The 576716-nt window shown below is 44.0% G+C and overlaps 3 protein-coding genes and 3 pseudogenes across 9 annotated transcripts; 1 reads left to right on the top strand and 5 right to left on the bottom strand.

Moving 5' to 3' along the window:
- Positions 1-124333: 124333 nt before the first annotated feature.
- HIVEP2 (HIVEP zinc finger 2) lies at positions 124334-481172 on the bottom strand. Of its 7 annotated transcripts, none has more exons than XM_063917491.1 (10): positions 480490-481172; positions 405603-405735; positions 253187-253266; positions 177667-177711; positions 169257-174687; positions 158868-159019; positions 143038-143213; positions 134105-134206; positions 129025-129908; positions 124334-126303 (listed from the first exon to the last, which is right to left on the bottom strand). In XM_063917491.1, exons 5-10 carry the CDS (start codon positions 174369-174371, stop codon positions 125515-125517), a joined length of 7218 nt encoding a protein of 2405 aa, XP_063773561.1. In that variant the 5' UTR covers positions 174372-174687; positions 177667-177711; positions 253187-253266; positions 405603-405735; positions 480490-481172; the 3' UTR covers positions 124334-125514. The 7 variants fall into 7 exon arrangements, with proteins under 7 accessions (XP_063773561.1, XP_063773560.1, XP_063773562.1 ...); XM_063917490.1 differs by lacking the exon at positions 480490-481172 and adding an exon at positions 479490-479894; XM_063917492.1 differs by lacking the exon at positions 480490-481172 and adding an exon at positions 479167-479326.
- LOC134910959 (paraneoplastic antigen Ma1 homolog) lies at positions 363296-364717 on the bottom strand. The gene has a single exon (XM_063919351.1). It carries the CDS (start codon positions 364715-364717, stop codon positions 363296-363298), a length of 1422 nt encoding a protein of 473 aa, XP_063775421.1.
- On the bottom strand, positions 371138-372559 carry LOC134910958 (paraneoplastic antigen Ma1 homolog). Its single transcript, XM_063919350.1, has one exon. It carries the CDS (start codon positions 372557-372559, stop codon positions 371138-371140), a length of 1422 nt encoding a protein of 473 aa, XP_063775420.1.
- LOC134912129 (5S ribosomal RNA) lies at positions 443486-443604 on the bottom strand (annotated as a pseudogene).
- Positions 481173-488100: 6928 nt separating the features above from the next.
- LOC134912133 (5S ribosomal RNA) lies at positions 488101-488219 on the bottom strand (annotated as a pseudogene).
- A 1721-nt stretch (positions 488220-489940) lies between these two features.
- On the top strand, positions 489941-490059 carry LOC134912131 (5S ribosomal RNA; annotated as a pseudogene).
- Positions 490060-576716: the final 86657 nt, after the last annotated feature.

The raw sequence follows: 576716 nt of genomic DNA, 5'->3' as shown, positions 1-576716 counted from the left end.
GTGCGTGCGCATACTCGCTGTTGCGGGCACCCGCGGGCGCGCGGTATGTGCATTTACGGTAGAGTTCATGTGTTCGTAGCGTGCGACTCAATCGTTACACATTTTCACTATATAATGTATTTTGTAGATCATGGTCCCTTTGATAGATTCTGAAAGTTTGGTTAATGTAGAATGTTCATGAACAGAGAAATCCCCCTTTGTTTGATACGAAGGGTCAGACAGGAGTAGTACAGTGGTGTTTAGTATCCATCGGAAGAGTATTTAATTAGCAATATTCCGGTGTTGGTTTGAAGCGGATTAATCGCTCGTGCGAATAATTATGGACATAAGAAGTTTATGTCCATTTACTATTATTTGCACTTACTTATCCATGCGGCGGGAAACCTAGTTTCCCACCCACCTGAGCAGTTGGAAATCGTCACAGCCCACCTGTATGAATCAACCTATGACCTTTTGTTATAATGCGAGGAGGAATTCCTGTGTCCAATGAACAATGAGATTGTAGGGACCATTGAATTGTATTGTGTGTGGGGCATAAATAGACGAGCCGATCACATCCAGCTCTCACTCTTCAACGGTTATCATTGCTGAAAATCGGGAGCTGGATGTCCAGAGGCGCATGCAATCGTTTCCTTTGTGCGTAAGTTTTCTCTGCAATCATATTGTCTTTCCTTGTTGTTATGGGCCATATCTCTCTCTCTCTCTCTTCTCCTCTTTCTCTCGTAATCCCTTGAACGTAATAGTATTGTATTGTATTTCATGTATAGTTATCTGGTTAGGAAGTCTATGTTATATTGTAGTGTATGACTTGTATTGTGTTAATTCTTTTGCAAGTATATCATTCATAATATATATATATTAGGCGTTGGACCCTAAGCACGGTATCTGTGTATTTCTTATAGTGCTAAGTATTCTCAGAGCGTCGGTGACGCTCAAACAGCTTTTAAGTTAATAAGGTTACACTGGGTTGCATCTACACCCTATCTCTACACAAAGGTTTTACAGCATATTACATTGTTTATGGTTTAGATATAAAGGTTTAACATTGTGAGCGTCTGCGCCGCTCGTGATCTCCTCGTGGTCTCGAGCGTCCGCTACGCTGTTAGCGTAGCATTACGGTAGTCGCTCACCTATAAGTGTGCCCGATACCAACAGCGTATTCTCGTGAGCGTCTGTATCGCTCGAGCAGCCCGCTCCCGATACAGCGTCCGTTACGCAATAGTGAACCATTTTGTTAGTCGGCAGCCAATAGCGTGCCTGCCTGTGATCTCTTGGCCATGAGTGAACGTGACGCTTGAGCGTCTCGACCACGGCTAAGCGATTGTTACGCAACGAGCGTACCCTTACGGTACTTCATACATAAATAGCGTACAGTGTTCTTAGACCTCACAAAGGGTTTTATATAAGATAAATATTTAGCTTTATCACAGCAGACAACTTCTGGCTCTTCAAGCTACCTGTGTCTCTTTGAACTTGTAAATGTGGCTTCCAGCTGCAGGTGCCACTGGTGTCTGCAAGAGCAGGTTGGCGCACAACCAGCCGGTATTTAACAGACTTATTCCCTACTTTGGTATAAAGCAGAGAAAAAGTCCGATCACAAGCAATTTGCAGCATGTCAGATAACCTATTGAAGGAGATTGTCATGCAGTGTACTTTTCCAACTTGCTCTGCGAGTGTGCAAGCATCAGCTTTAGAGCTGAGTGGAGGAGTAGAGAGAGACATGTGGAAGGTTCCAATGTGCATGTGTAGGGAATTGTGATGGACATTTAAAGATGTTCTGATATTCATATTGAGGAGGAATAATGGAAACATGACTGATAACTGAGGAGCTTTAAGGATATGTGGGAAGGTCTGATGAGTATAGAAGGGACAGACATGTGGGGTGGGGGGGTCTGGTAGTGTATAGGGGAGTGTGATGGCACATGCAGAGGTCTTAAGGGGCAGATTGAGAAGTTTGATGGCATGTGGAGATGTCCAGTGGCACGTAAGAGGTCTGGTGGGCATATAGCATATGGAAGGTCTTATGGTTCTGTAAAGGAACATATTGGGGTGTGGAGGTCAGATGGGCATGGAATGGGCATATGGGTTAATTCTGATGGCATATCAGGAATTCTTATGGCATGTGGGGAGTTCTTATTGCATGCGCAGTTCCGACCCGACCGCTGCGCTGCGAACAACTGCAGCGTGTGATCGGGTCGGAATGACCCCTATGAATCGGTACTCAGTTGAACAATGCATATTTGTTGTTCAAACGTACTGGAAGTGTGGAAGTCGGAAACCACCAGCTAAATTCACCATTCAATTACTGGTGAAAAACTGGAAACCACTGGAACATTATTGGATCCACTGGTTCCCGATATTAACGCCATCTGAAGATGGCATTAGCTGGGAATGTACACAAGAGTAAATGCTGCATTATTAAAATAAAACCTTTTTTTTAGATTTGGGTCATGTGGGTCTTTATGTAGGGAATTACTTGTAGAGGCAAGGTACTGTACCCCTACAGTAATAAGCAGCTCAGTCCCAGGCAGGCAAGCTAAGGTATAGGGATTTTTCATTTCCATCTCTGTATGTCTTTAGAGGCACCATCGGTCACACCATCGTAACTTACCCCAGCCCTATGGCTGCAGCCTCTCCTTCTGAGTATGGCCTCCTGTGAGAGCAGCTCAGCGTCTTTGGATGCACCCGCTTTCAGCGGCACACCCATATCTGCTTCCCCACCCCCGTTAAGGTGCATACACACGGAGAGATTTTGACTGAGCGATTTCCCTTGAACTGGCAGTAGGAGATTTTGACTTACTTTTCCAGCGATTTTGACTAACTTTACCAGCGATTTTAGCTATGGGCGATTTTGGCTAACTCATTCAAGCAAGGGGATGCTTTTTCTTTCCCAGTGACATAGCCAAAATTGACTTGCCTGCACAGTCTATTTTTAGCAGCGATAGCGACCTGGCGGGGACGCGCATAGCTATCGCTGGCTGTGTACACATGGAGAGATATGCACTAACTTTCTGAGCGATTTTGACTATATAGTCAAATTCGCTCAGTTATATCGCTCCGTGTGTATGCACCTTTACCTCCCAGGAATGCCTACTAAAATTCACAGCTCCTGCATCTGTTTCTGTACTGTGTCTCTGAGCACTGGCAGTCGGGAAGCATGCGTTGTTAGACTCAGATACAAACTGTCTTGTTACTGTATATTTCATTGAATAGCATACCCCCTGCTTGCTGCTATGCTTCTATGAATGTCCATTCTGTATCACTACTAACAGATTCGGGCCAATTAAGTTCTACTAAGCAGCATTTCTATATGCTATAAGACGATTTACCTATTTACATAACACGCTTATATATGTATAATCTCTGCAGTGCGTTTCTATGAATACAGAATTTTCATCAATGAATTTTTCGCAGAATAGCAAAGCCTTTAAAGACTGAGATCATAAAATGTTAGTGAGTACAGTTCTAATGAATCTCTTTAGAAAGCAGGCTTACTCAACTACTTTCCCTCTATTCTCATTCTTCCCATAACAGTCATACCAATTATCAAGAGACCAGTCATAGAGAAAGCGTGAAGCTGAGAGGTGTTTGCATGTGTCACATTGGCGAGAGGTATCATGTTGTGCTGCTGATAGACCCTGAGCAAATATACCATCCCTTGTGATTTATTCTGTGCAACTGGGACTCTCACCATATGAAAACAGTTTAACTGTGGGGAATATCATGGAAAAAACTGTGAACAAAAAAAAACACAAAACACTATGTAACATTAGCCATGTAACAAAAATGTACACACATTCCTGAATTTTAATGTAAGTTTAAAAATGAGAACACAGTTCTATGTACAACTAACTTTCCTACATTATTACTATTAAAGGAGTTTTCCAATTTGACATAATAACCAAGCTTTATGTCCTAAGGTAAGCTGGATGGTAATATTTTCCTAACAATCTCACAATTAATTAAGAGTAGACATGCCATCTACTGAAAAGTGGTATTTCCTCAAAAAGAAATCCATGTCAGAGCAATTATGTGGCCAAGTCTCAGCTATCCACTGAGCCCATATACTATGCCACTACCAGACAGCATAGGTGTTCAGAATGTGGCAATCTGTAGTGCCAATGTGTTAGAAGCAATGATGTGGCAAAGTTTGCACAAGTCACCTTCAGCTACACACAGTGTCGGACTGGGGCTTGAAGGGCTCTCCGGGGGAATGCAGTGGTAGCGGCCCAAGTCTAGGGGTGTGGCCACCAGTCTCCAGAGGGGTGTGGCCAGCCACCACATTGGCTTATCTAACCTTTAAAGAGTGCATGGTCTGGGCCTCTTAATAAACAAATAAATAAATAAATAAATATATATATATATATATATATATATCTATAGTAAAATTAATAACCTCAATGTACTGCAGAAAATACACCATAGTCCTGTGCAGTATTAGGTAATATATGTATAATGTATAATTAATGCAGTCTGGAGCCTGATCCCTAGAGGAGGGGTGGGCCCTCATGCAGTGGGGTCTGCCGGGGGTTTCCCCTGTACTCCTCTGGGCCAGTCCATCCCTGGCTACACACATATGTTTCTCATCTTGGGTTAATATGCCCTACACACAAGGATGACCCGGCTGCGGGGGTAGGGGTGACAGGGGGAGTGAAGTTTCTTCACTCCCCCGTCACCCGGTCCCATAGCCCTGCATGCTAATATGGACAAGATTGTCCATATTGGCATGCATGTATAGACGAGTCGGCACCAACGATGAACGACCACAGGGCCGCACATCGGGGGTAATTCTGAGTTGATCGCAGCAGCAACTTTGTTACCAATTGGGCAAAACCATGTGCACTGCAGGTGGGGCAGATATAACATTTGCAGAGAGAGTTAGATTTGGGTGGGTTATATTGTTTCAGTGCAGGGTAAATACTGGCTGCTTTATTTTTACACTGCAATTTAGAGTTCAGTTTGAACACACCCCACCCAAATCTAACTCTCTCTGCACATGTTATATCTGCCCCTCCTGCAGTGCACATGGTTTTGCCCAACTGCTAACAAATTTGATGCTGCGATCAACACAGAATTAGGCCCATCATTCATCGTTAGTGCCTACACACTGAATAATATTAACAAGTTCTCGTTCATTAATGACCGAGAACGTTCATATCGTCAGTTAGATCTTTAAGTGTGTAGGGCCTATTAGGATCCCCACTTTGTTGACTGGACAAATAAAAACTAAAGGAAGCCAGCTAGCAAGTGATTAAGGGGTCTGTTTACTAAGCCTTGGGTGGAGATAAATTGGACTGAGATAAAGTACCAGCCAATCGACTCATAACTGTCATTTTTCAAACCCAGTCTGTGACATGGCAGTTAGGAGCCGATTTGCTGGTACTTTATCTCCAATCCATTTTAAATCCATCCAAGGCTTAGTAAATAGACAGCTTTTTACTTTAGATTGACTAAAGAAGAGACACATGACAGAACGGGATATGGTCGGGATCCCGGCAGTCAGAATACCAATGCCAGAATACCGACACTATTCTGAATGCTGACACCGGCATCCCGAATAGGGTCTCCAGCCCAGCACCGGAATCCCGACAGCCAGGTTCCCGAATGACCACACACCACCGCGCCAGAGAGGTAAGCCGCAGGGGGAGACTAGTTTTAGGCTGTGGGGAAGGGTTAGGCTGTACCCAGGGAGGTTTAGGCTGCGGGGGGGGGGGGGGGGGGGGGGTAGGTTTATGCAACCCCCAGGGAGGGTAAGGGTTAGGTTGCAGGGAGGGAGTGTTAGGTTTAGTCCATGGGAAGGGGAGGGGCTAGGGGGCCAGGGGGGGGGGTAAGAGTACTTATCTCCCCCTGTCGGGATTCTAATCATCGTGATTCTATTCTGACTGCCAGCAACCCGACCGCCAGCATATTGTACCCAACCAGACAGAACTATCAGGTAACAACATAATATTATAACTATGGATGTATCAAGCAGTGAATAGAGTGCAGAAATGGACCATGTGTAGGGCTTATAGAAGTTTCTGAAGCCCTCATAGTTATTTTTATTTATTAGATCTCTTTCTGTCTCCCATTTTGTAAATGCTGTCCCATTAAAACCTTTGGGTTAAGTTCATTGAACCTTATGTGACCCTTCCCCCAGCGCATTCACTGAGCATGTGAAGGAGAGCCTGGAATGTCCCTGAGCAAGCCACCAACACAAATCCCCAGGAAACCCCCAGGCTATTTGGCTTCCTCTGTGGTTGCCGAATGGAAGCGAGAACCCATACCTGCTGTGGATGGATGGCCAACAAGTAAAAGCCAGTGGAACGTCGGGAGTAGCTGCAGTGACCGAAGGAGACCCTGGAAGACCCTTGTAGAATGACCAAGATGGGCAGGCAGTGAGAGGGTGATGTTGTAAGGATTTAATGGACATCTGGAGGGTGAGATTGGGTGCTGTCTTGGCTGCTGACACAAAAATGCAGTGTGTTCAAGCGTGGAAGGTCTGTTCCCAATGACTGCTGATTTGCACCTGTTATAGTGAATGTCTACAGCAGTGGTTCTCAAACTTGGTCCTCAACACCCCAAACAGTTCACATTTTCCAGGTCACCTAGCAAGTGCACAAATGCATTCATCACTCACTGACACATTTTAAGGTGGAGCTTATTATTTACCTTGCGATTCTGTGAGGAGACCTGGAAAATATGGCCTGTGTGGGGACCTGAGGACTGAGGTCTAGAGGAACGAGCATTGAAGCTCCCTTATTGCTGAACTGTTTTCACTAAAACTGATTAATTGCATAGACTATTTGTTAAAATCCAAGCCTAAGCCTGTGCATTACAAGTACCACAGTAACCTTAATGTACTGAACCGTTTTTACTAAAGCTGATTATTGCATAGACTCTTTGCTTAAAACCTAAACTGATCACTAAAAGTACCACAGTAACCTGAATGTGCTGAACCGTTTTCAGTAAAGTTGGTTAATTGCATAGATTGTTTAAACCTAAAGCAATGCAATACAAGTGCCCCTCTTGAGTCTAAAGTATCCTGCACTGATGTAGGGGTACCACATATTTATCAAGTATAGTCTATAAAATGATCTCCCTTCCTTTTACACAAGTTGTGATTTGGAGGTAGTCCTTAATAAAGTTAACATTAAATGGCAGTCTACAAAATGATATATGGCTGTAGCAAGCTACCACAGCAAATCCTTCCACAGTGCTACATGTTTGCTTCATCTAGTAAACAGTATTTACCTTGATGAGTGATTCCACCCTCCCACCATCCCCCATACACCATCAATACCCCTTAGACAATTACCTATCTTCTAAAGATGCTTGATGACTCATGATCTTGGGGGACACTGGCATCCAGAAGTAGCAACTGCAAAAAACAAAAAAATAAACAAACAAACAGCTGTTGTTCTAACAAGGGGAGCAAAGAAGCAGCAAAATGCAGCTTGGGGGCATACTAATTCCACACACACACACACACACACACACACACACACACACACACACGCACACACACACACACACACAAACAACTCCCGCTTCCCGCACATGTCCTAGTGAAGTGGGCAGTAAAGGGAGATAATGATGAAAATTACAGGTCCATATGGAGGAGGTGGCTCTAATATGACGCAAATACCCATCATTTTAGCCCCACCCCTTCCTTGAGGACCTGTGTTTTGCAGGATTTACTGTGATGAAGTGGAACCTAATGACATGGAGACCTGGCCTCATCCCCGAATTGTCTAAGAAGACCACAGGATGATCACCGTTAATAATTTAAAAAAAAAAAAAGTTTGTTTTTAAAGTTACCTACAGCCCACAGATCGGTGTCCCTGTGCACTCTACTGTGCCTCTGGTGATCTGATCAATGGCTTCCTGCACTGTGATCCCGGTCATCTGATTCTGCTGTAAACCAGAATCTCAGTTTAAACAGGTATCAGATGACAGGGTCACAGAGCTGGAAGCCGGCGATCAGAAGACTGGAGCTGGAGGATTACACCTAGACACCGATCATCAGGTTAGTGGAACAGAGTACCCTATGGCAAATGAAAATGGGTGTGGTCTTGCTGAAACGGGCGTGGCTTTGCATATAGGGGTGTGGCATTGCAGGAAAAAACTACCTTATACCCCAGTTTTGCAACCTGCACGCCCAGACGTTGGCCACCACAGGAAAAAAAATAATCCTTATTCATGGCCCTTACATTATTTGTCATTTTTCCTCCTTATAGTAATGCCCAGTATACATTATGCCACATACTGCAATGGCCCTTAGACATTATGCCACACACTATAATGCCCCCAACACATTATGCCACACACCGTAATGCCTGTGACACATTATGCCACACACCGTAATGCCTGTGACACATTATGACAGGAATCGCAATGCCCGTTATACATTATGCTACACACTGCAATGCCCCTGATACATTATAGTACATACAATGCCTGTGACACATTATGACACATACCGCAGTGTCCGTGATACATTATGCCCCACACTGCAATCTGTCCGTGATACATTATGCAACACACTGCAATGACCCTGAGACATTATACCATATAACACAATGCCCGTGATATAGTATTCCACACACCGTAATGCCTGTGACACATTATGACACACACCGCAGTGTCCGTGATACATTATGCCACACACCGCAATGCCCATTCCACATTAAATCCTACAGTAAGGCTTCTAATTTATTTTAAATTACCTGCTCTTTGCCAGGGGTTTCATGCTCTTGGTTCCATGCACGGTGCCAAGGGTTTTCATGCCCAGGGTGACATGCTCGTTGCCAGGGGTTTCATGCGGTAGGTGTTATGCTTGTTGCCAGAGGTATCATGTGCTGGGTTTCAAGCTTGTTGCCAGGTGGTAATATTCGTAGCCAGGGGTTTCATGCACTGGGTGTCATGCTCGTTGCTAGGGGGTAATGCTTGTTGCCAGGGATTTCATGAGCTGGGTGTTGTGCTTGTAACCAGGAGGTAATGCTTGTTACTAGGGCTGTGCTCCCAGTGCCACATATGCCCCCAGTGCCAGATATTCCCTGACAGTGCCAGGTACACCTATGCCCCCAGTGGCAAATATGCCCCCCAGTGCCAGGTACACATATACCCCCAGTGCCAAATATGCCCCCCCCCAGTGCCAGGTACACATATACCCCCAGTGCCAAATATGCCCCCCCCTAGTGCCAGGTACACATATACCCCCCAGTGCCAAATATGCCCTCCCCCAGTGCCAAATATGCCCACCCCCAGTGCTAAATATGCTCCACCAGTGCCAGGTACACCCCCCAGTGCTAAATATGCTCCCCCAGTGCCGGGCACACACACCCCCCCCAGTGCTAAATATGCTCCCCCAGTGCCGGGCACACACCCCCAGTGCTAAAAATGCTCCCCCAGTGCCAGGTACACCCCCCCCCCCCGCTGCTGTGTGATTTCGAGAATGAGGGACACGGAGGGCATAGCGCACGCCTCTCCTGTGTGTCTCTCCTGCGTCTCCAGCGGCAGCGGCGTCACTGTTAAATGAAGTGCCGGGCACTTCATTTAACAGACACACCGCTGCCGCCGGAGACCCAGGAGGGACACACAGGAGAGGCGCGCACTGTGCCCTCCGTCTCCCTCCTTCCCAGCAGAAATCAGTGGCGGCTAGGGCGCCCCACAGCTCTGCGCACCCCCAAGTGCTTGCAGGGGCTGCGGGCCCCTAGTTACGCCACTGATTATGATAAATATGCCCCATAGTCATGATAAACTCATGATAAACAGAATCCAAAACTAATTGTCTTATCCTCCTGGTTGTCGCTGCATCTACAATTAAACCCTCCTGAAGCATCTTGGGATCCAGCATACTGAACATCTCCCCAGCATTATTCTGTGTAGCTGTTGGATGTGTCATTTTGATATTGCAACCATTGGTCTCATAAAGTCAGATAAAAACAGAAGGTACTTGTTGGGGGGGGGGAATTATCCAGACTCTGAGGTAGATGTATTATAGCAGCACTGATCATGCCACTATAGCTCTTCCTGCTTCGCCTCATTACCGGGGAAAAGCAGGAAGCAACACCAATGAGATGTATGAACATCTCGTTTGCTGGAGTGGAGGAGTGAAAACTCCCCATTCAGGGATCCCCACCAGAGCCCACAGTGCATCAGCACTGTGTCTATTCTCCTGGCTGGCTCACCGGGCATAATTCAAGATCTCCCAAGCAACCAGGGACAGCGCTGTCCCTGCTGTGGTGTATGGGCAACGACAACTGCAACTGTCGATATTGATAACTACAGCTGTTAGTATATAGTGCACTCTATGCCTGTCTCCTTTTGCAATAGGATCCTATGGGCGTGTCACCTAGTGTTTGTCCCCTAGTACCAGTGTCTCTCGGAGGTGGAGTTTAGTGTATACTCTGATCCTCCATCTTAGTGACAGTGCGTGTAGAGATGAGACTGGGAGCGGAGCTCTGTGTGTGAACAGAGTGAGAGACTTACAGTGTTCTTGCATGTACCGCACCTCTGGAGCTATCACAGAGCCGGGCGGCGGACCTTCTTTACAGCGGGGGTCAGACTGCACGGCCGTGCAGTCCTGCATCCTTTTACCACTGGAGACATCCCCTGCTGAAATACTGCAGCCACACGAACAGACTGATAAGTATGGCTGCCATTGCTGTGTTACCTTGTCTGATATAAGGGGCCAATTGCCTATACCAATAATACATCCATGTCACCTGTGTGTTTACTGAATAAACCTGTATTACTGTTTAAACTCATTAAGTGTGTGGACTAATGTCACTGCACCAGGCACTGCAATACTCTGGCAATAGGTTAAGGTCCCTGAATATTTTGAGTAATAACACAGATAAAGTTTAAAGTGACATTTTATACAAGTGCAGAGAAGATGTATATCACAGAACACAGTATGAACTTTGCTAAGCTAAAAAGGTTCAGAGAACTATGCTACATGGAAGTTTGCCATGGAGATGCAGCTTATGCTGGAAAAGTTGTGGAAGGTCACAATAGACCCAGGAGCAGGTCCAAACCCAGATGACATAGACAGAGCCATCAGGACGATAGGTTTAGCTGTGGACCAGCATGTCTATTCAATAGTCAGTGGGAAAGTGTCAGCTAAGGATATGTGCACAGCCCTGCAAAATGCATATGAAGACAAAGGTCTAATGAGAAGGATAAGTTTGAGACGCATGCTATTTGGAACAAAACTGAGTGTCTGCAAGGACATTCACAATTATATTGATACGTTATTGACGATAGCTCAACATCTGTGGGGGCACAGGTGGACGAGGAAGAAGTGGTAATTGCTATGTTGCAGAATCTGACACCAGAGTTTGACTTTTTGGTGGTTGCTTTAGAGTCAAATGATACTAAGCTGACAACAGAGATTGTAAGGGCCAATCTACTACAGTTCCAAGAACGTATTCCTGTCGAGACCATAGCTGAGGGTTCTGCCTTGATCACAAAGGGCACAAAGTTTAAAAAGCACAAGTTCAAATGTTTTGTATGTCACAAGATAGGACATAAAGCTTAAGATTGTAGGATGAGAAATTCCAGTGGTGCGCAGAAGCAGCGTGACAAGCCAAACGAGTCAGCACTAAATGTAGCAGACAGTCACAGGAAGGATTGCGGTATATGGACTCGGGGGCCACTAGGCATTTCAGTTGCAATATACATTGGTTCAATTGTTTAACACCATGTGTACCCACTACAGTTACAGGGATTGGAAATAAGGTCCTTACTGCATTACAAGCTGGGACAATCACAGTACGTTTAAAAATTGGAGGAGAAACAGTTGCGTCCTAGAGAAAAAGGCTATAGAGTCCAATTTCAGAAGGGCAAGTGTATGGTGCAAAATAAAAGAGGGACTGTTATTGCTTCAGCCACCCGGTGTAACAAACTATGTGTCCTGGACATTGAGGAGTGTACTGTAATGATGACTTCTGATGAAAAATAGTCAATGGAGCTGTGGCACAAACGCTTGGGTCATCTAGAATATGACAACGTCCAGAAACTGCTAGATGGAATGGTGACAGGGATCACAATGAGCAACGCTGAAAGACCAATGTGTGAGAGTTGCATAAAAGGCAAGAAAACTTGCAACCCATTTCCAAAGTCAGTTAGTTGATCAGAGACCCCGCTAGCTGTAGTGCACACCGACGTGTGCGGTCCAATGGAGGTAGAATCAATCAGTGGCTACAGGTACAGTACTTCATGACTCTCATTGATGACGCCACAAGAATGAAACATGTGTACTTCAGTAAAGAAAAGAGTGAAGTTGTCAACAAAATTGTGGAACACAAAAACCTGGTGGAGACTCAGGCGGGTCTAAAACTAAAGATCCTGAGATCAGACAATGGTGGAGAGTATGATAACAAAGTCTAGCCACATTCCTTGGAAAATATGGCATAAAGCATCAGCTAACAATTGCCTACACACCGAAATGGAATGGCGTGAGTGGGCAAACCGCACAATTGTTGAGAGAGCACAAACTATGTTCAGTTCAGAGCTGAATGGACTACGTTCAGAGCTGAGAAAGGGAGTGGAGCTCAGTGTGTAACCAGAGTGAGAGACTTACAGTGTTCTTGCATGTACTGCGTCTCCGGAGTTATCATAGAGCCGGGCGGCACACCTTCTTCACAGCGGGAGTCAGACTGCATGGCCGTGCAGTCCTGCATCCTTTTATCACTGGAGACATCCCTTGCTGATATACAGCAGCCACACGAACAGACTGATAAGTACCGCTACCATTGCTGTGTTAGCTTGTCTGATATAAGGGGCCAATTGCCTATACCAATAATACATCCAAGTCACCTGTGTGTTTACTGAATAAAGGAAAAACGGGGAGTAGATAGGCACACTAATATAATCACCCAGTTAATAGGTGAAAAATTAATTATAAACTGGAATAAAGACAAAATAAGTCTATTGTTTTTAAATCAAATATAGATGTAAATATCATGATAATCTAAATAGGACACAAGTCCTCATAGACATACCGGTGGTGCTCCCAAGAGTTAGAACAATATGCACAGAAAATAGAGACAAAAGAAAACTCTCTTTTATGGGGCACTCTTAAACAATATTGCTAAAACATAACTTTTATATATGGACTCACTTGCATACGAACACACATTTAACATATAAATTATGACAAATTAAATTAAAATTGGTAGACAAATTGGGTGTAACTACCAATACAACCCAATGTTACCATATAAAATTCATAATTCACAAAGGAAGCTTGTTCTACTGTCTCTGGTGTTACCCGTGAGTAGAATAGTGTGATCTGGTATTGCCCATGAGTAGAGTAATATAGTCCTATGTAAATTCAAACTCATCTATAACACCAGGTATTGTAACTCAGAAAACACTCCTGCAATATTAATTGATACAAAATCCGAGTAATAAACAGTGCAGAGATAAATCACCTAAGTATAGTGCACTCAGATTATACCGTCACTGAAAATATGTCCACTATACAATAGAAAGTTACAATGTAAAACCTTTTTCCAAATAAATAGAAAGATGGCAACATAATAATCCAGTTAAAGTCTCCATCATATGTTGCCACTATGGCCCTCATTCCGGGTTGTTCGCTCGGTAATTTTCTTCGCATCGCAGCGATTTTCCGCTAATTGCGCATGCGCAATGTTCGCACTGCGACTGCGCCAAGTAAATTTGCTAAGAAGTTTGGTATTTTACTCACGGCATTACGAGGTTTTTTCTGGTGTTCGTAGTGTGATTGACAGGAAGTGGGTGTTTCTGGGCGGAAACTGGCCGTTTTATGGGTGTGTGTGAAAAAACGCTACCGTTTCTGGGAAAAATGCGGGAGTGGCTGGAGAAAAGGGGGAGTGTCTGGGCGAACGCTGGGTGTGTTTGTGACGTCAAACCAGGAACGAAACTGACTGAACTGATCGCAGTGGCAGAGTAAGTATCGAGCTACTCAGAAACTGCAAAGAAATTTCTATTCGCAATTTTGAGAATCTTTCGTTCGCAATTTTGCTAAGCTAAGATTCACTGCCAGTAGGCGGCGGCTTAGCATGTGCAATGCTGCTAAAAGCAGCTTGTGAGCGAACAACTCGGAATGAGGGCCTATATTGATACTTTTTCATATTAGTGTCCAAATCAGCAATCGTAGCCGCAATATAACAAGTATACCATTGGTAAAAACATATTATACAGCATTTTTTCATAACGTATGTTGACATCAAATTGTCTCATGTTTTCTCTATATGTAAAAAAATAATAATAAGGAAAGAACCTTAAAGCCGGTAGAAATAGGTAAATAGCCCAGCCTCATAGAGCAATATTATACACCGCTGCTTCTCACCATCAAACTACCAACAATTGAAACATCGAATGGCAAGTGAACGAGTGCAATATGTGGTTGATATCTCTCCAAGAATTGTCATGCACTGCTGCTTCTCACCATCATATCATAAATTATTGGAACATCGGGTGGTCAGTGAGCGAGTGCAATTAATATTTGGAAAGAAGTAAGTAGGGTGCTTCTATTGTTGGCTGCTACTAGTAACCGTCTAAATACAAATTGTGCAACTGATGTGAGAGCACTAAAAGAGTGAAAAGAATGAGGCAGTAATCTTTCACTAATCACCAATTACAAAAATAGTCTGGAGGGTGTAAAGTCTCTCTAACGATTACTCTGCACTGCTGCTTCTCGCCATCATATTTTGAATTATCAAAACATCAAATGACCAGTGAGCGAGTGCCGTGAGCAACGTGAGAGAAGTAGATGGAAAAGAATACTTTTGCATTGCTAGATTAGCAGAGAGTAATAAATGCCAGAAAAATGTTTAAGATTGAGAGTATACAATTTCTGTAGCAACCTTGTATAACATGCTTTCAGTAGAATCAATATACTTTCTTTTAGATTAATTCTTTTCATAATGAATGATCAACGGATTCTAGCTGCTGATGTAGGCATGCCTTATGTCCTTTCTGAACATGGGGGGTAATTCTGAGTTGATTGCAGCAGCAAGTTTGTTAGCAATTGGGCAAAACCATGTGCACTATGTTATTAATGTGGGTTATTTTGTTTCTGGGCAGGGTAAATACTGGCTGCTTTATTTTTACACTGCAATTTAGATTTCAGTTTGAACACACCCCACCCAAATCTAACTCTGTCAGCACATGTTATATCTCCCCCCCTCCCCCTGCAGTGCACATGGTTTTGCCCAACTGCTAACAAATTTGCTGCTGCGATCAACTCAGAATTAGGCCCAATGTCAGGTAACCAGATGATGCCTCTAACGTGCATGTTTCACCAAGGTAGCTTCGTCATGGCGACTGAATAAACCTGTATTACTGTTGTAACTCATTAAGTGTGTGGACTAACGTCACTGCACCAGGCAATGCAATACTCTGCCAACAGCAGCTGCTGGAATGGGATATCGGCGTGCTACTGTATCATGTAGATACAGTAGCAGAACCGATATGGACAAGGGTGCATAGCTCACCTGTCAAGTAGCTCACATCCCTGCAGTAATACATGGGGGAGTAGTGGTATCAGCGCACATAACGTGCCCTGATACCACTTCTCCCCCATACCGACATTTCTTACATCTAAGAGTTCCCGGTAACTTAGGGGTCTATTCATGAAGCAGTGAAAAGTGTGGAGAAGTGAGCAAGTGGAGAAGTTGCCTAAGGCAACCAATAAGTAACTGAAGTAACATTTATAATTTGCATACTATACAATTGTACAGAGCAGCTGATTGGTTGCCATGGGAAACTTCTCCACAGGCGCACTTCTCCACTCTTTTCACTGCTTCATGAATAGACCCCTTATTCTTTCTGCTGCTCATATGTAACATATCTGCTAACATGACATCATAGTAACACACTAAGTTGTTGATTCCATTAGCTGCAAGCTATGGAAATACTAGCAACGTCACATCAACTTGACCCCATTACCCTCCGATCTTGCCCCAAATTTCAGATTTTTGTATGCACCCAATTGGTCTGTAATCAAAAATATACAATCTCAGGGCTACCATAAGTGCAGCTTATGTGCAAATGTACTTGTGGGAGGAGCTAATTAAATGGATCCCTATGAGTGGTAACCATAATTCTCCTCCATGGGAGTCAAATTGTTCTGTCTTTAGCCACCGCTTTATGATTAATTAGTACTTTACTAAACATCGCCCTACCCACCTTCATGAGATCTACTTTCTGGACTGTTCAGACTCTAGGTCACCTGTAAACTTGGTTGGTGGCAGAAGGTGGGTAAATGAGCCCCATGTGGAAGCCTAGAGTCCCCTAAGGGATGATTCAGCGCTGAACCAGGCATATGTACAGTACTACAGTTTTCTCCTAGCTTCAACCTGGCACATAATCTACTTTTCTCTTTAATGAAACTGGTATATCTTCTGCCCTAACAGAGATGGACACATCTGGAGATACACACAGCTCTGCAAACTGCGTGAAAAAAATATAATCTGGAGCAATTAACATCTGCATGTATGGTGTAAAATGTGTGCAACTTTACATCGGCCCTCTGTTTATAGCACTCTTCCTGATTCTTAGAGATGGGATTTTTATATCATTTCTTAGAGAGTCTTAGAACACACTTTGTACAACATCATGTCTATAGATGGCTAGTTATCAAAGGGGATAATAAATGTCTATTACAGGTGGAAGGAGGGGTAATGACACAAATTATTGTATTCAGTGGTCAAAATGAATGGAGAATAGTATATACTGTATACCTCACACTGTAGAAGAACTCACTGCCTCAGTCAGCCGGCAAACACTGCCACTGAAAATGAATCACTCCCACCAGGCTGCTGATTTCTTCAAAGGTCAGATAAGCAGGTGACGAGCTCCACCAATCAGAGCTCAGCTCATGCCTCTCTCACCGTAATGCTAAGTTTCAGAGGACTTGTAGCTGGGTACATGCTGAAAGATACAGTATATCACCCGTTCCATCAAACAGGTGTTATATCTGTTGCTTATTGGTGGATGTATACACCAGCTATGTCTTTGATCAATGTCGTTCACAGACATATCCCGTCGGCCCTGCAGCACAACCTATGCGGATATGTATTTCAGATACTGTATATCGCCATGTCTGGCTGTGCGACCTGCCATCTATCCTTATACTGGCAGCAGGCACTGAGAACACAGCTGGGTGGGCAAATCGAAATACGTGTCCAGTTGTGATGTCTGGCCCTAAATATCGAGTGGCTTATTAGTAGGTTTGTATGCTTACCTATTTAACCACTCTTTCAGCATGACAGTGGATAAGTTGGCTAGATGTGTAACTAGCCTTATTCTATTATACTTGTGCAGTGTGTTCTGATGCTTAGTTCCTGCGTTTAGTTGCTGGGCACTGGATTGCTCCATCCACCCTCACACCCATGCATGTGTGTCTGCCCAGCCGAATCTGTAGTTAGAAATGTAAAACATTAATTGCATACTAATGTCGGTTGGAAGGTGGGCCCCCCCAGGCCTGCAGTGTATGAGAGTCTCATGAAACAAACTTGCTTTCGCAAATTCACACTTACTTGGATTGGCCGCTAAGAGTCCCCTGAACAGAATTCATGTTTGAAGCTTTATGATGCCAGCCTTCATGCATGGCATTCTCAGGCTTCAAATACCTGCAGTGTTGGTTGTCACACATCAGGGGCAAATCAACCTAGGTGCTGACTGTGGACACCACACTGCCGAAGCGGCACCAATGCCCAAAGCAGCACAGAGGCTGGTACGTGGGACCCACTAGCCTTGGCATGTTTTTGTTGTCTAAAGCCTCACTAAATATTTTGTATCATCACCCTAGCTAACCTATAAATCCTTTCTCATGCGCATAATTAGAATGGTATTTTTCTGTGTAATTAAAATGACTTAATGCAAAAACATTTTGTAGTGAACCCCCTACACCTTCATATGAGTGTATGTTCTGCTGATATTTATACAACCTCGTGCCTGTGGTAGTCTCATGCGGTACTGTTTGTTTGCTAATACTTGGCAAATGTTGCAAAGTAATTAAAACAGCAATTATTGGAATTGTTGTGGTTGTTTTATATAGAAATGATCAGTGTAATTTAGCATTTTAAAGGCTTGAATGCTAGTTTTCAACGACTTGCACTTACTGTATAGATTACTGACCCTGCTGAACTGCTAACCACGATTTCAGTCTCACAGTGCTCTGTAACCATTATCTCATAGCTGCACTACTCTTACTCTAATATTGAATTCAAGGCAGTAATGGAACTGTCTGTTTACTTCTTATAAATTCTGGCCAGTGCATAAGTGAAATAATCCATGATATTAGGACATTGCATTTTTGAGGCTTATTCAAATGTTACAGTAAGTATCCCTCAGAAGGATACAAATGGAAAAATAAATGATGCTATTATTGGGTCCAAACTGTAATTTCTAAAACATCATGAAAAGACAATATGGGTAGTAACTACTTTTCTAAATGCTCTTTTGGTTTCTCTGCTTCTGACAATGACTACTCTTTACTTCCTCTTTCTTCTGCAGTATTCAAGGCTCTTTCTGTGTCCTTCTCTTTTTCTCTCTTTATACTTCCTCTCTTTGCAAGCTAATACTCTACTTTGGCTTCTACTATCAGGACCGCCATCAGGGGTGGACTGCTGGGACTGGAGTCCTGGGCCAGAACAGAAAAGGGGGGACGGCAGGTTATATAAATACTGAAAAAGACAGAGTCAGAAGAAAATAGTCTTGGGCTTGGCAGAGTGATAAAGTCAAGGCAGTAAGAGCTGCCTGAGCAGGAGCGTATTAAGAGTGGAAGGAACCCGTGTACAGTTTCAGTCTGGGACCCGTCCTTTCTAACCGGCAGCGCCGAGCACTAGTAGACTTCTGTCTACTAGTGCTGACACTGGACAGGACTCTGGTGAGGTGAGGTATGTATTGAAGAACATGGGTGCTGGGTGTATGGTATGGGCACACCATGCACCCTTTAAAGATACACCACTGTGGGTAAGTACCTACTGTGTCTAGCTTTACTTACAATCGTGTACTCCTGGAGGGTGGCTGAGCTGGGATGACTTAAACATGGTCTAGAAGAGGCTGATTCAGTTTTAGGGAGCTGGGCTGTGAGTGCTGTTGGCAGGGGTTTCCTCTCTTTCCCCTGTGTGTCTCCCTGGTCCCCCTATCAGTCTGGCTCTGCACATCAGGCAGCTCATAGCTGCCTATTCTCACAGTCCTCAGTCCCACAATTACTGATGACAGCCTGTCCATTATTATCACACCTCCTTTTCTACAGGGAAAAAGATTGTTCTACATCACAATCATAACCAGTTTCAGAACTTTTTGAGGCCTTCATCTTTGAAAAAAAGGTACTGCTATAAAGAAAATTATTCAAAGCCACTATATATATAGAGAGAGAGGGAGAGAGAGAGAGAGAGAGAGAGAGAGAGAGAGAGACTCTATGGTATTTTCCATTTGTGCACCGGAGCAGGGTGTCATTTTTGCATGAGTGTGGGTGGACACAAAAGTAACAGGAATTAATGATTTATTAATTATTTGTACATTTTGAAACTTCAGTCACCCTCAAAGCACTCTCTACCTGAATCAATACATTTGTCAAAATATATTTTTCCGTTGCTCAAAACATTTTTTAAACTCATCTGTGTTGATGCCTTTTAGTACTTTTGCCTTTTTTTTGATTCATCTCTTCAATATCAGCAAAACGTTTTTCTTTTAAGGTCTCTTTTCATCCAAGGAAATAAAAATAAGTCGCACGGGGCGAGATCGGGTGAATACGGTGGGTGAGGCAAAGGTGTCATGTCATTTTTAGTTAAAAATTGCTTAACACTTAGTGCTGTGTGGGCAGGTGTGTTGTCATGATGGAAGAACCAGTCACCTGTTTCCACAAATCGGGACGTGTTTTCCACAAATAGTGATGCATCCTTTTCAAAACTTCCAGATATAAATATTGGTTGACAGTTTGACCCCAGGGTACAAATTCTGAGTGCACAATCCCACTCATATTAATGAAACAAATGAGCACTGTTTTCACATTGGATTTCATTAAAAATAAGCAAAAGAGGGAATAACTCGTTGCTACCTTCTCCCACAACGTCAGAGCGGGGATACTGGCTCAGTAGGGCTCAGTAGGGTTCCACAAAATCTCCCCTAGCGGTGGAACCTCGTACTACAAGCACCCCACCCTCTAGAACACGCTTCCTGTTTATATAAATAAATATATATATATATATATATATATATATATAATTAAATCATACAGTTGACTACAAACAGATTAGTGCTCCTCACTTAGAAGACCCGGAATCCCACGAATAGTAATTTCTGTTAAAAGAAACATAGAGAGGGAGCTCTCCATAGTGTGTAAATGGTTTTATTTATGCAGAAAATTAGGCACTGCACGCCATGTAACCAGTATTGCTCATATCCAAACGTAACCAGCGTTGGCTGGTTACCACATGATTTATCAAATACACAGGATCACCGTCTCAGGGCACCTAGGTCTCCCAACACCCGCCCCTGACCGCCAACAGAAGTCGCCATGGGTTGGGTCACAACAGCCGCTGATCACAGGATTGTGGTCTCTGGAGGATTGTGACATCACAGAGCTCCACCCTAATGTGTTTCGTCAGGACTTCGTCCATAACAAAACTCCCACAACTGGTTTGAGATACGAGCAAGATTGTTTATACGGGATGTGTTCACATCACTGGCGGGTCAGTTTACCGACGCCATTATCCCGACTGCTGGAAATGCTGACAGTCGGCATGCCGACTAACAGGGACTATTCCCACTCATGGGTTGCCATGACACCCATAGAGTGGGAACAGAACCTGTGAAAAGCGCAGCGAGCCACCAAGCCCGGCACTCTGGCGCCCGGGATCCCGGCGTCGAGATGCTGACCGCTCGGATCCCAGCCACCGGCAAAGCATACCCAACCCATTTATACGGTGTGCAGTGCTTAATTTTATGTATGAATCAAAATGTTTATGCCCCTCTTCCACTCTCAATGCTTTTTTCACAGTATATACTGTATATATATATATATATATATATATATATATATATATATAATCTGTATAGTTGGGGGCACTCACGGTCATGTCAAAAGCAATGATTAGGTTGTTCCACCTTGCTGATACTCACTAACATGATAGTTAGGAGCTGATTGGCTGGTGCTCTGTCCAGTTTATCTTTATCACACTCCAGTTCTTAGTACATAGACCTCTAAGCTAGGTATTCAAACCATCCTCAGCCACTTCCCCAATCACCATCCTCAGTGTTATCACCTTCCTCAGCCCCATCACCTTCCTCCGCCCGCAGCCTCAGTCCCATCACCTTCCCCATGCCCCATCACCATCCTCAGCCACAGCCCCTATCATCTTCCTCAGCCCCCATCACTATCCTCAGCCACAGCTCCATCACCTTCCCCAGCCTCATCATCTTTCTCAGCCTCATCATCTTTCTCAGCCCCCATCACCTTCCTCAGCCCACAGCCCTATCACCTTCCTCAGCCCCCATTACTATCCTCAGCCACAGCTCCATCACCTTCCCCAGCCTCATCATCTTTCTCAGCCTCATCATCTTTCTCAGCCCCCATCACCTTCCTCAGCCCACAGCCCTATCACCTTCCTCAGCCCCATCACTATCCCCAGCCACAGCTCCATCACCTTCCCCAGCCTCATCATCTTTCTCAGCCCCCATCACCTTCCTCAGCCCACAGCCCTATCACCTTCCTCAGCCTCCAGCATCCATCACCTTTCTCGGCCCCCAGTCCCATCACCTTCCACTGCAGTCAACAGCGCAGCGTGCCTCAGCATGATGTGCGGACAGTGATGTGACCTATGACATCACAAAGCTGCGCTGCTGGCTGTAGTGTCATGCCTGGCCTTGGGCAGGCTGCAAGGGAGATGTGACATGGGCAAGGTTTCCAGCAGCAGCCTCACAGGTAATCGTGGTGGGTGGGGGTGGAAGAGCAGCTGGCCAAGGGAGCCGGGCGGAGGTCTCAGCACCCCTGTGGAGGGCCACCTTTACCTTATGTTTTATGTTATTGTGTGTTGCTTATCTGTATTTTCAGCCCCTCAGAATGCGTAATATGTTGGACTTTATGACTAAAGGGAAATGCACCCACAATCTAAACTTTCCACTTTTCTTCATCATGATGATCCTGATAATTTTTGAACCTATGGGTATGATACACAGCAGCCTGTACATTAGGTTAGTAACCTTTGCAGCTAATGAAAGCTTGCTACCATATTATGTAGATGTTGCTGAAATATAATGCACAATGGGAATCATTCCGACCCGTTCGCAAGCAGCGGTATGTCGCTGTTGTGCGAACAGGTCTGGAATGCGCATGCGCGGCGGCCGCACTGTGCATGCACGTCGTTGCCCGGTGATGTTACGTCACGGACAACGAAGAAAGCGGTCGCAGAGGCGACCGCAAGAAGATTGACAGAAAGAAGGCGTTCCTGGGCAGCACCAGACCGTTGCGTGCTGTTTTTGGGGAGTGGTGAAGAAAACGCAGGCGTGTCCAGGAGAATGGAGGGCGGATGTCTGACGTCAAAGCTGTCTCCAGCATCGCAGAGATCGTCGCACAGGGTAAGTATGTCCAGGGCTAGTCTTGTTCTGCATGAAAAATTTGTAGCTTAGCAGGGCTGCACAAGCGATCGCAGTCCTGCTAAGCTAAAATACACTCCCCCATAGGCGTGGACTAGTTGATCACAGCAGCAGCAAAAAGTTGCTGGCTGCGATCAACTCAGAATGACCACCAATAATACATGTCAGGACATTCTCTGAAGATAATTCAAAATGCCTTGTTCAAAATGATGCAAACTGTATTTGTAGCTTGCAAGAAACAATAATTCAAATCACATTACAGTGTGAAATCAAGTAATATATTTTTATGTTGTGATACCATCATACACCACCTACTGCTATTGCCGTCAAAATCTATACTACTAAGCGTCAGGATAATTCCCTCTTCAGCTCTCTAATGGACCTATGAATGAGATTATTTTTAGAACGCAGTAGTGGTGAACATGTGACAAATCAATATATTTAATTAGCAAAGCTACAAGATTGATTTAATTAGAGCAGCTTTAAGTCACTTGAAATGTGTTTCTGGAATAATGAGAAAAGTCTCTTATCTATTACAAAAGAAGAATGCGCAGAGGAGTCTGATATTATAATGGATTATGGAATAGCTGATTATGTGGCTCAAAAAGTAAGATAAGATTTAATTTATAGAGATGCTCTTTAGTTCCATTTAAAAAAAAAGTGCTTTCTCCAAATAATCTATTCTGAAGGTCTTCCCCAACGATATAAACACTTCTCATATCATAGGTCTTTGCCAAAGGACGTGCTTTATACAGCCTTGCAATTCTGCCAAAGATCTTGGTTTCAGACAAGCACTGTATATATGAAACAATCTTATTTTCTGGAAAAATTGAATAAATTCTCACTTGCATATTTTAGTGTATGCAGCATATCTAATATCACATCTGTAGTTTAATAAAGAAAAAATAGATTGTCTTGGGACATGACCTAGTTTGGTATTATGGTAGATGTATATTATAATAGCTAGATTAATTATCCACTGTCATTTGAGTAATTTAAGAATGTTCATCTCTGTAAACTCTGCACAGATTAAAACATCAGAAAGCTCAATTCACAGTGCCCCTGAGTTATGCCCCTTTTCCACTAGCTCAAAAAACATGGGTAAATGCACGGGGGCGCGCATTTACCCGTGTTTTTTGCAAGTGGAAAAGGGTCCCCCAGCATAAACCCGGATCAAGTGACCCGTGAATCCTACCCGGGTATCTACCTGGGTAGGACATGGGAATGATCCAGGTAGGGTTGTAGTGTAAATGGGAACCGTGTCGATGCGACATGGCTCCCGTTTACACTGTATGGAAGGGCGGCGCTGGGAGATCATGTGATCACTAGCAGCGTCACCAACCCAGCAATATGCCGGGTTGGTGACTGCTGATGGGAAAGGGGCTGAGCATGGGTCGCAGCCGGGCAGCACCCGTGTCATGCTCCCGGCTGCGACCCATGCTCGTAGGTGGAAAAGGATTATTAGTGTGTGATCTAATCTTCCAATCACTGTTGTAGGTTCTGGCATGCACAGTGGCCTACCTTCTGCCTGAGGCAGAGTATAACCGAGCTACAGTTGTTGCCTCTTTGTTGCGGGAGTGATCCACCCCCACTTAAGAATGCAGACTTTGACAGCGACCTTGTTACAGCACGTACCAAGCTATAACCAGGGCTCCCTCCGTGCTGCCCCCCCCCCCCCCCCCCTGCTGAAGGAATCTAAGTGGTGTCCAAGCTGCAGAGATTGCTCCCCCCCTCCACCCCCACCCCCTCCCCCGCTGTTCGCCATCTCAGGATGGCGAACAGATTCTTAATCAGACTCCGAATTAAATGCTTTTTCGGAGTTTGATGAATGTCACAATTTTTGCATCCCCAATGTTACTGTTATTGCTGTATTTGCACAAAGGAATATCATCTGTGAAACTTGTTTTTACCGATGACAATAGAACTGTATTGTATTGAGTGTAGAAATTACATAATTACAATTTTAATAAACCTCCCCTAAGGGGATGAAAAGTGGATTGACATAATGGGATGCAGTTATACTGGTATCCCGGCGTGGGTGTGGTGACCTTCGGTATACCAACCACCGGTCACCCATACCCAACCCGACATAATGACATCATTACTGATCCATTATCTTGTGAGTAGTTGAAGTTCCTCTGATTGCAAATAGAAAGGAGATCAAAGCAAAACAAATGTACACACGAACAGGCATCCAGAAACCTTGACAAGGCATAATAATGATTAGTACTAAACCACCTGACCCCTGGCCACAGAACAGACTTGGATGAGCAGCACCTCTGGAACTTTCCAGAACTGCAGCTCACAGAGTTTTAACAGAGAGGCACTGCACTGTATTGTACCTACCTCTAATGGTATCATAAAACTAGTCTAAATTTCAGTCTAGCAGTTGCCCAGCACAGCAGGAGAGCCCCCCTTCCCCTCCTCAGAGGTCAGGGTGGAGCACTGAGACAAATTTAGGTTTGTACCCTCTGGTCTTGCTCCCCTCCTTTCAGTTCGCTGAATTAATCAAGAGAGGGGGCAGAGAGAAAGAAGAAAGTAGAGTTAGTAGAGAGAGATATACAGGGAAAGGAGAAAAGAAAGAGAAAAACACATGGAATAAGAGGGGGAGTGAGAGAGACAAAAAAACAAACAGCAAGGTTTCTTTATATGCAGTAGGGTGCCTCTCCAGGCATGCCATAAGGACGGCCATGAATGGATACACTGGTTGTACACCCCTTGTTATGGCCCTAGTCATGAAGATCTGTTAAAAGAGATGAGACAGCACCTAGGGTAGGTATAAGTCACCTAGCATAGCAAAACAATTATATTCAGACCTGATGGCACCAAAGTACAGTACTTATACTGTAAGTGAGAAAATAAATAGCTATTTACATCTGTTGATAAGATGTTGACCCCTGTAGCCACCCTTTGAAAAATAATAAATGGTTGCTCTGCCAAAAACTAGAGATATATGAAACTTGATTCATATTGAGGTGTGTGTGGCAGCACAATCTTTCTGCACCAGTGTGATAGAAACATCACCTCACTATTCAGTGTGCCTCAATTCCCCTGCTTGCATCATATGTACCTGTCACATGCAGTGAGGGGCACCAAGAGGGAAGTGGTCCGGGTACTAATTAAACAGTTTTAGGTTTATCTAGGAGGCCCAGGTCAGCACTGGACAACCCTCTTTGGCACACACAATATTCATAGTGAATCTTTTTCCGAACAGACCTGGCCATGCCCCTGTACTTCACCATACCCAGATCTCGAACAACAGGGCTAGCCAAATGTCTCTACGGCCAGTGGCACACCCAGGGGGGGTTTCCGAGCACCCAGAAACCCCCCTTCACTAAAAAAAAAACAAAAAAATGTATTTTATTTTTTTTTATTTTTTTTAGCTGCATGAGTATTATTAATGGCTGTCTAGCATCCTCTGCAGCCTGCTGTCTTCCTGGTGGCACTTGTAAGTGCAATAAAAGTTTACTTTATTTTAATTATAGTACATATATATCCATGTGCATACATATATACACATGTATATACATATACATACATATAAACACACACATGATATATATACATGTGTATATGTACGTGTTCTGTATGTGTATATATATATATATATATATACATATATATGCATGTTTAATATGCTATGTATATGTGTATATGTATGTGTGTGTGTGTGTATATATATATATATATATATATACACACACACGGTATATATATGGGATGGTCTTCAGTATGCCGACTGACGGGATCCCGGCGCACAGTATACCGGCGCCGGGATCCCGACAGCCGGCATACTGACAATTGTTCTCCCTCGTGGGGGTCCATTACCCCCCTGGAGGGAGAATAAAATAGCGTGGCACGCATAGCGCGCCACCTTGCCCGTAGCGTGGCGAGTGCAGTGAGGCCGCAAGGGGCTCATTTGCGCTTGCCACACTGTCGGTAAGCCGGCGGTCGGGCTCCCGGCGCCGGTATGCTGGTCACCGGGAGCCTGTCCGCCGGCATACCATAGTGAACCCTATATATGTGTAGATAAGATATGTATATATATATATATATATATATATATATGCACACAGACACACTAGTTTTACGGACCCAGCATATACTTGGTCACCTCAGTCCCCACCCCCGTGATTGGCACCACCCAGTACTGGAAACCCCCCCATGCAAATTCTGCGTTTGCCACTGACGGCCCTGTATGAGGTCCTTCCCTCACCTACACAAATAAATGGATAGGTCTCTGTCTCCCACTATATTATCTACTAATAGTAGGGGTAAGCTATGGGAGCGGAGGGTTAGTGTTAGGCTATGGGACAGAAGGGTTAGGGTTAGGCTATGGGAGAGGAGGGTTAGGGTTAGGCTATGGAAAAGAGGGTTAAGCTATGGGAGAGGAGGGTTAGGCTATGGGAGAGGCAGGTGAGGGCTAGGCTATGGAAAAGAGGGTTAAGCTATGGGAGTGGAGGGTTAGGCTATGGGAAAGGCGGGTGAGGGTTAGGCTATGAGAGAGGAGGGTTAGGCAATGGGAGAGGAGGATTAGGAATAGGCTATGGGAGAGGAGGGTTAGGCTATGGGAGAGGCGGGTGAGGGTTAGGCTATAGAAAAGAGGGTTAAGCTATGGGAGTGGAGGGTTAGACTATGGGAAAGGCGGGTGAGGGTTAGGCTATGAGAGAGGAGGGTTAGGCAATGGGAGAGGAGGATTAGGAATAGGCTATGGGAGAGGAGGGTTAGGCTATGGGAGAGGAGGGTAAGGTCCAGCCAAATGGCCCTGTATGAGGTCCTTCCCTCACCTACACAAACAAATGGACAGGTCTCTGTCTCCCACTGGATTATCACTAAGCATTCCATTGATCTGATAGGCAACAAGTTCTTCTATACCTGCTGCCCACTTTAACACAAAGGGCAGCCCTTACAAGCAAAATAATTTAATTGAAAAAAATCAGGTGTTCAGACTGTATTCACCTTAACAGATTTGACTTGGGTGGAGAACCACTTACAGCTAGTTACAATATGAAAAATAAATTATAATTACATTGTATGTGCTGTTTGCTGCATCCACTGGTGCCCCCAGACTAGACTGATCAGTAATCTTTCTTTCATGGAAAAATCATGGGGTGGTGCATCAACAGCTGCTTGGAATGTCTGTACAGGCTGAGCAGCAAGAGTAGAGGAGCATGAGACAAAGCCATTGGGAACCTTGTTGGATCATACAAATGGTGCATATGAATACATTTGTTTTTATTCAAACTCACTAAACTCCATCTACATTATGGTGCCATAATGCTGGCACCATAATGTAGACAGTTACTATGTCAACATTGTTGAAATGTTGACATTTAATATGTCAGCATTTGCAGAATGTCAACTTGTTCACAATGTCGACATTCTGCATGAACCGGAGGGTTAGTACTAGGGCTATAGGAAGGGAGTGTTAGGCTATAGTAGAGGAGGGTTAGGCTATGGGAGAGGAAGGTTAGGCTATGGGAGAGGAGGATCAGGGTAAGGCTATGGGAGAGGAGGGTTAGGGTTAGGCTACGGGAGAGGAGGATTAGGGTTAGGTTATGGGAGAGGAGGGTTAGGATTAGGCTATGGGAGAGGAGGATTGGGGTTAGGCTGTGGGAGAGTTGGTTAGGGTTAGGCTATGAGAGAGGAGGGTTAGGCTATGGGATGTCAAAGTCGAAAAATATCATGATACATATGCCTTGTACTAACCCCATGCACATGCCCGCTGCGCGTGCACTCGCTCTGCCGTGCGTGCGCATATCCGCACTTTGCGTAACAGAGCTTTCACGGCCATGTGCCTTGGCGCGTGGTATGCGCATTTACGGTAGAGTTTGTGAGCATGTAGCGTGTTAATAGAACATTACATATTTAACCCAAATAATGCATTTTGTAGATATAGTTCCCTAGACCATGTCAGCGAGTATCATTAGTTTAAACAGTTCCTGGACAGAGGGATTCACCTTTGCATGATAGGAAGGGTCAGATAAAGGTTGGAAGGTGATGTCTAGTATCCAGCTGTAGGGTATTTTGAGGGTAACATTCCGGTGTTAGTTAGAGAAAGATTGCTTGTTCCTGCGTATAGTTATGTGCAAAAGTAGATTATGAACAATAACTGTATTTACTGTAAATTACATACGCGGCGGGAATCCAGAGAATACCACCCACTAGAGCAGTTGGGAGAGACATCGCCCACCTTTTCAAGTCCACCTATGACCTTTACTGTAATGTGGAGACATATCTCTGTGTCCAATGAACAATGAGATTACAGTGACCATTGTATTGTGTATGCATGTTGTGTATAAAAGGACCATTGTTGCCTGGCCGGTCAGAAGACTCTAAACGCTATCTGTATGACCAGCGGAGGACCGAGTTCGGGTTGCGCTTGCGAATATTCTCACGTACGTACATTCTCTGTAGCCATTATTCTGTTTAGATTTACTTGTTAGCCTGTAGTGTATAAATTGTATTGTTTTTATCTTTTGGAATCAATCCACGGTGGCCTTAGAACCCTGTGGTTTCAACTACAAACAGTGTTGTGTTTTCACTTTCCTGCATGGGCTTTAAAGTAGTTTAACCTGTTTAAGGTGTATAAGCATTGTTAAGGTGTACGCACTGCGGATACTTTGTATCGCCAGCGCTACTTAAGGTTTAAAGGTATAACATTATTACAGTACTTTACTGTTAAGGGTTTAAAGTGTAAGCATATTATTACATTGTATCATTAACAAGGTTTAAAGGTTATCCATTGTGTGTGCGCTCGCTGTGTGTACTCCGTACACTCAGCGCAGCGTGCGTACGCCAAGTGCGTACCACGTGCAGGACTCTGTACGCAAATAGCGTACAAAGTGCGTAGCACGTGCACGTAGTCTAGTGGCCATAGCGGCTCAACGGTAATAGTGTACAAAGGGGTATAGCTTTGCGGTCTAAGATAATATCAACATTATCAATTGGGGGCTCGTCCGGTTCCTTCTCATACCCGCAGCCTAGCAGAGTTTTCGCAGACTTTATCTATCAGCAAAGGGCAGAGTATCCCCTGTGAACCTTCTCTTGGTCAGGGGATATAATAAGTGCTGATTAGATAAGCGTCTGCCCTGCATGGTTTGAAGAGATGCTGGAGGGATCCGTAAGGTAAGAGCGCAAAAGCTATTTTTTTCTTCTTTTTTTAAAATCTGTAAATTTCTGTTTTGGCGCCAAATGCGCACGCAACACACGCATACACCTGTATTTTGTACTTTGCATATCTTCTCACACCATTGCCATAATCACTGATTACTAGATTTATTTTGATCTGTACTGGAAAATTTGTTGCTATTTAGTTAACATATAGAGTTAATATTTAAGGGAGTAAGTGTAAAACGCACACACAGCCTGGCCTAGTTGTAAAGGTTGATACAGTGGAAACTGTGTGTAGCGTTAAGTGAGCAATTATAGTTAAATATCGCTTACATTTATAGACGTGTGGGATTTGTAGTACTGCGGACGTACGGCCTTTGTACACGTGTCTCGGACAGCGTTCGGGACTGCGTACGCAACGTAAAGGCCTACACACGTGGCGTGTTTACGCAACGTGCGTACAGGTACGCCCACTAGATACAAATCACACAATAGCATTGTTTCAGTTTAGGCGATACGGTAGCCACGCGATAATAGCACAAATTTGTTCAGTTTCCAATATTTAGTTTAAAAGAACCTTCTCTTACTGTGTCACCTCTGGGACTAGGCTGTTTTATCTGAATGAAAGTTAATTTTCTGTAGAGAAAAACCAAAGTGTATATGAGTGAATGAGCGTGAGTGTGCAAATAAAGGTTTTGTGAACCAAGAATTCGGGATCCCGTAGGAGACCACATCAGGTGAGTGGACACTTGGTGGCGTGGGAGTGGCTTTCTCACGTTAACATTGATTAAGGTATAAAGGAGCAATTAGTATAACAGCAGACCAAGAGGTCAGCAAAGTCAGAAATCCGCTGACTAAGTCAAGCGAAGCTCTGAATACCGTGGCCTGAAAAAGGTCAGCGGTGAGAGCGCAGCCCCGGGGGTTTGCATAGTACCCATATAGGCCTGTTCTGGAAAAGCTCCGGCTGAGGTTTCGCAGCCTGAAAAACGATTCCATTGGTCGTACAGCGGATAAGTAACAGTTACTTATACGCCGTGCGATTGTACCGCGCGTTAGTGTGTGCAATAGTTAGTTCAACTTGATGCCCATTACGCCATTTGCGTAATATCGCGGGATCATAGACACTAATTGTATACGCAACGTGATTTGTGTAACAGTTTTTTTATTTTAAGGGAGTTTCGCTGGTCACTCAGGAAATCTCCAACGACTGATATTTACTGGGAAGGGTAAGTCACTCCCACACACTCTCAGTAAATAAAGGTTACGTAGGGCCCTAGGTTGGGTACGACCAGTGCTGCGGACAGTACTCAGGTGTATTGGCCAACGTGGGCGTGAGTGGGTGAGAGCGCTCTGAGAACTTTCACCGTCGCCTTACCTCTGAGTAATTTGGTTTTTGTAGGGATTAGCTGAGAAGGCAATACCTGCAAATAATGGGGGCCAGTTGCTCAAGTAAGGGACGATCAACTAGGGTTCAGGTTGATATTCCGCGGCCCAAAGGGTCGGCGAGGTACATAATGTGTGAGAAATATGGATCACACGCAGAGGTTTTATGCAATGAATGGGAACGTATGACTGCGGAAGATAGGGAACCATTCCCTAGGGTAGGCAGTTTTAGTCCTGAGGTGTTGCAAAATTTATGGAGAAGGATATGTCTAATAAGATCCAGAAAACAAAGGATTAGACATTATGATTGTTTACATTTATGGCAACAGGAGGGTGATATGCAAAGGGGATTAGCTCAAGCGGCTGGTTCCAACCCTAGCAGGAAACTGATAGCAACTGCACCACCACCACCTTACATTACAGGAGAGAAAATGGCTACAGAGAATGGCATACTAATATATGATAAGAGTGAACTCAATAAATGTGTTAATGCTAACCCGTGCAAGTTGTATCCCATCTTAAACTTCCCTCAGGACTGCGACCAAGAAGATGAGCCCAGCACGATATCGGCACTCTCTCTAGCAGCCACCATACAAGACACACAAGTGGGCACGGCCCAACCAGTAAGAGCAGGAGCAAAGGCCCCTAGCGGAGGGACAGGTGAGGTCGTGCCACAGGTAAGTACGGTACAGTACATTATGCAGAGACAATTGCACCTCACATTGTAGAAGCAACCCAGAATGATGTAATTGAACTAAATCCTGTCAGGGTGATCGCAGTCCCCAATGGGAAGACTGACGCTCTGGGAATCACTCCCGTCAGTAACATTGCTATGCATTGCCCCTGGTCCCGGACAGAATTGAGGACAATTATGTCTGAATTTCCCGATCCCAGGAAAGATCTAGCCGCATGTCAGAGGTTTATTAGAGAACTAGGTAACGCCACCGAACCCAATAACAAAGATTGGCGGACAGTGCTACGGGCATGTTTGCCCTCTAATATTGACCCTGTGAAATTCATTGCTGACTGTAAATTAGACGCAGAGGTACCTCTCACTGATGAATACAATCAGGAGAACGTAAAACAGATCAATCTGCAGTTAGGAGTATATTTCCCAACTGTTGTCAAATGGAATAAAATCTTCTCCATTAGACAAAAAGAAGGTGAAACGGCTTCTGACTATTTCCATCGAGCACTGCAGGAAATGGCTAGATACACTGGGGTCGCGGACATTAAGGAAAATGTGCATCAAAGGGAGGTAGCGGTGTCCATATTAATGGACGGTTTAAAAGAAACGTTGAGAACAAGGGTACAAACCACTCAACCAAGTTGGAGAGGTATCTCGGTGGCTGCATTAAGAGAGTCCGCTATTGAGCATGATCGGAACATCATTAGGCACAGGGAGTCACAGGGGGATAAGCTGATGACAGTAAGTAAAAAAGCCCTGACAACGAAGCCACATCAGCCTAAACCCCAGACCCCTGATGGTAAGTCGTATGTGGTAAAGTGTTTTAAATGTCAGAGGGAAGGATATTACACACGGAACTGTAATTTAAAGACCCACATAAGGTATATCGACCCCCTAGACTAGAACATGACACACAGTATGACGCACGTAATTGGGATCAGGGACCGCATAGGAGGAGTTATGAGCCACATGCAGGGAAAACCAGGAGGTACCCACCTAAGAGGAACTGGCAAACCTCTGGAAATTCTCAGCTACCCCCCTCACATATTGTAGCTGCCAGCGCGCTGCGGGAGGGTCACAACTTACAATAGGGGTCAGGCCACACCTTTAGTTTGCAGCCAGTGAAGTTGATTGCTAGCCTTGGAAATTAACCCGAGGTTACAGTTGATGTAGCTGGTAGATCACTACCTTTTCTTGTAGATACAGGGGCGGCCAGGTCAGTGTTAAATTCAACGGTAGGTATGAAGACCACGGGTAAAACAATTTCAGCAATGGGGGTAACAGGAGTAGTGCAACACTATCCTTTAAGTAGACCAGCGGAGATTACGATAGGGCCTTTGCAGACCAAGCACTCCTTTTTGCTAGCTGCATCGGCTCCGACTAATCTACTTGGGAGAGATTTATTGTTCAAGATGAGGTGTGTCATATATTGTACTCCTGAGGGTGTCTTCTTAGATATACCCGAGAATCACATTCAGGAAGTGCATGATATGTTAGACACTCCACAAAGGTTAATGTCACACTCTGCTGTTATAGACAGGTGTCCATCCAAGGTAGAGGAAATGATCTCCCAGATACCGGAGTCCCTCTGGACCAAAGATGGACAAGACACTGGATTGATGGCAAATGTAGCTCCTGTAGTGGTACAAGTAAAAGATGGTAGGATAGCTCCAAAAATCCCACAGTATCCTCTGAAGCCAGAGGTGGAATTAGGAGTGTACCCAGTCATAGAGCGCTTGCTACAACAGGGCATTCTGGTTAGGACGTCCAGCACTGCCAATAGTCCCATCTTCCCTGTGAAAAAGAGTGGGGGGAGGGGTTACAGGCTAGTGCAGGATCTAAGGGGGATAAACAAAATAGTTGAGAGCCAATTCCCCATAGTGCCAAATCCAGCTGTCACCCTCATGCAAATTCCTCCTACTGCGAAGTTTTTCACTGTCATTGACCTCTGCTCCGCTTTCTTTTCGGTCCCTCTGCACCCTGACAGCCAATACTTGTTTGCATTTACATACAGAGGAGTACAGTACACCTGGACTCGCTTACCCCAAGGTTTCATTGACAGCCCAAGTATTTTCTCCCAGGCTTTGCATGACTGTTTACAATCCTTTCAACCTGAGAGCGGATCAGTATTAATACAGTATGTAGATGACTTACTGCTGTGTTCTGATTAACTCGGATCGTCCTTGAAAGACACGAAACAGCTTCTGTTTCACCTTTCTAATACGGGACACAAGGTTTCAAAGGATAAGTTACAGTTGTGCCAGACCAAAGTGAAATACTTGGGACATTGCTTGACACAAGGACTGAGACACCTCACCGCTGATAGAATACAGGCGATTCGCGACATGACTCTGCCACAAACCCAGCAACAGGTCCGCACTTTCCTAGGAATGTGTGGGTACTGCCGAAACTGGATCCCAGGGTTCTCCATACTAGCTTTACCTTTGCAAGAGATGGTCTCGTCAAACAAACCAGATCGGATTTCGCACACAGATGAGTCTGAACTGGCATTTCAGAGACTCAAACATTGCCTATCACAGGCACCTGCATTAGGTATGCCAGATTATGGGGAACCCTTTGAGTTGTACGGTACGCAGAGTGCTGGGTGTGCAGCAGGTGTTTTAATCCAGAGACATGGTGATGCCAGCAGGCCGGTAGCCTACTACAGTGCACAGTTGGACACCGTAGCACGATCTCTCCCCACATGCTTGCGAAGTGTTGCAGCGATAGCTTTGCTAGTGAGTAAAAGCGAAGACGTAGTGTTGGGATACAGCCTGACCATCCATACACCTCATGCAGTGTCAGCCTTACTGAATTCTGCCCAAACCAGACACGTCTCATCAGCACGGTTTACAAGGAGGGAATTAGCACTAATGGCCCCTGTAAACATCACCATAAGGAGATGCAGCGCACTAAATCCTGCAACGTATCTCCCAGGTGTGCCTGGACAGGCACAAAGGGTGGAGGATGAGAATGATGGTGAAGGAGGATTTAGTACAGACACTGACACACATGATTGTATGGAATATTTGAACCAAACTTTCACTGCAAGGCCCGACATTAGTGACAACCCACTGGAAGGCGTAAATTTTACTTTTTACACTGACGGTAGTTGCCACAGACAGACGGACTCGGGAGACTTGTGTACTGGATACGCAGTCGTAGATGACAAAGGTATCATAGAAGCTGAGCCCCTGGGCCCACCACACTCAGCACAAGTTGCTGAGCTGGTCGCCCTAACCAGAGCGTGTGAATTGGCTAAGGGTAAGTCAGTCAATATCTACACGGATTCTAGGTATGCCTTTGGAGTAGTGCATGATTTCGGGGCCCTATGGCGCCTCAGAAATTTCATGACGGCAGCTGGCACACCCGTGGCGCATGCGACCCACATCAAAAGACTTATAACAGCGATACAGGAACCTGACAGAGTGGCTGTTATCAAGTGCAAAGCCCACACTTACAGCCAAGACCCAGTGTCACTTGGTAACAGCCGGGCAGACGAAGCTGCTAAATCAGCAGCCAGCACCCCCATACAGACAGACATCACACAACTGATGGTATTCAATACCGTCAACACACAAAAATTAAGTGAAATGCAAAATTTGTGTTCTCCACAGGAAAAGGCAGTCTGGAGGTCAAAAGGGTATGGCCAGGAGTCCTCAGGACTCTGGACAGATGGACAGGGTAAGCCAGTAGCTCCCAGAGCATACCTTCCAAGTTTAGCTGAGGTGGCACATGGTCTGACTCATCTGGGCAAAGAAGGTATGTGTAAGCTGGTGAGAGCCTACTGGTGTGCGCCAGGATTCTCTTCTCATGCGGGTAAGAGAGCAATGACATGTCTTACCTGCTTGAGGAAGAATATTGGAAAGTCAATACCAACAGAACCATCCCATATCCCGCCAACAGACGGCCCTTTTCAGGTAATACAAATTGATTTCATACAGTTGCCACCCTGCAGAAATTTAAAGTATGTGTTGGTTTGTATTGATGTGTTTTCAAATTGGGTAGAAGCATTCCCCGCTGCCAGAAATACTGCTACGTTCACTGCAAAGAAGATCGTGCAGGAATTTGTGTGCAGATATGGTATCCCTAGGATAATTGAAAGTGATAGGGGTACCCATTTTACAGGTGAAGTCTTTCAGGTAATGTGCAAACTGATGGGGATTAATAGTAAGCTGCATACTCCGTACCGCCCACAGGCGAGTGTGAAAGTGGAAAGAGTAAACAGCACTATTAAGAACAAGTTGAGCAAAGTGATGGCTGAAATAGGATTGTTGTGGCCAGATGCTTTGCCACTTGTATTGTACAGCATCAGAACCACTCCCAGGTCCCCCCTCAACCTATCACCCTTTGAGATTCTTTTTGGTCGACAACCCCATGTAATGATTGACCCCCAGGATGATTTGAAATGCAATAATGAAGTGACTGTGAAATATTTGGTTAAGATGAGCAAGCAGTTGAGGAATCAAAACAGCAATCTAAAGCTGGTGATTCCTGACCTACCAAACAGCAATTGTCATGACATTGAACCTGGGGATTATGTAATGATTCAAAATTTTCTACGCTCAGGTTGCCTTATTGACAGGTGGGAAGGACCGTACCAAGTCTTACTAACCAGCACGACAGCATTGAAGGTTGCCGAGAGAGAGACTTGGGTCCACTCGTCCCACTGTAAGAAGGTCGCTGACCCAGAGAAAGCCCGTGACAAAGAGCAGAGTGGGGAGGAAATCGTATCACTGGAGTGTCTGTTTCGGGAAGGTTGAGAGGCAGAACTGTTGTCACGGCACCTGAGCACAGAGAACTACAAGACCAGAGGTGGTTGTCGCACCAAATTTCTTTTTCCTTTTTATTATTTTCTCCATCTCCCATTACCCTCCTTTCCCCCTTCCTTGCTCCTTTTTCTCTCCCCTTAGCAAGATGGACTTACCCCAAGAGACTGCATTCCGGGTTTTCCTGTTGACCCTGTTGTTGACCAGAGCAGTCGGTTTCGGTGAGAGTACCAGAGAGGTCGAGAAAGGATCTGGAATGGGTTCTGTTGGCAAGGACGGATTTGTAGAATTCCAAGAGCAACACATTCACCGAGCAAAGGCGAGTATCAGAAAACGATCTGGTAGTCATGAAACTAGGAGGCATTGTGAAGGGTTATTGGCTCAGGAAAATTGTATTTGTAGAAACTGTGAAAACATAGTTGAGGACGGGTGCATCCAGAGATGTCAGTCCAGCCTTAATATCAACATGGACCGTCATCCATTGAGTGACTATCACTCATTAGTGGGTAAGGTTTTAAACCAAACAGAATGCTGGGTGTGCTCACAAGTACCTCAAGGTCAGAGCAAGTCAGGACTAGTACCGTATCCCTTAACAATAGATGAGGTACTTGAATTAAGGGGTGGGAGACCGGTGGACAAGAAATTTAATATTTCTAGGCCCCCTAGTTTGAAGCTCCACCAATATCATGTGGATAGGTCCTTAGTATGTTTCAACATTTCCAATCCCCGAAAGCCGGGAAATTGGGAAGTGACATGGAATAACCAAACCATGGCATTTTCACACAGAGCCGTCAGAATGCCCGTAGACTCAGAACTTATACGCCAGATAGCCGACGTTGGAAGGTATTTTCAGTACAGGTATACTCTAGGAAGTAGGACCATGCGGGTTGGAGAAGTATCTCCAGGGTACTGTGCGCATATCATACAGCCTGATACGTATACTGAACAGATGATAGAGTTAGGAGTAGGATTTTTCACTTGGAAGATTTGCAATATGGTAATGTCATATTCTGTCCCATATGTTCTCCCCGATGATGCATATTTCATATGTGGGAGGAAGGCGTATAAGTGGCTTGCCCCAAACTCAGAGGGATTGTGTTACATTGGAAGAGTGTTGCCAGAAGTTATGACCATAACCCAAAATAAGATGAAAGACGTTCACCGCAATGCTCAAGCTCCTTACACTCACTATGAACATATCGTTAAGAGACACCTCATAGATAGGACAGAGCACGCAGCCTCTGATTTGATCCACAAATCCACAGGGATTCAATTCCTACTCGCGTTAGATATCACCCGTACCGCCAGAGGAATTATAAATTTTAGGTATATTCATGCGCTAGTGAACCTGATAGATAATATCACCGAGATGTATGATGACACCTTCAGGTATACTGGGAGGGAGTTGCAAGCTTACAAAACGGAACTGATCCAGCACAGGATGGTTCTCAATTACATAACAGCGGTGACAGGCGGGTATTGTGTCACCCTAGCAACTCAGTATGGTGTGAAGTGCTGCACGTACATTACAAACAGCACTGATGACCCCACCGAGGTCATAGATCAAAAGATGGACGATATCTTGCAATTGAAATGGGAGTTCCGAAGGAGACACAACCTTACCCTGACTGCTGTGAGTAATGAACTGACCGGCTGGGTCTCATGGTTGAACCCATGCAATTGGTTCTCAGGTTTAGGAGAATGGGCTCAAAATGTTATCGTGAGTGTAGGAAAGTTTCTCCTTTGTATCCTGGGCGTCGTCGTAATGATTGGTTTGATATTTAGATGTGTTCGGATTTTAATGCAGTGCAAGCGTAGTACCAAAGTGATGAGTTTGAGGAGCGGGGGCATTATTACAACAACTGATTTAATTTATGACCCATCAATTGAGACAATGTTGTGATAAGACGTGATTCCACGGTCCGTTTCTTTCACCCGTTTCTCCTTTGTTTTTCTCCCAAGCAAAAATACATCCATTCGGAAGAAGACTTTGATGGACATTCTACAGACCTTGATGGACATTCTACAGACTTTGATGGACATTCTACAGACTTTAATAAGGAGCGCTTGATTATTTAAATTACATTTTGAACGTACATACCTGTAAAGAAAATTAAATGGTTAATAAATGTTACAGCTCTTTTTGTGAATAAATGGTGAAACGGAGATGAATAGCGGTATTAGCTCCCAATTTAGATCAGGCTGGACAGTCTCTGTATGCGGGTATTACTATCCCTACTATCCCTGCTTGTACCTTTAGCGGCTTGATGTTACAGCACAAGCGTCTGCCGCAGATGTCACTGGTCCCGTCTTTCCGTTGCTACGGCCGCTCCGGCTTGGTCTCTTCATGCGGCTCACTTGTTTAGGAGCGTGTCAGCGTTTGCATACACTGGCAGAAGATCCTCCGTTTTTCACCGTGATAATCTCCAACGCGTTTCGGTTTCTTTATTGCATTTGTTATATGGAGCTGCTGTTCCCGCTCACACACGCAGCAACAACAGCAACCTCCGTGCTGAGGAAACCAAGCACAGTCTGGTCCGACGAAGATGCAAACGCTGACACGCTCCTAAACAAGTGAGCCGCATGAAGAGACCAAGCCGGAGCGGCCGGAGCAACGGAAAGACGGGACCAGTGACATCTGCGGCAGACGCTTGTGCTGTAACATCAAGCCACTAAAGGTACAAGCAGGGATAGTAGGGATAGTAATACCCGCATACAGAGACTGTCCAGCCTGATCTAAATTGGGAGCTAATACCGCTATTCATTTCCGTTTCACCATTTATTCACAAAAAGAGCTGTAACATTTATTAACCATTTAATTTTCTTTACAGGTATGTGCGTTCAAAATGTAATTTAAATAATCAAGCGCTCCTTATTATTGTTTTTCTTTGTTGCATTTGTTATATGGAGCTGCTGACATAACACACATAAGCGCGGCAATTATCTTATTATTTTATTCTACAGACTTTGATGGACATTCTAAAGACTTTGAAAGACCTTTTTTTTGGACACTTGAAAGACTTTGATTACCACCCACAGCAAGGATACACCCATCCGGACAAGACTTCAACCAACACCCAAGGATGATTGCACAATTGTTATGTGAATGTATTTGTGATACGTGTCTTATCTTCATCTCTACAATCTTCAGGTAGTATCACACATAGTCGACAGGTGATATCCACATATTAGCATTCACATATGTTCCCCCTCCATGTATCATCAACTAAATGTGCACCCCATTTGTTGGAACAAGAAGCTGAAAAGAGCTCGGTAGTGTTTGTTGGCCCACTTACAAACCCTTAATACGGGATAAGAAGGATTTAATGTATACTTCGCAATACCTCAAAGCTTATCTAGAACATGTACGGCACGATGATACATGCCCCTCAGACATGGATTTCATACATACATACTTTTACTATCCTACTAGGTCTTACATTTCCTGCCTACTCCTCTCCTCCTACCATCCAATTATTTTATAGATATTGTATTGTATATTTTTCTGTTTAATGTTTAGATAGTGGCAGTTATTGTTGACTGCCAAAGGGTGGACTGTCAAAGTCGAAAAATATCATGATACATATGCCTTGTACTAACCCCATGCACATGCCCGCTGCGCGTGCACTCGCTCTGCCGTGCGTGCGCATATCCGCACTTTGCGTAACAGAGCTTTCACGGCCATGCGCCTTGGCGCGTGGTATGCGCATTTACAGTAGAGTTTGTGAGCGTGTAGCATGTTAATAGAACATTACATATTTAACCCAAATAATGCATTTTGTAGATATAGTTCCCCTAGACCATGTCAGCGAGTATCATTAGTTTAAACAGTTCCTGGACAGAGGGATTCGCCTTTGCATGATAGGAAGGGTCAGATAAAGGTTGGAAGGTGATGTCTAGTATCCAGCTGTAGGGTATTTTGAGGGTAACATTCCGGTGTTAGTTAGAGAAAGATCGCTTGTTCCTGCGTATAGTTATGTGCAAAAGTAGATTATGAACATTAACTGTATTTACTGTAAATTACATATGCGGCGGGAATCCAGAGGATACCACCCACTAGAGCAGTTGGGAGAGACATCGCCCACCTTTTCAAATCCACCTATGACCTTTACTGTAATGTGGAGACATATCTCTGTGTCCAATGAACAATGAGATTACAGTGACCATTGTATTGTGTATGCATGTTGTGTATAAAAGGACCATTGTTGCCTGGCCGGTCAGAAGACTCTAAACGCTATCTGTATGACCAGCGGAGGACCGAGTTCGGGTTGCGCTTGCGAATATTCTCACGTACGTACATTCTCTGTAGCCATTATTCTGTTTAGATTTACTTGTTAGCCTGTAGTGTATAAATTGTATTGTTTTTATCTTTTGGAATCAATCCACGGTGGCCTTAGAACCCTGTGGTTTCAACTACAAACAGTGTTGTGTTTTCACTTTCCTGCATGGGCTTTAAAGTAGTTTAACCTGTTTAAGGTGTATAAGCATTGTTAAGGTGTACGCACTGCGGATACTTTGTATCGCCAGTGCTACTTAAGGTTTAAAGGTATAACATCATTACAGTACTTTACAGTTAAGGGTTTAAAGTGGAAGCATATTATTACATTGTATCATTAACAAGGTTTAAAGGTTATCCATTGTGTGTGCGCTCGCTGTGTGTACTCCGTACACTCAGCGCAGCGTGCGTACGCCAAGTGCGTACCACGTGCAGGACTCTGTACGCAAATAGCGTACAAAGTGCGTAGCACGTGCACGTAGTCTAGCGGCCATAGCGGCTCAATGGTAATAGTGTACAAAGGGGTATAGCTTTGCGGTCTAAAATAATAACGACATTATCAGGGAGAGGAGGATTAGGGTTAGGCTGTAGGAGAGGTGGGTTAGGGTTAGGCTATGGGAGAGGAGGGTTAGGCTATGGGAGAGGAGGATTAGGGTTAGGCTGTGGGAGAAGAGGGTTAGGGTTAGCCTATGGGAGAGGTGGGTTAGACTATGAGAGAAGAGGGATAGGCTATGGGACAGGAGGGTTAGGCTATGGCCGAGGAGGGTTAGGCTATGGGAGAGGAGGGTTAGGCTATGGTAGAGGCTGGTTAGGGTTGGGTTATGGGACAGGAGGGTTAGGGTTAGGCTATGGTAGAGGAGGGTTAGCCTATGGGAGAGGTGGGTTAGACTATGAGAGAAGAGGGATAGGTTATGGGACAGGAGGGTTAGGCTATGGCAGAGGAGGATTAGGCTATGGGAGAGGAGGGTTAGGCTATGGTAGAGGCTGTTTAGGGTTGGGCTATGGGACAGGAGGGCTAGGGTTAGGCTATGGGAGAGGAGGGTTAGAGTTAGGCTATAGGAGGAGAGAGGGTTAAGCTATGGGAGAGGAGGCTAGGCTATGGTAGAGGAGGATTGGGTTTAGGCTATGGGAGAGGAGGCTAGGCTATGGGAGAGGATTAGGCTATGGGATTGGAGGGTTAGGGTTAGGCTGTAGGAGGGAGGGTTAGTCTATGGGAGTTATGGTTAGGCTATGGGAGAAGAGGGCTAGCGTTAGGCTATACCAGGGTGGGTTAGGCTATTGGATTGGATGATTATGGTAAGGCTATGGAGAGGAATGTTAGTCTATAAGAGAGGAGGGTTAGTCTAGAGGAGGGAGGGTTAGGGTATGGGAGAGGAGGGTTTGGGTTATGTTATGGGAGAGGAGGGTTAGACTGCAGGAGGGAGGGTTAGGCTATGGGTGAGGAAAGTTAGGGTAAGGATATGGGAGAGGAAGGTTAGGCTATGGGAGAGAGGCATTAGGCTGGAGGAGGGAGGGTTAGGATATGGGAGAGGAGGGTGTTAGGCACTAGTAGGAGGTTTAGGTTTAAAAATACTGACAACTCTAAGAGTTGCTGGGCCAGGTAAACCTCTCCAAGACCACCAGGGAGGTTCTGTCAACATTCCAATCACAATGACACAAGGACTGTCGATGTGGTCAATGTCTACATTATGAATTATGACCATGTTGACATTATGAATATCGGCATGATTAATGTTGACAAAATATACCACACCTTTAGGATTAGACTTTGGCAACCCAAGCAGTACATTGTCACATAATAGCCATACAGTTTAGGTGGGACAGTCCTGATTTCCCCAGCTGTCACATATGCCTGTTGTTTGGGGTATCTGGGCATAAAATGTTTCAATTTCTAAGTCAGAAATGTTTTTAGCCATTCTCTACATTTGCTGCTTCTCTTACTCCTTAACACGCTGAAGACCTTATTAAGCTTAAGTTGCAGTTTTGCTACAATAGCTGAACTGCCTCTGCTAACACTCACATGCTGGGGGCCGCCCAGCACTGGGCAAGGCCGCCCAGCATGTGAAGGATCACCCTGCATTGTGTTCGCATTTTTTATATACGAACGCAACGCAGGCATTGGGAAACAGTAATACTGGTAGCACCCAGCATACTCAGCAAGGCAGCATATGCAGGAACACCGGCACCATTTTTTCCATCGCAGTGGCCACGTGTGACATCATGCGGCCAACCCGAAAACAGCTTGGACCCACCGCCTTTTTGACGCAATGCCGTGTCGCCGTACCTGACCACCCTGCGAACACCTCTGCTACTCAATCGCAACTCCCAAGTCCCGCACCCACAGAACGGGCACTGTGCACTGCCCCGGTAATCTGCAAAATGCGATCGCGTTGCAGTAGAGATCGAAGTTGAATAAGGCCCTGGCTTCACATAATAGAGAATGTAAATAAAATGCTTACACAATCCATAATGCTATGCTATTTCAAAATTAGGTTAAAAGAACAATGTATTTTGGGCAACAAACTACGGATATAATATTCATTGTACATAGAGATGAAGAACTGGCCTAGCAACATGCACGCACTGGTAAAGTACCTGATGGAAAACCATCTCTATATTCATTTCTATTAGTGAAGACATTCATTTTTTAAATACAGTATAAGATTACACGGTTGCCTATGATGGCTAGGAAACACAGGATAGACATTGAATGTGAAAGTTATACAACAACTACAATTGCCCCCTGTGGTACTGAAAGTTAGAACTATTTTAGGACTACATTAAACATTTAGCATGTTTTATAGTAAGTACAGTATACTCTGCCACATTTATTTTTAAAAGATGAGAATTAAATATACAAGGTTTGCAGCCTTTAAAAGTCAATTTCAATACATTGTTTATGCTTACAACAATTTATTACTGAATAATTTATCTGTTCAGTGTAGTTTGGGAGTAAGGAGAATATTTATGTTATTTTTTATTTGCTATACCTTTTTTTATTAACTGAATTAAGTGTTGTTCTGATTTGCTGATTTTTTGGACACTTCTGATCATAATAAAATGTGTAATCTTAATGAGCAAAAGAAGAGTATTGCAGTATTAAATACAGATTCTTGTTATTTATGTAACTGTGCAGCTGGCTTGATGTAGTGCACCTCATCTCTTCCATTTCATCTTCCCTGGCCAACTCATTTGTTGGCAATAAAGGGTCCCCAGACACGCAGGTTTCTGTTTAGGTGTGGACACAGGTGATGTCACGTGGTGGTCAGGGACAAATACAAGATTTTTGAGGGTATGAATTAGAGATGTGCGCTGGCCCAAATCTCGGAGGTTCTTGTTTTGAATCTATATCTCCTTCGTGTTTTGAATCTGTATTTGCTTTGCCTCTAATTCCCTTGTGAGTTTTAGATCTGTATTTGTTTTGGAGCTGTAATTATTTTTTAAGCACAAAAACAGCTAAAATCACAGAATTTGGGCTGTTTTTGTTCTTATAGTATTATTTACCTCAATAACATTCATTTTCACTTATTTCCAGTCAATTTTGACTACCTCACTGCTCACAATATTGTTTGCATCCAGTTTAGGCCGAAAGGTTGCGCTGAGGTAGCTGGATGACTAAGCTAAGTGACAGCAGTGGGCGTCACAAACACGTGGCACTTAAACTTCCAACATGACACATCTAGGAAACAGAATGGCATTGCAGTGGCAGACAGGGTGTCAGTTTAAAAAATATACAAATGTTTGTCGCCTACACAAGAAGAGTCAGCAATGCTATAAAACAGCACAAAATGCAAAGAAAAGAGGTAAAAGATGGAATTGTCCTTGGGCCCTGCCACTCACCCTTATGGTGTATAAATTAAACAGGACATGCACAATTTAACAAACCAATCATATCAGCAACAGGGACTGTCGCTTAAGTTGTGGCTGAAATGATTGGTTTGTTTGGGCCACAACAAAACAAGCTGGCAATGGGCAGTGAACATTGTTTTCAGGGATCAGACTCAACTGTCTCTACATAGGCAAGATAATGTTATCATCTTCATTATCTGATTCCTCATCCCGATCATTGTGTACATCCTCTTCTTCACACAGTATTAATTTGTCCCTGCTATAATCCGCTATATTAGGTGCCTCTTTATTCTGTGGACGTAATTGCCGGTAAAGGTCTTCCTTGTGGAATTGGTCATTCTTTTTGATGACTATCATCTTTTCCACATTTTGGGGAAGTAACCTCCTATGCCGATCGCTGACAAGGTTCCCGGCTGCGCTAAAATCTCTTTCTGAGTATACACTGGAGAGGGGGCAATTTAAGTAAAGAAAACCCAGCTTGTGCAAGGGATTCCAAATTGTCTTTTTTTTCCTGCCAGTATTGAAACGGACTGTCTGATGTGCCTAGTAATCAAACACTGTGGTTTAATTTCACCAACAGTGTCGCACATACGTGTATGAGTCAGGTATAGTAATCAAACACTGCGGTTTAATTTCGCCAACAGTGTGGTACAATATGTGTATGAGTACGAAATAATATACTGCAGCCTGACTGGCAGTGTCACAGTATTTATAAAACTAAAATAAAAATTGTACAGAACACTAGGGTACTACATAAACCAAACAATTAGTGCAGGACAAGTTAACGCATTATTATTGCGTTAACGCAGTAACTTATTAACAGTGATAATTTTATATTGCGCTTTAATGCCACTGGTGGGCTACATGGGCTGCAGAGCAAGGAGAGGCTTTCTGCCTCTTCGTGAGTTGCGGCACACCAGTCTGGAAAAAGCTGGGGGCCCCTGTTGCTGCTATGTTCGTCGCCGGAAGCCGTCGGACCTGGAAGCAGCAGCCCGCCAGACCCACTTGCTGCAGAAGCCAGTGGAAACCAACAGACCCGGAAGCAGCAAACCACCAGACCCACTTGCAGTGGAAGCCACTGGACCCAGAAGCCGCAAGCCACCAGACCCGCTTTTGGCAGAAGCCGCTGGACCGGAAGACGCAAGTTGCCAGCCACCAGACCCGCCTGCTGCACTGTGACTCAGGAGGACTGGATGGATTCCCTCTCGGACATTTGGCCTGGGAACACCAGATCTCCCACACAGCCAGGTACGTGTACTTGGGGTTCTAACAGGAAATACAGTACAGTGACAGTGGTCTGCCAGATTTATGTACATTAGGGCTTATATTAACAGGAGAGGTAGTGGATGGGATTAAAAGCTTTGGGCTTCCTACAGAAGCCCTCCTATGTTTATTAAGGACTCATCTGTCCATATACATCCAGGGGCTCTGCCCCAGTATTAAAAAAACCCAGTATACTGTGTGTGCACATCCAGGGGCTGGTGTCATATATAGTGCCAGATGTGCCAGATGTGCCAGATACACATATGCCCCACAGTGCCAGATACACATATGCCCCACAGTGCCAGATACACATATGCCCCTGCAGTGCCTGATACAAATATGCCCTTACAGTGTCAATGACACATATACCCCCACTGCTCCATAGTGCCAGTTACACATATGTCCCCACTGCTCCACAGTGCCAGATACACATATGCCCCACAGGCCAGATAGACATATGTCTACAGTGCCAGACAGACATATGCCCCCACAGTGCCAGATACACATATGCCCCTACAGTGCCAGATATGCCCCTACAGTGCCAGATACACATATGCCCCCACAGTGCCAGATACACATATGCCCCTACAGTGCCAGATATACATACCCCCTACTGTTGCAGATACACATATGGCCCCCCAGTGCCAGATATGCCCCTATAGTGCCAGATACACCTGCCCCCACAGTGCCAGATACACCTGCCCCCACAGTGCCAGATACACATGCCTCCACAGTCAGAGCCGGCCATAGGCATAGGCAAACTAGGCAATTGCCTAGGGCATTTGATATGCCTAGGGGCATCAGCAGCTTCTGCTGATTAAAATGATATGCAGCATGCCTATATTCTGTGTGTAGCATTTCATATGCAGATACAGTCACTGTCTCACGCAGTATATAGGCATGCTGCATATCATTTTAATCAGCAGAAGCTGCTTGTGTATTCTAGCCACATATCGATGCAAATAAGATGCATTTTAATAAAAAAAGGTGCCCGACATTAGCATTGAGGCAAGATTTATCAAGACACATCTGTATCCAAGCAGAGGCAGAGGTCACAGTGTTAGTGGCAGTGTGAGTGCTGTGTGCATGTGAGTGGGTTGGTTGTGCAGTAGTGTTTGGAATATGTGTAAGGAGCATTATGTGTGTCATGTAAAAATGCATTAATAATGTGCAACATATGTGTAAGGGGCACTATGTGCGTCATGTAAAAATGCATTAATAATATGCAGCATATGTGTAACAGGGTACTACTGTATGTGTGTCATTATGTGTATAGGGGCACTAATAATGTGCAGCAAATGTGTAGGGGGCACTATGTGTGTCATTATGTGTATAAGGGCATTAATAATGTGTGGCATATGTGTAAGGGACATTATGTGTAAAAGGGCATTAATAAAGGGTGTCATAATGTGTACAACGCATTGGGGGAGATTCAAATGTTTGAAAATTCAGTTGGGAGTCTGTTTTTTCCTTTCTAATAGACAGGAAAAAACAGACACCCAACGACTTTTCAAACATTTGGTTCTCTCCCATTATGTTTCTAAGGACATGTGTCTCATGATGTGTAAGGGACATTACTGTGTGGAATTATGTGTATAAATGCATTACTAATGTGTGGCATTATGCGTATAAGGTGCTCTACTATGTGGCATTGCGTATAGAAAGGGCATTACTGTGTCGTCTAATGTGAATAAAGAGCAATAGGGTGTGGTGTAATGTAAAAAAGGAGCAATTCAGTGTGATGTAATGTGAATAAGGAGCTCTACTGTGAGGAGTAACGTTTATAAGGTAAAGTGATACTACTGTGGGATGTAATGTGAATTATGGACACTATTGCAGGATCAAATGTGAATAAATTTGCAGTACTGTGTGGCGTAATTTGAATTGGGGGCACTATTGTGTGGCCACGCCCCTTGCCAGCAAAAACACCCCCCTTTTTGGGCTGTGCGCCAAATGTGCAAACTGTTCCTATTTTAAATATAGGGGTACAAACACCAAAATAAAGACTGTTATGGGTGAGGGGTGATGGTGCTGGGAAAGAGGTGCAAGGTCAGAGACGGAACCAGCGGTGGTGCTAGGGGGCACCAGCCAAAATCTTGCCTAGGGCATCATATTGGTTAGGGACGGCTCTGCCCACAATGCCAGATACACATACTCCCTACAGTGACAGACACACATATCCACCCACTGTGCCAGATGTGCCAGATACACATATGCCACACAGTGACAGACACACATATACCTCCAGTGTCAGATACACATATGCCCCCACAGTACCAGATATGCCCCTACAGTGCCAGATAAACATATGCCCACAGTGCCAGATACACATATGTCCAAAGTACCAGATACACATATGCCCTCACAGTGCCAGATATGCCCCTACAGTGCCAAATACACATATACCCCCACTGCTCCACAGTACCAGTTACACACATGCCCCACAGTGCCAGTTACACATATGCCCCCACTGCCCCACAGTGTCAGTAACACATATTCCCCAGTGCCAGTTACACAAATGCCCCCACTGTGCAGATATGCCCCTACAGTGCCAGTTACACATATGTCCCCACTGCCCCACAGTGCCAGTTACACATATGCCACCACTGCCCCACAATCCCACAATGCAGGTACACATGCCCCCAGTGCCAGTTACACATATACCCCCACTGCCCCACAGTGCCAGTTACACATATGCTTCCATTGCCCCATGGTGTCAGGTACACATATGCCCCCACTGCCCCACAGTGCCAGTTACATATATGCCCCCACTGTCCTACAGTGCCAGTCACACATATGCACCCACTGTCCCACAGTGCCAGTTACACATATGCTCCCACTGTCCAACAGTGCCAGGTACCCTCCTCCAGTGCTGCTCACAGTGCTGCTACCTGCTGTGTGTGAGGGGAGGAGAACGTAGCACATGCCTCTGCTGCACCTCAGTGTTCAGTTCGTTCTCCGGCGGCGGCGTGTATCTCCAATCAGGTGCCGGTTCATGAGCCAATTAAAGCCCATGGTTCAGCAGCCAATCAGGAGCCGCAGCTGCCAATCCGCGAGTTCTGACTTGTTAACAAACCGGCGTCGTGTTAGAGATACAATCTAGAGACCAGACTGAACACTGAGGGGCAGGAGAGGCGCACGCTGGGCTCTCCTCCCCTCACACACAGCAAAGCAGTGGCTGCAAGCATGGCAGTCGGGCCGGCGGTACACATTTGCAGCACTGGTTATATTAGTAGCTAGCTAAAGTACCCGGCGTTGCCCGGGTTTAAACTTTTAACTTCTTAAGTTATCAATGAGTTGGATGTAACTGTCAACATTTTAAAAATAATTAGCAGCTAAGCAGCTCTTCCAACACACCCATGAGGTGCAAACAGAATGAGACAGCGCTTCCCACTTTGGTTTTGACTTTTTTATATATATAAAGATAATCACAAAAATACAAATACAAACATAAAGATACCGGCCAGTATCACACTTATAAAATACTGATTAATATAATTCAAATTTAATCATAAAATATACATACCAACTGATTATAAATCTATCCTAAAAATTGCAAAGACTGGCAGCCCAATTGCCAAAGAATGGAAGGCAGTCTTTGCAGCCTTACAGGAAATTATTCATATTATTTCTGCTTAATCCATTTGGGCTGAAAGAACTTTGTGTGGCTATATAACATTACTAACTCCGCTATATATCCCTCAAATAGGGAAGATTGGAAGGCTGCTTAGTTAAAAGGAATGTATGCTTGCTTACAGGTGCCTACTAACCCATTGTGCTAATTATCTAAACTTTTAACTCAGTGCTTTCCATCTTTTGCCCTTTTTACTATAATTCTGGACATTCCTCCTTATTATATTGTTAGGGCATTTCTGTGCATGCTTTATTATTAGTACAATATTAATGCAAGTATTAATATATGATATAATATCAATTTGAGTGGAAGCCTTTTTAGGATAGATTTATAATCAGTTGGTATATATATTTTATGATTAAATTTGAATTATATTAATCAGTATTTTATAAGTGTGATACTGGCCGGTATCTTTATGTTTGTATTTGTATTTTTGTGATTATCTTTATATATATAAAAAAGTCAAAACCAAAATGGGAAGCGCTGTCTCATTCTGTTTGCATATTCTCTTTGGAGGGGTTGGGATCATCCCTCAGAGTTCAGCTGCATTCACTTTGATGAGTGACAGCGCCAGGTGCAAATCCATATTTCTACACCCATGAGGTGGCTGCCCACTGTCATTTTGTTTTTTGGGGGGTCGCCAGTAGCCCTAATCCCCAGGTTTCCTTTCTGTTAAGTTTTATAATCACTTTTTAAGATGGTTTTAAATACACTGTGGCCTGCTCACTGTAAGATACTCTGTACAGATATGTGGGTGTAGTTCTGCTGTTTGTCTTCTGTGCTCCAGGCACCCCAAACTCTCCATCCAGCTCTGCCTCATTATTTCTCTTTTATTGCGGTGCTGATGACTGTGAGCGGGTATCGGAGTAAAGAGGGTCTGATGAAAGGCAGCTGAGGTCCGGTGTTTGTGGGCATCTTCTCTTTTTTGTCCTGGTCGGTGTTTTGGGGGCATCTACGAGCACCAGCTCTGAGTTACCAGATCACTGCACGGCAGTAGTGCATGCAGGGGGGGTTTCCGAGTACCTGGAACATCTCCCCCCGATGAGCCAAAAAAATTTTTGAGACGGAGACAGCAGTGTCTCAGTAAAAGCCGCAACCGCGGCCGCGCACTGAAGCTGCTGCAGCTGCACCAGGGAGCAGAGAGCTACAGTATGAATGTCCGGGGAAGAGCAGCTGGCTGTGCATGCTTACCCACAGCAGCTCCCTCCATCCTTGGCTCACACACAGTGCTGTCCATCAGCTCCTGCCTCTCAAGGCACCGGGCAACTTTTTATATACAAATAAATATATATTATATATATGCACACACATACACACAGAAACCCCCCTTACTAAATCCTGCATTTGCCCCTGCATGGCTGAAAGGTTGGCAAGTCCCAGGGGAGCATACCTTAGCTGTAATTACATAAAAATCACACTAAGTAATGATAAGCGGGAGTTAGTTTTAAAGAACAATAAACCTTAAACATGAAATGTGGGGTATGATGTTGCATCCCTGAGGTCATATTCTAGAGTGATAGTGTAAGACTAGAAAGGAGAGCAAGAAAGGGAATAGCGGAGACAAAGACAGAAAAGGTGATAAGAAAAGAAAAATTTAATTTGCTTTGATCTAGATAAGTGCGCATTCTCTGCGGGTATGCAATTTCGCCTGATCTGTTTTCGGCCAATGAACACAGCCAGATATCAAGATTGATGACCGGTAGTCATTATCTCCGTATACTATTACAGGCCCTTTTTATTGGCTGAAAACTGACCCGCAATTGCATAAAAACACATGGGATCAGGGACAAGTCCCTGATCCCATTTGTTATGAAGGCTCCGGCAGCCCGGTTATCGCAGATTATGCTACAGGGTGCCTGAGGCACCCGAAGCATAATCTGTGATAAGTGCCGGCATTGAGGGGAGTAGCACTCCGCATCGTGGCTAATAGGACAGCCCCCGGCGATACAGTTACCCGTGGTCATTAACCGCAGGTAATTGGATACCCCCCATTATGTTATATAATACTGTTGTTATTATTATTACTACTACTACTACTACTACTACTACTACTACTACTACTACTACTACTATATTATTGTTGTTTTACTTTAGAATAAGTCATTTAGATGCAGAATATTTAAACTATAGATGGTATATACTGTAATTTATTCAATATAACATTTAGCTTCAACTTATGTGGCATTTGTAATTTTGCAGAGACACCTCTGTAGCTCATTGTGCTGCTGTTTATTTATTTTATTAACATTTACTTGTATAACTCCAGGATTTTTTGACCTTAATGCCCCAGTCCGAAACAGCCCATACAGGATATGACAGTAAATATTGCTGCATAACATCCTTCCTATCACAGGGAGAGTCCTCAGATACAGTGATACACATGACTAGGCACATTTGCCCCAGCCCCCCCCCCTTTCCCGACCATGTCTCCCCCTCCTGCACCTTTCCATCCTTCTTATCTCTCCCCTTATGATGAGTAAATAATTGATTGTTACTCACCATCGGTGATGCGGGTAGATGGAGAATGGAGTCTCGCTGCCTCCTTCTGCTAGTAGGAAAAGATGGAATTAGAAAATACTAAGAAATTAAAACTGTACTGGTGGGAAAATTTCAGTAAAGCGAGGTGAGTAGAATATGTTTAGATAGACAGTGTCTAAATAGACGGTCAATAGGTCAACGCCATATTGTCAACGGGTAAAAGGTACCAAAAAGAAGATAGTTACCAAACAAATATTGCGCAGTAAAAAAGGACCAGCTTCCTAGGTACACCTCCAAAAGGAGAGAAAACACTATTTCTCTGTTAATGGAATTCTAGAGGTTTAAGGAGGGTACCCCTGGCGCTTGGTCTTTTAAAGAGGATTGCAAATACAACTCGAAAAATGATCCCATATATCGCATGCCAGATATTCCTAAATGGCCTATTTATGCTGATACATATGACACAATGAGTAAAAAACAGTATTTATTGAACTAAAAAATACAACACATGTGCATATATCAAGAACAAATGGGAAAGTGACTCGTGCATCTAATCCTGCTGGGGGATTGATCCCCAAACAACTATTTCCTGGTGAGTACCACGATTGGTCGCCCAAAACCTGATTAAGGTGCAGTGATGGTTTGGATCTCTGTGCAAAAACAGGCAATAAGGTGACTGGTGCATACGTGGAAATGTGAATCTCTCACCATAGGGTGCCCGTGCGGTGGGCTAGTTTAAATAAACAATGGTCCAAGGCTGATAGGCCTGGCACCACCGCCACGGGTTTATCAGCAGGAAGTCCCGGAAATATGCAGCTCCTTCCAAATAACGCGTTTCGGTCTTGGGTGACGACCTTTCTCAAAGATGGATAAAGAGCTGTGATCCTAATGCCTCTTTTATACCCTAAACTAATCTTCTAATAATGGCCTAATCACATGCAGGCACGTTTCCGGGGTCATGTGACCGGAAACACATGATTATGATCCAGCGGCTATGTCCGTATTACCAAAGCCGCACTTCCGGAAATGCGTGACTGGAGTCACGTGGTTGCGTTCCAACGGTCATTTTCGCTGGATCTCATAACGGAAGTGACGTGACGGTTTCTTTCTTCACAAACATAATTCATGTGGACAGCGGGGCTTCCTGATGGTTCGGCGGACATCTTGCTTAAGGGGATATGTATTCTTTTTGCCCAAAGCTTTTACATATGCTGATCCCCACACCTGACCAAACTAGATGGTACTTTGTATTCCCATCATGTCCATCCCTTATTACCCGGGTGGGGATCTTGATTTCCTCATATGGATGCATTGAAGATCAACCAATTTGCAATGTGAAAGAGAAAAAATATAATTAATATACATATAAAATATATAATAAAAACATGTCAATCTATAGACAATTAATACACATATAAAATATCTTTGCTATTGACCCAGTATTCAGGAGCTTTTTTATTATTTAATCAAGAAACCACCTTAATTCGAAGTCGACATTATGACCTTTTGGTTTTAGCGTATCGAGATCATATATCCATCTCATTTCACTTTGCGCTAGGCGTTTTTCCAGATTTTTATTGCGCCAAGTAGGTTTTATCTGTTGTAAACCAATGAAACGTTTAATCTGTCCCTCACACTTATTATGTTTCTTACTAAAGTGATCCGAGAGTGGATGGGTTTCTAATCCCTTACGGATATTGTAGATGTGCTCCGCTGCTCTCGTTTTTAATGGCCGTGATGTCTTTCCAATATAGATTTGGCCACAATTGCATTCCAATAGGTAGATTACGTTCCTAGAATGGCAGGTTATGAAGTCTTTTATCCCATATTTTTTACCATTCACCTCAAACTCGGTGATCTTTCTGACTATGTCTTTCTTCGTAGTTGTTCTACACATTAGGCAGTCCCCACATCTGTGGAACCCCTTGGTGCATGACCTTCCTGTAGTGTTCTCTTTTAGGCTACTGTTCACCAATTTATCCTTCAGAGATCTAGCCTTTTTATATATGAACACTGGTTTCTTCGGTAGGGACTCCCCTAAAACTGGGTCATCTTGCAATATACGCCAGTTATCTCTACAAACTTTTTCAACCTTCTTATGGTAGGCACCATATTGGGTAATGAAAGCCCATTCATAAGGGTTATCTTTCAATGTGGATTTTTCCTTTTCTGTCAGGAGCTCCTTCCTGTCAATCTGATGTACTCTCTCTTTAGCCTTTTCCAATGTAGACTCCTCATATCCTTTTTCCCTAAACCTTTCTGCCATTTCCTCGAGTTGTGTTTCCAGGATCAAGGGGTCTGTGCAGTTCCTTTTTATTCGTTTGAATTGCCCTACTGGTATGTTCTCTAGCCATTTCTCATGGTGCTCGCTGTTAATACTCAAGTAGGCATTAGAGTCCGTCGGTTTTCTATATGTTTGAGTGTTTATTTTCTCATCTTCTATATAGATTTTCAGATCCAAAAACACCAAGTCTCTCTTGCTTTCAACAAACGTTAGAATGATGTTAAAATCATTGGAGTTGAGTTTTTCAAGGAAGTGGATCAAGGTATCTCTCTCTCCTCGCCAGATAAAGAGGATATCGTCGATGAAACGCCACCAGGACACCAGGTTTGCTCCCAGTGCCCGCAATGAATCCACATACTGGACTTCCCAATAGGCCATATACAGGTTTGCATAATTGGGAGCAAACCTGGTGCCCATGGCTGTCCCTCTTATTTGCAAATAGTAGGACCCATTGAAATAAAAATAATTGTTCTTTAAAATGAAATCAATTGATTCCAATAAAAACAATTTTGTCTCCTCTCTGTATTCACTTTTATTAAGGAAATGTTCTATTGCCACTTTTCCTTTGTCCCAATCAATAATTGTATACAGGGAGCTGACGTCCGCACTAATTAAAGTGCATTCTTGATCCCAAGGGACTCTCTCAAGTTTTCGCAGGACATCTCCTGTATCCTTTAGGAATGCAGGAGTGCTGGTTACTAATGGTTGCAAAAACGAATCGACCATTGCCGATAGATTAGATGTAATACTATTGGTGCCAGTGATTATGGGACGTCCCGGGGGATTGCTCGAATCCTTGTGGATTTTGGGCAGTACATAAATCGTCGGGGTGGATGGGTCAATGATATTGATGAATCCCCTTTCATCCTCAGTGATAGCCCCATTTTTTACCGCTCTTAAAGTAAAGTCATCCAAACTTTTAGCTATTTTTATGAGGGGGTCAGTTTTCAATTTCTTATATGTACTGAGGTCACTGAGTTGTCTATTGATCTCTTTCAAATAGTTATCTTTACTCATGACTACGACACCTCCCCCTTTATCCGCAGGCTTTATTATTATCTCATTATTTGCCTGTAGGGATTGTACTGCAAGAGATTCCTTCTTAGTGAGATTTCTCTTCTTACATTTAGGAATCTTTCTGAGTTCTTTGGTAACTATAGAATTGAAGCAATCTATACTACTCCCTTTTACATGCTGGGGGTAAAAATTGGATTTTTTCTTGAATTTAGATTTCTCTACTTGTGGAGTTTCATTAGAACTGTCTTTCCCAAGAAAAAACTTCTTTATACTTAACTTTCTTATGTACTTTTGCAAGTCCACAAACAAATCAAATGGGTTGGGATCGCTGGAAGGTGCAAATTTCAACCCTTTAAGGAGTACACTCTGTTCAGATTCAGACAGATTGTGATTGCTCAGGTTAAATATTTTACTTGAATGTCTCTCCTCAGAATTATCTACAGGGACAGTTTCAATAGTGGGACCTATTTTTCCTTTAGTGACTTTTTTAGGTTTGGATTTCTTTGCTCCACCCCTTTTCCCCCTTTTGGTAGGTCTACCAATTATTCCCTTCTTGGGGAACAATCTGCTGGATATTAATAAAGAGATTGAAATATCCAAAACTCTTATGGTACCTTTTATGAATTCAGAAGAGGTAAAAGAAAGAGAGAAAATAATTCTACAGAAACTAGAAAAAGAGAGTAAAGATCTAAAGAGTAGAAAAAAGAGAAAACTCCTCAGAGATTTAAATGAATCTCAAAGTGAGAAACCGACTGAACCAAAAGTATCCATTAAACGGGACAGAAAGAAAGACATCCCCCAGACCCCCACCTGGCGGAAGGGCGTATCGTCATTCCAACAGAAGGGCAGAAACCATGCACAAATTACCAATTATGGACAAAAACAGTCACAAGGGGTACCGAACGGTAGACGATTTGTGGAGAGAAGGGAATACAAAGAAAGGTACATTCCAACAAATAGGGAGCACTGGAAAACTACCTATGAAAGACCCCCCAGATCCCCCCACATTCAGTCAGGAGAACATTTTAGTTACAGGAGGGGAAGAGAAAATATAGAAAGAAGAAAAGAGAACATAGGAGTCTCAAATTGCGACACACCACGTACCCATCAGAATTTTTTAGACAGGGGACGGTGGTCCCCAAGAAGGGAATAATTGGTAGACCTACCAAAAGGGGGAAAAGGGGTGGAGCAAAGAAATCCAAACCTAAAAAAGTCCCTAAAGGAAAAATAGGTCCCACTATTGAAACTGTCCCTGTAGATAATTCTGAGGAGAGACATTCAAGTAAAATATTTAACCTGAGCAATCACAATCTGTCTGAATCTGAACAGAGTGTACTCCTTAAAGGGTTGAAATTTGCACCTTCCAGCGATCCCAACCCATTTGATTTGTTTGTGGACTTGCAAAAGTACATAAGAAAGTTAAGTATAAAGAAGTTTTTTCTTGGGAAAGACAGTTCTAATGAAACTCCACAAGTAGGGAAATCTAAATTCAAGAAAAAATCCCATTTTTACCCCCAGCATGTAAAAGGGGGTAGTATAGATTGCTTCAATTCTATAGTTACCAAAGAACTCAGAAAGATTCCTAAATGTAAGAAGAGAAATCTCACTAAGAAGGAATCTCTTGCAGTACAATCCCTACAGGCAAATAATGAGATAATAATAAAGCCTGCGGATAAAGGGGGAGGTGTCGTAGTCATGAGTAAAGATAACTATTTGAAAGAGATCAATAGACAACTCAGTGACCTCAGTACATATAAGAAATTGAAAACTGACCCCCTCATAAAAATAGCTAAAAGTTTGGATGACCTTACTTTAAGAGCGGTAAAAAATGGGGCTATCACTGAGGATGAAAGGGGATTCATCAATATCATTGACCCGTCCACCCCGACGATTTATGTACTGCCCAAAATCCACAAGGATTCGAGCAATCCCCCGGGACGTCCCATAATCACTGGCACCAATAGTATTACATCTAATCTATCGGCAATGGTCGATTCGTTTTTGCAACCATTAGTAACCAGCACTCCTGCATTCCTAAAGGATACAGGAGATGTCCTGCGAAAACTTGAGAGAGTCCCTTGGGATCAAGAATGCACTTTAATTAGTGCGGACGTCAGCTCCCTGTATACAATTATTGATTGGGACAAAGGAAAAGTGGCAATAGAACATTTCCTTAATAAAAGTGAATACAGAGAGGAGACAAAATTGTTTTTATTGGAATCAATTGATTTCATTTTAAAGAACAATTATTTTTATTTCAATGGGTCCTACTATTTGCAAATAAGAGGGACAGCCATGGGCACCAGGTTTGCTCCCAGTTATGCAAACCTGTATATGGCCTATTGGGAAGTCCAGTATGTGGATTCATTGCGGGCACTGGGAGCAAACCTGGTGTCCTGGTGGCGTTTCATCGACGATATCCTCTTTATCTGGCGAGGAGAGAGAGATACCTTGATCCACTTCCTTGAAAAACTCAACTCCAATGATTTTAACATCATTCTAACGTTTGTTGAAAGCAAGAGAGACTTGGTGTTTTTGGATCTGAAAATCTATATAGAAGATGAGAAAATAAACACTCAAACATATAGAAAACCGACGGACTCTAATGCCTACTTGAGTATTAACAGCGAGCACCATGAGAAATGGCTAGAGAACATACCAGTAGGGCAATTCAAACGAATAAAAAGGAACTGCACAGACCCCTTGATCCTGGAAACACAACTCGAGGAAATGGCAGAAAGGTTTAGGGAAAAAGGATATGAGGAGTCTACATTGGAAAAGGCTAAAGAGAGAGTACATCAGATTGACAGGAAGGAGCTCCTGACAGAAAAGGAAAAATCCACATTGAAAGATAACCCTTATGAATGGGCTTTCATTACCCAATATGGTGCCTACCATAAGAAGGTTGAAAAAGTTTTTAGAGATAACTGGCGTATATTGCAAGATGACCCAGTTTTAGGGGAGTCCCTACCGAAGAAACCAGTGTTCATATATAAAAAGGCTAGATCTCTGAAGGATAAATTGGTGAACAGTAGCCTAAAAGAGAACACTACAGGAAGGTCATGCACCAAGGGGTTCCACAGATGTGGGGACTGCCTAATGTGTAGAACAACTACGAAGAAAGACATAGTCAGAAAGATCACCGAGTTTGAGGTGAATGGTAAAAAATATGGGATAAAAGACTTCATAACCTGCCATTCTAGGAACGTAATCTACCTATTGGAATGCAATTGTGGCCAAATCTATATTGGAAAGACATCACGGCCATTAAAAACGAGAGCAGCGGAGCACATCTACAATATCCGTAAGGGATTAGAAACCCATCCACTCTCGGATCACTTTAGTAAGAAACATAATAAGTGTGAGGGACAGATTAAACGTTTCATTGGTTTACAACAGAAAAAACCTACTTGGCGCAATAAAAATCTGGAAAAACGCCTAGCGCAAAGTGAAATGAGATGGATATATGATCTTGATACGCTAAAACCAAAAGGTCATAATGTCGACTTCGAATTAAGGTGGTTTCTTGATTAAATAATAAAAAAGCTCCTGAATACTGGGTCAATAGCAAAGATATTTTATATGTGTATTAATTGTCTATAGATTGACATGTTTTTATTATATATTTTATATGTATATTAATTATATTTTTTCTCTTTCACATTGCAAATTGGTTGATCTTCAATGCATCCATATGAGGAAATCAAGATCCCCACCCGGGTAATAAGGGATGGACATGATGGGAATACAAAGTACCATCTAGTTTGGTCAGGTGTGGGGATCAGCATATGTAAAAAGCTTTGGGCAAAAAGAATATATATCCCCTTAAGCAAGATGTCCGCCGAACCATCAGGAAGCCCCGCTGTCCACATGAATTATGTTTGTGAAGAAAGAAACCGTCACGTCACTTCCGTTATGAGATCCAGCGAAAATGACCGTTGGAACGCAACCACGTGACTCCAGTCACGCATTTCCGGAAGTGCGGCTTTGGTAATACGGACATAGCCGCTGGGTCATAATCATGTGTTTCCGGTCACATGACCCCGGAAACGTGCCTGCATGTGATTAGGCCATTATTAGAAGATTAGTTTAGGGTATAAAAGAGGCATTAGGATCACAGCTCTTTATCCATCTTTGAGAAAGGTCGTCACCCAAGACCGAAACGCGTTATTTGGAAGGAGCTGCATATTTCCGGGACTTCCTGCTGATAAACCCGTGGCGGTGGTGCCAGGCCTATCAGCCTTGGACCATTGTTTATTTAAACTAGCCCACCGCACGGGCACCCTATGGTGAGAGATTCACATTTCCACGTATGCACCAGTCACCTTATTGCCTGTTTTTGCACAGAGATCCAAATCATCACTGCACCTTAATCAGGTTTTGGGCGACCAATCGTGGTACTCACCAGGAAATAGTTGTTTGGGGATCAATCCCCCAGCAGGATTAGATGCACGAGTCACTTTCCCATTTGTTCTTGATATATGCACATGTGTTGTATTTTTTAGTTCAATAAATACTGTTTTTTACTCATTGTGTCATATGTATCAGCATAAATAGGCCATTTAGGAATATCTGGCATGCGATATATGGGATCATTTTTCGAGTTGTATTTGCAATCCTCTTTAAAAGACCAAGCGCCAGGGGTACCCTCCTTAAACCTCTAGAACGGGTAAAAGGTAGACAGAGCTTAAGATCGACAGGTTCAAAGGGTCAGCATGACAATGGTTGACAAGTTTTTGGGGTTGTTTTCACATATTTTTAAACTTTTGCTTGATTTACCATCCACATGGACGACTAGTGGGAATAATAACCCTTGTCCGAGGAGGCAGTCAATTTACCGGCTGTCGGATCCCGACTTTTAGGATACCGACGCCGGAATCCCGACACCCGGTGAAAGACCAGCAGTCGGAATACCAACTGCCGGCTCGAGTCCCCACTTGGGTGGTGGTGCACGCCACCACCCAAGGGGGAATATAACCCTATGGCATCTTAAGGTCACCACCGGGCCTGAAGCACAGTGAGCCCGCGAGGGGACATGCTGCGCTCGCTGACAGTATCCCTCCTGATGGAATCCCGATGACAGTTTCCTGACCATCGGAATATTACACGAGCCCACTCGGGTATACATTTGCAATAATTGTGGTGACGTACAAAAACTTGTGTCAACCATTTTTCTGTCAATCATTTCCAAGTCGACCTTTCTACCTGTCGGCCTTTTTTACTGTCTACGTAGTTCATGTCAACCTTTTGACCCTGTCAACCTAATGCATGTCAACCATATGAGGTCGACCTAATGACAGTCTGTCTAATTACTGTAGATCTTCTATACCGCACCCGAGTACAGTAACACAGGTTCTAGGGGAGGGAATAGCATCAGCTTTAGTTTCTGTTGCAGTAGATACAAGATGTTCTACAAGCAGCATAAGAAAGGACATTAGGTAAGATAGAGGAATATGGTAGAGGGACAGGAATAAGACAGTATAGGATCAGGGTGTAGTAGGATGGTACATATGTCGTTTATATTAACATGTCTGTAGTCTGATGTCACTCATGTTCCATGTCTCTTACCTTCAGGACATCTACCACACTCCCCTTCTCAGAGACACTTGGGACGATGTTCTGCAGACGGATGTAACGCTGATGCCTGTAGTTGATAATATTTGTGTCGGGCTCAGGAATGTGGTCATTACTACAGAAAAAGACAAAGAGGATGAAAGTGCTGCCACCACATTACACAGACATCCTCCTAATAGCTCAGACACTGTAAGCTATCATACTGCAGGGTTGAAACGCAGCAGGTACAGCTCTGTATCCATGTCTGTGTGACCCTGGGAGTGTGCGGTGTAATGACGCAGGGATGTAACGCAGGAGATACAGCTCCGTTTCCATGTCTGTGTGACCCTGGGAGTGTGCCTTGTAATGACGCAGGGATGTGACGCAGCAGATACAGCTCTGTATCCATGTCTGTGTGACCCTGGGAGTGTGCGGTGTAATGACGCAGGGATGTGACGCAGCAGATACAGCTCTGTATCCATGTCTGTGTGACCCTGGGAGTGTGCGGTGTAATGACGCAGGGATGTAACGCAGGAGATACAGCTCTGTATCCATGTCTGTGTGACCCTGGGAGTATGCAGTGTAATGACGGGGGGGAAGGGGGGGGGGAGTTCAATTCCAAATAATACAATTCCAAAGTAGAGTGCCGAGTATACCCAAGTGGTCAGGATGTGCAGTGCCTGACCAGTGGATTTAGTATTCAATATTTTATACACAGGAAAGACCAATTACATAATGGAAGTAATAAATAATAAGTGTTGTCAAAGTCGAAAAATATCGTAATCCACAATGCCTTATACTAACCCCAATGCACATGCCCGCTGCTCGTGCATTCAGTCTGCCGTACGTGCACATGTCCGCAAATTGCGTACACTCGCTCCGGCGATAACGCGCGGTATATGCGTATTTACGGTAGAGTTTATGAGCTTGTAGCGGGCGACTCGTTTATAGCATAGTTAGCTAATATAGTGCGTTTTGTAGATAATGGTCCCCTTAGCAATGTCAGAAAGTATGTTTAGTGTAAACGGTTCTTGGACAGAGAAATTCCTCTTTGCATGATATGAAGGGTCAGACAAAGGTAGAACGGTGATGTCTAGTATCTAACTGTAGAGTATTTTAAATGTAACATTTCGGTGTTGGTTAGGAAGAGATTGTTCGCTCCTGCGTATAGTTATGCACAAAAGTATGTTTGGAGCATTAAATGTATTTGCTGATAATTACACATGCAGGGGGGAATCCTGTGATACCTCCCACCTGAGCAGTTTGAAATAGTCACAGCCCACCTGTTCAAATCCACATATGACCTTATGTTATAATGCAGAGACACATTCCTGTGTCCAATAAACAATGAGATTGTAGGGATCATTGTATTGTACTGTAGGATGTGTATATAAAGACCACCATAGCTAGACCAGCACTCACTTCTCTCTACAAAGGTTTTCATGGTAAAAAGCTGAGGGCTGGTTTCCAGATAGCGCCTGCGAGTCATTCCCACGTGTGTAAGTTTCTCTGTGGCCATTTCGTTACTCTGTGTGTATGCAATTGTTCTCTTTTTGTTATCCTTTAAGTGTTTGCCATTTATTCTCTTTCTGTTTATGTGTATTTGCGATCGTTCACTATTGTTTATATTTCTGTTTAGTTATTCTGTTTTAGGTATTAATGTTAGGTCTGTAGTGTATGAGCTGTAACTGTTTTCCCCTTTTTACGTACGAAATATCATCTATAAAGGTGTTGGAACCTTAGCAAGCAGTGTGTGTTTCACCAGTCATTATAGAGGGTTTCTGAGCGTCTCAATCGCTCAAACAGCTTTCACATAACAAAGGTTAATCATCGTTACATTGTGGTAATATTACAGTGCTAAGGTTTACAGTATAAGCATACCCTTACAGTGTTCATTGAAAAAGGTTTAAAGGTTAACAACTGTGTGTACGCTCGCAGCGTGTATTCCATACACTCAGCGCAGTGTGTGTACGCAACGTGCGTACCACGTACGGTTCTTTATACGCAAACTGCGTATAAAGTGCGCAGCACGTACACGTGGTTTAGCGGCCATTACGGCTACACGGTATTAGTATATAGCTTATGTTAAAAGGTAAATATTTTATCTATCAATTGGGGCCTCGTCCGTCCTCCTCATATCCACAGCTTGGCGGAACTAGGCAGACTTTATCTAACAGCAAAGGGCGGAAAGGTAGTATCCCTTGTATCCGTGTTTGTGGTTGGGGATACAGTAGTGCTGATTAGATAAGCGTCTGCTCCGCTCGGTTTGCAGGAATGCTGGTGGGATCCGGAACCGAAAGGTAAGAACATACAGCTATTGTTTTTTTTAATCTGTTTAATTTCTGTTTGGTGCCAACTGCGCACGCAAGACACGTAACACACGCACACACCTGTACTCTGCATATCTGATCATATTGTTGCAAAACAAGGTTCAAATGAGTCATATTGTGTTTGATTCAGATTGGATTGCTTATCTGTTTAAGTAGGTTTAAAAGTATTTTTAAAAGTTTGCATAGCTTGATAGTTTTATTTTTAACCCAGGCCAAAAATAACTTCAGGGGCTTGCATGGTGATTTTTTTCTTTGTGACAAAAGAAGCCGCATGGTATGTCCTCCATTTTGTGTAACCCTCATGGATGTGGAAGGGGGAGGAGCAGCGGCCATTTTGGGGAAAGTCATTTTTTTTTAAATAGCTGATTTTCAGTCTACTCAGGAATAATCAACCGTCCCTTGTCAAAAAGAAATCACCATTTACGAGTTTCCAATGCATTTATTTAACCCATGTCATAATCAATTATAAATAGTTCAGATGGGGCTTAATGAAAATTAATAGTAAAATGAATATTTAATTTAAGAACGACACACAGAGATAAAACAAAGTTGTTGTTTTTTTGTTTTTGTTTTTTTTCTCTCTTCCTTACCTCCGTGATTCGGTTAAACTCTGCTTGTGAGATGGGCCATTGAAATGCAAATTAACCTGTGTGGCTGCTTTTTCCTGGCAGTGAAAAATCACCTTCACACACAGTCAAGGGCACATTCATATGCAAATTAGAGGAGTGAATGGGTCTCTGGAGACCAGTGATTAGTACATAGATGTAATATTATAATTATGTGTGTGTCTACAGCAATGTATGTTCTGCAGGAAGGCTATACAATATGAATCATACTATTGGGAGCATTGATTATTAGATTAATTTTGAATTTTCATTTGTGTATTCTCACATATCTACCTTCCATTTTGCCATTTGCATTGATAACATGCTGAGAAAATTTGCTGCTATTTTAAAAAGTAAGGAGTAATACTTAAGGGAGTAATTGTAAAAAAACACGCACACAGCATAGAAGATACTGTGTGGTGTACGGTAAGCGTTTATAGTTAAATATCGCTTACATTTATAGAAGTGTGTTATTTGTGTTACTGTAGACGTATCCAGCCTGTGTACACGTGTCTCTCACCGAGTGCGAGTCAAGCGTACGCGACGCAAAGGCCTACGCAAGTAGCGTGTTTACGCAACGTGCGTACAGATACGCCCACTAGATACAAATCACACGATAACATTGTTTTAGTAAGGCCACGAAGGAAGCCACGAAGATAATAGCACACATTTGTTCAGTTTCCAAAATTTAGTTTAAATACCTTACTTTACTGTAATACCTCTGGGGAGAGCTATCAGATTACGGGAAATTATTATTTTTTTTCTGATCAGAAAACTATAGAATGATAGTGTGGGCAAAAAGGAAAAAGGTATGAGTGTATTGAACTCCACTTGGTGGTCTTGGTGAAGTCTTGGTGAAGTCTTGGTGAAACTTGGTGAAACTTGGTGAATCACGGTCTAGGTGAAAACGTGCAAGCACGGTCTTGATGAACACGTGCGACGGAGTGTGATAGAAGTTTTCGTGGTATTACGCTCTGGCTGTTGTGGAGCACAGTAGGAAGACTCCAGTGATCCTACCACTTATAGATAGCAAGTGTCTATAAGCGGTACGATTGGACCGCACGGTTGTATGGGCAACACGGCGCAACGTGATACGAAGTTTTGCATATTTGTGCGTAAATCTCGTCATCATAAGCGTTATGTGAAGCACATGTAAGCGTGATTTGTGTAAAACATAAAGGTAGGCTGGTAGGGCCTGCAACGACTACACGTGTCTGCTAAAAGAGGCGGATCCGTGATACTCGGAGCAGAAGAAGCTGGTGGAAGAGCTTGAAGAACTCCCACCGTAGACTTCTGTGTTTGGTGCATTTTAGGAAGTTTTTCTGTGTTTAAAAGGTCCACAATGGAAGCCAAGTGCACAACACAGGGACGTTTAGCAGTCAGGGTTCAGACTGAAGAGGCTTGCAGACCCCGAGGGTCTGCTCGGTTAGTAATGTGGGGGAAGTAGGGTCCCCACACTGAGACCTTTTGTGATGAATGGACACGAATGACTGTGGGGGATAAAGCACCATTTCCTGGGATAGGTAGTTTTGACTCAGAGGTATTGCATAATCTAAGGAGAAGGATCTGTCTCATAAAATCCAGGAAGCAACGGATTAGACATTATGATTGTTTACAGATATGGCAACAGGAAAGTGAGATACAAAGGGAATTAGCTTTGACAGCTGGTTCTCACCTTAGCAGGAAACACATGGCAACTAGAGAAGCAATGGCTACAGAGAATGGCATACTGGGATATGATGATAATAATGCACTTAGTAACTGTATTAATGATGATCGTAATAAATGTAATAATGATAGAAGTAAAACTGATGAATGTACAAATTCTAACCCGTGCAAGTTGCACCCCATGTTAAACTCCCCTCAGGATTACAAGCAAGAAAGTGAGCCCAGCACGATGTCGGCACTTTTTCCAGCAGCCATCATACGAGACCCCCAGGTGGGCATGGCCCGATCGGTAAAAGTAGTAGTAAAGCCCCCTAACGGAGGGTCAGGTGAGGTCGTGTCCACAGGTAAATATGGTATTGTATGTCATGCACAGACAATTGCACCTCACATTGTAGAGTCAACACAAGATGGTGTAATTGAACTAAATCCTGTCAGGGTGATCACAGTCCCCAATGGGAGGACTGACGCTCAGGGAGTCACTCCCGTCAGAGACATTGCTATGCATTGTCCCTGGTCCCGGATGGAATTGAGGACAATTATGTCTGAATTTCCTGATCCCAGGAGAGATCTAGCCGCATGTCAGAGGTTTATTAAAGAATTAGGTAACGCCGCAGAACCCACAAACAAAGATTGGCGAACAGTGCTACGAGTATGTTTACCTTCCAACATTGATCCTGCAAAATTCATCACTGATTGTAGATTAGACGCAGACGTACCTCTCACTGAGGAATACACCCAGGAGAATGTACGACAAATCAATCTGCAATTAGGAGTATATTTCCCAACTGTTGTTGAGTGGAACAAAATTTTCTCCATTAGACAAAAAGAAGGTGAAATGGCAGCGGAATATTTCCATCGAGCACTGCAGGAAATATCTAGATACACTGGGATCACGGACATTGAGGATAATGTACATCATAGGGAGGTAGCTGTGTCCATATTAATGGACGGCTTAAAAGACACACTAAGAATCAGGGTACAAACCTCTCTACCTCACTGGAGAGGTATCTCGGTGGCTGCATTAAGAGAGTCCGCTATCGAGCATGACCGTAATATCCAAAGAACCAGGGAAGCACAGGGAGAGCGGTTGATGGTGATGAGCATCCAAGCACTAGAAGAAACATCAAATCGACCAAAACCCCAGGCCACTGGCACATGGAGGAAGCCAAGGGTTTGTTATCTTTGTAAAAGAGAAGGGCATTATGCCAGCAACTGTAACAGCCCACATAAAGTCAGACCCCCTAGACAAGAACACGAGCAAAGTTATGACACACGCAATTGTAATCAGGGATCATATATGAAGAATTTTGGGCCACACCTGTAATTTGCAGCCAGTAAAATTGATCATTAGCCCTGATAGTAAGCCTGAGGTTACAGTCAATGAAATTGGGAGGTCAGTTCCTTGTAGACACAGGGACGGCCGGGTAAACTTTGTAATTTATCTTTAAATGTTTTCTTCTCAATCTCTGACGTTCACCAACAGAACTCAAACGTCACATGACTACTTGGTCTTTTTCAGAGGTCTACCCAACCCCAGTATATCTTACCAGCATCGTTGTGTTTGGCCAGACGCAAAGGGTGGAGAGGGGAGATACTGGTGGGGGAGACTGTGCAGAGATACCGGTGGACATGTTGATGCGACAGCCTGTTGATGAATCTGACAATGTTTTTCTTTTCTATTTGCTCTTTCTCTCTTTTTGTTCTTTCATGTTGTACGGATAGTATGTCACACCTCAGTTAGACAAATGGTAATGCAAGATTTATGCTCCTTACAGAAAGATCGCTGATTTGGAAAGAATATTGTATCACCGGAGTGTTCGTTTTGGGAAGACTGAGAGACAGCACCTTTGAGATGACAGCCGAGCAAGAAGAACAACAAGACTAGAGGACAAATTATCGTAACAAGTTTCTTTCCCCTTCAATTATTTTCTGTACCCCCATTACAATTTTCTCTTTCTCCTCCTGTAAGATGGACTCGCCCCAAGAGACTGCAGTCCGTGTTTTCCTGTTGACCCTGTTGTTGACCAGAGCAGTCTGTTTCGGTGAGAGTACCAGTGAGGTCGAGAAAGGATCTGGAATGGGTTCTGATGATCAAGATGGAGGCGTAGAATTCCAAGAGCAACACAATCACTGAGCAAAGGCATGTATCAGAAAACGATCTGGTAGCCATGTTATTAATAGACATTGTGAAGGATTGTTAGCCGAAGAGAATTGTATCTGTAGGAATTGTGACAACATAGTTGAGGACGGTTGCATCAAGGAATGTCAGTCCCGTTTTAATATCAACATGGACCGGCATCCATTGAGTGACTATCACTCGTTGGTGGGTAAAGTGTTAAATCAGACAGACTGTTGGGTATGCTCACAAGTACCTCAAGGTCATAGAAAGTCAGGACTAGTGCCATATCCTTTAACGGTAAATGAGGTACTTGAGTTAAAGGGTGGAAGACCGGTGGACAAGAGATTTAATATTTCTTTCCCTCCTAGTTTGAAGCTCCACCAATACCATGTAGATAGGTCCCTAATATGTTTTAACATTTCCAATCCCCGAAAGCCGGGAAATTGGGAAGTGACATGGAACAACCAAACCATGACATTTTCACACAGAGCCGATAGAATGCCCATCGACTCAGAGCTTATACGCCAAATAGCCAACAGTGGAAGATATTCCCAATATAGGTACACTCTAGGAAGTAGGACCATGCGAGTTGGAGAAGTATCACCAGGATACTGTGCACATATCATACAGCCTGATACGTGTACTAGACAAATGAGAGAGTTAGGGATAGGACTGTTTTACATGGAAGGTTTGTAATATGGTTATGTCATTTTCTATCCCATATGTTCTCCCCGATGACGCATATTTCATATGTGGGAGAAAGGCGTATAGGTTCCTTGCCCCAAACTCAGAGGGATTGTGTTACATTGGAAAAGTGTTGCCTGAAGTGATTTATGACCCGTCAATCGAGACAATGTTGTGATAAAATGTGAATCCACGGTCCGTTTCTTTCACCCGTTTCTCCTTTGGTTTTCTCCGAGGTACCAAGAAATCCACCTGGAAGAAGAATTTGATGACCCTTTATACAGACCACTGATGAACTGTGTCACAGACACCTAATGAGCTTTTAGAGACTGTAATTCTTTTTATGGACACTTGAAGAAGCTTTGCTTGCCAATTACCACAAAGCTACAGTAAAGATACGACAACCAGACAAGACATCAGACAAGACTCCAATTGGCGACCACTTACATAATCATATGAATGCATTTATAACGCATGTTTCTTATCTTCATCTCTACTATCTTCAGGTAGTGACACACATAGTCGACAGGTAATATAGGCACATATATTAGCACTCACATATTTTCCCCTTTCATGTGTCATCAACTAATGTGCACCCCATTTGTTGTAACCAAAAGCCGAAAAGAGCTCTGTAGAGTTTGACAGCCCATCGACAGACCCTTAATACGGGATAAGAAGGATTCAAATGTATACTTCGCAATACCTCGAAGCTTGATTTAGAACACGTACGGCACGATGATACATGAACCCTCAGACATGGATTTCATACACACATGCTTTCACTATCTCACTAGGTCATATCTTTCCCACCTGCTCCTCTCCTCCCTCTACCCAATCATAATAAGGTATTCCACGATGACATATATATTTTTCTGTTTGAATTGTTTAGAAAGTGGCAGTTATTGTTGACTGCCAAAGGGTGGACTGTCAAAGTCGAAAAATATCGTAATCCACAATGCCTTATACTAACCCCAATGCACATGCCCGCTGCTCGTGCATTCAGTCTGCCGTACGTGCACATGTCCGCAAATTGCGTACACTCGCTCCGGCGATAACGCGCAGTATATGCGTATTTACGGTAGAGTTTATGAGCTTGTAGCGGACGACTCGTTTATAGCACAGTTAGCTAATATAGTGCGTTTTGTAGATAATGGTCCCCTTAGCAATGTCAGAAAGTATGTTTAGTGTAAACGGTTCTTGGACAGAGAAATTCCTCTTTGCATGATATGAAGGGTCAGACAAAGGTAGAACGGTGATGTCTAGTATCTAACTGTAGAGTATTTTAAATGTAACATTTCGGTGTTGGTTAGGAAGAGATTGTTCGCTCCTGCGTATAGTTATGCACAAAAGTATGTTTGGAGCATTAAATGTATTTGCTGATAATTACACATGCAGGGGGGAATCCTGTGGATACCTCCCACCTGAGCAGTTTGAAATAGTCACAGCCCACCTGTTCAAATCCACCTATGACCTTTTGTTATAATGCAGAGACACATTCCTGTGTCCAATAAACAATGAGATTGTAGGGATCATTGTATTGTACTGTAGGATGTGTATATAAAGACCACCATAGCTAGACCAGCACTCACTTCTCTCTACAAAGGTTTTCATGGTGAAAAGCTGAGGGCTGGTTTCCAGATAGCGCATGCGAGTCATTCCCACGTGTGTAAGTTTCTCTGTGGCCATTTCGTTACTCTGTGTGTATGCAATTGTTCTCTTTTTGTTATCCTTTAAGTGTTTGCCATTTATTCTCTTTCTGTTTATGTGTATTTGCGATCGTTCACTATTGTTTATATTTCTGTTTAGTTATTCTGTTTTAGGTATTAATGTTAGGTCTGTAGTGTATGAGCTGTAACTGTTTTCCCCTTTTTATGTACGAAATATCATCTATAAAGGTGTTGGAACCTTAGCAAGCAGTGTGTGTTTCACCAGTCATTATAGAGGGTTTCTGAGCGTCTCAATCGCTCAAACAGCTTTCACATAACAAAGGTTAATCATCGTTACATTGTGGTAATATTACAGTGCTAAGGTTTACAGTATAAGCATACCCTTACAGTGTTCATTGAAAAAGGTTTAAAGGTTAACAACTGTGTGTACGCTCACAGCGTGTATTCCATACACTCAGCGCAGCGTGTGTACGCAACGTGCGTACCACGTACGGTTCTTTATACGCAAACTGCGTATAAAGTACGCAGCACGTACACGTGGTTTAGCGGCCATTACGGCTACACGGTATTAGTATATAGCTTATGTTAAAAGGTAAATATTTGACTCTATCAGTGTATATATCACTGTATGCCCATTTGCCCTTTACAATAAGTAACACATTTTATCTTGAAGTTTTACAAACATCACTATAGACCTAGCAAGTTTCTCCGTCTGCTGTACCCACTCTGCACTTACATTCTAATACCCTATAGCAGTGTTCCCCAAATCTGCCCTCAGGGCACCCTAACAGGGCATGTTTTCCAGGCCTCCCCATAGAATCATACATGAGATAGTGCCAACTGTGTATCTTTTAAAATGTGTTAGCAGTTAAGACACCGGTCCTCCAGCAAGGAGATCTGGAAAACATGTACTGTCAGGGTGCCTAGAAGACTGGGTTTGGGAAATTCTGCCATATGATAGTGTTTAGTATAATGGCAGGAAACACATTGCTGATTGTGAAATGACTACAGGGTTTATTAATTGTGTAATGACCAAATCTCGGTAAACTCCTGAAAAAGCAGGCAAGTCTCCCGGAGCCCCTCGCTGCCACCTGGCGCTACCTGCTTTCAGAGTAATGTGGGTGGTTCATACGGCTTTCTGATGACATTCGTGCAGATTTACATAATCATGGCCCCACTACTCGCTTTACATTGCTGGCATTGGTGGCTTTGTATAATGATGGGCAGGGCCCTGATGATGCAATTGTGCCTTCATGGCCCTGTGCTGCCCTATTGGCACATTACCTATAGTACTGCCCTGAAGGAGTTCTGTGGTGCCGGACTCATTAGCCAGGACAATATGAGAATCCTGTTGAAGAGACAGAGAGAAGACTCTGTAACACAATCATCAGATGCACACTATTATATAGGGTGAGGCAAAAAACCTCCCAGATATTGAAGGTTAACAAAACAGGCACAGTAACTGCTATTCAAAATGTTAGTACATAATCTAAACGTGGAATGGAATACGGTTAATTTTCAATTGGTTTTGAATATGATATTGCGTATAGCAGCCCCAGGACGCTAGCTGCGGCAGTTATGAGTTTGTCTCAGCTGGTGTTATTCGCTGGCTGCTCCATATGGAATGTCCCACAGCTACAGTATAATTTATTCAGTGTTCCCCAAATCTGCCCCCATTCTGCAAGCCTTCACATAGTTTCTGGTCACTTACCTGTGGTCTTGGCAAGGATCTAACCAGGACATCCAGCTTGGCCTCAATGTCCTTCTACAATAACATACATGGGACAGGTAAGAGTGGTTACTACATGTTATTACCATGTAAATGAATATAATATATGATGGAGCTGTGTACTATGCTATTGCTGTTAGTATATTATGTGTACAGTATGAAAGGAGAGGTACAGATTTCTGTATTACCCTCTCATGCACCTACATCTTATGCTCCTGATTCATTTTACCTTTTCTGTTCTTCCCCTTCTCTCTGCCTCCCAGTTTACCCCTGGCATTTCCTCTCTCATACCCAGTCTTCCACTCCTAGGACTGAGCGCTGCCTGTCATCCACCAATAGTATACTGAATTACCATATTCCTCCTCTAGCTGGCGCTCTCCCTCACCCCTCCGCGTCTCGCTTTCTGTACGTAACCAACAATCTGTAAACAATCCTGCTGTAGTGTAATGTACACATAATTGCACCAGTTTTCTCTCTCCTGTAAGTATTAGGGTTACGCATAGACAAGGTCAGCTATAAGCTGGATGATACATCGTCCATTTACCTGTCATATGATCAGACCATAAATATGTGATGTAGTAAGTGTAGCAAGCACATCACAGGAAGAGAGAGCATGGCAGTGTGACAGGCATGGTGTGGGCAGGTACAATATAAAAACCAGCGCTGGCTGTAAAAATATAAACAGTATGGACAGTTTGTTGTAAAATAGATAATATACAATTTATTTATCGATACACATTCAAAGAAGTATATATAAAATGGTATACACATTAGATAAAAACTATTAGTAAAATAGTTGATGCCATCAAAATCATATAATTGATAATGCCATCAAATTATAATAATTAGTTCTCAGCCGATCCACTATAATGGCTCCTAAAGGTAAGTCCTCATTTGGCTAGGACCTCCTAACAAGGATAACAGTCAGCATATAAGCATTAGATATTACCATAAATTGGTTAGAGTTGTCCCTTGATGTACTGTCAGCCTTAGGAATTATCCATTTGTGGCCAGAAGGGAATCCAAATGAAAGGTGCTTTGGGGAGGTGGTCAAGATCCCGCTGGACGGGATCCCGGCGGTCGAAATACCGACGCCGGAATCCCGACTAGCACAATACCGACATATTCTCCCTCCGTGGGTGTCCATGACACCCATAGAGGGAGAATATAATAGTGTGCCGAGCGTAGAAAGGCACCGTGCCCACAGCGTTCCGCTCGCCACCCCTGTCGGGATTGTGTGGTCGGGATTCCGGCGTCGGTATTTCGACCGCCAGGATCCCGTCCAGCGGGATTTAGTACTGATTCCGTGCTTTGTTGTGAATCCAGACGGTGGAGCAAAATGTCCAATTGATGCCACAGATGGATGACAGGAGTCCAGGATGACTGATGTGGTATCAGCTGTCAGGTTCAAGCTTTATGTGTTTCACTGGTTACAGGACATCCAGCTTCATCAGGAGCATAATGGTATGGGCAGATCATGGTGCAGTGTGGACAGATCTGGGAGATGTTTCTGCAGATGGAGGTGTGACCATAATTGTTCTGGATTTTCTATTTGGGAATTCTAGATGCTCTGTGATTTTGGGTGTGGCCAGGTATACGCCAACTCTCCATCAGTTTGGCTTATCTGTGCTTCTCTCAGTTAATCATGATGTGGTAACTTATTTTGTGACACTTACCGATATGGGAAAGTTGGTCTATAGGAAGGGGCGGTACTTTAACAGGGAAGGTCCAAGTATTCTCAGGATGTCATTAGCTGTTACCATCAAAGGGGACCAGCGAGGCCTGAGAGTGTACATATGCACATGCACTGACGTTTATTCATATTTCACTTTATCCTTTGGTGAGAAGCAGAAAGCTATTGCTAAGGAGTGTTATATACACTCGCTCTGGCATAGTAAATTGCAGCAATGCAATATTGTATATTCCTGCAATATTCAATGATATATAATGCTTGTTACCACAGCTGTAATAGACCCTCTAAATGTGCTGCATTCTCATGAGTATTAGTTCTTTAGCCCACAAAATCGCTGGCTGCATTGTGTAGGTGACAGCTGTAATTTATTGTTTTGTTTGGTTAAATGATAAGTCCCCCCCCCTTCTCCTGTCCTAATTTATTCCCTCCTGCTACTGTCCTAACTCCTCCCCTTCTGCTCCTTTCCTCCTGCCCTTACTCCACCCCCCTCATGCCCTTACTCCAGAAACTGCTGCAGGAACTGTTAATGCATTTTATACTATTTTATCCCATGGATGGAAGAATTTGTATACTTATCACCTGCTTCTTGATGTCCACCGTTGCTCTCTGGAGGATGAGCATATCTTACCTTCTCGCTGTATTCTTGTCTAGAATGCTTATCTGCTCATTAATCAACTGCAGGTCCTCCTGGAATCAGATAGCAATAAGGGATCTTTACTGACAAGCTTGGGTGCACTGGCCATATGCTTCACCAAGAGTTTTCCCAGTGGGACGATATCTCATGGGGCTGCTGAATTATTTTACATGTATCATTTTCTTGTTTTGCCCAGGTGTAGGCTGCCCAGGAACATCAGGGCTGGCCCTGGTAGAAATATGCTTATGCTTGTTGGCCCCACCCCCTAGGTCAAGCCACCTATAGCCACTCAGATCAAACTAGGGTGTTCTTTCCTTCATCATTCTCCTCCCTCTTTCTCCACAATATCTCAGAAGGGCTGCACTCCCTTCCTGTGCTAGGCAGTAGTGAGCTAGCTACCAAGGGTCCCAGGTTGCAGATACTCTAGCATGACATCCTCTCCTGATTGTCTCCACACAGTATGCAGCATATAGGCTGCACCACAGTGGAGTTAAAGTGGTGGTCATTAGGATGTTCAATGTACTGTATTGTGGTCACTGTGATGTTCATGTAATGTATGTCAGTAACTGAGAAGCTCTTGGTATTCTATGGAGGTCACTATAATGCTCTCTGTATTCTGTTGCAGACCCTGGGATGCTGTCTGCATGGCGTTGTGATCACTAGAATGCTGATTACTAAGATAGTCACTAGTATAGCATCTGTACTGTATAGCATTCACTTGGATATTATTTGTACTGTATGGCAGTCACTGACACACTGTAGTGGGTGGTGGTCACTGTGATACTTTGTGTATTGTATAGCAGTCACTGGTATGCTGTCTTTACTATATGACACTCACTGAGATACTAACTGTATTCCGTGGCAGTCATGATTATGATCTATATTGTATTGTGGCTAGGGCTATTGCTAGCTGTGGCTACATTTGTGTTGGGTCTGCCTACATTTTATTTGCTCCCATCTATGTGAGGCCACTGTCAGAAATTTCCACAGAAGCATTTTAAGTTCCCATTCTGCTCCTGGAGATATGTGATGCTGAAGACTGACAAAGATTATGGAGTAAATGTATCTAACCTTGTAAAGAGTTGAGAAGAGGACAGGTGGATACATTACAAGAGCAACTAATTCACTTCTAACTAGCATTTATCAAATCTATTCTATAAAATGATAGCATTAAGCTAATTACTTAGGCAACTCCTCCACTTTTATAGAAGGCTTGATATATCCGTGGATGATGGATGATAATTAATATCATTATTGCAACACTGTATTTCTTACCTTGCACACTCTGTTCATCTCGACCTTTAGCTGTTTCTTCATCTTCTTCACAGACGTTTTATTATTAACGACAATTATTGGAACATGGTGGTGGGCAGCTATTCCCTGGTCCTTCTTCTTCTCCAATTTTACCACCTGTGCCTGTAAGAACCTCCTGTCTCCTGTATGAGTCTCTACTTTTACATGGCCGATGTTGAGATGGTTTATTATGCCAAGTATAAGGCTATGAAGAGCTTCAACATTCACAGACTGAGTGTCTGGGCCACTGATGGCTAAATTGACCAAATCAGAAAGGCTAACTTTCGCAGTCATCGTACACCGCTATGAGTGCAGAGACATCGCTAGCAATAATAGTGATATCTACTTGCTCTGATTGTTGTGCTCCCCCCTCCCCCATATTTCCAGAACCAGGACAAGCTCAGGAGTTGTGAGAAATACAGGGATCCCCACACTTTTTTCCCTCCAAATTTTCACAACCAGGGCTGGTTCCAAAATGCCCAGTGGTGGTTATGCATATGGGGAGGGAGCACCCTACATAATTTTTTTTTATTTTTTTAACTCTTTCTTTACTTTTACAGAGGCATGCTCGTATCTCACTGATATGTGCATGCGTCTTTCAAACATGGAAAATGTTCCAAAATTCCACATTTTCACACACGCTACAAGGGAACACAATACACCATCGAAAGACAAAGACACAAGTGAACACGCTTGTTAGCAAATGTGCATTTTTTTGGCGATTAAGGGCGAATAAGGATGATTTGTTAAATCACCCAAAATCGATTCTTAGTAAATAGCCCATTAAGGGGGACATTTACTAAGCAGTGATAAGTGCGGAAAAGTGAGCCAGTGGAGAAGTTGCCCATGGCAACCAATCAGCACTGAAGTAACAGCTATAATTTGCATAGTATAAAATGATACAGAGCTGCTGATTGGTTGATGGGGCAATTTCTCCACTGGATCACTTCTCCACTCTTACCACTGCTTAGTAAATGTCCCCCTTAGTATAGATTCTGGTTTTCTGTGTATGTTAATTTACACCTGTTTCTCCTAATGTATACATCTGTATCTGTATAGTTTCATATTTATGATAGATTGACGTGTTATAATAACACCCACAAGGCACCATCTCAGAGTAGCTCTGCCTAATGTGAGGATTGGGGGTGGGGGGTTGACAGGAGAGATGAGTTACACCACCTCTCTAGAACCACTCTAAGCCCTAAGGGTGTCTCTCTCACTTTCCCAATTGAGTACATAATTGAAAATCTGGTCTGGTACCTTGCTGTTAAAAGGAATATATAGGACTATTTAGTTCTGTCCCCTTTAGCTATTTTGACTGTAAATTGGTACTTTTGCTGCTAACACTTGCTCTCCTGTAGTTTCTTTTTGTTTGCAATGTGGTACAGCAGGTTAGAGAGGATGTGGGGTTTTGCCAAGTGGCACAACAAAATCATGGAGGTACAGCAAGACATTACTTCAAATCCTACCTAGCCATGCTTCTTTTGCGGACAAAATTTGTGAAGAAAGATTGTTTTGAATCCATCCTTTGTACAATAAATCAATTCAAGGCTTTGTATATACAGTACTAAACACTACTTAGTATTTGGTTAAATACAAATTTAAATGCTGCAAACCATAACATTAGTTTTGTTAAGAAGTTGTTATTGAAACATAGTTAATAGTGTGATGAAAAAAAAAACGTTAACAGAAAGCAATAATAGGTAATCCCTTTAAAACTTCTTTAAAAAAGCCTATTAGTAGGGAAACCCCCCCATGTATTATTCCACATTCTTGTTCTTTGTGGTCTTTATTTGAGTGAGCTTAACCAATGCAGTAAATTCACTCACACAACAGAGATATAGGGAAGGGAGGGTGAACCAGATCAGAGAGGTACTAAATCTACATAGCCTCAGCTAAGACTCCACAAACTCCTTCCCTAACAATACTATAGAACAGGAGAAAAAGAGAACTAATAGTCTCAATCTTAAAAGGTAAACAACTCCAGCACATTAAAGAGGCAATACACAGAGAAACACTTCATCGTTTAATCTCATTCATGTACTGTATATTTCAATTCAAAACCTTCAGTTCTGTGTCACTGGTTGTACTTTGTATGTTTTAATATGTTTAGTCTATCTACATATATTCAGATGTAATATGTAATAGGAATGATAAGCAGTAAAAAGTTGGCTGTTTTGCAAGATGTAAAATAAATAATCAAAGCCTAATAAAGTTGGATTGTAAATGTTAGAAAACATTAAAACATTGTTGACCAAAGTTTCTAATTTCCATAGCAATGTTTCTCACCATTAATATTAGCAGGGTGCATTTTTTTTTAAAATTAAAACGTTAATGTAAAAAACAAAACAAAACACTGGTTTAAACAAAAAAGTTGTTTTTTTTAAACCTTTTTTTTTTTCAAACCCTTGGTAAAACTATAATAAATAACACTATGGCTATGAGAGGCTGATCTGGTGACAATGTAACAATGGCACCTGTAACATGGGTTCCCAGTGTCGTATCAAACAGCAGCAGTCTGTTCAACTTTGTTACCTGGTCCAACAGCATCAGAACAAGGTATTTAATAAAAAAATAATTGCAAATGAATGTTAATTAAATAACCTTTGTCTTGATAGTGCGATGAGTGTTATACAAGTTGGATTAGACGTACAGTATGTACTTATACTGTATATTTGATAGAGTTTTCTGAATAACCAATAAAGTGTTGCACACCAATTGCACATTTTAATAACAAATCTGTGTACCAGCAAACAAACTATCCCAGCTTATCAGCAGTCCTACCAGGCTCCTACTGTTTCAGCACATCCTCTGTGATTTACTCCTCCAACTGAGAGAGCGGCACTGCCATCTTGTCTGAGAGACACAATGGCCTCAGAAGAGAAGGGGGCGCTGCTCTCTCAGTTGGAGGAGTAAATTACAGAGGATGTACTGAAATAGAAAGGAGACTGTTGAGATTACTGTTAAACTGGTATATTTTGGATTCTGGTACTGTACACCGATTTATTACTGAAGTTGTGTGCAACACTTCATTGGTGATTGGTAACCACCAATTATAGAATTTTTTTAACTATAAATAGATATGAAGGAAAGGGAATCCAGTGGGATCCATAACCATTGCTATGGCTGCTGCTTACAGATGGAACCAGCATTATTGGTATACTGTAAGTCTGGGAAATCTATGTTGTTGTACACAGACAACAATTCCTGGTGGTAGAGTTAAAACACATTTGTAGTGCTTTCATCATCACTCTGTGAATTTATATATGTTATGCATGTTACTGTGCAGTTTTGTTATGTCTATGAAGGACACCCTCTTTTTTGTATACACTTAAGCACATTGGGGTCTATTCATGTAAAAAAATAAAAATTGTTACTTATCACTATACATCGCTTCAATGTGATGTATAGCTGTAATAAATAGCAATTCATGTATACTCACGTCTCTGGCGATACGATTCGGTATCCTGGGGTCCAGCGGTGAGGTCTTCTCCAGGCGGTCCCCTCTGTGATGTGCAGAGTCAGCCGGCTGGTCCGTCTGCGCATGCAGCGCCAGCTGACCTCCTGGGAGGCTGCATGGGCTGCTGGGAGGTCAGGGGGCAGAGCCAGCATGGGTGCCGGGCAGAGAGCAGGGAAGCATTGAGCTTCCCTGCAGTTACTGCACCACAGTTCAGATTACTCCATCCTGAGATGGTAAACTTGAACTCCATAGAGAAGTGGAAAGCAGAGCTTTCTGTTCCTTCATGACCTCCTGGGAGGCTGCATGGGCTGCTGGGAGGTCAGGGGGCAGAGCCAGCATGGGTGCCGGGCAGAGAGCAGGGAAGCATTGAGCTTCCCTGCAGTTACTGCACCACAGTTCAGATTACTCCATTCTGAGATGGTAAACTTGAACTCCATAGAGAAGTGGAAAGCAGAGCTTTCTGTTCCTTCATGAATCCCATTTACCATTGTCAAAGTCGAAAAATATTGCAGTACCCACATCATGTACAAACTACACACAGGTGGCCTCCGTACGCGTACTTGCTCTGCTGTGCGTGCGCATATTCGCAATTTGCGTATGGACGCTCCCGCGGTCCTGCGCATTAGCGCGTGGTATGAGTATTTACGGTAGAGTTTGTGAGCGCATGGAAGGCTATCAAAACATATTACATATTTAATCCAAATAGTGCACAATGTACACATATTCTCCCTGTACCACACCAGAAAGTAACAGCAGTTTAAATGGTAATAGAACAAAGGGATTCACCTTTACAGGATAGGAGAGGACAGAACAAGGTTACAAGGTGATGTTTGGTATCCAGCTGTAGGGTATTTTAAGGGTAACATTCCGGTGTTGGTTTGAGAAAGATCACATGTTCCTGCGGATAGTTATGTGCAGGAGCAGAATATAGATATAAACTGTATTTACTGTACATTATGTATGCAGCGGGAATCCAGAGGAGACCACCCACAAGAGCAGTTGGAACAGACATCGCTTACCTACTCAAACCGACCTATGACCTCTCCTGTACTGTAAATGACCATCCCTGTGTCCAATGTACAAAGAGATTACAGTATCCATTGTGTTATGTTTTGGATGAAGTGAATAAAGAGAGCCTGCAGCAGGCCTGGTCAGGCACAAGACTCACAACGTTATCTATCAGATGACGGAGGACCAGACTGGGTAGCACGGCGAATCCACTCACGTATGTACAATTGATTGTAGCCATTATTCTGTTGTATTGTATTGTTTATATTGTAACCCCTTTTCAGCAATAATACGCTGTGGTGTCGGAACCCAGTGGTTTAACTACAGACTGGTGTCGTGTCTTTCTTTCTCTGCTAAGGTTTAAAGTGTAATAGCATCGCATTGCATTGCTGCATAAGGTTTAAAATGTATCTCTGGGTGTGTACGCGCTGTGTGTACTTTGTACCGTCAGTGCGGCGTTTGTACGCTAAGTCCGTACACAGCACGGGACTTTGTACGCTAATAGCGTACAAAGTACATAGAGTGTGTATTAAGTACAGCGGCCGCAGCGGCTCCATGGTAAAGTGTATTTAAGGTCTGTTTAAGGTATAGCTTTCATTCCTGCATATATAACAGCATTATCAATTGGGGGCTCTCACGGGATATCACGTTCTTAATGATGCACTGTACATTACAAATGCGGCTGTAATTGACCGGCTCCAATGGACGCATTGAGAAGCTGATGAAAATAACATCCACGTTAATATATTGTTGTGGTATCAGTAAGCCGCTGATATGAAATTCAAGGGACAATGTGTTTCTCATAATATTTAAGATGCTAAAATGTATTTTTATTGTTGCAAAACAAGGTTCAAATAAGTCATATTATGTTTGATTCAGATTGGATTGTTTATCTGTTAAGTAGGTTTAAAAGTACATTTAAAAGTTGCTGCATAGCCTTGATATAGTTTTTATTTTTAACTCAGGCCAAAAATAACTTCTGGTGCTTGTATGATGTGTGATTTCTTTGTGACAAAGGAAGCCGCATGGTCTGTCCTCCATTTTGGACGAACCACATGGCCTGTCCACCATTTTGTGTAACCCTCATGGATGTGGAAGGGGGAGGAGCAGCGGCCATTTTGGGAAGGTCATTTTTCTAAATGGCTGATTTTCAGTCTGCTCAGAATAATCAGCTTTCCTTGGTCACATGAAACACAATTTATGAGTTACCAATGCATTTATTTTACCCATGCCATAGTCAATTACAAATAGTTTCAATGGGGCCTAGTGAAAGTTAATAGTGAGATGAATACTTGATGTAAGAATTACACACAGATATAAACAAAGTTTTTTTTTCTTTTACCTCTAGGATTTAGTTAACTCTGCTTGCTAGAAGATAGCCATTGAAATGCAAATTAACCTGTGTAACTGCTTTTTCTTAGCAGTGAAAATCCACTTTTACAGGCAGCCAAAAGCACATAGCATTTATATGCAAATTAAGCACTGAATGAGTAGTGAATGGTACATATATATAATATTATAATTATGTGTGTGTTTATATCAATGTATGTTCTGCAAGATGGCTATCCAATCTGAATCATATCATTTAAATTATTGATCATTGCTAGATTCATATAGACCTGTGTGAAACCGGAGATATTTGTTGCTATATAGTTAAAACTAAAATAAGTATTTAAGGAAGTAAGAGTAAAATCACAAAACGCAGTTCTGGCCCAGTAGTAAAGAGGGTTAAAATGGAACAAGTGTGGATTGTGTTTAGTGGGCAATAGCAGTTTTATTTACCACATTTATAGAATTGTGTGATTTGTGCTATTGCGAACGTACAGTTTTGTACACGTGTCTCGGACACAGTACGGAACTGCACACGCGGCGTAAGAGACACACACGATCGTGTGTTTACGCAAATTGTGTAAGATTCGGGCGCTAAGTACAAATTACACAATAGTTCGTTTAGTTTAAAGGTGGGACAGTAGCCAAGCTACGATAGCACAAAACTACCCGGTTTCTAAAAAAGAAAAAAAAATTAGTATAAAAACAAAATTTAGTATAAATAATTTTTTTAAAAATTGCCTCTGGGGGTAAAGCTGCCAACTTGAATGAATCCAAATTTTCTGTACAGAAAAACAAAGTGTATTTGAGTGAGCGAACGCAGGAGTGAGTGGATACTGAACCCAAGAACTGAAGTGGTCTGAAGTGGTAACACTGGGTTAGTAGAGGCCCGGTGGCGTAGGGTTCACTACACTGCGTTATTAGGAACTGAAGTGGTCTGAAGTGATTCCATACAACTGAAGTGGTCTAGAGTGGTCTGGAGTGGTCTAGGCTAAAGTGGTCTACAGCAATTGTAGGGCATATAGATAATTAGTATCTATAGGCTGTGCTATTGCATCGCATGTCCGTTTGTTCTGCACAGCACAACGTGATACCATTGTGTTATATGCGCTGTGGGAGAGTATACGCCGACGTGATTGTATAGACAAAGGGGTTTTCTTTGATAACGTCGGAAAATCTCCCTGGTGGGCTTTACTGGAAAGGGTGAAGGATAGTTATCTAATTTCTCTGTTTTTCACCCTACAAACAATTCCAGTTAAAAGATACCGAAAAGGAATTTTTCGCTGCCTCTCTCAGGAAAATATTTCAAACAGAACTTCCACCGAAATAAATTACGGTGTTGTAAGGTCTGATAGGAGTCCTAAGTTGGGTACATTACGATCCACTACCAACAGTGTATGTTGTACTGGCCAGCGTGGGCGAGAGCGAGTGGAAGGTGCTCAGGGATACTTCCACTGTCTACTTATATTGAGTATTTTGGTGTTTGTGGGAATTTTTTAAAGTTATTGGAAAAGACTGTCGAAGTCGGAAAATATTGCAATACACACACCACATGCAAACACCACACAGATGGCATCCATATATGTACTTAGTCTGGCGTGCGTGCAGCATACTCGCAAATTGCGTACAATTGCCTCCCACGGGAGTGCGCGTACGGGCGTGGTATGAGCAATTACAGAAAGATTCTTACTTGCAATGGAAATTAATGCAGTACATGCCACAGTCTGTGTCGAGTCACTGTTCACACACACACTAATCTAACCAAACATGCACATCTTTCCAACACAATGTCTTGGTATTCCAATGTTTGAACAGACCCCTTGGCCTGTGAAGAAAGATACACACAAACCAAACTGTCATTGTTTAATGGAAACCAGAACAATGGGAGACAAATATCCCAAATAGATACACACAAGCTTGTGGTTACAAATTATTAACTACAGGCAGCCTGCAGTAACACTTGTATATATATATATATATATATATATTTATATTTATTTTTGTGTGTATCTTGAGAATGGTTGGTCATTTCATGTGTAGGATCATGTTGCTTGAAGATAGCATGACAGGGTAATCTAATGAACATGGAAATATCTGTCACACATTGCATGTTTCCCAAACTTGGTGCACACATTGCACATAGTCTGCCCTTTCCCCTCATGCAACTTTTACTTATTTGCAAGGCACAACAAGGGAATTATACACCTTTACAGTATACGAGGGGACAGTAACTGATCAGAGCATCATGCATGGTATCTACGTGTTCGGATAATTATGAGTAATAATCCGGTGTTGGTTGGAGAAGATTGCATGTCGTTGCGAATAGTTATTCGCTAAGGCAGATTAAAGGTATATTTGTGTTTATTATGTACTTGGTATGCGGCTGGAATCCAGAGCTACACACCCCTGGATCAAGGCATCGCCCATCTCTTCAAACCGACCAATGACCTCTCCTGTACTGTAAACGACCATCCCTCCAACCAATCAGTGGAGAGCATACAACCCCATTGTATTGTATTTTGGGCAAGGGTATATAAACCTTGCACCTGGGCCGGTCGCTCTCTCTCTCTGCTTTTTAAAAGACTCATAGGTCATCTTGCCAGATCGACTAGAGGACCGGATCCGGGTTGCGCAGGCGAACAAAGCGTACGTATCATTGGGTGTGACTCTCTCTCTGTGATTGAATTGTATTGTGTTGTACCATTATATTTTAACTTATTGTAAACCCCTTTTACAAATATATTATTACTTGTTGCTGCTTTGCACCACAACATACAATCAAATACTGGTGTCGCATTCAGTTTGTGTTGAGCGTTTGTATAGTATAATTGCCACACCTAGAGCTGCCTCGTGCTCTCAGCGTGTCGGTCTGTGTGTATGCACTGAGTGTAAGCTGCACGGCTATTCCGGCGTGTGTACGCTAACTGGGGACAGAGTATTTATTACAGCAGCCGCAGCGGCTTCAGTTACAGTGTGCAATAGGGGTTAGTGGCTGTTTTTCCAAGAAGTCTATCGAACTTCTCAGTTGGGGACATCGTCCGGCTCGTCTCATACCCGGCTTTTGCACCACAGTACAGGCGCTTGCCAGCAGCAAGGGTGGATTAGCATTATTATATTGTGTTGAGCTATCTTGTGCTGCTGAACCGCGCCTGTACTGCATTGGTTAGGGATGCTGGCGTGAACCGCAAGGACAAAGGAAAAAAAGCCATTTAAAAGTTTTGTGTTTTTTTTCTTCTTTTTCTTTTCTTTTGCACATGTAACTTTGCATAAAGGCGCACACAGCATACCCATACTTTGCATCCATCCCACATATTGTTGCCATAGGTTATAATGGTCATTTATAGGTTTGTGTGAAACCGGATACATCTGTGTTGCTATATACATTTGAAGTAACCGTGTTAATGATATAGTTGTAAGAACACAAAACGCAGCTCTGGCCTAGTATTTTAGGTTAAAACAGAGCAATTGTGGGGTGTGTTCGTGAGCGACAATAGTTTATATCGCTCACATTTATACTGTGTGATTTGTTTTAGAGCGGACGCACTTTTGTACAAGTGGCCCGGACAAAGTACGTGAGCACGCACAAGCGTGAAAAGGCACGTGCGGTTGCGTAATTACGCAAGTTGCGTAAGATCGCTAACGCCAAGGACAAACCACACAATAGTTCTATTTAAAGCGGAGTAGTAGATGTTTATCTACAAATAGCACATAACTATCTGGTTTCAAACGCAGATTAGAATAACATTGATAAAGTGTGTTACCTCTGGGGAAAGCTATCAGTTAACAGGGAAGGATATTTTTCTGATCAGAAAACTATAGAGTGCTAGTGTGGGCTGAAAAAGGTGTGAATGTATTGAACCCTGCTTGGTGGACTTGGTGAACTCGGTGAACTCGGTGAAACTCGGTGAACTTGGTGAGCACGGTCTAGGTGAACACGTGCAACGGAGTGTGATAAAGCTTTGTGAAGTTGTTGTTTTAAAGGTTTTTTTCTTGGTATTACACTCCGGCTGTTTTGGAGCACAGTGTAAAGACTCCAGTGATCCTACAACTTATAGATAGCAAGTGTCTATAAGCTGTAAGATTGGACCGCACGGTTGTGTGAGTGATACGTGGCGCAACGTGATACGAAGTTTTGCATATTTGTGCGTAAACCTCGTCATCATACACGTTGTGTAAAGCACATGCAAGCGTGATTTGTGTAAAAATTGTCTTTTAGGCAGATATTCACTGGGTACGGTAAGTTACTCCTAAAGGCCCAGGGGATATAGGCCGAAGTAGGGCCTGCACTGGCTACGCGTGTCTGCTAAACAGGGCGGATCCGTGGTACTCGGAGCAGAAGAAGTTAGTGGAAGAACTTTGAGGACTTCCACCGTTAGACTACTGTGTTTGGAGCATTTTAGGAAGTTTTCCCGTGTTAGAAGGGTCCACAATGGGAGCCAAGTGCACAACACAGGGACGTTCCTCAGTCAGGGTTCAGACAGCAGAATTGAGACCCAGGGGGTCTGCTCGGTTGGTAATGTGGGGGAAGTATGGTCCCCACACTGAGACCTTTTGTGATGAATGGACACGAATGACTGTGGGGGATAAAGCATAATTTCCTGGGATAGGTAGTTTTGATCCGGAGGTACTACACAATGTAAGGATTAGAATATGTCTGCTCAAATCCAGAAAGCAAAGGGTAAGGCATACAGATTGTTTAAACTTGTAGCAACAAGAGGGGGATGTGCAAAGGGAGCTTGCTCGCACAGCAAGTTCCAAACCAGGCGCAGCGAATGTATTAAAACTAACGCTTGTACCTTGTACCCTGTTTTACTTTCTCCCCAAGATTACAGCAACGTAGAGGATGAGCCTAGCATGATCTCAGCAATTGCCCTGGCTGCCACCATACACGACACAAGGGTGGGCACTGCCCAACCACCAAGGGAAGTGGCCATATCAGCCAGTGAGGGGGCAGATGAGATCGTGGCGACTGGTAAGTACGGTACCGTCCATTATGCAGAAACAGTGACTCCCCGTATTGTAGAGACAAACAAGAAAGATGTGGTTGAGTTGCATCCAGTTAGGGTGATTGCAGTCCCTAACGGGAGAACTGACACTCAGGGGGTAACCCCAATCAGGAACATTGCAATGTACTGTCCCTGGTCCCGTATGGAGCTGAGGTCAATTATGGCAGAATTCCCTGACCCCAGAAAGGATTTAGTTGGATGCCAGAAATATATAAAAGATTTAGGACTTTCCCAAGAACCAACAAACAAAGATTGGCGGACGGTGTTGCGAGCGAGTCTCCCCTCTAACATTGACATCCCAAAATTTATTACAGACTGCAACCTAGATGCAGAAGTGCCACTCAATGATGCTTACAATCAGGAGAATGTTAGGCAAATCAATATACAACTAGGTTTGTATTTCCCAGCCGTAGTTAGATGGAATAAGATTTTTTCCATAAGACAGAAAGAGAATGAACTGGCATCCGAATATTTCCACAGAGCTTTGATGGAAATGGCTAAATTCACTGGGGTTGAGGATATTAGAGACAATGTCAACCACAGGGAAGTAGCTGTCTCTGTATTAATGGAGGGATTGAAGGAGGCACTGAAAACCAGGGTGCAAACTTCTATGCCAAACTGGAGGGTTATTACGGTGACTGCACTTAGGGAATCAGCACTGGAGCACGACCGTAATATCCAGAAAACCAGGGAGGCACAAGGGGAGCGGTTGATGGTTATGAGCATCCAAGCACTGGAAGGAGCACCAACTCGACCAAAACCCCAGGCCCCTGACACATGGAAAAAGTCAAGAGTTTGTTATCTGTGTAAAAGGGAAGGGCATTATGCCAGCAATTGTAACAGCACACAAAAATTCAGACCCCTTAGACAAGAACACGAGCAAAGTAATTATACACATAGAGGAGATCAGGGATCATACAGGAGAGAGTACGAGCAGCATAGAGGGGAAACAAGGAGGTATCCACCATGGGAGGACTGGCGAGCCCCCGAAGACTTACCGTTATCCCCCTCACATATCATAGCCGCCAACGCCCAAAGGGTGGGTCGACGGCCCCAATAGAGGTTAGGCCACACCTGTAGTCTGCAGCCTGTGAAGCTGATCGCTGGCCCTGGGAATGAACCTGAGGTCTTGGTCAAAGTAGCAGGAACACTACAACCATTTCTTGTAGATACAGGGGCGGCCAGATCTGTACTCAAAGCTCCAACCAATTTACTGACCACGGGCAAAACCATTTCGGCTATGGGAGTAACAGGAACGGTGCAACACTACCCTTTGAGTAGACCGGCAGAGATTACGATAGGGCCCCTGCAGACCAAACACTCTTTGCTGCTGGCTGCATCGGCTCCGACTAATCTGCTCGGCAGAGATTTATTGTGTAAAATGTGGTGTGTCATATATTGTACTCCTGAGGGTGTCTTCTTGGATATTCCCGAGAATCACGTTCAAGAAGTGCAAGATATATTAGACACCCCTCAAAGGCTAATGTCGCACTCTGCTGTTATAGACAAGTGTCCATCAAAGGTAGAGGAAATGATCTCACAAATACCGGGTTCCCTTTGAACCAAAGATGGACAAGACACTGGATTGATGGCGAATGTAGCCCCAGTAGTAGTACAAGTAAAAGATGGTAGGATAGCTCCAAAAATCCCTCAGTATCCTCTGAAGCCAGAGGTAGAATTAGGAGTGTACCCCGTCATAGAGCGCTTGCTACAACAGGGCATCCTAGTCAGGACGTCCAGCACAGCCAATAGTCCCATCTTCCCTGTGAAAAAGAGTGGGGGGAGGGGTTACCGGCTAGTGCAGGATTTAAGAGGGGTGAACAAAATAGTTGAGCGTCAATTCCCCGTAGTGCCCAATCCAGCAGTCATCTTGATGCAGATCCCCGCAACCTCTTCATACTTCACTGTCATTGATCTCTGTTCTGCCTTCTTTTCTGTCCCTCTCCACCCTGACAGTCAGTACCTTTTCGCCTTCTCTTACAGGGGAGTACAGTACACCTGGACTCGTCTCCCCCAAGGCTTCATTGACAGCCCAAGTATCTTCTCACAAGCACTGCATGACTGTTTGCAATCCTTTCAACCTGAAAATGGCTCAGTGCTAATACAGTATGTTGATGACTTATTGTTGTGCTCTGACTCATTTGAAACGTCCTTGGCAGATACGAAGCAGCTGCTGCTTCACCTCTCCCAGACAGGACACAAGGTTTCAAAGGATAAATTACAGTTGTGCAGTAAAAGGGTGAGGTATTTGGGGAATTGCTTGACACAAGGACAACGACACCTCACTGCTGATAGGATAGAAGCGATTCGCAACATGACTCTGCCACAAACCCAGCAACAGATCCGCACTTTCCTAGGAATGTGTGGGTACTGTCGAAACTGGATCCCAGGGTTCTCCATACTGGCTTTACCTTTGCAAGAGATGGTCTCTTCAAACAAACCAGATTGGATTTCGCACACAGATGAGTCCAAACTGGCATTTGAGAGACTCAAACAGTGCCTATCACAGGCACCTGCATTAGGTATGCCAGATTATGGGAAACCCTTTGAATTGTACGGTACAGAGAGTGTTGGGTGTGCGGCAGGTGTTTTAACACAGAAACATGGTGATGCCAGCAGACCAGTAGCATACTACAGTGCACAATTGGACACTGTAGCACGGTCTCTCCCCACATGCTTGCGAAGTGTTGCAGCGATAGCTTTGCTAGTGAGTAAGAGCGAAGACGTAGTGTTAGGACACAACCTGACCATCCATACACCTCATGTAGTATCAGCCTTACTAAACTCCGCCCAAACCAGACATGTCTCATCGGCACGATTTACAAAGTGGGAATTAGCACTAATGGCCCCTGTAAACATCACTATAAAGAGATGCAGCGCACTAAATCCTGCAACTTATCTGCCAAGTGTGCATGGACAGGCACAAAGGGTGAAGGATGAGAATGATGGTGATGGAGGATTTAGTGCAGACACTGATACGCATGATTGTATGGAATATCTGAACCAGACTTTCACTGCGAGACCTGACATTAGTGACAACCCACTGGAAAACATAGATTTTACCTTCTACACTGACGGTAGTTGCCACAGACAGACGGACACGGGAGACCTGTGCACTGGGTACGCAGTTGTAGACGACAGAAGTATCGTAGAAGCTGAGCCCCTGGGCCCACCGCACTCAGCACAAGTTGCTGAGCTGGTCGCCCTAACCAGAGCGTGTGAATTGGCCAAGGGTAAGTCAGCTAATATATACACAGATTCTAGGTATGCCTTTGGAGTGGTACATGATTTCGGGGCCCTATGGCGACTCAGAAATTTCATGACAGCAGCTGGCACACCCGTGGCGCATGCGACCCACATCAAAAGATTGCTATCAGCAATACAAGACCCCGACAGAGTGGCTGTTATCAAGTGCAAAGCCCACACTTACAGTCAAGACCCAGTGTCACTTGGTAACAGCCGGGCAGATGAAGCTGCCAAGGCAGCAGCAAGTTCAGCCACACTAACCAACATCACACCACTGATGACATTTAACACAATAAGCACACAACAACTCATTGAAATGCAAGATTTGTGTTCCCTGCAGGAGAAGTCCGTCTGGAAGGCGAAGGGATATGGAAGAGAGTCTTTGGGCCTCTGGACAGATGGGCACGGTAAGCCAGTGGCTCCCAGAGCATATCTTCCAAGCTTAGCTGAGGCGGCACACGGTCTGACTCATCTAGGTATAGAGGGTATGTGTAAGCTGGTGAGAGCCTACTGGTGTGCGCCAGGATTCTCTTCTCATGCGGGTAAGAGAGCAATGACATGTCTTACTTGCTTGAGGAAGAATATTGGAAAGTCAATACCAACAGAACCATCCCATATCCCTCCGACAGACGGCCCTTTTCAGGTAATACAAATTGACTTCCACCCTGTAGGAATTTAAAAAATGTATTAGTCTGTATTGATGTGTTTTCCAACTGGTAGAAGCGTTCCCTGCTGCCACAAATACTGCTACGTTCACTGCAAAGAAAATTGTGCAGGAATTTGTGTGTAGATATGGTATCCCTAGAATAATTGAAAGTGATAGGGGTACCCATTTTACAGGTGAAGTCTTTCAGGTCATGTGCAAACTGATGGGTATTAATAGCAAGCTACATACTCCGTACCGGCCACAGGCGAGCGCAAAGGTGGAGAGAATGAATAGCACTATTAAGAACAAGCTTAGCAAAGTGATGGTTGAAACTGGATTGTTGTGGCCAGAGGCATTGCCACTAGTGTTGTACAGCATCAGAACCACTCCCAGGTCACCACTTAACCTATCACCCTTTGAAGTTCTTTTTGGGCGACAACCTCACGTAATGATTGACCCCCAGGATGATTTGAAATGTAATAACGAAGTGACTGTGCAATATTTGGTTAGGATGAGCCAGCAGCTCAGAAATCAACAAAGAAATCTAAAGCTGGTGATTCCTGACCTACCAAACAGTAATTGTCATGACATTGAACCTGGGGATTATGTGATGATTCGAAATTTCTTACGCTCAGGTTGCCTCATAAACAGGTGGGAAGGACCATACCAAGTTTTGTTAACCAGCACAACAGCATTGAAGGTTGCCGAGAGAGAGACTTGGGTCCACTCGTCCCATTGCAAGAAGGTCGCTGACCCGGAGAAGACTCGTTACAAAGAGCAGGTGGAAGAGAACCTCGTATCACTAGAGTGCTTGTTCCGGGAAAGTTGAGAGGCAGGACTGTTGAAAGGCATCTGAGCACGGAGAGTAACGAGAGTTAGAACGGTTGTCGTACCATTTTCTTTTTTCACCTCCCCCTGCATTTTTCCTTTCTTTTCTCCTTCTTATTTTTTCTCCTTTCCCCTAACGAAATGGATCGGTTATAAGAGACTGCGTTTCGGGTTCTGTTAGTGACTTTGGTTTTAATAAGGACAACTTGTTTTTGTGAGGGTCCCAGAGAGGTGGAGCAAGGATATGGAGTGAGTTCTGATGGAGAGTATAGGTTGGTAGGACCCCAGGATCAGCGTATCACTTTCACCAAGGCTAGCATCAGAAAAAGGAAATCCACAAACCGGAACCCAACTCATCAATCACCAAAAATGTCATTTTATTGTTGTATGTACCGTTACATGTCTTCTGTTCATCTCTGTAGGGCTAGGTTAGTGAAACACACATAGTCATTAGATAATAGGGACACATAATTGCTCACACATATGGATCCCCACGATGTATCATCAGATAAATGTGCTCCCCATTTATCATATAGCTCGGTGGAGTTTGTTGGACCATGTACAGACCCTTAATACGGGATGAGAAGGAATATAATGAATACTTTGCAAAGCCTAGAAGCTAGTGATGCATGATGATACATCCCCCTCAGGCAGTTACTCATACATACACGCTTTTCCTATCACACTAGGCCATCCATTTCTCACCTATGACCTTTTCTCCCTCTTCCAAGGTACATACTCGCCCATTGTAATGTATAGCATGTAAATATTTTTTTTCTCTGTTATTAATATTAGTGGCAGTTATTGTTGACTGCCAAAGGGTGGACTGTCGAAGTCGGAAAATATTGCAATACACACATCACATGCAAACACCACACAGATGGCATCCATATATGTACTTAGTCTGGCGTGCGTGCAGCATACTCGCAAATTGCGTACAATTGCCTCCCACGGGAGTGCGTGTACGGGCGTGGTATGAGCAATTACAGAAAGATTCTTACTTGCAATGGAAATTAATGCAGTACATGCCACAGTCTGTGTCGAGTCACTGTTCACACACACACTAATCTAACCAAACATGCACATCTTTCCAACACAATGTCTTGGTATTCCAATGTTTGAACAGACCCCCTGGCCTGTGAAGAAAGATAAACACAAACCAAACTGTCATTGTTTAATGGAAACCAGAACAATGGGAGACAAATATCCCAAATAGATACACACAAGCTTGTGGTTACAAATTATTAACTACAGGCAGCCTGCAGTAACACTTGTGTATATATATATATATATATATATATATATATGAATATGTATATATATATATATATATTTATTTTTGTGTGTATTTTGAGAATGGTTGGTCATTTCATGTGTAGGATCATGTTGCTTGAAGATAGCATGACAGGGTAATCTAATGAACATGGAAATATCTGTCACACATTGCATGTTTCCAAAACTTGGTGCACACATTGCACATAGTCTGCCCTTTCCCCTCATGCAACTTTTACTTATTTGCAAGGCACAACAAGGGAATTATACACCTTTACAGTATACGAGGGGACAGTAACTGATCAGAGCATCATGCATGGTATCTACGTGTTCGGATAATTATGAGTAATAATCCGGTGTTGGTTTGGAGAAGATCGCATGTCGTTGCGAATAGTTATTCGCAAAGGCAGATTAAAGGTATATTTGTGTTTATTATGTACTTGGTATGCGGCTGGAATCCAGAGCTACACACCCCATGATCAAGGCATCGCCCATCTCTTCAAACTGACCAATGACCTCTCCTGTACTGTAAACGACCATCCCTCCAACCAATCAGTGGAGAGCATACAACCCCATTGTATTGTATTTTGAGCAAGGGTATATAAACCTTGCACCTAGGCCGGTCGCTCTCTCTCTCTGCTTTTTAAAAGACTCATAGGTCATCTTGCCAGATCGACTAGAGGACGGGATCCGGGTTGCACAGGTGAACAAAGCGTACGTATCATTGGGTGTGACTCTCTCTCTGTGATTGAATTGTATTGTGTTGTACCATTATATTTTAACTTATTGTAAACCCCTTTTACAAATATATTATTACTTGTTGCTGCTTTGCACCACAACATACAATCAAATACTGGTGTCGCATTCAGTTTGTGTTGAGCGTTTGTATAGTATAATTGCCACACCTAGAGCTGCCTCGTGCTCTCAGCGTGTCGGTCTGTGTGTATGCACTGAGTGTAAGCTGCACGGCTATTCCGGCGTGTGTACGCTAACTGGGGACAGAGTATTTATTACAGCAGCCGCAGCGGCTTCAGTTACAGTGTGCAATAGGGGTTAGTGGCTGTTTTTCCAAGAAGTCTATCGAACTTCTCAAGACCCACAAATATGGGAGCCAGTTGCTCAAGTAAGAGACGTTTAGACAGGGTTCAGGCAGAATTGTGGCCAAAAGGCTCAGCAAGGTTTATCATGTGTGAAAAATATGGTTCACACACAGAAGTTTTATGCAATGAGTGGGTATGTATGACTAACAATGATAGGGAACCATTCCATAGGGTGGGCAGCTTTGAACCAGAGGTATTACAGAACTTAAGGATAAGGATATGTCTGATAAAATCAAAGAAACAAAGGATTAGACATACAGATTGTGTAAATTTATGGCAACAGGAGGGGGATATGCAAAGGGAATTAGCTCGTGCATCAGTTCCAAACCTAGCGGGAAAACAATGGCGACGGCACCACCACTACCGTATATTGCGGGGGAGAAGATGGCCACAGTCAATGGTATATCCATAAAATATAGTAGTATGTAAAAACAATGTATTAACCCTAATTATTTATTGCAAGATGTATCCTGTTTTTGAAGTCTTTTCAAGGTTATAGGTCACAAGAGGATGATGGACTTGCTGGCAGATCAGTTCCTGTATTTATTTACAAAGAGAGAGAGACATAAGATGTATTGGAAGGAATGGTAATTGTATCGCTGGCCTGTAACTGTAATTGTATGTAACTGTATGTTTTAACTGCTTACTGTATGAGTTGTAACTATAGGTATACTGTACTTTGTAATATATATATTGAATCTATATCTTTTTTTTTATAACAAATATATCCAGCCAAATCGCAGCTCTCCTCCAAGCAGTCACCTTGCTGCAGGAAACTCAGGTGGGGCCTGTCCAACCAGGTAGAGCAGTAACAATATTCCCCAATGAAAGAACTGGTGAAGTCACAGCTACCGGTAAGTGTGAGACAGTTCATTACACAGAGACAACAACACCTCACAGTAAACAGATTAGGAACGGAATGGTAGGATTACGCCCTGTCTTGGAAATAGTAACTCCCAATGGGGGAACCGATAGTCAGGGAATAATCCTCACCAGGAATAATGCAATGTATTGCCCGTGGCCCAGAGATGAGCTGCGATCAATCATTTCAGAATTCCCTGACCCTCGGAAGCATTTAGCCAGATGTAAGAAATTTTTCAGAGATCTGGGTAATGCATATGAACCGACAAACAAACACTGGCGGATATTTTTGAAAGCGTGCCTACCTCCTAATATTGACACCCAAAAATGTATCACTGATTGTAGATTAGAGTCGGATAGTCTTATGACTGACAAAACACAATCAGGAGAACTTAGAGCAAATTAACATGCAACTAGAAGTTGTATTTCCCCACAACTGTTAAGTGGAGAAGAATTTTCTCCATAAAACAGAGGGAAAATGAAATGACATCTGAATATTTCCATCGGACCCTGCAAATAATGGATAGATACATTGGGGTATCAGATACAGGGAACGATGCGAATTACAGGGAGGTAGCCGTTACTGTATTAATGGACGGACTCAATAAGACAGTAAGGGACAGGGTACAAACATCTTTGCCTAATTGGAGAGGGGTCACAGTAGCTTGTCTTAGACAGTGCGCAATTGAACACCATAAGAATATTGCTAGGCGTAGAGAACTGCAGGAGGAGAGGCTGAGGATTGAAAGTATACAGGCTCTTACACCAGAGTCTCATCAGCCTAAACCCCAAAACCCTGGTGGTAAGAAAAGACCGAGAAATTGTTACATTTGTAAAAAAAAAAGAAAGGACATTTTACTAGAGATTGCAAGAGTAGTAGAGCACATAGCAAATATAGACCCCTAGACAGAGAAAACAAGCCACGTTATTAAACACATAGACGGGATCAAGGGACATATAGTAAGGAGTCACGAGCCATATAGAAAACACAGATTCGGTTAATGGGAAGAATGGAATAAATGCAACTTTACCCTTTTGACAGAACTTATTGGGGTTAGGAGGAGGTCTCTAAACTTCTGCTTCTTTCTCTTGCAGAAGTGACCTCTAATTAATTTAGCAGAGGTTTTGTTAGAGATGGTATACATATAGCGTGCTCCCGCCCAGGAAGTACGAATTATGTTGTATACCCACGAAGACTAAGGTTGCATTTCACTGTTCTAGATACATGTCCATCACAGGTAGAGGAAATTATCTCAAAGATACCGGGTTCCCTATGAACTTAGAATGGACAGGACACTGGATTGATGGCTGGGATAGTCCCAGTAGAGATATAACACACATAGATGTTTTTTGGGGGAGCAGACTGAGTAGAGAATCATTCCCCGTAATGCCCAATCCAGATGTCAAACTTTGTAAAATCTTCTTTGCCTCTACCAACTGTTACTAAACTCTATGTGATTTGTCTTCAAAGTTTCCTCTTCATCTCTAACGTTCACCGACAGGGTTACAGTTCAGACGCCACAGGCCTACTCGGTCTTTCAGAGTTCTGCCCAAATCCAGTATATCTCACCAGCATAGGGACACCAGTATCAGTGTGCCTGGTCATGCACAAAGGGTGGAGAATGGGAATACGGGTGAAGGAAGACTGTATATAGACACTGATATGAGTGTAGAGAACCTTGTATCACTGGAGTGTCTGTTCTTGGAAGGTTGAGAGGCAGGACTGTTGAAGGGCATCCGAGCACAGATCTACAACGGTTGTAGTATCATTCTTTTTTTTCACCTCCCCCTGCATTTTCCTGTCTTTTCCCCTTCTTATTTTCCTCCTTTCACTAAACGAAATGGATCGATCACAAGAGACTGCGTTTAGGGTTCTATTAGTAATTCTGGTTTTGATCAAGGTCAGTTTGTTTTGGTGAGGGTCCCAGAGAGGTCGAGCAGGGATCTGGAATGGGTTCTGATGGCAAGTATGAATTTGTAGGATCTCAGGATCAGCACATCATTTTAGTAAAGGCTGGCATCAGTAAGCGCTCTGGTAGTCAGGGAGCTCGGAGGCACTGTCAGGGGTTATTGTCTGATGAATATTGTATTTGTAGGAATTGTGAGAATATTATTGAGGATGGGTGCATCCAGAGATGTCAGTCCAACCTTAATATCGACATGGACCGTCATCCGTTGAGTGATTACCACTCACTAGTGGGTAAGGTCTTAAACCAGACAGAATGCTGGGTGTGCTCACAGGTACCTCAAGGTCAGAGCAAGTCAGGATTAATACCATACCCTTTAGCAATAGATGAGGTACTCGAATTACGGGGTGGGAGACCGGTGGACAAGAAATTCAATATTTCTAGGCCTTCTAGTTTGAAGCTCCACCAGTATCATGTAGACAGATCCTTATTATGTTTCAATATTTCCAGTTACCGAAAACCGGGAAATTGGGAAGTGACGTGGAATAACCAGAGAATGACCTTTTCACACAGAGCTGATAGGATACCCATAGACTCTGAACTTGTACGCCAAATAGCCAACAGTATTTTCTGTACAGGTATACTCGTGGAAGCAAGACCATGTGGGTTGGAAAAGTATCGCCAGGGTATTGTGCCCATATCATCCAGCCCGATACTTGTACTGAGCAGATGGGAGAACTAGGGATAGGTTTCTTTACTTGGAAAGTTTGTAATATGGTGATGTCATATTTTGTCCCCTATGTTCTCCCAGATGATGCCTATTTCATATGTGGGAGGAAGGCGTACAAGTGGCTTGCCCCGAGCTCAGAGGGATTGTGTTATATTGGCAGAGTACTACCAGAGGTCATGACCATAACCCATGATAAGATGAAAGACGTTCACCGCAGTGCTCAGGCTCCTTATACTCATACTCACTACGAACACATCATCAAGAGACACCTCATAGATAGGACAGAGCACGCAGCCTCTGATTTGATCCACGAATCCACCGGGATTCAATTCCTTCTCGCATTAGACATCACCCGTACTGCCAGAGGAATTATAAATTATAGGTATATCCATGCACTAGCGAACTTGATAGATAATATCACTGAGATGTATGACGACACCTTCAGGTATACGGGAAGGGAGTTACAAGCTTACAAGAAGGAACTGATTCAGCACAGGATGGTCCTAAATTATATCACAGCCGTGACAGGTGGGTACTGTGTTACTCTGGCAACTCAATATGGGGTGAAGTGCTGTAAGTATATTACGAACAGTACTGACGACCCAACGGAGATCATCGATCAAAAGATGGACGATATCTTGCAGTTGAAGTGGGAGTTCAGGAGGAAACACAACCTTACCTTGGCGACTGTGAGTAATGAACTGACCGGCTGGGTCTCATGGTTGAACCCACGAAATTGGTTCTCAGGTTTAGGAGAGTGGGCTCAAAATTTTATTATGAGTGTAGGGAAGTTTCTCCTTTCTATCCAGGGAGTCATCATAATTATTGGTTTGATATTTAGGTGTGTTCGAATTCTGACGCGGCACAAGCACGGCACAAAATTGATGAGTCTAAGGAGCAAGGGTACTGTTACAGCAGCAGATTTAGTTCACAACCCATCCATAGAGACTGTGATATGATAAGGATTGCAAATGAATTTCATGGCCTGTTTCGTTCACCCGTTTTTCTTTTGTCTCCCCCTCTGCCCAGATATATCCATCCGGAAAACGACATCAGCCCTACCCAAAATGTTTATGTGAATGTATTTTATTTATATGTTTTATCTTCATCTCTGCAACCTTCAGTTAATGGCACACATAGTCGACATGTGATATCCACATATACTAGCACTCACATATGTTTCCCCCTCCATGTATCATCAACTAAATGTGCACCCCATTTGTTGGAACAAGAAGCCGAAAAGAGCTCAGTAGTGTTTGTTGGCCCACTTACAGACCCTTAATACGGGATAAGAAGGATTTAATGTATACTTCGCAATACCCCGAAGCTTATTTATAACATATACGGCACGATGATACATGCCCCTCAGACATGGTTTCATACATACATGCTGTCTACTATCCCACCAGGTCATACATTTCCCACCTAAACCCCCCCCCCCCCCCGACCGTCCAAAACTTCTGTAGATATTGTATAGATATTTTTCTGTTTAGTGATTAGATAGTGGCAGTTATTGGTGACTGCCAAAGGGTGGACTGTCAAAGTCGAAAAATATTGCAGTACACACATCATGTACAAACTACACACAGGTGGCCTCCGTGCACGTACTTGCTCTGCTGTGCGTGCACATATTCGCAATTTGCGTATGGTCGCTCCCGCGGTCCTGCACATTAGCGCGTGGTATGAGTATTTACGGTAGAGTTTGTGAGCGCATGGAAGGCTATCAAAACACATTACATATTTAATCCAAATAGTGCACAATGTACACATATTCTCCCTGCACCACACCAGAAAGTAACAGCAGTTTAAATGGTAATAGAACAAAGGGATTCACCTTTACAGGATAGGAGGGGACAGAACAAGGTTACAAGGTGATGTTTGGTATCCAGCTGTAGGGTATTTTAGGGGTAACATTCCGGTGTTGGTTTGAGAAAGATCCCATGTTCCTGCGGATAGTTATGTGCAGGAGCAGAATATAGATATAAACTGTATTTACTGTACATTATGTATGCGGCGGGAATCCAGAGGGGACCATCCACAAGAGCAGTTGGAACAGACATCGCCCACCTATTCAAACCGACCTATGACCTCTCCTGTACTGTAAATGACCACCCCTGTGTCCAATGGACAAAGAGATTACAGTATTGTGTTATGTTTTGGATGAAGTGAATAAAGAGAGCCTGCAGCAGGCCTGGTCAGACACAAGACTCACAACGTTATCTATCAGATGACGGAGGACCAGACTGGGTAGCGCGGCGAATCCACTCACGTATGTACAATTGATTGTAGCCATTATTCTGTTGTATTGTATTGTTTTATATTGTAAAATTTGTAATTTGTAACCCCCTTTCAGCAATAATACGCTGTGGTGTCGGAACCCAGTGGTTTAACTACAGACTGGTGTCGTGTCTTTCTTTCCCTGCTAAGGTTTAAAGTGTAATAGCACTGCATTGCTGTATAAGGTTTAAAATGTATCTCTGGGTGTGTACGCGCTGTGTGTACTTTGTACCGTCAGTGCAGCGTTTGTACGCTAAGTCCGTACACAGCACGGGACTTTGTACGCTAATAGCGTACAAAGTACGTAGAGTGTGTATTAAGTACAGCGGCCGCAGCGGCTCCATGGTAAAGTGTATTTAAGGTGTATTTAAAGTATAGCTTTCATTCCTGCATATATAACAGCATTATCACCATACTAAATGGTGATACGATTTAGGCAGGGACTTCTCCGTGGTAACCTGCTCCATGAATAGCACAAGGCAGAGAAAAACCCTGTTTTCCGCAAAACAGGGATTTTCTCTGCTTCATGAATAGACCCACATAATATGTAAAAGTATTACACTATTTACATTTATTTAATTTATTGCGGAACTCTGATAAAAATAGGAATCAGAGTTATCACATCAGATGTCTATAATATATGGTAGTGTACATCTTGGGAGGGTGGTTAATGCAGTGGTTCTAATATGGTTAATGAACAAACAAACTATTAATCACTATCTCTCATGTACCATTACCATAGCCAGGTTAGCAATGAGATGGATGGAGCTGCAGCTGCAGATGGCCTGGGGAGCAAGAGGGTAACTGTGCCACATGCTGCTTCCATTCTAATTGACAGGAGATGAGTCAGGCCACATCTTTTTTTTACAGAGAGGAGAGGGAGGGTTAAGTAGTCTGAGCAGGGGGTGGGGCTACACAGAACTGCAGTGCCCACTGCCTGCTCAAGGGTCCCATACACTAGAATGATATGGCTAGAGGCTGAAGTTGGGCCGATTTCCCTTAAACTTTCCCGGGAGTGTTTACATACAATTCAAAACGATTTGGTACAATTTGACTTTTTTGAGCATGCTATACATCGCATACAATATGTCAAGTGCCTACATATCGCATGGGATGTATAGCATGCATTCACAGGTACCATCAGATACATCTGATGGGCTGGATTAGGGTGCTTCAAACTTCCTACTATAGCTCGCATGCAATATATCGCGAGCACAAAAATCACACTTTCTTCCGTTCGATTCCATACAATTCCATTTGATCACGACAAATAAGGAGTGCAGAACCAACAACCTGGAGGAGTCGATCCGACGCTCACGGGGCCGCGCATCGGATCGGATTGGATACACAGCAAAAATGCACGATTTCACCCTATATATCGGCCTGAATGACCGAATTGAGCTGAAAGCAAAATCGTTCTAGTGTATGGGGCCCTTAAGGCTGCTGTCATCAGAGGGAGAGAAAGAGCTGCTGCATTTCCTGGGCTTGCTAGAAAGGGACCTACTTACAAGGTAAGAGGGAGTGATGCTACTGGGAACTGTAGCCTTCACTTGCATGTGAGCCTGTGTGTGTGAAACTTGAGGGGAACAGTGTTAGACATGAGGGTAGTAGATAATCTCTGAGGTAGAAGCAGTGTTCAGCATAAGGAAAGTGTGTTAGATGAGCAGTGTGAGGGGAGCACTGTGAGGTAATGTGTAAGGGGAACAGCTTGACCTGTATCGGGAGCAGTGAGCGTCATGTGGGGAGCAGTGTGAGGGGAGCAGTGAGAGCCATGAGGACAGCAGTGTGCTGTGATGAGGCAGTGAACTGCAGGGGATATAGAGGGAACTGGCAATGAGAGAACTATGGGAGGAGGCAAGGAAGGAGATATGCAGGAAGAGTGCCATGAAACAGCTTTGGGGGGTGCAATCAGGTAGATATGGAGGAAGCGGGAATTCAGAACCTGGAGTAGATATATTGGCCATCGGCTGTGCTGCAGTACTGACAAGAGATGTCTGTGAACAATGTGGCAAGCACAGACATATCGCTGATACACATCCGCTGGCCCACAATATATTGCCCACAATATATCGCAGAGTGTGTACCCAGCATTATAGAGAGGTAGTAAGAGACCTCACATGAAATTCAATTAGCCCCCAAAGAGACATCGGGAGTAAAAACTCCCGATGTTTCTTCGGGTTTTGCCATCAGCCTATTCGATTTGACCGGCTGTTAAAAAGTGCATTTTCACCCGAAAACACAAAGGTTCAGAGAAATAGCTCAGTTTTCGGATGAAAACGGGACTGTTATCTGAGATTTTGCAAAATCCCAGATTAGCTGCGGCACACGCCGGATTATCGGGGCTAATTAGACAGCCCCCTCCAGCGATACTTTTACACCCGCAGTCGGTGCAGGTAATTAAATATCCCTACTAGAAGGGACAATAACATAAACACATTGCATGCTAATGTTTATGTAGTCCAGGATTTAGACAGCATCTATTGAAAGTACAACACTATTTGGCAGCTGCATCAAGTTGTCAAGAATGCAAGTGCAGGTAAGAGAAAACATACAGTATCTTGGCCTTAACAAAGATTGATGTTTCCTTTGCGACTTAAACAGCAAACTGCAGCTGAGGTCCAAACTCTCAAGAGTACCAACACTTGACAAATTCTAGAGACACAAACACAAAAGGAGTGGTCCAACAGCGCTGTTTGTATAAAGAATTCAAGTATTCAATCAATAAATGATTTGATGTAATTCCTGCTTGTCGGATGTACCTTACTCACCGACGTACAGTGAGATTTCCTCTTATAAAGGTATCTTTTTCCTAGGGAGCAGACATCATATGGTCATATGAAAATTCACTCACCAATATTGCGAGCCCTATGTTCATGTAAAGGTTTCTTTGTGACTACGCCAAGCCTCTCCACATATATCCAGGGATTGCTCCTCACGAAAATTATGACTGGACCATTAAAGCTCCATAAAAAACGTTTTTATTATAAAAAAATATATAAAATACATAAAAGAAAAAACAGGGGTTACACCACTTCACTCCACAAGGACTCCAAACATTAGCCAACAGCCAAATAAGTACCGGGAAAAATTTGGAAAATGGGTAAGTTGGAAAAAAGATCTTACTCCTTATGTACGTGATAGTGGGGATCCCTGTACCTCCAAACACCAACGCGTTTCGGAAATGTTTCCTTCCTCAGGGTGTGAAGTGTGTAAGCCCAGTACAGATATTTATACCAACTGAAGCTAACCATGTGATCTGCAGCCAATCACTGCAGTGACATAAGTATTCATCAAAAAGGAGACGTTTAGGCTCAAAATATTACATATTGTTCAGCTTATCATACTCTAAATACACATAATTATAATTCACATATGTTAAAAAACATTAGAACCTCTTGTTACTCCATATATTTCAAACAATATCAGTAATTGAGACATAGTAATCCATGGCCCGGATCCCGCGTTTTTTCTAATTATTTCCTATCTAATCCCCATCCAAATCCACTCTCGATTTTTATTTTCTCATTTATAAACGAAATGTGACCAATGAGGTGTTTTGTCCCAAAGTTCCTATCGGTCTCCGGTACAGACTATTGGGCATACAGTGGCGCCAAAGCGGTTGTCTCGGTAACCGCTTGCGTTCCATGCAGGGCGGAAGAACTTATTTCAACAGGCGGAAGTCTCTTAGTCCCATAGCGGCTCTCTACAGTGGATCGCATCTGATGTGAAGCATGATGACGTCCGCCGGAAGTTGTAATTTTGCCATTTCCGCCGTCTCGGTGACACGCAAACAGGAAGTGAAGTTCTTCCTTATCCATATTTTCAATGGAACGCAACCATTCATTGTGTTTAAATTCATTCCGAGATTTATACCATATATGCCCACAAAGAGAAAAAGAAAAACAAGAAAATTTTTTAGCGTTTCCACAATGCTGAATGTATACAATAAACAAAGAACTTTTTATTACTTCATTTATCTTCTCTATAAAAACCACTTGGTCTCAAAGTCGGCATTAAGCCCTCTAGGAGATAAGGTCTTTAAATCATATATTGTTCTCATTTCTAGTTGTGCCAACTTAATATCCTTATCATCCGTCCTCCAACTGGATCGTACAACTTTGATCCCACAAAAACTGACCAGGCTATTAATATTGCATTGATGGTGATTCTTAAAATGTAGGGAAACGTTATGGGTATCTAGACCTTTTTTTATGTTTCTCACATGTTCGGCCATTCGCGTTTTTAACATACGAGAAGTACTACCTACATATTGGACCTTACACGAACGTTCCAATAAATATATACAATATTTAGAACTGCATGTAACAAAATCTCTAATATCATAAATTTTCCCAGTGCTACATGACTTGTATTCAGTAATTTTACTATTAGGGCTCTTACAGGTGCGGCACATTATACACGTCCCGTATCTGTAGAATCCCTTAGACAGATTGACGGTCAGGGGTTTAGGTATAGATACAGCACTTCTGACAACCATATCTTTCAGATTGCGTGCCTTTCTATATACAAACTTAGGAAACTTTGAGATATGTTTCCTCAATAGAGGATCCCTTTCCAAAATTCCCCAATGTTTGAATATGATTTTTTCAACTTGTTTATGTTGACTCGTGTAATCTGAAACAAAAGGTTTACAGTTGTTATCATATCTTGAATTATTTAAGTTCCTATTCGTATTTCCCTTCAGAGCACTTTGTCTATCCATAGTGAGGGCTCTTTCCGAAGCACCACTAATAAGTCCCTTTTCATATCCCTTTGACAACAACTGTTGTTCCAGAATGCCTGCCTGAGACTCATATTCTGTTATATCAGTGCAATTCCTACGAATGCGTTGAAATTGGCTGATAGGGATACTTCTCAGCCAATTCATATGATGATTACTAGTTGATGTAATGTACGAATTGCAATCAGTGGGTTTTACATAATTACGTGTTTTTAATTTATCTCCTTCTACGTAAATATTAAGGTCTAAAAAATTCACTTGGGAGTCACTGATGTTGAAAGTAAGTTGAATATTTCTATTATTGTTGTTTAAATGAGCACAGAATAAGTCCAAAGATGGCCGGTCTCCCCTCCATATAAAAAGAATATCGTCTATATAACGATACCACGACACCAGGCTGGCGCCAAAGTCATGCCCCGTCCATACCTGAAGATCTTCCCAATAGGCCATAAACAGATTGGCATAACTTGGCACCAGCCTGGTGTCCATGGCGGTACCTGTGAGTTGCATGTAAAAATTGTCCAGAAACCAAAAGAAGTTATTGTGTAGGATCAGGGATATTCCTTCCAATATAAAATTTTTCTTCTCCTCCATCATATCAGTTTTATTCAAAAATGAAAGGGTGGACTCTAAACCTTGTTCGTGGTTTATAACAGTGTATAGCGATGTTACATCGGCTGTTATTAAGAAATAATTATGTGCCCACTCTATTTCCTCCAATTTATTGATCACTTCTATAGTGTCTTTTACATACGATGGAGTCTCCTTCACTAGAGGTTGTAAAAGACTATCAATATACAACGATAGATTAGACAAACAAGAGTTGGTCCCGGCCACAATGGGTCTACCAGGGTTTTTTTACTATTCTTGTGCACTTTGGGTAAAATATAAAGTGCCGGTATTGATGGGTTTTCTATATTCAAGAATAGTGATTCCTCATCTGTGATTATGCATTTAGATACATATAGTGCTAAAAAAGTATTTAATTTTTTAGATATACCAACACTAGGATTACCCCTTAATTTTTTATATGTTTTTTTATCAGTCAACTGTCTTAAGACTTCCTCATTATATGATTCCAAATCCATAATGACGACCCCTCCGCCCTTATCGGCCGGTTTAATAACTATCTCTTTGTTATCCTTTAAACTGTTAAGGGCCTTTCTTTCTTCTTTTGATAAGTTCACCTTCCTATTTGGTTTGAACTTAATATTTTCTAGGTCCTCTTTCACAAGTCATTCAAATGACTCTATAAAACATCCCTTTTTATGTCTGGGAAAAAAATGGGATTTTCTTTTAAATTTGGTTCCTATTACATTATCACTAGAGGTACTAGGGTTCTCTTCAAAAAACCGCTTTAAGGTGGCTCTTCTGGTGAACCTTTCAATGTCAACAAACACATTAAATTCGTCCATTTTATTTGAGGGGGCAAATTTCAAACCTCTTTCCAGCACACTTACTTCATAATTGGTAAGTTCATATTTACTCAAGTTGAAAATTTTTGTTTTTCCAACTCCCTTCTCTTCAACTATATTATCTGGAACTTCTTTCAGTAATGTAGTGTTATTGTTGGATCTTATCTTTCTATTCTTTCTATTCTTTTTCTTTCCCCCTCTAGTTCCTCTTTTAGTAGGTCCTTTTCCTAGATTCTTTTCGAATGTCTGGGAGTCCCCTGATCTAAAAAAACATCCTGTGTTTCCAATGGATGGAACCTATTCTGATGTTTAAAATTTGAAGACCAGCTGTCCTTATAGGGTTTTCTCCAGTGGTCTTCTCTAGGAAGTTCATTTCCAAATCTACTCCTAGTGATGGGCCCTTCTCTTTCAAAGTGATCTCTACCATTATCTGATCTATCTTGGTATTTCCTCCTCAAAGGGAATGAGACACGGTGATCGGGTGTGTTTCCACTTACCTTCCTATATCGTTCATTATACCCTCTATTATTTCTTTCAAAGGTTCTTTTCTTATATGGTATTTCTCTATTTTTATTGGGATATATATCTTTATTTTATCTCTATTTTTATTGGGACATATATATTTTGTCTTTCTTCCCTTAGAGTTTCTTTCTTTTGACTTTCCATATTGTATACCTCATTTTTTCTATAATCTTCCCTATCCGTTGATATTTCTTCTGCTTTTTGTTCCTAATTTCCCTTTCATTTTTTTCCACCCGACTGGTTACATATTCCTCCATTTCTTTATAATCTTTTAAGGATGAGAAAGGTTCTGCTAATGATTTTAATAAGGTAATCTCTTCCTCAATCTTAATTAGTTCTGCACCTCTTTTTTTTTATAATAAGTTGCATTAAAGAGTAGGAACAATTATCTAATATTTTGTTCCAATCATCTCTAAAATCTTGTGTTTCATTTTGAAATGAAGGAGTTTTATTGATTTTAAGACCTCTAGGAATTCATTTATCAATACAGTACCTCTCTAATGTGATGGTTTCCCACCAAATCTTACTCTCTTTGGTTAATAATTTTTCCAATTTATACATTAAACCCTCCAGATCTTCATATACCAAATGATTCTCTTGCTCATTTTGAAATACTTCATTAGCCTGAGCTCGTCTCCCAGCCTTATGGGCAAACATTGTGTGGCGGCAAATAAAACAAACAAATTTGGTATAGAACAGCTAAAACAAAAACAGATTGATGTTTCCTTCACGCCTTAAACAGCAAACTGCAGCTGAGGTCCAAACTCTCAAGAGTACCAACACTTGACAAATTCTAGAGACACAAACACAAAAGGAGTGGTCCAACAGCGCTGTTTGTATAAAGAATTAAAGTATTCAATCAATAAATGATTTGATGTAATTCCTGCTTGTCGGATGTACCTTACTCACCGACGTACAGTGAGATTTCCTCTTATAAAGGTATCTTTTTCCTAGGGAACAGACATCATAGGGTCATATAAAAATTCACTCACCAATATTGCGAGCCCTATGTTCATGTAAAGGTTTCTTTGTGACTACGCCAAGCCTCTCCACATATATCCAGGGATTGCTCCTCACGAAAATTATGACTGCACCATTAAAGATCCATAAAAAATGTTTTTATTATAAAAAAATATATAAAATACATAAAAGAAAAAACAGGGGTTACACCACTTCACTCCACAAGGACTCCAAACATTAGCCAACAGCCAAATAAGTCCCGGGAAAAATTTGGAAAATGGGTAAGTTGGAAAAAAGATCTTACTCCTTATGTACGTGATAGTGGGGATCCCTATACCTCCAAACACCAACGCGTTTTGGAAATGTTTCCTTCCTCAGGGTGTGAAGTGTGTAAGCCCAGTACAGATATTTATACCAACTGAAGCTAACCATGTGATCTGCAGCCAATCACTGCAGTGACATAAGTATTCATCAAAAAGGAGACGTTTAGGCTCAAAATATTACATATTGTTCAGCTTATCATACTCTAAATACACATAATTATCATTCACATATGTTAAAAAACATTAGAACCTCTTGTTACTCCATATATTTCAAACAATATCAATAATTGAGACATAGTAATCCATGGCACGGATCCCGCGTTTTTTCTAATTATTTCCTATCTAATCCCCATCCAAATCCACTCTCGATTTTTATTTTCTCATTTATAAACGAAATGTGACCAACTAGGTGTTTTGTCCCAAAGTTCCTATCGGTCTCCGGTACAGACTATTGGGCGTACAGTGGCACCAAAGCGGTTGTCTCGGTAACCGCTTGCGTTCCATGCAGGGCAGAAGAACTTATTTCAACAGGCGGAAGTCTCTTAGTCCCATAGCGGCTCTCTACAGCGGATCGCATCTGATGTGAAGCATGATGACGTCCGCCGGAAGTTGTAATTTTGCCATTTCCGCCGTCTCAGTGACACGCAAACAGGAAGTGAAGTTCTTCCTTATCCATATTGTCCATATTCTCAATGGAACGCAACCATTCATTGTGTTTAAATTCATTCCGAGATTTATACCATATATGCCCACAAAGAGAAAAAGAAAATATTAAGTTCAAACCAAATAGGAAGGTGAACTTATCAAAAGAAGAAAGAAAGGCCCTTAAAAGTTTAAAGGATAACAAAGAGATAGTTATTAAACCGGCCGATAAGGGCGGAGGGGTCGTCATTATGGATTTGGAATCATATAATGAGGAAGTCTTAAGACAGTTGACTGATAAAAAAACATATAAAAAATTAAGGGGTAATCCTAGTGTTGGTATTTCTAAAAAATTAAATACTTTTTTTTAGCACTATATGTATCTAAATGCTTAATCACAGATGAGGAATCACTATTCTTGAATATAGAAAACCCATCAATACCGGCACTTTATATTTTACCCAAAGTGCACAAGGATAGTAAAAAAAACCCTGGTAGACCCATTGTGGCCGGGACCAACTCTTGTTTGTCTAATCTATCGTTGTATATTGATAGTCTTTTACAACCTCTAGTGAAGGAGACTCCATCGTATGTAAAAGACACTATAGAAGTGATCAATAAATTGGAGGAAATAGAGTGGGCACATAATTATTTTTTAATAACAGCCGATGTAACATCGCTATACACCGTTATAAACCACGAACAAGGTTTAGAGTCCACCCTTTCATTTTTGAATAAAACTGATATGATGGAGAAGAAAAATTTTATATTGGAAGGAATATCCCTGATCCTACACAATAACTTCTTTTGGTTTCTGGACAATTTTTACATGCAACTCACAGGTACCGCCATGGGCACCAGGCTGGCGCCAAGTTATGCCAATCTGTTTATGGCCTATTGGGAAGATCTTCAGGTATGGACGGGGCATGACTTTGGTGCCAGCCTGGTGTCGTGGTATCGTTATATAGACGATATTCTTTTTATATGGAGGGGAGACCGGCCATCTTTGGACTTATTCTGTGCGCATTTAAACAACAATAATAGAAATATTCAACTTACTTTCAACATCAGTGACTCCCAAGTGAATTTTTTAGACCTTAATATTTACGTAGGAGATAAATTAAAAACACGTAATGATGTAAAACCCACTGATTGCAATTCGTACATTACATCAACTAGTAATCATCATATGAATTGGCTGAGAAGTATCCCTATCAGCCAATTTCAACGCATTTGTAGGAATTGCACAGATATAACAGAATATGAGTCTCAGGCAGGCATTCTGGAACAACAGTTGTTGTCAAAGGGATATGAAAAGGGACTTATTAGTGGTGCTTCGGAAAGAGCCCTCACTATGGATAGACAAAGTGCTCTGAAGGGAAATACGAATAGGAACTTAAATAATTCAAGATATGATAACAACTGTAAACCTTTTGTTTCAGATTACACGAGTCAACATAAACAAGTTGAAAAAATCATATTCAAACATTGGGGAATTTTGGAAAGGGATCCTCTATTGAGGAAACATATCTCAAAGTTTCCTAAGTTTGTATATAGAAAGGCACGCAATCTGAAAGATATGGTTGTCAGAAGTGCTGTAACTATCTATACCTAAACCCCTGACCGTCAATCTGTCTAAGGGATTCTACAGATGCGGGACGTGTATAATGTGCCATACCTGTAAGAGCCCTAATAGTAAAATTACTGAATACAAGTCATGTAGCACTGGGAAAATTTATGATATTAGAGATTTTGTCACATGCAGTTCTAAATATTGTATATATTTATTGGAATGTTCGTGTAAGGTCCAATATGTAGGTAGAACTTCTCGTATGTTAAAAACGCGATTGGCCGAACATGTGAGAAATATAAAAAAAGGTCTAGATACCCATAACGTTTCCCTACATTTTAAGAATCACCATCAATGCAATATTAATAGCCTGGTCAGTTTTTGTGGGATCAAAGTTGTACGATCCAGTTGGAGGACGGATGATAAGGATATTAAGTTGGCACAACTAGAAATGAGAACAATATATGATTTAAAGACCTTATCTCCTAGAGGGCTTAATGCCGACTTTGAGACCAAGTGGTTTTTATAGAGAAGATAAATAAAGTAATAAAAAGTTCTTTGTTTATTGTATACATTCAGCATTGTGGAAACGCAAAAAAAAATTCTTGTTTTTCTTTTTCTCTTTGTGGGCATATATGGTATAAATCTCGGAATGAATTTAAACACAATGAATGGTTGCGTTCCATTGAGAATATGGACAATATGGATAAGGAAGAACTTCACTTCCTGTTTGCGTGTCACCGAGACGGCGGAAATGGCAAAATTACAACTTCCGGCGGACGTCATCATGCTTCACATCAGATGCGATCCGCTGTAGAGAGCCGCTATGGGACTAAGAGACTTTTGCCTGTTGAAATAAGTTCTTCCGCCCTGCATGGAATGCAAGCGGTTACCGAGACAACCGATTTGGCGCCACTGTACGCCCAATAGTCTGTACCGGAGACCGATAGGAACTTTGGGACAAAACACATCATTGGTCACATTTCGTTTATAAATGAGAAAATAAAAATCGAGAGTGGATTTGGATGGGGATTAGATAGGAAATAATTAGAAAAAAACGCGGGATCCGGGCCATGGATTACTATGTCTCAATTATTGATATTGTTTGAAATATATGGAGTAACAAGAGGTTCTAATGTTTTTTAACATATGTGAATTATAATTATGTGTATTTAGAGTATGATAAGCTGAACAATATGTAATATTTTGAGCCTAAACATCTCCTTTTTGATGAATACTTATGTCACTGAAGTGATTGGCTGCAGATCACATGCTTAGCTTCAGTTGGTATAAATATCTGTACTGGGCTTACACACTTCACACCCTGAGGAAGGAAACATTTCCAAAACGCGTTGGTGTTTGGAGGTACAGGGATCCCCACTATCACGTACATAAGGAGTAAGATCTTTTTTCCAACTTACCCATTTTCCAAATTTTTCCCGGGACTTATTTGGCTGTTGGCTAATGTTTGGAGTCCTTGTGCAGTGAAGTGGTGTAGCCCCTGTTTTTTATTTTATGTATTTTATATATATTTTTATAATAAAAACGTTTTTTATGGAGCTTTAATGGTCCAGTCATAATTTTCGTGAGGAGCAATCCCTGGATATATGTGGAGAGGCTTGGCGTAGTCACAAAGAAACCTTTACATGAACATAGGGCTCGCAATATTGGTGAGTGAATTTTCATATGACCCTATGATGTCTGTTCCCTAGGAAAAAGATACCTTTATAAGAGGAAATCTCACTGTACGTCGGTGAGTAAGGTACATCCGACAAGCAGGAATTACATCAAATCATTTATTGATTGAATACTTGAATTCTTTATACAAACAGCGCTGTTGGACCACTCCTTTTGTGTTTGAGTATCTTGGCCTTGTTTATTGTGTGTTTATTTGTTGTTTTATGTTTGTTCTCGTGTTTTAATTTTTTGTGTCGAGGGGCTGGTTGACAGGAGGAAGGCAAGAATGTTCCTTCATTCACTATTTTCACTCCATGGCACAGACTACAGCATTGTGCAAATCCCCACGTCACTGGTCACACCCCCTGCAGCGGCACACAATAGGCACTTTATAAATATCCGCTCCATGCCCATATGGACCTTAGGGGTAAATGTATGAAGCAGTGATAAGAGTAGAGAAGTGAGCCAGCGGAGAAGTTGCCCATGGCAACCAATCAGCATTAAAGTAACATTTATAATATGCAGACTATAAAATTATACAGAGCGGCTGATTGGTTGCCATGGGCAACTTCTCCACTGGCTCACTTCTCCACTCTTTTCACTGCTTCATACATATACCCGCTAATCTGGTACTGACCATTACAGAGCCATAGTGACTGCTCAAACAACAGACATTACTGGAGAGACGACTGCCACCAGCACAAAGGCATTGCTTGCATTAATTTAAATACTTGGATATTTTCATGAAAAGTGTACTGGCAACTTAGTGACTGACTGGTATAGCACAAAAAGCTATCATCATAGATTTATAAACAGATGTGTCCAGCCTCATCCATCCCGAAAACAGGCAACACATGCGGCCGCATCACGTTTGTGACTACCCGCACGTGTACTACTTGTTCGCAGGAGCGTGCGCACCCATACAAACCTATTTGATGCTGGTGCATGCGTAGTGCACCTGTATGACCGTGGGCATGCTAGTTGCGGCAATCAACTCGCAATTGCGATGGCGCACAAAGCATGGTTGCAGCATCTGTAGACAGTGAAAGTGGGCATCTCAGTCCTTACATATTTAGAGGCACACTAGGAAACTGAATTGTAACGACAGCATAAAGTCACAGACGTAACTGCAGCAAAAGACGCAAGGAAGGCCGCAACTGCGTCTAACTTAAGATCAGACCCCTCAGTAGGCCCCACCCCCACAACAGACCATGCCCCTATTAGGGCTGATATAATACATTTTCTGGCCTGGTTTTCTATCCCAATCCTCTTATGCTGCCGACAATACTATCTAACTGTAACCCTAACCCTAATCTACTGTAGACCAGGCCTGGCCAACCTGTGGCTCTCCAGCCATTGGGAAACTACAAGTTTCAGCATACCTTTCCACAGCGTTGCTCTTAGGGAATGCTAAAACTCTGGCAGGGCAAGCTGGCATATAAAGTTTCACAACATATGGAGAGTCACAGGTTGACCAGGCCTGATCTAGACATATAGTACATAATGTTGAAATTTTGACCATGAAAATGTGACATTCTGAAAAATGTAACATGGCACTGTCCACATTTTTAATGTCCGCAATGTGACTGCATACTCTCTGCCACACCAGTTGCCAAGATTAGGGTAGTTTATTCATCAGCTAAACTGCCTGCAACAGGCAGGGACGCTGGAATGTTTCGAGGTTGGGGGGGCGTAGTAAAAATGACATTTTGGCGCTCCGCCCCCCAACCTACTCACCCCCCAGTGCGGGTGAGCGGCGCTTACCTCCGGGCGACTCCTCCAGCTCTTCACTGATGCATTACTGGGAGGCGGGGATTTACCAGCAGGCTCAGCATGGCCACGCCTCCCTCCCAGTAATGCATCAGTGAAGAGCCGTCTAGGAGGACATGGGGCATAGCAGGAAGCAGCAGCACATTGATTTTACAGGAGGAGTCGCCCGTGGGGATCCGGCAGTAAGCGCTTCCCCTAACCCGTGCCTCCATCTCATTTGGGGGGGAGCATGCCCTCCCCCCGTTCCGATGTCTATGATTACAGGTAACGTTTTGGTAATAAATGTAAAATTCATGGGGGCCAATTCAGTTGTTTCCAGTGCATCCCTGCTGGGCGTCTATAGGAGCTATTCAATTATTGCTCTGATCAGACGCCCATTACCAGTTAAAGCGCCTGATAGCTCTGGGCTTTGCTACGCAAAGTGACTAAACCCGTCTAAAGAGCTTGGATGGGCACCCAAACGATGGACTTTTAACACATTTTCATTAATAACATAACATAAAACATTTAGCAAAACCTCTTTTATACATATTTATGCAAGGTAGAAACAGCAATGTAACATAACTCACGGTCTTACACCTGGTCCCACTTATGACTCATTCTTCCTATGTGTGATAAACGAGCCTCTTGTTACTGATTGAGCCATAGATGTCCATGACAGCCAATGCAACGAAATAGATTTCCAGGTACAGTTTTTAAAAATGAAATCCCTATTGCATTGAGATGTAATTAATAGTCTGTATGGGAAGCCTAATGCTGAAAGGACATGTCTTTATGTTTTCTCACAGGTTTCTTCACCATACAGTCCCTTGTGAGTCATCTTGTTAGCCTTTGACTAAAGCTGTTTCTGGTTTAGTACTTCTGATTTATCTTGTAGTGAATGTATTTTTTTTTTCTTTTTTCAATGCTATTGGCTTTGATGAATATTGTAATACAGAACAGAAGATGTCACATCTGTTTTTGAACTAGGTGGTTAACTTGCTAATTTTTTATATCAAGGACCGTATCCAATTACCCGCGGTCAAGGACCATGGGCAATTGTATGGCAGGGGATTAACCTATTAGCCCCGATGTGGCGCGCTCCTCCCACGATGCTGGCACTTATCGCAGATTATGCTTCGGGTGCCTGAATAAGCGGTCTTCCAGAGCCACGATAATACATGGGATCGGGGACTTATCTCCGATCCCATTTGTTTTCTTGCGATTGCGGGTCCTTTTTCGGGTGATCGACACAGACCCTAACTGGATACCACAATAATGACCATCGGTCAAAAATCGCGATATCCGGCACTTTCTATGCGCTGAAAATGGATTGCACCTAATTGTATGCCCTCCTAAGTATTCAGAGTATAATATTATTCAGGAGGCAGTTAGAAAAGTACTCTTTCCTGCAAGACTCCAGCTCTTGTCACGTTACATGAAGCTTGAAGTATGACAGCTAGGATACTTTATCTTTCTCCAATGTTTGATACATCTCCCCCTGAGTGAGCTAAAATATAAAGTTCATACTTGTCCACTCTCCTGGAGGGGAGAAACTCAAATTTAGCAATTAAGTTACTGTTCCAGCGTGTAAGTTGTACGTTACTGTATAGCTACTATAGTTCTATGCAATAAACCGATTAAAGACAGATATTGTATTGACAAACTGTGTGAACAGACTTATGTATGCAGTATATAGACTCATCAGTGTAGGCAGTAACTTATCTGCGTGTGTTAGTTACACTGTACAAAGAAGACCTACAGGCGTGCCTAGGACTCGGTGGAGAGCGTCTCCATCCACGTGCCCGGACAGAGATGCTCTGAATGGGAGCGTCTCTGTGCACTCCCGGCGTGACTAGGCGGATGGATCGCCTAGTCACGCTGGGAGTGCTCGTTTGCGATGGAGCCGCCTCAGATGAGCGCAGCTCCATCTGTATCACAAACTGGGCCCTTTTATATGCTGGATCTCACTCACTAAAGCATGATAACCAGATTTAACGTGTATGTCTGCATTTCGCCGCCACAGATAATTGTACAAAACCATAGTTTTCTTTTCATGATAGATTTAACATTTTCCGTCCTGACATAAATCACTTTATCTCAGTAGGGAAAACAGTGTAGGAAAAGAAACTCCTCGTGACCGTTGCCATCTCTAGACACAGGAAGTCTAGTGCTCAATACAGTTTGTTCCAATGTGGAAATAACCTGTCTCCAGGTGCAAGCTGTTTAACAATTGTGAACAGACATTCCTAGTACACAGGGGTGCATAGGTGCTGGAACAGGGCCAGATATTTGAGTAGCGCCAAAGCACTGGGTTGAGGAGCACAGTACGGCTGCCATCTATAGTTAACACGGGCAGTGTCAAACAGAGATAATAGGATTTTGGTACCTACCGGTAAATCCTTTTCTCGTAATCCGTAGAGGATGCTGGGGTCCACATTAGTACCATGGGGTATAGAAGGGTCCAACAGGAGCCATTGGCACTTTAAGAGTTTAAGAGTGTGGGCTAGCTCCTCCCTCTATGCCCCTCCTACCAGACTCAGTCTAGAAACTGTGCCCGAGGAGACGACATACTTCGAGAGAAGGACTTAACACAGAAAGTGGTGAGATTCATACCAGCTCACACATACAGGCACGTCAAGACAACTAGCTTGAACTAATCAGCAACAGCTGAAACATTACTTACCCAGTAACAATGCAGTATGCAACTAAACGAAGTGGTACTGAATCAAACAGCAATTAGCAGGAAAACGAAGCGCTGGGCGGGTGCCCAGCATCCTCTACGGACTATGAGAAAAGGATTTACCGGTAGGTACCAAAATCCTATTTTCTGTAACGTCCTAGAGGATGCTGGGGTCCACATTAGTACCATGGGGATGTACCAAAGCTCCCAGAACGGGAGGGAGAGCGCGGAGGCTCCTGCAGAACTGATTGACTGAACTTCAGATCATCAGAGGCCAAAGTATCGAACTTGTAGAACCTTGCAAACGTGTTCGACCCCGACCGAGTTGCCGCTCGGCAAAGTTGTGTTGCCGAGACACCCAGGGCAGAAGCCCAGGAAGACCCCACCTTACGAGTAGAGTGGGCCTTAACCGAATTAGGACCTGGTAGTCCTGCCGTAGAATAGGCATGCTGGATAGTGAACCTAATCCAGCGAGAAATAGACTGCCTAGTAGCAGGACACCCAATTTTTGGGGGATTATACAGGACAAACAGAGAGTCAAACTTCCTGTGACGAGATGTTCTCTTCACATAAATCTTCAGAGCCCTCACGACATCCAAGGACTTTGAAGTAATTGAGGAGTCATTAGCCACTGGCACCACGATAGGTTGGTTGATATGAAATGCTGAAACAACCTTTGGAAGGAACTGCGGACGAGTCCAGAGCTCAGCCCTATACTCATGGAAGATCAAGTAAAGGCTTTTGCATGACAAAGCCCCCAGCTCGGAGACACGCCTGGCAGAAGCTAAAGCCAACAAAGTGATCGCTTTCCACGTAAGAAATTTGAGCTTCGCCTCCTGTAGAGGCTCAAACCAATCCGACTGGAGAAACCGCAATAACACGTTAAGGTACCAAGGCGCCGTAGGCGGCACAAAGGGAGGTTGAATATGCAGAACTCCCTTCAAAAAGGTCTGAACCTCAGGGAGGGCAGCCAATTGTTTCTGGAAGAAAATGGACAGGGCCAAAATCTGGACCTTGACAGATCCCAACTTCAGCCCCATATCCACTCCTGTCTGCAGGAAAAGTAGGAAACGTCCTAAATGAAATTCCACCGCATGAAACTTCTTGGACTCACACCAAGAAACATATTTCATCCAAATACGATGGTAATGTTTTGACGTTACCCCTTTCCTAGCCTGTATGAGGGTAGGAATTACTTATTTCGGAATGCCCTTCGGAGCAAGAATCAGGTGCTCAACCTCCACGCCGTCAAACGTAGCCGCGGTAAGTCTTGATAGGTGAACGGTCCCTGCTGCAACAGGTCCTCCCGAAGAGGAAGAGGCCTCGGCTCTTCTTGCAGTAGATTCAGAAGGTTCGCGTACCAAGCCCTTCTTGGCCAGTCTGGGGCAATGAGAATCGCTTGAACCCTTGTTCTCCTTATGAGCTTTAGGATTTTTGGCATGAGAGGGAGGGGAGGAAACACGTAAACCGACTGGAACACCAACGGAGACACCAGGGCGTCCACTGCCACTGCCTGTGGGTCCCTCGACCTGGAACAATAGCGCCAAAGCTTCTTGTTTAGACAAAGGGCCATCATATCTATTTGGGGTAGACCCCAAAGATCTGTTACCTCCTTGAACACCTCCGGATGTAGACCCCACTCTCCAGGATGAAGGTCGTGTCTGCTGAGGAAGTCTGCTTCCCAGTTGTCTTGTCTACTCCCGGAATGAAGATGGGTGACAGCGCCAACACGTGCTTTTCCGTCCATAGGAGTATCCTTGTGACCTCTGACATTGCCGCTCTGCTCTTCATTACGCCCTGTCGGTTTATGTAAGCCACTGTTGTTACGTTGTCCAACTGAACTTGAATGGCCCTGTTTCTTAGAAGAGGGGCCGCCTGAAGAAGACCGTTGTAGACGGCTCTTAGTTCCAGTATGTTGATGGGCAGGCCGGCTTCCAGGCTTGACCACCTTCCTGCTCCCCAGCCCCAGAGGCTCGCATCCGTTGTCAGCAGGACCCAGTCCTGAATCCCGAACCTGCGGCCTTCCAGGAGGTGAGGCAACTGGAGCCACCAGAGAAGAGAAATCCTTGCCCTTGGCGACAGAAGAATCTTCTGATGCATGTGGAGGTGAGAACCTGACCACTTGTCCAGGAGATCCAGTTGGAAGGTCCGAGCATGAAACCTCCTGTACTGGAGAGCCTCGTAGGAGGCCACCATCTTTCCCAAAAGGCGAATGCACTGATGAACCGACACCCGGGGTGGCTACAAGACATCCCGGACCATGGATTGGATCACCAATGCCTTGTCCCGCGGAAGGAACACCCGCTGTACTTCCGTATCCAGGATCATTCCCAGAAAAGACAATCTCCGGGTTGGTTCCAAATGTGACTTTGGAAAATTCAGAATGCACCTGTGGCTCTGAAGCAGCCGTGTCGTGAGAGCAATGGACTGCAGCAGCTGTTCCCTGAACGATGCCTTTATCAGGAGATCGTCCAGGTAAGGAATGATGTTCACACCCCGCTTCCGGAGTAGCATCATCATCTCCACCATCACCTTGGTAAACACCCTCGGCGCCGTCGAGAGGCCGAACGGCAGGGCCCGGAACTGAAAATGACAGTCCAGCAATGCAAAGCGGAGATAAGCCTGATGCGGTAACCAGATCGGGATGTGCAGGTACGCATCCTTGATATTCAAGGATACCAGGAATTCCCCCTCTTCCAGACCTGATATCACCGCCCTGAGAGACTCCATCTTGAACTCCTTTAGAAAAGGGTTCAATGATTTCAGGTTCAGGATGGGCCTGACCGAACCATCCGGTTTCGGTACCACGAAAAGGTTCGAATAGTAACCTTTCGCCAGCATATGCAGTGGGACTGGTACGATGACTTGTGCCTCTACCAGCCTTTGAACAGCCTCCAGTAGCACTGTGCTGTCCTCCAACAAAGTTGGCAAGCCCGACTTCAAAAACCAATGAGGGAGACTTTGAAATTCCAGCCTGTATCCCTGAAAGACGATATCCACCACCCAGGGATCCAGGCCGGAGGAGACCCAGACATGACTGAACTGTCGGAGTCTCGCCCCCACGGGCCCCACCTCCGGGCCATCCCGTCCACTGTCATGCAGAGAACTTAGGGGTACCCAAAGCAGGCTTTTGTTCTTGGGAACCTGCAGCGGCAGGCTTTTTGGAATTAACCTTACCTCCCCTGAAGAAGGAAATGAAAGATTTGGCATTCCTGGTCTTGTTGGCCCGAAAGGACTGCTGCGAAACTGAGAAGGACCTCTTCGGAGCAGGAGCAGCGGAGGGAAGATACGGAGACTTACCCGCTGTAGCGGTAGATATCCACGCGTCTAAGGCTTCCCCAAAGAGAGCTTGACCTGTATAGGGCAGCGACTCCACACTCTTTCTGGATTCTGCGTCGGCCGACCACTGGCGGAGCCACAGTCCCCGACGAGCCGAAACAGGCATGGAAGATATTCCTGCAGCTATGGAACCCAGGTCTTTCATAGATTCTACCATTAAACCTGCAGAATCATGAATGTTACGTAAATACAATGCAAAGTCATCCCTATCCATCGTATCCAAATCCTCCATCAAGGCAGCCGACCATTTCACTATAACCTTAGCAATCCAAGCACTAGCAATAGTGTGACGTAATATGGCCCCTGAAGCAGTGTAGACTGATTTCATAGTATTATCAATTTTTCTATCTGCCGGCTCCTTTAAGGTGGTATATCCCGGTACCCCGCAAAACCACCTTCTTTGTTTTGAGAGTCTAGATACAGAAGCATCAACAATCGGCGGGTTTTACCACTTTTTCCTATCCTCCTCAGGGAAAGGAAAAGCTACCAGAATCCTCTTAGGGATCCGAAACTTCTTTTCAGGCCCAGGCCTTTTCAAATATAGCATTCAGCTCTTTTGACACAGGGAAGGTTACCGAGGCTTTCTTGTTTTCAGTGAGAGGAAAACCACTCTGATACTTTTGCTGGAATCTGTGCTAAACCAGTGCTAAACTGATTGCATGGAATGGGATCATCCTGTGAGGATAAATTCTCAGCAGCATATGACACTGTATCTCTGGACATTGCTGCTAGTGACCACCAAACACACCACACACACACACACACACACACACACACACACACACACACACACACACACACACACACACACACACACGATAGGGTAAGACAGAGTTCCTCCCCCCCAAGAATGGCAAGAGAGAGACAGAGATTGGAGCCAACCCACACCAGCGCTTTCTATACAAAGAGACACACAGGCCCTCATTCCGAGTTGTTCGCTCGCTAGCTGCTTTTAGCAGCAGTGCAAACTCTAAGCCGCTGCCCTCTGGGAGTGTATCTTAGCTTAGCAGAAGTGCGAACGAAAGGATCGCACAGCGGCTACAAAATAATTTTGTGCAGCTTCGGAGTAGCTCCAGACCTAGTCCTAGCTTGCGATCACTGCAGACTATTTAGTTCCTGTTTTGACGTCACGAACACGCCCTGCGTTCGGCCAGCCACGCCTACGTTTCACCAGCCATGCCTGTATTTTTATCCGGCACGCCTGTGTTTTTTCACTCACTCCCTGAAAACGGTCAGTTGACACCCAGAACACCCACTTCCTGTCAATCACTCTGCAGTCAGCAGTGCGACTGAAAAGCTTTGCTAGACCATGTGTAAAACTACATCGTTCATTGTAATAGTACGACTTGCGTGCGCATTGCGCTGCATACGCATGCGCAGAACTGCCGCTTTTTTGCCTGATCGCTGCGCTGCAAATGAAAGCAGCTAGCGATCAACTCGGAATGACCACCACAGTCAAGTATTTAGCCCCCCCCCCCCCTTCTACAACCCCCGAATACCGATACAGTAACTGGGGCTGCTGTGGATGGATCAGGATCTTCCTTCTGCTTGCAGCATGCAGGAAAATGGCGCTGGAACACTGCAGGTCCGCTCTGAGGAGAAACTCCGCCCCCTTCCCGGCGCTGTCGTCCTGCTCAACTGTGTTCAAATTTTGGTCTGAGGAGTTTTGCTGGCTGGATCCCTGGGGCCCGACAGGCTTACTGACCAAGTTTGAGGGGTAAGCGCTGGCCCAGGGCGCCCCACACCGTGCCACACAGTGTGCCGCTGGTACCATCAGGGAGCGAGGTTAATACCGCGCTCCCAACCCTATTGCTGCCATCTTCACACGGGCCCCCCGCTTGCTAGGGGGGTCGGTGACTAACTCACACTTTCTTCAGCTCTGTAAGGGGTCGGCGGGATGCTGCTGGGGTGAGCGGTGCCCCCGCTGCGGAGACAGATCAGCCCCTCTGGAGCTCAGTATCCAGTCAGCGGAGTCAGTGGCTCAGACCCCGCAGTGCGGACACTGCTCCCCCCCTTAGTCCCACGCTGCAGTAAGGCTGTTGCCAGCAGCCTTCCTGTAAAATAAAAACTCTAAACTAAACTTTTTCCAGGAAAGCTCAGGAGAGCTCCCCTAGCTGTGACCGGCTCCTCCGGGCACAATTTCTAAACTGAGTCTTGTAGGAGGGGCATAGAGGGAGGAGCCAGCCCACACTCTTAAACTCTTAAAGTGCCAATGGCTCCTGGTGGACCCTTCTATACCCCATGGTACTAATGTGGACCCCAGCATCCTATTAGAGAAAATACCCTTTCTGGCTACTCCACCTCCTCCTTCCCCACAGCCCTTCTTACCAGTGACATTCGGTGGCATACCTCCCAACTGTCCCGATTTTCGCGGGACAGTCCCGTTTTTTGGGGACTGCCCCGCTGTCCCACCCACGGGCCGCAGTGTCCCGCGGTGGGGGGGGGGGGGGACAGTTGGGAGGCTCAGGCACTCGCATGCGCACAGCGTCTATTCAGTGCAGACAGCGGGAGAGGGGGCATGTCAGCGGCTCACAGAGCGCTGGGCATGCCCCCTCAGTGACGAAAATGGGGGCGTGGCCCGCGATCGTGGGGTCCTCCGCGAAGCCACACCCCTTTTCCTAGGCCACACCCCTTTTCGGGAGCGCGCACGGCCATCAAAAGTTGGGAGGTATGCGGTGGGGTTAGGCAGAGCCTTTCCTGTCATGCTAACGTCTGCATCACAGTTTTTACTGTATGAAGTATATGAAAAATACAAATAATATGTTAGAAATATCTTCTTTGTATTATTCCAGGAGTTTATACCTCTGCACCTGTGTATAATGCCCAAATGAACCCTTTGGCTCATAATTTGTGTGAATATCTGGCTCTGGTACTAGCCAGTGCCTTCTGAGACATTTACCTCACTGCACCTCCCTGCTTCTTACCTCCCCTCTGTTCCCTCTTTGCCCTCCCACACACTTCCCTCTTGGCACCCCCTGACCTCCCCAATTCCAACCAGGTTCATCTGAAAATGTACCCTGTAAAGTCTCATTATCTTCCATGCAAAGCCTCAGCCAGGTAACATAGTATTTGAGGTTGAATAGAGGCAAATTGCCCATCGTGTTCAACCTGTTCATGGTGTGAGCTACTGTATGAGTGGATCCTGTATCTTTGTCTTCTACATAAAGTCACTCACAAGTTACACTTATGTTTTAGGGGCATATTTATTATGCCAGAGGTTCCCAAACGCGGTCCTCAAGGCACCCCAACAGTCCTGGTTTTAAATTTATCCATGCTTGGCCACAGGTTACTTAATTAGCACCTTAGTCAATTTGATTTAACCATCTGTGCTGAGCAATGGATATATCTAAATCCTGGACTGTTGGGGTGCCCTGAGGACCGCATATGGGAACCTCTGTATTATGACCATTTTGTGGGAAATCACGCAAAAATCAGAATCAATTAAAAATGTAAGTATACCCTGAAAGGACAGTATTACAGGGGTTTTGCAGCAGATATCAAGGATTTATGCTGCACTTTCCCTGTTTCTCTTATATCTGCTGTGCTTTCCCAGCTTCTCATTGCAATAGCAATGGCTTTAGCCTATGGGCTACATAACACAATTTACCGGGAGAGGGATTGTCCGGATCCCTCCCTGGTAAAAGCCACTGATGCATGCGCTGTCTAATGACCATGCATGCGCTGTAGGTCTGCAGCATATAGTAAAGTGATCCCGGATGCGATCACTTTAGCTTGAACATTGCTGGGATGGGCACCTATGGGAGCACCTGTCCCTGGATGTGATTTTTAATAATTCTGGGTGGGAATTAATTTATTTCCCAAATAGCAGCAATAGGAAATTCTATTTATCAAGTCAAAACCTCAATAAACAGTGAAAGGTCCCTACATTTTGTATTTTTCTTCTAATACACTATTATCTGCATTTTCTATAGTGTCCTCTATGCTGCTTTCTACAGAAATGTGTATGTATATGTGTGTATACAGAGATAGATATCTTCGTCATCAGGTAGGTGGTGTGGCAGAGAACTACAGCTGCCCCTGGGGGGGTGACATTTAGCGATATCGGGGCACCAAAATGAAATTATATCTTTGCCCCTCCCAAAACCAAAAAGGTTGTGACTCCTCTCTAGGGGTGTAAATAGGAATGTCCAGGCACAGTATCAAATTTTTGCTACAGAGCCTTTTTGTACAACAATAAATCAGACCCACTATGATGTCTGCTTTAGCCTCAGTCAGTATCCAATATGGTCATGTGCTAATTATACTAACAGCAGTCTGACACACTACTAGGCATGGGGGATAATTCTGAGTTGATCGCAGCAGGAATTTTGTTAGCAGTTGAGCAAAACCATGTGCACTGCAGGAGAGGCAGATATAACATGTGCAGAGAGAGTTAGATTTGGGTGGGGCGTGTACAAAATAACCCACCCAACTCTAACTCTCTCTGCACATGTTATATCTGCCTCCCCTGCAGTGCACATGGTTTTGCCCAACTGCTAACAAAAATCCTGCTGCGATCAACTCAGAATTACCCCCATTATACTGAATATACAGTTATTTTAACCCCATTACTTTTAAAATCATATAACCAGACATATTTGTTATAAAACCATATTAAGCTTGCACTTTAAGATATTTATTTGTTGCTACGGCTATAAATGCATTCTTGCTACATGAGTTACATAACACAGTCCACAAGCACCCATAATGTGTAGTATGTTGAATATAGTATGGCTACTATTTAAATGTATGCACAAGCCAAAGACAAGTCTTGGTATAAACTTATTTAAATAGTGATCATCCACAAGCCTCAATGATTTCATTGATGCCTCAGCAATACATCCATCGATCGTCAATGCCACATAACATGACTACATGTGGTGACTAATAATTGTCTATTTCAGAGTTAGGTATTGCACGTACGGACCTTCAGTAGGTTGATATTGGATCTGTGGTAATGTTTTACTTGTACTTCAAATGCAGTGGCATGCTGTAACTGTTAAATGTGATGTTTTATAATAAATATATGAACTGATATATCAATATAACTGTAGAAACAAATTGAGCCAATGTAGTCATCCATCTGTTAAAGCTTGCCATCCTGAACCTACTGTGCGATCTGTGTGACATTGTCCTAGAGGAGGACATTCAGATTTATAAATGCAATTTATTTCTGTAAGTGCCCTGTAAGGGGATATTATATGCCATAGATCAGTGGTTCCCAAAATCGGTCCTCACGGACCCCCGACAGTTCATGTTTTCCAGGTCACCTAGCAGGTGCACAGGTGTATTCTCACTGACACATTTTAAAAGATCCACAGGTGGTGCTAATTATTACACTTGTGATTCTGGGAGGAGACCTGGAAAACGTGAACTGAGGACCGAGTTTGGGAATCACTGTCATAGATTCTACACTGCTGCATGCTCCTTGTTAACTTTGTGAGCATTTTGCATCTGCGCAGTTATTCGGACCCAGGAGTGGGGCCTACAGACAGTGGCTCCTGATCACTGACCTGAGATTAGGCTCAGCACTTGCCTGCTTACCGTAGCAATCTCTCTGGGCCCACTCCTAACTGTCCTGTCAGACACCCGCTAAATAGATAAAGGTTGCTTAAGGATGACAACTGAATATGTTAAGTTCCATAAAACGGAAGTCACTCACTGCCATTGAGAATAAGTATAATATACAGCCTTCTCCACTGTACACACAACATGCATGATAAATGTGCAACACCGTTTATGCATGTAACTGTATATTTATTTCTTTTCTTAAAGAACACTCCTTAATGATTTGTAATTCAATATACAAACTTGGTTTCACAGAATTATAATCCACTAAATAGCACAAAAACCCAGTTCCACACAGTCGGATGTGCCTTGTCACCTTTTGTATAAAGACACTCCAGTATATTCATTTGGTGACGTTTCCAACTGAGAATTACACATAACTGTACCAGTGATGCACTTGTACACGGGGTGGAATGTTTCCCATATGTATGATTGGAGTATACTGAGCAATGTTCACATAAGACCATATACTTGTGGTATATTCATACTGTGTCATACAGTTTGGGGAGAAATAAAACCTCACAATAAGCACATGGTTGTACTTTTAATGCTTTACATTACTATCATTTTAAAATCACAATCAGCACTTAAGTTATAGTCAATTCAGCAAAAAGGGACGAAAATATTACAAGAATAAAGAACTGACTGATACATCTGTCATTTTTTTTGTTATTGTTTAACCAATGCATAAGTGCATAATAAGATGATATTTCAGTTAAATATCTCGTTTACACTAAACATTTTTTCTTTTGTTCTAATTACGCAACAGTAAACCCCATGCTTCACATAGAAAAAGTGATTCACAACATTAAGAAAAAAATGTACAATTTATGAAACAAAGTAAATAAATATTAGTATTACAGGATTGGAGCTGTACATAAAAGCTGTTGAGTTTCAATCTTATAAAAATATGTTTTAGTGCAACCTCACATATATATTGATGCTATTTTTTACTTTTTACATTAGACCCAAGTGTCCAAAAAAGAATGAAATTACATTTATTACAAAGCAGATACACAAATTCTAAAATATATACAGGGTACTGCTAAAAATGCTTATAAGAATATAAGCAAAGTAAAGAAAAGGCACAAACATCTGTACAATTAAAAGTACCAGACCCATTACAAGAGTTTAAAGTTTCATTTTGGTCAGGCTCATGATGACTTATTTGTATAGATATATACAAGTTTATATATATATATTTATATATATATATTTATCTGTTTACATAGAATAAAAGTACTTTCAAGAACAAATTTTCATTAAGTACATCATACATGCTATGAATGTGTTTTCTACAAGAAAAGAAAGTTATTTTATAACATAGTCTACATGCCCATTCAAATCAATGAAGGTTACTGGATTCAGTAGATGAGTCCTTTATTTCCTGTGTGCTTGTTGACTCTTCTTTCCTGCCATGGAATCCTAGCTTTGTCATGTCCATGCTCTTACTATAGAATTTGGAATGAGCTAGTGTAGACTGTGATGTACCAAAACTGTCTTTTTCTCTGTGCAAGTCAACATGGGTGGGTGAGGCACATGCAAGTGACATGCCCGCCTCAAGTCCACTAAAGTGCCTAATGCCAAACTGTGCACTTTCTAATGTTTTTTGATTGGGCTCAGGAGGACGAGACAGTTGGTCCTGCTTCAGCAATAGACCTTCCTCTGCTGCGATCCTCAGGCAAGCAATGGCTTTTGTGCAAGTACGTATATTTTCCTCCTCTCTCTCAGTAGGCTTGGAGCTTTCATCCGATGGGCTTTGCCCTGGTGAAGGTAAGAGAGTTGGGATACCTCCAGGTAAAGGATCTCCAAGAGGGAAATCAGAATGTTTTTTAAGGTGCAGTGGGATACATGACTCTACAGATGGAATTGTCTTTTCATCTGAGCTGCTCGGGTGCACAGGAGTGGTTGTAGAGTGACTGGGCTGGATTGCAGTATTTGAATTAATAATTTGAATCCCACCAATTGGGATCATAGGTAAAGGTGCTCGTGTCTGCTGCTGTGAGTGCAATGGCAGATGACTGAAAACATAGTCTTTGTGGCCATCAGGGGCTTGGCCAAGGCTTTGGTGTCCAGGAAAATCTTCTGAAGGAGGGCCTACATATGGGAACTGTGGCCAGTTCTTTCGTGAACTCTACAAGTTGAAATAAAGAAAACCAAGTTAATAATTGGAAAGTGCATTTCTAGGTCTCAACTGTGCAAAAAGGCCAGGACAATCTCACTTAGCAGTCAAACTCGAAATATATTTAGTTATAAAATGGGTTTGGTTCAACAAAAACTGAAACAATTAATTAAAAGGGACTTACGACACTGAGGAGTAAATTTACTAAAGCTTCTAAAACCCAGAGAACTGGTGATGTTGTCTACAGCAACCAATCAGATGCTGTCTATCATTTCTCTATTGTCTTTTAGAAAATGATAGCATCTGATTGGTTGCTATGGACAACATCACCAATTCTTTCTCTGTTTTAGAAGCTTTAATAAATGTACCCCTGAATATGTATTTAGTGTTTTTTCCCCACTATATTTATGTGTTGGCACCCTGCTATATGGAATGTTAAGTACACTGCACAGTGGGAGTCCTACTAGGGTAACTTTCATACAAGTATAAGTAAGTGGTTTCCTGCAAATTAATTAATGTGGCAACCCCCCTTTTATTATTATGCATAAAAAAGCACACTATTAAAAGGAAAGCATTTTGCTTCCTGCTATGTACTGCAGTGGTAGTATTAATAGTAAAGTACAGAGGGCACAAATTCTTGTTCTCATGAGCTTCATACATGTGTACATATATTTTTTAAATCCTTTTAATGTCTCAAACACATAACTAAATTTTTATATTGAATCAGGAATCTTCATCAAACTGTTTCTGTCTGTGCTCTAATCAACGTATAGGGCTCTACTTATGAACCAGGAAAGAGCCATATTGCAGGCTTAAATGCTGGCAAAAGCTCAAACCTCATTTTTTGCAATTTAACAAAGGGTTAATTTCAGAAAAATAAGAGATTCTTAAATCTTTACCCATAATCATGCATTTTTCTTTAGAGATCTATTTTAGATGGCAGCTGAACTCAAACCTAGCTTTTCAACAGTAGACAACATCATCTTGGGATAGCATTACCAAAAACCCTTTAATGGTGACCAGCAAAGCAGTTGTGCATGCACATTCCACATTGACCCCATTTTGAAACAGCCAATAAGGGAGCTACTGCCACACATCGCCAGACAGAAGCGGATTAATACTGGTGGTATCCTTGCAAAGTGAATAGTAATAGTGCCATGCACAGAAGAGGAATTAGATATGCAGCACTAATGTGTAGTTTGACGCATCTTACCAGCACAAGTGTGTGAACAAGACCTAAGTAAAGCTCTATTGTAATGTGCTAAATAAGTTTAACCAGACAAGTAAAAGTAATAATTTTATTTATGTTGGGCTTTTATCCCAATAGGCCTAAAAGTGCTAAGGACATCCTCTCACACTGAGACGCACATATATGTTAGTCTGATTGTCTGGAAGGCTAATGCCACAATGTAAACTAGAGTTTAGTAAATGTTATACTTAATAAAACACTACTAAGACAGTAGGTTGTGAACTTTACATCCTTCATAGGGCATCAGGATTGAATGATGGCTTATAAGGTCACACATGATCCAATCCTGTGAATCAGCATAGTTGTTGTTCAGTTTGGTACATGTTTCAGTTGCTATGTTTCCATGCAGCTTGTTACTGCGATCATATAAGCTGCTTGCTTCTACTGACAGACTGGGCTACATCAACCACTATGCTAAAAAAAATATGCAATATGTATATTTCTGCAATACATTCTTTAACAAAGGTGAACAAAAAGTTGATCCTAACAGTTTCCAACTGTCATATTAATGTTTTACATGTAATATGTGACAAATGTCTGGACTATGAGATATCAACTGTATTATTGATTATCCACCACTGCTCTCTGTTGCTTTGAAGTATGTTCAGTCACAACTGAATGTGACTAAAATGAACTGGCAACACTGTTGCCTCTGACAGGAAACCGGTAAACACACATTGCACATGCAGGATAGAACTTGGTCATAGTAAAATCGGGATCCGGTCTGAAGATCGACAGTGTCTAGGTCGACAATGTTTAGGTCGACCACTATAGGTCGACAGTCACTAGGTCGACATGGATGGAAGTTCGACAGGGTTTCTAGGTCGACATGTGCTAGGTCGACAGGGCTAAAGGTCGACATGAGTTTTTCACATTTTTTCTCTCTCTCCATACTTAACGATCCACGTGGACTACGATTGGAACTGTAAAGTGTGCCGAGCGAAGCGGTAGCGGAGCGAAGGCACCATGCCCGAAGCATGGCGAGCGAAGCGAGCCATGCGAGTGGACGCGGTGCACTAATTTGGGATCCCGGTCACTCTACGAAGAAAACGACACCAAAAAATAAATAAAATCCTCATGTCGACCTTTAGACCTGTCGACCTAGCACATGTCGACCTAGAAACCCTGTCGACCATCCATCCATGTCGACCTAGTGACTGTCGACCTATAGTGGTCGACCTAAACATTGTCGACCTAGACACTGTCGATTTGATGAACCACACCCAGTAAAATCATGCATGGATTTATTGAGTGGATTGTGTTCATAGGAACAATGTACCTTTCAAGGGCTATACCTGTCCCATCTGTATTTTCAGCTATCTAGCAGAAGCATATTTTGTCTATGTACTGGCAAGAAAATCTGTTGCTTTGCTTGGAAATACAATTACTTAAGAGGCAAGAATTTATGATGACACTAAAACATCTAGAATAATGAGCATGGATAATGGAATATGAAAATTATTATATATCAAAGCAAAACTTACTCCATGACCAAGTAATCCTGAGTCTGAGTGCAAATAATGACTCATTGGCAAACTTGGGTTATGGTGTAAACGTCTTCTCGGAGAAAGTGCTCTAAAGGTTGCCATATATCTTCTCTCTCGTCTCGGAGAAAGATCTCTCCCAGTAGTTATATCCTTCCCTGGTGACATTGGCCTTAGTGGTGAGAGATGACGTCTTGGTGATACATCTCTCCGAGGTGACAACTCTCTCCTTAATGCAGCTTCTTTCCTCGGTGACAGGTGCCTCATTGGTGAAGCATCTCTTCGTGGTGATAAGTGCCTTCTGGGAGACAAGTCTCCCCTCAGTGACAAGTACCTCTTTGGTGAATTATCTCTGCATGGAGAAGAATCGTATCCTGGAGAGGAATGGCGACTACAAGATGAGAAGTCTCTGGGCGATGAACTAGGTTCAGAAGTAAGCATAAAGTCATCATCCATGCTGCCAGGTACATCCATTTTATCTCTGTCATGTTCCAGACTGTTAAGAAAAAGTTTTTGATAGTCTAGCCTTTTGGAGTCTCCACACATAACACTTGGAGCCACGAGATGTGTAACTTGAATACTGGGCATGGTGGATAAGTAGCTCATCAAGGAAGAGTGCCCCATGGAACCCTCAGGAGATGCCCTGTGAGATGCAGAAGCAGCAGTTACAGACAGTGTTGAGAATCTGGGTGGCTGAGGGCTAGTGCTTCTTGATCTAGTTTTTGGGGTTGTATCACCCTGGTTGTCATCAAAATCTTCCTCCTCATCATCATCCTCATCATTATCATCTCCATCATCCCCATCTGTTTCCTCAGCATCTGAAAACTGGTGATCAATAGCTATGCTGCTCTTCTCTGATTCTTTGTGCGCATCGTCAATATTTCCTGAAATGACAAAGTTATCCAAATGAAAAAGACAGTATAATGTGGGTATAAATGTAATCTAACTTGCTCCATAGCTCCATATAAGGATAGTCCGCTCTATATTGTATTTCAAATTAAATGATAAAAGAAATATTGCAAATGTAAGACTTCTGTTCAGTCTGCAGACAGTAATAATACCCCTTTTCCACTAGCTCAAAAAACACGGGTAAATGCACGGGGGGGCGCATTTACCCGTGTTTTTGGCAAGTGGAAAAGGGTAAACCCGGATCAAGTGACCCGTGAATCCTACCCGGCTATTTACCTGGGTAGGACACGGGAATGATCCGGGTAGGGTGTAGTGTAAACGGGAGCCGTGTCGATGCGACACGGCTCCCGTTTACACTGTATGGATGGGCGGCGCTGGGAGATCATGTGATCTCCCTGCGCCGCCCCTGCCGTGTACCTAGAAGCGTCACCAACCTGGCATATGCCGGGTTGTGACTGCTAATGGGAAAGGGACCGAGCACGGGTCGCAGCAGGGGGCAGCTCCCGTGTCAGGCTCCCGGCTGCGACCCGTGCTCGTAGGTGTAAAAGGGGTATAAGATGCAAAGCTATTGTGGCATTGCAGCTTTAGTCTTTCTGCAGAGTCATACTGGGTCATACGGGATCAGATGGTCACTTGCAATTAATATTCTATGAGGACAAGAACAAAACCATAAAGGACCTTTATGAGACCTCTGCTATAATCCTTAAAATGAGAGTATGAAATATATCCTGGAAATATATTGCTGCAATAATTCAGTCTTACATCATACAAGTTTAGCTGTAATAAATTCAGACTTGGAATACATGTTCTACAATGAAATTAATTTACATGACTGTAAATAAATAAATAAATAAATAAATAGCTATAATAGGCAAGTGACATCATAACAAAAGCCTGGACATTACTCATGTTCCCATCATTGTACCTTGTCATCAAAAGATAGGCAATACAAAGATATGTTTCTCTCCCTACTTTGCTTTTTATTTTAATATTCAATTTTGTAATTCCCCAATGGCAGTATTTACAGGAAGGTCATGGATGTCCAGGCCTCCTTAGCATCAATATGTATGCTTTATAATGCAAATTCTATGCTCGCCAAGCAAACAGAACATGTGCGCTGCTTACATTGCCTGTTAACAGTTGAGACACACCAATAAGTGTTGCTCTTGGCGTGTAATTAGGTGTATCAGTAAAACTGTATGGTAATTATTACAAGACTGGGACAGACTCGGGAATACAGAATACAGACAAAAAGTGACTTCTCCATACATACTGTATGTGTCCTCACACTCTATTGCTGCAGTCTCGCTAAACATCCCTTCTCAGCGTGCCAGGTCCCATGTGAGACACAGATATACAAGTGTCTTATATTTATCTAATCAGTGCAGTCCCGTAAAACAGTTTTGTCCCATCACATTGGGATTAAGACGCACATTTGGGGGGGGGGGGGGGGCGGGAGGGGAAGAGAGAAGCTACACCACTCGTCACGGCTCACTCGCTCCAGCCATCTTGTGCCGCATTGTGTATTGCGGCTAGGTGTTGAGGACACATCTGTATGTGTAAGCTACACATTGTCTTGCACAAGCTGCTCAATATGGAATCAGGTTTGATGTTGCATGTGTTTTTTTCTCTGAATGCACTGTTTTCTCCCAAAATCAAATGGTTGGACTGGTAGCTTAGGGGTATATGTAGTAAGACTTGGGGGCATATTCATAATGAAAAACTTGTGTCCTGAGAATTTTTAGTTTTCAATCTCAGTCACAATTTTTTTCAATATTCATAATTCCTGCATAATAAATGTATCACTTTCGAAAAACTGCTCCTTTTGCGTAGGCAGTTTTTCATAAAGTGAAATTTTTCTATAGATATTGCCAGGTCTCCCACGGTCTGTCCGACTGCAGCCCCCCCCCCTCCACCGGGTATGGCAACATGAGTTACGCTGTGGCCCCCGCCCGCCATCACCTTACTACTGCCGGGTCAGGTCTGACTACAGAGGTCCGCTTGCCGGCACCGCAGGGACCTTATTGCCAGGGCTGCCTCGCTGCAGAGATCATGCTGCAGCCATGGTCCCCAACCTCCCCTGCTGCACAAGCTGTCATGTAAACGGCAGCTTGTGTAGAGATTCGGGGACTGTCTACATCCCCTGGGGAGTGTAGAAATTGTGACAATTAAAGTTTGATGAATATGCCCCTTGGAGAGAGTGGACAGCGATTAAGTACCAACCAACACCTTTCTGTTATTTTTCAAACACAACCCGCCGATTGGCTGGTAGTTTAGCTCTCTACTTTATATCTGTCCAAGGCATAGTAAACAGAACCCATAGTCAGATACTAGATGTAAAATGTGTGTGGGCTTGTGTTAATATGGGGTGTAAAGTAGATTGTAAGCTTCGTGGCACGTTTATCGAAGAGAATTAACCTTTCCTGGATGTAAAGCATGGTATGTTGCAAAATTGCATTATTTCAGTAGTTTTTAGTATAGTTACTGAAGTTATTGCTTTTTATGCAACATGTGATAGGGTCTTGTTTCTTTATTTATAAACTTAAACTTTTAGCTTTTAATCCCAGAAGACACTTTCAGTGAAGGCTTTATTTCTGGGTGTCCATGCATGTTTTTCTATTGCTAAGGAACAAGTAAAACCACTAAAGACATTGGGGGTAATTCAGACCTGATTGCTGCTGTGCATTTTCGCACAGCGGGCGATCTGGTCCAAACTGCATATGTACCGCAATTCGCAGGCGCGTCGTACGGGTACAAAGCGGATTGCCGCTCAGCAATGGGTTTGTGCGACGGATCCGTTCGCATGGGCGATCGCAAGGAGACTAACAGGAAGAAGGCGTTTGTGGGTGTCAACTGACCGCTTTCAGGGAGTGTCTGGAAAAACGCAGGCGTGTCCATGCGTTTGCAGGGAGGGTTCCTAACGCCAATTCCGGTACTGGACAGGCTGATGTGATCTGTTTGTACAGCTCTGCTACACATGCGTTCGCATACTTGCACAGCTAAAATACACTCACCCTATGGGGGTCATTCCGAGGTGATCGCTCGCTAGCAGTTTTTAGCAGCCGTGCAAACGCAATGCTGCTGCCCACTGGGAGTGTATTTTAGCTTAGCCGAAGTGTGAACGTTTTTATCGCAGAGCGCCTGCAAATTTTTTTGTGTCGTTTCAGATTAGCTCAAACCTACTCAGCGCTTGCGATCACTTCAGACTATTCAGTTCCGGATTTGACGTCACACACCCGCCCAGCGTTTGCCAAGCCATGCCTGCATTTTCCCTGGCACGACTGCGTTTTTCCGAACACTCCCTGAAAACGGTCAGTTGCCACCCAGAAACGCCCACTTCATGTCAATCACTCTGCGACAACCAGTGCGACTGAAATGCATCGCTAGACCCTGTGCAAAACTGCATCAATCGTTGTGCCCGTACGTCGCACGTGCGCATTGCGCCGCATGCGCAGAACTGCCGTTTTTTTAGCCTGAGCGCTGCGAACAAATGCAGCTAGCGATCAACTCGGAATGACCCTCTAAAGACGGTGACTATCTGATCGCTTGCTAGCTATCTGGTCTTAATTAGGCCCATTGATAGTAAAGGCAACCCAATGCATTCCTTGCACAAAATAGCTATTTGTTTTTTAGTGAGATGTATTTTGCGCTTAGGACCCCATCCTGCCAGATGATTTTCTAGGGGGACGGGTTTGGGGAGAGCAAGTGGCAGTTGTCTGCCCATTTGGTATCTGACAAAGACAAACTGTGCCTACTTTAGCAATTGCACCTGTTTTAATGGAGATAAACACGGCCTTGAGTGGCAAGATGTTAGCCTCTGCTGGGCGGAATGCAAAAGGTTCTCACCAGCGAATGGGAGGAAAAGGATGGAAGAAAGGTGTTCTTTGCTAAATGTACATTAAGCACAGGTGAAGAAATGAGAATTCATTTTGGGGTAAAAGATTATTTAAAGGGGATAAAAGGGTGAAGTGAAAATAGAATTCAGCACAGTGCTATTATCACTGAAGTTTGAAGTAGGTTCTCTATTATTAAAATAATTAGTTTTAATCACTTGCCTCTTTCTGAATTAGTACACACAGTTTTGTAGTCTAAATTTATCTGTTGATGCAAAGCAGCAATGTGGGCGATTCATTCACAGACACCCAAGAATAAAAATTAACTTGTGACGTACCTGATTCTTCGGCTTCTGCATCATCTACAGATGTCATTGCTACTCCAAGCTCCAGGCACTTTTTCATGTGGGCTTTAGATTTCATATGTTTTGTCAGGTTTCCTACAAAGAGACAGGTAATCAGGCACAGTTGCAGCAGTGTGGAGGTCTTTTCAGGAGGTTTCAATATATCAATGTTCTTATATTATTTTGAAACTAGACTGTGGCACAATACATGCCATTAATTGCATCCTTCCAGAGCACAGTTCATAATGAGCAAGATGTTAGAATGGGTGTGGTTCGTCTTATCGACAGTATCTAGGTCGACAATGTTTAGGTCGACCACTATAGGTCGACAGTCACTAGGTCGACATGGATGGAAGGTCGACAGGGTTTCTAGGTCGACATGTGCTAGGTCGACAGGTCTAAAGGTCGACATGAGGAAAAAAATTTTTTTGGTGTCGTTTTCTTCGTAGAGTGACCGGAATCCCAAATTAGTGCACCGCTTCGCTCGCCATGCTTCGGGCATGGTGCCTTCGCTCCGCTACCGCTTGGCACACTTTACCGTTCCAATCGTAGTCCACATGGATCTTTAAGTATGAAAAAAATCCCAAAAAAATTAAAATGTGAAAAACTCATGTCGACCTTTAGACCTGTCGACCTAGCACATGTCGACCTAGAAACCCTGTCGACCTTCCATCCATGTCGACCTAGTGACTGTCGACCTATAGTGGTCGACCTAAACATTGTCGACCTAGACACTGTCGATCTTCAGACCGGATCCCGTTAGAATATATTAACGAGACACTGTTGGGACAGGTCATTCTGACCTGATGATGAAAATTACGAGGCAACAGAATCATTATCTAAAAGCAGAGAGGAGATCATAAGCAGGAGGGGGTATATATTTATGTATTTAAAACATTCCACAGTCATTTCTTTATCATACACTTTCTGTGTTAAGTGTAAAAAATATTTATGATGAAATAAAATATGATTTAGCAGCCAACCAAAGGCCCTTACAAAAGGATTTCTGGGCTTGCCCTTTGTAATACTGTTCAACACTAACCATATGCTGCATAAATGTATACCATTAACCCATAAAAAAAATAACAAAAACGAGCTATTACAGTACCTGTGTACAATGGTAAAACCATGCTGCACTGCACGTGGGGCAGAAAGATTTACATTTGACAGGGGCATGTCCTAACTCAATCCTAAATAACAGTATAAAAATAAACCTGTTTCAGCACTTGAGGTGGGCAACATGCAAAAGCAGCCAGCAGTTACTCTGCATGCAAACTACATAAATAAATGTATCTGCATGTAAAAAAATCCCCAATTTGGTTGGGATCAGCAAATTGGGTAATTGACCCAATCCATCACTAATGTATGGGGCCTTTTACTTGATTTTTTTTTGCTTTGCTCGCAACTCAGAAAACAGGCCCTTTATGTTACCAACATGTTAAATCTTCCAATGATTTTGTAATATGACGTGTTGTTAGGATTTCACAAGTTACATAACTACTGATGTATCAGGTGCTATGAGTCTAATAAACCTCCATTTACATGTCACTTGTGCTGCTCAAGCACCCTATTCCCTTCTTTGGTTCCCATATCAATAGCTGTATAAAACTCAGTGGCTTATCAATAATGTAAGAGGCCAAACTGACAAATTTGCAATTCTTGTTCCTCTTTCAAACTAGGCATATTGGCCCTCATTCAGATGTGGACGAAGTAGCGGCTCATTCAGCAAAGAGCAGATGTTTAGTACGGGTCTGCAATGTCGGTAGCACTATGGCATCAGTCTGTCAGTGATTGACAGTCTGAAGCTGTTTGGGGGCGGAACTGCATCAGTTTCCCCAAACGGAGGCATGTTGCAGCCGTTACAGGAGATAGATAAGGTCAGGATCTCCGTCAGAGCATGGAGAATTCCTGACCTCTAGGTTGGACTTGCGGAGTCTGGCTTGCACCACCCCATGGGTCACATAGCAGGCGATGGTGCCAGGGAAGCTTCGATACTGTGTCCTTGGACAGAGTTTGGATCAGTAATGTATGCAGCTGCATTACAATATCAGAACTATTGCTGCTGCTTCCATGTAAGCAGCAGCGATAGCTACTCCAACCACATCTGAATCAGGCCAATTGATCCTACTGAAAGGAGAAAGAACACCTCATAAATAATTGACGTGTTACTGTTTTTCAAGGAGTTACATAGATAAAAATAACTTTTTCCATCTTCTTGCTCTCCATAATAGCATTTTATGGTATTGCCTATACGGCAATCCAGGTGCTTGAGTTGTACAGAAAGTATGTACACCACTTATCTCTCCACTTTGAGTGTGCATGATAATGGCCCTCATTCCGAGTTGTTCGCTCGCAAGCTGCTTTTAGCAGCTTTGCACACGCTAAGCCGCCGCCTACTGGGAGTGAATCTTAGCTTATCAAAATTGCGAACGAAAGATTCGCAATATTGCGAAAAGACTTCTCTGTGCAGTTTCTGAGTAGCTCGAGACTTACTCTTCCAGTGCGATCAGTTCAGTGCTTGTCGTTCCTGGTTTGACGTCACAAACACACCCAGCGTTCGCCCAGACACTCCTCTGTTTCTCCAGCCACTCCCGCGTTTTTCCCAGAAACGGTAGCGTTTTTTCGCACACACCCATAAAACGGCCAGTTTCCGCCCAGAAACACCCACTTCCTGTCAATCACATTACGATCACCAGAACGAAGAAAAAACCTCGTAATGCCGTGAGTAAAATACCTAATTGCATAGCAAATTTACTTGGCGCAGTCGCAGTGTGAACATTGCGCATGCGCTGTTAGCGGAAAATCGCTGCGATGCGAAGAAAATTACCGAGCGAACAACTCGGAAAGACCACCAATGTTATTTATAGTGCTGTAGGTCCATTTTATCATGCAGCTCATCTGGTTCTGCAATAGACTGCAATGTGCTATATGTACAGTGCAAATTATAGTGAGTCTAGCACTGTAGTAAACCAGACAGGCAGCAAGCTATATACTGTATTAAAGTGTGCATGGTAACTGAAGCATGGTGAAAGATGGAAGTTGAGAGCAGGGAGATTAGAACAGATGTAGAATATATTCATTGATGGATAGAGAAATAAGTTCAACAGTCAGAAAGGGTTCACTTCAAAATAATTTCCTGTGTCAATTCCACAAGGCAGTAGCGGACTTACCGCTATGCAACCAAAGCAGCCACTTAGGGCCCGGTGGGTCCCAGGGGCCTGCTAACGAGGCTAAATAAGTGAAGGTGGCACCACACCGCACTACACAAACTCCAAATAAACTACAGCTCCCAGCAGCCCTTGCAATCGGGAGCTTGTGGCAGCAACGGTTGTCGGGAGCTGTAGTTTTAAGTTTGTGTTGTGCGGTGCCGGACTGTCCGGCGGTGTCAGCCTTCTTCAGGTCTCCCACCGCTACCTTTCCCATTGGTGGGTGCTGTGCACTGAAACAGGCTGCAGCATCAGGGTCTGTTCCTGTACGGCCAGCTTCCGCCGCCGGGTCTAAGCTCCAAGCTACCTCAGCTATGCTACACCCACACTGCTGCAGCCTGGTATGTGTCCATGGTAAGGGGCAAATTACCGTGGGCATTATGTGTGTAAACAACACTTCTGTGGGCATTATGTGTGTAAGCGGAACTACTACTGGGGGCATTATGCGCATAAGTGGCACTACTACTGTGGGCATTATGTGTGTAAGCAGCACTACTACTGGGGGCATTATGTGTAAGCAGCACTACTACCGGGGGCATTATGTGTGTAAGCAGAACTACCATGGTCATTATGTGTGCAAGTGGCACAACTACCGTGGGCATTATATGTATAAGCGGCACTACTACTGCGGACATTATGTGTATAAGCAGCACAACTGCCATGGGCATTATGTGTGTAAGCGGCACTACTACTGTGGGAATTATGTGTGTAAGTAGCACAACTACCGTGGTCATTATGTGTGCAAGTGGCACAACTACCGTGGGCATTATATGTATAAGCGGCACTACTACTGCGGACATTATGTGTAAAAGCAGCACAACTGCCATGGGCATTATGTGTGTAAGCGGCACTACTACTGTGGGAATTATCTGTGTAAGCGGCATAACTACCATGGGCATTATGTGTGTAAGCAGTACTTCTGTCGGCATTATGTGTAAAAGTGGCACTACTACCATGGGCATTTTGTGTGAAAGGGACACTACTACTGTGGGCATTATGTATAAGGAGAACTACTGTGTGGTATAATGTATACAAGGGGTATTACTGTGTACTGTAACCTGAATAAGGGGCACTACTGTGTGTCATAATGTGAATAAGGAACTTGGCATACACTGAATGACTGGGGGAGGGAATTGTTTGAGGAAGGGGCCCCCAAATCAGTGCCTTGTTTAGGGCCCCATGAGGCCTAAATCCGCCTCTGCTACAAGTTCCTTAATTCAGCACTGTCAGTAACTGCTGAATTACTTTCCAGGGGCAATGGAGGCTGTTCCATGCTGTTTTTCTTCAGTCTTATTTTGATTTAAAAACCAGGCAATGTGATGCTGTGTATGGAGAGTTTGATCCAACCAGATGCCACAACCACAAAGACTGTGACTCCATGCTCCCCACAAATCCATGTTCCTTGCTCACTGTCTCTCCCATTTGTGTAACCCCTGTCTGTCTGCCCATCCCCTGTAGATTGTAAACTCTCATGAGCTGGACTCTCTTCCCTCATGTTCTTTTCCCTCCCTCACTTACAGTGAGTTATCTCCTTCCTACTGCCAGAAATAGCATCAAACCTTCTGATTTTGCCGTCATGTTGTTCATTTGGGTATTAGGACTGCTTCAGCAATGTTTATAAACCTTGTCCAAGTTCCGCAATTTTCTGTACTGTAAGTCACTTCTGTCTTATTTATGTACTCTGTGTGGTGCTGCGGACCCCTTGTGTAGCATGTAAATAACTGATCATCTGCTTCATGTGTTTACATTTTGGAGTAGCTTTTTTTGTATTTCCTTTTTTGTTGTTGTGGGGGGGGGGGGGGGTAATAATTTAGGGGAGTATTTATCAAAGCTTGGAGAGAGACAAAGTACCAACCAATCAGCTCTTGTTATTTCATGACAGACACTAATTGATTAGTACTTTATCTAGCAGCGAAAAACCGCTGCGTGCAAACGGTTCAGAATGACCCCACAAACCCACTACAGGTTGAGTATCCCATATCCAAATATTCCGAAATACGGAATATTCCGAAATACAGACTTTTTTGAGTGAGAGTGAGATAGTGAAACCTTTGTTTTCTGATGCCTCAATATACACAAACTTTGCTTAATACACAAAGTTATTAAACATATTGTATTAAATGACCTTCAGGCTGTGTGTATAAGGTGTATATGAAACATAAATGAATTGTGTGAATGTACACACACTTTGTTTAATGTACAAAGTTATAAAAAATATTGGCTAAAATGACCTTCAGGCTGTGTGTATAAGGTGTATATGTAACATAAATGCATTCTGTGCTTAGATTTAGGTCCCATCACCATGATATCTCATTATGGTATGCAATTATTCCAAAATACGGAAAAATCCGATATCCAAAATACCTCTGGTCCCAAGCATTTTGGATAAGGGATACTCAACCTGTATTACAACTGGTTTACAATGTGCAGTTATTTTCTACAATAGGTGTTTGCTGAAAATGTAACTCTATTTTGTAATAATGTAATTAACAATGTGATACAATCTCTCTCTTTAATGCAGTGAAGCTGTTTAGTCTGTGATCTTGCTACAGTACTGGATTACCAATGTTTTAGTGAGCAGAAAATGAGGGATGGGATGACCAATAACATTTAACCATGGACCTACAGTTTACATTTTATATAGGGCAGAGAAATTGATGCTGTATAAATTTACAATAAACTTGCAAATAATCCACAAGGTCCGTGACAGGTGTGAAAAATATAAAATCACAACAGCATTCCAGATGATAAGGGTATCTGTTCAACAGATGTATACACTATTGTATTGGGATTGCCTGTATGCCACCACAGGGCATAAACGTAAGAAAATGCCATGTTTTAATATATAAATGCAAGGCCATACTAATATCTTTGAAGCTTTCTATTTTACCTCATACTGATTTCAAAAACTTCAAAGCAAATCCTGGTTTCAATTAATAAATTCATCCCTGGACCAGTGGCATCAAATGGAAGTCATTCTCTCTGCAAATGAACGTATGTGAACACTAGCTATTAGGACTCCATCAATAATGAATGCAGCTACGGATGGAGTGGGCCCGGGGGAGTCTGTGGGCCTTTACATTATTGATAAACTTGAAACTGACCCACTGAAAGGACCGTAAAAGCATACTCTTCTTTGAATGCCTCTCTATTATACTGCCTGTGTCATCTTTGTTTGCAGCGCTGCCCACATCAGTTAGAAACACTGTACACGCCTACACTGCAACATCGGCAACATCTGTCAGGGAGGATGATGACTGTGCAGCACTATTACTGCAGACACGTTGGCATTATAGGTAGTCTACAGATCATAATTGAGTAATGCAAGGAGTCTAGAAGTCTCCTATTCAAATCCCTGTACAATATAGGTAATCTAGGAACAAATATTCGGTTGCCACAGACTACATAAATAATGACATGCTTTAGAAAAACAATACAGGTAATAGCATTTGGTCAGTTTTTGATCATGAATTTATGAACTCCTTGGAAGAAACTTTGTATTGTATTTTTGTTCCTTTTAGGGGTGTTTTGCTTTATATAGGGTGTATTAAGAGAGGAGGGGGCCTGTGTGCAGTCTCCTTGTTGGCCCCTTCCTCATTTGCAGTTTGCACAGGTGAGTAGACTCTGGAACTGGCCCACACCATGGGGGTCATTCCGAGTTGTTCGCTCGGTAATTTTCTTCGCATCGCAGCGATTTTCCGCTATTTGCGCATGCGCAATGTTCGCACTGCGACTGCGCCAAGTAAATTTGCTATGAAGATTGGTATTTTACTCACGGCATTACAAGGTTTTTTCTTCGTTCTGGAGATCGGAGTGTGATTGACAGGAAGTGGGTGTTTCTGGGCGGAAACTGGCCGTTTTATGGGAGTGTTTGAAAAAACGCTACCGTTTCTGTGAAAAACGCGGGAGTGGCTAGAGAAACGGAGGAGTGTCTGGGCGAACGCTGGGTGTGTTTGTGACGTCAAACCAGGAACGACAAGCACTGAACTGATCGCACTGGAAGAGTAAGTCTCGAGCTACTCAGAAACTGCACAGAGAAGTCTTTTCGCAATATTGCGAATCTTTCGTTCGCAATTTTGATAAGCTAAGATTCACTCCCAGTAGGCGGCGGCTTAGCGTGTGCAAAGCTGCTAAAAGCAGCTTGCGAGCGAACAACTCGGAATGAGGGCCCATGTGTCCATGATTATTATACAGTGAAAATTGCAGCCCCATTTTCCTGGTGATTTGGCAGTACTGCCAATGTGGGACTCCGGAGAGGTAATTATTAAACATGGGTGCAGTATGGGCCCTCTGGATTCTAGGCCCGAGTCTACCACATACCATGCACTCATTATAGACATGCGGAATCCACTGTGAAAAACTTTATATTTAGAAGAAAAGTGTGTCTGAGCATGACATACCTACTAACACTCTAAATTAGAAAAATGTTATTCAAATTCTCAGTGACGAGAAGGATAAGAATATTCTTATAGGGGTTTCCACATAAGCTGAGGGGTTCAGTATGATTTCCCGGCGGCTGGGATGCCGGCCGTCAGTATACAGACAACGGCATCCCGGCTGCAGTATGCTGGCAACGGGGCAAGCGCATAGAGTCCCCTTGCGGGCTCTCTGCGCTCGCCACGCTGCGGGCTCAGGTTTTATTCCCACTCTACGGGTGTTGTGGACACCCACGAGTGGGAACAGTCCTGTTGTGCTGGTATTCCGGCTACCGGGATTGCCTGTTGTCGGGATTACGGCGTCAGTATCCTGACCGCTGGGATCCCAACAGCCGGCAAATTAAACATATACCACGCTGAGATCTATTTGCAGGCCCAGTCATATATAGTGTAGATATGACTAAACACCTTGTTTACAAATCTGCCATTCACCAGATACTGTAACTCAGTGATTGGGCTGTGTAACTCTTTATTGCATAGAATACACTTGGTCCAGTTTGGCCCAAAACATTTCCAATTAGGCCAAAAAGATTAGATTTTCATCTAAGAAGATGATAGCTTGAACATCATTTGTCGACATATGGCAATCTGAAAGAGTTGATTGACTTTTTTTCTACTCCTATGATGGAACAATTGTATGTACATAATCAAGAATAAGAAAATCAGTTGCCTACAAAGGATGACAAAAAGAGGACAAATTGCACTTTGAACAAACAGAAAATTAAAGACAATGTTTATATTAGCATAAAATAATAGACCAATAAGTCATGGCATCAGTGATAAGGATACTATGAAGAAATCTGATATTTTATGATAGCTGCAGCTCCTACCCTCTTGGATGGGTGGGGGGGCTGGCTGTGATGGATCTGACACCGGCAGACCAGCGCATGCACACAAGCACCGGCTTCTAGGGACTGCACTAGCTGCAGACCCTAGAAGTCGGTTAGGGCTGCCAGAAAGAGAGAGGAGCGGTTTTCTATTGGAAGTGCTCTCTCTGGCAATCCCAGCAGGGAATGGGGGGACACCTCCCTCTGGGACAGCATGACCTGCGAGTGATTAGCAGATAGTGCTACTGCCAGTGAAACCAGTACAGCACAGACTCCAACTGGCTCACTAGGGGTGGCAGATTTTACTAGGGGACTGCAGACCCCTAGATAAAATCCGCCACTAGCTGCCAGGAATATTTGCATCTGTTATATAAAACCATAGAAAACACTGAACTATTTTATACTTTTTCAGAAACATCTAGCAACTTCAACAAACTGTTCAAAATGTTGCACTGTACCTTTTGTTTTAAAGGCAAAGTTGCACAGTTTGCACACATAGGGCCGTACATCCGTGTGGGTGCGGATATGCTTCTTCAGCATGCTAGGCTTCTTACAGCGTATACCACATTCTTCACATATATACTTTCCACGACCTCGTCCTCTCACATAAACATAGTCTTCATTGGATTTAAAACTGTTGGTGACAAAATTACAAACAGTGATTCATGAGTGATTTTCAATCCGTATCAAGTCTACGAGAGTGATAAATTACCAACCAGTTAGCTTCTGTCCTTGACAGAAAATGACAGATTCTGATTGGTTACTATGAGCAGCTATTACACTTTTATTTAGCCCCAAGATTTCTTACAAACACTCCTCATCCCCCACCCCCCACACACACACACTTGTGGTTAAAGAGAAACGGTTTATAGAAAACTAGTTATGTAACTGGGAAACACAGTGAAACTTTTATTTATTTATTTATTTAATTAATTAAAGAATCTAAAATATTTTCTTGCACAAACAATTCCTTTTACACCATTTGTAAAGAGTTATAGTAATTAAAAAATGTACTTCTAGCAACTCATTAATTACAATATATTTAAAAATAGTCTTTTGTTAATTGCTAGGTAAGGATGTTGTATATGTTACATGAAAGTAAATGTTATTCATTTCGGAATGGAATTGAATGTAATTTATTTGTGTCATGATCCCTTCAATGTAATTTAATTTTAGTTGTAATCCCATCAAAACGATGTAATGTGTCAGCACAGTATAAATAAAGCATAATAATAATAATCATCATAATGGAACAAAAATGTGTAAGGCAGAGACTTAATTGAATGTGGTTATTCTTTTTAAATCAATATAAAAGCCAAATCTCGCCCACAAGAACACCTCAGACTCGGCAAGGAAGTCAGTATTAATCCTCCCCAATAACCTAACCAACAAATGATTTAGACCAGGCCAGAATTACATCATTGAAGACTATGGCACACAGTACTTGCCATTTAAGTCCCTCCACTTTTATCACCACACCATACCTCTATACCAATCAGTCTGTAAAATTGCCCTGTTACAGCACAGAATATAGTGACACTCACATTACCTCTCATTCATTTATGTCCTGATTTTGGAGGACTATTGATCAGTACAATTTCAGCTTTTTAGCTGAGAAGGGCTTCACCAGGTCTTGTTAAAGTTTCTTAGTACAAGAAAAATGACAGATAGTCTCGCTCTCATGCCTCATATGAAATATGACATATAGGGCCTGAATCAGAGGTGGACGCAATGCTGATGTTTGCGCAGTAAAGTAATTCATTGCTAATGCTTAAGCACAAAAATTCCAGAAAACCACTGTTGTGTACGGAGCCGCTTGCAGTAGAACCGGCAGCGCACAAGCATGGGCATTCTATGGGAGGTGGCATGAAGTGTTTACAAATAAAAGGCTGTTTCATGGGCATGTCACTGAACGTGGCTGTGTTCACAAATGCAGATCCACAGCAGCAGAGCCCATGGTTAGAGGAATTTGAGAAGGAAACATGGAGCAAGGCATAGGCTGTCACAAGTGTCAATAGTTACATAATATGTGCATCACTTTAGGTGAACTATAAAATAAATGTAAAGTCCTCTGTTTATCAGTTTAGTTTATGAAAAACCAACATGTGCACCACAAAGACCGTAATGCAATGTTAAACTGGGTACACACTATGCCAACTTTACGACGACGCACTGTCGCACCAATAGCAACTGATTCAAGTAAGCCTATACACCAGGGCTGTACTGCCCGTCTACCACTTCTGGCAAATACCAGGAGGGTCGATGGGCTGGTGGGCTGGTCCGGTCACACAGAGAGAAGGGAAGGCCGCTTGCAGAGCAGCTTCCGGCTCTCTGTTTGTCCCCCCCCGCCATCTGAAGTGCTTATTCTATGAAATATGGGGGGGTGCTGTGAGTCCACACTGCCACGAATAGTGTCCGCGCGCCCTCTTTCATGGCGCATGCGTCCCTTTCACTGCCATGGCTGATTTTCAGCCCCAGTCTGGTTCCTGATATACACTAACCAATTGGCTGCTCAATATGTCAGCCCTCACATCACAGCTGTATGGGCATTTGAATTTGCCCCCCCCCCCCCCCCCCCCAGATTTGACGTCTGTCCTTGCAGCAAGAGTACGACCGCCCATACACACAGCCAGATGCACTGATATATTTGCAGATATATCAATCATCACCTGTACTGCAGGGCCGACGCTTTATGTCTGAACGTCGTTGTTTACAGACATTTCGGGAGAACACACAAGCCGGTCCACTCATGATATATTGAATGGCTGAGATATCGCTCCAGTGTGTACCCAGCTCTTGTTTTTTCAACTGCAATATGACATAAGAGGTAATTCCAGTCACACAGCAACATCACATGTTCAGGTCCCATCCATGCCTCAGGCCAGTTTCAGTTTTAGCTTAACAACAGAAAGATAAAAGTGGAGTACTGTAGTTGCCCAAAGCAATCAATCATCTTCTGTCGTTTATCTTGCACAGTATATTACGTGACAGCTAGATGTTGATTGGTTGCTCCATGTTATCAATTTCCTCTTATCAAAGCATAGAGAAAGATAAATTGGAGAGAAATAAAGTACTAACCAATCAGCTTCTAACTCTCATGTTACAGGTTATGCTTGAAAAATGACAGGAGCTGATTGGTTAGTGCTTTCTTTTCTCTCTACTTTATCTCTCCATTCTTTGATAAATACTTTGATAAACTTGATACATCTACCCCATAAACTGCTTTCTTCTCTTACATGCATGTGTAGTCATTTGAATGACAAAAGATACATATATATGAGGTAGCCATGGAATGTGTGATGGAAACAGTGAGTACTGTAGGGATCACCAATTCCTCACAAATCTCTGTGAGCAGATATTGTTTTCTTCTCTTTAATGGAAGCGACAAATCATTTACGCTTTGCACTCATAGTTAGCCTACACCCGTCACTGTCATTGTTTAGAAATAACTATTATGCTGGTGATATATTTGAGAAGAAAATCAGATAGACCAATTATCTCACACTGCCATACACTGTCCAATGATTGATCAAAATGATCAGATCTGAGCACTAATTAACGCATGTGTCGGGCATGCTGAAAGAATTTCTCATGGCCGACAGGATGATAACTGGCGCGTGGTCACGGCCATACATTGTGCAGTTATTGGCCCAGGCCACCTTTGGAAATCGTTGTGTGAAAAAAATCTGGATATTAAAATCGATTAGTGAGGCTGGAAAATCTTGTCTGTCAATTGTTGATAACTTATCAAAAGGATATGTGAGATGCCTATTCTACAAACTGAAATCAAATGGATTCTATTTAATATCTCACATGCAGATTGTTGCATGAAGTTACTATTGTTCTTTTATAGGTGAATAACAGATTTCACAATTTTGTTTTGTGTGCTAAATTCTGTAGCAAAAATCTTTAAAATAAATAAATAAAAAGAACCGATGTGCAGTCAGCTGGAGAAAAAAATAGGATTTTAATTACCTACCGGTAAATCCTTTTCTCGTAGTCCGTAGAGGATACTGGGGTCCACATTAGTACCATGGGGTATAGATGGGTCCACTAGGAGCCTTGGGCACTTTAAGAAATCAATAGTGTGCACTGGCTCCTCCCTCTATGCCCCTCCCACCAGACTCAGTCTAGAAACTGTGCCCGTGGAGACGGACATACTTCGAGAGAAGGATTTAACTGAACAGTGGTGAGATTCCGAACCAGCACACACAACAAGAGGAAAGCCAAGCTAACCACACATGAAACAGGAACAGCAACGGCTGAACCAACATTACTTAACCAAGGAACCCCATGGTACTAATGTGGACCCCAGTATCTTCTAGGACGTCAGAGAAAGTACTGTTGCACACAGCGCCTGATTCAGAGATGGAGCTTTTGCAACAGAAAGATGCATCGCTGTGTGATACTGTACTAATGCTGCAGGATGCGTTGTGTGTCATCTCATGCCGGCTAGTCCGATTCCCTGCTGCATCAGACATCAGAGTAACCCTCAGGAAGGCTGGTGTTTTCAAACTGCTGGGGGCCAGTAAAGCTGCATCAAAGAATGCTGCCACTGGCCTCAGCACAACCAAAAAACATGGCCAACACCCTCCATTTCCTGAAATGCTGGCAATACCAGCCCCCTTCCTGCCCCCAAACGGCACTGACACATATGTGCAGATCTACAACCATCCAAGATGAACATACAAATCAGGTGAATTAGGCCCATAATCCTTCTTTTACGTTTAATTCCCAATACTTTTTCAGCTAAATAAAGTCAAATATACACATTACACGTTATGCAACATATATTTAAGTATGTGCACTTTGTGTACATGCGTGCAGGTGATACTAATTTTGACATACCACCCAACTGTCCCATATAAATGTGAGTGCTCTTTCCCTCCGACCTAATAAAGACAGCATTGTCCAGTTTAATGCTGGTCCGGTCTGTTTAGTTAAGGGACTGGGACAATGTTTTATATGGACATAATTTAAAGCTTTTCTAAGCAACCTAACCAAAATTAACAATCATTGCAAGCACTAGATCTGTGTTCTTCACACTTATAAAAGAAGTGATATATCAAGGGATAATAACTGTTAGAATATAGCTGCTTTTCCTCAAGAAAATTGCACAGTCCCAGATGGAGCCCTAACTTGTAGTCAGCAGATGGCAATAAAGTGATTTGCAATATGTGTTAGGAAAGTATCACTGCTTATTCAAAAGGTTTATCAAGATCATTTCAACAATTATTTGCTCTTCAACATTAGGTCAAAGCAGGAGCATTATTATTAGAATTTTCAGAGACAAACTGCAGAAGTTTAGGTATACTTTTCAAGGTATCTCTTTTGCAATCATCTGTTTGAGTCATATATGGTGCGGGTATAATATAAACAGCTTTGTCACTCTATGCAAACTCTATATCACCAAACATAACATTATATCTTAGTATGGAGTCCCTTTTTGCGACATATATGCCAGCGAATGAGGTGCATAATAGATAGGGGTTGCTGCGTCATGGATTTGATTCCAACCAGGGCTTTATCTGCATAGAATTTTCCACGTTTGCGTTGGTCTCCTCAGACTATGCTGGTTTCCACCCACAATCCAAAAACATACTGGCAACAATTATTCCTAGTAGTCTATTTGTGCACCTGCTTGTTTGTTGGGGAATTTAAACTACAAGCTCGAATGTCCACTGATTTAAATGACAAATATTGTGTGTGCAGGGGCTGATGTGTATGACAGATAACCAGGGCCGTAACTAGGGTAGTGACCCCGGTTTGCAGAATCTGTCTGTTTTGCCGGTGACAGCTGCAGCGCTGTTCGCTGTGAAGATTACAGCAGGCAGTCCGACTGTTATCCCCAGTGTGGCCCGCAGTGCAGCGACAGAAGAGGACTGGTAGGTCCTGGAGTGGGTCAGAGAGCGCTGAAGCACTATTGTCATTGATGATGTAAGTGACTCACACTCACTCACTCTCTCTCTTACTTTTTACTGTAGGTGGGAGGTGTAGGGGCTCTACATGGCATAGTGTGTAAAAGGGGCTCTAACCGGTATAATGTGTGTAAGGGGCTCTACCGTGCAGTAATGTGTGTAAGAGGCTCTATCTGGTGTAATGTGTATAAGGGAAATACTTAAAAGCATTTCCTTTTTAAATACCAGGCATAAACATGATCAGAAGCACTGAATTTTAAAACTCAAAACTTCGTAAATAAACCCCCTAGTCTTAGAGATCAGCATTTCAAGCATTACTCTTAACGTGCTTTTAAGATTTTTTGCTTGAACGGTTTTCTTCAGGTAATGCCACATTTTAGTTGAGGTAAGGTCAAAACTTTATCTTGGGTTCTAAAACACAACAACCAGTTGTAGATGGCTACAACATTGCGGATTAGGATTAGTGCCTTCCTACATGACACACAGGGTTAAGCTTCTGACATAGGGGGTCATTCCGCGTTGATCGTAGCTGTGCTAACGCAGCCGCCGCGGCATGCCCACCCAACGGTCCGGCCACGCCTGCATTGGCCGGACCGCGCCTACTAAACGGCGGCTTAACGCCGCCGTTCAGCCCCCTCCCGCCCAGAGACCACCTCTGTCTCAGAGGCGATCGCTGGGCAGCGACGACTGCCATGCGCCGGCGCACTGCGGCACCGGCGCATGCGGAGTTCCGACCCGATTGCTGCGCTGCGACAAACTGCAGCAAACGATCAGGTCGGAATGACCCCCATAGTCCTGTGCAATTTATTATTACAATCCACAAATCATTGCTTACTGCTGGTTCTTCAGGCTACAAAGCACACCATACAATAATACTCCCACTTCAATGTTAAGATATGTGTATATAACTGCTGTCCTTATAGAGATGGTAAATCATTTTGGACTTGTGTAATACTAATTCTGATTTGCTCAAAGAGCTGATAACCTGACTAGCAAGCATCTAAACATTTTGCAACTTCCCACAATAATCTTCTGTCTTCTAGTACTGACCTTTATGAATGCAGCAGCAGGTTTGCTACTGTAGCACAAATGTGATGTTGGTTCTGATGTACATAAATGTCACTTAACATCCATGCAGACTAACTACCATAAAATATTGGGTAAGGATGAGGTTCTTTTGTTCTAATAAGGTCTTTTATTTCCCCACACATAACACTTCCCATGTATGACAAAAAAGTCAACCACATAATATTCATGCATTCATTTTCTGGGCCAACCAAGAAGTCTTTGAGAAACGTGAGACAGGCAGCAATGTATATTTTGGAGAGCACTGATTTCCTCTTGCTATCCACATAAAAACACCACTCCTTGTCAGTGTTTTACTTATGATTTGTTTGAATACAGACAATGGATAAAACAAGTCTTTTTGTGACTATAGAGGATCGTAGACCTTGGAAGGATTGTTGGTAGAAGATTAACAATGGTGTTTTCTTTATTTGTACATAATGGGGCTGATTCGGAACTAGGAGCAGAGCAATGAAAGCAAGTACAGTAATTGGCCCTACACACCTGCGGATTGCTGGCCGAGGTGCTGATGGATGATACGGCCGACGGACGACCCGGCAGCGGCGGATGGGGGGGCGGGGGGTATTGACAGGTGGAGTGAAGTTTCTGCACTCCACCTGTCACCTGGCACCATAGTCCTGCATGCTAATATGGACGATATTGTCCATACTGGCTTGCAGGCATAAACGAGTCGGCACCAATGATGAAAGAGCGCAGGGCCGCGCATCGTTCATCGTTGGTGCCTACACACTGAGCGATATGAACGAGATCATTCATAATGCTCAGTGGAATCGGCCAGTGTGTAGGGCCCATAACTTTGCACCTGGACAGACCATGTTGCAATGCAAGGGGGTCAAATACATTTATATTTTTGCATGCATGTAGGCCACAAATGCTGAGCATCTTTATTTGTACACTGGAATTTAGATTTGATCTACAGTAGTACACGCCACTCCCAAACCTCAATTTCTGCCATTTTATATCTGGTCCACCTGCAGTGAAACATGGTTTTACCCAGGTGCAAAGTTACTTGCTCTGTTTTGCTTTGCTCCTAACTCTGAATAAGCCACACTTCTACATGCCTGTGCATTTATAGAGGCCAACGTTCTTCATGGAAAAATGTGTATCCAGCCTCATAAGCAACTATTATTCCTAAGGATCCTCACAATCTCTTTTGGGCAGGGGACAGTATGAGCAGAGCCTGATTAAGGGTTCCAGCCGCCCTATAGTATTGCCGCCCAGAAGTATTGGATGATCAGGCCCTGAGTATGAGTACGTTGCTCAGATTGAACTCAGTTGTTCCTTTGCCAAATGGATACTTTTTTTTTTGTCATCCAGCTTTTCTTACAGTGTAGCAAGTAAAGTCAAAGAGCTTCTCAAAGACATTAAATGCTAGCTCTGTATGCTGTATTTATTAAAGACATAATAAACATTTTCGGTTGCATGCTGAGTTGAAAGCAAACCAGCCGTAATGACACCCACATTGTGTGCACAGAGAAAATGCAGTATTTACACGTATGGTTAGTTGCATGCATCTCTATGACTGAATCTCCCCTACCCATACACTTGGTTCCATAGCCATCTCCATTATTAGGGCTCCAATTAAAAACAGACATATCTTCTCATACACACTACTCTGTACAGCTTGCAATTCCACTGACACACCATTAATATATCCCTGCCAAACTTAGCCTATGTATAAACACTGATACCATACAGTCATGCCTGTTCAACTGCAAGTTGAGATACGACTCACCACCACCTTGTACGTAATTGCATATACTTAGCACCGTAGCCTGCACAGTATGAAAACGTGCAAAATACATATGCAAATCACACTTGTGTTGAACTGTGCATTCACTCTTTTATGTGTTACATGCTTAGTAATAGCCTCTAATCTGAAACTATAACTAGGACTTTAAGTTAAGGTCAATTCAATTTTAATCAACTCAAAACAGATGTACATGTCATTCTAAAGTTATCACAATATGGTATACAGTAAATATTACATTAAACAGTATGTCATAAATAACCCAATTCCATATCATTCCCCAACAAATGAACAGGTAATAAAGTATAATGATACATAAAATAAAGAGACTACAAAAGTTTTCTGCAATTTATCGCAACTGGACAAAACAGAATAGTACAGTATTTCAACATAGCCAGTAAACTAAGAAAAGAAGTTGCAGATTACGATGAAACATTATGCAAACAATAGTATTCCACATAAAAAGGCAATACACAGTGAGCTGTTTTATCACAGGAGGCAGATACAATGCAACCCAAAAAAAGTAGCCTTGGGGTTCTTAGTCTTTACACATCCACACTGTATATATGCTCTTTTATGGAAGATTAAGCGGGTATTCAATTAAGTGCTGTTTTTTTCGGCTAACACTAATTCGACCATGTGTATTCAATAGCAGGGCGTTTTCGCCCATTTTTTAATGCATTTTCCGTTTTCGCCCATGTCGATTTGACAAAAAAGTGAAAAGGCATGGGTGAAAACGGATCCAAAATTGGCGAATTTGAGAAAACACCTGCAAATTTGACAAAACACGTTTTTCGGCGGCAAATTCGACAATCCACTTGGTTTTCGCCAGTGCCGGATTTTTCGACCAGTAGAAAAATCAGCACGGGCATTGAATAGACGGCCGAAAAGTACAGATTTTCTGACTGTCGGAAAATTCTTCACTAATTGAATAGAAGCACTACTCAAAACTGACTCGATACAGGTTTGCCAGAGCAGAGGCTTCACAAGGGTGTGTGGAATGCACCCGGTTGTCACCCTTCCAAGGGTGTCAATAAAATGCCAGCTCCACCGGGGTGATAGGGAGCAGAGTGCTACACTGGGACATTCTCCTGCAGCGCCCATCTCCTGTCACTGAGGAGGAACCAGTAGTTCAACCTGAGTCTCCAGGAATGCTGTACCTGCCCTCAGAGTGATGTAATGTGGGCTTTCCGCGATGCCACGCTCCCAGATTTAAGTAAGCTCGGTTTTCCCACAAGGCCACACCCCCTTTTTCGGATGCATGTGGCTTCAGCACGAGTGGGTGTAATATTTACTGCATCGGGTGCCACTGGCCCCGGTGTTGCCTCTGTACCAGAGGATGTTGGTTGCCTGATTAATATTTGCAAACAGAGTACAGGTCGGGTATCCGTTATTCGGATACCCGAAAACCGAAATATTCCGAAAATTGAAAAATTTCAGCCCTGTAGTGACATCATGACACGGCTGGCCAATCACAGACAGGAGGGGGAGTGGCTTTGCAGCCATTCCTTCACCATCGCTGCTGCCAGGACCCACTGAGGACCCTCCTGCCGATGCGCTGAATTCAATGCGACCTCTGGGAACCATCCGGATAACAAGTATTCTGTTATCCAGAAAAACCTCATATCTGTAATGCTCCTGGTCCCGAGCATTCCGGATATGGGATACTCAACCTGTATATTTATTAAAAATAGGATTTTAAATAACTACCGGCAAATCCTTTTCTCGTAGTCCATAAGGGATATAGGGGACACATTAGTGCCGACACATAGACCTGTTGGATAGTAAGTCGAATCCAACGAGCAATGGACTGCTTTGAACCAGGGCAACCCTTCTTCTGCACATCATAGAGCACGGACAAGGAATCAGTCTTTCTGATCCGAGCTGTACGCTTGACATAGATCTTCAAGGCACGCACAGCATCCAATGCCTCCGGAGGAGCAGAAGTGTCAGAACAGGACGGAACCACAATAGGTTGATTCAGATGAAACGCGGAAAAAACAACCTTCGGCAGGAACTGCTGTCCTGCTGTCTACTCCGGAGCTCTGCTCTGTCCTCGTAAAAGACCAAATACAGACTTTTATACGATAAGGCCCCCAATTCCGAGACACATCTAGCAGATGCCAAAGCCAGTAACATCACCGTCTTCCACGTGAGGTACTTGTCTTCTACCATCATCAGAGGTTCAAACCAGGAGGACTGAAGAAATCGTAATACCACATCCAAATCACAAGGTGCCGTAGGCTGCACAAATGGAGGTTGGATGTGAAGCATCCCTTGTAAGAAGGTCTGAACTTCCGGCAGTATAGCCAACTTCATTTGGAAGAAGATTGAAAGAGCTAAAATTTGAACCTTAATGGATCCCAGCTATAAACCTTAATCCACTCCAGCCTGCAGGAAATGAAGAAATCTTCCCAAGTGAAAATCGGCAGATGGATATGTGCATTCCTCGCACCAGGAGACGTATCTCCGCCAGATATGATGATAGTGTTTTGACGTCACAGATTTTCTGGGTTGCACCATAGTGCCAATGACCTTTTTGGAAAGTCCCTTGTGAGCTAGGATGTTCTGCTCAACTTCCATGCCGTCAAACAAAGCCGCCGTAAGTCCGTGTAGACAAACGGTCCTTGTTGAAGAAGAGCTCTTCTGAGTGGTAGAGGCCAAGGGTCTTCGACGGACATGTTCCGAAGATCTGCGTACCACGCTCTACGGGGCCAATCCGGGGCAAGCCGAATTGCTTGTACTCCTTGATGCCGGATCCTCTTGAGCACCTTTGGGATCAACAGAATCAGAGGAAATATGTAGACCAGCTGGTAAGCCAAGGCGACGCCAGTGCTTCCACTGCGCACGCCTGAGGGTCTCTGGATTGCAAGCAACAGGAGAGAAGTTTCTTATTGAGGCAAGTCGCCATCATGTCGATCTGGGGGTAACCCCACCGGTCGATGATCTGTTGGAAGCACTTGAGGATGTAGGCCCCACTCCCCTGGGTGGAGATTGTGGCAACTCAGGAAATACGCTTCCCAATTGTCCACTCCCAGAATGAAGAATGCGGACAGTGCTAGTGCATTTCCACCCAGAGGAGTATTCTTGATACTTCTCGCATGCAGGCCCTTATTTTGTCCCTCCTTGTCAATTGATGTATGCCACAGCCGTGGCGTTGTCTGACTGTACCTGAATTGCTTAATACTGGAGCAGAAGGGACGCCTGAATCAGAGCATTGTATATAGCCCGAAATTCCAGGCTGTTGATCGGAAGAAGGGCCTCTTGGGCAGACCACCTGCCCTGGAACTGTACCCCTTGGGTGACAGCACCCCATCCTCTCAGACTCGCATCCGTCGTGAGGAGAATCCAATCCTGAATTTTGAAGCGTCGACCTTCCTGGAGATTGGAAGACTGCAGCCACCACAGGAGTGAAATCCTGGCCCGGGATGACAGTTGAATCATCCGGTGCATCTGAAGATGGGAACCGGACCACTTGTTCAGGATGTCCAGTTGAAAAGGTCTGACATGGAATCGTCCATACTGGATGGCCTTGTACGAGGCTACCATCTTTCCCAACAATCTTATGCAAAGATGAATGGAAACACGAGTCGGGCGGAGAACCATGCAAACCATTTCCTGGAGAGTTCTCACTTTGTCCTCTGGGAGGAACACTTTCTGCGCTACAGTATCCAGTAGCATTCCCAGAAACAGGAGCCACTGAGACGGCTCCAGGTGGGACTTCTGTAGATTGAGGATCCACTCGTGGTGTGACAGAAAGTGCATAGTGCGATCTATATGGAGCAGCAGGAGCTCCCTGGAACTCGCTTTTATCAGGAGATCATCCAGGTAAGGGACCACGTTGACCCCCTGGACCCCGAGCTGGAACATCATTTTCGCCATCACCTTCGTGAACACCCTCGAGCTGTAGATAGGCCAAAGGGTAACACCTCGAACTGGTAGTGATCGTTCAGCAGGGAGAACCTCAGATAGGCCTGATGAGGAGGCCAAATTGGGATATGGAGGTAGGCATCCTTGATATCCAAGGACACTGGCAATTCCTGATGTTCCAGGCCTGCGATCACTGCTCTCAAAGATTCCATCTTGAATTTGAAAACCTTTAGGTAAGGATTCAAGGACTTCAGATTCAAAATTGGCCTCACAGACCTGTCTGGTTTTGGCACAACGAAAAGACTGGAGTAGTAACCTTGTCCTTGCTGTTGCAGAGGTACTGGAACAATGACTTGGGACTGGACCAACTTTGTGATGGCCTGTAGTAGCGTAACACGCATATTTTCCAAAGCTGGTAAGCTTGATCTGAAAAATCGTTGGGGAGGAGCACCCTCGAACTCCAGCTTGTAACCCTAAGAAATAAGGTCCCTTACCCAGGCATCCTAGGCTTTTTAGGTTTACCCCTGGTGCCTCTAGCTGCACTTGATGCATCTCTGGCCCTAGATCAAAATCTGGTGGACCAAAAGGACTGAGTAGACGGTCCTGGGTAGGTACGTCAAGCAGGCGGAGCCCCCGAGGGAAGAAACGCGGATTTCCCAGCAGTAGCTTTGGAGATCCATGTGTCCAATTCGCCCCCGAAGAGCCATTCACCTGTAAAGGGAAGAGATTCCACCACGCGTTTGGAGTCATCGTCTGCAATCCACTGACGCAACCATATGGCTCTGCAGGCTGACACCACCATAGCAGTGGTCCTAGCATTAATATTGGCAATCTCTTTTAGGGGTATATTCAATTGAAGTCAGATCCATTCCGACATTCATTTGTCGGAATGGATCCGACCTGGGCTATTCAATGACATCTCAATTCGACTTTTAAAAAAGTCGAATTGAGATGTGGGAGGGGAGACGGGGGAGAGCCGTGGGCAGACAGGGGAGAGTAGCGCTACAGCAGCGGCTATATATATATATATATATAGCCGCTGTAGTGTAGCGCTGCTCTCCCCAGTCTGACCGCGGCTCTCCCCGTCTCCCCCCCCAGACCCTCTGCCTCTCCACGTCCCTCCCTGCATTACAACCGCCGAGGTCTCGCTTGCTGGAGCCGGGTGGACACGGCTGTGAGCGGCAACTGTGACATCCTCCAGCGCTGCTCACCCCGACCCCGCCTCGGCTCTCCCCGTTCCCGCCTCTCCCCGTCTCCAGTGCTGCTGTAACCATCTCATTCGACTTTTTTTGAAGTCGAACTGAGATGGTCGAAAAGGGGGCCAAAACCTGTCAGTTTTGGACCCGTTTTCGACACAAGCACGTGGATCGTCAGCTATTCCGCCAAGCCACGTGCTTTTCGACAAGCCGAATTCATCGACTTGTCGAAAAATTTGGGGTTATATTGAATAGGTCGGAACCCCTTCCGCCCTAAAAAAGTTGAAAACTGCTATCTTTTCGACAGAGGACAGCTTTCAACTTTAATTGAATATACCCCTTAGGGAGTCACAGAGGACTCTTGCTGTGTCCTGAATGTGTTTTAGGAAAGTTACCATAGTAATTAGGTTCATGTCACCCGAGAGACCCTCCTGAATTTGATTAGCCCAGGAATGAATTGCATGTGTCATCCAGCAACCTGCAATGACCGGTCTTTGAGATACACCTGCAGCAATGTAGATAGATTTCAGTGTGTGCTCAATTTTCCTATCCCCTGGGTTTACTTTACAGTAAAGGAGCCCGGTGACGGCAGTACCGCCTTCTTAGAGAGGCGAGAGACCGAGACGTCTACAGCCGGAGATTCATCCCAGAACTTTCTACCCTCAGGGGCAAAGGGGAATGTATGCAAAAACCGCTTTGACACCTGATATTTCTTATCTGGATTCTTTCAGGCTAGCTTAAATAAATCATCTAATTCTTTAGAATCAGGAAATATGACAGTCAGTTCGTCTTGAGGGAGGAAAAACGACTGCTGATTTGCAGCGTCCTCTAGGGGGAGCTTTAGCACATCCCTTATAGCTAAAATGAGGGGTTTAGTACCCTGAGTAGGAGTGGAATCCCCACCTAAGGGATCCACACCATCCCCATCATCCTGTATATTATCATCAGAATCTGATAGAAGTGCAGGTAAAGCACGTTTTGGCGCACCTGTATTAGACGGGGGGAGGGAGGGGGGATGGGGAACATCAGCCCTGGCACCTGGATCTGCTACTGCTTTTTGCAGTTCTTGTGTTTTGTTGCCATTAGCAGTGAGCTGAGATGACATATCAAACAGTATAGTTTTGATAGCCCCCAGCCAGGTGGGCTCGTGACTCTCCCCCACATTGTCCTCAGCATTTTGTGAGGACTGACTACACTGCTCACATGATATGGAACCAGATGAAAGAGGGCAGAATCTGGTATTACATACACTGCATAACTTGTGCTTTATCATTATGAAGTACACACAATACACATACAACACAGACTGATTTACAATGCAAGCCTGCCTTATTGCATGTGAGAGGAGACACAGAGGAAGAGAGGACACCAGCACACCCAACGCTGTAGAGCCCCAGTGAGGCTGTCAGCATTTTACATAACAGCGAAAACTGCTTATACAATGAATTCCCACAGAGGAATAATATCTGTGCACAAATAGTGGCTCACCCCCTAATCAACACCCTGTACCAGTGATCCAGCGTGTGACAGTCTGGAGAAGCTGTGAGGCTGCTGCTGCTTATGCAGAGGAAGGCGCTGAAATGCCGCTGAGCCCGCTCTGATGTAGCTCTGTCCCCCGTAATGGCGCCGGAGCTACAGATATATATTTATACTGGCCCTGTCTCCTAACCATGCTGTAGCCTCACATAAATGTTTAGTACAGCCATCGCTAGCCAGTCTCACGCAGGGGCTATAGCGGGTCTCCCCCAGGAGGGACCCGTATGCCTCACCCGCGCTTGTGCCGCACCAGGAATCGGGGTACCCCCCTAGCGGGGGCCCCGGTTTGTACTCACCACCGACGATCACCTTCAGGCAGTGTTAGGGGTGTGTGGCGTGCTGCGGCTGTGACAGCCAAGGCGCAGTGCCCCGCTGAACAAACAGCTCCTCAGGACAGTGGCCCTGCAGCGGGGAAGCGGCTCTGCACCTCGTGAGGCAGGTAATCGCCCCCCCCTAATTCCCACGGCGCAGGTATGCTGTTGCCCAAACAGCATACCGAAAGAAAAATAAAAGTTTTAAAATAACCTGAAGAAAAACTCTGGAGCTAGCAGAGTGTGCATCATCCGCTGAGGGCACTTTTTTCTAAACTGCCTGTGGGAGGGGGCATAGAGGGGAGGAGCCAGCACACCCAGTGGAATTTTTTTTTACGTGCACTGGCTCCTTTGGACCCCTTCTATACCCATCGTACTAATGTGTCCCCAATATCCCTTATGGATGCTAGAGAAAATTAGTTAACATGTCCTTTCACAATGAACCAGCTTGCATAGAAATGTAATGTTATAGTGATCTTGCATCACATGGCGATACCTTCTCTTAATAAAATATAATTTACAACTGTGGCACAGATATTCCAATATTTCCAATGTAGAGAAGAATAACTGTATATCCAACAGAACCTTTTACGTACAATAAATAAATGATTGTTATCTTACCCTCCTTCAAATATTTTAATCCGTATTGGTTCTGTTTGTTTAGTTGAAATGTCTTTCTCTCCATGACTTTCTCCCTTTGTCCTCTCTTTGCTGCTTCCAGCAGTCTTCTTTTCAAGTTTACTGCTAACCAGGAGGGATGGTTCAGGTTTCATCTAAGTCATAAAAATAAATAACAGGAAAGTTGTTGTATGCTCTCTAAACTAATGACACTGATCTGCTTTAACTCTATCCGTATTCAGCGCCATGTAGGAGTGCTCCCTGAGCCTGTAATATTTGATGAGCTGGATCAGTGGTAAGAAACACATGTGGTCAACGGCCCTTAAGGCAGATGCACTGTACAGAATGAATTGCTGTGAGAGCTCAGCCAGTGATGACTTATGCAGCATACAGTAGTATGTGCTATGTACAATTTGTGACATGAGATATTTTTAATAGGATGTGAAATCTTGGTGCTAAACAACAATGGGAAACAAATATACCATATCTTATCATTTTCTTTAGGCAACTGTGACAGGTTCAGAAAAAAATAATAACTCACTGTTTATGCAAATATTATATTCTGCAGTTTATATGTATAATACATGTTAATAATAAGAATTTACTTACCGATAATTCTATTTCTCATAGTCCGTAGTGGATGCTGGGGACTCCGAAAGGACCATGGGGAATAGAGGCTCCGCAGGAGACTGGGCACAAAAGTAAAAGCTTTAAGACTACCTGGTGTGCACTGGCTCCTCCCCCTATGACCCTCCTCCAAGCCTCAGTTAGGATACTGTGCCCGGACGAGCGTACACAATAAGGAAGGATTTTGAATCCCGGGTAAGACTCATACCAGCCACACCAATCACACCGTACAACTTGTGATCTGAACCCAGTTAACAGCATGATAACAGAGGAGCCTCTGAAAAGATGGCTCACAACAATAATAACCCGATTTTTTGTAACAATAACTATGTACAAGTATTGCAGACAATCCGCACTTGGGATGGGGGCCCAGCATCCACTACGGACTATGAGAAATAGAATTATCGGTAAGTAAATTCTTATTTTCTCTGACGTCCTAGTGGATGCTGGGGACTCCGAAAGGACCATGGGGATTATACCAAAGCTCCCAAACGGGCGGGAGAGTGCGGATGACTCTGCAGCACCGAATGAGAGAACTCCAGGTCCTCCTCAGCCAGGGTATCAAATTTGTAGAATTTAGCAAACGTGTTTGCCCCTGACCAAGTAGCTGCTCGGCAAAGTTGTAAAGCCGAGACCCCTCGGGCAGCCGCCCAAGATGAGCCCACTTTCCGTGTGGAATGGGCTTTTACAGATTTTGGCTGTGGCAGGCCTGCCACAGAATGTGCAAGCTGAATTGTACTACAAATCCAACGAGCAATAGTCTGCTTAGAAGCAGGAGCACCCAGCTTGTTGGGTGCATACAGGATAAACAGCGAGTCAGATTTTCTGACTCCAGCCGTCCTGGAAACATATATTTTCAGGGCCCTGACTACGTCCAGCAACTTGGAATCCTCCAAGTCCCTAGTAGCCGCAGGCACCACAATAGGCTGGTTTAAGTGAAATGCTGAAACCACCTTAGGGAGAAATTGAGGACAAGTCCTCAATTCTGCCCTGTCCGTATGAAAAATTAGGTAAGGGCTTTTATAGGATAAAGCCGCCAATTCTGAGACACGCCTGGCTGAGGCCAGGGCTAACAGCATTACCACTTTCCATGTGAGATATTTTAAGTCCACAGTGGTGAGTGGTTCAAACCAATGTGATTTTAGGAACCCCAAAACTACATTGAGATCCCAAGGTGCCACTGGAGGCACAAAAGGAGGCTGTATATGCAGTACCCCCTTGACAAACGTCTGAACTTCAGGAACTAAAGCTAGTTCTTTTTGGAAGAATATTGACAGGGCCGAAATTTGAACCTTAATGGACCCTAATTTTAGGCCCATAGACAGTCCTGTTTGCAGGAAATGCAGGAAAAGACCCAGTTGAAATTCCTCTGTAGGGGCCTTCCTGGCCTCACACCACGCAACATATTTACGCCAAATACGGTGATAATGTTGCACAGTTACATCCTTCCTGGCTTTGATCGGGGTAGGGATGACTTCATCCGGAATGCCTTTTTCCTTCAGGATCCGGCGTTCAACCGCCATGCCGTCAACGCAGCCGCGGTAAGTCTTGGAACAGACATGGTCCCTGCTGGAGCAGGTCCTTTCTTAGAGGTAGAGGCCACGGGTCTTCCGTGAGCATCTCTTGAAGTTCCGGGTACCAAGTCCTTCTTGGCCAATCCGGAGCCACGAGTATAGTCCTTACTCCTCTCCTTCTTATGATTCTCAGTACCTTGGGTATGAGAGGCAGAGGAGGGAACACATACACTGACTGGTACACCCACGGTGTTACCAGAGCGTCCACAGCTATTGCCTGAGGGTCCCTTGACCTGGCGCAATATCTGTCCAGTTTTTTGTTGAGGCGGGACGCCATCATGTCCACCTTTGGTTTTTCCCAACGGTTAACAATCATGTGGAAGACTTCTGGGTGAAGTCCCCACTCCCCCGGGTGGAGATCGTGTCTGCTGAGGAAGTCTGCTTCCCAGTTGTCCACTCCCGGAATGAACACTGCTGACAGTGCTATCACATGATTTTCCGCCCAGCGAAGAATCCTTGCAACTTCCGTCATTGCCCTCCTGCTTCTTGTGCCGCCCTGTCTGTTTACGTGGGCGACTGCCGTGATGTTGTCCGACTGGATCAGCACCGGCTGACCCTGAAGCAGAGGCCTTGCCTGACTTAGGGCATTGTAAATGGCCCTTAGTTCCAGGATATTTATGTGAAGTGACGTTTCCATGCTTGACCACAAGCCCTGGAAATTTCTTCCCTGTGTGACTGCTCCCCAGCCTCTCAGGCTGGCATCCGTGGTCACCAGGACCCAGTCCTGAATGCCGAATCTGCGGCCCTCTAGAAGATGAGCACTCTGCAACCACCACAGGAGAGACACCCTTGTCCTTGGAGACAGGGTTATCCGCTGATGCATTTGAAGATGCGATCCGGACCATTTGTCCAGCAGATCCAACTGAAAAGTTCTTGCGTGGAATCTGCCGAATGGAATCGCTTCGTAAGAAGCCACCATTTTTCCCAGGACCCTTGTGCATTGATGCACTGACACTTGGCCTGGTTTTAGGAGGTTCCTGACTAGGTCGGATAACTCCCTGGCTTTCTCCTCCGGGAGAAACACCTTTTTCTGTACTGTGTCCAGAATCATCCCTAGGAACAGCAGACGTGTCGTCGGAATCAGCTGCGATTTTGGAATATTTAGAATCCATCCGTGCTGTCGTAGTACTACTTGAGATAGTGCTACTCCGACCTCTAACTGTTCTCTGGACCTTGCCCTTATCAGGAGATCGTCCAAGTAAGGGATAATTAAGACGCCTTTTCTTCGAAGAAGAATCATCATTTCGGCCATTACCTTGGTAAAGACCCGGGTGCCGTGGACAATCCAAACGGCAGCGTCTGAAACTGATAGTGACAGTTCTGTACCACAAACCTGAGGTACCCTTGGTGAGAAGGGCAAATTGGGACATGGAGGTAAGCATCCTTGATGTCCAGAGACACCATATAGTCCCCTTCTTCCAGGTTCGCTATCACTGCTCTGAGTGATTCCATCTTGAATTTGAACCTTTGTATGTAAGTGTTCAAGGATTTCAGATTTAAAATAGGTCTCACCGAGCCGTCCGGCTTCGGTACCACAAACAGCGTGGAATAATACCCCCTTCCCTGTTGTAGGAGGGGTACCTTGATTATCACCTGCTGGGAATACAGCTTGTGAATGGCTTCCAATACCGCCTCCCTGTCGGGGGGAGACGTTGGTAAAGCAGACTTCAGGAACCGGCGAGGGGGAGACGTCTCGAATTCCAATTTGTACCCCTGAGATACTACCTGCAGGATCCAGGGGTCCACTTGCGAGTGAGCCCACTGCGCGCTGAAATTCTTGAGATGGGCCCCCACCGTGCCTGAGTCCGCTTGTAAGGCCCCAGCGTCATGCTGAGGACTTGGCAGAAGCGGGGGAGGGCTTCTGTTCCTGGGAAGAGGCTGTCTGCTGCAGTCTTTTTCCCCTTCCTCTGCCCCGGGGCAGATACGAGTGGCCTTTTGCCCGCTTGCCCTTATGGGGACGAAAGGACTGAGCCTGAAAAGACGGTGTCTTTTTCTGCTGAGAGGTGACCTGGGGTAAAAAAGGTGGATTTCCCAGCCGTTGCCGTGGCCACCAGGTCCGATAGACCGACCCCAAATAACTCCTCCCCTTTTTACGGCAATACTTCCATATGCCGTTTGGAATCCGCATCACCTGACCACTGTCGCGTCCATAACCCTCTTCTGGCAGAAATGGACAGCGCACTTACTCTTGATGCCAGAGTGCAAATATCCCTCTGTGCATCTCTCATATATAGAAATGCATCCTTTAAATGCTCTATAGTCAATAATATATTGTCCCTGTCCAGGGTATCAATATTTTCAGTCAGGGAATCCGACCAAGCCACCCCAGCACTGCACATCCAGGCTGAGGCGATTGCTGGTCGCAGTATAATACCAGTATGTGTGTATATACTTTTTAGGATATTTTCCAGCTTCCTATCAGCTGGTTCCTTGAGGGCGGCCGTATCAGGAGACGGTAACGCCACTTGTTTTGATAAGCGTGTGAGCGCCTTATCTACCCTAGGGGGTGTTTCCCAACGCGCCCTAACCTCTGGCGGGAAAGGGTATAATGCCAATAATTTTTTAGAAATTAGCAGTTTTTTATCGGGGGAAACCCACGCTTCATCACACACCTCATTTAATTCATCTGATTCAGGAAAAACTACGGGTAGTTTTTTCACACCCCACATAATACCCTTTTTTGTGGTACTTGTAGTATCAGAAATGTTCAAAACCTCCTTCATTGCCGTGATCATGTAACGTGTGGCCCTACTGGAAAATACGTTTGTTTCCTCACCGTCGACACTGGAATCAGTGTCCGTGTCTGGGTCTGTGTCGACCACCTGAGGTAACGGGCGCTTTAGAGCCCCTGACGGTGTTTGAGACGCCTGTACAGGTATTAACTGATTTGCCGGCTGTCTCATGTCGTCAACAGTCTTTTGTAAAGTGCTGACACTATCACGTAATTCCTTCCATAAGACCATCCAGTCAGGTGTCGACTCCCTAGGGGGTGACATCACTAATACAGGCAATTGCTCCGCCTCCATACCATTTTCCTCCTCATACATGTCGACACAACGTACCGACACACAGCACACTTTTTTCTAAGCAGCTCAGGAGAGCCACCTAGACTGCACCCTTCTCGTTCGGGCACAAAAATCTAACTGAGGCTTGGAGGAGGGTCATAGGGGGAGGAGCCAGTGCACACCAGGTAGTCTTAAAGCTTTTACTTTTGTGCCCAGTCTCCTGCGGAGCCGCTATTCCCCATGGTCCTTTCGGAGTCCCCAGCATCCACTAGGACGTCAGAGAAATATTGATAATATCTGTAAATAATATTTATAAAATAACATTAATGACCAAGATCCATTGATGCTTTTCAAAAAAAAAAATGCTCAGAAAGCGCTTACTGTATGTACTATTTCCTGTAGCCGCTTCCTCATACTCACGTATTGTTGATGTAACATTGGGCTTGATTATAGACCTCAGTTGCATGCGCAGCTGTAGTTTCGCTAGCAGCTGACTTGTGAAAATATGCTAATGACTTAGCCGCCATCTTGTGAACAGAGACAGCCACTGCCGGTGTCTCACGTCCACCGTTCATGTACATAAGCGGGAACACTGGTCGCACTATTGGATGCCTGAGTAAAAGCATCTCACCTAAGGCACTGCTCAGTACGAATTTGCAGTGGCTGACTAGGGAACACCCAGAAATCCGAACATGGCTGCGTATAATTTAACCACACCCTTTACTTCTCCAGATGCTTACTTCCTATCACTCACTTTGCAAATAAATTTTCCATGCTTCCACAACCACTTTGCGAGTGCAGTGCGGCTTCGGTGCTTGCGCAGTGGCAAAGAAATGCTCCACTTCAACTGACATTGGCACCTCTGTATCAGGCCCACTGTGTGATTATTAATTAGGATTTACATTATTAAGCATTAGTGGAATTTCTATATGTTCATAAAAATAAGTGTTTTTCACTCCCAAAAAAATATTCTGGATATTACAAATGTATATATCAATATGCTCTAAAAAAACCCTCTATTAAAATAAAAAAATCTGAAATTTGCTTAGCTAGAGCAGAATATACTTTTTCCCAGTGTAGTGGACACACATCTGAAACATACAGTAAAAAGTGATAGGAGGCCTTATGTGTGTGAATGGATGGATGGATGTACTGATTTAAAAAAAAAAAAAAATTCGAGAAAAGTTGGCACTCCTAGTGACCAGTGGTGCAAGTGGGCGGGTACGGGTGGGTACGGCGTACCCGTAAGAATTTAGCCGTGGGTACGCCGTACCCACACCGACGGGCCGCCGCTCCTCGCACCGCCGCTGATGTGAGGGAAGGAGAGTGCAGCCTGTGCCTCTCCTTCCCCTCAGTCTCCGGCGGGTGTCATAGTTTAATTCAGCGCCCATCCGTGAGCCAATCAGAGCTCGCGGTGCGAGCTCTGATTGGCTCACGGATGGGCGCTGAATTAAACTGTGAGACACCCGCCGGAGACTGAGGGGAAGGAGAAGCACAGGCTGCGCTCTCCTTCCCTCACACAGGACGGCAGCGGCAGCGGTGAGCAGGGAAGGGGGGGGGCATGTTATACCTGGCACTGGGGGATATCTGGCACTGGGGGGGCATTTCTATCTGGCACTGGGGGATATCTGGCACTGGGGGGGCATTTCTATCTGGCACTGGGGGATATCTGGCACTGGGTGGCATATATACCTGGCACTGGGGGATATCTGGCACTGGGGGGCATATATACCTGGCACTGGGGGATATCTGGCACAGGGGGGCATGTATACCTGGCACTGGGGGATATCTGGCACAGGGGGGCATGTATACCTGGCACTGGGGGATATCTGGCACTGGGGGGGCATGTATACCTGGCACTGGGGGATATCTGGCACTGGGGGCATATCTGGCACTGTAGGGGCATTTCTGTATCTGGCACGGGGGGCAATGTATATCTGACACAGTGGGAGCATTTGTGTATCTGGCACTGTGGGGCAATGTGTATCTGGCACTGTGGGGCAATGTATATCTGGCACTGTGGGGCAACGTGTATCTGACACTGCGAGGCAATGTATATCTGGCACTCTGGGGGCATTTCTGTATCTGGCACTGTGGGGCAATGTGTATCTGGCACTGTTAGTCAATGTGTATCTGGCACTGTGGGGCAATGTATATCTGGCACTGTGGGGCAACGTGTATCTGGCACTATTGGGGTCATACGTGTATCTGCCCCTCCCCCATATGTGTATCACGCCCCCATTTTCATTGACCACGCCCCATGTGGCATTTGGCCACACCCATTTTTTGTGCCCGCCTTCGGCGCACGCACACAGTACCCGTAAGACATTTTTTCTACTTGCACCACTGCTAGTGACTAAGGTGCATACACACGTTGGGATTTTGACTATCTTCGATTTTGACTTTACGATTTCCCCTGAACTCCCCCAGAAACACTTATTTTGACTATCTGTACCTTCGATTTTGACTATGTGCGATTCTGATTATACTTTTTACAAGATAGTACACATAGGGCCGTATTCAACAGCTGTCAGGTCCTTTCCAACAGGACTACAGCACTCTAATCAATGCCGGGCCAAACCCAACAGGTTTGGCCCGGTCCCGACAGTGTCAATCTGACTTTTTTTAAAGTTGTATTGACATTGTCGGAAATGGGGCTAAAACCTGCTTCCTACAATACACGCGGCTCGGTGGCTGATCCGCGTGTATTTCGACAGCATTCCGACAAGTCGGATTTCCCGACTTGTCGGAAAAACTGTGGGCGGATTGAATATATCGGAACCTCTTCCGACCTATTCCAGTCGAAACTGCCGTCTTTCCGACAAAATGGCAGTTTCCGACTCTAATTGAATACGGCCTTATATAGTCAAGATTGACTTGCCTGCACAGTCTATCTTTCCTTGTGATACTGACCCCGTGGGAGTGCGCATCGGTATCGCAAGCTGCCTAACAGTGCGATTTGACCTAACTTTCCTTGTGATTTTGACTATATAGTCAAAATTGCAAGGATAAATCTCACCGTGCATACACACCTTAAGACTGTCAATGAAGGGTATTTGGATCACATTAATCAAACAAATTATATGATACCTAAACTACACAATTAGAAGATAAAAAATAATGCAAACATAAAAGAGATTATAAAAAGTCTAAATTCAGTAACCTATAGAAAAACTCTTAGTCTGCAGAACATTATTTACTATAGTGCCGATTCTTTTACAGACATTGGTGTGTTGAGGTGAGTTGTTGAATATGTATACATGTAACGGTATGCGGTTAACATACCGCCGCACAGGATCCCAGTGATCACAATGCCCAGCGCTCGACAATTTGCTGGTGGCCGGGATGCCGGCGTTGGTATAATGACGGGCAGTATTCCCGGCCATAGGTAACTCATACCGATCCTCATGTCACTATGGAATACAACTTGCTAATATCTCACATTCCTTCCGGTCCTAAGACTTTTATAAAAATCCTAGAATGGGAATGAAACATTGGATCAAAGCAGGACAACTTGTGGTTCTCCTGGAGTGGCCACGCTGACTGGGAGAGTATGCTGGAACATGTAGTTTCAGAGCACCTGGAGGGCCACAGTCTGCCCAGGCCTGCAGTAGATGTACAGTATGTACTACAGACTTAACAGCACATAAATGTAAGGTATATAAATTAGAAGTATGGAATACAGAACCCACATACATTTATTTCGTTTTCATCTTGCGCTCATACCAGTGAGTAAATCACTATGCTTTATAAAATGTAAAGGGTCTGAGGTGTGAGTCTCAGGCATAGAAAGTGTCCTGTCCTGCTTCTAATGGGCCCTACACACTGGCAGATCTTACTGCACGATATGAACGTTCTCGTTCATTAATGCAGTGTGTAGGCACCAACGATTAACAATGCGCGGCCACGCGCTTGTTAATCGTTGGTGCCCCGTCACTTATGCATGCAGGCCAATATGGACGAGATTGTCCATATTAGCATGCATTGCTATGGAGCCGGGTGACAGGGGGAGTGAAGAAACTTCACTCCCCCGTCACCTCCACCCCGCCGCCGGGTCGCCCGTCTGCCGTATCGGCGGTCAGGCAGCTCGGCGGTGGGTCGCCCAGTCTGTAGGGCCCTTAAGAAACCTGACAATTCCCTTTATGCTTCAGTTACAAGAGGATTAAACGAAATATATGGGATAAGAGTAGCCTGTTGTAAGTGGAATTACTAAGCGCAGCCTATAACATGAATATACAGGACAGTAGAGTTTGTTACGGCCAATAATACATTTGTGCACTAGACAATGTTAACTCCCAATGATCTGATTTCTGCATTTATATTTTGTTAATGGACTTCAATATTTCTGTTAATAATTAATGTGAATAGGAAAAAAGGATACTTTGCATTCATTTTCAAAACAAATTATATTTACTATTATTGTTAGACATTGGTAAATTGCCACATAAGTGATGTGTTATGCTGGACATATACTATACATTTATCTGGCCAATCTGCATGATATTGGCAAATTGGCCAGATAACTGGGCTCGGTGGAAAAGAGGCGCATGCCACGAAATTACTTTTTATAATATAATAAAATTAAATATAGAATGAAATATAATACCAGGAATTTGTATTTTGCTGCGGGTGACAAATAGGCACATGCCACTATGCTAGACGTTAGGGGAGAAAACACTAGATGGCAGAAGCTACTTGATGGCAGCAAAAATTCATAATGAATGTCCTGTAGATGTAGCATGTGCCTCTTTTCCACTGAGCCCCTCGATTGTACAGTGTATGGGTGTGACCGATCTGCATATCGATCCGATCCAATATATGTTTAAGTTGCACATTCCCTGACTTGGGAGGAATTGGGAAATGTCTCCTCTCTGTTGTAAAGGACCTCAGATATTGTTTGGCCACACAGTGCGAGATATCACACAGTGTAGACTCACAGGGACCGATTAAATTCTTAACGCGCACCCTATCTCCCGTCTAAAGTGACAAGAGATAGAGGGGCGATATTCAAATATCCCCCAATATCGCCCCTATCGCGCCCTGCACAGTCAGGTTTAGGCGCGCAAAGCACAGAAACCCGACTAAACGAATGGGCGCAATCGTGAAAAGACCCGTTTGGGTGACTGATAAGCTACAAAAATACTGATCTGATAAGCTACAAAAATACTGTTGTACGATTGTATTACCTTTGCAAACTGCAGTTTCCACACACTTGAAGAAGTTAGTTTGCCAGCCCCAGATCTATGCATAGCAGCCATAGTGTAGATTTCTAGTGCATTCTTTTGCTTGGATTTCAGAAGTGCTAATGATGTTCTTGTGCTGAGTCCTGCGGGGTTGGGATTGCCAGAGCTAATGCACCATGCAGCATAAACAGATGACTTTAATGATTCCTGCTCTGTGTGGCTGGGTTTGGCATAATTGAGGAAACACCAGCTAACAGTGGTAGTAGTTCGTAGACTTGGAAACTGAGGGACCAGTTGAATTTCTGATCGATCTTTTATTAATATCCTTGAAGCCCCTTCATCTGCACAGGATCTCTCTGACATCTGCATTAGAATTCCAACAGACAGAATTTTGCCTGGAAGTGGCTCATCATCAAGAATTTCACTTGATGTCCTCTGCGGGCTTAAGCTCATATCTGAAGCAGTATCTTCATTATAAAATTCATCAGGTGACATTCGCCCCTCTGGAGCATCACTGGACTTACTCTCAGCCAATGATGTTTCTACACAAGATGATGTGCTGAGTGGTGAATTAGACAATGAAGGTGATAAAGTTTGTGTGACAGAAGTAAGAACGTCCTTTTGCTCTGTGGTGCGACCTTGTCTCACCAACTGAGGCTTTGAGGTTCTTGACAAATCCTTTTTTATATCAGAATTAGTAAGTTCTACTGCACTTAGTTCTTTAACTATTTGTCCATACATCTTTTCCTCCTTCACTCTTTTTTGCTGCTTTGTTTCCATAAAAAGTTCTAAACTACTCGCAGGGGAAAGCACACGTTTGCCTCCTCCAAAAGGTGATGCACTGTCTGAGGTGGACACCAAACATAATGGGATTGCAGAGTCTAAATCCAGTGGCAATGTACGTGGCACTTTCCATAGAGGATATTGTTCCAGATCACCACAAGGTCCTAGCATATGAGCAATGTTGAATCCCAAACCTCTCATAGATGCATTTGTTGCCATTATCCTTTGTGATGTACTTCCATCCACTTTGCAAATGACTATGGAAGGGCTATGGGTTTGTGAGTGTGTAACAAGAATTTGTGAAATGCTAGTGTACATAACACTTCCATATGATGGCACATGTGTCTGAATTCTAACTGGAACTACAGGTCCTGCCAAAGCTTGAAGAGAGCCAACGCTTGGTGAGATAGATAATTGCTGGTCAGAAGAGGAGTCACTTGACCCACCACTGTGATCTCTCTGTAGTTTTGAAAGAAGATTTTTCGATTTCTTAGACGATGAAGATGATGTCTCTAAGTATGGCTGATAGCCTTTTTCCACATTATGCAAATAATTAAGAGGTTTGCATGCACTAGGATCTTCAGCAGTATCAAGGTAATAGGAGGAGTGCAATTCAGAGCTGGTAGATGGCTTAAAATACGTATTTTGCAAATGATGCTGGAAATGTCTTTGTAAAGGATCTATGCAAGATGGCCACAGAAGAGGATGATGAGCTGGCATTTGGGCCATGCATACAGATGTGTAAGGTAAATGAAATGTGTTGTGAACTGGTGGATATAAAATTTGCTCGGGATGTGGAAATGAATGCTGCTGTTCTGGCAAATGTCTCTTGGGGATATAAGAGGACTGATGTCCTACAGGATTTCTTAATGCATCGTGGCTAGTATAGGACTGTTGTGAATAATGAGATGAGGTACATGTAGGTTGTGCAGAAGTGCCAACGGCTACATTTCCAGCTTCATCGGGAAGATTTGTGGAACCTGACATTGAAGATGAAGGAGAATGCTGCCAAGCAATCTGTGATGACCTGCGACTGTTATATACTTGATCAGATTGTTCTTGATTTCCAAGTTCTTGCTCTGTCTGGGAATTTTCAGGGAAACCACTAAAAGAAGCTTGACGAACGAGAAAGCATTTTTTCCGTTCACGGGCTGGAGACAAAGTTGTAGTGATGGCACCTGGGACTGAAGCATGAGTAAGGTTTCCATAGTCAAAAGACTTACTTCGAATTTCAGGTATTTCAGTTAGGTTAGGACATGGTATTTGCTCAGAAGAAGAGCGTCTCATTTCTTTCTGATGGTGTTGGCTAGGTACAGAAAGGGAATAAGCTCCAGGAGGAACAGTTAAGAACTCTGGTGGCCTTCCAATTTCATCCTGCTTAGTGGGTACTATAGATTTCATGATTTCTTCTCTTTCAAAAGACATTGAAAAGCTTGAGCTGTGTGACAAATTACTCTCCTGACTTGGGCTACGAGAGAGACTTGTACCTGTTGACTCAAAGCTGGATTCTCCAGATGAATTCTCCATATCAGCCAAACGAAGACGTTTCTTTTTTGGAGGCAATTTTTCTGCAGGAAGTTGCGAAAGAGTTTCACTTCTTTGGGGCCATTGAAATTCTTCTGGTGGCTTTTCAGGCTCTTTAACAGGAATTTCTGGCTCTTTCTCAGGTTTGTCTGGTTCCTCTGTAACACGAATCTCAGGTACCGTGATATTGTGTTGGCGAACCAATTTGGGTGGCATATGATATGTAGACTGTTGGGAGTGCTGAGATGCAGAAGGTCTGCCAGTAGACTCAATAATATCTGGTGTCTGAGTCCAGTCTGGACTCATTGAAGACATTGTATTCCCACTGTCACAAGTCTCAGAGGGTGAGCATGCTTTATCTGGTTGACCAGTTAGAAGTTCTGTTGACTCAGACCTTTCAAAAGAGTTAGGTCTACTCAAAGAATTAGTGTGTTGAATTACTGATATGACATTACCAGGAGGCTTCCTATTGATTATGTCTGTTAATTTATCTGTGTCTGAAGAGGATTCATCTAATACAGGTACAGGACTGTCCATTTGTTGATGCGATCTACAAATGTCAAAACGATCTAGTGGCCCACTGTACACATACTCTTGTCCCCCAATAGAAAATCCAACCCTGGGAGATTCTTGACTCTGAGATTTTGAATCAAAGTCCAAGATGACAGGACTGCCTGCTGAGCTGCTCATTGCACTACACGGCATAGAAACATCTTCCTCATCTCCAACACTCTTCTCTTTCCTGCGCTTTCTGTTTTCAATCATTGTTCCAAACCGAGGGGGCGAAGGGGCTGTAACATCTATAAAATATTCAGCTCCTGGTTTCATGCCACCTATATACTGCCTATCTCTATGTCCCTGTATGTGAGGTTCATGTTCATCCCACCTTTTAGGATGCATTCCTGAGACATGGTAGTCATACACTGAAGATATTTTCTTTTCTTTTGAAGAAAAAGATGTCTCATGAATTGTTTTCCTGCAGTACGCAGCAGCTGCATTTTTGGACATCCTCGTATATGCATCAAGATCAGAGTGACCCTCTAAGACCAGTGGTAACTCAAAAGCACCTTGCCTCCTAAGCAGTCGTTGATGAGGAATACCTGTTGTACCTGGATAAAATACATCATCAGAACCGGTCATACATTCATCAAATGAGTGACTTCCTCTTATAGATGGAGGGATGCTTAAACTTGCTCCTGAAGATGTTGGCATTGAGTTGCTTCTTATAAGTGGTGATGTATCCCCGGAAGCGTCTATAAGTACTGCTGTTTGGCCATGCTGCATTTCTGGATATACTTTAGAGTCACTTTCAGCAGATTCTGCAATAAGGTGAGTTTTTTGCAATTCAGATGAATGGATGCCAGATAATCTTGTCTTTATACTTTTTAACTTGCTATGATCTAAAAATCCTTCCCTCTTTGTCATGAACTGTGAGATGTGTTCCTCAATCATACTGGCATTGACAATTGATATATTGGCTTCTTGACTTTGTAGTGAAGATCTGGGGCTCAGTCTACAGTATTTACCAAAAATTATTTCTTCATAAGAGGTTGCATTGGTATTTGGAGGGCTTATATTTTGCTCTGCACTTTCTGAACGTGAAAAGTAACCAGAATCTGTGCTTCCTTTACTGTGTGGGCTCAAAAGATTTAAGGACTTCTCTGAGTCATGCCCTTTCTTCTCTGAAAGTTTTAGTGCAAGTTTTTGCCTGGCAGTATGTGGTTCATCACTTTTTCCACTTATTGATGGGCTGTGCATTAAATCAGATGCCACATAATGAGAGCTTTCACTTGGTAGGTGAATGCCGCTTTTTGGGACTATCAGAATTGGCACTTTTATTGGGCCTCCTAAAGATTCTTCTGAAGTATGGAAAGCTGGATCTAAATATTCCCCACACCTAACACCAATATCCACTGGAATTTGTGAAATGGGGCTCAATTTTTCAGAGTCTTCAACTAATAACAATGTCTCTTCATCAGTGTCTGTGCTCTGTTCCCCATCAGAATGTATTTCCGTTTCTACGTCAATGCAGGATGCCTCTAAATCTAGCTTGGAAACAGAAGAGTCTGTAAAAGGAACTAACCCAGCTTTAATGGCGTGTGCATGTGACTTCCTGTGCTTATATAAGTTGCTTTTTGTTTTGAAGGAGAAACCACAGGGTACACATGGGTATGGACGCTCTCCTGTGTGAGATCTTATATGTTTCTTCAGCACGCTTGGTTTGGCACAAGCCCGTGTACAATACGGACATATATACTTGCCAGGTTTTTTGGGCTTTTGCTCCTTTTTGTAGGTGTCTTCTGTATGTTCAATAGATTTCTGTGAATATTGGCTGTATGAAGATGCAAGAGCTGAAAATTTCTTCCTGGAGAATGTAGCACTGTGTCCATGCATTCGAAAGAATAAGTCTTCTGAAGGAACAGTCATGTGACTATGATAAGGGTAGGCTTGCCCTTCAAGACTCTGGTGAGGCTTCATGCTGTGCACTAACCTCTGTGGATGAAGAGTGTGTTGGGGAAAAGAAAGTGAGTGCCGGTGAGTATAGGAGCCAGAACGCTTCTGTGTATATTGCTTTTCTGGCATTTGCGGGGTAGTTTCACTTTGTGATCCTGCTTTCAAAGAGCTGTAATGCTGTCCTGATGCTGGGTTTGTATTTTGCTCAGGATTAACCTGCGGCTGCCTTTCTCCTTCTTGAAAAGTGCTCATTGTAACAATGGCTGGATTCTCTTGCCTCCATCTGCCTGATACTTTGTCAGATTCTCCACACCTTGAGGTAGATTCTTGCCCTAATACAGTGTCTCCAGAGTCCATTTTGATTCACTTGGTCTTCAGTGTTAGCTTACTTTAATGCTATACAGACACATGGAGCGTGGCTGACTTTGCTTATTAAATCAGTGTCACTCCCATTTTTCCCAAAGTTCTTTTCAAGTCAGCTACTTTGTGTCTGTATAAACGTTCCCATGTAGTAGTATATATGTATTAAATGACAGGGTCATGCATGACCATAAGTTTCTCAAGAATGGCCTTGATGATTCTTGATAAATGCTGAGCAAGATATGAAAACTCCAGGTAGTTCTGCTGAGCTACTAAAGTGCAGTTCTAGGCGTTGACAATGTAGATGTATAACCTAAAAGACAAATAAAACAATATGTAAATTACCTTACAAAAACAGAATTGCAGAATCACACATAAGAACAATAATTAATAGCAAAAGAAACAGTAGAGCACTTTAACAGCTCACAGCTTATAATGAGTGCTTAAAATGCTGTGTGACATGCAGGGGTGTATAAGAAAGGAGGGGGGCCATCTGCAGTCTCTGTCTGAGCCCCCTCCTCTCAGCAGACTTTGAGCACTAGGGTCACTAGTAGACCCTAGCAAAGTGCCAGAGTCTAGTGCACATGCTACGGACATTTTCCTGGTGGTTTTCCTACTGTGTATGTGTGAAACGTCAGGAAAATGGCTGCTGTATGGGACTCCAGAGGGGTAAGTATTCAAGAGATGGGTATAGGGTGTGGGCTCCTCTGGACCCTAGGGCCATTGTGCACTGCATACCTTGCAGCCATTATAGATATGCCACTGGTAACAGGATATGTAAAAATATTATGTATTTCAATGAGAAAGTGTGTTTTCTGTGGGGGTTTTTTTGTGTACTGTTGCCCAAATGGCTAATGACAACATTTTCAAAACTGCTTGAATGATTAAAAAGCATGTGTGCCATTCAACCCGTTTTACTCCTAGAAATAAATGACTTGTGAAGCGATTACAAATGGCGCTTTAAATATGAAGTGAAAAGCACCTGCATGACACTACCCTAAGGCTCACGTGGTCTTACTGCAATACCTTAACTGAGTTACTGACAGGTAGTCTGTGAAGACTGGCTTGTATACTGTACAAAGATAATGGCTACTCCATCATGAGTATTATAATCTCTTTTACATAAAATAACTTTTATTTTTGATTCCATGCTACTTCTTTAATTGCATTTCCATGTCCTTGGTTTCTTCAGACAATCAGATAAGTACAATTCTGTAATTAAGCTGGGTACTCATATCACTAGATTGAACACTCCCGATCAATTGCATAGTCTGCCCTGCTTGACCCATTGGGACCTCTGTACACACTAAGCTAGAAAGACCTCAGTGTGTCCGGTCTTCTATGAGATCAGAAGAACAGCAGTTTAAATATTAAACTGCACAGGGGTGCAAGAATGTTTTGAGGATGGGGGGAGGGGTGCAGAAAAAATTACATATTGGCGCTCCCCCAACCCCCACCCCCCCAGTGCGGGGGAGCGCTTACCTCCAGATCCCCTCGGTGACTTGTCTTTTACAAAGTCAGCTGCCGCAGCGTGCCATGCCATGCACTGTCCTAGCCGGCTCTTCACAGATGCATTACTGGGAGGAAGCATGGCCATGCTGAGCTTACTGGACATCCCTGCCTCCTCCAAATAATGCATCAGTGAAGAGCCGGCTAGGACAGCGCATGGCACACCAAGCTGCGGCAGCTGACTTTGTAAAGAACAAGTCACCGCACGGATCTGGAGGTAAGCACGCCACCTCCCCAGCGTCTGCACCTCATATTTTGGGGGGGCATGCTGCCCCCTTGAACCCCCCCCCCCCTCCCCTCCCCTCCCCCCCCCCCCCCCCCGTTCCGACACCACTGCACACAAGATGTGATCTCCCAATCTGACAGCTGCAGGAGCATTTGATACAATTGTCGGGGGCCAATCAGCTGTTATCAGGTGTGTTTACAAGCATTAGCCTCAATAACACAAATTTAAGTATCTGGAAAATTCTGCCATCATGTTGTACAGTAAAGCCTAAAGGTGCATACACACGGTGAGATATTGACCGTCTCCGATTCTGACTTTGCGATCTCCTCTGAACTCCCCGGAACCCTGAACCACCAATACTGACTATCTTTACTTGAGATTTTGACTATGTGAGATTTTGACTAAGTGCCAATTTTGACTATACTATGTACTAGATTGTACACAATATAGTCAAGATTGCCTTGCCTGCACAGTCTATCTTTTCTTGCGATACCGACCCCACGGGAGCGCGAATCAGTATCGCAAGCTGTGTACACATGGTTCGATTTGCACTAACTTTCCTTGCGATTTTTACTATATAGTCAAAATCATAAGGTTTTGAAGGTTCTGAACCGTAAAGACAGGTTCCCTTACAACACAGCTCCTACTAACATTCTCTAATATACTGTAGAAGTTCAGTAAATAGAAGACATTTCAGATTATTTTCTGATTCATGGCATCTCGCTCTAAAGTCTATTAAAGGCCATTAGAGTCAGCCTGAAATATCTGGTAACAGAGAACTGCACACCAACTGTAAATATTCTGTCAAATATTTCAAGTTCTTGTTTGAACATTTCTATTATGTATTTGTGAATATTATAAAATATCTTTTCATATGGGATACACTTATATTTTAGACTTAGTGGTTTTTACTTTAAACGGTTTCTCTATCACATTCAGATTATATAACAGTCTTTATAGCAAGCTATACATTTGATTTATGCCTTTAATTCTTATAGTAGACTCAGAATAATTACAGCATGGCTGAAATACTGTTCTAGAAGTTACTTATGAATCTGGTAAGTGTCCCTCCCTCAGATCGCAGTAGTCAGACATTGCCTGGTTATCCAATACTCCTACAGTAAGAAGTCCCAGGCATTTGCTTTGAAGACAGAGTAATGCTTACAAGTATATGGACGGAGTTACTGGATGAAAAACGTATATCAGAATATCTGAGGATTTTTTTAGCTTAACAAATACCAGTCCTGTGAATTTTTCCTCAAGACTTACTAAGGCATTATTGTTTATGACTTTACAAGAGAACAGCCATCAATTAGCTATTTTTTTGGTCTTAATAATTCATTACAATTGTTACGTGTAAGTTTAGTATCCTCTGATCATTTTACACGCACAATTCAGTCAGGTGGAATATGCTGCAGCTATGGAGAGCTCTCACACTAAGCACCCTGAAAGGTTTTACCTCTAGTTGTAGTGGTACATCCTGTCACATTAACACAATATATATTATTACAGTACATCTACTGTGATCAAAAGCAAGAAAAACATATTTTTATGTACCTGTTTCCATCGGGAATTTCATACACATGGCTGTGCTGAAGTTGTCTGTAGGAGAAAAGAATAAGCATTTAATTACGAGCAATTTGTTTCACTTCAATCAGTAAAGAAGCCCTGCGACCATAAAAAGCATGGGAGAATATACTAAACTTTTTAATTCCTTTACACGTAACTTTTTGGGCAGACCTCATGTTTGCATAATGAAAATCATTGCACCCAGCTGCCAAGAATAACAAACACAGGAAATGAACAGTGAAAGTTAGCTATTTGCTCTCTGCAAGACTCTTGGTATTATTACACTGATCTTTTACCTGTCGCCTTTCTCAACACCTTTGTATTACTTCACTTTAACATGCTTTATATGAACAATGATGAGGATTGTACACTTATTTGCATAGTGAAGAAGACTGGTTAGGTAAAGATAAATGGGAGAAACTTTTATTCAGGTCACAGAAATCCAATGTAGCTGCCAATATGTGTAATAATTCACAATGGGACACAATGGCACAGTGGGTTTATACTTGCAATATACAAATGTAACTATTGAACACAGAATGATTACATGAGAACGTCAACATTATACACACATAGTTTACAGGCATTTACATTAATATTACCATACCTTCAGTACTTTAGAAAAATTGAGTTTAATTAATAGTAAAATGTATATGCGCTATGGAACACTATCAAGATGTAGTATATACACACTTCAGAACTTTATCAACACCTTTTTTAGCAGCCCAGTTGCTGAGAAAGCTGTTTGCATACTTATCTCCTTCAGACGCAAAATATTCACAGTGATACACAGACTGATTTAGAAAGTGGAGTGCTGAAAGAGCATCTATGATAGTTAGAAATGTAGTATAGCGTTGTTTATGTCAATGTAGCACCAGTCATTTGCTTGCAAATTCTGCAAAACTGCTTCCTGTTCTCAGATGACTTGGCTATGATGCATCATATGCATAAATGTCATTAGTGCATAGAGTTCTCTAAAAATGGCAACCACAAATGAAAACAAATTATATTTAAAATGATGAGAGGGACACCTTCTGTCGATTGTCATGAATAATGTGTGTTGGGTCCGGAACCCTACATACAGCTGCCCTCACAAAGTTGCTGCCCAAGACTAGCCTTGGTTCAATGGATTGGTAGATAGACATGCAATGTCAAAATCTTTTATGACTCACACAGTATACTGCCAATACTGATAATGCTATACTGGCAGTTATAGCCACCATTGTGGTCTAGCAGAAGCGTCATTCTACAGTATCTTTCAAATAAGAGCAACTGTTATCTTTGAAAATATATTCAAAAAATATATATAGTGGGGATATACCAAACCTTGGACAGCAATAAAGTACCAACTAATCAGCTTCTGAGAGCCATTTTACAGGCTGTTTGAACAATGACAGTTAGCAGCTGATTGTTTTTTTAATATCTCCAAGGTTAGATACATCTCCCCCGTAATATTGTTTAATACCGAATCATAAACAATTATGTCATTTATTCTCCTGTTCAAATTGTATTTAATCAAAGCAAAAACCGATACAAAAAATATAACAATTGTATGTTAGAACAGACCCATCAAATGTAGTGTCAGTATCCACTAGGCTACCATTTATTTTCAAGCATAAAAAGCGAATGTTTTCGACCCATTTCAGTGGTTAATGTACGATGAAGATATTCTGGAATATTCTTCATAACACGCTGTGGCGACATTTTGCCTTATTATTGTAATACATTAAAAGGAATGAATATTGTAATAACACCTAAATATTAGTCTAAGCACTTTGTGCCCATATTTATATTGGCTTTCAATAAGGAAGAAAAGAACGTCATATTTTTTGGTCGCTGCGATGTTGTCCATTACATGATTCGCTAAAATTACTTCACTTCCTTATTTAAATGTGGAAAATCTGATAATAAAATCATCTCAGAGAACGGAGATGTTATTTTTTTCTTCTCCACATCTTACACAATGGGAGAGGAAAATCAATATGTCTCCAAATAAACAATTTTAATGCTATGTGAGATGCCAATTAGTTTAGCGGCGCAGGTATATGAAAATAAAGCGGTATACAGAGAAAGACATAGAAAGCATGTGTGCAGTTTTTTATTTCATTGTTTGACAGGGCATTGAATACAACCCGTTGGCAGCCACAATGAAAACACAGATCTTTGCCAGTCAAAAAATGCGTAAAGAACATAATGGAAACCAGACTGTGAACCGTATTGATAAACACTGGACACAGATACACCTGCTGGCCTGGCAGCTACACCGCACTGCAGGGCTGGTACATAAGAGAATCTTATTTAGAGAATCTTGGGGGTATGTGAGAAGGGGATTGTATGTTTAGATGAAGAGATGAAGCCTGCGCTTTGGTTTATAGTGATGTGGGGGTGTAATATTCACAAGCACCTATGTACATAACAATGCAGCTTGGCAATCACAAGTTTTAGTGAATGCAGGGCACAAGCAATCTAATAAAATAACCCTGCTGACTTACATCCTTTAGGTTTTAACAGTTCTACAGCAAAAACACATATTCAGTATGTGGGGAAAAGTCATTGTCAAGACAGTCCCTGCATGTATTCAATGTCAAATAGCCACATCAGACTATCTGTTCTTGCCAAGTAATAAATAGGCACCAGGGTAATTGGTACAGGTTTAAAGGCTAAGGGCAGGATGTACTAATATTCGCGTCCGTCCCGTTTTTTTTTTTTTTGGGCGCGGGGGGGGGGGGGGATTTTCATGGTGATTTTGTGGCGGTGTATTGTTTCTGTTACAGTATTTTCACTGTGTACAATTTTTTGTTGTGGGGGGCAGTGAATGCTGCTTTCTTCAGTGTCTTTCAGTTCTCATTTCCTGTAGTCTGCGCATGTGCCGAGTTGTGTGTCTATGATTTGCAGAAGGGTTTGTTGTACGCCGTTCTGTGTGGGCTGAAGGCGCCATTACGGGTAGTGGTGTTGTCGTTAGAGGTCCCTACCACTGCATTCCTTTGTCACCCATTGCCTCCCGAGCAAGCCAGTGCTTCCCACCCATTCCCTTCCCCAGCCAGCCACTGCCTACAGTAGTCACCCACTGAATCCCTCATCCATCCCCAAGCCACCCACTACACACCCCGGCCAACCTCTACTTTTTGATAATCAATTAATTGCTGCTGTTATATTTGTATACGTCTTTCCTGATTTTGCTGAAAGACAGATGTGGAAGGCACTAAAATAATATAAACCTTCATCTCAAAATCAAAATCGCCCTGTAAGCGGATAGTACAAATGAGAAACTGACAGTCTCCGCAGCAGCCAATGGACAGAAGATTTGGCACAGAAATATCGCGGGAGCTTAAAAATGTGGAAACATTCTTTTTTTTTTCACGATAAACTTTTTTTTTAGTACATACACGATATGAACAGAACATACGGAAACCAGCTATTAGCACAGAGAAGGTATTAGTACATTCCACCCTCAGCAACATTTAGATTTGATACAGTATGTATATATTGCTGTCATATCCTATATGAGCACTATAGTAAATGTCAGTACAAAAATAACTTAATTTTATATGGAAACTGTAATACATAAACGTAGGGCTAATCTAATAAGAGTAAAGTATATATGTTAGTCCTGTGTACTATTAAAGCACGTGTACAAGGGTAAAGGACTATATAACCGTGGCCTTCTTTTTGTTTACTTAGTACTGGATGGGTCCTAATAGAAAAGTTATAATGCTTAAAAAGCTATACACCCACTATAACTATGCAGTCTCACTTTTAGGTGTATGGGGTGACCTGAAAAAAAAGGGACAAATATCAATGAAAATCAACTAAGAGGCTTTCTATTCTGCCATGTAAAGAAGGCTACATAGACATATGCCTATCAGTTCCCCCATATGGCAGAAAAAGGTATAATGTTGATCATATATATGCAGACTACTAAAACTCACTAATCACAAAGTTATATTCATTAGCATGGGCCTTCTGGTAGCATCAATAGAAGGTAAAGCTATTTTAACAACAAATAGGGATTTATTTATTAAAGGGCAACCATACATTTATATTTGTATGTATCAAAAATAGATTATTAATACCCCTTTTACACCGAGCCTTTGACCCGGGTTATTGTTGGGTCTACTCAGGTCACAGCTTGGTGTAAAAGAATGCTTAAAAAATAACCCAAGTTGAGTGACCAGGGAATCCGACCCTGGTAGCTACCATTGTTGGACCCAGTGTAAACAGCTCGACCCGGGTTATCCAACCCAGGTTATGCTTAAAAGCTGCTGACTGGCTGTGTATGCAGAGGTCAGTCTGTGAGTGACATGCAGGGCATACCCGGGTCCAGTGTAATACCGCTTTCACATCGCAAACCCAGGTTGAACCCGGCTTTTGAACCTGAGTCTGATTTAGGTCCGAGCAGCCTTAGACCCTTTTAATGGGGCTGACCCTGGAATAATCTGGGTCCAATGTGCAACAGGGTCTGACCCTGGTCTGACCTGGGTTGGAACCTGGGTTGGAACTGTGTCTGGGTTTTTGGTGTGAAAGTGGTATTTGTCTCATCCACATTTTCACCACTGATACCCCTTTCACATCGCCAATGCCGGATCCCACCCGGGAATTGGAAACGGGTCCTTCCCGGGTGGGATCCAGCATTGGACCCTAACACCTGGCTTACCGACTCGGCAATATGCCAGGTCGGTTGCCATATCGGCAGGTGGCGGAGCTGGCAGCGGGGACGGAAATGGGAGATGAGCTCATCTCCGTGCCGCCTCTATTGTAGTGAATGGGTCGCCTCGACCCGGGTACCCATTTACGCTGCCACTAACCCGGTATTCAAACCCAGAATTTATTCCCCTGCTTTATTCCCGGGTTGAATTACCGGGAATTCGACCATGGCCCTTTCACACCGCACACCGACCCGTGTCGACCTGGCAATATGCAGGGTCGATACCGGGTTATTTGTGCGGTGTGAAAGAGGTATGAGTAGTTTATTTCTAATGTTTGCTGTGATGTCATTGACCCTGCCCCTATCTGAGATAAAAGCCAGGGCTTTGCACTGATTCTACATAGAGAAGCACTACCTAAGTCAGTGGTTCCCAAACTGGGTGCATAGTACCCTGGGGTGCCAAGGGGCAAGTGCAGGGGTGCCACAGGTTGGTGGTCCAGGACCAAATCAAATTATTTACAGTCAATAGGCAAAACCAGTGCTGGCGGATGCCAATCATAAAATATGTGAACCAACAGAAGTGGAACCCTGTACACCACCACATAAGTGACCCTAAGGGTGCGTACACACTGTGCAATATCGCATACGATCCGGCTGATATTGGCCGGTTCATTGCACGATACTGGATACGATGCACGCTCCCGCAGGGCAACTCCGGCATCGCACATCGCGATATAGCTTACGAGCAATTTGGCAGCATGGCCCCACTCCTGTCGCCCGTCGCAGACGACACTGCATGGTTTGCAATGTTGTCCTAATGTGTACATAGCCTAAGGATGACAGTTAAGCACAATTTACTTAATTTCATATTTTTTCTAAAGTGCCAATACTATAGGGCACATTGATTTAAGAAAGTTTGGGAACCACTTACCAAAGGCAATGACTTGACAGAAAACTGGATATGTTTAGTTAAGCATATATACATCAATTACTTTGTTAGTATTTTACCAATAAAAAATAAATAAAAAATCTGTCCATTTAAGCACAACAATTTCTTTGTGTCAGTGAAACAAAACTGGAAATTGGCAATCCAAAATAAGTATCTCTCATTCAATGCTCTACAAGCTTGTTAACTTATGGTATACTGTGCGCCGGGATCCCGACAGCCGGTATACAGAAGACCACCCCTTTTGGAGTACCAGGTCCCGTGAGACTCTGCTAGCGTCTGGTGTTTTTTTGCGGAAAATACTTCTTAGTCGCAATGCAATGTGACTAGAATGTACCAGGAGACTGTGCTGATTAATTTGAAATGTGACACTTTTATATCTGTGTGCGACTAAGTCTATGAATCTGTATACAAAGTGCTACGATCAGCACCCACAACTTTTTCCATGCCAAGTTAGGAGGCAGCAAATTGTCGGCATGACGGGATCCCGGCGGTCAATATACCGACGCCGAAATCCTGACACCATCTGCAGTACCGGCGGTCGGGGCTGGTTTCCCTACTTGGGTAGTGGTCCATGCCACCATCCGAGGGGGAATAGAACCCTTTGGTGACAGAAGGTCGCCACCAGGCCCGAAGCGTGGCGAATGAAGCAAGCCCACGTGAGGATGCGCTGTGCACGCCGCCGGGATCTCGTCTGTCAGGATCCCAGCATTGGTCTACCTGACCACCGGGATACCGACCGCCTGGATCTCATACTGATCCCACTAAGTTCTATTGTGCTTTGTATACAGACTCAGCAGCATCGCAACTAAGACGCATTTTTGGCAATAAAAGACACCTGGTGGTTTACTCACTCCAGGCATCTCGCATTGCATGGCTTATTGACAATGTGTTTTTAACTATTTCCCTACCGGGTGCTGCTTGAAAAAATATAAATGCTACTTTAAATCCAGTTTCAAAAAATTCACAAAAAACGACAATTTTGGCAAATCTTTCTTCATTACATTTCCCCTTAGTGCTTTGTCTTTACCTATTCTTATACCTCAATGAATAAATTACAGTTCACATTAACTCTTTTACATTACCTAAAACACATCCATATCCTACCAGTAAATTAACTACAAGAACGTACAACTGTTTGACAAAGCCATCCGCGGCATTTTCATTTTTTCTAGTAATTAACAACTTTAACAGCTTACATTGCTGAATATCCAATTCAAAAGAGGGAGAACTCATTGAAGTGACTCAAACACAACTTGGATCTATATTTCATTTACTTCATGTGATGTTTGAAATCAAAGATATATCTTTAAAAAAATGACTAGTTCTGTACTGTCAGCAGCTTGGTGGCACTGAGATGAGGAGAGTAATCTGTGAGCATATGGATGTATAAGTGGGAAGAAAGCTCTCTGCTATTTGGAAAAGCACAGCCCGGTGTGTTTGCAATAACGGCTAAGGGCCGTATTCAGAGGTGGACGCAATGTTTACACAAATCACCAATGATTTTTGATCTGTGCTGTTCCTGCGCATCTGCAGATCTGTGGATGTGATGACGATCGCTGTGCAACGTAAGCCATAGCAGGAATGATATGCTGTAGTTATTTGGGGACGGCGTCAGGCAGCTTTCTCAAAAACTGAGGCGTTCACTGGCCCCAGAAGTGTGAATATCCACCCAACCTGAGTAACATGAGGACTACTCAGAGTCAGATGATCCAGCGAGGCGTCTTCGGGCGCAGCCGTGGATCAGTGAAGACGGCAGGAGGCATTTACCTACACAAGATGCCTTCTATTGCATTTACATATTTTAGCACAGCTGCTGTGTACAAAGATGCCATGGCTGTACCTACTGTGTCCATCTCTAAATCAGGCCCAAACTCCATAGCAACAAATCAGACTTTCATTATATAACTTGAACTAGACAGATGACAGCTAATTGATCATTTGTTTTAGTGCACATTTACATCTTTCAACAATGTTATTCTATAACCCCCACTGTGTCCACTCAAGCAGAGGTAAAATACACTGTTACCTCCAGAGCCTGATTATAGGCGGGGCGGACAGGGTGGTCATCTAGGGCTCCCACACATTGGAGGCCCCACACTCTGGCAAACACTGCACCAGTCCGGCCTCCTCTGCACGTTTCCTGGACAGCTCCGAGTCCCAGTAGCGCAAGAAGGATCTTATCTTGAGACGTAGACAGCTTTGTCTCTGTCTCCACAGTGAGCCCCGCCCTCTTGCAGACATAATGCTGCAACTCACGAGTGTATGGGGAAGGGGGCGGGGCCTAATGCTGTGAAGTGCCCACCCTCATCAGCGCCTAAATGTATGTCAAGCTTCTATGCATTCAGAGCCTTTGAAACTAAAGATGTGCCCTCATACACTGTTGCTCAAGTCACACCAAATAGCGCCTCTCGGCATGCCATGTCGAGGATAACTTGGCTGCGCTGACTGGCTTTCACTCAAAATGTGCATCCTATCCCCCAAAAAAAACTATAGGAAGCAAGAAAACTGTTTTGCTGATGTTTGCAGATCACTGTGATGTGATATTTGTTCATGTGCGCGGGTCTGACTTTGTACAAAAAGGCTCAGATGCGAATAGCCACAGCTTTCTTCACAACAAGTTCTGTTGTGCTTAATTTGAGACTTTGTACCTGTGTGAAACAATTCCTGTGTGGTTAAAGTCGCAGCCTAGAATCTCTAGTACACTGTGGCCCTCATTCACTATCAGTTGTTAAACTGATAATATCGCAAATGGATGCTTCTCGGTCATTTGCGAATGCGCAGAGTCGGCATTGTGTGTGCGATCACAATGTGAGTGAAAGTCGGCGGGCATACCAGGGCGGTGATGTGGCATTTGTGGGGAGTGGTCCAGGGAATACAGTAGTGTCATATCCGTTTTCAGGGCCGCCCGATGGCGCCGCCTGCGTTTCCTGCGACAGGAAACATGACACCGGTGCGATTTCGGCAATGCAATTGCAATTGAATTGCGATCGCATCACAGGGTGGTGATTATCATGCTGGACGGCCTTGCCCTGTGCTGGGCAGCTCCCAGCATGCAACTGTAAGCGGTAGCAGTTTTTCTTTTTAGTAGCAAAACTAATACTGAAGCTGAATGAGGGCCTTGTCGCTAATTCTGTGATGTTTATAATAATAAATATAAATAAATAAATAAATATATCGTACGATACTCTTCTTGGAAAGTTTAGTTGCCTACTCTCCTGAAATATGGAGAAGATTCCTGAACTAGAGGGAAAACTCACAGGGGGGTACTCAAATAGCTCTGATCATTTCGGAGCTGTTGAATTCGACTCCATGGGTATTCAATTACGGACTGTTTTTGTCCGTTTTCAAGGCATTTTCGCCAATGTCCTTTCACCATTTTGTTTTAAGTGAAAAGACATTGGCGAAAAATGCCTGAAAATCGTCGAAAACAGCACACATTTTTTCACCAGCGCAGGTGCGAAAATACGTGGATCCGCCGATCCACATGTTTTTCACTCCTGCCGAATGTTTCGCCTCAGTGAAAAAACAGCCCTACTTTTGCATAGGACGAATCCCCATTCGCCCTAAAAGCAGCGAAAAGCACAGTTTTTTCACCTAGCCAAAAAAATAAAATAACGGAGCTAATAGAATACCCCCCCCAACCCCCCTTAGATTCTGCAAAAAGCTAAAGTGGTCTGATCTGCTACAAGGTGAACAGGGAAATGGTGCAAATGGAGTCATCATTATTTTACAAAGGTGTGCGACTTGATGACATGATTACTTATCCCACATGATATTGCAAATTCTATAATCAAGCACTCTCCCACCATTTTCCTAACTCGCCATCCCATCTTCAGAAGTGATGTAAGAAGTGTAGACAAGCATGCCTGAATTGCTTTTGAAGCTCCTTAAATCAGTATCATTTTTGGAGACATCCATGGTATCATACAAAATTGGACCTGGAGGAGTTTTAATAGTTACAAAAAAACAAACAAAAAAAACCCACTTTCTATTTGTGATGAGCGGGTTCGGTTTCTCGGAACCGAACCCCCCCGAACTTCACCCTTTTTACATGGGTCCGAGCCATACTCAGATTCTCCCGTATGGCTCGGTTAACCCGAGAGCGCCCGAACGTCATCATCCCGCTGTCGGATTCTCGCGAGATTCGGATTCTATATAAGCAGCCGCGCGTCGCCGCCATTTTCACTCGTGCATTGGAAATGTTAGGGAGAGGACGTGGCTGGCGTCCTCTCCGTTATTGTTGAACTTGATTGTGCACTATTGCTTAATTGTGGGGAGGGCTGGGGAGCAGCTGTATAATATAGGAGGAGTACAGTGCAGAGTTTTGCTGATCAGTGACCACCAGTTATCCGTTCTCTGCCTGAAAAAAACACTCCATATCTGTGCTCAGTGTGCTGCATATATCTGTGCTCACACTGCTTAATTGTGGGGACTGGGGAGTAGCTGTATTATATAGCAGGAGTACAGTGCAGAGTTTTGCTGACAGTGACCACCAGTATACATTGTCTGCCAGAAAAACACTCCATATCTGTGCTCAGTGTGCTGCTTTATTGTGGGGACTGGGCACCACCAGTATAATATTATATAGGAGGAGTACAGTGCAGAGTTTTGCTGACCAGTGACCACCAGTATATAATATATAGCATTACGGTACAGTAGGCCACTGCTGTACCTGCCTCTGTGTCGTCATTAAGTATACTATCCATCTAGATTCTATACCTGTGGTGCATTTCAGTTGTGCAGTTTGCTGACACAGTGACCACCAGTATATATAGCAGTACGGTACGGAAGGCCACTGCTGTACCTACCTCTGTGTCGTCATTAAGTATACTATCCATCTACATTCTATACCTGTGGTGCATTTTAGTTTTGCAGTTTGCTGACACAGTGACCACCAGTATACTATATATAGCAGTACCGTGCGGAAGGCCACTGCTGTACCTACCTCTGTGTCGTCATTAAGTATACTATCCATCTACATTCTATACCTGTGGTGCATTTTAGTTTTGCAGTTTGCTGACACAGTGACCACCAGTATACTATATATAGCAGTACGGTACGGAAGGATACTGCTGTACCTACCTCTGTGTCGTCATTAAGTATACTATCCATCTACATTCTATACCTGTGGTGCATTTTAGTTTTGCAGTTTGCTGACACAGTGACCACCAGTATACTATATATAGCAGTACGGTACGGAAGGCCACTGCTGTACCTACCTCTGTGTCGTCATTAAGTATACTATCCATCTACATTCTATGCCTGTGGTGCATTTTAGTTTTGCAGTTTGCTGACACAGTGACCACCAGTATACTATAAATAGCAGTACGGTACGGAAGGCCACTGCTGTACCTACCTCTGTGTCGTCATTAAGTATACTATCCATCTACATTCTATACCTGTGGTGCATTTTAGTTTTGCAGTTTGCTGTCACAGTGACCACCAGTATACTATATGTAGCAGTACGGTACGGAAGGCCACTGCTGTACCTACCTCTGTGTCGTCAAGTATACTATCCATCCATACCTGTGGTGCATTTCAGTTGTGCGCAGTATATATAGTAGTAGGCCATTGCTATTGATAGTTACTGGCATATAATTCCACACATTAAAAAATGGAGAACAAAAATGTGGAGGTTAAAATAGGGAAAGATCAAGATCCACTACCACCTCGTGCTGAAGCTGCTGCCACTAGTCATGGCCGAGACGGTGAAATGCCATCAACGTCGTCTGCCAAGGCCGATGCCCAATGTCATAGTAGAGAACATGTAAAATCCAAAAATCAAAATTAAAAGCGTCTGAGAAGCGTAAACTTGCCAATATGCCATTTACGACACGGAGTGGCAAGGAACGGCTGAGGCCCTGGCCTATGTTCATGGCTAGTGGTTCAGCTTCACATGAGGATGGAAGCACTCATCCTCTCGCTAGAAAAATGAAAAGACTTAAGCTGGCAAAAGCACAGCAAAGAACTGTGCGTTCTTCTAAATCACAAATACCCAAGGAGAGTCCAATTGTGTCGGTTGCGATGCCTGACCTTCCCAACACTGGACGGGAAGAGCTTGCGCCTTCCACTATTTGCACGCCCCCTGCAAGTGCTGGAAGGAGCACCCGCAGTCCAGTTCCTGATAGTCAAATTGAAGATGTCACTGTTGAGGTACACCAGGATGAGGATATGGGTGTTGCTGGCGCTGGGGAGGAAATTGACAAGGAGGATTCTGATGGTGAGGTGGTTTGTTTAAGTCAGGCACCCGGGGAGACACCTGTTGTTCGTGGGACGAATATGGCCATTAACATGCCTGGTCAAAATACAAAAAAAAATCAGCTCTTCGGTGTGGAATAATTTCAACACAAATGCGGACAACAGGTGTCAAGCCGTGTGTTGCTTTTGTCAAGCTGTAATAAGTAGGGGTAAGGATGTTAACCACCTCGGAACATCCTCCCTTATACGTCACCTGCAGCGCATTCATCATAAGTCAGTGACAAGTTCAAAAACTTTGAGTGACAGCGGAAGCAGTCCACTGACCACTAAATCCCTTCCTCTTGTAACCAAGCTCCTACAAACCACACCACCAACTCCCTCAGTGTCAATTTCCTCCTTACCCAGGAAAGCCAATAGTCCTGCAGGCCATGTCACTGGCAAGTCTGACGAGTCCTCTCCTGCCTGGGATTCCTCCGATGCATCCTTGAGTGTAACGCCTACTGCTGCTGGCGCTGCTGTTGTAGCTGCTGGGAGTCGATCGTCATCCCAGAGGGGAAGTCGGAAGACCACTTGTACTACTTCCAGTAAGCAATTGACTGTCCAACAGTCCTTTGCGAGGAAGATGAAATATCACAGCAGTCATCCTGCTACAAAGCAGATAACTCAGGCCTTGGCAGCCTGGGCGGTGAGAAACGTGGTTCCGGTATCCACCGTTAATTCAGAGGCAACTAGAGACTTGATTGAGCTACTGTGTCCCCGATACCAAATACCATCTAGGTTCCATTTCTCTAGGCAGGCGATACCGAAAATGTACACAGACCTCAGAAAAAGACTCACCAGTGTCCTAAAAAATGCATTTGTACCCAATGTCCACTTAACCACGGACATGTGGACAAGTGGAGCAGGGCAGACTCAGGACTATATGACTGTGACAGCCCACTGGGTAGATGTATTGCCTCCCGCAGCAAGAACAGCAGCGGCGGCACCAGTAGCAGCATCTCGCAAACGCCAACTCGTTCCTAGGCAGGCTACGCTTTGTATCACCGCTTTCCAGAAGAGGCACACAGCTGACAACCTCTTACGGAAACTGAGGAAGATCATCGCAGAATGGCTTACCCCAATTGGACTCTCCTGGGGATTTGTGACATCGGACAACGCCAGCAATATTGTGCGTGCATTACATCTGGGCAAATTCCAGCACGTCCCATGTTTTGCACATACATTGAATTTGGTGGTGCAGAATTATTTACAAAACGACAGGGGCGTGCAAGAGATGCTGTCGGTGGCCCGAAGAATTGCGGGCCACTTTCGGCATTCAGCCACTGCGTACAGAAGACTGGAGCACCACCAAACATTCCTGAACCTGCCCTGCCATCATCTGAAGCAAGAGGTGGTAACGAGGTGGAATTCAACCCTCTATATGCTTCAGAGGATGGAGGAGCAGCAAAAGGCCATTCAAGCCTATACATCTGCCCACGATATAGGCAAAGGAGGGGGAATGCACCTGACTCAAGCGCAGTGGAGAATGATTTCAACGTTGTGCAAGGTTCTGCAACCCTTTGAACTTGCCACACGTGAAGTCAGTTCAGACACTGCCAGCCTGAGTCAGGTCATTCCCCTCATCAGGCTTTTGCAGAAGAAGCTGGAGACATTAAAGGAGGAGCTAAAACAGAGCGATTCTGTTAGGCATGTGGGACTTGTGGATGGAGCCCTTAATTCGCTTAACCAGGATTCACGGGTGGTCAATCTGTTGAAATCAGAGCACTACATTTTGGCCACCGTGCTCGATCCTAGATTTAAAACCTACATTGTATCTCTCTTTCCGGCAGACACAAGTCTGCAGAGGTTCAAAGACCTGCTGGTGAGAAAATTGTCAAGTCAAGCGGAACGTGACCCGTCAACATCTCCTCCTTCACATTCTCCCGCAACTGGGGGTGCGAGGAAAAGGCTAAGAATTCCGAGCCCACCCGCTGGCGGTGATGCAGGGCAGTCTGGAGTGAGTGCTGATATCTGGTCCGGACTGAAGGACCTGCCAACGATTACTGACATGTCGTCTACTGTACCTTCATATGATTCGCTCACCATTGAAAGAATGGTGGAGGATTATATGAGTGACCGCATCCAAGTAGGCACGTCAGACAGTCCGTACGTATACTGGCAGGAAAAAGAGGCAATTTGGAGGCCCTTGCACAAACTGTCTTTATTCTACCTAAATTGCCCTCCCTCCAGTGTGTACTCCGAAAGAGTGTTTAGTGCAGCCGCTCACCTTGTCAGCAATCGGCGTACGAGGTTACTTCCAGAAAATGTGGAGAAGATGATGTTCATCAAAATTAATTATAATCAATTCCTCCGTGGAGACATTCACCAGCAGCAATTGCCTCCACAAAGTACACAGGGACCTGAGATGGTGGATTCCAGTGGGGACGAATTAATAATCTGGGAGGAGGGGGATGTACACAGTGAAAGGGGTGAGGAATCGGAGGATGATGATGAGGTGGACATCTTGCCTCTGTAGAGCCAGTTTGTGCAAGGAGAGATTGATTGCTTCTTTTTTTGGTGGGGGCCCAAACCAACCAGTCATTTCAGTCACAGTCGTGTGGCAGACCCTGTCGCTGAAATGATGGGTTCGTTAAAGTGTGCATGTCCTGTTTATACAACATAAGGGTGGGTGGGAGGGCCCAAGGACAATTCCATCTTGCACCTCTTTTTTCTTTAATTTTTCTTAGCATCATGTGCTGTTTGGGGACAATTTTTTTGAAGTGCCATCCTGCCTGACACTGCAGTGCCACTCCTAGATGGGCCAGGTGTTTGTGTCGGCCACTTGTGTCGCTTAGCTTAGTCACACAGCGACCTTGGTGCGCCTCTTTTTTTCTTTGCATCATGTGCTGTTTGGGGACTATTTTTTTGAAGTGCCATCCTGCCTGACACTGCAGTGCCACTCCTAGATGGGCCGTGTTTGTGTCGGCCACTTGTGTCGCTTAGCTTAGTCACACAGCGACCTTGGTGCGCCTCTTTTTTTCTTTGCATCATGTGCTGTTTGGGGACTATTTTTTTGAAGTGCCATCCTGCCTGACACTGCAGTGCCACTCCTAGATGGGCCAGGTGTTTGTGTCGGCCACTTGTGTCGCTTAACTTAGCCATCCAGCGACCTCGGGGCAAATTTTAGGACTAAAAATAATATTGTGAGGTGTGAGGTGTTCAGAATAGACTGGAAATGAGTGGAAACTATGGTTATTGAGGTTAATAAAACTATGGGATCAAAATGACCCCCAAATTCTATGATTTAAGCTGTTTTTTAGGGTTTTTTGTAAAAAAACACCCGAATCCAAAACACACCCGAATCCGACAAAAAAATTTCGGTGAGGTTTTGCCAAAACGCGTCCGAATCCAAAACACGGCCGCGGAACCGAATCCAAAACCGAAACACAAAACCCGAAAAATGTCCGGTGCACATCACTACTTTCTATAGGAAAAGTAATTCAACAAATTTGCATACAACAATTTAGACCTGGCAGCTGATGTCCACATTTCATGCTCCAATATCACACATAAACTAAAAGTGGATGGAAAATGTTTCCCGAAAAGCAAGGCACATTCCCAGAGTCAAACTAAACACAGACTTATTTCCACAGGATGGCTATAAAAATGTTACATGGTGCCAAATTCATCTCTTTAAACACCTCCTTTGCTGGCAAAAGCTATTGGCCCGACCCTGGATAGTCTCTTATTGAACAAGTTAATTGTATGTGTGGGATGCCAAGATACAAAGCACATTGAACTATGCTGGTTAATGTTCCCATTGTGTTCACGTGGATAAGAAAAATATTCCTACTTGATTCAACTCTATTAGTTACAAATCCATGTCTAATAAACAGTGGTACTTATTGCAAGCCATCCACATGTATCATTTGTGAATCACAGAAAGGGCCAGCCTCTGGCTATGATATGCCACTCATCATAATTTATGTACGTCTATGTGCTTGCTAATGGAATTCTGAAAGGCTGTGACTTATAATTTGAATAACAGACTAGTATCCTACTAAAAATCAGTGTGTAATATTAGTAAAAAAAATGGTAAGTCCATTTTAATGAAGACATTATCAAATGACACTTCACATATATACACTGCAATACTGGGGGTGGTATATTTGTCGACATACTGACATTGACATTCATCATATCGACATTGATGAAATGTCAACAAAATATCCCTGGTGGTCTAGTGGTGACTTACCTGATTTGGCGGGTCTGGTTGCTCCAGCGATGTCTTCCGAGTCCAACAGTGACATCCTGATGACTTCTGGCTCAATGTGCGGTGCTTCTGTCAGTGAGACTATCTGTAACCCTTTCCACCCCTAGTGCCTCATTGTAACCTACCCTCCTGCAGCCTAACCCTCCCCTTCCGTAGCCTTACCCTAAACCTCCCCCTAGTGTCTAACTCTAACCACACTTCCTGAAGGCATACCCTAAACCTCTCCCAAGTGCCTAAGTCTCCCCCTTCCACCCTAACCCTCCATTCCCTGCAGAATATAGACATTCTACATATTGACATTGTGGACATGTAAATATTCTGCAGATACTAACATGTTCAATGTTGATTTTGTGGTGTAAATGTCAACATTATGACTGCATCCCCAGCAATACATGTGGTCTTACCTTTGAACTAGAATGTACCTTCCATTACATTTAAGTTATAAGGACACTAGATAACAGCTGTATTCACATGATGACCAATATATAGCCAGCTTGTATGTTGGCAAAGATAGCCTCTTTTCTAGACATAAATATTGATATATTACAAAGACACTTTAATATAGGAACTACTGGAAGCACAAAAAAAGAACATATCAGGAATGTTCCTTGAAACCTAATGGTTAATTGTATTGCTCCCATTGTTTGTGTGCAGCCATCACTAGAACCACAGTCTTGCAGATGCTGACTAATACCCCTTTCACACGGTAGCAAATTTGTGCCGGGTTGCAGTGAGCCAGGAATCCAACCCAGGAAGTACCCGGGTTTCAGGGCAGTGTGAACACTTATCTGGGGTTTTCCGACCTGGGTCCCTTTCACTGTCTAGGGAGAGCAGCATTCCCAGTGCTTGGAGACGATTTCATCTCCAAGCAGTGGCAGAGGTAAGCCACTGTGACACAGCTTGAAACCTGTGTTCAGAAACTCAGGCAGGACACGGGAATGAAGTCTGAAAGGGTTATAAGATCCAGAGAATTGCACCCAGCGTGCAAACACTGTGTATTTGTATATATAGAGAACAAGTACAAATTCTACTAATTAAATCTGCAAACAAAAGAACAGTATAGTACTGTGCAGTATACATACATATAGACAACAAAAATGCAAAATAATTGGAATATTGGTAAATTACTGCATTATTGAATGCTTTCACCTCATATTGCTAATACTGTACATCCAAGCGGTGTGGAGGGAGCTAGGCCATAAAGCAGAGCTGGAACTACAGTTTTGGTGCCCTGTGTCAGGCGTGGCCGGACCGTGCGGGGAGCGGCCCGCAGCAGCTGCATGACGTCACACAGCTGGAAGCTGCAGCATGACTGACATTTGGGGGAGACAACGGGCAGTGCTCCAGAAAACTGGGGGAAATCCAGGGTGTTCTGAAGCCAGCGGCTGCATCCTTGGCATCAACAGGGGTAGTCTGAGATTATCCCCACTTTTCCGCTTGCAAGATGTGGGCAGAGAAGCAGCTTTATTCATGCCTTCTTATAGCCTGCCACAGTAAAAAAAAAAAAAAATACCCCCTTTTTTAATACTTGCTGCTTTCATGATGACTAGCTTGCAAACTCCTGTTTGTTATGATATCTTTTCAAATTTGATTGCTGTGGTCACATTAAATGACTGAATTATGTAGGTTATGGCAGCTACAGAAAAAAAATGAAGTGTGAAATGATGATGATCATCTGTTTGCTAAAAAGTAGACATAAGACTTTTCAGGTCTTCATACCGTAAAACAACTGGGATTTACTTTTCAACATATAAATCTTCCGTAAACATGATGATTCAGTGAGAACCCAATAATTTAGTCTGAGTACAGCAATCAAATGTACAAAGACATCCTAACAAACAGGAGCTTGCAAGCTGAGCATCATTAAATACCCTAATTATTCTTGTTGGGGCCTCTATTGAAGTGATTTAAAGCAGTCTGAAGGAAATTCTACTTTGCTGACCACTAATTGTCTGTTCAAATTGAAGGGAAAAAACCCACTTATTTTATGACTTTGTACATATGACTATGTGAAACGTACAAAGTGCACAGCTATCAGTAAAATGTGCAACAATACCATGCCACTTTCAAAGGATTTGCAAAGATACAATTCTCACAGGCTATAACATTCCACACCTCACATCTAATAGTAAATAAACTAGCTGTAATATTATATCACTGTAGGCTACACACATTGAGGGCAGCCATTTTGAACTAGGAACGTGGTAACATGACTTCATACCTCATGTCTCTGTGCCATGGTGGTTCCTTCTGAATTAGTAGGTTGCTTTCTCATACCGACTCAAATTTCTATGTCCATGACTAATATTTCTCAACCTAAGCTTGTTTCCTACAGTATGCACATTGTTAACCTATAATACAGTATATTCATTTGATATAACTCACTAAAGTTATGAAACCTCGGCACAACAGATGCTAGAGTGCTGACTGTTTTCACTTTGTTACTGAAGTATAGCACACCTTAGCTTGTATGTAAACTGGTTGTTTAGTGTGGTTGTTACCTCTCCCAGAAATGCCAGTCAATAAACTGAAGACATTACGAGGTTAGGATTAGGCATCTCCGGGGGGTGGTTAGGGTTAGGCACTAAGGAGGAGATTAGGGTTAAGCTGCGGGAGGGCAGGGTTAGGGGATTGGCGAGAGGGGAGAACCCCCCTCAGTCACCCCTGTCGGTCTTTGCATCATCGGGATCCCGGCGTCTGTATTATGACCATCGGGATCCTGTAAACTGGCATATCATAATGATTCCATTTGGATTTTAGTATGCAATTTCAGGTGTGTTTCACAACACAGTTCTGCACCATTGTGACAGAAGCCTGACATTACTTCTCTGTTCTTTTGGTGGCTTCTTCCAATATCTAACTTTGAATGGGAAGATTGATTATGTGTGTCAAGATAAGACACAGTGGGATACTTTTGTATTTGCATATGCCCCGCTGAGCTGTGAGCAATGTTTACCTTCCATAATAACTGGAATTGCGCTTGGGACCTTGCGGGTTATTGAATATGTCCTTCGATGTGTCATTTCCTGCTTGCTTATCTTACCCTCCTCACATTATGACATTTCCTCTGTCACTTGCAGCCATGTCCTCGCTAGCAAAACTATAAGTGGCCAAGTCACAGAGCCCCACAAGATAATCACACTCTGTAATAACCTAAACATTCCAATGATCTGATTATGTATTCAGCAGTCATTCCAGTGATCTGATTGGCTAATAAACATGGTACTGTACATAACAGATGACAAGGTTTGAAGATAAAATGTAATAAAGAGCTTAGACCCTAGTGATGCACATTATCTGTATCTGTGGTTATTTATGATGATAGTTCCTATTTGCAGGTCAATATGCAAGGGTCATTATTCATTGATTAAAGTGCTATCCATCCAAAACCACATGTAATCCCCAGAATTCCAGAGAATGTTCATCAAACTTTATCCAGCTGTCTTTCCAAATACTATTGGAAATACATTCCAATATATTATTTTATTAACAGAGTCTATTCAGGTGATCGGGTAAACTAAACTGTATATACCCACATGCATACGCAAGTACAGCTGACCAAGATGACTGTCCACTCTCTATATACACAAACACCTAGAATATAATATATAATGATACTATCCCTCTCAACAATCTGGCATGTGATCTTGTCTTTCTAAAGACATGTTTATATATAATGTAATCAGCCCACTTGCTGAAAGCATCGCATTTATAATTGTCCTTATCAGAATAACACGGAACCACAGCGGCATAGTGATTACCGTTGCTGCCTTCCACTTTGGCCATGCGGATCCCATGCCAACCCTGTCAAAACCTTGCAGTTGTGTGTATTTATTTTATTGTAATATATTCAATGACACCTTAAATTAATAATGCTATTGTTAGGAGGCGGTCAGTTGTAGAGATTGGGACACATCTCTGCTATTCTACAATCTCATTGCTGGCAGCATTTTCCCTCTCAGCCGCAGAGACACAAGATTTCAGGGCAGCCTATTTGGAGATATAAATCATTACACGGCAGCCGGCTCTGTCGGTTCCTCAAAAGAATACAAAAGATATAAAAATATCCTGTGCAAATGAAGTGAGCACCACGTCAGCAGCCAGATGAACGTGGGTGGTCAGATAAGACTCACTTGCTGCAAAGGGCAAATTATTAAGAGAATACTTGTGTTTTTTATAGCTTTGTTCTTCCTGCCTGAGCTCAACTATCACAGCACATGATAACATAAGTGACACCTGACAGCCTTCCTCCTCCCACACACTAAATTGCAGTTTCATAAGGGCCAAGGAAATGGTAGCAAGCTAGAAACTTGAGGCAGATCTGGTGTCAGAAAACCGTGTTATAAATAGACACAGCTGGGTTTATATTTAGCTCTGGTGAACTTTTTTTTTCCTCTGTGAAAATCTGTTATCTGATTTAACTATCTGATGCCCAACAGCTTCCTGTTTCTATTTATAGCCTGAAGACCTGAGTTGAGGGGGAGGACACCTAGACGGGGAAAAATCAAAGTCAAATCTTTCCACTGCTGCTGCTGCTGCTACTACACGCATTTACCTAGAACAATGTGGTTACACAGCCTGCAAGTGGAGATTTGTCGGACAATATCAGTGCAGGCTGAAAAAAATGAGTTCATTTCGGCCAGACACTTACATTCCTCAGTAGGTTCCCAGGGTTTCGTTACAAATAAGCCATGAACATGAGGGACAGTCAGTATAGAAACCTGAACTTTTTCAGCCAGGACATTTTCAGCCAGCAGACTGTTTCTGACAAAATAATGTATAACCCATATTGCTTCTTTGAAGAAGATTCTGAAGAAAAATGGCATAAAAAAAATACAGGTTCATCTGCTTATCCTGTTATATCTGAACTAAAAAAGTCCTTCAACACAAAAAACATAATGCAGCTGAGGCAGACCTTATGTAGCCGGAACACACTGCGGGTGCTCCGGAGATGAGTGTACGCTTCCATGGCAATTCAGAGTTGTAGGCTATGCCGTCACATCTCCAGGGTTTTTTTTATTTTCCGCTGGCAATAGAATTTCCCTGATAGACTAAGCTTAGCTAGTGTGTGGCAATGGAATTGTGGGCTACGCCGAGTTATGCATACATGTAACAACCTAGGGTTTCATACCCTCCAACATTTTACACATAAAAATCGGTTTGGAGAGCCAAAAATCGGTACAGACCATAAAAAAAAGGTACTGTAACTGCCAAAAAGGTCCAGTTGGAGGGTATGGGGTTTCAGACAGATCCCTTGCACCAAGGACATGCTGATAATGGTCACAGCTATGAAACCAAGGGGCAGATGTATCAAGCCCCCTAAAGGGTAGGGAACTTGCCCACAGCAACCAATCAGCTTCTAGCTAGCACTTATCAAGTACATTCTATAAAATGATTAGTAGAAGCTCATTGGTTGCTATTGGCAACTTCTCCACTTTTTAGGAAGCTTAATACATCTCCACTTAATACATCTCTCCGGGAGAGCGCAGCCAGGCCTGCTCAGCAGGGGGGGGGCGGTGTAATGATGCGTGGAGGGGGCAGGGCAGAGGTGGCTCTGTAATGCCAATATTACCGGCATTATACTGCAGGGGGCGTGGCTAAGATGACGCACTTCAGCGAAAATTGCATCATCGACTGCCCGGACCGCCCCACTTTACTCACTATGTGGGCGGCCAAGCAGTGGGGGACCTTCAAAATCGGGAGACTTCCCTGTTCTTCCGTGGGGGCCGGGAGGGTCACTCGATTTTTGGGAGCCTCCCTGCCATTCCAGGAGAGCAGGCATGAATGATTCATAGGGATAAATGTAAAAGCCTATGACTTGCAGTCGCTGATGCCTGCATGTCGCAGGCTTTTACACTTACGCCATAGAGTTCAATTTATTGGCAGATATCATGAACTATATAGCAATGTTCTCAGACTGAAAAGGCCATGTCACATCTGACAACATACTCATTACACATATTTGAAGCAAATAGTCCAAATGCAGAGTGAATTGTAATGATACTTATACTGAATGTACAGGTGTTCCTCTATTTTCCTGTAGATCTGCGCATGCACAGCGCTGGACTATACCCACTCGTGTCGCCGGCTAAAGAGGAGGGGGCCCGAACGAAGACTGTAAGGCTACAATGACTGTATGTTCTACAATTTAGGCGCCAGTCCTATCTTTAAAACATTTTAAATGGTGGTTTCATATAAACACAGTTGTTAAAAACCATCACTACTTAAAGCGTAGACAAAGCTGGTGTTATCTTTTTACTTAAAAAAATCATATATGATAATATGAGGGCAGTTCAATAAATAAGGTAGCAAGACTTCTCATTGTGCAAATTTATTCAACTCATACATACGTATACACATATATAATCAATAGTATGACTTTGGTACAGAATATGTTTCCACATACAGATGTGTACATCTTTGCTGCAGTCATGCCAAACAGCCCCTCTTGGCACACCAGGTAACGTAAGAATCTGCTAGCGTTAGGTGTCAATGCGTCTTAGCTGCAAAGCAATGAGACTAGGAAGCACAAGGAGACTGTACTGACTCATTTGATATATGACCTTTATATATCTATGTACAACTGAGACTCTGAATCTGTACATAAAGTGTACTATGTAGCAGACGCAGCTTTTTTCCAATACAAGTTCTGTTCTGCTCCATATGTAGACTCAGTCACACACAATATACAAGTGTCATATATCAAATTAATCAGCACAGTCTCCTTGTGCATTATAGGCACATAGCGTTGTGACTAAGACGCACATTATGTATTTTTCAATGCATACCTGACATATGTAAGCAAAGCACTTTGTCTGAAATCATAATTATAAATGGAGTAATTTATAAAAAGGCAATCACCCCTTAAATGTTTGATTACATGATTGCTATTACATATCCACGAAATGCATACATTTATATTCTAATTCAGGGTGAACAATCTGTCACTGTTCTTACAGCCCATCCCCTACTAACAGTATTTTGTAATTGTATGTTAAAACCACCATATCTGTGCCTTGCAGTGAGCACTACTTGATTACAAATTCAAGTTTATATGTTATGTAATGTTAAGAGGTGTTGGTATCGAAATACTGAAGATCAGAATCCCAACAGTGGAAAACCAACAAATCTTGGTAAGTATTTTAACCCTAGAATTTACCCAACCCTGACCCAGCCTAAGCCTAACCGTCCCCTCCCCCAGCTTAACCCTAAATGTCCCCTCCTGCAGCTTAACCCTAACCGCCCCTCCCACAACCTTACTCTAACCCTACCCCTAGTGCCTAGCCCTAAAACTAACCCTAACCAATATACTCATCTTGGTCATTTGTCAACATTGTGAGCATCAAGATTTTGATCGTTGGAATCCCGACCTCCTGGATCCTGACTATATCCTGTTAAATGTCAGCCATTTTGTGCTCTGTCAATGCTGGGCATCCCCATTCCCCCCATACCTTGAATAGCATACATTATGTTGAGCCCTGTCAACTCTCCTGTTGCTGATTTAAATATCAAAGGTATTTTATTTTTCTGTCTTTCAGAAGATTGACTTTTTGTTACCCCGACAGACGGGACCTGGTTACTTGTTGTCCAGCACATTCACAATTTCTGTTCACACAGATACCATATTTGCACACAAAAGCAGACAAATTGTGTTGCAGTGTGCAAGAGCATAGCATTGCATTTGCTCATTCCAACCTCTAATATTCAGGACATTATTGCAGTACTATGCTTCTGTACATGAGAATATATTTTGTTACATGTGAAGAAGGGTAATTGTACCTGTTTTCAAATGTGAGAAATAGAAGATATGCGATCTCTTGGATGCTGCAGGCAATGAGCACGATTTATTGTTCGGTGTGCTCCGGTTTCCCCATTATCTGTACTTAGGTTTCCACATTGCATTCACCAAGTCTAACCAGGGCAATTTGGTATGACAAAAATGACACAGTGAGTGGCCAACAAGTCATCTTTATGATCTGGTAAGAGGATACCAATGTGAAATGACACTTGTCTCGCTGTTCCATACACACCTAGGGGTAAATTTACTAAGATGGGAGTTCTATTTAAGATGGGATGTTGCCAATCAGATTTTACTTCTCATTTATCTAGCACCTTCTAGAAGATGGTACCTGGAATCTGATTGGTTGCTATGAGCAACATCCCATCTTAAATGGATCTCCCATTTTAGTAAATATACCCCCTAGTATTCTAAGGATCTTCCAGATTTTAATTTCATTTAACTGATGGAATATTAATATTGTCTTAAAGCTCTATGTATTATACTGTAACTGTCCATAATTACTTGTTCTAGAAACAACTTAAAGATCAAACAGTTCAACCTCATCCCTAAAACTGTAAGACTCATGGAGAGGGATATTCTATTTCTGTGGCCCTGTTGCTGGAATACATACCATTTACCGACAGACAGGATGCCGGCTGTCAAGATCCCGACAGCGGAATCCTGTCCGCCAGAATGCCGGCAGCGGGGCGAGTGCTAGGAGTTCCCTTGCGGGCTCGCTGTGCTCGCCACTCTGTGGGCTCGGAAACCTACCAGTGGGAATAGTCCTGTTTAGTCGGGATTCCGGCTGGCGGGATTCTGATGTTGGTATCCTGACCGCCGGGATCCAGACAACAGGCAAATGATTGGATCCCCTGTTGCTACCATGAAATTCAGCTCTGCCTACACAGCGCAGTTACACAATGCGCTGGTGAACTTCAATTTAATTCACCCAAAATGTAGTGCAAATACATTAATACAGTTCATTATATGGCATATAACAGTATATCTCAGATCCGTTTATCATTTTGTTTATATTCAGTTTACTCCATTTGATGTCTTCCATCCTTTTAAGTTTATATTTGTCTGGATTAGCTATTAATTTATATAATAAGGCCAAGATCATTTCTGTGACCCTGGAATATGACGCACCTGTGTTGCGCTGTCTTCATTAGAGACAACTGTATTGTAAAAGCGGTATCCAGTCTTTAGGTCGACACTCATTAGGTTGACCACTATTGGTCGACATGCATTAGGTCGACTAAGTCATTTTTAAAAACTTTTTCATACTTTAAGATCCACGTGGACTACGATTGGGAATAGTAACCTGTGCCGAGCGCAGCGGTAGTGGAGCGAGGCACCGTGCCCGAAGCATGGCGAGCGAAGCGAGCCATGTGAGGAGATACGGTGCACTAATTGGGGTTCCCGGTCACTTTACGAAGAAAACTACACCAAGTTTTTCTAAAAACTCACGTCGATCTTTTTTCATGTTGCCCTTGTCCATGTGGACCTAATGACCGCGTCGACCTATTTCAGGTGTCGACCTAGTCACTGTCGACCAATAGTGGTCGATCTAATGACTGTCGACCTAGTTACCGTCAACCCTATGATCTACACCCGTAAAAGCAACTACAGTATTTACTCAAAGCAAAAATCCCATAATTTCTTCCAACAACACAATTATCTGGTCTTGCAAATGTAATTCTTGTCTAAATATTTGTAGCCCTGAAAAAGTACTGTCTTTTCATCTGTTCTGAGTTTAGTGGTATTTTGTACACAAGTCTTACAGAATAAGACAACATTCTTTTGAGATTATTCATGCATAGGATATAAATAATTTTCTAGCAATTGTTTTGTGCTTAATTTATCACTCCCAAAGCTTGTGCTGGCACACGTCAGAGGAACAGAATCAGTGAGCAGAATACGGCACAGCTTTACAAACACTGAATTCCATGAGGCCGGAAATCAGTCACCCAGGTAAACATTAACGTTTTTTTTTTTTGTGCTAAATTTATTTCAGGAAACATTGCATCAGCACAAAACTGTGATTCCCAACTTCCGGCCCTCAGTACACAAACAGCGCAGGTTATCCCGGGATCGTTCTCAGGTCATTATAAAAGGCTGACTACAGCAAGAAATACTGGGCAGCTTCGGGGTGTTCTTGCAGGCAACTTTTGCCTCTTTTAAGAAAATCATATTACAAGTGTCCCTTATCAAAAATTACAAATCCCAAATTTGTCATTATCTCAGTTGGGGACCCAAATTTGGGATTTTGAATTCTGGATGGATACTTAACCTGTGTTAGCACTGGTCTCCCAGAACCACCATAAGTACATTCCGGTACCATATGCTAGAATAATGCTACTCATCAAGTTTATGTGATAATGTTTACATACCTGTATATGTGCTGCAACCCGTATTTATCAGTAAGTCAGTAAATGTTATTTCTCTTACGTTCCTAGAGGATGCTGGGGACTCCGTAAGGACCATGGGGGATAGACGGGCTCCGCAGGAGACATGGGCACTTTAAGAAAGACTTTAGATCTGGTGTGCACTGGCTCCTCCCTCTATGCCCCTCCTCCAGACCTCAGTTTGATACTGTGCCCAGAGGAGATGGGTGCACTTCAGGGAGCTCTCCTGAGCTTCCTGACAGAAAGTATATTTGTTAGGTTTTTTATTTTCAGGGAGCCTGCTGGCAACAGACTCCCTGCATCGAGGGACTGAGGGGAGAGAAGCAGACCTACTTCTGTGAGTTTCAAGGCTCTGCTTCTTAGGCTACTGGACACCATTAGCTCCAGAGGGAGTCAGAACACAGGTCTCACCCTGGAGTTCGTCCCGGAGCCGCGCCGCCGCCCTCCTCACAGAGCCGGAAGATAGAAGCCGGGTGAGTATGAGAAGAAAAAGAAGACTTCAGAGGCGGCAGAAGACTTCATAATCTTCACTGAGGTAACGCACAGCAGTGCAGCTGTGCGCCATTGCTCCCACACACCAGTCACTGTAAGGGTGCAGGGCGAAGGGGGGGCGCCCTGGGCAGCAATATAAACCTCATTTCTGGCAAAAGAGATATATATACAGCTAGGCACTGTATATATAAAGAGCCCCCGCCATTTTTTATTATATTTAAGCGGGACAGAAGCCCGCCGCCGAGGGGGTGGGGCTTCTCCCTCAGCACTCACCAGCGCCATTTTCTCCACAGCACAGCTGAGAGGAAGCTCCCCGGACTCTCCCCTGCTTATCCATGGTGAACAGGGGTTTCAGAGAAGGGGGGGGGCACATAATTGGCAGCAAATAATAGTATTACAGCGCTACTGGGTAAACACATTGTGTGTTTTTCCTGGGTTATTAGCGCTGGGTGTGTGCTGGCATACTCTCTCTCTGTCTCTCCAAAGGGCCTTGTGGGGGAACTGTCTTCAGATAAGAGGATTCCCTGAGTGTGTGGTGTGTCGGTACGTGTGTGTCGACAAGTCTGAGGTAAAAGGCTCTTCTAAGGAGGAGATGGAACAAATGTGTGTGTGTGGTGTCTCCGTCGACAACGCCGACACCTGACTGGATATGTGGAATTAAGTGCTGAGGTAAATTTATTGCACAAAAGATTAGAGAACAGACAGGGAATCTACCCATGTCTGTCCCTATGTCGCAGGGACCTTCAGAGTCTCAAAACACCCACTATCCAAAATAATAGACACTGATACCGACACAGAGTCTGACTCCAGTGTTGACTACAAAACTGGCAGAAAGTATTCAATATATGATTATTGTAATAAAAGATGTTTTGCATATCACTGACCCATCTGTGCCTGACACGAGGGTACACATGTTTAAGGGGAAGAAAGCTGAGATAACATTTCCCCCCTCTCATGAACCAAATGAATTGTGTGAAAAAGAGCGGGAATCTCCAGACAAGAAACTGCAGTTTCCCAAAAGAATTCTCATGGCGTATCCTTTCCCTGCTAGGGCCAGGAATACGATGGGAATCCTCCCCTAGGGTGGACAAGGCGTTGACACATTTACCCAAAAGGTAGCGCTGACATACCAAGATACAGCTACCCTCAGGGATCCTGCAAATAGCATGCAGAAAAGTACTTTGAAGTCCATTTACACACATTCTGGTACACTACTCAGACCGGCAATTGTGTCGGCAGGGGTTTATAGCGCTGTAGAAGCGTGGACAGATACCTAATCAGCGGAGATTGAAACCCTAGATAAGGATACCATGTTATTGACCCTAGGATATATAAAAGATGCTGTCTTATATATAAGACATGCTCAAAGAGACATTGGTCTACTGGGTTCTAGAGTCAACGCTATGTCGATTTCTGCTAGACGTGTCCTGTGGAACATGCAATGGACAGGTGATGCCGACTAAAAGAGGCATATGGAGGTTTTACCTTACAAGGGTGAGGAATTGTGTGGAGAAGGGCTCTCGGATCTGGTCTACACAGCTATAGCTGGTAAATCTGATCTATTGCCTTATATTCCCTCACAACCTAAGAAAGCACGACATTATCAAATGCAGTCCTTTCGGTCGCAGAAAAACAAGAAAGTACGAGGAGCGTCCTTTCTTACCAGAGGTAAGGGCGCAGGGCACAGCTAGTTCCCAGGAACAGAAGTCCTCCCCGGCCTCTACTAAATCCACCGCATGACGCTGGGGTTCCGCTAAGGGAGTCCGCCCCAGTGGGAGCACGTCTTCGACTCTTCAGCCACATCTGAGTCACTCACAGGTGGATCCCTGGGCAATAGAAATTGTTTCTCAGGGTTACAAGCTGGAATTTGAAGAGGTGCCTCCTCGCCGGTTTTCCTTATCGGCCCTACCGGCTTCTCCCCCAGAAAGGGAGATTATATTAAATACAATTCACACATTGTATCTCCAACAGGTGGTGCTCAAGGTTCCCCTCCTTCAACAAGGAAGGGGATATTACTCAACCTTGGCTGTAGTCCCGAAACCGGACGGTTTGGTCAGACCTATTTTAAAATTAAAATCTCTGAACTTATACTTGAAAAGGTTCAAATTCAAGGTGGAATCGCTCAGAGCGATCATCGCCAGCCTGGAAGGGGGGGATTTTATGGTGTATCTAGACATAAAGGCTGCATACCTTCATGTTCCCATTTATACACCCCATCAGGCGTACCTGAGAATTACGGTACAGTATTGTCATTACCAATTTCAGGGTAATTGGCGGAAATGATGGTGCTCCTACGCTAACAAGGAGTCACAATTATCCCATACTTGGACGATCTTCTAATAAGTGCGAGATCAAAAGAGCAGTTGTTCAACAGCGTGTCACTTTCGCTGAAGTTGTCACAGCGACTCGGCTGGATTCTCAATATCCCGAAGTCACAGTTGGTTCCTATGACTCGTCTGCCCTTCTTGGGTATGATTCTGAATACGGACCAGAAATGGGTTTATCTTCCGATAGAGAAGTCCCAGGAACTAATGACTCTGGAAAAAAACCTATTAAAGCCAAAACAGGTGTCAGTGCATCACTGCACTCGGGTCCTGGGAAAGATGGTGGCATCTTACGGGGCCATTCCCTTCGGCAGGTTCTATGCGAGGACTTTCCAATGGGATCTGCGGAACAAGTGGTCCGGATCACATCTACAGATGCATCAGTTAATCACCCTGTCCCCTAGGGCCAGGGTGTCTCTCCTATGGTGGCTGCAGAGTGCTCACCTTCTACAGGGTCGCAGGTTCGCCATCCAGGACTGGATTCTGGTAGCCACGGACGCGAGCCTCCGAGGTGGGGGAGCAGTCACACAGGGAAGAAACTTCCAAGGTCTTTGGGTCAAGTCAAAAAATAAGATTTTACACCTACCGGTAAATCTATTTCTCGTAGTCCGTAGAGGATGCTGGGGACTCCGTAAGGACCATGGGGTATAGACGGGCTCCGCAGGAGACATGGGCACTTTAAGAAAGACTTTGACTCTGGGTGTGCACTGGCTCCTCCCTCTATGCCCCTCCTCCAGACCTCAGTTAGAGAAACTGTGCCCAGAGGAGATGGACAGTACGAGGAAAGGATTCTAGTTAATCCAAGGGCAAGATTCATACCAGCCACACCAATCACACCGTATAACTTGCGATAAACTACCCAGTTAACAGTATGAACAAACAACATAGTCCCAGTCCAAACCGATGAAACTATAACATAACCATTATTAAAGCAATAACTATATACAAGTCTTGCAGGAGAAGTCCGCACTTGGGACGGGCGCCCAGCATCCTCTACGGACTACGAGAAAAAGATTTACCGGTAGGTGTAAAATCTTATTTTCTCTAACGTCCTAGAGGATGCTGGGACTCCGTAAGGACCATGGGGATTATACCAAAGCTCCCAAACGGGCGGGAGAGTGCGGATGACTATGCAGCACCGATTGAGCAAACAGGAGGTCCTCCTCAGCCAGGTTATCAAACTTATAGAACTTTGCAAAGGTGTTTGAACCCGACCAAGTCGCTGCTCGGCACAACTGTAAAGCTGAGACCCCTCGGGCAGCCGCCCAAGAAGAGCCCACCTTCCTAGTGGAATGGGCCTTAACCGATTTTGGTAACGGCAATCCTGCCGTAGAATGCGCCTGCTGAATTGTGTTACAGATCCAGCGAGCAATAGTCTGCTTAGAAGCCGGAGCGCCAACCTTGTTGGCTGCATACAGGACAAACAGTGCTTCTGTCTTCCTGACCCTAGCTGTTCTGGCCACATAAATCTTCAAAGCCCTGACCACATCCAAGGACTCGGAATCCTCCAAGTCACGCGTAGCCATAGGCACAACAATAGGTTGGTTCATATGAAAAGATGAGACTACCTTAGGAATGAACTGAGGACGAGTCCTCAATTCCGCCCTATCCACATGAAAAACCAGATAGGGGCTTTTATGTGACAAAGCCGCTAGTTCCGAAACTCGCCTTGCTGAAGCTAAGGCTAACAACATGACCACCTTCCAAGTGAGGTACTTCAACTCCACCGTGTTGAGAGGTTCAAACCAATGTGACTTAAGGAAACTTAACACCACATTAAGGTGGATAAGGCCGAAATTTGAACCCTTATGGACCCTAATTTTAGGCCCAAATTCACTCCAGTCTGAAGGAAGTGAAGGAGACGGCCCAAATGGAACTCCTCCGTAGGAGAATTCCTGGCCTCACACCAAGAAACATATTTTCTCCATATGCGGTGATAATGTTTCAATGCTACGTCCTTCCTAGCCTTGATCAGGGTAGGAATGACCTCTTCCGGAATACCTTTTTCCGCTAGGATCCGGCGTTCAACCGCCATGCCGTCAAACGCAGCCGCGGTAAGTCTTGGAACAGACAGGGCCCTTGTTGCAGCAGGTCCTGCCGTAGAGGAAGAGGCCACGAATCTTCTGTGAGCAACTCCTGCAGATCTGGATACCAAGTCCTTCGTGGCCAATCCGGAGCCACGAGGATTGCTCTCACTCCTCTTTGTCTTATTATTCTCAACACCTTGGGTATGAGAGGAAGAGGAGGAAACACATATACCGACCTGAACACCCAAGGTGTCACTAGGGCGTCTACCGCTACCGCCTGAAGGTCTCTTGACCTGGCGCAATACCGCTTTAACTTTTTGTTGAGACGGGACGCCATCATGTCTATTTGGGGCAGTCCCCACTGACCCACGATCTGTGCGAAGACTTCCTGATGAAGTCCCCACTCTCCCGGATGCAGGTCGTGTCTGCTGAGGAAGTCCGCTTCACAGTTGTCCACTCCCGGAATGAACACTGCTGACAGTGCGCTTACATGACCTTCCGCCCAGCGAAGAATTCTGGTGGCTTCTGCCATTGCCACCCTGCTCCTTGTGCCGCCTTGGCGGTTTACATGAGCTACTGCTGTGACATTGTCCGACTGAATCAGGACTGGCTTGTCGCGAAGCAATGCCTCCGCTTGACGTAGGGCGTTGTATATGGCCCTCAATTCCAGGACGTTGATGTGAAGACAAGTCTCTAGACTTGACCAGAGATCTTGAAAATTTCTTCCCAGTGTGACTGCTCCCCAACCTCGGAGGCTTGCGTCCGTGGTCACCAGGATCCAGTCCTGAATGCCGAACCTGCGGCCCTCAAGGAGGTGAGCACTGTGCAGCCACCACAGGAGAGATACCCTGGCTCTGGGAGACAGAACGATCCTTTGATGCATTTGTAGATGAGACACGGACCACTTGTCCAGTAGGTCCCATTGAAAAGTCCTCGCATGGAACCTGCCGAAGGGGATGGCCTCGTAAGATGCCACCATCTTCCCCAGGACACGTGTGCAGTGATGCACTGAAACCGTCTTTGGCTTTAATAGGTTCTTGACCAGAGCCATGAGCTCCTGAGCCTTTTCCATCGGAAGAAAAACCTTTTTCTGGTCTGTGTCCAGAATCAGGCCCAAAAAGGTCAGACGCGTTGTAGGAACCAGCTGCGACTTCGGAATATTGAGAATCCAGCCGTGTTGCTGTAACGTCCTCACAGACAGTGAAACGCTGTCCAGTAACTTCTCTTGAGATCTCGCCTTTATGAGGAGATCGTCCAAGTATGGGATAATTGTGACACCCTGCTTGCGCAGGAGCACCATCATCTCCGCCATTACCTTGGTAAAAACCCTCGGGGCTGTGGAAAGCCCAAACGGCAACGTCTGAAATTGGTAATGACAGTCCTGTACCGCAAATCTCAGGAACGCCTGATGAGGAGGGAATATCGGAACATGAAGGTATGCATCCTTTATGTCCAGGGAAACCATCCAATCCCCCCCCTCCAGGCTGGCGATGACCGCTCTGAGCGATTCCATCTTGAACATGAACCTTTTTAAGTACAGGTTCAGGGATTTTAAATTCAAAATGGGTCTGACCGAACCGTCCGGTTTCAGGACCACAAACAGGGTTGAGTAATACCCCTTCCCTTGTTGCAGAAGGGGAACCTTGATTATCACCTGCTGAAGGCACAATTTTTGAATTGCATTGAATTGAAGGAGAAGCTGGTAGGGCCGATTTGAAAAAACGGCGAGGAGGCACCTCTTCGAATTCCAGCTTGTATACCCGGGAAACAATCTCTATTGCCCAGGGATCCACCTGTGAGTGGACCCAGATGTGGCTGAAAAATCGAAGACGTGCCCCCACTTGAGCCGACTCCCCCAGGGAAGCCCCAGCGTCATGCGGTGGATTTTGCAGATGCAGGGGAGGACTTCTGCTCCTGGGAACTAGCTGTGTGCAGCTTTTTTCCCCTGCCTTTACCTCTGGCAAGAACGGACGAACCCCGTACCTTTTTGTTTTTATTGGAACGAAAGGACTGCATTTGGTAATGCGGCGATTTGGTAATGCGGCGCCTTCTTAGGTTGCGGGGGAACATAAGGCAAAAAATTAGATTTACCTGCTGTAGCAGTAGAGACAATGTCCGAGAGGCCTTCACCAAACAACTCCTCCCCCTTGTAAGGCAACGACTCCATTTGCCGCTTTGAGTCGGCATCCCTCACCAACTGCCGGGTCCACAAGAGTCGCCTAGCAGAAATAAACATAGCATTTATTCTGGAGCTTAGTAAACAAATGTCTCTTTGAGCATCCCTCATATATAACGCAGCATCCTTGATATGCCCTAGGGTCATTAAAATGGTATCCTTATCTAGGGTCTCAATCTCCGTAGATAAGGAATCTGTCCATGCTGCGACAGCACTACAAACCCAGGCCGATGCCATAGCCGGTCTAATAATAGTACCAGAATGTGTGTAAATGTACTTCACGGTAACTTCCTGCTTACGATCAGCAGGATCCTTGAGGGTAGCCGTATCCTGGGATGGCAGTGCTACCTTCTTTGATAAGCGTGTCAACGCCTTGTCTACTTTAGGCGAAGATTCCCATCGTATCCTGTCCTTTTGTGGGAAGGGATACGCCATAAGAATCCTCTTGGAAACTTGTAATCTCCTGTCTGGAGATTCCCAAGCCTTTTCGCACAATTCGCTTAGCTCATATGAGGACGGAAAGGTGACCTCAGGTTTTTTCTCTTTATACATGTGTACCCTCGTGTAAGGGACAGGGGGTTCCTCCGTGATATGCAAAACCTCTTTAATAGCAATAATCATGTAACGAATACCCTTAGCCACTTTTGGTTGTAACTTTGCATCCTCATAGTCGACACTGGAATCTGAATCCGTGTCGGTATCTGTGTTAGTGATCTGGGATAATGTGCGCTTTTGAGACCCGGAAGGTCCCGGTGCCACTGGGACAGGCACGGTCTGACTACCTGACTGTTCCCTAGCCTCAGCTTTGTCTAATCTCTTATGTAATAAATTTACATTAGCATTCAAGACATTCCACATATCCATCCAGTCTGGTGTCGGCGTTGCCGACGGCGACCAGACAATCATGCACTCCCCCTCCTCCTTAGGTGAGCCTTCATCGTCAAACATGTCGACACACGCTTACCGACACACTCCACACACACAGGGAATCTCTTTTCTGAAGACAGGTTCCCCTTTTAGGCCCTTTGGAGAGACAGAGAGAGAGAGTATGCCAGCACACACCCCAGCGCTATATGACCCAGGAAAAAACACAGAATGTTTACCCAGTAGCGCTGTTATAGTATATATGCGCGCCAATTATGTGCCCCCCCTCTACCTTAAAACCCTCTTTCACCGTGTGTTAAACAGGGGAGAGTCCGGGGAGCTTCCTCTCAGCGGTGCTGTGGAGAAAAAATGGCGCTGGTGAGTGCTGAGGGAGAAGCCCCGCCCCCTCGGTGGCGGGTTCTGTCCCGCTCAAAATATGTAAAACATGGCGGGGGCTCTTTAATATACATGTACAGTGCCCACCTGTACATGTATATAGTTCATTTTGCCATAGGAGAGGTTTATATTGCTGCCCAGGGCGCCCCCCCTGCGCCCTGCACCCTTACAGTGACCGGAGTATGTGAGGTGTATGGGAGCAATGGCGCACAGCTGCAGTGCTGTGCGTTACCTCAGTGAAGCTCACGAAGTCTTCTGCCGGCTTTGAAGCCTTCTTTCTTCCGGCTCTGTGAGGAGGACGGTGGCGGCGTGGCTCCGGGATGAACGCCCAGGACGAACCTGTGTTCCAATACCTCTGGAGCTAATGGTGTCCAGTAGCCTAAGGAGCAGAGCCTATCATTTAAGTAGGTCTGCTCCTCTCTCCTCAGTCCCTCGATGCAGGGAGTCTGTTGCCAGCAGTGCTCCCTGAAAATAAAAAACCTAACAAAGATACTTTCTTAGCAGGAGACTCAGGAGAGCTCCCTGAAGTGCACCCATCCTCCTCTGGGCACAGTCTCAAACTGAGGTCTGGAGGAGGGGCATAGAGGGAGGAGCCAGTGCACATCCAGAGTCAAAGTCTTTCTTAAAGTGCCCATGTCTCCTGCGGAGCCCGTCTATACCCCATGGTCCTTATGGAGTCCCAGCATCCTCTAGGACGTTAGAGAAAACTTGTATTCAAATCAACATCCTGGAGCTGAGGGCCATATGCAATGCCCTTCGGCAAGCGGAAACATTGCTTCGCGACCTACCGGGTCTGATCCAGTCAGACAACATCACCGCAGTGGCTCATGTAAACCGCCAAGGCGGCACAAAGAGCAGAGTGGAAATGGCAGAAGCCACCAGGATTCTCCGCTGGGCGGAAAATCATGTAAGCGCATTTTCAGCAGTTCATTCCGGGAGTGGATAACTGAGAAGCAGACTTCCTCCGCAAACACGACCTGCATCCAAGAGAGGACTTCTTTAGGAAGCCTTCGCACAGATTGCAAGTCAGTGGGAACTGCCACAGATAGACAGCTACAGAGGTATTGCACCAGGTCAAGAGACCCTCAGGCAGTAGCTGTAGATGCCATAGTGACACCGTGGGTGTTCCAGTCGGTCTATGTATTTCCCCCTCTTCCTCTCATACCCAAGGTGTTGAGAATGGTAGGGGGGAGAGGAATGAAACAATCCTCATTGTTCCAGATTGGCCACAAAGGACCTGGGATCTGGATCTGCAGGAAATGCTCACAGAAGATCAGTGGCTTCTTCCTCTAAGACAGGACCGGTTGCAACAGGGGCCATGTCTATTCCAAGACTTACCGCGGCTGCGTTGAACGGCATGGCGGTTGAACGCCGGATCCTAGCGGATAAGGGTATTCCGGATAAGGGTATTCCGGATGAGGTCATTCCTACGCTAATAAAGGCTAGAAAGGACATGACATCTAAACATTATCACCGTATATGGCGAAAATATGTTTCTTGGTGTGAGGCCAGGAATGCTCCTACGGAAGAATTCCATTTGGGCCGTTTCCTTCACTTCCTGCAAACTGGAGTGAATTTCGGCCTAAAATTAGGATCTATTACGGTTCAGATTTCGGCCTTATCCATTTTCTTTCAAAAGGAACTGGCCTCTCTCCCTGAAGTACAAACTTTTGTGAAGGGAGTACTGCATATTCAGCCTCCTTTTGTACTTCCGGTGACGCCTTGGGACCTTAACGTGGTGTTAAGTTTCATTAAGTCACACTGGTTTGAACCACTTAAAACGGTGGAGTTGAAAAATCTCACTTGGAAGGTGGTCATGTTATTAGCCTTGGCTTCGGCTAGGCGAGTGTCGAATTAGCGGCTTTATCACATAAAAGCCCCTATCTGGTTTTCCATATGGATAGAGCGGAATTGCGGACCCGTCCTCAATTCCTGCCAAAAGTGTTTTCATCCTTTCATATGAACTATTGTGGTGCCTGTGGCTACACGTGACTTGGAGGATCCCGAGTCCCTTGATGTGGTCAGGGCTTTGAAAATTTACGTGGCCAGATCGGCTACAGTCAGAAAAACAGAAGCACTGTTTGTTATGTATGCAACCAACAAGATTGGTGCCCCTGCTTCAAAGTAGACTATTGCTCGCTGGATCTGTAACACGATTCAGCAGGCACATTCTACGGCGGGATTGCCGTTACCTAAATCGGTCAAGGCACATTCCACTAGGAAGGTGGGCTCTTCTTGGGCGGCTGCCAGAGGGGTCTCGGCGCTACAGCTGTGCCGAGCTACTACTTGGTCGGGTTCAAACTCCTTTGCAAAGTTCTATAAGTTTGATACCCTGGCTGAGGAGGACCTCCTGTTTGCTCAATCGGTGCTGCAGAGTCATCCGCACTCTCCCGCACGTTTGGGAGCTTTGGTATAATCCCCATGGTCCTTACGGAGTCCCCAGCATCCTCTAGGACGTAAGAGAAAATAAGATTTTAAACCTACCGGTAAATCTTTTTCTCGTAGTCCGTAGAGGATGCTGGGCGCCCGTCCCAAGTGCGGACTACTTCTGCAAGACTTGTATATAGCTATTGCTTAAATAAGGGTTATGTTATAGTCTCATCGGTCTTGGACTGATGCTATGTCGTTTTCATACTGTTAACTGACTAGTATATCACAAGTTATACGGTGTGATTGGTGTGGCTGGTATGAATCTTGCCCTTGGATTAACAAAAATCCTTTCCTCGTACTGTCCGTCTCCTCTGGGCACAGTTTCTCTAACTGAGGTCTGGAGGAGGGGCATAGAGTGAGGAGCCAGTGCACACCAGATCTAAAGTTTTTCTTAAAGTGCCCATGTCTCCTGCGGAGCCCGTCTATCCCCCATGGTCCTTACGGAGTCCCCAGCATCCTCTACGGTCTACGAGAAAAAGATTTACTGGTAGGTTTAAAATCTTATTTTTTTATGTTGCTGTGTTACAAAATGTGAGCTATAATAAGATTGTTAGCTACAGGATATTGCAGATTTTTATATGTAGCAGCATTGAAAAGCAAAGTTACAAATATAGACAAAACCTTGTATCACCTCATTGCTACTAGCAGTAGTAACAGGTGCTGCAGGCAGGTGCTTACATTGGGCCTGAGTCTGTGTCTTGCTAATGGCGCTACAAAGCCCTTCCCTGGTGTACATCTGTGCGTCTAAATGCACAAGGACTGAGACGCCCACTGTAAGTGTCTACAGATGCTGAAATACTGATTGGTGTGTCTTTAGACGCAACATTGGTCACACCATCGAAACTTGGACCAACCCTGTGGCAGGTGCAGTGTTTCCGTCAGAGTATGACTTCCTGTTTCTGGAGACCCCGATTCCCTATGCTGCTGCACCATTTTTAATGCCCCATTCTCCGCCTGTTCTGGACTGTGCCCAGCGTCTCCAAGCTCTGTTCTCTGCCAGCTACTGTGCAGGACCTGGTGAATGGTCAGTGTGGGTCAACCAATGCCAGTCAGGAGGTGTGGCAGTAGCGTATCCACGCATGCACAGCAGCAAACAGTTCCAGGTGTCGGTGGTGGCAGCAAAATACTTGCCCACTACGCTGTGGATGGAGTCAGTAACAGATGGTTGCTGATGATAAGCAGGAATCCCCTATTGGCCTAGGTCTTGTGAGACGCACGGCCAATTTGTAATTGCTTGGCACAGGCATCGAGGCGCATCTGGTCACAACTCCTATGTGAGTGGTTCAGCGTCTCTACACGCAACCGCGTTCAGTGACATGCTGCAAAACTCCTATAAGAAGCAACAGCTCAGTGCGTCTTTTAGCCACAGCGCTGTTACTTCTTGGTCACTGTCCAGGTATGCCCCTTGCATTTCTGCTTCCGTGCACCCCCAAATATGTACTGCAACTTTGAACCTATAAAACAGAGACGCATGCTCAATTGCGCCTGACATTGCCACTGCATCTAACTCAGAATCAGACTCATTGGGGTATATTTACTAAGCTCCCGATTTTGACCGAGATGCCGTTTTTTCATCAAAGTGTCATCTCGGTAAATCTCGGTCATTTACTAAACACTAATCACGGCAGTGATGAGGGCATTCGTAATTTTTTGCTAGTTTAGGTAAAAAATTACGAATGAATACACCATCGGTCAAAACGCGGCTGTTTAAGTATGAATCTCGGTCATTTACTAAGAAGTGCAAAGCAAAAAAACACAAAACACTGCCGTGAAAAATTACAACTCGTAAAAAAGTCCTAAAAAAAAACAGACCTGCTTTTTTTATCCGTGATTTGAGATGCATGCAGGGATCCATGAGATCCGTGCATGTATATCAGTGGGAAGGGGTGTGAAAGTGCTTATTTTTGCTAAAAAAATTGCGTGGGGTCCCCCCTCCTAAGCATAACCAGCCTCGGGCTCTTTGAGCCGATCCTGGTTGCAGAAATATGTGAAAAAAAATGACAGGGGTTCCCCCATATTTAAGCAACCAGCATCGGGCTCTGCGCCTGGTCCTGGTCCCAAAAATACGGGGGACAAAAAGAGTAGGGGTCCCCCGTATTTTTAAAACCAGCACCGGGCTCCACTAGCTGGACAGATAATGCCACAGCCGGGGGTCACTTTTATACAGCGCCCTGCGGCCTTGGCATCAAAAATCCAACTAGTCACCCCTGGCCGGGGTACCCTGGGGGAGTGGGGACCCCTTCAATCAAGGGGTCCCCCCCCCCAGCCACCCAAGGGCCAGGGGTGAAGCCCGAGGCTGTCCCCCCCCATCCAATGGGCTGCGGATGGGAGGGCTGATAGCCTTTGTTGTAAAATAAAAGATATTGTTTTTAGTAGCAGTACTACAAGTCCCAGCAAGCCTCCCCCGCATGCTGGTACTTGGAGAACCACAAGTACCAGCATGCGACGGAAAAACGGGCCCGCTGGTACCTGTAGTACTACTACTAAAAAAATACCCAAAAAAACACAAGACACACACACCGTGAAAGTATAATTTTATTACATACATACACACATACATACATACTTACCTTAAGTTCCCACGCAGGTCGGTCCTCTTCTCCAGTAGAATCCAATGGGTACCTGTTGAAGAAATTATACTCACGAGATCCAGGGGTCCAGGCTCCTCGGGAAATCCAGGGGTAATCCACGTACTTGACAAAAAAAACAAAACGGTGTCCCGACCACGAACTGAAAGGGGACCCATGTTTGCACATGGGTCACCTTTCCACGAATGCCAGAAAGCCACTTTGACTTCTGTCTAAGTGGGTTTCTTCAGCCAATCAGGGAGTGCCACGTTGTAGCACTCTCCTGATCAGCAGTGTGGTCCTGTCCTCACTGACAGGCAGCACACGGCAGTGTTACAATGTAGCGCCTATGCGCTCCATTGTAACCAATGATGGGAACTTTCTGCCCTGCGGTTGACCTAAAGTGACGTCACCGCTGAGCTGAAAGTTCCCATCATTGGTTACAATGTAGCGCATAGGCGCTACATTGTAACACTGCCGTGTGCTGCCTGTCAGTGAGGACAGGACCACACAGCTGATCAGGAGAGTGCTACTACGTGGCACTCCCTGATTGGCTGAAGAAACCCACTTAGACAGAAGTCAAAGTGGCTTTCTGGCATTCGTGGAAAGGTGACCCATGTGCAAACATGGGTCCCCTTTCAGTTCGTGGTCGGGACACCGTTTTGTTTTTTTTGTCAAGTACGTGGATTACCCCTGGATTTCCCGAGGAGCCTGGACCCCTGGATCTCGTGAGTATAATTTCTTCAACAGGTACCCCTTGGATTCTACTGGAGAAGAGGACCGACCTGCGTGGGAACTTAAGGTAAGTATGTATGTATGTGTGTATGTATGTAATAAAATTATACTTTCACGGTGTGTGTGTCTTGTCTTTTTTTGGGTATTTTTTTAGTAGTAGTACTACAGGTACCAGCGGGCCCGTTTTTCCGTCGCATGCTGGTACTTGTGGTTCTCCAAGTACCAGCATGCGGGGGAGGCTTGCTGGGCCTTGTAGTACTGCTACTAAAAACAATATCTTTTCTTTTACAACAAAGGCTATCAGCCTCCCCATCCGCAGCCCATTGGATGGGGGGGGACAGCCTCGGGCTTCACCCCTGGCCCTTGGGTGGCTGGGGGGGGGGGACCCCTTGATTGAAGGGGTCCCCACTCCCCCAGGGTACCCCGGCCAGGGGTGACTAGTTGGATTTTTGATGCCACGGCCGCAGGGCACTATATAAAAGTGACCCCCGGCTGTGGCATTATCTGTCCAGCTAGTGGAGCCCGGTGCTGGTTTTAAAAATACGGGGGACCCCTACTCTTTTTGTCCCCCGTATTTTTGGGACCAGGACCAGGCGCAGAGCCCGATGCTGGTTGCTTAAATATGGGGGAACCCCTGTCATTTTTTCCCCCATATTTCTGCAACCAGGATCGGCTCAAAGAGCCCGAGGCTGGTTATGCTTAGGAGGGGGGACCCCACGCATTTTTTTTTTTTGATTTTACATTGTTTAATTAAAAAAAAAAAAAATAAGAACCCCAGCACGGATCACACAGATCCGGCCGAGATTGATTGTAAAAAAAAACGGCAGTGTTTTGCTAATCACTGCCGTAAAAATAGGTAAAAAAAAACGAATGACATCGACATCGGAAGAAAAGAAAAACCTGAATACGACAGCTTAGTAAATCCATCGTAATCAATTCAAAAAGTTGCAGTTTTACACTGTCGATGTCATTCGTGATTGAACTTTGACCTTTTTACGGAAATTACGAATCTTAGTAAATATACCCCATTATGTTTCAGAACTACAAAGCACATTTACTAGGTTTTTAGAATGTGTGTTGCATGCTTAAACTACACGTCTGTATGTACAAGGTCTGTAGCTAATGTCAAGCAAGCGCTTTGCGTGTCAGTATATTTTAATCTTTTGAATTTTGTGCCTTTACACACTATTTTCCAGCTGGCATTGTAACCAAGTTCTTGTCACACAAGTGTGTAGTGGAGCATAATACATTGTGTGTGACATTAGTCTTTCTGTTGCAGAACTGATGTAAATGTCTTTTCTTAGATTGTATAAAATTAGTTTTTCATTATTAGATGTAATGTGCCCGCAGAGTTGCATGACCACAGGCTTCCTCGTCAGACGCTGGAGGACACAGAGAAGAAGGCTTCAGGACAACGGACATCTTCCCCGACGGCCGCTTCCTCAGGTGTGAACCTTCCCCTCCAGGTGAGCTGAGGGGGAAGAGCGCAGGCAACGAGCCACCATTTTTCCGCATGAAATGCTGCCCTGCTGCTGAGGGGCCACCATCTTGTTGCCCACCTCCTGGGCCCTGTCCGGCCACTTTTCTGCTCCAATACCACTTCACCAGCCTGCATCAGTCACTGGCTCCTGTGACTGCGCCGGAAGAGGGATCAGACAGGCAGGTTCTCAGATGTAATGATTATCACCATTCTGCCATCCACACCCCTAGATGGCCTCACTTCATTTACTCTACCCAATGACCCCTACTGTGAAGGGACGAGCGTGGCACCAGCCGCATCTGGACTGGTAGCTTCTTCTGCAGCAGGCGGTTTTATTTACCACTATTTTTAATGTTTTAACCCTTACCTCCCCAAATCTGCCTCCGCTGTTACAATTCTGATCTTTTGTATTGCTGGGCTCATTTGTTTACTATACTCACCATTACTTCAATACTGCCTTTTTGCCACTGTGGTTTGCTCTCTTATATTTTGATACATGCTGATCTATTCATACAGGGTATATCCTACTACACCCGTATCAGTTTTCCATTATATGCCTGGGTCCTTGTACATCTTATCTTTCACAGTGTAACCTCTGCAGTGTGCCCACCATGGCCTCACCTGATACGCTTGTGGAAGGTATAAAACATACATAGACCTGGTGCTTATGTTGGGATCCTATTTCGGACGCTATAACCAACTATTTTATGTCATCTCTTTTAGGCATGACCTATTCCACCCAGAGTAATCCCTAACAGTGCGCCCAAGACAGCTGCCTCACCTGATACCTTCTGTGGGTGGAATACATAACCCGTGCAAGTTATTACCCAAAATGACTGCTCCAACACTGCATAATACCTACTGAGCTCTCTCGGTTTCTTTCTCATTTTTATTTCTGTGTGGTTTTTCTACTTATGGCTTACGTAAGCTAAAATAATGCCCAGACTACTATACCCCCATCATGCTGACCTCTAGAACGGAGACTTGAGGAGAATTACGTTTCCATTAGTTGTTCATTTCAGAAGAAGAGATCTTGTTAAATGCACATTTGTGTAAGCTGATAGTACCATTGTTTTCCATTTATATGGAAATATTTGTTCTTAAGTAATCTCTTTTTCTAAAAAGTGTATCCAGATTATTATTTGAGCCTAACCACAATTTAGTATATTATCTTAACACTATGAAGCCATTATCCTCTCTTCAATAAATATATTTTGAATATTAATAGCGATACAGCTAAGATGCCACATGAAAGCTAATGTAATACTTTGCAGATTCCAAAAATTCCTACCGGAACAAGGGCTGTGGTAACTTTGTATGATATTAGCCAGTGACATTAGGCGAGCCGTTACCATAAATATTTGCATGCACAATTTACATGTCACAGCTCTAAACAAATGAAGGTATTAAAAATCCCTTGCTTCCTTTCTCATATAAGGCTTGTCTTGTTCTTTCAACATCATCATTCAAATAAATAGCGAGCTTTGTCTACAATAATACACAAACAACTGTCCCTAAACAATTTTTGTACACCTTAGTGAAAAGGGCAAATTCATCTAAAAGTCTAAAACACATGTGCAGTGCGGAAAATCGCAGATAGGAATATTTGCATGCCACTATAAAGCAGGTCCAGGAGTTATATGGGGGTATTTAATTAGTGCCATTTTTTGACCAGTTGGCGAATTTGCCACTGATACACGTGTTTTGGCGAATTCGCCCATTTTTGGTGCAATTTTCACCCATGCCAATTTGACCAAAAAAATAAAAAATGAAATGGCATGGGCGAAAATGCCCGCAATTGAATACCCTGTGTAGAATTAGTGCCTTTTTTTTGACTAGTCGAAAAAAAGGGGACCTAACTGAATACCCCCCATAGACTACTGCAACTTAGTACTGCCACTTTAGGGTAGCACAGATACATAGCTGCATTACAGCTGAAAGTCACACAATATGTGATCTTAATTATGTGTGCCACAATTTATTTTCCTACTGAAATTGTATTTAAGGTGCATGGTGTAGTGTGAGCTAGCAAACCCATTGATCACTGTGTGAAAACTGCTCAGTCCATTTGCATTATAGAGTAACATCTGTGATCAGTTGCAATTGGACATTGTTGGTCAGGCTCATCACCAGTCTGAGGCTTGGTGCATGAAAAGTGTACAGTATTAGTTTTTAAAACACACAATGTACAGTATTAGTCATTAAAACACAGCATAGCCATAGTTGCACAGCTATGCCTAACCTATAGAACAGAAGGCTAAATGAAAATACATTCTAGATTTTGTGCAATTAAGGAATAACTACTGCAGTGGTTCCCAAACTTTCTTGAATGAAGATGTCCTTAAGTTGCAGCATTTTCTTCATGGCACCCCTAGGCCAAAAGGGTCTTATTGAGAAATTCTGCACAAATCTTTAAATTAATTAAGAAAGATTCTGTTTGTCCACAAATTTTATGACAGGCAGCCACCAGGTCTTGTTTTGATCTTCACATGGATCATAAATAATTTGATTTGGTCCCGGACAACCAACTTGTGGCACCCTGCAAGTGCCCCGAGGCACCCCACGGTACCATGGCATCCAGTTTGGCAACAACGGCTATATTGGTTATTAATTACTGCCCATTGGCTAGTGGCTATATTTGGCGAACAATCTTATTAATCACTGACAAAAAGAAAAGAGAATTCTCCAAACACCTTTTAAAACACAAACTGTCTACCTGATAAAATTGCACCAATATAAAATTGTAAAGGTAATGGTGGCATGTCATGCTGCCTATACTTAGCACTAGTATAACTGTAAGATGAGACCTCAGTGACTTTAACAGGGATGCATTTGCCATGAGCTTCAGTAACCAAACTGTAATATTTCATTAGGAACCGTGTCTAAGGCAGTGGTGTCTAGGGAGGGGTGACAGCAAAATAGCAGAGCTGTCTCTGAGAAGCATCCACACTGTTTTATTGGGCTGGAACTCGGGAGAGAGGCTGGGTGTGGCCCAGCATGACAAGAGTGCCAGGAGAGAGGCTGGGGGCTGCCCAGCATGACAAGAGTGCCGGGAGAGAGGCTGGGGGCTGCCTAGCATGAGAATGGGTTCAAATCACCATGCAAGACGGGCGTGGCTTTGCACCAAGAGGTCATGCCCCCTCATGAGCACGTGATACTGTCACACAAGGTGTCACCAAAGGTAGTGACACCTCTGGTCTAAGGTGATGCCAGCACAAAACTTGTTGGAGAAACTCCATCAGCATAGGGCAGAAAGACCAATATCTTTGTATTTATAAGACAAAACAGGCAAACAACTTCAGCACAATTTACTGCACATTTCTAACCATAACATGAGCTGCCAGTTATTTAGGAAAAAAGGTGTGAAAAGATCTCAATTTACTTTGTTTAATATTTATTACTGAATTTCACAATAAGAAACGTTTGGCCGAGAGGCAGTGGCGTCATCTTGAGGGAGCTGGCACTGCAGTCATATCATTCCCCGGGGCAGCGCATGTTTCCCGAACCCACGGAATGACGAAAATGGGAGGGTTCGGCCCGTGAGACCACGCCCCTTCCACTAATCCATGCCCTTCCAGCGAGGCCACGCCCCTGTTTAGCGGCTGCCCGTAACGGCTGTAATCAAGGAGAGTGACGCCCCTGCCTAGGGGTGCTGAGCAAAAAATTCTTATACTCTAGGATGCAGTGATTCAAGAAACTATGGGAACCACTGTTGTTAACACATCTGTAACAGCTTCTATGTGCCTAAGAAGTAGAATTGTGGAACTCATATTGCTTTCTTTTCCTTACTTATTATCAGACACAAGTAAGCTGGCAAGTACTGTATGTTAACAAAACAAAGGCCCTTTCACCACTAGCAATGGTTTCACAAACCGATAATTATTATACAGATAGGAAATAAAACAAAAACTGCACAAAGCTTTATAGAGGGAACAGGAAGACAGAGAAATAAAATGTGAATGTTTATAAAAATAAAGCGTTAAAATGAAACTTTGTCTGAACTTTAAAGACAAGGAGCGTTAAAGTGCAATTTGCAATACTGTATGTATCCCCACAGAAAAGTAACTTAGAACATGCTACTGTAGGTTACCCATTTAAGTTTAACAGTTTGAAGAGATATGACCTAGCTTGCTCTCCTTATGAATGAATGTTAGTGTGATTAAAGAGTTCCCTGAATAAAAAAAGTTAAAGCCTTCCATACTGACTGATCGCTAATATGACACTGCCTCCAACTCTCTTTGATGATGCCAGCTGTTAGGTAAATAGAAGTCTACAGGATCCCACAGGGTTGGCAACAGATATCTTGGTGCCAAGCACACATTTATGGGGGTCCCCCATATGTTCCCAGCAGAGCCGTAACTAGGTGTGTGCCAGCGCATCTGAACTGAGGGCGCATCCACTGAAAAACACACAGAGCCGCGCCAGTACCATATTTACCGAAAAGTAATGTAAGCAGACGCTCAGGACCCTGTTTACTGAGCTCGCGCCGCACGCCGCTATCTCTTTTCCCCTTTTCACAGGACACTGTCACAGTGTGCTGCATGTGACGTGTCAGGGAGAGGAGCCGCTGCCAACATGAAAAGAGCAGGTTGTGGTGCGCCGAGTGGATTGATGAATAGGTGAGATGCTTCGGGGGAAGGGGGTGCATATGTATATAATATAGAGTAATATGTACTACTCCCATCCCCCCGGATCATCGGCTACTGGAAGCACCTCCTACCCTGGACCGTCAGCCTTGTCCTCATCTACCACACTCCTGCTGGAACGTACGCAACAAGCATAGTACTTTCCCTTCAGGGAGAGGAGCTGACAAGAAGGTGGTGTGCCAGCCGGATTTATGAATAGAAGGTGAGATGTGCACGGGACGGAGGCGGGTGAGGTGCTAGCTGCATTAGCCGGTCGGCGGGGATACAGCGGTGAGTTTGGGGCAGCAGCGGCTGATGGTTCCAGGAAAGTGGGGGGGAATGAGGTGTGAGGGAAGGGGGGTATGTTTGCTAGCGGTAGCCAACGATTGTGAGTTTGGATGGGTTGGGGCAGGCAGTAATGTGTGTGGTAGTTGTGGCCAATGGTTGGTCCTGGGTAGGGGGTGCTTGCTGCGGGGGGTGGGGGTGTAGTAATTTCTCTATATTATAAAATCATTCCCCATGTCAGTGTCAGTCTCATCATGTAGCACTACATTGCTAGGCAAGTGTCAGTAGCTTTTATTTTCACTTTATATGTAAACTTTCATAATACTAACACTCTTGTTCAGGGCCATAACTAGGTGTGGGCAGAAGGTGCTTTTCCCAAAGTTAATTTGGCCTGTGGGCGCATCTTCCACATACACCAGATTGGCCACCCTGCCGCCTATTGCCCCCATGTGCTTCACTGACGGAAGCTCCGGACGCTCCTCCTGCTCCCTTGTGTAGATCACTGACAGCCGCTGCGCCCGCTCCTCCCACTCCTGTTTACAGTGCTGAGGCTGCTCCTTCCGCTCCCCTGTGTAGTTCACTGCGCCCACTCCTTTCGCTACCCTGTTAAGAGCGCTGACATACACTGCAGCCGCTCCCACACCCCTGTATAGAGCGCTGATGGCCCCACTGTAAATAATGCAAGTATCTACACTCATACTACACTACAATACAGTACAGGACACTACACTAAAGTACACCCTAAAGGTAAGGGGGAGGATGTAAGGGGCTATACCTGGCATAATGTATATATGGGGCTCTTCCTGACGTAATGTGTGTAATTTGCTCTTCCTGGCGTAATGTCTACTATGGGCTCTACCTGGCGTTATGTGTATAATGGACTCTACCTAGGGTAATGTATATAGGGCTCTTCCTGGCGTAATGTGTATAATGTGCTCTATCTGGCGTAATGTGTATATGGGGCTCTACCTGGCGTAATGTGTATAATGTGCTCTGCCTGGTGTCATGTGTATAACATGCTATACCTGATGTTATGTGTATATGTGATCTACCTGGTGTAATGTGTATAATGTGCTCTACCTGGCGCTATGTGTATATGGGGCTCTACCTGGCATTATGTGTATAATGTGCTCTACCTGCCATAATGTGCTCTACCTGGCATAATGTGTATAATGGGCTCTATCTGGCATAATTTCTATTATAGGCTCTACCTGGATTATGTGTATAATGTGGTCTACCTGGCACAATTTGTACAAGTGTCACTACTGTGTGATGTAATGTTAATTTGTACTTTTATGTGGCCACGCCCCTCCCCAATGAAGCCACACCCCTAAACCTTTGTCACGCCCCTCCGACGCGCACTGCATATTTTAACTATGGGGGTCGCCGATGCTGTTTCTTGCACACAGCGCTAAAATGACTAGTTACGGCACTGTTTCCCAGTAGGTACAGAGTTGAAATAAGCAGGCTCAAAGTGGTACTAGAGGCGAGGAAATGTATTTTGTTCAACGTGTTTGCATGGGTTTCATTTAGGTTCTCCAGTTTCTGTCACTAATCGAAAAACATCCTGATAGGTTATTTGGTTGTTGATTTACAGTATAGATGCGTCCTCATACATCTAGTCTCAATACACCATGCAGCATGAGATGCCTGGCATGAGTGAGCCACCAGGACCCCATGCAACTCCACTAGTGTCAGGAGTCTTTTTTTACCGAAAATTCAACTTAATCACAACATAATGCAACTGGGGTGCACCAAGACCCTTGATTCATTTGACATGCAACACTTGTATATCTGTGTGAGTCTGTATACAAACCATAACAGAACTTGGCATGAAAAAAGCAGCAGCCGCAGCATCTGTAGATATACAAGTGTCACAGATCAAATTAATCAGCACAGTCTCCTGATGCATCCTAAGAGTTTTGACCAAGAAGCATTTTCAGAAAATAAGTTGCAAAAAAGTTGAGAGTTATTATCAATCTGCTTCTACACTGACACTAGTAAAAGTAGAAGATCTGCAGTATTGCGCAAACAACATATAGCAATCCTAATATGAGGACCACAACTAATAGAAGTCCTTCTACTGAGCCCACAACTAATAATTTATATTGAACCACAATGTTTAAATATTATTTACTGCATCTTCTTAATACTATTGGGCCAAAAACTGTAGATAATAATAAGAATTTACTTACCGATAATTCTATTTCTCATAGTCCGTAGTGGATGCTGGGAACTCCGTAAGGACCATGGGGAATAGCGGCTCCGCAGGAGACTGGGCACAAAAAAGTAAAAGCTTTAGACTAGCTGGTGTGCACTGGCTCCTCCCCCTATGACCCTCCTCCAAGCCTCAGTTAAGATACTGTGCCCGGACGAGCGTACATAATAAGGAAGGATCTTGAATCCCGGGTAAGACTCATACCAGCCACACCAATCACACCGTACAACTCGTGATCTGAACCCAGTTAACAGTATGATAACCGTAGGAGCCTCTGAAAAGATGGCTTCCAACAATAAACAACCCGATTTGTTTGTAACAATAACTATATACAAGTATTGCAGACAATCCGCACTTGGGATGGGCGCCCAGCATCCACTACGGACTATGAGAAATAGAATTATCGGTAAGTAAATTCTTATTTTCTCTGACGTCCTAGTGGATGCTGGGAACTCCGTAAGGACCATGGGGATTATACCAAAGCTCCCAAACGGGCGGGAGAGTGCGGATGACTCTGCAGCACCGAAAGAGAGAACTCCAGGTCCTCCTCAGCCAGGGTATCAAATTTGTAGAATTTAGCAAACGTGTTTGCCCCTGACCAAGTAGCTGCTCGGCAAAGTTGTAAAGCCGAGACCCCTCGGGCAGCCGCCCAAGATGAGCCCACCTTCCTTGTGGAATGGGCTTTTACAGATTTTGGCTGTGGCAGGCCTGCCACAGAATGTGCAAGTTGAATTGTACTACAAATCCAACGAGCAATCGTCTGCTTAGAAGCAGGAGCACCCAGCTTGTTGGGTGCATACAGTATAAACAGCGAGTCAGATTTTCTGACTCCAGCCGTCCTGGAAACATATATTTTCAGGGCCCTGACTACGTCCAGCAACTTGGAGTCCTCCAAGTCCCTAGTAGCCACAGGTACCACAATAGGTTGATTCATGTGAAACGCTGAAACCACCTTAGGGAGAAATTGAGGACGAGTCCTCAATTCCGCCCTATCCGAATGAAATATCAGGTAAGGGCTTTTATAGGATAAAGCCGCCACTTCTGATACGCGCCAGGCTGAAGCCAGGGCCAACAGCATTACCACTTTCCATGTGAGATATTTCAAATCCACTGTGGCAAGTGGTTCAAACCAATGTGATTTTAGGAACCCTAAAACTACATTGAGATCCCAAGGTGCCACTGGAGGCACAAAAGGAGGCTGTATATGCAGTACCCCTTTGACAAACGTCTGAACTTCAGGCACTGAAGCCAGTTCTTTCTGGAAGAAGATCGACAGGGCCGAAATTTGAACCTTAATGGATCCTAATTTTAGGCCCATAGACAATCCTGCTTGCAGGAAATGTAGGAAACGACCCAGTTGAAATTCCTCCGTAGGGGCCTTCTTGGCCTCACACCACGCAACATATTTTCGCCAAATGCGATGATAATGTTTTGCAGTTACATCCTTCCTGGCCTTGATCAGGGTAGGGATGACTTCATCTGGAATGCCTTTTTCCTTCAGGATCCGGCGTTCAACCGCCATGCCGTCAAACGCAGCCGCGGTAAGTCTTGGAACAGACAAGGTCCCTGCTGGAGCAGGTCCTTCCTTAGAGGTAGAGGCCACGGGTCCTCCGTGAGCATCTCTTGCAGCTCCGGGTACCAAGTTCTTCTTGGCCAATCCGGAGCCACGAGTATCGTTCTTACTCCTCTCCTTCTTATGATTCTCAGTACTTTTGGTATGAGAGGAAGAGGAGGGAACACATATACCGATTGGAACACCCACGGAGTTACCAGAGCGTCCACCGCTATTGCCTGAGGGTCCCTTGACCTGGCGCAATATCTGTCCAGTTTCTTGTTGAGACGGGACGCCATCATGTCCACCTTTGGTTTTTCCCAACGGTTTACAATCACTTGGAAGACTTCTGGATGAAGTCCCCACTCCCCCGGGTGGAGGTCGTGTCTGCTGAGGAAGTCTGCTTCCCAGTTGTCCACTCCCGGAATGAACACTGCTGACAGTGCTATCACAAGATTTTCCGCCCAACGGAGAATCCTTGCAGCTTCTGCCATTGCCCTCCTGCTTCTTGTGCCGCCCTGTCTGTTTACGTGGGCGACAGCCGTGATGTTGTCCGACTGGATCAATACCGGTTGACCCTGAAGCAGAGGCCTTGCTTGACTTAGGGCATTGTAAATGGCCCTTAGCTCTAGGATATTTATGTGAAGAGACGTTTCCATGCTTGACCACAAGCCCTGGAAATTTCTTCCCTGTGTGACTGCTTCCCAGCCTCTCAGGCTAGCATCCGTGGTTACCAGCATCCAATCCTGAATGCCGAATCTGCGGCCCTCTAGAAGATGAGCCTTCTGTAACCACCACAGGAGAGATACCCTTGTCCTTGGAGATAGGGTTATCCGCTGATGCATCTGAAGATGCGATCCGGACCATTTGTCCAGCAGATCCCACTGAAAAGTTCTTGCATGGAATCTTCCGAATGGAATCTCTTCGTAAGAAGCCACCATTTTTCCCAGGACTCTCGTGCACTGATGCACTGACACTTGTCCTGGTTTTAGGAGGTTCCTGACTAGCTCGGATAACTCCCTGGCCTTCTCCTCCGGGAGAAACACCTTTTTCTGGACTGTGTCCAGAATCATCCCTAGGAACAGTAGACGTGTTGTTGGAATCAGCTGTGATTTTGGGATATTTAGAATCCACCCGTGGTGACGTAGCACTACCTGAGATAGTGCTACTCCGACCTCTAACTGTTCCCTGGACCTTGCCCTTATCAGGAGATCGTCCAAGTAAGGGATAATTAATACGCCTTTTCTTCGAAGTAGAATCATCATTTCGGCCATTACCTTGGTAAAGACCCGTGGTGCCGTGGACAATCCAAACGGCAGCGTCTGAAACTGATAATGACAGTTTTGTATCACAAACCTGAGGTACCCTTGGTGAGAAGGGTAGATTGGGACATGGAGATAAGCATCCTTGATGTCTAGAGATACCATATAGTCCCCTTCTTCCAGGTTCGCTATCACTGCTCTGAGTGACTCCATCTTGAATTTGAACCTTTTTATGTAAGTGTTCAAAGATTTTAGATTTAAAATTGGTCTCACCGAGCCGTCCGGCTTCGGTACCACAAACAGCGTGGAATAATACCCCTTTCCCTGTTGTAGGAGGGGTACCTTGATTATCACCTGCTGGGAATACAGCTTGTGAATAGCTTCCAATACTGCCTCCCTGTCGGAGGGAGACGTTGGTAGAGCAGACTTCAGGAACCGGCGAGGGGGAGACGTCTCGAATTCCAATTTGTACCCCTGTGATACTACCTGCAGGATCCAGGGGTCCACTTGCGAGTGAGCCCACTGCGCGCTGAAATTCTTGAGACGGCCCCCCACCGTGCCCGAGTCTGCTTGCAGAGCCCCAGCGTCATGCTGAGGACTTGGCAGAAGCGGGGGAGGGCTTCTGCTCCTGGGAAGAGGCTGCATGGTGCAGTCTTTTTCCCCTTCCTCTGCCCCGGGGCAGGAACGAGCGGCCTTTTTCCCTCTTGCCCTTATAGGGATGAAAGGACTGGGTTTGAAAAGACGGTGTCTTTTTCTGCTGAGAGGTGACCTGGGGTAAAAAGGTGGATTTTCCAGCCGTTGCTGTGGCCACCAGGTCCGATAGACCGACCCCAAATAACTCCTCCCCTTTATACGGCAATACTTCCATATGTCGTTTGGAATCCGCATCACCTGACCACTGTCGCGTCCATAACGTTCTTCTGGCAGAAATGGACATCGCACTTACTCTAGATGCCAGGGTGCAAATATCCCTCTGTGCATCTCGCATATATAGTAATGCATCCTTTAAATGCTCTATAGTTAATAATATACTGTCCCTATCCAGGGTATCAATATTTTCAGTCAGGGAATCCGACCAAGCCACTCCAGCGCTGCACATCCAGGCTGAGGCGATCGCTGGTCGCAGTATAACACCGGTATGTGTGTATATACCTTTTAAGATATTTTCCAGCCTTCTATCAGCTGGTTCCTTGAGAGCGGCCGTATCAGGAGACGGTAACGCCACTTGTTTTGATAAGCGTGTGAGCGCCTTATCTACCCTAGGGGGTGTTTCCCAACGTGCCCTAACCTCTGGCGGGAAAGGGTATAGTGCCAATAATTTATTAGAAATCAGCAGTTTTTTATCGGGGGAAACCCACGCTTTATCACACACCTCATTTAATTCATCTGACTCAGGAAAAACCACTGGTAGTTTTTTCACACCCCACATAATACCCTTTTTTGTGGTACTTGTAGTGTCAGAAATGTTCAATGCCTCCTTCATTGCCGTGATCATGTAACGTGTGGCCCTACTGGACATTACGTTTGTCTCGTCACCGTCGACACTGAATTCAGTATCCGTGTCAGGGTCTCTGAGGTAACGGGCGTTTTAGCGCCCCTGACGGTGTCTGAGACGCCTGAACAGGCACTAATTGATTTGTCGGCTGTCTCATGTCGTCAACAGTTTTTTTGCAAAGTGCTGACATTGTCACGTAATTCTTTAATTACTACCATCCAGTCAGGTGTCGACTCCCTAGCGGGTGACATCACTAACACAGGCAATTGCTCTGCTTCCGCATCATTTTCCTCCTCATACATGTCGACACAATCGTACCGACACCCAGCACACACACAGGGAATGCTCTGATAGAGGACAGGACCCCACTAGCCCTTTGGGGAGACAGAGGGAGAGTTTGCCAGCACACACCAGAGCGCTATATATATACAGGGATAACCTTATGTAAGTGTTACTCCCTGTTATAGCTGCTGTATTTATATATTAGCTGCCAATAGTGCCCCCCTCTCTGTTTTACCCTGTTTCTGTAGTGCAGGACTGCAGGGGAGAGTCAGGGAGCCGTCCTTCCAGCGGAGCTGTGAAAGAAAATGGCGCTTGTGTGCTGAGGAGAAAGGCTCCGCCCCCTTCACGGCGGCCTTTTCTCCCGCTTTTTTCAGGAAACTGGCAGGGGATAAATGCATCCATATAGCCCAGGAGCTATATGTGATGCATTTTTTTTAGCCATATAAGGTTTTTATATCGTTTTTATTGCGTCTCAGGGCGCTCCCCCCCAGCGCCCTGCACCCTCAGTGACCGGAGTGTGAAGTGTGCTGAGAGCAATGGCGCACAGCTGCAGTGCTGTGCGCTACCTTATTTGAAGACAGGAACGTCTTCTGCCGCCGCTTTCTCCGGACCTCTTCGCTCTTCTGGCTCTGTAAGGGGGCCGGCGGCGCGGCTCCGGGACCCATCCAGGCTGAACCTGTGATCGTCCCTCTGGAGCTAATGTCCAGTAGCCAAGAAGCCCAATCCACTCTGCAGTCAGGTGAGTTCGCTTCTTCTCCCCTTAGTCCCACGATGCAGTGAGCCTGTTGCCAGCAGGACTCACTGAAAATAAAAAACCTATTTAAACTTTTACTTCTAAGCAGCTCAGGAGAGCCACCTAGCTTGCACCCTTCTCGTTCGGGCACAAAAATCTAACTGAGGCTTGGAGGAGGGTCATAGGGGGAGGAGCCAGTGCACACCAGCTAGTCTAAAGCTTTTACTTTTTTGTGCCCAGTCTCCTGTGGAGCCGCTATTCCCCATGGTCCTTACGGGGTTCCCAGCATCCACTAGGACGTCAGAGAAAAGTCCTTTTCGTAGAGCCACAGCTTCTAAACGGAAAAAAAATCTCCAAAATATATTTATTTTGTCAGACTTCTTAACTAATGATGTGCAACCAAAATATTTATAAACAGCATTACTATAGAAAGGGTATGTCATATTGTGCTATTGAAGTTACACATATGAATTTATATATATCTACTTTTGTAGCTCTCTCTCTCACTATATATATATATATATATATATATATACATACACACACACACACACAGTACCAGTCAAAAGTTTGGACACACATTCTCATTCAATGGTTTTTATTTTAATTATTTTCTACATTGATTAATACTGAAGACATCAAAACTACGAAAGAACACATATGGAATTATGTTGTAAACAAATAAGTGTTCAACAAAACAAAATATGTTTTACAGTATATTTTAGATTCATCAAAGTAGCCCCCTTTTGCTTTGATAATAGCTTTGCACACTCTTGGCATTCTCTCAATCAGCTTCATAAGGTAGTCTGATACAAGTGGGGGGTTTTGGGATCTGCACTGGATAGGATACAAAATAGTAAAGCATAATTAGGATGATATCATGAACCAACATAGAATTATCGAATTGACCTTGTGTGTCAAAAATCTAATGATTACTTGGTTGGCGGTGCCCCCAGAAAATAGTTTAGAGGTTGTCTCCTGGAATGGTTTTGAATTAACAGGTGTGCCTTGTCAAGAGTCAATCTGTGGAATTACTTGCCTTCTTAATGTGTTTGAGACCATCAGTTGTGTTGTGCTGTGCAGAGGTAGGGTTAGAACAAAGTGGACACCCCTATTTGACTACTGTTGTAATCCATATTATGGCACGAACCACTCAACTCAGCAAAGAGAAACAACAGTTCATCATTACTTTAAGACATGAAGGTCAGTCGATCTGGAAAATTTCAAAAATCAAATGCTATGATGAAACTGTCTCTCATGAGGACCGCCACAGGAAAGGAAGACCAAGAGTAACCTCTGCTGCAGAGGATAAGTCCAGCCTCAGAAACCGCTACTTACCAGCACCTCATATTAGAGCCCACATAAATTCTTCACAGAGTTCAAGCAGCAGACAAATCTCAAAATCAACTGTTCAGAGGAGACTGCGTGAATCAGGCCATCATGGTTGAAATTGCTGCGAAGAAGCCACTACTGAGGATGAACAAGAAGAAGAAGAGAATTGTTTGGGCCAAGAAACACAAGGAATGGACATTAGACCAGTGGAAATCTGTACTTTGGTCTGATGAGTCCAAATTTGAGATTTTTGGTTCCAACCACCATGTCTTTGTGAGACGCAGAGAAGGTGAGCGGATGGTTTCTGCAAGTGTGGTTCCCACTGTGAAGCATGGAGGAGGAGGTGTGATGGTGTGGGGGTGCTTTGCTGGTGACACTGTTTGTGATTTATTAAAAATTCAAGGCACACTTAACCAGCATGGCTCCCACAGCATTCTGCAGCGCCATGCCATCCCATCTGGTTTGCGCTTACTGGGACCATCATTTGTTTTTCAACAAGACAATGACCCCAAACACACCTCCAGGCTATGTGAGGGCTACTTGACCAAGAAGGAAAGTGATGGAGTGCTGCGTCAGATGACCTGGCCTCCACAATCACCCGACCTAAACCCAATTGAGATGGTTTGGGATGAGTTGGACCGCAGAGTGACGGAAAAGCAGCCAACAAGTGCTCAGCACCTCTGGGAACTCCTTCAAGACTGTTGGAAAACCATTCCAGGAGACTACCTCATGAAGGTGATTGAGAGAATGCCAAGAGTGTGCAAAGCTGTCATCAAAGCAAATCTAAATATAAAACATATTTAGATTTTTTAACACTTTTATGTTTACAACATAATTCCATATTCTTTCAGTTTTGATGTCTTCAGTATAGAAAATAATTAAAATAAATAAAAACCATTGAATGAGAAGGTGTGTCCAAACTTTTGACTGGTACCGTATATATATATATATATATATAGTTTTATATATATATATATATATATATATATATAGGGTGGTCTAGAGGCACTCATGGGGGAATATAAACACAGTAGCTATGAGACCTGTGTCTTTCTCAATGTTTCAATTTTATAGAAAATTCTTCATCTGGAGCTATGGGTCTCTCTCTCACTCACTGTCTCTCTATATATAGTGATATTACATAACTAAAAGATGCCCGGTGAATTTGTAATCATTGACATCAGTTCCTGCTCCAATAGAGCTTACAGTCTAAAGTCCCTACCTTACACACACGCACAGCATGTACATGCATGGGCATGGTGTGGTCAACAGCCAGATAACCTATAACCTATTAGTGTGTTTTTGTGACTGTAGGGGAAAGTGGAGTAGCAGGATGTAAATGACAAATAGAACATAAAAACTCTACACTGATGGGATTAGTCCAAAAATATGCAGTATCCTTCTTTTGGACCTAGAACCAGTGGTGAATTTCCCGTTAGGCATGTAAGGCACATGCCTATGGGCACGACCTGCTATGGGGTGGCACTTGGACACTTGTTTTATTAACGTCAGTCCGAAATTTCCCAGTAATTATATAATATTTCTACTTTTCTGTACCATACGTCATCTTAAGTGGAGTGTGGAAGAATAGGACATGCACAGACTGCCCCTGTATGATGTCCTACTGTACTTAGTAAATATGTATACATAACTCTAAATAAAATGAAAATAAATGTCATAGCTCATGGTTTGTTTTTTTATTTTACTACATTCAACTGCCAATCTCCAAATTAGGGTTATAAATAAGCAATGAATAAGCTAAAATTGTGAAGTGCCCATTACTAATAGTCATAGGGGCGCCCTGACTCTCAAATCCAACCAGTTTATAACTTTTCACATTCCTTCTATTAGCCCACCTCTGTTATTAGTCCTCCCGATAGGCCCACTATTTACAAAGGTCTTTGCACCGATGCTAGAACTAAGTACTTCTACTGAGACCACAACTAATAATTTCTATTGGAACAACAATGTCAACCTTTTATTTATACCCTTTTCAGGCACAAGATAAGACCCATTAAATCCACGGGTACGACCCAGGTCTATCAACCTGGGAATTTCCCTGGTCAGTCTGAGACCTCCGTTCACACTACACCTAAAACCTGGGAAATTCCCGCATCGGATGCATTCACACTGAACCCGGGTCTGCTCTGGAAATTGTTGTGTATTTCAAGAGGATGCTTTAATGCAGGGATGGGGAACCTTCGGCCCTCCAGCTGTTGTTGAACTACACATCCCAGCATGCCCTGCAACAGTTTTAGCATGGCCAAATAGCAAAACTGTAGCAAGGCATGCTGGTATGTGTAGTTCAACAACAGCTGGAGGGCCGAAGGTTCCCCATCCCTGCTTTAATGTATATTATTCAGCCTACAATATTTTTTAATGGCAAATTTGTGATATTAGTTCCTATTTAAATACATTTTGCTTTAAAGCTGTGCTACTTATTAGGTAATTCTTTTTTTATTGTGCTCTCAATCACATTCCCCCTCCGACACCCAGCTATCAGACAGTATTACCATTTCTCAGTTCCAGGTCTGCCCTCTTGTGTGTTACCTTGCTGTCATAGTCTGCTGTGTAATGCATCCTACTTAGCTGGGTTATGTTCTACCATTAGCCAAACAGCCAATCAGATACTTTTCTTCCAAACCTGAGCTGGATGCATTCACACTAGAGGTGACCCAGGAAAAACCCTGAGCAGGGTTGTGGACCCGGGATGTTTCTATTCGCACACAGCAAAAACCTGGATCAATGCGCATTCACGGCAAAAACCTGAGTTTTTGCTGTATGTCTGAAAAAGGTATAACTGAATCTCCTTAATATTACTGGACCCAAAACAGTAGCGAAGTCCTTTTAGTACAGTCACAGCTTCTAAAATGAACAAATTCATAGTATCTATCTCAAAACCAAATTTCAGTATAACCCTAGCATCCAGCTCTTCCCTATTTCACATCAGCCTTTTATAAGAGCATGATCAAGCATATGTTACATTATCATGAGGCCATTCTACTACCCTAGAGAATGGAAATTGGAATTGTTTTCTCTTAAGTGCAAATGACTTCAGTGAAGGAAAGAAAATCAATGCTTATCAGGAGATATTTGTCTAGGAACATGTGTGCCTAATGATATTATTCAGTTCTTACCCCCTGATAAATGTTCCAAGGGCTAACATTAAAACCACACCTCTGCATTAAGGCCTCATTAAGTTCCACTTGAACACTGATTTCCAATAACTCAAACTTGATTCTCCTGTTACTCGTGTGACCGTTGAGTGATCCTTATTGTATTTTTAATGTGTACATTCCTGATATAGGAATTGATATCTGAAAGTCTTATTTAACAGTGCTTTAGTCTTAAGTGTATTGTATTGTTTTATATTGTCATGCATATAGTACAGATGTGATGTGATGATTGCCTTTTTAAAAAACAAATAAAGAAATCAGTTTAAAACAGGGGTCAGGGAACTTTTTTACCTTTTACCCCAAAATATATTTCGATACGCTGACGTTACTCCCTTGATTTGAAAGGAAGGAGATCATATATTATTGTGCATATATACTGGTTATCACTGTTTATATGGCATTTCTGAGATACAGAGTGTGTGTGTGTGTGTGTGTGTGTGTGTGTGTGTGTGTGTGTGTGTGTATATATGTATATATATATATGTGTATATATATATATATATATATATATATATATAAATTTATTTGATTGTTTTCGCCAATTATTTTTTGGCAATGAATGGGTTAATTAACACTTTCTCCCCAAAACACCAGAACGAATGTAAGAAAGATGGATGAGGGAGGAAGGGGGGGGGACACGACTTTTAGGAGACAGATGGCCACATCCTCACCTCAGTAATGTCAGTGGGAATTTCCCACTGTTATTTGGGCCACTGTCTGATCCTGCGGAACTCCGTCAGCGGTCAGCCACAGAACACTTCAAGTTCTGTGTGTGGGTTTGTGGGTTGCGTGTGGGAGGACAGGACAGCGCAGGATGGACGGGCGTGAGGAAGCGCAGTGTGACATCAGCACATCACGCTGCGGCCAGGAACACAGCGCAGGGCAGGCAGGAGGGAGCGCGGTGTGATGTCAGCACGTCACATTGTGAGCCGGCCGGTGCTTGACGGGGCTGTGTCTCGGCAGCGTGACCGTCCATTATAACCAGGAATTTCATTTTTACCCCATTCGGGGTAATTTACCCCTGTTCCCTGACCACTGGTTTAAAAGGGAAAAAAAAAAAAAGTTTATTTGTTTTCCCAAGCAGTGACAAACCAAAACGGATTTAGTTTTGACCAATAAGAAAGTAGGCGGAATTTATATAGTCAGTGATATTTTTTTATTTTTTTTTAGGGGTAAGACACAATTTGCTACTTTAATAGACCATGCAGCTAAGTCATGCTGTTTGTTGCAACGCTGTACCTAAGTACCTAAAGATAATAATAATATTATTTTGATTTGATTTATGTGGTTCAGCTATCATTTATAGACCAATTGCTAGCTTCTGAATCCCAGAGGTAGTATCACTGTAGGTAGCCAGGAGGGAGGAAGTGAATGAGCTTAGCAGGGGAGGTTCTTTTCTTTTACTTTACTTTTCTGCTTGTCAGTTTGCCAAGTCTATTCATGTCACTTCCCTTTTTTGAAATGTGGTAATTATTTTATGTCTCCTTGAAACAAGTTCTGACATCTTTACTCTAAAAAGAGAACCACCTCTGCAACGCAAAACTTGTCAGGTGCTTTTCCCCAGCAATAAATACATTTAAAAGGCGAGTATCTTTTTAACTCTAGTATATGCATGTGAGCATGTATGCTGTCTTCTCTATTACTCATATATACTGAAAGTAGGCTCAGAAGGGTCACAAATGCCCTCCATTAATCCACCGTATACACTTCCTAATGCCAGCTGGAAACCATCCTAAATCTTCCCACTGAGTTGATATTGTTCAGCTTTAGGGGTACATACAAATGGAAACACTGGTTAAATGTGATAAACACTACATTTAATTATTATTTTTTTCATGTCACATTTGGAGAATGTTTTAAAGGGATGCAGTCAATATACCGCCTGTTGGATTCCCGTAGTTCAGGATACCGACACCAGAATCCCGAAAGCCGGCATTATACTGATGTCCGGAATACCGACACCAAACTGCTATTCCCAATCGGTTAGTGGGTCCACACCACATACCAAGTAGTAATAGATCCTGTGGCGAATCGCCGGGATTCATTCAGACGGATGCCGCTGTTGGTATAGTGACAGCTGGCATCCTGTCTGCCGGGATTTCATATGTATTCAGTTTTAAATGCACTAAGCAATACATTTCAAATCTTCACTTCAACATTCATTGGGGCAGTTTCATTAGTGCATACAGTAAGGGTGTGTACACACGGTGAGATATTTTCTTTCGATTTTGACTATATAGTCGAAATCGCAAAAAAAGTTAGTGCAGATCGCAAGGTGAAAGTCACCTTGCGATCCCGATGCGCGGTCGGCATCGCAAGAAAAGATAGACTGTGCAGGCAAGTCAATCCTTACTAGATCGGTGTACTATCTAGTTCATCTCACATGTCAATGACATCTCACATAAGCCAAAATCTCACATAAGCCAAAATCGTAAGCACACATAGTCCATATCTCAAGAAAAGTTAGTCAAAATCTGTATTATCTGGGCTCCAGGGAGTTCAAGGGAAATCGCAAGTAAAAATCGGGCATAGCAAGGATCTCACCGTGTGTACACACCCTAAGCCAGTGACTTGCCCATAGCGTGCATTTACCATGGAACCCCCACCTGAGGAGCAAACAGAAATTTGTGTTAAGCAGTGCCTCCAGCGCTAGATGCGAGAATACCATAGGCGGTAATTGCATCGCTCCGGCCATTTAACCTTACATCTATGACTTACTGCTGAAAATTACTGAACAGCTCCAGGCACTTAATCCAGGAGCTAAAATGTAGCAGTAAACCCCATGGCTAATTGAATCTGCCCCATTGTGGCCAAACACAGGTCAGATGCATTCAGACAAGCACTTACCAAGGCAAAATGATGGGTGTGTGTAATAGTTGGCGACTTTCTGGCTGCTCCCTCTGGGAGGTCAGCAGAGCGTGGGATGTGGTGCAGCAAAGGTGGGTGGTGCAGGGTCGTGATGGTGAGATTGCATCATTGTGGCCCCACCTGTACAGTGCCAAGATTACCAGCATCGTGAAGTGGGGACATGGCTACAATGATGTGAATCTGTGTAAATTGTGTCATCAACGCTAGGACTGCCCACACATCTAACACATATACATTCACCTATGTAGTAGTCTGCATAATATACATGTCTTCCTCTGGCAGTTCCATGATGTCACTAGGGATTCTGGATAATGAGAAAACCCTGGGGAGGTCAGTCACTGGCAACAAAGAGAAAAGAGGCAGCAGCTGCAGGAAGCAGCACAGAGCATGGGGAGGCAGTATGGAGCAGCGGGAAGGCAGCACGAACCAGGGGAAAAGATGGGATACATGGAATGGGGGTGACGAGCACTACAGAGCAGGAGTGAGGTAGCATGGAGCATGAGGCAGCAGTATGTACTGTGGCAGGGGGGAAGGCAGCAGCTGCATGGGGAGGCAGTACGGAGTATGGGGAGGCAGTATGTATCAGGAGAAAGCAACACAGACCAGGGGGTGGGTTGGGGAAGAAGTGTTGTCCAACCAAAAAACTAAATTTTATAATTTGTGCTTTTAAAAAAAACGTCAGCAGAACAACAGTTCAGTAAAATCAGAAAGTTGGTCGAGAAGCTATATACTTTTGCAAGATATTGGATATAATGTTGTTGAATGTATTCAACTCCCAGGTATAACAATAAGGCTTTCTGGAATTGAGAATGAAATATAAAACAGTTTAGTGTGCTCCGTAGTGAGTAATCTAGCTACATGTTAATTTAGTAGCGCATACTGAACCCTTAGTACTGTAGGTGATACTAATTTTCATATTCTACTAAAATTCCACCAGGAAGGACCAGAACTACAAGGTCCCATATAAATTTGGAAGCAGCAGTAAAAAAAGGAAAAAAAAAAAGGAATATGTCATTTGTTTTTAATTTTGCCCTGACTTGCATTATTTAAAGAAAATCTCCGTTTACATACTATGAACAGTGCAATATTTTTATCTTATCACTTTGGACTTCTAAAGAAATCACAGTTTGTGTAGAGGTAAAGGTGTGTTATAAAGGCGAGCCATTATTACCGTCATGTTCCTCATGTATGTATGATAATGCATGAATTATTTGACACATATACTGTACATGGGCTGATCAGGCACATAAGCATTACTTATCGTACCCAAACGCTCCAGCTTTAGATGCATACAGTGGCTAAATCCGTGCAAAGTACTGGGCGGCACACCGAAATGGCAGTGCACAAACAGCCAACTTTTTATAAATTTCTGCTCACCATCTCAAGAAGGTGAAAGCAGAAATGCAGTTGTTCCAGATTGAGACAATTGAATAGCTCAATCGGGAGCCTATTAATTATGGGTACCAAAAAGACAGCTGAATTCGTCCCTGAGAGTGACATGGCATGAATCGTGGTAGACACTAATCAAGGTCACAACCATCCCCACTATTGCAGGAGACTGAGAACATAGTTGCTGCACACACTGTATCTTTAGATAAGTAGTATGTAGGTTGTCAGACTAACTACCTTCTTCATCACAGCAGTTGTTCTCTGGGACAACTGTTATGTTAAAATGTCTGCACAAATGTATATTCTGAAACCATTACTTATTCGCCACAGTTCAGTAGCTACTAGTCTGTGATTATATGATATGTGGTCCCCTTTTCTGCATTAAGGGCCTAATTCACAGAATTATGCAAAGCCGATGTTCCACGGAATTAGCAAATTTCGGCAGACTGCACATGTGCTGTGTTCCCATTGCAATGCGTCAAGGAGTCGCTGCTAACCCGCACGCAATGAGGACAAAGTAACTGATGGGAAGTGACCAACTGGGGGTTGTACAACCCTAATGTACAAAAACATAGCGTCTGCGTGACTAGTTAGCGTAGGCATAGGTCTACCCCTCAGACTGATGTTCCTTGTTCTTGCGTATATGCTGCGTATGTGCATGCAATTGCGGATAAGTTGCGGTACCTCCAGTGGACATCTCTTTTCATTTCTAGGCAGCAGCTTCACTTGCTGATATCTGCAGTTGCGTCGCACTTGCATCTGCATTAGCGGACTTCTCTGAATCAGGCCCTATATCACAAAAGCTCACGATAGCATTGAATATGAATTGTTCTCTATGCTAATTTCTATCATTCATAAATAGTATCCAAGTAGATCAACATTATCTGGACTTTGGAATTTAATGCAATACTGTTATAATGTGCAACTAGTTAAAAGTTTTATTATACAGATATATTATTATTATTATTATTATTATTTAATATTACATATAAAGCAACATATCACAAACAAATCCCAAATGCAAAAACAATTCCATACGGAATATACCTTAAATGTGCAGCTAAAGTGAAAGTGAAAGGCGAGCCCGCAGTATGTAAATGAAAGCCGTATTACAGGCAGACATGGATTTTGTTCCTCTGTCCTTTGCAACATAGAAATAATTTATGTCTGCATGACTGGAGCTTCAGTTTGTTTTGTCCTTCACAGCTGTTACAATGTGTAATTCTGAATGTATCACATTTCAGGAAATAAAGCAGGAGAAGCTCTTTCGTAATAGCTTGTGGGCTGAGACGCCAGAGGGGGCTTCTCCTGTTTAACTTGGAATAAACTAGTATCCTGTCCCCTTAATGGAAACATGGGCTCATTGTCTGCATGTGTCCACACTCTACATTACGCCTTGTACATTGCTGTACTGCTGACCTAAAGCAACCCCACATCTCTGCTGTCTCTTCTCTTTCCTGTGTGCAACATCTACATGCTGCTCCCACTAGAGAGAAAAAAACAGCCCTGTTCATTCTTAATTGCTGATGGAAACACTGTCATATTTTCCACAAACCAAGCTTGAAACCATTACTGTACCACCTTCATTAGTTTTTCCACAACATTTTACAGAAATGTCAGGAAACAGCTGCCTCTGAACTGATGAATTGGGCTTAGCACTGTAGCAGTGGTTCTCTGAGGTAGTACATTTTGGTTTCTGGAAGCTACAATGAATGTTTCATTGCTCCGTTCAACAAGCTTGTTTTATATGCAGTTATTCAAGTCTTTTAGACAAGATCTGCTCTGGTGTCTCAGTGGTAGGAGAATTTGTAAGGATTTGGAACTGCATACTTCTAGGAAAAGATTGCTTCCTGCAAATTGCTCAGCTGTCTTTCTTGGACCATGCTCAATAAAGTTCAAGTCTTGCAAGAGACTAAAGGACCTCAATATGTATAGCTTGGAGCAGAAATGGGAGAGCAGGGATATGGCAGAAGCTTTCAAATATATATTAAAAAAATGAACACAGTGCAGCATTCTACATGAAGAAGTATTAGAACATGCACTTTAATCAGTTTCTTTACCCAAAGAAAAGTATATCAGTGTAACAGTGATCCAACAGAGGTGGTAGAGCAGGGGTGTTGGGTAGGATATCCTGGCAGTTGAAATCCTGACGGTCAGGATGCCGACAGAGGCATCCTAACGGATCACAGTATTTTAACTATAATCCTAACCCTATTCTTAACCCACTCCTCCAGCAACCAAAGCCTAACCGTCCCCTCCCACAGCCTAACTTTATTTCCCCCGTACTTACCGTCTGTATCCATCAAGATTCTGTCCATCGGGATGCCGCTGTCGATATTCTGACTGTCGGGATCCTAACCACATCCGGAGCAGGGGTGGGTCTAATGTGGCCTTCAAGTCCATTTTGTACTGGTGCTAGCCCGGCACTGCATCACAGTGATCAAAGTAAACTACTGGACAGCTCCCGATAGCCCTTGCTGCCGGAAGCCAAACAGCCTAACTCATAGTGTGATTGTTGGGTGGAGCCAAGCCTGGGCAGCATTGCAGACCACAGAAGTGAGGGGAGTAAGGGACGAGTTGCGTAAGCAAAGTACTGGGAAATGTGAACTTGCTTAGAAAAGACATTTGGCTAAAACTGAAAAAAAAAATTAAGAATGATATAGGATTCTGAGGTCTTCGGGAACAAACATGGGCATGATGTGTAGTTCTTATCTGCAGTCATCTTCTGTTTCTATGCAACACTTACCAGGATGTACCACAAGCAGAAAAACTCTCTCTCTCTCTCTCTCTCTCTATATATATATATATATATATATATATATTTCTTCCAACTATAGTATAGCCTCAACATCATAAAACTATTTATTTTTCTACATTTACTAGCAACAAGTTAATATGCTAAATCATAATTCTACGCAAACAGAAATTCATAGATCTGCCATCTGTCTTTTTTTTCCAGGTTATTTGCTGGCTCGTTGAGTGATGATGCCGAAATACAGTGACTGAATGCCTACATAGTGTACAGTAAGGTACAGACATTTCTTAAAAGATAATTATAGCCTATTCAAACTTAAGCTTCCCTACCAAAGTGTCCTTGTAAAGGACTTATAACTTTTTAATTGTTTCATGTGCTGTCATTATAGCCTAATCAACATAATTAATAAATAATATGGTAATGTTCTCATTATCTATATCTTAAAATGAGAAACTATTTTAGTCAACAATAATTTTACCAAACTAAGAAAGGGTTAATGTATGTTGATGAAGAAAACAGACATAGGGGGTATCCAATTAGCTGTGAAGAAACATCGGAAGCGAAAAACAGACGTTTTTCACAATTTTTGCTGATGTTTCTCCGATTTTTTCCCCGACGATCATATTGGGATCACCCTTAAAAAATCAATTTTCCCCTGAAAATACACAAGTTCAGTGAACCCTGTGTGTTTTCGGTTCCACAGCACCGTTTTTTCAGGGGTTCTGCTTTCAGGGATTTGTTGAAAAAATCCCTGATAAGCTGCGGCCCTCGCCTGCTTATATGGGCTAATTGGATAGCCCCGGTGATGCAATTACCAGCAGTAACTTACCACGGGTAATTGGATACCCTGCTTAGTACCACAATTATTTGCTCAGAGATACAATGTTATCGCAAAAGAGCATTCAACCTTTTTTTACTGCCCATTTAAGTGTTCCAATGACCATCAAAGATTGACTAAAATATATGGATCATTATAGATACCTTATAGCAGAGTTTCCCAGACTCCGCCATTACAGTCCAGGTTTTAGGGACATCCATTCTTGAGTCCAGATGGTTAAATCGACTGAGGTACTAATTACAGCACTTGTGCTCAAGAAGGGATATCCTTCATAATGTGGACTGTAATGGCACAGTTGGGAAAATCTACCTTATTGGAATAATGAATCACAACAATGTTTCATAATATGTTTGTAAAGACCTCAGTATCAATTTGTAATCCTCTGAAAGTAACCAAATAACAATAATAGCAGGCCCCAAAAGGAACCCATAGAGATTAATCATGTTTTATATGTGTATTAGCAGAAAATTATACCATGCTTAAAGTAAGTAATTTCACATCTATGTGATGTTCCATAAGATACTTATAATATACTTATAAGAAACCATTATTAGACTTGTTTCTGAAGTAATAATTGGTTGTAAAAGATTAAAATGCAAGCATAACTCTTTCAGTGATGTCACAGACAATGTAGCAAAATGATTTGTGCAATTGTCAGCTTTTGGGGTACATGTGCTACTTGCCCAAATGCATTTAATCAATTTATGCTTTTTACTTCTGTATCATTTTGATATAATTTTTCACTTATATTTCTGCATGTCAATTAAAAAATCTCATTTAATAACATTAAATGTTTGTGTTCTTAAAAAATCACCCGTCAGACTTTTTTTTTTATAATGCTCATATAATTTTTTATATGTATATATACATCTATGCAGGGATTTGATTGGTTTATATTAACATAATATTGTGATTTCTTGAGATAAGCAAGGGGTTACATGAAGACTTCCCTGTCAGCTCTTGAGCTGAATCATAGTGGATTAACCATTTCACATCTGCATTAATCTAGATATGTAACCATAGCACTGTGACTAAGAATAACATACAGCTAAAGAAATAAAAAAAAAAGGGAGAAATATCTATAACTATTTTTTTCATTGTAGGATTATCATATTACAGTTAAAACTGTGACCAAACCACACTATACTCATTTAATTTATTTTACAGTGACATAGCATACACATTTTACTTGTTTAAAACCTTTCATTTTAGTCTTTTATTAAACATACAGTATTTGTCATGACTCGACGCCATGCCCAGGTGTACTTTTTGCCAGCCTGTTCCTGCATTTAGTATGTAAGTCCGGGATGCAGGATATAACGGAGTGTGCCGCTCTATGGCCCACTGCCTGCATGCTCAATGGAGTTGTGTATCCCCTACTATTGTGGACAGTAACAGGACAATATATGGTTAAATGCTGAACCTGTCATCTACTATATGTATTTAGGTAATTGTCCCTCTTGTTATATGGTTGTGCCTGTCAGGGAATATCTTTCTAGCCCTGATTTGTTCCCCACAAAATGTCTATGACATGTTTATGTGTGATTGTATTGTATTGTATTGCACTAATGGGTGTAAGGGCTTGTTGTCAAGTGTGTGCCCAGCCAGGTAAACTGTCTAGGACATCTGGCTGTGTGATGTACAGGGAGTCCAAGCTGACACCCCACACAGTCCCCCCCCCCTCTCTCTACTCCCGATCAGGTCAATGACCTCTGACATTACACATGGGTTAAAAGTTACTCAGGTTATGGCCACAGGGCAGCCAACCTTCTTATCACCTTACTTAGATGTCTTTTTTCTGAATGGCCTTTCAGTAGATGACCTGGGGGGTCCACTGGTGTCCCTGGACACATTTAAATATTAGGATTGAAATTCCAACCAATCCCAGAGGCTGAGTTGTCTCCTAACCCCACAAGCATCAGAGGTTTTAAAAGGTCATGCAGAAGGGCTTTTCAAGTTAGTTGAGTGAAGCTCCTGCCTTGTGAGGAGGTTTGGAACGAGGCTGTTGCCAGGAGTCGGGAGATCCTGTCAGACCATTTTGTCTGGAGACCTGGCTCCATGGAGAAGGTCGAGTATACGCAGCTAAGCGTTTGCTCCATCGGGTGCTGTCCAAGGCGTGTGGCTGGTGTGCCGGCTGGAGCCGGGTGATTAGTCAGCACGCCCTACCTTTGGCGGGTAGAGGACCATCAGGCCAAGTGGCCAGGATCAGCAAGTCTTGCAGCAGATCGCCCAGCGGAACCTAATAGCCTTGCAAAGGATTGTGCTCAAGTGCTCTGAGAGGTGACTATTAACTGCTTAGGTGGGTGGAGGGTCCCTTTTGTGTGTTTTTTTCTCTTATATTATCTGTAATTGTTATTAATGCTATGTGTATATATTGTACATATTGTGGTTACGGTTTTTATATTGTATGTTTAGTGTGTATAAAATAAAGGTGCTTTGGTACCTTGCTATTGCGTACTTACTGCTGTGATCCCAGAACCCATAGCAAACCTGGGGCCCGTGCAGAGCTGTGAACGGTGCCATTCTCAAGGCGCAGAGGAGCAATAGGCGAGAATAATGCACATACGAACATGGGGTCGTCACATTATTAACTAAATATTTACACTACTTACTGTCTGTATTAAGGATAAATAGCCTGGCTCCTTTTACAAAGATTCACACAACACCAATAAAAGTCAGGTTTTACAAGTAATTATTTATGAAGAGCCTAGGGGAAAATGTACAAATTTGTTTGGTAGTCTCTCAGGTCTGATTGATAACAGTCCATTCCTGATTGGTTGACCTTCTATAACTCATTCTGTTTGTTACCCAAGTCAGCAATAAACATGATGCTTTAATGCTCGTGGTTATTCAATTGCACTCCCTTTTTCACCTGACAGCCTTGTTAATGTCCATTAAATTAGCCTGTTAAACGGCATTTACATGGATTAACGGGTGTTAAGACACTATATTTTGTCCAGAGGCATAAAAAAAATCCCAATAAGGGCTGCTGGCGGAGGCTTTTAGTGGAATAGCTCCTTGGGATTAATTAGTACACCGTAAAGTATCACGACAGAGTTTCCACCTTAGGGGTATGCTGCTAACATGATTAATATGCTTTCAATAACATTACTACCATGTCGGCATGGTGCAGTTGACATTACATAGTCAAAATTTTCACTAATCGACAGCAAAACTGTTGACTGCAATATATATATATATATATATATAGAAGCATAGGGCCGGCACTCCTCGGTTATGCAGTTACTGCGCTGGTGCCCTCACATGTACAGCTGTACATACATATAGTTTTCAACGTACGGACCAAAAGATCCCTAAGATTTTTCCCACGGGTAAAACATGGCATAGGGTTTGAATTTTGAAATGGCAGTTGTTGATCTGTTTTAATTACATGCCAATGTTTTTTAATAACTGTATTTACTTCTCCTGATTGAGTATTATATTGGGTGATAATCGGTACACGTTCGTTATGTGTCTTAACCGATACCTTATTAAGCAATTTATTACGATCAATTTGTAACACTCGCTCCTTAGTATGAGTAAGTAAATCCATCCCATATCCCCTCGCATGTAATTTCTCTATTAGTAAATCAATTTGTTTTATGGCTGTCTCTTTGTTTGAATTAATTCTCCAAATTCTCAACATCTGTGAATATGGAAGTGAATTTTTTAATTTTGTTGGATGACAACTGTTATATTGCAGTAATGTATTCCTGTCAGTTTCTTTCAAATGCACTGAGGTCTCAAATTGGTTATTAATTAGTTTGATATCAACATCTAAATAATCAATGAAATGTTGACTAATACGAAAGGTAAATTTAATGGGACTCTCACCCCCATTAATATCTTCCATTAAATTACAGAAGGTGTCCTTCGTACCTGACCAATTGGTAACAAGATTGGTAATATGACTCTGGCATATTATTGTATTTTTAGAACTGCTGCCTGTTGTTTATTTGTTTCTATGGTGATGGGAGCACTTGATGATGATGTCATCAGCCGCAGCCGGAAAGGAGGAGGGGTCGTTGGACTCCCGGCGTGGCTGTTTGCACGGGTGATTGTGTATAAAGGTATGTAATATGTGTGTTTTCTTTATAAACCTGACGATAGTGCTTCGGGCACTGAAACGTTGTTATACGCTACTGGTTTCCAGTGTATTTTCTTTTGATAGCTGAGTGCCGCACGTTGAAAACTATATATATATATATATATATATATATATCTATAAGTTTGGAGGCCAAATAGAGCTTCGAAATAAAATATAAAATACATAGAGGACAATATACATTTTTATACTAAGCCAAATAGGAGGCATGATAGTTTTTGCAAGACACAGCTCGAAAGCTCTGTCCAAATAAGCAGTGAACTTGAATAAAGATAAGGTTTTAGGTAGTTTCAGAGGATATTTATTTTACCATCACTAATATAATTAGAAAATGTGGACTTATTTTATTTTTCAGAAGAAGCATATTTATTATTATTTTAGGGTCCACTGAAATAGTATGTTATTTATTTGAAAACCATATTTAAAAAAGTGTGAAAGCTTTTTTATGTGCAGTAACCCATAAATAAGGGACGGTCATCAACCATCGATGGTTTTGCGACAAACGATGGACATTTTTTGATGGGAAGTGTGTGGTATTTTTTTTTTATAAACCATCGATGGAGGCCTACTAACACAGCACCATTGATGCTGTAGCCTAGATGTTGAAGAACATCAGTGGTGGCGGCTCAAAGTCTTAGAATTACGCATGGACAGCATGCAGCCATCAGCGGCTCAAACTTCGATAGGTTTCTGACACTGGATGAAACATAAAATTATAGGAGGCTGCTGAATTGTTTGCACTTCACTTCCCTGTGACTGCTCAGGCTTACAATGATATATGTTTTTATATTTTTGTATAAATTATGTATTGTTTGTTAATGCTTCATACATAGCTACACTTTAACTTCATGATCGACAAAATAAATAATCATTTAAGTTAAACATGTCAATGATTTTAACAAAAGGAAAGCGGTATGTTTTGATACAGCTATTTCATAATTCAGTCAGGTGGCTGTAAGAGGGAGTCACTGTTTCTGTGGAAAGTGAAAGTGATTACTCACAACTTTTCAATCTAAAGCCAGGTACACACTAAACGATTCGGAATTGCCGGCGATGGACGACTATATCGTTGAATGATATAGCGTTCAATGATATAGTGCGTACACACTAAACGTTATCGCTCAACGATAACGTTCAGTGACGTCACCGCTGGTATTCCCGTACATGCAGCTCAGCTCGACATTGACAGGTTATTTTGTGCCTCAGGTTGGTGGCCCAGGACCAATTAAAACTATTTATTGTCAATGTAATAGGCAAAACCAGTGCTGGGGGCTGCCAATCATAAAATATGTGGACAAACAGAAGCAAATCTTGTCCCTCACCACACAACTGACCATAAGGATGACATATAAACATAATTTACTCAATTTAATATTTTTTTCTAAATTTCTCAGAAACTTTTGTCCTAGGGGTGCCGAAAAAACAATTCTGATACTCTTGGGCGCCGTGATTCAAAAAAGTTTGGGAACCACTGGTGTAGGCAAAGGTCCCGATATAGTAGTGTGTGGGCATTCTTAATAAGCTTCCCATGTTTCCTGAAGTTTATCCTGATTACCCCATCCTCCTGGTGGGCGGACATATGCAAATTCAGTGTGGCATGGCAGAAAATCTGTAATTTATGAAAAAACACATCTAGACACTTATGTTTATCCCACTGAAGTTACGCTGCACTATTTCCTTATTTAGTAGCCTGCCTGCGGTATTCAATGGTCCTTTTGATGCCAAGGCACATCTCTGAGGTGACCAACAGGATAGCATTAGGGAAGTTAGCAAATTCAATATTTTTTATAATGCTCTGTATTACTGCAATGTTTTACTTCTGAATGTCAAAATAAACCACAAAGGTAGGAGGGAGCCTGTTCCTGTCAGCAGCTGCCACATTATAAACTCCAAGTAGAAATAGAATTAGCTTTGCTTGTTTTAAAAAAAGGGGGGGGGGGGGAATCAAAGTGAGGTATTGATGAGTTGTATGAATAGCCAGTCAGGCTTAGAAACGATGAAAAGGATCAAAGAAGAAGGCATGAATGTTTTACATTTTTATGTTGCAACTTCAACCACAAATCAAAGGTTTTATGGAACAGATCAACTTCAAATTCCAACCTCAACATCTTCCTACTGGAAGTCACCTGGTCCAGAATCATTCTACGCCAATGTCCCAGAACAAACAATGAGTGCTAGTCAGGTTTGGTGACTTTAACGTAAATGACTTTTCTGACCGTTTTATTAGCTAGTGCTCCGGACTTCAGGTGGTGAGACAAAATTCAGGTACAAAATAAATCCCTTCCCGAGTAAGACTTTGCTTTCACTACAATTTGTCACTCTGGCAGTATGAGGACAAACTTGTAAGGTGTTAGAATCTTCTGTTTTCATCAGTAGAACTGCTATGTTGGTGTTTTTAGGTCTGAAGTTCATGCCGCTTCCTTTCCCTGCTTCCTTCCTACATTGAATAGGTGTAAATATGTATTTGTTATAAATGAGAACCTGCAAGCCAAGCCACAGTGATGACTATATTTACCAAAGGGATGTGAAAATCTACCATTTAATACTTAACCCCATGACCATTCAGAGAGTTCAACTCTGTTATGGCAAATGGCAAGGTGTACCATTTATAATACAAACACAGAAGGAAGCACATGTTCTGAGATTCAAGAGAGTATTGGTGAACATATAAATATTAGCAATAACCTGATCCATCACTGAATATTCACGGCAGTTGAACAGAGAATTACATATATTTATGGCTAAGTACAACTGCACTTATTGGGCGGAATTCAAATCTTTTATTGCCCCCGATCTCCCGTCTAAAGTGACGGGAGATCGCGGGGCGATATTCTAATGACCCCCATTTTCGCGCTGATCGCACACATAAGAGTCGGGTTTAGCCGCGTAAAGCAGCTAAACCCGACTAAAGACATGGGCGCGATCGTGAAAAGTCCCGTTTGGGCGTCCAAACGGGTCACTTTTCACGCATTTCAGCTCGCCACCCCTGAAATGCTGGTATCGCGACCATCGGCAGTAACATTTGAATACTGCCGGCGGGCGCGATGGGGGCGGGAGGGGGCAGAAAAGATTTGAATCCCGCCCATTAAATGAAATGCAACAATTATCTGCGGTGCTTACAACAGGGTTGTAGCAGTGCCCAGGGCTACTCAGTTGCAGTCTGCAGTTAACCCGCAGGGTGCAATTACTGTAGATTGAGGTACAAACAGAGATCTACAATAAGTAGGGCTTTCTGTCCTTACCACAACCTGGAATTTATGGATTAAAGCGCATTTGCTGTAGATTTATCACGGGAGGAAATAGGCTTTTAATTGAATAGCTCCAGGTATTAACCTCAAGGCTATAAACCCGCGGCAAGCAACATGGCTTATTGAATATGCCCCTAAATGTAGGTTATAGAATATTCAGTAAACGAAGAGTGACACAGTTTATAAATCATAATTGTGCAGAAACAGTTGACATAAGAGCAAAACTTTGTGTTATAATAACTGAATGCACCTACAAATTGAGTCTAATTTATCTTTAAGGTTAATATAGATGTGTCCCCATACATCTAGCCTCAGTATGCCACGCAGCACGAGATGCCTGGTGCAAGTGAGCCGCCAGGTTCCGTGCAACTCTGCTAGAGTTGGGCCTCTTTCTTTTGCCAAGAAATGTGTCTTAGTCGCAACACGATGTGGTTAGAATGCACCAGGAGACTGTGCTGATTAATTGATATGCAGCATTTTTATATCTGTGTGCGGCTGAGTCCATTAGTGAAGCACAAAGGAACTTGGCATGGAGAAAAGATGCGGCCGCTGCATTGTGGCACTTGGTATGCAGATTCAGAGACTCAGTCGCACACAGATATATACAATTAATCTATATAAAATGAATCTTCTGGTGCATACTAGTTGCATTACATTGCGACTAAGATGCATTTTCTGCATAAAAGATGCAAACAGACAACTGACGCTAGCAGAGTCTCACGGGACCTGGCTCAACGAGAGGGGCTGTTTTCCGCAACTGCAGCAATGATGCATGAGGACACATCTGTATAGCATTAAATTGTGTTTTAATTATTCATTTTTAGCAGGACTTTTCTGCACGCATGCTAACATCATATGTAATAAGTTGTACAGAAATATGATATACAGATCACATTTGTTCATGGTGATGGTGTAGCTAGTATAGTAATAGGTAAACAAACACGGGTAGACATAAATTCTTTTTATTTTATCAAAAGGCAGCAAGATAGGGTAAAATTAAAGGTATCGGTCGTGCTCTGCATACAAGGTCAGGAAAGATTTACTGTATATATTTACACACACACCTTAGTGGAGGCATTTAGGGACATATTCAACAGGTAGCCTGTTAACTGTATGACAGCAGTGTAAGCTGTATGATATATAAGCATGTGAAATACAACTGAGAGGCGAATGTAAAAAGTGATGTTAATCTTTAAGAACATTGCTTAATATCTTTCAGAATGGATCGGTTAGATAATAGTTTGGGTGCTATTCATCAAGAAAGTGCAAATGTGCAAATACTTCTAACAGCCAGTTATACATTTATAGTCATTATTCAACATGCACTAAATCAATCAAAGCTAACTGCTGATTAGATGTTACTGGTTATCGCACCTTGCACTTTGTAAGCAAATAAACCATATTATCTCAATAAAGACAGTAAAATAATGGCAATGCATACAGGTCAACATCACCTCTTCATTGCAATAAAATTGTCTGTTACAATTCTGTGAATTTCTACAGTGGTTACTTGAAACAATTGTATTGATTACAAATACCTTATAATGATTAAACTCAGTCTATCGTTAAGCTCTAACGACATTCAGGAAAACACTATTGTGTTTGGGAATAATAATATGTACCTGATATCAGTTCTGAGGAAGGTGGTTTCTTAGAAGATAAATATTGTTCTCTTTGTTTTTCCTTCACGGTACAAAGTCATCTATGGAGACAAAAAAGGGTATTCGTATAATTATATCACCATTTATTTACAGGGTATTAATTTACAATGGCGTCTACAGCACCATACAAAGTGCTTACAAAAAGTACAATATCTGCATAGGTCTTTTAGACGGGTGTGGGTTGATAGATAGTGTCTAGATAGACAGTCAATAGATAGACACCCTATGTTACACAGACTTTAGGTCGACAGGGTCAAAAGGTCATCAGGGTCAGAAGGTTGACATGAAAAAGGTAGACAGTACAAAAGGTCAACAGGGTCAAAAGGTCAACATGAAAATGGTCGACACAAAAAAGGTAGACACCATGTTTTTTGCATTTTTGTGGTTTGTGTGGATAGTTTTGTCATCTGGGACCACCAGTTGTAGAAAGGCATACCCTTGCGGGGCTCCGTGGCTTGCCACAAGGTTATGACCAACTCTATGCCGACATGGATAGAAAAGATATGCAATAGTCCAAAAACATGTTAAATAAAAAACAAAAAAACATTTGTCTATCTTTTTTATGTCGACCATTTTCATGTTGACCTTTTGACCCTGTCGACCTTTTGTACTGTCTACCTTTTTCATGTTGACCTTTTGACCCTGTCGACCTAATGTCTGTCTAACATATGGGGGGAGATTCAAATGTTTGAAAATTTGGTTGGGTGTCTGTTTTTTCCTGTCTATTAGACTCTCAACTGACTTTTCAAACATTTGAATCTCCCCCATGGTGTCTATCTATTGACTATCTAACTAGACACTGTCTATCTGTCAACCAGATACCCTTTTAGACAAAGCGCTATTACACAGGTTACAGAAACCCTATGTTACACAGGTTACAGAAACCCTATGTGATTTATCCAGAATAACTGACACCATGATGTGCATCATTTCTTATCATACAAGATTGCTTTATCAACACTGACATTATGACATCTCTGTTTATACATAGTCTACGCATATGTTAATTTTTAAACATGTACATGTATATATAGACTAAAGCATTTTAGCCACAGGTAAAACATTGATTATCCAGCACTTGATGGTCCAGTATCTCTTTCAATCCAGACACATCAGGCACCAGGGAGACTGAGGCTGCGTGTGGGAGGAGTTTAGGCTGCGGGAGGGCTCAGTCAGGCTGAGGGAGGTTTAGGTGCGGGGGGGGGGGGGGGGGGGAGTGCGCTGCAGGAGGGCTCAGTTAGAGGGTGGGAGGGAGTCAGGCTGCAGGAGGTTTACAATTAGGTGGTGGGGGGCTGGAGGTTAAGACATCGGGATGATCATTTATTAGTGTGGGCCCCCATAAACCGTAATCTGGCTCTGCCCACTTAAAGGATTCTGCCTCAATCTTCCTGATTAGGATATCTCTATCCAGTGAAAAGGAAAGTTATAAGGTAGGTCCAATTTACCCGTCGATGGTGTCCACAGCAACTAACGGGTGTTGAAGGGGCAAATTTTGTGCTCATGAAACCCCTAGTCACAACTATGGTGGCCAATCCCGGGACAGGGATCGGGATCGGCGGGATCCCGGGATTTAGGCCCAAAAATGGCCGGGATTCAATCCCAGGATTGGAAGCTCCAATCCCGGGAATTGAGGGATCAGCGTTGAGCGTCCACAGGACGCTCAAACGCTGCCCGGCTTCCTGCTTCCGGGTCCCCAGCACAGCGTGAGAGGTCACGCTGCGCTGTCAGCTGCTGGTAGGAGCCGCCAGCAGCGTTCAGAAGATGTTCCCCTCCCGCCCGCCCCCAGTATATGGTGAGTTATATGTGCGGGGCGGGGTGGGGTGAGGGGGCGGCCACCTAGGAAAAAGCCAATCCCGGGTATCCCGGGAATCCCGGCATTGGCCATTTTGCAATCCCGATACCCGGGATTGAAAAAATGTCCCGGGATTGGCTTCCCTAGTCACAACATTATCGTTTGCCCCCCATGACGTCACTGCCCCCTTCATATCGGGTCTGGCCCTGATGCCTCCAGGCTGCCAGAACAACCCCAATCTAACCCCCATTACCTTCCACACAACTATTAACGGCCTACTGCCCCCCCCCCCCCCATGCTACTAGTTGCAAAATAAAAAATATATTTGTCAGAAAATACAAATGAATCACCTGGTCTCATCTGGCCAGTGGCCTAGCAGGGCTTTCATGCAGGAGAGCCTGCTATGCTGCCTCTCCGCAAGTGGCACCTCTAGGCATGAGGTGAATGGGTAAGTGCAGTAAGTGGCGGCATAGCCCCCTAGCTCTACATGAAAGCTAGTGTCCCGCATGCTGGGTTCTGTGGTATGAACAGTCCTCCTCCTGTCAAACCTCTTCCGCCGCACTGTTAACATTTTCTGCAAATAGAGTATAGCGCCCCTTTAGCTTTTATATCCTACACTGAGGGTTTTTTCATGTGATGACATTTGCATGCCCTTTTCCTGCCTGATTACACTGAATGTTGAGATCCTGCCACACAACTGTAATTCCAGCTATGTGCATGGAATTACAAATGCCAGGCTGTAAATTAAGCATTTTTTCAAGGACTGGTACCAACTCATAATACACAACACATGTCTCCACAATACTATTTGCTATAAAACATGAAAACAAGCAGGCAATGATAATGTTTCGCTAACCAGTACATGTAAACAGTGCTCCAAATCTACATTTTAACATATAAGAAAACATATGCTTTGGCTTCAGACTTGTAGGCTTTGAAACATCACAAGACTTTCCAGGAAACTCATCTGGATTCAGTCTATGCAGGACATTTCAGAAGTTTGGAATTATTACAAGGGATTCGTTATTATCTTTACAAACCCAAAATACCAGGAGATTCCTCCATTTTTTTGCACTTTAGCTCTCCCCAGGCGGTCTGAAGATTTCAATGAAAAAGGAAAACAGCCATAATTTGCATTCCAAATGTTCCAAACTGAGTCTTTTCCAATCTTATCTAGAGAATGTGCAGATTTCTAGCAAATAGCTAGTAGAGAAGCCCAGTTTTGTAATTCATCCCTTTTCGCAGCTGGCCAGAAAGCCGGAACATGACTTATTTTTCCTGGTAATAATTGTTTTCCTTTGTTCATAGCAAAATGTATTTTTCCCTTCAACCTGCCAAAACTGGCTATGTACATAACTTGGTTTTAGAGGATCTATAATACAGTCTTTTGAAAATTATATTATCACTAACACACTGATCCCATTACATACATTAAAGCGACACCGAACTGAAACAGATCCTATTCTGAAAACAAGTTTGTAGCACTCTCTTTTGCTGAGTAAACAAAGTGTACCAACATACAGTACCTGAAATTGTCTACAGGTCAGAGAAGTTTCTCTGTCCTCCTGACCTGGCCACATGGACACTACTGTATTGGAAAATGTGTGTAACAACAGAAAAACAATATAAGTACCCCCTATATTTTACTGACCCTTGGCTCACAGTATACTATACAGGGATGCAAATTGCCCATAATCACCCCAGCCGTGCCCATAGATTCAGCTGTGTGCAGAGTTGTACATCTTTGTAAGCAGGTCTCCACTATTCATACGCTTGGTAACAAATCATCATCAGTGCACCAGTCCGATTTATACTTATACCTATATCCAATTACAATTATAACCATAAATTCACTTGTAATCATTTAACCATCTAGCGCTCATTTTACATTCTATCCTTGGTACAAAGATACATCTGACAACAGGCATACTTATGCTTCCAGCCAACTACGCATAGCCTGAAATTGTCATCATGCCCTCATTTATTTATTTATTTATTACCAGTTATTTATATAGCGCCCACATATTTCACAACGCTTTACAGAGAATATTTGGCCATTCACATCAGTCTCTGCCCCAGTGGAGCTTACAATCTATGTTCCCTACCACATATGCACCACACACATTCACGCTAGGGTTCATTTTAACCTACCAGTATATTTTTTAATTGTGGGAGGAAACCCATGCAAGCATGAGGAAAATATACAAACTCAACACAGTTATGGCCATAGTAGGAACTGAACCCATGACCTCAGTGCTGTAACGCAGTAATGCTAACCATTACACCATCCGTGCTGCCTATTGCCTATTTGAGAACACCCCAGTACAAGTGGAGAAGGGAGTGAATTGCGCACATCTCTGCATATTTTTGCCCATAGATTGTAAGCTTGCGAGCAGAGCCCTCCTACCTCTATGACTGTTTGTTTTTACCCAGTTTTGTCTTCTAATTGTGTCCAGTTGTAAAGCGGAATTTGCTGCACTATATAAGAAATGTAATAAATAAATAATAATAATAGCCAGGGCCAGCTCCAACGCTACTGGAAAAGTGGGCGTGGTCTCGCAACTTCCTATTATCAGATTATAAATAAATATATTCTCAAACCCCCTCTACACACACACACAATTAGCAGCCTTACACATAACAGCCACAGTAGTGTTCCTTACACATAATGGGGGCCATTCCGAGTTGATCACTCACTGCCGATTTTCGCAGCGCAGCAATCAGGTGAAAAAACGGCATTTATGTGCATGCGTATGGCCCGCAATGCGCACGCGCGATGTACGGGTACAAAGCTCTTTGTGGTTGTGGTTGTGCTCCGGTTCTAGTGAAGTTTTCCTTCGCACTGGGGGCCACAAGAAGATTGACAGGAAGGGGGCATTTCTGGGTGTCAACTGACCATTTTCAGGGAGTGTTTGCAAAAACGCAGGCATGGCTGGGCGTTCGCTGGGCGGGTGTATGACGTCAAATCCGGACACGAATAGGCTGAAGTGATCACAAGCGCTGAGTAGGTTCAGAGCTACTCGGAAACTGCACAAACTCTTTTTGCAGAGCTCGGCTGCACATGCGTTCGCACTTCTGCTAAGCTAAAATACACTCTACAGTGGGTGGCGGCATAGCGTTTGCACGGCTTCTAAAAACTGCTAGCGATCAATCAAATCGGAATTACCCCCAATGTCTCCAGTATAGTGCCAAATACACATGATATGCCCTGCAGCAGTGCCAGATACACATGATATGCCCCCCAGCAATGTCAGATACACATGATATGCCCCCAGCAGTGCCAGATACACATGATATGCACCGCAGCAGTGCCAAATACACATGATATGCCCCCAAAAGTGCCAGATACACATGATATGCCCCCAGCAGTGCCAGATACACATGATATTCCCCGTAGCAGTGCCAGATACACATGGTATGTCCCCCAGCAGTGCCAGATACACATGATATGCCCCCAGCAGTGCCAGATACACATGATATGCACCGTAGCAGTGCCAGATACACAGAGCCGGATTAAGAGGGGGGCCCCGGGGATAAGTACCCTGGGCCCCCCTTTTTAAAAGGGCCTCCGCTGCCGCCACAGATCGGATCTCTAGTCCGATCTGCGGTGCTGCGCTCCCGGGAGCCGGCGCGGCGGGTCCACATGCAGGGCACCTGTGCAATCTCTGTCCCTACTCCCTCGGCGGCTCAATACTGCGCGGCTCACTGCATTAAGATGCTGGCGGCAGCGGCGCCGCACACAGGGAGTGTATACAGGAAGGACAGCTGAGCGACGGCTCAGCTGTCCAATCATCTGTGGAGCAGCAGCCTGTGGCTCAGCAATTGGCTGGGCGCGCAGGCTGCAGGGAGGACAGCGTGTGGAGCCAGCCCGCACCCCTATACGTTAGATGGCGACCCACCATCATCAGAGCAATAGTAAGAGCAGTATTAGGTTCTGGGTTATTAATATATATATATATATATATATATATATATATACTTACATATAGCCCGGCACTACTCAAATGGTAAATGCGCCCCGGTGCCTCCAGTATATATATATATATATATATATATATATATACACACACACACACAGTATCCGGAGGTGCGGCACTCCTGGCAGCTTGGAAAATGACTTTTATTCCGTCATTTTCATCAGGTATGAAAATGACGGAATAAAAGTCTTTGAAACGTTGTCTTCACTTGCTGCTATACAGACATTTTTCTCCAAGCCACCGGGAGTGCCGCACCTCCGGATACTGTATGTAATATATTGTGAGGGCCCCCGGTGCATTTGACTGTTTATTGGGAGAGCCAGGCAATATGGACATATACAGAGATAGATAGATAGCTATATAGATAGACAGATATATAGATAGACAGATATATATATGTGTGTGTGTGTGTGTGTGTGTGTGTGTGTGTGTGTGTGTGTGTGTGTGTGTGTGTGTGTGTGCCCTCCAAATTGGTAGCAATATTTGAAAAGAGACAAGGCGGCACTCAGAGTCTTTGAAGCAATTCACAAAGGTGTATTAAACACTCATCTTATACACCGTTTCCGGGCTTCCCGTGCTGCCCCGCTGGGTCCTTCTCTGCATCTCCGCCTCCTCCGCACCATGCCGGCCACAGCCTCCTCATCCACCGCACCACAGACCACAGCATCCTCAGCACCGCCGCTGCTAAATACTGTAGGTAATCTTACCCTGCTGCCTTTCCATCTCCCTAGTCCCTACTGTACGCCCTTGCTGTCCCTCTCTCCGTCACTCTCCCTGTCCCTACTGTCACTTTCCGTGTCACTCTCCCTGTCCCTGCTGTCACTCTCTGTCCCTATGTCCCTGCTGTCACTCTCCCTGTCCCTCTGTCACTCTCCATGTCCCTGTGTCCCTGCTGTCACTTTCCCTGAATTTTTCCTCATTCCACGTGGCATAATGTGAATTTCGGCTCATTCTTTGTGCTATAATGTGAATTTCGACTCATACCGTGTGCTATATTGTTAAATTGGTCTCATTCTATGTGCTATAATGTGAATTTCGGCTCATACCGTGTGCTGTAATGTGAATTTCAGCTCATACCGTGTGCTATAATGTGAATTTTGGCTCATTCTTTGTGCTATATTGTGAATTTTGACTCCTACCGTGTGCTATAATGTGAATTTCGGCTCATTCTGTGTGCTATAATGTGAATTTCAGCTCATACTGTGTGGTATAATGTGAATTTCCGCTCATACTGTGTGGTATAATGTGAAAGGGGCATCAGTACTAGGTAGTATAAGGGGTCCTACTATTGTGGTGCATAATGTGTATAAGGGGTATATGGTGTTGTAAACTACACTGAAGGACACGCTTCCTTTTGATTGGCCATGCCCCCTTGGAGGCACTTGCATAATTGCAACCTTCACTTTTTCATACCCCAACTTCAAAATTTCCGCTTCGACCACTGTACATAGGTATTATATATACACACACGTATATATTATATATACATACATGTATATTAAAGATTCTTTCAAATTTACCACCGAATTGTAATTTTCTTTGTAGTAATTAAAGATGTTATGATTTTAATTTTAGATTTTAGGGCCCCACTGTCTTAAGTACCCCCAGGCCCTCCGAAGCCTTAATCCAGCTCTGCAGATACACATGATATGCCCCCCAGAAGAGCCAGATACACATGATATGCCTCCCAGCAGTGCCAGATACACATAATATGCCCTCCAGAAGTGCCAGATACACATGATATGCCCCCAGAAGTGCCAGATACACATATCCCCACAGTGCTAGATACATATATGCCCCCAGTGTCAGATACATATGCCCCCACAGTGCCAGATATGCACCCAATGCCAGATACACATGCCCCCACAATGCCAGATATGCCCCCAATGCCAGATACACATGTTCCCACAGTGCCAGATATGCCTCCTAATGCCAGATACACATGTCCCCACAGTGCCAGATATGCCCCCAGTGCCAGATACACATGTCCCCACAGTGCCAGATATGCCCCCAGTGCCAGATACACATGTCCCCACAGTGCCAGCTATGCCCCCCGTGCCAGATACACGTCACCACAGTGCCAGATATGCCCCCAATGCCAGATACACATGTCCCCACAGTGCCAGATATGCCCCCAATGCCAGATACACATGTCCCCACAGTGCCAGATATGCCCCCAGTGCCAGATACACATGTTCCCACAGTGCCAGATATGCCCCCAATGCCAGATACACAAGTCCCCACAGTGCCAGATATGCCCCCTGTGCCAGATACACGTCACCACAGTTCCAGATATGTCCCCAGTGCCAGATATCCCCCTAATGCCAGATACACATGCTCCCACAGTGCCAGATATGCCCCCAGTGCCAGATACACATGCCCCACAGTCCCAGATACATATTTGCCCCAGTGCCAGATACACATGCTCCCACAGTGCCAGATACACATGCCCCCAGAGTGCCAGATACACATGTCCCCACAGTGCCAAGTATGCCCCCAATGCCAGATACACATGTCTCCACACAGTGCCAGATATGCCCACAATGCCAGAGACACATGTTCCCACAGTGCCAGATATGCCCCCAATGCCAGATACACATGTCCCCACAGTGCCAGATATGCCCCCAATGCCAGATACACATGCCCCCACAGTGCCAGATATGCCCCCATTGCCAGATACACATGCCACCACAGTGCCAGATACACATGACCCCACAGTGCCAGACATGCCCCCAGTGCCAGATACACATGACCCCACAGTGCCAGATATGCCCCCAGTGCCAGATACACATGCCCCCACAGTGCCAGATATGCCCCCCGTGCCAGATACACATGCCCCCACAGTGCCAGATATGCCCCCAGTGCCAGATACACATGCCCCCATAGTGCCAGATACACATGCCCCCACAGTGCCAGATATGCCCCCAATGCCAGATACATATGTTCCCACAGTGCCAGGTATGCCCCCAATGCCAGATACACATGTCCCCACACAGTGCCAGATATGCCCCCAGTGCCAGATACACATGTCACCACAGTGCCAGATATGCCCCCAGTGCCAGATACACCCCCAGTGCCAGATACACATGTCCCCACAGTGCCAGATATGCCCCCAATGCCAGATACACATGCCCCCACAGTGCCAGATACATATCTGCCCCCAGTGCCAGATACACATGCCCCCACAGTGCCAGATATGCCCCCAATGCCAGATACACATGTCCCCACACAGTGCCAGATATGCCCCCAGTGCCAGATACACATGTTCCTACAATGCCAGATATGCCCCCAATGCCAGATACACATGTCTCCACAGTGCCAGATACATATATGCCATCAGTGCCAGATACACATGCCCCCACAGTCCCCCCCCCCTCCCCAGTACTGCTCACTGCGCTTCTGCTGTTCTTGGTGGGGTGGCTGCTGCTTTTTTTGAGGGTGGGCAGGAGAGTGCAGTGTGCGCCTCTCCTGCCCCTCAGTCTCCGGCGGCGGCGTCTAGTTCTAATTAGGCACTGGTCTGCAAGCCAATCAATGCTCGCGGTCCGGCAGCCAATCAGGAGCCTTAGCTGCCAGTCCACGAGCTCTTATTGGCTCATGGGCCGGCGTCGGGTAGCGGGTGTACTTGTGGGATGCAGTGCAGCAGTGTGCTACAAGGCAGGCCGTGGGCTGGACCTGGCTCCAGGCTCCAATATGGCGGCCAGAGCTAGCGGCGCCCTTTAAGTGTGGCGCCCTGTTTGGCCGCTCTATTGGAACGTGCCTGGAGCTGGCCCTGATAATATTGCCTATAGGTTTTGCATCAGTCCCACAGAGTAATCTTTTAAATTGCTATGGTGTTACCTACTGGCCTCTCCAGGGCTTTCCCATGGCCGTCAGCCTTCCTGAGATCTTTTATTATCTCTGTTGTATGACACGTACATGGCTCACCATGTGAGAAATGATAACATCACTGTTTTCTGCCATGGTAACCAAACATACACACGGAAAAATATTGTGCTACACAAATGTACACATCTGTCAAGTCTCTATGTAGAGATACCTGTTTTGTGATATCACAGCTATGTGTGACCTGCCCAGAAATGCTGGGAGGTGGTTATGGGAATACATAAAGGTTCGCTCCTATGCATGGGAAGACTGCATATAAGTGTCCGTATTCCGATGACAATACCAATGCCAGGAAATTTGTAAACAAGCATATGCTTCAGTAAAAAAAAGCTTTCAATAGCAATACAGATGCGTCCTCATACATCTAGGGGGTCATTCCGAGTTGTTCGCTCGCAAGCGGATTTTAGCAGATTTGCTCATGCTAAGCCGCCGCCTACTGGGAGTGAATCTTAGCATCTTAAAATTGCGAACGATGTATTCGCAATATTGCGATTACACACCTCGTAGCAGTTTCTGAGTAGCTCCAGACTTACTCGGCATCTGCGATCATTTCAGTGCTTGTCGTTCCTGGTTTGACGTCACAAACACACCCAGCGTTCGCCCAGACACTCCCCCGTTTCTCCGGCCACTCCTGCGTTTTTTCCGGAAACGGTAGCGTTTTTTCCCACACGCCCATAAAACGGCCTGTTTCCGCCCAGTAACACCCATTTCCTGTCAATCACATTACGATCGCCAGAACGAAGAAAAAGCCGTGAGTAAAAATCCTAACTGCATAGCAAATTTACTTGGCGCAGTCGCAGTGCGGACATTGCGCATGCGCATTAAGCGGAAAATCGCTGCGATGCGAAGATTTTTACCGAGCGAACAACTCGGAATGACCCCCCTAGCCTCAATACGCCACGCAGCGCAAGATTCCTGGTGTGGGTGAGCTGCCAGGCCGTGCAACTCTGCTTGCCTGGGGTGTCTTTTATTGTAGGAAATGCGTCTTAGTAACAATGCAATGTGAATAGGACGTACGTGGAGACTGTGCTCATTAATATGATATGCATCACTTGTATATTTGTGAGCGACTGAGTCTGTATACGAAGTACAACGGAAAATTCCGCGACCGCTGCATCATATCACTTCATATACAGATTCAGAGACTCAGTCTCACACAGATATAAAAGTTTCAGAATATATAACTAACTCTTGTACTGTACATACAAGATTCAAGGGACAGAGTGGGATTTGTGTCATAGGGATCAATTCAATTAGGCGTGATCATGTTGCACCTGGGAGGAAGCGCTGCTATATGTCACATTTACAGTAGCTCCAGACTCGCTGATTTTTGTTCATAACCCCATGGGGCTGCGTATAAAAATCAGCAAGTCCAGGGTGAGATCGGGGCATGAGGAGGGTGAGTCCTGCTGCTGTTGCCAGCAGGACTCACTGACGGAGGCAGCAAATCCAAAGTGTCCTAGAGGCAAGTGTACTGAATCCAGTCATGAATGAAAATACTTTTACATTTATCAAGATCACTGACTGAAAACAAAAGAGGTCAGTGACTTTTATAGATGAGAAATCTCCCATAGACAAGATAGGGAAACTCTCATATAATATGCAAAAAACAGAAGTAACACAGTCTTCTTAAAATGGGTTAACCAATAAAGAAAAACACAGACTTTTATATACTGTATGTTATTTTTGTTAACCGTAGTGACAGTGAAGGGTATCAAAGAACACATCCTGTCTGACCACAAGGTACGAAGAACTAGCAACATGCGTGGGCTGAAAATCATGAATGACAAAAAAAGGTATCCTGTAGAAAACAATGAAACCACTTCTTATACTACATGCAAATACAACCTCAATGTAGCCAAAAATAACATGTGATACTTTCCAGGTTGCTTGGTGGCTATATTTATCCCAGGTATTGTCATAAGTACTTAAGATTTCAGGCCTGGTCTAGAGGTGAATTGAATTATATGTCTGCATTTTTACATATGTATTCCAAATTTAGACAGGTGCACCCGTAAATCTAGCAATTAGATGCCTCTGTACCACAATCATCATCTGCTCCAAAGCTAATGTTATATCTCTTAGCCTATGTACTTCATATGACTTAAAATAAGAAGCATCTCAAAGAGAAGTGCTTATCTCTGCATATCTGTACTGCCCTTGCACTGTAACACCTGGGCTCATTTCTCCAAACACAGGTGCAAGTTGTGTGCGACAATTTTACATCAAGATGCATCTTTACTTTGCATAAATTCAAGTAAATCAGGCGCACTATGTAAATATGTATTTGGCATCTTGTAGCACAGAGAGGGGGTGACTTGCTGGGTTTTGTATCCTCTGATACGTGACAAATCTCTATGACTAATCCTCTATGGGGTATATGCAATTTCGGTCGAATTCCCGAAATTGTCGAAAAACGGGACTTTTTCGCCAAAAAAAAATAAAAAAAAAATCGACAATGCAATTCAGTACTTTCCGTCAAAAAAACGTACTTTCAAAATTCGACTTTTTGAAATTCGACATTTGTCAAATTCGCCATTTCTGCAATGGTACAAATGCAGCAATTCGCCAAAAGTATATTCAATTGAAGTTTGGAAATTCGACAACAGTGCTTTTAGACAGTAAATTCGTCATTTTCAATCCGCCACACTTTGGTGGGGGAATCTAATAAATAAAATTTAAAACATATTTTTTTTTAGTGTTTTTTTTATTGGTAATAGCATATCTATTTATATTAGAAGGGATTAGGTACTTGGTTTGTCTATTTTGGAGGCACAAGTATTATTTATATATTTTTAAAAATATTATTATTATTATTTTTTTTTTTTTTTTAAATGGAATGGTAAAATCCCGAAAAAAAATGGCGTGGGGTCCCCCCTCCAAAGCATAACCAGCCTCGGGCTCTTCAAGCCGGTCCTGGTTCTAAAAATCCGGGGGGGGAAATGACAGGGGATCCCCCGTATTTTTAAAACCAGCACCGGGCTCTGCGCCTGGTGCTGGTGCAAAAAATACGGGGGGACAAAAAGAGTAGGGGTCCCCCGTATTTTTTACACCAGCATCGGACGCCACTAGCTGGACAGATAATGCCACAGCCGGGGGTCACTTTTATACAGCGCCCTGCGGCCGTGGCATTAAATATCCAACTAGTCACCCCTGGCCGGGGTACCCTGGGGGAGTGGGGACCCCTTCAATCAAGGGGTCCCCCCCCCAGCCACCCAAGGGCCAGGGGTGAAGCCCGAGGCTGTCCCCCCCATCCAAGGGCTGCGGATGGGGGGCTGATAGCCTTGAGAAATTTGAAAGAATATTGTTTTTTCCAGTAGTACTACAAGTCCCAGCAAGCTTCCCCCGCAAGCTGGTACTTGGAGAACCACAAGTACCAGCATGCGGGAGAAAAACGGGCCCGCTGGTACCTGTAGTTCTACTGGGAAAAAATACCCAAATAAAAACAGGACACGCACACCTTGAAAGTACAACTTTATTTCACACCTGCCGACACACACATACTTACCTATGTTGACACGACGTTCGGTCCACTTGTCCAAGTAGAATCCGGGGTACCTGTGAATAAAATTATACTCACCTCAATCCAGTGTCCAGGTTATAATCCACGTACTTGGCAAAACAACAAAACGGCAACCCGGACCAAACGGACTGAAAGGGGTCCCATGTTTACACATGGGACCCCTTTCCACGAATGCCGGGACCCCACGTGACTGCTGTCACAGAAGGTCCCTTCAGCCAATCAGGAAGCGCTACTTCGTGGCACTCTCCTGATTGGCTGTATGCGCGTCTGCTGGCAGACAGCGCATCGCACAGCTCACAGCTCCCTCCATTAGTTTCAATGGTGGGAACTTTGCGGGTAGCGGTGGGGTTACCCGCGGTCAGCGCTGACCGCGGGTGACCTCACCGCTGACGCAAAGTTCCCACCATTGAATATAATGGAGAGGATTTGCGATGCGCTGTCTGACAGCAGACGCGCATAGAGCCAATCAGGTGAGTGCCACAAAGTAGCGCTTCCTGATTGGCTGAAGGGACCTTCTGTGACAGCAGTCACGTGGGGTCCCGGCATTCGTGGAAAGGGGTCCCATGTGTAAACATGGGACCCCTTTCAGTCCGTTTGGTCCGGGTTGCCGTTTTGCCAAGTGCGTGGATTATAACCTGGACACTGGATTGAGGTGAGTATAATTTTATTCACAGGTACCCCGGATTCTACTTGGACAAGTGGACCGAACGTCGTGTCAACATAGGTAAGTATGTGTGTGTCGGCAGGTGTGAAATAAAGTTGTACTTTCAAGGTGTGCGTGTCCTGTTTTTATTTGGGTATTTTTTTACCAGTAGAACTACAGGTACCAGCGGGCCCGTTTTTCTCCCGCATGCTGGTACTTGTGGTTCTCCAAGTACCAGCTTGCAGGGGAGGCTTGCTGGGACTTGTAGTACTACTGGAAAAAACAATATTCTTTCATTTTTCCAAAGGCTATCAGCCCCCCATCCGCAGCCCTTGGATGGGGGGGACAGCCTCGGGCTTCACCCCTGGCCCTTGGGTGGCTGGGGGGGGGAGACCCCTTGATTGAAGGGGTCCCCACTCCCCCAGGGTACCCCGGCCAGGGGTGACTAGTTGGATATTTAATGCCACGGCCGCAGGGCGCTGTATAAAAGTGACCCCCGGCTGTGGCATTATCTGTCCAGCTAGTGGAGCCCGATGCTGGTGTAAAAAATACGGGGTACCCCTACTCTTTTTGTCCTTCGTATTTTTTGCACCAGCACCAGGCGCAGAGCCCGGAGATGGTTTTAAAAATACGGGGGATCCCATGACATTTTTCCCCCCGGATTTTTAGAACCAGGACCGACTCGAAGAGCCCGAGGCTGGTTATGCTTTGGAGGGGGACCCCACACCATTTTTTTCCGGGTTTTTTCCTGTTTTTTAAAAATCGGATCAAAATCCGTCAAATCGGCCGTTTTTCGACAGCGGGACTGTCGAATCCGTTTTTTATTGAATATGGTCAATTTCGGCACCCACTTGCCGAAATTAGACGGTCGAATTGTGTCGAATTAAAAAACGGGTGAAAAATTGCCGCGATTCGCCGCTAATTGCATATACCCCTATATGTCTTTAACTGGTTGTTTAAAAAAATGGTTTATTGTTGATTCTTTTTGATACAATACAGTGACTACAGACAGAACCTTAGATTTTATTTTGTAACACATTCTAACAAAATATATATATTTTACATTTTAAAGCAGTATATAGATTAAAATGTATTACAGGTTGAGTATCCCTTATCCAAAATGCTTGGGACCAGAGGTATTTTGGATATGGGATTTTTCCGTATTTTGGAATAATTGCATACCATAATGAGATATCATGGCGATGGGACCCAAGTCTAAGCACAGAATGTATTTATGTTTCATATACACCTTATACACACAGCCTGAATGTCATTTTAGCCAATATTTTTTATAACTTTGTGCATTAAACAAAGTGTGTGTACATTCACACAATTCATTTATGTTTCTTATACACCTTATACACACAGCCTGAAGGTAATTTAATACAATATTTTTAATAACTTTGTGTATTAAACAAGGTTTGTGTACATTGAGCCATCAAAAAACAAAAGTTTCACTATCTCACTCTCACTCAAAAAAGTCTGTATTTCGGAATATTCCGTATTTCGGATATTTGGATATGGGATACTCAACCTGTATTACTATTATTAGTTATTTAAAATGAGCTAAAATTAGAAAATAATTACCGTATATACTCGAGTATAAGTCGACCCGAATGTAAGCCGAGGCACCTAATTTTACCACAAAAACCTGGGAAAACTTATTGACTTGAGTATAAGCCTAGGGTGGGAAATGCAGCTTTAGCCGTACACAGCCCTCATACTGCCAGATATGCCCTCATAGTGCCAGATATGCCCCCACAGTGCCAGATATACCCTCATACTGCCAGATATGACCCCATAGTGCCAGATATGCCCTCAAACTGCCAGATATGCCCCCACAGTGCCAGATATGCCCCCATAGTGCCAGATATACCCTCATACTGCCAGATATGCCCTCATACTGCCAGATATGACCCCATAGTGCCAGATATGCCCTCAAACTGCCAGATATGCCCCCACAGTGCCAGATATGCCCCCATAGTGCCAGATATACCCTCAAACTGCCAGATATGCCCCCACAGTGCCAGATATGCCCTCATACTGCCAGATATGACCCCATAGTGCCAGATATGCCCTCATACTGCCAGATATGCCCCCACAGTGACAGATATGCCCTCATAGTGCCAGATATGCCCCCACAGTGCCAGATATGCCCTCATACTGCCAGATATGCCCCCACAGTGCCAGATATGCCCTCATAGAGCCAGATATGCCCCCACAGTGCCAGATATGCCCTCATACTGCCAGATATGCCCCCTCAGTGCCACATATGCCCCCCAAGTGCCAAATATGCTCCCCCAGTGCCAGTTACAACTTACCCTCCCCGCTCTGTTTTGTGAAGGAGGGACACGGAGGGCACAGCGCGCGCCTCTCCTGTGTCCCTCCTGCGTCTCCGGCGGCAGCGGCATGTGTGTGTTAAATGAAGTGCCGGTACGTGAGCCAATCACAGCTCACGAACGAGTACTTAATTTAATAGACCCGCCGCTGCCGCCGGAGACGCAGGAGGGACACAGGAGAGGCGCGCGCTGTGCCCTCCGTGTCCCTCCTTCCCACTGACTCGAGTATAAGCCGAGGGGGCTTTTTCAGCACAAAAAAAAGTGCTGAAAAAGTCGCCTTACACTCGAGTATATACGGTATTAATTTTATAGAAGTATAATTGATAAAATGAGTTAACATAAAAAAAAATGCACTATGCCAGTGGTTTTCAAACTTTTTTGAATCACGGCACCCTAGAATATCAGAATTTTTTTCACGGCACCCCTAGGCCAAAAATTTCTTATTGAGAAATTTAGAAAGAAATATTACATTAAGTAGATCGCGTTTATATGTCATCCTTAGGGTCAGTTGTGTGGTGAGGGACAAGATTTGCTTCTGTTTGGCCACATATTTTATGACTGTCAGCCACCAACACTGGTTTTGCCTATTATATTGACCATTAATAATTTGAATTGGTCCTGGACCACCAACCCAGGGCACCCCTGCAAGTGCCCCAGGGAGCCACGGCACACAGTTTGGGAACCTCTGCACTATGCCATGATTCTCCCAAAAAGTAATATAATGAAATTAACCCCATATAATCACCATAATATTTGATTGACTATTTCTCTCAGGTATAAGGTTTGATCCAGTTACAGGGCCCAAGAATGAAGGTGTATATTTTGTATATACTGTAAATACTGACTTTGCTTGCTCTTTAATAATGTGCTTTCGGTTGCAAATGTAAGCATAGTGCATATCAGGTTTAAACTCGTGTAGTACAGTATAAAGTGCACCAGATAATTGAAATTAAACAAAAAGAAGATGGGCTCCGTGTTTCTTCCAAACCATTTTCATTAAGCTAATTTGCACACAGTAAATTAAACCATACACACAAATGGTTACTGTGAATTCTGGTTTTATAACAAATAGTGAGATGTTTTAAATACATTTTGAATGATTTTCTTACTATTTTATTAGCTCATGAAGACTGTAAAAATTATGTATCTAGTTAGAATAATTATTTTATAGCATAATTACTGAAAAATGTAAATGATTTTGTACTTGAAATCTACTTGCCAATATTAGAAATTAGTTATATTTTGTTGCATTGTTGCTAGGGAAAAAACATTACTGAATATACTTGTACAGCCAACTAAACAAGCATATTGTAAGGTTTTAAAGCACTGCTCTTTGGAATGATTTGATCTACTTTGTATATTTTATATGTTCATGTATGTTCATAGTGGTGTTTGAAAGTTTGTGAACCCTTCAGAATTTTCTATATTCCTCCTGAAATTTGCCCTAAAACTACCTCAGATTTTCACACAACTCCTAAAAGTAGATAAAGAGAATCAAATCATACAAATGAGACAAAAAATTAGACGTGCTTATTTTTTTATTGAGAAAAATGATCCAATATCACACCACACACAATAGTGCACCCATTTTGAAACTGATTCCCTATCTTTCCTTCTGGATCATTGTTTGCAAATCTGAATCAGGAGGAAGCACCCAGTAACATCTAGTTATTACAGGATAATTGTATCAACGTTTCAATCAAACATGATTTTCCTCAGGACATAGTAATATATATATCTACAGGGGCGGATTGGGCCACGGGGACAGAGAGAGAGATTGCCGCTGGGCTGGACCACAATCCCATGTGCTCCGACGGTTTACACCATCTGCGGCTGGTTTTACACTGCCTGCTGGCCGCCATGCTTCCGGTACTTGCGAAACGCAAAACGGAAGTCACCCTTCCTGCCGCTGCACATGCAGGTCCATTGGCTGACCAACAGCCTCCCGCACTCATTGATAAGTCAGCATAGGTGCCCAATGCCGGGGACTAAGTATCTCAGCCTGGGAGAGTGATTAGTGGCAGCAGCACCAGCAGCAGCTGGATTGCTCCTCTCTCCGGCCCGTGGTTTATGTTAAGTACAGTATGCTTTGCTTCCTATGTGTGCATGCACAGTATGCTCTGTGTGTGTTTGTGTGTTTATATGTATTGTATGCTGTATGTATGGTGTGTGCGTTTGTACGTATGCCCTTTGAGTATGTGTGTATATATGTATGGTGTGTGTGTGTGTGTGTGTGTGTGTGTGTGTGTGTGTGTGTGTATACGTATGCTATGTGTATGTATGGATGTTGTGTTTGTGTCTGTAAGTTTGTCATGTGTTGGTCTGCTGTGTGTATGTATGCTGTGTGTGTACAGTATACCACTGTATGTGTATGCACTATACTGTATATATATATATATATATATATATATATATATATATACTTCCTTGTCTATCAAGTACTTGACAGACAAGGAAGTAGGACAGACCAGGAGAGGGATCCATATTCTAAAGGATTTGGAAAATTAGTGGGTATTTTTACTTTACTACAAAATTGGCTGAGAACACAGATCTGGAGAACTAGATAAATACGTCCCAGAGGGCAACCCTTCGGGCAGCCACCCAACTGAATACAGGATAGGAGACTGAGAACACTAAACTGGGAAACTAGAACCTTAGAATGGAAAAAAGTACTTTCCTGAGGGAAAATCTTCAGGTGGCTACATAGTACAGGATAGGAGGTACCAGCTAAAGATACCGCCCAGCTACTGATATTAATGTGAACAAAAGATTAACCGAGGGGACCACACTATTAACAGTCAATTATCTATTGCTCTGATAGTATATACTAAAGACACCCCTGATGAAGTCATAGATGACGAAACGCATTGGTTGATACAGTATTCGGATCCATAAAGGAAAATAAAAAAGTTGTCTACTAAGTACATACTGAAAAACTCAATTGTATTTGTGTACCAACTATTGTTTTAAGGCAATAGGGTTTTAGTAAAAATTATTCTACGAATATTTTAAGAAAGTATTTTTAATAAATGTATGTATACCTTGGAAAAGAAAAGACTGATGCCATTTTACTCATTTATTAGATTGATATAAGAGGTTTGATATCCTATATGTTATTAATATAAATTTAAAGGATACTAAGCCCTAGAAATCTATGAATACTAGGCGACCACTAAAGAAACAATATTTCTATATCCTTGCAAGAGGTCCTTTCAGGTAGAGGACCAATCTGTGGGGTTGCTGCCGATTATTGTTAAAAAGTCAAAATATACAAAAACTATTTGAATATAGAAACCATTACGATATTCAAAATGACCAAGTTTAAGGTGGATATCCAATTATCCCCGTTAAAACATCGGGTCCGAAAAACGTCCGTTTTCGTCCGTTTTTCTGACTTTGACAATGTTTCACCGATTTTTTTTTACAGGCTATCCAGATGGATTGCCTGTAAAAAAAAAAAACCTTTCTCCCGAAAACACACAGGTTCAGTGAAACCTGTGTGTTTTCGTGTGAAACAGCCCCGTCTTCGGACGAAAACAGGGCTGTTTCTGGGGATTCTACTTTGCCTGCTGGAAGCAGGTGAAACAAAATCCCAGATAAGCCGCGCCACGCGCCGGCTTATCGGGGCTAATTAGATAGCCCCCCGGCGGGACAATTAGCCTTGGTAAAAAACCGGGGCTAATTGGATATCCCCCTAAAAGCGCAATACTAGTTAATAAATACTTTCAACATATACAGTGGGGCAAAAAAGTATTTGGACAGCCACCGATTGTGCAAGTTGACCCACTTAAAAAGATGAGATAGGTCTGCAATTTCCATCATAGGTACACTTCAACTGAGAGACAGAATATGAAAAAAAAAAAATCACATTGTATGATTTTCATACAATTTACTTGTATATTCTTGTGGAAAATAAATATTTGGACACCTATCAAGCAGCAAGATTTCTGGCTCTCACAGACCTGTTACTTCTTCTTTAAGAAGCTCTTCTATCCTCCACTCATTACCTGTATTAATGGCACCTGTTTGAACTGGTTATCTGTATAAAAGACACCTGTGCACACCCTCAAACAGTCAGACCTCTCCACCATGACCAAGACCAGAGAGCTGTCTAAGGACACCAGGGACAAAATTGTAGAGCTGCACAAGGCTGGGATGAGCTACTCGACAATAGGCAAGCAGCTTGGTGAGAAAAGATCAACTGTTGGCGCAATTATTAAAAAATGGAAGACATACAAATGGAAGACAAACAAGATCACTGACAATCTCCCTCAACCTGGGACTCCATGCAAGATCTCACCTCGTAAGGGTATCAATGATCTTGAGAATGGTGAGGAATCAGCCCAGAACTACACGGGGGGACCTGGTCAATGACCTCAAGAGGGCTGGGACCATAGTCACAAAGGTTGCCATTAGTAACACACTAAGTCGTCATGGATTGAAATCCTGCAGCACCCGAAAGGTCCCCCTGCTTAAGCCAGCACATGTCCAGGCCCGTCTAAAGTTTGCCAGTGACCATCTGGATGATCCAGAGGAGGATTGGGAGAATGTAATGTTGTCAGATGAGAGCAAAATTGAACTTTTGGGTATAAACTCCACTCGCCGTGTTTGGAGGAAGAAGAATGATGAATGGCATCCCAAGAACACCATACCCACTGTGAAGCATGGGGGTGGAAATATCATGCTTTGGGGCTGCTTTTCTGAAAAGGGGACAGGACGGCTGATTCGTATTAAGGAGAGGATGAATGGGGCCATGTATCGTGAGATTTGGGGCAAAAACCTCCTTCCCTCAGTGGCTTGGTCTTCCAGCATGACAATGACCCCAAACACACCGCCCGTGCAACTAAGGAGTGGCTCCGTAAGAAGCATTTCAAGGTCCTAGAGTGGCGTAGCCAGTCTCCAGACCTCATCCCAAAAGAAAATCTGTGGAGGGAGTTGAAAGTCCATGTTGCCCGGCGACAGCCCCAAAACATAACAGATCTAGAGAAGATCTGCATGGAAGAGTGGGCCAAAATACCTGCTACAGTGTGTGCAAACCTGGTCAAGAACTACAGGAAACGTTTGACCTCTGTAATTGCCAACCGAGGTTATATTACAAAGTATTGAGTTAAACTTTTTGATTGTCCAAATATTTATTTTCCGCAAGAATATACAAATACATTGTTTAAAAATCATACAATGTGATTTCCTGTTGTTTTTTTTCAGATTCTGTCTCTCACAGTTGAAGTGTACCTATGATGGAAATTACAGACCTCTCTCATCTTTTTAAGTGGGTCAACTTGCACAATCGGTGGCTGTCCAAATACCGTTCCTCCTGTCCCAAGTAAAGACACCATGATGGACGCTGAAGGAAGACATAATCCACATGCTACTCAGTGTGACTGTTGGAAGTGTACACTGTGAAATAAAAACATGTCAAACACGCTACAGATTGCTGTAATTATTTTTGTTAGCAACTATTAATTTGTACATATTAATTATACTTTATTACTGTATACGTATATTCTTTATATACTTTTTCTATAGAGTATTTTTTTTTAAATATGTATTATGTGTAAATTACATTTATGCTCTCCACCTTTGCAACGTACATCACACGCTATATGCATGTTCAACTCTCCCCGGATGTGCCTCACCCTAAATCCCCCTCCCCGCAGCCTAACCCTAACTTTCCTCACGCAGCCTAAAACTACCTTTCGGCAGGCCTTGCAAACCTTCGCTCAGGATCCTGGCATCGGGATAATCATCCATGTCGGAATGCCAGCTTTTACATGCTGTATAATTACTAAATAACTAAAATATTTATGGTCTGCATTATATTCACAGCATCATCCATATACAACCTTCTCATGCCTTTGCGTTGCCTTGGTTTCCAATTTTTTTTTTGTAAATTGTGTTACATCTGTGTGTTGCTGAGTGCTTGTCTTCACATATGTGGAGGCTTGTGCCAGGTATTTCGTGTGGTTGGGTACGGGATACCAGCAATCAGGATGCCGGCGGTCACAATACAGACACTGGCATCCTGACTGCCTAAACCTAACCGGTATCCGCTCACATGGTCGACCATGTTATGGTCGACAGTCATTAGGTCGACCACTCTTGGTCGACATTGACATGGTCGACATGGACACATGGTCGACACATGAAAATGGTCGACACATGAAAAGGTCGACATGAGTTTTTTAACTTTTTTTTCTTTTGGGGAACTTTTCCATATTTTACGATCCACGTGGACTACGATTGGAACGGTAATCTGTGCCGAGCGAAGCGAAGGCACCATGCCCGAAGCATGGCGAGCGAAGCGAGCCATACGAGGGGACGCGGTGCACTAATTGGGGTTCCCAGTCACTTTATGCAAAAAACGACACCAAAAAAAGTAAAAAAACTCATGTCGAGCTTTTCATGTGTCGACCTTTCATGTGTCGACCATTTTCATGTGTCGACCATGTGTCCATGTCGACCAATAGTGGTCGACCTAATGACTGTCGACCATAACATGGTCGACCATTCATACCGGAACCAATCTAACCCTCCCCCACTGCAGCCTACTCCTAATTCTCCGTTGCAGCCTAACCCTCCCCCCACAGCATAACCCTAACTCTCCTATCCTGCAGCCTAACCCTAACCCCCATCCTACACCCTAGCCAAAACCCTCCTCCGCAAACTTACGTTCGGAAGTACAGTTTTCAGGATTCCAGCGTCTGCATTCTGACAGCGGGGATCCTGTACATCGGGATGCCCACTACATCCCATTTTGTGACACAACCATAAACAGGGTGACAACTTCAGAGTGGCTCTTTAGATATCCCAGCATTACTTACTATGTAGCGGTGCCATATGTTGTGTATGTATGTATGTATGTATGTATGTATGTATGTATATGTCTATATAGTAATAGAACCCCCTCTGAATAATTCAGTTTTTATACATTCTTTATGCTTTGCTAATTGTATTGAGTCCATTTAACATGCAGTGCTATATTTTATGTGCATGACATAGAACGCTGCGGGTGAAAAAAAGCTTTTATTAGCTGTAGACACACAGTGGTATGCATACTGTATGATCTCTAAGGTCCCATTCTGGAATATGTAGTGTTAATGCTGTTTGGGAACATGGTGACAATCTGGAGGTAGATGAACACTATTGTGAACTGACCAATTTATTACTTGTATTATGCAGACCCAACGCACTTTTTTGAATGTAGCATAAATCCATTTCATTTAGGTGGAATTGGAAATATGTGGATGTTCCCGGATGGTAAGCACTCGCTGATCCACTTGTTAGTGTTGGCTGTGACCAATCGAAGATACCTGGCTGCGAGCTTTATATGTGACATTCACATGTTAGCAGCGCCTTGAGCCTAGGAAGTCTTTCAAAAAGTCGTGACTCTGAATCAGGCCCTGTGATGAGGGATCCCGCCCCCTCTACAAACCCCACCCCCTCAACAGACCCCACCTCTATAAGGGCTGCTTCCAGAAATTTCCCGGGCTGGTTTTCCATTCTAATCCGCTCCTGTATGTGTGTATATATATATATATATATATATAATAAGAATTTACTTACCGATAATTCTATTTCTCATAGTCCGTAGTGGATGCTGGGGACTCCGAAAGGACCATGGGGAATAGCGGCTCCGCAGGAGACTGGGGGGAACAGCGGCTCCGCAGGAGACTGGGCACATCTAAAGAAAGCTTTAGGACTATCTGGTGTGCACTGGCTCCTCCCCCTATGACCCTCCTCCAAGCCTCAGTTAGGATACTGTGCCCGGACGAGCGTACACAATAAGGAAGGATTTTGAATCCCGGGTAAGACTCATACCAGCCACACCAATCACACCGTACAACTTGTGATCTGAACCCAGTTAACAGCATGATAACAGAGGAGCCTCTAGAAAAGATGGCTCACTACAGCAATAACCCGATTTTTTGGTAACAATAACTATGTACCAGTATTGCAGACAATCCGCACTTGGGATGGGCGCCCAGCATCCACTACGGACTATGAGAAATAGAATTATCGGTAAGTACATTCTTATTTTCTCTAACGTCCTAAGTGGATGCTGGGGACTCCGTAAGGACCATGGGGATTATACCAAAGCTCCCAAACGGGCGGGAGAGTGCGGATGACTCTGCAGCACCAAATGAGAGAACTCCAGGTCCTCCTCAGCCAGGATATCAATTTTGTAGAATTTTACAAACGTATTTGCTCCTGACCAAGTAGCTGCTCGGCAAAGTTGTAAAGCCGAGACCCCTCGGGCAGCCGCCCAAGATGAGCCCACCTTCCTTGTGGAGTGGGCATTTACAGATTTTTGGCTGTGGCAGGCCTGCCACAGAATGTGCAAGCTGAATTGTACTACAAATCCAACGAGCAATAGTCTGCTTAGAAGCAGGAGCACCCAGCTTGTTGGGTGCATACAGGATAAACAGCGAGTCAGATTTCCTGACTCCAGCCGTCCTGGAAACATATATTTTCAGGGCCCTGACAACGTCTAGCAACTTGGAGTCCTCCAAGTCCCTAGTAGCCGCAGGCACCACAAATAGGTTGGTTCAGGTGAAACGCTGAAACCACCTTAGGGAGAAACTGAGGACGAGTCCTCAATTCCGCCCTGTCCGAATGGAAAATCAGATAAGGGCTTTTTCAGGATAAAGCCGCCAATTCTGACACGCGCCTGGCCCAGGCCAGGGCCAACAGCATGACCACTTTCCATGTGAGATATTTTAACTCCACAGATTTAAGTGGTTCAAACCAATGTGACTTTTGGAACCCAAAACTACATTGAGATCCCAAAGTGCCACTGGAGGCACAAAAGGAGGCTGTATATGCAGTACCCCTTTTACAAACGTCTGAACTTCAGGGACTGAAGCTAGTTCTTTTTGGAAGAAAATTGACAGGGCCGAAATTTGAACCTTAATGGACCCCAATTTCAGGCCCATAGACACTCCTGTTTGCAGGAAATGTAGGAATCGACCCAGTTGAATTTCCTCCGTCGGGCCTTACTGGCCTCGCACCACGCAACATATTTTCGCCAATTGCGGTGATAATGTTTTTGCGGTTACATCCTTCCTGGCTTTGATCAGGATAGGGATGACTTCATCCGGAATGCCTTTTTTCCTTCAGGATCCGGCGTTCAACCGCCATGCCGTCAAACGCAGCCGCGGTAAGTCTTGGAACAGACAGGGTCCTTGCTGGAGCAGGTCCCTTCTTAGAGGTAGAGGCCACGGATCCTCCGTGAGCATCTCTTGAAGTTCCGGTTACCAAGTCCTTCTTGGCCAATCCGGAGCCACGAATATAGTGCTTACTCCTCTCCATCTTATCAATCTCAGTACCTTGGGTATGAGAGGCAGAGGAGGGAACACATACCCTGACTGGTACACCCACGGTGTTACCAGAGCGTCTACAGCTATTGCCTGAGGGTCCCTGGACCTGGCGCAATACCTGTCGAGTTTTTCCCAACGGTTTACAATCATGTGGAAGACTTCTGGGTGAAGTCCCCACTCCCCTGGGTGAAGATCGTGTCTGCTGAGGAAGTCTGCTTCCCAGTTGTCCATTCCCGGAATGAACACTGCTGACAGTGCTATCACATGATTTTCCGCCCAGCGAAGAATCCTTGCAGCTTCTGCCATTGCCCTCCTGCTTCTTGTGCCACCCTGTCTGTTTACGTGGGTGACTGCCGTGATGTTGTCCGACTGGATCAACACCGGCTGACCTTGAAGCAGAGGTCTTGCTAAGCTTAGAGCATTGTAAATGTCCCTTAGCTTCAGGATATTTATGTGAAGTGATGTCTCCAGGCTTGACCATAAGCCCTGGATATTCCTTCCCTGTGTGACTGCTCCCCAGCCTCGCAGGCTGGCATCCGTGGTCATCAGGACCCAGTCCTGAATGCCGAATCTGCGGCCCTCTAGAAAATGAGCACTCTGCAACCACCACAGGAGGGACACCCTTGTCCTTGGTGACAGGGTTATCCGCTGATGCATCTGAAGATGCGACCCGGACCATTTGTCCAGCAGGTCTCACTGGAAAGTTCTTGCGTGGAATCTGCCGAATGGGATTGCTTCGTAGGAAGCCACCATTTTACCCAGAACCCTTGTGCATTGATGCACTGAGACTTGGCTCGGTTTTAGGAGGTTCCTGACTAGCTCGGATAACTCCCTGGCTTTCTCCTCCGGGAGAAACACCTTTTTCTGGACTGTGTCCAGGATCATCCCTAGGAACAGAAGACAAGTCGTCGGAACCAGCTGCAATTTTGGAATATTGAGAATCCAATCGTGCTGCCGCAACACTACCTGAGATAGTGCTACACCGACCTCCAACTGTTCCCTGGATCTTACCCTTATCAGGGAATTGTCCAAGTAAGGGATAACTAAAATTCCCTTCCTTCGAAGGAATATCATCATTTCGGCCATTACCTTGGTAAAGACCCGGGGTGCCGTGGACCATCCATACGGCAGCGTCTGAACTGATAGTGACAGTTCTGTACCATAAACCTGAGGTACCCTTGGTGAGAAGGGTAAATTTTGACATGAAGGTAAGCATCCTTGATGTCCCGAGACATCATGTAGTCCCCTTCTTCCAGGTTCGCAATCACTGCTCTGAGTGACTCAATCTTGAATTTGAACCTCTGTATGTAAGTGTTCAAAGATTTTAGATTTAGAATCGGTCTCACCGAGCCGTCCAGCTTCGGTACCACAACAGTGTGGAATAATACCCCGTTCCCTGTTGCAGGAGGGGTATCTTGATTATCACCTGCTGGGAATACAGCTTGTGAATGGCTTCCAAAACTGTCTCCCTGTCAGAAGGAGACATCGGTAAAGCCGACTTTAGGAAACGGCGAGGGGGAGACGTCTCGAATTCTAATTTGTACCCCTGAGATATCACCTGAAGGATCCAGGGGTCTACTTGCGAGTGAGCCCACTGCGCGCTGAAATTCATTGAGACGGGCCCCCCACCGTGCCTGATTCTGCTTGTAAAGCCCCAGCGTATACTGAGGGCTTGGCAGAGGCGGGAGAGGGTTTCTGTTCCTGGGAACTGGCTGATTTCTGTAGCCTTTTTCCTCTCCCTCTGTCACGGGGCAGAAATGAGGAACCTTTTGCCCGCTTGTCCACGAAAAGACTGCGCCTGATAATACGGCGTCTTCTCATGTTGAGAGGCGACCTGGGGTACAAACGTGGATTTCCCAGCTGTTGCCGTGGCCACCAGGTCTGAAAGACCGACCCCAAATAACTCCTCCCCTTAATAAGGCAATACTTCCAAATGCCGTTTGGAATACGCATCACCTGACCACTGACGTGTCCATAACCCTCTACTGGTAGAAATGGACAACGCACTTAGACTTGATGCCAGTCGGCAAATATTCCGCTGTGCATCACGCATATATAGAAATGCATCTTTTAAATGCTCTATAGGCAAAAATATACTGTCCCTGTCTAGGGTATCAATATTTTCAGTCAGGGAATCCGACCACGCCAACCCAGCACTGCACATCCAGGCTGAGGCGATTGCTGGTCGCAGTATAACACCAGTATGTGTGTAAATACATTTTAGGATACCCTCCTGCTTTCTATCAGCAGGATCCTTAAGGGCGGCCATCTCAGGAGAGGGTAGAGCCCTTACAAGCGTGTGAGCGCTTTATCCACCCTAGGGGGTGTTTCCCAACGCACCCTAACCTCTGGCGGGAAAGGATATAATGCCAATAACATTTCAGAAATTATCAGTTGTTATCGGGGGAAAACCACGCATCATCACACACCTCATTTAATTTCTCAGATTCAGGAAAACTACAGATAGTTTTTCCTCACCGAACATAATACCCCTTTTTGGTGGTACTCGTATTATCAGAAATGTGTAAAACATTTTTCATTGCCTCAATCATGTAACGTGTGGCCCTACTGGAAGTCACATTTGTCTCTTCACCGTCGACACTGGAGTCAGTATCCGTGTCGGCGTCTATATCTGCCATCTGAGGTAACGGGCGCTTTAGAGCCCCTGACGGCCTATGAGACGTCTGGACAGGCACAAGCTGAGTAGCCGGCTGTCTCATGTCAACCACTGTCTTTTATACAGAGCTGACACTGTCACGTAATTTCTTCCAACAGTTCATCCACTCAGGTGTCGACCCCCTAGGGGGTGACATCACTATTACAGGCAATCTGCTCCGTCTCTACATTTTTCTCCTCATACATGTCGACACAAAAGTACCGACATACAGCACTCACACAGGGAATGCTGTGATAGAGGACAGGACCCCACTAGCCCTTTGGGGAGACAGAGGGAGAGTTTGCCAGCACACACCAGAGCGCTATATATATATACAGGGATAACCTTGTATAAGTGTTTTTCCCCTTATAGCTGCTGTATAGTTAATACTGCGCCTAATTAGTGCCCCCCTCTCTTTTTTAACCCTTTCTGTAGTGTAGTGACTGCAGGGGAGAGCCAGGGAGCTTCCCTCCAACGGAGCTGTGAGGGAAAATGGCGCCAGTGTGCTGAGGAGATAGGCTCCGCCCCCTTATCGGCGGCCTTATCTCCCGTTTTTCTATGTATTCTGGCAGGGGTTAAATGCATCCATATAGCCCAGGAGCTATATGTGATGCGTTTTTTTTTTTTGCCATCCAAGGTGTTTTTATTGCGTCTCAGGGCGCCCCCCCCAGCGCCCTGCACCCTCAGTGACCGGAGTGTGAAGTGTGCTGAGAGCAATGGCGCACAGCTGCAGTGCTGTGCGCTACCTTGTTGAAGACAGGACGTCTTCTGCCGCCGATTTTCCGGACCTCTTCTGCCTTCTGGCTCTGTAAGGGGGCCGGCGGCGCGGCTCTGGGACCCATCCAAGCTGGGCCTGTGATCGTCCCTCTGGAGCTAATGTCCAGTAGCCTAAGAAGCCCAATCCACTCTGCACGCAGGTGAGTTCGCTTCTTCTCCCCTTAGTCCCTCGATGCAGTGAGCCTGTTGCCAGCAGGTCTCACTGAAAATAAAAAACCTAAACTAAAACTTTCACTAAGAAGCTCAGGAGAGCCCCTAGTGTGCACCCTTCTCGTTCGGGCACAGAGATCTAACTGAGGCTTGGAGGAGGGTCATAGGGGGAGGAGCCAGTGCACACCAGATAGTCCTAAAGCTTTCTTTAGATGTGCCCAGCCTCCTGCGGAGCCACTATTCCCCATGGTCCTTACGGAGTCCCAAGCATCCACTAGGATGTTAGAGAAATATATATTTATATATACACACATTTCTATCAGCTGTTATGTAACAAAACAAACTTACTACATAAAGCACGGACTAAGGAGGTAGAACTTTCCCAGGGGTACAGATGTGTCCTCATACATCTGGCCTCAATGCGCCATGCACCGCAAGATGCCTGTCGTAAGTTGGTAGTACCTGGGCAGCTCTGCTAACGTCAGGTGAATAACACGCCATTCATATGCAGATATAGCCACAATCGCACAAAATATAGACATGCCACATATCAATTTACTCAACAGAGTCTGCTTGTGTGTCCTATTCGCAGAGTGATGCAAATAAGACATTTTTTGGGGGGGAAAATGCACAAAAAGATGCCCAGCATTAGTAAATCCATGCATGACTAGGCGCGACTAGAAGGGTTGCAGAAACGATGAGAGAGGGGACACATCTGCATCCTAAATGTTATCAGCTTTTCAGTGAGGTTTTCTAATATGCGAAGTGAACAATTCCCAAAGGATGAGACACTGAGGTTTAAACGGCGGCAACAGCACCCAATCTCACCCCCATCACCCGGCCAGCCGATGCCAGATTCGCACAAAAATGCTTGCTACCTTATGAGGCATCGAACACTTCTGTGGGAGATCAGGCTGTCATACAGCGTGCCTATTGTTGCGCTGATTCCCCCAATAAGCTCCAAAAGAACTTACCCATGTTATGGTAAACTTTTATTTATAAAGTGCCAGCACATTAAGGGGATTGAGATACAGGCAAGTAACATACAAATACATAATAAGGTAATGAGGACCTTGCCAGATATACTTGAGGATATAACTATTATATAAGGCAGTGGAATAATAACTGTATCCTTTGATGGTTAACATGTTCATGGGTACAGGTACTGTGCTAGTTCCTGGCTACGGCCAGTGGGTGAATAAAGGGGATTGGGTACGGATACTGGCAGCCAGGATGCCGGTACTCAGAATACAGACACTGGTATCCTGACTGTCATAATCCCGACAGGTGCGAGCAATGAAACTAACTCTAACCCTTACCCTACCTCTGCCTTCCTGCAGCCTAACCCTAACCCTCCCCTTCCGCAGCCTAACTCTAACTCTCCCCCTAATGCCTACCCTAACCCTTCCCGGCATACTTACTTTCAGGATTCCGGCATCAGCGTTCTGGCGCCAGTCTTCTGAACGCCGGCATCCCCTCCATCGGGACGCCAACTCCAGTACATCTCGAATACAGGTACTGTGCTAGTTCCTGGCTATGGCCAGTGGATGGATACAGTTACTTTGCTAGTTCCTGTCTCTGGGCACTTGGTGGATACAGTCACTGTACTGTGCTAGTTCCCGGCTCTGAGCAGTGGGTACTAGCCACAGGTACTGTGCTAATTTCTTGCTCCGGGCACATGGTGGGTACAGTTACTATGCTAGTTCCTGGCAGTTGGTGGATATAAGCATATGATAATCATAAGCAAAACCTAAGTTCCCGGTAGTTAACAATTACTAGTAGAGTGATAGTTACTGGTTCATTCAAAAGGAGCAATCAAACCATGTTCTTAGGGGGGAAAAAACCCTTCTCCATTGCAGTTGCTTATTTACATATGACCATAAAGGATGAATCTAAAAAAAAATCTCCCTTTTTATGCCATAGGTCCATTGAAAGTTTTCTCTATAATTCAGTACTTGACATTTTTTGAGCTGAGGTTTATATGATTATGGGATCTTCTATCTCTAAAACAGGGACATGTACAATATTATTGTTGCATTATTGTGATTTTGTCATGCATATACACTGATCATGCCCGTTTATGGAACATATCTTGCGTATTTTGCCCTACACATGCTCCATAACCAATCACAGTTACAGGCGATGCATAATCGTACATATTTTAACTGTATTGCCAATGGTGACCACACGGGCATAACTGGGCTGGAACCTGACACATTTATATGTAGGCAGTGTTTCAAGGTGTATGTTTTGTACCAATGATAGGGCTGGTGTGACTGGCCAGTGATGATAATGATGAGTATCAAACTATGAGCACGGAAAGAACCATCTACTGTGTACAACTGTGTACTGTACACATGTAGTTCTGGGAACACAGTGATTGAGCAATAACCTGCATTTAACACTGCTCCAACCCCTCAGTTGTCTTTACTCCTTAATAAGGAGGGAAATTACAGGAGAAGTTTTAGAATATTTTAGACAATGATGTTCAAATTACAGAAAATTCTGCTAACTAGAAATCTGTAAATCCTGATTATTTCAGATACTAAATCCCATATGTGTACATAATTTAGCTCTATTGATCAGAATCCAGAACATGCGCAAGGACTAAAACACAGCTTGGTGAGTTCTTAAGACGCCACCATCGGTGGCACCTTTTTGAAAACTGTACCAGCCCTGGCAGCTGCAGTCTCTCAGTCTGTGTATGGCCTACTATGTGAGCCCTATGGCAGATGCAGTCTCTCAGTCTGTGTATGGCCTACTATGTGAGCCCTATGGCAGCTGCAGTCTCTCAGTCTGTGTATGGCCTACTATGTGAGTCATATGGCAGCTGCAGTCTCTCAGTCTGTGTTAGGCCTACTATGTGAGCCCTATGGCAGATGCAGTCGCTCAGTCTGTGTATGGCCTACTACGTGAGACCTATGGCAGCTGCAATCGCTCTGTCTATGTATGGCCTACTATGTGAGCCCTATGGCAGCTGCAGTCTCACAGTCTATGTATGGCCTACTATGTGAGCCCTATGGCAGCTGCAGTCGCTCAGTCTGTGTATGGCCTACTATGTGAGCCCTATGGCAGCTGCAATTGCTCCGTCTATGTATGGCCTACTATGTGAGCCCTATGGCAGCTGCAGTCTCACATTCTATGCATGGCCTACTATGTGAGTCCTATGGCAGCTGCAGCCTCTCAGTCTGTGTATGGCTTACTATGTGAGCCCTATGGCAGCTGCAGTCTCACAGTCTATGTATGGCCTATTATGCGAGTCCTTATGGCAGCTGCAGTCTCTCAGTCTGTGTTAGGCCTACTATGTGGGACCTATGGCAGCTGCAGTCTCTCAGTCTGTGTATGGCCTACTATGTGAGCCCTATGGCAGCTGCAGTCTCTCCGTCTGAGCATGGCCTCCTATGTGCAGCTGCAGTCTCTCCGTCAGTGTATGGCCTACTATGTGAGCCCTATAGCAGCTGCAGTCTCCCGTCTGAGCATGGCCTCCTATGTGAGCCCTATTGCATTTGCAGTCTCTCCGTCTGACTACAGCCTCCAATGTGAGAGGTTCAGTGTCTTTCTACGCAACTGTTTCCAGTGACACACCCATGTCACACCTGTGACACATCCATAAGATGCAACATCTTCATGCGTCTTTTTATCCACCCTGCTGTTACCTCCTATGCATTGTCCAGGAATATCCTTTTCATGTCCGATACCGTGTGTCCAAATCTGCACTGCGACTCTTTACGCACAAAATCATGTACGTGCGACACAAATGCATGTGCAGAAGAAAGTACATCTGACGCTTATGTGGTGTTCGACTCTGAATCAGACCCTAATGCTTTATTTATCTAGTTATTAGAATACACAGAAAAAAAAACCACTGATTAAACCAACTCATATAATTAACAAACTTTTATCATAAGTGCCATCAATATTAGCTACACATCAATTGCTTGGGTAGAGAGATCCTAGATGAGTGCTGGTGACCTTGTTTTGTTATCCTTGATTCTAGACTTTATGTTTCCAGGGGTGGTGTGAATACTGTTACTCTTGCACCTACGCAATGCCTTAGCAGTAACGGTTCCTCCTTAGCGACAATGCAGAGTGCTACAAATCTCTTCCAACGTGTTAATCACTTTTCACTTAAAATAACATTAAATGTAAGACAAGCTGCTGTGACAGAACAAACGTGTTAATGAAATCTGAGGATGAAGGATATCACTTTTGCAGTTTGGAAAGGTGCTTTAAAATACAGCACGCTCACTGTCAGCTATTTCCCTAGAGACAACGTGGCCACTGGTATGATGGTATGCACGGATCCGTGCTGTACAGCAATGAGTCTAACACTGAAAAGTCATCACAATAGCAACTGGTGTGTGTGTGTGTGTGTGTGTGTGTGTGTGTGTGTGTGTGTGTGTGTGTGTGTGTGTGTGTGTCCACGCGTCAACGTCACGGATCACTATATGAAGTGCGGCTCTGCAGATCCATGTCACCTTGCAAAACAACCTGCTTACCAAAAGAAGAAATACTGCTTTTTCTTATGAAGTGGCATTGTGGTGTCACAGAGCCTGTCTATTTGTACATAATTATTAGATTTCAGCCTACCAACAAAGGAGATAGCACTAATGTGCAATTTTGGGGCATAACAATTGTATTTTTATACTCATACATGTTGTTACCCCCACACTCGGCTGCCTCAGTTGCCCTATCGCACAGACCTGGCTTCCTTACATTTTAAAATCAAAATAGTTTTTATTGCAAAATCCTTTATACTGATCAGAACAAAATCCTGAAATGTAAACAGACAAGAACAATCACACAGGTTTTCATAATTCTTTACAACGAGAAAACAAGTCATTCCCTGGTGTTTGCATACTCACATAGTGCTCACTTTCACCTATAACCAACTAAACTTTTGCCACACTGGTAGCCAAGAATTCCTTTAGAAGCAATCTAGGGTCAGCTGTGCTGATCAATTTGCCTTCACATATGTAAATTATTCATAATACTTTAAGTGTTTGTAAATGAACAGCTGAACACCAGTAAACAGGTATTTGAAGGTTTACATTTAAATATTGCAACATTTTACACTCCAAGCCTAAAGAACTGTACTTTTATCTGAAACAAACCATGGCCCTCATTCCGAGTTGATCGCTCGCAAGGCGAATTTAGCAGAGTTGCTCACGCTAAGCCTACGCCTACTGGGAGTGTATCTTAGCTTCTTAAAATTGCGACCGATGTATTCGCAATATTGCGATTACAAACTACTTAGCAGTTTCAGAGTAGCTTCAGACTTACTCGGCATCTGCGATCAGTTCAGTGCTTGTCGTTCCTGGTTTGACGTCATAAACACACCCAGCGTTCGCCCAGACACTCCTCCGTTTCTCCGGCCACTCCTGCGTTTTTTCCGGAAACGGTAGCGTTTTTATCCACACGCCCCGAAAACGCAGTGTTTCCGCCCAGTAACACCCATTTCCTGTCAATCACACTACGATCGCCGGAGCGAAGAAAAAGCCGTGAGTAAAAATACTATCTTCATTGTAAAATTACTTGGCGCAGTCGCAGTGCGATTATTGCGCATGCGTACTAAGCGGAATTTCCCTGCGATGCGATGAAAATTACCGAGCGAACGACTCGGAATGAGGGCCCATGTACCACAAATTCATTTTCATCAATGGGGTCGATTAAATTCACTGACAGTTGAATAGCGTCGGGAGTTTGCTCCCGGCGCTATTCAATACAGCGACGAGTGACCCTGAATTGTCGGGAATTCTTCTCTCATCCCCGGGGGATGAGAGAAGAAACCCAACAAAAATGCTGCCGCGCAGCCGGCGCGAGGCTGATTCTGTCGGGAATCAGCCTCGCGCCGGGGAGTTAAGTCGGAGAATACCTGTTCTCCCGACAATTCAACCTGTTTAGTCGGCGAGAACGGACCATCGCCGACTTAACTGGAGCTGAATTGAATAGCGTCGGGAGCTAATTCCCGGCGCTATTTAACTGTCGCTGAATAGAATTGACCCCATTGTACTCCATAGTTTTTTCTCTAAAACAAAAACATCCTTCATTCTCCCTGCTTCTCACCCCTCTGTACACATAGCTGCCTCAATTATTCACTCCCCTCTGGTTAACACTCATAAGATTTTTACTTATCTCTCTACTTTGACAATAACATCCACAACCGGACACCATAAAAAACAATCACAAACCTCCAACTTTATTTATCTCTCTTTCCTGCTGCTTTTAGCTGGTGACATTTCCCCAAATCCAGGACCCAATCACTTGCCCCACTCACACCCACCTGATTCGCAGCAATACAGACATCCAGCCAGCCTCATAAACATCACATGTCTCCCTGCACTCTCGAAATCACTAAAATGTGCCTTATGGAATGCACGCTCCGTTTGTAACAAATTAACATCCTTGCATGACCTCTTCATATCTAACAACTTCAGTCTGCTTGCATTAACAGAATCATGGCTCACACAATCAGACACGGCCTCCCCTGCAGCACTGTCACATGGTGGTCTCCAATTCACACACATCTCCAGGCCTGGTAAAAGTAAAGGAGGTGGGGATGGATTATTACTTTCCCAATCTTTCACATACACAGTTCTACCACAAGTACCATCACTCACATTCACATCATTTGAAGTACATTCCATCAGGATTTACACTCCTTTCTCTCTGCGTGTTGCAGCTATCTATCGCCCACCTGGGCAACCCAAATAATTTCTGGAAGATTTTTCTGCCTGGCTCCTTCACTTTCTAACCTCTGACATCTCCACCATCATCATGGGTGATTTCAATATTGCTATTGATAGTCCAAAATCTGCTGCTCATGCCTCAAAATTACTCTCTCTAACCTCCTCTCTCGGCCTCTCCTAATGGACTGACTCCTCTACTCATCAGGAGGGCCACTGCCTTGATCTAGTATTCACCAGACTATGCTCAGTTTCTGACTTCACTAACACCCCTTTCCCTCTATCTGATCACAACCTTATCATCTCCATGCTCTCCACCATTACTTCAAACTCAGAGTCACTGAAGTCCTCTAATCCTCCTCAAACCCGCATAAATATTAACACAATTAATTTTCAAGAACTCTCTGCACCAACTGCTCTCACCTGTTTCTGCATTTACGTCTCCTGAGACTGCTTTATCAAACCTAAACCGGACTCTAGAGATAGCCCTTGTCCAAGTGGCTCCAGCTACCCATCACACTCCACTTAGGTCAAGATGTCGACTGTGGCACTCTAAATTAACAAGACACCTACAAAAACTCTCATGTCGTATTCTTAGCGACTTTCTCATATATAAGACTGTCTAACACTTTTATAGTAATGCCCTGGACTCTGCCAAACTACTTCCAAACTCTCATCTCTGCTCAAGCCTTTAACCCCAAACGACTTTTCAATACATTTAAATCACTTCTGAACCCTCCCTCACCCAACCCACCAGCCACTATCAAGGCACAAGAGCTTGCTTCCTACTTCAAGGACAAGATTGATGAGATCCGAGATGAAATGGTATGCTCTTCCTCAGCCAGTGACCTGCTCAATTCTCTACCTGAACCCTCTGGCACTCTCTCCTCATTTGATCCCACAAGTGTAGATGAAGTGTCAGCACTCTTCTCAGCCTGCTACTCTACTACCTCTCCTCTTGAGCCTATACCCTCACAAGTAAGTAAATCTCTGTCTCCTGTGCTCATCCCAACCTTAACTAACATCTATAATCTCTCTCTCTCTCTACTGGTATCTTTCCTTCACTGTTCAAGCATGCACTGATTACTCCCATTCTGAAAAAAAAAATTCTGACCCTAACACTCTCTCAAACTACCGTCCCATTTCTCAGCTGCCATGCCTCTCCAAGCTACCTGAGAGACTTGCCTACACGCGCCTCACACACTCTCTTAAAACACACAATTTATTTGATCCACTTCAGTCAGGCTTTCGTTCCCAGCACTCCACAGAGACAGCACTGACTAAAGTAGTGAGTGATCTAGTCACTGCAAAGTCCAATGGCCATTGCTCACTTCTTATTCTTCTAGATTTCTCAGCTGCTTTTGACACTGTTGACCATTTTCTTCTCATACAAACACTAAAATCCCTAGGTCTTAAAGACACAGTCCTCTCTTGGTTCCTATACTACCTATCTAATTGCTTCTTCAGTGTTCGCTTCTCTGAATCCACCTCGTCTTCGCTACCTCTTTCAGTTGGAGTACCACAAGGCATGGTTTTAGGTCCTCTGCTTTTTCTCAATCTGTACCTCATCTCTTGGTAAACTAATCAGCTCTTTTGGATTTCAGTATCATTTGTACGCAGATGATACTCAAATCTACCTATCCTCCCCAGATTTGTCACCATCTGTATTGGTCAGGGTCACTGAATGCTTTTCTGCTGTTTCATCTTGGATGTCATCTCGCCACCTAAAACTTAATATTTCCAAAACAGAGCTACTTATATTTCCACCGGCCAATAGTAGTTACCAACCTGATATCTCTATCACTGTTGAGAACTCAACAATCAATCCTACCACACAAGCTCGCTGCCTAGGTGTCATACTTGACTCTGAACTGCCCTTTGCTCCCCACATTCAATCTGTCTCAAGATCTTGTTACATGCATCTAAAAAACATATCCAAAATACGACCATACCTTATACAAGACACTGTAAAAACTCTAATCCATGCTCTCATTACCTCCCGCATTGATTATTGCAATAGTCTTCTTACTAGTCTTACCAAAAAGAGACTCGCACCACTACAATCCATTCTGAATGCAGCTGCGAGGCTAATCTTCCTTGCTAGACGTTCATCATCTGCAGATCCACTCTGTCAGTCACTCCATTGGTTACCTATATTCTACAGTATTCAATATAAAATACTTTTACTCACACATAAGGCCATTAACCATACTACACCAATCATCTTCAATCATCTCAAAATATCTCCCAACCCGACCTCTCCGATCTTCACAAGATCTGCGTCTCTCATCCACACTCATTACTTGCTCCCATGCATGACTGCAGATCTTCCTTCGGGCTGCATTCCTGTGGAATGCCCTACCACGCACAATAAGACTCTCCCCTAATCTCCAAACCTTCAAACGTTCCCTGAAAACTCACCTCTTCAGCCTAGCTTACCACATTCCAGAACCGCTCACTCAAACTTCATAAGCTTTCCTATCCGATTATATCCCCACTGTACAGTCCGCACATATCCTCCACATATTTTCTCTTTCTTCACTTTCCCTTCTTTCTGACCAGGGTTCATCATTGCTGTGATGCGATATCATGCAACCCACCTAGAACCTTTGCAATCCAGTGGACAAATATGCAATAGATAGTGCCTTTCCTTGTGTATCAATGCCTATTTCCCTATAGATTGTAAGCTTGCGAGCAGGGCCTTCCTACCTCTGACTGTTTGTTTATTACCTAGTGTTGTTGTATCATTGTGTCCAATTGTAAAACGCAACGGAATTTGCTGCGCTATATAAGAAACTGTTAATAAAAAAATAAATAATTCCACTTTCCCAATAGGTAAGACCCATTTGGGGATGTTGCCAATTAGGGTGGCCAATCCAGGGATTGGCGGGATCCCGGGATTCAATTTAAATTTTAAAATCTTCAAACCAATCCCGGGTATCCCAGGATTGATCATTTTTCAATCCCGATACCAGGGATTGAAAAAAAGGCCCGGAATTGACCTCCCTATTGCCAATTATATATTATTTTATAAGCTACATTCAAGGCTCAGCACCAGGCAATGGGAAAAGCCAAGCATACATTAAACGTGTTGGGTATGAAATGCCGGCATTCGGGATGCCGGTGGTAAGAATACCGACCACGGCATCCCGATGCCCCTCTAACCCTAACCCTCTCTATCCGCAGCCTAAACCTAATGCTCCCCCCCCCCCCCAAACAGCCTAACCTTAACGGTGGCGCCTAACCCTAACCCCCACTTCCCACAGCTTAATCCTAACCCTCCCCGGGGGTGCCTAAACCTAACACACCCTCCCCGTATCCTAAATCTATTCCCTCAGCCCCCAGCCTAAGCCTAACCTTCCCCCACAGCGTATACCTAACCCCCACACACACACAACCACCACCACCATAGCATACCTCTTTCATACATTCGTTCGGGATCCAAGCAGTGTCGGGATTCCGGCTGCCAGTATCTCAACAGCCAGTATCCTGACCGGATCCCCATAAAACATGGAAATACTGTACAGGGCAGAAACAATAATATGAAGACAAAGAGTATACTTGCTGAAGTGTGTTTTTTTTAGAAGTGGAGATGTTGCCCATAGATCAGATCAGATTCTACTTATCACTTATCCAGCACCTTCTAGAAGATAATAGCTAGAACCTGCTATGGGCAACATCTCCACATCTAAAAACCCGAACTTTAGTAAACATACCCCAAAGAGTAGGTATAGAGCTTACAGTCTAGTAACATTTTGAAATCTGACTTGGAACTAGTGACATCAATGCTAGCAGCCACAGTATAATTGCTACTTTCTAGGCATAGGATACACAGACTATAGGTTTGGGCCATAAAATGCTGGTCGTCTAATCCTATATAATAAAAGGCTAACGTTGCTCCTCACCTCTCTGTTGGGGGGGGGGGGATTTAAAGTGTTTTGCGCACTGGCAGCCACTAGAGGGCGCCTGACGGAGCAATTCTAGCGTTGCTCCATTCAAGCACGCACAGCCGTCGGCATTAACATTATTGTTATGTTATTCATGATTTTGATGGGCTGGTAACTAGTGTGTACATAACGTACACACTTAGGAAAAGTATTGCTATTAGTAAAAAGATTAACGATAAAGATTTGGCAATAAAGACTGAGCGCAAGTAAGTGTGTCTGTATGCCACTTATAGCACCATGGGACTCACTGACCTTAGTTTGCAGTACCATTAGACTGTGAGCAAATATGTGAGAGTCTGGTACTAGAAGGGGGCCAGGAAGGTGGCGAATTCGGGTGCCACCGCTATGGTGACTCACTGCCCCCATGAGATTAGAAATGTAGATTTTTAATGAATTAATGAGACTCTCGAGGCTTTACGCAAAAACAGTAAAGACATATAGGGCAGTATTCAAATAATATAAAATGCCCAATCTTCTTTCTAAAGTGATCCCCGTTATCACGCCCATAGTAATTAGGTTTAGCTGCGTAAAGGCTTGGGAGCCCTCACTACCCTGGGGGTAGTGAGCTGAAATGATTATACCATGCCTATCAGCAGAAACAGAACAGGTGTGGAAGAGGGTAAAAATTGAATATCACCCATGGTATCTGTTCAAGGGCTGTTTTAATTCAATGCCTCCCCTTTACACATATTGATTCTGTCAATCCACATGTACATATTACCTATACTCCATTTATATAATGAAGCCCTCTAAACAAGCAACAGTATTGTGTTGTGTGACACCAAAAGTCATGCAAGTACTTCTTGAGAAATAGGATGAAAATTAAACAAACAAATTATCCTTTGCACGGGTAAAGGACTTGCGTGAATTGCGTCTTCTGTATAAAAGAACCACATTAATACAGAAAATGACTTATTCTGAATCATTTTAGATTTAAGCTCAAGCACAAATAATCCAAGGTCAGACATCAGTTTATGCATACCGGTCACATCTTGGCAGCGCAGAGGTCCTTCAGTGAGATCATTATACTGGCAATGTAATCATTTTGCTTTTAACTCTAGGTCACTATTTTTTAGTCATTCCTACCAAACAGCCTTTATTTGCTGGAAGTAATTAGCTTGTAGACTAAAAGATTAACATGGTTCTTATGTTTAACGCTAAAAAACTGCTCTATTAACTTTAAATTAAATAAATACAGATCACATGGTAAAAAAATTTGATATGCCTTATGTTGTAATACATTAAATAGAGCAATATACAAAGTGAACATGCTCAAAAAGAAACATGTCTTCTGTCATTCTTTACCTACTGCTCAGATATAGAAGTGTAGGGAGAAGCGGAGCATTATGATGTCATCTCTCTCCACTCACATCAGAGGTAACACTTAGGAGGCGAAAAAGTAATGACTACATCTGAGTCTACATGACATGGCGATGGCCATTTTCTTGTAGCATACCTCTTCTGAGAAAATAAGCTGGACGTGTTTATTGTACAAAGTATTAGCTAATACCAAATAAGTTCTCATGATGATTGTACTGTAAATGTTACTACATACTGTAGAATTATTATTTTTTTTCAAGGTGTTGGGCACAGTCAGTACAAATTAGGAGAGGGTGTGTGGTCACGTGTAAAGGGGCGTGGTCACCCCCCCCCCCCCCCCCTTCCTATACTTTCAATAGAAGTTTGGAGTCAAAAATCGGTACAGACCATAAAAAAAGGTACTGTACCTGACAAAAAGGTACAGTTGGAGGGTATAAATCTTGCTGCTTAATTAATATGCCCCATAGTCTTTTCACTAACTACGTGAAATACTGACATATTTTTGGAACAATGGTTTGTTAACAATGGTTTGTTTTTTTGAGAAATTCACATTTACAGTAAGCGGGACATTGCACAGCCTGGTCTCACTGCAACCCTATATTGGCGTAACTTTGCAGATCAATGGATGGATGTAACCACTACTGCAGTCACAAGTCCACTTACTGTACCTCATTAAGCACCACTAACTAAATCCGCTGAGCAACTATTACAGGCCAGAACCCAGATAACTGTAACAAGTTTTTTTTAAATAAGTAATTTCATTTTTAATTGTGGCAATTATTTTATGACCGCAATATAATTTCTCTAAAGTCCTAGTGGATGCTGGGGACTCCGAAAGGACCATGGGGAATAGCGGCTCCGCAGGAGACTGGGCACAAAGTAAAAGCTTTAGGACTAGCTGGTGTGCACTGGCTCCTCCCCCTATGACCCTCCTCCAAGCCTCAGTTAAGATTTTGTGCCCGAACGAGAAGGGTGCAATCTAGGTGGCTCTCCTGCGCTGCTTAGAGTAAAAGTTTAAATAGGTTTTTTATTTTCAGTGAGACCTGCTGGCAACAGGCTCACTGCATCGAGGGACTAAGGGGAGAAGGAGCGAACTCACCTGCGTGCAGAGTGGATTGGGCTTCTTAGGCTACTGGACATTAGCTCCAGAGGGACGATCACATGGATGGGTCCCGGAGCCGCGCCGCCGGCCCCCTTACAGATGCTGAAGCAAGAAGAGGTCCATAAATCGGCGGCAGAAGACTTTCCTGTCTTCATAAGGTAGCGCACAGCACTGCAGCTGTGCGCCATTGCTCTCAGCACACTTCACACTTCGGTCACTGAGGGTGCAGGACGCTGGGGGGGGGCGCCCTGGGAAGCAATGAATTTACCTTATTTGGCAAAAAATACATCACATATAGCTCCTGGGCTATATGGATGTATTTAACCCCTGCCAGTTTTCCAGAAAAAAGCGGGAGAAGAACCCGCCGTGAAGGGGGCGGGGCCTATCTCCTCAGCACACAGCGCCATTTTTCCCACACAGCTCCGCTGGTAGGAAGGCTCCCAGAATCTCCCCTGCATCCTGCAACTACAGAAACAGGGTAAAAAAGAGAGGGGGGCACTTATTTGGCAAAATAACAGATATAAGCAGCTATAAGGGATAGACACTTATTGTAAGGTTGTCCCTATACATATATAGCGCTCTGGTGTGTGCTGGCAAACTCTCCCTCTGTCTCCCCAAGGGGCTAAGTGGGTCCTGTCCTCTATCAGAGCATTCCCTGTGTGTGTGCTGGGTGTCGGTACGTGTGTGTCGACATGTATGAGGAGGAAAATGATGTGGAGGCGGAGCAATTGCCTATAATGGTGATGTCACCCCCTAGGGAGTCGACACCTGAATGGATGGCCGTAATTAAGGAATTACGTGACAGTGTCGGCACGTTACAGAAAACTGTTGACGACATGAGACAGCCGGCAGCTCAGTTAGTGCCTGTCCAGGCGTCTCAAACACCGTCAGGGGCTATTAAACGCCCGTTACCTCAGTGGGTCGACACGGACCCAGACACAGACACTGACTCCAGTGTCGACGGTGAAGAAACAAACGTATTTTCCAGTAGGGCCACACGTTACATGATCACGGCAATGAAGGAGGTTTTGCACATCTCTGATACTGCAAGTACCACAAAAAGGGGTATTATGTGGGGTGTGAAAAAACTACCCGTAGTTTTTCCTGAATCAGATGAATTGAATGAAGTGTGTGATGAAGCGTGGGTTACCCCCGACAAAAAACTGCTAATTTCTAAAAAATTATTGGCACTATATCCCTTCCCACCAGAGGTTAGGGCTCGTTGGGAAACACCCCCTAGGGTGGATAAGGCGCTCACACGCTTATCAAAACAAGTGGCGTTACCGTCTCCAGAAACGGCCGCCCTTAAGGAGCCAGCAGATAGGAGGCTGGAAAATATCCTTAAAAGTATATACACACATACTGGTGTTATACTGCGACCAGCAATAGCCTCAGCCTGGATGTGCAGTGCTGGGGTGGCTTGGTCGGATTCCCTGACTGAAAATATTGATACCCTGGACAGGGACAATATATTATTGACTATAGAGCATTTAAAGGATGCATTCCTATATATGCGAGATGCACAGAGAGACATTTGCACTCTGGCATCAAGAGTAAGTGCGATGTCCATTTCTGCCAGAAGAGGATTATGGACGCGACAGTGGTCAGGGGATGCGGATTCCAAACGGCATATGGAAGTATTGCCGTATAAAGGGGAGGAGTTATTTGGGGGCGGTCTATCGGACCTGGTGGCCACGGCAACGGCTGGGAAATCCACCTTTTTACCCCAAGTCACCTCGCAGCAGAAAAAGATACCGCCTTTTCAGGCTCAGTCCTTTCGTCCCCATAAGGGCAAGCGGGCAAAAGGCCACTCATATCTGCCCCGGGGCAGAGGAAGGGGAAAAAGACTGCAACAGACAGCTTCTTCCCACGACCAGAAGCCCTCCCCCGCTTCTGCCAAGTCCTCAGCATGACGCTGGGGCCTTACAAGCGGACTCAGGCACGGTGGGGGCCCGTCTCAAGAATTTCAGCGCGCAGTGGGCTCACTCGCAGGTGGACCCCTGGATCCTGCAGGTAGTATCTCAGGGGTACAAATTGGAATTCGAGACGTCTCCCCCTCGCCGGTTCCTGAAGTCTGCTTTACCAACGTCTACCCCCGACAGGGAGGCGGTATTGGAAGCCATTCACAAGCTGTATTCCCAGCAAGTGATAATCAAGGTACCCCTCCTACAACAGGGAAAGGGGTATTACTCCACGCTGTTTGTGGTACCGAAGCCGGACGGCTCGGTGAGACCCATTTTAAATCTGAAAGCCTTGAACACTTACATAAAAAGGTTCAAGTTCAAGATGGAGTCACTCAGAGCAGTGATAGCGAATCTGGAAGAAGGGGACTACATGGTGTCTCTGGACATCAAGGATGCTTACCTCCATGTCCCAATTTGCCCTTCTCACCAAGGGTACCTCAGGTTTGTGGTACAGAACTGTCACTATCAGTTTCAGACGCTGCCGTTTGGATTGGTCACGGCACCCCGGGTCTTTACCAAGGTAATGGCCGAAATGATGATTCTTCTTCGAAGAAAAGGCGTCTTAATTATCCCTTACTTGGACGATCTCCTGATAAGGGCACGGTCCAGAGAACAGTTAGAGGTCGGAGTAGCACTATCTCAAATAGTACTACGACAGCACGGATGGATTCTAAATATTCCAAAATCGCAGCTGATTCCGACGACACGTCTGCTGTTCCTAGGGATGATTCTGGACACAGTACAGAAAAAGGTGTTTCTCCCGGAAGAGAAAGCCAGGGAGTTATCCGACCTAGTCAGGAAACTCCTAAGACCAGGCCAGGTGTCAGTGCATCAGTGCACAAGGGTCCTGGGAAAGATGGTGGCTTCTTACGAAGCGATTCCATTCGGCAGATTCCACGCAAGAACTTTTCAGTTGGATCTGCTAGACAAATGGTCCGGATCGCATCTTCAAATGCATCAGCGGATAACCCTGTCTCCAAGGACAAGGGTGTCTCTCCTGTGGTGGTTACAGAGTGCTCATCTCCTAGAGGGCCGCAGATTCGGCATTCAGGATTGGGTCCTGGTGACCACGGATGCCAGCCTGAGAGGCTGGGGAGCAGTCACACAGGGAAAAAATTTCCAGGGCTTGTGGTCAAGCATGGAAACGTCACTTCACATAAATATCCTGGAACTAAGGGCCATTTACAATGCCCTAAGTCAGGCAAGGCCTCTGCTTCAGGGTCAGCCAGTATTGATCCAGTCGGACAACATCACGGCAGTCGCCCACGTAAACAGACAGGGCGGCACAAGAAGCAGGAGGGCAATGACGGAAGTGACAAGGATTCTTCGCTGGGCGGAAAATCATGTGATAGCACTGTCAGCAGTGTTCATTCCGGGAGTGGACAACTGGGAAGCAGACTTCCTCAGCAGACACGATCTTCACCCAGGGGAGTGGGGACTTCACCCAGAAGTCTTCCACATGATTGTAAACCGTTGGGAAAAACCAAAGGTGGACATGATGGCGTCTCGCCTCAACAAAAAACTGGACAGATATTGCTCCAGGTCAAGGGACCCTCAGGCAATAGCTGTGGACGCTCTGGTAACACCGTGGGTGTACCGGTCAGTGTATGTGTTCCCTCCTCTTCCTCTCATACCAAAAGTACTGAGAATCATAAGAAGGAGAGGAGTAAAGACTATACTCGTGGCTCCGGATTGGCCAAGAAGGACTTGGTACCCGGAAATTCAAGAGATGCTCACGGAAGACCCGTGGCCTCTACCTCTAAGACAGGACCTGCTCCAGCAGGGACCATGTCTGTTCCAAGACTTACCGCGGCTGCGTTTGACGGCATGGCGGTTGAACGCCGGATCCTGAAGGAAAAAGGCATTCCGGATGAAGTCATCCCTACCCTGATCAAAGCCAGGAAGGATGTAACCGTACAACATTATCACCGTATTTGGCGTAAATATGTTGCGTGGTGCGAGGCCAGGAAGGCCCCTACGGAGGAATTTCAACTGGGTCGATTCCTGCATTTCCTGCAAACAGGACTGTCTATGGGCCTCAAATTAGGGTCCATTAAGGTTCAAATTTCGGCCCTGTCGATATTCTTCCAAAAAAGAACTAGCTTCTGTTCCTGAAGTTCAGACGTTTGTCAAGGGAGTACTGCATATACAGCCTCCTTTTGTGCCTCCAGTGGCACCTTGGGATCTCAATGTAGTGTTGGGATTCCTAAAATCACATTGGTTTGAACCACTCACCACTGTGGACTTGAAATATCTCACATGGAAAGTGGTAATGCTGTTAGCCCTGGCTTCAGCCAGGCGTGTATCAGAATTGGCGGCTTTATCCTATAAAAGCCCTTACCTAATTTTTCATACGGACAGGGCAGAATTGAGGACTCGTCCTCAATTTCTCCCTAAGGTGGTTTCAGCATTTCACTTAAACCAACCTATTGTGGTGCCTGCGGCTACTAGGGACTTGGAGGATTCCAAGTTGCTGGACGTAGTCAGGGCCCTGAAAATATATGTTTCCAGGACGGCTGGAGTCAGAAAATCTGACTCGCTGTTTATCCTGTATGCACCCAACAAGCTGGGTGCTCCTGCTTCTAAGCAGACGATTGCTCGTTGGATTTGTAGTACAATTCAGCTTGCACATTCTGTGGCAGGCCTGCCACAGCCAAAATCTATAAAAGCCCATTCCACACGGAAAGTGGGCTCATCTTGGGCGGCTGCCCGAGGGGTCTCGGCTTTACAACTTTACGAGCTGCTACTTGGTCAGGGGCAAACACGTTTGCTAAATTCTACAAATTTGATACCCTGGCTGAGGAGGACCTGGAGTTCTCTCATTCGGTGCTGCAGAGTCATCCGCACTCTCCCGCCCGTTTGGGAGCTTTGGTATAATCCCCATGGTCCTTTCGGAGTCCCCAGCATCCACTAGGACGTTAGAGAAAATAAGAATTTACTTACCGATAATTCTATTTCTCATAGTCCGTAGTGGATGCTGGGCGCCCATCCCAAGTGCGGATTGTCTGCATTACTTTTACATAGTTATTGTTACAAAAATCGGGTTATTGTTGTTGTGAGCCATCTTTTCAGAGGCTCCTTCTGTTATCATGCTGTTAACTGGGTTCAGATCACAAGTTGTACGGTGTGATTGGTGTGGCTGGTAAGAGTCTTACCCGGGATTCAAAATCCTTCCTTATTGTGTACGCTCGTCCGGGCACAGTATCCTAACTGAGGCTTGGAGGAGGGTCATGGGGGGAGGAGCCAGTGCACACCAGCTAGTCCTAAAGCTTTTACTTTGTGCCCAGACTCCTGCGGAGCCGCTATTCCCCATGGTCCTTTCGGAGTCCCCAGCATCCACTACGGACTATGAGAAATAGAATTATCGGTAAGTAAATTCTTATTTTTTGCTCAAATGCTAGTCTACAAGACTTTCCAGAGAGGGCCTTCCATTAGAAACACATTCTCAACTGGACATTTTTTAACCGTTAAGTGCTTACTGAAAATGCAATTTTTCTGATAAGTGTACGCCCATCCTCATATATGCCTTCCTTTCACAAAACTTAAAACCTACTTGCCCACACCATCACAAGCTAGATTGTAAGGGTTCATAACGGAGGACCTAGACAACCTTTTGTGTTAGTTTGTATTAGTAGTATTATTTATTAGTTAAGTGCCAAAAGGTGTACTCAGCGCCATACAAGAGGTAGACATAAAACAAAGACGCTGAACAGAATAAATGTAATACACAAAAGTGAACCACTGAGAAATACGCTAGCCTGTATTGCTATTCTGAGATGCATGAAAGAGATTTTGGAGTACTTCCAGGTGATTTGGTTCTCAGAAATACATAAATGTATGACCAAAAGTAGGTGCTATTATTATGTAGTATAGGATCACCAGAGCTGGCTTGCCTTGTCTTCAAATGTATGTAATGGAGATCTCTGTATTGCTATTATCATGTAGGATGTTTTTCTCTTTAGCTGGTCCATTGCAGTTTGCTGGGAAAATGTATTAGTTTGTTTTTTCTAGTGTAGATTAACCCCTCCTGTATTCGTTTGGTTTTTCTAGTCTAAATTAACCCCTCGCTTACATGCACCTGTGATGGGTCAATACATTGATTTGTGCAACTACCATGCTGTGTATTGCTGTTCTGGGAGGCAGGAATGGAATCAGTAATTGGAGGGATGCTGATCTCTGTGCACAATGTTTGGAACACCATTGTGTTTTAAGGCCAGTACTCACTGGCCGATGCGGGAGAGATGTGTGCTGAGCGAACCGCTCAGCACACATCTCTCCCGCCGCTCAGCACAGCGCGATGTGTGCTGAGCGTGCAGGGGGAGACGGGGGGGGGGGGGGGGGCGCTCATTTCACCCAGCGGGTGAAATTAGCGACCCGCTAGATTGGCCTGCACGGCAGGCCAATCTAGCACCAGCGATAGCGTCAGATTGCTTAGATTTTAAGCAGCGATCGCTCCGTGAGTACCCCCCTTTACAGTTGTCATACAATGAGCTGTATCCTCCCAGCATAGCCCTGATCTCCTTTCCGTGTGATACGCTCTTTTCTGCTGCTGACAAGTGACTTACTAATACCCACAATATTCACTGCAGCACTGCCAACAACATTTTTAGAGACCATAGAGGGATCAGATTTTTTATGCAAATTAAAATACTCTAGTGTTTCATATGGTGCATTCTTATTCACCCAATGAAATAATCCATCTTTCAAATGTGAAATTATAGACTATAAATATGCAGAAAAAGGAAACATCTGCAATATAGATCAAGCAGCTATTTCTCTTTTATTTTTTAGTGAAACTGTAAATGCAGGTTCAGGTCTGTTTTATTTTTAACCTTTTGCAGTGGAAGAAAATCATTGTTGTTTAAGAAAACACTGTGGGCTCTATTTAATTCCAATACTTGCTGCTGGCCGCGCATTATGTTTAGTATCATAGTGATAACGGATATGGCACTGTCATCTAATAAGTTTCACCTCTCTGGCGAGGTCCAGCCATGCCCGCTACTCAGCGGCGTCCTCTGCACTGTTACTGGCAGCCTACCGCTGCCAGCAACGGGTTACCGAGTAATGCTAAATGGGTCATGCCTTGTTCTTAAATGGAGACATGCGCATGGAGGAAATATCACTCATACTGGGAAATGTAAAGGGATATGAATTTGGTAGCAAGCTCATAAACACCACTAGCAGTCACACATCGCTGGCAATCTTGGCTTACAAAATTCCTGATTTAATACCCAGTGGTATGGATGTTAAAAAGGCTTGAAAGGTAATAATCACTGGCGATTTGTTACAAAGACCTATGTCCAGCAAGATTGCTCATACTGCATCTGTCTGGCCAGCACATAATAAAGGGGCACAAGAACCAAAAGGTATTAAGTGGTCACTAATAAATACTTACACTTATGGGGCACAATTACAGTAGTTTTCTTTATTACAGGGGATAAATTAGTAATAAACAAAGTAACAGTTTATTTATGCAGATAATACGGTATTAAATAAATAGTAGGGGCTAATATTTATAAATCAATGCATGCAGATTGAGCATTCTCTCCAGCCAGAGGCACGCTTTATTTTTTTCTGGCAGGTTTGGTGGTAGTTTGCGTAACCACACTTTGGTAAAAATAAAAAATAAATCATTATGGAGAGTTATGTTTGAAATTTACAATTTTCCGATGAGTTCTAAAATGAATGCCAAAATTGTTTTGATCAAATTACACTCCATTACATGGATGTGTTTATACACAGGCGAGTCACATTATTAGGATCACCAACTAATAGCCAGAGTAACCGCCGTGTGCAGCACGGACAGCAGCTAGACGAGCTGAACTGTCATTTTAGACAAACGTCTGGTAGCCCCAGGTTCATTTTGTCAGTGCACTGCTCCACTGTAACGTGTCGGATCGGCCCTAAAACACCTTTGTGGCCGATGTTCACCTCTCACATCAGTGGCACGTGGTGCTCCGCAGTTACCACGTCTGTTATTTGCAATGGTGCCGTTTGTTCAGTCACGATACACCTTCACCACAGCAGCACGTGGACAATTCACAAACATAACAAAATACAGCCACCCTTGGCCCGAACGCCTATAATCATAATTTTTTGCAACTCGGATATATCGCCCCTTTTACCCATGACAGAAAAAAGGTGATATGTGTGCAGACGGCCTATTGCACACCTTATATACCCAAGAAGCCAGCACACGACACGTAACGTACTTCATGGGCTATACGCTGCCGACATCAAATGTAGGAGGTGGTCATAATAATATGACTCAACCGTGTATTACCAAATACTTTACCAAGCTCTATGATTTGTACTGCTGCTACATATTTACTGGCATACTTATCTCTATACATGTATGTAATCTGCTAATGCCACATGAATAGTTTATTAAGTGCAATAATTATACATGTTACGATTTAGACTATTCGCACTCTCTACTGCAAATTGTAAGAATGTTAGTAACAGTATGCTATCACATAACTGCTTTTAATATAGTTTAAATCAACAGCAAGGGCACTTTCAGTTAACCTTTACCTTTCCAAACCGCCCATTTTTAAGTCTGACAGATAAACTTTATAAAGTTCAGACATCTTCATAGACTACCAAATCACTTATATAAAATCCTGAATTCAATACCAGCTACCTTTGCCATTTAGGTAGACAATTAGCAATAGTAATGAAAATGATGCAGTAGGTGGGCATGCATTTCTTACCAAACATTTGCTAAGAACCTCATTTTGTACTCCATGTTAAATTGTACAGTTTACTATAATTGTTCTGATTATCAGTATTCTTAGTGCACATGCAGTTATCTTTTCCATCTGTGTGGCACTACAAGTCTCAGCATAATAGCACCTCTTGATATTAATCTTAGGGTGTGCAGTCCAACCCCCCCCCCCCCCCCCCTCCCTTTTTTTTAACATAACATCTCTATATGTTCATTAAGTAGAGTGTGGTAAAGAAAATACAGAAATTTTGACTAGCTTGGGTATAAAGTGTATCTGGATAACCTATCGCTCTAATCACAAAGCATGCTGGGATTTGCATGTTAAGACAGAGAGACGCAGGTTGCCTGCTGGTGGCATAATTATGACAATTATAAAATAATGGGCTAGAATGTTCATGCTTGTTGCCACTGTGATGGCCTTTTTTTTACATCTGTTGCTATTTCTCGAAGTGCACGATCTGTATGACAATACAATGTTCATAATATCATCTTTTTATGCATATTGTTTGTACATTTTTGAACTGATGCTTGAAACAATTATAGTTATAAAATAACGGACTCTGATTGTAAAACAAGTATTAAAGCCTTTACTGTTAAATAACACTGTTTAAAAAAGTTGATTTACTTATACCCTTTTCAGACAGAAAATTAAATTACCGGGTGAATCAGTTCCACCCGGTAATTTCATGAAACACGCGGATCCCTTTTCTGTGTGAAAGGGTCAGCTTGGGTACAAATTCACGGGACTTCGACCCCGGAATCTACCAGGGACGGAGACACAGGAATTATGACACGGTTTGACCCTTTCACACAGCCAAAATACCCGTGTTGATCTGCAAATTAGCGGGTCGAAAATTCTCGACCCGGTAATTTGCATGTCTGTGTGAAAGGGGAGGTCAGGCAGGTCCAGGCAAAACGACCCGGCATTGAAATGTCGGGTAATTGACGGTACTTTCAGACTTTTCTGTCTGAAAGTGGTATTACTTACTAAATAAATGCATTACAACAGTTTAGAGTTCATTTTCAGCCCTATACAGGTCTGCGAAAAAATAAAATACCCTGTACCGAATGCCAACATCCATGATAATCCCATACTCTTGCTGAAAGTGAATACCACAAATTAGCCTCACAAAATGAAAAATGCTATCACTGGTTAGATTGTAAGCTATTGTGTACAGAAACCTCTCTGCAATATTCAAACTGAATACATAATTATATGATGAGATACCAATTGTGTGTTTGCTTCAATAATTTACATAATTATTATTGGAGTTTGATAAATCTGTGCTTTCTGAGAGCATTTTCTGGATCACTGTATGAGATTATAACTGCCATCATAGCAGATGTCAAGTAAATACAATATTAGGAAGACAAACATTTAGGGCTAGTCAAACCTATCCATGGTTATTGTACTTTACAGCTGTTAATGTAATAAAGCTACCTTAGAGATAAACTGTTACTTATATTCTCATTCCCAATTTTAAAGACAGGTTGGCAATTTTAGATTGTTGCACAATTTATTTGACCCATATATTTGCACACTACCAGTACAATTACTTAGGGGTATATGCAATTACCGGCGAATCGCGGCAATTTTTCGCCCGTTATTTTATTCGACCGTCGAATTCCGGCAAGTGGGTGCCGGAATTCAACATAATCAATAAAAAACGGATTCGACAGTCCCGCTGTCGAAAAATGGCCGATTTGACGGATTTTGATCCGATTTTAAAAAAAACGGAAAAAACTGTAAAAAACCCGAAAAAAATTGCGTGGGGTCCCCCCTCCAAAGCATAACCAGCCTCGGGCTCTTCGAGCCGGTCCTGGTTCTAAAAATCCGGGGGGGGGGGGGGGAAATGACAGGGGATCCCCCGTATTTTTTAAACCAGCACCGGGCTTGTACTTTCAAGGTGTGCGTGTCCTGTTTTTATTTGGGTATTTTTTTCCAGCAGAACTACAGGTACCAGCGGGCCCGTTTTTCTCCCGCATGCTGGTACTTGTGGTTCTCCAAGTACCAGCTTGTGAAGGAGGCTTGCTGGGACTTGTAGTACTACTGGATAAAACAATATTCTTTCAATTTTCACAAAGCTATCAGCCCTCCATCCGCAGCCCTTGGATGGGGGGACAGCCTCGGGCTTCATCCCTGGCCCTTGGGTGGCTGGGGGGGGACCCCTTGATTGAAGGGGTCCCGACTCCCCCAGGGTACCCCGGCCAGGGGTGACTAGATGGATATTTAATGCCACGGCCGCAGGGCGCTGTATAAAAGTGACCCCTGGCTATGGCATTATCTGTCCAGCTAGTGGAGCCCGATGCTGGTGTAAAAAATATGGGGGAACCCCTACTCTTTTTGTCCCCCGTTTTTTTTTGCACCAGCACCAGGCGCAGAGCCCGGTGCTGGTTTTAAAAATACGGGGGATCCCCTGTCATTTTTCCCCCCGGATTTTTAGAACCAGGACCGGCTCGAAGAGCCCGAGGCTGGTTATGCTTAGGAGGGGGGACCCCACGCAATTTTTTTTCAGATTTTTACCATTCCATTTAAAAAAAAAAAAAAAATGTAAAAAAAAATATTTAAAAAAATATATAAACAATACTTGTGCCTCCAAAATAGACAAACCAAGTACCTAATCCCTTCTAATATAAATAGATATGCTATTACCAATAAAAAAAACACCAAAAAAAACATGTTTTTAAAAAATTTTATTAGCTTCCCCCACCAAAGTGTGGCGGATTGAAAATGACTAAAAGCACTGTTGTCGAATTTCCAAACTTCAATTGAATATACTTTTGGCGAATTGCCGCATTTGTACCATTGCAGAAATGTCGAATTTGACAAATGTCGAATTTCAAAAAGTCGAATTTGGAAAGTCCGTTTTTTTTGACGGAAAGTACTGAATTGCATTGTCGAATTTTTCTTGGGGGGGGGGGGGCGAAAATGTCCCGATTTTCGACATTTTCGGGAATTCGACCGCAATTGCATATACCCCTAAGGGTCTGTTCACATATCTGGACCTTTGAACTAGAGAAGTGCAGGTTTGGATTTACCCGGATCTCAAAACGGCATTTTATTGGCTCTTGGATGTAACGTGTTTTGGATAGCCAATAAGAAAAATCCTGTACACCTATCTAAATGCACAGGAAAAGCAAACAAAAGGAAGAAACTACTGAAATTGCCATCAGAGGCTGCTTTGTATACCGTTTCCGTTTTCTGATATTTACTCGGGGAACAATAGACCTCACGTGGATCTCCTGTTATACCTGACCTCACTTGTCCACTTCGTGATTGATGTGAGGTCAGCCAGACAGCAGACTTTGGGTGCACGACACAGAAATTCTGTATCACTGATGGCAGCGGGCCACATACTACAATAACAAGAGTAAACGCTTCCTTGTGATACTTCCTGTCACCTGCTTTGTGAGAAAAAGCAGCTTTCCTTTTTTGAGTGAAAGGATGAAACATCTACAGGGAAAGATTTCAATACAGAAACTATACCAAATCTAAGTTAATATAATATTCCTGTATGCACATTAGAAAATGGTCCGTTGTGCTGCATTCATATTCTCAGTAATTCAATATGTGCTTTGACAACTCATTCATGTACTCCTGTGAATAAGTCTCATAAACTTGAATACAACCATTTATTGGGTTTAACTGCAATATATTAAACTACAGTCTTCTTTCATTATGGAGACACAAATTGTATGATTTGCGTGTGGCATACAGTGCAAGAAATAAAATAATAGGATTTTAATTACCTACCGGTAAATCCTTTTCTCGTAGTGGTAGAGGACACTGGGGTCCATTTAGTACCATGGGGTATAGACGGGTCCACTAGGAGCCATGGGCACTTTAAGAATTTGATAGTGTGGGCTGGCTCTTCCCTCTATGCCCCTCCTACCAGACTCAGTCTAGGAAACTGTGCCCGAAGAGACGGACATACTTTGAGAGAAGGATAGATAAGGATAGTGGTGAGATTCCGAAACAAGTACATACAACAAGAGGAAAGCCAAGTCAAACCAGTCCAATTGGAGGAACTGCAGCACCACATTGAGATCCCAAGGTTCCGTGGGAGGCACAATGGGAGGTTGGATATGCAGAACACCTTTCAAGAATGTCTGGACTTCAGGGAGAGAAGCCAATTGTTTCTGAAAGAAAATGGACAAGGTCGAAACATGGAATTTTATGGAGCCCAGACGCAGGCCCACATCCACCCTGCCTGCAGAAAAAGCAGGAAACATCCCAGATGACATTCCACCGCAGAATAATTTCTGCTCTCACATCAAGAGACGTATTTCTTCCAAATACGACAAAATGCTTAGACGTTACCCCCTTCCTGGCTTGGATCATAGTCAGGATAACCTTCTTAGGGATCCCTCTCCTGGCTAGAATCAGCCAATCAATTTCCATGCCGTCAAACGTAGCCGCGGTAAGTCCTGATAGATGAACGGGCCCTGTTGCAGAAGATCCTCGCAAAGAGGTAGAGGCCACGGATTTTCGAGGAGCATCTCCAGAAGGTCTACGTACCAGGCCCTTCTTGGCCAGTCCGGAGCAATGAGTATTGGTTGAACCTTTTCCCTTTTTATTCATTTTAGAATTCTTGGGATCAGAGGAAGTGGAGGAAACACGTACACCATCTGATAGACCCATGGAGTTGTCAGGGCGTCTATCGCAACTGCCTGTGGGTCTCTCGACCTGGAACAATACCGCCTGAGCTTCTTGTTGAGACGAGAGGTCATCATGTTGATTTGTGGATATCCCCATTGACTTGTCAAGCACATGAACACTTCCGAGTGAAGGCCCCACTCCCTGAGTGCAGATCGTGTCTGCTGAGGAAGTCTGCTTCCCAGTTGTCTACTCCCGGAATGAAGACCGTTGACAACACCACAACGTTTCTGCCCAGAGGAGAATTCTTGACACCTCTGACATTGCTGCTCTGCTTTCCGTTCTGCCCTGTCGGTTTATGTACGTTACTACGATCACATTGTCCGACTGGACCTGAATTGCCCGTTCTTGAAGATGTGAAGGGCGTTGTATATGGCCCTGAGTTCCAGAATGTTGATTGGAAGGATGACTTCCTGACTTGATCATCTTCTATGAAACTGCACCCCCTGAGCGACTACTCCCCAACCTCTGAGGCTTGTGTCTGTGGTTAACAGAATCCAGTTCTGAATTCCGAACCTCCGTCCTGCGACGAGGTGAGAAGACTGTAGCCACCACAGAAGGGAGACCCTGAGCGACTGCTCCCCAACCTCTGAGGCTTGTGTCTGTGGTTAACAGAATCCAGTTCTGAATTCCGAACCTCCGTCCTGCGACGAGGTGAGAAGACTGTAGCCACCACAGAAGGGAGATCCTGGCCTTTGGCGACAGATGGATCCTCTGGTGCATGTGAAGATGTGATCCGGCTTCAGGACATCCGGAACAATCGACTGGATTACCAATGCCTTTTCCAACAGAAGGAACACAATTTGTGACTCCGTGAATGATACTGGACAAAGGTTCTAGGTGAGATTTTGGAAGGTTCGGAATCCACCCCGTGATCCTGGAGGAGTCTGGTTGAGAGAGCAATGCTGTCCAGCAACCTTTCCCTGGACGGCTCTTTTATCAGGAGATCATCCAGGTACGGAATTCTTGCAGAGTAGAAACATCATCTCTGCCATCACCTTGGTGAACACCCTCGGTGCCGTGGAGAGACCAAATGGCAGGGCCTGGAACTGGTAGTGACAGTCCTGCAGTGCAAACTGGTGATAAGCCTGATGAGGCGGCCAGATCGGAATATAAAGGTACGCTTCCTTGATATCCAGAGACACTAGGAAGTACCCCTCCTCCAGACCTGAGATCACCGCTCTCAGAGACTCCATCTTGAATTTGAACACTCGTAAGTACAGGTTCAAAGACTTGAGGTTCAGAATTGGTCTTACCGAACTGTCCGGCTTCGGTACTACGAACAAGTTGGAATATTACCCCTTGTTTAGTGGATGAGGTGGAACTGGAACAATGACCTGAGTCTGTACCAGTTTTTGGATGGCATGCTGTAACATTATACTTCCGCATGTGAAACTGTCAAGCCTGATTTGAAGAATCTGTGAGGTGGGAGCTTTTGAAACACCAGTCTGTAGTCCTGGGAAATAAGATCTATGACCCAGGGATCCTGGCACGAATTTGACCAGATCTGACTGAAGAATTGTAGTCGGGCTCCCACCTGACAGCCTTCCAGGCATTGCGGTCCACCGTCATGCTGAAGTCTTTGAGGAAGTAGAGCCTGAGCTCTGTTCCTGAGCACCTGCTTTTGATGGTTTGCGTGGTTTACCTCTTGCACTGCTGGAGGATGTAGAAGCACCTCTGGATTTGCCCTTGAACTTGGCCGTACGAAAGGACTGTAACTTAGAAGCTGAATAAGTCTTCTTGGTAGGTGGGGCTGCGGAAAGAAGATATGTAGACTTACACGCAGTAGCTGTGGAGATCCATTTGTCTAATTCATCTCCAAACAAGGCTTCTCTTGTGAATGGTAGGCCTTCCACACCTTTGCTGGAGTCCGCGTCAGCAGTCCACTGGCGTTGCCACAAGCCCCTGCGTGCTGACACTGCCATGGCGGTGGTGCATGCGTTAAGCACGCCTATTTCCTTTATGGCTTCCACCATAAAGTTTGCAGAGTCCTGTATATGCTGTAGGAGTAAGACAACATCCCCCCTATATAAGGAATCTAAACCCCTCAATTAGCTTACCTGACCATTTAGCAATGGCTTTAGTGATCCACGCACATGCAATAGTGGGTCTTTGGGCCACCCCAGCAGCTGTGTACAATGATTTGAGTGTAGTCTCAATTTTGCGATTAGCCGTGTCTTTCAGGGAGAATGCACCAGGGACAGGCAATACAATTACGTGACAGCCTAGAGACTGATGCGTCCACTATCGGTGGATTTTCCCATTTTTTCCTTTCCTCCAGAGGAAAAGGAAAAGATGAAAGCTACCTTTTAGGGATCTGAAACTTCTTATCAGGATTAACCCATAGTTCTTCAAACAGGGTATTCAATTCCTATGACACAGGAAAAACAAGTTTTATGGTAAGAACTTACCTTTGTTAAAACTTTTTCTGCGAGGTACACTGGGCTCCACAAGGATAGACATTGGGGTGTAGAGTAGGATCTTGATCCGAAACACCAACAGGCTCAAAAGCTTTGACCTTCTTCCCAAGATGCATAGCGCCGCCTCCTTTATCACCCCGCCTCCGTGCACAGGAGCTCAGTTTTGTTAACCAGCCCAATGCAGTAGCAAGTAAAAGAGACGACAACTGCCAGTTGCCACAAACACCACACTCTCCCGACAAGAGAAGTGTCAGCGGCTAATGCCATACCAACCCAAAGAAGCTAAGTGCATCATGGTGGGCGCCTTGTGGAGAAGAAAGAGTTTTAACAAAGGTAAGTTCTTACCATAAAACTCGTTTTCTGCTGCGGGGTACACTGGGCTCCACAAGGATAGACTTTGGGGATGTCCTAAAGCAGTTCCTTATGTGAGGGGACGCACTGTAGTGGGCACAATAACCCGGCGTCCAAAGGAAGCATCCTGGGAAGCGGCGGTATTGAAGGCATAGAACCTAATGAACGTGTTCACTGAGGACCACGTAGCCGCCTTGCACAATTGTTCAAGGGTCGCACCACGGCGGGCCGCCTAAGAAGGTCCAACAGACCGAGTAGAATGGGCTGTAATGTGAGCAGGAGCTGACAGACCAGCCCTCACATAAGCATGTGCAATCACCATTCTAATCCATCTGGCCAAAGACTGCTTGTGAGCAGGCCAGCCCCGTTTGTGAAATCCAAACAGAATAAAGAGAGAATCAGATTTCCTAACAGAAGCAGTTCTCTTCACATAGATACGTAGAGCTCGTACCACATCCAAAGACCGCTCTTTGGGAGACAGATCAGGAGAAACAAGTGCCGGAACCACAATCTCCTGGGTAAGGTGGAACGAAGAAACCACCTTAGGTAAATAACCGGGACGAGTCCTAAGAACCGCCCGGTCACGGTGAAATATCAGATACGGGGAACTACAAGACAAGGCACCCAAATCCGACAGTCTCCTAGCTGAAGCAATAGCCAGCAGAAACACCACCTTAAGGGAAAGCCACTTAAGATCAGCTGAACCAAGAAGTTCAAACAGAGACTCTTGTAACGCCTCCAAAACCACCTACAAGTTCCAAGGAGCCACAGGTGGGACATAGGGAGGTTGGATACGCAACACACCCTGAGTAAAGGTATGTACATCAGGTAAGGTCGCAATTTTTCTCTGAAACCAAAACGACATCTCAGATATTTGAACCTTGAGGGAGGCCAGACACAGGCCTAAGTCCAGGCCCTGCTGAAGAAAGGCCAACAACTTGGCTATACTAAACTTGGAAGCGTCATAATCGGTAGATGCGCACCAAACAAAGTAAGAATGCCAGACCTTATAGTAAATCCGAGCAGAAGCCGGTTTCCGGGCCCGCAACATAGTTTGAATGACCGCCTCAGAAAACCCTTTAGCCCTCAAGACGGAAGCTTCAAGAGCCACGCCGTCAAAGACAGCCGGGCTAGGTCCTGGTAGACACAGGGGCCCTGAACGAGGAGGTCTGGGCGTTGTGGAAGTAGAATTGGACGCTCCGAAGATAGGCCCTGCAGGTCTGAAAACCAGTGCCGTCTGGGCCATGCTGGAGCTATGAGAAGCAGAATTCCTCTTTCTTGTTTAAACTTCCGAATTACCCTGGGCAGGAGTGACACCGGAGGGAACACGTACGGCAGCCGAAACCTCCACAGCACCGCCAGCGCATCCATGAATGCTGCTTGAGGATCCCTTGTCCTTGTTCCGAAGACTGGAACCTTGTGATTGTGTTGAGACGCCATCAGATCTACGTCTGGAAGGCCACACTTTTTCACTAGAAGTTGAAACACTTCTGGATGGAGGCCCCACTCACCGGCATGCACGTCCTGACGACTGAGAAAGTCCGCTTCCCAAATCAGGACACCCGGAATGAATATTACCGATATGGCCGGTAGATGGCGTTCCGCCCAATGTAGAAACCGTGAGACTTCCTTCATTGCCAAAAGGCTTCGAGTGCCGCCTTGATAAGTTATGTAAGCCACTGTGGTGGCGTTGTCCCACTGTACTTGAACAGGACGGTTCTGAATTAAATGCTGGGCCAGGGTCAACGCAATGAAGACCGCCCGCAATTCCAGAATGTTGATCGAGAGGAGAGATTCCTCTTTGGTCCACCGACCCTGAAGGGAGTGTTGCTCCAGCACCGCTCCCCAACCTCTGAGACTGGCATCTGTCGTCAACAGGACCCAGTCGGATATCCAGAAGGGACGGCCCCTGTACAATCGTTGGTCCTGGAGCCACCAGTGCAGCGACAGACAGACCTCCGGAGTCAATGAGATCATGTGAGACCTGATCCGGTGGGGCAGGCCATCCCACTTGGCTAGAATCAGCCTCTGGAGGGGGCGAGAATGAATTTGAGCATACTCCACCATGTCGAATGCTGATACCATGAGGCCCTGCACCTGCATTGCCGAATGTATCGACACTTGCGGACGAGAAAGGACAAGAACAACCGCTGGTTGTGAGAGTCCAATAGCGCCCCCAGGTGCTCCATGCTCTGAGCAGGGACCAGGGAGGATTTCTTCCAGTTGATGAGCCACCCGTGGCCTTGTAGAAACTGGACAGTCATATCCAGATGACATAGGAGAATATCTGGGGAATTTGCCAGGATTAACAAGTCATTCAGATACGGCAGTATCCTGACCCCTTGATGGCGGAGTACCACCGTCATCACCGCCATAACTTTGGTGAAGACTCGCGGAGCCGTAGTTTAACCAAAAGGTAACGCCCGAAACTGGTAATGGAGGTTGCCAATCGCAAACCTCAGGTATTGCTGATATGACACTGCTATAGGAATATGCAGGAACCATCCTGTATGTCCAGGGAGACCATGTAATCCCCAGGTTCCAAGACCAGAACTATAGAGCGAAGGGTTTCCATACATAACTTGGAAACTTTCACAAACCTGTTCAATGCCTTGAGATTGAGAATGGTCCGAGAGGACCCGTTCGGTTTCGGGACTAGAAACAGCGGAGAATAGTACCCCCGGCCCCTCTTAGCAAGAGGCACCTGTACTATGACTCCTGTATCAAGGAGGGTCTGTACCACCGAATGTAGAGTGTTTGCCTTTGTCTGGTCCAACGGGATGTCTGTCAGGCAAAATCGATGAGGGGGACGGTTTTTGAAGGCTATGGCGTAACCTTGAGTGACGACTTCCCATACCCAGGCATCTGAAGTGGTCTTCAACCATTCCTGGGTATACCCTAGAAGCCGGCCACCCACCCTGGGATCCCCCAGGAGGATGCCCCCCCCTGTCATGCGGCAGGCTTATCCGTCTTGGACGCTGGCAGACGGGCATCCCAGGCTCTTTTGGGCTTCGGCTTACCAGGTTTGGAAGTGCTGGCCTGCTTGTTGTATGCCTGACATTTTGCTTTACCTGAAGGACGAAAGGGGCGAAAGGAAGTACCTTTAGCCTTCGACACAGAAGGAGCGGTACTTGGCAGACAGGCAGTTTTGGCAGTAGCCAAGTCAGCCACTATCTTATTTAATTCTTCCCCAAACAGAATATCTCCCTTGAAAGGGAGTACCTCCAGGGTTTTTCTAGAGTCCAGATCCACAGACCAGGATCTCAGCCACAATATCCAGCAAGCCAGGCCTGATGTAGTAGAGGCCTTGGCTGCTAGAATACCGGCATCAGAAGCAGCCTCTTTAATATAGTGAGAAGCTGTGACAATATATGACAAGCATTGTCTAGCATGGTCAGAAGAGATTTCAGCTTCCAACTCTAGGGCCCATGCTTCAATAGCCCCTGCAGTGTTGCTGCAATAGAGGGCCTTTGTGCAGCACCCGTGAGGGTGTAAATCGCTTTCAGACAACCCTCCACACTTTTATCCGTAGGCTCTTTTAGAGACGTGACGGTAGTGACAGGTAGAGCTGAGGAAACCACCATCCTAGCCACATGTGAGTCTATTGGAGGAGGCGTTTCCCAATTTTTAGACAGCTCTGGCGCGAGGGGATAGCGAGCTAGCATCTTCTTTGAGGCACAAACTTCTTTCCCGGGTTTCCCCAGGGTTCCTGACGTATCTCCACTAGGTGGTCAGAGTGAGGTAAAACTTGTTTAACCACCTTCTGACGCTTGAACCTATCTTGTTTCTTAGGAGGGACGGATGGCTCGGGATCATCCGTAATCTGTAAAATCAACTTAATAGCCTCCAAAAGATCAGGAACATCCACATGTGAACTACCCTCCCCATCAGCAGTATCTGTGTCAGAATCTGTAGGGTCAGTGTAAGCACCATCTTCATCAGACGAGGTGTCAGTGACAGCAGTGGATTGTGAGGAGATAAGAGCTCGCTTAGAGGACCCCTTGGTCTTAGGCGAGCGAGGGTCAGACTTTTTAGTAGTCAAGGACTGGTTCAACTTCTTCAATTGAGCAAATTATCCGCCCACACACGGTTGCACCGGCATAGGAGGTCCCATAGGGGGTTAGTTTAGTAATGTAGAAGCGTGAGGAAAGTAGCCCACGGTGGGTCATTATGTACCCCTGTTGCTACAATCCCACTGGGGGGCCAGGAGCCCCCAGAACCAGAGCCCACAGCTGCTATATTTTCCTCATAGATATCTGTGGCTTCAGCAACACCGGCAGTGTGTTCAGCCCCAGAACCGTTACCCTCAGAAGCAGACATGATATAACTTGCAGTATCAGGTAACACAGTACAATTGGCAACAGCACAATACCTCTTACCCAAACACCTGCGCAATAGCAGAGATAAAGGAGAGATATGGTGAATAAAATCACAGAGAAAAATACGTATTAAAGTAGATCATTGTGAAAATCCAATATCAATATAAAACCTGACGCACCAAGCCCCCTCAGGTTATAGAATATAGGGATAGCAAGTTGAGTGAAAGACACAAAATGGACACCACTCAGCTAGCTAATGCACACACAGATAGTCACAGTTTGTACAATGCAGAGGTTATTACTAACAATAATACTGCACTGGACTAGCTTATATATATAGCTATATAGTCAATAGATATAACACTGCACAGTAAGAACTGGATGTATATCACAGGGTAATTGTACTAGAAAACCCTGACAAAATGCACTCTTTCTTAACTAGCACTGTCTAAAAAGGCAGGTAGAATACTAAAGTGTCATGTAAAGTCACAGCACTGGCAACCAGGCGGCTTTACACAGGAGGATTTGCCCAAGCAGTCCCAGGAACAGTGAAGCTGAGAGATAATGGCGCCCAGACACTGACAGGGAGTGAGGGAGACAGATATGCAGCTCCAGGGCGGGAACATTTGCGGGAAATGGCGCCCTGGGGCTGGGGGAGCGGCTCCAGGTCTAAGCCTTATTCCCTCTGCTGGCAAAACCACCGGGTACTGCGGGCTACTTGTAAAAAGGTTTAGAGAGAAAACCTGACCTGTACCCATGCCCTGGTGATCTAGTGGGATCGCCTGTACTGCCACAGTGTCCACCTCCAGCGCGCACGGCCCGCCTCCCACCGGCCGCGCCGGATCGCGATAAAGTTGGGGTACCTCCTCCTGAAGTGTGGCCACGCGATTCCGGAGAGCCCCAGCCGTTTGTGGCTAACTTGGAAGAAAACCGGAGCCTCCTGCTGTAGGTACCCGGCAACCAGGGCACGGGAGTGTACAGCGCCGCTGGGGGAGAGATGGAGCTGCAGCAGGCAATGTCTACTGACATCCAACACAATCTGTGTCTCTGCTGCAGCCCTTGTAGTCTTCTTTTTTCCTCAGAAAAAGCTTTTTCTAGAGCTGCTGTGAGCAGCTCTTCCTGTTACATGCTTGCACTGCAAGCACCAACTGCAAACTTAGCTCCTGTGCACGGAGGCGGGGTGATATAGGAGGCGGCGCTATGCATCTTGGGAAGAAGGTCAAAGCTTTTGAGCCTGTTGGTGCTTCGGATCAAGATCCTACTCTACACCCCAATGTCTATCCTTGTGGAGCCCAGTGTACCCCGCAGCAGAAAGTAACTTAAGTTTACATTAAAATAAGATTCCTCACACTCCTCTGACACCTTATCAGGTATATGCAGAACATCTCTGATAGCCTCTATAAGAGCCTCTATTCCCTGTGACAGAGCTGCAACCCCCCCCCCCTCTGAGTCCACCTCACCCTCCTCCATGTCTGACATGTCAGCGTCAGAGTCAGACTGCGGGAGCTTCCTCCAGCGTGACCGTCTCCTCCGGGCACATTTTCTAAACTGAGTCTGGTAGATGGGGCATAGAGGGAGGAGCCAGCCCACACCAGTGCCGTAACTAGGCATTTTAGCTCTGTGTGCAAGAAACGGCATTGGCGCCCCCCCCCATGCAAGAAAAAGGCAGTGCGCGTCGCAGGCGCGCGTTAAATATATAGGAGCGTGGCTTCATGGGGAATGGGTGTGGCCACAAAATAATATCAATTCATACTACGGTGCACAGTAGTCTCCATTATTCAAATTACGCCGTACAGTAGCGCCACTACGCCAGGTAGAGCCCCATTTTACACATTACGGCAGCCAGTCCCCGTTTGTACACATTACGGCAGACAGCGTCCCCTTTTTACACATTACGGCAGACCGCCTCCTTTTTACACATTACGGCAGACAGCTTCCCCCTTTTTACACATTACGGAAGACAGCGTCCCCCTTTTTACACATTACGGCAGACAGCGTCCCCTTTTTACACTGTACGGCAGACAGCGTCCCCTTTTCACACATTACGGCAGACAGCATCTCCCCTTTTTACACATACGGCAGACAGGGTCCCCCTTTTTACACTGTACGTCAGACAGCATCCCCCTTTTTACACATTACGGCAGACAGCGTTCCCTTTTCACACTGTAAAGCAGACAGAGTCCCCTTTTTACACTGTACGGCAGACAGCGTCCTCCTTTTTACACATTACGGCAGCCAGTCCCCCTTTTTACACATTGCGGCAGACAGCATAGATAGAGAGATAGATAGACAGACAGACAGACACCATCTCTTCCTGCTGGCTCAGGCTCCTCGGTGCAGGCTTCATGCAGCAGATCCCGGGCAGGGGAGGAGGGAGGGGGACTGGAGCCGCAGCAGCGCAGTGTAATTGATGGTGGCAACGCTGCAGCAGTCCCTTTCCTTCCGCATTGGCTGGCCGACGCCACTGTGAATGCTGGGATTAGGGAAGAGCATCCCAGCATTCACAGCAGCGCCGGGCAGACAATGTGGAAAGAGAGGGACTGCTGCAGTGGCAACACTACCAATTACATAGCGCTGCTGCGGCTCCAGTCCCACTCCCTCCTCCTCCCCCCCTGCCTCCCGCACTGCTGCTCTCCTCTTCTCCTCCGGCCGCGGCGCACACAGCACAGGCGGATTGTAATGAGTCAGTTTGACTCATTACAAGCCGCTGCCCGTTGCGCCCTCAGGGCGACTGCGCTGTGTGCCAGGCACACCTGTAGTTACGGCTCTGTCCCACACTATCAAATTCTTAAAGTGCCCATGGCTCCTAGTGGACACGTCTATACCCCATGGTACTAAATGGACCCCAGTATCCTCTAGGACGTAAGAGAAATATCTGATTCAATGAAAAGGATGACACTTGACACTGATACACTGTTTCGTGAATTAGTATCGGTTTCAAATACAGAGACTCTTGGTTATCTGTCTACTTTATACTATCTTATCTAATCAAAAGGTGTCTTTTTGAGTGGACCTGCAGTCTTATGAGTACTATGTATAAGTAGAACTGTCTTCTTCCTCCCTAATGTAACTGGTCTGGCCAGATACCAAGAAGTCAGAAAAATGTGTTGCATAATTTAACAGTGCAGGGGAAGGTCACTGCAGACTGCAGTGTGTATCCATCATGAGATAGATAGATAGATAGATAGATAGATAGATAGATAGATAGATAGATAGATAGATAGATAGATAGATAGATAGATAGATACAGAGGCAGAACTCTGGGAGGCAACGGAGTCATCTGCCGCCGGGCTCCTGCTCTGAAGGGGGGCACCTCTACTCCTATTCTGTGACACCATTGAATTGAGTTAATTGATAGCTGTCGCTGTCTTTTCAGTGGCCGACTTCCACACTGGTCCCTGCACCTAACAAATCACACCCTCTTTATTATACTGAATATACACATTTTACAAGTATCACATCCAGGATTAGAAACCACATCCTATTACACTGGAAGCAGACACCTTACTGATGAAGCTGTTTGCTCCTGTATAGGAAATGTGAGAATTTAACTATATGAAGATACTTCTCTGACAATTACACATAACTTCATATAGTTACAATTCTCATGCTTCCTCTACAGGAGCAAATAACTCCATCAGTAAAGTGTCTGCTGTTAGTGTAACAGGTCATGGGTTCTAATCCTGGGTATGACTGTTATAAAATGTGTGATTTAAAATAAAGGACAGTTAAATGTATAAATACAGTATATACATTTTTTTCAGAACACTCCACATACACACACACACATACATATACACACACGACCACATACATACATATATTTATCTTAATATAGGAAATAGGGGGGCACCAATATTTATCTTGCCTCCGGGCAACTGTGATGAACTTACGCCACTGGATAGATAGATTTTCTGAGAGACATCCATTTGATAATATGGGGGGGGGGATTCAATTATGGACTAAGGGGGCGAATTGACTCTTCTGCAGTGTTCCCTCCTTCACCTGACCAGCCGAATGCCACATTCGCTTAAAAGTGCTCACTATCTATGGCATAGCGAGCACTTTTGAGCAAGATCCCTGTCGCCATAAAGTGCGTTAGTTTTGGTCTGATACCTAATTCAATTCCCTCCTTAGACACATAGGAAATCCAGTGTCCTTGCGACCTCTAGCCTAATACATCACAATAAGCCCTGATAACAAAAGTCTATCTCTTTAAAAGAAACCATATGTTGTTTATTGTCAATTTAAAGGTTTTTTTTTTACAAATTGTAATATATGAGAAATATGCACAACTAGTTACCAGCCCATCAAAATTATGGAACAACATATCAATAATGTCAGCGCCAGCAGATGTTGCTCACCCGAACGTAGCAACACTTGAATTGCTTCATCGGGCACCATCTAGTGGCCGCTGGCACGCAAAATACTTGAATTCCACCCCATAGAGGTAAGGAGCAGTGTTAGCCTTTTATTAAATAGGATTCATTCTATTTTTGTCACATTGTTTTTTTTCTTTATAGCACATGTATTGCTTTAATATATAGCAGCACCTAAACATTTTGGGTGGGTGTACGAAAGGTATAATGTAGCCAAAACCCCATTTTCGGACATTGGACGCATTTTCCGTATATGTACTAAGCCCTGGACGCCGGGTCTTCGGTGTGGAGGGTAACTCCGCTTTTACCGAGGTTACCCTATAGAAGTCTATGGGCTTCTTTTATGCATCTTCTTGAGATGGATCCGATACGGATCCCTCCCAGCATACTCCATAGAAGCCTATGGGATTCTTTCTGCTTTCTTCCTGAGAGGAATCCAATCAGATTCTTCCCGAGAGGAATCCAATCAGATTCCTCCCAGCAACCACTGCGTCCCTCTGCACCTATACCGTTTTGCCGTTGGTATAATTACTGCAAATGAGTTGTTACGGGGTACCCAAGTGGAAAAAAAAATGAGAACCACCGAAATATACCACTTTCAGACCTATGCCCTGACAAATGTCCAGGTTTTTCCCAGGTTGACCCCTTTTAAACATATCAATTACAAAATACACTACATATGCATGAAATGGAGGCGTTAGTCCAAACAAGAAATAGAATGAGGATTAATCCCCGGTGTCCACCAGCACACCAAGCTGTACCTGTAACATGACTTGGAAAAAATATATATACAGGTTGAGTCTCCCTTATCCAAAATGCTTGGGACCAGAGGTATTTTGGATATCGGATTTTTCCGTATTTTGGAATAATTGCATACCATAATGAGATATCATGGTGATGGGACCCAAGTCTAAGCACAGAAGGCATTTATGTTACATATACACCTTATACACACAGCCTTAAGGTCATTTTAGCCAATATTTTTTACAAATTTGTGCATTAAACAAAGTGTGTCTATATTCACACAATTAATTTATGTTTCATATACACCTTATACACACAGCCTGAAGGTCATTTAATACAATATTTTTTAATAACTTGTGTTTTAAAATAAGTGTGTGTACATTGAGCCATCAAAAAACAAAGGTTTCACTATCTCACTCTCACTCTAAAAAGTCCGTATTTCGGAATATTCCGTATTTCGGAATATTTGGATATGGGATACTCAACCTGTAATAGAAATCCAGAGGTCTTAGTTACATACATTTGCAACTATATGATAAGTCACCAGGCCCCGACATCGCTCCTCTGATTACTGGTGGTCCCTAATACTAGGTTTAAGCCTGGGGTGCAGAACCCAACAAGTCGACCAAGGCCATCCACCCCAGGGCAGCACACATGTGAGAAGGTAAAATGTTAGAAAGTGTTAATAAAAAGAAAGCAAAATCTTTATGCAAAGTGTTATACTAGTGAAGGTATAATTGAAAGACCTAAAGGATTAATGATTTGCTTTCTTCTTATTAACACCTACTAACATAGAGTATATTTACTAAAAACCTGAACTTTAGTAAATATACCTTGCATGTGTTACATAACACTTGGGGCGCTATCCTATTACCCACGGTAAAACATCAGGCAGTTTTTTGCGATTTTTCCAGATGTTTCACCGATTTTTTTTTTTTTACAGGCTAACCTGGGTCTGCAGTGAGGGTGCTGTGGCCCGGGAACCAGCACTCAGTGCAGAGACCCCCGGCGAAGAAGCCTGAGCAGTGTCGCAGACCCCTATTCCCCTGATCCAGGCGGCGGTCACATGACGGGGAACAGTCATGTGACTAGGGAGCCGGGAGGTTAGGAGCTGGCACCCGGTCCAGCATTAGAAGCCCTGATAAGCCACCGCTCGTGCCGGCTTATCGGAGCTAATGGGATAGACCTGGCGGTACAATTAGTCCTTAATGTAAAAAGTCATTCCGGAAATCCCATAAGTGTGATGCCTGATTACATGATGTGTGTGTGTATATATATATTCTTGTTTGCTCACCTTGAAAAAGGGGCGGCGTATGCCCCGAAACGTTGGAATGCAAATTGATGTTATGATTCATTAAAAAGCACTTTTTATACATCTACTTAAGACTCTGAGTGCCGCTGTATGGATTGCAGGGGTTGATATATATATATATATATATAAAAACACAGATTCCCAAGTGCGCTAGTAATGTAATGTAATTACACAATTCTTCCAGCGTTTATTTCATCAGAAAATGTGGACTGGAGGATGTTTAGATCTGGGGACCTGTAACAGACACCCCTCACCAAAAAGTCACCCAAACAAGAGGCCAACAGGCCAATTAATAAAAGGTTATTTTAATAACATATGATTATACATATGAATTTTAGTACACAATATAAAATTATATCAATAAAACACAGCCACAACCAACATGTTTGTAAGATGGATTCTAGATACTCCCTCACCTTTTTCAAGGTGCGAGCTCGAAGGGAGTATCTTCACAAACTAGGGTGCGATTTTCTGACTGACAAACCCAACGCGTTTCGTCTTATCGACTTCATCAGGGGTAACGCATATAAGAAAAAAGGCTAATTCACTCTCGATGGGTTTATATGGCAAAACGTAACCTCAAATGGGAATTAATACAGTCTCCTTTATCAGGATTTAGTAGATGGAATTCCTATATTCAGGCTCCTAGCCGGAGTGGTAATTCTTTTTGGATATAGAAATCTATAGAATAATAGTGTTTTTGTAAACACTGCCTTAAAACTAATTAAGAATGATTCCTTAAAGGCTGTCTGGAAAATACTCTTGATTATAGTCCGTTGAGAGTGCCGACAACTGTATGCCGGCGTTTTTGCAAACTGCTAAAGTATGGTCTCCAGTTCTTATAATCAAAGTTATTATTGGTTCAAATGTTGACTCACATAAAATTCAAAACTCAAATAGCTGGTCTGACAATCACAGGAATATAAAAGATGCGACTTCCCCAAATAGATCTCAAGGAACAAATCCTGGAGGAGATTTTGGCTGTATCTGGAAGTCACAGAGTGTATATATATATATCTATATATATAAAACTTTTTTTTCTTGCTTCATTTCCAATAGTGGATGTAACCTCTATTTAAAATGAAGTCTAATAGATTATACATCTGAAACTTAAAAAGCCTTTAGTAGATTAGGTAACCAAGATGAATTGGCTTGGCAAAATGACAACCACAAATGTTTTTTTATAGAGGGTGTACTTAAAGTATATAAGACGGGTCATTATATACATTAAACTACCACATATGTGGTATAGTAGAAAACACAGCGTTATGTGAGGTGGGATAAAAGTTTTATGAGGAGGGAATAAACATGCATCATGATGGAAAATAATATATATAAATGTGCAATTATATGCCACTGGAAGGCTAGATATGTATTGAAAAGCCACAGTGGAATTGCTGTCTCATGCTGCGTCCTTCTCCAAAATATGCCTGGAACATCTCTTCTGGACAGAGATTAAAATATTCAGCTTTAATGAGGAACCTCCTAAACTGTCCTTGGTGTTTCTAAAGCATTGAAGTAAATAATGTTACTACTTCACGTCTTCGGTGCCATATAGTAAAACCTTTCTAGATCATCACATCATGATTATTTATGAGTGCAAGCAAGTTACTGTACTTGAGATACGTTTATTAGGTTGACACAGCTTAGGTCGACAGTCATTAGGTCGACCGCTGAAGGTCGACATGCATTATGTCGACATGTACTAGGTCGACAGGTCAAAAGATCGAAATTAGTTTTTCATTTATTTCTTACATTTTTTTTATTTTTCCATACTTGACGATCCACGTGGACTACGATTGGAACGGTAACCTTGCCCGAAGCATGGCGAGCAAAGCGAGCCATGCGAGGGGACACAGTGCACTAATTGGGGTTCCCCGTCACTTTCCGAAGTAAACAACTCCAAAAACTCATGTCGACGTTTTCACCTGTCGGCCTAGTACATGTCGACCTAATTCCCATGTCGACCTAGTGCATGTTGACCTAATGCCCATGTCGACCTTCAGTTGTCGACCTAATGACTGTCGACCTAAGTTGAGCCGACCCAACGATCCATACCCCTGTACTTAGGGGTTATGGGCCTAATTCCAAGTAAATCGCAACAGGAAATTTTTTAGCAGTTGGGCAAAACCATGTGCACTGCAGGGGAGGCAGATATAACATGTGCAGAGAGAGATAGATTTGGGTGTGGTGAGTTCAATCTGCAATCTAAATTGCAGTGTAAAAATAAAGCAGCCAGTATTTACCCTGCACAGAAACAAAATAACCCACCCAAATCTAACTCTCTCTGCAAATGTTATATCTGTCCCCCCTGCAGTGCACATGGTTTTGCCCAACTGCTAAAAAATTTCCTGCTGCGATCAACTTGGAATTACCCCCTATGTACTAAGTGTCTGATTCTAATACCCTGCACTTCTGATCATGTTTATCCCGAAATTTAAGGGCAATGATTTTACTAGCAAAACATGGTTAGTAGAATACCCCTTTTCCACCTGTAGCACGGGTCGCAGCCGGGAGCCTGACCCGGCTGCAACCTGTGCTACAGCCCCCTTTCCCACAGCGCTGCTAGTGACGTGGCAGGGGCGGCGCTGGGAGATCACATGATCTCCCAGCGCCGCCCTTCCATTCACTGTGAACGGGAGCCGCGTCGTCTCGACGCGGCTTCCGGTCACACTACACAGCATACCGGTAGGATTCCCGGATCACTTGATCGGGGAATTTGCAGGGGGGGCCGTTTCCAGTAGGAAAAAACACACGTAAATGCGCGCCCCGGCACATTTACCCGTGTTTTTAAAGCTAGTGGAAAAGGGGTATCATACTGCCCTTTTATTTTTTGGGCATAAACAAAATTAGAAGCTTAGTACATAAACCCCTTAGTCTCATAACATAACCTACAATGGAATAAGGCAAAAGAAAGGGATACAACTCTGCGCTGGACAACAAAAGGCAGCAATCAATACCTTCTGGTGTTATCAAAACCAGAAAAAACAAGAATACAATGCAAAAGATGATATTAATTTGCGCCAATTTTTAACGGTAGATAGGAAATTTCTGTTATACAGTTCTTACTGTGAATAGTTCATTCGTCTTCTTAAGTGTATTGACTCATCGAATAGGGATGTTCATATGGAAAAAGAACACAAACAAAATGTCCCAATGTATAGTACTGTCTTGATGGTAACAGTCAAAAGGGTAAAAGAATATAGGAAATATTCAGATCCTCCACTCAGTGGTGATAGAAGGCATAATGGGATCACCCAATAAGTGCGATGGTCAGGGAAAATGATGCTCACTTCAAAGCTTACTTTCAAAAAGTCTGGTCCATGCATATAAAGGTATCTTTAAATGGGTCCCGGGATGGCGTCCTCTAATGGATGTTAATACACGCCCCTCCACAGGATATATATGGAAAACGGGAACAAGAAAGATGCTCCAATGTGTAATACAGTAATGAACTTTTGAAATGGAGAATACAGTAACCTTTAAACCGTGATGCTAATAGGTAAGGGTCACACCCTGAGAAAGACAGAAATAGTCGAAACGCGTTGGTGGTTTGTTTATGTTGCTCAGATCTGTTACCTGGGGGATTCAGCTCATGTGGGAGTGGTAATTTGGGCCCTTTGGATTATTCATCTGCCACTTTGTGCTGTCATTGTTACACCTTCCCTGAAATAGGTGACTGTATCTGTGTAAAAGCAACTTTTTTATATTTTTATAATTTCTTGTTTTATTTATTAAAGTCCGTTTTTATACACAAACGTTTTTTTATCCCCTACTTCCATACACATAGGGAAGGAGATCTGAAAGAAACCGCTATAGGAGTGGACAACGCTAAATTCAAGTAAGCATACATGTACGATTTCATGCCGGATGATTAGATGATAAAGAATATTGAAAGATACCTTTATATGTATGGATCCATCGCTTTTATGTAAGCATTAAAGTGAGTATCATTTATTATTGAGACACACTTCGTGGATGACCCTTACCTATTAGCATCACGGTTTAAAGGTTACTGTATTCTCCATTTCAACAGTTCATTACTGTATTACACATTGGAGCATCTTCCTTGTTCCCGTTTTCCATATATATCCTGTGGAGGGGCGTGTATTAACATCCATTAGAGGACGCCATCCCGGGACCCATTTAAAGATACCTTTATATGCATGGACCAGACTTTTTGAAAGTAAGCTTTGAAGTGAGCATCATTTTCCCTGACCACCGCACTTATTGGGTGATCCCATTATGCCTTCTATCACCACTGAGTGGAGGATCTGAATATTTCCTATATTCTTTTACCCTTTTGACTGTTACCATCAAGACAGTACTATACATTGGGACATTTTGTTTGTGTTCTTTTTCCATATGAACATCCCTATTCGATGAGTCAATACACTTAAGAAGACGAATGAACTATTCACAGTAAGAACTGTATAACAGAAATTTCCTATCTACCGTTAAAAATTGGCGCAAATTAATATCATCTTTTGCATCATAACATAACCTGTTAACATTCAGCCCCTGTCACCCCTTGCCCTTACTTTTTTACATTTTTAACCCTAAGTGCTACAGACAGTAGAGGAAAAATTATTACAGCGTGACTTCATTCATTATTACAGACCAATCTGCACATCAAAAAGCATGGATGAAAACCGCAATTATTAAGCAAACCACAACTTACTATTATTATTTAAAAAAACAAACAGACATGAAATTGCTAATTATCTGGCATTTCAGAACTACAAGAAAATTAAAGAAAGAAAACAAAACCCAACCTTACATTCTGTAAGAGCCCAAGGTATTTGCACTCTTAAAGTATGAAGAGAAATCCTGCGGTTTGAATATGGAAAACGCATCCAATCTGTAGCAATTTGCAAACTATATTAAACCACATTTAATTACATTTCCCTCTAATACTCTTAACAAGCTGTTTTACATCTGTCAGTGCTACTGAGAATCTTGTGTTTGCTAGCTGTATTTCTATAATAAGCAAAAATGACAGGAACACCTACATTAGAATATTGTAGACATCTAGATTTAAACTTAAAACGCATTATACTATACACAAATAAATGACAACGCACCAAACACATATATTTAGTAGCCAGACAAACAATTCTGAAAGTAGCCAAGCCTGGTCTTCGAGAGCTACCAACAGTTAACGTTTTCCAGGTCTCATCACAGAATCACAAGTTAAGTAATTAGCTCCAACTGTGGATCTTTTAAAATGTTTCAGTTAGTAATAACTGAACCTGTGCACCGGCTGGGTGAGCTGGAAAACGTGAACTGTTGGTAGCTCTCGGGGACCAGGGTTGGCTACCACTGGTCAAAAACACATACAGGGTAATTTGGGTAAATAAATGAAATTGTTCCTCCAAGACATGGGGTGGGATGCATCACATTGTGAATGTGATACATCTCGCTGATTGCAATCATAGCGACGTTTAGTAAGGCAATATTCATGTACAATTTCCCTACTGCTCCACCAGGGTTTCTGTCCTCTCTGAGCTTGTTGCATACTGGGTACAAGCTGCTGAAAGTTTTGCTTTCCAGAACTTGACACATATGGGAAGTGCAGTGAGGACTCAGAAACGATAGTTTTCTGAGTATTCAATGCATTTTGCCATTGATGCATCCCACCCAAGAAGATTTACATGTTATGATATGACTTACAGAAGGAGATCTAAGAAAAAATAATATTAACTGTGAAGAGGGATAAAGAGGGGGAGGATTTTACAGTACACAAAGTGATTCTGAGGGCCATTCCAAGCCTCTCTGCTCACCACACTATGTGGCATATGACTGTTTCCATGGTAGTCACATGACACTGTGCTAAATTATATAAGCCATTATTAACCTATGTAACTGGCTAATATTTTTGTAAAAAATGTCCCCAAAATGTCCTTTTTTTTATATTAATTCTATAAATTATCAATTATTTAAATAATAGCTCTTTAAACCTGATTAAGTATAATATTATTAACAAGTATGCAGATTTGTTATTAAAATTACATGGAGTCAAGTTTAAATAGCTATTATTTATATAATTTGATTAAAAAAATGTAATTTTAGGAAAAATAATTTTATCACTTTTCACGTTACCTTTCTCTAAACAAAAAGTTCATAGAATGATTTTGCTAAAACTTAACATATTTTGATTTGACATACAAGTATGGGAGCACAAGTAAATGTAATTACTGAAACAAAAAGATCTACTTATATTTGGAGTTACAGTTCTATACAGAGAAACTTACTAACATAGTCATGTCATAAAGTGTTAATAGTTTCCAGTTACTCATTATTGTGAAATTCCTATCCTACCTTATCTCTGACATTTACCTATGATGGTTTAGCAGAATGACACTTTAAATTGTTAATCTTTTATCACTTTTAAATATTCAAAACAACCAGCTGTGTGCATTTTATATGCTGAAAACACCTGAGATTTCACACCAGCTCTTCCTCACAATTTCTGGTTGGAATGATAACTCAAAGTACATACTCACTGCGCATGTTTTATCACTTTAAGTATAAAAAAAAACACTGCTACAATAATTGTATATATATATATATATATATATATATATATATATCTTCACTGATAACACCAACAAGAGAAAAAAAAATTACAATATGGAAGTGGCATAACAAATACACCGATACAATACTAACCAAATACAAATCAGCATAATCAACAAAAAACATTATTAAGCAGTTAGGGTTAAGAAAACCAACAAACAAACAAACAAACAAACAAAAAACAGAGACAAAACAGAATGTATAGGAAGCTGATTGCATAAAACACAATAATTACAATATCATATACTGTTTCTCAACTTTTACAAATGTTTCATTTAGTGTGAGATCACTTTTAAAACCATTTTCAATATACCAATGCTAAAAAGAGTTCCACAATAATCTTTGAGACATCTTGAGAAAGTGGCATTGCTACAATAATGAAAAACAGAAAACCTACAATAATGATTTTAGCTAAACCACTTTTCTACTGTCCTGCTGCTTCCACTTATACCCCTTTCACACCGCAGCTTGTACCCGGTAATTTGCCGTTTTTACTGGCTTCCTTAACGGTTCGAGCTGCGATGTGAAAGGGTCACCTTCAATTTATCGTTTACAAAATACCGGTATTTTGAAACGGTAAAAAAGCAGGGTCCTACCCGTTTCAGACCCGTTTAATAGTGCAGTGTGAAAGGGTCTGAAACGGTATTTGCAAGCCCCAGAAGGTGATAGGCTGTCTCCATGTGTGATCTCACCAGGCAGAAGCAGGAAATAAACATTTAAAATGACAACCACTGTTTTGTATGGGTGAAACGGGTTCAGCGTGAAAGGTACGAAAACGGTAATGAAATGGTAATATACTGGTTACAACATGCGATGTGAAGGGGGTTTAACTGCTCAGACCCGTTTTAAGAACCGTTTAAAGAACCGTTTCAAAAGCAGGTTTTGCGATGTGAAAGCAGCATTAGTGATGCCCCATGCACTGCAACCTGGAACTGTGTTCTCTGTTTCTGTACTTCAACACGTGCAAATCTTTATTGCTCACCACTTTAACATTCTGTGGAGGTGACAGGGGATTAAGCGGACCAATAAGAAACTGCAATATCGGTGACTGGGTTCCCACTATAAGCAGTCACATACACCGCTGCCACTGCATCACCACAAAGCCTGGGTCTGTGGTACACATGACTAAAGCTCCGGGCAGGGCCGGTGCTAGGGTGTTCGGCGCCCCCCTGCAAACTATAAATTTGCGCCCCCTCCCATACTTCACAAAAGGTCAGCGCACACCTTCAACGTGTGTCAGGAAAAGGGGTGTAGTCTCGCAAGGAAGCGGCGTGGTCACACAATAGTACCCTCACTTGAATTTTCGCACACCATAGCACAATCTTATTCACATTACACCACATGTAGTAGTGCTGCTCATAACAGCGTCATTATACATAATACCCCCCAGTAGTAGCATCCTTATCCGTAATGCCCGCCACTAGTAGCGTCCTTATACATAATGCCCCCCAGTAGTAGAATCCTTATCCGTTATGCCCGCCAGTAGTGGCGTCCTTATCCGTTATGCCCGCCAGTAGTAGCGTCCTTAGCCGTAATGCCCCCTAGTAGTAGCATCCTTATAAGTAATGCCCCCCAGTAGTAGCGTCCTTATAAGTAATGCCCCCCAGTAGTACGTCCTTGTAAGTAATGCCCGCCAGTAGTAGCGTCCTTATAAGTAATGCCCACCAGTAGTAGCATCCTTATAAGTAATGCCCCCCAGTAGTAGCGTCCTTATAAGTAATGCCCACCAGTAGTAGCGTCCTTATAAGTAATGCCCGCCAGTAGTAGCGTCCTTATAAGTAATGCCCCCCAGTAGTAGCGTCCTTATAAGTAATGCCCCCCAGTAGTAGCGTCCTTATAAGTAATGCCCCCCCAGTAGTAGCGTCCTTATAAGTAATGCCCCCCAGTAGTAGCATCTATAATGCGCAAACACATACACACCTCACACACACATACCCCCACCATACACCCCCCCCGACACACACCCTATACACTCCCCACACAAATATACACACACCCACCATACACTCCCCACACACACACTCCGACACACATACACACACACCATATACACATCCCCACATACATCCCCACCATATACACACACAGTTTTCTCTTACCAAGTCTGACAGGCCACCACTGTTGACGCTCCCCCTGTACAGCAGTCTAGTCCGATGTAGCTCCGCCCCTGCATGCCGTGTAGCTCCGCCCACTCCACGCCATGTAGCTCTGCCCCTCATGACAGGTAGCCCCGCCCCCTTTCTGGGACCCGCAGCCCGCACTGCACACAGCCCCAGCCGCTTCACAGGGAGAAGGAGGAGGCGGCTACAAGCTGCCGGCGCTGCTGCCTGTAATGCAGTGACAGGCACAGAAGCCGGCGGCAGCAGCAGCAGGGGACATCCGTCAGGCGCAGCAGCGGGGATGCAAGGCAGGTAGAGCGCCTCTCCTGCCTGGCGCCTACCTGCTTTGCATCCCTTCGCTGAGCGGGTAGCGCCGGGCCTGGCTCCGGGAGTAAGGGCCTCTGTGTTTCCAATGAGGGGACTGCAGTGCCTGGTGATTTTTCTGACTCTACCTGCTAATTCAGCTTCAAAGAACCATAGATAATTACGCTCGTCAATGGGATGAAAAATTAATGGAACTGACAGTTACGTTGGGACCCTACTCCTAGCATTAGTATGCTGCAAGCACCCATTTTGTGTCATCTCTTCAAGGTGTAACCTATTCCACCCAGGGTAATCCTTCGCAGTGCATCCAAGATGGCTGCCTCATCTGTTACCTTCTGTAAGTGGAATGGACAACCCGTGGAAGTTATTACCCAAAATGTCTGCACATAAGCCAGCAATTATGCTTATTGTGTTCTCAAGGTTTTTGTTCTTAATTATTTATGTGTAGTTTTGACTTGTGGTAATTCTAAATCCTTTGTACTATGTTTTGGATGTCTGTAAAGTGATTTTGAGTCCTGAAGGAGAAAAGTAATATATAAAATTATTATTATTATTATTATTATTATTGTTATTAGAATTATCATCTTAAGTAATGTCTTGTTATTTCTACATATACAAGGATAATATTTTCATTTATCAGAAGTTTTAAAATCTATTTTTTTAACAAAGGTATTGTGATTTATATGGCATAAATTTCTTACTACATTGCTAAACACACTCTATATGTTACTGTAAGTTTAGCAATGGCAGAAGCATCATCGCAAATGGCCATTATTGTACAGAAAGTTCTGCTTTGATTCTGCCATCAGCATTGCAGTTAATAAACTACTGAAATCAGGAATTCTGAATCACTGCCATTACCTGAGAAAACCCCAGGAAGTGGTTTGAAATGAGGAACGAGATGAGACTTGAATAAGCATGAGTTCCTATCACATACACATTACAAAACTTACTCACAGCTGCTACTCACATGCTGACGTAGACAAAGTAGTGCAACAATGCAGATTTTGTAAGGGCCGGCAGAAAATGATCTTATCTCAGGCAGGTCAGGAGAATCATTTGCATCCTAGTGAGTGAGTAACTTGGGAACTTGCCTAAAAGATTACTCATTTACCACAATTTTATCCACCAACTTAACAGACCTGTTCTTTGTACGTGTTCAGTGGGGGGATGAAGAAGAAATGTTTATCAAAGGTTTTACAAGAGCTTTGACTTCTATAGACGGGGCAGCAAATGTGTCAAGAAAAACATGAAATGCAACCTAAGAGGTGAACAGGCTGATGATTGCATAGGAGTGTATGCATTACCGATGCAGAAGCGTTAGATGGGATTGGGAGGTGGCATTTTATGTACAGTTTAATATTTGTCGGCCTGACCTCTCGATCCCATAGAAGCCTGTACACACTGAGCTATTCTAGCACTATGTGTAGGGCTCTAGCTCGCAGGTGGCTAACAGCAGAACAGCAGGGCAGATGGTGGTGGTGTGGGGGGGGGGGGGGGGGGGACAAGCTGGGGACACACTGCTTGGCTGATTGGGAGTATTAACCAGATAGGCCGAGTGATTGTAGATGTGTGTACCCAGCTATAGCTAAAGGCCTTCTGCAAGCAAGGTGAGTTAAAGGAGACGAGATCTTATCACTGACGAATATGGCAGCTTTAATTGGATGGATGTAAAAGTCCACTTAGGAGCTGACGGCAGTTTATGTCAGTACTTCATACTGCAGGCCCTCAGTACAAATGACTACTGGGATACTATTGACTGCTACCCTGAGAAAGTTATGGAGTTCCAAGAAAAAGTTTCCAACCAATCTATTAACCTGGCGAGTTAAGAGAACCCTTGAGATATAAAAATAAACACCTTTTACGTACTACATACAGTATATACAAAATAAACCATACATAATAATGTACTTACAGTGAATAGTACTGTAATAGCGCTTTAGTAGTGTGCATTAGAAAACTAGGCCCCAAAAAGAGCAGATGGAGCAGTTATTTCTAAAGCTGCCCTGGAGTATGTAAAATCTCATAGTTCATTATATACTCAGGATGCCTGATCTCGTATATACAATGGTAAAGTCAAGGTCATACGGATGAGGGCATAAGGCTGTGCTATACAATGGATAAGCAGGATTCAGGTTATAAACACACCTACTTAATACACATGGACTAGTGACAAGAGACAACAATGCCTCTGGCACTCCTATAGCATTTTATTAATTACTACTGGAATAAATGATGTGCCTGTAATGTTCAGGTAGCCTGTGGTAAGAAAATACGGTATGTTACCTTTGTGTCATTATAACAAAAATCACAATATGGACACCTGCTATGACCCCGCTATATATTTTGCCAGATCTGTGTTCATCTCCACTTGAATTACTATATTAATCTAGCTCTGATTCATGCTTAAAGTAAATGTGTTGCTTGTCACATAGACACTAACACTGAACCTTCTGTTAACATTAAGGGATCTATTTACTAAGCCTTGGATGAAGCTAAAGTTAACGGAGATAAAGTACCGGCCAATCCGCTCCTAACTGCCATGCCACAGGCTGGGTTTGAAAAATGACAGTTAGGAGCTGATTGGCTGGTACTATATCTCCGTTGACGTTATCTCCATCCAAGGCTTAGTAGATGGACCCTTTAGTCACAGCGAATAAGGGTATGCAGTGTATACGTACACCAGACAACCGTGTATAAATAGCCATATTCTGGCCACAGATTTGCTAATCCTGCAACTTGGCACTGTAATGGCGATACTGAATATGATCACTCCTGGGATCACTAGATCCACAAACAGAGGCCCATAACAGTCATCTATGGTCATGTTTCAAATGCATTTAGCTACATGCCCAACAATGGTCCAAGTAAATTAGATCAGATTATTTAGGGGCAACAATATTCAATTAGTGACTGCTGACAACATTCATAAAGTGTAGCAGTGTTTATATGGAGGAACACAGGGTTTATACTGCTGCCTATGTGCAGGAAAACACCAGGACTCATGCAGTGTTGGACAATAAATGGACAATATACTGTGTTATAGTAACTGGATGGTATACAGTGGGGAAAATATCTGGCAAGTTGGACTTATTTTACAGATCATTTGGACTATAAAAATTATTCTTTAGAATATTATTATTATTTATTTATATGATGCCACAAGGGATCTGCAGTGCCCAATTACAGAGTACATAAACAAATAAGCAAAAGAAGAAAACAGTGACTTACACCGTTCAAGACAATACACAGTAGGACAAGTAAAGGGTATATAAACATAGCTGCATCAGCAGACAACACTGTAATAGCTGTCAGGGTGGCAGAAATCCAAGGGATGTGTTGCCCTTTGAAGGGAGTATGGAGTAGAAGATTGTTTAAGTAAGAGAAGGAAAAGCACAGGAGGGAGAAGGGCCCTGCTCATGGGAGCTTACATTCCAAAAGGAGAGGGGCAGACAAACAGAGGTGACACAGATAATGTTGACAGTGAGCATGGAACAGAGGGTTAGGATGAGAGTTGGCTGGGTTTGGTGAAGAAGTGGGTCTTGAGAGCCCGTTTGAAGGTATGCAGAGAGATGGAGAGTCTGAGGAGGAGAGGTAGAGAATTCCAGAGAAAGGGAGCAGCATACTGTATGAAAAAATCTTGGAAGTAAGAGAGGAGGGAAGTAATCAGTAGGCAGGAGAAGTAGCGTGCAGTAGCAGAGCAAAAAGAACGGGTGGGAGTGTAAAGGTAGATAAGGTCAGAGATGTAAATGGGAGAGGAGTGGGTGAGGGCTTTGTAAGTGAGTGTGAGAAGCTTGAATTGGTTTTTGAAAGGTAAGGGAAGCCAGTGAAGGTCTTGTAAGAGAGGGGAGGTGGATGTAGTAAGTTTGATGAAGAAGATGAGCCGGGCTGCAGCATTCAGGACAGACTGGAGTGGAGAGGGTTGTCAGAGATGTCCGATACTGTAGGATGAGATTACAGTAGTCTAGTCAGGAGATGACCAGTGAGTGAATAAGGGTCTTAATCGCATCCTGGGAGAGAAAGGTTCTGATCCTGGAAATACTGTATTTTTGAGATGAAAACCGCAGGCTTGTGATAGGTCTTGTCAAAGTCGAAAAATATCGTTATTCTCATGCCTTGTACTAACCCCATGCGCTTGCCCGCTGCACGTGCACATTCTCTCCCGTGCGTGCGCATATTCGCAGTTGCGTGACGGCGCCTCCACGGACATGCGCTCAAGCGCGTGGTATGTTCATTTACGGTAGAGTTTGTGTGCGTCTGGCGGGCGACTCAATTGTCACATAGTTAATCCAAATAGTGCATTTTGTAGGTTATGGTCTCCTTAATGGTATCAGTAAGTTTGTTTAGTGTGACTGGTTCATAGACAGAGAAATCCCTCTTTACATGATACGAAGGGTCAGACAGGTTTTGAGCAGTGGTGTTTGGTATGCAACGGTAGAGTATATTATTAGAAACATTCCGGTATTGGTTTGAGAGAAATTAATCGCTCCTGCGAATAGTTATGTTTATAAGAAGTTTATGGACATTTACTATATTTGCAGTTCATTATCCATGCGGCGGGAATCCTGAGCAGTATGAAATAGTCACAGCCCACCTGTTTGAATCAACCTATGACCTTTTGTTATAATGTGAAGACAGATTCCTGTGTCCAATGAACAATGAGATTGTAGGCCCCTTTGTAGTGTACTGTATGCAGTGTATATAAGGCAGCCAGTTTGGGCCAGCTTAGTCTACTCTCCACAAAAGGTTTTCATCACTGACTAACTTGAGAGCTGGTGACCAGGACTGCGCAGCGATCATTCCCCAGTGTGTAAGTTTTTCTCTGTAACCAACTTGTTCTCTGTTTGTATTTTCCATACTCTCTCTCTCTCTCTGTTATTGTTACGCTGTTGTATATTGTATATGTGTAGTTATTATGTTTAGATATTGATGTTAGTCTGTAGTGTATAAGATGTTAACTGTATTTTCCCTTTTTACATAACTAAATCTCGTTAGTAAAGGTTTTGGAACCTTAGCAAGGTATTGTGTGTTTATTACATTGCTGAGAGTATTCAGAGCGTCTCAATCGCTCAAGAGGCTTTTATATAATAGAGGTTAATTAGCATTGCATTGTGTTCACATTACAAAACCAAGGTTTACAGTATAGGCTCAGCCTTTCATTGTGTTGCATACAAGGTTTACTGTGTGTCATCCTGTGAGCATCTGCGCCGCTCGTGTTCCTCTTGTGGGCACAGTGTCTGCTACGCTAGTAGCGTAGCATTACGGTACTCGGACCGCCTATAGCGTGCTCGATACCCAGCGTAAGCCGTGAGCGAACGTGTCGCTCGTGCGTCTCGACCACGGCCTAGCGTCTGCTACGCTAAGTGCGTACCCTTACGGTACCCCGTACGCCCATTGCATACTGAGTCTCTTACCAATATATAGTGAATGTTATAAGATAAATATTTAGCTTTATCAGTCTTGAATGTGTGGATTGAAGGAGAGGGAAGAGTCAGGGATTACTGCAAGAGGGGCTAGAAGAGATAGTCGTGCCATCAACAGATAATGAAATTGTGAGAGTTGAGGTTGTGCAGGACAATAGCACTTTATCTGCGTGTTTGCATGGCAGATATTTCTTAACTTTATAGCTACTTACTTTATTTTTAAACTCTTATTTTGTGTCCTAAAATTATAGTATCTACCAAATATACAGATGTGTTCTCATACATCTAGCTTCATTACATCATGCAGCGTGAGATGCCTGGTGCGAGTGAGCTTCCAGGTTCTGTGCAACTCTGCTATGTCGCATTAGAATCTTCTAGTGCCAGGCATCTTTTTGGGAGTTTTATTGCCAAAAATGCGCCTTAATCTCAATGCGATGCGACTAGGATGCATGAGGAGACTGTTAATGTGATATATGACACTTGTCTATCTGTGTGCGACTGAGTCTCTGAATCTGTACACAAAGTGCTACAATGTACCAGCAGCAACTTTTTTCCAATACAAGTCCTGTTCTGCACAGACAATATTGGGCAGTACGGATGGTGTAATGGTTAGCGTTACTGCCTCACAGCACTGAGGTCATGGGTTCAATTTCCACCATGACTCTAACTGTGTGGAGTTTGTATATTCTCCCCTTACCTTCATGGGTTTTATCCAGGTACTCTGGTTTCCTCCCACAATCCAAAAATATACTGGTAGGATGATTGGCTCCCAACTAAATTTAACCCTAGTGTGATAGGTAAAAGAGATTGTAAGCTCCACTTGGGCAGGGACTCATGTGAATGGCCAAATATTCCATGTAAAGTGATGCGTACTATGTGTGCGCTATATAAATATCTGGTAATAAATAAATAATAAATATACAAGTGTCATATATCAAATTAATCAGCACATTTTGTTGCGAGTGAGATGCATTTTCAGCAGTAAAAGACGTTTGACATTAGCAAAGTTTCAAGGGACCTGGTGGCTCAATCACGCTAGGCATCTTGCATTACATGGCGTACTGAGGCTAGATGTATGAGGACAAATCTGTTCTAGGCTTACCACACAAGTTTTAACACTGTTGTGGGACTGCCCTGGGGGACGAGGTCCCAGGAGAAACTGGAGAGGCTTTGAGTCATGAATATATATATAATATCATGTTTTTTGTTTCCTAATGCTACACTACAGTAACTTTTTTTTAATGGAGTATAGGAAATTCTTGAACAGTCTTGGGTAATGTCAGTAACACCACAGTCCTCTTTTAGGATAAAAGATGTTCCTGCCCCGAGAAACAACCATCCTTTCTTTACCAGTTACAGTACAACATTCATCCATCAAGAGTCTAAACTAATGCAGACTCTCCTGAGATACGTCTATAATACTAACTGTATATTATAACGCCAGTCAGGCAATAAATCTCCCTCTCAGACTGACTTTTCCTGAAAGAAAGCTGCTTTAAAGAATCATAAAAATAACACCAGTAATTACATGAATGTATAGAAGACCTACAAATTCCACTAACACAGAAGCATAATAAGGATTAATTAAGGTTTTATTAATGCAAATACACATTTAATCCAAATATAACCTCAGGTTTCAGAATGGAGCAGCCAGGCTTTAACTGTGTGGGTCAAAGCCTGTTTGGAAAGAATGCAGAAGTCTTGTAAGTAATATACCTCGGATTTTCCATTCCTGCTGTGCCCACTTCCTTTTATCAATTTTATATGAAAGAAGGAAATTCCTAAGACATTTGCCATTGTCAGAGGCACTTGGTGTTACTTAAACAGCTGATGCATTAAGTAACGGGAAATAATCGTTACTGACTCTTGGGATTGCTATCTGCCACATAACTGGAGGTGCTACAGGAGATGTACCAAAGTGCAAGTTTATCTATTCCAATGTGGTCCGAATTTCAACAATGGTTCCAGGGAGTAGATCAGGAAATAAAACGGGATGCAGTTGATATGCTGGCGGTCAGGATACCGACGCCGGTATCCCGACCGCTGACAATGCCACTATCTGGAATGCTGGCTAACAGGGGCTATTCCCACTCATGGGTGTCCATGACACCCATAGAGTGGGAATAGAACCTGTGGTGAGCGCAGTGTGTGACGAGTGCAGCAAGCCCGCGAGGTGCTCTGTTACGCTGTCACCCTCCGACAGCATTCTGGCGGCCTGGATCCCGGGTCGGTACGCTGACCTCCGGGATCCTGACCGCCGGCATATCAGACCCAACCCGAATAAAACATGTCACAGTCAGACACACAGAGCTAAACTCAGAAGCAGACTAATATTTCCTGGAAGAAATGGGTCAGGTATCTGGTGGTATATATCCCTGTATAACTAGAGGGTATACAGAAAAAAGGTCACTTAAAATCAGTTGAATATGAACAGTAACTTAAGGGTTTTAACAAAAATAGTAAATATGTCCTTTGTCCCCCACATTCCACAAGGTGATTACTATCAGTCGGTTTTATCTGTATCATTTTTGCTGGTTGCAATAAAGAACTAAAGCTGGATACACAATATTATCTGTCTAATCTGGCTGGCAGTAAGGAAAATCTGGCAATGTCTGGGAGTAAATGACATTCAACCATGTGCTCTCAAAATCCAGAAAGCAGACAAAATTGGTTGTTCAGATAAACTGGTTAAATCAAACAGAAGTAACCAATATATCTGAATGACCATTGTCTGCTTTCTAGTGTTTGAGAGCAAACAGTCAATTGTCATTTGCTCCCATACAGAGTTTCGTTCCAACCAGAAAGATTGGACAGATAATCTTATAGTGTGTATTACTATATGTTTTTAATTTCAAATGATTAGTAACTGCTGACTACTAGCACACATTGGGCCAGAATTGTGCTTTGGTGAAAAGCATTAGACCCCAGGTTCCCGAAGTCATTATTTTGCCTCACCAGCAGCACATGGATTTGGTCACTAAATGAATGAAGGATATTTCTAAGTTCACTGTGCAATCATTTACCCTGCAATGGGATAATCAATGCTCTAATAATCTATTATACATATATGTCCACATACATTTAGCCTCCCTGCACGTTAAACAGCCCTTCTAGCTACGCCATGCTGTGGCGTGACTTGGTTGCGCCGAGCGTCTTTTCTTGCAACTTTTTCCATTAAAATGCGTCTTATTCGCATTGCTATACACGTAAGACGCACATGCAGATTCTGCTGATTAAAATGATACGTGGCATGCATATATTCTGTGTGCGACCTTGGCTGTATCTGCATACGAAATGCTACACTACAGTGTTTTCCTATCATACGAACTGCTACGCTAGAGTAACAGGTGCAGTCACACACAGAATATGGGCATGCCGCATATCATTTTAAATCAGCAGTCTGCTTGTGCGTCTAATTCATATAGCAATGCGAAGAAGACACATTTTCAGCAAAAAAAGCTTCCCAATGTGAAAGGAGTTGCACGGGACCTGTCAGCTCACTCATCTCCTGCTGCGTGGCATACTGAAGCGAGATGTATGAGGACACATCTGTAGGCATATCTAGCAGTTGCAGAGCTGCATGGAGAAGGGCCCCACCCCCTCCTTACCCTCAGTGCTCTCACTTGCTTGCCAGACATAGCCTCCTCTCTCCTTAATAACTCTTTTCCACTAGCTCAAAAAACACGGGTAAATGCACGGGGGCGCGCATTTACCCGTGTTTTTTGCTAGTGGAAAAGGGTCCCCCCCGCAAAAACCTGGATCAAGTGACCCGTGAATCCTACCCGGGTAACTACTACCCCTTTTCCACCTACTAAGCACGGGTCGAAGCCGGGAGCCTGACACGGGTGCTACCCGGCTGCGGCCCGTGCTCAGCCCCCTTTCCCACTGCGCTCACCAACCCAGCATATTGCCGTTGTGGTGACGCTGCTGGTGACGCGGCAGGGGCGGCGCTGGGAGATCACATGATCTCCCAGTGCCACCCTTCCATACAGTGTAAACGGGAGCCTGTCGCATCGACACGGCTTCCGTTTACACTACAACCCTACCCGGATCATTCCCGTGTCCTACCCAGGTAGTTACCCGGGTAGGATTCATGGGTCACGTGATCCGGGTTTTTGTGGGGGGACCCTTTTCCACTAGCAAAAAACACGGGTAAATGCGCGCCCCCATGCATTTACCCGTGTTTTTTGAGCTAGTGGAAAAGGGGTATAACTGGGTAGGACACGGGAATGATCCAGGTAGGGTTGTAGTGTAAACGGAAGCCGTGTCGATGCGACACAGCTCCCGTTTACACTGTATGGAAGGGCAGCGCTGGGAGATCATGTGATCTCCCAGCGCCGCCCCTGCCACGTCACTAGTAGCGTCACCAACCCGGGAATATGCCGGGTTGGTGAGCGCAGTGGAAAAAGGGGGCTGAGCACGGCTGCAGCCGGGTAGCACCCGTGTCAGGCTCCCGGCTGCAACCCGTGCTTAGTTGGTGGAAAAGGGGTATTAGTGAACTGGCAGAAGGATAATGGGAGGAGCAAACTGTCCTACACCCCTCTCCCACCAGCTCTCCCAATGCTATACTATATGCAAATTATATAGATGATAAAGATATGGGATCTCTTATTGGGAAATGTGTTAACTAGAAAGTTTAAAAGTGAGAAAGAAAAGTAAACAAATGCTGATTTTCAGTAATTATGTCATGTACACAGGCACAGGATCACTCTGAGCAGCACTGGTAATGTACTGGAAGGGGAATGCCAGGTGCACTGTCACAGGGGTAATTTCTAAAGGTAATTTAGTAAATTTTAGGCTACAGATTACTTATAAACCCCTTATTCGGAACCCTAGCAAACAAAGTATTACAGATGCCATATCTATATTGTTTAATAAGTATTTGGCTGGGATGTACTAACACTAAAATGTAGTTAAACCTCCCAAAACTGCCATTTTCGAAGGTTTGCCACTTTCCCCATAACTTCCCAGAGCTTGTGTCTATAGGCAGTGCCATGTATAGATGGCCTTGGCTATAGATGCCTATAGGCTTCTTTCAACGAATTGGGTATGCGTGACCGGCGGTCACCATACCGACGCCGGGATCCCGGCTTTTTTCCTGGCGGGCGCAACAAAGCCTCTTGCGGGCTCTGTGGCGAGCTGCGCTAGCCACGAGTTAAATTCGCACCTTATGGGTGTCATGGACAGCCACGAGTGGGAATAGTCCCTGTTAGTCGGCATGTCAACTGTCGGGATTGTAAGGGGGCAGGATCCCGGCGTCGGTATTGTGACTGGTGATCTCCTGACCGCCGGTCACGTAACTGCCTCCCCTTTCAACCATGGGTCCCCAGAGAGAGAGATACAAATGGATATCTTTATGCCCACACGACAGCCGCACAAGTACAAATGGGCTCTCAGATCATAAACCCAAATGTCCACAGATAGCGAGGAACAGCTCTTATAGGAAGAGTTGTACCAAGCAAGGTGACTCGTATCAGTGCATACAGTGTTACTAAACGACACTATGCATGTGATAAGGGGCTGGATATATCGCACAGAATAAGCGTGATGCATCCTGTCCTAAGTATATTCTGTACAAAACAATGATCCTATAAGAAAGTTTTTTTTAAAGATGCACTAATAAAATAATTGTAATGACATAATTACAGTAAAAAGTAGCTGTAACATTTATTGCCTTGAGCTAGGACCACAGGTATTTCTGATACCGAACACCTTAATTCATGCCTTTGTTTCAGCTTGGCAAGAGTATGATGCTATTAATCATGCTGACAGTTCAAATGACCTGTTACATATTTACTTACTAAGTCACATGACCTCATTCCAACTCATAACCAAAATTGTAGTTCAACCAATCCAGATGACTTTTGTTCTCCTTTTAACTAAAGTCAGTATTTTAATGAACAAGTTTGTATTTGTAAGGTACTGCACAACGAATAAAAAATAAATGCAAGTGTAAATGATAGTAAATAAAACAAAATAGGCATCCATCTATTATAATTAACAGAACAATACCCCCCAAAGAAGGTCTTTGATTAAAAACTTATAGTATATGCAGTAAAAATACATTAGCAAAAACATTCCACTTGCGGTGGCGTAGACTTTTACTTTGTCAAGCTCCATTTTTTCAAATCAATTTACTCTAGGCTTTCCAACAAACTGATAATGTGCCAGTTGTTTAAGGATCAATGTCATTGCCTCCTGGATTCTTAAAAAGTCTCCCAGTGAGTAACTGCAGGTAGGTTCCTTCACACTGACATCTCTCGGGGGCCTTGTGAATCATACAGTAGCACAAATCAAAACAGGCTTTCCAGGCACAATGCCATGTGTGAGGCATTACAGAGGAGGGCAGGCCTCTGTAGTACTGGTAAGGCTAGAACCATACTGTGCTACTCATTTTATGCCACATTCTGTGACAAAACCATTTCATATGTACGAGTGAAACCTATAAAACTTTCTTACGGCTCTACACTATTTTAAAGTTATCAATTGTGAACTGCATAATTATTTGGCAAGAAAATCACTAGTTCTTGCAGTTATATTTGTTCATGTACGCAGCTTACATACAGTACTCGCCTACAGTCAGAAATACAGTATTCCTTATAGATAGCTGTGCCTGTGGGGAATGGGAATGACTAACATCTACGGATTCTTTTGAATAGAATGGAATATCACAGGACTATCCTGACCCAAAGCAGCATACAAACAGTTAATACGTGGGATGCACACAGCGAGACTTACCCAAGGTCATATTAAACAGACACAGAGTCTTCCAGTCTCTCACTCCAGATACAGGATATTTAAGCACTAGGCTGATTTAAATTCCAACACAAACCAAAAGAAGAAATCACAGCCTTCTAACATATGAGTGACACATTATGACCTCAAGATCCATCTCCATAGTCTCTTCCCAGCATGTCCACACATCCACAGTCACAGAGAAATGAATCGGTACTACCTGCATCTTCTTGCATTGCAATCTGGTGTCTCCAGCCATTCAATAAATGCAATAGACTTGAAATTCTTGTTATTCATTCCCATGAGACCAATAGAAAAAAAAAATCTTAACTACAGACGTGACTCCCATCAATCATAAGTCACTCACTGGTACAGGGTGCAGGAGGAGACCTTCTGATGTCAGCCAGTCACTAGAGAAAATACCCACTGATGACGCATATCCAGGTCTAAAAATAGCTACAGGGCCCCCACAGGGATTCTTCAACAGACACATTTAGATAAGCTTACTAGAGGCATGAAGCTGTGCAGCAGCAGAGCAGTGTTCAGCAGAGCTATCAGCACCAACATCTATCTGCAGCATAACTGCATATAACACTGGAATATCATTATACTGAGAAATACAAAAGACCGTTGCAGCTCGTCAAATACAAATTTCAGTTTTAATTACATTTTAATTATATTTAATTATCTTTTTAGTTCATTAATCATATTGATTTATTACAACTAAAGGCAATTTCTTCTAAAAAAAACAAACAAACTGAAAACAAAATGTATCAAAATACAGCATATTATAATACATAATAAAACAATACAAATGTATCAATAGAAATAAAACAACTGCATCTCAGCATCACATGTATTGGATTTTTAGCTTTTATGAATAGGGTGGTCTCTGTACGAAGCCTTGGAGAGAGATAAAGTGTATGGAGATAAAGTGCCACCCAACCAGCTCTTAACTGTCATTTTTCAAACACAACCTGTAATGGGATGCAGTCAGAATGCCGGTTGTCGGGATCCCAGCAGCCGAAATATCCTGACGCCGGAGTTCCAACAACCTTTACAATCGTGATGCTGGAACTACCGACCATAAGTATAGGTGCTGACTTAGGTTTAGGCACCAGGCAGGGGGGTTAAGGTTAGGCTGCGGGGAGGGAGGGTTGGGTATCCCGGGGTTTGGTGGGGGGTTAGGGTCATGTTGCGGTGCAGGGAGGGATAGGTTTAGACAGCGGGGATGGGGACTTAGGTTTAGGCACCTCCGGGGGGTGGTTAGGGTCAGGCACTAAGGGGTTAGCCTGTGGGAACAGAGGGCTAGGGATAGCAGAGGGGGGAGAAAACCCCACACTCACCCCTGTCAGTCTTTCCAACATCGGGATCCCGAGCGCTGGCATTTCATACTGGACCCCCTGTAATATGGCAGTTAGGAGCTGACTGGCTGGTACTTTATCTCCATACACTTTATCTCTCTCCAAGGCTTAGTAAATAGACCCCAGATCCTTGAACTTTGTCTCATTTGTCACATACTATAAGATTTTATTGCTTGTTATATGTCCCACCTGTAACAGAACAGTGGCATGTTAGTGCTTTAGAAAATAAAAGATATTATTAATGTTATTATTAAGTCAATCCAAAAATATACCATAAGGAGGAGGCACTACAAAAAATGCACAATGCAGGAATAACAGGTGTGCTATATAGTGATATGGTGTAATCACACAAACCATGGACACTACAGGTTACACAGACAGAAAGATATGTTGTAACCTCAATAAAGTAATGACAATATTTCCTACTCAAACTGCAGTCGCGCGTATGTATTATACTATGTGACTAGGTGTTCCAAATGAAATGCCATAATACTATCAAGTTCATTCTTTACAAAGCAATGTTTTATAATATATGTAGGGTCAAAGATGTTTAAAATTATGTGACTTTAATACTAACATACACATAGATTAGTCTTCCAATATTAGAAATGATTAAATTCCATTTGCCTCTTATTTTTGTCGATCCGCCACCGAGCTGCCCGACAGCGGATACGGCCGAAGGGCGACCCGGCGGCAGGGGGGGGCCGTGACGGGGGGAGTGAAGTTTCTTCACTCCTCCCGTCACCCGGCTCCATAGCAGTGCAGGCATATATGGACGAGATCAACCATATTGGCCTGCATGCACAAGCGACGGGGCACCAACGATGAACGAGCGCGAGTTCCTATCTTTCAGTATTCTCGCCCAGTGTGTAGGGCCCATTACTCAGCATATGATATAAGCACACATTCCGCTGGTTAGTTTGGCAAACTGAAACAACTTGGACCTGGGCTAGATGATTGAACCAAGAGCAGCTGGTGCAAACCATCAAATCATTACATTTGATTCAGATTTGATCATGATCCCTAATGTGATGGAACGAGCGATATATCTAGCAGTGTGTACCCCGCTTAAGACAGAGCAAGAAGGAAAAAGAGAGATTTTTATTATTTGATTTCTGCTGTTCTGCCTACATGTTTGTTAGTTTAAGTCCTTGGTCCATTTCACTATGCTGACCTAGAATCAGTCCATAAATACTTATAATGTGTTTGACTTGGGCAAAAATGATAATTAATGTGGCAATGGGAGTTATATCTAACAGCTGTCATGTTTGCCAGCGTAACATGTTTCAACCAGTGCAAACATGATAATACATTACCACCTATGCTTCCTCAGTGATAAAAATGTAATCCCCATCCACTGTGACAGGCAAACTGGCCATACATACATAAAACATACCCCAGTTTATGTTCTTGGACTTGTAATATGGGATAACCAGTCTGTACTGTATGTTTAAGCACTGTCTCCACTTTGCAAATAATATAAATGATAGGCACAGTTCCAAGGTCGAAATCTGTCCCTGGTGATTTTGGTGTCTGTGGATGTCCATATGTTTTCATTCTGAACTACTGTCCAGTTATATAATATGACACTATCTAACTATTCTTATTCTCCAGGCTTAGTAAAATAATATGTATTTAAAAGATTAAATGGAAATTCAGGGAACATGTGATGATGGGGATTGTGATTCTAGTCATCCTAGCCTACTCCTTGCGTAATATGATTACATGCCTGTGACACGCAGCAACATGTCCCAAATGCTGCACACTTCTGTTTTCAATCCATTTTTAATGGAAATCATTGCAGTACACTGCCCTTGTAGTTTTCTAATATCACTGTTGGTTGCAACACCCAGCCTGGACCTGTTTTATTAGCAGACCGTTTAAAATCCCAAGGACATCACTAATGCTGGGCATACACTGTCTGATAAAATGTCAGACCGACAGATAATCTGAAAGCCTAACACCCATCACTTGGGCATACACTGTGAGATCTCTCATAGCGTATAACCCACAATATCTGCTTTCCTTCCCTGGGAAGGAACAGGGTAATATGGTCGGGCAGGCAGTGGAAGCATACACTGCCCGATGCGGCCGACTTGCAGCTCCCAAATGATCAGATCTGTCATACATGTTAGACGATTCGGCATGTCCAACAGGCCAATAACTCTGGTCAACGTGATTATTTTCACAAGAAAACTGAATAGTGACTCTAGAGCAGTTTTACATTCTGAATTCAAGTATGTGATTAGAATTTTTCTATCAGGCATAGCGTTTGTGAGTTACTTTTCTTTTGTTCAGAGTTTAGTGTTCTGTACGGCCTGTCATACACCGACAGACAGGGGCATACAGACAATATGTCCCCCTGTAGTCCCTCCCCACTCTGACCTTTACGTGGAGCCCCCAGCAGCTTCCTCCTCCTCCTCCTCTGTGCAGCCTAACTTGCTGGTGTGGCTAAAATCCTAGGGCGGGGCAGAGGAGCATCTGTGCTGGGCTCCTCCAATCAGGACTCAGCACATTCTCCTCTGACCCTGTGTGTCTCTCACCATAGAGGAACCTGTTGGCACAAGTATTTGTTGTATTAGTTGTTAAAATATTTCAATAATGCCAAGAAAGTGTTTAAATCATCCAGATACTATATTGTTATGTGTGAGGTGAAATAACCTTCAAATCTCAGTAGTGAAATTTCACGCCACTTGTGAAAAAGTGTTTGGGTGTAAAGTTGGTGATCTGGCTAAGAACTGGGTATATGTGCTGTGTATCATGTGTTAGGCTTCTCACTGGCTAGAAAAATGGTTCACATCATATGCCATTTGCAATTCCTATGATTTAGAGGGAACCGAATGACCATTCGGGTGTAGTATAGTATGCCGGCGGCCGGGGTCCCGGGGACCAGCATACCGGCACCGGAAGCCCGACCACCGGCATCCCGACAGCGTGGCGAGCACACGCGCGCCATGCTATTTATTCTCCCTCCAGGGGGGTCGTGGACCCCCACGAGGGAGAAAATCTGTCGGTATGCCGGCTGTCGGAATCCCGGCGCCGGTATACTGTGCGCCGGTATCCCGACAGTCGGCATACTGAAGACCACCCGACCATTCAACTGATTGCTATTTCTGCTTAACTAACATTAGAGGCATTACATCTAAAACAAAATATACAGTTTACTATCCTAACTTGCCACCTGCAATGAGGCCTGTCTTACATAGACTTCTTCCTAGAAAATTTTGGGGTTGTCAGTTATGAGCATGGCGAGCGTTCCCATCAGCTGATTTCTATGATGGAAAAGAGGTAAATGGAGTTCCAGTATGCTGGCTAACTATTGTTATAAAGAGAGACATCCCAAAGGCAAAATCTGCCCGAAAATCATCTACAACTTTTTAGGTCAGCCAGAATGAGGTGTATATTTATCATTAATACCCCTTTCACACCGCCTGAGGAGGGTCGCACCTGGGAGCCTGTCATGGGAGCTTCCATGGAGTGACCCGCTGCCGCTGTAAGTAACCCGGCATATTGCCGGGATGGTGACATCAACGGTGACGTGGCGGGGGTGGTGCCCGTACACACACAGTGAACTGGAAATGGATCGCATCAGATTATTTAGGTCTTGTAAAAAAAAATAAGATTTTACTTACCGGTAAATCTATTTCTCGTAGTCCGTAGTGGATGCTGGGGACTCCGTAAGGACCATGGGGAATAGACGGGCTCCGCAGGAGACAGGGCACTCTAAGAAAGAATTAGGACTACTGGTGTGCACTGGCTCCTCCCTCTATGCCCCTCCTCCAGACCTCAGTTAAGGAAACTGTGCCCGGAAGAGCTGACATTACAAGGAAAGGATTTTGGAATCCAGGGTAAGACTCATACCAGCCACACCAATCACACCGTATAACTTGTGATAACATACCCAGTCAATAGTATGAACAACAACAGAGCATCAGACAAACCTGATGCAACCATAACATAACCCTTATTTAAGCAATAACTATATACAAGTATTGCAGAAGAAGTCGCACTTGGGACGGGCGCCCAGCATCCACTACGGACTACGAGAAATAGATTTACCGGTAAGTAAAATCTTATTTTCTCTAACGTCCTAGTGGATGCTGGGGACTCCGTAAGGACCATGGGGATTATACCAAAGCTCCCAAACGGGCGGGAGAGATGACTCTGCAGCACCGATTGAGCACACAAGGTCCTCCTCAGCCAGGGTATCAAACTTGTAGAACTTTGCAAAGGTGTTTGAACCTGACCAGGTAGCCGCTCGGCAAAGCTGTAATGCCGAGACCCCTCGGGCAGCCGCCCAAGAGCCCACCTTCCTTGTGAAGTGGGCCTTTACTGATTTTGGAAGCGGCAATCCAGCCGCAGAATGAGCCTGCTGGATCGAGTTACAGATCCAGCGAGCAATAGTTTGCTTTAAAGCAGGAGCACCCAGCTTGTTGGATGCATACAGGATAAACAGCGACTCAGTTTTCCTGACTCTAGCCGTTCTGGCTACATAAACCTTCAAAGCCCTGACTACATCCAGTAACTCGGAATCCTCCAAGTCACGAGTAGCCACAGGCACCACAATAGGTTGGTTCATATTAAAGATGACACCACATTTGGCAGAAATTGCGGACAAGTCCGCAATGCTGTCCTGTCCATATGGAAACCAAATAGGGGCTTTTATGTGACAAAGCCACCAATTCTGACACACGCCTAGCCGAAGCCAAGGCTAATTTCATGACCACCTTCCACGTGAGATATTTTAACTCCATGGTTTTAAGCGGCTCAAACCAGTGTGATTTCAGGAAACTCAACACCACGTAAAGATCCCAAGGTGCCACTGGAGGCACAAACGGGGGCTGAATATGCAGCACTCCCTTTACAGACGTCTGAACTTCAGGTAGAGAAGCTAGTTCTTTTTGAAAGAAAATGGGTAGGGCCGAAATCTGGACCTTAATGGACCCCAATTTTAGGCCCAAAGTCACTCCCGACTGTAGGAAGTGAAGGAAACGGCCCAGCTGGAATTCCTCTGTAGAGGCATTCCTGGCCGTACACCAAGCAACATATTTTCGCCGTATACGGTGATAATGTTTAGCCGTCACGTCCTTCCTAGCCTTTATCAGCGTAGGAATAACCTCATCCGGAATCCCTTTTTTCTACTAGGATCCGGCGTTCAACCACCATGCCGTCAAACACAGCTGCGGTAAGTCTTGGAACAGACAAGGTCCCTGCTGCAACAGATCCTGCCCTAGAGGCAGAGGTCATGGGTCCTCTGTGAGCATTTCTTGCAGCTCTGGATACCAAGTCCTTCTTGGCCAATCCGGAACAATGAGTATTGTTCTCACTCCTCTTTTCCTTATGATTCTCAGCACCTTGGGTATGAGAGGAAGAGGAGGAAACACATAAACCGACTGGAACATCCACGGTGTCACCAGTGCGTCTACAGCTATCGCCTGAGGGTCTCTTGACCTGGCGCAATACCTCTGTAGCTTTTTGTTGAGGCGGGATGCCATCATGTCCACCTGTGGCAGTTCCCACCGACTTACAATCTGCGCGAAGACTTCTTGATGAAGTCTCCACTCTCCCGGGTGGAGGTCGTGCCTGCTGAGGAAGTCTGCTTCCCAGTTGTCCACTCCCGGAATGAACACTACTGACAGTGCTCGTACGTGATTCTCCGCCCATCGAAGAATTCTAGTGGCTTCCCCCATCGCCACCCTGCTCCTTGTGCCGCCTTGGCGGTTTACATGAGCCACTGCGGTGATGTTGTCTGATTGAATCAGCACCGATTGGTTGCGAAGCAGGGTCTCCGCTTGACTTAGGGCGTTGTATATGGCCCTTAGTTCCAGGATATTGATGTGAAGGCAAGTCTCCTGACTTGACCACAGCCCTTGGAAACTTCTTCCCTGAGTGACTGCCCCCCACCCTCGGAGGCTTGCATCCGTGGTCACCAGGACCCAGTCCTGAATGCCGAACCTGCAACCTGCGGCCCTCGAGAAGGTGAGTACTCTGCAGCCACCACAGAAGAGACACCCTGGCCCTGGGGAATAGGGTGATCAGCCGATGCATCTGTAGATGCGATCCGGACCACTTGTCCAACAGATCCCATTGAAAAGGTCCTCGCATGGAACCTGCCGCAGGGAATGGCCTCGTATGAGGCCACCATCTTTCCCAGGACTCTCGTGCAGTGATGCACCGACACCTGTCTTGGTTTTAAGAGGTCTCTGACCAGTGTCATGAGTTCCTGAGCCTTCTCCGTCGGGAGAAGAACCTTCTTCTGGTCTGTGTCCAGAATCATGCCCAGGAAGGGCAGACTCGTCGTAGGAATCAGCTGCGACTTTGGAATATTCAGAATCCAGCCGTGCTGTTGTAACACTTCCCGAGAGCGTGCTACACTAATCAGCAACTGCTCTCTGGACCTCGCCTTTATGAGGAGATCGTCCAAGTATGGGATAATTGTGACTCCTTGGTTTCGCAGGAGCACCATCATTACTGCCATTACCTTGGTAAATATTCTCGGTGCCGTGGACAGACCAAACGGCAACGTCTGGAATTGGTAATGACAATCCTGTACCACAAATCGGAGGTACTCCTGATGAGGTGGATAAACGGGGACATGAAGGTATGCATCCTTTATGTCCAGAGACACCATAAAATCCCCCTCCCTTGCGATGACCGCTCTGAGCGATTCCATCTTGAACTTGAACTTTTCAAGTATATGTTCAGGGATTTTAAATTCAATATGGGTCTGACCGAACCATCTGGTTTCGGGACTACAACATGGTCGAATAATAACCCCCTCCTTGTTGAAGGAGGGGGAACCTTGACCACCACCTGTTGAAGATACAATTTGTGAATTGCAGTTAACCCTGTTTCCCTCTCGTGGGAAGAAGCCGGCAGGGCCGGCAGTGAGGAGGCATCTTTTTTTTTTTTTTTTTTTCAAAGTCCAGCTTGTATCCCTGAGACACAATATCTATTGCCCAGGGATCTAACAGGGAGTGAACCCCCTTGTGGCTGAACTTACGAAAGCGTGCCCCCACCGGGTCTAGCTCCGCCTGTGGAGCCCCAGCGACATGCGGTGGATTTTCGTAGAGGCTGGGGAGGACTTCTGTTCCTGGGAACTAGCTGTGTTGTGCAGCTTGCTTCCTCTGCCCCCGCCTCTGGCAAGAAAGGACGCACCTCGGACTTTCTTGTTTCTTTGTTCGAAAGGCTGCATTTGATAATGACGTGCTTTCCTAGGCTGTGCAGGAATATAAGGCAAAATATCAGAATTACCAGCTATAGCTGTGGAGACCAGGTCCGTGAACCCTTCTCCACACAATCCTCAGCCTTCCATATGCCACTTAAGTTGGCATCATCTGTCCATTGCATATTCTACAGGACACGTCAAGCAGAAATCGACACAGCTTTGCCTCTAGGACCCAGTATACTCATGTCTCTTTGGGCATGTTTTATGATAGATATCTCTTAAGACAGCCTCTGTAATCTATATATAATATATATATATATATATATATATATATACATACTAGGGTCTCAATTTCTGCTGATAAGGTACCTGTCCACGCCGCCACAGCGCTATAAACCCATGACGACACAATCGCCGGTCTGAGTAGTGTATCAAAATGTGCACGCTATCTGCAGGATCCCTGAGAATAGCTAGGGCTACCCTTTGGGCAAATGTGACACCCTAGGGGAAGATTCCCATCACATCCTGGCCCTAGTGGGGAAAGGACACTACCTGAGAATTCTTTGTGGGAAGCTGCAGTCTCTTGTCTGGAGATTCCCGCTCTTTTTCCTCATGAGAGGAGGGAACTTTACCTCAGCTTTCTTCCCCTTAAAATGTGTACCCTTGTGTCAGGGACAGATGAGTCATCAGTGATATGCAAATCATCTTTATTACAATAATCATATATTGAATACTTTTCTGCCACTTTGGCTGTAACTTTGCATTATCGTAGTCGACACAGGAGTCATGTCGATATCAGTGTCTATTATTTTGGATAGTGAGCATTGTGAGACTCTGAAGGTCTCTGCGCTATAGGGACAGACATGTGTAGATTTCCTGTCTGTTCTCTATCTTTTGTGCAATAAATTCACCTTAGCACTTACACATATCCAAACAGGTGTCGGCGTTGTCGCCGGAGACACCCTCTCACACACATATTAGCTCCATCTCCTCCTTAGGGGAGCCTTTTACCTCAGACATGTTGACACACACGTACCGACACACCACACACATGGGATGCTCTATTTGAAGTCAGTTCCCCCACAAGGCCCTTTGGAGAGACAGAGAGAGAGTATGCCAGCACACACCCCAGCGCTATATTACCCAGGAATCACACAGTAACGTAGTGTTAACCCAGTAGCTGCTGTATACATTGCTTTTACGCCAAATTTATGTGCCCCCCCTCTCTTTTTCACCCTCTTCTATCGTGTTTCTGCAGGGGAGAGCCTGGGGAGCTTCCTCTCAGCGGAGCTGCGGAGAGAAAATGGCGCTGGTGAGTGCTGAGGAAGAAGCCCCGCCCCCTCAGCGGCGGGCTTCTGTCCCGCGATTTTGTGTAAAATAATGGCGGGGGCTCATGCATATATACAGTGCCCAGCTGTATATATGCTCTATTTTTCCAGGAGGTACTCAATTGCTGCCCAGGGCCCCCCCCCCCCCCCCCCCCCTGCGCCCTGCACCCTACAGTGACCGGAGTGTGTGGGAACAATGGCGCACAGCTGCAGTGCTATGCGCTACCTCATATGAAGACAGGAGTCTTCTGCCGCCGATTTTGATGTCTTCTTGCTTCACTCGCCGGCTTCTGGCTCTGCGAGGGGGACGGCGGCGAGGCTCCGGGAACGGACGGCCAAGGGTGAGTTCCTGTGTTCAATCCCTCTGGAGCTAATGGTGTCCAGTAGCCTAAGAAGCGCAACCTATCCGCAGTTAGTAGGTTTGCTTCTCTCCCCTCAGTCCCACGTAGCAGAGAGTCTGTTGCCAGCAGATCTCTCTGAAAATAAAAAACCTAACAAAATACTTTCTTATTAACTCAGGAGAGCTCACTAAAATGCACCCAGCTCCGTCCGGGCACAGATTCTAACTGAGGTCTGGAGGAGGGGCATAGAGGGAGGAGCCAGTGCACACCAGTAGTCCTAATTCTTTCTTAGAGTGCCCTGTCTCCTGCGGAGCCTGTCTATTCCCCATGGTCCTTACAGAGTCCCCAGCATCCACTAGGACGTTAGAGAAAAAAAGTTTATTTTTGTATACCAGTGTAATAATTTGTGGTCGGTGATTATCGGCCCGATCCACCAATAATCTGCAAGTCGGGGATATAATTGCATAATGTATGCCCGAAACATCTGCTGGGCACAGGACTTCAGCTGGGACAGGATTTCAGTGGACAGTGTCCTATCCTTAGTGATAAATGAATCCGTGCAAACGGTATCCAATTATCAGGCAGATCAGCTGATAATTGGCCGATCGGCCCGATAATTGTGTATTCAAGCGCCCCTGCAATAACCAGATTGGGAGGACGATATAGCATGTTTCTGATCTACCCGTCCTGTTGTAGAGATCAAAAGAAAGTAAAAACAGAGCAAGAAATTGCTCAGTATGTACGGGTACGCATCGATCCGATAATCGCTCTGTCGGATTGGAGCGTTTATGGGATCGGCAGAATTTACCGCGTAGTGTGTACCTAGCTTTACTTAAGTACTACAAATGAGAGACAGAGGGCTGCTGCCCTAGGCTGAAACACACCAAACATGTTTAACCCCTTTATAACACCATCATTTCAATAGATAACTTTTATGGTTATTGACCTAATTTGTCAGTAGGAGTACTGTATAACTAAGCTTCTTTATCACTTTCCAGTATATATTTATATACAACGGTCCCAAAATTAGAAAAGTACCCTCATTTAACAGCTATATGTAGCCAATAAAGACATTGTGTAAAGTTAGATCATTGGCAGATAATGAATTTACAATTTCTCTGTGTGAATCCAATATTCTCCACTGGAACGATATAACTAGTTTTTACAAAATAATGCTGAATGCATGGCCCAGCAGTAGGATATGGTAATATTTGCACATACAGGAGGAATAACACATCACTATCCTCATCTGTCATGCAACTCGTTCCCTTCCCCATATGCTCCTATTGGTATGCAGAAAACTACCCCGTAACACAGGCAGCGCTAGACAGTGTCGGACTGGGGCATGAAAGGCCCACCAAGGGAATGTAATAGTAGGAGCCAGTGTTTAGGGTTGTGGCCAGTATCCAAAGGGGGGAGACCAGCCCCACCCACCCCCACACATAGATTTGACTAACAATTAGAGAGTGCATGGACTGGGCTCCTTGATAAATATATACAGGTTGAGTATCCCATATACAAATATTCTGAAATACTGACTTTTTTGAGTGAGAGTGAGACCTTTGTTTTTTGATGGCTCAATGTACACAAACTTTGTTTAATACACAAAGTTATTAAAAATATTGTATTAAATGACCTACAGGCTGTGTGTATAAGGTGTATATGAAACATAAATGAATTCTGTGCTTAGACTTGGGTCCCATTGCCATGATATCTCATTATGGTATGCAATTATTCCAAAATACAGAAATATCCGATATCCAAAATACCTCTGGTCCCAAGCATTTTGGATAAGGGATACTCAACCTATAGCAAATACTGCTAGTGCATGCATGATAATGTACCAGATTAATGACAGCAAAACACAATAGTCCTGTGCAGTAAAAGGTAACATATGTATCATTTGAGTGCACAATCTAGAACCTAATCCAAAGAGGAGGAGGTGGAGCCCACTGGGGGTTTCCTCTGTACCCATGTGGGCCAGTTCAACCCTGGCGCTAACAGCGTCGTACAGACAAGAACAAAACAGGTGACTTAAGAAAATGTAAATTTGACATCTCAAGCTTGAACACCTTTAGGGGATACCGGAACGGGCAGCTATTCTAGTTCCAATACTGCAAACAGTGAGCAATATTTCTGGCCCAAGGGACTTGTGCAAAACAGCACCTTGCCTAGGTAACATAACAGTGATATAAACATTACAGCCATGTCATCCCTCCCTGTACATGTCAATACTCATGGTGCATTATTTTACTTACTCAATTCAGAGTAAAGCATCTATAGTATATCGAGTAGTTCTGCATAGAATTTACATAAATGCAATTTAAAAAAAATAATCAAACATACATTTATCATACTTGAGTGCTTTTATTATTTTAACATTTTATTACTTATTTAAAATATCTTTATAACATACAGGTTATAGAATTTAACCTGGAATCATACTTACCTACTCTCCAGGAAGATGTGGAGACTACCAATTTTGCAGGAGCTCCCCAAACCCCGGGAAGAGGCAGTGGATCTCCTGCATCCCGGCCACTTACTAGCGGGCAGGATGGGGAGATAATACCGTGAATCGTGGGTCCATATGGAGGGGTCGGGGCTAAAATGACGCAAATATCATTGTTTTAGCCTCACCCCTTCCCCACTACATTTTGATGGAATGGGAGCAGGCCTTATGATGTGACAAGCCCAGCCTTGCCTCCAAAGTGTTCAGCTGCACCTCTGAGAGAAGTACAGAGAGAAGAAATCTAAAGTCATCAAGTATGTCTGGAATGCTTGGCTTAAGGCAGTGGTTACCCAAGTGGGTGCTGTGGCATCTCAGGGTGCCACAGGGCACTTGCAGGAATTCCATGGGTTGGTGGTCCAGAAACATATCAAATAATTTATGGTCAATATGGTAGTTGTGTTGTCAGCTGCCAATGATAAAATATATGGACAAACAGAAGTGCAAACGCATTACTGAACCTAAAGATGACCGGTAAGCACAACATACGTCATCATTTTTGCTGATTATCTTATTAAAAAACTTTTGGCCTAGGGATTACAGAGTTTGGGAACCACTAGCTTAAGGCACAATGCTTACAATATACTAAAGTAAATGTTTAAATAACCTTGTCATTACACTGTCTCTGGCAATCTTTTCATTAATAGTTTGTGTAGTAATTACAAGCAATACACAGGTGCTGATGCAGAGTTGGTACATTACATGGGCACACATTAATCAATTAGGACCCACAAAATGTATGTCGGCACATATGTACAGCCGTGTGCATCTGACGATGCGTCCGGAACTGCATTAGCAGTAAATGTGCCTAGTTTGTGACATCATCAACAAAGTGTAATTATTCCTGCCCACTAACATATATAAGTGTAACCCCTCCTTAGCTACTATATTTCCTAGTGGTCTCACTAGAAGATGGTTACTAAGTATCTTGTGCCTCCACCCAAGCTATTTACTTAGGCTTGCCTGGGTAAGCCTCCCCTATATAATAATGTACAATAGTTATAAGTACATATGTATCCTAAATGTATAGAGGGCACATTTGTTTTCACAATATAATATGGTACCTGTGCTTTGTCTTCTCGCCTCCAGGGTCTCCGGATTGAACACAAAGTTACAATTTACATCGGGTAAGTATAAACATGTATATTTATTTACCCCATAACACTGAAAGTGTGACTGTATACATTAATTATAATTCTGATACTCTAATATAGATTTATCCCATACTACTATTTCCCCTGTCAGGAACCTATACAATATGTTTGCATGCATACACAAAAAATTTTACCTTAAGGCTAGTATGAGAGTGACCCGGGTACTCTTAAAAAATAGTAGTGCACTACAACATACTCATGACATTTATCAAATAAAGCATTTATATTAACTATGTAACACAAAGTCTTTAGCCAGAATAACATTCCCCTCTCCTTTTTAGTGACGTGATGATCTCACTGATGAATGTTACTGTAGCAAATGTTGCAAATGTTGTTAAATATGTTGCTATATGTTTCCCTGGGTATCGGTGTCCTTTCTGAAGTTGTAACAGAGATCAGCTGTCAATTACTATCCAAGCAAACACTTCGGGGAATAATTATGAATCATTGTATACTGAACATCCTCAGTTAGTTTAGAATTTCAGAGCCCTGTATGCGGTGTGGCTTGAAAAAATGCCTGCTGTAGTAGTTCTTGTCAGTACTGTCCTTTCTGTGTATGCAGCCGGAATAACTGCACTACCACTTTAAATCCATGCTGTTGCATTAACTCATCCCTAACTCTCCTCCTCATACCAGCTCACAGTCCTGCGGGATGACTTCAATAAGATATATATCTATTTCACAGTTCTCTGAAAATGCTGCAAGTTAAAGCATGAACCGAGATACCATGCTATAATAGTATTGGCTATTCACTTACTATCTAATTCCATATAGTTTATGTGAATATGCACCTGTGTCCTCTTGACATCGTTTCGCTTATAGTTCTATATGTAACCTGGTGATAACGATGCCTATCGCTGGTATTCTTGTGCGTAGGTGAGGTGTGCAAAAGGGTGTAATATACAGGGGTTTGTTCACTCACATTTTAGTTGTCCTGATGAGTTACTGAGCGCTCCCCCGACTCCTCCTTCACTTCTATGACAGAGAGTCAAGTGGGCGGAGATCCCCCTCGTCATTAAACCGACCTTTTCATTTCGCTGTCTTAGCAACCAGAGTGGCTTCTCTGGTTGCCATGGGCCGTCACTTCCCCTCTCGGCAGTCCTCCTCTTCCTCAGTCAGCCACTGCTAGACCGCTATACCTGCCGCCTGGGGCTGGCTGTCGCCGCTGTCATCCGCCTCACCCCTTCTCCGCGGTGAATAGCGCCGGACCTCTTCCGCTCGTCGGCCACTGACCTCGCGGCTTCCCCTCTCAGTGGGCGTGCACAGCCACTCCAGCGCAATGGTGAGTAACTTAGTAGTACTCACTCTGCCGCCCAACAGCGTCTCTCCGTCTGCCCTGCTCCGGTCACATCACCTGGACTCCGCTGTCAGCAGTGAACATACCGCTCTGTCACTTGCCCAGGAGATCCAGGTGTGTACACTCACAGGGGGAACCGCAGTCTGCCGTCTGTCAACGGGGAGCTCTATTTATCGTCCCCAGACCCTCGGCTCGTGCCTCCTGCTTCCCGCCGGAGCCGCGCGATCCCCCTGCTGCCGCCAATCAACTCCCATCTTTCCATTAGCCTCGCGGTCAGCCCTGCTCTCTGCTCGCGGACCCGCCGTTCCCGCCCGGCAGGTTGTTACTCCTGCAGCACGCGATCACAGCGAGAGACCCTTTTAGCCGCCTTTACTGCCCTGCAGACTATTGCCAGCCACAATGTCTCGAGCCCACATTGAAGTACATATACTAATATATATTAAAGTATACAGGTCGGCTGACTACATACACAATATATGGCCCAACTACATCAATTAATCATCAATACTATTTACATATATAGACAAATATATCTATGTCATATATATATATTTATATCACTTATACTTATAATACACTGTATTATAACACAATAGATTGATATATACCTCAGACCTATTGTCTTTTAATTAATAATCGATAGCTATATTAATTGACTGCTAAACAAACAATAAGAACTAACATTCGTGTTACACTCTCCCCCTGGTGATCTGTATATCTCCCTTTTACAAACTATAAGATCACCAAATATCCTCTGCCTTTCCATACCCAAAGTAAGGCCAGGTAAGTATTATACTTGGGTGAATCATTTGAGGTAAATATGAGGGTTTACCTAATTCAGGATATGATAATATCAATGGAGGTTTCCGTTCCCTGGATGGCCTATAACTATGCACTATATTCTCACCAGCATCAGGAATCCTATTATCACTACAAAGATCCCTACTAGTGTCAACATCAGTATCACATATACTCCCTTCTGATGCAAGTCCTTTTTCAGGTTCTATCTCTCCATCCTCATTATTAATATTAATTAATATATTACAATCGTTTTCTGGGAAACTCTCATTAATCGCATGAGGTGTGGTACCATCAGAGATCCAAGGAACCGAGCTATCATTATCACCACTATAGTAGAAATATCCTGGGCCATGTTCCTTTTCCTCAGTATCCTCATCATGACCTACTGGGATTTCTGATAATTGATATTGGTCTTGGGAAGAACGTAATCTACTACCATTTCTCCAATTAGATCTTACGATTAGCTCATCTTCAGTAATATCTGGGAGACGAAGATCTTGTGCTATAGGCAAAAGATGCTGTCGGTGGTACGTAAGAACTGGTCCCTCCCCCGATTCTGACCTTAATTTATAGACTGGTATATTGGGTAATTGATCTACTACCACATATGGATTAGGCCTCCATCGATAAGCTAGTTTTTGTCGTCTGGGAATTCCTAATTGCTGTATTAGTACCCGATCCCCTATTCTTAATACATTCTCTTTTACTTGCAGGTCATATCTAATCTTGTTCTTAGCCCCAGCTTTTTTTGACGCTTCCTGCGCTAATTTATGGGCATCTCTAAGCTCTCTTCGTAATTTAATTATATATTGTGAATGAGTTTGCCCATTTGCATCATGGGAGGGAAGACCTAGTGAAACATCTATGGGCAATCGGGCTTCCCGCCCAAACATCAATTCATATGGGGAGTACCCAGTGGATTCATTCTTAGTGCAATTGTAGGAATGAACCAAATGACATATCTTCCTATTCCATTGAGTTCTACCCTGTGGATCCAGTGTACCCATCATATTGAGCAAGGTACGATTAAAACGCTCCGGCTGTGGGTTACCCTGTGGATGATAAGGGGTAGTTCTAGATTTTTTTATCCCACAGCACAGACAAAGTTCCTGAATAATTTTTCCTTCAAAATCACGCCCCTGGTCGGAGTGCAATCTAGTTGGTAGCCCATAGTGGACAAAGAACCGTTCCCATAGGGTCTTGGCTACTGTAGCCGCCTTCTGGTCAGGGGTAACATAGGCCTGAGCATAGCGGGTAAAGTGATCCGTTACTACAAGAATGTTACACCTTTTCCCTGGTGATGTTTCTAATGATAAATAATCAATACAGACTAGATCCATAGGACCCTGGCTTTTAATAGTCACAAGGGGAGAAGACTTAGTGGGAAAAGTCTTCCTCAATACACAAATACCACAGGTTTTGCAGTAATTTGCAATATCCTGTTCCATAAATGGCCAGTAAAAACGGTCATTGATCAATCCTGCTGTCTTATCCACCCCGAGATGACCATGCTGATCATGTAAGGAATTTAAAATAGTGGCCCTATAACATTGTGGAGCAATCAATTGAAATTTTATTTTTCCATTTGATTTAACCAATTTACGGTACAGTATACCGTTCTTCACAACCAGGTGCTTGACATGTCTCATCATCAACTTTGAAGCAGGTGTCATAGCGCCTATATCACAGTCGGCACCACCTGACTCAATACAGCGTATGACAACAGAGATATCTGAATCACTCCGTTGATCCATACGGACTTTGTCTTTACCTATGCATGAAAGGCCTCCTAATTCTAATTGACTTAACCAACAGTAAGCCAGGGGTAATGCCTTTTCAGAGGCTCCAAGGGCACTAATGCTTTCCCGGATCTCTTCCTTTTGGCATCGTATAGTAAAGCACAATCCTTTAATGGTTGTTGAAGGAACTTCAATCCATTCTGACCTATTAGGTTCACTCTCGATTCTTGTCAACCTAGACAACGAATCTGCATCTATGTTATTGATGCCTGGACGATATTTAATTTTAAAATCATAGATAGAAAGTGCAGATAACCATCTGTGCCCTGTGGCATCTAATTTGGCAGTGGTAAGCACATATGTCAGAGGATTATTGTCAGTGAATACCTCAAAGCTGGCTCCATATAGATATTCATGGAATCTATCAGCCACAGCCCATTTAAGAGCAAGGAATTCTAGTTTGTGTACTGGATATCTCCTCTCACTATTGGACAATCCCCGGCTAATATAGGATATAGGTTGTAATTTTTCTTCATGAGGTTGATACAATACTGCCCCTAGGCCATCAAAGGACGCATCCACATGTAGTACATAAGGTATTGTCGGATCAGCATATGCCAATACAGGGGTATTGGTAAGACTCCATTTTAACTTGAGGAAGGCCTCTTCACATTGGCTTGTCCATCTATCCCCAAATTCTTCAGATGGTTTAAAATAACCCCCCCTGTTAGACGGTTTGACCAGTATGGCTTTACCAACAGGTGGATATCCCTTGGTTAATTCATTAAGCGGGCGACATATCACCGAATAATAGGGTACAAAGCGGCGGTAATACCCACAAAACCCTAAGAAAGATCTTAACTCCTTCAGCCTTGTGGGTCTGGGCCAACTATTCACAGCTTCCACCTTAGTGGGATCAGTGGAAATACCATGTCGGCTCACAACATGTCCCAAAAAAATAACAGAGGGCTGACAGAGCTTACACTTATCTATAGAAAGTTTTAACCCTTTTTTTAGTAATCTATCCAGTACTTTAATCAAACGATGATTATGTTCCTGCAAAGAGGATCCAAATACGATGATATCATCAAGGTAAACCAATACCTCACGGTAATTCATATCACCCACTGTTTGTTCCATGATCCTCTGGAAGGTAGCCGGGGCACCCTTAATACCCTGAGGCATCTTTAAAAACTCAAAGAAACCTAAAGGGCAGATAAATGCAGTCTTCTCTCTATCATGGGGACTCATAGGTATTTGATAATACCCACTCCTGAGATCCAGCACTGTGAACCACCTACTTCCCTGCAGACAGTCCAATGCCTCCTCTATCCTAGGAACAGTGTATTGATCTGGTACTGTGCGTTGGTTAAGCTTCCGATAATCAATACACATTCTGATATTGCCATTTTTTTTCCGAGCCACTACTATAGGGGAGGCATATGGACTCTCAGAATGCTGAATAACTTCAGTTTCCAGCAAAGTTCGGAGATGCTGTCTAACATCCTCCAAATCCGCAGGGGCAAGTCGGCGTGATCTCTCCCTGAAGGGAGTCTCATCAGTAAGTTTAATACAGTGTTCCACACCTGCCGCTTTACCCAAGTCCCATTCCCCAAGAGAAAAGACATGCTGCCTTTTCATCAATTCTTTACATAGAGCATCTCGCTCTGCCAACCCAAGGTCACTCCCCTGGAAACATGGAATTAAATCGCCCAGTGATAGACCCTGAGCCAAAGAGGATTCCCTGTGCCCAGACTCTATTTCCGGGAAATCAGTAATGTGAGTCAACATGGTAGCAGCCATAGTTTCCCTACTCATTTGTAAACACCAATCACTGAGAACTTTGAATAAGTGAGCATTAGTTCCTATAATCACCGGCATTGCTGTCTTATCCCCTGGTGACTCTGGGCATACCAGAGCAATGAAAGGTAATGGTTCTGACACACCAATGAATTCCGTTGGGAATTCTATATTAACTAGTACATAACCCAAATATGGGTATTTCTGGTCACTTAACCCCCAGATTACCAATCCTTCCAAGGGCATAATAGGAACATCAGAGAGATAGTGTCTATACCAGTGCTCAAATATAATGGATACCTGGGACCCACTGTCTAATAATACAGGACAGGGATGTCCATTCAATTTAACGACCACACGAGGAGCAGGTCCAATCATACCATCAGGGATAGAACTACTCCACTGGGCACTCCCCATTGAATCTACATCTAATTTCTGGGAGACGGCGAGGGGCCCGCCAACCTCCCACTGTCGTTTCCCTGAAAAGGAACATTATCTAACTGACCATTAGTTCCGGCTTCAGGGGTACTCCAGCCAAAGGGACAGTTCACCACCCTATGACCCAGCTGTCCACATCGGAAACACCCCCTTGATGTAACATCTCTACTTCCCCTAAACGTTCCCCTACCATTAGTAAGCCCTCTAGTAGAATTATGGGAAGCTACATTGGACGGTGCCACCCTTTGGTTTAATGCCAGAATAAGCTGGTCCATTTTTTTATTTTGTTCTTCTACCAAAGTGAGTAACTTGTCATCCCGTGACACTTGAGCCTCAGGGGAGGGTACTACAACTTTTACGGCTTTGGTATGGGTTTTCTCCCTATTTGTAATTAACGCTTCTTCCTGGGTAATTTCCTTAATTAAATCATTAAGGGTGGGACTTCCTAACAATAACGAAGTACACCGCAATCGCTGAGCCACAGGGTCAGTCGTTAATGCTCCTCGAATTACTTGGGTCAACCTACTACTATTAACCTCAGCAGGAGATAATCCTCCCTTATCTACTATTTTATAAATTATTTTATCCAACCTATATACATATTGCGACAACTTTTCCCCTATCTTTTGATATGTATGGTTGAATCTAGCAACCAAATCACCTACGTCTTCTAAGGTCCCATATGTGTATTCTAAAGCCTGGAAGTAGTCAGCCACAGTGGCCTCAGGATTACTCTTTCTAGTGGCCTGAATGATTCCCATGGCAGGTCCCCGTAAACTTTCTACAATTCTTTGCTTCTTTATGTGATCAGGGCAATGCCACTCTTCCGACTGCTGTATGGCTGCTTCCCTCCAGGCTTCATAAGGTTCCTCACCAGTAGGTACAGGAAGCATTCCTGAGAAAATCCTCAATCGTCTATAGCTACCCTCATAATGCCACCTTTCTAATTGATGTACTACTTTATCAGCTATAACTTCCAACTGATTCCCTAACTTTTCTTCAATACCTGGTGATTGACTACTTTCTCCCCTAGCTGCAGAAATATCTCCTCTATCCGGAGATGACAAATCACCCTCAATTAAGGGTTCAGCAGCCCTTTCACTGCTATCCTTTTCAGGCCATATAATTTTCCACCTGCGGTCTGGGTTAGATCTCACAGCCACCACCTTAGGCAACAACTCAGACTCTAAATCTTGGCTAGTAGATATTAATACAGCGCACAACTCTCCGCTTTCCCTAAACTGCTTATCAGCAATCTTTGGTTGTTTTACCCCAAACAAAAATAACATCTCTGTCATAATTGTTCCCTCGGTGATGTCTGTGAGATCCCCACATAATATAAAACTCCTTTCTGGATTCACTCCCTTTCTTGTACACCAATTAAAGGCTTCACTACTTGTATATTGATTCATTTTGGTTACTGTGCTTCAATTACTCCTGAGTATATTGGAAAAAGTATCTCACGCGGTGCCTCCAAATGTAACCCCTCCTTAGCTACTATATTTCCTAGTGGTCTCACTAGAAGATGGTTACTAAGTATCTTGTGCCTCCACCCAAGCTATTTACTTAGGCTTGCCTGGGTAAGCCTCCCCTATATAATAATGTACAATAGTTATAAGTACATATGTATCCTAAATGTATAGAGGGCACATTTGTTTTCACAATATAATATGGTACCTGTGCTTTGTCTTCTCGCCTCCAGGGTCTCCGGATTGAACACAAAGTTACAATTTACATCGGGTAAGTATAAACATGTATATTTATTTACCCCATAACACTGAAAGTGTGACTGTATACATTAATTATAATTCTGATACTCTAATATAGATTTATCCCATACTACTATTTCCCCTGTCAGGAACCTATACAATATGTTTGCATGCATACACAAAAAATTTTACCTTAAGGCTAGTATGAGAGTGACCCGGGTACTCTTAAAAAATAGTAGTGCACTACAACATACTCATGACATTTATCAAATAAAGCATTTATATTAACTATGTAACACAAAGTCTTTAGCCAGAATAACATTCCCCTCTCCTTTTTAGTGACGTGATGATCTCACTGATGAATGTTACTGTAGCAAATGTTGCAAATGTTGTTAAATATGTTGCTATATGTTTCCCTGGGTATCGGTGTCCTTTCTGAAGTTGTAACAGAGATCAGCTGTCAATTACTATCCAAGCAAACACTTCGGGGAATAATTATGAATCATTGTATACTGAACATCCTCAGTTAGTTTAGAATTTCAGAGCCCTGTATGCGGTGTGGCTTGAAAAAATGCCTGCTGTAGTAGTTCTTGTCAGTACTGTCCTTTCTGTGTATGCAGCCGGAATAACTGCACTACCACTTTAAATCCATGCTGTTGCATTAACTCATCCCTAACTCTCCTCCTCATACCAGCTCACAGTCCTGCGGGATGACTTCAATAAGATATATATCTATTTCACAGTTCTCTGAAAATGCTGCAAGTTAAAGCATGAACCGAGATACCATGCTATAATAGTATTGGCTATTCACTTACTATCTAATTCCATATAGTTTATGTGAATATGCACCTGTGTCCTCTTGACATCGTTTCGCTTATAGTTCTATATGTAACCTGGTGATAACGATGCCTATCGCTGGTATTCTTGTGCGTAGGTGAGGTGTGCAAAAGGGTGTAATATACAGGGGTTTGTTCACTCACATTTTAGTTGTCCTGATGAGTTACTGAGCGCTCCCCCGACTCCTCCTTCACTTCTATGACAGAGAGTCAAGTGGGCGGAGATCCCCCTCGTCATTAAACCGACCTTTTCATTTCGCTGTCTTAGCAACCAGAGTGGCTTCTCTGGTTGCCATGGGCCGTCACTTCCCCTCTCGGCAGTCCTCCTCTTCCTCAGTCAGCCACTGCTAGACCGCTATACCTGCCGCCTGGGGCTGGCTGTCGCCGCTGTCATCCGCCTCACCCCTTCTCCGCGGTGAATAGCGCCGGACCTCTTCCGCTCGTCGGCCACTGACCTCGCGGCTTCCCCTCTCAGTGGGCGTGCACAGCCACTCCAGCGCAATGGTGAGTAACTTAGTAGTACTCACTCTGCCGCCCAACAGCGTCTCTCCGTCTGCCCTGCTCCGGTCACATCACCTGGACTCCGCTGTCAGCAGTGAACATACCGCTCTGTCACTTGCCCAGGAGATCCAGGTGTGTACACTCACAGGGGGAACCGCAGTCTGCCGTCTGTCAACGGGGAGCTCTATTTATCGTCCCCAGACCCTCGGCTCGTGCCTCCTGCTTCCCGCCGGAGCCGCGCGATCCCCCTGCTGCCGCCAATCAACTCCCATCTTTCCATTAGCCTCGCGGTCAGCCCTGCTCTCTGCTCGCGGACCCGCCGTTCCCGCCCGGCAGGTTGTTACTCCTGCAGCACGCGATCACAGCGAGAGACCCTTTTAGCCGCCTTTACTGCCCTGCAGACTATTGCCAGCCACAATGTCTCGAGCCCACATTGAAGTACATATACTAATATATATTAAAGTATACAGGTCGGCTGACTACATACACAATATATGGCCCAACTACATCAATTAATCATCAATACTATTTACATATATAGACAAATATATCTATGTCATATATATATATTTATATCACTTATACTTATAATACACTGTATTATAACACAATAGATTGATATATACCTCAGACCTATTGTCTTTTAATTAATAATCGATAGCTATATTAATTGACTGCTAAACAAACAATAAGAACTAACATTCGTGTTACACTCTCCCCCTGGTGATCTGTATATCTCCCTTTTACAAACTATAAGATCACCAAATATCCTCTGCCTTTCCATACCCAAAGTAAGGCCAGGTAAGTATTATACTTGGGTGAATCATTTGAGGTAAATATGAGGGTTTACCTAATTCAGGATATGATAATATCAATGGAGGTTTCCGTTCCCTGGATGGCCTATAACTATGCACTATATTCTCACCAGCATCAGGAATCCTATTATCACTACAAAGATCCCTACTAGTGTCAACATCAGTATCACATATACTCCCTTCTGATGCAAGTCCTTTTTCAGGTTCTATCTCTCCATCCTCATTATTAATATTAATTAATATATTACAATCGTTTTCTGGGAAACTCTCATTAATCGCATGAGGTGTGGTACCATCAGAGATCCAAGGAACCGAGCTATCATTATCACCACTATAGTAGAAATATCCTGGGCCATGTTCCTTTTCCTCAGTATCCTCATCATGACCTACTGGGATTTCTGATAATTGATATTGGTCTTGGGAAGAACGTAATCTACTACCATTTCTCCAATTAGATCTTACGATTAGCTCATCTTCAGTAATATCTGGGAGACGAAGATCTTGTGCTATAGGCAAAAGATGCTGTCGGTGGTACGTAAGAACTGGTCCCTCCCCCGATTCTGACCTTAATTTATAGACTGGTATATTGGGTAATTGATCTACTACCACATATGGATTAGGCCTCCATCGATAAGCTAGTTTTTGTCGTCTGGGAATTCCTAATTGCTGTATTAGTACCCGATCCCCTATTCTTAATACATTCTCTTTTACTTGCAGGTCATATCTAATCTTGTTCTTAGCCCCAGCTTTTTTTGACGCTTCCTGCGCTAATTTATGGGCATCTCTAAGCTCTCTTCGTAATTTAATTATATATTGTGAATGAGTTTGCCCATTTGCATCATGGGAGGGAAGACCTAGTGAAACATCTATGGGCAATCGGGCTTCCCGCCCAAACATCAATTCATATGGGGAGTACCCAGTGGATTCATTCTTAGTGCAATTGTAGGAATGAACCAAATGACATATCTTCCTATTCCATTGAGTTCTACCCTGTGGATCCAGTGTACCCATCATATTGAGCAAGGTACGATTAAAACGCTCCGGCTGTGGGTTACCCTGTGGATGATAAGGGGTAGTTCTAGATTTTTTTATCCCACAGCACAGACAAAGTTCCTGAATAATTTTTCCTTCAAAATCACGCCCCTGGTCGGAGTGCAATCTAGTTGGTAGCCCATAGTGGACAAAGAACCGTTCCCATAGGGTCTTGGCTACTGTAGCCGCCTTCTGGTCAGGGGTAACATAGGCCTGAGCATAGCGGGTAAAGTGATCCGTTACTACAAGAATGTTACACCTTTTCCCTGGTGATGTTTCTAATGATAAATAATCAATACAGACTAGATCCATAGGACCCTGGCTTTTAATAGTCACAAGGGGAGAAGACTTAGTGGGAAAAGTCTTCCTCAATACACAAATACCACAGGTTTTGCAGTAATTTGCAATATCCTGTTCCATAAATGGCCAGTAAAAACGGTCATTGATCAATCCTGCTGTCTTATCCACCCCGAGATGACCATGCTGATCATGTAAGGAATTTAAAATAGTGGCCCTATAACATTGTGGAGCAATCAATTGAAATTTTATTTTTCCATTTGATTTAACCAATTTACGGTACAGTATACCGTTCTTCACAACCAGGTGCTTGACATGTCTCATCATCAACTTTGAAGCAGGTGTCATAGCGCCTATATCACAGTCGGCACCACCTGACTCAATACAGCGTATGACAACAGAGATATCTGAATCACTCCGTTGATCCATACGGACTTTGTCTTTACCTATGCATGAAAGGCCTCCTAATTCTAATTGACTTAACCAACAGTAAGCCAGGGGTAATGCCTTTTCAGAGGCTCCAAGGGCACTAATGCTTTCCCGGATCTCTTCCTTTTGGCATCGTATAGTAAAGCACAATCCTTTAATGGTTGTTGAAGGAACTTCAATCCATTCTGACCTATTAGGTTCACTCTCGATTCTTGTCAACCTAGACAACGAATCTGCATCTATGTTATTGATGCCTGGACGATATTTAATTTTAAAATCATAGATAGAAAGTGCAGATAACCATCTGTGCCCTGTGGCATCTAATTTGGCAGTGGTAAGCACATATGTCAGAGGATTATTGTCAGTGAATACCTCAAAGCTGGCTCCATATAGATATTCATGGAATCTATCAGCCACAGCCCATTTAAGAGCAAGGAATTCTAGTTTGTGTACTGGATATCTCCTCTCACTATTGGACAATCCCCGGCTAATATAGGATATAGGTTGTAATTTTTCTTCATGAGGTTGATACAATACTGCCCCTAGGCCATCAAAGGACGCATCCACATGTAGTACATAAGGTATTGTCGGATCAGCATATGCCAATACAGGGGTATTGGTAAGACTCCATTTTAACTTGAGGAAGGCCTCTTCACATTGGCTTGTCCATCTATCCCCAAATTCTTCAGATGGTTTAAAATAACCCCCCCTGTTAGACGGTTTGACCAGTATGGCTTTACCAACAGGTGGATATCCCTTGGTTAATTCATTAAGCGGGCGACATATCACCGAATAATAGGGTACAAAGCGGCGGTAATACCCACAAAACCCTAAGAAAGATCTTAACTCCTTCAGCCTTGTGGGTCTGGGCCAACTATTCACAGCTTCCACCTTAGTGGGATCAGTGGAAATACCATGTCGGCTCACAACATGTCCCAAAAAAATAACAGAGGGCTGACAGAGCTTACACTTATCTATAGAAAGTTTTAACCCTTTTTTTAGTAATCTATCCAGTACTTTAATCAAACGATGATTATGTTCCTGCAAAGAGGATCCAAATACGATGATATCATCAAGGTAAACCAATACCTCACGGTAATTCATATCACCCACTGTTTGTTCCATGATCCTCTGGAAGGTAGCCGGGGCACCCTTAATACCCTGAGGCATCTTTAAAAACTCAAAGAAACCTAAAGGGCAGATAAATGCAGTCTTCTCTCTATCATGGGGACTCATAGGTATTTGATAATACCCACTCCTGAGATCCAGCACTGTGAACCACCTACTTCCCTGCAGACAGTCCAATGCCTCCTCTATCCTAGGAACAGTGTATTGATCTGGTACTGTGCGTTGGTTAAGCTTCCGATAATCAATACACATTCTGATATTGCCATTTTTTTTCCGAGCCACTACTATAGGGGAGGCATATGGACTCTCAGAATGCTGAATAACTTCAGTTTCCAGCAAAGTTCGGAGATGCTGTCTAACATCCTCCAAATCCGCAGGGGCAAGTCGGCGTGATCTCTCCCTGAAGGGAGTCTCATCAGTAAGTTTAATACAGTGTTCCACACCTGCCGCTTTACCCAAGTCCCATTCCCCAAGAGAAAAGACATGCTGCCTTTTCATCAATTCTTTACATAGAGCATCTCGCTCTGCCAACCCAAGGTCACTCCCCTGGAAACATGGAATTAAATCGCCCAGTGATAGACCCTGAGCCAAAGAGGATTCCCTGTGCCCAGACTCTATTTCCGGGAAATCAGTAATGTGAGTCAACATGGTAGCAGCCATAGTTTCCCTACTCATTTGTAAACACCAATCACTGAGAACTTTGAATAAGTGAGCATTAGTTCCTATAATCACCGGCATTGCTGTCTTATCCCCTGGTGACTCTGGGCATACCAGAGCAATGAAAGGTAATGGTTCTGACACACCAATGAATTCCGTTGGGAATTCTATATTAACTAGTACATAACCCAAATATGGGTATTTCTGGTCACTTAACCCCCAGATTACCAATCCTTCCAAGGGCATAATAGGAACATCAGAGAGATAGTGTCTATACCAGTGCTCAAATATAATGGATACCTGGGACCCACTGTCTAATAATACAGGACAGGGATGTCCATTCAATTTAACGACCACACGAGGAGCAGGTCCAATCATACCATCAGGGATAGAACTACTCCACTGGGCACTCCCCATTGAATCTACATCTAATTTCTGGGAGACGGCGAGGGGCCCGCCAACCTCCCACTGTCGTTTCCCTGAAAAGGAACATTATCTAACTGACCATTAGTTCCGGCTTCAGGGGTACTCCAGCCAAAGGGACAGTTCACCACCCTATGACCCAGCTGTCCACATCGGAAACACCCCCTTGATGTAACATCTCTACTTCCCCTAAACGTTCCCCTACCATTAGTAAGCCCTCTAGTAGAATTATGGGAAGCTACATTGGACGGTGCCACCCTTTGGTTTAATGCCAGAATAAGCTGGTCCATTTTTTTATTTTGTTCTTCTACCAAAGTGAGTAACTTGTCATCCCGTGACACTTGAGCCTCAGGGGAGGGTACTACAACTTTTACGGCTTTGGTATGGGTTTTCTCCCTATTTGTAATTAACGCTTCTTCCTGGGTAATTTCCTTAATTAAATCATTAAGGGTGGGACTTCCTAACAATAACGAAGTACACCGCAATCGCTGAGCCACAGGGTCAGTCGTTAATGCTCCTCGAATTACTTGGGTCAACCTACTACTATTAACCTCAGCAGGAGATAATCCTCCCTTATCTACTATTTTATAAATTATTTTATCCAACCTATATACATATTGCGACAACTTTTCCCCTATCTTTTGATATGTATGGTTGAATCTAGCAACCAAATCACCTACGTCTTCTAAGGTCCCATATGTGTATTCTAAAGCCTGGAAGTAGTCAGCCACAGTGGCCTCAGGATTACTCTTTCTAGTGGCCTGAATGATTCCCATGGCAGGTCCCCGTAAACTTTCTACAATTCTTTGCTTCTTTATGTGATCAGGGCAATGCCACTCTTCCGACTGCTGTATGGCTGCTTCCCTCCAGGCTTCATAAGGTTCCTCACCAGTAGGTACAGGAAGCATTCCTGAGAAAATCCTCAATCGTCTATAGCTACCCTCATAATGCCACCTTTCTAATTGATGTACTACTTTATCAGCTATAACTTCCAACTGATTCCCTAACTTTTCTTCAATACCTGGTGATTGACTACTTTCTCCCCTAGCTGCAGAAATATCTCCTCTATCCGGAGATGACAAATCACCCTCAATTAAGGGTTCAGCAGCCCTTTCACTGCTATCCTTTTCAGGCCATATAATTTTCCACCTGCGGTCTGGGTTAGATCTCACAGCCACCACCTTAGGCAACAACTCAGACTCTAAATCTTGGCTAGTAGATATTAATACAGCGCACAACTCTCCGCTTTCCCTAAACTGCTTATCAGCAATCTTTGGTTGTTTTACCCCAAACAAAAATAACATCTCTGTCATAATTGTTCCCTCGGTGATGTCTGTGAGATCCCCACATAATATAAAACTCCTTTCTGGATTCACTCCCTTTCTTGTACACCAATTAAAGGCTTCACTACTTGTATATTGATTCATTTTGGTTACTGTGCTTCAATTACTCCTGAGTATATTGGAAAAAGTATCTCACGCGGTGCCTCCAAATGTAACCCCTCCTTAGCTACTATATTTCCTAGTGGTCTCACTAGAAGATGGTTACTAAGTATCTTGTGCCTCCACCCAAGCTATTTACTTAGGCTTGCCTGGGTAAGCCTCCCCTATATAATAATGTACAATAGTTATAAGTACATATGTATCCTAAATGTATAGAGGGCACATTTGTTTTCACAATATAATATGGTACCTGTGCTTTGTCTTCTCGCCTCCAGGGTCTCCGGATTGAACACAAAGTTACAATTTACATCGGGTAAGTATAAACATGTATATTTATTTACCCCATAACACTGAAAGTGTGACTGTATACATTAATTATAATTCTGATACTCTAATATAGATTTATCCCATACTACTATTTCCCCTGTCAGGAACCTATACAATATGTTTGCATGCATACACAAAAAATTTTACCTTAAGGCTAGTATGAGAGTGACCCGGGTACTCTTAAAAAATAGTAGTGCACTACAACATACTCATGACATTTATCAAATAAAGCATTTATATTAACTATGTAACACAAAGTCTTTAGCCAGAATAACATTCCCCTCTCCTTTTTAGTGACGTGATGATCTCACTGATGAATGTTACTGTAGCAAATGTTGCAAATGTTGTTAAATATGTTGCTATATGTTTCCCTGGGTATCGGTGTCCTTTCTGAAGTTGTAACAGAGATCAGCTGTCAATTACTATCCAAGCAAACACTTCGGGGAATAATTATGAATCATTGTATACTGAACATCCTCAGTTAGTTTAGAATTTCAGAGCCCTGTATGCGGTGTGGCTTGAAAAAATGCCTGCTGTAGTAGTTCTTGTCAGTACTGTCCTTTCTGTGTATGCAGCCGGAATAACTGCACTACCACTTTAAATCCATGCTGTTGCATTAACTCATCCCTAACTCTCCTCCTCATACCAGCTCACAGTCCTGCGGGATGACTTCAATAAGATATATATCTATTTCACAGTTCTCTGAAAATGCTGCAAGTTAAAGCATGAACCGAGATACCATGCTATAATAGTATTGGCTATTCACTTACTATCTAATTCCATATAGTTTATGTGAATATGCACCTGTGTCCTCTTGACATCGTTTCGCTTATAGTTCTATATGTAACCTGGTGATAACGATGCCTATCGCTGGTATTCTTGTGCGTAGGTGAGGTGTGCAAAAGGGTGTAATATACAGGGGTTTGTTCACTCACATTTTAGTTGTCCTGATGAGTTACTGAGCGCTCCCCCGACTCCTCCTTCACTTCTATGACAGAGAGTCAAGTGGGCGGAGATCCCCCTCGTCATTAAACCGACCTTTTCATTTCGCTGTCTTAGCAACCAGAGTGGCTTCTCTGGTTGCCATGGGCCGTCACTTCCCCTCTCGGCAGTCCTCCTCTTCCTCAGTCAGCCACTGCTAGACCGCTATACCTGCCGCCTGGGGCTGGCTGTCGCCGCTGTCATCCGCCTCACCCCTTCTCCGCGGTGAATAGCGCCGGACCTCTTCCGCTCGTCGGCCACTGACCTCGCGGCTTCCCCTCTCAGTGGGCGTGCACAGCCACTCCAGCGCAATGGTGAGTAACTTAGTAGTACTCACTCTGCCGCCCAACAGCGTCTCTCCGTCTGCCCTGCTCCGGTCACATCACCTGGACTCCGCTGTCAGCAGTGAACATACCGCTCTGTCACTTGCCCAGGAGATCCAGGTGTGTACACTCACAGGGGGAACCGCAGTCTGCCGTCTGTCAACGGGGAGCTCTATTTATCGTCCCCAGACCCTCGGCTCGTGCCTCCTGCTTCCCGCCGGAGCCGCGCGATCCCCCTGCTGCCGCCAATCAACTCCCATCTTTCCATTAGCCTCGCGGTCAGCCCTGCTCTCTGCTCGCGGACCCGCCGTTCCCGCCCGGCAGGTTGTTACTCCTGCAGCACGCGATCACAGCGAGAGACCCTTTTAGCCGCCTTTACTGCCCTGCAGACTATTGCCAGCCACAATGTCTCGAGCCCACATTGAAGTACATATACTAATATATATTAAAGTATACAGGTCGGCTGACTACATACACAATATATGGCCCAACTACATCAATTAATCATCAATACTATTTACATATATAGACAAATATATCTATGTCATATATATATATTTATATCACTTATACTTATAATACACTGTATTATAACACAATAGATTGATATATACCTCAGACCTATTGTCTTTTAATTAATAATCGATAGCTATATTAATTGACTGCTAAACAAACAATAAGAACTAACATTCGTGTTACATAAGCATACTGAACATGCTCTTATAGAACTGAGCCTATGGGAGAACACCCCTTCACGCCCCCCATTCTACCTCTCCAGACGCAAATCACTTAGTGTACATAATGTGCCCAACTCTCCATTCATGCCCATTTGCTTCAAGGCAAATAAATGCAAAATACACCACACCAACCAGCGTAGTACATCAGCCCCAAATGTTCTCAGAAAATGTAGTGAAATGGCTGCATTAATGTTTCAGTTCAGGCCTGCGTCAATAAACCCCTGCATATTGATTGCACAAGGTTTTATGAGAAAAAAACATGGCCATAAATCCACCTAGTTATACAGGCAGGAAGGAGCTTGTGCCCACGAGGCCACAGACAAACACTGTTTTTGCTTTTCTTGTCTAGCTAAAAATACTAGCGCTAATTATTTTTAGCTCCAGGTCCAAGAAATACATTCACATTTGTGTGTGTTGCACATGTTCTGTCAGTCTGCTGTGGCACTTGTGAAGCTGTCCTCAGACACCCCTACCCATATCAGTAGTATGCTAAGTTGGGGATGTCTGCAGATACTGGGCACTTATGAGGTCATGAACAAGTACAACTTAACACTACACTATTTTGCTCCTTACTTGTATATGGTTTAAAGAAACTTTATACATTTCCTCAAAAGAAATTGGCAATTATAATCCAAATACGCATATGGAATCCAGTCTAAAAGGATTCCTATATATATATAAATATTTAGTATCTTTTTTTTTTACCAACAATATTTTTTATTTTCTCAGCAAAACGAAATAAAAATAAAGGGAATAAAGAGATAGGGAAGGGGATATTAAAAAACAATCAATAGACATCGTCTATACATGCTCATTGCCGGAAATATTTTATATTCAAAAGGAATTAATTAGGAATACTTCTAGGAAACAAGTGACAAAAAAACATCCAATCAGATGCTTAGTTAGAATTGAAGGAATTAATTACCTATGTAAGACAGTTATATAATATACCCAATTCTAGGAATCTTGCTTTGTCTGAACTGAGGGAAAAAGCAGCAGAGCGCTCAACTCTCAATTACTTCTAAAGGCCCATACACACTGGGTGATTTTGTGCTGAGAGCAGGTCACTTTTGGTGTTTTGAGCTGCTTTGTGTATACACAAGCGTGCCCCCGCTTCATCGCCGGCAGCCGCCGTTTATCTGCTGGTATTACCAGTAAATGAACGGCGGGGTGAACAGCTTTCCATAGCATCCTGCTGTAGAAAGCCTTTCACCCCCGCTGACATCGCTGGGCAGGGGGGAAAAGCGCTCAGGGGCAGATTTATTACGCTCGGTGAAGTGATAAAGTGGAAGGTGATAAAGTACCAACCAATCAGATCCTAACTGCCATATCACAGGCTGTGTTTGAAAAATGACAGTTAGGATCTGATTGGCTGGTACTTTTATCACCTTCCACTTTATCACTTTACCGAGCTTAATAAATCTGCCTCTCAGTGTGTATGCACTGAGCGATTTTCAGCCCAGCGATGTCAGCCATCATCGCTGTGCATACACGCTGGGCAAAAACACCCAGTGTGTATGCACATTAAGAGTAGAAGAACCATCCCTTTCAGTACATATTCTGTTTCAATCAGGCTATATCTTTATACAGTAAAGCAGGGCTTAATTTATATCTCTCTGGCTATTCTTACTGGGTGTATGTATACTCTGCTTTTTGAATACTCTACATCACAGACATCCTTTGACCACACACCCTGTCCCATTATAGATACACCACTTATCGGGTACATAGTGGCGTTAATAACACTGGTATGTGCTTATCTTCCAAAAAGAGCAGGTTCTTTGCAATGATAGTACTTCCAGGTTTATGACCCGGGAGTCCTTCTGCACATGTAACGGATGATGTGAGCGCAGCGGGGGATACTGGGAGGGACCCTCTCAGTGCACAATGCAGACAGAAGCCCATAGGCTTCTATTAGGCAACACTATTTCTAGATGATGTTGCTTAATGGGTCCAAGCTACAGAAAGTATCGCTTTCCAATGCAGGCAATACTCAGAAAACAGCAGTTTTCGGAGTTTTGGATGCATGTTGCTTTCAGTACATTTTGTGTGTGGAGCTTGTGTGTTCTCCCTGTGTTTGCATGGGTTTCTTCCCACAAGCCAATAACATACTGGTAGGTTAATTGTACCAAGAAACACCTTAGTGTGTGTGTGTGTGTGTGTGTGTGTGTGTGTGTGTGTGTGTGTGTGTGTGTGTGTGTGTGTGTGTACGTGTGTGTGTGTGTGTGTGTGTGTGTGCGTGCGTGTGTGTGTGTGTGTGTGTGTGTGTGTGTGTGTGTGTGTGTGTGTGTGTGTGTGTGTGTGTGTGTGTGTGTCCCGGTAGGTTTATATTCCCCACCGGGTGGTTGCGTGGACCACCATCCAAGTGAGGATTCCATCCTTTCACCGTGTGTCAGGATTCCGGCGTTGGTATCCTGACAGCCGGTACATTGACTGCCTCCCTGTTAAGTGCCGCATAAGGCATGCCACTATATACTGTAAATAACTATTAATTAACAAATACTATCTGAAAAACCCCCCACTTATGTTTACATGTAAGTTCTACAACTCTTCCAACTTTTAAATACTTAAACAATTTAAACGCTAGAACACGCAAAAATAAATATTTGTCATGAAATGCCAGAATGTTTCCCTTAATAAAAAGTGCAAACCAAATAGTGTTTATCAATATCATAACATGACAATAGTAATGTATGAAAACAGTTTACAAATTGAACACAATAAAGATTTATAATGAGGAACAATGCACCCCTGTGTCCTGTCTATTATGACTAGCTCAGTCAGACTAAAGGCGTTTTGATGATTACAACTATCTGACAGCAGAATAAACAAACAGAGTGTCACGTTTTATTAGTGCTACAGACTTGGAAATGTTTTGCAATACTTGTGAGATACCAGAAGTCTGAGCAATGCACCTTTTGTTTTTACTGTAAGAGACGTATAATACGCATATCTGGACAGTAACTGGTTCTCATTGCATAACTCAATGATCAATTACAGTTGCCACATTACATTGCCCTCAAGCGCTGTTATCTTACACATCTAACCCATCTTTGTTGAGAGCAAGGCATATCCAGTAATATTGTGTCAAAATAAAGCTGTATATTTTGGCATTACTCTCTGTGCAAACAAATGGAATATGTTAAAGTAGAGGGTGGGGGAGAGTTTAGGTTTAGGTGCCACCCGGGGGGTAGGGCTAGGTGACGGGATGGGGGTAGGGGCTAGGGTTAGGTACCTCTGGGGGGAGGATTAGTTTAGGCCCTAATGGAGGAGGGTTAGGATTAGGGGCGGGAGGGGGGGGGGGGGGGAGGGGGCTAGGTTTAGGCATCACCAGGGTTAGTGTTACCTGCGGTAAGGGGGGGTTATTGTTGTTACTAAGCCGGGCTTTAGAAATATAATTCCGATAACCTGCAGTGGAACACTGTAAACACTGACTACCATGTTTTCAGTAACAGTGAGTATTTCTGCCAAGCAAGGAGCCAGAGTGGTGCCAAGATGATAAAGTTGTCTTCAGTGCAGAAGACATTGGTCGGTTTAAACACCAAGACCTCAAATCATTTCCCGGTTTATGACTTTAATCACTACTTTGCGTTTGTCTCATCTACAACTGTGTGCTCAGAGCAGATAACTTGCCTGAAAAACATCTGTTCATATATTACCACAAAATATATCTCTATAATAGAATGTATGGCACATTTCCCATTTGTTTAACATGTAGTAGCAAAGAATTTTGTATTATAAGTTATTTATTACAGTTACACAATATTACATTCATTGCAAAATATAAATAAATACATAGGGTTAAAAAGTCTCCCCTCAATAGGAAAATTAAGGTTGGCATTCAATCTATACCAATTATAGCCTTGATTGGCAGAGCAGTAGAAATAAACACAGTAGCCTGTAATGTCCTTACTTCCTTTGTCAATTTTCACATTTTATTTTCGAAATAATGTAAAAATAGAATTATTCAGGAAGTATTACTATTCAGCAAAAGAAAATACTCTCTTAATTAACTGCAAATAGAAATAAGGCAATATTACTTAAGTATTCATCCACTTGGTAAGGAACATAATTATATCTTAGAGGAATATGGTTTCTTCATAGGTCACATAATGAATTGACTGGAGCCTAACTCTGTATAATTAAAGTATTTTAGTTGATTTAAAAATAAATATCTGTCAGGTTCCATCATTCAAAGTAACTTCCAGAAAAGTTTATTGAAAAACACCAATAAGAGGTATAATATATGAAAATTTTAAACACTTTTAATATTCCCAAGTGGTTCTCAAACTGTATGCTATGGCACCCTGGGGTGCCTCAGAGTACTTGCAGGGGAGCCCTGGGTTGGTGGTCCAAGACTAAATCAAATTATTTAGGGTCACTGTAATAGGCAAACCAGTGCTGGTGGCTGCCAATGATAAAATATGTGGGCAAACAGAAGTGAATCCTGCCACTCACCACATAACTGAACCCAAGGATGACATATAAATACAATCTACTTAACTTAATATTTTATTTGAATTTCTCCATAAGAAACTTTTGACCTAGGGGTGCTGCAAAACAAATTCTGATACTCTAGGACGCTGTGATTCAAAAACGTTTGGGAACAACGGCCCTAGAGCATTGTGAAGTCCAGCATCTACTGTATATAGGGGTGGTCTTCAGTATGCCGGCTGTCGGGATCCCGGTGCACAGTATACCGGCGCCGGGATCCCGACAGCCGGCATACCGACACTTATTCTCCCTCGTGAGGGTTCACGACCCCCCTGGAGGGAGAATAAAATAGTGTGGCGCGCTACCGTGCCCGCAGCGTGGCGAGTGCAGCGAGCCTGCAAAGGGCTCATTTGCGTTTGCCACACTGTCGGTAAGCCGGCGGTCGGGCTCCCGGCGCCGGTATGCTGGTAGCCCGACCGCCGGCAAACCGTACTACACCCGTATATATAAGCCTGTAGTGCGCTCCATTGTAGAACTTAAGCTGGGTACACACTGGAGTGATGAGGATTCGTTTAGACATCAAAACGAATCCAGGTCAGCCCGGACTGCTGAACACACTGGGGCAACTTTAGAGAAGGACCGAATGATCGTGTTCTGTCCTTCATTAGCACACTACAGGATGCTAGCAATATCGTCAGGTTTGATGTGCAGCACATCAAACCTGGTTATGTTTCTAGCGCCCGCGGGCATTCGCAGATCGGACATACACACCTCCCAATATGCAACAAATTGAGCAATATGTAGTCTGATAAGGTGGATCGGACTGACATATCGATCAGTGTGTACCCATCTTTAGCCAGAAAGGACCCTACAGCCATGGTATAGAAGGGGAGGGACAGGGCAGGAGTGACCCGGCTGTGCTACTTTACTAGTAAAGAAGATGGCACAACTGCTGATTCTCAGTGCTGGTGCCATGGACTATATTCTGACCAATTTACCATCAAATTGAAGTATGTATATTGGTTCAGGGTTGCATGGGTTTCTCCAAGTGTACCAAATACAGCCTACAGTAGAAACCTACCAGAAGGTAAATGCCAAAATATGTATGTTTGTGTGGTAGGGAATTAAGGCTGCAACCTGCACTGGGACTGATGTGAATGATTACAAAATAAATACACATATTCTTATATTCTCTATAAAGAGGAGCTTTATATATAAAGTTTATTAATAAAATCATGGGATCAAAACGGAGCATTTGAGAGATTAGTGCACTTGTATGGGAGGGTTATGGCAACTGTAACGGGATCCGGTCAGTACTGTAACCTGGCTTGCATCTTCCATGCTGGAAACTGGGATAACTACCCATGAGACAGCAGTATCAGAACCATTAGGAACTTTATGTTTCATGTATTATGTTTTATTATTATTAGTGATATAATTATACCACAATAATGTGAGAGTAGTGAGAACATCAATGATTTGCTACACAACAGATGTTAAAAGGCTTTACAAGTATTTACATTCCCACAGACTGCTACCTGACGGGATTTACACTATCGGGATGCCGGCGTCAGTATTCTGATTGCTGAGATTCCGACTGCTGGGATATCATACTGAGGGGCAGATTTATTAAGCTCGGTGAGGTGATAAAGTGGAAGGTGATAAAGGACCAGCCAATCAGATCTTAACTACCATGTCACAGGCTGGGTTTGAAAAATGACAGTTAGGAGCTGACTGGCTGGTCCTTTATCCCCTTCCAATTTATCACTTCTCCGAGCTTAATAAATCTGCCCCTATATCCCCTTTCCCTCCCATAAAGCAAACCTTGTATATCACACATTATTAGAGGTGCATCCACTGCTGCTTTTCTATTTGATTGGGATATACTGTACCTCCCAACTTTCCAGGCTAGTTGGGACATCGCTGTCTCTATTGGACAAGCATGGCAAAGCCCCAGCTCATGGCTGTAACACCTACATCAGAACAGCTGGGAGGAATGTACTCATTTAGCATACAACAGATGTTAATTTATTTGATCAAGCGATAAAAAAGCAGACCCTAATATACAGTAGTTTACCATGATGATTATTTATTAGAAAAATTGTCAATCATTGTCATTTTATCTTATGTACACAAATATAAACACATAAGCACACAATACTTACAAGTACATCTACACAGCACAATAACCCTGTAGAATGAGGCAAAAGAATCTGAGAGAAAAATGCACTGGCAGGAACAATTTCCTAGTAGCCATTACAGAAAATAGTACATCAAACTGTTATTTCTCATCCATTCATTTGTATTTTTCAATGCAAGCACTCCTGTTTCCATGGAGCTAAACCTCTTGTGTTGTATGCCAGCAAGGAAACCAATGTGAAAACCTTTACTTACGAGGTAGACATTATGTCCAAATTATGCTTTTTAAAACAGTGCCTAATTATTCTGCTTTTAACTTGATGGTCAATGTTTTTATCATCGCCATTTCCCAATGTGCATGGGGCTGTAATCACCATCAAACATAACGCAATGTAAGATCAAATGCATTACTTCTTATAGCAATCACATATACCCCTTTCACACTGCACAAATAACCCTGTATCGACCCGGCACAGGTCAGCTTGCGGTGTGAAAGCGCCATAGCTGAAATCCCGGGTCGCCTGATCCGGCAATTCAACCTGGGAATAAAGCAGTGTTATTCCCGCGTTGAATACCAGGACAATGGCAGCGCAAACGGATCCGTTCACTACAACAGGGAGAGGCGGCACGGAGATGAGCTCGTCTCCCAGCGCCGCCCCCACTGCCAGCTCCGCCCCCGCTGTTATGGCAACCCGCCCGGCATATTACCGGGTCAGGGAAGCCAGCAGTAGCGTCCAATGCCGGATCCCACCCGGGAAGGACCCGTTTCCAATTCCCGGGTGAGATCCGGCATTGGTGATGTGAAAGGGGTAATAGGCAATCTGAGTATATCTACATCTAATGAAAGGAGAATGTTATATTTCAGTTTTATACTATTATTTAATAATTTATAGAAACCTTAGGAAATCTCCAGATTTATACACAGTAAGAATTGTAATTTCTCTAGTCTGTAGGGTCAAATGATTTAGTCCTGCTGTGTGGATGGATTACCAAAAACCGTTTTAGGGACCACTGTCCTGCTTCAAGTTCATTTGAGTTAGACACTTGGGTAGAAGATAAATTCCCTGCGTAAGACTGAGACCATGAGGTAGGTAAACAAAATTGTAAGAATACCGGAAGAAAGTTAGTCTCTGGCAGAAAAATATTGTATGGATTCTTTTCCTAAATAAATATTGTGCTTACACTACACAAATAGAGAGGCAGGTTTATCACCCTTGTCACGCAATCATTATGCTTTACAATGTGATTATTCCTCTGAAAAGTCTTTCATCAATAACAACTGAGTGTTGTGTACTTAGTGCGACTATAAGAGCCCCTAACTACAGCAAATAGACCAGCGATCACAGTACAGGACACAAGCATGTAACTCACTAGTGGAGCCATCACTAATTTAAAACTGAAAAGATCACTCGGCCAATGTTGCACTTCCTCAAGCCTGTCTGTTATGGGACTACGTCATGAATAGGTCTGTTGCAAATTTGACTGCGTCACAGAAATCACAATGTCACAGGTGACTAGGTGTCTGAAGCTTTAGCATTGCAAGCTGTATTATAGATAATAAGATAAGCGTCTTATGGCCACAGTATAATCATCCTTTCCTAAAATAAGAACTGTTGTTAAACTTGAAGCAAATATGTTATGTACTGTGCAACAAATGTCCATTTTTACTCCATTTACATGAGCATGATTTACTGTACCTTTAAAAACCATCTGTGAATTTAAGAGATAAATAAAACTATAGGGGTTACACAATGAGTCCTTGCATTCTAAAATAAACATGCTGGTAAAATGTCTTCATGGTGGCATTCACCACTGCCTAGATTTATGGGGCTTGACCCAATGCAGATGTCACCAAAACACGGAAGCAAATGAAATGACCATTATACATACTCCAGTTTGTATGGTCTCCTAGGTTTACTTGTGTTTTCCCCAGGGGCGCTGGTTTCCCCCCCACAATCCAAACCATGCTGGTAAGATAATAGGATCATGACAAAATAAAAGGGAATATACTGTAGATTGTAAAAGGGAATATACTGTAGATTGTAAGCTCCACTGGCACAGGGACTGATGTGAATGACCAAATATTCTCTGTAAAGCACTGCAGAATATGTGTGTACTATATAAATAACTGTTAATAAATAATATACATCTGCATGGAAGTAAGCTGGTACAGGTGGAAGAATTTCATGATAACTGTTTTATTTAATTTAACAAAATTAATATTTAATTTTTTTTTGTACTACTTTACCTTGCTTTTATACATGTTACAAGCTCCTAATAGAAATGCCCAGCTGTCAGTCTAGACAGCTATCATTTTTTGGGAGTAGGTTTACCCGCAGAGCCGGCCATAACCAATGATGCCCTAGGCAAGATTTTGGCTGGTGCCCATTAGCACCGCCGCCATTTCCACCTCTGACCCAGCACCCCGTTCCCAGCATCATAACCCCTCACCCATAGCAGTCCTCATTTTAGTGCTCCTATCCCCTAGATTTTAAATAGGGTGTTCTTGCTGGGAAGGGGCATGGCCACACAACAGTACCCCCAATTAAAATTACACCACACAGTAGTGCAACTTTAGTCACATTATTTCATGTGATAGTGTCCCTTATTCACATTACACCACACCATATTGCTCTTTAGTCACATTAGACCACACAGCAGTGCCCCTTCTATACATTACGCCACACAGTAGAGCACCTTATACACATAATACCTCACATTAGTAATTCCTTTATACACCTAATACCACACAGTAATGCCCCTTACACATATGAGACACATTATTAATGACATTTGCCAACCTTTATTAATGCCCTTATACACATAATGTCTCTTACACATACACTGCACATTATTAATGGCCTTATACACATAATGATACACATAATGCTCCTTACACATATGCCGCACAGTATTGCACAATCAACCCACCCGCCCACAGCACTCACACAGGTGCTAACAATGTGACCTCTGCCTCTGCTTGGATACATGTGTCCTTATACATCTTGCCTCAATACGCCATGCAGCAGGAGATGCCTGATGTGAGTCCCTTTTTTGCTTTAATTGCATTTTATTAGCTTTGCTATGTGACTAGGACGCACAAACAACTTCTGCTGATTAAAATGATATGTGGCATGCCTAGATTCTGTGTGCGACTGAAGATGTATCTGCATACAAAATGCCACGTTACACTGATTTCCAGGAATACACTGTAATGTAGCATTTCGTATGTAGATACAGCCGGAGTCATGCACAGAATATAGGCATGCTGCATATCATTTTAATCAGCAGAAGCTGCTTGTGCACCTTGGCATTCCAAATGCACTAGGCATTTGCCTATGCCTAGGGTCGGCTCTGTTTACCCCAGTATTGCATGACTGGGTAAAGCTTAACACTTTTTAGCGATATAGCATTATAAATTATAATGAAGTTCTAACAAGATAAAGCAGCACTTTAGTTGCTAAGATAACATATATTTTAAATCTTGAACAATATAAAAACAGGTATCAAAAAGCAGCATGCTTCACTGCCCTTTGAAATAACACAGCTCTGTTCTAGTGTTCACTCCAAGGATTTGGGCAGGGCGCCGGACTGTGAGGGGCACCAGCGTGTGTGCGCGCGCGGCGTAGAAAAAGGGGTGTGGCCACCAAAAATAAGATTTTACTTACCGGTAAATCTATTTCTCGTAGTCCGTAGTGGATGCTGGGGACTCCGTAAGGACCATGGGGATAGACGGGCTCCGCAGGAGACATGGGCACTTTAAGAAAGAATTTAGGTTCTGGTGTGCACTGGCTCCTCCCTCTATGCCCCTCCTCCAGACCTCAGTTAGAAAAACTGTGCCCAGAAGAGCTGACAGTACAAGGTAAGGATTTTGGTAATCCAGGGCAAGATTCATACCAGCCACACCAATCATACCGTATAACATGTGAAAACAACCAGTTAACAGTATGACAAACGACAGAGCATCAGGTCAAACCCTGATGCAACCATAACATAACCCTTATTGAAGCAATAACTATATACAAGCATTGCAGAAGAAGTCCGCACTTGGGACGGGCGCCCAGCATCCACTACGGACTACGAGAAATAGATTTACCGGTAAGTAAAATCTTATTTTCTCTAACGTCCTAGTGGATGCTGGGGACTCCGTAAGGACCATAGGGATTATACCAAAGCTCCCAAACGGGCGGGAGAGTGCGGATGACTCTGCAGCACCGATTGAGCAAACAAGAGGTCCTCCTCAGCCAGGGTATCAAACTTGTAGAACTCTGCAAAAGTGTTTTGAACCTGACCAAGTAGCCGCTCGGCAAAGTTGTAATGCCGAGACCCTTCGGGCAGCCGCACAAGAAGAGCCCACCTTCCTAGTGGAATGGGCATTAACTGATTTTGGCAGCGGCAATCCAGCCGCAGAATGAGCCTGCTGAATCGTGTTACAGATCCAGCGAGCAATAGTTTGCTTTGAAGCAGGAGCACCAAGCTTGTTGGATGCATACAGGATAAACAACGACTCTGTTTTCCTGACCCTAGCCGTTCTGGCTACATAAACCTTCAAAGCCCTGACCACATCAAGCAACTCGGAATCCTCCAAGTCAGTAGTAGCCACAGGCACCACAATAGGTTGGTTTATATGAAAAGATGAAACCACTTTCGGCAGAAATTGTGGACGGGTCTGCAATTCTGCTCTATCCACATGAAAAAACAGATAGGGGCTTTTATGTGACAAAGCCGCCAATTCTGACACACGCCTAGCCGAAGCCAAGGCTAATAGCATGACCACTTTCCACGTGAGATATTTCAACTCCACCGTTTTAAGTGGTTCAAACCAGTGGGATTCAGGAAACTTAACACCACGTTAAGATCCCAAGGTGCCACTGGAGGCACAAAAGGAGGCTGAATATGCAGCACTCCCTTCAAAAACGTCTGAACTTCAGGTAGAGAAGCCAACTCCTTTTGAAAGAAAATGGATAGGGACGAAATCTGGACCTTAATGGAACCCAATTTTAGGCCCAAATTCACTCCGGACTGTAGGAAGTGAAGGAAACGGCCCAGCTGGAATTCCTCCGTAGGAGCATTCCTGGCCTCACACCAAGCAACATATTTTCGCCATATACGGTGATAATGTTGAGCTGTCACGTCCTTCCTAGCCTTTATCAGCGTAGGAATGACCTCATCCGAAATGCCTTTCTCTGCTAGGATCCGGCGTTCAACCGCCATGCCATCAAACGCAGCCGCGGTAAGTCTTGGAACAGACAGGGCCCCTGTTGCAACAAGTCCTGTCTAAGAGGAAGAGGCCACGGGTCCTCTGTGAGCATTTCTTGCAGATCTGGATACAAAGTCCTTCGTGGCCAATCTGGAACAATGAGGATTGTTCTCACTCCTCTTTTTCTTATTATCCTCAGCACCTTGGGTATGAGAGGAAGAGGAGGAAATACATAGACCGACTGGAACACCCACGGTGTCACCAGGGCGTCCACAGCTATCGCCTGAGGGTCTCTTGACCTAGCGCAATACCTCTGTAGCTTTTTGTTGAGGCGGGATGCCATCATGTCCACCTGTGGCAGTTCCCACCGACTTGTAATCTGTGCGAAGACTTCCTGATGAAGTCCCCACTCTCCTGGGTGGAGGTCGTGTCTGCTGAGGAAGTCTGCTTCCCAGTTGTCCACTCCCGGGATGAACACTGCTGACAGTGCGCTTACGTGATTCTCCGCACAGCGAAGAATTCTGGTGGCTACCGCCATCGCCACCCTGCTCCTTGTGCCACCTTGTCGGTTTACATGAGCCACTGCAGTGATGTTGTCTGACTGAATCAGAACCGGTTGGTCGCGAAGCAGGGTCTCCGCTTGACGTAGGGCGTTGTATATGGCCCTTAGTTCCAGGATGTTGATGTGAAGGCAAGTCTCTTGACTTGACCACAGACCTTGGAAATTTCTTCCCTGTGTGACTGCTCCCCAACCTCGGAGGCTTGCGTCCGTGGTCACCAGGACCCAGTCCTGAATGCCGAATCTGCGGCCCTCGAGAAGGTGAGCGCTCAGCAGCCACCACAGGAGTGACACCCTGGCCCTGGGGGATAGGGTGATTAACTGATGCATCTGAAGATGTGATCCGGACCACTTGTCCAGTAAGTCCCATTGAAAGGTCCTCGCATGGAACCTGCCGAAGGGAATGGCCTCGTATGATGCCACCATCTTTCCCAGGACTCAGGTGCAGTGATGTACTGACACCTGTTTTGGTTTTAATAGGTTCCTGACCAGTGTCATGAGTTCCTGAGTTTTCTCTATCGGGAGATAAACCCTTTTCTGGTCTGTGTCTAGAATCATGCCCAGGAAAGGCAGACGAGTCGTAGGAACCAACTGCGACTTTGGAATATTCAGAATCCAGCCGTGTTGCCGTAACACTTCCAGAGAAAGTGCGACGCTGTTCAGCAACTGCTCTCTTGATCTCGCTTTTATGAGGAGATCGTCCAAGTACGGGATAATGGTGACCCCTTGCTTCCGCAGGAGTACCATTATTTCCGCCATTACCTTGGTAAATATTCTCGGTGCCGTGGAGAGACCAAACGGCAACGTCTGAAATTGGTAATGACAATCCTGTACCACAAATCCTAGGTACGCCTGATGAGGTGGATAAATGGGGACATGCAGGTATGCATCCTTTATGTCCAGAGACACCATAAAATCCCCCCTTCCAGGCTTGCGATGACCGCTCTCAGCGATTCCATCTTGAACTTGAACCTTTTCAGGTATATGTTCAGGGATTTTAAATTCAATATGGGTCTGAGCGAACCGTCCAGTTTCGGGACTACAAACATGGTCGAATAATAACCCCTTCCCTGTTGAAGGAGGGGAACCTTCACCACCACCTGTTGAAGATACAATTTGTGAATTGCAGTTAACACTATTTCCCTCTCGTGGGGGGAAGCTGGTAGGGCCGATTTGAGGTATCGGTGAGGGGGCATCTCTTCGAATTCCAGCTTGTATCCCTGAGACACAATTTCTATCGCCCAGGGATCCACCTGGAAGTGAACCCACTTGTGGCTGAAATTTCGAAGACGTGCCCCCACCGGGCCTAGCTCCGCCTGTGGAGCCTTAGCGTCATGCGGTGGATTTTGTAGAGGCCGGGGAGGACTTCTGTTCCTGGGAACAAGCTGTGTTGTGCAGCTTCTTACCTCTGCCCCTGCCTCTGGCAAGAAAGGACGCACCTCAGACTTTCTTGTTTCTTTGTGATCGAAAGGACTGCATTTGATAATACGGTGCTCACTTAGGCTGTGAGGGAATAAAAGGCAAAAAATTTGACTTTCCAGCTGTAGCTGTGGAGACCAGGTCCGAGAGACCCTCCCCAAACAATTCCTCACCCTTGTAAGGTAAAACCTCCATATGCCTTTTTGAGACGGCATCACCTGTCCATTGCCGAGTCCACAGGACCCTTCTGGCAGAAATCGACATAGCATTTATTCTAGAACCCAGTAGACTAATGTCTCTTTGAGCATCTCTCATATATAGGACAGCGTTTTTAATATGCCCCAGGGTCAACAATACAGTATCCCTGTCTAAGGTATCAATTTCCTCAAATAAGGTATCCGTCCATGCTGCTACAGCACTACACACCCAGGCCGACGCGATTGCCGGCCTCAGTAAGGTACCTGAATGTGTATAAATGGACTTCAGGGTAACCTCCTGTTTGCGATCCGCAGCATCTTTGAGGGTAGCCGTATCCTGTGATGGCAGGGCTACCTTCTTGGATAAGCGTGTTAAAACTTTGTCCACCCTAGGGTAGGATTCCCAGCGTAACCTGTCCGTTGGCGGGAAAGGATGCGCTATAAGAATCCTTTTGGAAATCTGCAGTTTTTTATCTGGAGATTCCCAAGCCTTTTCACATAACTCATTTAGCTCGTGTGAGGGGGGAAAGGTTACCTCCGGCTTCTTTTCCCTATACATATGCACCCTCTTGTCAGGGACTGGGGTTTCCTCTGTGATGTGCAACACATCCTTAATTGCTATAATCATCTAACGGATGGATTTAGCCAATTTTGGCTGTAACTTTGCATCATCGTAATCGACACTGGAGTCAGAATCCATGTCGGTATCTGTGTCAACAGTTTGGGATAGTGGGCGCTTCTGAGACCCTGACGGCCTCTGCGACAGAGGATCAGGCACGGGTTGGGACCCTGACTGTCCCGAGGCTTCAGCTTTTTCCAACTTTTTATGCAAGGAATTAACATTATCATTTAAAACCTTCCACATATCCATCCAATCAGGTGTCGGCACCATCGGCGGAGACACCACATTCATTTGCTCCCGCTCTGCTTCCACATAGCCTTCCTCATCAGACATGTCGACACAAGCGTACCGACACACCACACACACAGGGAATGCCCTCTCTGAAGACAGTTCCCCCACAAGGCCCTTGGAGAGACAGAGAGAGAGTATGCCAGCACACACCCCAGCGCTATAAACCCAGGAATAACACAGTAACTTAATGTTAACCCAGTAGCTGCTGTTTATATTGCTTTTTGCGCCTAATTATGTGCCCCCCCTCTCTTTTTACCCTCTTCTACCGTGTTCTACCGTGTATCTGCAGGGGAGAGCCTGGGGAGCTTCCTCTCAGCGGAGCTGTGGAGAAAAAATGGCGCTGGTGAGTGCTGAGGAAGAAGCCCCGCCCCCTCGGCGGCAGGCTTCTGTCCCGCTTAAATATGCAATTTTTTGGCGGGGGCTCATACATACATACAGTGCCCAGCTGTATATATGCTTAACTTTGCCAAAAGAGGTCCCAAATGCTGCCCAGGGTGCCCCCCCCCCTTGCGCCCTGCACCCTTACAGTGACCGGAGTATGTGTAGGTGTGTGGAGCAATGGCGCACAGCTGCAGTGCTGTGCGTTACCTCAGTGAAGAACACGGAGTCTTCTGCCGCCTGTGAAGTCTTCTTTGCTTCTCATACTCACCCAGCTTCTGTCTTCCGGCTCTGCGAGGGGGACGGCGGCGCGCGGCTCCAAGACCGGATGGCGAGGGTGAGATCCTGCATACCGATCCCTCTGGAGCTAATGGTGTCCAGTAGCCTAAGAAGCAGGACCTAGCTTCAGAGAGTAGTGCTGCTTCTCTCCCCTCAGTCCCACGATGCAGGGAGTCTGTTGCCAGCAGAGCTCCCTGAAAATAAAAAACCTAACAAAATACTTTCTCTCAGCAAACTCAGGAGAGCTCACTGAAAAGCACCCAGCTCGTCTGGGCACGGTATCAAACTGAGGTCTGGAGGAGGGGCATAGAGGAAGGAGCCAGTGCACACCAGAACCTAAATTCTTTCTTAAAGTGCCCATGTCTCCTGCGGAGCCCGTCTATCCCCATGGTCCTTACGGAGTCCCCAGCATCCACTAGGACGTTAGAGAAATAGGGGGCGTGATCATTTCACGTAATAAAAGTTGGCAGTTCAGCCCACAGACGATAAAACAGGGGGCGTGGGCAGCCGGCGGCATCACTGTTGGGGGCGTGCCCAGCACCTACGGAGGTGCTGAGCTTCCCCCAAGCTCTCTCTCACAGCGTGAATGGATTCCGCGCACATGCGCATGGCATCTTTACACACTGGGAGGGCAGGAAGCGAGCGGCTGTTCTAGAAGGCGCCGCAGAAAGGGCAGGGCGGATTTTGCCCTTAAAAAATCGGGCAGGGCGCGGCGCCCTGCTAAAACAGCCTAGTGTGAACACTACTGTTCTATTATATACACAGTAGTACTACAAAAGATATGTATTCAGGTTTTACAATTTATTGGAGGGCATGCACAAAAATATACAGAAATCATTAATATGGACTAGAAGAGGTATTGTGCCCTGGGCCTAGCTACACAGGGTAATATACAGTGTAAGTCTTACATTCCTTACAGTCCGAGTGGCATACAACAATGGAAGCTGGGACAGAAATGACATGTCTGCTTACGGTATGTTTTGGCTGGATTTTCCGAAATCATCGTCGGAGCAATTTTTTTTTACACTTCATATTATCTTTAGCTTACTCTAAGGTCACAATCTGCACAATATTTGTCCCTTTTGATTCTGGAAAATGACTCAGTTTTCTTTGAAAAAGATTACTGGTTAAATCCTTTAAGCAGAGACATGTCATAAGATACCTTCTGGTGCCAAAAAAATCTTTGTGCCCACTACTGGGAATGAGATTCGTAGCCAGAGACAGTTTATGTTGGCACAATATAGGCTTGCAAATGGGATTCTAGTTCCATAGCATGTCACTTATTTGAAAATATATTTGACATATGACATGCATATGTGGTATTAATTTTATAATATGGTCTCTCATTTAGTCATGTGACACTTTTTTAAAATAGTCTCATTACTGTAAACTGAAGATAAATGACTATTAAGCAGTGCAAAGGATATAATTTTAATAAAATCACAAGCAACTCATTGTGCTGTAACAAACTGTAACCAATGAGGCATTGGCTTTTATATCTATAAGTTGCACTAGTTTTGTCAAAGCTGGCAAAGAATAAGTTATCAATTAATTGAATAGCTTTGTAAAGAGAATATCCAACATTAGACTTTGGGGGTGATTCCGAGTTGTTCGCTCGTTATTTTTTTTCGCTAAGGAGCGATTAGTCGCAAACTGCGCATGCGCCAAGTAAATTAGCACCAAAGTTTGGTAATTTACTCACGGCGTAAAAAAGTTTTTTCATCACTCTGCTGATCGTAGTGTGATTGACAGGAAGTGGGTGTTTCTGGGCGGAAACTGGCCGTTTTATGGGAGTGTGCGGAAAAACACAGGCGTTCGAGTTGCAAAACGCAGGAGTGGCTGGAGAAACGGGGGAGTGGTTGGGCAAACGCTGGAAGTGTTTGTGACGTCAAACCAGGAACGAAAAGGACTGAGCTGGTCGCAATGGTTGAGTAAGTCTGGAGCTACTCAGAAACTGCGGGGTAATCGTTACGAGAAAATTAGCGAACCCTTCATTAGCAAATCTGCTAAGCTAAGATACACTCCCAGTAGGCGTAGGCTTAGCGTGTGCAATGCTGCTAAAAGCAGCTAACGAGCGAACAACTCGGAATCACCCCCTTTGTCTCTTACATAGTATTACCAGTTATTTATATAGCGCACACATATTCCACAATGCTTTACAGAGAATATTTGACCATTCACATCTGTCCCTGTGCCAGTGGAGCTTACAATCTATATTCCTTACCACATGTACACACACACACACATAGTATCATTGGACTGGCACCACAGGTATCAGGTGCTATTCATTACACATATCCCTTTTACATGAATGACTTTCTAGCTTTATTCTCCCAGACAATGAAGGGCTAAAGCAAATGTGTCTGCTCTAGTGGTGACACTGAAGTAACGGTGGGACTCTCACCTGACTGTAAGTAGTACTGGAGGGTGTTACTATGCAGCAGACAGTGCCTCACAAGAGACACATTTTTTAATTGTCAATAACCAATTTAAGTTTTATAGATGATCTACGTTATTATAGCTCCAAGACAAGTGTGCTAACATCCGTTACAATATACTACAAATATTTCTGTACTATTTTCATGAACCTGTAGGCACTGTGGATTACATTTAAAAAATGTAAAATAAAAAGACATCAAGTAAAATGCCATTTTAGCAATATTTATTTCTTGCATGATACTGACTCATTAAAAAAAATAAAAAAAATTTAAGATTACAATAAAATGTTTTTTAGCTTTACGACACCTGAAATACACCTATGGGTGATAAAGGAGGATATTTATCAAAGCTTGGAGGGACATGCATTGTCCCCGTCTACAGTGTGGTATGCAATTTTTTTGGATGCCCATTGTTTTATTGCACAATAGTGCAAAGTTTAGCCGCGTAAAATTGCTAAACCCACTAAAGTACTGGGCGGGATGTGAAAAGTGCTGTTTGGGCACCAAAACTGGACACTTTTTCCACATTTCTGCTCACCAGCATGGGGGACTGCAAGCAGAAATTAAGAAAGCATGCCCGTAGGCAGAAACAATTGAATAGCTGCCGGCGGTCACGGGTGCGGGGGAGTGCGATAACAATTGAATCATCCTTGAGATATTGATATCCCCCAAAGTGTGGTAACCAAAAGCAATCAGACTGTCCACCAGATACCTATTTGGTAACAGTTTGCTATAGGTTATTGCACATTGGTACTTTGTTAATAAATTTCGCCTTAACAATGCATTTATTCTTCTGTTGACACTTGATTCTACTGAATTCCTTAATGCTATTAATGCAGAAAATAATTCCTGCCACTATAAATATCTGAATAGTCAGGTGATTATTAGAATTTTATTAAGCAGGACTAGAGAATAACATTATAATGCTGAAATTATGCAATGATGTTTTATGATTGAAGGTTATGTTAGTGGAATCTATGGGAGGAATTCACATAGCCACACCGCTAATTGTCGCGCCTGATCTATTCAATCAGCAGGGTTTACCCTACACGCGAGTACCCACAGCCCCGATCGCGATTTCCCAGAGTCGGAATGGACAAGAGTCGAGGAAAAGTCCACATACAACACCAGAAAATCGGGTCGCGTGTGGGAAAACATCTCCCCCCATGCTGATTCCACAGTTTATGCGGAATCAGTGGGTTTCCGCATGTGAATCCAGATTTTTTGGCGCGGGAAAAAGGCTATTTAATTGGATAGCATTTCCCCCCTATATATACCGCTTTTTGAATATGTTAGTCTATTTAAGATGAAACTTACAAAAAAAAAAAAGTTTTCGCTGCCAAACTAGACTAGAATCTCTGAGCTGGTTATCATAAACCCATTAATATTTGAACCTCACTGCAGCACATTGAACTACATACAGTATTTACCCCCTCCCTACTCTTTTAGAACTCTAATGGGCCCTACACATATGGCGATGTGCCGCCGAGGTGCCCGACGGCCGATACGGCCGACGGGCGACCCGGCGGCGGGGGGGCAGTGACGGGGGGAGTGAAGTTTCTTCACTCCCCCCGTCACCCGGCTCCATAGACGTGCAGGCAAATATGGATGAGATCGTCCATATTAGCCTGCATGCACAGCCGACGGGGGACCAGCGATGAACGAGCGCAGGGCCGCGCATCGTTCATCGCTGGAGCCTCCACACTAAAAGATATGAACGAGTTCTCGTTCATTTATGAACGAGATCGTTCATATCTTTCAAAAAATCGGCCAGTGTGTAGGGCCTATTTGAGGAAGAAACAATTACTTGTGGTACAGTACCGCGTTTGAAAACGGGAGTTAATGCCTGAGGCTATTTAATTAGACACCTGACTTCTCCAAATAGTCTAGTTAACACACGTTAAAGTACCATGTTAACAGGCATTAACACAGGTTATTGGGTGTTTACACACAGATTCCGTGGAAAATTCACAGATTTGTGTGTTAACAGTGTCATGGGACCCATTAATCCCTGAGTTATCAGGAGGTGGGGAAAAAATCCCAGATGACTGATGGCTTTGGGGTCAATTGAATAACCCCGGTGGATCAATTATATGTGGTAATCTATGGCAGTTTAATTTCAATATATGATACATTTTTATACATGGCCATAATATGTGAACATATGAAGACCTGAAGATTGCACCCATATCAGCTTGTTGAACTTCTCATTCCAAAACCTTGGCCATTATTTAGCTGGTTCCCCTAGTTCTGCCTCCACTCTTCTAGCAATGCTAATGTTTGGCTATAAGATTACATGGATGTGTACTAGTTAGCACTGGCTGAGGCTCAAATGGCCAAACACACTGATTAAAAGGGGTGTCTACATATTTTTGTTCATGTAGTACAAACAGTGTGTGTGACTTAGGAAGATCTCCACTTTCACAGCAAACATTTTTGCAGCAAAAATCAGCTACACAGAATGAAAGAACCCATCAAGATGCTGAATGAGGGAAACCTGGTATACACATTTTGGGGAATAAAAGCACCATCATACGTGTAAACTTGGATAATTATATCTGTTATATAAAACTAGTAATGACAAGCTTTCCAATGACTCTAAGCCAGAGGCGGCCAGACTTTTGGAGTCGGCGATCTACTTTGAAAGCTAAAAAGCTTTGGTGATCTACCTAGGAGGAATAATAGCGGCGCAAAAAAAGGGCGTGGCATAACAAAAAGTGGGCATGGTATAACAGGAATTGGGCGTGGTATAACAAAAAAAGGGACGTAGCCTTGCTGCACAGAGTGTAATGACTGCCTCACACGAAATAACACATTGGCCCCCACAGGTAAAAACCTCAAACACATATGCCCCCACAGTGCCAGATACACATGCCCCCACAGTGCCATGTGCCCACAGTGCCAGATATGCCCCCACAGTGCCAGATACAGATATGCCCCCACAGTGCCATGTGCCCACAGTGCCAGATATGCCCCCACAGTGCCAGATTACAGATATGCCCCCACAGTGCCAGATATGCCCCCACAGTGCCATGTGCCCACAGTGCCAGGTATGCCCTCACAGTGCCATGTGCCCACAGTGCCAGATATGCCCCCACAGCGCCAGATTACAGATATTACCCACAGTGCCATGTGCCCACAGTGCCAGATATGCCCCCACAGTGCCAGATACAAATATGCCCCAACAGTGCCAGATATGCCCCCACAGTGCCAGATATGCCCCCACAGTGCCAGATATGCCCCCACAGTGCCATGTGCCCACAGTGCCAGATATGCCCTCACAGTGCCAGATATGCCCCCACAGTGACAGATATGCCCCCACAGTGCCAGATATGCCCCCACAGTGCCAGATATGCCCCCACAGTGCCATGTGCCCACAGTGCCAGATATGCCCTCACAGTGCCATGTGCCCACAGTGCCAGATATGCCCCCACAGTGCCAGATATGCCCCCACAGTGCCATGTGCCCACAGTGCCAGATATGCCCTCACAGTGCCAGATATGCCCCCACAGTGACAGATATGCCCCAACAGTGCCAGATATGCCCCCACAGTGCCAGATATGCCCCCGCAGTGCCATGTGCCCACAGTGCCAGATATGCCCTCACAGTGCCATGTGCCCACAGTGCCAGATATGCCCCCACAGTGACAGATATGCCCCCACAGTGCCAGATACAGATATGCCCCCACAGTGCCATGTGCCCACAGTGCCAGATATGCCCCCACAGCGTCAGATTACAGATATGCCCCCACAGTGCCATGTGCCCACAGTGCCAGATATGCCCCCACAGTGCCAGATACAGATATGCCCCCACAGTGCCATGTGCCCACAGTGCCAGATATGCCCCCACAGTGCCAGATTACAGATATGCCCCCACATTGCCAGATATGCCCCCACAGTGCCAGATATGCCCTCACAGTGCCATGTGCCCACAGTGCCAGATATGCCCCCACAGTGCCATGTGCCCACAGTGCCATGTGCCCACAGTGCCAGATATGCCCCCACAGCGCCAGATTACAGATATGCCCCCACAATGCCATGTGCCCACAGTGCCAGATATGCCCCCACAGTGCCAAATATGCCCCCACAGTGCCATGTGCCCACAGTGCCAGATATGCCCCCACAGTGCCAGATTACAGATATGCCCCCACAGTGCCAGATATGCCCCCACAGTGCCAGATATGCCCCCACAGTGCCATGTGCCCACAGTGCCAGATATGCCCTCACAGTGCCATGTGCCCACAGTGCCAGATATGCCCCCACAGTGCCAGATATGCCCCCACAGTGCCAGATATGCCCCCACAGTGCCAGATACAGATATGCCCCCACAGTGCCAGATATGCCCCCACAGCGCCAGATTACAGATATGCCCCCACAGTGCCATGTGCCCACAGTGCCAGATATGCCCCCACAGTGCCAGATATGCCCCCACAGTGCCATGTGCCCGCAGAGCCAGATATGCCCCCAGTGCCACATATGACCCCACAGTGCCAGATATGCCCCACATTGCCAGATATGCCCCCACTGAGCCATGTGCCCACAATGCCAGATATGCCCCCATAGTAGAGCTCACCGGAGTGGAGAGCGCAGCCCTGCTTCTCAGTCTAATCTCCAGCGGTGACGGCAGCGTGTATAGCTCAAATCAGGCGCCGGTCCGCGAGCTCTCATTGGCTAACAAACCGGCACCTGATTTGAGCTATACACTCGGCCGTCACTGCCGCAGACCAGACTGAGGAGGCAGAGCGGCAGGCAGGAGAGGTGCGGCTTCGGGTGGCTGGGCGGCGGATCGCGATCAACTGGTCGCATGTCCGCGATCGACCAGTTGATCGCGATTGACTGTTTGGCCACCCCTGCTCTAAGCCATAGGTTCTCAAACTCGGTCCAAAGGACCCAACACAGTGCATGTTTTCCAGGTCTCCTCACAGAATCACAAGTGAAATAATTAGTTCCACCTGTGGATACTTTACAATGTGTCAGTGAGTAATGAATACACCTGTGCACCTGCTGGGTTACCTGCAAAACATGCACTGTGTGGGGTCCTGAGGACCGAGTTTGAGAACCTGTGCTCTAAGCTGAAGAGGCCACATCAGTCAAGTCCTGAAATAAGTATTACATTTCACCTGTAAGATAAAATATGTGAGGCTGTGTATGACACTTTGGCAGGTGTTTCTGCGATACCTGATGTTCTATTTCCAAATCTACACTTAAATCAAAGCACCTACAGATTTGTCAGCATAAGGCGGCTGTCATATAAGCGTATCAGTGGTTCCATTTACTTCTAAATGCAGCATTATTTCATACGTTTACTAATGATTAGGCAAGGTTAGTATTGTACATTGGTCATGTACCTCAAAATAACTTTCATTAATTTGCAAGCAATCTGACCTACCAAACACTACTGTTTTGTTCAACACAATGGAGGAGATGTATCAAGCCTTTGAGAGTGATAAAGTGGAGAAGTTGCCCAACCAATCAGCTTCTGTCACATTATAGATTGTGCTAGATAAATGATAGATAGAAACGGATCGCAACTTCACTTTATCTCTCGTGAAGGTTTGATATATCTCCACTAGAGAATGTCCTGGTCAATGCTGTTCAACCTGACTATAAAATATAAAAAATATAAACAAATAGCAAACTAACGTATACAATGTGTATAGAATGTCGAGCAACACCTGCTTGTTTGTATGTCAACGGATTGAAAATATATTTATAAATAAAAACCTCAAACTATGTATTAGATTATATGGTAGTTAATGTTTGCGGCAGGATGTAATGCCGCCCAAATCCGGTGGCCGCACGGGATGACAGCCGAACTCGGACATTTTTTTAAAGGGGCAATTACTTACAAGGCATGGTTTTGCAATGTGATTGCCCCTTTAAAAAAACTTCCAAGTTCGGCCGGCATCCTGCACAGCCGCTGGACTCAGGCAGCATTACATCCCGTCGTTAGTGTTGAATAGTTGGATTACTAGCCATTATGCAGAAATATGAAGTTACTTAAAACTAAGAGTTGAAGTAATTATTATTATTATTATTATTATCCTTTATTTATATGGCGCCACAAGGGTTCCGCAGCGCCCAATTACAGAGTACATAAACAAATAATCAACTAGGAAAACAGCAACTTACAGTTGGCTACAATATAGGACAAGTACAGGGTAAATAAACATAGCTACATCAGCAGATGACACTGGAATAAGTATCAGGTGGCAGAAGACTGCTGGATTTGGTGCAGCTGAAGATTATTAAAGTAAGAAAAGGGTAAGCACATGAGGGAGGAGGGCCCTGCTCGTGAGAGCTTACATTCTAAAGGGGAGGGGTAGACAGACAGGGGTGACACAATTGGGGTACATAGAGAGTGTAGAACAGAGGGTTAGGATGAGATTTGGCTGGGTTTGGTGAAGAAGTGGGTCTTGAGAGCCCGTTTGAAGTTTTGTAGAGAGGTGGAGAGTCTGAGAGGGAGAGGTAGGGAATTCCAGAGAAGTGGTGCAGCACGTGAAAAATCTTGGAGGTAGGAGTGGGAGGAAGTAATCCGTAGGCAGGAGAGTTGGCGAGCATTAGCAGAGCGAAGAGGACGGGTGGGAGTGTAAAGCGAGATAAGATCAGAGATGTAGATGGGAGAGGAGTGGGTGAGGGCTTTGTAAGCAAGTGTGAGAAGCTTGAAATGGATTCTGAAAGGGAAGGGGAGCCAGTGAAGGTCTAGTAAGAGAGGAGAGGTGGATGTAGTGCGTTTGGTGAGGAAAATGAGCCGGGCAGCAGCATTGAGGATAGATTGGAGTGGAGAGAGGTATTTGTCAGGAATGCCAGTCAGGAGGAGATTACAGTAGTCCAGTCTGGAGATGACCAGTGAGTGGATAAGAGTCTTAGTAGCATCCTGGGTCAGAAAGGGTCTGATCCTGGAAATATTTTTTAGATGAAAACGGCAGGTTTGTGAGAGGTGCTGAATGTGTGGTTTGAAGGAGAGGGAGAAGTCAAGGATTACTCCAAGACAGCGCACTTGTGGGGTAGAGGAGATAGTAGTGCCATCAATAGATAATGAGATTGTAGGAGGTGAGGTTATACGGGAGGGAGGGAAGATGATCAGCTCGGTCTTAGACATGTTAAGTTTAAGAAAGCGCTGGGACATCCAGGAAGAGATAGCAGAGAGACAGTTGGAGATACGAGTGAGGAGAGTAGGGGAGAGGTCTGGAGAGGAAAGATAGATTTGAGTGTCATCAGCATAGGGATGATATTGGAAACCAAAAGAACTAATGAGCTTACCTAGTGAGGACGTATAGAGAGAGAAGAGAAGAGGACCAAGGACAGAACCTTGGGGTACCCCTACAGTTAGTGGAAGTGAGGGGGAGGTGGAGTCATGAGAGGAGACAGAGAATGAACGGTCAGAAAGGTAGGACGACAACCAAGAGAGGGCAGTGTCACGCAGACCAATGGAGTGAAGGATTTGCAGTAGGAGAGGATGGTCCACAGTGTCAAAAGCAGCAGAGAGATCAAGTAGAATAAGTAGAGAGTAGTGTCCCTTAGATTTAGCAGCATGGAGGTCATTGCATACTTTTGTAAGGGCAGTTTCAGTGGAGTGGAGAGGACGGAAGCCAGACTGGAATGGGTCAAGTAGTGAGTGTGAGGAAAGAAAGGAAGTAAGGCGGTTGTAGACAATACGCTCAAGGAGTTTGGAGGCAAAAGGGAGGAGAGAGATGGGTCGGTAGTTGGAGAGAGTGTTTGGATCAAGGGTAGGTTTTTTAAGAATAGGAGAGATGAGTGCGTGCTTGAAGGCAGAGGGGACAGTGCCTGATGAGAGGGAGAGATTGAGAAGGTGGGAAAGATGGGAACAAGCAGAAGAAGAGAGGCAGCGGAGGAGGCGGGAGGGGATAGGGTCAAGTGGGGAGGTGGTGAGGGGACAGGAACGAATGAGGTCCATGACTTCCTCTCCAGATGCATGGGAGAAAGATGACAGAGTTGGTGCGAGGGATGGGGAGGGTTGGTAAGGGATGGGAGAAGGCTGGTTACTGATGGTCTGGTGTGATGTGATGTCCTGACGTATGGAGTCAATTTTGGATGTGAAGTAAGTGGCAAAGTCAAGAGCAGAGAGTGAGGAAGGGAGACGAGGTGGAGGTGGGCAGAGGAGTGAGTTGAGAGTGGCAAAGAGGCGCCGGGGGTTGGAAGACTGGGAGGAGATGAGGTTCTTGAAGTATGACTGTTTAGCAAGAGAAAGGGCAGCACTGAAGGATGAGAGCATAAGTTTGAAATGGAGGAAATCTGCCTTAGAGCGTGATTTCCTCCAGTGTCGCTCAGCAGTACGTGAGCATTTTTGCAGATATCTGGTGCATTTGGTGTGCCAGGGTTGAGGTGTTAATTTGCGAGGGTGAATAGTGGTTGGTGGAGCAACAGAGTCAAGAGCAGAAGTAAGAGAAGCATTGTATGTGGAAGTGGCTTGTTCAGGGCATGAGAGAGAGAGAATAGGAGAGAGAAATGAGTCAAACAGGGAGGAAAGGAATGTGGTGTCAATAGCTTCAATGTTACGCTTAGTGATGGTAGCCTTAGGAGGTAGAGATGGGGAAGCAGAGAGAGATAGGTTAAAGGAGAGCAGGTGATGGTCAGAGAGGGGAAATGGGGAGTTGGAAAAATCAGAGATATCACAGCGGTGAGTGAAGACCAGATCCAGTGAGCTCCCATTCACATGGGAGGGTGAGGAGGTCCACTGGGAGAGACCAAGTGAGGAGGTGAGGTTAAGGAGTTTAGACGCAGGGGATTGTGTGGGGATGTCAATAGGGATGTTGAAATCACCTAGGATAATGGTGGGAATGTCAGAAGAGAGGAAGTGGGGAAGCCAGGAAGCAAAGTTGTCGATGAATTTGGAAGCAGTGCCAGGGGGGCGGTAAATGACAGCTACTCTAAGATGGACTGGTTGGAAGAGGCGTATGGCGTGGACCTCAAATGTAGAGAATATAAGGGATGGTTCTGGTGGTATGAGTTGGTAGGAGTAACTAGAAGGTAAAAGGACCCCGACACCACCCCCATGGCGACCCCCAGGTCGGGGTGTGTGTGTGAATGTGAGGCCCCCAGCAGAGAGAGCAGCAGCAGAAGTAGTGTCAGAGGGCGTAATCCAAGTTTCAGTAATGGCTAGTAGGTGTAGGGATTTGGAAATGAAAAGGTCATGAGTGGGGACCAGTTTGTTACAAACAGATCTGGCATTCCAGAGTGCACAGGATAGGGGGTATAAATCTGTGGGAGAGATGTGAATGAGATTATCAGGGTTGCTGTAGCGATGAGGTGGGATTAACTTTGAGGGCAGGGATGATGAGAGAGTAGTGATGGTACGAGTGCCTGAGCTAGGAGGGGTAGGAGAAGTAATAGTATTTTTTTAATCAATAAACAAGAAGGGTGGGATGTAATGAGGTCAGAGTTCAGCAGATGTGTGGGATGCTGATCAAACTCGGACGTCCAAGTTCGGCCAGCATCCTGCACGTCCGCATCCCGCCCAAGTAGTGCAGAATAACCAAATATTGCACGAACAAAGTCAGCAGATGAAGTCCAGAAAATGAACAATGTATGAATGAACAAAGACTAAAATGAGACACCTGTCATGATTGGTTTGGTTGAGAAGTTTAAAGCTTGTTTTAACGCATTATACATTTCTGAAAAAGTTTGTCCTCATTTACAAAGTACATTGCAAAATGCTTTGGTTTTGTTCTCTTTGCACTAAGACAGTCCCATCCAGCATTCTTAAAGGTACAAAGCTATGCCCCATTGTTAATAAACACCTTCCCAAACCGGAAGTGCCCCTACTTTAGTAACTATAGTAAATTCATGTGACCAGGCAAAATATGGTACAGTTACTGGAGGATTCACTAAAACTTATGATAGTAAGATGTAAAAGTGGATATTTATTTTCTTTTTTGCTGCTGCTCAAAAAACATCTAATCATGTCTTAAACATTATAATACACTAATTGAGTCATAGTTTTCGGAAACCATCAAAATAAATATAAATTATAATATTGTTATTTATTTGATTAACAGTAGTAAGTGGTTTCAAAACTATGTTTAAATTAAAATAGTGTTTTTGAGAATTACTGGGCAGATTTATAATCGAGTGATAATCTTGTTTTCCCTCGTTGCGAACGATTAATGGTGCCCCAGCCAATCAGCTCCTATCATTTTTCAAACACATGGACAATTAGGAGGTGATTGGCTGGAGCACCATCTATCATTTGCAACGAGAGAAACCAAGATTATCACTTGAAGATAAATCTGCCCCTATATTTGTTTTGAATTTACCATAATCACTCTACTGTTTTCTAATCAATATTTGTAATTAATATTATTATTATTTTGCTACTACTTTTGCTTACACTACTATATATACCCGAACAGGAAAAGACCTGAAACCTGAACATAATGTAAACACTGTTTCTCAAAGATAATATCTTAATAAGGAACGGTTTTCTATATGTCTTTAAAGAAATTAATTGCACCATGTCCATAAACGGGGTGCATCTCACAATCAGTACTAGCAACAAGTGAAATCTAGTGTAAATTCTGTCTTCTCAGCTCACAGTAGCAACACCAACCAGAGACTCCAAAAACTTCACCAACCGGAATGTCTCCACTGAAGGGTGTTCTCTGAACAGCACATTTTCTAATAACTGTTACACACGTAACAGGCAAAAGCTGCTGTATCGAACATAACTAAACCCTATCTATTAGGTGATATTTCCATTCGAGAATAGTTATTGTGTTCTCACGGGTTTATGCAATTTTACACTGCTCATGGTGTATGCAGGTTGAGTATCCCATATCCAAATATTCCGAAATACGGAATATTCCGAAATACGGAATTTTTTGAGTGAGACTGAGATAGTGAAACCTTTGTTTTCTGATGGCTCAATGTACACAAACTTTGTTTAATACACAAAATTATTAAAAATATTGTATTAAATGACCTTCAGGCTGTGTGTATAAGGTGTATATGAAACATAAATGAATTGTGTGAATGTACACACACTTTGTTTAATGCACAAATTTATTACAAATATTTGCTAAAATGACCTTCAGGCTGTGTGTATAAGGGGTATATGAAAGATAAATGTATTCTGTGCTTAGACTTAGGTCCCATCACTATGATATCTCATTATGGTATGCAATAATTCCAAAATACGGAAAAATCCCATATCCAAAATTCCTCTGGTCCCAAGCATTTTGGTTAAGGGATACTCAACCTGTAATACATTTCACAGTCACAGCACAGTAACCTGACTAACACTTAGCCAATATAACTGGAAAATAAAATTGGCTCTACTACAAAGAGAAACTTGAGCTGTACTAGTCAATCGAGTGTATAAAAATATTTAAATAGAAATACAGGATATATGTAGATTCCATTAATGGACCCTTTGATATACGTATGCATACTGCTTGTGGAAAACAGGATACCTCTCATGACACCGTCTTTGATAGTTTTAGAGATCTACAGTATTGCATAAAGGTGTAGAGATTGTATGTTCAGCTAGCACAGAACTTATACCTTCCTATGGTTCAATTCAGCTTCAAAGAGTAATTATTAGAAGTTAGTTCTAAGACAAAGTTCTAGATTTACTAATCGGCAGACCCTGATATTTAAAATAATATTAACTAGATAACTAGTTGTGTTTTGCATGTACAATTACTGCCATTGTTAATTTGTGGGTCAACACTGCAGAGAGTCAACAACTTGCAAAAGTTACATAAGCCAAAGCTGCATTAACACTTTGTACAGTTTCAGAATGAAAAATCACTAAATTGCAACCTGTCCTTAGGCTTCATTTCCATTCTCCTCCTGAGAAGGATCCAATCTCTGCATGTGTGTCAGCCCACGCATGCTCAGATAGGACTCCGGGTCATAAATACGGAAGTCCTATCATCGCAAAGGCCTTTGGGATTTTATTCAAGCATTAATAAATGCTGATATCTGGTGGATCACCCATATAATTGTATACTGCTTGGCCAGATTAATTTCACCAATTAACATCTCTCAGAAAAGCAGAACATACAATTTATTTCTATAGAGTTCAATATTAATATATAACTTGATATATTACTTTAAATATAAGCTCTTACTCACAAAGAGTATTTCTAAATTGCCGACTGATAGCTAAAAGATGTCTGTCATAGTCCAATCCATGCAGTCAGGCAGACGTGCAACTTACTGCATGTAATGCGCTGTAAGGAACCCCAGTAATATATGACAGGAGCCCATCTAAGCAGCAGGATTTGTACAAAATGAAAGCTCCTTTACAAACTTTTTTTTTTTAAATAGATTTTTATTTTTAAAAGTTCGTACTTGGTCATCAAGTCGCAGATCCCTGCTTGTGAGAAGTCAATATACCTTGTAACGTCACTTGTCTCAGGAGTTAAACAATGAAATGTGTAATGAGTATGCCAGCCTTCTGAGAACTGCAATTTCAAGGTCACATAAAGGTATAAAAATGCTCCAAGATATTGTTCATACAAACTGAATTTGCGCTAGTGTCTCTTTAAAGCTGTGATGGAATGCTCGTAACACTCCATCTGTTGCTCCTGAAGCTCAGGAACAGCTGGAGTGCTGCTGACCGCCCATCCTTGCAACAATACCAATATCTATCATCCTTTTCTATTCTGAGAATATGGTTAGTTTTAGCAGCACCAATTATAGCTCAGAGTAAATCAGATTTCGCTAAAATGAACTTACAGGTTTAGTTACGGTATTCTTCTGTCTCAGGATGTCTAAGAAGACAACTAATCTTGCAGGTCATGTCACTGGAACAACCAACCGTGATGTCTGAGGGCTGTGTCCTTTATATTTCCATGAAATGCACAGGCAGCTGAAAAGAAAACATACATTGGTAACTGGAATTTAAAAGCCACAAGAATGTAAAAATATATATTCCAAAGAAGTCCTACTTGCTATAAGCAGTGGTTCTACTCCGTTTGGGTTCACACTCATTCCTTATCAGTGGAACTGCTCATCACTATGCAACTTTGCAGCTTTACAAGGACAGTCTATTTCCTCCCCCATACACAGCAAGCCAGGAATAACCGTATCATTAACTAGATCTGTCAGGCTCAATCTGCTGTTCCAGGCAATAGAATTATCATACGTAGAACTACACAGATTATGATTTGAAGCAACAGTCAACGTCCACTTGTACAGTGACATTATGGAATATAATATAGGGTACCTATACTGGGAGTCTCTAAGCCCCACTTATGGTAAACTGTGCAGGCTCCATCCACATCACACTGCCTGGAGTTCTAACAGGCACTGTATTAGACAACTTCCTATGTCGGAAGTCTAGTGATGGGGTTTATTTACAGATGATGATGGACCCATTGCTTATTTTTTGGAGCTCATTTCCCATCACGCATTTGAAAAGAGAAAATTAATCAGGATTACGCACGATGCTTTTAATACATGGTTCAATAATACTAATAACAGCCCAGTTTATGCTTGTATCCGGATGATAGGTCGACACCAAATGGTCTATATTCATATGGTCAACATGGTCAAAAGGTCGACATGATAATAGTCGACACAGCATATGGGTCAACATTCGCTTTTTATTTTTTACATTTTTCATACTTTACCATACACATGGACTACAATTGGGTAATCTGTGCTGAGCGCAGCGGTAGCGGAGCGATGCACTTTGCCCGAAGCATTGTGAGCCATTCAAGGGGACGCATTACACTAATTGGGGATCCATGTGCTGGAAACTAAAAATTGACACACAAAAAAACCATGAAAAATTCATGTTGATCTTATCATGTGTCGACCATTTACATGCCAAGATTTTTAATGTGTCGACCTTTTCACATGTCGACCTAGACACTATCACCTATTATATCATAAACGTTTATACTTTTCCACACTGTGAAGTATAGCCCAACCATGTGCAGAATATTGAAGGCCTGCGCGTGTGTGTGTGTGTGTGTGTGTGTGTGTGTGTGTGTGTGTGTGTGTGTGTGTGTGTGTGTGTGTGTGTGTGTGTAATTGGCGCCCAAGAATTATTTTAAAAAACTGAATTTAATCACATCATTCACTAGAATTAACCAATGATAAAATATAACATTTCATAAGATGTAGAAGTAATCAGTAGGTTCCAATACAAATTATTTATTATTTTTTAAATTCATAAAGGCGACATCAGTGTCCATATACAGAATACTCTTTGGTAAATCCGCCCCCTACCAACATGTAATCGGGGTCAAGATAGGCACAAGTGAGCAGATATTTATTTTACAATCTCTTCCTTCTATAAGTGTAGATTGGAGGTCACATCAAAAAGACAGATTACCCAACGCGTTTTATCTCGTGCCAAGACTTCATCATGGGTATAGCTACAATAGTAGAACATAATCTTTAGGACATTTGCTCAAATATTGACACATTAATAAACTAAAAAACAGAAAATTGAAACACAACCGAAAAACAGGCTCATGGGACTACAGACAAAAATTGAGGAATTGGAATATAGAAGAGCCTGTGTCTGCATTTTATATATATATATATATATTAGAGATGAGCGGATTCGGTTTTACTCGGTTTTACTCGGTTCTCAAAACCGAATCTTATTGGCTATCCAAAACATGTGACATCCGTGAGCCAATAAGATTCGGTTTTGAGAACCGAGTAAAACCGAGTAAAACCGAATCCGCTCATCTCTAATATATATATATATGTGTTAAATAAAACAAATTCAGAGGACGCACATTGATGTCTAATTACAATTCAATATTCTATCAGCAACTGAATACAATGACGACAATAAAGTTTATTGTACAATTCAATTTGATCATTCATAATACATTCATAACAAATAGATAAAATAGACAGACCCCTTTATAACTGACAGATTTTGGGGGTGCTGACGTTCATAAGAAGAGAATTACTCTCTGTGCCCAACGTGTTTCGTCCTTATACGGACTTCATCAGGGGAAATCACTTTAAAGAGAAAGCTCTGTTGAAAGCACCATCCATATAGAGTACAAAAGGTCCTCAAATGGTGAGGAGAAATCACAATTGGTCTGGAAGTAATAGCACTACTGGTAATTTAGAGGGGCTAAACTAGACCATAGAGATGAATCAGTGGAGTCAATGGTCAAAAGTCCTTAAAATGGACCATAATTAGTTTGGTGCAAAATATATACCGAGTGTGTATATATATATATACTATATATATATATATATATATATATATCCCCATAAAATATTGAAATATTGAATTGCGTATAGGGAATAGATAATAGAGCTCATTGTTTCTAATAACACCATACTAACTTGCACCTGTAATCAAAAGCATTTGTGCTTTGTAGACGGTTGTTCAGCACACTGAACCTTGACCTCAAGTGCAAGCTCTGATCACCCCTGCTCTACACAAACTAAATATCAGAATAAACTAATCATTTCTTTTTTAGATTCTATAATGTGTTCAAACAGTAACTTATTGTTTTGCAATTAGTGCCATAACAGGACACCCGTATGCACTGTGTTGGGTCCAGCCCTAAATCCGTGATGATATAATGTCATGCCCAGGAGGGCGGAGCTGCTGGCTCTTGGAAGTACAGCACTGCTCGGACCATCCTAAAGATTAAACCAGCAAGACTGCACCAGCTCCGGGGCCTGCGTGACAACAACCCTTGCACACCCCTAGTTACGGCCCTGTTCACAACAACAAAGGAATTTGCAGGGATAATAAGCACACCATATATGTATTTTATAAACATGTGTTTGTAGTAGCACTAATCAGGGCCGTATTAACCATAAGGCTGACAAGGCTGAAGTCGAGGGGCCCTGCAGGGACTAGGGGTCTATTTACTAAGCCTTGGATGGAGATAAAGTCGCTGGAGATAAAACACCAGCCAATCAGCTCCTAATTGTCATTTTTCAAACCCAGCCTGTGACATGGCATTAGGAGCCAAATGGCTGGTGCGTTATCTCCAGCTACTTTATCTCCATCCGAGGCTTAGTAAATAGACCCCTAAGGGCCTGTAATTTCTTTCTGCTAAGGCACTGTAACCTGCGCCCTAGGACTCCGATGGTTAAAGCCACTTTGCACTCTGCGCCATAGCAAGGCACAGTCGTAGTCAGCTGAAGTTTGTTTTGAGACAAAGGGGAGGGGAGGGGGGGGAAGGACTGCAAAAGTGAGAGTTTCCTTTAAATATTTAAAAGTAAATGAGGACTGTCCAGAAGTGAAAGCAGAAGCCAACGGAAGCAAGGGGACTGCCCTCACTGTTACCTTTTACCATTAGCCTTGTGTTCCCTATTGTTGACTCTATGTTATGTAATGGATTAGGGATTTTCCAGTCATTGCCCCTTGGATGAAGAAATAAAGATACTGCAGATAATGACACCATTGTGTGCAAGGAAAGCACATGCCTCTCTAAAAACCGCACTTCTCTCATAAAAAGACATATTGTACTGCAGCATAAATTACCTCTTCAGTTCTTGGCAAACCTGTTTCACATTTCCTCTTACGGCACTTTCATACTTTTACTAATGACTGACACAGGTGTGGCCGAGGCTGGTTATGGCCGGGGACGCGTCACAGCCTTAAATCGTGGCACAAGGCAACAGGAACCGTGGAAAGGGAAAAGTGGAGGACTCAGAAAAAGAAAGCACAGTGCTAAAAAGATTCTTTTTGCTTTATAGCATGCACTTTGCCAATCTGCATGTCATTTGGCAGAAAATGCAACTTGTACTGTATAAAGCAAAGCGTTCTGCAAAGTGTCCCTAAAATATATGTCATATACGTGTTATCTTATGAAGCATTTCAAATACAGTATGTACTGTAGACATGTTCTGCCTACAGTACACATTAACATTTATCCAAACGAAAGGATGGTTTATTATGTACATATAATCACTGGAATTACTGCGTATCAAGTAAACTGTAAATGCAGGTACATCTACATTATCACTAGATATCAATACTCAGAGCTATATAATCTCCATCTCTAAAATACAAATGTTCTTTTTGGACCCCATACTGATATGGTTGTGTCTATGTTAACTTCGTGATCAGGACCTGGAAGTGACAGCACGGAAGGGCAGGAGAGAACTTCCGCCCTTACAGCACCGAAATGTTTTCTCCGTTCTCTGTTCGTTTAAGGTTATTTTTTGTTTTCTATACACCATTTGGACGCTCGCCATGCTTCGGGCTCGGTGTCTCGCTTCGCTCAGCACAGGTTACTATTCCAAATAGTTTGTGACATGGACCCAGGGGGTTATGGGAAAGGTCCTCTCCACGAAGAGAAACTAGACGCTACCATACTGATACACACATTTATAACACACTGTTCAAATTGGAGATTTCAAGGTTTACCATCAATGCCTGCATTTGGTTGGCTGTCTAGAGGTTGATGGCTAATGGCTGGACAGTCTGTGCCTCTTGCTTTGGTTGTAATTGTTGTTGTAATGAGTTTCGCGTTGCCAATATTTTTCATTCTCTTGTCTGAGACATATAGTTGCTACACATTGATCGTTCATGCCTTCCATTAAGGCTCTTACGTTCTCTGTTTTTTGTGTGTTTTTTTACTGTGTGGGAGGAGTCTACTATGCTTGGCCGACAGTTGGGAATCCAGCACCCAGCATACCGGCGCCGGGATCCTGACCGCCGGAATGCAGGCAGTGGGGAGAGTGCATAAGAGCCCCTTGCGGGCTCACTGCGCTCACCACGCGGCGGGCACGGTGCTATTTATTCTCCCTCCAGGGGTGTTGTGGACACCCCAAGAGGGAAAATAGTTGCCGGTATCCCAGCGGTCAGGATCTCGGCAACGGTATGCTGTGAGCCGGGATCCTGACAGCCGGGATATCGAGTGCCATCTGTGTGGTAGACATTCTGATTATGCAATAAAGCAGTGGTTCTCAAACTGTGTGCCGTGGCACCCTGGGGTGCCTTGGGACACTTGCAGGGGTGCCCTGGGTTGGTGGTCCAGGACCTTGTTAATTTATGGTCAATATAATAGGCAAAACCAGTGCTGGTGGCTGTCAATCACAAAAGACATGGACAAACAGAAGCAAATACTGTCTCTCACCACACAATTGAACCTAAGGATGACATATAATCACAATTTACTTAATTTAATATTTTTTCTAATTTTATCAAGAAACTTTTGGCCTATGGGTGCCATGAATAAAATTCTGATTCTCTTGGGTGCCATGATTCCAAATAGTTTGGGAACCACTGCAATAAAGTATTTACTTACTTTAGGACTGATCACAGAACGCCATGCACACACCAAGTCTGACACTAAACTGACCACCGTATGTAGGTAAGGGCAATGATCCCTTTTGCAGGGTCAACAAATGAAGTGGATATTTCGGATCTAGCAGTAGTGTAAATGATTACATTGCTCATGCACGCTTCTCCCACAGACTTTACACTGGAACTTTGCTGCTCCGCAACACCCGAACCGTTGCTCCAATCTAATTATTCACTTTGGAAGGCACAACTACATGGTAAGACCTTTATTTTGATACCTTAATCATATTTTTACATGCAGCCATTCTTTCAAAATAGGTTTCACAGTAAAATTCCTTATAGAATTAATATATAGATTACAAGCTCATTATAGTAAGACATAGATTCCTTATTAATGAACTGTCTATCCACTTGGAATCCTAATATATGGCTGTACAAACTTTACCAGTAACTATAGGTGGTGGCTTGTCTACTGGATCCAATATCTTCTTCAGGCCTCTCTTCAATAGACATGATTTTTTGAGCAGGATTTAGCCTGTAAGCTTATTTTCATATGTGCAACCCTCTATACGAATGATACGGTATACAGTATATACACTTTAAGATATGACCAGATATTTAGAAAAAAATGCTCTTTAAAGCGTTTATTCTTTCTTCAAACAAGTAGAACTAAAAGTATAAATAAAAAACATAAGTTCCAGTCATGCATAAGGAACAAATATTGATCTACTAAATGTACTATGTGACTGTGTGCATAAGCACTGGTACCAGGAAAATCTCAGGGTACATCACAAAGTACCAGCTGTTTTGACACTCTTTTTTTTTTGTTTTTTGTTGTTACCTTTTACTGTCGCCAGTCAGTAAAAAAAAGATTACCTTGGACCAATCAGGGCAAAAGTCAGAGCAAGCATCTTGACAGCCTTCTCACCCTAACCATTTCACACTATGGTGCATATTTATTAATTATCGGGTTTTAGACCAGATAATTAAAATTTAATATCACCGTTTATTGAGGCAATAAGGAACTAAGAAACACCTGTCAGAACCGGAAAAGTCCTTTAGGCCCCCCCTCTCTCAGGCACTCCACATAAGTCTGAGCACATAGGGGTTCAATCCGAGTTGATAGTAGCTGTGCTAAATTTAGCACAGCTACGAGCCGCTTTCCTGACATGCGGGGGACGCCCAGCATGGGGCTAGTCCGCCCTGCATGTCAGTCCGGCCCCCCTCGCAGAAGTGCAAAGGCATTGCACATCGGCTGCTCGCTCCCTGGCCCGCAGCGGCTGCGTATGACGTCACGCAGCCGCTGCGGCCCACACCCCGTTCGGTCCGGCCATGCCTGTGTTGGCTGGACCGCGCCTACAAAACGGCACCGCCGTTTCGCCCCCTCCCGCCCATCAATCACCTCTGCCTGTCAATCAGGCAGAGGCGATCGCTGTCCTGCTATGGCCTTCGGCCGACCAGCATGCGCACTACGGCGCCAGCGCATGCGCAGCAGGGACCCGTTCGCTCTGCTGCGTTAAAACGCAGCGAGCGTACCGGTTCGGAATGACCCCCATAGTGACTACCGCACTTTGTAGTCCCGTAGGATACACTCATTAGGCTGGCCACTATTGGTTGACATGCATTAGGTCTACATGGTCACTAGGTCGACATGGCAAAGGCCGATACATTAAAAGGTCGACATGAGTTTTGGTGGGGGGGGGTTTAAACTCATTTTTGGAACTTTTTCATACTTTACGATCCATGTGGACTACAATTTGGAATAGTAACCTTGCCTGAAGCATGACGAGCAAAGTGAGCCATGCGGGGGGACATGCAGCACTAATTGGGGTTCCCGGTCACTTTACAAAGAAAACAACACTTAAAACATATAAAAAAAACTCATGTCGATCTTTTTCCACATCGACATAGTGACTGCGTCAACCTATTTCTGTGGTCAACCTAATGACTGTTGACCTAGTTACTGTCGACCCTATGATCCACACCCGTCTCGTAGCAGGGGGTGGGATGAAGGATGAGTGAGGGTGAGGACGCATCCTTTTACCGCCTCTGTCCTGTGCACGTCTCTGTACCACTGCGCAAAAGGATTTTCCGGCTCTATAAACAGCTTGGTGACAGGTGAGGGTAAGCCAGATGCCTACTGCTGCTCTGTGCAGTCTCATAGTGGAGGCAGGCCGGATGACGAATGGGGCGGATGGATGACAAGTGGGAAAGTAGTTTTGAAGAGCAGTGTACTGTAAATACAAGATGTCACTTTGCAGGAACTAACATGTAAATGAGCTAAAGGGTTGGAGAGGGTGTAATTTTAGGGGTACACTTGCTGTGAAAAGGAACACATGGACATTTTCACTTGATATTTCTCATTTACGTAAGTTTTATCAATAGTTCAGTATTGCTATATAGACTGTATCACTTTAAAGAGGGACACAACCACAATACACTAACAAAATACAACAAATAAAAAAGAGATGGATATATAGAAGCTTGCATGGAAAACCGTTAACTTTTATTAAGGATGACAGTAAAACAAAGAAAAACTTTTTTTACTTGGACTTGACATTATTGATTTATTTGAGGGCCTAAAAATATTTTCTAAACAGAGGAAGTCATATACTTTGGACATTGTTCCAAATAAATACAAAATGTATTTAACTATAAAATAGCAAAATCAATATCAGCAGAGGAAGAAAAGGACAGCAACTTTCCACAGATCTGGCAGAAGTCCTTAAAGGATACAAGCCAGTGCCCTTGGAACACTGCAGTGTTAGGGAAACAAGCTCAGCACAGTCCTGCCGGCTTTAAAACAGAGCACATAAAAGGGAACGCGGTAACAATTTTTGGGGAAAAGTTTGGATAGAAGAGAGGGACTGTCAAGATAAGTATTCAAGACGCCTCTTTGTGTGACAGTGTAGCAGCATTTCTTGGTGAATAATATGTGTATTACTAAACAAGGAATCACACTGCGAAGGTAATGTAAAGTTGAGCGTGCGTCTGTTGGCGAAGTCAATATCTTGACAATATCTTGCACCAAAATGGATACTAAGTCACACGCATTTCAATCATATCTACAGTTCAGACTTGATCGGCCGAAATTGGACCGTGATCGCACAAAAGCACATGGGATCAAGCATAAGCCCCTGATCCCGTGTATTATCGTGGCTCCGGCAGCCCCTTATCGTGGATTATGCTTCGGGTGCCTGAGCCACCCAAAGCATAATCCAAATAAGTGCTGGCATCAGGTTAAAATGATGCTGAAATCGGGGCTAACAGGATCGCCCCCGGCATTCGTATTAGCAGTGGTAAAGTACCTCTGCTAACAGGATACCGCCCAATGGGGCAGATGTAATAAGTCTGGAGACGGCATAAGAAAGTGATAAACCAGTGATAAGTGCAAGGTGATAAACACACCAGCCAATCAGCTCCTAACTGTTAATTTCCATATTGAAGCTGATTGGCTGGTGCGTTTATCACCTTGCACTTATCACTGGTTTTTCATTTCCTTATGCCTTCTCAGGGTTAATACATCTGCCCCATTATGTCACATTTGTACTTCATACAGATGTGTCCTTATACATCTAGCCTCAATACACCATGCACCGCAAGATGCCTGTCATGAATGAGCCAGCAGTTTCCAGGCCAACAATGGGCATCTTTTTTGGGGGGGATAGGGGGGGGGGGGGGCGGAAATGTGTCTTATTCACAGTACACAAGCAGACTCTGCTGATTAAAATTATATGCGGAATGCCTATATTCTGCATGCATCTGCAGCTGTATCTGCTATGTAACAATGTTTTCCCGGAAAAAACTATAACGTAGCATTTCATATGCAGATACACCCGCAGTGGCACACATAGCGATGCGAATAAGATGCATTTTCAGGGGGAAAATGCACAAAAAGACGCCTAGCATTACTAAACGCGTTCACAACTAGGCACGAGTAGAAGGGCTGTTTAAAGTGACTGCAGCAACGATGGGAGAGATTACATCTGCATATGAATTTGACTGCATTATTCATATATTGTAACTAAGACTATCGTACGCTGGGTACTTTCTCTATTTATGTCTAAAAATACCTAATGCATTGATATGCAGGATAGTTGTGATTGGCTGCTGACATGAGATAAATGGGTGAAGAAGGTACAGTTTTAGTAACGTTTTACTTGCATAATAAACTAAATTGTGTACCAGCCTAGAGCTGGCAGTCTACTTGCACTAAGCTTTTAATGAGACCCGTTCTGCACCTCAGTGACAGTCAGTCAGTGACAGGGTTGGGTATGGGATACCTGCAGTCAGGATGCCAAACTCCCGACAGGGGGCCGCAACTAAACTAACCCTAACCCTCCCTTCTTGCAGCCTAACCATAACCCTTCCTGGCATACTTATGTTCAGGATTCTGGCTGCTGGCATTCCGACATCGGCATTCTGACAGCTGTTTGGATTCCTCCACTAGTCTTCTCACAACCGGGATCACACACGTTAGAATGCCAACTACATCCCTTGTGACGTGCAGTGAGGTAAATGGCTGGGGAGGCACTGGCTAGTACCCGATAATATAAACCCCAAATTTACTTAACGCAATAAGGTTTCCTTTCATTTTACTTCAAATTCATTTATTATTATTATCCTTTATTTATATGGCGCCACAAGGGTTCCGCAGCGCCCAATTACAGAGTACATATGCATATAATCAAAACAGGAAAACAGTGACTTACAGTTGAAGACAATATAGGACAAATACAGGGTAACTAAGCATAACTACACCAGTAAACGACAAAGAGTTAAGTTTCAAGGTGGCCAAAAAAAACTGCAGGATTTGGCCAGTTGAGGATTATTAAAGAAAAGGATAAGCACATGAGGGAAGAGGGCCCTACTCGTGAGAGCTTACATTCTAAGGGGAGGTGTTAGATAGACAGGGGTGACACAGATGGGGTACATAGAGAGCGTGGAACAGAGGGTTAGGATGAGATTTGGCTGGGTTTGGTAAAGATGTGGGTCTTAAGAGCCTGTTTGAAGTTTTGTAGAGAGGTGGAGAGTCTGAGGGGGAGAGGTAAAGAATTCCAGAGAAAGGGTGCAGCATATGAAAAATCTTGGAGATAGGTTTGGGAGGAAGTAATCAGAAGACAGGAGAGTTGGCGTGCATTAGCAGAGCGAAGAGGACGGGTGGAAGAGTAAAGGGAGATAAGGTCAGAGATGTATATGGGAGAGGAGTGGGTGAGTGCTTTGTAAATGAGTGTGAGAAGTTTGAATTGGATTCTGAAAGGGAAGGGAAGCCAGTGGAGGGCCTGTAGGAGAGGGGAGGTGGATGTAGTGCATTTGGTGAGGAAGATGAGCCAGGCTGCAGCATTGAGGATAGATTGCAGTGGAGAGAGGTAATTGTCAGGGAGGCCAGTTAGGAGGAGGAGATTACAGTAATCCAGCCTTGAAATAATCAGTGAGTGAATAATGGTGTTAGTGCAGTGGTTTCCAAACTTTTTTGAAACACGGCACCCTAGAATATCAGATTTTTTTTCATGGCACCCCAAGGCCAAAAATTTCTTATTGAGAAATTTAGAAAGAAATATTACATTAAGTAGATCGCGTTTATATGTCATCCTTAGGGTCAGTTGTGTGGTGAGGGACAAGATTTGCTTCTGTTTGGCCACATATTTTATGAGTGACAGCCACCAGCACTGGTTTTGCCTATTATATTGACCATGAATAATTTGAATTGGTCCTGGACCACCAACCCAGGGCACCCCTGCAAGTGTCCCGAGGCACCCCAGGGAGCCACGGCACACAATTTGGGAACCTCTGTCTTAGTGGCATCCTGGGTGAGAAAAGGTCTGATCCTGGAAATGTTTTTGAGATGAAAATGACAGGTTTGTGAGAGGTGCTGAATGTGTGGTTTGAAGGAGAGAGAGGAGTCAAGCATCTAGAATTAAGGGATACTAACACTGTATAATGTACACATAAATATATTAATATGGAACACTAGTATATCACTATAATGAAAAAAGAAAAACACTAAACCTACTAGTAAAGCAGAGAACCGAGTTTCACTATGTAAAAATGTCAGAGATTTCACAAAAAAAGGAGTTACCAAAAACATCTCCTCCAAACAAGTCAGGTGAATGGGGTATGTGTGGTTATCATACCAGCGTTAGCAATATCAAAGTTTTCCTAATAAACTATCTACTGTATATACAAATGTTAATCTTTACTGTTACTAACAGATTTCGCTGTAACCATTATATGATTTATATGAGAGGCATCTTCACCGAGGTAACTTAACTATTATGCAAAAATAAATAAATAGAAAAGAAAAATGGATGCCCTAAATTGCTATATTCTTACCTCTTGCGGAGCTGAAAAGTGAATGAGATGGTGATCACATGATTGACGATACCATTGTGTAACTCCAATTTCACACTGTGAATCTCAAAATATAATAGAAGTTACCAGTGTACCTTGTACACAAATAACCCCATCCTGGTCATAATTAAGCAAGAGCTCCTATTATATACTGCTGCAGTATACGTGGTAAAAGGTGGCAATAAAAAAAAAAAAACTACTATTGAATCAGCTCCTCTCTCAACTCTCCAAAGGATGCAATTGCATCTGGAACCTTTCCCATGTGTCAGACAGAGGGAGACATCAATCACAAGGGCAGGAAAAGATAAAGACCCAGGGGTAATTCAGATCGGATTGCAGCAGCAAATTTGTTAAGGGGAGTATACACAGAGAGATCCCTGCTTAAAATCTAAGCAATCTGATTAGATTGCTTAGATTTTAAGCACGGGTCTCTCGTGTGTATGCCCCATAGCGATAGCGCTATCGCAGGTGCTGCAGGCTCAATCTAGTGAGGCGCTCACTCAGCGCTGCGTAAAGTGAGCGCCCCCCCCGTCGTCGTCGTCGTCCCCTCACTCAGCACGCATCGCGCTGTGTGCTGAGCGGGGGGAGAGATGTGTGCTGAGCGGTCTGTGACAGGAAGTACTGGACAAAATGGATGTGGATTGTTAGACAGACAGTCACAGACAGACATATAAAGTGTTGACATGATCAATAGGTCGACAGGGTCAACAGTCGACTTTTTTTGTAATTTTGTTTTTAAACATATTTAACCCAAATCTGTTGAAATGCGTCCGCTCGCCACGCTTCGAGCACAATAGCTCACTCTGCTCACCACAAGGTTACTAAAGGTAATAGTTTGTTGTTTGTAGCATGGATAGTAAATGCAGCAAAAGCTGCAAGAACATGAAAAAGCCTAAGAAACATGTGGTGATCATAAGTGTGTCGACCTTTTGACTGTTGACCTTTAGATCCTGTTGACCCTATTGTGTCAACCTATTGACCATTGACCTTTTAACTGTCTAGCTAACAAATGCCTCCCGGAGAAGATGGAGGCATGTCGCCTCAGTTTTGGGGGCATGCTGAAGCCAGCCCCTGTCTTCCAATGCAAACTCCCTTGCCTCGGCAGCTTAGTTGCGGTGGACAATCTGAGCAATCATGTCCGATGGTCCACGTGATGTTCTCAATATTGATCTAATACTGCTTCTTCTGGCACAGGCAGGGGATCTGAGAAGCCAGCAGTGGGAGTCATACAAAAGACTCAAACTTGCGGCATTAGCGTATGTTAGCAGACCGCTGCCACTCAGCAACCACTGTCTACTGCCACATTATTGTATTCAGTCCAGTAGTACTTGTAGCTTTCATCAGTGGAGCATTGGCCCCCCAGCGGTTACACAATGCACTGCATGGCATAGATTCCCACGTGGTGTGCAGTACGCCATGAAATGCTGCCACTTGGACGCCACGCTATAACATGCTGCGACTGGGAGGCCTGAATGCAGAATTAGGAGCAAAGATGTAAGAGAACACATCTGTATGTACCACACAAATATAGGCATCTCTTTTATTGATACTGGAGGAATAAAACATGCTATTCAAAAGCATTTTCTCCTCATTGATGAGAGTACTGCTAAGTTATTTTAAACTGTTGGTCATTATTAAATTACAAAAATGATTCTATTATTCAACAGAAAAATTAGAAATTGAAATCCTAAAGGGTATTACTGAAATATCCGGTGTTGCCATCTTTTTAGTATGAAACATCCTTGGTCCTGTTATAGATGTCCCCAGTGGCAAGCAGGGCAATAGAAATACAGGAAGTAATAACTGCAGCTGTGTAATAACGTGTGTACCAGACAGTGTGGCATAATCTGGAACAGAGCAGCAAATGTATGCCACATTTGTGACATAAGCCTCGTGCCTCTATATAGATATATTGTTTATGTACAGTTCTCAAACAGAAGTCATGTACGTTGGTGTCTGCATTCTTACCCCTTTGTAAGAGGACAAGCCTGTGGCTACTCTGTTTTCCACAACAACTGTAGACAATGCAACCAACATGCCCATTTTCTGTGGTCTGCGGGAAGCAGACCAGATACAACGACTCCAGGGAAAATAAATAAATCTATGGATGAAAAGGACTGCACAGTAATTTTATACATTGTTGTATCAATGTTTAAAATAAGTGAGAAAATAAATTCCTAAAGTAAAATTCCTACAGTATTTCTGGCCTGATGTCTTGTATTCCCTGTATCTGTCACACAGGGTTTGGTATTTAATACTGGCAGTCAGGATGCCAGCAGTCACATGACAGACACCAGCAGCCCGACAATGAAGATCCCGACCGGGGAATGAGGTAAATATTCCTATCTCACCCTACCCCCACTGCTTATCATGTGCTTTTCCTTCTCTTACTTAGACTATCTTCTAAACCACACTCCTTACAACACCTAACCGTTGGTTTCAGTCAACCTTGTCTTGTACTGTAAAGGTGCATAGACACGGTGCGATTTTGGCTATAGGGCGATTTTGACTATGTGATTTTCCTTGAGCTCCCAGGAGCCCAGAACCAGCGTTATTGACTATACACACCGTGTGATTGCGGCTATAGACGATTTTGACTATACTAAAAATAGCTCATTGTAAATTGTACACTTTCTAGTCAAAATTTGAGCTGCATGCACAGTCACACCATGCGATTTTGGCTATGGGCGATTTTGACTATACTAGAAATAGCTCATTGTAGATTGTACACTTTCTAGTCAAAATTGAGCTGCATGCGGTCTATTTTTTCCTGCGATACTGAACCTGCGGGAGAGCGCATCTGCATCGCAAGCTGTTTACACCCATTGCAATATGTACTATGTTTTCTACCAATATAGTCTATATCGGTAGCTCAGATCGCACCATGTATATGCCCCTTAAGCCACTGTTCTTGTTTTAAAAGCTGAAAATATGACACTTCCTCAATGGCGCTAAATCCTTAACACCTAGGTGCAAGGTGTCATGTGCATATGGAATACACCTAATTGCAAGGTGCAATGTGACTATGGGGGACATTTACTAAGCACTGATAAAAGTGGAGAGGTGAGCTAGTGGAGAAGTTGCCCATGGCAACCAATCAGCATTGATGTAACATTTATAATTTACATACTATAAAATTATACAGAGCAGCTGATTGGTTGACATCAGCAACTTCTCCACTTACTCACTTCTCCACTTTTATCACTGCTTAGTACATGTCCCCCTTAGTCTGTTAGTAAAATATAATTAACATCACACTTGTGTTAAAAGAAGTGAAAAAATGCACAATTTAATATGAAAACATAGATAAAGCAATTAACACCATGGATTAAAAACATGAGGCTTAGAGGGAACAAGATTCTACCGGTTAGGGTAGATGGAGCCGCAGGTCTAAAGAAGCAGAGTATTCCCGGGAAAGATACCCTGCTTGTGGCTCCAGTGCTTGGATTCCCAATGAGAGTCTGCAATCAGTCCTGAAGGTCCATCAGTCAAAAGGCACAGGTGGAGGAGTTATCCACCTGTGCCTTTATCACTGATGGACCTTCACCCGGGAATACTCTGCTTCATTAGACCTGCGGCTCCATCTACCCTAACCGGTATGATCTTGTTCCCTCTCCCTTTATCTATGTTTTCATATTAAATTGCGCAGTTTTTCACTTCTTTTAATGCAAGTGTGATGCTCATTATATTTTACCAACAGACATAGTCACATTGCACCTTGCGATCAGGTGTATTCCATATGCACGTGACACCTTGCACTTAGGTGTTAAGGATTTAGCACCATTGGGGAAGTGTAATATTTTCAGCTTTGATTGGTTCATTTTGGGAATTCATTAGGGCTGACTCCAGCACCCTTCCCAGGCTTGCTCAAAATCCTCATACAGCGCAGGGATTCACCCCGACTGTTCTTGTTTTGTTCATTTGTTTATGTACTTTATCCGGTGCTGCGGAACCCACATGGCGCTGTATAATAAAGGATAATAATAATACATACACCCAGAGATAGATGAAATTAAAAATAAGAACAACAAGTTAATGTTAAGCATTGGTCCTACTTATTACTTATTTATTATAATTATTATAATTAAATAAATCTGAATAGTAACAAAAAAATGCAAAAAGCGCTTTTCTGGGGGGAAAACACACACACACACACACACACACACACACACACACACACACACACACACACACACACACACACAAGGAGGAGTTTGGCATTAGCACTGGGCATTAAACATTTTTCTTGCATAATAGGCTTTTTTTAAGAAGTGATGGCGCTGTGCCAGTACTCACAGCATAATCATTTTTTTTTTTAAATGTTGTTTTTTGTTTATTTTTAAGCCATTTGGTTTAAATCAGCCAACCCTGGGTCAAACTAATAGCTTGTGATTTATGGGAGCCAATGCGTTTCCGGAAAGATAGTAAATAGAGCCTTTAAACTAATTGGCACTTTAAATGTAATGTCTATCTTGCCAGAGTTGCGAGGCTCCCACAAATCGCAGGCTATTACAATTGGCCCTAAATGTAATTTCCTTCGGAATCATCAATCAGCTTTCACTGAAATGCTGTCACAAAACTAAAGCCACCAATTCAGCTAAAGAAAGGCAGAAGTGTGCTACTGTGTATCTTCATACATACGGTACAGTAGGGGAAGCAGTTGGTTTCCTGGCCGGAATCCCAACAGCCAAGGGAAAGCCGGTGGTCAGAATCCCGACCGGGTCCCGGAATTCCCACTCAGGGGGTGGTCCAGGGGGAATAAATTAGTGTAGTGAGCTAAGTTCGCCACCGGGCACGAAGCACGGCGAGCACAGCGAGCTTGAAGGGGGACACGCTGTGCTCACCGCCAGGATCCCGTCTGTCGGGATTCCGGCATCGGTCTTATGACCGCTGGGATCCCGACCGTCGGGATCCCATACTGAATCCAGTAATAGACACTATTTACATAATACATTATAATACACACAGCTAGTCACACTACTTTACAATAACTGTATGTCCCATAGTTTAGGAATGGCAGCAAGACAGTCTAAGCTCAGCTATGAGAAAATCAGTCAGAGTGACACACTGACAGTTACTTTCTGACTACAGGCACATTGTATAGAGAGTGTAAACTGGATGAAACACATGTTTCATAAAACACACCTTGATTAGCTATTAATTGAAGAACATAACCTTCTACTAATCATACCTCTGGGACATAAACCACAGGATTACGTTTACTGAAGCAAAGCTTACTAATATAATAAATAGATGAAAAGCATTTGTAAAACAATACAGTATGTCTCACGTGGTGTCTGCTATATTTTGAAAACAATATAAATGAATACTAATGCAAAACATAACACACATTACCCAAAAAATCAGAGGGCATTTTTATTTGTAATTGTTTAATGTGCATTTGTAAAGGCCATGTAAAAGCACTCAGGTGAATGTAAGGTAAAGGAATATTACACACAGTTCCTAATAGTGTTCGCTTTCAGGGCCTGATTCAGAGATGGACGCAGATCCCCGCATAGGCAGCAAGATCTGCATCCATCTCCGCACATGCTGGGGGCCGCCCAGCACAGGACAAGGAGAACCAGCATGTGTGGCGCCTCCTTCTGATTGTGAACGCATTGAATTAAGCTTGACCCCTGCCAGTGTCCCCATTTTTTTAATCGTAGCGGCTGCGTGTGATGTCACGCAGTTGCCCTGAAAACACTCCTGGCACCACCTTTCGGCCCGTCCTACCTGCGAAACAACGCGTCGACTGCTGCCACTGTCAATCACCTTGTGGTCGCATCCTTTACGGATGCGGCCGCAAGGAGTAGGGTCACACACTTCGGCTGATGCGTGTGTGCAGACAACCCAAATGCAGCCGCAGCTCTCGGCTGCGTTCGTGTCTGAATGACCCCCTTGCAGTTGCCTGTAGTACTTAAAAATGTAAACAATAAAATTCAAAGGAGTTCTCAATAGGAACACAAGGGTCTATGTACTAACCCTTGGAGGGAGATAAAGCACCAGCCAATCAGCTTCTAACTGGCATGCAACAGGCTGTGTTTGAAAAATGGCAGTTAGGAGCTGGTTGGTTACTTAGTACGTTATCTCCGTCCACTTTATTTCTTTCCAAAGCTTAGTATACAGACCCCATAGCACACTATAAGGACCTGATTCAGAGGTAGACACAATGTTGATGTCTGCACGGTTGAAGAATCTATTTTCTACTGCGCATAAGTCGGTTGTTCTGAGCAGCGATTGATTAGCGATGGCAGACGCATGAGGATTTATGATGCACTGTAATATCCACACAACAACCTTTCACTTAAACACACAGTGCTGTTATGTCAAACGTGATTAATGTTGTGCATTTATTCTTCCGTCAACCTCGTACTGCTATCGTGATATGTTGTAAAAAAAAACAGTATTCCCATGATAACTATATCTACGTTTCAGGTGACCTAATACAATTGTACCTTCTGCCTCCATTATGAGAGAGAAAGTACTAACAAATCAGCTTCTGTCATTAAACATGCGGTACTTGAAAAATTAACTAAGCTGATTTGTTGGTACTTTCCACTTTATCTCTCTCTCCAAGACTTGATAAAGCTGAATATTTATCTTATATAAAACCCTTTATGAGGTCTAAGAACACTGTACGCTATTTACGTATGGAGTACCGTAAGGGTACGCACGTTGCGTAGCAATCGCTTAGCCGTAGTCGAGACGCTCAAGCGTCACGTTCGCTCACGGCCAAGAGATCACAGGCAGGCACGCTATTGGCTGCTGACTAACGTAATGATTCGCTATAGCGTAGCGGACGCTCGGGACCACGAGGAGATCACCAGCGGCGCTGACGCTAACAATTTTAAACCTTTGTATCTACACCATAAACAGTGTATTGTGCAGTAAAACCTTAGTGTAATGATAGAGTGTAAATGCAACACAGTATAACCTTATTAACTGAAAAGCTGTTTGAGCGTCACCGACGCTCTGAGAATACTTAACACTATAAGAAATACACAGATACCGTGCTCAGGGTCCAACGCCTAATATATATATTATGAATGATATACTTGCAAAATAATTAATACAAATACAAATCATACACTACAATATAACATAGACTACCTAACCAGATAACTACACAGGAAATACAATACAATTACTATTTAAGGGAAAATAAGAGAGAAAGAGGAGAAGAGAGAGAGAGAGAGAAATGGCTCACAATAACAAGAAGATCAATATGATTGCGGAGAAAACTTACGCACAAAGGAAACGATCGCATGCGCCTCTGGACATCCAGCTCCCGATTTTCAGCAATGATAACCGTTGAAGAGTGAGCTGGATGTGATCGGCTTGTCTATTTATGCCCCACACACAATACAATTCAATGGTCCCTACAATCTCATTGTTCATTGGACACAGGAATTCGGCTTCGCATTATAACAAAAGGTCATAGGTTGATTCATACAGGTGGGCTGTGACTATTTCCAACAGCTCAGGTGGGAGGGAAACTGAGTTTCCCGCCGCATGGATAATTAAGTGCAAATAATAGTAAATGGACATAAACTTCTTATGTCCATAATTATTCGCACGAGCGATTAATCCGCTTCAAACAAACACCGGAATATTGCTAATTAGATACTCTTCCGATGGATACTAAACACCACTGTACTACTCCTGTCTGACCCTTCGTATCAAACAAAGGGGGATTTCTCTGTTCATGAACATTCTACATTAACCAAACTTTCAGAATCTATCAAAGGACCATGATCTACAAAATACATTATATAGTGAAAATATGCAACGATTGAGTCGCACGCTACGATCACATAAACTCTACCGTAAATACGCATACCGTGCGCCTGCGGGTGCCCGGGACTGTGAGTATGCGCACGCACGGGAGAGCGTACGCATGCGCAGCGCGGACGTGTATGAGGTGCAAATATGGCAGTGTGTATAGAGATATTTTTCTGACTTTGACAGTCCACCCTTTGGCAGTCAACAATAACTGCCACCTTCTAAAACATTTCAAAAAGAGAAAAGTATATGTCAGGGGTTAATACATTTCCATGGTTGGGTAAGGGAGGAGAGAGGAGAAGGTGTGAAGAGGGTATGACCTAGTGAGATAGCAGAAGCATGTGTGTATGAGTCCATGTTTGGGGGGTCATGTATCATCGTGCCGTACGTGTGGTACATCAAGCTTCGAGGCATTGCGAAGTATACATTTGAATTCCTTCTTATCCCGTGGTACGGATCTGTGGATGGGCTGTCAAACTTTACCGAGCTCTTTTCGGCTTTTGGTTGTAACAAAATGGGGGAGCACATTTTAGTTGATGATACATGAATGGGGAATATGTGATTGCTGATATCTGTGCCTGGATTCCCTATCGACTATGTGTGTCATTACCTGAGGGTTGTAGAAATGAAGATAAAGAACACTTATGGTAAATGCTGTGGTATTCTATGTCAGGTTAATGTACATTTGTCGGTTGAAGTCTTGTTCGGTGTCTGTTGGTTGCAGTCTTCTTTGTGCTTTTGCCCATAAGGTGCGAGCAAAAGCTGTCAATGTCCATAGATTTACAAAAGTGTTGGGCTAGCGTAATTTTAAAATTTCTAGGGAAACTGGGGATCTATGGCAAAGTTCATCAAAAATCTGTGCATCAGGTTGTCAAAACTTCTTCTTTAATCCATCTGTTGTCTGTATATCGGCTCATCAAATTCCTCGTCCAAGTGGGTCTTTTTACCTTGGAGGAAACGGAAAAACAGGTGAAAGAAACGGACCGTAGAAATCGCATTTTCATCACATCATTGGGGGAAATTTACTAAGCTCCCGATTTTGACCGAGATGCCGTTTTTTCATCAAAGTGTCATCTCGGTAATTTACTAAGCACTAATCACGGCAGTGATGAGGGCATTCGTAATTTTTTGCAAGTTCAGGTAAAAAATTACGAATGAATACACCATCGGTCAAAACGCGGCTGTTTAAGTATGAATCTCGGTCATTTACTAAGAAGTGCAAAGCAAAAAAAGAACAAACACTGCCGTGAAAAATTACAACTCGTAAAAAAGTGCTAAAAAAAAACAGACCTGCTTTTTTTATTCGTGATTGGATAGGCATGCACGGATCCATGAGATCCGTGCATGTATATCAGTGGGAAGGGGTGGGAAAGTGCTTATTTTTTCAAAAAAAATTGCGTGGGGTCCCCCCTCCTAAGCATAACCAGCCTCGGGCTCTTTGAGCCGATCCTGGTTGCAAAAATATGGTGAAAAAAATGACAGGGGTTCCCCCATATTTAAGCAACCAGCATCGGGCTCTGCGCCTGGTCCTGGTCCCAAAAATACGGGGGACAAAAATGAGTAGGGGTCCCCCGTATTTTTAAAACCAGCACCGGGCTCCACTAGCTGGACAGATAATGCCACAGCCGGGGGTCACTTTTATATAGTGCCCTGCGGCCGTGGCATCAAAAATCCAACTAGTCACCCCTGGCCGGGGTACCCTGGGGGAGTGGGGACCCCTTCAATCAAGGGGTCCCCCCCCCCCAGCCACCCAAGGGCCAGGGGTGAAGCCCGAGGCTGTCCCCCCCCATCCAATGGGCTGCGGATGGGGAGGCTGATAGCCTTTGTTGTAAAAGAAAAGATATTGTTTTTAGTAGCAGTACTACAAGGCCCAGCAAGCCTCCCCCGCATGCTGGTACTTGGAGAACCACAAGTACCAGCATGCGACGGAAAAACGGGCCCGCTGGTACCTGTAGTACTACTACTAAAAAAATACCCAAAAAAAGACAAGACACACACACCGTGAAAGTATAATTTTATTACATACATACACACATACATACATACTTACCTTAAGTTCCCACGCAGGTCGGTCCTCTTCTCCAGTAGAATCCAAGGGGTACCTGTTGAAGAAATTATACTCACGAGATCCAGGGGTCCAGGCTCCTCGGCAAATCCAGGGTTAATCCACGTACTTGAAAAAAAAAAAAAACGGTGTCCCGAGCCACGAACTGAAAGGGGACCCATGTTTGCACATGGGTCACCTTTCCACGAATGCCAGAAAGCCACTCTGACTTCTGTCTAAGTGGGTTTCTTCAGCCAATCAGGGAGCGCCACGTTGTAGCACTCTCCTGATCAGCTGTGTGGTCCTGTCCTCACTGACAGGCAGCACACGGCAGTGTTACAATGTAGCGCCTATGCGCTACATTGTAACCAATGATGGGAACTTTCAGCTCAGCGGTGACGTCACTTTAGGTCAACCGCAGGGCAGAAAGTTCCCATCATTGGTTACAATGTAGCGCATAGGCGCTACATTGTAACACTGCCGTGTGCTGCCTGTCAGTGAGGACAAGAGCACACAGCCGATCAGGAGAGTGCTACAACGTGGCACTCCCTGATTGGCTGAAGAAACCCACTTAGACATCAGTCAGAGTGGGTTTCTGGCATTCGTGGAAAGGAGTCCCATGTGAAAACATGGGGCCCCTTTCAGTTCGTGGCTCGGCTTTCCGTTTTCTTATTTTATGCAAGTACGTGGATTACCCATGGATTTCCCGAGGAGCCTGGACCCCTGGATCTCGTGAGTATAATTTCTTCAACAGGTACCCCTTGGATTCTACTGGAGAAGAGGACCGACCTGCGTGTGAACATAAGGTAAGTATGTATGTATGTTTGTGTGGATGTATGTAATAAATCTTTACTTTCACGGTGTGTGTGTCTTGTCTTTTTTTGGGTATTTTTTTAGTAGTAGTACTACAGGTACCAGCGGGCCCGTTTTTCCGTCGCATGCTGGTACTTGTGGTTCTCCAAGTACCAGCATGCGGGGGAGGCTTGCTGGGCCTTGTAGTACTGCTACTAAAAACAATATCTTTTCTTTTACAACAAAGGCTATCAGCCTCCCCATCCGCAGCCCATTGGATGGGGGGGGACAGCCTCGGGCTTCACCCCTGGCCCTTGGGTGGCTGGGGGGGGGGGACCCCTTGATTGAAGGGGTCCCCACTCCCCCAGGGTACCCCGGCCAGGGGTGACTAGTTGGATTTTTGATGCCACGGCCGCAGGGCACTATATAAAAGTGACCCCCGGCTGTGGCATTATCTGTCCAGCTAGTGGAGCCCGGTGCTGGTTTTAAAAATACGGGGGACCCCTACTCATTTTTGTCCCCCGTATTTTTGGGACCAGGACCAGGCGCAGAGCCCGATGCTGGTTGCTTAAATATGGGGGAACCCCTGTCATTTTTTTCCCCATATTTTTGCAACCAGGATCGGCTCAAAGAGCCCGAGGCTGGTTATGCTTAGGAGGGGGGACCCCACGCATTTTTTTTTATTATTTTACAGTGTTTAATTAAAAAAAAAAAATAAACCCCAGCACGGATCACACAGATCCGGCTGAGATTGATTGTAAAAAAAGTCGGCAGTGTTTTGCTAATCACTGCCGTAAAAATAGGTAAAAAACCACGAATGACATCGACATCGGAAGAAAAGAAAAACCCGAATACGACAGCTTAGTAAATCCATCGTAATCAATTCAAAAAGTTGCAGTTTTACACTGTCGATGTCATTCGTGATTGAACTTTGACCTTTTTTCGGAAATTACGAATCTTAGTAAATTTACCCCATTGTTTCTACATTTGGGTCATAAATCAAATCCATTGGAATTACAGTTTCCTCACTCCTTAAACTCATCACCCTGGTACTTCGTTTGCACTTCGTTAAAGCCTGACCGTATCTAAATATCAAGCCAATCGTTATGATAACACCTAAGATACATAGGAGAAACTTCCCTACATCCATTATGACTCCTTGAGCCCATTCTCCTAAACCGGAGAACCAATTTCGCGGGTTCAACCATGACACCCAACCAGTCAGCTCATTACTCACAGCAGCAAGGGTGAGATTGTGTCTCCTGCGAAATTCCCACTTCAGTTGGAGAATATCGTCCATCTTTTGGTCTATGACCTCGACCGGGTCCTCGGTACTATTTGTAATATATGTGCAACATTTCACGCCGTACTGCGTTGCCAGTGTGACACAATATCCACCTGTTACTGCTGTGAGATAATTGAGAATCATTCTATGCTGAACCAGTTCTGTTTTATAAGCTTGAAGTTCTCTTCCAGTATACCTAAACGTGTCATCATACATTTCAGTGATATTATCTAACAAATTTGCAAGCGCAGATGTGTATTTATAATTCAACACTCCTCTGGCGGTGCGAGTGATGTCTAACGCGATTAGAAACTGAATCCCGGTGGATTCATGGATCATGTCAGAGGCCGGATGCTCTGTTCTTTCTATCAGGTGCCGTTTAACTACGTGCTCGTAATGGGTGTGAGTATAAGGAGTTTGGGCAACATGGTGTATGTCTTTCATTTTGTCATGTGATACAGTCATTACTTCAGGCAGTACTTTTCCAATATAACACAATCCTTCAGAGTTTGGGGCAAGCCACTTTATACGCCTTCCTCCCGCATATGAAATATGCATCATCGGGGAGAACATATGGGACGGAGTAGGACATTACCATATTACACACCTTCCATGTGAAATCTCCTAACCCTAATTCTTCCATCTGCTTAGTACACGTATCAGGTTGTACGATATGTGCACAGTATCCTGGTGATACCTCTCCAACTCTCGTAATCCTATTTCCTAAGGTATACCTATATCGGAAAGATTTTCCTCTACTGGCTATGTGGCGTATAAGCTCTGTATCTGTAGGCATTCTATCTGCTCTATGCGAAAAGGTCATGGTTTGGTTACTCCATGACACTTCCCAATTTCCCGGCTTTCGGGGATTGGAGATGTTAAAACATAATAGGGACCTATCCACATGGTATTGGTGGAGCTTCAAACTAGGAGGACTGGAGATATTAAACCTCCTGTCCACCGGCCTCCCACCCTTTAGCTCAAGTACCTCCCCTACTGTTAAAGGAAATGGTACTAGCCCTGATTTGCTATGACCTTGAGGTACTTGAGAGCATACCCAACAATCTGTTTGATTTAACACACTACCCACTAAGGAGTGATAGTCACTCAATGGATGCCGGTCCATATGGATATTAAAACTGGATTGGTATTTCTTAATGCACCCATCCTCAACTACATTGTCACGGAGCCTACAGATACAGTTTTCTTCAACTAACAATCCTTCACAATGTTTACAAATAACATGGCTGCTAGATCGTTTCTGGTACTCGCCTTTTGCTTGGTGGTTGTATTGCTATTGGAAATTTACACCTCCGTCTCAGTCATCGGAACCTTTCTGGATCCTTTCTCGACCTTACTGGTACTCTCGCCGGAACAGACTGCTCTGGTCAACATCATGGTCAACAGGAAAATCCATATCACAGTCTCTTGGGGCAAGTCCATCTTACAGGAGGAGAAAAGAAGAAATTTGTAATGGGGGTACAGAAAAACAGTTTGAGGGGGAGAGAAACTTGTTACGATAATTAAGTTCTCTAGTCTTGTTGTTCTTCTTGTTCTGCTGTCATCTCAAAGGTGCTGTCTCTCAGTCTTCCAAACGAACATTCCGGTGATGCAATATTCCTTCCAAACCAGCGATCTTTCTGTAAGGAGCAAAAATCTTGCATTACCTTTTGTCTAACTGATGTGTGACATACCATCTTTTAAACATGAAAACATGAGTGAGAAGAGAGAGGAAACAAAAAAAACAAAAGAGAGAGAGAACAATTCATATATGTATATATAACATAACACATCAATAAACAACAGAAAAAAAGAAACATCTTTCAAACATAAACATTTTCTAAAACATTGTCAGATCATCAGGCTGTCATATCTACATGTCCAATGGTTTCCTTGCGCAGTCCCTCCCCCCAGCACTTCCATATTCCATTGTCTGTATCTGGCCAGAATACATTGGTGCGGATAGGTCATGCTGGGGTTTGGTAGACTTCTGCAAAGACCAAGTATATATGCAATGTTTGAATCCTACCAATAATCGTCAGAGATGGGGATAGAGTAGGGGTGGGCAAAATACGCATGCGGCCCGCGAACCAATACTGCCCGGCCCGCTGCCTCCCACCGGCCCGCAATGACAAGCGGCCCGACCGGCTGAGCTGCTTGTCATTGCGCTGCAGTACCTTCAAGCTGCCAGCACCCTTGGAAATCCTGCTCGCTATCTCACGGCCGCATCACGTGATGCGGCACATTGGCTGGCAATGTCCCCCTGCTGCTGGATGTCCTCCCTGCTGGATCCGCCACTGATGTCCCCCCTGCTGGATCCGCCACTGAAATGACAGTGGCAGCGGCCGGGACTGCTCCGGGGTACATTGCAGCATGTGACTGCTATGTAACCCAGACCTCCTATTCAACACACTGTGACCCCATGCCTACTTACGAATGCCTCTGCTCCGGGAAGTCATTGCTGTAATGCCGCCGCTGCTGTGGTAAGCTTCCCGGCACCCGCTGCGCTGCTTTCTAAACCCGGCAGCGCTGTGACTGCTAAGCATTACGCTGCTGGGTTCAGAGAGCAGCACGACTGGTCCCGGGAGGCTTACAGAGCAGCGGCGGCATTACAGCAATGACTCCCGAAGCAGCAGCATTTGTAAGTAGGCATGGGGTCCCCCTGCTGGATCCACCACTGAGTCATTTTCGGATGTGAGTGCTAGTTAACGGGTTTCTCTGCCACAGATACTGTAGTTGCCTCGGGTGCTGCCAGGATACAGTAGACCAAGATTGCATATATTGTTGAGTAAGGGGTCTATTCATGCAGCAGAGAAAAGCCCTGTTTTGGGGTAAACAGGGCTTTTCTCTGCTTACCGCAATTCACAGAGCGGGTTACCGTGGAGAAGTCCCTGACTTCCCCAGCGGCACCCCCACTTTGTGGCTGAATCGCATCACCATACGTTTGTATGGTGACTGCAATTCATGTAGGAACGGAAAGCCCAGCTTTCCGTTACCCTTCGCAAAACCCCATCGCCATCTCAGACAGGCGATTGGGAGGCTTGTACAGGAGAAGAGCAATGAAGACGTCCGTCTCCTGCCTTCTCCCCGCCCCCTTCCATGACAAGAGCCAATCAGAAGAGCCCAGGGCATATGCATTTGCATCTGCCGGGTCACCTCCTCCTTGCTGCCCTTACCCACCGCTGGAGGTCTCGCTTCCCCGGCGCATGTGCAGATGACACCTGGAGGCAGGGGGGGACACTGCGCATGTGCAGAAGACCCTAGGCGCGGTATGAAGAGAGAAGACTGGAGAAGCCGGGATCGCGGAACAGCCGGATACCGCATCGCATCAGGGAACAGGTAAGTATTAATGAATTGCGTTAGAAATCTGAAAAAAACCCTGAAATAAGAATGCGATGTTTAGTGATAAGTTAAACATAAACATCGCATTCGTACATGAATAGACCCCAAAGTCTGCTGAGTGCCACATGTATGTATGTATCTATCGATAGATATATATAGATATATACACATAAAATATATCTATTGTGTGTATATATACACACACACACACACACACACACACACACACACGACTTGTATAGTGATATTAAAACTTATGTCATAAAATACCTATGGCATACTGCAAATTCCAACGTTTCAATTGCCCTTTATTACCGATTTTCCTCGGGACAATCGCTAATAAAGGGCATTTGAAATGCCGCAAGTCCTGTATGTATACAACGTGCTTCCATGCATGAGCAGCGAGTGAACTGCAATTGTCAGTCACAACGAGGAATTCGTTGCAAAATGAGTGACAGAAAGACTGTGTTTTGCGGTGATATTGGGGAGTGGTCGGCCAAACGCGGGGATGTCATGGCCGTTCATATGGCGTTTTCTGGGCGTGCATACATTATCTGTTGTGATCTTACTTGCTACTGGAGAGCCCTCTGTGTCCCAGGAGAGCTGCTCAGACTGTGCCTCTTCAGAGGCACTAAGAATCTGTGTGACAACCCAATTTGTGACAGTGGTACCGATGTATCAAATCTTACTGCATTTTTAGTGATAGGTATTGTTTATTCGAGATATTGTGTGTGCGGCCCTCAAATACTCACTGGAAAGTGTTAAGTGGCCCCCCAGCTGAAATAATTGCCCACCCCTGGGATAGAGAGAGAGGAAAAAAAAAAGACATTTTTCACAAATACATTTACAACGTTTCACCTGGTCATTCCTGTGTCTCCAGGGAATGACCTCCCAATTTATTAACCGTTACCTCAGGCTTACCATCAGTCGTATGATCACCTTTCTTGACTACATATCATGGGTGTGGCTCAAAATTCTTCCTATGTGATCCCTGATTGTAATTTGGTGTGTCATATTTATGCTCATTTTCATGTCTAGGGGGTCTGATTTTATGTGGGTTATTACAGTTGCTGGCATAATGCCCTTCTCTTCTACAATGATAACAAACCCTGGGCTTCCTCCAAGTGTCAATGAAATGGGGTCTTGGCTGATTTGATGCCTCCTCAAACGCTTGGATGTTCATCGCCATCAACCGCTTTCCCTGTACCTCCCTGCTTCCTTGGATATCATGGTTATGTTGTTGTCTAGGGGGTGTATATACCTTGTGTGTGCTTCTAGGCCTGCAATCTCTTGCATAATGACCTTCCTTCAGGCAATTATAACAGACTTCCATATTTGAATTTTTCGCGGTGGTGTGGGGCTTTTGTTGGAGTGGTCTTGTGGTTAGGGCCTGTATACTTGTTGCCATTAACTTGTTACTTAGTGACTCTCTGTATCTGGTGATATTCTGATCATGATTAATGACGGCCTCTCTTAATGCGGCCACCGAGATATCTCTCCAGTCTGGGTTGGTGGTCTGTACTCTTGTACTTAATTCATCCTTTAAACCATTCATTAATACTCTAACCGCTATTCCTTTATGTTGTGCATTTGTCTTGATGTCTGTGATCCCAGTGTTTCTAGCCATTATTTGCAGTGCTCGATTGAAATAATAGAAATACTTTCCCCTTCGTTTTGTCTTATGGAGAAGATTTTGTTCCACTCGACAATGGCTGGTAAATATACTTCTAACTGTTGGTTGATCTGCTTAATACATTCCTGATTGTGTTCCTCCGTACAAGGTGCCTCCGTGTCTAATTTACAATCAGTAATGAATTTTTCAGAGTCAACACTGGAGGGCAAACATGTCCTCAGCACTGCTCGCCACTCTTTGTTGGTGAGTTCTGTGGAGTTTCCTAGTTCTTTAACAAACCTTTGACATGCTACTAGATTTTTCCTAGGATCAGGAAATTCAGACATAATTGATCTCAATTCGGTCCGGGACCAGAGACAGCGCATTGCACTGTCCTTGACGGGAATGATTCCCTGATCGTCAGTCTTCCCATTGGGGACTGCGATCACCCTGACCGGATCAAACTCAGCTACATCATCTTGTGTTGGTCTTACAATATGTGGTACATCTGTTTGTGCGTGATATAAAACATTGTACGTACCTGTGGACACGACCTCACCTGACCCTCCGTTAGGGGGTTTGATTATTGCCTTTACCGATTTGGTCGCGTCCACCTGGATGTCTTGTAGGATGGCTTCTGGAAGAGGTGCCGACATTGTTCTGGGCTCACTTTCTTGTTTGTATTCCTGAGGGAAGTTTGACATGGGGTGCAACTTGCATAGGTTAATAGTTGTACATTCAACAGTATTACAATTATCATTGTTACATTTATTACACTTATTCTTATCATCTATACTACAGTTGCTAAGAGCGTTTTTATTGTTCAACCTTGTGCTTTTCTCCGCAACCATAATCCTCTCCATTGCCATGTCTCTCCTCTCAAGATAAGAGTCAGATAAGTCAATTAAATCTCTTTGCAATTCACTTTCCTGTTGCCATAACCGCAAATAATCATAATGCTTGATTCGTCTCTTTGCTGATTTAATGAGACATATCCTTCTCCTTAAATTCGCTAACACTTCTGAGCTGAAGCTACCTACTCTTGGGAATTTCTCCCCGTCATGTACTGTCATTCTTTCCCATTCATCACATAAAGCTTCTGTGTGACTCCCGTACTTTTCACACATTACGTACCTTGCCGACCCGACTGGTCGGTTTATGGAATCAACCCGAACCGAGGTTGATCGCCCCCTTCCTGAACAACTGGCCCCCATAATTTGCAGGTGTTACGGAACCTTACAAAAAACCAAGATATTCACGATAGGTTGGCGGTGAAGTTTACCGAGCACCTCACTCACTCGCCCACGCCGACCAATACGACCTGATCACACCGATATGGCGCTGGCGTACTCGACCCAGGGCACCTATTTAACCTTTGTTTACTGGAACATGTGAGTGTGATCCACAGAGCATTAACCCTTTCCAGTAAAGGTGAGGTTGTTGGATAATTCCTGAGTGACCAGCGAACTTCCCTTTGTAAAAATAAAAAATTACACAAATCACGTCAGAATGTACAAATAGCGTTTATGACCCTTGGTACGTAAATGGTACTGGTCAGGTTTACTAATGCACACAATTACGTGCGGTACAATCGTTCAGTACATAAGCAACTAATCTTATGTACGGAGCGACCAGCGGAATCGAAAATTGCGGCTGCGAATTCCTTCAGCAAGAGCTTGTATGGCCTATATGGGTGTTGCACCAACCCTTTTAGGTGTTGTGCCTGTGGACTGTATAGCGGACTTCCTTGTCTGCTGTACCTGAACCTGCTGGTCTGCTATGACCTCCTGGTCTGTTACAGTATGACCTCCTGGTCTGCTATACTCTAATGCTCAATTTTTTTATGTTTAACCAAGGATGCCTCCCTAGCCACCGTGCATGTCACTTACACGTATGTACCTCACGAGAACTCGATGATTTCTTTTGGTTCAACCTCAAAATTGTATAAATGTATGTAAAAACACTCACTCACCACATGTACACTTTTGTTTCTATTTCTATTTCTGCGCAGAAATTTCTCTTTAGACCAGATGTGTTACAAATTAGGAGAAGGATCTATTAATTTAAATTTCGAATTTAAAATAGATTTGCGCTACTTATCGCCTGTTGCGTTATTTATCGCTTGTTGCGTTACTTAAAAATCAACACTATCGTGTGACTTGAGTTACGTGGGCGTACCCAGACGCTCCGTTGCGTAATTTACGCTGCGTGCGTCGGCCTTTGCGTACGCGAGTCTCTCCCTTTGTTAGAGACACGTGTACACCAGTCTTTGTCCACCGTAACACAACTAACACGTTTATCAATGTAGATGATCCTTGATCATCTACCGCGCACCACACTGACTTCGCCTTATCTTTCAGGCAGAGCTGTGTGTTTGTCTATACTTTAACTATATTACCTTTACTCTTAAACTATGAAATAGCGGCAAATCTCTTTTAGCACGTTTATCAACTATAAAACTGGCAAACAGGAGAGTGATATATGAAAATACACGAATGAAAAGAAATGCAGATATGCGTGCGTGTGTACGCAAGACAGAAATAAACAGTTTTAAAAAGACACTATCGTTTTGTTCTTACCTCCGGTCCCGGATTCCTTCAGCACCCTTTACTAAGAGAAGCAGACGCTTATCCCGACAGCACTACGAGGAATATAACCTCCCGCCCTTTGCTGATGGATAATGTCTGCTGTATCTACCTAGTGCAGATATGTGAAGGACGGGCGAGCCGCCAATTGATAAAGCTGAATATTTATCTTATATAAAACCCTTTATGAGGTCTAAGAACACTGTACGCTATTTACGTATGGAGTACCGTAAGGGTACGCACGTTGCGTAGCAATCGCTTAGCCGTAGTCGAGACGCTCAAGCGTCACGTTCGCTCACGGCCAAGAGATCACAGGCAGGCACGCTATTGGCTGCTGACTAACGTAATGATTCGCTATAGCGTAGCGGACGCTCGGGACCACGAGGAGATCACCAGCGGCGCTGACGCTAACAATTTTAAACCTTTGTATATACACCATAAACAGTGTATTGTGCAGTAAAACCTTAGTGTAATGATAGAGTGTAAATGCAACACAGTATAACCTTATTAACTCAAAAGCTGTTTGAGCGTCACCGACGCTCTGAGAATACTTAACACTATAAGAAATACACAGATACCGTGCTCAGGGTCCAACGCCTAATATATATATTATGAATGATATACTTGCAAAATAATTAATACAAATACAAATCATACACTACAATATAACATAGACTACCTAACCAGATAACTACACAGGAAATACAATACAATTACTATTTAAGGGAAAATAAGAGAGAAAGAGGAGAAGAGAGAGAGAGAGAGAAATGGCTCACAATAACAAGAAGATCAATATGATTGCGGAGAAAACTTACGCACAAAGGAAACGATCGCATGCGCCTCTGGACATCCAGCTCCCGATTTTCAGCAATGATAACCGTTGAAGAGTGAGCTGGATGTGATCGGCTTGTCTATTTATGCCCCACACACAATACAATTCAATGGTCCCTACAATCTCATTGTTCATTGGACACAGGAATTCGGCTTCGCATTATAACAAAAGGTCATAGGTTGATTCATACAGGTGGGCTGTGACTATTTCCAACAGCTCAGGTGGGAGGGAAACTGAGTTTCCCGCCGCATGGATAATTAAGTGCAAATAATAGTAAATGGACATAAACTTCTTATGTCCATAATTATTCGCACGAGCGATTAATCCGCTTCAAACAAACACCGGAATATTGCTAATTAGATACTCTTCCGATGGATACTAAACACCACTGTACTACTCCTGTCTGACCCTTCGTATCAAACAAAGGGGGATTTCTCTGTTCATGAACATTCTACATTAACCAAACTTTCAGAATCTATCAAAGGGACCATGATCTACAAAATACATTATATAGTGAAAATATGCAACGATTGAGTCGCACGCTACGATCACATAAACTCTACCGTAAATACGCATACCGTGCGCCTGCGGGTGCCCGCGACTGTGAGTATGCGCACGCACGGGAGAGCGTACGCATGCGCAGCGCGGACGTGTATGAGGTGCAAATATGGCAGTGTGTATAGAGATATTTTTCTGACTTTGACAGACTTGATACATTTCCCCCTATACCTCTTGTTGAAATTAGTGAATTTACAATTCAACTTAGACATAATGGATATTAGGATAGATGAATATTTAGACAGATGGATGACAGAGTTATAGACAACTTGACAGATTTTCAAAGAAAGATAATTAAATGGTTTACATTGTCTGGTCATACTGAAGGAGAATGGTAAATTTCAGCAGAACACTTATACCCCATTCACACCAGCAGCTTTGAACACAGGTTATTGGCACATGAGCGCACATAACCCGTGTTCCTGTGCGGTGTGAAAGGTACCAGGGGCAGTGCCGTAACTAGGCATTTTAGCGCTGTGTGCAAGAAAAGACAGTGGCGCCCCCCCCCCATGTAAGATAGGGGCAGTGCGCGCCGTAGGCGCATGAAAAATGTAAAGGGGCGTGGCTTCAAGGGGAAGGGGCGTGGCCACAAAATAATAGCAATTCATACTACGGTGCACAGTAGTCTACATTATTCAAATTACGCTGCACAGTAGCGCCACTACACCAGGTAGAGCCCCTTTTATACATTACAGCAGACAGCGTCCCCCTTTTTACACATTACAGCAGACAGTCCTCCTTTTTACACATTGCGGAAGCCAGTCCCCCTTTTTACACATTGCTGCAGCCAGGCCCCCTCTTTACACATTGCGGCAGCCAGTCCCCCTTTTTACACATTGCGGCAGCCAGTCCCCCTTTTTACATATTGCGGCAGCCAGGCCCCCTTTTTACAAATTACGGCAGCCAGGCCCCCTTTTTACACATTGCGGCAGCCAGGCCCCCTCTTTACACATTGCAGCAGCCAGGACCCCTTTTTACACATTGCGGCAGCCAGGCCCCCTCTTTACACATTGCGGCAGCCAGTCCCCCTTTTTACACATTGCGGCAGCCAGGACCCCTTTTTACACATTGCGGCAGCCAGTCCCTCTTTTTACACATTGCGGCAGCCAGGCCCCCTTTTTACACATTGCGGCAGCCAGGACCCCTTTTTACACATTGCGGCAGCCAGGACCCCTTTTTATACATTGCGGCAGCCAGGACCCCTTTTTACACATTGCGGCAGCCAGGCCCCCTTTTTACACATTGCGGCAGACAGTGTCCCCCTGAGAGAGAGAGAGGGAGGGAGAGAGAGAGAGAGAGAGAGAGAGAGAGAGGGAGGGATATACTTACCTTCTCCCCGCTGACAGGCTCCTCGTGCTGGCATCTCCCTCTCGGTGCAGGCAGTGAGGTGAGAAGGAGGAGGAGGGAGGGGGATTGGAGCCGCAGCAGCGCTATTTGATTGGTAGTAAGCGCCGTTGCAGCATCCCCCTCTCCTTCCGTATTGGTTGCCTGGCGCTGCTGTGGATGCTGGGATGAAGGAACCGCATCCCAGCATCCATAGCAGCGCCGGGCAGCCAATACAGAAGGAGAGGGGGGTGCTGCAGCGGCGCTTACTACCAATCAAATAGTGCTGCTGCGGCTCCCTGCTCCCCCTCCCTCCTCCTCCTTGAACGCTGGCCGGCGCTGGTCTCTTCTCCCTCCAGCGCGGCGCGCGGCGCACACAGCAGCCAGAGGCGGCATGTAATGAGTCAATTTGACTCATTACATGCCGCTGGCCGTTGCGCCCTCAGGGCAACTGCGCTGTGTGCCAAGCCCACTTGGCACACACGTAGTTACGGCCCTGACCAGGGGCAATATACCAGGTTGAGCGACCCGGTATTTCAACCCTGCTAGTGAGCAGGGTTGAACGCGTGTTCAACCTGGCTCGCTGTGCGGTGTGAACGGGAGCCGGGTCAGTGCAACCCGTTTCCCATTCACAGTGTGTGGATGGGCGGCGCTTGAAGATCATGTGATCTCCCAGCACCGCCCACGCCGCGTCACCGCTGACGTCAAAAACCCGGCATATTGCCGGGTTGCAGTCTGCGGTATAAAAGGGGGTATTGAGGTGGGTCGCACACTGGGAGCTCCCGTGTCAGGCTCCGGGGTGCGACCCGCCTCAGACGGTATGAAAGCGGTATAAGTAATTGTCATTGTGAGTTGGAGTAATTTACTTGCATTAATGTTTTTATGTCAGATGTCTTGCCATTAATCTCCAAATCCAGGGCTGAATTACCCACAAAACAACCTAGGCGCCAGCCTGGTGCCCGGTGGGTCCCAAGAGACCTATTGCCTGGCCCCACGAAATCCGTCCCGTCCATGATCCATCACAAAGGCTGGCTTCTAGTTAAATATTTTACAGAGGCTCAGTATCGGGGCTAAGACCAGTATTAACATCACTAATACTGGCACTGAGCTCCGTTACCGTACCGTTGCAAAATGTTCCCAGAGGAGTACTGCACTACCATCACGTGATGTCATGAGGTCATGCAGACCCACGCCGCACTCCCATTGTCCCACTTTCTGCAGTGCATTGGCAGGCCCACCACCCAGCCCCACCCAGCCCTTGAGACCACCCCAGCACAGAGGCAACTGCAAGCATGTAGTAACAGTGAGGAGTGGGAGACGGAGAGAGGCAGACTGACAGAGGACTGCAAATAAACTATATATATTATAACTTACTACAGTACATAATGATGATTGAATTCTTTATGGTAGGCGGGGAGTGGACAGGACCGCCTTACATTACAAGTATATTGTAATATACATCATGATCATGATATTGTAATATACATCGTGATTCATTTACCAATTATTAGTATATCAATTCAATATGATGGATCATTTACCAATTTATTATATTTTTGTGTCCAGGTACTTGTAATATAATTGTAATATAAGACAGCCCAGTACACTGCCCACCTACCACAAAAAATAAAACCTATAGTGTAATATAAAAAAAAGGGGGGGTGATCCAAACCAGTACTTTGCCTAGCGCCCCATGAGGTCAAAATCCAGCTCTGTCCAAAACTAGTGCTTACCCAGCTTCTGAATTCACCAGCTATATTTCCTCAATGGAAGATTATCTAGTACAGGCCTCACCATGCAGAAGAAGTAAACATACACTTCTACACTATTACACGTTATATAACACAAACATATTCAAAACAATAAGTTTGAACTGAAGCTCTAGGAAGCAAATGTACTTAAGCTTCAGACATGCGTCATGCTTCATTTCTGGGCCCAAGTTTTACTCTTTGGCAGTGGTATCCCAACAGAATACATTCCTTGCACAGATATTAACTGTGAAAGGTGCAGTGCATTTGGCTCAATCCTGTACTGCATTTTCCTTTTTGTTTGGACTGCCAAAGACGCGGTTTTCCTCCAGCAAAACAAACGTGCACAAGATAGCTGTGCCATATAAGGAGAAAAAATGACCCTGTGGTAAAGCAGCATTCCCTATACTTGGCAACTCAAGTTACAAAGGCCAAGTAGACTATTACGTTTGTCCATGTTATGGCTTGTTATGTCTTATTCTCATGTATGCCATAGATCAACCCTAAAGCACTATAATACAGATATATATATATATATATATATATATACACACACATACAAGAGTCATATCTGACAAAGCACAGTTGTAGTATACCTATGAGTAGATCACCGCAGAAAAATATGTAATACTGCAGGTGCAATGTGTGTAACCATTCTAAATGTCAAACAGACAGCAAACATGGGAGGCCACATGCTAAAATAGCAGGGTATTTTCATGCATCATTTTTTGTTACTTAGTTATGGATGAACAATATCATAGACGTGGGGAGTCCTTCAGCCAGATTTATAATTCATATTGACTTTTTAAGGGCCCAATGAAATCTACAAAAGCTAGATGTCACCCAACAATAAAAAAGTGCACATATTTAAGCAGTACATTACAAATAATACACATTACAGTGGGGCAATACATAAACATAATGTAAACAAAGGATAGAAAAATACCATAACAAGCAACCCAGGAATTAACCAGTACTTAAAAACATACATATTCTCACATACCTAAAAAATTCAACGTACATAGTGAAATTTACTAATACAGCAATAAAGCCACGAAACATTATTTAATTCAAGTATAAATTATCCTGTAAATTATTTACATTCTTTTTATTTTTGTTCATTGCATTAGTTATAATTCCCCGAGTCATTGACTTGATTCCAACAAGTAAATGCAGGAGTGATCCAGTGGAGAAGTTGCCCATGGCAACCAATCTGCATTGTAGTAACATTTATAATTTGCATACTATAAAAGTATACAGAGCAGCTGATTGGTTGCCATGGGCAGCTTATCCACTCTTATCTCTGCTTAGTACATCTTCCCCTGAATCACTTAAAACCATGTACGCTTTTGTCAAAGCCATTAACACAGCACAGCGCCATTCACACTAGCACCCAATCTGCAATAGATCTGCCATGGCACATTATAACTATATGTCAGCATTTTCCCAGTAAAGTTGCAGATATTACCATGGCAATGATACAGTGATGTGAGGTGAAATAGATTTGTGTTTGCTGCATATAAATCCATTTAAAAGAAAAAAGAAGAAAGACTCTTTGTTGGCGCACGCGTAATACAGTAATGAAAAATATTTAAAATTACTTTTTAAGCAAATATTAAAAAGACAGTAAGGTTACACACAGAAATGTACAAGAGTAAAGTTAGGATAAAGTTACTCAGTAAAAATTAGAACGAGGTGAGCACCTCTAATGGACTCTCTAAGGGGGTAGAATGTAGTCTATAATGATGTAAAGATTCATTTTGAGGTGTTCAGAATGTAATATACAGTAGATGAACAAAGTAAGGTGAAAATATTAGGTTATGATAATGTGGCACTTTCATTTGGATATCAATATCGGTTTCTTAATCGTGCCAATAGATAATCACTCCTAGTTGTAAACAAAGACTTAATGTTCTGCCAAGAGAAAGAGCTTGATTGTCTGCATGGGGGACGGGACAGACCTATACCTATTGATGGAATAGTAGGTAATAAGTGTGTGGTCTGTAAATGGAGAAGGTAAGGTACAATGTGCAAGGCTACCTTCTAGTGGAGAGGATAGAGGCAAAGCTCAGATTGAGGGTTTCTTCCCTAGTTCTGCTCTCTGTGTCAAAATTATATAATTACTGCACCTGGTATTCCTAAGTGGTCTCCCATCCAAGTACTGACCAGGCTGTTCACTGCTTAGCTTCCAAGATCAGATGAGATTGGGCATCGCCAGTGAAGTATGGCAGTACTGATTATAATGCCACAGATAAGGGTATAATAACTTTTACCGCTGGTCTTGTTGACAATAACTCTAATAAGAAACACTGTCACCTAGTCCAGTGCAGAACCAACCCACATGTGCTATATAAATCCATTTTGTATATGCCGGCGGTCGGGATGCCAGCGGTCAGAATACCAACCGCGGCATCCTGACAGTGTAAATCCCGACAGGGGAAAGGCAAGTATACTATAACCCTCCCTTCCCGCAGCCTAAACCTAACCCTCCAGCCCGCCACCTAACCCTCCCTGGTAGTGCCTAGATGTAACTCCCACCCCTTCCCGAAGCCTAAACCTAACCCTCCATAGCCTGACCCTAACCCCCCCTCCCTGCAGCCTAAACCTAACCCCCCCCCCCCCCCCCCAGCCCAGCAGCTTACCTCTATAGCTGCCCAGCAGTGTTTTGTCCGGTATCCCAGGTGTGGGGATGCCGGCGCCGGGATTGTGATCCCGGTCGGGATGCTAGCGCCGGCATTCCGAGCTATGCCGGAATTCCGGCATTGGTATTTTCACTGCTGGGATTCCTACCGTCAGGATCCTGACAGGATCGCATCAAGGGTTGGGTGGATGGTTATCCCAGTCAGGATGCTGGCACCGGCAGTCCGAGCTGTGTGAGGATTCCAGCATCGATATTTCGACTACCGGGATCCCGACCGAATCCATCAATTCTGCTACCAAAAAAAAAAACAATATCATCCCACTCTAGGGAGTATGACTTTGGTTTCATGAGCATAAGCATCATATCCTTGCATTGATGATTTGTTGCATCAAGTGCTGCATATATGAACATTGGTCAGAACAGTACTATGGAATAGCTCATAGGTTCTCAAACCTGGTATTCAAGACCCTACACAGTGCATGTTTTCCAGGTCTCCTCACAGAATCACAAGTGAAATAATTAACTCCACCTGCAGACCTTTTAAACTGTGTCTGTGAGTAATTAATACACCTGTGCACCTGCTGGGTTACCTGCAAAACATGCACTGTGTGGGGTCCTGAGGACCGAGTCTGAGAACCTGTGGAATAGCTAATGGACAGTCGATCATATACACATAATTTAATGCATGACTGAAAAGTGTGAGTCCTTAGAAGAACAAATATGTGCTAATGTAATGGGTGAAGTACATCATAATTGTATCTTGCAGCTATGACTTGGATAGCCGTGTACATGGAAACCAGACCTGTGTGACAACTCCAGAGAGCATAAACACACACAAAGTCTGATCTGGCACCTAGTAGTACAGCATGTTTTCACAATAGTATTCACGGAATATATCAGATTCCTTTCACTTACAGTCATGCCTGAAACACTCAGACATATTTTAATAGTGGAGACGAAACCCCCACTCCCCAGTTCTAAATAGAACATACATTTTTTTTTCAGTGTTATGGATGTGATCCAACTAACAAAGTCTACAGGACAGCATGTCAAAGTCTATGCGTGTGATGGAAAATGTAACACACATTATACAAAGGGGAACTATGACAGCACTTTCTGGCAAAAAAACACTACCGTACAATAACTTCCCATAGATGAGGGCATATGCAAAATGTAACTTATCATTTCTAAGATTCTGCTCTTCTATGAAAGCAATGTAGCCTTGCCTATATGGAGTGACAAGAGGCAATTCGTGTGTCATCCATCCTCACAAATCAGCCGATGCAGTGAGGGCTAAGCAGTAACTTTATTTACAGGTGCTAATTTGCAATAAAACCGAAACAAGCAATCAGAAATTTGCAATGGTCAATTTACACTAGACTGTTACAAGTGAATTGCTGATAGGTTGTTTTAAAGCACATTTGAGCAATGTCAGTATAAAAATAAACTAACTGGCAGTGACCAATGGTAATCCCTGAAATTTCTTTGTAAAGGAGGGAAATGCCAGGGATATATTGCGGCATTTAGTAACACATATTATCATTATACAGAAGAAATACAGTAAGTCTGATACAAACAAACTTGTGTGATTACAAATAAGAGATTTTGTTCGGCTTATCATTATGTTTGTGCTATATATTGAGGTGAAGGATGGAACTATGATGCCCTATAATTTTTGCACAATTCCGGACAAGTAGGCGGACCCAGCACTATAAGTATACCTTTGCTCCGCCCCTGCATATACATGCAATGTACTCCATATACAAAATTCTATAGCTATTGTTCGATATAGCCAAACAAATGGTATAATGCCAATAATATTTGCAACAATAATAGTAAAAATAGACATTAAAACCCTTACTGGCGCAAATATCCAAAATACTAAACTCGCATACGGTTTACTATATAATTTGATAAAACAGTGGAAAAGTAAACCAATAGAAAAGCACATGATAGTACAAATATTTACAAAGGTAGAAATACCCAAAACACTTAATATCAAATGCTTGGGCGGGCTTAAAAACATTCTAAAATAAGATTTTATTATTTCAAAACCACAGTCCAGAAATAGGATCACTTGCTGTACAATTTAAAGCATATTTTAAGATTTATTACTCCTGCCCAACTTTCTATTCTTAGTATAATCCTGTGTTTACTAACACAAGAGAATTCTAATATATAACGAATCATACGTTGTGTCGCAGGGAAACTGAATTGGTATATCCCAAACAGTCATAGTAAATTTCAGTTGAAACTTAAAAATACAATTCAGAACATACGCAAAACCTGGTATATAAAAGTACGGTGGCGCAAAACACAGTAACCAGGTGTTTGCTTCACTTAACTGTTGTAAAATAATAACGTTTGGCTGCTGTGAGTTACACATTTTTCTTTAAGCCAGTTTTCAATTGTCCCTCATTCATTCTAGTATATGGTCTTAGCATGTTGGTCTAAAGGTGTGTACACACGGTAAGATATTTTCTTCCGATTCTGACTATATAGTCAGAATCGGAAGAAAAGATAGTGCAGATCGCAAGGTGACAGTCACCTTGCGATCCCGATCCGATGCCGATGCGCGGCCCCGCGCGGTCGGCATCGGCAGAAAAAATAGGCTGTGCAGGCAAGTCAATCCTGGCTATCTCTATAGAAGAGATAGTCAGGATTGACATCGCACATAGCCAGCATCGCAAGCACACTCATTATGTGCTTGCGATACTGGCTAAGTGCCGACCCGGCCCCCTGTCGCACGGTGAGAATCGGATAAGTCCGAATCTCACCGTGTGTATGCACCCTAAGCCATACTTGCCTACCTGACCCTCTCCATGAGGGAGAAAATGCTCTGTTCCTGGACTTTCCTGGTAATATATGATTGCCATCCCCTGTGGTGATCTAGTTAATTGATAAGAAAGGTGTTTCACCACAGGTGATGGCAATCATACATTACCAGGAAAGTCCAGGAACAGAGCATTTTCTCCCTCATGGAGAGGGTCAGGTAGGCAAGTATGGTCTAAGCAGCTCTGCTTTCCTGCTTGTTCTCTGCACAGTAAAGCAGAGATGTAGGATAAGGAGAAAACGAGAGAAAAAAGGGGCGGGTCAAGTTGAAGAACTAATGTATCTAATCTGAGTATGTGTTACATTCTTTAAACTCCATCCAGCTAAACCATGCGTCTGTGAATTTTGCATTCTTGTCCAGTGCGGTCATGGTAGTGTCCTCTATGGACATATAAAAGTTCAGCCTGCAAAACCAAACCTGAATGGGTAGGAGTGAGGCACCTCCATTAAAATGACTAATTAGGCACTATTTAAATGTGGAGATAAGATAGTAAGTGACATTTAGGATCCAAAAATCAGGATCAGACCGAACGTCAGCACCCAGTGCACCTCTCACAACACTGATCACATTCTGCCGAAACAGATAGATCTATGCTGGAACATGAGTAAATGTGTAACTCGTTTCCCACTGGCCGGCGGGAGTCTAGTGTCCCTCTCCCAAGCTATTTTGTACCTGTGGGAGGGACCAGCGGTATCCTACGAGTAGAGCGTGAAGACAGCATGTGCACGTTGGAACAGAGGGACTCACACTGTATCATGCGCTACTCAAAGACGTATGTTGTTTCAATGTCTCAATGTAGTGCCAATACGCCATTGGCGGTGGTGGTGGCAATATGTACCATGACATGGGGAGAATGGAAGTAGGAAGCAGCAGCACCAAGATGTATTAACATCTCGGATGCTGAAGCGGGGGAGTGAAAACTTTCTCCTCTGGCAACCGCTGCCAGTGCCCCACAGAGTCTCTCTCTCCAGGTCGGTTCCGGTGCACATGAGCGAGAGCTCACTACTCACGCAAGATCTCCTGTGCAGTCCTGAGCTGGCACCTGCCGCAGTCAGGCACAGCACTGTCCCTGGCGGTAGTGTATGGGCAACGACACCTGCAGATGTAGAATTCGATAGCTGCAGGTGTCAGAACAGTCAGTGCAACTGACCATTCATACATTTCCCCCGCATATCGGCGTGCTATCTTTTAGATAGCAGCGTCGATATGGCCAGAGGCGTGTCATTCTGCACGGACCGTCATTGTAATACATGGGGAGAGGCGGTACCAGTGTACATAACGTGTGGTTATGCCACTTCTCCCTCATATGGACAATTCATACATTTACCCCATGATTCATTGTGAATCACATCACGTTGGCCCTCCTGCTGCTACAATATGCCAAGTTCCACCAAATTCTGCAGCAAGGGCAAGGTTGTGATTACACATTTCCCGGCAATAAGTTCCCCCACTTTAACTGCACCTTGAATCTACCCTCCAGCCCTGTGCTGTATAACTATGAGGGAGATGTATCAAACCTTGGAGAGAGAGATGAAGTGATGGGAGCTAAAGTCTGTAAAGTGACATTTAGAAGCTGATTAGTTGATACTTAATCACTCTCCACTTTATATATCTACAAACTTTGATAAATCTCCCCCTGTATTCCTTGTAAAACACTACAAGCAGATTGTCAGTAATAGTAAATACACCTATGAAGGCATAATGTAACTAATACCAATATAATTTCTATGAGATCAACCTCATTTTCCTTTAAATTTCAGTTGTCTATGCTAATTATTCCTAATCAATGCAACATTACCAACATCCTCTCTCCCCCGCCAGGCACAAACTGGTAATTAGATTTAAAATGCTGAAAAGAAGAAATGTTCCACAGTAACACAATGTGCGAAACAGGATAGTGTAAAATATTGCAGTTCCTGTAAAACTTGCTAAGTTGGAGGAGATTTGTGAGCTTTGTTAGCAGGCCTTCTCACATTTTCCCTTCCCTGTCAGGCTGAGCTTCACACGCTGATGTCAGCAGGCAGAGCTTGGAAGCAAGGTGTGTCAATGCATGGAAAGTGTGCTATATAGCAGGAGGCACGTATCAGCCTCATGTGCAAATGAGTGTACTGGGAAGTGTAAATTGGCTCAGCCTTGAGCTAATGTAAAGCTGACGTCAGAATAGTAACACAAAATGCAAACCATTCTACAAAAGCTTTTCGCTTTTTGGATATTCTGTGCTCCACCAAGACAAAACATGAGAAACACTTAGAAGAGACCACATACATCATCAAAATGCTGTACAAAACCCAGCCTAGTTAATACAGTTTTCAAAATAGCTATTTTGTGTAGTCACTGAATTATTAAATGAAGCATAGATAAATGAAGAGTTTGTCACTTTAAAGGTGACTTTATTTTAATATCTCCCAGCAACCACTAGTCAGCAGAGACCATCCAGGGCCTTGCTAGTCAGCTGCAGTACTGAGCTCTGTGTGCCAAATGAGAGAGAGATATGACATACTTTATTGAAATTACAGCTAGCTTTAGAGTGGCGCACGGTCATCCAATAATAGGCCGGCCATAATTTCCTCCCTCCGAGCAACCTAGATAATGTAATGACTTTGGTGAATAAACACGGACAAAAGCAAAAAAAAGTCGTGCACAAGTTTTATGGAACAAGTACAAAGCAACTGTTTCAATTTGTTTAAAGGTGAAACCCTCCTTTAATGAATGTTCATTAGGACAGCTGTAGAAATCTACATAAATACATGAAGCTGGTCCTTGTGGATTTTGGGTCTAATGACCTAAAAAGACACTATTTTAGTGTTTCCATTATGTTGGTAGTTACTTCGTAGCAGCTGATTTTAACCATTATTAGTCATTAATTATTATCCAGCATAAGCAAATGCAAGCAGCTAACGGATATTGGCCAGCAGCACACATGTAATATGTGTCTGACCACTACAGGTTACACAAACCCGGATGGAAAACAGTGAGATCACCCTATTCCAGAAAATCAATCACCAACTACAAACTGCATAAACGTTTGTAGGTTTTAAAAAAAATGGCATTATTTTGCAATTAGGTCAGTATATTGAGAAAATGTCTTGTAAGAATCCTAAAAACCAGTAAGACCAGTTTATGCAGTGGTAGTGACAACCGTTTTCATTATTTTTAGTGTAAATTCATACTCTGACTAGAGAAAACGCCTTAGAGGGCTTTTCAGCAGATCATGGGAGTTGGGGAGATACCATACATGCATCAGATAAGGACATCATTCCTCCTCATAAATTAGGTATGTGCTGCCTCAGAACGCCTGAGGACAGGAAGAAAAAAAGAAACTCTTTTCTTCGTCAGCTGTCAGATTCAGACCTGAAAAAACACATTTGAATAGTGTTCTTCTCACAATGGACTGATCATATATAATATAGAAATATATATAAATATAGGATGAGCTACTAGTGCACTACTTACATCATTATCACATACGAAAAGAAACCTGCTAGAAGTGATTGCAGCTCATTACATTTTTTTAACTTCCTGCAAATTGCCATTATCCTGGTGCATGCATAGGATGGGTACACACTATGTGATTCATCTTTCGGAAAGACAATGAACGATATATTGCAAAGTACATCGGCTCACAGCCAATATGTGTTATCGGCCCTACACACTTACAGATCTCACTGCACGAAATCAACGTTCTCAAATCGTTCATATCGTGCAGTGTGTAGGCACCAACGATTAACGATGCGCGGCCCCGTGCTCGTTAATCGTTGGTGTCGGGTCGCTTATGCATGCAGGCCAATATAGAGGGTAATTCTGAGTTGATCGCAGCAGGAATTTTGTTAGCAGTTGGGCAAAACCATGTGCACTGCAGGGGAGGCAGATATAACATGTGCAGAGAGAGTTAGATTTGGGTGAGTTAGATTTGGGTGTGGTGTGTTCAATCTGCAATCTAAATTGCAGTGTAAAAATAAAGCAGCCAGTATTTACCCTGCACAGAAACAAAATAACCCACCCAATTCTAACTCTCTCTGCACATGTTATATCTGCCTCCCCTGCAGTGCTCATGGTTTTGCCCAACTGCTAACAAAAATCCTGCTGCGATCAACTCAGAATTACCCCCAATGACAATCTGGTCCATATTAGCATGCACTGCTATGGAGCCAGGTGATGGGGGGAGTGAAGAAACTTCACTCCCCCGTCACCTCCACCCGGCCGCCGGGTCGCAGCTTGACGGCGGATCACCCATTGTGTAGGGTCCATAAGTCCAAAGCCTTATTACTTCAACTGTGCAGAACAGTAGATGCTGATATATCTTGCAGATATATTGGAACATATCCTTATGCGTACGGGCAAACTGCCGGCCAACCCATATGCCAGTCGCAGGAACCTCCAACAATGAGGTTATTATGTGGACAGGCATCTCAGGCAGTGGATTGGTAAGTGTGTATGTACAATTCATTTATACAGAACACTTACCAAATCATTGGATCGGCCAGCCGGGTACAGACGTGTACCCAGCCATAGGCCAAAGTGATGCTCAATATTTGCAAACTAATATATTCTAATAAAGTGCAACTGTCACACAGATAAGGCAGCTATCTTTGGAGTCCATGAATTTAGATTGCTCAATTGCAAGAAGTGAGTGACATCAGTGAGGTCATTAAAACCTAGGGAACTGAGAGGCTACTTTCTTAAGAATATTAATTAAACCACAAAATAGATGCCTCCAGTGTAAATTATAGGCACACTAATATGTTTACTTATTCTCATAAGTATGTATTAAATGTCTAATCCACAAACAGCCAAGTGCAATAAATTCACAGTCGTTTACCATCATCTACATCTAAACAGTATAAAATTGCAGCTGACACTAAAAACAAAATTCCTGTTTATTATAACTGTATTCCGTCACACAACAGTTTAAGAAAAAGCTTGAATAGAAAAGAATAAGAGTTAGGAGCAAACTTTAAAAAAAAGAGCAATTTACACTTTGGTAAAACCATGTTGCCCTGCAATTGGAGATTTAAAATGTAAAAAGAATAAAGCTGGGTACACACTGTGTTTACCAAGCCGACAGCACGGCCGATATATCGTTCACGGCCGCATTCACCAATATCCTGTCATTTGCAGTGTCACACCAGACGATGCGCATGATATATTGGTCCGATCCACTGGTTCGGACAACATATCGCATAGTGTCTACCCAGCTTCAGAGCCTAATTCAATGGGTCCAGAGTTTGCCATGAATGAAATTAACACAGGTTAAATTTCGCGGCACAACATTTTTAATGTAATTTTCTCTTAAGAGCAGATTCATGGGTTAAAAGGTGTAAAAGCATTGCATGGATGAGTTTTTGTTTCCTCTACTCAACGGCAATTCCTTAATGGCAACACTACAGAATTGGAAGTTGCTACGATAATCTCACAGTTTTTTATCAATAAATCACCAGGCCCTGAAAGATTTTGGGAGGAATATTATAAAAGATAGACCCAAATTGTCCCTTATTTCTTCTTCTGGGGATCCAGAAGAAACAATTACCTTTTCAAAAGTTTATAGAAGCCCATACAATTATATTTCCAAAATCTAGTAAGGACCCTAAATTGCTTTCTTCTTAAAGGCCCATTACATTGCTCAATCAGGATCTTAAAATATAACAAAACTAATTATCAACTGTTTGCAATCTATTCTGCCTCAAATTCTTACACCCCAACATTTAGGCTTTACTCATAATAGATTTCCAGTCAAAAGGGTTGCACAGCATTGGCCGCAATAATACAGGCATCAGCCAACAAAGGGGGTAATTCCAAGTTGATCGCAGCAGGAATTTTGTTAGCAGTTGGGCAAAACCATGTGCACTGCAAGGAAGGCAGATATAACATGTGCAGAGAGAGTTAGATTTGGGTGGGTTATTTTATTTCTGTGCAGGGTAACTACTGGCTGCTTTATTTTTACACTGCAAATTAGATTGCAGATTGAACACACTACACCCAAATCTAACTCTTTCTGCACATGTTAAATCTGCCTCCCCTGCAGTGCACATGGTTTTGCCCAACTGCTAACAAAATTCCTGCTGCGATAAACTTGGAATTACCCCCAAAACCTCCACCGCTAATATACTACTCAGCCTCGAAGCTGAGAAAGCATTTGACTCAGTGCCTTTGAATCATCTTTTGAAGATCTATGATCTAAGAGCCTCGGGCACACCTTCTATCAATTATTTTGCTATTTTTACTCTGCACCGGTTTTATATATGGTTATTATTAATGGAGAAATTCTACCCCCCCTATCCTCATCACTATAACAAGAACAACATGCCAGGGGTATCCCCTTTCCCTATTATTACATTATTATGTAATATTGCTCTTAACCCACGTATGAGAATATTGCACTATTGGACTTCTTTTTGAGGCATCCAGTTGGGATCTCAGGAGGTTAATGTATGGCTTTTGCAAATGATCTACTATTCTATATCTAACCCAGAAATTACTTTGCCCACTATTTTGGCAAAATTTGGGGAATATGGTATGATCTCGGGGTTTACTATTAACCACAATAAATCACAAGCCCTACTTCTGAGCCCTATTGTACAACCAAATTGGAACACAGAATTACAGATATCTTGGTCTTCAAAATCATTAAAATATCTGCGAATATATATCCCAAAATGAAAATCCAGGATTTGTATAATCTCAAAATGAATGGTATCATTAAGGAAGCAATTTGAGAACTTACCAGATGGAATGACTTAAGTCTATACAATTGATTAAAATGATTTTATTTGGTTACAGTACCTAAACTACTATCAGCAGCAGATGAGAAATGTATATATAATGGCTATCGAAAATGTAACTGGCATAATAAGAAACCAAGAATGAGTCTATTGAAACTACAACAATTCCCCTTAAATGGGGGAGTTAATTTTCCTAATGTAAAACTATATAGTTATGTGGGCATATTTTGATATCTCTAGTGATTGGATCCATCAGACAGATCTATATACTTCTCCAGATATTGATCAGTCCTTTTTGCCCTACCAAATCTCACTGTACAGTACTTTATTTCTTCATACACAGAAACAGGAACTTCAGGATGAAATTATTAAAAATGCTCTACTGATGACAATATGGATAGTGTGGAAATATATAAGACATAATTGGGGCTTAAACACTTACTGTTCCCTATTTTTAACATTAGTGGCGAATTCAGAATTTCAGAATGGACAAGCCTGTTCCATTTATTTCCTGGGGTTTCAAGAGGTATATTATATATTCAGGCATTGGTAAACGCGAAGACTAAATCTCCCCTTCGTTCACAGGTTATGGCAGAAAATTTCAATAAACAAGGCTCTCAAACACTTGCACTTTATCAAGCCCAACATTATGTGAGCTCAGTATAAAGACACCATTTCCCTATTGATTGTTCCGATGCTCTAAATAATACGTTTCTTTAGCCTAGTATGGGCAAAAAGGAAATATCAAACCATTATAAGCTTTTACACACCCCTACAGAGCTGCAAAAAAACAATAGGGCCATATCTTCATGGTTACACATCTTCCCTCATACCACCTTAGATCAACTATTGAATAAAAGGTCTTATTCCATTCATACTTTGGGCGGTATTTTATTAGCAGCGGTATGTTACCACTGCTAATAGGATCGCAGGGGACTATCCTATTATCCCCGATGCCTACTCTGTTATCATGCAATGCTGGCACTTATTATTATTATTATTATCAGTTACTTATATAGCGCAACATATTCTGTTGCACTTTACTTATCAGGTGTTATGCTTCGGGTAGCTCAGGCACCCGAAGCATAATCCCCAAGCAGCAGCTCCCGAAGCCACAATAACAAATGGGATCCCACGTGTTTTAGTGCGATCGCGGGACCAAATTCAAGCAATAAAAACAGCCTCTTGGCATGTGATTTTAGTGGTTGCAGATTTTGCCAAGATTGCAAAATCTGCAACCAACTCTGAATAACCCCCATCATTCACTACACCGTAATTTTTTGATGGGATTGATAGAATCAGGAGAATGCCCAAAATGTAGTGAGCCGAATGGTACCTTCATGCACTGTATGTGGGAATGCCCACTAATTATACATTTTTTGCCGACAAATTTGCCATTTTGCTGTTACTTATGTGCTTAGTTATTTGCCATTATCGGCAGAATGGGCTATCCTGGGGATTACTTCACCTTCCATTAGACTGTGATATGACAGTAAGAAATTATTACTTATGATGGGAGGGATGCATCAAGCATCGTGCCACTCTTCGCAAGTATAACGGCATTTACTAACACTGTATGCTTGTATAATATCTTGTGGTAAGAGCTGCCCTTTGTGATGATAGGACTCCGGGTAATAAACTCAGAAGTCCTATCTGCACATATGTTTAGTGATGCACACGCCGCGGGGAGTGCTGTGAAGGATCTGATAGGATCCCTCTCAGTGGGGAAATGCAAAAGAAGCCCATAGGTTTCTATAGGGTATCGTGACCACAGCATCCAAGCCACGGAATCTCTCTCATTCCAGGGCTTGGTGCAGATATGGTAAGCAGTCAAACCTCTGAAAACTGCATTTATGGAGGTTTAGCTGCATTTTACAGCTTGATGCATCCCGCCCAAGATCAGCAGTAGCACAAAAAAAGCATTCTACACATGTGGATTTCTAGTGAAAAAAGCAGGACTGTTAGGCTACGAGTCTAGCTACTATTATTTGCTGTTACAGTACTTACTTGCTTGATTTAATTTTTCCACCATCATTTGACAACAATTTGACTGTGTCCAATACTTTGTTAATAGCCACTAACAGTCTTGTATACTGTTGTACAATATTACTGTATCTGCCACGTTTTGGTGGTTCCGAATGATTTTCCTACTTTTCCATGCATTTCATTCAGGTCATGCACTGCAGAATTAACCTGCGACATTGCCGTGCTGCCTGCAAATTGCCTTTTAGAATTATATTGCATGCTTGATGAAAATATCAAAATCTGCATTAATGTAACTTGCAACTCCCCATGGAAGAACTCGCAGTTAATTGAATTAGGCCTTTAGGGTGGGATGTATCATGCATCAGAAGGACCAGATCCGGCATGGCGAATAATGTTTTGGCACTTGACTTGCGTGAAGAACCAACCAAAGCAAGTCAAACGTGCACTATAACTTAGAAGGTATTGGAATGGAAAAACCAGATTAGGAACATACTGTACAGCTCCATGGCGAAAGCTGTTTCTAAGAAGCTACAAAGCAGCACAGACAGCCTGCGAATGCCAGCCTCTTATTAAGGCACAGCCACACATGTAACAAGTAGCCTAGAAAAATAAATGGCTGCATTAAGTTATATTGGTTGATAGTTACTAGTGCTTAAATCAACAAGAAAAAAAAGCTACAGTTAAATGGCAGCTAAATAATAGACATATCCACAAGAGCCTTCATGTAAGCCATTTGTACAATTAAGATAGCTATCTGCTTTAATCTGATATCGGCATTGTACTATTATTTTTAACATGTGTTTTAAGGATATCAAATTTAAGTCTGACCCAGAAGCTGTATTTTGTCCGACATGCAATTATTGAAGTATGTCAGGAAATCCCTTACCTGTTACCACACTGTGATATAATCAGCAGAGCAGCCGGGACTCCCATAAATATTATGTGCAGCTAGACATAAGATAAAACACACCTCCGCTGAATTACCATGTGTCACTTAGGCTGAAGGGGCAGTAATGCCCAACATTTACCATGATTCATCACTTGGCATTACAGAAGATCATTTAAAAGGTTTCCCTGAAATGTGAACAATGAATCACAGAGCTGAAAACAGCCAGGTGACAGGTATACTCTTGTATCAATCTTTTGCAAGTATCTTAATTAGCAACACTACTGTAACCAATTTTACATTTATTGACCAAAAAGTAGATAAACCATTAAATTATAATACTATAATGAAACGCTACTAGAAAATGGTCATACAAATGTTCAATATCTGTACTATTGTGTTTAAAAATTAACAGATTTAATAATGAATAAAACAGATAGCTACCTTCATTCATTTTTTTGGCACTATTCTTGTATTTTTTCTTGTGTTTTACGCATAATTACAAAATATTCCTGTCTATTTCTAACAGAATTATTTCCCAGATTATAACAGTTTTCCACACTTGATGTGCACGTGTATTTTACTTTACAATATTTGACACCAGTAAAAGCTTTGTATCTACTGTATGAAGGAAGGAGCAATTAATACAGTATGCAATAACAAAATGACCATTTGCAACACCTTATAAATGCAAGATCAGAGCATGTGCTATAAACTGTGCAGTTAGAGTGGGCACAATAATATGTATTGACAATATAAAAGATTTTAGGTGGGGGTGGGGATACAGCAAACAAAAAAGAGAAGGGCGCAGGGAAGGATAGACAAAGAAACTGGCAATATAATACAGAAACGTCAAACATCAGAGCAGCATGTTAAAAAGTAAGAAACTGTAATAGAGTAATATTCAACTTGGAAAGAAAGTCATACATTAAGAAGAATTGTTTTCATGTAACCTATCCTCACCATCAATGATAAACCACTTCATAAAAGGACAGGAAGCTGAAGATGAGTAAGATATGAAAGCAGTCTCCATGTCAATGTGGTAGCAGACCTTATGGAAAACTTTAGGGAGGAAGGGGATTTTTCCAGCACTGGGCTAGGGCAGCCAAAGCTGCATAAATATTTTGAACAAACACATATCTTTGATGGGGTAGGACCTAGGAAGGAAAGAGATGAACAAGAAAAAGAGGTGCAGAGGCAGGTACCACTTTGGTAGACAGAGAAAATACCTCAGACAAGAAACTCTGAAGGAGGAGGCAAGACCAAAACACATGGAAGATGTGGCCACTTTTGTTCAATATGATCTGTACATCACCTATACCTGTAAGTTCGGCCTCAACTTCTGTATATCAGCCGTGAGGTCGCTGGACAGGTCAGTTGTAAAGCCAGACATTTGGTAAAGGGTTTCAACAGTCAACAGAGCCTCGGAGGTAAAATCCATATCAGAAGCCATAGGCAGTCCTGCAGCACTCACAGGCAGGGATGAAGACCAAGCCGAGGATTGGAGATAAGCCGCAGAGGCAAGGAAACTGAGCGCTTTGGGTGACTTTGGGTTAGAAAATATCAGTGGAGGAGGAAGAACCTTAGATGATTTAGGAGGCATTATATAATTAATATGTGACAATATCTATAAGGAATGAAGAAATCAGAGCCCAGATTAGTAAGAATAAAAAAGGAGCAGTAAATGGAGGAGTTATCTTCCATGAATCTATATGAGCACCATAGGTAGGTCATGAAGCCGCCAGTGGTAAGCATGGGTGGTAGGAAGAAATTAGGCCACCAATCCAAAGCAGCATAGACAGCAGAGAGAAAAAATGTGGTAGCAGCAACTCATGGAAGAAGGATACAGCAGAGCCTCATGCACAAATTACAGGCAGGGAGAGAAACAGTAGTAGTGTGAGAGCAGTTGACTTCTGCAGCAACCAGCGCCCAGATGGAAATGCACGAAACTAGCCACTGTTTGTAATAGAGGTGGCCAGCAGACACAAACCCAGGACCAGCCATGGAGCTGTAGGGAGGAGGGAGCCATCCACAGCCTGCCACATCCAGGGGTCCCAGCTGTGTTTTCCGCAACCTTACAGGTAATATGGGCCTAGTGTGAAAGGAAGGGCTCCCGCCCTCGGAGCAACCTATTGTGGCCAGACCAGTGCACAGAGAGAAACTGCTTGGGGGAGAAGGACAGGACTGCTTGATGTCCGATGGGACACCACATGTCGCTGCTTTGCAGCCTGCTGTCAGAAGCTTCTCAAAAATGCATCTGGCCAAGATGACAGTTAGGCCATGCCCACAGGCACAGTTATGATGTATCAATCACTGGATTATTCCAAACATTCCTGGAAAAATAAGTAAAATACACTGTAACCATATTTAAGAAAGAACTAGACATCTAGTAAAATAACACATAAAGCACTGCCAGCATTAAAAAAAGCAAAACACAATAGTATTTTGATCCTGACAATTGATGGACAGCATAGAGGAGGCAATTCAGAGATGGACGCAGCCGCACATCTATATCCAGCAGACGCATCCATCTGGTCTGGGCATGCGCACCGGCTGCAGTGCGTAACCCTTCTCCTCCAGGATGCGGCTACAAGGTAATTGACAACGGTGGGTGTTTGGAGGGAAGGGGGGGACTTGCATGCTGCAAGCATTTTCGGGGCGGCTGCATGACGTCCTGTCACATGCAGACGCTCCGATAAAAAAAATGGTGGCGGAATGCAGGGGTTGACCTTAACGATGTGTCAAAGTCAAAAATATTACATAGAGAGAACATACAAACCACACACACATTTAAGTCGCTATACTTGCAAATATGCGCAGCGAGCACAGCAATATATGGAAACACACGCATTTGCTCGGACATGGCACGGAGATGGATTCGGCGCTTGTTTCATACAGTACATGGTTATAATAATGTCAAGCACCAGACATCATGGAGATTTAGAATTGGCTGATGAATTGATGTCATGAATATGTATTATCTGAACAGAACCAGATGCGCCCATCATGTTTGGTATTGAAGCAAGCAGAATGATGTGTGGGTTAGTTTGATGCTGGTTGTGAAGTTGTGGGACATTGCAGCGGATAGATATGATTATATGTATAAAAGCTGAGATCACTTTGTTGAGAACAATGGATGATCAAGCCAACCTTTTACTAAGATTTTCAGGGCTGAACCTGATTAACATATACAAAGGAGAGAGAGAGACCCCTCCCCTAGGAACAGACACAGGAGAATAGTTCCTGTCTGGGGGGGGTTGGGGTCAGTGTTGTTGGTTGCCTCAGAGGGCAGATGTGATGTGGCTGCACTCAGAACAGAGGTCTCAGAAGCATGGCTGGATCATCGCCAGGCATCAAAGGCTAAGTACCATAATCTCAATATCTCATGGCTGATTGGCATAGAGTAGTTTTAAATGTGTGTTTTGTGGTGGGGTAGTTGTGGAATGATGGGTAAGCATAGAGTGGTTGGTTTGGAGAAACAAATGGCTTGGGGATGGTGAGGCTTGCGCAGCTGTGTGATTGTAACTTGTTTGTGCTGAATACTCTGTGAAGTCTGTGATGAAGTGGAACATTAGACAACCTGTAGCATAGCATTTGTGGTATTTGTTTGCCTATGGAGATTTAATAAGATGGTTCTAGGAAGTTGGATTGAAATTGTGAAAGGTGATTTAGATTGTTTGGAATTGTAAAATCAGAACATATGCATAATTTTGAGGCTTGGACATTTTGGAATAAAATGGAGTCTTGTGTTTTCTGCTATGTGATTGTGGTGTAGTAGAGAGTGCCATGTGTTTGGACCTGCAAATCTAAAATGGCTGCTGCCGGGTATTTTCCCCTCCCCCTTTCAGCCATGTGGTGTAGTCTTTGGAATCAAGTGGAGTTTTCCCAAAATGGAGTCTAGCTTCTGCCCCATGCGGCATTGTAGGGACAATTGTGTTGCTGGGTGTTGTGTATATAGGGACAGGCAGCATGGGTAAGCTCAAGTACTTTCTAAACAAAGATTCTCAGCATTGACTGACTGCGCAGCGATTGTTCCTCACATGTGTAAGCTTTCTCTGCAATCATATTTGTCTTCTTGTTATTGTGAGCCATTTCTTTCTCTCTCTCTCTTCTCCTCTTCCCCTCTTATTTTCCCTTAAACGTAATTGTATTGTATTGTATTTCCCGTGTAGTTATCTGGTTAGGTAGTCTATGTTATATTGTAGTGTATGACTTGTATTGTGTTAAATTCTTTTGCAAGTATATCATTCATAATATATATTTAGGCGTTGGACCCTGAGCACGGTATCTGTGTATTTCTTATAGTATTAAGTAATCTCAGAGCGTCAGTGACGCTCGAACAGCTTTAAAGGTAATAAGGTTATACTGTGTTGCATCTACACTCTCCCACTACACAGAGGTTTACAGTATAAGTACATTCCTTAAGGTATAGTTAAGGGAGTACCCTTGCGGTACTTTTTACGCCAATTGCGTACTGTGTTCTTTAACCTTTAACGTGTTTTTAATAGGACAAATATTATAGACATTGTCAATTGGGGGACTCGTTCTCCGGGATTCACATATCTGCACTAGGTAACTTCAGCAGACATTATCAGGTCAGCAAAGGGCGGAGAAGGTAGAAAGTAGCATCCCTCGTTAAACCGTTTGGAGGTCGGGGATACTGCAGTGCTGACCAGTTAAGCGTCTGCTTCGCTTAGTAAAGGGTGCTGAAGGAATCCGGGAACCGGAGGTAAGAACAACACACGCAGATTGGATGGTTTATCTGTTTAAGTAGGTTTAAAAGTACATTTAAAAGTTACTTTGGGAGCTAGCATGGTGATTTTCTTTATGGCAGGAGAGGCCGCATGGTCTGTCCACCATTTTGTGTGACCCTCATGGAGGTGGAAGGGGGAGGAGCAGCGGTCATTTTGGGAAGGTCAAAAAAAAAATTTTTTTCCCTAAAATGGCTGCTTTTCAAGAAATAATCAGCCATCCACTGTCAAAAAGAAATCATCATTTAATGAGTTTTTTTCAATGCATTTGTTTAGTCCATATCATAGTCAATCATAAGTAGTTCAGATACAGTTTAATAACAGTTAATAATAAATTAAATATTTGATTTAAGAACGATACACAGATAAAACAAAGTTGTTGTTTTTTTTTTTTTTTTTTTTGGTTTCCTTACCACCCTACTCTGCTTGGTGCAGGATGGCCATTGAAATGCAGATGAACCTGTGTGACTGGTTAGGTTCCCTAGCAGTGTTGAAATAAATCGCCTTTTACAGAGTTACTGTAGTTAAAAAGCAATTCATATGCAAATTAGAAGCACTGAATAAGGTCTAAATGTCTATATGTCTGTGCTTACATCAATGTATGTTATTAGATTAAATTTAGAATTGCATTTTCATCTGTGTACTTTCACATATCTCACCTTCCTGTTTGCCATTTGCATTGATAAACGTGCTAAAAGAGATTTGCCGCTATTTTATAGTTTAAGAGTAAAGGTAACATAGTTAAAGTATAGACAAACACACAGTTTTTGCCTGGGAGATAAGGCGAAGTCAGTGTGGTGTGCGGTAGATGATCAAGGATCATCTACATTGATAAACATATAAATTGTGTTACGGTGGATCTTTATTTTGCGTACACGTGTCTCTAACAAGGATTGAGATTTGTGCACGCAAACCAAAGGCCGACGCACGCAGCGTAAATTACGCAACGGAGCGTCCGGGTACGCCCACGTAACTCAAAACACAAGTTTTTCTCCTCTCCTCTCAACGCGATAAGTAGCGCCACGCGATAAATAACGCCAGGCGATAAATCGCGCAAATCTATTTTTAAAATTCGAAATTTAAATTAATAGATCCTTCTCCTAATTTGTAACACATCTGGTCTAAAGAGAAATTTCTGCGCAGAAATAGAAATAGAAACAAAAGTGTACATGTGGTGAGTGAGTGTGTTGTATACAATTTTACAGGTTGAACCACAAGAAAAGTCGAGTTCTCGTGAGGTACATGCGTGTAAGTGACGTACATGGTGGCTAGGGAGGCATCCCTGGTTAAAACATACAATTTGAGCATTAGAGTGTAGCAGACCAGGAGGTCATACTGTAACAGACCAGGAGGTCATAGCAGACCAGCAGGTTCAGGTACAGCAGACAAGGAAGTCCGCTATACAGTCCACAGGCACAACACCAAGAAAGGGTTGGTGCAACACCCATATAGGCCATACAAGCTCTTGCTGAAGGAATTCGCAGCCGCAATTTTCGATTCCACTGGTCGCCCCGTACATAAGATTAGTTGCTTATGTGCTGAACGACTGTACCGCACGTAATTGTGTACATTAGTAAACCTGACCGGTACTATTTGTGTACGAAGGTCATAAACGCTATTTGTACATTCTAACGTGATTTGTGTAATTTTTTTTATTTTAAGGGAAGTTCGCTGCTCACTCAGGAACTATCCAGCAACCAATAGTTACTGGAAAGAGTAAGTGTTCTTCGGAGCACCCTCACAGGTTCCAGTAAATAGAGGTTCAGGTCGCAGGGGCCCTAGGTCGAGTACGCCAGCACCATATCGGTGTGATCAGGTCGTATTGGTCGGCGTGGGCGAGTGAGTGGGGTACTCGGTAAACCGCCACCGTCAGCCTATTTTGGACATTTGGTTTGCGTAAGGGTTGGCTGGATAAAGCAACACTTTCGAACTATGGGGGCCACTTGTTCAGGTAGGGGGTGATCAACCTCGGTTCGGGTTGATTCAGTGAACCGACCAATTGGGTCGGCAAGGTATGTAATGTGTGAGAAATACGGAAGTCACACAGAAAGTTTATGTGATGAATGGGAGAGAATGACTAGACATGACGGGGAGAAATTCCCAAGAGTAGGTAGCTTCAGCCTAGAAGTGTTAACGAATTTAAGGAGAAGGATAGGTCTCATTAAATCAGCAAAGAGACGAATCAAGCATTATGATCATTTGCAGTTATGGCAACAGGAAGGTGAATTGCAAAGAGATTTAATTGACTTATCTGACTCTTATCTTGAGAGGAGAGACATGGCAATGGAGAGGATTATGGTTGCGGAGAAAAGCACAGGGGTGAATAAAAAAAAAAAACGCTCTTAGCAACTGTAGTATAGATGATAAGAATAAGTGTAATAAATGTAACAATGATAATTGTAATACTGTTAAATGTACAACTATTAACCTATGCAAGTTGCACCCCATGTCAAACTTCCCTCAGGAATACAAACAAGAAAGTGAGCCCAGAACAATGTCGGCACCTCTTCCAGAAGCCATCCTACAAGACATCCAGGTGGACACGACCAAATCGGTAAAGGCAATAATCAAACCCCCTAACGGAGGGTCAGGTGAGGTCGTGTCCACAGGTACGTACAATGTTTTATATCACGCACAAACAAATGTACCCCATATTGTAAGACCAAAACAAGATGATGTAGTTGAGTTTGATCCGGTCAGGGTGATCACAGTCCCCAATGGGAAGACTGACGATCAGGGAATCATTCCCGTCAAGGACAGGGCAATGCGCTGTCTCTGGTCCCGGACAGAATTGAGATCAATCATGTCTGATTACCCAGATCCTAGGAAAGATCTAAGTGTATGATCAAAGATTCACAGAAGGTATATGAACCCCCTAGACAACGACATAATCATGGTATCCAAGGAATCAGGTAGGTACAGGGAAAGCGGTTAATGGCACTGAACATCCAAGCACTAGAGGAGGCATCAAGTCGACCGGAACCCCAGGCCCCTAGCACATGGAGAAAGCCAAGGATTTGTTATCTTTGTAAAGGAGAAGGGCATTATGCCAGCAGCTGTAATAACCCACATAAAGTCAGACCCCCTAGACCCAGAAATGAGCAAAATTAAAACACACACAATTATAAACAGGGACCATATAGGAAGAATTTTGGGCCACACCCATGATATGTGGTCAGGAAAGGTGATCATTAGAACTGATGGTAAGCCTGAGGTAACGGTTAACAAATAGGGAGGTCATTCACTGAAGACACAGGAATGACCAGGTGAAACGTTGTAAATGTATTTGTGAAAATGTTTTTTTCTTTCTCTCTCTCTCTCCCCATCTCTGACGATTATTGGTAAGAACTCAAACATTGCATATCCGCTTGGTCTTTGCAGAAGTCTACCAAACCCCAGCATGACCTATCCGCATCAATGTATCCTGGCCAGATACAGAAAGTGGAGTATGGTGCTGGGGGGAGGGACGGCGCAAAGAAACCATTGGACATGTAGATATGACAGCCTGACGATCTGTCAATGTTTAAAAAAAAATGTTTGAAAAATGTTTGAAAAATGTTTTTTTTCTCTTTTCCTATTGTATTGTTGGTTATTGGAGATTTATGTAATATATATATGCATATGAAGTGTTCTCTCTCTCTTTTGTTTTTTTTTTTTTTCTCTCTCTTCTCACTCATGTTTTCATGTTTTAAAGATGGTATGTCACACATCAGTTAGACAAATGGTAATGCAAGATTTTTGCTCCTTACAGAGAGATCGCTGATTTGAAAGAATATTGCATCACCAGAATGTTCGTTTAGAAGACTGAGAGACAGCACCTTTTGAGATGACGACAGAACAAGAAGAACAACAAGACTAGAGAACTAATCATCGTAACAAGTTTCTCTCCCCCTCAAACTGATTTTCTGTACCCCATTACAAATTTCTTCTTTTCTCCTCCTGTAAGACGGACTTGCCCCAAGAGACTGTGATATGGATTTTCCTGTTGACCATGATGTTGACCAGAGCAGTCTGTTTCGGTGAGAGTATCAGTGAGGTCGTGAAAGGATCCAGAAAGGTCCTGATGATAAAGATGGAGGTGTAAATTTCCAATAGCAACCCAATCACCAAGCAAAGGCGAGTACCGGAAACGATCTAGCAGCCATGTTATTTGTAAACATTTTTCTTTTAAGGATTATTAGCTGAAGAAAACTGTATCTGTAGGCTCTGTAACAAAGTAGTTGAGGATGGGTGCATTAAGAAATGCCAATCCAGTTTTAATATCAATACGGACCGGCATCCATTGAGTGACTATCACTCCTTAGTGGGTAATGTGTTAAATAAAACAAGATTGTTGGGTATGCTCTCAAGCACCTCAAGGTCATAGCAAATCAGGGCTAGTACCATTTCCTTTAACGGTAGGGGAGGTACTTGAGCTAAAGGGTGGGAGGCCGGTGGACAGGAGGTTTAATATCTCTAGTCCTCCTAGTTTGAAGCTCCACCAATATCATGTGGATAGGTCCCTATTATGTTTTAACATCTCCAATCCCCGAAAGCCGGGAAATTGGGAAGTGTCATGGAGTAACCAAACCATGACCTTTTCATATAGAGCAGATAGAATGCCGACAGATACAGAGCTTATACGCCACATAGCCAGTAGAGGAAAATCTTTCCGATATAGGTATACCTTAGGAAATAGGATTACGAGAGTTGGAGAGGTATCACTAGGATACTGTGCACATATCGTACAAACTGATACGTGTACTAAGCAGATGGGAGAATTAGGATTAGGAGATTTCACATGGAAGATGTGTAACATGGTTATGTCCTACTCCGTCCCATATGTTCTCCCCGATGATGCATATTTCATATGCGGGAGGAAGGCGTATAAGTGGCTTGCCCCAAACTCTGAAGGATTGTGTTATATTGGAAAAGTACTACCTGAGGTAATGAGTCTAAGGAGTGAGGAAACTGTAATCCCAATGGACTTGATTTATGACCCAACGGTAGAAACAATGATGTAATGAAAATGCGATTATACGGTCCGTTTCTTTCACCTGTTTTTCCGTTTTCTCCAAGGTAAAAAGACCCACTTGGACGAGGAGTTTGATGAGCCGATATACAGACAACAGATGGATTAAAGAAGAAGTTTTGACAACCTTATACACAGATTTTTGATGAACTATGCCATGGATCCCCAGTTTCCCTAGAAATTTTAAAATTACGCTAGCCCAACACTTTTGTAAATCTATGGACATTGACAGCTTTTGCTCGCACCTTATGGGCAAAAGCACAAAGAAGACTGCAACCAACAGACACCGAACAAGACTTCAACCGACAAATGTACATTAACCTGACATAGAATACCACTGCATTTACCATAAGTGTTCTTTATCTTCATTTCTACAACCCTCAGGTAGTGACACACATAGTCGATAGGGAATACAGGCACAGATATCAGCAATCACATATTCCCCCATTCATGTATCATCAACTAAAATGTGCTCCCCCATTTTGTTGCAACCAAAAGCCGAAACGAGCTCGGTAGAGTTTGACAGCCCATCCACAGACCCGTACCACGGGATAAGAAGGAATTCAAATGTATACTTCGCAATACCTCGAAGCTTGATTTAAAACACGTACGGCACGATGATACATGACCCCCCAAACACGGATTCATACACACATGCTTCTGCTATCTCACTAGGTCATACCCTCTTCACACCTTCTCCTCTCTCCTCCCTTACCCAACCATGGAAATGTATTAACCCCTGACATATATTTTTCTCTTCTTGAAATGTTTTAGGAAGTGGCAGTTATTGGTGACTGCCAAAGGGTGGACTGTCAAAGTCAAAAATATTACATAGAGAGAACATACAAACCACACACACATTTAAGTCGCTATACTTGCAAATATGCGCAGCGAGCAAAGCAATATATGGAAACACACGCATTTGCTCGGACATGGCACGGAGATGGATTCGGCGCTTGTTTCATACAGTACATGGTTATAATAATGTCAAGCACCAGACATCATGGAGATTTAGAATTGGCTGATGAATTGATGTCATGAATATGTATTATCTGAACAGAACCAGATGCGCCCATCATGTTTGGTATTGAAGCAAGCAGAATGATGTGTGGGTTAGTTTGATGCTGGTTGTGAAGTTGTGGGACATTGCAGCGGATAGATATGATTATATGTATAAAAGCTGAGATCACTTTGTTGAGAACAATGGATGATCAAGCCAACCTTTTACTAAGATTTTCAGGGCTGAACCTGATTAACATATACAAAGGAGAGAGAGAGACCCCTCCCCTAGGAACAGACACAGGAGAATAGTTCCTGTCTGGGGGGGGTTGGGGTCAGTGTTGTTGGTTGCCTCAGAGGGCAGATGTGATGTGGCTGCACTCAGAACAGAGGTCTCAGAAGCATGGCTGGATCATCGCCAGGCATCAAAGGCTAAGTAGCATAATCTCAATATCTCATGGCTGATTGGCATAGAGTAGTTTTAAATGTGTGTTTTGTGGTGGGGTAGTTGTGGAATGATGGGTAAGCATAGAGTGGTTGGTTTGGAGAAACAAATGGCTTGGGGATGGTGAGGCTTGCGCAGCTGTGTGATTGTAACTTGTTTGTGCTGAATACTCTGTGAAGTCTGTGATGAAGTGGAACATTAGACAACCTGTAGCATAGCATTTGTGGTATTTGTTTGCCTATGGAGATTTAATAAGATGGTTCTAGGAAGTTGGATTGAAATTGTGAAAGGTGATTTAGATTGTTTGGAATTGTAAAATCAGAACATATGCATTGTTTTGAGGCTTGGACATTTTGGAATAAAATGGAGTCTTGTGTTTTCTGCTATGTGATTGTGGTGTAGTAGAGAGTGCCATGTGTTTGGACCTGCAAATCTAAAATGGCTGCTGCCGGGTATTTTCCCCTCCCCCTTTCAGCCATGTGGTGTAGTCTTTGGAATCAAGTGGAGTTTTCCCAAAATGGAGTCTAGCTTCTGCCCCATGCGGCATTGTAGGGACAATTGTGTTGCTGGGTGTTGTGTATATAGGGACAGGCAGCATGGGTAAGCTCAAGTACTTTCTAAACAAAGATTCTCAGCATTGACTGACTGCGCAGCGATTGTTCCTCACATGTGTAAGCTTTCTCTGCAATCATATTTGTCTTCTTGTTATTGTGAGCCATTTCTTTCTTATAGTATTAAGTAATCTCAGAGCGTCAGTGACGCTCGAACAGCTTTAAAGGTAATAAGGTTATACTGTGTTGCATCTACACTCTCCCACTACACAGAGGTTTACAGTATAAGTACATTCCTTAAGGTATAGTTAAGGGAGTACCCTTGTGGTACTTTTTACGCCAATTGCGTACTGTGTTCTTTAACCTTTAACGTGTTTTTAATAGGACAAATATTATAGACATTGTCAGATGCATCCATAATTTATCGTAAGGCGGCGCCACACATGCTGGGCGGCCTTGCCCTGTGCAGTCCTCAGCATGTGAGATGGACGCAGATCTTGCTGTGGATGCAACGATCTTCTGCTTCTAAATCAACAGGGGCTATGGATGATAAAACGTTACATTCAAACAATGTGTTTTTATCAAATGATGTATTAAGGAGAAAACAAGCAGGTTTTAAAGTGTACAACTTGCATTAACACTAGGTAACTCTAAGGGTTCAATTTAATTAACTGTGAATGGAGCAAGTTGTCATTGCAGAAGCACTGAAACACTGACAACGGCAGTGCAATTTACCCTTCCTCGCGGCCCGATCTGACCCCGGACTCGCAGATTTTTGTACACAGCCCTATGGGGGTGTGAGTCCGGCGGTACCATAAGTGTGGCATACATTCACACCTACTTGCGTCATGAGAACCTGCAGTTAATGGACTGAACCTAAGATCTGCAGAAGCAGACAGTCCCATGCTCTCTTCAATAGTTGCATCCTACTTTCCTATTCTGCCCTGTGTGCTCAGGTCACAGAGGAGAATAAGCCACACGTCTGCATGAGCTTAACAATACAACATAACAAGCCACTTCTGTTGTGTACTCTCATAGATGTTATAACAGGGCTTGGTGGGGAAGGTATGTACGGTAACTCAGCCTACAGAAGGCCCAGCATTCAGAGATGAGCAGTACTTTCTAATTAGTAGTTACACAGCATAGTGCCTGCTACGGAAGCTGGTGAAAACAGGTATATAGGTAACATGTGCGGTAAGCAGGGGAGATGTTGTAAATTCCCAAAATAAGCTATGTTTTCAGATCTACTGATCCCATAGAGAAATAAGATTACAGTGCCAAGGATTTGAGCAGGTAACCTGTGGACCATATTTGGGTGGCTAATTCTGAGTACTTCAAGACAATATAGTATGCAAGGTCCAGAAGGACTGGCAAAGATGGTAAAGCTGCCATTTTATTTTATCAACAAAGATAAGCGACTGACTGACTGAATAAACAATCAGCTGATATTTAAGAAGAAGTCCCTTTAAATTAGTTGTATGGTTGGTAGTTAACCAACAGAACATTTTTAAAAGAGTAGGATGTCTTGTGTGAAGTATTGTTACAATACTGAAACAGAAGTAAAGCAGCATATACATCCACAACCCTAATTCTCCGTTTTAAATTTTCTATTTTCCATTGATTGCTAAAATACAGCATATAGAAGTCCTCAGCTCTCTGCATCAGACCACTTTTGGATCAGAATCAGCAAATCAAAGATTCCCAATATATGAAATACTGCCAATATTTTACACAATCATCGTGACAATGCAGAATTGTGCCGATTGATTAGTGATGTATGGGCTGCTGAACAATATGAGATTATTTCCTATGTACACTATGCAGACAAAAGCGCTTGGACCCCCCCCCCCCCCTCCTCCCCCGGGCAAGCAAGTGCTGTGCTCCTGCAGCACATGTTCATGAAGGTATAAAATGGGTAGAAGGTCACTGAATAGATAATTTGGTAATGAAATGGCTTGCCAGAAGGAGCTAATCGAGTTTGAAAGGGGGCTCATCATAGGCTGCGTGATGTCATGTCTTCAGGGCAATGCTACGCTGGTATACAGAATTTTTGGTAACCAGGATGGACTGGCCAGCTCAGAGTCCAGATCATTCACTGAGAACTTCTGGAACGTGTGTTGGTCTCTGTATTTAAGGCAGAATGGCAAAACAGACCGCCTGCTGTTGTCCAGGAAAGGGAAACCATCACTCTCCAGAGAGTGACGTTTTAAGGGCACTTTATTTAGATAAAATATATAGTAGGATATAATAGTACAATATTAAAGATATAATACATATTTTATTCTAAATAAAATTAAAACATCACTCTCTGGAGAGTGCTGGTTTCCCTTTGTTTTTACTCTACCAGTAGGAAGGGTTATCCTACATAAACCTAGCGGCCCCTACCAGTGCAGTCTCTTGCGGCGAGTTAGGCGTGCCATCACACGGGGCGCCCACGGCGGCACTTTTCGATGTCATTAGAACTCCACTCGGGGGGCGGAGTTTAGCAGAATGACACGTTTGTGTCATGACGTCACGACGCAAACACGTCACTCCATGAAACTCCGCCCCCGAGCAGAGTACTAATGACGGGGAGGAGGATGAGCAGGGGAACTGCTGGCGCGCTGGCTGGTGGGCGGACATTGACAGTCACCCATGACAATGCGCACTATACACCCCTGGCAACTAGCATACACTCCTGGCACTACTCTGTGTAGTGCCAGGAGTGTGTGCTAGTTGCCAAGGGTGTGTAGTCTACACACCACTGGCAACTAGCACACACTCTAGTCATTAAACACTCCAGGCAACTAGCATTACACGCCCCTGGCAACTAGCATTGCACACCCCTGAGCCATGACAACGAGCATTACACACCCCTGGCAATGATCATGACACCCATTCCAGAACATGGATCCCAGAGCATGAAACCCCTGGCAACGTGCATGGCAACGAGCATGACACCCAGCGCGTGAAACCTTGGCAATGAGCAGGTCATTTTAAAGTAATTAGAAGCTTTACTGTAGGGCATTGCTGTGTGTGGCATAATATGGTGCAAGGGGCATGACTGTATGGGGCTTAATATGGTGGAATTTATTTTTTCCCCTGTGGTGGCCTAGGTCTTTTGGCGCAGGGTCAAATACTGGGGTCTAAGGTAGGCTTTTCAGGTGAGACCACGCCCATTCTAGGGAGACCAGACCCATTTTAGCGAGGCCACAGGCGAGGTGTGCGCCTTTGTGTTTGTGTGTCTTATAACTATGTGAGGGAATGCGCATTTTTAAATCTCGAACTGGGAGCCAAATTGGCTAGAAACAGCCCTGGCCCCTACATGGTGATTGGGATTTCAGATAAGCGCAGCCTATTATGTCTTTGCATGTCAAGAAGGGTATCTGCAGTAATCATTGCATGTGGTGAACCTACACAGTACTGACATCAATAACATTTTGTTGATCTATTTGCTGTCAGTGTCCAATCACTTTAGTCTTCATACAGTAGTGTAAAAGAGGATTGATCAGTGGATGACAAGGAGCTTGGAGCACCAAAGCGTGTTTACGTGTAGATATAATTTATGTATATCCAATTCTGATTTTTGGCAATAATTTTAATGAGATATGAACACAAGTTGTCTGTGTTATTTACTGTAAATCACTCAACAACACAAACTGTTTACAACCTATGAAGAATCTACTAACAGTCTATGGGCGGTATTTTATTAGTCCTGATGCAATTTCTGACGTTTAAAACGGACGGATATCGTGATTAATGACCGATGGTCATTATCAAGTATCCGATTAGAGGCTGTTTATCGGCCGAAATTGGTCCCATGATCGCACGAAACACATGGGATTGGATGTGTTATCACGACTTTGGTAGCTACTTATTGGGGATTATGCTTCGGGTGACTCACGTAATCCCAGATAAGTGCAGCATCACACGATAACAGAGCCGGCATCAGGGCTAATAGGATAGCCCCCAGTGATTCTATTAGCAGTGGTAAAGTACCCCTGCTAGTAGGATACCGCCATATGTCATATACTGCTAGCCCATAACACAGAGAACATTTTCTCATGTGCACACTCGTCGGCTAATAATAATCATTAAACAAATGTAAAATTACAAATATTACATGTACCAATAATGTCAAATACTTTAACTATACACTAGCAGTTTGGTTTTCTTTTTCTCCAGATCACCAGAAACAAATCAAACTATTTCCCAGATTTATATAGCCTTGGAAAGTGATAATTTGCACGGTGACAAAGTCCAAACCAACCAGGTCCTAAATGTCATGTTACAGGCTGTGTTTGAAAAATGACAATTAGGAGCTGATTGGTTGGTACTTTATCACCATGCAATTTATCACTCTCCAAGGCTTGATAAATCTGGGCATATAAATGAAAAACAAAGCATGACCACAATTCTGTACCAAAACATAAAAGTAATTGCAAAAAAGAAAATCAAATAACCTAAAATTAAAGTAAGGCAAACCATAGTCTTATAATCAATATGCATTCAATATTGCACAAAACACAACAATATGAAAGTAATGCATGTTACAGTGAAAGGTTTATTTTAGAAAAGTGGAAATAAGGACCTTGTCAGAAGTCCTACCTGACAATAGTCCACATTTGTACATTTCAGAAGAGGCGGGGCTTGTCACAAAATGGGTCCGGCCTTGATAACAGGTATATTTGGTACTCTTATATTGTATATTTTATTTCCATGATCACACTGCTTGTGTAAAATACAGCGGATTCATCTCTAAATTATGTATTCATTATTAATAAACCTGTGAGCCCTTTGCAAGTGAATTTTTATGTTAAGCCTAAGAGCTTCTGTAGAGTTCCTGAAGAAAAGATCTGTTGATTTGTGTCCTCTGTAAACACTGTGATTCTTATCATACATGTAAGTAATTCAAACACACATCCCAAATCAGCCTGAGAGAGACAGTCTGATTCATGCTTTATCATCAAGGCAGTTTTGAAAAATAACAACCTACAGATTATGTGGGAGGTTCCCTCAAAAGCTTCTTGGCATTCAATGAAAAAACACAGAGTATGCTTAAAACAAATGCAGTGGATAGCACCCAGGAATGCATGCACCTAAAGGACTAAGGGGGTATCCAATTACCCGCAACAGTGCCGTGGGCGCAAAAAACAGGTGTTTTTTATATTTTTTTATCACCCCATTCAATAAAGTCCCGTGGAAAAAAAAAACAGTTTTTCGCTCGAAAATACATAAGTCCCATGAAAAGCTGCAGACCTTTGTATTCTGGCTGCACATATTGCGGGTCTATTGGGCACTTATCACGGTTAATGAAACATAATCCCTGATTAGTGCCGGCACCAGGGGATAAGATCTGGTTTATCGGGGCTAACTGGATAGCCCCAAGTGAACCAATTAGCCGTTGTAAATTACCACGGCTAATTAGATACTGCCATAACTGTATCACACTAGTAGGGTGTTTTATTAAAGAGCGCACTTTTCATTATTTACAGTTAATTTATAAAGCAGCGAAAAAAATGGATACTGTATTTACTTTCTTAAACTGCTGTAAATATAAGCTTCATTTAGCAATCAACAAATATAAAATACTCCTTTAAAAGTGCAGCACAATACTATTTCAAAATTATCATTCACATTTCTTAAGGTAGTAATTACCTGAGGGGATATTTATCAATGTTTAGGGTGATATTTAATTGTTATATCACGCCCAATCTCTCGTCTAAAGTGATGGGAAATCACAGGCCGAAATTCAATTGTCCCCCCGTTTTCGCACATATTGCGCCCATAGAAGTCGGGTTTAGCCGTGTAAGGCAGCTAAACCTGACTAAACTATTAGTTGTAGTGCAAAAAGTCCCAGCGTGTCACATTTCACACATTTCAGCTCGCCACCCCTGGGGTATATATAGGATATTGCACCCATCAGCAGAAACATTTGAATAGCTGCTGGTGGGCACAATCGCAGGGGGGGGGTGCATTTGAATTCCTCCCTTAGGGAGATAAATTGTGAGAGATAAAGTACTAACCAATCAGCTTCTAATTTGCATTTTGCAGGCTGTGTTTGAAAAATGACAGGAGCTGATTTGTTGGTACTTGATCTCTTAAAATTGTAATCTCTTGCCAAGCTTTGATAGATACCCTCTCCCCCTCAGTATATTATTTTTAAATAATGCAACACTGACATATAATCTCCAACATATTTTAGTCTTATAACCAGTGCCAAGTGATGTCATCTGTTCTGTCTTGATTCACAAGTATTCCCTGCTTTAGATAATAAAAATATTAGGAGGGATGATTTAGAGTTTAACATAATGATGGCCCTGGTTGGAACGAGTAAAGAAGTGTCTTTAAAGCATTTTGCAGCCGTGAGGTACCAGCTAAGAGCTCGTAGAGGTACGGTCGTAAAATCTTTTCCATAGGAGGTAGTGCAGCTTCAAGATAAATTCAATCTTAAATCATCATCTACTGAAAAACTTTCACCATGTTTAGTAAATTATTTTCTTAAATTTTGTATATTGTTGCAAACATACTTCCAGATCCCTGTAACTCAACAAAAGACACAATTCTAAAGGACGTGCTTATCTTGTGTTTGCCCTTATACTAAGGGCGGTATTCAGTTACCTGCGGTAATTTACCGCAGCTAGTGTATTCCCCGGGGCTATCCAATTAGCCCCAATACTGGGATTTATAGCATAATACCCTATAACCAGCCCCCAGAGTCACGATAACACATGAGATCGGAAACTTATTCTGGAACACGTGTTTTTTCGGGCAAAAAAAGACGGGCCATAAACGGATGGCCCGATAATGATTATCGGGCTAAAATTGCAATAATTGCCCATTTTGTTTAGCTGAAAAAGTAGTACAGCTAATTGGATACCCCCATATAGACCCTACACTTTAGCACCACTAATCCTCCACTCACCACTCCAAGTGCAAGGGACAGCATGTGCAAAACACTACGTGAAAGTCTAAAACAGACAATACTTTGCATATGCAAAGTGCACCATCTTTGGGGGTATAAAATTAGATGTGCTTCTTTTTTGGCCGAAAATAATGGGATATAACTGTGATTTTAGCCCGATCATTATCAGACCCCAGTTCATTCTTAGGCTATCCAATTATAGCCCATTTTTTGGTACGAAAAATAACCCGTTTTCAGCTGATAACACATGGGATCCGGGATAAGTATCAAGACCCATGTGTTATTGCATCTCTAAGGGCTGGTTATCAGGGACTATGCTTTGTATGCCTGAGGTACCCGAAGCATAATCCCCGATAAGTGTCGGGTACTGGAGCTAACTGGATAGCCCCCCTGGAATCCATCAGCTGCTAATTGGATTCTGCCTGTTCAACTCTATAGCAAGCCCTAGTGGCTTTGTAAGCATGCTGTGCACTGTATATAAGCGCTCAGTCTTGTGCCTTTATAGAATGCATGTTATACATTACATTACATAGTTCATTATCCCAAATATTCTGACAGCATGAGACATTTATAAAAACTGGCACATAAAGAAAAATGAGATAAAGCAATGATCAAACACCCAGCCACTTTCATCTGCTATGCAACACTAAATCTGATTGGTCACTACGGGCAAAACCACCTGTTGTTCTGTTTATGTGTGTTCATTAATGTCTTCCTATTGTATCATAATTCTTGAATGTACAAATAACTTAAAGCAAAGACTGGACTAAAAACTACATCTAATGAACAATGCAATAACATGTAAATTAAAATACTGAAGTTTGTAAAGCTCATACTCCCTGTTGACTAGTTACTAAAAATAACTAGTACAAGATATAATATCAAACAAATAACTTAAAAACACTAGTGTACAAAATATTAATCAATAATTAATGTATCAAGTAACATAATTGATCATTCTTAATCTTTAACACAAAAAAAATAAAGTATGGGACAATCAAGGTGATGTGGTACTGAGATAACCCCTACAGAAGTAAGGACAGTGCTACTCTTGAAATCAGAAATCCCTCTGGGACAGTATATATAGCTAGCTGAATGCACAACTTGCCAGTCTGTCACAAGAGATAGCTGCATATTTGCAATGGGATAATTCTATTGGTATAGATGTATCATATGAGAGAGAGAGAGAGAGAGAGAGAGAGAGAGAGAGAGAGAGAGAGAGAGAGAATAATTTCCTCCAGTTTAGCAAATGCAGAAAAGAGAAAATGAGAGGGAGAACATCTGGTTTAATGGCAGGCAGAGCCCCTTGTTAACCCCCTTCCTGTGACTATTACACGTCATGGAACATTCCCGGAACGGGCCAACGTTCCACCCACTCCTGAGAACACACAGGCATCTGAAGACACAGGCAAACACAGACACAGACAGCACAGATCTGAGGATATGTAATAGGTGGATTGCTAGAGACTCCTAGATAAAAACATGCATGTATTATTTAAATTAACAGCACAGACCGTTGATGGCACTGCAGTATTTTGTTACCAGGCTCACTGCTAACAGAGAGTACTGCATATTGGCTATAGAGAAAATTGCAACAATATAAATAGATCTTTTAAAGAGGAAAATATCCTAAATATATAAACGTGTGCCGTTGTACATTCACCCTCTTAATCTTTACTGCTGTTATTTCTAATACACTACAAACCGTTACATGGCATAGATTAGTGTGTGTGTATATATATATATATATATATATATATATATTTATATTTACACACACATGATAATTATTACAGTCATTATAATAACACTCATGTCATGTTTTTCCCTTAGGATTGTGCATAATGAAGAGAGATTAAAAAACTATGCAGGATTACATTTTCTAGACAGACCAACAGAAAACAGGATACAAATATTTGAACACTAGAAAACAGCAAGCTATATATGAACATGTGTGATGTAATGAGTTACACATTATGACCATGTTCAGAATACAATAAATGCATATATAAACTGGATAACACTCATTTATTTTGTGGATTTAGGGATTAATATCATGGGGCACATGTATAATGAATACATATATTATGCATACTGATCTTTGTAAGTGAATTCACATATTAATACAATAAAAAACACAAAGAAACATATTTGACTCTTGCAAATGGGGGGGGGGGTTATTTAATTAGCAGTGAGCTTCCATGTTAGAATTATGAGATAGTTTTCTGGGCAAATTACGACAATAACACATCTAGGAAGTGCAAGCAAAAATTAGGGAAATTATGACGTACAGTATTTCCTAACGCAATCGTTACCAGGGGGCTTATAACCAAATTACTTTGGATATATTTACATGCAGTAAATCAACATGTGATTAGCACCCAATGGAATAATCCCCAGTGTACAAAGTAAAGTTGATGTTTCATGTCAGAAACATACATTATCCAAGTAAAACACAAAAGAATACACTCTACCAGATAGGCCTACTCTCTGCACCTCTACAGGCATTTAGTATAGACAGTGAGGAGCATCAGAAGGGCAAAACTGGGCATATCAACAGAGAGACAAGCTATAACACTGTTGTACAAATGAATGAGTTTATATTTGGGGTCAAAAGAAGAAATATGAGCAAGGAGTTTCACATTTAGGGGTTATTTATCAACGCTCGGAGAGAGATAAAATTGTGAAAAATAAAGTACCAGCCAATCAGCTTCTGCCATACATTTTACTACTACATTTAAAAAATGACAGGAGCTGATTGCTTTGGTTCTTTATCTTTCACAACTTTCTCTCCAAGCTTTGATAAATACTCCCCGAAAATGATTCTTGTATTCCCTGCTTTATACACAGAGTTAAGTAAAAAAAACTTAAATAGATTCAGCCCAGGCAGTTGCTGATCTTTGCCCCCTCTCCCTCCCTGGCTGTCACTAGGAGCCATACAAATTCCTGTGGATATTACGCAAACCTCCTCCTAATCTGCATACATTCACAGCCTGGGTATTCCCCACATTTCCCAACCATCACATGCAGCTGTAACTACTCATGCTATCTGTTCACTTTTACATTGAGGGTATAAAAGTTCCCTCGGTGAGTCCAGAAATTGTTGTGTATATTTTTATTAAACACTCTTTTAAAAAAAATTTCATTATACATCAGACAATCCCTTTTATTTTTCAGGATTGTATCATGGTGCAGACTACGGTATGTGCAAAATAATTTGTTTCTCTGCATCACCTATATAATACATGACAGGTGTTAAGGTGATTCTGACAGATCCCAATATTTCCTACCCTAATTGGCAGATTTTCTACTCAGAGGTAGTTAGAGGTCAATCGGGTAAAGTGACAAGGAGCTTGCAGATGCATTTTTACAGTTCCTAATTACTATTTCATTGTTACAATACATAAGGCAATTGAAAAACTAGGTCACGCTGCTTAGTATATTTTCTTCATGGGGTACTGTGGAGCCGGCATGCCCCATTACAGCCATCATTTCACAGTAGTGACTCAATATCTATCAGATAACCCGTGATTATTTACTGAGAACTTCCAGCATTATACACATTATAAACGTTCTAGAGAACTGGAGGCCCAAAACATATGACCCAGCAGCAGCAGTAAGTAAGTACAGCTGCCTTCTTCCTGCACTGGCACACCGTGGTGCCCTCTGGCCATCTGTGCACAGAAGCATCAAGAGTGGGCTTCCCTCCTGGTAATGACATTTCCAAACGCTGTGAGGAGGGGTATCACCAGACAATGAAGAGGGGGATCTAACAATGCATTTCTTTACAATGAAACACAGGTTACAGCTAGATATACAGAGTACAGTATCAATATCATTGCCAAGGGAATAATGATGATAGGGAGCTACTGCCCACCTACATGCCATAAATACAACTGACTGCATTCAATTCTCATGATATATATATATATATATATATATATATATATATATATATATATATAAACATTAACTGTTTGCAGATCATTAAAACAATGTGTTTCTATCTAAGGGAATAATATATATACCGCAGTGAAGTCTGATGAAGTTACAGGTTAGCAACCAGCCTTACCCTGGCACATAGGCGCCCACACAGAACCTTCTCACGCTGTATGCTATGGCCAGGGGGGAGAGACCTGCTGTATATGAATGCCGCATTAGGAAGCCAGCAAAGGTATATTCCTCGCTGGTGACAGCAGATCAGGTCTTCGTCTATGGCAGCGGAGGTCCCGCATGAGATCACTAGACCCTCCCAAAGTAACAGTGGCAGGAGAGGGGCGTGAGGTGTCTGCAGGAGCAGCCCCCCACCACCTCCTCAATCAAGGCAAGGGTTAAATGTGAGCAGATCTTAACACATGCAAATGGTGGAAAGAGGAGGCTGCAGCAGTGACTCACCGGATCTGAGGCTCTCACACTCCAAAACCAACATCAATTCGACTATAATAGCAGTCCTAGGCAGATCACTAATCCTGGCCACTGTCCTCCTGAGTGCGCCTTGTCCTGTCCTCCCAATGAGAAGGAAAGCCCGGGGCAAATGCAATAATAATAATAATAGAGTGTAACAAGTTGGTGTGGATCAGCCTCCCTCCCCACTAGCTCTGCAGTAGCCACACTGACAGTGTCACAGAGGAGGTGGGGAGAGAATAGGAGCGCTCCTAGTTACGTCTGTACAGATTGCTACATAGAGGTGATCTGCTAATTACAGAGAGTGGCTCCTGTCTCTCCCTGCCGGGGAGCAGCAGCAGCAGCAGGGTGTCAGTGTGTGCTGCATGGTCTGTGTGTGTGCTAATCAGGGGCAGGCACAGGGTAAGGGAGAGTTCACAGGAGGAGGAGGAGGAGGGAGCTGGTGCTGATGGAAAGGGGTGGTGATTTCAGGGGGGATCCCTGGTGCAGGAAATAAATGATTATGAGTGTAAATAATTGTACAGAATACAGATCTAGATAGACTAGTTCATGTGTTTTCAGTATCTCCAGGATGTTTACAAGCCAGGGAGTGGAGATGAACGTTCACACTGGCTAATGTATGGGGAAACCCTAATGCTTTTCATTCAAAATGATAAAAAATAAATAAGTCAATAAAAAAATAAACAAAAAAATGATATAATGTTGCTCTTCCAGGGATTTGTCTAACGCTGGGCTATTGCCTATTGGTGTAAGCCGTGAAATATAAAACCACTGCTATCTGGTATGAACTTACAGTAAATAGCTCAGTGATTGTGCAGGAATACAGTGTGTGTGTGTGTGTGTGTGTGTGTGTGTGTGTGTGTGTGTGTGTGTGTGTGTGTGTGTGTGTCATGTGCAGGTGACGGCGGAGCTGTGACTCACCTAGCATGCACTACGAGGAGATAGGCTGCAGCGATAGGAACACACAGAATGGCAAATAACAGCGCAATACCTGGAGGAGATCTGTAGGGGCAGGTGCAGGAGGCAGGTAGAACATGCTGCGAGCAGGGATCCTGTAGAGCATGAGAGCGCGGTGCAGACATGCAGCTCTCTCCCTGATCGCTGGCGTTATTCAGCAGATGATCACCTGTACAGTCCTCCGGAGACCTCTCCAGCAGGAATCCCTGGCAGAGATCTTATCATCAGTCTGATCGTGATTTGTCCTCTGCGGCTTGCAGCCCTGCTATCTGCTGCATCTCGCTCACAGGCTGCATGTTCAGATTGTCTCCCTCAGTGCTGATAATAATGCTCTTCTAGGAAGGATTCCTCCTGCCACTGTGGCTGTCTTCGCAGAAATATAGATATTTTGCTGGCAATGCATAAGTAAAAATAAGCTATTGAGAGCCAGGCGAGGGGGAGGGCTGGAGACTCTTCGTGGTGTGTGTGGGTACAAGGGGCCTGCAGATGAGCGAGCCTCCTGTCCTCTGCAGACAGACAGCAGGGTTATTCCTGGCACCGCTTCCCAGAACAGAAGTTACAGGAGGAAGAGAGAGACACAGAGACAGGGAGAGAGAGAGAGAGAGAGAGAGAGAGGGGAGAGCTCAGGCCGTGACGTCATCGGAACCCCCAGCGCGTCCCCGGGAGAGGAGGAACCGGAGCACATAGCAACACTGACTGTGCACAGTGCTGCTGTCACTGGGAGCTGCAGCTGTACACATGGCGGCACATACAGCAGCACTGAGCTGTTGGCCCTGGAAACACATAATACTGTGCACTGTGCTGCTATCACTGAGGGAGGCAATACATAGATCAACCCTGTGTACTGTGCTGCTCATGTCACTGGCAGCTGTACACATGGCAGCACATAGCAACACTGAACTGTGGTGCTGTCAGTCACTGGGGACTGTTCACATGGCAGCATATATTTCAGCACTGTGTGCTGTGTTGCTGTCAGTCACTGGGACCTGAACATACTGTACACATGGCAGCACATACAGTATATAGCAACACTGCACTGTGCAGCTGCAGTTTGGAGTTGTACACATGGCAGCAGGATGTGGTACATTGGGGGTAATTCCAAGTTGATCGCAGCAGGAAATTTTTTAGCAGTTGGGCAAAACCATGTGCACTGCAGGGGGGGGGCAGATATAACATGTGCAGAGAGAGTTAGATTTGGGTGTGGTGTGTTCAATCTGCAATCTAAATTGCAGTGTAAAAATAAAGCAGCCAGTAGTTACCCTGCACATAAATAAAATAACCCACCCAAATCTAACTCTCTCTGCACATGTTATATCTGTCCCCCCTGCAGTGCACATGGTTTTGCCCAACTGCTAAAAAATTTCCTGCTGCGATCAACTTGGAATTACCCCCATTGTACAATAAAATATTATGCACCTACCAAATTAAACAGCAATATTTGGACATTGATTTTCTTTGCTTTAAACTGGGTACACAATGGTGGATATTCACAACATCACAGACATATAACATCAGCCAGGACTGCCATCAGAAATTGGTGGGCCCGTAACTGACAAAATAGACAGGGCCCTCCACCAAAAAAAAAAAAATTCTGCCACACTGTTCCACCCCACGAAAGGCTTGTTTTAAGTTCTCCATCCGCATCAGCCCATGTTGTTGTGCAGCCTGTACAGCTCTCCAGGTATTGGCGGCAGGAGCCAGGGGTGGGCACCCTATCTATAAGGGCCCAGGACTCCAGTCCCCACCTGGATGGCTGCCCTGTCATCGGCCCTGCAACACAGCCGCTGCCGATATATCTTGCAGATATATCGTCAGGTCTGGCTGTGTGTATGGACAACCTGACGTCCGCCTGTACACTGGCTGCAGGAAGTTACGTCACAGCTGGGTGGGCAAATTAAAATTCAGGACCAACATATCGAGCAGCCAATTGGTAAGTTTATATTCTTTACGTGAATTGGCCACTCAGTTGGCACGATGAAAGAGCTGCCAGGTGTGTACCCAGCCTCAGGGGGAGATGTACTAAGCGTTGGAGAGTGATAAAGCAAAGAGTGATAAAGTACCAGCCAATCAGCTCCTAACTACCATGTTACAGGCTGTGTTTGAAAAAAGACAGGAGCTGAGTGGTTGGTACTTTATCTCTCTCTCAGTACAGGGCAAAGCCTCCCTGCATGCCAGGTCCTTCCCCACCACTAAAATTAGAGTGCTTCACTAAATAGCGAAGCACTTGCATCTTTAGGGTAACCCCCTGCCCGTTGGCACTTAGACTGCGATCGTTTGCTTGCGCAGGAGTGTGGAAATCACTGAATAGCGATTTCCGCGCACTTTTGCTAATGAAGCTGAATCGGCCCCTTAGCACATTTTCCCCTTAGTGTTCTATGCGTGACTTATAGAACATCTTTGATAAATAACTCTACATGTGACAGTTTTTCCTAACAAATGACACATTTTCTTATGCTTTTCTAAAATTCCTTACGTTTTCTGAGCACACCCCAAGATGGTTGCCTCACCTTTTACATGCTCCTGAACATCTCCATAAAACATCTTAAATTCTACACAAATGATTTGTAAAGGCATCAAAATTATCTAAGGACTTTAACTTGTACTACACTACGTGGCCATCTCTCCAAAATCAGCGGATTCCATTCATACATTGAGATTCACATTGGACTGGTGGCTACGGGTCTCACACAAGTTTGCTACACATAAACAGGGTCACACTCTTGTCGTTCAGATTAGATTAGATTAGATTAGATAAATCTCTGATTTAAAAAAAAACACAGTCACATGGTCAGACCTCCACTCACTTTGGTTCTCATTCGCAAATTCTCAAAATAGAACTTTGCCTATGGAATAACCAGGCATCGTCCAAGGAGGAGTATGATCTCCGAGGCTCTTGCAGCAAACTTGGACCTCTGTGGTAATGTTGGCCTGTGAAGATCCTTGTTCCCTAGTCCGGTACTATAATAGGGATGTGACAGCTGCAATGAATGTTATCGCCCCTGTGCGTATACAACCCTACAAACTGCACCGTCAAGCCCCTGTGTTTGACAACAGTGTTAGTGAACTCAAGAAAAAGGGTCGTAGATTCAAAAGACAATGGATGAAGACAAACCTGGTAAAGGATAAATGAAAACTAATCAAACACATTGGAAAATATCAATCCACAATCAACCACAAGAAAATAGAGTTACTTTCAAATGAGATAATGGCAGCAACACAGCTTTTCCGTACAGTGGAGATGCTTTGAAAACCAGCATGCCTGCAGCCTGATGAAACCCTCTCCCAGTCAAGATGCAATGAGTTTACAAAATTTATTGCGGATAAAGTATCCGCGATCCGGGCTGGAATCCTCACGGTATCCGGATGATAGATAGACAGTGTCTAGTTAGACAGTCAATACATAGACACCATATGTTAGACAGACATTAGTTGACAGGGTCATAAGGGCAACAGGGTCAAAAGATCGACATGAAAAAGGTAGACAGTACAAAGGGTGACAGGGTCAAAAGGTTGACATGAAAATGGTTGACATAAAAAAGGTAGACACTGGTATTTTTTTTCACATTTTACATATTTTTGGACTATTTCATACAATCTCAATCCATGTCAGCATAGAGCTGGTCATAAACCTTGTGGCGAGCGCAGCGAGCCACTGTGCCCGACGCGTGGCGAGCGAAGCTATCCTGGCGAGAGTAGGCCTTTCTACAATTGGGAGTCCCAGATGTAAAAACTATCCACACAAACCCCAAATATGCTAAAAAATTGGTGTCTACCTCTTGTGTCGACCATTGTCACATTGGCCTTTTGACCCTGTCGATGTTTTGATCCTGTCGACCTTTTGTACTGTCTACCTTTGTCATGTCTTGACCAGGGAAAAGCAGTGAATGTGGCCTACTTAGAGTTTGCAAAAGCCCTCGATACAGTGCCTCACAGGAGACTGATCATCAAATTAAAGGAACTTGGCCTAGGAAAAACTATTTGCACATGGATAAGTAACTGGCTGGATAACAGGGTACAGCGAGTAGTGGTCAATGGGATGTCCTCCAGCTGGGCACCAGTAGTCAGCGGAATACCACGAGGGTCCATACTCGGGCCACTACTGTTCAACATACAGTATTCATCATACATACAGTTCAAAGTTTGTACACAATGCAAACACATTGGGGCTGAGTCAGAGGTTTTGCATACAGAAAACAGGCAGACGTACAGTAAATTGACGCATATTTGGATATGTCCCTTAGCTGGATCTTTTCATGAAATATGATCACACATAACCACCTTGACTTATGGGAGTGACATGGTGGTCTCATGGGAGTGTCATGGGTGTGTATAAAAAGCTTTGCACAATTCTGAGTGGTGCACATGTAGAAAGGAGGCCAGTTTTTGGTGGAACTCTTGTACCCAGCATGGGGATGGTGCAAGCACAGATAATGATGGTTGCAGTGGCCGGCGTACAATGAGTGGGTGGCAAGGGTTTCTTTTTTTTTTTTTTTTTCATCAGTAGTTTTTATTGAAAATACAGTTTTACATTTGTTAAAAGGGGATGGGATACAGAAAGAAAAAGGGGGATAGTAGGGGGAGACACAGATACGGGGACATGGGATGTAGACATATTAACAGACATATTAAATGTACATGAACAACAAATTCAAATAAGCAGAGAAAACTAGTATATCAGAGAAAGGATACTCAAATATACATAGGTCAAACAACAAACAATGTTGGGAGACACCACATGTAATAGAACTGTGGGTCTATAGTGGACAGTAAATCAATCTAGATGAAAATGATATTAATTGAGGTGGGGGTAGGCACCTCAACCATCTGTCATATACTCATGCCATGACATCCATTTTACCATTGTAGAGGAAGCTGAAGGGGAATAAGGCATAAACTCAGTTTCCATGGTGAAGTGGAATCGGATCTTATTAATAACCAGAGTTACAGGAATGTGGGGAGGGGGGTAAAGATTGTGTCCAGCTTTGGGATACTGCCAGGTATGGACTGGGGCCTTAATCCTGCCCTGGCAATCGTGAGCGCGCGCGCGTCATGGGGGGGGGGTGCACGCGACATATGGTGGCGTACCGTGAGTCATGGGAGTGTGGACTCGTGGCTCGCCCCCATTACCATGGCGATGGTTGCTGGGGGCGGGGGTGTGCCGCAAGTCTGGGAGCGTGGACTCGCAGCACGCCCCCATTTCCATGGAGACGATTGAACCAGAGAGCCGGAGGCTGCGCTGTGTGCGGCCTTCCCGGCTCTCTGAGTGACCGATTCAGCCCACCTGCCCATCGGCCTTTCTACCATGTGCCAAAAGTGCCAGATGGCCAGTCCGGCCATGGCTGCTGCCGCCCTAGCTGCTGTACAGATGTGTCCCAACAGAAATCTTTGATGAAGTAACACAGCAGCAGGAAATAAGTGTAGTAGAGCCAGAGCCGGAGATGGGATTAAAGACAACTTTAGCACTTTACTAATCAGTTTAAATATCTCTGCCCAGAAATTTTGAATTTAGGGGCATGTCCAGAAAATATGGAAAATATTACCTACTTCACCACAATTACGCCAGCAATACTTCGAACAGGATTGCCAATAAGTGTGTAGTCTATCACAAGTTAAATATAATATGTGTAAAAGTTTTATATACATCTCCGCATGGTTCAAACATCTCGACATACGATAGGATGAGGCAAATATCAGTTCCCACTGAGCATCAGACAGTAGGAGTCCCAAGTCCTGCTGCCATTTCAACTGTGCATTGGATTTCGAGGTAGGGATCAAGCTTAAGAGAGTCTTATACCAAAAAGATATAGCTTTCTTTGAGTTATATTGAGATAAACGCGCTACAATAGGCTGGGATACTGGACTCGGGACACCCACAAGTTTAGGTAAACCCTTGTACCAATGATGAACCTGAAAATAATGAAATAATTCCCTACTTGGGAGGCTGTAATGGGACTGAAGTAGAGAGAAGGGGAGCATAACATCACCACCCAAAAGGTCACCTAAAACAGTCCTATTACCAGCATACAATACCAGGCAGAAAGATTAAGATTAGGAATTAATTTAGTTATCGCTCGCAATGAAATCGAAGCATAGGAATATAAATGAGCGGGGATATGGCTGGCCAATGTGTCCCAAATATACAAAGATGTTTTAACGGATGGGAGAAGGGCTAGAGAAGATGGTCGTAAGCTTGGTTGTATTTTAAGAAGGTCATCTAACGGGAAAGTTGAGCCAACACACAGGGCCGGCGCCACCATTAGGTAACTTTAGGCAGATGCCTATGGGCGTCAGCCACTAGAGGGCGGCATGCTCCAGTCAGTTAAATCCTTTTTTTTTTTTAAATGTTGCTAGTTTAGCCTGGGGGTGGCCGCGGCAAGGGTCTGGCCATCACTCACCTCCTGCAGTCTATTGGTCTCTTTGAGTCCCGCGGCCGCCAGGACTACCTGTTAGGATGTGCGTCCCCAGTGCTGACATGCCTGCGTTCCTCCTGTGTGGCGCCCACCCCTGGAGCAGGGCTGCCGGGGCCAGGCTGAGGAGAGAGACTTCCCACTTCTTAGAACACATCAGCACTGGGACCCGGAACATCCTCCCTGCGCACTCCCAGCTGGCAGTTCCCTGTCCCACCCCCGGCTATTGCTGCAGAGGCTGATCCTGACGGGTGGAGCAAAGCTTCTCCTAGCCGCTGAGCAGCCGTTACACCAGCCACAGCTACTGTACTACAAGTGATCTAGAGCTGGGCACATAACCCCTGCGCTGCGGATGACATCTGCTGCCCATGCTCATGACAGCCTGCTGCACAGTGCGAGGTGGCGCTAGGTGAGCAATACTGGGTGCACTGTTTGTGTGTATGTGTGTGAGATTGGGTGATAGTGGGTGACTGCAGTGTATGGGTGACAGTGGGTGACTGCTGTGTATGGGTGACAGTGGGTGACAGCTGTGTATGGGTGACTGCTGTGTATGGGTGACAGTGGATGACAGCTGTGTATGGATGACTTTGGGTGACAGCTGTGTATGGGTGACAGTGGGTGACTGCTGTGTATGGGTGACAGATGTGTATAGGTGACAGTGGGTGACTGCTATGTATGGGTGACAGTGGGTGATAGCTGTGTATGGGTGACAGTGGGTGACAGCTCTGTATGGGTGACAGTGGGTGACTGCTGTATATGGGTGACAGTGGGTGACAGCTATGTATGGGTGACAGCTGTGTATGGGTGACTACTGTGTATGGGTGACAGCTGTGTATTGGTGACAGTGGGTGACTGCTGTGTATGGGTGGCAGTGGGTGACAGCTGTGTATGGGTGACAGCTGTGTATGGGTGACAGCTGTGTATAGGTAGTAAAGGGGAAAGAGAAGGAAAAAAATGACCTTTGTTGGGAGCACTCCCACTTGGAAACAAATAGTATTATGGATAATGAATAATAGTATGAAAAATGAAGTAATTAAAATGTAACCTTTAATTTTATTATACTAAAATATTGGTACACCAGTTATATTGTTTCACTATATTAGGGGCTAATCAATGTAAGCCACCTGGTAAGGCTAAATTGTGAAGATATCGATGAAAAATACAAAGCATTAATCGACAGGCACAGAGTACTTGGATATATGGAATTGGTACTATAACCAAATTGGTGCCGTCAAAAAAACCTACAACACCTGGTATTCCTTAGTGGTCCACCACCTAAGTACTGACCAGGCCCAACACCGTATTGCTTCCAAGATCAGACGAGATTGGGCATACGCGGTGTGGTATGGTAGTAGATCAACATTGATCTGGCAGTTTCTACCACTAATATATAGATGGCAGAAGGTTATTGGTAAGTACCTTGTTACCAAATTGACCGAGTGACCTCTAGGGAGAAAATATGTGTTTAACCATCATTGCACCAAATTGTAACCCAAATCTGTAGGTATACGTGGGTTTAAATCATGTGGTTAATGGTTTCTCTGCCCGCAAGAGATGCCTGTATGTTTCATTATGTGCTGTGCAGCACCTATGAAAGTTGGGTTTGCACTGCGAATAAGGCAGATATAGATCACTGTTTTACTGATAACATGCCACGGTATTAGTATATGATCCAAAGAGAAATCGTCTCTATTGGTTAATTGGATCACCCTATTAAAGGAAAAACAAAGGTTATTGTGAAATTATAGATTCAAAGATTATATATAAACCTCCTATTATATCATGATCAAAAAATATATGCAGGACCAAGAATGATATAAAAATTGTTAGGAGGAAGAGAAACAAACTTGAAGAACAGACAAGTTGTATAGCAGTCTCAATTATCCAATTAAGAGCTGATTGATGCCATAGTGCATAACAGAGTATAGGTGTTATCTTTGAAAATAGGAAGATTTTGTCACAATAACTTATGAAGCATGTATCCACGGTGTATCTATAAGGTGTCCGTCTAACATGTAATGGACGGACAGAACTTGCCAGAATGAGTAGCAGGAGATGTTATTTTTCAGACTTCACTGACGCCGGAGCTCAGCAGACAACGGCGCACTAAGAGCGGGCAAACTTAATTAATGCATTGTCCCATCTGCTACTTTTTCTCACGTCAAACTTACTTTGTAACTGCACATACACAATTAAGAAACAGTGTGCATTGGTCTCTTTGGCAAATGTTATGCCAGTAATCATTAGACAGTGCATCAGTACCTATTCATATGCAAGTTCTTTGTTTGGAATATAAAAACTATTGTGCATATCATAGCAAAATGTATTGAAAAAATCACCTAGCATATGATCTGTTTCGGGGGATTATTGTATATGTCCCCTTTTTGGGTTCATTCTGGCAAGTTCTGTCCGTCCATTACATGTTAGACGGACACCTTATAGATACACCGTGGATACATGCTTCATAAGTTATTGTGACAAAATCTTCCTATTTTCAAAGATAACACCTATACTCTGTTATGCACTATGGCATCAATCAGCTCTTAATTGGATAATTGAGACTGCTATACAACTTGTCTGTTCTTCAAGTTTGTTTCTCTTCCTCCTAACAATTTTTATATCATTCTTGGTCCTGCATATATTTTTTGATCATGATATAATAGGAGGTTTATATATAATCTTTGAATCTATAATTTCACAATAACCTTTGTTTTTCCTTTAATAGGGTGATCCAATTAACCAATAGAGACGATTTCTCTTTGGATCATATACTAATACCGTGGCATGTTATCAGTAAAACAGTGATCTATATCTGCCTTATTCGCAGTGCAAACCCAACTTTCATAGGTGCTGCACAGCACATAATGAAACATACAGGCATCTCTTGCGGGCAGAGAAACCATTAACCACATGATTTAAACCCACGTATACCTACAGATTTGGGTTACAATTTGGTGCAATGATGGTTAAACACATATTTTCTCCCTAGAGGTTACTCGGTCAATTTGGTAACAAGGTACTTACCAATAACCTTCTGCCATCTATATATTAGTGGTAGAAACTGCCAGATCAATGTTGATCTACTACCATACCACACCGCGTATGCCCAATCTCGTCTGATCTTGGAAGCAATACGGTGTTGGGCCTGGTCAGTACTTAGGTGGTGGACCACTAAGGAATACCAGGTGTTGTAGGTTTTTTTGACGGCACCAATTTGGTTATAGTACCAATTCCATATATCCAAGTACTCTGTGCCTGTCGATTAATGCTTTGTATTTTTCATCGATATCTTCACAATTTAGCCTTACCAGGTGGCTTACATTGATTAGCCCCTAATATAGTGAAACAATATAACTGGTGTACCAATATTTTAGTATAATAAAATTAAAGGTTACATTTTAATTACTTCATTTTTCATACTATTATTCATTATCCATAATACTATTTGTTTCCAAGTGGGAGTGCTCCCAACAAAGGTCATTTTTTTCCTTCTCTTTCCCCTTTACTATATATGCATTGGACCTATGGGAGCACCATCGACAATCACTGTTCATATCTACACAAAAATATTTCTATTGGTAGATGGTGATATATTTTCAGAATTTTTCTGATGGGTCGGTTAACTTGGAAACCTCTTGAAAATAAACTCTAAACACAACCACCCAGTCCTGTGCGGCATCCTTAAATCTAACTTTATACTAGCTGTGTATAGGTGACAGCTGTGTATGGGTGACTACTGTGTATGGGTGACAGCTGTGTATTGGTGACAGTGGGTGACTGCTGTGTATGGGTGACAGTGGGTGACAGCTGTGTATGGGTGACAGTGGGTGACAGCTGTGTATGAATGACAGTGGGTGACTGCTGTGTATGGGTGACAGTGGGTGACAGCTGTGTATGGGTGACAGTGGATGACAGCTGTGTATGGGTGACAGTGGGTTACTGCTGTGTATGGGTAACAGTGGATGACAGCTGTGTATGGGTGACAGTGGGTGACTGCTGTGTATGGGTGACAGTGGGTGACTGCTGTGTATGGGTGACAGTGGGTGACAGCTGCGTATGGGTGACAGTGGGTGACTGCTGTGTATGGGTGACATTGGGTGACTGCTGTGTATGGGTGACAGTGGGTGACAGCTATGTATGGGTGACAGCTGTGTATGGGTGACTACTGTGTATGGGTGATAGCTGTGTATTGGTGACAGTGGGTGACTGCTGTGTATGGGTGGCAGTGGGTGACAGCTGTGTATGGGTGGCAGTGGGTGACAGCTGTGTATGGGTGACAGCTGTGTATGGGTGACAGTGGGTGACAGCTGTGTATAGGTGACAGGTGTGTATGGGTGACTACTGTGTATGGGTGACAGATGTGTATTGGTGACAGTGGGTGACTGCTGTGTATGGGTGACAGTGGGTGACAGCTGTGTATGGGTGACAGTGGGTGACAGCTGTGTATGGGTGACAGTGGGTGACTGCTGTGTATGGGTGACAGTGGGTGACAACTGTGTATGGGTGACAGTGGATGACAGCTGTGTATGGGTGACAGTGGGTGACTGCTGTGTATGGGTAACAGTGGGTGACAGCTGTGTATGGGTAACAGTGGGTGACAGCTGTGTATGGGTGACAGTGGGTGACTGCTGTGTATGGGTGACAGTGGGTGACTGCTGTGTATGGGTGACAGTGGGTGACAGCTGTGTATGGGTGACAGTGGGTGACTGCTGTGTATGGGTGACAGTGGGTGACAGCTGTGTATGGGTGACAGTGGGTGACTGCTGTGTATGGGTAACAGTGGGTGACAGCTGTGTATGGGTGACAGTGGGTGACTGCTGTGTATGGGTGACAGTGGGTGACTGCGGTGTATGGGTGACAGTGGGTGACTGCTGTGTATGGGTGACAGTGGGTGACAGCTGTGTATGGGTGACAGTGGGTGACTGCTGTGTATGGGTGACAGTGGGTGACAGCTGTGTATGGGTGACAGTGGGTGACAGCTGTGTATGGGTGACAGTGTATGACAGCTGTGTATGGGTGACAGTGGGTGACAGCTGTGTATGGGTGACAGTGGATGACAGCTGTGCATGGGTGACAGTGGGAAGCAGTTACCTAACCGACTTGCAGGATACCGGCAGTCGCTATAACAATGCCGGCATCCAGAACAGGGACACTCTGCTGGAGTCAACCTACCGACTGCAGGCATCCCAAACGTCCTGACAGTGGGGGGGAGGGGGGAAGGTTAGGTTTAGGGTGGAGAAGGAGGGTTAGGGTTAGGGAGAAGAGCAGGGATGCTAGGGACCGGCAAGGGAGGGTTAGGGTTAGGCATCACCATTGTGTAGATATTTTTATACAATAGCACAACATAGGGATCTACTGATGTATAATTCAACGCAGAACAGGAAATAATAATAAATAAAAGAGGAGGAAATGAGGGGGGGGAGGCTGAAGTTTTGCTTAGTGTTGCCAAGGAACCTTGCACCGGCCCTGCCAACACACATGCCTCATGGTAAAGAACCAAGTCAGGCATAGCCAGTCCCCCGTTCCATTCTGGTTCGAGCTAATCTAGGTGGACGCGTCTTCCACACATAACGTAATAGAATAGAATGACACTTATCCAAATATTTTTTAGGGAATAAAAAGGGGATAGTACGGTATAAATACATGAGATTGGGCAGGAGAGTCATCTTAAAGGCAGCGAGGCGACCCAACCAGGAGTTATCATAGGATAACCAAGATTTAGTCAAGTCTTGAAAGGTATCAAGAAGAGGGGGTTAACTTCAAAGACTGAGGAAGTAGATGGGGGGATATGGATCCCTAAGTACTGAAGGGAGGCAGAACACCAGTTATATGGATATTGTGATCGGAGGGTGGCTATTATCTGGACTAGGACATTAATAGGGAGAGCATCTGTTTATGTCGTATTCATTTTATAGTATGAAGCTTCACTATAACTTTGTAAGATATTGTGTATACATGGGAGAGAGGATAATGGAGCCGTGACAACTAGGGGGACATCATCCACAAATTGGCATAATTTGTGCGGGCTATTGCCAATCGACACCCCGGGGAAAGCTCAAGTCTTCTGATTTTTTTGCCAAGAGGTTCTATACATAGAGTAAATATCAAGTATTCTGGACTCTCCATAGATCATATAAGTCATATTCTGCAAGTAAATTACGAAAGGCTGTGGATTGGCCAATCTGTGATTTAGCTGTCTGGCGGGCAGGCTGGCAAGACCTATCAAATTTCGGATCCAACAAGCAGAGCACCACGACGAATTCTTGATATAACTGAACAGAGTTTTCTTAGAAAAGGAACTTGATTGGAATTAGGTGCATATAGGGAGACTAATATAACCACCTTATCTTCCAGTTTTCCAGTTAAGACAGATATTCCCAAACGCGGTCCTCAAGGCACCCCAACAGTCCAGGTTTTAGGTATGTCCATGGCTCAGCACAGATGGTAAAATAAAATTGACTAAGGTGCTAATTAAGTCACCTGTGGCCGAGCATGGATACATTTAAAACCAGGACCGTTCGGGTGCCTTGAGGACCGCTTTTGAGAACCTCTGAGTTAAGATAAGATAGCGGCCATTTTTCTTAGCTATTTCGGAATGCAATTCAAAAGAAATGGAGCTCCGAAAAAGAATGGCTACTTCATTTCTCTTGAAAGGGCCATTTGCGAAAAAAACAACTGGGTACCGTTGATCTTTCAAAACGGGGGGACCTATGGATGAAAAAATAGGATTTTAATACCTACCGGTAAATCTTTTTCTCCTAGTCCGTAGAGGATGCTGGGCTACACTTCAGTGCCAAAGGGGTATAGACGGTTCCGCAGGAGCCATGGGCACCTTAAGACTTTTCAAGGGTGTGAACTGGCTCCTCCCTCTATGCCCCTCCTCCAGACCTCAGTATAGGAACTGTGTCCAGGGAGACGGACATTTCGAGGAAAGGAATTACTTTTAATTTAACGGTGAGATTCATACCAGCTCACACCTCAACCATGCCGCACAACATGGCATTCAACACAACACATGTCAACGGGCATGAACAATCTTTGCCGCAACATGCTGAAAATAACCGTAACACAACACTCGTGTAACTACAAACTAATAACTGCAAGTAAAATACGCACTGGGTCTCCCAGCATCCTCTACGGACTAGGAGAAAAGGATTTACTGGTAGGTATTAAAATCCTATTTTCTCATACGTCCTAGAGGATGCTGGGGTCCACTTCAGTACCATGGGGTTATACCAAAGCTCCAGTACGGGTGGGAAAATGCGGATGACCCTACAGCACCGATTGGCCAAACTGTAGGTCCTCATCGGCCAAGGTGTCAAAATTGTAAAACTTAGCAAACGTGTTTGTCCCTGACCAAGTAGCTGCTCGGCAAAGTTGTAATGCCGAGACCCCCCGGGCATCCGCCCAGGACGAGCCCACCTTTCTAGTAGAATGGGCAGTCACCGAATTCGGTACCGGCAATCCTGCCTGAGAATGAGCGTGCTGAATCGTACCTCTGATCCAGCGCGCAATAGTCTGCTTAGAAGCCGGACACCCAATCTTGTTGGGAGCATACAGGACAAACAGAGCCTCTGTTTTCCTTATCCGAGTCGTTCTTGTGACATAGATTCTCAAAGCCCTGACCACATCAAGGAACTTTAAAGCAGCGATGGTGTCAGTAGCCACTGGCACCACAATAGGTTGCTGTATATGGAAAGAAGAAAACCACCTTTGGAAGAAATTGTTGACGAGTTCGTAACTCAGCCCTATCTTCATGGAAGATCAGGTAAGGGCTCTTGTGAGACAAGGACCCTAACTCAGACACCCTTCTTGCGGATGCCAAGGCCAACAGCATGACCACTTTCCAAGTGAGAAATTTCAACTCCATCTCCTGGAGAGGTTCAAATTAATCCAATTGAAAGGAATCGTAATACCACACTAAGAACACATGGTGCCACAGGAGGCACAAATGGAGGTTGGATGTGCAGCACCCCTTTCTTGAACCCAATCGTAGGTCTGCATCCACATCCGCCTTGAGAAAATGGAGAAAACGTCATAACTCAAAGCTCTTCCGTTGGAGCCTTCTTGGTTTCACACCAAGACACATATTTTCTCCAAATACGGTAGTAATGTTTAGACATTACTCCTTTCCTGGCCTAAATAAGAGTGAGAATTACTTCTTTGGGAATACCCTTTCAGGCTAGGATCTGACGCTCAACAGCCATGCCATCAAACATAGCCACGGTAAGTCGTGATACACGCACGGCTCCTGCTGTAGCAGGTCCTCGCGAAGAGGAAGAGGCAGAGGATCTTCTATGATCAACTTCTTGAAGATCTGGATACCAAGCCCACCTTGGCCAGTCTGGGACCATGAGGATCGCTCGAACTCCTGTTCTCCTTATGATTTTGAGAACTTTTGGTATCAGTGCAAGTGGAGGGAAGACATATACCAACCGGAACATCCACTGGGTCACTAGTGCATCCACTGCTATTGCTTGAGGGTCTCTTGACCTGGAACAATATCTCTGAAGCTTCTTGTTGAGACGAGGTGCCATCATGTCTACTTGAGGAACTCCCCAAAGGCCTGTCACCTCTGTGAAGACTTCTTGGTGGAGGCCCCATTCTTCTGGATGAAGATCATGTCTGCTGAGGAAGTCTGCTTCCCAGTTGTCCACTCCCGGAATGAAAATTGCCGACAGAGCTCTTGCATGTCTTTCTGCCCAGCGGAGGAACTTTGTCACCTCTACCCTTTTCATTCCGCCCTGACGCTTTATGTACGTGACTGCTGTTACATTGTCCGACTGGATCTGTACGGGTTGATCTTGAAGAAGATGTACCGCTTGTAGAAGGCCGTTGTAAATGGCTCTCAACTCCAGAACGTTTATGTGAAGACAATTTTCATGACTTGACCATCTTCCTTGGAAGCTCTCCCCCTGTGTGACTGCTCCCCAGCCTCGGAGACTTGCATCCGTGGTCACCAGGATCCAGTCTTGAATCCCGAACCTGTGTCCCTCTAGGAGGTGAGAATTGTGTAGCCACCATAGGAGCTAAATTCTGGCTTTGGATGACAGAATTATCCTCTGATGCATGTGTAGATGGGATCCGGACCACTCGTCCAATAGGTCCCCCTGGAATATTCTGGCATGGAATCGGCCGAACTGTATGGCCTCGTAGGCCGCTACCATCTTTCCCAACAACCGAATGCATTGATGAATCAACACTCTTGTTGGTTTCAGAATTTGTTTGACCATTCTCTGGATTTCCAGAACCTTTTCTACTGGAAGAAATACCCTCTGTACTTCTGTGTCCAGTATCAACCCCCGGGAAAGGACAATCTTGTCGTCGGTTCCAATTGTGTCTTTGGAAAATTTATGTTCCAACCGTGACGTTGGAGTATTGTCAGGGAGAGTGCAATGTTCAGCATCAACTTTTCCCTGGACCTCGCTTTTATCAGGAGATCGTCCAGATAAGGAATTATATTGACTCCTTGCAGTCAAAGGAGGACCATCCTCTCCGCCATTACTTTGGTGCATACCCTCGGTGCCGTGGAGAGTCTGAACGGCAACGTCTGAAACTGGTAATAACAATCCTGTACTGCGAATCTCAGATATGCTTGATGCGAAGGATATATGGGAACATGTAAGTAGGCATCTTTTATGTTCACTGACACCATGAATTCCCCTTCCTCCAGACTGGAAATCACTGCCCTCAGAGATTTCATCTTAAACTTGAAGCTTTGCAGGTAGAGATTCAGATTTTTCAGGTTTAGAAATGGTCTGATCGAGCCGTCCGGCTTTAGAACCACAAATAGGCTTGAATAAAAACCTTTCTCCTTGTTTAGACAAGGGAACCATGACAAATACTTGATCCTGACACAATCACTGTATTGCTGCTGCTACCACTTCCCTATCCGGGACAGAAGCTGGTAAGGTTGATTCGAAAATACAGCCTGGGGAAATGTCATGAAACTCTAGTTTATACCCGTGGGACTCTCTTTGCATGGCCCACTTGTCTAGGCCAGATTGAACCCAGAACTGACTGAAGAGTTTCAGACGTGCCCCCACCTTCATGCTGAAGATTTGGCATAAGCAGAGGTTGATTTCTGCTCCTGTGAGACACTGTGGACTTTATTTCCTTTTCCCCTACCTTTACCCACAAAGAAAGAGGGGCCTTTACTTTTTTTTTTATTGGGTCAAAAAGACTGCATCTGAGAGTGATGTGTCTTTTGCGCCGGCGCAGGAGCATTAGGCAAGAATGTTGACTCTACCTGCGTTAGCCGCAGAACTAAAGCATCCAGCCCATCTCCAAATAAGGCCTCACCTTTATACGGGAGACCCTCCATATTCCTTTTGGAGTCTGCGTCAGCATTCCATTGGCTAATCCACAATGCCCTCCATGCTGAGATTGCCATGGTAGCGTTTCTTGATCCCAAGAGACCAATATCTTTCATGGTTTCTTGCACATACGCAGCATCGTCTATGATATGACAGAGTATCTTGTCTCCATCTATTGTGTCAATGTCTAATGACAAGTTTTCTGACCACTTTTCAATAGCACTACTCACCCACTCACAGACAATGGTAGGGCTGAGTAGTGTCCCATTGGCCACATCAATAGATCACCTCACGAACTTGCGTTCTGCCGGCTCCTTAAGTGAAGCCATTCTAGGTGCAGGGAGAAACACCTTTTTCCTTTTATGACAGGGTGCTGTCTAAAGTGTGGGGTGACTCCCACCTTTTGGAAAAAGGTAAGCTGCCTGAATTCCTTTTGGGAATGTGAAATTTCTTTTCAGATTAAATCAGACTCCCTCCAAGACTGTTCAACTCATGAGGTGGAGGGAAAATTACATTACTTCTTTACTAAAGTAAACCCTCTCCTGTGGTAAAAGAGGGGGCTTCGTAACTTCTAACACCTCCTTTATAGCTAAAACATGTTTTGAATGCCTTTCGCTAACTTTCGACCTATTCCCCTGGAATCACTAGTGTCGACACAGGAATCAGAGTCTGTGTCGGTATCAGTTTGTACTTCTTGTGCAAATTTGTATGTGACCCAGAGGGGTCCCTGTGGATGAAAGGCAGAACTATTAAAAATCACATCTTTAACAGATTATTTTCAGTTTTCTGCATGAGATTCAGTCCAACCTCTTACTGATATGATTCACACTATCATGTAACCTTTCACCCAGTCAGGCTCTTGGTGTCATATTACAACTCTGTGTCCCTAACATGGCTCCCACAGAGAAAGAGCTCCCTGCCTCAGACATGTCACACACGCGCACAATCACACCACAGACACTCCGGGCTTATAGGGGACAGACCCACAGTAAAATCTGTCAGAGGGACACAGATAGGATTTGCCAGTTCACAACCCAGCGCCAGTAATAACTTGTCTGTGAAACACAAAATGCCCACACACCTGTAGCGCTTTTATAATGAAATTCACAATAATATATAGCACCAAATTCACTGTGCCCCACCTGTTTTGCACCCTGATACTTGGTTTCAGCAGTGGAGGAGGACCAGCGTTCTTCTCTGCAGCCTGGAAGGAGAGAAAATGGCGCTGAGCAGTGTGCTGGCTGACTGAGGAGGAAGCCCCGCCCCCGTAATGACGCATTTCTCCTCAGCATTTATGAGGTCATTTTTTATACTGGTGGGGGTAGGACTGTGCCTCAGCATCTTATGCCCCTTTATTTGCCAGTTTTACTAGGTTTCATGCTTCACCCTGCAGTGCCTGTGTATGTGTGGGTAGCATGGCGCGCAGCGTTCCCGCCCGCTTCACGGTACCTTTTAGATGTCTGAAGATTTCTTCTTACACTCACCTGTCTTCTGACTTCTGGCTCTGTAAGGGGGGTGACGGCGGGCTGTGGGAGTGAGCACATAGCCGCAGCTAGCGTTCAGTTCCCTTCAGGAGCTAATGGTGTCCTGTCAGCCAGAAGCAGAGCCATGAAACTATTCAGGAAGTTGGTTCGTACTTCTGCCGCCTAAGTCCCACGAAGCAGGGAGACTATTGCCAGCAGTTCTCCCTGAAAATAAAAAACCTAACATAAGTCTTTTCAGAAAACTCAGTAGCGCTCTCCTGGAGTGCATCCAGTCTGCCTGGGCACATTTTCTAAACTGAGGTCTGGAGGAGGGGTATAGAGGGAGGAGCCAGTTCACACCCTTGAAAAGTATTAAAGTGCCCATGGCTCCTGTGGAACCGTCTATACCCCATGGTACTGAAGAGGACCCCAGCATCCTCTAGGACGTATGAAAAATGGGTCTCTTGCAAGGCCACTATATCAGCTTTATGTGTATAAAAAGTAGAAAGGGCCAGTCTATGTTTATTTGGGGAATTTAGCCCCTTAACATTTAGTGAATAAACCCGTACCATTTAAAGTAAATAAAATAGAACATTTTTGAAACTGACTGACACTCCAGATCATAATTTTTTTTTACAGCATCTAACATCCCAAGGGTGAAAAAGGGGAAACAAACTAGATAAAACAGGGTGGTAAACGGGAGAAAAACCAAAAGGGCCCAGTGTATCGGGCCCGCATTACTACTGCAAGGGACAAAAATACAGTAGGAAAACAATGGGGTCGTGGCGGTGAAAACACCACTCGGAGCATTGAAAACACATAAATATAGAAGATAGTGGATCAAATCCTATATACTAACAGTAGGTAAGGGCGAAGGTGGACATAGAACGCATTACTATAGGAGAACACTAACGCCCCTTCAATCCCACAATATGAAAATAAAAAGAAGGACATGATAGAAAACAAAATCAAAAACAAAACAAGCAAATGTACATACTTACATACATGATAACCATAGGAACCAAAAGCATACATGAAGACAACTTACAAACTCACGCAGCAGAGGCGTAGGTGTGGAAGGTCAGAGACCGCAATTGAGTAATAACAATGTTCTAAGACCACGTTTAAGTGGGCAGAGAGGCAGTTAATCAAGTGGTTGACCACTCAGTCGAAGGTGATGGGATCTTCTTTGATGTAGAGGTTACCTTAATGGATATGTCCCAATCAGCTAGTAGCTTGACACCCGCATGCATACTAGACACTACATACAAGGAGTTCTCATGGAAAATTATCAATTTCACTGGGAAGCCCCACCTGTACCTGATGTCCTGAGAGCGCAGTGCTGCAGTGATAGGAGCTAGGGATCTATATTTAGAGATGGTCAATGCAGAGAAATCTGGAAATATTTAAAGACCTCCAAGAGTGTCCGAATCCGATGCAGATCTTGCAGCCTGTAAGATCTGCTCCTTGGTCGTATACAAATGGACACGAAGTAGCGTATCTCATGAAACTGACCAGGTCTAGGGAGACGGTGGATCCGGTCAATGAGTAAACCTCTATCTACTAACTTTGGGAGCAGTTTACGGAACAGTGAAATGGCATAATCCAGGAGTTCAGAGTTGGAAACCGAACCTGTGATTCCATGGATTTTGATATTATTCCTCCTGGATCTGTCATCTATATCTGCCAATTTATCTCTAAACGTCTCCAGTTCAACCTGCTGCTGATCATGTGCGGAGATAAGCTCATTATGGGAAACCACCAGTTTCTCCATTTTACGCTCAAGATGGTTTGTCCTGTCTCCTATAGCAGTAAGCTTCACTTTAACTTCATGGAAAGCAGCGGAGAGGTCCTGGGTGAGCTCAGGTTTAAAGGCTGCAAGGACCTGACACAATGTCTTAACTGTGAGAAGATCAGTGGAGTTAGGGTCCACTCCAGGGACCTCTAAAGAGTGACCTGTGCCGTCCAGATGACGGTCAGGTCTACTAGTTGAAGTATGTCCCCCAGTAGATGATGGGGGGGTACGGACACTTTTGTGATTAGAAAAGGACATGGGTGGCGAAAGTTCGCTTTAAATTTTTTTGGGAGGCATTCCGAGACTGCACAATATGGAGAAATAGACGAAAAAAGATAAACTGCAAAGAAGCCACAGTCTCTGAGGACAAGCTAGTTTGCCGGTTCCAGTATAAGGCCACTATGTATGCATAATAACCCAGAGTGGAGACGTAGAGGAGAAATGTCACATCAAACCCTAATTAGATGCAGAAGTCCCGTGAAGGTTTGTGTAGAGAAGGATCATATACAGGAGCAGAGATGAGGTCAGACACGAGACGAGCCCACTTGAAATTCCTCCAGTCAGGTATTCACATATTAAAGATTAAGCAGGGTGTATCTTGCAGCACGATAGAACCGTGAAATATTCACCCCAGAGATTGTTGGTAGATAGAAATGATGGAGGACAACTCTAGGCAGAGAGCACTGGTCCTGGTCCAACCTAGGTCCGGGTCACTGACTCTGGGTAACACAAAACTGTATGCTGCAAGCTATACAGGAATCCAAGATGGCCGCCTGCAGTGTCAGCATGCCTGCTAGCAAGCTTCTATAAGGCACTCTCCCAGCTGTTATGAGTTGAGATGCGGCTATATTCGGTGCCCACAGACTCTGGGGACACCAGAGGTGTCTCCTGAGTCAGATGCAGCAAGCAGGGACTGTTCGGCGGAGCCGCGAAGGTGATTTCCCGGCTCCGGATGTCCGGACTGGATATGCTTAAAAATGTAGTCCCCTGCTGCTGGGCAATGAGTAGGCTGCAACCCGCGGGAGCTACTAAAGCGGTTCCCCGTTTCCGCGGACCTTCCAGATAGCTCCTAACACTAAGGGCTAGTAGGGCGCAGAGGAGCGATTGACAACGGTTAGGAGAGGCTCCAAGCACACTATAATGCAGAGATCCTCCAAAGCGCAAGCTCTCCCGGTAACTGCCATGCCACGCCCTCAAGGGTTTCTTTTTTCAAATGAACAAACCCCCACATTAGCCCTATGGATCCTCGTGTTGGTAGTAAATCTAGTGGCTGAAAAAACAGTGGTGTTAACTTATGACTGTGAATAAGGTCCACTGGGGATAATTCAGTTATTATTTAGGCGTAGCTAATTAATGGACGTGCAGCGGAGCAATTCAAATATTCCAGGCGGCCATTAATTATCATGCTTGTCGCGCCCAAATAGAACTGGTTTATTCACGTATAGTGGTTAAAATGCCTAAAGTCCTGGTTAGGGTACCCCAACCACAGACTTTCACACATTTCTGCTCGCTATCTCAGGAGGCTGCGAGCAACAATGTGTCTCTCACGGCATGTACATCTGAACTGAGCAACAATTGAATTGTTATGTCTGGTGCCTGTTAATCACATTAACCAGTGCTGCAGGAGAAATAATTGAATTGCCCCCACTGTGTCTAAGTAAAAACAATCTTGAATACTATTGTGTTAGTGTTTTTTTGAGCTTTGTCTTGGTTTGTCCCAGGTACTGTAATGTAAGTTTACATATTTGACTTCAGAAGTATGTAAAACATCCTCACACATAATTTTCACCTACTTCTTCGAAGAAACTGCACTACAGTTTATATAATGTTACCCAAAACATAAAGAAAAAATACCCCACTATAACTTCCTGCAACTATCACCAGGTGCTCAACCATACTATAAGCCTTTCTGCAGTAACAAACAGCTATATTTAAAGTTTTAGAGTAAATCCAGCATTATGGCGCAATTTTGCATCTTAACATTATGGATGCCACGTCTAGTAGCTAGGTGTGCGACGTAGGGAGTGGGTGGGTGATGGGGCATTTGTGCCACTGTAGCCCTACCACCACCAATAAAATTCTGCAATTACCGTCATTGTGAAGTGCAGGGCAGGGACACAATATCGTTATCCAGTGTGTATCAGGAGTTTCCCTGATGTTCCATGAGATTATGCAAGCATGGTATGTGTCCTAATTCAACTAGCATTTGTGTTCTATCTACAAAAGTAGGCAGTATTTTCCCTAGCTGGAAAAAAATAAAAAATATTTGCATCTGCACCTACCCTGCATGGAAACATTTTGCTGAATTTGAGCCTAAGCATGAATGCAATTTAATAAAAATCAATTAACAGAGAAGGCAAAAAAGAAGGTTGAAGAAACATTGAAAATAAACATAAAAAGGGGGGAAGATAGAAGAAAAGTCAGGCATTGATTAGGAAAAGAAAGAGAGGAAGGGAAGAGGATGTGAGATGGTCGGATGTGAACAAAGCCAATACTGGCCTAGGATCTGGACCTGAGCAGGGCCATCTTACCATAAGGCCACACTGAGCAGTTGCCCAAGACCCCATAATACTAGGGGCCTTCAAGCAGGGACGGGCTGGGCTGGGGTGCATATTCCCCAAGGCTGGTGACTCTGGAGGTTCTTGGAAGGCAAGTAGAGAATGCTGCCCAGCCACACCAACTTGAATAGACACAAAGTGGCAAAGCAGCATTTTCTACCTGCCTTCCAGCTTGCGGTCAGACATTGAATGGTTCTCAGCATACTGATTGGTTGATGGCTAAATCCACCAATCAAAATGCTAACAGCCAATCACTATATGGATGCATGTGGGGAGATGGCAAAGGACCGCAGGAGGGTTAAATTATGATTTATTTATTCCTGTGAATTCCAGTGCACTTCTTTGCCCAGGGCCTACAATGTTGTTAAGATGGCCATAGATCTGAGGTCTATAGGAAGGTGTAAAAACCGTGTATCAGGACCACCCTGGATTACCCTGTCTCAGCAGCTGGAGCTGGTACTCAGCAGAATCTTTATAATCCAGCCAAGCAACCCAAATTGAAATAAATTCCTGATATCTATTTTGGCCATATCCATGTAAATAAATACCAAGCCTCTGAAACCAAGCAGGTGACATATCATCTGAATGCTAGAGTCAAGGTGAATAGGGCTCTCTCTACCTCCTTTTCTATTATAAATGGCACACGGCAGTGTTGTCCTCTCTCTCCCCCCATCCTCCTCCTGTATTTATATTATGCATGATAGAGGGCTAGGATTTTAAAAAAGCAAGAGGGGCTTATGCTTAATTGCTGCAATATCCTGAACATAAACATCCAATTAGGGAGGCCAATCCCGGTATCGCAATCGGTGGGATCCCGGTGATTTAGCCCAAAAAATGGGCGGGATTCAAACCCGGGATTGAAAGCTCCAATCCTGGGGATTGTGGGATTTACCTGCCCATTTTTTTTAATGCTGGGCAGCGTTGAGTGTCCTCAGGAGGCTCAGACACAGCCCGGGTCCCTCCACTCCCTGCCCCCGTAGTGCATACTGCGCAGCGTATCATAATGTCAGAGGTCATGCTGCGCAGTGTGAAGCCAGCTGCCCGTGCTGCCAGGACCATGCCTCGCTGCCCGCACAAAGCCGCCCACGATCCCTCCCACCCACAATGGTGAATCTGAAGCCAGCCGCCCGCGCCACCCGGACCGCACAATGCCTCCCGAAAGCCCAGTTCCTACCTACGATGGTATTTGTGTGGGCGGGTCTTCAACCCAATCCCGGGAATCCTGGGATTGCCTTTTTTCAATCCCGATACCCGGGATTGATAAGAAGGCATGGGATTGGCCTCCCTACATCCAATCCACCCTATCAAATGCCTTCTCAGCATCCGTTGATAGGAGTGTCATAGGAGTAGCAGATTTAGAGGCTGGATGTATAAGATTAATAATTTCCGTAGTGTTGTCTTGGGCCTCGTGACCTGGACAAACCCCACCTGGTCTTGATGGATAACACCAGGTATAAACGGTTGGAATCAGGTGACTATCATTTTTGCCAGTAATTTCACATCAATGTTTAACAAAGATACTGGATGGTAACTAGAAGGGAGTGTATGGTCCTTACCCTCTTTTGGTATAACTATCACATGTGCTCCCAGTATCTGAAGTGACCAAGGACAAGTCTGAAATTTAATTGAGAGCCTGCAGCAATAGCAGTGCCATAGTGTCTTTAAAAGCTTTGTAATAAGCAATAGTAAAGCCATCGGGTCCTGGACTCTTTCCCGTTAGGGAAAACTTGATGGCTGTTTCTAACTCTGTCAGGGTGAATGGGCTCTCAGAGAGTTCAATGCCTCTTCCGACAATCATGGGAAATTCACAGAGGTCAAATACTCATCTATTTGTCTAGTCCTCTCCGTTAAATCAGTATCAGACAAGGCAGGGTTCAAGTTATACTGTATAAGTGCATAATGGCTATATCCAAGGAAAGGTGCAAAGGTGGTGAATGATACCAGTGTTATCCTTGAGCTTGGGAATAAAGGTCGATGCCCAATGCTGACAAAGCATGTGAGCTAGTAGTTTACCTGTTTTATTGCCTTAAAAAAAAAATCAGTTTACATTTGCAACGGGCTAATTTAGTTTTATCTAGGCTAAGTTTGTTGAGAACTTGTCTCGTAGCTACCAGTTTGGCCTGCGTAGCTGGAGACAAAGAGCATTTATTACAAGTTTCAAGAGAAGCAAGTCTATCCAGTAAGGCCTGAGTCTTTGTTATCTTTTGTTTTTAGCAATCAAGCCCAACCGGGCAAGGTTCCCTCTTATAAAACACTTGTGTGTTTCCCACAGTGTAACTTTAAAAATGTCCGGTGTGTCGCTGAGTAAAATGTAATCAGACAAGGCAACTTATATTTATGGGATTTAGGAATTGGATCTTGATGGTGTCAAGTCAACTGTTTAGGTGAGATATGAAGGGCAGAGAGTGTGCACAAAATGGGGGCATGGCCTGACCATGTCACTGGTGCAATGGCAGAGTCATGTAAAAGCTGTAAATATCGGTGACCTATAAATAACTAATCTAATGGGTATATGTACAGGTGGTGGTGGTGGGGGGTTGTAGGAAAAGGTATAATCACTTTCAGATGGGTGTTGTAGGCACAATGTGCCAGTCAGATAATGAAGATGAAATATTTGCCTTTCTTTACGGTAGCTGGTAAAAGACAAGTGAGGGGCTCTACTGGATGAGTTTATAGTCAGCTCTAGCACCTAATTAAGGTCTCCCCCCAACACCACAATCCCATGTTAGAGGCACTCAACCATTTCCAAGGTCTTCCTAAAGGACGCCCACCTAACCCTGATTCGGGGCATATAAATCATGTAAAATCTTGGTCAAATCATATCCCTCTTACCAAAAGGTCCAATCCCACATCTAAGACATGTGGGGAAAGCCAATAAACCAGTACCTTTTAGAAAAGAATCGCCACCCCTTCTGGGTTATCACTAGCAAACATGTGGAAATGAAGATTTGGAAAAAGAAGGGGCTGAGTCCATTTTAAAGTGGGTCTCCTGCATGATAACCACATCTGCCCACATAGCGTAAAAAGATTGTAATGCTTGGGACTGTTTCTTCGGTACATTAAGAACCTTTGCCTTAATCAAAATAATTTTTCGTTTCTCTGTAGTCATAGACATATGTACTAATAAAGGAGTACACCATAGGAAAAGCAGGACTGTATGGATACATCATATAGCCTTTCATCCAACCAAAGGTGTTACAAACAGAATAACAGGGAGAAAAGGAAAAGGAGCAAGGGGCGCAAGCAGAAGTGAACACGGAAAAGTAAAGAAGAGAGACAGCAGGTGGGAAGTAAAAAATAGTTAAGAAATAGGCAAGTTGAGTACATTGCAATATAAAACAAATAAAAAAAGGAATCCTTGTAATCCAGCAAAAAAGCTACCATGTGCAATGTAGGTAGACAAGCCTTCCCACTGCCAGGACTAACATGTGTGGCAGGTGAACATCAACTTGTTCCTAACTCTAAATGGATGTTGTGAATTTTACATATGAATTGTATAATAGGTAAAAAAAAAAAAAAAAAAAAACGAATTTTCTTTCTTTTTATTCCATTATAAGAAAAATATGTATATTTTACAAGAGTATTGAAGTAATAATTTTCAAAGGCTAAGACCTCTATTTAGAGGCTAATTCTGTCCCAAAAATGGATTTTTTTTAATAGCATAATTTTTAGTGATGTGCACCGGAAATTTTTCGGGTTTTGTGTTTTGGTTTTGGATTCGGTTCCGCGGCCGTGTTTTGGGTTCGAAAGCGTTTTGGCAAAACCTCACCGAAATTTTTTTGTCGGATTCGGGTGTGAAAGAACCCTAAAAAACAGCTTAAATCATAGAATTGGGGGGTCATTTTGATCCCATAGTATTATTAACCTCAATAACCATAATTTCCACTCATTTTCAGTCTATTCTGAACACCTCACACCTCACAATATTATTTTTAGTCCTAAAATTTGCACGAGGTAGCTGTGTGACTAAGATAAGCGACCCAAGTGGCCGACACAAACACCTGGCCCATCTAGGAGTGGCACTGCAGTGTCACGCAGGATGGCCCTTCAAAAAAATACTCCCCAAACAGCACATGACGCAAAGAAAAAAAGAGGCGCAATGAGGTAGCTGTGTGACTAAGATAAGCGACCCAAGTGGCCGACACAAACACCTGGCCCATCTAGGAGTGGCACTGCAGTGTCAGACAGGATGGCACTTGAAAAAAATACTCCCCAAACAGCACATGACACAAAGAAAAAAAGAGGCGCAATGAGGTAGCTGTGTGACTAAGATAAGCGACCCAAGTGGCCGACACAAACACCTTGCCCATCTAGGAGTGGCACTGCAGTGTCACGCAGGATGGCCCTTCAAAAAAATACTCCCCAAACAGCACATGACGCAAAGAAAAATGAAAGAAAAAAGAGGTGCAAGATGGAATTGTCCTTGGGCCCTCCCACCCACCCTTATGTTGTATAAACAGGACATGCACACTTTAACGAACCCATCATTTCAGCAACAGGGTCTGCCACATGACTGTGACTGAAATGACTGGTTGGTTTGGGCCCCCACCAAAAAAGAAGCAATCAATCTCTCCTTGCACAAACTGGCTCTACAGAGGCAAGATGTCCACCTCATCATCATCGTCCGATTCATCACCCCTTTCACTGTGTACATCCCCCTCCTCACAGATTATTAATTCGTCCCCACTGGAATCCACCATCTCAGGTCCCCGTGTACTTTCTGGAGGCAATTGCTGCTGGTGAATGTCTCCACGGAGGAATTGATTATAATTCATTTTAATGAACATCATCTTCTCCACATTTTCTGGAAGTAACCTCGTACGCCGATTGCTGACAAGGTGAGCGGCGGCACTAAACACTCTTTCGGAGTACACACTGGAGGGAGGGCAACTTAGGTAGAATAAAGCCAGTTTGTGCAAGGGCCTCCAAATTGCCTCTTTTTCCTGCCAGTATACGTACGGACTGTCTGACGTGCCTACTTGGATGCGGTCACTCATATAATCCTCCACCATTCTTTCAATGGTGAGAGAATCATATTCAGTGACAGTAGACGACATGTCAGTAATCGTTGGCAGGTCCTTCAGTCCGTCCGTCAGCACTCGCTCCAGACTGCCCTGCATCACCGCCAGCGGGTGGGCTCGGAATTCGTAGCCTTTTCCTCGCACCCCCAGTTGCGGGAGAATGTGAAGGAGGAGATGTTGACGGGTCACGTTCCGCTTGACTTGACAATTTTCTCACCAGCAGGTCTTTGAACCTCTGCAGACTTGTGTCTGCCGGAAAGAGAGATACAACGTAGGTTTTAAATCTAGGATCGAGCGCGGTGGCCAAAATGTAGTGCTCTGATTTCAACAGATTGACCACCCGTGAATCCTGGTTAAGCGAATGAAGGGCTCCATCCACAAGTCCCACATGCCTAGCGGAATCGCTCTGTTTTAGCTCCTCCTTCAATGTCTCCAGCTTCTTCTGCAAAAGCCTGATGAGGGGAATGACCTGACTCAGGCTGGCAGTGTCTGAACTGACTTCACGTGTGGCAAGTTCAAAAGGTTGCAGAACCTTGCACAACGTTGAAATCATTCTCCACTGCGCTTGAGTCAGGTGCATTCCACCTCCTTTGCCTATATCGTGGCCAGATGTATAGGCTTGAATGGCCTTTTGCTGCTCCTCCATCCTCTGAAGCATATAGAGGGTTGAATTCCACCTCGTTACCACCTCTTGCTTCAGATGATGGCAGGGCAGGTTCAGGTGTTTTTGGTGGTGCTCCAGTCTTCTGTACGCGGTGCCTGTACGCCTAAAGTGGCCCGCAATTCTTCTGGCCACCTACAGCATCTCTTGCACGCCCCTGTCGTTTTTTAAATAATTCTGCACCACCAAATTCAAGGTATGTGCAAAACATGGGACGTGCTGGAATTTGCCCAGATGTAATGCACGCACAATATTGCTGGCGTTGTCCGATGCCACAAATCCCCAGGAGAGTCCAATTGGGGTAAGCCATTCTGCGATGATCTTCCTCAGTTGCCATAAGAGGTTTTCAGCTGTGTGCGTATTCTGGAAAGCGGTGATACAAAGCGTAGCCTGCCTAGGAACGAGTTGGCGTTTGCGAGATGCTGCTACTGGTGCCGCCGCTGCTGTTCTTGCAGCGGGAGGCAATACATCTACCCAGTGGGCTGTCACAGTCATGTAGTCCTGAGTCTGCCCTGCTCCACTTGTCCACATGTCCGTGGTTAAGTGGACATTGGGTTCAACTGCATTTTTTAGGACACTGGTGACTCTTTTTCTGAGGTCTGTGTACATTTTCGGTATCGCCTGCCTAGAGAAATGGAACCTAGATGGTATTTGGTACCGGGCACACAGTACGTCAATCAAGTCTCTAGTTGGCTCTAGTTGAATTAACGATGGATACCGGAACTACGTTTCTCACCGCCCAGGCTGCCAAGGCCTCAGTTATCCGCTTTGCAGCAGGATGACTGCTGTGATATTTCATCTTCCTCGCAAAGGACTGTTGGACAGTCAATTGCTTACTGGAAGTAGTACAAGTGGTCTTCCGACTTCCCCTCTGGGATGACGATCGACTCCCAGCAGCAACAACAGCAGCGCCAGCAGCAGTAGGCGTTACACTCAAGGATGCATCGGAGGAATCCCAGGCAGGAGAGGACTCATTAGACTTGCCAGTGACATGGCCTGCAGGACTATTGGCTTTCCTGGGTAAGGAGGAAATTGACACTGAGGGAGTTGGTGGTGTGGTTTGCAGGAGCTTGGTTACAAGAGGAAGGGATTTAGTTGTCAGTGGACTGCTTCCGCTGTCACCCAAAGTTTTTGAACTTGTCACTGACTTATGATGAATGCGCTGCAGGTGACGTATAAGGGAGGATGTTCCGAGGTGGTTAACGTCCTTACCCCTACTTATTACAGCTTGACAAAGGCAACACATGGCTTGACACCTGTTGTCCGCATTTCTGTTGAAATAATTCCACACTGAAGAGCTGATTTTTTTTGTATTTTGACCAGGCATGTCAATGGCCATATTCGTCCCACGGACAACAGGTGTCTCCCCGGGTGCCTGACTTAAACAAACCACCTCACCATCAGAATCCTCCTTGTCAATTTCCTCCCCAGCGCCAGCAACACCCATATCCTCATCCTGGTGTACTTCAACAGTGACATCTTCAATTTGACTATCAGGAACTGGACTGCGGGTGCTCCTTCCAGCACTTGCAGGGGGCGTGCAAATGGTGGAAGGTGCAAGCTCTTCCCGTCCAGTGTTGGGAAGGTCAGGCATCGCAACCGACACAATTGGACTGTCCTTGGGGATTTGTGATTTCGAAGAACGCACAGTTCTTTGCTGTGCTTTTGCCAGCTTAAGTTTTTTCTTTTTTCTAGCGAGAGGATGAGTGCTTCCATCCTCATGTGAAGCTGAACCACTAGCCATGAACATAGGCCAGGGCCTCAGCCGTTCCTTGCCACTCCGTGTCGTAAATGGCATATTGGCAAGTTTACGCTTCTCCTCAGACGCTTTTCATTTTGATTTTTGGGTCATTTTTTTACTGATCTTTTGTGTTTTGGATTTTACATGCTCTGTACTATGACATTGGGCATCGGCCTTGGCAGACGACGTTGATGGCATTTCATCGTCTCGGCCATGACTAGTGGCAGCAGCTTCAGCACGAGGTGGAAGTGGATCTTGATCTTTCCCTATTTTTTTAACCTCCACATTTTTGTTCTCCATATTTTAATGCGCACAACTAAAAGGCACCACAGGTATACAATGTAAATGGATGGATAGTATACTTTATGTATGACGATGAGTGACTGAAGACACAGAGGTAGGTACAGCAGTGGCCTACCGTACTGCTATATACAGTATAATGGACCTGGTGGACACTGTCAGCAGACTGCGTTTATAGTATAAAGAAAAAAAGACACCACAGGTATACAATGTAGATGGATGGATAGTATACTTTATGTATGACGACGAGTGACTGAAGACACAGAGGTAGGTACAGCAGTGGCCTACCGTACTGCTATATACAGTATAATGGACCTGGTGGACACTGTCAGCAGACTGCGTTTATAGTATAAAGAAAAAAAGACACCACAGGTATACAATGTAGATGGATGGATAGTATACTTTATGTATGACGACGAGTGACTGAAGACACAGAGGTAGGTACAGCAGTGGCCTACCGTACTGCTATATACAGTATAATGGACCTGGTGGACACTGTCAGCAGACTGCATTTATAGTATAAAGAAAAAAAGACACCACAGGTATACAATGTAGATGGATGGATAGTATACTTTATGTATGACGACGAGTGACTGAAGACACAGAGGTAGGTACAGCAGTGGCCTACCGTACTGCTATATACAGTATAATGGACCTGGTGGACACTGTCAGCAGACTGCGTTTATAGTATAAAGAAAAAAAGACACCACAGGTATACAATGTAGATGGATGGATAGTATACTTTATGTATGACGACGAGTGACTGAAGACACAGAGGTAGGTACAGCAGTGGCCTACCGTACTGCTATATACAGTATAATGGACCTGGTGGACACTGTCAGCAGACTGCGTTTATAGTATAAAGAAAAAAAGACACCACAGGCATACAATGTAGATGGATGGATAGTATACTTTATGTATGACGACGAGTGACTGAAGACACAGAGGTAGGTACAGCAGTGGCCTACCGTACTGCTATATACGGGTTCACTACGGCTGGCCGGTGGTCGGGCTCCCGGCGACCAGCATACCGGCGCCGGGAGCCCGACCGCTGGCTTACCGACAGTGTGGCGAGGGCAAATGAGCCCCTTGCGGGCTCGCTGTGCTCGCCACGCTACGGGCACGGTGGCGCGCTACGCACGCCACACTATTTTATTCTCCCTCTATGGGGGTCGTGGACCCCCACGAGGGAAAATAAGTGTCGGTATGCCGGATGTCGGGCTCCCGGCGCCGGTATACTGAGGGCCGGGAGCCCGACCACCGGTATACAGAAGACCACCCCTATATACAGTATAATGGACCTGGTGGACACTGTCAGCACACTGCGTTTATAGTATAAAGAAAAAAAGACACCACAGGTATACAATGTAGATGGATGGATAGTATACTTTATGTATGACGACGAGTGACTGAAGACACAGAGGTAGGTACAGCAGTGGCCTACCGTACTGCTATATACAGTATAATGGACCTGGTGGATACTGTCAGCAGACTGCGTTTATAGTATAAAGAAAAAAAGACACCACAGGTATACAATGTAGATGGATGGATAGTATACTTTATGTATGACGACGAGTGACTAAAGACACAGAGGTAGGTACAGCAGTGGCCTACCGTACTGCTATATACAGTATAATGGACCTGGTGGACACTGTCAGCAGACTGCATTTATAGTATAAAGAAAAAAAGACACCACAGGTATACAATGTAGATGGATGGATAGTATACTTTATGTATGACGACGAGTGACTGAAGACACAGAGGTAGGTACAGCAGTGGCCTACCGTACTGCTATATACAGTATAATGGACCTGGTGGACACTGTCAGCAGACTGCGTTTATAGTATAAAGAAAAAAAGACACCACAGGTATACAATGTAGATGGATGGATAGTATACTTTATGTATGACGACGAGTGACTGAAGACACAGAGGTAGGTACAGCAGTGGCCTACCATACTGCTATATACAGTATAATGGACCTGGTGGACACTGTCAGCAGACTGCGTTTATAGTATAAAGAAAAAAAGACACCACAGGTATACAATGTAGATGGATGGATAGTATACTTTATGTATGACGACGAGTGACTGAAGACACAGAAGTAGGTACAGCAGTGGCCTACCGTACTGCTATATACAGTATAATGGACCTGGTGGACACTGTCAGCAGACTGCGTTTATACTTATAGTATAAAGAAAAAAAGACACCACAGGAGTGTTTTTCAGGCAGACAAACGTATACTGGTGGTCACTGTCAGCAAAACTGTGCACTGTACTCCTGGTATAGCTGCTCCCCAGTCTCCCCCACAATTAAGCAGTGTGAGCACTCAGCACAATCAGATATATCATGCAGCACACTGAGGCTGAGCACAGATATGGTATGGAGCGTTTTTTTCAGGCAGAGAACGGATAAAAAAAAACTAGCAAAACTCTGCACTGTACTCCTCCTAACAGCTGCTCCCCAATCCTCTCCACAATAAGCTAAGCAGTAGCAATCAGATCAACTAACTATAACTATATAAACGGAGAGGACGCCAGCCACGTCCTCTCCCTATCAATCTCAATGCACGTGTGAAAATGGCGGCGACGCGCGGCTGCTTATATAGAATCCGAATCTCGCGAGAATCCGACAGCGGGATGATGACGTTCGGGCGCGCTCGGGTTAGCCGAGCCATACGGGAGAATCCGAGTATGGCTCGGACTCGTGTAAAAAGGGTAAAGTTCGGGGGGGTTCGGTTTCTCGGAAACCGAACCCGCTCATCACTAATAATTTTACATCCATTCCAATAGATTACTTACGTACCTGAGGTCCAGCCGTCCAGCAAGTATGATATGTCAATAAGGAAAAAGGAATGAGCACTTTGTATGTGTGATGATTCTGGGACTTGTAGTGCGGGAAAAGGGAGCAGGAAAGAAGGATTTAGGCAAAGGTTAAAAACAATATAAAAACAAGTGTGAAATAAAAATGTGATACAATAAAAGAAAAAAGGGAGAAACATTAAAACAAAAAGTAACAAAATAATAAATACGAGCAAGCAGATCCACTCCTTGAGAAAGAATCAGTACGATTTGAAACGTGTTGGTGACAGCAGCAGTGGGCGGTAGAGAACACTACCAAGCGTCTGAACATCTGACATCACCCGGCAGCCGCCGCAGAGGTCCCGGAGCTCTCCCGTAGAGACACAGCGTTATTGCAAACACTGCCAACGGAAAGATAGGATAATACAGGGTCAGAACATGCAAACAACCTTAGCCCAGATGGGCATGCAGTGAAGCCCCTCCCTTCTTTGCCTTTCACTGCTACAACTTTGCAAAAAAGAAGCTGTTAAACATTTGCTTGCTCGTATTTATTATTTTGTCACTTTTTGTTTTAGTGTTTCTCCCTTTTTCTTTCATTGTATCACATTTTTATTTCACATTTGTTTTTATATAGTTTTTAACCTTTGCCTAAAAGTCAAGGTTAGCCATCACTGGCCTAAACCCTTCTTTCCTGCTCCCTTTTCCCGCACTACAAGTCCCAGAATCACCACACATACAGAGCACTCATTCCTTTTTCCTTATTGTTATTGTTTTTAAATAGTGAGCTGCTGAATATAAATTGTGCGCAGCATACTACATCACCTTTACAAGTATGATATGTCCCTCATTTTCTGGGAAGTGCACAGCGCTGTACTCCTACTGCTAGCAGTGTGTTGTTGGTGCTCAATACCTACTTGCATGAAAAACACTGGTTAATTAGTTGACAATCCCCAATATCTGACACTTTCCCTTTTTTGATGAGCACATCACATTGATTCACCACTAGAACGACAGTCACTGGCCATTTTGAAATGTCTACATTTTGCCCATTTGTATTCTAGATTGTTAACTAAATACAAATATTTCAGGAAGGTAATAAAAGTAAGATTTAATTCAGAATTTTTACAGTCCTTTTCAAAGTATGCAAAATCCATGCACATACTGTACCGTTGTCAATAATCAACTTATAAGCTACTAAAGAATGTATCTTAGTATACAAGCTAGAATTAGGTAAACAATGGAGGTAATTCCGAGTTGTTCGCTCGCAAGGCGATTTTAGCAGAGTTGCTCACGCTAAGCCGCCGCCTACTGGGAGTGAATCTTAGCATCTTAAAATTGCGAACGATGTATTCGCAATATTGCGATTACACACCTCATAGCAGTTTCTGAGTAGCTTCAGACTTACTCGGCATCTGCGATCAGTTCAGTGCTTGTCGTTCCTGGTTTGACGTCACAAACACTCCCAGCGTTCGCCCAGACACTCCTCCGTTTCTCCGGCCACTCCTGCGTTTTTTCCGGAAACGGTAGCGTTTTTTCCCACACGCCCATAAAACGGCCTGTTTCCGCCCAGTAACACCCATTTCCTGTCAATCACATTACGATCGCCAGAACGATGAAAATGCCGTGAGTAAAATTCCTAAGTGCATAGCAAATTTACTTGGCGCAGTCGCAGTGCGGACATTGCGCATGCGCATTAAGCGGAAAATCGCTGCGATGCGAAGATTTCTACCGAGCGAACAACTCGGAATGAGGGCCAATGTTTTGAAGAAAACACGTGAAAGTCATCATTCTTTTTTTGCCTCTTAAAGGCGCAGAATTAATTTTTTTACTATTGTTTTTTCTGGTCATCGTATCCCAGAATTGTCCCTATTAATTCTCATGAAAAACTTTTTGCAGTTTCTAATTATAAAACCCAAGTGCATTTCACAAGCACATACCAAATTATAACATTTATTAAATCAAATACAATCTAAAGTTTTTAGTGTCATATTTAATTTAGTTACTACTCAGCTTTATGTACAGTATGACTTGTTCTTCCTCTGACCTTGCAGTAATATCTTAATTTAAATGAACATTTCCTATTTTACTTACTAGGGAAAATTGTCCCAGCTATTTAAAAATTGTCTTTCATTACTAAAATCAGGGAAAGATCAGATCTTAAGATGCAGATATAAAGATGTTCTCTCATGGTTTGGAGTGAACATTACTAAAGTGGAATAAAAGCAAACTTTTAGAACGTACTATAATGTCCAAAAATCTATGCAATGCAATGTTATTACAGTCAATAGCACCACTGCCTTTATGTTTGTACATGTCCTAGAAGTACGATATTACCCTTGCTTACCTATTTCCCATAGAGTAAGTGGAAAGTAGAAGCCCCCTACAGTACATTCCAAAAATGTTGGTCTTATTTTTTTTTTATTAAATTTTTATTGAGTTTTCATTCAAGTTACAGTTACATTTAGATAGGGAAAACCAAAAAAAGAAGGGGGAAAAGACACGAATACAACAAAACTAATAGGGACAAGGGGGAGGAAGGGTATATATCAGGAAAATCTTAATACAACAATGAAAGCAGAGTATGATAAAGGAAAGGAGGTCTGCATCAGTTAGCAAGTTAAGGTCCTGTGTGGACCGGAGATCGAAGTACAGAAAGGTCGGGTAGGTCAGTCGAGGCATGAGATACACCCATTTGGCCTGATCTCTCCTTATATAGGGACCATTTAAACCATTTCCTACTAATAGAGTTAGTCCCTGAAGAGTAATTGCCCTCCGCTGTTTCAAAAACATAATGTTGATGGACTCTATTTTCTATCATCAATATATTGGGGATAACCGCCGACTTCCACTTGTAGGCAATGGCGGCCTTAGAGGCTATGAGAATGTGGCACAAAAGGTATCTATCACAACTAGACAGTTCACCAGAGTAATAATGAAAGAGTGCCAAGAGGGGGTCAGGTATAAGAACCACTCCTAGTATATTAGAAATGAAAAGAAACACCTCACTCCAGAGCGACCGTATTGCCGAACATAGCCAGAAAATATGAAGGATATCTCCCACCATCCCACAATTCCTCCAGCAACTAGAGGAGACATCAGGCCAAATCTTATGCAGACGCTCCGGTGTAAAATATACTCTGTGAACCAATTTATAATACATTTCACAATGATTCACACATTTATAAATTTTGAAGCAAGATTTAAATATATCTTTCCAGATATTTTCGGTGAAAACCGTAGGGAGGTCCTTTTCTCATTTAGTCTGTGTGGGGAATACTCCATGGTGGGATTCAGTTACAAGATGTTGGTACCATCTAGAGATGCCACCTCTATTACCTCTAGGCACTAGAAGAGACATCAATAATTTAGTGAGACCAGTATGGAGGACTCGGTTGGGAAGGCAGCTGCGAAGCCAATGCCTCAGTTGCAGATATTTATGAAAATCTTGTTTAGGTATATGAAATTGTTCCTGAACTAGGGAAAAGGGGACCAAAACACCATCTCGAAGGACATCTTGAAGGGTGGAGAGGCCTAGATCTTGCCAATGGTGCAAGTGTAAATCTGGGATCAATAGGGCTATAGCATGGAGAGACAGCTGGGGGGAGGGCAGAGTGCCAGCTGGGAGAGATCTAGTTACGGTTCTCCAAGCAGACAACGTTGCGTGGACCGCGGAACAATCAGCAACTCTAGCAGGGATTGAAATGGTGGCCAACCAGAACAAGTCCGGCAGTGTAAAGGGAAATACAGCATTCTGTTCTAAGGATACCCATGGTTTAAAAGTGTCCTGGGTGAATCAATCCCTGGCCTGAGTGAGTAAACAAGCAGTATGGTATCTCTCTAAATCCGGATACGCGACTCCACCTGCACACTTTGGAGCAATTAAAGTGGATTTCGCTATCCTCGGCTTTGAGCCCCCCCATATATATTTGGATGATAAACGATTAAATCTATTACAAATATCTTTAGGGAAGGTCCTGGGGATAGTACGGAAAAGGTACATCAATTTTGGTAAGAGAACCATTTTCGCAGCTGCCACCCGTCCAACCCAGGAAACCTCCTGCATCATCCAGTCTTTAATAAACAGTTCAAATGCCCGAAAGAGTGGGTCATAGTTACATCCCAGTAAATCCCGCTCCCTAGATATATGTACACCTAAATATTTAAGCAATCTGAGTTGCCACGCGTATTTATAATCATTCTTTAGACGTCTAAGTGCGCTATCAGAAATATTCAGAGGGAGGGCCTCAGTCTTAGTAGTGTTCAGCTTGTAGTAGGAGACCGCTGCGTAAGAATCCAGGAGAGAGTGTAAATGTGGTAAAGACGATTCAGGCTCTCTAAGGCATACTAAAATGTCGTCAGCAAAAAGACAGATTTTATGCGGCATCCCCCCACAACCGGGCCCACAATTGAGTCCAACATCCTAATCCGCTCCGCCAGAGGCTCAACAGCCAGAACAAAAATTAGGGGTGATAAGGGGCAACCCTGACGAGTACCATTAGTAATATTAAATGTAGAGGAATTGCAACCATTGGTGAAAACTGAAGCCGAGGGCGAGGAGTACAAAGCCAAAATGGAGTCAGAGGCTATATTGAAGACTGACGTCAAAAGTGGGGCAAGGGTTGATTTAAACGTTTTATAAAAGTTAGAGGGGTACCCATCTGGGCCGGGGGCCTTATCCACGGGACAGGAATCTATGGCTGCCTCGACTTCTCCGAGTAACCAGGGAGAGCTAAGGGACTCACGAGTCTTAGGGTCAATAGTGGGGAGAGACAACCCATCCAAAAACCCATTAATATCCGCCAGAGTAGGCTGAGGGGTACCAGGGTCATCTCTGAGGTTATACAGCCGCGAATAATATTCAGCAAACGTCTTAGCTATCTCAACCGGATCAGTTACTTTAACTCCAGTAGACGTATGAATAGCATGTATGCGTTCCTTAGCTCTACGCCCCCTCAGTTTACGCGCCAGCAAATGCCCTGCTCTATTGCCAAGCATATAATATTTTTGATTAAGCTGCTGCAAATTGCGGTGAACTTCTGCTAAGGCAAACGTTTTTACCTTTTCACGGGCAGCAAGGAGTTGCTTAAAGAGGGATTTGTTAGCAGGGCTACTTTTATGTGCAGATTCCAGTCGGGAGACCTCTCTTTCGGCCGAGGCGTATCGATCTCTATAATCACGTTTAAGTCTAGCCGCTATTTGGATTGCAGAGCCTCTAACCACGGCTTTCAGAGAACACCAATGAGTGAAAACGGATGTATCCTCGGGGCAATTAGTAGCCAGATATAGATCTAGAGATTGCCGGATGGCCTGGTGAGCCTCAGGGCGGGCAAGAAGGCACGAACCCAGTCTCCAGGGACCATGGGGAACTACCCTTTTACTGATATCCCAAACTATGACAAGTGGCGAGTGATCTGACCAAGACATAGGTAATATATCAACTTTACTTATAGACGCTAACGTCCACTTATCCACTCATGCCAAGTCTATCCTAGAGTACGAGCTATGGACAAGGGAATAAAAAGTGTAATCCCGCTCTGTAGGGTGCTTGGCCCTCCATACATCATCCAACGCATATTCAGCTAGCAGTTGACCAAATTTGCCTGAGGGATCCTGGGTTGGACTCCTACGAAGGGTTCGGGTTGGACGGGAGCGGTCAATATTAGGATCTAACACCATATTGAAGTCTCCAAGGATTAAAAGCGCACCTCTTGTATGTTCCTGGAGAGTTTTACAAAAGGTTCTAAAAAATGAGATTTGTTTGGTATTTGGGGCATAGCAAGAGTGGTCTCTACATTATCTAACTGACCTACTAAGATTAAATATCTCCCGTCAGGGTCTTCATATTTAAAAGACAAAACAAACGGGCAGTGTTGCGCTATAAGAAGAGCCACGCCAGCTTTCTTGGTGGGCCCATTTGCAGTATAACAATGAGGGTAACGGGAATTAGTGAAGAGGGGGGGATTCTGACTCTGAAAGTGCGTCTCCTGTACTGCGACCACATGCGCCCTAAGCTTATGAAAGTAATTTAAGGCCAATCTTCGCTTTTGGGGGGAGTTAATCCCTTTGGCATTAATAGAGACTATGTGCACCATATTCAACTACAAATAGAGCCGATGACTCTGCAGACCAATTTACGTGCATAAACTGATATACCTGATAAGGGGGGGGGGGGGGACACATCAGAAAACAGGTGGGAAGACATAAGGAAAATAAAAAAGACAAAACTAAATTGATCTCTCTTGAGATCACAACCAGTCGCCATAATGTGGCGGCTGTGTAGGCTAAAGGGGGGGTTAGTGGCATATCTCCTACCCGCCACCATACATTCGTACTTTAAAACAATGAACCCGAGAACATCTTAATAATTCGAGCACAGCTGAATACACATGTGTTTGAGCAAAACATGAAGAGCAGATAAGGCGGAGCAGAAGCGCTCCAACCTGGTAACACAACGCAGTAATCAAACACTAGAATCAATCCAGCGACTCTCACTACTTATCAAAATTCCCCAACAGGCCAACATTAATATTAAACTGCTATGCCCGAGGAGGCGCCAGGCACAACGCTCGAAAAACAGAGCAATTAGTAAAACAAAATATGCAAACAGGAAAACACATCCGAAACACGGATAAATCGCACATCGTACCCAGCGCCTCCCCAAACACACCACGGCCTTTAAAAACTCAGATAGGGGCAAAGGTAATATTGACACAGCAAACAACTATATCCAGAGAGTCACTGGAGTCAGAACAGTAGAAACATAGCAACTTTGTAAGCTGCACGACCCAGAGCAGGCGCCTTCACTTCACCGAGGACCAGTCCTGCTGAAGTCGACGGGGGGAAGAGTCCGCAGAAGGTCCCGCAATGTTCCATGATTTAAGCAGTTCCGCCCCTTCATCTGCAGTAGAAATAGAGACAGTGGAGCCATCTCGAGGAATCAACAGCTTAGTAGGGAAACCCCAGCGATAAGGGATATTAGCCGATCGTCGTTTGTAGAGGGTGGCTGCAGACAAATCACCAAAGAGTTGAAGTCCTTGAAGGGCAGAAGATGTGTCAGACGTCGGTCTAGATGCTTTAAATAAGGCCTCTTTAACGTGAAAGTAGTGTATCTTCATTAGGACATCTCTAGGGGCATCGTCTGGAGCCACTCTGGCCTTTGGTAGCCGATGTATCCGATCAATAAGGAAGTCCGCAGAGGGAGACTGAGGTAATAAAGCTTTAAATAAGGCCACTGCGTAATCATGTAAACTGCTGTGCGACACCGACTTGGGGACCCCACGCAGTTTAAGATTGCTAGGTCGTGATCTGTCCTCCAAATCCGTGACCTTGTCCCGTAAAAGATTCACCTCGGCCTCTAATGCATCATGAGAGTCCAGTAGGCCGTTATGGGACCCAACGACTTCCTCCATTTTAGTTTCCAAATGGTCAGTGCGGCCACCCAGGTCATCTATAGATTATTGACATGCCGTTAAGGTGGTACGGAACTCGGCCGCCACCTCCTCTTTAAAGCGAGACAAAAGTAGCTTCATAGTGCCCACAGTGAGGGCATCTCCATCTCCGACCTTGTCCAGACTCGAAGCGGCTGTAGATGCAGAGGGGGGAGCCTCCATAGGGGGAGGGGTCTGAAGAACTGCGTCCTTAGTGGAGGTCCCAGTGGCTTTAGGATGAGACATTTTTGGAGATGACTTGAAAAATGAAAGCTGCGGGACAGGTTTTGAAGGTTTGCCGCGTCGAGAAGGCATAATAAGGCACAGAGGAAAACAGCTCAACGTTTCCAAACACAGAAGATAGAAACATCTGAAGGCTCCACCGTCTCAGGGGCTAACAAGACATCTCGTAGCTAATGACAGGGGTAGGAGAAATCTTTCGCATTACATTGGCATGAGCAGGGCTGACAGGGCTATGAGACTAGACTATCCTCTTATGTACGCAGAAGAGACACCGGGGGGAGCTCCAGCCCAGCACCCCAAGCGCACTGGTGATATTCAGGCTAGGACAGCAGGCTATATATAATCAAGGCTGCTATAATGATAATTGTAATTTGAAGAATACCTGGCAGCTCCAGGTGTAGTTAGAGGGGTGACAGAGTTGCAGCCTATCCACAAGGGAAGGTTCCAGGCGGGGGAGGGAGGTGTCAGTGGGGGTGTAGATAAGGCCCGCCGTGGTTGCCCCCACGGCCGTATTACTGTTAGACTTCAGCCCCCAGGTCCAGTGTAAAGTGGCTGGAGGCCGCAGCCGCCCGGTGACGGAGGGAGCTGTGCAATCCTCCTGTGTTGCCCAGTGAGTCACCCACAGCCGTGGACGGACTCGTGGAGGGGCAGAGGTGCTGCAGGACCCCCGGGTGCCCAGAGGTGAGCAAGCGGGGGGGAGGAACACGTCGGCCGCACGGGGCAGTATTCGCCTTAGGGGGCGGGAAGGAGCTGCATGGGATGTGGTGGGATCAGCGGGGTAAGACCCCAGGGGCACAGGGGGTCAACCTCAGAGAGAGCCGCTGATCTCAGGCAAGGGGGGGGCGCGGCCGGGCCGGCGGTCCGCCTGCAGCAGCGGGGGATGGACGCCCATCCAGAGCTCGTGGGGAGGGGAAGGTGTATTCACCTCAGTGATGCCGGGGTAGCGGGCCGCGCACACCCGGGTGCCGCCGGACGTCTCCTCCGGGCTCCCGCCGAGTCTCTCCCCATCGCTCGGCAACCAAGATGGTCGCCGCCTGGGCTCCGGAGCGCTCAGCTCGGCTTTGGTCCGGTCCTGGGCTGCTCCTTCCGTTCGTTAGGGAGCACTGAGCAGGCTGGAAAGAGGTCCTGGTAAGGAACAGGGTCCAGGCAGGTTTCTCAGGCGTCCCGGGGAGGCCAACCACTCGGCTGGGGAGATGGACAGAAATTGAGGCCCCAGCTTCTGGGCAGTGAGTAGGCCGCAATCCGCGGGAGCCAGGAAACCGGCTCCCCGACTCCGCAGCACTGACTCACCGCTAACACCTCTGATATAGAATGCTGGTCAGAGCACTGAGGGTAGGTAAATAGGTGTGAGGAGGCTGTTTTATCGTTCAGAAACTCCCAGGTCCCTGGGAGCTCATGTAAAGTGCAGCCTGCTTAATCAGCCTCCAGGCCACGCCCCCCATTGGTCTTATTTTTAATGGTACTGGTCAGTACTCCTCTTTCTGCAATTTACTGCAATCCTTATCAGAGATTGGAAGACTTTGAGGAAAACTGTATTTTCAAAAACAGGGATGTACCAAATAGTGACAAATCAGATGTTTAATTTTCTTAACAGCATAGTAATAATGTCACATAGGGTGGAGAATAAGTAAAAAAACAAAAAAACAAAAACAAAACAAAGCTAGAAATAAGAAGATACCTAAGGTTCCAGAGCATTTCAATTTGTAGTTGTAATACACAGATGTTCCCATTTTGGGGGTAATTCTGAGTTGATCGCAGCAGGATTTTTGTTAGCAGTTGGGCAAAACCATGGTGGTCATTCCGAGTTGTTCGCTCGGTAATTTTCTTCGCATCGCAGCGATTTTCCGCTAACTGCGCATGCGCAATGTTCGCACTGCGACTGCGCCAAGTAAATTTGCTATGCAGTTAGGAATTTTACTCACGGCATTACGAGGTTTTTTCTTCGTTCTGGTGATCGTAATGTGATTGACAGGAAGTGGGTGTTTCTGGGCGGAAACAGGCCGTTTTATGGGAGTGTTTGAAAAAACGCTACCGTTTCTGGGAAAAACGCGGGAGTGGCTGGAGAAACGGGGGAGTGTCTGGGCGAACGCTGGGTGTGTTTGTGACGTCAAACCAGGAATGACAAGCACTGAACTGATCGCACTGGAAGAGTAAGTCTCGAGCTACTCAGAAACTGCACAGAGAAGTCTTTTCGCAATATTGCGAATCTTTCGTTCGCAATTTTGCTAAGCTAAGATTCAGTAGGCGACGGCTTAGCGTGTGCAATGCTGCTAAAAGCAGCTTGTGAGCGAACAACTCGGAATGAGGGCCCATGTGCACTGCAGGGGAGGCAGATATAACATGTGCAGAGAGAGATAGATTTGGGTGTGGTGAGTACAATCTGCAATCTAAATTGCAGTGTAAAAATAAAGCAGCCAGTATTTACCCTGAACAGAAACAAAATAACCCACCCAAATCTAACTCTCTCTGCAAATGTTATATCTGCCCCCCCCCCCCCCCCCCCCCCCCCCCCCCTGCAGTGCTGCAGTGCGCATGGTTTTGCCCAACTGCTAAAAGATTTCCTGCTGCGATCAACTTGGAATTACCCCCTTTATTCTGTGTACTAGGGCCCTCATTCCGAGTCGTTCGCTCGGTATTTTTCATCGCATCGCAGTGAAATTCCACTTAGTGCGCATGCGCAATATTCGCACTGCGACTGCGCCAAGTATCTTTGCTATGAAGAAAGTATTTTTACTCACGGCTTTTTCATCGCTCCGGCGATCGTAATGTGATTGACAGGAAATGGGTGTTACTGGGCGGAAACACGGCGTTTTATGGGCGTGTGGCTGAAAACGCTACCGTTTCCGGAAAAAACGCAGGAGTGGCCGGAGAAACGGGGGAGTGGTTGGGCGAACGCTGGGTGTGTTTGTGACGTCAAACCAGGAACGACAAGCACTGAACTGATCGCACAGGCAGAGTAAGTCTGGAGCTACTCTAAAACTGCTAAGTAGTTTGTGATCGCAATATTGCGAATACATCGGTCGCAATTTTAAGATGCTAAGATACACTCCCAGTAGGCGGCGGCTTAGCGTGTGTAACTCTGCTAAATTCGCCTTGCGACCCATCAACTCGGAATGAGGGCCATGATACATATTGGGGTATATTTACTAAAATTCGTATTTTTCAGAATGAGGTTAAAGTTCAAACACGAATGACATCGAAAGTGTAAATTTGCAACTTTTTGAATTTATTACGACTAATTTACTAAGCTGTCGTATTCTGTATTTTCGTGTTTTCCGATGTCGATGTCATTCGTATTTTTTGGCAGTGTTTTACGGGAGTGAATAGTAAAACACTGCCGACATTAACACAATGAATCTCGGCCGTATCTGTGAGATTCGTGCAGGGCTTCATTGTGCACCTTTCGTAAAAAAAATAACATGGTTACAAATCTAAAAAAAAAAAATGCTTGGGGTCACCCCCCCACCCCCTACGCAAAACCAGCCTCGAGCTCTTTGAGCCGGTCCTGGTTGACAAAATATGGGGGGGGGGGGGGGGAAATGACAGGGGTTCCCCCATATTTCATAAACTAGCACCGGGCTCTGCGCCTGGTCCTGGTTCCAAAAATATGGGGTACAAAAAGCGTAGGGGTCCCCCATATTTTTGAAACCAGCACCGGGCTCCACTAGCCAGGTACATAATGCCACAGCCGGGGGACACTTTTATACTGTTCCCGGCGGCCCTGGCATTACATACCCAACTAGTCACCCCTGGCCTGGGTGCCCTGGAGGAGTGGGAACCCCTTAAATCAAGGGGTCCCCCCCTCCAGCCACCCAAGGGCCAGGGGTGAAGCCCGAGGCTGTCCCCCCCATCCAAGGGCGGCGGATTGGGGGCTGATAGCCTTTTCAAAAAAATGTGAATATTGTTTTTATTAGCAGTACTACAAGTACCAGCAAGCCTCCCCCGCAAGCTGGTACTTGGAGAACCACACGTACCAGCATGCGGTGGAAAACCAAGCCCTGTAGTACTACTACTAAAAAAATACCCCCAAAAAAACAGGAGACACACACCGTGACAGTATAAGTTTATTACATACATGCACACCTCCAAACATACATACTTACCTATGTTCACACGAGGCTCGGTCCTCTTTTCCATGTACAATCCTAGGGGTAACTGTGATAAAAATTATACTCACATAATCCAGTGTACCTTCTGTTCTTTGTATAATCCACGTACTTGGCAAAATAAAAAAAACGGAAACTCGACCACGCACTGAAAGGGGTCCCATGTTTTCACATGGGACCCCTTTCCCCGACTGCCAGGACCCCCCCTGACTCCTGTCAAAGAGGGTCCCTTCAGCCAATCAGGGAGCGCCACGTCGTGGCACTCTCCTGATTGGCTGTGTGCTCCTGTAGTGTCTGTCAAGCAGCACACGGCAGAGATACAATGTAGCGCCTATGCGCTCCATTGTATCCAATGGTGGGAACTTTGCGGTCAGCGGTGAGGTTACTTTCGGTCAACCGCTGACCGCAAAGTTCCCACCATTGGATACAATGGAGCGCATAGGCGCTACATTGTATCTCTGCCGTGTGCTGCCTGACAGACACTACAGGAGCACACAGCCAATCAGGAGGGTGCCACGACGTGGCGCTCCCTGATTGGCAGAAGGGACCCTCTTTGACAGTAGTCAGGGGGGGTCCTGGCAGTCGGGGAAAGGGGTCCCATGTGAAAACATGGGACCCCTTTCAGTGCGTGGTCGGGTTTCCGTTTTTTTTATTTTGCCAAGTATGTGGATTATACAAAGAACAGAAGGTACACTGGATTATGTGAGTATAATTTTTTTCACAGGTACCCCTAGGATTCTACATGGAGAAGAGGACCGAGCCTCGTGTAAACATAGGTAAGTATGTATGTTTGGATGTGTACATGTATGTAATAAACTTATACTGTCACGGTGTGTGTCTCCTGTTTTTTGTTGGATATTTTTTTAGTAGTAGTACTACAGGTACCAGCGGGCCCGGTTTTCCACCGCATGCTGGTACTTGTGGTTCTCCAAGTACCAGCTTGCGGGGGAGGCTTGCTGGGATTTGTAGTACTGCTACTAAAAACAATATTCTCATTTTTTACACAAGGCTATCAGCCCCCTATCCGCCGCCCTTGGGGGGGACAGCCTCGGGCTTCACCCCTGGCCCTTGGGTGGCTGGAGGGGGGGACCCCTTGATTTAAGGGGTTCTCACTCCTCCAGGGTACCCTGGCCAGGGGTGACTAGTTGGGTATGTAATGCCAGGGCCGCAGGGACCTAGATAAAAGTGTCCCCCGGCTGTGGCATTATGTACCTGGCTAGTGGAGCCCGGTGCTGGTTTAAAAAATACGGGGGACCCCTATGCTTTTTGTCCCCTGTATTTTTTGAACCAGGACCAGGCGCAGAGCCCGGTGCTGGTTGATTAAATATGGGGGAACCCCTGACATTTTTCCCCCCATATTTTTTACAACCAGGTCCAGCTCAAAGAGCCCGAGGTTGGTTTTGCTTAGGAGGGGGGACCCCACGCATTTTTTTCCTGAAAATGTAACACTTTCCCACCCCTTCCCACTGATAAACATGCACGGATCTCATGGATCCGTGCATGCCTATCAGAACACGGTAAAAAAAAGCAGGTCTGTTTTAAATCTGCTTTTTTTTTACGATTTGTATTTTTTCACGGCAGTGTTTGGCTATTGCCGGCATGGTTCGTGAAATACCCTTTTTAGTAAATTACCGAGTTGTATAAAAAAAAACCGATGGTGTATTCATTCGTATTTTTTTTCTTTGACTTCCAAAAAAATACGAATGCCCTCATCACTGCCGAGATTTAAGTTTAGTAAATTCCCGAGATGACACTTTGAAGAAAAAAACACCATATCGGTCAAAATCGGGAGCTTAGTAAATAACTAAATATACCCCATTGTACCAGGTCTTGTTCCTTTTTTGTATTGCAACCTCTTGATGTTCTGGTAGCCAGACAAGCCTCTTTATGATTGAAGTCCATTTAGAAAAGAATGTAGGCAACATTGGTTTCTGCTACTTCCCAGCCCAAGCAAGATCTCCTCCTGATTGTATATATTATAAACTAGGCAAAAGAGTAAAAGTTTAGTCTGGCCCAATGCCAGATTCAGAGCCTCATGGGCCTGGAGCTAAAATTATTCAAGGGCCTATTGTGTGTCGCTACGTGGGGAGGATACTGATATGGGGGTGTGACAAGTGCCATGTGGGTGTGGTCTGTGCCATGTAGTGTGGCTAGCACCATTGAGGGCATATTTATCCACCAACATAGGAGCCGATTCCGTGGGTGCTCCTGGGCCCGAACACCCATGGACCGTGAGGAGCACCCACACAACCAGCCACTGCCGCAGTAGAGCTAGCCCCCGCAGTAGACTGAGACATGCTGGGGGCTGTAGAAGCGCTTCTGTACCATAGCAATGTAAAAAAACAACCAATAATGGCCACCGCCGAGGAGTAGACAGACACTGGAGGTCACATTTGACCTCTAGCGCCTGTCTCCTCCTCGGCGGTGGGCATTTTAAGAGGGTGTTTTTTTACACTGCTATGGTACAAAAGCACTTCCACAGCCCCCAGCGCGCCTCAATCTACTGTGGGGGCTAGCAGTAACCACTGATGCCCGCACCAACCCTCCCTAACTTTACTGGGGCAGCGGCCAGGAGATACCTGGCAACATGCAGGAAACCCCTGGCAATGCACAGGAGACCCCTAGCAACGCGCATGAAACACTTGGCAATGCACAGGAGACCCCTAGCAACGCGCATGAAACCCATGGCAATGCACAGGAGACCCCTGGCAACGCACAGGAGACCCCTAGCATTATAAATGGCATTATTGTGTGTGGGCATAAAATGGTGTCAGGGCTATAACTGTGTGTATCATAATATTTAATTGGCATTACAGTGTGTGGCATAATGTATAATGGGTGTTACGGTGTGTAACATAACGTGTAATAGACATTACAGTGTGTGGCACATTGCGTAATGGGCATTACGATGTGTAGCATAATGGCCCTCATTCCGAGTTGTTCGCTCGCAAGGCGAATGTAGCAGAGTTACACACGCTAAGCCGCCGCCTACTGGGAGTGAATCTTAGCTTCTTAAAATTGCGACCGACGTACGCGCAATATTGCGATTACAAACGAGTTAGCAGTTTCAGAGTAGCTCCAGACTTACTCTGCCTGTGCGATCATTTCAGTGCTTGTCGTTCCTGGTTGACGTCACAAACACACCCAGCGTTCGCCCAGGCACTCCCACCGTTTCTCCGGCCACTCCTGCGTTTTTTCCGGAAACGGTAGCGTTTTCAGCCACACGCCCCTGAAACGCCGTGTTTCCGCCCAGTAACACCCATTTCCTGTCAATCACATTACGATCGCCGGAGCGAAGAAAAAGCCGTGAGTAAAAATACTTTCATCATAGTAAAGTTACTTGGCGCAGTCGCAGTGCGAACATTGCGCATGCGTACTAAGCGGATTTTCACTGCGATGCGATGAAAAATACCGAGCGAACAACTCGGAATGAGGGCCCATGTGTAATAGACATTACGGTGTGTGGCATATTGTGTAATAGACATTACGGTGTGTGGCATATTGCGTAATGGGCATTACGGTGTGTGGCATATTGTGTAATAGGCATTACGGTGTGGCATATTGTGTAATAGGCATTACGGTGTGTGGCATATTGTGTAATGGGCATTATGGTGTGTGGCATATTGTGTAATGGGCATTACGGTGTGTGGCATAATGTGTAATGGGCATTATGGTGTGTTGCATAACGTGTAATGGGCATTATGGTGTGTTGCATAATGTGTAACGGGCATTAGTCACTGACGCAGCCGCCTGCTCATACCCACTGCCACCTCCCGCCGATCACCCACCAGCAAAAATATGAATCGGCACCTATGCCCACCAATATTCAACCACCTCAATCTCCCTTTCCTCTTTGCTTATATGAAGTATACACCATCTGTTAAATTACTTACTCCCTGAATAAAAAAAAAGAAAAATCTTGGGTGTCCCTGATGCCTGCTCCAGCATGCCCAGTTGCCTCCAGGGCCCTTGCAGGGTATCCCTGGTTCCTGCTCCCACATGCCCAGCTGTCCCAGGACCTTCCCACAGTGAGTCCCTGGCATCTCCATCTGCAACCCCAGCTTCCTCCAGAACCCCCCACAGAGAGTCCCCGACGCCTCCATCCGCGAGCCCGGCTACTTCCAGGCAGTGCCAGATTAAGGTCCACATAGGCCTGGAGCTGAAAATCAGGAAGGGCCTATTTTGTGCCGCTGCAGCGGGTATGACATGAGTGTGGCGGTATGATTAGTGATGTATGTGCGTAGTCTATATAGGGGGTGTGGCCTGTGTTGTGGTTTCTCCATGTTTCTATGTGTTCATCCTGCATACCTAGGACGCCTGTCTGTGTCCATCAGGGTGTAGAATAGAGATGCTGCTGCCTAGGGATGGCCATCGATCATCGATGATTCAAAATCATCGATGGTCTCTGACTGATGTTGCATGCTTTTACCATCAATGGAGGAGAACCAGACGGTTTTCCTCAATTGATGGCTAGGCCTAAATGAATATTTTTTTTTTACAAGATGCCAGGACACGGAGCATAGCTCCTCTCCTGACACCCATGAAGCACCGCCCCAAGGCTGTGATTGGCCCCTCGGGTCAGAGAAATAACGGGGATGGCCATCGATGAGAGAAACCATCGATGGTCTCACATAGTATAGTTAGTGACCATCGATGACTACTTTCAGTTTCACCATCGATGGCGAACACAGCGATGGCCATCCCTACTGCTGCCTGCTTGCTTTAGGTGCGATGGTGGCAGCGATGCAGGTATGTAATGTCACACATTGTGGTGCTGAGAAGGTGCAGAATCAGTGAAAGGGGCTGGGCTAGGGGAGCCTTCCAGTGCCCCAACGTCATGGATAAACGACCCATGCCGGTGGTGGTGTGAAATGGGGGGAGTTGGTGCTTGTTGCAGCCGGTGGGGGTGATGCCTTAGAGGGGGGGGGGGGCTGCTGTAGGAGGAAGAAAAAAAAATTCAGCCTACAGCAGAACAACAGTATACAAAGATACTGTGGGCCTATTTTGATTTTGACAGTGTGCTTGGAGCTGCAACTCCATCAGCCCCATTGTTAATCCGGCCCTGGTCTGGTCACCTTCCCATGGGACCTATTTCTATGAGGATTCCTTGAATATTTCATTGTTCTTTGCATAAGCCTGTGTTGCAGTCTAGAAGCTTTAGGAAATGATCCTCCAGACTTCATCCAGGGGCAGATGTTATATTATCTATATTTTTCATGTGAAAAATATCACTTTTTATCATGGCGATAACAATGGATTTTTTAACCGATTATATCAAAGTGAAATGAAGTAGAAAAGTTTAAAAACTGCTTCAGCATAAGACCACGAAAACCATAAATAGAAAAGGGGATTAAAATTGACTAAGCATAAGTATTTTTCTCTACACCTGTCCTGACACGGGCCTGTCTGGTGGATTTCTAAACTGTCCAGAGAAATCCGCACAGGTAGTGGCTCCTCTGGAGCCAGGTCACCCTAGGCAATTGCCTTAGTTGCCTATGACCTGGTCCACCCCTGACAGTAAATTAATATCAAGTCTATTATTATAACATGTATCATAAATGTAGGGAAAGTAGAACACACTAATATGTAAATCACTGCCTACAGTAGATACTACTCTGTCTCCACATTAGTTCTCTCAACACTCCTTAATAGCCTACACCCCATAAATGATTGATATAGAAAAGTTGCAGCAATTATGTATTATAAACCATAATAGGCTGGAATTGAGCAGTGGTGCTCAAACAGAGGTGATCACTGCGATGATTGAGGGTACGTAAAAATAATTCTGTAATGACTGGAATGCCGGGGATAATTAGACTTATAGAGTACGCAGTGTCCTATGTAACTCACCCCATACATCACTATAGTAAAAGACAGTGGCATGGTTACTGGTGTTTCTTGCTGTCACAGTCAGCTGGTTCCCAGATACACCAATTTGTTACCGCTGTCAGTGTTTATGGTGACGTTAGTGATCTTTGTTAATGATACAACCTCATTGCCACCTTTAAGGATTAATTTCAGGTAACCCTTGAATTCTGCCTCCACACAGTTATGGTTATTCAACATCAATGTAACACATATATGTAGCATGTACCTTACCCCTTCACAGGGATATAGGTTTAATTTTAATACAATTGCTCCAATGCTTAAAGGGTGCAAAAATAGCATCTGATTCTTATCCTCCACAGGAATGCTCATAGCCCCCCCCCCCCCCCCCCCCCACACACACACCTTTGGGGGCGGTACACCTGTCAAACTGTAATGCATGAGTCTAAAGGTGAGCTCAAGAAGGACAGAAACCTCCCATTGATTAGAAGGGCAAAAGGGCAGCTTAGTTCACACTTCTAGGTACACACATTCCCCTGTTCCTAGCTCATGTTTCACTTTCTACCAAGAACAGTATTTTAGCCACAACACAGATTGACACGGGATTATTAGAAGTTGACTAATGGTATCTGGGACATTTCCATAACCAAATTCATAACTTCTCAGAAAGGCATGAACAGATGCAACAAAGGGAGAGGTGGCCTCTAAACAAAGGCCTGGTTTTGGGATTTACAATCCAGGACACTGCAACAGTCATAAACCAAACTACACAATTTTGGGATCTGATGGCCCTTATATCTGCAACCAGGGTGTCGTTTGAAGTACATCCTGTTGAGGGAGATCAAGCTCTCGGTTACAACCTGTCATAAGGAATGATGATGCTTGAAAACATACTGACTGCACAGAGCTGACATTTCCTCAGATACTTAACTGTACATCTGCCTCCCCTCTCTTACAAGCCCTTCACTGGCTGCCTTTCCTCTTCAGAATCCAGTTCAAGCTTCTCACACTCACAAAGCCCTCACCCATTCCTCTCCCATTTACATCTCTGACTTTATACTTCCATCCACCCTCTTTGCTCCACAAATGCATACCACCTCTCCGGGCTACTGGTCTATCCCTTTACCCCCGTAATTGTTAGAACATAACATACAGTAGTTTTAAAAATACTAAGAAAGCATAGTTTAATTGTCATTTTAACATGTGTCTTAAATATGAGAAAATACTGTATATGTACAATTCATTCTGTTTTGTGTAATTTTGTAAAATCTTGTTTATAACACATTTAGTTTTTATATATACAGTAGCAGCACCTAAACATGTTATCTAATAGCTGTTATAGTCATTATAAATGTTTTACTTCTTTTTTTTTCATATGTGTGGTGGTACAAATAATGCAAATCATCTGCCAGGGGAAACCCAGGGTGAAATGAATTAGGATAGGAATTACTGGACTGCTACCTGTCACTACTTTTTGTTTGAACCCATCAGTTCAAGACTGTGAGGGTAATTCAGATCTGATTGCTGCAGCAAATTTGTTAGCTAATGGGCAAAACCACGTGAACTGCAGGGGGGGTGCAGATATAATATGTGCAGAGAGAGTTAGACTTGGGGGGGTTATAATGTTTCTGTGTAGGGTAAATACTGGCTGCCCTATTTTTACACTGCAATTTAGATTTCAATTTGAACACACCCCACCCAAATCTAACTCTCTCTGCACATGTTATAGCTGCACCCCCCCCCCCCCCTGCAGTGCACATGGTTTTGCCCATTAGCCAACAAATTTGCTGCTACGATCAGATCTGAATTAGGCCCTGTGTTACTCCCACTAGGATGGGATTTCTAGCTGGTACTTGAGCTATTTGTAACTCACTCAACTGGGACTAACGCAGAACTATTTAAAAAAAAATATGTTTCACTGTAATGTACTTTTAATAAACTTAACAGAGGGTGTTAACAAATAATGTTTTATATATATTTTATGATACTACAAAGAGTTGCAGTAAGGTCAACATTCTGATGTTAAACAAAATGATAAATGATTTAGCAGCTGAATGAGGTTCTAAGTAGCGTATAATAAAGTTCAGTTTAATGCCAAACAAATGTAAGATAATGTACTTAAACCACATAAATTCTAAATCAGTATGTAGGGCAAATGGTGCTGTAATGGCTAGCAGTACAGCAAAGAGCACTCTTGAGACTTATGATATCTTTGGAATAAAGGGAAACTGCACCCATGAATATGAGTTAGGGATAATTATTGTACAAAAACGATGCAGTCTATATTCTCAACATCATTTCTCATGTATGTAGTTGACAACTGCTTATATTTATAGAAAGGAAAGCTGCAGGGGGGAACCATTTAATTTTCCCATAGACCCCAATGAAAATGGTTACTTAATTGTAAATGATTGCCTACACTAGTTTTAGTGGTAGGTCTGTCACATAAATGAAACCCGCTGACTGTTATTTAGAAATCGCTCAAAATAACCCCAGTAGTCCTACTGAATATCAGCAGACCTGGATTGTCGGTAGAGAAAGGCACTATAATGTCTGACCCCCCACTGCCACGATACACTATTGACGGTATCCAATTAGCCCCGATCATTTTTGTCTTGAATGACCGATGATCATTATCAGGCTATCCAATTAAACCCCTTTTTTTTCCGAGAGAAAAATGTCCCTTTTTCATGCGATAACACATGGGATGCGGACCCATGTATTATCGTTGCTCTGAGAGCTGCTTATCACGGATGTGAAGCATAATCCCCTATAAGTGCCGGGTATCTATGCTAATTGGATAGCCCCCAGTGAATCCATTAGCTGCGGTAAATTACTGCAGCTAATTGGATACCGCTCTATAACTCACCATGTATTCAATTATATAAACATATAACTTTAATTTTTACTGTTTAAAGGCTAATTCTATACAAAACTTAAAAAATAAGTGTTTTTTAAAAATAAAAACCTACACAGCAGATCATCCCTCCTGCTCAAGAGGGCTCTGTAAAGGGTTGTCAAAGACCATTCACTGTGAGCTTGACATGAAATTGTATGGTCACATGAAAGGGGAGAAAGGATATCTTTCCTGGAGGGTAGATACATAAAAAAAAAAAAAAATTTTGATATACAAGGGAGCAGATCAAAGAGAAGAACGCTTCTTTAAGGGGTACTTTGATTTCAATAAATTCTCTTACACCATAGCTTTTAATTATACTAAAAACGCTCAGAACATTAATTAACATACACATATATAGGTACTCAGTCATACACAGAGCACTGATAATCACAGTGTTAAAGAGAGAATTAAATAGATTCAGATGGGTCTAAGCATACCCTAGGTAGTCTTAAGATTGGTTACGGTAATACCACATTGGCTTTGCTCTAGGAGAAATATAAACAGTAACACTAATGTGGTACTTGGATGCAGCACAGGTCTAAATTGCCCTGTAATTGCTGTCTGATAGCTGCTGGATATATTTCAGAATAATTTAACACCACCGTAGGTCTCAAAATCATATTACCGAAAAGTTCCTCCAATGGAACAAACATATATAATTTGCATAATAAATCAAGGTATCCTCTTCAAACAATTCCTGTGTTCATCATATCAAAAGTTTCAAAAATATACATATTCTTTCTGAACATCATCAATTTAGCACATATGAAAATAGTAAAATTACATTTGCATAGATTCATAAATGTAATATCACATAGTGCAGAAATCATAATGATTACATATTTTCATATAATGATATGTGTGATTTTTGCTAGAACATTTGAAAATAGAGTCAAGTGCTTTTAGTGTCACCCTGCTTCTAAGGTCTCACCGTTGGCACACCTTGGACAATAGATTAGAGAGCAGGGGGACTAGCCTTGAGTGAAGACAGCAGAGATACCTACTCTCGGTACCTAAGCTTTAAAGGCACCCTGGTTTACTGAGCAGTGGCTTAGCCATGGGGGAAACAGGTGGTGCAACTGCAGTGATCACTATAAAATACAGAGAACATCACAGTGACCACCATTTAATGAGGAGAACCACATTGACTGCCATTTAATACAGATAGTATCAATGATTGTCGTATAATACAGAGAGCATAAGTGACCCCCATATTATACAGAGAACATCACAGTGACAACTGTATAATACAGGGAGCATCAGAACAAATATAAGCAAATATCTGCTATGAAAACATAAAAATCATCAATCACTTCCTGCTGAATTTCTATTGGACAAAACAAACTACATGCAAGAAGCTGCTGTGGGATCTCTACTTCTGGTTTGTGTACATATCCGATGGTGGAGCGCCTGTGATGGTTTGGGTAAATCTCTGACGGTTGGGCGCCTGTGATAATTTGCATACATCTCCGATGGAGGGATACATGCATAGGCGTTTCTATAATGGGTGCAGTGTGTGCTGTGCACACAGGGCCCTGGGTCCAGAGGGGCCCACACCGCACACACTGCACCCATATATTATGCTTACCTCACTGGAGTCCCGAAGCGACTACCCTGCACTATGGACAGAAATCACTTGGAAAATGGCCACCTCGCCCGTTTCCAAGTGATTTGCGCATGCGCACTGGAGATGTCCCCGGGAATAAGGTGCGGGCGCCATGTTCCCGGAGACCTGTGCACGCGCAGTAGACTCTGGCATTATGCCAGAGACTACTTGCTGCCAGAGAGGAGGGGGGCTGCAGCAGCAGGCTGCATGTGGGTCCCCTCCTCTCTTAAAACGCCCCTGGGGGCATGCGATGGTTTGCATACGTTTCAGATGATGAGGCGCCTGCAATGGTTTGTGTGCATCTCCAGTGGTGGGGCACCAGAGCATAAGAGGACCCATTCGGTGCATGTGTAGAACGGGTCCTGTGTTGTTGCATGCAGTGCTCTCTAAGCTGCAGCCTGGCTTCGTTTGGGGGCGGAAAATCCAAAGGCTCAGCAGTGATGTGCAATGCATCCATCTCTGAATGAAGCCCATAATTCCTGCAGCCACAGTGAACCACATGGTTTGGTCCCGTTTTATTAGACATGTGCGCAGATCCTCAAGTGTTTCTTGATTTCTTTAAAATTTGATAAAACAGCTAAAATCATGTAATTTGGGCCTATGACATAGAGCCTTTACAGTGTTATTGACATCTGGCTTGATCCATTGACAGAGCTATGGTGATCGCAGCTGCGAATGTGCAGTCTACAGATGTGCAATATTATGCAGCAACTGCATGCATTCCCAGCGTATAAATGCAGATCCATTGATAATCAGCAGCTCTGTTAAATCAAAGGTCACACAGCATGACATCCTGAACAGAGACACCAAAACCATGCTGTTTGGGTACAGATTCACAGGTGTAGTCAGCGACACACCCCAAATATGGGCACAACAAGCCTGCATTTTTGTACCCCCATTAGTGCTCACCAACGGTGCCTGACTGTCAATCACTCTGCATGAAGGTAAGGATGTGAGCAGTATCACTGCTAGACTTGGGTGCATGCGTAGTGCACTATATGTATGTACAATTTACCAATAATTGCTCAATTGCAAAAAAAAGTTAAACAATGGCACAAATCAATTGCAAAAACAGTCCACCATATGCATGCACATGCGCAATTTACCATTAATTGCTCAGCTGCAAAAACATCGGCATTGCATCTGTCAACTTTATTTTTATTGGTATCATAAAGAATTTTTAGTCAATAAAATGTGTTTTAGAAGTGAAAATCATTTATTAGTCTATTGTTTTGTACATTTTGTGTCAGATTTTCGGACGATTTTACAAACCGACTGTCTTCATTCATCTTTTGCTACAGTCATGCCAAACAGCCCCTCTTGGCACACCAGGTCCCGTAGGAATCTTCTAGCGTCAGGCATCTTTTTATCTGAAAATGCATCTTATTCGCAACATAATCTGACTAGGATACCCAAGAAGTCTGTGCTGACACACTGCATGATACCTGTGTGGGACTGTATCTGTACACAAAGTGCAACAATGTAGCAGCCAATGCTTTTTTCCAATACAAGTTCTGTTCTGCTCAGTGGCGGAACTAGCGAGCGGTGGGCCCAGGTGTGACAAAATGGTTTGGGCCCCCCCCCACCACCCCCTCATCCCATCCAAATCCACCCCCTCACCCCTGGAGAGGATCTGGTGAGGGAGGCTTGCTCAGGGCCAGGGAAATGGATACCTAGCAACAGTGCTGTAACTAGACGTTTTAGCGCTGTGTGCAAGAAACGGCATTGGAGTCCCCCACCTCTATGTAAAACAGGGGCAGTGCACGCCGTAGGTGCGCGCAAAATATATAGGGGCGTGGCTTCATTGGGAAGGGGTGTGGCCACAAAATAATACCAATTCATATAACGGTGCACAGTAGTCTCCAATATTCAAATTACGCAGCACAGTAGCACCACTACACCAGGTAGAGCCTCTTTTACACCTTACGGCGGACAAATTCCCCTTTTCACATATTACGGCAGACAGCACCCACCTTCTATACATTATGGCAGACAGCGTCCCCTTTTTACACATTACGGCAGACAGTGACCCCTTAGTTTTTACTAGAGATGTGCACCGGACATTTTTCGGGTTTTGTGTTTTGGATTTGGATTCAGTTCCGTGGCCGTGTTTTGGATTCGGACGCGTTTTGGCAAAACCTCCCTGAAAATTTTTTGTCGGATTCGGGTGTATTTTTTCAAAAACTCCTCAAAAACAGCTTAAATCATGGAATTTGGGAGTAATTTTGATCCTATAGTTAGTATTATTAACCTCAATAACCACAATTTACACTCATTTCCAGTCTATTCTGAACACCTCACACCTCACAATACTATTTTTAGTCCTAAAATTTGCACAGAGGTCGCTGGATGACTAAGCAAAGCGACCCAAGAGGGCGGCACAAACACCTGGCCCATCTAGGAGTGGCACTGCAGTGTCAGACAGGATGGCACTTAAAAAATTGGCCCCAAACAGCACATGATGCAAAGAAAAGAGAAAAAGAGGTGTACTGTGGTCGCTGGACGGCTAAGCTAAGCGACACAAACACCTCAATATCACAGGAATTATTTGTTCTAATCAATGGTATTATTGGTTCAAATCACTGGAAGAAAATGACAAAATCACTGGAATTATTTGTTCTAATCAATGGTATTATTGGTCCAAATCACTGGATGAAAATGACAAAATCACTGGAATTATTAATTCTAATCAACGGTATTATTGGTCCAAATCAATGGAAGAAAATGTCAAAATCACTGGAATTATTCGTTCTAATCAATGGTATTATTGGTCCAAATCACTGGAAGAAAATGACAAAATCACTGGAATTATTTTTTCTAATCAATGGTATTATTGGTCCAAATCACTGGAAGAAAATGACAAAATCACTGGAATTATTTGTTCTAATCAATGGTATTATTGGTCCAAATCACTGGATGAAAATGACAAAATCACTGGAATTATTCATTCTAATCAACGGTATTATTGGTCCAAATCAATGGAAGAAAATGTCAAAATTACTGGAATTATTCGTTCTAATCAATGGTATTATTGGTCCAAATCACTGGAAGAAAATGACAAAATCACTGGAATTATTCGTTCTAATCAATGGTATTATTGGTCCAAATCACTGGAAGAAAATGACAAAATCACAGGAATTATTCATTCTAATCAATGGTATTATTGGTCCAAATCACTGGAAGAAAATGACAAAATCACAGGAATTATTCGTTCTAATCAATGGTATTATTGGTCCAAATCACTGGAATTATTCGTTCTAATCAATGGTATTATTGGTCCAAATCACTGGAAGAAAATGACAAAATCACTGGAATTATTCGTTCTAATCAATGGTATTATTGGTCCAAATCACTGGAATTATTCATTCTAATCAATGGTATTATTGGTCCAAATCACTGGAAGAAAATGACAAAATCACTGGAATTATTCGTTCTAATCAATGGTATTATTACTGGTCCAAATCACTGGAAGAAAATGGAATGGATGAATACTTGTAGTGACACAGAGCTGCAAGATACAGCAATGGCCTACTGTACACAACTATATACTGTTGGGTCACCAAAATGCTGCACTGTAATACTATATATATACTGCTCCCAAAAATGCCGCACAGATATGGAATGGATACTTGCAGTGACAAAGAGCTGCAAGATACAGCAATGGCCTACTGTACAACTATATACTGTTAGTCACCAAAATGCTGCACTGTAATACTATATATATATATATATATATATATATATATATATACTGCTCACAAAAATGTTGCACAGATATGGAATGGATACTTGCAGTGACACAGAGCTGCAAGATACAGCAATGGCCTACTGTACAACTATATACTGTTAGTCACCAAAATGCTGCACTGTAATACTATATATATACTGCTCACAAAAATTCCGCACAGATATGGAATGGATACTTGCAGTGACACAGAGCTGCAAGATACAGCAATGGCCTACTGTACTGTACTACAGGTTAAGTATCCCATATCCAAATATTCCGAAATACGGAATATTCCGAAATACAGACTTTTTTGAGTGAGAGTGAGATAGTGAAACCTTTGTTTTCTGATGCCTTAATGTACACAAACTTTGTTTAATACACAAAGTTATTAAAAATATTGTATTAAATGACCTTCAGGCTGTGTGTATAAGGTGTATATGAAACATAAATGAATTGTGTGAATGTAGACACACTTTGTTTAATGTACAAAGTTATAAAAAATATTGGCTAAAATTACCTTCAGGCTGTGTGTATAAGGTGTATATGAAACATAAATGCATTATGTGCTTAGATTTAGGTCCCATCACCATGATATCTCATTATGGTATGCAATTATTCCAAAATACGGAAAAATCCGATATCCAAAATTCCTCTGGTCCCAAGCATTTTGGATAAGGGATACTCAACCTGTATTATAATTATTATATAGATGACAGATATAAAGTTACATTGTGGGGGAATCCAGTATACGTTCTGTCACCAGGTACCAGTGAATGACCACATCATGTATATAGGTGACAGATATAACGTTACATTGTGGGGGAATCCAGTATACGTTCTGTCACCAGGTACCAGTGAATGATCACATCATGTATATAGGTGACAGATATAAAGTTACATTGTGGGGGAATCCAGTATACGTTCTGTCACCAGGTACCAGTGAATGACCACATCATGTATATAGGTGACAGATATAACGTTACATTGTGGGGGAATCCAGTATACGTTCTGTCACCAGGTACCAGTGAATGACCACATCATGTATATAGGTGACAGATATAAAGTTACATTGTGGGGGAATCCAGTATACGTTCTGTCACCAGGTACCAGTGAATGACCACATCATGTATATAGGTGACAGATATAAAGTTACATTGTGGGGGAATCCAGTATACGTTCTGTCACCAGGTACCAGTGAATGACCACATCATGTATATAGGTGACAGATATAAAGTTACATTGTGGGGGAATCCAGTATACGTTCTGTCACCAGGTACCAGTAAATGGCCACATCATGTATATACTAATACTGGTGGTCCCCAGTCCCCACAATGCAGCACACTGATCAGATATTTGCAGCACACCGAGCACACATATGGAGCGTTTTCAGGCAGAGAACGTAGATATTTTCAGCACACTGAGCACAGATTATTTTCAGCACACTGAGCACAGATATTTGCAGCACACTGAGCACAGATTACGGAGCTTTTCAGTGAGAGAATGCTGCCACGTCCTCTCCGTTCAATCTCCAATGCACGAGTGAAAATGGCAGCGACGCGCGGCTCCTTATATAGAATACGAATCTCGCGAGAATCCGACAGCGGGATGATGACGTTCGGGCGCGTTCTGGTTAACCGAGCAAGGCGAGAAGATTCGAGTCTGCCTCAGAACCGTGTAAAATGGGTGAAGTTCGGGGGGGTTCGGATCTCGAGGAACCGAACCCGCTCATCTCTAGTTTTTACACATTACGGCAGACAGCGTCCCCTTTTTACACATTAAGGCAGACAGAGTTCCCCTTTTTACACATTACGGCAGACAGTGTCCCCTTTTTTACACATTACGGCAGACAGCGTCCCATTTTTACACATTACGGCAGACAGCGTCCCCTTTTTACACATTACGGCAGACATCGTCCCCCTTTTTACACATTACGGCAGACAGCGTCACCCTTTTTACACATTACGGCAGACAGCGTCACCCTTTTTACACATTACGGCAGACAGCGTCCCACTTTTTACACATTAAGGCAGACAGACAGAATAGAAAGAAAGAAAGAAAGAAAGAAAGAAAGAAAGAAAGAAAAAGAAAGAATGAAAGAAAGAAAGAAAGAAAGAAAGAAAGAAAGAAAGAAAGAAAAAGAATGAAAGAAAGAAAGAAAGAAAGAAAGAAAGAAAGAAAGAAAGAATAGATTATACTTACTGTCTCTGCTGGCAGTCAGGCTCCTCGGTGCAGCAGCTTCTGGCAGATGATGATCCGATTCCCGGGCAGGGGAGAAGAAGGAGGAGGGAGGGGGACTCGGGAGCCGCAGCAGTGCAATGTAATTGGTGGAGGCGCTGCTGCAGCTGTCCCCCTCCTTCACCATAGACTGTTCGCCGCTGTGATGGCTGCCATATAGCGATAAGCCTTTGCTGGTGGCTGCCATATAGCGATGACCCTCTTGTGGTGGCTGCCATATAGCGATGACCCTCTTGTGGTGGCTGCCATATAGCGATGACCCTCTTGTGGTGGCTGCCATATAGCGATGACCCTCTGCTTGTGGCTACCATACAGCGATGACATTTGCTGGTGGCTACCATACAGCGATGACCCTTTGCTGGTGGCTACCATACAGCTATGACCCTTTGCTGGTGGCTACCATACAACGATGACCCTTTGCTGGTGGCTACCATACAGCAATGACCCTTTGCTGGTGGCTACCATACAGCGATGACCCTATTGTGGTGGCTGCCATATAGCGATGACCCTCTTGTGGTGGCTGCCATATAGCGATGACCCTCTGCTTATGGCTACCATACAGCGATGACCCTTTGCTGGTGGCTACCATACAGCGATGACCCTTTGCTGGTGGCTACCATACAGCGATGACCCTTTGCTGGTGGCTACCATACAACGATGACCATTTGCTAGTGGCTACCATACAGCAATGACCCTCTGCAGGTGGCTTCCATATAGTGAAGAACCTTTTATTGTGGGTAGTCTACAAAATCCAGAGAAGATGACTATTATATAGAGCAGAGCCCTTCTTGAATGTCTAATTATAACACATACTCTGCCTGCCATCACTGACCCTGTAAACAAGAACCTAGAAGTGATCCAGGATCCATGTTTGGCAGTGACATAAGAGGTGATTTACGAACACTCTGATGGCACTAACTAAAGTTAATGACTGTCAGTAAATTAATTACATCGTCTCCGCTTCCTGCAGCTGGGAAATATGTGGGAGGCAGAGGTTGGCTACAGCCCCCTGCGAGAGGCCAGGTGTCAGAGAGAGGCTATGTGGCGGCATGTACACACAGCGCTGTGTGCTCAGTCTGACAGGCTATTTGGCGGTGTGTGCTCGGTCTGACAGGGTATATGGCGGCATGTACACACAGCGCTGTGTGCTCAGTGTGACAGGCTATGTGGCGCCATGTACACACAGCGCTGTGTGCTCAGCAACCGGGCACAGCAGGATATACCGCTGTCACGCTGCTGTGCCCATAGCACTATGGGCAGAAGGTCCGGGCACGCCGTGTCTATCCTCCTCCTTTCCCCCCCACCCACCCACCGTGGCTGCTACGCCGCGCTCCTCTCCTCGGCGGGCAGCTGTGTGCTGCAGGCGGCGGTGGCCCGCAGCACACAGCGGCTTGTAATGAGTCAGTTTGACCCATTACATGCCGCGCTGCTTTGGGCCCCTTGACAGTGGCGGGCCCCAGTGCAAGGCACTGCTTGCACTGGCGGTAGTTCCGCCACTGGTTCTGCTCCGTACACAGGGGCTAATTCAGTTTGGATCGCAAATCGCGATCCAACCGGAATCTTTGCGGTTGTCCCGTAGGCGCATGCGCCCGCATTTACTGCAGGTGACCAGCAGTAATTACGAATTAATGACAGGCAGAGGCGTTCGGGGGGTGGCAACTCTCCATTTCTAAGGCGGAGATGGAGCGTTGCGGGGGCGGCAGCAAACGTAGGGCATATCAGTGGCGTTATCGGGGCGGCTGTGTGATGTCACACGCAGCCACTCCAATCAAAAAAATGGTGGCGGGCCTCCAGCCATAGCAGCCAGGCTGCGCCGGCAGAAGGCTTACATAATTTCTGCGATCACTCAGCGTGATTGCAGGGGATAGACAGCAGACAGCATGGTGGCAGCATCCTTGCCCTGCTAAGGGCGGTCCCCAGCATGGGAGTCAAAGGATTGCAAATTCTACTAAAAAGCAAAATTTGCAATCTTTACTGAATAGGGTCCACAGTCCGAGTCACACACAATATCCAACTGTCATATAGGAAATTAATTAGCACAGTCTACTTGTGCGTCCTAGCCACATTGCTAAGATGCATTTTGTTGCATGGGACCTGGTGGCTTACTCCCGCCTGGCATCCTGTGCTTCATGGTATATTGAGGCTAGATGTATGAGGACACATCTGTAGTAAATCTCCAATTTGCATTGAGTTATATAAGAAAGTAATGGTTTGTTTTGAACGAAAGTCACATTTTTGCCAATGCTTGGTTGATTTTTTCGCATTTAGTAAAACTCCGATTTGCAAACTTGTATAAAAATTGGTGGAAATACATAAAATCAGTCAAAATAGACCACTTCTAAATATTCCCCACCATGCCTCTACATTTATTCCATTTCAGAAGTAAACCCATTATAAAACATTGAGATTAATAGACGATCCCATTTAAACATAATAACAAAATGGAATGCCTGGGCGTAGGTAGGATAGTGTACATTTTATACTGCTCTCTGCAATTTTTGCTAGCATATTTTTCTTTAAGTAATGCAAAACTTTGTATCAGCTGCTGTTCACATGTACATGTGCCAGAAGCCAAGCATGCCCACCAGAGAAAATATGGCCTACTGATGGAGCAGATACATATGGATATGCCCTCTCTAGATTTTTTTTATGGCTCCTGACAGTTTGGTGTTAGTTACACACCGGGCTGTAAGAATCTGTTTCTACTAGAGATGTGAGGCGGGCACTTTTCGTGTTTTGTGTTTTGGTTCTGGTTCCACGCTCGTGTTTTTGATCTGGATTGGTTTTGCCAAAACCACCCTTTCGTGTTTTGGTTTTTGATCTGGATAATTTTTGAAAAACACATAAAAACAGCTAAAATAATTGAATGTGGGTGTAATTTTGATCCTACGGTATTATTAACCTCAATAACATTAATTTCCACTCATTTCCAGTCTATTCTGAACACCTCACACCTCACAATATTGTTTTTAGGCCAAAAGGTTGCACCGAGGTGGCCGTATGACTAAGCTAAGCGACACAAGTGTGTGGCACAAACACCTGGCCCATCTAGGAGTGGCACTGCAGTGTCAGACAGGATGGAAGATTTTAAAAAAAGGCCCCAAACAGCACATGATGCAAAGAAGAAAAAGAGGTGCAATGAGGTAGCTGGATGGCCAAGCTAAGAGACAAAAGTGTGCGGCACAAACACCTGGCCAATCTAGGAGTGGCACTGCAGTGTCAGACAAGATGGCACTGTTCAAAAACTAGTCCCCAAACAGCACATCATGCAAAAAGTAAAAGAGGTGCAATGAGGTAGCTGTATGGCTAAGCTAAGCGACACAAGTGTGCGGCACAAACACCTGGCCCATGTAGGAGTGGCACTGCAGTGGCAGACAGGATGGCACTTTAAAAAAATAGTCCCCAAACAGCACAGCATGCAAAGAAGTAAAAGAGGTGCAATGAGGCAGCTGTATGACTAAGCTAAGGAACACAAGTGTGTGGCACAAACACCTGGCCTATCTAGGAGTGGCACTGCAGTGGCAGACAGGATGGCACTTAAAAAAAAATAGTCCCCAAACAGCACATCATGCAAAGAAGTAAAAGAAGTGCAATGAGGTAGCTGTATGGCTAAGCTAAGCGACACAAGTGTGCAGCACAAACACCTGGCCCATCTAGGATTGGCACTGCAGTCCCAATGCACTAATGGCGGCTACCGGATGCACGTCTAACACCAACATAGCTGTCAAGGCCTAAGTTATCTGCTTTGCAACAGTATGACTGCTGCAGTGACGTGCGGTGAGGTAAATGGCTGGGGAGGCACTAAGATATATAGTAACCCCATCAGCACCTCCGGTGCATCACTGACACCTACATAATCATGCCAGCCAGTGGCGGAACTAGCAAGCGGTGGGCACAGGTGTGACAAAATGTCACCCCTGGAGAGGATCTGGTGAGGGGGACCTGTTAAGGGCCAGAGAAATGGATACCTAGCAACAGTGCAGTAACTAGACATTTTAGCACTGTGTGCAAGAAATGGCATCGGAGCCCCCCCACCTCCATGTAAAACAGGGGCAGTGCGCGGCGTAGGCGCACGCAAAAAATATAGAGTGTGGCTTTGTGGGGAAGGGGTGTGGCCACAAAATAATACCAATTCATATAATGGTGCACAGTAGTCTCCATTATTCAAATTACGCCACACAGTAGCACCACTACACCAGGTAGAGCCCCTTTTACACCTTACGGCGGACAGATTCCCCTTTTTACACCTTACGGCAGACAGCGTCCCCTTTTTACACATTACGGCAGAAAGCGTCCCCATTTACACATTTCGGCAGCGAGTTCCCCTTTTTACACATTACAGCAGACAGCGTCCCCTTTTTACACAGTATGGCAGACAGCGTCCCCCTTTTTACACATTACGGCAGACAGCGTCCCCTTTTTACAAAGTATGGCAGACAGCGTCCCCTTTTTACACATTACGGCAGACAGCGTCCCCTTTTCACACATACTGGCAGACTGCATCCCCTTTTTACACATAACGGCAGACAGCGCCCCCTTTTTACACATTACGGCAGACAGCGTCCCCCTTTTTACTAGTGATGAGCGGGTTCGGTTTCTCGGAAACCGAACCCCCCCGAACTTCACCCATTTTACACGGGTCCGAGCCATACTCGGATTCTCCCGTATGGCTCGGTTAACCCGAGCGCGCCCGAACGTCATCATCCCGCAGTCGGATTCTCGCGAGATTCAGATTCTATATAAGCAGCCGCGCGTCGCCGCCATTTTCACTCGTGCATTGGAAATGTTAGGGAGAGGACGTGGCTGGCGTCCTCTCCGTTATTGTTGAACTTGATTGTGCTTTATTGCTTAATTGTGGGGAGGACTGGGGAGCAGCTGTATAATATAGGAGGAGTACAGTGCAGAGTTTTGCTGATCAGTGACCACCAGTTTTATCCGTTCTTTGCCTGAAAAAAACGCTCCTTATCTGTGCTCAGTGTGCTGCATATATCTGTGCTCACACTGCTTAATTGTGGGGACTGGGGAGCAGCTGTATTATATAGCAGGAGTACAGTGCAGAGTTTTGCTGACAGTGACCACCAGTATACGTTGTCTGCCTGAAAAACACTCCATATCTGTGCTCAGTGTGCTGCTTTATTGTGGGGACTGGGGACCACCAGTATAATATTATATAGGAGGAGTACAGTGCAGAGTTTTGCTGACCAGTGACCACCAGTATATAATATATAGCATTACGGTACAGTAGGCCACTGCTGTACCTACCTCTGTGTCATCATTAAGTATACTATCCATCTACATTCTATACCTGTGGTGCATTTTAGTTTTGCAGTTTGCTGACACAGTGACCACCAGTATACTATATATAGCAGTACGGTACGGAAGGCCACTGCTGTACCTACCTCTGTGTCGTCATTAAGTATACTATCCATCTACATTCCATACCTGTGGTGCATTTTAGTTTTGCAGTTTGCTGACACAGTGAACACCAGTATATATAGCAGTACGGTACGGAAGGCCACTGCTGTACCTACCTCTGTGTCGTCATTAAGTATACTATCCATCTACATTCTATACCTGTGGTGCATTTTAGTTTTGCAGTTTGCTGACACAGTGACCACCAGTATACTATATATAGCAGTACGGTACGGAAGGCCACTGCTGTACCTACCTCTGTGTCGTCATTAAGTATACTATCCATCTACATTCTATACCTGTGGTGCATTTTAGTTTTGCAGTTTGCTGACACAGTGACCACCAGTATATATAGCAGTACGGTACGGAAGGCCACTGCTGTACCTACCTCTGTGTCGTCATTAAGTATACTATCCATCTACATTCTATACCTGTGGTGCATTTTAGTTTTGCAGTTTGCTGACACAGTGACCACCAGTATACTATATATAGCAGTACGGTACAGAAGGCCACTGCTGTACCTACCTCTGTGTCGTCATTAAGTATACTATCCATCTACATTCTATACCTGTGGTGCATTTTAGTTTTGCAGTTTGCTGACACAGGGACCACCAGTATACTATATATAGCAGTACGGTACGGAAGGCCACTGCTGTACCTACCTCTGTGTCGTCATTAAGTATACTATCCATCTACATTCTATACCTATGGTGCATTTTAGTTTTGCAGTTTGCTGACACAGTGACCACCAGTATACTATATATAGCAGTACGGTACGGAAGGCCACTGCTGTACCTACCTCTGTGTCGTCATTAAGTATACTATCCATCTACATTCCATACCTGTGGTGCATTTTAGTTTTGCAGTTTGCTGACACAGTGACCACCAGTATACTATGTATAGCAGTACGGTACGGAAGGCCACTGCTGTACCTACCTCTGTGTCATCATTAAGTATACTATCCATCTACATTCTATACCTGTGGTGCATTTTAGTTTTGCAGTTTGCTGACACAGTGACCACCAGTATATATAGCAGTACGGTACTTAAGGCCACTGCTGTACCTACCTCTGTGTCGTCATTAAGTATACTATCCATCTACATTCTATACCTGTGGTGCATTATAGTTTTGCAGTTTGCTGACACAGTGACCACCAGTATACTATATATAGCAGTACGGTACGGAAGGCCACTGCTGTACCTACCTCTGTGTCGTCATTAAGTATACTATCCATCTACATTCTATACCTGTGGTGCATTTTAGTTTTGCAGTTTGCTGACACAGTGACAACCAGTATACTATATATAGCAGTACGGTACGGAAGGCCACTGCTGTACCTACCTCTGTGTCATCATTAAGTATACTATCCATCTACATTCTATACCTGTGGTGCATTTTAGTTTTGCAGTTTGCTGACACAGTGACCACCAGTATATATAGCAGTACGGTACGGAAGGCCACTGCTGTACCTACCTCTGTGTCGTCATTAAGTATACTATCCATCTACATTCTATAACTGTGGTGCATTTTAGTTTTGCAGTTTGCTGACACAGTGACCACCAGTATACTATGTATAGCAGTACGGTACGGAAGGCCACTGCTGTACCTACCTCTGTGTCGTCATTAAGTATACTATCCATCTACATTCTATACCTGTGGTGCATTTTAGTTTTGCAGTTTGCTGACACAGTGGCCACCAGTATACTATATATAGCAGTACGGTACGGAAGGCCACTGCTGTACCTACCTCTGTGTCGTCATTAAGTATACTATCCATCTACATTCTATACCTGTGGTGCGACCTTGGTGCGCCTCTTTTTTTCTTTGCATCATGTGCTGTTTGGGGACAATTTTTTTGAAGTGCCATCCTGTCTGACACTGCAGTGCCACTCCTAGATGGGCCAGGTGTTTGTGTCGGCCACTTGTGTCGCTTAGCTTAGTCACACAGCGACCTTGGTGCGCCACTTTTTTTCTTTGAATCATGTGCTGTTTGGGGACAATTTTTTTGAAGTGCCATCCTGTCTGACACTGCAGTGCCACTCCTAGATGGGCCAGGTGTTTGTGTCGGCCACTTGTGTCGCTTAGCTTAGCCATCCAGCGACCTCGGTGCAAATTTTAGGACTAAAAATAATATTGTGAGGTGTGAGGTGTTCAGAATAGACTGGAAATGAGTGGAAATTATGGTTATTGAGGTTAATAATACTATGGGATCAAAATGACCCCCAAATTCTATGATTTAAGCTGTTTTTTAGGTGTTTTTTTTTAAAAAACACCCGAATCCAAAACACACTCGAATCCGACAAAAAATTTTTCGGTGAGGTTTTGCCAAAACGCGTCCGAATCCAAAACACGGCCGCGGAACCGAATCCAAAACCAAAACACAAAACCCGAAAAATGTTCGGTGCACATCACTACTTTTTACACATAATGGCAGACAGAATATATAGATTGAATGTTCCTGGGTGACTGACCAGCAAGAAGTCCAGCCCGGGCCAGTTGAGGTGGAAGGGAATGTCATCACTGAGAGCAGGCATGGCTCTCCTGCCGTAGCACACCCCGTACAGGACAGCGAGAACCGGGAGGGAAGCGCGCACAGCCGCCAGCTCTCCCCTGTGCATCCTCTACTCCCGGTGAAGAAGAAGCAACCCAACCGCCGTGTCCCGCTGGCTCCGGGGCTGCCGCTGCTGTAGTGACAGCTCTACAGTAGCTGGTCCCGGGAGCCATCTCCGCTTCACCACGCCGCGTGATAGGACGAGCGGATCCAGCAATGGATCCGCTGTCCAATCACATCTGCCTCGCTGACAGGGGCGGGTTACCCCTGTCAACAAGACACTTGCAGAAGTGCTGCTTTCTCCTCTGGTTTTAATGGGCTTTTTCAGCCCAGCGCTTTGCCCCCCCTTCCCCCCCCCCCCGCTTTAACCTATCCCTATTATAAACGGGAGGCACTGCTATCAGTGCCTCCCAAACTACTTTTAATCACAGAAATGGATAGGTTAATATAAAGAAATTACTTATGACACAGAATATTTGTCATAAGTATTTTCTTTATATTATTTTAATCATTAAAGACAGGGGAGGCACTGCCTCCCCTGCCTCCCCTGACTACACCTCCCTGGACTGCTGTCATATTACATCTTCCTTGCAAAGGACTGATGGACAGTCATTTGCTTAGTTGAAGTAGTACAAGTGGTCTTCCAACTTCCCCTCTGGGATGACGATCGACTCCCAGCAGCAACAGCAGCAGCGGCAGCAGCCATATAGGCGGAAGTGGTTCTTGATCTTTCCCTATTTTATCCTCCAAATCTTTGTTCCATTATTTTTCTGTAGTTATGTAACAAAATGCAGCAAAGGAGAGCATACCTCTACGCCACACAGGGCAAACCTGTAAAAATTATTTGAATTAAATATTAATAACCCCTTTATTTGGAGTAAAAAATATACAGCAACGGACAGCACCACTGAACTTATATGGCAGCACCACTGGACTGAATTTATACAGCAGTACCACTGGACTGGACTTATACACCAGTACCACTGGATTTACGCGGCAGGATCACTAGACATATACGGCAGTATCACTGGAATTATATGGCTGTACCACTGGACTTATACGGCAGTATCACTGGAATTATATGGCAGTACCATTGGACATATACGGCAGTATCACTTGATTTATACGGCAGTACCGCTGGACATATACGCCAGTATCACTGGACATATACGGCAGTAGCACTGGACATATACGGCAGTACCACTGGACATATACTGCAGCACAGGTACACCACCACTGGACTTATGCAAGCACCACTGCAATGGACTGGGCTTATACAGCAGCACTGGACATATGGCAGCAGAGGACACCACCACTGTGACTGGACTAATGCAGCACAATACACCACCACTGAACTGATGCAGCACAACACAGCACCACTGGACTGGACTTATACAGCAGCACTGGACATATGGCAGCAGAGGACACCACCACTGTGACTGGACAGATGCAGCACAATACATCATCACTGGACTGATGCAGCACAACACAGCACCACTGCAATGGACTGGACTTTTACATCAGCACTGGACATATGACAGCAGAGGACACCACCACTGTGACTGGACTGATGCAGCACGACACTACCACTGTACTGCTGCAGGACACTGAAGGACACTGAGGACGGAGACACGTCCTCTCGCTACACTCTCCAATGACGGAGTGAAAATGGCGGCGACGCGCGGCTCCTTATATGGAATTCAAACCTTCTGGTCTCCGAATCAGGCGGGAAAACCTGAGCCTGACTCGGATCCGGGCTCGGGTAGTGAAGTTCAGGGGGGTTCGGTTTTCAGGGAACCGAACCCGCTCATCTCTAGTTTCTACTAATTGTTTTTAAGATTAATTATATGTCTCACTTTCAACACATGTACAGTAAGTATAATATATCAGAAATAAGAACAGATTATCCTAGGAATACTGTGTCTGATACCAGCACTTTATTAAACTAATTTTCCTGTTTAAAGCGTAGATTCAACAGTGAAGAAAATAACAGTTTTGTGAATAGATGGATCCCAATTTGGGCTGACAGGTGAAGATCCACGGATGTTTGAATTTGAAGAGAAATTTGTGGTAAAAAACAAAGCAAAGGAGAAGTACAGTAAGCATGAAATACTGAACTGCAATTGCAATTCACAATGTTGGTTTCAGAATAAAGTTCCCAGGCTGCAAGAATGCTAAAGAAACTTGGCAGCATTCTCATATTCTTCCTGACAGATCAAAACATGGCCCTGACCAGACATCGGAGGGAAAGACAATAAAGAAGAGGGAGGAGGGAAGTAAAGAGAAGTGTAGATGCAAGGAAGGAAGGAGGATCCCACATCCTGGCAGGAAATTCTTAAGCTGGGAAAGACGCACAAGTCTTACATGACAACGTGTGATTGACTCTCAAGGGAGATTCCTCCTGCTGTACTTTGCTGGTTTATAGGAGTGACAGTGACTGCTTGGGACAGACTAGTTGTGCAGCTAGTGGACCTGCAGGAACTTTCCCATCGTACCCAGTCAAATCCCCCTCTTCTAGTTGTGTACTTAAGTGTGTAACCTTATGCATAGCTACGCAAGGCCTGACCACAACTCTTACATGTAGACTATTATTATTATGTCTACACAAATGTGCAGATGTCCACTGACCTTAGGCTGGAAAATAAATTGAACTCAAAACTAAAATAAAAGTTTCATATTGTTTAAAATGACTTTTAAAATAAAAAGGGGTTTCCATAAATTGCTTACAGCATGTCTTACATTATGAACATCACCAACATTGTATCAGTTGAGTATGGGCCTAATTCAGACTGGATCTCTGCAGCCGCAGCGATCGCAGTCTGAATCCCTATGTGGAGGCGCACTGCGTGTGTGCACCCCGGGAGCCGGATGAGATGCTAAAAGCATCTCAGGGCTGCGATCGCCTCTGTCTGTTTGACAGGCAGAGGCGGGAGGGGGCATGTCTATGGCGTTGGAACGCCGTTGGCGGGGTTCAGTCCGGACAACGGAGGCGTGTCCAGACCGCTGACATCACAAGCAGCCGCTGCGACCCGGGACGCGGCGAGTAGCGGCCTGGCAGCACGCAGGAGCTGCGCTGGCAGGGAGCTACTTGCCGGGTGCAAAAGCATTGCCGCCGAGCAATGCTTTTGCACCCTTGCGGGGGTAGACGGAACCACACATGCGGGGCGGACTAGCCCTGTGCTGGGCTCCCCCTGCATGTCTGAGTAAATGATCATAGATGTGCTATATTTAGCACATCTACGATCAGATCTGAATTACCCCCTATGTGCATAGACCATGCAAAAAAGTTTGCACAATATGTACTGTTTGTATGTCATTTTATTGTAGTGTTAAAAGAATGTTAATAACAATACTATGTGATGTAACCGCAAATCTATATATATCGTTGTAAAGAAATTAAAAAGTAATAATTACCCATTTAGTGGCTGGTATAATGTGAATGATGGAAGTTGCATCACTGCCATTCACTTGTTTTTTTAAGAAGTTCCTCTGCAGCCATTATTCAGCATGACTGCAGCTAATAAAGACACACTTCGCAGCTGTCCAGATGGGGTCATTTAAAGTTGATCGCTAGCTGCCGTTGTTCGCTGCTTAGCAATCAGTGAAAAAAACAGCTAATCTGCGCATGCGTATGCACCGCAATGCACACGCGTGTCGTACGGGTACGAAGTCCATTGTGGTTTTGCACTGGTTCTAGTGACGATTCCAATCGCACAGCTGAACACAAGGAGATTGACAGGAAGAGGGAATGACCCCCCGAGTCCTTTGGTGATTTGCTCACAGACCACTTTACATAAGGTCTAATTCAGACCGGATCACAGCAGCAAATTTGTTAGCTAATGGGCAAAACCATATGCACTGCGTGGGGGGGGGGGGGGGGGAGATGTAACATGTGCAGAAAGATTTAGATTTGTGTGGGTTATATTTTTACAGTGCAATTTAGATTTCAGTTTGAACACACCCCACCCAAATCTAATTCTCTCTGCACATGTTAAATCTGACCCCCCTGCAGCGCACATGGGCCCTCATTCCGAGTTGTTCACTCGCAAGCTGCTTTTAGCAGCATTGCACACGCTAAGCCGCCGCCTACTGGGAGTGAATCTTAGCTTAGCAGAATTGCGAACGAAAGATTCGCAATATTGCGAAAAGATTTCTCTGTGCAGTTTCTGAGTAGCTCGAGACTTCCAGTGCGATCAGTTCAGTGCTTGTCGTTCCTGGTTTGACGTCACAAACACACCCAGCTTTCGCCCAGACACTCCCCCGTTTCTTCAGCCACTCCTGCGTTTTTTCCAGAAACGGCAGCGTTTTTTCACACACTCCCATAAAACGGGCAGTTTCCGCCCAGAAACACCCACTTCCTGTCAATCACACTCCGATCACCAGAACGAAGAAAAAACCTTGTAATGCCGTGAGTAAAATACCAAACTTCTTAGCAAATTTACTTGGCGCAGTCGCAGTGCGAACATTGCGCATGCGCAATTAGCGGAAAATCGCTGTGATGCGAAGAAAATTACCGAGCGAACAACTCGGAATGAGGGCCATGGTTTTGCCCATTAGCTAACAAATTTGGTGCTGCAATCAGGTCTGAGTTAGGCCCAAAGTCAGGGCCAGATTAATAATGGGGCGGATGGAGCCACAGCTCTAGGCCTCCACATAAAATAGGCCCAGCATGATGATCGCTAGCCACCAGCTGGCCACATGGTCGGCCAGAAATCATAACTACAGGTTGAGTATCCCATATCCAAATATTCCGAAATACGGAATATTCCGAAATACGGACTTTTTTGAGTGAGACTGAGATAGTGAAACCTTTGTTTTCTGATGGCTCAATGTACACAAACTTTGTTTAATACACAAAGTTATTAAAAATATTGTATTAAATGACCTTCAGGCTGTGTGTATAAGGTGTAAATGAAACATAAATAAATTGTGTGAATGTACACACACTTTGTGTAATGCACAAAGTTACAAAAAATATTGGCTAAAATTACCTTCCGGCTGTGTGTATAAGGTGTATATGTAACATAAATGCATTCTGTGCTTAGATTTAGGTCCCATCACCATGATATCTCATTATGGTATGCAATTATTCCAAAATACGGAAAAATCCGATATCCAAAATACCTCTGGTCCCAAGCATTTTGGATAAGGGATACTCAACCTGTATTAAGATGACATTTCTATTTTTCTCACAAAATTATGCAATTTTGACTTATTTTTAAATATTTAGGAAGACATTGGGGCTGATAATGTAGGGGTGTACATGCCCACATGGCTCTCGCCATACCCACACAGCACTGATCACATCTCCCCCGTTTCTCACAATAGGCCCTTGAATATTTTCAGTTCCAGGCCCATGTGGCCCTTAATCCGGCCCTGACATAGTAAGGGTTATCATCTACAGATTTATGCCCCTCCTTATACTACTTTCAGATTTTCAGGATTTCAGCACCTTTACAGCCTAGTTTACAGATGTGATGTAAGGAAGTTACATCACATCTGTAAACTAGGCTGTAAATGTGCATTCTCAATTAAAGTTAGATCCGAGCATATTGACGCATCAGCATGATATGTAGAGATGGATGTAAGCATAAATATGCCTGTTTCCATAGAAATAAAATTTAATTGTTTCTCCCTGTCGACGCCATTAGATGGCGCCCAAAGGAGCAATTCAATTGTTGCTCTGTTTGGACACACTGGCCAAAATTTACTAAAAAATCGAGTTTGTCCGATTTGTGTTTTTTTTTTTAAGTCCCAACACGGGAATTCACTAAGCACAAATCTCGGCAGTGTTTGGACTATTCATAATGGTTTGAATGACAAAGTTCAGAAATACGAATGAATAGACCATCGGTCAAACGTGGCTGTTATTTCCTACAACACGGGTATTCACTATTCATTCGTATTTGGGTGTTAGTCTCTGAGTGCTCAAGTGCGGGTGTATTTTTTTGCGAATCGCAAAAAAATAGACCTGCTTTTTCCAGTCGAGTTTGGATAACCATGCACGGATCAGTGAGATCTGTGCATGGTTATCTATGGGAAAGGGTCTGTTTAATGTAAAAACTGGGAAAAAAAATTTGCGTGGGGTCCCCCCTCCTAAGCATAACCAGCCTCGGGCTCTTTTGATTTTTAACACTTTCATTTTTTTTTAAAAGGTGCACAATGAAGCCCTGCACGGATCTCACAGATCCGGCCGGAATTCGTTGTGTTTTGTCAGGCAGTGTTTTACTCATCACTCCCGTAAAACACTGCCTGACATTACGAATCACATCGACATCGGAAAAAACGAATGTGGAATACTCGGCAGCTTAGTAACTGACCGTATCAGGATTCAAAAAGTTGCAGTAAAATGCACCCGATACCATTCGAGTTCAAACACCCTTAAAAACGGCTAAAACACGAATATTAGTAAATTTTGGCCACTGAGCCTTGTTCAGACACATTTCAGCTGTCACGCTATGTGTGAAAAGTGACCTGAACTGCACCTTTCACATTTTACACAGCTAATCCCAGCTAGTGTCGGCATGATTAGCATGATAAAAAAAACTGAATTGCACCTTGCACTCTCCCGTCACTTTAGAAGGTAGATAATGCGCACAAAACAATTGAATCGCCCCCCTATCTATCTCTGTGTTGAACACAATGTCTTTGGTGCTCTTACTACTTACCTCTGTTGGTTTCGGATTGGTTCTTGGCTCAAGCAGAGGGCTTGTTTATAGGCCTCTTCCTGACTAGTATTACGTTGATTGTGAGTATGGCTCCAGGTAACTTCTTGAACAAAGTGGGTCATTATCCCTTTTCCCAGTCCATAGCCCCAAAAAACTTTGGTTGACAACCCTAATAATCCCTCAATCTCCACATGGGCATTGTCCAAGTGGGCTTGAACTGCTGGGATCTCATGATGTTGCCATCTACAGTAATGATAGTCAAGCTCTGCTGCTTCATGAATTGAGAAAAGGGCACTAGACCTGGCTCTACTAGCATTAGGGGTGATCAAACCTCATATTCCTGGGTGTTTGACGGTCTGTTCTCAAAAACCACATTTACTATAAACACTCCTTCCTCTACCTCTGGGTTGCATCATATGGTTGTAATTTTTCCTTCTCACAACCCCAAATAGTATCCTCCTTGCTATAAGCATTGGTGATTTGAGCCTGTTGAGGTCACATAAATGGACCATGTAACCATGAACAGTCCCTTGGCAAATGCCTAGGTAAATCACATCAGTAGCATTTTTTGCTGAAAAGTTTGCCCAGGATGCAATGCTGGGTGGTATGTGGATTGGAACTGCACAACAGGGGGCTCCACTAAAGTGTGCACAAGTGATGCTAAAACTTCCTATCCTCTCCATGGCACTTGGAGCTTAGGTATTCTCTACAAGAGTATATGCGCAACAATCTGGCCAGCCATGTATGATGCAGCTTCTGGCATCTTTGGTTACTGATCTGTAACCTTTTCTCTGATCTCTGGAGGCATATTATTCAATAACTCCCCACCACATAAATGTTCATAATTTGCTCCGCTTTATGTCCTTCCACCTGAGACAGGCTTTTCCAAGGTGCTTCTTATAAACTGTGCATGACCAAACTTTTTTTCATGATCCATAACTTGTGCTGATATGTCTGTGAGTGATGTGGAACCTGGCCAGCATGGCTCATATTGACAGGAGTGAACATGTGATATGCCTCCAATGATCCATAAAACTTGGGCCCAGATATTGCAACTGTTAATTTTCTGCTACGTTGTGTACTGCCATCAAGTTTTCAAATATTTGGAAAAGCATATTAATATCAGTCTTACGAAACTGGGGTCCTCCTTTTTCGTTCACAGCTTGTGTTCCTATATCCAAGTATGTCCAACTTCTGTGGTCGCACCACTGTTTGAACTACTCCCATGTCTACTTCAATCATAGCCCAAACCAATTGCTCTGGCTACTTGTAGATGTATTAGGACTTGTTTTAAGGATTGCATAATGACCCACCCCTTCATCTTTATCCGTGTTTTCGTTTTTGTAAACTTCTGGGTTACCCCAGAAAACCATTCAGCTAATAAGGGTTCCAAGACCATCTCCCTTCATGCAGGATGCATTTCAGTTTGCATAAACACTGCAGATAGGCATTTTAATGCCTCATGTTCAGTCTTCAGGCATCTTTGTGCTGTTATATAACTTGTGATAACAACCTTACCTAGAGGTCTGGTGCTGGTTGAGTTGTGCCTGTTGTCTTGCAGAGCCTGGCCCTATCACGATATGCTCCCCTATACTTTACCCAACGTCAGCAGGTTCAATCTCACAACTGATCATGACTATTGTGAAGTACCTGGCTGGGGCTTACTAGATAACCTAAGTTTCTGTTGGGTTCAGGAACAGACAGAGAAGACTATATGCAGTTAGTTATAACTGTATCTTTATTATATATTTAGGTAACAGTAAACTACAATACAACAATAGTGCACTAAATGATAACTTCAACAAGCGCCAGACTAATCTCCAAAAACCAATAGAACAGATCTTACCCATACAGTGGCCCAAATTGATCAAGCCTTGGATAGTGATAAATTGCATGGTAATAAAGTACCAACCAACCAACTAACTCCTAATTGCCATGTTATAGGCTGTGTTTGAAAACAGCCTAAATAGACCAATCTGTAAAGTAAAAAGTGAAGATGATTACTGTAGTTGCACTACAATATTATTCTCTACACCTTATAGCAGGCAGCCTCTACATCCCCTTAGCCTTCCCTACCTCTTTATTTTCACACTCAGTTACTTTGCAGTACAGACCATGTTGACATGATTAGAATCTTGTCAATACCTTCCTGGTGGTTTAGTGGTGACTTACCTGTTACAACAGGTCTGGCAGCTCCAGTGGTGTATTCCAGGTCCGGTGGTCAGCTGATGGGAACTTCCAGTTGGTCCAGCTGCCTTTCGGTGGTGGCTCTAACCTTAACCTCTACCCCTAGTGCCCAACATTAACCTCCCCTTTCTTAGTTTAAAACTAACCTGCACTCTCGTAACACTAATCCCCCCCGCAGTGCCTAACACTAACTTCCCCTCTCATAGTCTAACACTAATTTTCCTTCTCGTAGCCTAACACTAACTTCCCCCTAGTACATAACACTGACCTCCCCTCTTGTAGCCTAACACTAACCCGCCCGGTAGTGCCTAACACTATCCTCCCCTCTCGTAGTCTAACACTAAACCTCCCTGTAGTGCCTAACACTAACCTCCCCTCTTGTAGTCTAATACTTACCCACCCTGTAGTGCCTAACACTAATCTCCCCTTTCGTAGTCTAACACTAAGCCTTCCTGTAGTGTCTAACACTAACCTCCTCTCTCGTAGCCTAACAATAACCCACCCCATAGTGCCTAACACTAACCTTCCCTCTCATAGTCTAACACTAACCCACTACATAGTGTCTAACCATAACCTCCCCCCTCGTAACCTAACACTAACCCTCCCTATAGTGCCAAACACTAACCTCCCCTCTCGTAGTCTAACACTAACCTGCCACGTAGTGCCTAACACTAACCTCCCCTCTTGTAGTCTAACACTAACCCTCCCCGTAGTGCCTAACACTAACCTCCTCTACAAAATTTTACAGGGCCACCTTTAGTTCCCAATCCGCTCCTGGTCTGCAGCAAAAGACGCAAGAAAGGCAGCAATTGTGTACAACCAGGCCTTATGAGGACGGGTTCCCGTCCCCCTCAACTGACCCGCCTCCTCATCAGACCAAACCCCCATTAGGGCTGCTTCCATAAATTTCCAAGGCTGGTTTTCCATTCCACTCCTCCCCTGTATTAAGGTGGTCATTCCGAGTTGATCGCAGCCAGCAACTTTTTGCTGCTGCTGCAATCAACTATTCCACGCCTATGGGGGAGTGTATTTTAGCTTAGCAAGGCTGCGATCGCTTGTGCAGCCCTGCTAAGCTAAAAAAATATCAAGCAGAAGTAGACCAGCCCTATACCTACTTATGCTGTGCGACGTTCTCTGCGATGCTGGGGCCAGCTTTGACGTCAGACATCCGCCCTCCGTTCTGCTGGACACGCCTGCGTTTTCTTCACCACTCCCTGAAAACGGTCTCCAACGCTCCGGATCCGCCCAGGTACGCCTTATTTCTGTCAATCATCCTTCGTTAGACGCTACGTAACCCGGTGACCCCTGTCACCGGGCAACGTTGCGCATGCGCATTGCGGCCACCGGGCATGCGCATTCCAGACCCGCTGAGTGCTAACAGGTCGGAATGACCCCCTAAGGCATATCTGGTGCTAGGTATAAACAAATGAGCTATATTTAGTACCAAGTATAATATACAGAATCCTATCTAGTCCATGTCTAATGTGCTAATAGTGCCCCATCTAATATGCAGAGCCTTATCTATTGTGCAGTGTTAGAGCTTTCCTTTTTCAATGAACAAGATTTGTAGTGCAGTTCAGCTGCATTCAAAAACAATGAAAGCAGATTAGGCACAGATGCAGGAACGTCTAGTAACGTGAAGTAGTGGACCTTCAGATTACCTAACTACATAGGCAGAAGGACTGAATGTAGAAGACAGACATACATTGTAGATTTGTTTGTTTCGGTCATTCTTCAGAAGATGCTAATATTGCTTGAGAAAAGCACTTGATGATATTCAGAGAGTGTTGTACTGTAAAGCAGCCTATCTGTCCTATGCAGGGCACAAGACTTGCATCTAGTGATGATGATGGGCTCCAGGCAGGTATAATCAATGATGGGAGTCAGGGCTGATAAAATAAATGATGGTTACAGCGCTGGTATTTTCAGTAATGGTACAAAGTTGGTATAGTCAATATTGGCCAACGGTTGGTATAATCTGTAGCAATGCACTATGGTTATCGTGCTTAGAGCCACTGTCAAGTGTGAATGGTAAAAATAGCACTACTGAGCAGCAGTGTGCCATTTACTTACTTCTCCCTATCAGGGCCGGATTAAGGGTTGTGGGGGCCCCAGGACAACAAAGTTGTGGAGGGCCCCACCCAAAAAATGTATGAGACATACAGACACAGACAGACAGAGACACAGATACACACACACACACACACACACACACACACACACACACACACACACACACACACACACACACACACAGACACACACACACGGACACACACGGACACACACACACACACACACACCCACACACACCCACACACACACACACACACACACACGGACACACACACGGACACACACACACTTAACCAGGGTTCTCACCCACAGCAGTGTCACCAGCGGCTCCTCACCGGCACTATCAAGGCACTCTCCAGGTCTTCTAGTGGAGCTCTCCCGGCAGCGGCAGCCCTCATTATGGGGGTCCTTCTGCGAGGCTCATTCCTCACTGCCTGCGCTGCTCCCGAGTACCAATCACTGCCGGGTCCTCACTGTGGGGCTAGGGGAGGGCCTCCTTCACTGACAGTGCCGCCCGCGCCGCTGCTTCTGAGTCCCAGCCACTGCTCCCATGTACTACACTGCTTCTGAATACATACGCTTTAAGGGGGTAATTCCAAGTTGATCGCAGCAGGAAATTTTTTAGCAGTTGGGCAAAACCATGTGCACTGCAGTGGGGGGGGGGGGGGGGGCAGATATAACATTTGCAGAGAGAGTTAGATTTGGTGGGTTATTTTGTTTCTGTGCAGGGTAAATACTGGCTGCTTTATTTTTACACTGCAATTTAGATTGCAGATTGAACTCACCACACCCAAATCTATCTCTCTCTGCACATGTTATATCTGCCTCCCCTGCAGTGCACATGGTTTTGTCCAACTGCTAACAAAGTTCCTGCTGCGATCAACTCAGAATTACCCCCTATGGCCCTCATTCCGAGTTGTTCGCTCGCAAGCTGCTTTTAGCAGCATTGCACACGCTAAGCCGCCGCCTACTGGGAGTGAATCTTAGCTTAGCAAAATTGCGAACGAAAGATTCGCAATATTGCGAAAAGACTTCTCTGTGCAGTTTCTGAGTAGCTTGAGACTTACTCTTCCAGTGCGATCAGTTCAGTGCTTGTCGTTCCTGGTTTGACGTCACAAACACACCCAGCGTTCGCCCAGACACTCCTCCGTTTCTCCAGCCACTCCCGCGTTTTTCCCAGAAACGGCAGAGTTTTTTCACACACTCCCATAAAACGGCCAGTTTCCGCCCAGAAACACCCACTTCCTGTCAATCACATTACGATCACCAGAACGAAGAAAAAACCTCGTAATGCCGTGAGTAAAATACCTAACTGCATAGCAAATTTACTTGGCGCAGTCGCAGTGCGAACATTGCGCATGCGCAATTAGCGGAAAATCGCTGCGATGCGAAGAAAATTACCGAGCGAACAACTCGGAATGACCACCTATATGCAGTATGTATTCTGAGCATACTTGCCTACCTGACCCTCTCCATGAGGGAGAAAATGCTCTGTTCCTGAACTTTCCTGGTAATATATGATTGCCATCACCTGTGGTGAGCTAGTTATTTGATAAGAAAGGTGTTTGACCACAGGTGATGGCAATCATACATTACCAGGAAAGTCCAGGAACAGAGCATTTTCTCCCTCATGGAGAGGGTCAGGTAGGCAAGTATGATTCAGATGCTGCTTTCAGCGGACCAACGGCGTGTGGGGGCCCCATGTGTGTGGGGGCCCCGGGACGAGCGCCCCTTTCGCCCATGCCTTAATCCGGCCATGCTCCCAATGTACCAATGCACCTTGTCCTGTCATTCTCAGAAAGGGTATCTTTTCTGACATAAAATAAAATGATTTACATTTTTTGTTGTTGCCATAATTGTATCATATAGAAGTAACTAATCTTAAATCTTAATTTGTGCTGTATATAATAAATATCATTCGTAAGCTGAACTGTAATGCATTATTTGTAAACAAATGTTAATTGTTAATCACTTCGTTTTGCTTGTGGATTTATTTTTGTATTTGAAAAATTAATGACCTTCTACACTAATTTAATATGTGCACTTTTAGCCTATGTGAATATTCTAACTTTATACAGCTCCCCTGGGCTTTGCAATTAAGGGAAACATACAATTTACAACCGATTAACTTGAAGCAGTAAGTGCTATTTAGTGTCAAGTGTGTGTTCCAGAGGGCACAAGGTCAGACACATTTAGGGATATTACAGACTCATGTATACATTTTTCACATGAACATAATCATTTATTTTAACCCCTTAGTGATTCTAAGGTCTAGATCAGTATTAAAATTAATTAAACACATCACCAGACAAATTATGCTCATATCGAAAAAAATAAATAAATAAGCATCCATTGACACTGAGTTGTTATTTTCTTAACCTTTTTCTTATTTTGTATTTATTATTTATTTATTATTTATTATTTATTATTTATTATTATTATTTATTAGTATTTATTATTTTAATGTTCATTATATTTTGTAAAGTTTTAAAGCTTTAGCAGTGCTGACCTTTTTGAAACCTTCTACATCATTGTCATTCTCTTCTGCTAAAGTTTTTCTTCTTTCTCTTATTACTAAATCCACATTTTTCAATGTTTTGCCAAAACATAAGTGAACAAAATACCTATCCAAACTGGAAGTCTTTTAAAACAAGATAATTTCTACCAGATAATAGTTCACTAATATCTGAGAGTTCTCTAGAGACATAAGTTGGGTACACATTGTAACCATTTGTAGCCGACATATTGGATCCTGGGTACACATCATACTTGCCTACCTGACCCTCTCCATGAGAGAGAAAATGCTCTGTTCCTGGACTTTCCTGGTAATGTATGATTGCCATCACCTGTGGTGAAACACCTTTCTTATCAATTAACTAGCTCACCACAGGTGATGGCAATCATACATTACCAGGAAAGTCCAGGAACAGAGCATTTTCTCTCTCATGGAGAGGGTCAGGTAGGCAAGTATGGTACACATTGAGCTATGTAATGAAGGTCAGAATGACATACTGCTCCTTCCTTCATTACACATGCTATGCTCACTAGCGTTATCACCCAGTTGGGCGTACAGTAGGACTGACCAGACGCCGCCGCTAGGGACTGCAGGCAACCACAAACCGGGCATAACCACAGAGCGATATGCCCAATTTGCTGTTCTGAGTTGTTTGTAAACGGCAAATTGGACTGATATCATCTCAGTGTGGACCCAGCTTTAGTAAGGAGTAAGTTTTAGTTATTATATATGCAGTCGCTATAGTGAAACCCTGATATGGCAGTATTTATTTCTATTAGAAGGGTTTGCTTATTAACAGACTCCTGGGAGGAGTTTTGCTAGGAATTTTTTTGGGGGCGATTTAACAAATCGCCCTTAATCGCTCCTTATTGCCCTTAATCAGCAGAACAAAAGCTCACATTTACTAACAAGTATTTTAACTTGCGTCTTTGTCTTCCGATGGTGTATTTAGTCGCATTGTGGCTTGAGCGCTTTGTGCCGATTGCGGTGCTTTCGTATGGAAAGTCACTTCATAAGTCACATTTGAATGCGCTATAACTCGTATTAGAATGCCTCAGATGACGCATGCCAACATAAAGCTAATCATGCCTCAATTTGTAGTAAAGCAACAAAGTCCCCAAATACTGCTGGTTCCTCTGTTCTGTTTCTTGCTCCTGGGCCCTTTCTGTCAGCTGGTGCAGGCCACATGAAATCACTGCCAACATCCAGGCTACTCCATAACCTGCCTGTGCCATGGCTGAGAACAGAAAGTAAGGCTGCAGATGAGTGGGTGGTCTTTATTATCATTCTGATTGGTTTTGGTTAATTACAATAGATTTCATATGTTGCTTTTTTTCAAGTGGTGCTTCCATTTGAACACACAAAAACAAAAGTGCATTTATTTAAGCCCCTTTCACATCGCTAATGCCTGATCCCACCCGGGAATTGGAAACGGATCCTTCCCGGGTGGGATCCGGCATTGGACCCTACAGGTTGCCTTCCCAACCCGGCAAATTGCCTGGCCAGTTGCCATAGCGGTGGAGAGCGGAGCCGGCAGCAGGGGCGGAGACAGTGCTGGGAGATGAGCTCATCTCTGCGCCGCCTCTCCCTATGTAGTAAACGGGTCTTGTGTTGCATCAAACTGGGAACCCGTTTCGTTGCCAATGACCCGGTATTCAACCTGGGAATAACACTGTTTATAATCTGGGTTGAATTACCGGGTCAGGCGACCCAGGAATTCGACCATGGCCCTTTTCACACCGCACACCGACCCGTGTCGACCCAGCAATATGCCGGGTCACTGCTGGGTTATTTGTGCTGTGTAAAAGGGGTATAAGTGGACTGAGGTGCGACTTTGTCACGATTTTGGTGTGAAGTAGAGCGATTTGACAAAAACGATTCTTAGTAAATTTGCAATTTCCAGTGATACCAATGTTATTTGGACCAGGTTTGCACAGATGGTGAATTGCCACGATTTGGAGTACAGAGTTGCATTTGGCATGCAACTTCCATGGGAATTAATCCTTAGTAAATTGTGTCTTTAAAAAAAAAAAAAAACACACAAATTGACCAATATTTACCTTTCGTAATTTACCTCCTTGCATGGATACAATTCCAAAAAACACAAGAAGCTATCTACACTTCCAGTAAATAACAAGGGCTGAATTAGTCCTTAAAAGACCCAAGGCTCTCTCTTTTTAGTGATGCTGTCTCTGGGACTTGCATAGGATGTGTAAATGATGTCAGCCACAGTTATAGCATAGCATTTTATTCAGTGCTTGTGGTGTCTAATTGCTAGCATTTGTTTTGTCATGGCAAAGTAGTTCTGAAGTGAAAGAAATGTAGTCATCACCATCATCTCAGAAACCTTCCAAAAGATATATCTTTGAGCATCCTATAGGACTAGTGCAAGATTCAACTTGGTGATGATAACAGCTGCAATTAGAACTCTAGATTACATTATGCTTGCAGCGTCTGAATTTCTGTATGCCTTTATGCCCTATGCTAGTTTTATCTTAAAGTGTTGCATTCATGTTTGGCATTTCAAATCTATCTCCAAAATTGCATTAGGATGAGACACGCTGTAAAACTCGATACAAAACAAAAAAAAACCGACATACTGTTTACAATTTTCAAAAAGAATAGAGAAGTAGAGTGGCTGTTCCTCAGTACAGACCACGGTTACAGTTACCTAGCAACTCAGACAGCCAGTGTCACGCTGAGAAATATCATAGGTTTAAATAAATGAATGAAAGAATTTGTTCCAGTACATATAAAACATTGGAAAATATTATAGAACCTTAAAGTGGACGCTGCATTAGAATATAGAATAATTTTATATTGCACACAGTTTCAGTCCAGGTGATGATTTGCTGCACCAGTGAGCCACTAGTATTATGAGAGATACAACTTTAACTTCTAGTAGTAAAATGAAAAGTAATATCTCTTACATACTAAATCACTATTTTAAATGCATTTTTGCATCCTGTATTTAATTTAGGTGATAACCATTTATGTAATTGTAAGAGGCACGGGGGTGGGGCCCTGGGAAAAGAAGTACGGCGCTTACTTACCAAGCCTATAGACCTCTCGGCCCCCGTCCTCCACCTTCAGTCCGTCGAGGCAACTCAGACGATACTGGCGCACGTCCGAACCCAGGGAAGAACTGAAAAAGAATGGGGAACACACTACGCAGGGGTGACCTACACTGGGCTCAGTGAATGGTCATCATTGGCACTTGCGGCCTCAGACTGGGTGCTCCCGTAGTGGTGCGAAGTAACAGGCGCGACCCTGAACGAAAACGCCCAAAGGGGAGGTGGGGGAAGGGGCAACATACACGACAGAAAACACACAAAACACAACTCTGCTCACCAGCTATACCACCGGATCCCTGCCAGACGACCGGCACTTCTTCTTTTGCTCCTGTAAGAGAACACACACAACACAGCCCACCGGACGTGGCGCTGCTTATGCGTTATGATGGAGAGACACTTATACCGAGGTTATAACACAATACCGTAATATTGTTTCGACCTTGTGCCACTCACCAGCGCGTAACTTCCGACAGCCTACCTTTCATGGGGGCCTGGCTGTTGGGAAAACTGAGGACGCACCACATATGTGGCGTAGCGCCAACTTATGCGACCCGCAGCCTAGCGCCGACTAATGCAACCTGCGGCCTAGTGCCGACTTAAGCAACCTGCGGCCGAGTGCCGACTTACCACACCTGCGACGTAGCGCCAACTTAAGCAATCTGCGGCCTAGTGCCGACTTACCACACCTGCGACGTAGTGCGACTTAAGCAACCTGCGGCCTAGTGCTGACTTACCACACCTGCGACGGCCTAGCGCCGGATCAAGAGATACCACGGCCTAGCGCCCGCCTACCTAATCCTGGTAGCCAGAAATATCCTATTGGGCCTAGTGCCAACATTGCTGACCAGGCTTCATGCCCGCGTACTTCACAGTACTATCCCTTGGGTCCCTCCGGGACTAGTGCCCGCCTGTTGTGCACGGATTTTGGGCCTAATGCTCCTTTGGTCCCCCGGGCCTAGTGCCCGCCTGTTGTGCACGGCTATTGGGCCTAATGCCCCCTTTGGTCCCCTGGGCCTAGTGCCCACCTGTTGTGCACGGCTATTGGGCCTAATGCCCCCCTTAGTCCCCCGGGCCTAGAGCCCACCTGTTGTGCACGGCTATTGGGCCTAATGCCCCCTTTGGTCCCCCGGGCCTAGTGCCCGCCTAATGCGCCTAAGGCCTAGTGCCTGCCATGCCCCACGGGCCTAGTGCCCGAATCCCTGGTGGTCTAGGGGGAGAGGGGCACCACCTGAACTTACCCATCCAAAGGGCCACGGCTGGACCAAGCCTGGTCCGGCCACGCCTACCGCGTAGTCTTCGCCGGAGGCGGGATGGCTCCCACCACCTCCGGGCTTCCTGGAGTCTTCACCTAGGCAGCGGTGGCCAGTGCAAGCTCTTTTGCGTTGCACACCGCTGTCCCAGGGCTTCCGACGTCTTCACCGACAGGTGTCGGCTCTTTGTACTTCACCCGGCAGGCGGCGGCGTGCCTCAGCTCTTTTGTAACTACCGCCGCCCTCCAGAGCTTCCGGCGCCGTCTTCCGTCTTCAATCTTCAGGAGCTCTTCTCTGCTCCTTCCCCGCCGACGAACCGAGCCCTCGCTCCCGGCGCTGGCTAATACAAGCCAGTACCAGGGGGCAGGGCTATGACGTGTCGAGCCGGGATTGGCTCGCCGCCGCCACTCCTGATTGGCCGCCAGCTCGCGAGCCATGATTGGCTCACAGCTGGCGCCAAATTCAAAAAGCCGCACTGTGATTGGCAGGGGGCCTGAGTCCCGGAGGATGCAGGCCCGCCGCCATCACCCACGTGGAGCAGCGGTGGTGATTCACCGCCGCCCCCACACCCACTGCCAAACTCTGCCTCCAGCTGGAGACTGGACCAAGTCCGGTCCCCAGCGCTGTCCGAAGCCAGCGCCACCTCCGGCCCCATGGGACGGCACCGGCCCATCCCAGGTAAGGAGGGTGGTGCATGCCAGTAGCAGGGCCAGTGACCGCATGAGTACATTGGCCCTTGCTACATAATGTCTGCGGCTGAAAAAGAGAAAAGACTTCAGTTACTTTAAATCATAGTTGCCTACTTTTGAAATATAATTGCAGGGAGATCGTGCAAGCGGGGTGTGGTCATAATGTCGACACCACAATGTCTACAGTTATAATGTTAACATTGAACATGTCGACATCTGCATAAAGTGTACATGTGCATGAAGGCGACATGTAATGACATTCTGCACAGACCGGCAGTGGAGGGTTAGGATTGGGTTAAGGGAGGGAAGGGTTATGGTTAGGCAGGAAGCAGTTAGTTTCCCGACGGTCGGGATCCCGGGGGTCATAATACCAACGCCAGAATCCTGACATCCATGGGAATCCCGACGGTCGAAATCCCGACTAGGGCCGCGAATCCACGCTCACGGGGGTGGTCCACGCCCCCCCCCCCCCAAGAGGGAATGATTTAGAGTGGCAAGCAAAGCTCGACATTGGGCCAGAAGCGTGGCGAGCGCAGCGAGCCTGTGAGGGGACACGCTGCGCTCACCTTCGGGATCCTGTATGTGTCCGGACTACGCCATCTGTATTATGACTGCTGGGATCCCGACCGTTGGGATCCCATACTGATCCCGGTTAGGCACTAGTAGGAGGGAGAGGGATAGGCTATGGGAAGGGTGTTAGCACTAGGGGGCGGGCTAGTGTTAGAGGTTAGGTGACTAGGAATTAGGGTTATCATATTTACTGTCGGAAGTGACACAGCATCTGCCGGTGATGTCACTGCCACACCCAGAAGACACCACTGGGACTGCCCAACCCGCCATACCAGATAAGTCGCCACTTTACTACCAGGGATGTTTTGTTGACATTCTAGTTATTTCAACATTTTGTCAGTGTCACCATGATAAATGTCAACGTGAATGTCAATGTTAACATGCCAAGCATGTCAATATTACTGCCATGTCGACACTATCATGTCGATTTTATGCATGAATGTTGCACAACCAGTACCTACAGGATACATATAGTATAGGGAAAACGGCTGGAAAATGAGGGCGGTAAAAAGAGGTATCACTATATATAGGTGCAGGGTATCCAGTGTGGGTCTCCCTGGACCCAGTGGTCTGTTTGTACAGCATACTCTGCACCAATCATAGATATGCCATTGTCTCAAGGAGAATAATCCAACTACTGTAAATGCCTTTTTCAGATGACAGAGTAAGGAGAATGCCAAAAGGGTAACCACTAACCACTGTCTAATGTGCTTACTTTTTGTAGTGGAGTGTCCACTAAGAGTGTTGAAATACATACGGAATTATGCTATGCTTCAATTTTTATTTTTTATATTTTACATGTATGGGGAGTTGTTTACTATCACCGTTGAAAGGGAACTACTTCTACCTATATTCTAAGTAGTGATGAGCGGGTTCGGTTCCTCGGAATCCGAACCCTCCCGAACTTCACCCTTTTTAAACGGGTCCGAGGCAGACTCGGATCCTCCCGCCTTGCTCGGTTAACCGGAGCGCGCCCGAACGTCATCATCCCGCTGTCGGATTCTCGCGAGATTCGGATTCTATATAAGGAGCCGCGCGTCACAGCCATTTTTCACTCGTGCATTGGAAATGATAGTGAGAGGACGTGGCTGGTGTCCTCTCACTTTGTTTCAGGGGGCTGCAGTGCAAATATCTTTATTCTGGGGACCAGCAGTATTATAGGAGGAGTACAGTGCAGAGTTTTGCTGACCAGTGACCACCAGTATTATACGTTGTCTGCCTGAAAAACGCTTCATATCTGTGCTTAGTGTGCTGCATATATCTGTGCTCACACTGCTTTATTGTGGGGACCAGCAGTATTATATAGGAGGAGTACAGTGCAGAGTTTTGCTGACCAGTGACCACCAGTATACGTTGTCTGCATGAAAAACGCTCCATATCTGTGCTCAGTGTGCTGCATATATCTGTGCTCACACTGCTTTATTGTGGGGACTGGGGACCAGCAGTATTATATAGGAGTACAGTGCAGAGTTTTGCTGACCAGTGACCACCAGTATTATACGTTCTCTGCCTGAAAAATGCTCCATATCTGTGCTCAGTGTGCTGCATATATCTGTGCTCACACTGCTTTATTGTGGGGACTGGGGACCAGCAGTATTATATAGGAGGAGTACAGTGCAGAGTTTTGCTGACCAGTGACCACCAGTATTATACGTTCTCTGCCTGCAAAACGCTCCATATCTGTGCTCAGTGTGCTGCATATATCTGTGCTCACACTGCTTTATTGTGGGGACTGGGGACCAGCAGTATTATATAGGAGGAGTACAGTGCAGAGTTTTGCTGACCAGTGACCACCAGTATTATACGTTCTCTGCCTGAAAAACGCTCCATATCTGTGCTGCATTGTAGTATATAGTAGGAGTACAGTGCATAATTTTGCTGACCACCAGTATATAATATATAGGAGTACGGTACAGAAGGCCACTGCTCTACCTACCTCTGTGTCGTCAAGTATACTATCCATCCATACCTGTGGTGCATTTCAGTTTTGCACAGTTTGCTGACCACCAGTATATAATATATAGCAGTACGGTACAGTAGGCCACTGCTCTACCTACCTCTGTGTCATCAAGAATACTATCCATCCATACCTGTGGTGCATTTCAGTTGTGCGCAGTATATATAGTAGTAGGCCATTGCTATTGATACTGGCATATAATTCCACACATTAAAAAATGGAGAACAAAAATGTGGAAGGTAAAATAGGGAAAGATCAAAATCCACTTCCACCTCGTGCTGAAGCTGCTGCCACTAGTCATGGCCGAGACGATGAAATGCCATCAACGTCGTCTGCCAAGGCCGATGCCCAATGTCATAGTAGAGAGCATGTAAAATCCAAAACACAAAAGTTCAGTAAAATGACCCAAAAATCAAAATTAAAAGCGTCTGAGGAGAAGCGTAAACTTGCCAATTGTTAGGGTCTCCTGCCCTGTGCTGCCACGTCGTCATGGCAACCGGGAGACAAGTGCTAGTGGAGTAACCTGAGCGCAGCTGATACTCCGGTTCGGGTCTTTTGCTGTGCAGTGGTTATAGGCTCTGTGCACGGCAGGGGATCCGGTGCTGGTTTTTGTGCTCACAGTCTGTGAGGTCTGAGTGGGGCGTGGACAGCACCTGCTTTATAAGGCCTCTTTTCAGGGTAAGCAGATGCTGCTGAATCTTTGTTGGTTAGTCAGTTCATGAAAGTTAGCCAGTACTGTGTAGCTTTGTATTTGTTTGTTGCTTACTGCAAATAGGCCTGGGTATTTGGTATTACACTCTGCCAATCCAGACCTAGCAGTAAGACTGGAGTCAGTCGTTTAGCTTGCTGGGGTTCTGTTACTACTCTGTGAACTTAGCAAGTTTGCGGCTGTATTCTAAGACTTGCCTGTCTAATCCTGTCTCACTGTGCTAGGTGTCAGGGGTCAGTTTAGTGGCAGTAAGCTAAAACCTGTGCACTGCAAATGAGAAATAGGATTGTGGAGACTCTCCTTGTGTCTATCATTCCATCTCTGACCAAGGAGTTTACTGCCACACCCGTTGGTAACCCTTTAGGGTTTTGCTGTTGCCCTTAGCAACAGCATTTCGGGTTCTCTATGTATTAAAACACAACATCTTGCTTTTTCCATCTGTGCAGTTCTAATACAAGGGAGATACCCAGTTCCTTAGCCTCTGGGCTTCTCTGTTCACTTTGTGTGTATTTTGTTACCCTATTACCTTCTGTGTACGTTATGTCATATTCCCCAGTTTGTCTGTGAGTCCATTTGTTTTGCATAACAGTTCAAACACCAGTACATTCCTGCAGACACTGGAGTGCATAACAGTTCTGACACCAGTACTTTCCTGCAGGCACTGGTGTGCATAACAGTTCAGACACCAGTACATTCCTGCAGGCACTGGTGTGCATAACATATTCAGCAGCCCAATACTCCTGTTGAAATTTTGTGGGAATATGGAGCATACCCCTCAAAATACGTTGCAACAGGTGGTCGATCAGGTGCAGGTCCTGACTCGACAATTTAATGATTTATCCATTAAAATGCACACCTCCCAGGCCGCTGGCGGAGCTCCCGCAGCAGCAGCACCTTCAGGGGTTAAGGAGCCGAAAGTAAATCTCCCAGATCGTTTTTCTGGAGATCGCTCGCAGTTCTTTTGTTTCAAGGAGAGCTGCAAGCTATACTTCCGGCTTAGGCCTCAGTCTTCTGGGTCGGAGATTCAGCGGGTGGGCATAGTGATTTCCTTGCTACAAGGAGACCCACAGGTCTGGACATATGGGTTGCAGCCTGACTGTCCGTCGCTTAAAAGTGTTGATGCTTTTTTTACGGCACTGGGCATGTTGTATGATGACCCTGACAAGACGGCCTCAGCCGAGGCTCAGATTTCGATCCTTAAGCAAGGGCGAAGGCCAGTTGAGGTTTACTGTACGGAGTTTCGGAGGTTGGCCCATGATACCCAGTGGAATGACCCAGCCCTGAGACACCAGTACCGAAGAGGTCTTTCTAACCAGATAAAGGACCAACTGGTACAATATCCCTTGCCTGATAGCTTGGATCAGCTCATGCAGTTATCCATCCGGGTGGATAGACGGCTGAGAGAGCGTAGGCTTGAAAGGGAGACTGAGATTTCCTTCCTTCCCAAGGGAACCTCAGACTCTGAGGAATTTTCTGAGGAGCCTATGCAGATTGGGGCTACCCGCCTCTCCTCGCGTGAGAAGACGCGGAGGAGACAGCAGGGGTTGTGTTTGTACTGTGGGAATAAAGGTCATGTGGTAGTATCATGCCCAGAAAAGCCGGAAAACTTCAGGGCCTGAGGGTGATGGGAAATATCCTGTCAGGCCAGAAGTCAGAATTTCCAAGAAGACTTTTATCATTCTGGTGACCTTGAAGATCCTCGGTCAAACTGTCAAGACTGAGGCCTTTGTGGACAGTGGGGCCGACGGGGTTTTTATGGACCGCCAATTCGCCCTGAAACACTCTGTTCCCTTAGTACCCTTGGCATCGGAAATTGAGATTTGTGGGTTAAACGGGGAACCATTATCCCAAGGTAAAATTACCTCTTGCACTAGCCAGATTTCTTTGTTTATTGGAGCCACACACTCTGAAAAATTGTCCTTTTATGTGACTGTCTGTACTTTTGCCCCATTGGTGTTGGGGTTACCCTGGTTAAGGGCCCACAATCCTCAATTTGACTGGGTCTCTGGGGAGATTCTTAGTTGGGGTACTGATTGTTTCAGGAGTTGCTTGAGCCTTCCAGTCAGGCTCTCGCAGCTAAGTTTGCCAGGATTGCCAGGGTGTTATGCAGATTTTGCGGACGTGTTCTCCAAAAAAGTTGCAGAGGTACTACCTCCCCATCGCCCCTATGACTGTGCCATTGATTTGTTGCCAAATGCTAAGCTTCCCAAGAGCAGGTTGTACTCCCTGTCACGTCCTGAGACTCAGGCTATGGCAGAGTACATTCAGGAGAACTTGGCTAAGGGATTTATCAGACCTTCACAGTCTCCAGTTGGGTCGGGGTTCTTCTTCGTGGGTAAAAAGGACGGTTCGTTGCGACCCTGCATCGACTTCAGGGAATTGAACCGTATCACGATTAAAAACTCATACCCACTGCCTCTCATTTCGGTCTTGTTTGACCAGCTTCGTACTGCCACCATTTTTTCTAAGATTGACCTACGCGGTGCGTACAATCTAATCCGAATAAGAGAGGGGGATGAATGGAAGACTGCCTTTAATACCCACTCAGGGCATTATGAATATTTGGTGATGCCTTTTGGGCTCTGTAATGCCCCGGCAGTCTTCCAGGATTTCATGAATGATGTGCTCAGGGAATATTTGGATAGATTCTTAGTTGTATACTTAGATGACATCCTAATCTTCTCCCATTCCCTGGAGGAACATCGGAAGCATGTACGCTTAGTCCTCCAGAAACTCAGAGACCACCGGCTTGGGGCGAAGCTGGAGAAGTGCGAATTTGAAGTTCAGCAAATCGCATTTCTAGGATATATTATCTCCCCAGAAGGTTTCCAAATGGAGGGTTCCAAGGTACAGGCAGTCCTGGATTGGGTGCAGCCCACTAGTTTGAAGGCGCTTCAGCGTTTCCTGGGCTTTGCGAATTTTTATAGACGATTTATCGCTGGATTTTCGTCTATAGTGGCGCCCTTGGTGGCACTCACTAAGAAAGGGGCAAATGTTGCTCACTGGTCTTGTGAGGCTAAAGCGGCTTTTGCCCGTCTCAAAAGGGCATTTGTTTCGGCCAAGGTGCTGCGACACCCAGATCCAGAGCGTCCTTTTGTGGTGGAGGTGGATGCCTCTGAGATGGGTATTGGGGCAGTGCTTTCTCAGATGGGAGTGTCTGATAATCGCCTTCATCCCTGTGCTTACTTTTCCCGTAAATTTTCGCCTGCCGAGATGAATTATGACGTGGGTAACCGGGAATTGTTGGCTATTAAGGATGCACTCGAGGAGTGGAGACACTGGCTTGAGGGGGCTAAGTTTGTGGTCTCAATTCTCACTGACCATAAGAATCTGGCATATTTAGAGTCAGCGAAGCGTCTCAATGCCAGGCAGGCACGATGGGCTTTGTTTTTTGCTCGCTTTAATTTTTTGATAACATATCGCCCTGGGTCAAAAAACATCAAGGCTGATGCGCTCTCGCAGAGTTTTGCTCCAATCCAGGAGACCACCGAGGAGCCGTTGCCCATTGTTTCCCCATCATGTATTAAAGTGGGCATTACCCAGGACCTCTTATCATTAGTCCTTAGAGCACAGGAGCAGGCTCCTCCAGACCTTCCGGTAGGTCTTTTGTTTGTGCCTCCTAGGTTAAGACAGCGAGTGTTCCTGGAATTCCATGCCAAGAAGTCGGCAGGTCACCCGGGTATTGCCAGAACTCGGGAGTTGCTATCTAGGGCGGTGTGGTGGCCCTCGGTGGCTAAGGATGTGGATCAGTGGGTTCGGGCATGTGACATCTGTGCCCGAAATAAGACTCCTAGAGGGGTTCCTGTTGGCCCATTACATCCACTCTCTATCCCATCTAAGCCATGGACCCACATTTCAATGGATTTTGTGGTGGACTTGCCCAAATCCTCGGGGATGACAGCCATCTGGGTTGTCGTTGACAGGTTTTCGAAGATGGCGCACTTCGTTCCACTGGTTGGGCTGCCTTCAGCCAGACGCCTGTCTGAATTATTTATGCTGCATGTTGTGCGTCTCCACGGGTTGCCACTTGATGTGGTCTCTGACCGCGGATCCCAGTTTGTGGCCAAATTCTGGAGGGCATTTTGTTCCGATCTCCAGATTTCTGTCAGCTTGTCGTCAGGCTACCATCCGCAGTCTAATGGGCAGACTGAAAGGGTGAACCAGTCCTTGGAGCAGTTCCTCAGGTGTTATGTCTCCAAGTGTCAGACTGACTGGGTTGCTCATCTGTCCATGGCGGAGTTTGCCTATAACAACGCGGCTCACTCTGCTACAGGGATCTCTCCCTTCCTTTGTGTGTATGGGCATCATCCTAAGGCCAATTCTTTTGACCCCCTGGACTCCACGCCTGGTGGTTCCTCTGTGGTTTCGGTCCTTAGAGGTATTTGGCGGAAAGTGAAGAAAGCCCTTGTGTCTGTGTCATTAGTGACCAAAAGGGTTTTTGATAAGCGGAAAAGACCCTGCAGCTTCAAATTAGGAGACTTCGTCTGGTTGTCTACCAAGAATTTGAAGTTGAGACAGCCATCTCATAAGTTAGGGCCCCGGTTCATCGGCCCTTATAAGATCACCAGGGTTATCAATCCGGTGGCATTTCAGTTAGATCTGCCCCGTTCTTTGGGTATCAATAAAACATTTCATTGTTCCCTTTTAAAACGGGCGATTAGTAATCCTTCTTCCAGTGGAAGACCTTCCCCTCTTCTGATACGTGGCCAGAGGGAGTTTGTTGTTGAAAGGATTCTTGACTCCAAGGTGGTTCGGGGTCGGCTGTCATTTTTGGTGCACTGGAAGGGGTATGGCCCGGAGGAGCGGTCGTGGGTGCGCAGTTGTGATCTTCATGCCCCCAGACTGATACGCTCTTTCTTCTCGCAGTTCCCCGATAAACCCGGTGGTAGGGGTTCTTTGACCCCTCGTCAGAGGGGGGGTACTGTTAGGGTCTCCTGCCCTGTGCTGCCACGTCGTCATGGCAACCGGGAGACAAGTGCTAGTGGAGTAACCTGAGCGCAGCTGATACTCCGGTTCGGGTCTTTTGCTGTGCAGTGGTTATAGGCTCTGTGCACGGCAGGGGATCCGGTGCTGGTTTTTGTGCTCACAGTCTGTGAGGTCTGAGTGGGGCGTGGACAGCACCTGCTTTATAAGGCCTCTTTTCAGGGTAAGCAGATGCTGCTGAATCTTTGTTGGTTAGTCAGTTCATGAAAGTTAGCCAGTACTGTGTAGCTTTGTATTTGTTTGTTGCTTACTGCAAATAGGCCTGGGGATTTGGTATTACACTCTGCCAATCCAGACCTAGCAGTAAGACTGGAGTCAGTCGTTTAGCTTGCTGGGGTTCTGTTACTACTCTGTGAACTTAGCAAGTTTGCGGCTGTATTCTAAGACTTGCCTGTCTAATCCTGTCTCACTGTGCTAGGTGTCAGGGGTCAGTTTAGTGGCAGTAAGCTAAAACCTGTGCACTGCAAGTGAGAAATAGGATTGTGGAG

This window comes from Pseudophryne corroboree, chromosome 4, assembly GCF_028390025.1.
Source record: "Pseudophryne corroboree isolate aPseCor3 chromosome 4, aPseCor3.hap2, whole genome shotgun sequence".
In the NCBI taxonomy this organism is placed as follows: Eukaryota; Metazoa; Chordata; class Amphibia; order Anura; family Myobatrachidae; genus Pseudophryne; species Pseudophryne corroboree.
The sequence above is the reverse complement of the archived record's forward strand: the minus strand, read 5'-3'. Positions and strand labels throughout refer to the sequence as shown.

Excerpts from the sequence above, each read along its gene's own strand:
- HIVEP2 (XM_063917491.1), bottom strand. The coding sequence starts at position 174,371 with ATGGACTCTGGAGACACTGTATTAGGGCAAGAATCTACCTCAAGGTGT. Across the intron at positions 143,214-158,867 it reads ATTAAAATATTTGAAGGAGG|TTTTAAATCCAATGAAGACT; the intron begins GTAAGATAACAA and ends TGTCACCAACAG. Across the intron at positions 126,304-129,024 it reads CAGGATTACTTGGTCATGGA|AGTTCACGAAAGAACTGGCC; the intron begins GTAAGTTTTGCT and ends TTCAACTTGTAG.
- LOC134910959 (XM_063919351.1), bottom strand. The coding sequence starts at position 364,717 with ATGAATCAATATACAAGTAGTGAAGCCTTTAATTGGTGTACAAGAAAG.
- LOC134910958 (XM_063919350.1), bottom strand. The coding sequence starts at position 372,559 with ATGAATCAATATACAAGTAGTGAAGCCTTTAATTGGTGTACAAGAAAG.